The 417,178-nt window shown below is 41.5% G+C and overlaps 3 protein-coding genes and 1 pseudogene across 9 annotated transcripts; 2 read left to right on the top strand and 2 right to left on the bottom strand.

The window, feature by feature from the left end:
• The first annotated feature begins 77,284 nt into the window (after positions 1 to 77,284).
• On the top strand, positions 77,285 to 236,452 carry sema4d (sema domain, immunoglobulin domain (Ig), transmembrane domain (TM) and short cytoplasmic domain, (semaphorin) 4D). 7 transcript variants are annotated; one of them, XM_067258069.1, is made up of 21 exons: positions 77,288 to 77,392; positions 128,914 to 129,005; positions 156,267 to 156,336; positions 187,944 to 188,077; positions 215,312 to 215,457; positions 215,621 to 215,683; positions 216,378 to 216,476; positions 216,661 to 216,754; positions 216,934 to 217,050; positions 217,172 to 217,323; positions 217,534 to 217,709; positions 218,481 to 218,637; positions 219,259 to 219,481; positions 219,741 to 219,856; positions 220,473 to 220,645; positions 220,822 to 220,868; positions 228,663 to 229,019; positions 231,028 to 231,267; positions 232,557 to 232,772; positions 232,900 to 232,991; positions 233,452 to 236,452. In XM_067258069.1, exons 4-21 carry the CDS (start codon positions 187,981 to 187,983, stop codon positions 233,479 to 233,481), a joined length of 2,595 nt encoding a protein of 864 aa, XP_067114170.1. In that variant the 5' UTR covers positions 77,288 to 77,392; positions 128,914 to 129,005; positions 156,267 to 156,336; positions 187,944 to 187,980; the 3' UTR covers positions 233,482 to 236,452. The 7 variants fall into 7 exon arrangements, with proteins under 7 accessions (XP_067114166.1, XP_067114168.1, XP_067114171.1 ...); XM_067258071.1 differs by lacking the exon at positions 228,663 to 229,019; XM_067258070.1 differs by lacking the exons at positions 232,557 to 232,772; positions 232,900 to 232,991; positions 233,452 to 236,452 and having other exon boundaries at positions 77,287 to 77,392; positions 231,028 to 231,935.
• Positions 236,453 to 236,956: 504 nt separating this feature from the next.
• On the bottom strand, positions 236,957 to 238,434 carry zgc:86839 (Cyclin-dependent kinases regulatory subunit 2-like). The gene is made up of 3 exons (XM_067258107.1): positions 238,263 to 238,434; positions 237,590 to 237,717; positions 236,957 to 237,271 (listed from the first exon to the last, which is right to left on the bottom strand). The coding sequence occupies exons 1-3, from the start codon at positions 238,319 to 238,321 to the stop codon at positions 237,228 to 237,230; spliced, it is 231 nt and encodes a 76-aa protein (XP_067114208.1). The 5' UTR covers positions 238,322 to 238,434; the 3' UTR covers positions 236,957 to 237,227.
• An 18,285-nt stretch (positions 238,435 to 256,719) lies between these two features.
• shc3 (SHC (Src homology 2 domain containing) transforming protein 3) lies at positions 256,720 to 317,956 on the top strand. The gene is made up of 13 exons (XM_067258108.1): positions 256,720 to 257,331; positions 287,074 to 287,144; positions 287,872 to 287,935; positions 288,926 to 289,045; positions 314,914 to 314,967; positions 315,135 to 315,186; positions 315,406 to 315,535; positions 315,867 to 316,020; positions 316,175 to 316,271; positions 316,395 to 316,523; positions 316,557 to 316,586; positions 317,290 to 317,585; positions 317,828 to 317,956. The coding sequence occupies exons 1-13, from the start codon at positions 256,720 to 256,722 to the stop codon at positions 317,954 to 317,956; spliced, it is 1,938 nt and encodes a 645-aa protein (XP_067114209.1).
• A 13,707-nt stretch (positions 317,957 to 331,663) lies between these two features.
• Positions 331,664 to 340,534, bottom strand: LOC136964512 (collagen alpha-2(IV) chain-like; annotated as a pseudogene).
• Between the last annotated feature and the right edge of the window lie 76,644 nt (positions 340,535 to 417,178).

Here is a 417,178-nt window from a genome sequence, read left to right as displayed (position 1 = left end):
CCTAGTGTATAAAATGTTCCCAATATTCCTATGATAGTCATTTCTTTCTTTGGTGAAGTGTTAAATACTACATTTAGCGGTTAGCGTTAAGGGAATCCGGCTAGTAATCTGAAGGTTGCCAGTTCGATTCCCTGCCATGCAAAATGACGTTGTGTCCTTGGGCAAGGCACTTCACCCTACTTGCCTCGGGGGGAATGTCCCTCTGGATAAGAGCGTCTGCTAAATGACTAAATGTACATTCATATTAATCGTGCCAATGCAGTACATTGCATTAGGCAAGGACATTATGAGAAAAAAAATAAATAATTATGAAGTTGTGCTTCTAAGGGTGAAATGATGGAACATACAATTTACATCCGTATAATTAAATCACAAGATAAATTTGAACAAGTACTTCTGATACGATGTCGTCAAGTGGTGTAGGTTACTGCTCATGTGGAATGTCTTAACTGAAAGCACTGTCTAGCAAAACAACAAATTTAAAAATTACATTTGATGGCCTATATATCAACATCTTCAGGTTTACACAGGAAATGTCTGTCACATTTTCCAATTCAAGATCAGCCTGGCCTTTCAGACTGTCTTACTTTCATGAATTAATCCTTATGTCTTCAAATCACAGTAGACAATCTTTTCCAGGAGCACTTTCATCTGACCTTTGTCCACAATATCTGACATGTAACTGTTGTTCTCCCCACCTTTACTTGAGAATAAAATCAATCCTGTTCCCTATTGTGTGCCAGTTAAAAACCAGATAACCATCTGTCTGACCAAAACTCAGCTTGTTCCATCTTACCTATGGTAATGCACCTTAGCCTTCTCCAAAGTTCTCTTTGTCTCTCCATGCATACAAAAACTGAAATATCTCTGAGAAGCTGTGATGCTATACAATCCTTTAACTGTAAATGCTGTTAAATGTTACTGTCAGTCTGTGATTTTAAGCCTAGGATTGTTGGTTGTTCATCTGATCTATTTTGACCTAGCGTTCATCTGATCTATTTTGACCTGGTGATAATTCAAACTGTAGAGGGTTTCAATGAATAAAAAATATAAAATATTTGAATACAGCTTTTATCTCTCTAATAATGTCAGGAATTTCTATATCTGTCTGTGTATCTGTGTACACATTACAATGGGTTTAGTTTCCCACAATAAGCTCAAGAACCGGGCACTCTGCAAAGTTCATATTCTGCATGTGTCCTCTTTGTAAGTGCCAGTGCAGTGCAGTGCCACAATTGACGTTGTTTAGATAGCATTTTGACATAAAATAATGACAAAATTATTTGCTGCCAATTTGGCTTGCTCTCTTCGCTCTGGACTCAGCCATCTTGAGTTGACTCAACCGCACTAAGCTAGCTCTCGCGAGCCAGAACGATATGGATATAGCGAGCCGAAAACAGGCATAAGACATGAGCAATATTATTTATGTCAGTGTGATAGAGAAAATTCAAAGACAATTCTACCGATGAAATACTGGCTAGCTAACTAAGAAAAGGACTATATTTAAAGTGGGTGGTTAATTTCAGTAGGTGTAGCTGGAAGGCTATTATCTATTATTGTTGCTGTGTAGACTAATGGCTCTGGACAACAGTCACAACGGTTTAGCCTAGAAAGAAAACAGTGATTTTATTGGTGGTGATTTTATTTATATTATTATTATTATTACGCATCTTCTTCTCCCATTGGAGTCTATGGTAGCCCCTAGAACCATTTGGTAATTGTTTATTTTGTTGGAACACATTAAGTACAGTCCCCTCATTATTTTCACCAAGTTTCATGTCTCCCATTGGAGCACCCTACTGCCACCAATGGGTCAAAGTTGGACGTGTGTTTACACCAGACCCCCACCCCTCGCCCCTTGGATTGAGGCAACGGCCCCGGTGGATGTAGGTGGTATTGCATTTCGATTTGCTACCTGAATCGTCCGGTCGTTTTTATTTTAACTCCAGTCAACATATCTAAAACTATCTCCCCCAATAATTTTTGTTCGATTCTCCAACCTGGCTCATACTACTAGCTTTTTCATTGAATAATTTTTCCTAAGTTTGAAACCAGTCCGAAATGGGTAAACTAGCACCCCACTTATTTGCAAGTTGCCTGGAAACGTGCTCGCGGACACGGGACGAGCACAAAAGGGAACATCAGCAAATTGCTGATTTACCTGAGCTGAATCAGAACAAAGAGAAAGGACTTGATAATTTACAGTTGCCTGCCTTTATTGTAGTAAGTTTTACAAATGGTTGCACACATACATGACGGTTGTTTTGTGAGTTTATTTCCGTTATTTTAAAGCAGATTTAACCATTTTGTAATGAACGCTATTATGCTCATGGCATGACAAACGTAACTAGAGAGGGTACAATTTCTGGGGAAATTGTAGGGTGCTTGCTTGCGTCGGTTGCACAGGGGTCAGTTTTTAATGACATTTTGACAACTGATATTTCTGTATATTTTATATAAAAATGCATACTTATTATATATAAAGATTACATAGATTTAAAAGCATACTTTTTTTGCTGCTCATTTACAACTCAAAATATGAGTGAAGTGTAGAATGAAATAGATGTCTTCTCATTTCCCCTGCAAGAGGCAGCCTCATAGTTGAATCAAAACAAATAAATTTGGCAGACCGGTGTAAAAATTGCCCTAATCTCTATGACTTAAACGTCCTTTTAAGTGTTTCCCTTCTCGTGATATTTTCAGGCATTTAGCCTACTCATATTGCATTCATTCATGAATAAAGAACCCCCTTTGAAGATTATTCTACGACTTTACCGGCAGTAGAAGATGGAATCGCGATTCAAACAGTACCATCTGCTTACTGAAAATATGCCCCCAAAAATGTAACAATTGGTATTATTATCTTTGGTTTTGTTTTTTGCTTGATCATTGCTACGATTTATCGGGAAACGCAGCCCATGTTTGAGTCCTGTCACGCACGTTGCACCCACTGATCCAGGTAGGGGCGGGGCTGTGTGCACTGCTGCTGCCAGGGGCTCGTTTCTAAATATTTAGCTAAATATTTAACATTTAGATTTTTAGGCGCCGATGATGGCTGCCTCGGTCGTTAGGTGCGCTCTTTTTTGTCTTGTTTTGTCTGTTAATTCAGTGTTCTGCCAAGATTTCCGGGGTTCTCTAACTAGAGAAGTACTTCTAAACATCAGGACTACAACTCCTGTGGATTTATTTCCCACTTTTCTGCTTCCAGCGGCAGAATTAGTGGGAATTATAGTCAAAGCCACCCTCGGCTTTGTCCTAGCAGCGAAGCGCCGTAGGAGAGGCAAACGAGCCGGTGCTCTGGTGCGACTCCGTCGGAGTGGGGCATGCACAGCGTTACCGGGGATATTTCTCTCCAACCTGCGTTCACTGAGCAACAAACTGGATGAACTTCAGCTACTGGTGTGGAAAAACAGAGACTTTCATTCATCTTCCGTTTTGTGCTTTACGGAGACATGACTGAGTGAACTGATCCCAGACTCTGCGCTACAGCTAGCAGGTTTCAAACTGCTGAGAGCGGATCGTGACCCTGTGCTCTCTGGCAAAACGAAAGGCGGTGGTATTTGTTTTTACATTAACAGTGGCTGGTGTGAAGATGTGACAGTGATTCTGCAGCACTGTTCTCCTGATCTGGAATCATTTTTTATTAACTGTAGATCTTTTTACTCGCCACGAGAGTTTGCATCATTCATTCTGGTTGGCGTCTACATGCCTCCGCAGGCTAGCGTCAACGAGGCTCAACGTGTGCTCGCCAGCCAGATACTGAGTGTGGAGCATGAAAATCCGGATTACTTGGTTATTGTGCTAGGCGACTTTAACAAAGGCAATCTCACTCAAGAACTCCCAAAATATAGACAATTCATCAAATGCCCTACCAGAGAAGGAAACACCTTGGATCACTGCTACTCTACAATCAGCAAAGCATACCATGCGGTCCCCCGAGCAGCACTGGGTCACTCTGACCACGCCATGGTCCACCTGATTCCTGCATACAGGCAGAAGCTAAAGCGCTGTAAGCCTGCTGTGAGGACATCAAAACAGTGGACCAGTGAAGCTATGGAGGATCTGCGGGCGTGCTTGGACTGCACTGACTGGGACATGTTCACGACTGCTACCAATAGTCTGGATGAGCTCACAGAGGCTGTGACATCATACATCAGCTTCTGTGAGGACTGCTGTATACCAACACGCACCAGGGTAAGCTACAACAACGACAAACCCTGGTTTACAGCTAAACTCAGAAGGTTGAGGTCAGAGAAAGAGGCCGCGTTTAGGAGTGGGGACAAAGACAGTTTCAAGGAGTCGAAGAACAGGTTTAGCAAGGCGGTGAGGGAGGCTAAACGACTGTACTCAGAGAGGCTAAAACACCAATTCTCTGCAAACGACTCTGCTTCTGTCTGGAGAGGGCTCAGGCAAATTACCAACTACAAGCCCAGAGCCCCCCACTCCACTAACGACTCCCACCTGGCCAACGACCTGAATGAGTTCTACTGCAGATTTGAAAGACAATTGGACAGTCTTGAACTACCCCTTCCCACCCAGGAGGCCTCCCACCTCCCCCCCTCTACAGTGACGACTCTCCATTCAGGAGGGTGAAGTTAACAGACTTTTCAAGAGGCAGAATCCCCGCAAAGCAGCTGGGCCGGACTCTGTCTCTCCAGCCACCCTCAAGCACTGCGCTGACCAGCTGTCTCCGGTGTTTACCTACATCTTTAACACCTCCCTTGAGACATGCCAGCCTGTCTCAAGTCCTCCACCATCATCCCTGTGCCCAAAAATCCAAGGCCAACAGGACATAATGACTACAGACCCGTCGCCCTGACCTCTGTGGTAATTAAGTCTTTCGAGTGCCTGGTGCTGGCACACCTTAAATCCATCACTGACCCTCTACTGGACCCCCTGCAGTTTGCCTACAGAGCCAACAGGTCTGTGGACGATGCAGTTAACATGGCCCTCCACTTCACCCTACAGCACCTGGACTCCCCAGCATCCTATGCCAGGATCCTGTTTGTGGACTTCAGCTCTGCCTTCAATACCATCATCCCCGCCCTGCTTCAGGACAAGCTCTCCCAGCTGAACGTGCCTGATTCCACCTGCAGGTGGATCACAGACTTCCTGTCTGACAGGAAGCAGTGCGTTAAGCTGGGAACACAAGTCTCTGACTCCCGGTCCATCAGCACCGGATCACCTCAGGGCTGCGTCCTTTATCCTCTGCTCTTCTCCCTGTACACCAACAGTTGCACCTCCAGTCATCCGTCCGTCAAACTCCTGAAGTTTGCGGACGACACCACCCTTATTGGGCTCATCTCTGGTGGAGACGAGTCTGATTATAGGTGGGAAGCGGCCAACCTGGTGACCTGGTGCAGCCGGAACAACTTAGAGCTCAATGCTCTTAAGACAGTGGAGATGGTTGTGGACTTCAGGAGGAACACAGCCCCACTCACCCCCATCACCCTGTGTGACTCCCCAGTCAACACTGTGGAGTCCTTCCGCTTCCTGGGCACTATCCTCTCCCAGGACCTCAAGTGGGAATTGAACATCAGCTCCCTCATCAAGAAAGCACAACAGAGGATGTACTTCCTTCGGCAGCTGAAGAAGTTCAACCTGCGAAAGACAATGATGGTGCACTTCTACACAGCCATCATTGAGTCCATCCTCACCTCCTCCATCACCGTCTGGTACACTGCTGCCACTGCCAAGGACAAGAGCAGACTGCAGTGTATCATCCGCACTGCTGAGAAGGTGATTGGCTGCAATCTGCCTTCCCTCGAGGACCTGCACACCTCGAGGACCCTGAGGCGAGCGAGGAAGATTGTGGCCGACTCCTCCCACCCTGGACACTCCCTGTTTCAGTCACTCCCCTCCGGCAGAAGGCTGCGGTCCATCAGGACCAATACCTCACGCCACAAAAACAGTTTCTTCCCTTCCGCTGTTGGTCTCTTCAACAAGGCCAAGGGACCACACTGACTCTAATGACTTCTTGCTTAAAACACACTGCTTTTTGCACTGCATTACAATAATGGTATCTTGTACATTTGTATTTTTTGTAATATTTGTATTTTTATATTGTAATTTACGGCAACTTATATTTTATTTTATTGTATATTTAATTATATTCTAATCCCACTTAATACTGCTAGTTTATGTACCCTTAGTATAGATAGTCCACATATTTAAATTGTAGGTATATGTTTATTGTATGCACCTTCCTGCCAAAGCAAATTCCTTGTCTGTGCAAACTTTCATGGCGAATAAATCCCATTCTGATTCTGATTCTGAACAAATTTGCTCTTAAACCCCACTTACGCATTTTTCACGAATATTCTGCTATTCACCAATGTTTTCTTATTTGGGATTTGTTCTTAGGTAAGAACAGAATGTACGCACACCCGAGAGCACTCTTACGCACAATTGAGAGCTGACATGTTTGCGCAAAATGTTATACCGTTTTCGTCCGTTCTAATTTAAAATTAAATATGTTGTCTCCTTTATAATCTTGCAACTAATATTTTTTATTATTTTACACAGAATTAAATGTTTGTTTGTTTTAATAAATACACACAAAACTTACACTTCTGCTCATTTGTAAAGCACTTTGAATTGCCATGGTGTATGAATTGTGCTGGGCCTATTTAAATTAATTAGCCTTGCTTTGCCTTCAATTCACATCAACTCATGGAGACCGGTTTCCGGTTGGCGACCAGGTCCAGCGTTGGCAGTCCGACAACCAGGCAGGTGCTGACAGCTCAAACCCCCCACACCACAGGGGATGTGTGGAGGGGGGACAGAGAGGGGAGAGCAGGGATTAGAGAATGCCAGGAGCAGCTAACAGTTACAGTCATATGTAGAATGAGATCCCCACCGGTCAAGTGTGGACTAGTGCAGCAATTTAGCAGAGCAAAAAAGGGTATTTGATGCAGCCCTAGACGCTAAGAAAGCGCCAGCCCCTTTCGGTTGGAACATGAACTCTGTTCCAGGGGAGAGAACTCCAAAATAAGTTATATTTATATAATAAGGGTGAGAAAGCCCCGTCCCCCGTTACTAGCCCCCGTCCCTATAACAATAGCAATATACAGTAACAGGTTTACTTTATTTGTAAAATCTAGATGTTACATGTAAAAGTTACATGTGATACACACAGACAAACACACACCCCAGGTTAACATAGAAAGTACACACACTTACATTTAACAGTCATAGAATTGACTAAACAAGAACGTTTTTAACCTAATTTTGAATGTCGAAACAGTATCAGCCTCCTTAATTGAGACAGGTAATTTGTTACAGAGAAAAGGTGCTCTATATGAGAACGCCCCTCCAGCAGTTTTTTTCTTAATTTTGGGAACCACCAGATAGCCGGCATCTTGAGATCTAAGTGTCCTTGCGGGGCGATAGGGTGCAAGGAGACCAGAGAGGTACAGTGGTGCCAATCCATGCAGAGATTTGTAGGTTAGTAATAGAACTTTGAAATCAGCTCTGGCTTGGATAGGGAGCCAGTGTAGAGAGACAAGAGTAGATGTTATGTGATCGAACTTTCTGGTTCTAGTCAATAGTCTAGCAGCAGCATCTTGCACCCGCTGTAAATTTTGTAAGTAGGTAATTGGGAGGCCAAAGAACAACACATTGCAGTAGTCCAGTCGGGATGTAACAAATGCATGTATTAGTTTTTCAGCATCATCCTTTGAGAGGAATCTTCGTATTTTGGCTATGTTACGTAGATAGAAAAATGCAGTTCTGGTAATTTGCTTAATATGGTACTCAAACGAAAGGTCTGGGTCCATTGTAACTCCTAGATTTTTTACCAGCTGGCTTTCAGAGACTTGGACGCCATCTAAGTCTAAGGTCAGATTGGATAAATTATTTCTGTATTTTTTAGGACCGAAAATTTGAATCTCTGTTTTATCTGAATTGAGAAGAAGGAAATTTGCTGTCATCCAAGTTCTTAACCCAGAAACAAAATTTTCCATAGCGTGTGGTAATTCTCCAGGCTTTAAAGACATATCATCTGCATAAGTGAACATTTTCCCCAGAGCTTCTAATTATGTTTCCTAAAGGCAGCATATAAAGCGAGAATAACAGAGGGCCTAGAACTGAACCCTGTGGTACTCTGTATTTTACAGTGGAACTCCTGGATGAGCAGCCATCATAGTGGAGAAATTGTGATCTGTCAGATAGATACGATCTAAACCACTGAAGTGAAGTACCAGAAATCCCAACATAGTTCTCCATACGTTCCAGGAGAATCTCATGATCCACAGTGTCAAAAGCTGCACTTAGGTCTAGGAGAACCAGGACAGAGATAGAGCCCGCGTCAGATGCTAATAGTAGATCATTGACTACCTTGGCTAATGCAGTTTCAGTACTGTGGCGAAGACGAAATCCAGACTGGAGAGGTTCATGAAGCTGATTTAAGGAGAGGTGCTCAGTGAGCTGTTGTACCACAGCTTTTTCTAAAAATTTTGAGAGAAATGGCAAATTTGATCCAGGACAACCTGGATCCAGGTTTGTTTTTTTAAGAAGGGGCTTAATAATTGCTTGTTTAAAATCGTCAGGGACTTGGCCGGTTACGAAAGATTCCTTAATAATACTAAGCATGGGTGGTCCAATAATAGGGACAAGTTCCTTACGAAGTTTGGCAGGGAGGGGATCGAGAAGGCAACTGGTGGGTTTTGATAAATCTATCAGCTTTATGAACACTTCCATAGAAATAGGGTTAAAGTGAGTGAGAGCCTCAACATGCAGCATGCTTGGTATAGAGGAAAATTCAGTGTTAATGGCTATTCCTCCAGGGCTAGCCTGTAGTTTGTCCCTTATTGCATAGATTTTTTGGTCAAAAAATTCTAGGAAGTCATTGTCATCTGTACTAACACCGTGTGTACTTTTCTTAGTGAGTTTTGCAACGGTATCAAGTAGGAACTTAGTGTTGTGCTGGTTCTTACTAATCAACTTAGAGAAGTAGTCTGACCTGGACCTGATGAGGACTTGCTTATACTCCATTAGGCTATCCTTCCAGGCCAGGCGGAAAACCTCCAATTTAGTGGTACGCCACTTACGTTCAAATTTTCTAGTGGACTTTTTGAGAGTACGGGTTTCCTCTGAATACCACGGAGCCAATTTCTTATCTTTTCTTTTCCTTGGTTTGAGTGTGGCAACATAGTTTAGTGATAGCTGAAGAACCAAATTCAGATCCCTAGTTTTATCATTTAATGATTTTTTTTTTGGAACGTTAAGTGCTTTTAGTGCAGCGGGTAGAATACTAGCCAGTTCTATAGCTGTGTTTGGGGATATGTAACGGCTAGTAGAGATTTTCTGACTGCCTCTAAGGCTCTGACAGAGGTCCTTTTTGAAGGTAACCAGGCAATGGTCTGATAATATAGGATTGTGGGGGTGGACAATGACGTCAGTAATCACAATTCCCCGTGTGAGAACTAAATCTAATGTATGCGAGTGCAGGTGGGTAGGTTTGGAAACGACCTGTGTGAGACCTGTGGAATCTATTAGAGCAGTAAAGGCCTTACTTAAAGGATCTTTTGGGTCATCCACGTGAATGTTAAAATCACCCATAATTAAGATGTTATCAGTATATGTCACAAGATCAGCACTAAAATCTGCAAATTTCTCTAGGAAGAGGGAGTATGGGCCAGGGGGCCGGTATAGAGTGACTATACAAAATGAGGGAGGGGGGGCAGGAGTAGTAGCATTACTCCTCTTTAAGGTTGTTGGTGGTTTCATGCAAATTATTTCAAATGTTTTAAAGGTGTTCGCAGAATGTAGGCTGAGGTTGAAGCTAGAGGTTGAAGAACAGACATTTAAAATTGCTCAGCATGACTAAGAATATATCATTATTATATTGCTCGTGCATATTTAATCCAAATCCAATTATTACTATTCTGGTTAACAGTGTATGGACAGCTGCCCCATATTTCCAGATTTTCAATTAGCATAGTCTGCCTCCACAGATCCAGAGGGGGCTTGGACAGTGGCAGACTGTGGATGTACATAGGGCAGGGGCGGAAAAATGTAAAGGGCTGCTATTGCATGACATGGGTTCTCACCAGTGTAACAATGGGAATGGGACGACACCCCAAGTGTCGTCACAGCCTCACTTTGGGAAAGCATGCCCTATTGGGCACATTGTAGGGGAGACTGTTGGGCACAGCATCTAATCGTCTTCTTTGGAAAGGGCACCATTTGGGACACTGTCATGTAGGGGCAGCATAAAGGCCACTTCATAACAGCACCCTTTTCCATTGGAAGTAAGGGCACGGAAACAGTCAAATATAGACCATTGTAAGGGCACCTTATAGGGTACTGCATCACATTTTCTCTACTATAAAGGAACTCATTAAGACATAGTTTGCCCTCTATATATTTCAAAATATCATTTATTGCGTTAAGGGGCACCCTGGGCACTCAAGCATATTTCACAATGTGAATGGCAGACAGTAAAGCACTCTAATTTTTGCCACTCTAGACAGCATTTTAGAAATGCGTTTTCAACCCTGGGGGCACCAGGAAGTCACCCCCTGAGTCTTCCAGTGGGCCTGGATACACCCATGGGGACAGTATATTGCACCTATAATATTGGGGAAGCCAAAAAGAGAGGATGAAGTAATATAGAGGCTTGTCAACATATAGGTTACTTTAAACAATGAAAATGCTTTATACAATTGAATAAAAAGTCTCCTTGATTCTTTGTAAGTAAGTAAGTAAGTAAGACTTTATTTATATAGCACATTTCATACAAGAATTGTAGCTCAAGGTGCTTTACATAAAATCAATAAAAACAATAATACAAGTGATAAACAATTCAAACAAAAATAAAAATCCCAATAAGATCTCTGTTCAAGAGAGAAAACAACTTTAAAAGTAGGAAAACCCTTTTGAGATAAAATTACTTAAATGCTTCGGTAAAAAGGTAGGTTTTAAGCTGTCTTTTAAAAATGCCTAAAGTGTTTGCTTCCCTAATATTTATGGGTAATTTGTTCCATAGTTTTGGGGCGTAATTGACAAAGGCCGAATCACCAATCTTCTTATGACTGCTTCTGGTGACCTCTAATAGGCCTGCATTTGATGATCGCAGTGTTCTAGCTGGTGTGTAGTTTATAAAGGAGTTAGCAATGTAGCTAGGTCCTTGTCCGTGTAGAGCTTTGTATGTGAGGAAAAGGACCTTAAAGTCAATTCTGAAGGTAACAGGGAGCCAGTGTAAAGTAGCTAGGACAGGACTAATGTGTTCTCTCCTTTTAGTTTTGGTTGATAATCTAGCTGCAGAATTTTGAATGAGCTGTAGTCTTTCAGTGGTTTTCTTGTGAAGACCAGTGAAAAGTGCGTTACAGTAGTCCAGCCGGCTGGATATAAAAGCATGAATTAACTTCTCTGCATCATTTTGGTTTATGAATGGTCGTACCTTTGCTATATTCCTCAGGTGAAAGAAAGCTGTTTTGGTCACTTTATTAATGTGAGAGTTGAAATTCAAATCTGAGTCCAGGATTACACCGAGACTCGTAACCTCTGGTTTAAGACAGGGGGTTAAGCCTCCAAGATTCTTAATAAACATCTCTCTTTTGGATTTGGGGCCACATAGTAGGACTTCGGTTTTGTCTTCATTTAATTTAAGAAAGTTATAGTTGGTAATGGAATTGATGGCCGTTGCATCGTTGGGTTCAGTGGATATATATAGTTGTGTGTCATCCGCATAGCTATGGAAATCTATGTTATGTTCTCTGATTATGTCGCCGAGTGGTAACATATAAAGAGAAAAAAGTAATGGACCTAAGCAGCTTCCTTGAGCAACCCCGTAGCAGTTGTCATGTTTCTTGGACCTATGGTCACCTAAACTAACATAAAACTTCCTGCCTGTTATATATGATTTCAGCCAGTTCAATACACTATCCGTGAACTCAATAAGCTTTTCCAGTCTATTGATTAGGATGTCGTGATCAATTGTATCAAATGCTGCACTGAGATCTAACAGGATAAGGATAGAGACTTTATTTGCATCAGAGTTTAGTCTGAGGTCGCTAATTATTTTGGTGAGAGCAGTTTCAGTACTGTGATATTTCCTGAAACCTGACTGCGAGACTTCCAGGATGTTATTTTCTTCAAGAAAAGAATTTAATTGGACTAAAACTATCTTTTCCAGTACTTTACTAATAAATGGAAGGTTTGATATTGGTCTGTAATTTGCAAGTAGCCTGTTATCCAATTTGGGTTTCTTTAATAGGGGCTTTACAACAGCTGTTTTGAAGGCATCTGGGAAGACACCAGTTCTAAGAGATGTGTTTATAATCTCTAGCACCGGACCTGAGACACTATCAAACACTCGCTTAAAAAATGTTGTGGGTATAGGATCAATATCTGAGGTTGTGGAGTTAGATTCGCTGACAATTTTGGAAAGTTCACTAAGTGTGATACAGGTAAATGTGCTCATGGTTATGTTGCAGAATCTACTGATGTCAGTTTCGACCCCACTATTAATAGTACTCGCTCTGATCAAAGTTATTTTGTTCTTGAAGAACAAAGCAAGCTCTTCACATTTAACTGCTGAGGATGGAGGTGGGGCAGGGACAGTGTTTAGCAGCTGGTCAATGGTGGAGAAAAGAACTCTGGAATTTCTGGCATTTTCTGTAATAATGTTGGAGAAATATTCTCTCCTTGCTAGACGGATGGTTTTGTTATAGGTGGTTAGTGTATCTTTGTAGATATTGTAATGGATAGTGATCTTTGTTTTCCTCCATTTTCTCTCTGCTGCACGGCATTTTCTTTTCGTTTCACTAACATTTTTATTTCTCAGCCATGGGGAGGTTCTGCTTGTGCACTTCTTTTTGGTTTTCAGTGGTGCAACAGAGTCTAACACAGATAATAGTGCATCATTGAGGTTCTCTACCATTTCATTAAGAGAGCAATCATGGTTAGTCGGCTCATATAGAGCAAATTGTTCAGAAAATGTCATCATAGCTGTATCGTCTAAATATCTTCTATGGACTAAGAATTTTTGGGGGGTTTTTGTTAGGATATTTTCCACATTAAAAAGTATATAATGATGGTTTGAGAGGGGTAGATCAGTTATTGAAATATTATTGATATTTAGTCCAGTTGTTATCACTAGATCTAGTGTGTTTCCGTGCCGGTGTGTTGGGTCTGTTATGTGTTGAGTTAGATTGAAACTGTCAAGGAGATTTAAGAGCTCAATAGTTCTTGTGTCTGCTTTTTTATTTACTTGGATATTTAAGTCTCCGTTTAAAACTACTTTACATTTACATTTTACATTTATTCATTTAGCAGACGCTTTTATCCAAAGCGACTTCCAAGAGAGAGCTTTACAAAGTGCATAGGTCACTGATCATAACAACAAGATAGCCAAAAAAACATCGCGAGTAGCCAAAACATGAAGCACACATTGTGAACAACCAAAGTAAGTGCCAAAGGGAAGAACCATAAGAGCATGTAGTTAAACAAGTCACAACCAAACAACATGAACAACACTAGATACTTTGTCATATCTAGTGACACATAGTGATAATAGTTCAGAGAATTCTTGTATGAATATTGGCGAGTGCTTGGGTGGCCGATATATAATAACAAAAAGTATTGATTCGGTTTTGAGCTCTATAGCAAGATATTCATATGATGTGAATTCACCTAGCTCAGTGATTTTGAACAACAGTTTAGAGTAGAAAATAGTTGCGACTCCTCCACCTTTTTTTGATGTCCTTGAAACTTGGTGAAAGCTGTAATCAGGCGGACACGCTTCTATCAAAGTTGCTGTTGCCGTGTCATTGTTTAGCCAGGTTTCTGTTAGACAGATGCAGTCTAAGTTGTTTTCTTTGACCAGATCATTAACTAGGAATGTTTTGTTATTTAGTGATCTAACATTTAGAAGGGCCAGTTTCATCTGTAGGGTATTAACAGATAAAACAGGGGTAGATAAATCTGTTGGAAGAATATGGATAGTTCTGTGACTTCTAACACTAGTTTCAGTTTTGTAACCATGCATTTTACCATGCCATTTGCTGTTTTTGATGATGACCGGTATGTCCAATGAAATAGCATGGTGGCTGTCCTAGCGTAGCTTTTCTTTGGGAAAGTCTAGGTCACTGAGCTGTTCCATCACAAGGGAATTCATCCGGGGGGTGCAGATCTGTGCAGGGCCCATGTCCTTGCAGGAGGCTGTTTGAATGTTCTGTTCCATGGGAGGTTATTTGGGATGCGTCAGTCAGCTTAGACACAACAGGGATAGGGAGAGAAGCTTGATTTGTGGTCAGGAGCACGTGATTGATGTTTGCTGTTAGTAGTCGAGATCCTCTACGGTTTGGGTGGAGTCCGTCAGCTTGAAAACGGTCTGCACAGTTCCAGAACACATTGAAGTTATCGATAAATCTCAGTTTGTGTGTCAGACAGACAGACGCCAACCATGTGTTGAAAGATAGTAGTCGACTGTAGTAGTCTTTTCCTCTGCGAAAGCATGCAATCGGTCCACTGATGAATACATCTTGATATCTGTTAAGTGTGTTCAGTAGCTGGGTGAAATGTTTTTTAAGTATCTCAGTGCCAGTTTTCTTGTGTAGAATATCAAACGAGCCAGTGTGGATGATAATCTTAGGGTTGTTTGGTTTATTGTTGAGGATTGTTTGTACCCCTGAGGACAGTTCCTCGACAGATGTGTTGCTAAGACAAATATTTTCTGTCTTTGCCAGTTTAACATGTGCTGTCATGGCATCTCCAATCAAGATGGTGGCCATATGTGGTGTTGTGTTTGTATTTCTAACGTTTGCCTTATCAGTAGCTGCGGGGCCAGTTCTTATCTTATTTGGGTTAGCAATGATAGGACCTTGCGCTAGACCAAGGTTATACACTGCGTTAGTGCTAGCAGTAGATTCTATAGTGCTAGCAGTGTTAGCTCCTCTAAGTGTTGATGGGCTGTGGGTAGTCTTAGCATACCTTGGATCTTGATAATCCTGTGATATTGTTGTCTGATTAGGCTTGATAGGGGGATTGAACAGCGCCCCGAGTGGTCCGAGAGGGGCTTGGAGTGAAATGGGGGACTCCCGGTCGCAGCAGACGATGATGTGTTGGATTTGCATGTGTGTAGTAGCTACCATCATGGTGTGTCGGCGATCTGGGCCCTTCATGTTTGTTAGCTGCGTGGCTAGCACTCCTGTGCCTCTTCGCCTTGGATTCCACACACAAGGGAGAGAAAGTTCCCAGTGGTTCGAAACTGTTTCTGAGTGTGACAGGAGGAGAGGTGATGCGGGAAGAGTTTCTGCCTCGCTTTTTTTGCTGTTTATCCTTGGTGACAGTCCCATCTCTGATGAAGGTAGAAGCGGCGCTAGGCCTCTTTGGTTTAGCGCCGAGAGCAGGCCATGACTCATCCGGTCCAACGGCCGGTGGAGAGAAAGCTGGTTCCAAGGGTGGCTCATTGGCAGGTAGCTTAGCCTCCGGGCTAGGTAGCATGGAATCTATGAAGTCTTCGGTCTCTCTGATATCTAAGTGGGTTCTGACTCTTAGCTCCAGTTCGATTATCCTCTGAGTAAGTTGTTTGCAGTCATTACAAGCCATAGTTCTACAGGGAACAAGCTTTAGTTTGCTTGCCTGTGGTCAGTCTTGGAGGGCAGCCCAAAATACTTCTGTTCTCCTTGGGCTTCAGTCCTCTCAGGTTGTTCCTTTTTGTAGTATTTGATTTTGAGTAATATCTTCAAAAACTATCCAAATGATTGAAACTTCAGAGCATTTCTCCGTGAATAACTAGACAATACGATAGAAGCCAAGCAGGGAAGCAAGCAGGGAAGGTCAGGGGGAGGAGAGGGAAAGAAAATGTGACTGCCTTCATTGAGAGCGTACTAGCTAGCTGTTTGTGTTTCAAGATGACCTGGAAAACTGATGATAATATTCAAGTACTGCTTTGGAGCAAGGTATACCCTTCATATTTCCTGGCATAGTTGCCTTTGCTAAACCTTTTTAAGTCACCAACCCTGTTTAAGAATGTCCCACATGCAAAAGACACACAGAGATGCAGACAGACTGAACAGTGGTCAAGGCTTGGCTACAGTGAGATTGCTTCCTTGTGTGTGATTCCAGCAGACTACATAGTCTAGGCCTACCTACATAGACTGCAGTCTACTACCCTCATTTTTACTATTATAGTCTACTATCTCCTTTGTACTATTTTCTACGAAGGATGGTAGGCTGCTCTTATGTATCTGACACGGATCAGGCTAGTTCCGAAGTATAAGTTACCATGGTTACGTAGCTAGAACTAGAATAAGCCACCTTAATGGAACGGAACTCTCGCTAAAGTAAGTGAGACTTGGCGAAATAAGTCTCGCTTATCCTTAATTGACGTTGATGGAACACCCCCCTGGTGCACAGGCTATACACTTATTTAGTTCAATAAAGTCCATGCATATGTATTGGAATGGATATTGAGGTTTTGGAAATTGTCCTCGCTTTGGTCTCTCATTCCCTTGGGTGTTGTGTCTTTCACAGATATGGCAGGCTAAAAAGTAGTTGATGAACCCATAGGCTGTAAATACTTTTGTTATAATTCGTACCATCCCCCCTGTTGAGACATGATTTAATCCATGGCCCAATACAGCCGCACAACAAAACAGATGTTTTGGTAATTTGCCGTCTTGTCACACTTGTTACAGTTACTAGTTACTTATTTCAGAAGTAACTGCTATCTGTGTGCGTTAATTTGATAATAGAAGCAGGGAATGAAAAGTAACGCAAACGTTACTTTCCCTTGTAACTAATTACTTTTCTATGCAGTAACTCATTGTATGTTGCTAATTAGTTGCCTGAAGGCAACGGACACAACTGTTGACATAGGTCATGTCTTTACAACATACCTGGCAATCAGTCTGGGCTGCGTTTCCCGATAACGATGGATCGTAGCTGTTACGAGGGTTCTCTACGATCAAAGTAACGATCCATCGTTATTTCTTAAGTGCGTTTCCCAAACATGCTCGTAAGGAGAATCTTCGTACGTGTCTCTTAAGTTGCACTTAACAAGACGCTGTCCATTGTACTAAAATGTGATTCTTCTGACGCAACTTTAAGACTTTAAAATTAAAACGTCAACCAAAATAATTGACAAATTATGGTACACCAAAAATATTTTCTGTCGCTACAGACAACTTTACATTTATTATAAGCTACTTATATTAGTACTTTTCAATGTAAGCTACATTGTATGATGCAAAGACAAGGTGAACGTGCAAACTATGCTGCATCTGAGTTTTACACCGGTGTCAGGACCCTGCAATCAGCGACACAGGATGCTAAATACCAAGAGGAGGTCTTGGAAATTAAGTGGGCTTGTCTCCAAATTGAGGTGAGGAAGCTCTTGTTTGAAGAGATGAAGTTCACAAGGCCCTCCATTTCTGTGCCTATTCTTCTGCCCAATCAACAAGGTAGTGTCAACTGTAGGTTACCTTATAGCCTAAGCATACAATGTTTATTTAAATTAAGTAAAGGCTGAATTGTGTATTGTATCATATATTCAGTGTTGCCTGTCCAATCCTTACATTTTTACATCCTTACAGTTTACCTTATAGATCCATGCGAGGAGCAGGAGCAGGTAGAACAAACTCCCATAAAACAACAATTTCTCAAATTACTCTTGGTACTCCACTTCCCATAGGCAAATATATATATATATTTGAGTCCTATATTTACTACTTGATTTAACTACAAGGTTAAAAACCATGCATATAAATGGTATCACACATGGCATGTCCCAGCTAGCAGCCTAAATAATTCAATGTACAAATACAAGCATCTCAATTCAACATATTTACTTATTTTCTAGTGTTGACTATATCTACAATCTTGCATAGGCCAACAGCTTTCCAAGACCATGTTTGCAATCTCATTTCAATTCTCACATATTGGCCACAAATGACATTGTGACAAATGACAAACACATAAGTAATGAATACCCCATGTCTTCAACATGGAATCATTGTTTCTGACATGAATAATCAACTCTACTTTAATTGATGGTTGATCAATTATACTCATTATGAGTGTAAGATATGTCAGATGACATCATGATATCATGATGCTCCTGAACCTCATACAAGCAGACCTGCAGAGGCTAACAAGGAGGTCCTTTGCACTGACCCCTGCAACCCTACTGGCAGTGTTAAAGTTCTAGGCCACTGAAAGTTTTCTGGAGGTTCTTGGAGATGGACATGGGCTCTCCAAGGCCTCAGTGTCAAGATCTGTGCAGGCTTTCACAACTGCATTACTTTGCCACATCCCAGACCACATCCAATTCCCCACAACCAGAGGGGACAAGTCAGCGATGCAGGACTTAGGCTATCTTCAATGGCTTTTATGATTTTTGTATGAGTTTTCACTCCTTCCCAGCCCCTTCACCCTGTGGAATCCTTCCATTTCCTGGGCGCTACCATCTCCCAGCACTTTTTGTAAATCTTTCTCTTAGAGGCGCTTTGGATAAAAACGTCTGCTAAATGAATACATGTACATGTAACATCAGCTCCCTCACCAAGAAGACACAACAGGATGTACTTCCTGTGTCAACTGAAGAAGTTGATCTGTCAAAGACAATGATGGTGCAGTATTGGGTACTGACAATGATGGGTACCATATTTGAGTGCATCCTCACCTCCTTCATCACCATCTGGTACCCTGCCTTGGACACACTGTTCCAGCCACTCCCCTCCGGCAGGAGGCTGCGGTCTACCCGGACAAGAACCTCTCGCCCAAGGAACAGTTTCTTCCAACTCTCACTGACTCATGTCTAAATGGAATTAGTACGGTGGCCCACGGGTGCACACCACAGCAACATTAGCGAAGCAAACAAAAGTTGAAAACACAACAACATTAACACACAACACAACTACATTAACAAAAATGAAACATTTATAAAAAACGCTACATTTCAAAAAACAATCTACTACTTACAACACAACAGCATTGGATCACACCACCAACATCAGCCGAGAACACAACAGCATTAGCCGAGAACACCGCAGCATTAGCACAAAACACAACAACATTTGCAGAAACGCTGCATTTCAAGTTCACACCAAATCGTTCTCCAGACCACTAGGGGCAGTAAAAAGTGGAATTAGTTGGGTTCTCACCAGGGTTGCCAGGTCTGTGTGACAAAACCAGCCCAATGGCCAATCAAAACCAGCCCAAAAACCAGCCCAATATCAGAACTCAAAATATGCCCCTGCCAAATCATATACACTGCTTTTAAAGTCCAACAGCATTGCTATCATTGCCAAATGTATAATATCTACAAATTAACACCAAATGTTTAGTATGCCAGCATTAAAAGCAGTTTTCAGGAGGTTTTCTCCGGAGACTGAGAGCATTAGGCACGTGTGCACACGCACAGTGCGTGTGTGTATGTGGGCTTGTCCCATGTGTCAATGTGTGTACGTGCTGATCTGGAGTCAGTTTGGTAGGATTTGGGTATAAATAAATTATTTCATTTAAAATATGGATTTTTATTTAAAGATATTCATGTAATTTACATGCAAAATAGGTCTACCTGAACCAGCGGACAAAATATTCAACCCGCGGCAACACTTCAAAAGTAGCCCAATTCCGCGGGAAAACCGCGGACCTGGCAACACTGGGTAAAACACCAAAAACACCCCACTTTGCATCCACTGCCCCTAGTGGTCTGGAGAACGATTTGGTGTGAACTTGAAATGCAGCGTTTCTGCAAATGTTGTTGTGTTTTGTGCTAATAGCGCTGCAGTGTTCTCGGCTACTGCTGCGGTGTTCTCGGCTAATGCTGTTGTGTTCTTGGCTAATGCTGTTGTGTTCTCGGCTGATGTTGGTGGTGTGAACCAATGCTGTTGTGTTGTAAGTAGTAGATTGTTTTTTGAAATGTAGCGTTTTTATAAATGTTTCGTTTTTGTTAATGTCATTGTGTTGTGTGTTAATGTTGTTGTGTTTTCAACTTTTGTTTGCTTCGCTAATGTTGCTGTGGTGTGCACCCGTGGGCCACCATAAATTAGGCATAACTTGAATCCAGGAAAAGAATACCACATTAGGCCAAATGAAGTACGGGAGAATTGGACTGCTCCTCCCTCTTCCCAGGTAGGCTATTGTTTCCGCATATACACTCTATTCCTCCTGTCTGCATGCTCACATGTTTTGTTGCCCTCCCACCCTCTGCTTCTCTCAGGCACGCCAGGGGGATCTGCTCGTGCTTCTGCTCAGTCGTAACCCTCAAGGACTCTTCCACCACACCTCCAGCCCGGTAACTATCCCATCCTTACCCACTTCATTCAGTCTTGATCATATTCTAGAGAATGACACTCTTGTCTTCACAGGACGCTAGGCTCGCCCTCGCTACCAACCTCCCCAACGTCAGGCTCGGCTTTGCCACCAGCCTCTTCATCCACCATTTGTGTAACCTAAATTTACTTGAGAATAAACCGGATTCTGATATTGTTTCGGAACTTAAACTTGTATGGTTCACTAACAAATATCCCAGTTCCAAGGCAACTGGTGGAAAAAGAGAACCAAAATAATCTTATTTTCCATCGGAAGTAACTTTCAGCATTAGTCTAATGTAGTTTTCATGGTCTGCCTACGTGTGTCTCCACTGAGTCTCTGCGCTACGATGCACTTAGCGATCTACGACTGAGCTGGAGCTCTCGTTAATCTACGAGGATTTTCAAGTGCCTCTTTAGCTACGATGGTTTCGGGAAACAGCCCATATAACTAAGATCCATTGTACGATGGACTCTACGATCAACTTAAGGCCGATTTATACTTCTCCGTTTTTACGGAGACGGACACAGGGAACGCCCTCTCCGACGAGGAACTCCCTCTCCGTGCCCTGTCCGAGCCCTTTGGAGAGCTCTACGTGCACCTCCTGATTTTCCTGACTATCCGTCCGTCCGTCCGCCATTTTACGGATACCCCTTGGCTGTGATTGGTCCGTATTAAGAACCGCTTGCGTCAGGGGCGGGGTTGCCGTGACCAACAAGATGGAACAGAATCCTTTGACCGCCATTGCTGTAAGCTTACAATTCATATTTCAGCTAAACAGTACATGTAAATCAGCATCTGAATTAAAATGTGACGAGAAATGGGCAGTCTAGTTGCTGAAAATGTGCTTATTACGGTGGCCCTGAAGTGCAAATCACACCCACTAACATGAGTGCATCCCTCAAATGAAAACACTCCCCCCAAATACGAGTCAACTCCCCCCAAATAGGATGACTTGCTCACCTCCCCCCAATACAAAGACACGCTCCCCCAAATGGGAAACATTACATTAACTCAAAAACACATTACATTAACTCAAAGCGGAAAGGGTAGGTACAACACTTCGTCGCTGAATGGATGCAGTAACTAACAAGAAATTGATCGACAGAAGTACAAAATGCAATAGCCTGACAAAGTTATGTGCACCAGGACATTTGTTTGGCTATCGAAGCATGTAGCAAATAGTAGGCTACTTATGCAAAAGTATATATTGCGTGTTAAACGTAAAAATCGATAGCCAAACAATTATCCTGGTCCACGTGACTTTTCGATAACCTAGCTAGCATCGCAGTGCAGCGCCACCTACTCTTCTGGCAGTGAAGTGTTTTCAGCACCCACAGCCTTCGGAGTACTATAAATTCAACCAATCCGTCCGACTCCGTCCGTAACGGAGTCTGAGAAGTATAATTCGGCCTTTAGGCTTACGACGCTTTACGGAAACACAGCCCTGTTCAGTTCTGCTTGGCTTAGAGACTGGAAATACTTAATCAAGTCTCGGCTGTTTTGATGAAGTGGCTCCGACTGCTTGATCAGCGGAGCTAGCACTGGGTTCTTTCGCGATTAGCTTTGTAGAAGCGTGTTGTTTTACTAGGTGCTTGTGAAGATTATAATTACTATTCTTCGCAGTGGATAAAGTTCTCGCACCTGCACACAAACTACAAGTAACCCGTATATTTTCATTCTTGATCTGGACAAGGGAAAAAAAACGGTCCGAACTGCACTGTCTGAACTGTCGGCCACTGTGTGGGCTAGTCTAAAATGCGGATTGATTCATTCATACACTGCGTCGCCGTAAACTTGTTTAAATTAGATTAAAAACAGGAAATTGGGGGAATTCATGCAAGAAAAAAGTAACGAGTAACGAGCCCATTTAAATTTCAGTAATGTAACTGCGTTATTTAATTGAAAAAAGTAATTAGTTACATTACTAGTTACCGCCAAAAGTAGTGGAGTTACAGTAACGCGTTATTCCCAACACTGGTGATGGTTGACCCGTTTGTTAGCCATTTTGTTTTTTCAGATTTAGGGGACACATCTTGCATATCTCTTAACACTCTCAACTACTATTTGGCTCTCAACGAAGGCAGTCACATTTTCTTTCCTTCTCCTCCCCCTGACCTTCCCTGCTTGGCTTCTATTGTATTGTCTAGTCATTCACAGAGAAATGCTCTGAAGTTTTAATCATTAGGATAGTTTTTGATGATATTACTCAAAATCAAATACTTCTGATAGGGGCAAAGTGGATCGACAACAACCACAAAAAGGAACAACCTGAGGGACTGAAGCCCAAGGAGAACAGAAGTATTTTGGGCTGCTCTCCCAGACTGACCACATTCAAGCAAGCTAAAGCTTGTTCCCTGTAAAACTATGGCTTGCAACGACTGCAAACAACTTACTCGGAGGATAGTCGAACTGGAGCTAAGACTCAGAACCCTCTTAGATATCGGAGAGACCGAAGACTTTATAGATTCCATGCTACCTAGCCCGGAGGCTAAGCTACCGGCTAATGAGCCACCCTCGGAACCAGCTTTCTCTCCACCGGCCGGTGGACCGGAAGAGTCATGGCCTGCTCTCGGCGCTAAACCAAAAAGGCCTAGCGCCGCTTCTACCTTCATCGGAGATAGGACTGGCACCAAGGATAAAAAGCAAAAAAAGCGAGGCAGAAACTCTTCCCGCATCACCTCTCCTCCTGTCCCACTCAGAAACAGATTCGAACCACTGGGAACTCTCTCTCCCTTGTGTGTGGAATCAAAGGTGAAGAGGCACAGGAGTGCTAGCCACGCAGCTGACAAAAATGAAGGGCCCAGATTGCCGACACACCATGATGGTAGCTACTACACACATGCAAATCCAACACATCATCGTCTGCTGCGACCGGGAGTCCCCCATTTCACTCCAAGCCCCTCTCGGACCACTCGGGGCGCTGTTCGACCCCCTATCAAGCCTAATCAGACAACAATACCACAGGATTATCAAGATCCAAGGTATGCTAAGACTACTTAGACTTAGAGGAGCTAACACTGCTAGCACTATAGAATCTACTGCTAGCACTGACACAGTGGCTAATCTTGGTCTAGCACAAGGTCCTATCATTGCTAACCCAAATAAGCTAAGAACTGGCTCGGCAGCTACTGATAAGGCAAACGTTAGAAATGCAAACACAACACCACATATGGCCACTATCTTGATTGGAGATGCCATGACAGCACATGTTAAACTGGAAAAGACAGAAAATATTTGTCTTAAGCAACACATCTGTCAATCCTCAACAATAAACCAAACAACCCTAAGATTATCATCCACACTGGCTCGTTTGATATCCTACAGAAGAAGACTGGCACTGAGATACTTGAAAAAACATTTCACCCAGCTACTGAACACACTCAACAGATATCAGGATGTATTCATCAGTGGACCGATTGCATGCTTTCGTAGAGGAAAAGAAGCCTTCAGTCGACTACTATCTTTAAACACATGGTTGGCATCTGTCTGTCTGGCACACAAACTGAGATTTATCGATAATTTAAATGTGTTCTGGAACTGTGCAGACCGTTTTCAAGCTGACGGACTCCACCCAAACAGTAGAGGATCTCGACTACTAACAGCAAACATCAGTCACGTGCTCCTGACCACAAATCAAGTTTCTCTCCCTATCCCTGTTGTGTCTAAGCTGACTGACGCATCCCAAATAACCTCCCATGGAACAGAACAGAACATTCAAACAGCCTCCTGCAAGGACATGGGCCCTGCACAGATCTGCACCCCCCGGATTAATTCCCTTGTGATGGAACAGCTCAGTGACATAGACTTTCCCAAAGAAAAGCTACACTAGGACAGCCACCATGCTATTTCATTAGACATACCGGTCATCATCACTAACAGAAAATGGCATGGTAAAAAGCATGGTTACAAACCTGAAACTAGTGTTAGAAGTCACAGAACTATCCATATTCTTCCAACAGATTTATCTACCCCTGTTTTATCTGTTAATACCCCACAGATGAAACTGGCCCTTCTAAATGTTAGATCACTAAATAACAAAACATTCCTAGTTAATGATCTGGAAACAAAAACCAACTTAGACTGCATCTGTCTAACAGAAACCTGGCTAAACAATGACACGGCAACAGCAACTTTGATAGAAGCGTGTCCGCCTGATTACAGCTTTCACCAAGTTTCTAGGAAATCAAAAAAAGGTGGAGGAGTCGCAGCTATTTTCTCCTCTAAACTGTTGTTCAAAATCACTGAGCTAGGTGAATTCACATCATATGAATATCTTGCTATAGAGCTCAAAACCGAATCAATACTTTTTGTTATTATATATCGGCCACCCAAGCACTCGCCAATATTCATACAAGAATTCTCTGAACTGTTATCACTATGTGTCACTAGATATGACAAAGTAGTTTTAAACGAAGTCTTAAATATCCAAGTAAATAAAAAAGCAGACCCAAGAACTATTGAGCTCTTAAATCTCCTTGACAGTTTCAATCTAACTCAACACATAACAGACCCAACACACCGGCACGGAAACACACTAGATCTAGTGATAACAACTGGACTAAATATAAATAATATTTCAATAAGTGATCTACCCCTCTCAGACCATCATTATATACTTTTTAATGTGGAAATTATCCTAACAAAAAACAAAAAAGAATTCTTAGTCCATAGAAGATATTTAGATGATACAGCTATGATGACATTTTCTGAACAATTTGCTCTATATGAGCCGACTAATCATGATTGATCTCTGAAAGTGCACAAGCAGAACCTCCCCATGGCTGAGAAATAAAAATGTTAGAAAACAAAAAGAAAATGCAGTGCAGAAGAGAGAAAATGGAGGAAAACAAAGATCACTATCCACTACAATATCTACAAAGATACACTAACCACCTATTAGATCTTTGTGGTTTATTTATTTTCCTGTGGACGTAACCATACCTCTATTTTTCCATTGTTGTGCAAACACATGCACAGTTGAGAAGGCATATTGCCTGTCAGTATAGTCACAACTTTTCCAAGTTTACACGCTTCTGTTAGGGCAACCAATTCAGCAGCCTGTGCTGAGTAGTTCAGCAGCGGTTTAGCTTGTAAAACTTTGGTTTGAGTGACTACAGAATACCCAGTAGCATTTCTTCCATCAGGATTTTTTTACTTGACCCATCAACATACATTGTGATTTCACTATTATTATAAGGCGTGTCTTTCAAGTCAGCTCTTGGCAGCACTTTCTCAGAGATATCTGCGAGGTAGTAATGCAAATCTCCATCTGTGGCTACCGGTACTCGAGTGAAGGGATTAAGTGTGTTACATCTCTCAATTGTCAAATGTGGCTGAGACAATAATACCGTCATGCAGGATAAATGTCTAGATGGCGATAGATAAGAAATGTTGTTCTGTAATAGGATCACTGACACAGCATGGGGCACTCTTAGAGTGGGTGGGTGAAATAGTACTATGGTTGCACTACTTTGAACCGCCATAGAGGTAGTGCTCTGGTTACAGTCTAACTTAGTAGAATAGTAGGCCAGTGGTCTCTCCTTTGTTCCATGTGTTTGAGTCAAGACAGACGTCATGTGTCCGTCTTTACAATCAACAATTTTGGTAAATGGTTTTGTATAGTCTGGTAACCCCAATACAGCTGAGCCCACTAAAAATCTGTTTTATCTCAACAAAAGCGTTGTCCGCATCTGGTGCCCATCTTAAAGGGTCCGTCCCTGCCATCAGTGACTCATAAATAAGCGCAGTTAGGGGAGCGATGATAGCTGCATAATTCGAAATACAACTCCTACAGAAATTAGTTACCCCTAAAAACGACATCATTAGTTTTTTTGTTTGTGGTTTCGGTGCTTGTAATTTATTTTATTTATTTGTTTATTTGTCAGGGACAATGCAGTGCACATTATTACATACATAGATAATGTTGTAGATGTGTTGCATAAAAGGTTTTTAGCCAATAGGCTAATTTGCAACCCCAGTCCCTGGTCAGACCTTTCTAAAAAGTTAGGCAAATACAATTTACTGCATAGTGTGAGTTACACAATCATGCAGCAGATGCAATATATTAGTATATCAACATTTCACAGATTCATGACCACATTACACACAACAGCACATCACGTAACAACACAATACAACAGGGACAACAGAGACACACTGTGTGCTCCTGTCTTTATGGACCTGACTTAGTGGCTACATGTAAGATAGCTGTTTTTCGGTTTTCATCCAAACATTTACCCTCCTGTGAAAGATTATAAGTAGGGCTGTCGAAATTAACGCGATAACGCGTTAACGTAATCTCACTCTAACGGGATTTTAAAAAAGTGCAGTTAACGCAGGTTTCTTTTTGACCCTTGGAATCACCTGTCGTCACATGACTTCGACTGCCGACGGTAGTTGAATGATGGAGAGAGGGCTTTTAGATAGTTCGTTTGCATTTACATTGTTCAATTTCCCCAATATCTCCTTCTCTGCCTGCATTAGGCCTGCTGTCAAATATAAACATGCCTGTCCCGTCTTCATCTAATGAAAACACTGCTGTTCTGGTTTTTGCCTTTTTTCTTTGTTAAAATGTTTTTTGGCATGACGGGCATATTCCTGGGTAGCATTTAAACGAGAAGTGCGGTGATCTACCATATGTTTAGTAACAACCTCTGATATTTCCATGTCTCGCCTATGGCTCACATGGTTGACAATCAGCAGTTGATGCTAATTTACTAGGCTATGTTACGTTGTTTGTGTGGTCGGATTATAATGAGTACAAAATAATGCAGGTGCATCCAGTCAGACTAATGTGCTAGGATTGTAATGCATCGTTTCATTTTTGTTTTGCTGGTTTCCAGTAATTTATTTTGAGAATACGGTCTGGTTGCCAACTCCGTAGGTTTACGAGACGGAAGAGAGAACACAACGATGTATAGCAATCAAGTTAGACTGACTGGGTGTATCTGAATTATTTTGTATTCGTTATAATCCGACCACACAAACAACGTAACATAGCCTAGTAAATTAGCAACAGCTAACTTGTTGATTGACACTTTACTACACTACGAGCTAGCTAGTTTGGCAAAAACATCACCTTGTGAAATACAACAGTTCCTTTCATCTCAGTATCGTGCAAAATATATGGGTGGTATAATTAGAATTATACAAGTACTTCTGGCATCAGAATAATAGCCAAAACTTTGAAGGTCTCGCCAGTCCCCTGAAGCGGAAGAAATACGTAACGAGAAGGTGGGATAAACAAAATAACCAATGTAGTCGTCACTAATACGGAGTGCAAACTAGGTCACTTTCAAATGCGAATTGAGAAATGGTGAAATTGTATAGAAATCCGATTTTAATGCGTCATAATCAATTTCTGGAACGTTGAGATTGATCCAAACTCACGCGCAAAACGAACTCACTCTGGGGGGACAGTCGAGAAATTTAGAACGTACTCCTCAAAGGGTTAATACCTGTAGTCTACTCACAGACTGTGGACAGCCCACACGCTTCACTGGTATTTGACAGAACTTAGTAAAAAAGGTTACTAACGCTGCTTCCCGGTCTCCGGCATATTTTAGCAGGTATGACTCAGTGATTAGTCTTCACCATCTCACAACTTGGATCTGAATTAAGCAAATGCAAGTGATAGAATTGCACGTCTAATTTATCTTTAACTTAAAAATCGAGAGTCCAAATTATACATTTTACACTGAAAAGTCCTATTTTATGTTTACACATATATCTGAGTTCTGGTCGGCCAGGCCTCAACCTGTCCGTTTGGATAGGATTTAATAACACATGTTTGTAAGGCACGTGTTTACCACCAAACCCAAATCTACCAAAACAAACACATCTCAGCAACAATAAACGCACTAATGCAGAATTCTACCCTCTAATGGCATTCAAACCCTTTTAACATGTGCATGTTAAAAGGCATGTGAATGACCCGAAGATAACACAAGGGTTAAGAAACAGCAAATTAGCTGCAAGGTCTTTATATCAGGAGTTAGAGGCCCCAGCCGTACACAGATTCAGTCCCGACTCTGGATGGTGGAAAAAGCTTTTTGAGATCCGGCTCCGAAGGACCAATTTGCTAAGATAATTTCTTTATCAAGTAATGCACAGAGTCGTTGGGTTCAAAGAAAGTACAATAGTTTAATGCTTGCCGGCAAGGAGACAAATCTGATCGCAATACAAAGTTGTCTGGTTCTCAAGTCTTCATGTAAGACCATTTAAACATATTGGTGGGAATTCCCTGCATATCAGCTGTCAAGGTGATCGATCCCAGAGGTATCGCGCGCATGGATATGTGTGCGCACGACCCTAGCAGTGTAAACCTACAAGTTCTCTGACCCCTTCTAGGCTGACCAACAGGCCCACTCTGTACAGATAAGACTAATCATATTTATGGCATCTCTAGTAGGATAATGATCAGCCTAGGTCAGTTTGTTCACGTAAGCCTAGTGTCATCTATAGTTCATATGGGGAAGGGTTCCTCTGCTGACAAGGAATGCTAGCACCAGTATTACATTTACATTTATTCATTTAGCAGACGCTCTTATCCAGAGCGACTTACAGTAAGTACAGGGACATTCCCCCGAGGCAAGTAGAGTGAAGTGCCTTGCCCAAGGACACAACGTCATTTGGCACAGCTGGGAATCAAACTGGCAACCTTCAGATTACTAGCCCGACTCCCTCACCACTCAGCCATCTGACTCCGTATTATTCAATATAAAACGTTACATTCTTAATTTCTCTGACATAAATGCAGCGTTAATTCCCATAAAAGGGCATGAGATGGTAGGGCCGTGCGCACACTCAGAGAAATGTCGAAAAGACGTGGTAAAGACGGTGGAGGCCTCGACTCCATTCTGAAGTGGAGGTACTGCTGCAAGAAGTTAGCGACAAACAACACATCATATTTAGTGGATACAAAGCAGTAAATAAAACCGATGCATGGAATGCAATTACTCATGCAGTGAACGCTGTATCTGGAGAAGGGCGCAAAACTGATCAAGTGAAAAGAAATGGTTTGATCTGAAATCTGAGGCAAAAAAACATATTTCAAAACAAAGAAGACAGATGACTGTTACAAATATCCATGAGGACTGCTCTTGGTGGCCTAAAGAATCCCAACAGGTAATCGTCACTCTGCAAATAAATCAGTATGGTCACGGAAGATGCGTTCCCTCATGGCACGATCTGCAAAACTTTGAAGCAGCAATAAATACGGCATTGTGCGGTGTAGTCCTAGTGTCGGGAATAGGCCTACGGTGTACTCACTGATTCTCTCATTAAAGTCAAGAGGGTGACGAGACAATGTGTCCGCTACCACATTCATCTTACCCGGCCTGTATTTTAGATCAAAATGAAAGTCAGCTAACTCTCCCACCCAGCGATGACCTACTGCATTAAGTATGGCAGTGCTTAGAACATACGTTAACGGGTTATTATCCGTGTACACAGTAAATGTGGGTGCATAGTACATTTACATTTAGTCATTTAGCAGACGCTCTTATCCAGAGCGACTTACAGTAAGTACAGTCACATTCCCCCGAGGCAAGTAGGGTGAAGTGCCTTGCCCAAGGACACAACGTCAGTTGGCATGACCGGGAATCGAACTGGCAACCTTTGGATTACTAGCCCGACTCAGCCAACTGACTCCATAGTAGAGATAATCCCGGAATTTATCACATACTGCCCATTTGAGAGCTAGAAACTCAAGTTTTCCAGAGTGTAGATGATAATTTCTCTCTGCTTGTGTCAGTGTTCTGGACCCATAGCCTATAACCCGTAATATACCTTCCTGTTGTTGATAAAGTACAGCCCATAACCCTTCATTCGATGCATCCGTGTGTAGTATAAATGGTAAATCAAAGTCTGGATATGCCAGGATAGGTGGATTGGTTAGCATGCTCACAAACTTGGACACCACAGAGCTGTGTCCACTGTATTGGTGTTTTTGAAGGCAACTGTCCATGGGTTCTCTTTTGCGCTTTCCCTTTGGCGGGTCCATCAGTGATCTGATCTGTGCTTTGAAGCAAATTAAAAAGAGGTTTTGCCAGGCTGGAGAAATCTTGGAGAAATGAATGGTAATAACTAAAAAACCTAGCAATGCTCTGACCTCTCCTACTGTCTGTGGTTCTTTCTCTTTTAAACACAGTACCGCCTCTATGACTTTGGGATCTATTTGTACACCCTCGGCCGACACTAAACGACTGATAAGATGTAAATTCTGGAGAAGGCAGGCCGGAAGGAGTCACGACAAAGGAAAGGAGTTGACTTGGGTTTATTAGTCGAGCAGCCCGGATCAAACAATCAGTTCAAGACGAGCTGATGGCATGAGTGAGAACTCTGTCTCTCAATTGCGCTTAAATACATGAGTTGGACATTACATATATAGAATGACACAGAATTGCTTCCTTAACGGGTCTTCAGTGGTCAATGTATTGACACCCTAGAACGTTCAGCAGGTGAAGTGGTCGTTAATCACATAAGCCTTATTTGTACATGATTTTCCTCCCTGTCTCCCCTCTGTCTGGCCTGCATGCTATATTCTGCTCAGAGGGGGCCTTGCTGCATGACCTCTTGACCTTACAGAGACACACGCTGTACATGTATCCAGAAACTCTGCCTTACAACGACCTATATACCTTACTTGGTGCTTAAATATCTCACATTTCTTTGGACGTAGTTTGATTTCGTGCTCTCTCATTCGACACAGCACTCGCCTCAGGTCTTCGACGTGTTCATTGAAAGTCTTTGAGTAACATAGTACATCATCCAAGTAAGGGGAGCAACAGTCGTCTCACATTCCTTCCAGAACTCCCTCCATGCATCTTTGAAAGGCAGCTGGGGCGTTGGTGAGACCGAATGGGATTCGCACCCACTCGTACAGCCCCCAAGGAGTGCTGAAAGCAGTTGCCTGTCTTGAGTCTTTATGCACAAACCCTTGATGATAAGTGCTGCCTTGATCAAGGATCGAAAACCAAGTGTATCCCCTTAAGTTATCCAACAGGTCTTGTATTCGTGGCAGTGGGTGCCGGTCAGGGACTGTTTTACTCTTCAGTCCTCTGAAATCCACACACAGTCTTAAGCTGCTGTCTTTTTTCGTACACACACTACCAGATATGAGTATTGCTAAGTGTACTTTCTTATCCAACCCTGTGTCAACAAGTTCTGAACATATTCTTTAACATCTTTGTATAGGGGTTTAGGGATTGAGTTATAGAATTTCTGTACAGGTGTATCATCCTTCAAATTGATTTTCAGTGACAGGCTTGGAATACATCATCTTCATGTGCAAGCACATCCGATTCTTCATAGAGCATATTTCGAACCGTTTCCTGTTCATCTTCCTGGATATGTGATATGTCTACTGGTGGGTGCCAATTTCCCTTGATCCTGTTCTTTTGTTGTTTTTCGGTGTTTGTCTGACTATCCAGATTTATCACAGGGTTCAACTGAACTAGCTGTTCTAGCTGACTTAACACAGTTCTCTGTGGGAGATAGATGTCATGTTGCGTAGGATTCTGAATAGGGATTCTGACTAGCTTGGAGAAACCACTCGGAACATCGACAATAGCCGGGAAAAGTTCTAGCCCGTCTGGACATTTCCCCTCCATCTCCGGCTTAAATATCATTGTCCCTCCTTCTGGCCAAGATCTAATTCTGCATTTTACGTCACTTATTTGACCGGCTTGAATGGTAAAGCCTTTATTCCCCACATTCACAATGCAGTTTGAAAGCATTTCTTTAGGGGGTATCACTATGACTGATGAAACCATTGTTTGTGTCGTACTCTCTGTGAGCTTCATTGCTTCGCTTAACAATGCATAAAGATTTAGACCACCTGTCTTCTCACTATTCTCTTTGATCAACTCTTCAATCACGTTGAAACCCAATAGCTGACAACCTGCACAGCTCGAACTAACTAACATGGGTACACTTATTCCTATTCTCCCATGCTCATTACTCATTATTTCCAGGAATACATCAATCCATCCGTCAAACGGTATACTAGTGCCATTGGCTGCAGTGACATGGAGATAGTTATCATTAAGTAGACTCTCTAGGGGTTTAATTTGGACATGTGGCAATTCACTTTCTACCTAAGACCTACTAACGACACTAACCTGGGCCCCAGTTTCTAGCAGCAAATCGACACCAACACCGTTGATATTACATGAGACCATGCATTTTCGGCCAATCAACTGAGCGTCATGTTTCATTATTTTTGGTTTGGCATGTCTCAAGTCTAGGGGTACCTGAGCCGATCCATAGATCTGTAAAACTGTGGTAGAGGAAAAGAGAATAGAATAGAGAGTAGAAGTGTAAAGACAGTTAGGAAGCTGCATGCTTTGATTTACCCAACTCACACTTAACTCTCACTTACTTTATATATTATTATATTATATTACTATTTTATACTATTTATACTATTTTATATCCTCATCTTCATATTTTATATAACTCCCTGTATCTTGTATCTCGTATATTTTATATTTTATGTGTAAGTTCTTACCTAAGAACAAATCTTAGGTAAGAACAAATCCGAAATTAGTTCTTCAGAACAAATTTCTTCTCAAACCCCACTTACGCAGTTTTCACAAAGATTCTGGCATTCACCAATGTTTTCTTATTTGGGATTAAGAACAGAATTTACGCACACCCAAGAGCACTCTTACGCATAATTGAGAGCTTACATGTTTGCGCAAAATAAGTAGTTATACCGTTTTCGTCCGTTCTAAATTAAAATTGAATCTTTCTCTCCTTTATAATCTTGCAACTAATACTTTTTATTATTTTACACATAATTATGTTTGTTTATTTTAATAAATACACACTACACTTCTGCTCATTTGTAAAGCACTTTGAATTGTCATGGTGTATGAATTGTGCTACGCCTATTTAAATTAACTAGCCTTGCTTTGCCTTCAATTCACATCAATTATGTTAACGAACCTTGCCATCCAATAATAAGTGACTGATCACGGTATTTATAGGCCCAAAGTAGGCCTATTCCGCACACTAGGACTACACCACACAATGGCGTATTTACTGCTGCTGCAAAATGTTGCAGATCGTGCCCTGAGGAGGGAACGCATCTTCCGTGACCATAGAGATTTATTTGCAGAGAGTGACGACTACCTGTTGGGACGCTTTAGGCTACCAAGAGCAGTCCTCATGGAAATTTGTAATAGTTTGGAGCCAGCACTGCAGAGCCATACCACACGCTCTAACCCAGTACCACCAAATGTGCAGGTACTCTCCATCTGGAACCTTTCAGAGGGAGCTAGGAGACCGGGTGGGAATATCAGAGGCATCCATCAGCCGCGCACTCCCGCGAGTCGTCGATGGAATTAATCAATTGGCTACACAATACATAAAATTCCCCTATACAGCAGAAGAACATGTCCCAATTAAGAGAGGATTCCATCTAATTTCTGGCTTCCCCAACACCATCGGCACAATAAACTGCACACACGTGCGCATTAAGGCACCATCTCCAGATACGTTCCCATATCTCAACCGCAAGCAATACCACTCCATAAATGTTCAACTAATCTGCGACTACCAGAATCAACTTCTGAATGTGGTCGCCCGCTTCCCAGGAGGTGCACATGATTCCTACATTGTGCAAAACAGTTCTGTGGGTAAGCGGCTCGAACAAGGAGCTGCTGAAGACGCATGGCTCATTGGTAAGCATCTCAGAATAATTGATTCCATCAACAATGGCTTTCTATTCCTATAATGACTTGTTTTATTAGGAGATCGAGGATATTCCCTGGCTCCCTGGTTAATGACCCCACTCACCAACCCTCAGACTTACCAGGAGGTGTCCTTCAATCGGAAGCATGCGCGTACTCGCTCCACCATCGAGCGTACCATTGGCATTTTAAAAGGACGCTGGGTGTGTTTGGACACAGCAGGTGGAAAGCTGCTTTACAAACCGGAGAAGATGTGTGTATATAGACCAGTTGAGAAATTGCTTTAAATATGGCAAGAATAGCCTATATGGCCAAGTTCTACCATACGCTTTCTGTATTTGAAATGACGCCATATTCATTGTTTTAGGTGTGTAAGATAATCATGGCCTGCTGTGTCTTGCACGACATTGCCATGAAACGTAGCACTTCCCCCTCAGCCACCACAAGAGCATGAGCGTCCTGACCAACTCCTGGGACCGGACAACAGAGTTGCTGTCCAAGTTTGAGAGCAATTAATAGCTCGTTTGTAATTCTGTTTGTGATTCTGTTCCAAGTTTAGTCCTCTAGCTCCCATTGGAGCATGAGGTGCTGATGAGTGATTTTTTTGTTTGCTATAATTTCAAGAAATAAATTGAATCACTCACAGGTTTCAATGCAGGCATTTTATTTTTTGAAGTGTTCTTTAATTTCTATAAGCGTCTGGGAGATGGTGGTCAGTGTTAGGGTGCATCAAAAAACACAGTTCTTGAATTTTGATATGGCTGGGTGCTAAAAGTGTTCCAATATATATGTAGAAACAACACATGCAAAATATTTTTCCAGTACATGATGATTTAGGGGTGCCACCGCACATCTGTTTTTGTTGGATAAAGTGGTTAACAGTGCTCAATGGTTGCCATGGAGATCTGAGGTAAACAATACTACAGCTCAAGAAAACTGAGGTGATCTTTCTGTTTGAGGTGATCTTTCTGTGTTGGGTATGTATTATTACATATTACTATCATATCTGTAGTTGTGTCTTTGTATACTTATTTATCATTAGTCTTTTAAGTCATATTTATAGGTATTGGTATTTGGTGCTCATTACATCTAGCTAACTTTAGCTAAGCTATTAAGCTTAACATCAACAGTATTCTAGAGTGGACAATGTCATATTCAGAGTATAGATGTCTCATGTTTATTGAGAGTAGCATTGTAGTTGTTACAGTAAATTAAAATTTTAAATACAAGTATATTTGCAAGCACAGCTAGCTACTCTGGTAGTGATGTAACGGTAAGTTATGAAGTTAGACTATGTACAGCTAAAATTTGAGGCTTATGTAAGAATGGTTTATCATAATTGAGTGATATTAAGTATGGTAAGATATGATTTTAAACACTATCCTTGAGATTGTATCCTTTTCATTCTCAGGCACTGCACAACACAACCCACCCCAGGATCCAGCTCTCCTAAGATGCTGCCCTCACCAACTGGTCCCTGCCAGACAAGCAGTCGCAGCCTGGTCTTTGGTCTGGGCCACAGCATCACCAGTGAGGATGGCATCATCACTGGGGCCAAACTGCCAACTGGTCGTCAGATCTTACGCTGCATGCTTGCCAAGAAACCTGGTGCAAATGGAGCATTGTCGCAGTTCGAGGCAGCCAAGGTTGTTTTGAAGCAGGTGTGGCCATTCTACAAGAAAGCCAACATCCCAATGGTGAGCGACAAGCGTGCGTGCCACAAGATGGTAGACTTAGTCAATGCTAACAACAAGCTGCGGAAAATTTCCCAGGCCAAGCGCTCCAGTGAGACTACAGCGAAACAATTGGAGAAAATGGAGTGCAGACTTGATGCCACATTTCCAAATGTGGCCTCCAAATGTTGAAAAGCTGATTGATAACCCAGAAGACCTAGCTTTCTTGGCCAGCATGAAGACTGACAGAGTGGCCACATTTGGTGTATTGGACAAAAAGTTGCAGCTCAAGGTGAAGCGGCGAGAGGAGCGTCAAACTGCCGCAGCAGCCAGACAGTCCCACTGTGAAAAGGAGCTGGAGGAGGTGACGGCAATGTCCAGCTTGGAGTCGGAGAGTGATGAGGAGTCAGAGGAGGATACTAACACAGTCTATCCACCATCTGAGGGCAAACCATCCCACAAGCATAAGAAGACTGGAACAAACGTTGATAAGATGTAAATTCTGGAGAAGGCAGGCCGGAAGGAGTCACGACAAAGGAAAGGAGTTGATTTTTGTTTATTAGTCGAGCAGCCCGGATCAAACAATCAGTTCAAGACGAGCTGATGGCATGAGTGAGAACTCTGTCTCTCAGTTGTGCTTAAATACATGAGTTGGACATTACATATATAGAATGACACAGAATTTGAAGTCAGGTGGCTGAGCGGTGAGGGAATCGGGCTAGTAATCCGAAGGTCGCCAGTTCGATTCCCGGTCATGCCAACTGACGTTGTGTCCTTGGGCAAGGCACTTCACCCTACTTGCCTCGGGGGAATGTCCCTGTACTTACTGTAAGTCGCTCTGGATAAGAGCGTCTGCTAAATGACTAAATGTAAATGTAAATTGCTTCCTTAACGGGTCTTCAATGGTCAATGTATTGCCAGCCGAGAACGTTCATCAGGTGAAGTGGTTGTTAATCACATAAGCCTTATTTGTACATGATTTTCCTCACTGTCTCCCCTCAGTCTGGACTGCATGCTATATTCTGCTCAGAGGGGGCCTCGCTGTATGACCTCTTGACCTTACAGAGACACATGCTGTACGTGTATCCAGAAACTCTGCCTTACAGTTCCTTCCTCTTTCTATATTTGTAAATCAATTTTAAGTGATTTGCATCCTGCGAAACCTCTCTACAAATGTCTAATAAGCATGCACCCTTCAAATCACTATGGAATCAAGTTGAATTCCCATCACAATTATCAATGATGCATGAGTTATCAGCCATCTGTAACCTATACTCGCATAACCAAAATCCCCCTCCACACTTGACAAAGAGTGAGTAAAAGATCATGCGGCTAATCTACTCTACACTTCACACTTAGACAATCACTTGGTCAAAACTCCTTTCCGGTTAAGGATAAAATCACTAAATGTCATCTAGTGTGACAAAACTAATTCACAACACACACATGCTAAATATACATAACTCTCAACAAAATTATTACTTCACCCCTAAATAGTATTCCTTAATACATCCCTCCGACTAGGAAGGCTGTAAACTTTTTTTTTTTAAATTAAAATTAACATCACACGCAAACAAGTTCCAAGAAAGAGAATGTCTTCTATTCGTGGTTCAGCCGAACTCGAATGTCTCTCTTAGGCAGGACCTTTCCGTCTCCTGTCCTTCTCCATCTGTTTGACTCAGTTGCAATCAGAATTAGACATTTCATGACATGCAACACTATCTCTCTCAATCAACATTATCGATGGAATCTATGGATGAGAATGAACTTTCAGAAGAAGTATCAGAACGACCTCTAATAGATTTGATGTTAACCGCAATATTCCCCGTGGTGATAACCGGCATGTTTGTAATAGAATGTAAAGATTTCACAATTAGGGCCCGAAATATTGGAAAACAGCAACTCATGATCACTACAACAAGAATGATTACCACAAACACTGGTGCTAAAATACCTATAATCCATGCCACTAGAGAATTTCCTTTGAACATGTTAGCTACGACGTCCAAGATCTGATTATTATGATATCCTCCTAACACTCTGGCTTCTCGATTGGTTCTCACAATATTGTTTTGTATGTCTCTGATATTATCAATAGCTTTAGACAAATTGCCAAGACCTTCAGATTCAGATGGAAGATATGTACAACATGAATCATCTCCCACAATAGCACAAACACCTCCCTGTGCGGCTGTGATTGCGTCCAGAGCAATTCTATTGTTTATGGTAAATTCTCTAATTGCAGCAACTTCAGCTCCCAACGCCTGAAATCCCATAAGTGTGGCATTAGCTACTCTCGCGACATCATGACGAGTTAATGCTATCATGTAATGATTAGAATATTGAAGTTCAGTATTCCAAAAGATGGTCTTGAATACTAGCTGAGTGCGTGTAAATATCCTGAAATCACGAGGTAGAGCACTATACCTGTCAGCCAAATCAGTTGCATCAGCATTTTGCAAATGTACATAACCCATAGTTTCCGTATTGGAACGCTTAGCTCTTGAACCAGTGAGATGATGGGTCATGAATTCAATAGATTCAACTACATACAATAAATCGTTAATTGTGCACACTCCACAAAGACCTCTGAATAAGGGCGGTAGTTCCCATTGCAGTAACGTGATATCCCAATCCCGGATACTCAAAAATGCTCTGACACTGGGTGAGTCGCAAGAAACCTACGTCTTTGGCTCCACGAAAATCATTTTCTACTCCTCTAATGCACACTTCATAAATGGAGGACGAATTAATGTTAGCTGAAACTTTAGTAGGAACAATAGATAAATCATTAGACAAAGAAACTATGTTTTTTGTAGAATATTGTACATCCTACTAATGATGGCAACTCTTTAGGGACAGAGAATATAGTAGCATGAGAATTCTGTAAATCTGGTTTGCTTCCCTGACTTATGGAAATATTGGAATAGATAATATATTGTGACATCATGTTTAATAATCCTTTGGCTTTGACTACTATATTGCTAGCTTTGGCCACATAGATGTTATTCAGCAAAATAATCGGTCGCAATGGAATATTTGAATTAGGTTGTTCACCTAGCAAAGGATGTCTTTGCAATACGTACTGATACGCGAGAAGGCACATGGATGGTAATCCTTCAGAACCTTGAAGTGGAACTGTCCAATAAGGAAACAATTCTTCAGTTGATTGCGGTAACATGGAACACACATAGCAAGAATTAGGAGTCAGTTTCCGAACTCTACTTTTGAGAGCGCTATACCATAAATTAGATGCAAAAGGATGGTCTTTATTGACTGGAATATCCTCATCTGTGTATTTTACTTCATCATTTTCTTTGAAGGGTCCAGATATATCATTAGGTGAAATTTCTGGCCATGATGTGGGAATTGGAACTCTCCCAAATACAGTACTAGGTGGTATCCAATAGGGAGCACATCTACCTTTCCAATAAAGTGGAAGATAAGTGTAAAGGTTGTTATCACAAAGCCAAATCATGAGATCAGTAGCAGGCCATGGATGAAGTGTTCCCAGGAAGATCTTCTTATCTGGACAACCTTGAGTAAAACCCATCTCATGCACTGTTTTAACGCCTTGAGTATAACTTACACAAGTTACAGGTGCCTTCATTCGTGTAACTTTAATAACTATTGGTTGAATATTGTCATAAGCATCCAAATCTCTCTGGACTAGAAACTTAGGAGTGAGCTTCTTCCAGAAAGCATTACAGTACTCAACAGTAACTGTGCTGGGCTCGGTAAACATAAGTGCTTGACTTAGTATTAACACGTCTTCACCGTCAAGTGATTCGTACTCTGCTGTAGCGGGGTTTGCTCGTTTAAAGATAGAAATACTTAATTTAACATCAAGTTTGGGGCACCACCCTAATATTGGTTTAGGACATTAGGGAATCCTATGTTTAATATGTAATAATCAGTCTCATCTTTAGGAATGAATTCGTTCTAAGTGTAGAGCCAATCGTAACATCAGTGAACACGCACGTCAAAATATCTTTACAATGAATTTATTCAAGTAAGGTAAACAGATCTTATGAACAAGTTGGATTATGGGTTTGATATGAGAGATTGGTTTCAATGAACAGAATGAAATGGTCTAACTTAAAGAAAGACAGAAATTGTACAGTCAATGATTACATCCTTACAAATCATAAACAGAGCTCACGCCAATGCCATGTCGAGGAGGAAAGAGCGTTAGCCATAGTTACGTTTGATCAGGGGTTGATCAATGATGTTGAGGGCGGTTTGCGCCAAAGGTCCGTTTGAAGAATCTGAAGTCAAAGCGCGGCTGCGCTGGGTCATGTGACTGAGTCTGCGGGATCTCAGTGAAGTCGCATTTGGAATTGCGTTTTTGGTTCTTCTGTTGAAACGTCCAGATAGTGACGCGTTCACTATGAAGTTGAATCTCAGGAGAAGCTTGGCGACGTCCTTTGGAACGCCAATCCTGATGGCGTTCATGCCATGGTCGGTTTCGCTGGAGTCAGAGATTGATGGTCATCTTAGGGCTTTATACAGTTCGAGAGAGGACCCGTCTGGGGTCAGATGTGGATTGGGGGAAGCTGGGTTCTCAACTCCCCCCTCCTTCCTTCACACCTACCAAAGGTGTGATCTGATCTCTGGCTGGTTCATTCGATGGTTCAAATATTGTTCTGGACATCTTGGTACAGTTACAAAATATAGTTGAATGATTGTTTTATTATGATAGCTTCGTGTAGATACCAAGAATGACGTGGTTATCTTTCAGGAAGAAAGAGTTGTTACTAGAATCAAGATTTCAGTGAACACAACATTAAAACAAAGTAACAAACATAACACAAATATCCCTCTCATAATTCTCCACCTTGTACTCTTGTGGTAAAGGTGAAGTCTCAAGAACTTTCCTCAAAAGTTCTGATCAAGGTATGTTCTTTGTTCAAATCGCCGCCGAAACGGATAGCAAATGGTCGTTGGAGACGTGTTGTCTAAATCAGGCCCTTTGAAGCTTGCAAGCTAGCAGGAGGGCTGATTAGGTAGATTGGGGAGGTCCCCCCCCCCAATTCTATGGTTCCTTTGCATCGGCGTTTGGTGGGTAATCAGCATACTGAGGGTGTCACAAGGGCTGATTATGTTTGTCTGATGTGATTGAATCACTCTTCAGGTGTGGCAAGATGTTGGCTCCGTGTGGTCTTGCGGACCTCACTACACTGCCTTAATTGCTAGCGTTGTTTCCGTCATGTTAAGGTATTCCACTTTCTGAACATAGAATGGTTTTCTTCCTGTTGTCATCAATGGATAAATTAAACAAATCATGTCAGATTCATTCATTCGGAATATGATTCTGTACTTCAACTCCAAGAATGCTTGCAGGTGTTGGAACATTACGTCATACATGTGTACTAACATGCTGATCATAAGAGTTAGAATGTTCACTTAATTCTTTTTGAACCACTATCCCTGCCTTGGTATCATCCCATGAATCATCATCCGAATTAGTAGGGTGTTCGAGCATGACCGCATAATTGACCGTAATCAATGCCAGAAGAGAGATGATGCTCCGCACGACCACGAATTTGGTTTGGGTTCTCTGTGGAGTATCCCCCATCCTTTTTTCTGGTCTCATGATCTTTCTCACGGTTCTGTCACTGCCAATGTCTTCACTTCTATACATCATGAAACAAAGAGAGAAGAACAACACCATATCCACACTCATGATAATGAAATATTAATATGGAGGCAAGAAATATTACCCATCCTTTGATGTTCTGTCTACTGTATCCTATACGTCCTATACTGCATTCGCTATAGGAGGTGCTTTTCGAAGTCGAGATGCATGAATCCATTGGGGTTGACCTGTAACCTTAACAGCTGTTCTGGTTGCCAAACGAACCTGAGTCGGAGGTCCAAATCTTGGCTGGTCCTGCTGAGCCAATGTTTTTAAACTGCGTACCAAAACATAATCACCCGGCTGAAAATTATGAATACTCTGATCACCTGGAGTAGGAAGAGAATCTGTTACTTGTTGGTTAATGTCAGACACAAAAGACCACAACTGTTTCACATACTGTTGTTGAGTCTCCTGCAACAAAGTTAAATCATTTGCTGGTGTCTTGTCCATCAGCACTCCTAGAGGAAAAGGTCTAGCCATCAAAACTTCATGGGGAGCAAATCCTGTGCCTGAATTTGCCATCGCTCTGATTGATAGAAGCACCTGTGGCAGAGCATCTATCCAAGTTGTCTGTTTTGTCTGATGTATTTTCACCAGTTTTTCTTTAATGGTCCTATTTGTCCTTTCCACTTGTGCTGAGCTTTGAGGATTATAAGGAATGTGAAATGTCCAATTAATCCCTAATGCTGCTGCTAATTGTTTGGTTACTCTAGAAGTAAAAGGAGTTCCATTGTCAGAGTCTATTCCATTTGGTATTCCAAAACGAGGGATAACATGTTCCATTAAACACTTAACTACTGTTTGAGCGTTTTCTTTTCTTGTCGCAAAGGCTTCTGGCCATTTTGAAAATCAATCCACTATCACTAAAAGATACGAAAATCCTCGACACTTGGGCATGTGAGTAAAGTCTATCTGTAATTGTTGGAATGGACCTTCTGGTTTCGGCAAATGATCTCTTTTAGCCGGATTGACGTGTGGATTACAACGAGCGCAGATTAAGCATCTCTTAACAAAATCTCTAACTTGTTGTTCTAGTCCAATTGTAAAGAACAATTGTGAAATATAGTGCATAATGCTTTTATACCCCACATGGGTAACGCCATGTACATAGGATATTAAGGATTCATACGCTATTTTTGGTAATGCTATTCTATCATCTACAGTTTTCCATAAACCATCAATGTGCTTTGTGCATCCTTTCTTCTCCCAAAGTAGAACTTCGGATGGCATTGCCTGATTCTGAAACGATATTAAGTCATCAATAGTAAACGGAGGATTTGATATTTGAATATTCATGAAAGAATGATTCATCCATGGTGGGAAGGAAGCATTTAACGCTGCATTTTTTGCATGCTTGTCGGCTAAGTTATTACCTTTTGCAATCTCAGAATCTGCCTTTGAATGACCCGCACATTTTACTATGGCAAGGTTAGTTGGCAACATCATAGCATCTAATAGTCCTTTTACTAAATCTGCATGTTGTATGGGTCTTCCTGCAGTAGTTACAAAACCTCTGTTTTTCCAAATCTTACTGAAGTCATGTGCCACTGAAAATGCATATTTGGAGTCTGTATATATGGTAACCGATTTATCTTTGGCATATATACAAGATCTAGTTAACGCTATTATTTCTGCCGCTTGAGCCGAAGAAACAGGTAATCTATGAGCTTCAATACAATTTCCTAAATCATCCACTATGGAATATCCGGAAATAATAGTTTTATCATCTGGTCGCATTGCTGAACCGTCACAAAATAGGACAAAATCATTATTTTCCAAAGCTGTTTGTTGCAAGTCCGTCCTTACACTGGATGTAGAATTAATAATGTCCATGCAATCATGAGGAGCTACATCCTCTGGTTCTGTTCCATGCAATAAAGATTTGAGATGCACAGCTGGATTAGTGTGTGTGGCCGTGGAAATAGTCAAATTTTGAGTTCCTGTCAAAATGTGTTAGTAATTACTACGTCTTTGACTCGTCATATGTTGTGTCGTAATATTCACTAAGATAATGTTCACGGTATGTGAAGTGTGTAATATCATGGGATGTCCAAGAACTATTGTTTGTGCCTTTTCCACCATTAAAGCAGCGGATGCAACAGCTCTTAAACAGGGAACCATGCCCTTGACGATTAGTGGCAACATTTTACCGTAATAGGCTACTGGCCTAACTCCATTTCCATGTTCCTGTCCCAGAACTGCGGATACTATTTCACCATTGTCTGCAACGTACAGATGAAAAGTTAGTTTGTAGTCAGGTAATCCCAGTGCAGGAGCAGTACACAAGAGATATTTGATATGACGGAAGGCATGTTTCATTTCCTCATTCCATTGAATGACTTCAGGAGAGTCTTTGAGTGTGGCTTTACGCAATTCTGCGTCATGGACTGCATACTCAGCTATCCAATTTCTGCAATAGTTCACCAGTCCTAGGAAAGACAACATCTCAGTTTTGTTCCTTGGTCGTACAATGTCCTTAATGCTGTTCACGCTTTCCTGTGACAAAAATCGACAGCCATCCTTTAAGATGTATCCCAGGTAGTTTACTGATTCTTGACAGAATTGGAGTTTAGCAAGTGAGGCCCGGTGTCCACCTGCTGCCAAATGTTTCAGCAGAGCTATTGAATCTGAGACACATTCTGTCTCATTTCTTGCCGCCACTAGAATGTCGTCCACATATTGCAATAAGGTCGAGTTACATGGGAGTGTTAATTGTGCCAGATGCCTATTAGCCATTGCGCTATAAACTGCTGCTGAGTCAACATAACCCATTGGAAGGCGTGTCCAAATATACTGTTGTTGTTGAAATGTGAATGCAAATAATGGTTGGGTGTTTTTATGTATTGGAATTGAAAAATATGCTGATGAGAGATCAACAACTGTGTACCATTTAGAGTCAGCTGGTAATGCTGTTAGTATTGAATTAATATCAGGTACTATAGGTGAGATAGGGATGACTGCTTCATTAATCTTCCTCAAATCCTGTGTAAAACGATACTTGTTAGTGCCTGGTTTCAAGATTGGATTAATAGGAGTGTTATTTGGGGACTGAGCTTTACATATAACGCCTTGCTGTAATAAACTGTCAATAACAGGTTTGATCCCCTCTTCTTTTTCTTTTTCTTTGGATAAAGGATATAGTTTGATGTAAACCGGATATTTACTCATGTTAACCTTAGCTTCATAAGGTGGTACATCCAATAGTCCCACATGGTTTGCATGTAGTGCCCATAAAGTAGAACGCACCTCACGTAACACAGATGGTGCACATAATGATATCTTAAAAGTACCATCATTACGAATCTGTGGTTTCAGGTTAGTTTGTAAGTTTTTTTATGAAGAAATGCGTATGTTCCAAGCCATACGTCCAGATGATACAACTCTTATATGATTCCTCAGTATCAGGGGATTTCACTAAATATTGCTTGTATGTATCCATCAACTGAGGGACATCTGAAAAATCATTCCTGACTGCACACACAAAGGGCTCAATGTTATTAGAAACTGTCTTCCACAATAACAGAATCCCATGTGGTGAGATAAAGATGTTCCTTGGAACTTCTTGTAAAACTTCAGGATCTATAAGTTTATCTGAAAAAGGAAAATCTACTGATTTCAGATTAACAATCCTAGCAGCTGCAGCTACATTACAAGAGGCCAATTTCTTTATACCACTAATGGTGAATAACGTTTTCCCAAATTCCACATCCCCTAAAATAGATTTAGCTATGTGGCTCATCTGTCTAGTACTGGAGAATAGTTGATAAGCCTTATTCGGGGGTATGTGGACCTCGATCCCATCCTGCGAACATAAGATGGTTGCATTTAATTTACTCAACAAGTCTCTTCCCAATAATGCCATTGGAGAAGTTGCGCTTACAATGAAAGAATGTTGTAATTTATAATCATCTATATCAATTTGTAATGGGAGTGAAATAGGATCTATCTGAGGCTTACCACTGATGCCGACGGACTGGACAGTCTTTTTACTCAACGGACAGTCAATATCTGTTTTCCTTAAGCAGGATATGGTGGCTCCTGTGTCAACCAAAAAAGGAATTCGTTTTCCTGCAATACTCAAACTTAATTGTGGTATTTCAGATGGTGTATCTGAAACATGAAATTGTGGGGCATTAATGATACATTTAACATTGTCCAGATCCATCGCTACACAGCGTCACTTATCCCACATGAAATTAGCTGATGATTCTTTCTGCTGTGTGTCCTGCGGTACCATGGTTGGCCTCTGAGGAGTCGCATTCCATGTTAGGGAGGGGCGAGTTTCTCTCTGAGCATGAACACCTCTCTCTTCATCCTGCATTCATGAGACAATCTCTGAACTGATGACCTTGTCTGCGGCAGTATCCACATGTGCTCTTATTTCCTCGGAATGGTCTTTGTCCATTCCTATTGAAATTGGAACGACCTCTATTTGGGGTGGAATTGTCCATGTTAAAACGTACATTCCTCTGATCCCCAGAATTTTGATATACCGCTTCATTATTATTAGTCAAGGGTAGGTCCAATTGTACTGCCTGAAATCGAGACGATTGAACATTAAACAATCCAACTGCCTCCAATTCCCGTATCTTTCTCATCAATCTCACTGGACTTAATGAAAACAAATCTGGTGCTGACAACTTAAGAGTGTAGGCTGATCTAGGATCTAATCCATTCAAGAACATACTAACGAAAAAAGTATCTTCAGCGTCGTTAATATCTAATTTTGCGTCATCTTTCCATGTTTTTTGAAATCGATTAGCATATGCGGAAACGGTCTCATCTGATTTACGTTTGCAATTGAGTACCTGTGTCACGTCACGTTCCTGGAATGCGTGTTTTTGTAAGAAGTCAGATACTTCAGCGATGTGGTCTTGTTTATGTGCATGCGTCAACCATGGATGGGCACTGTCATCATATTCAGGGCTGTCAAATTCAACAGATAAAGTTGGACAGGCTTCTATCCTCCTGCTCTTGCTCTTGACGAAGGCGGTCGCATTTTTCTATCCTCCCCTCCCTGACCTTCCCTGCTTGGCTGTGTCTGTGTCTTGTCTTGTCTCAAGATACTCTCTCATCATCACTCTCCGAAACTAGAAGCATGGAATTAATTAGCTGGTCTCTCAATGCTATTGACACCATCTTCTCGAAGAGAAGCTCGGGTGCGGGGGAACCCAACTGTCCGGACGGGACGTTCGCAGCTGGCTACACGATGGACGCGTGGGAGAATTGGCGTGTCGTGTGTCTAGCGGCGCTTTCCGTGGAGGACGTTGAAGACATCTTCATATTCGGAACCATGATTACAGGCTTTCTGCTGTTTGGAATAGGCGCTGGCTTTGTATATCGTAAAATCAAGGAAACGGCTGCAGCTGTCAAAAGCCCCGTTAGGCTGCCCGATATGATTGAAGCGGTGGGCAGAGTTGCTGGAGCTCAGTCTGTGAACTTACAACGCAGCATTGATTACAACAGGGATAAGTTTGCGGCTCTGCAGAGGAAGATGGAGGACTTGGAGACCTTCCTGAAGGGTGGACGCGAAAATTGAGTTGCGGCTACTCGTCAAAACAACTACCCCAATCTTATCCTCTTTCGGCCCCGTAACCAGCACAAGGCCTGGCCAAGGTCGTTGCTGGAAAACAACTCCCCTGGAGAGCGCTGAAGCGAGACTATCTTGCTCCTCCCTTCCCCCCCCCCCACCGACATCTGTGGTTTGGTCTCTTCCCGGGTCATGACCAAGGATGTCTCCTGGCCAACACAATCTGCATAGGGAGAATCGGACTGATTGTGGCCTAGGTCGAGGGCGCCAACCCAGACTTACTCACACATTAACTTTCACCTACTACAGATCTCACCACCACCCCACCCCCATCCAACGCCTTCGCCTGCTTGTTTCCCCAGGGTGGCTGGCGGTTCTGTGTCCAGCGCCTACATGGCTGCAGGTCCAGATGCTGCTTGTCTACCCCCCCCCCCCCCCCCCCCACTCGTTGCAAGTGTTTTTGTAAATGTTGTTGTGCTTATGTGCTGAGGTTTTTGTCTGTTCCCACACTGTACTCCTCTAGGAGCATTGTCTGGGTGTTGCCTTTTTCTCTCCTCCTCTCTCCTCATGTTATGCTGTAACTTTCTAGTGGCGCCGAAATTGGCTGCCTAGGTAGGCTCTCCTACCGAAGTAAATTCCTTGTCTGTGCAAACTTTCATGGCGAATAAAAACCCATTCTGATTCTGATTCTGATTCAATGTCTCTAATTTTACGTTTGGCATTAACGTAGTGAATCTTTTCCACTTAAACCTGAATGCATCAACACGGCCGTATACCAATTTATGAAAGCCTTTGGGTGTATAAATGGCTTTGGGGCGTCCTGTGCAATGCGAGAAATTTCTGACAATGATAAGGGGCGGTCCAAAACCTTATCTCCAAGAGTCAACAATGGGCCTATAAAAGTTCCTTGTCCATTACATTGATGTTCCCTTGTTCTAGACTGTAGCAAGTCCAACATTTCCTGTCGACATTTTAGTAAACCATGCTCTGAGATGCATGTCATTACACCGTTTATATCTCTGGGGGAAACTGGGGATTGTGGATCCAATTTGACATTATGCTTGTTTTGATATGCTTCTACTGCACCAACAAAAGTGTCCAACAACACACCAGTAAACCGATCGATATGAGCGTCAATGGTCTTTTTCTGTTTCAACAGGTGAAATATCTTTTTGAATTCTGCCTGTACACTTTCTTTGGTATATCTTAATTGTTCATCCTGGATCCGTCTCCTGTCACCTTTACATTTCCGATTTGCATTATCAAAAGCCTTGTTGCAGTTATCAAGCCACATGTTAATACATTGATCACGCCATTTTTCAGAAGTTCGTCCTGAGATTCCCCGTGGGAAGACATGTGGCAGTAGCGCGGGGATTAGAATTTGTTTTAGATTTTTCGACAGAGCCGGAGTCCAGAAAAAGCCAGTCGTACATGTCATTCATTTCATCGTCGTAAGCGGGGGGGTCGTTGAAAGCGGATATCTGAGGGTACAGACAGTTGACAGCGCCTGTGGTGTGTTTGTCTATAGGCATTCCAGGCTGAGCAGACATCTCATGTTGCTCCATAGCAAAATTAGTCAATGTACTTAGCTTCTTTTTCCTTTTTTTTTTTCCTTTTTTGCTATATTTGCTGGCCATTGATCACCCATCAATTCCCAGGCATTAAATACCTCGCGCATGTAATCCGTATCCCAATCAGAATCACTGACAGCCAGATTATCAATAAGATATTTAAGAGCAATCTGCAACTGGTGTTTATCAAATGTGCCCTCAAGCGGTATTTGTCCGTCTGTCCATTTAAACAGATTAGTCAAATATGGTTCAACATAAAAGAATCCGACTTTAGTGAGCATCCATTCCCTAGGCGACATGTCTGTTAAACTTGTATTTGAAACTTGTTTCAACTGTGGATTCGTTTTCAATAGTTTTGACATTGCCTTGCGTTCTTTCCGTGGTAAATCTTTCTCAGTCTTAAACTTTATGACTAATGTCATATTCGATTTACTAGATTGGCTCCCCATTTTTGCATGCACGTTTATCAAAAAATGTTAGTAAAAGCTAATATCCAAAGTAAGTTCCTTATTTTTTATTTATTTCATGGGTCGTTTGTCTTTTAAGTTTTAATTATCTTTTAAGAAGATATCTCTTTACGTATTAATTTAGCACTTGAATGACTGTAATTCATCAAAATACGTTTTTAGTTCTTGGGAAACATTGCTCGAGTCTTACACTTCAATTTAACCCTTGTGTTATCTTCGGGTCATTCTGACCCATCAGTCATTGTGACCCACCGTCGTATTGCGACAGATTTACCGCATACAAAGACAAAGTGAAGCATTTTCTTTTAACAGCTAGGCTGTCTCAGACCCCCCACATTGCAAAGGTTAAAAGAAAATTATTTTAATTTGTTTTTGTATTGGGTAAAATTGGGTAAACACAACGATGGTTCGTTATGAACCTTTGGGTCATGTGACCCGAAGGCAGCACGAGGGTTAACGTGTCTTTCAACGTTTTACTAATCACGTGCGTATCTACAACCATTAACCTAAGTTTTTATATCGTTCGAACCAGCAACGAGACTTGTTAACGGACTTTACAGTACAGGGAATCCTGCCCTTAAATTACTGACCTTCTAACCAAGTTTTGTTAGAGGTTTTTACGGTCCATACGTCTTACCATGACACATCATTTCATATGTCCTACGCAGATACAAAACTTTTTAACCAATTATAAGTCAAGCGGACCAGCCCTTGCTCATGGTTTCTGTTCGTATCTGTACCGTAGATTATCGCTTCCCAAGAAACTGTTAGGCCTTCTCGTATTTATCATTAATTAACAGTCATCGAGTGAAATAAGATACATTTTGCCAATTCCCTATTAATTTACTAGACTACTTCAAAGTCGTGCCTCCTGCCTTCTCTTCATACAGAACTCATCCATTCCCCTTTTTATAAATATATTTTGAACAGGTTCGTTCTCTTAACAGCTATGGGACCACAGGTAAGCAGAAGTTAATATAACCATTCAAAAATGACAATCAAAGTCTGCTCACCTGCTGGCACCCTTTTTCTGAAGATCACTGTTTGGTGACGCCACTTGATAAGATGTAAATTCTGGAGAAGGCAGGCCGGAAGGAGTCACGACAAAGGAAAGGAGTTGACTTTGGTTTATTAGTCGAGCAGCCCGGATCAAACAATCAGTTCAAGACGAGCTGATGGCATGAGTGAGAACTCTGTCTCTCAGTTGTGCTTAAATACATGAGTTGGACATTACATATATAGAATGACACAGAATTGCTTCCTTAACGGGTCTTCAGTGGTCAATGTATTGCCAGCCGAGAACAGCAGGTGAAGTGGTCGTTAATCACATAAGCCTTATTTGTACATGATTTTCCTCACTGTCTCCCCTCAGTCTGGACTGCATGCTATATTCTGCTCAGAGGGGGCCTCGCTGTATGACCTCTTGACCTTACAGAGACACATGCTGTACGTGTATCCAGAAACTCTGCCTTACAAACGTCTTCATTCCACATGACATCCTTAGCCGACCAAGTGTCGTGTCACTGGCTACAAGGTTGAAGATGTCACCAATGCAACAGGCTGCCTTCACGCGTGGCCTGGTTGCAGAGTCAGGCGGGGAATGTACACATCTCTCGCAACAGCTGACCGAGCAAGACGCCAAGTGCTGGAGACAATCAGTGAGGAACAGCACAAGCAGTGGACACCACCTCAATTGTGCACCCTACACTGAGACAGCAAGTTAACACCGAAGCTCAGCAATGTGCGCCAGTTGGAGGAGCGTCTTACAGTGGTGGTTGGAGATGCAGAGCGTCTGAAACTGCTTGGAGTCCCGGCGTATAAGAAGCAGACCAATGAGGCATGTGGAGTGATCATTGCCCGTTTGACATGCAAGTTGCTGCAGGACTGGTGCTGCGCTGACCAGGTTGTCAACATGGCTTTTGACACCACTACGTCAAACACCGGCCATCTCACAGCAGCCTGCATTGCCATACAGCTCTCACTGGGCCGACCACTGCTTTGGTCTGGGTGCCCGCACCACATTGGTGAGGTCCTCCTGAACCAGGTTTTCACAGACCTGAAGGTGGAGTCATCACGCTCGCCAGAGTTTACCTTGTTCACACGTCTGAGAGAGAAATGGAACCTGTTACCACAAGAATCCAGCAGCCAATGGTCCCGATAAATTCCTGGCAACACCGAGCAACCACTCCTGGGCAATTTACGTGCTGAACTTGTCAGGTTCGCAAAAGAAGTCACTGACCACAAGCGAGGTGACTACCATGAGTTTGTGCAGCTGTGTCTTGTGTTTCTGGATGCAGATGGTGAAGAGCAGACTGCAGTGACCTTCCAACGACCGGGAGCGCTCCACAAGGCACGATGGATGGCCAAGCTGCTCTATACTCTCAAGCTGGCTTTGATGGAGCAGCACATCGCGTTGCTTCCCCAGGGCACAATCACCACACGGCAGCAGGTGCCGAAGATTCGGGCATTTGCCATTTTCATTACACACATCGATGCAATGTGGTGGTTGACCTGCGAGAAAGCTGTAGATGCTGCCTGGAATTACCTGACACTCTACCACCACCTGCAGGCATACAAGGCTGTAGATGAAGGCATTGCAGCATCAGCGATCAAGGCGCTGGAGAGGCATTGCTGGTACCTGACAGGTGAGATGCTACCCCTGGCTCTCTTCAGCAGCAAGGTGCCCAATGATGACAAGCGTGCACTTGCCAGAGCAATCTTGGAGCACAAGCCCGCTGATCTCCCCATGCACATCCCTGAGCAGCGCTTTGGCACTGGCTTTGGCAAGCCAAAGTTCCCCACCCTCTTGCCAACCACCCGCTTGGCTGACCTCGCCAATAAGGATTGCTGGTTTGGGATGCACCAGCTGCACATTGATCCAGAATTTATGTCTCTCGATGTGAAGGAATGGGCGACCAATGCTGCGTTAAAAAAAGTTAGGTCAATGTACGTGCAATGAACGTGGTCAATGACTGTGCCGAGCGTGGCGTCAAGCTCACATCCGACTTCGGCACAGTGGCAAGAAAGGAACAGCACCTGCAGAATGTGCTGCAGGCAGTTGAACATGACCGCAACCAACAGCCAAACCTTCGCCGCTGCAAACGCAAGCTAATCCCTGAATAGGACGGTTACTCTTGGGTGGGGAGACATCTGGGGGGAGATGCACTGGCTAGGTTCAGAGTTCAAGTTCCATTTCCTCTCTCTTTCTCCCTGGTGATGTTGCTCAGTGGAGCAGACTCTGGCACAGACTGAGCAATTAAGTTTGAAGTTGTAGTTAGTGTCAGCTCTTACCATTAGGCCCTGTTAGTTGCCAGTGAGTTAGCCACTAGAGAGGGTTTGTTCTTTTAAGTGTCATGTTATGTAAATGTACATTTTTATGTTAATTGGAACAAAATGCAATGCCAGCCAAATTGATATTTTGATATTTTGAAATTAAAATTTCCCATTCAAATTTGATGCACGAGGCTATCTGTGCAAGTGCTTGGGCAATTTTCTCTTTGTTGTCCAGGACCGCATTAGTGATCACATGTGGAGTAGTTGAACGGGATCTGTGGGCACGTGTGGATGTGCTGGTGGATGCTTCAGGTTCAGTTTCAGAGGGTGGTTGCTGTTGCCTTGGTAGGACTTCATCTACATAAATGAAATAAGTGACTGTTTGAAGATGTTGAGGAGAACACTTCACACACAAATACACACTAGTGTCTTGAATGAATCTTCCAACTTGTATCAATTCTGGAAAAACAAAAACAACCGCTTACCTTCCAATTCTGGGATAGAAGATGGTCTAGAAGATGAAACAGCCGACACAGGGCCGATGTCTGTATCCAAATCCTCGACCGATGGCACACCCGTGAGGGCTGTCTGTCCAATTAAGGCCCCAATGCACTGGTCCAGCTCAGATTGCTCTGGCCCAGCCTTCCCCCCTCCAGTGGCCAGCATCTGTCTTCTATGTTTTGAGATATGTTTTTAGTAGGCCTATTCCCCACACTAGGACTACACCACACAATGCCGTATTTATTTCTGCTGCAAAGTTTTGCAGATCGTGCCATGAGGGAACGCATCTTCTGTGACCATACTGATTTATTTGCAGAGTGACGATTACCTGTTGGGATGCTTTAGGGCACCAAGAGCAGTCCTCATGGATATTTGTAACAGTCATCTGTCTTTTTTGTTTTGAGATATGTTTTTTGGCCTCTGATTTCAGATTAAACCACTTCTTTTTTACTTCCTCGGTTCTGCGCCCTTCTCCGGATACAGCATTCACTGCATGGGTAATTGCATTCCATGCATCAGTTTTATTTACCGTTTTATTTTATAAGATGTTGCGTTTTGCGCTTACTTTTTGCAGTAATATCTCTACTTCGGAATTACTTAAGTTTTTCTTTCGGCGTTGAGGCCTCCACCATATTTCCCACGTCTGAGTGTGCACACGGCCCTGCCATCTCATGCCCTTTTATGGGAATTAACGTGGCGTTAATATATGCTAAATAGGAGCAACGGGGCACAAGCTTTCAATTTACGACATATTGGGATTCACTATTCTAAAAACACACCTGCGAACAATTCCGCTGTTTAGGAACACATCATGAATCACACGTAGACTTTTCTTAGGAACTTTCTTAAGAACAAATTTAAGAAATAACTTAGGAAGATATTGGTGAATGAGGCCCATTGTTCTTATGATTTTGTTGTGATCGGATCTCTCAATTTTGCTTGCCGGTTTTGGGTCCAACTTTGTCTAGACATCTCTGGGAAATTTAGAAATGATGAAAACTGCTGGGAAGGCTGATGATGGGATGGCATGACTATGGTTGTAATGGCTAAAACTTTGCTAATCTGTTTGACCACTTCTTGGAGTCCCGGTGATTGTATCTTGACGCGTGATATGAATAAAGTCCAGGAGACGTGGATTTAGTGAACTTGATTCCATTTATTTCGCAAGCTCCATCAAAAGTAAAGTAAAGCATTGTCTTGTTTCGTTATAATCAGTTCACTGCTCCGCACATTTCCTGGTTATGCTTCCCGATCACGGTCAATGATGGTATGCGCAGGCCGGAACCCTCCCCTCTCCTTGGCCTGTCACACCTTTATCCTGATGCCAGCAAATGTCTGACCTATAGGGGGCACACTCATAGGGGGCACACACTCAGAAACAATTACAACGTCCTAATTCAGGCTAATTCGATACAAATTAAATCATTACTAGTAACAGTCACACAAACTGGAATGTCAACTCAAATACGCAAAAGGACCCAATTGGCTCCTACACACCGGCCCCTGATAGTGTGCATGGGCAACTATCACAACATTCAAAATCATAAAAGGAGCCTAAATTCATTGTAGTTTACCGTTACTCCTAAATCAATCGATCATATCATGAGTGGGTATTACTCATCTCTGGCCAGTGTCATCTTTTCTGCTCCTTCGAGAAGCAGACAGAGCTTGGTTACTGGCCTCACAAATACACCAGTCTTTGTGATGATCTTCACCGTCCTCACCAAACCTCTGGAATCTGGTTGGACTTCTATTATTCTTCCAAGGTTCCAGGACCCACGAGGGGCTGAACTGTCCACCACCATTACAATGTCTCCTACTTGAAAACCTTTCTTGACCGTAGTCCATTTTTGTCTTTCCTGTAACAGGGGTAGGTATTCCTTCGTCCATCTCTTCCAAAAGAGATCGGCAAGAAACTGAACTTGTTTCCAGCGCCGTCTGCTGTATGTGTCTGACTTCTGAAACAATCCAGGGGGAAAAGCAGGATGGCACTTCAGAAGAAGAACATGATTAGGTGTTAGTGCCTCAAGATCAGAATCATCTTCATGGACTGTGCTGATAGGGCGACTGTTCAGAATGCTTTCCACCTCACAGAAAAGTGTTTGTAAACCTTCGTCATCAAGTGGTTGTTCATGAGCAATGGAGTTGAGAGTCCGCCTGACCATACGGATTAGCCTCTCCCATACCCCGCCATGATGTGAGGTTGCTGGTGGATCGAAGGTCCACTGAATATCTTTCTGGAGCATTGTGTTCTGAATCTTTTCTTTGTTCCAGTTTGAGATGGCGTCTTGTAGTTCTCTTTTAGCTCCTACGAGGTTGGTTCCGTTGTCAGAGCGGATGCGTGTCACCTGACCTCTTCTGCTTACGAACCTCCTCAGAGCGTGAATACAAGAGTCTGTGTCTAAGGAGTGGGCCATCTCCAAGTGTACTGCTCTACCTGACATACAAGTAAAAATGACACCATAGCGCTTGACTAGGCTTCTACCTCTTTTTGTCTCAAAAGGCCCAAAGTAATCAACACCTACATTGCTGAAAGGTGGAAGGTCGGCTTCGAGTCTTTCTTTCGGCAGGTTTGCCATCTTCTGTTCTCCAATCCTTCCCCGGACACATCTGCACACAACACACTTGGATATGACTTTGCGAGCTGCGGAGTTGGCATTAATGATCCAAAATCTTTTTCTGAGTTGTGAGAGAACATGGTTTCTCCCACCATGTCCAAGCTGCTCATGTATGTGTCGAAGTATTAGTGTGGAGACATGAATGTGTTTGGGCAGGATCATGGGACGCTTAGCCTCCTCAGTCATTGCGGCCTTGCTGAGTCTTCCTCCTACTCTCAAGACTCCATCCTCTAGTACAGGATCCAGCTTGTAGATGGTGCTGTTCCGCCTTAGTCCTTTTCCAACGAATGTCGTCTTTTCCAGCTTTGCCATTTCCTCTGGGTAGCTTTGATATTGACAGAATATTATGATTGCTTTCTCCGCTCTCATCAGGTCATCCAGGGAAATACGTTGGCTGCCAGGTTTGTTCTTGCCGGCCAGCATTTTGCTCTGGCTTCTTGTCTGTGGTTGTAGAGACACTTTACACTGTACCTTTCTGTTCACACTGAGAACAATAAGAAGGTTTCTCAATTTCAAGTACCACACGACAGCTCTTTTTAACTTGTTCCAACTTGAAAAGTATTCAAGCAACTGCCATGTTGGATTGTTCTGTGTCTTGATTTTCCACTGTGTGACATCGGTGTTCTCTCTAATGACCGAGATTCTATTGGCTACGAATGTGCGGAATCTTGTGTGTTCATTTGCAACGTACTTTAACACTGTCTGACTGTCTGTCCAGAAAGTTGAGCTGTTGAGTGTGATGTCTAGTTCTTTTCTGAGCATTCTGTCTACGCCAACAGCTACGACAGCTGCCACCAGTTCCAGGCGTGGTATTGTCGTCTGCTTCAAGGGTGCTACCCTGGCTTTGCCAAGCATGAAAGCTACATGCACAGTGTGTTTTCCCTGTGTCAGTCTTAGATAGCTTACTGTTCCGTACGGGTGATCACTAGCGTCTGAAAAGTGATGGAGTTCAGCCTGTGTGGGCTTTCCGATTCCATCTGGCTTCACACAGCGTGCCACTCTGAAGTGCCCCAGTTTGTCAAGACCAGTCAGCCATTTCCTCCACTTCTCTGATGCAGCCTGTGGTACTTCATGGTCCCAGCTGCACTTGTTTCTGCAAAGATCCTGAAGAAGCAACTTAGCAGGCAGAGTAAGAGGAGACAGGAAACCCAGCGGGTCATAGATAGAACTGACCGTTGACAGGATGTTTCTTCTGGTGTGTGTCTTATCCTTGACAGAGATGTTAAACTTGAATGTGTCACTTTCTACACACCATAGCAATCCTAGGGCTCTTTCTGTAGGGAGTTTGTCCCTGTCCAAATCCAGTTCTTTCATCTCAGTGGCTCTGTCCTCTTTGGGGATATGAGATAGTACAGTGCGACTGTTACTCGCCCATTTGGTTAGGTGGAATCCCCCCTTGTGGCAAACACAGGTGAGGTCTCTCACCAGGTCCACTGCTTCATTTTCTGTTTCAAGAGACTTCAAACAATCGTCAACATAAAAATGTTTTCAATAGTGCTTGTCACTACCTGATCGAAACAGCCGCTATTGTCTTTGGCAGTTTTTCTGAGCGCAAAGTTTGCGCAGCCCGGAGAAGACACTGCTCCAAACAGATGCACTGTCATGCGATGCTTAACAGGGGATAGAGACACGTCGCCTTTAGGCCACCACAGGAATCGTAAAAAGTCAACGTCAGATTTTGAGACTCTGACTTGGTGAAACATTGATTTTATGTCCGCCATGAGAGCCATAGGATGTTGTCTAAATCTTGTGAGAACACCAAGTAGTGTGCTGGTTAGGTCTGGACCCTGTAGGAGTTCAGAATTCAGAGACGTTCCATGAAATGTTGCGCCACAGTCGAAAACCACTCTAAGAATCCCTTTCCTACGGTGAAAAACGCCATGGTGTGGGATGTACCATACCTTGCCATCTTCCCCTTCAAGTTCGGCTTGTGGCACCACTTCAGCATGCCCATTGCTTATCACATCCTCCATGAACTTAGTGTACTCACTTCTGAATGTTTCATTCCCTTTGAACTTCCTTTTCAGTCCTATTAGGCGCTGCTCTGCAACCTGATAGTTGTTGGGCATGACTGGCCTTTCTCTCCGGAAAGGTAGGTCTAAGCTGTAATGTCCGTCTTTGGGCGTGATTGACTGCTCTGCAGTTTTGATAAATCTTTTGTCTTCTATTGACATTTCTCAGTCATCTAATGTCTCATTAAAATCATGATTGTACTGTTGTACAAGCAAATCTTCCAGCTTCGCGACTGATATTCTGTTGACAGTAACATTTCGACCCACTGCTGTCTGGCATGACACTGTCATCTAGAGGACCATTAATAACCCACCCCAATAGGATCTTCACTGCATAGGGCCCATTTTCACGACTGTTTATAATTTCCCATGGCTCTATTGCTTTAGGAGCATTGTTTCCAATCAATAACTCCACTTCAGCTTTGATTTTCGGGATCTGGATCTCACTCAAGTAAGGCCACCTGGATAGCTCTTCTGTCTTTGGAATGCTGTCGGTGTCCACAGGCATACTCTTTTGCGTGTACACCTCAGGGAGTGCAATAAAGTTGTTTTCATTCAATGCACTAACCTCTATTCCATTCGCCGTGTAGGCAGTCACAGATTGTTCTTGATTCATTGTCCTTAACAGGATATTGGTCCTTTTCCCTCTGATGTTAAGCTTGTTCAGGAGGTTTTCTGTGCAAAAAGTAGCAGAGCTGCCAGGATCGAGAAAGGCATAGGTGTTAATGATCTTACTACCTTTCGTGCTTTTCACTTGAACGGGTACAACGGGCAAAGTGCATTTCTGTACGGTACCGGCCCCAGTATGTCCATCAGTTTTGACAGACACCTGCATGCTGTTCAGTGTTGTCTCTTTGGCTTCGTTTGTTTCTTTTGCTTTGATGTGCAAGGCACTTGGATGCTGCTTGTTACAGATGGTGCACTGGAGACGTTTCACACAGTCCTTGCTGATGTGTCCAGCCTTTGCCAAGCATCCAAAGCAGACTCCATTCTGCATCAGGAATTCAATTTTCCCTCTATGTGGCTTTGAATTAAACTGAGAACATGACATGAGCTCATTCTTACCATTGCAGAAGAGACATGCTTTTTCTGGCACCATGTTTCGGTTTGCTCTTGGTTTGTCTTGTCATAGTTTCTTCTGATGTTCGTTGAATCGGCTTCACGTCAACTTGTGTAGCGAAACTATCTTTAGGACGTGGCTTCATTTGGGGTCTGGATTTGACCTTGCTGGACTCCTGAATGTCACCAAAAACCGGATCTGAGACAATGGTTGCTTGTTTTTCGATGAAAGAAACCAGGTCAGCCATTCTCTCTCTGGTATTGCGTTGTTGTATTTCACAAGCCTTTGAACGCCATCTTTCTCTTAATTTATATGGCAATATGAAAAGGATAGTTCTCATGTTAGAAATTGTGTCTAACTCCTCCATGTACTGAAGCTGTTCCATGGCATTGCAGCAACCTCTCAAAAACAATGCAAAGTCCTGTAATGCTCTTGGTTCTTCTGATTTTATCACTGGCCATGAGAGGGCCTTTTCAACGTAGGCACATGAGATCCTGTAGGCGTTTCCAAAACGCTCTTTAAGCAATTGCCTTGCTTTTCTATAGCCTTTACTGGCTTCCATGAATTGGCAACTTTTGACTAGCTGCTGAGCTTGTACTTTTGTGTACTGGATGAGGAATTGTAGTCTGTCTTGGTTATTGTCTGTTCTGCTTTCAATTATGTGCTCAAATGAATGAATAAAGGAATCATACTGCACAATATTTCCATCAAAAACTGCAAGATCTCCTCTCGGCAAAGTATGCAACAGTTGCTGCTTCACTAGAAGAGTTGTCAACTGGTTTTGCTTCTCAAGGATCTTGGAAAGATTGGAAAGATTGTCCGGTTCTTGTCCTCCCTGTGGAACTGAAAAGCTCTGTGAGGACGGACTCTGGAGAGTGCGAGTGGACTTCTCGTATACTGGTCTAGCAGCAATGAAAGACCGTGTGAGAGGTGGCGTTCTAGGTGTTCTGGTTGTTGTGAACAAACCAGGGAATTGCACATGAACTCCATCTTTAGGCCTTGTATCTCTAACATGTTCAGAAATTGGCTCAGAACTCTGTTCAATATTTTCTTCAAAGTACGAATTCATTGCATTCAGTTCTGTACTGTTATCAACAGCTTGTGCTTCAGCATTTCTGAGATAGTTAATTTTGGCTGTGGTTGCAGACAGTTCTGTTTGTAGGTCCAGAGTCTCCATTCTCCTTCTGAGCTGATCTTGCTCATCCACTAATGCATGCTTTTTCTGCAAAGCTGCAGCCTTAGCGAGTAGTGCTTCTCTTTCTGCTTCTGCACAGATGCGCACAGATGCTGTGGATGAAACTGATCTGTTGCTGCTTAAAGACAGCCTATCGTCATCAGTAGGCCCGACACTGTTATCAGCGCTACTTTCCAATCCAGTATAAGAAACGGTAATATCATGCAAGGGATTTTCAATTGAATTCATCCACCTTGTGACATTGGACAAAAAGGTGTTTATCTGTTCAAGCCTCGGTGCAAACCAGGATTTTGTATCCTCATTTCTATCTTCCTCTTTTAATGTTTCTTGGTACGAATCATGAAGAGATTTGTAGTCCTCCAACATGGTACGAAACATAACCATATTACTTTTCACTTCATAAAGACTTGTATCGTCATCCATCAGAGTGTTTACAATGTTCATTCTTCTTGTAAGATGAGACAATTTGCCCGACCTCGATGAGCGCAGTTTGGTTGTCTCATTGAGGTTTTCTTCAGGTAGGCCCAAACTCGCCTCTTTCACGGATTCAGTCATCTTATTTCGATTTGTAAATTAAACAAAAATATTTATCCAACTTCAACCATAGAATTGCAATAAAAGCCTTTTCTCCCCTGGTCTCATTTGTGTTAATTGCGTTAGTCCATATGTGCCCATACGGCTTCAATTCACCGACGTTATAACTCAAAAACTCAACATCGGGTTTCTAACAAAAAATACTTAGTCTTTCTTGGGTTCAAAATGTGCACAAAAAAGGTCTTCAAAAGTATAGTCCATCCAAATGGTATTTCATGCAATGGAAAGCGTACATACCTCCGATAAAGTTTAATTGATTTGTTGGTTTGTTGCGCTGGGGCGCTGCCGCGTTGGCTTGTTCCTCAATGAACACTTCATAGTAATACAAGGGTGCCTGGTCCAAGGGTAACCTACAAATATCCAGCATCAATCCATCCAAAAGTTCAAAGTTGCGTCATCATTGACTTTGTAATGGCTAAAACTTTTCTAATCTGTTTGACCACTTCTTGGAGTCCCGGTGATTGTATCTTGACGCGTGATATGAATAAAGTCCAGGAGACGTGGATTTAGTGAACTTGATTCCATTTATTTCGCAAGCTCCATCAAAAGTAAAGTAAAGCATTGTCTTGTTTCGTTATAATCAGTTCACTGCTCCGCACGTTTCCCGGTTACGCTTCCCAATCACGGTCAATGATGGTATGCGCAGGCCGGAACCCTCCCCTCTCCTTGGCCTGTCACACCTCTATCCTGATGCCAGTAAATGTCTGACCTATAGGGGGCACACACTCATAGGGGGCACACACTCAGAAACAATTACAACGTCCTAATTCAGGCTAATTCGATACAAATTAAATCATTACTAGTAACAGTCACACAAACTGGAATGTCAACTCAAATACGCAAAAGGACCCAATTGGCTCCTACAATGGTGAAATAAAACAATAGTCTTAAAATGTATGGCAAGTTAACCATACTGTAAGTATACTCTGTTACAGTAAAAGTCTGTAAGTATCATCAGGAAAATGTAGTTAAAGTATTAAAAGTAGGATCCAAACAGTTGTGTGCTCTAATAATTTCAGATGGACTTGTAGGCTGTTATATTGTTGGCTAGTTTCATTTAGAATAAAACATCAGATTTCATAAACATGTTTTTTGTTTGTAGAAATCTTAAGGTGTAATGTAACTAAGAACTAAAGCTGTCAGATGAATGTAGTGGGGAAAAAGTACAATATTTCTCTCTGAAATGTAGCGGAGTAGAAGTCGAAAGTGGGATGAAAAGAAAAGACTCAAGTAAAGTACCTCAACATTTGGACTTAAGTACAGTACTGGAGTAAATGCACTTAGTTACATTCTACCCATGCGTTCGGACTATTGTCTGTGTAGTCCGAACGCATGTCTGTGTATGTTACACACTCTAATGCATAATGTTACACTACATAAACTACTGGAGCCAGGTGAATTCAGATCCAGATAAAAACTTCTTCAGTATGTATCCTTAAAGATTATATGCCTATGAGATTATACAGTTATTTGTCCATGGTTCTGCATAGGCCGTTATACGTTATATTATAACGTTATAACAACCACATATCACATTAGCTACTGTTACCGGTACCTTGATTTCGCTGTAGCCTTCTCCGACTGTACCGGGACAGGCTCGAGGGTTAGTGTCACGGTTTCTTTCCACTGCTGAACAAATCGGTTGAATTTGGCTTGCTTCTTAAACGATCCTTCAAAGAGGTATGAAACCATCCTCTCAGTCAATCCATAGTGCACTGCTTCTCCGTCAACTTCATTATCTAACCTACAATATAGAAAAGAAAACAGCAATGTTAACCACAACTGTGGTAACAGCATAATGTAACGTTACACAATTTGAAAGGCAGATTATGCTGATGCATTATTGGGTGTGCTCACGCCTTCGGCGAGCACAACCATTGTTCTCTCACATATATATTTATTATTTATATTCGCCCCCCTAAGGATCAGTCAATATTTGGACTACATAGACAACGCCTGTGTCAAAATGTTCGTCTTGCTCTCGATTGTGTTGCTTGTATTTTTATTTACGTTCCGTTGCACGGTTTAGGAGGTTATGTTTTTGTGGCAAAAAGTGCCTTTAGTCAACGAAGGGTACTCAGTGCTAGCTGGCTACGTCAGCACACGTTAGCAACGACGCATAGATTGATGTGCAGTTGCACAGCGAGTATCGTGCTGTGGTGTACTAGCAGCACATGTACATTTAAGCAAATCAGGACTTGCATGTACAGTAAGTAATGTCACATTAAATAATGTATTTAAACTCAAGCTTGTGTGGTGCGTCGCTGTCTGAAATGCCACAGCCTAAACTTTGTCAAAAGAAACATTCTCATTTCTGGCGCTTTCAAACAATCCCCTCAGTGACGTTTGGCTAGCAACAGCAGCTAGCTTGCTCGTAGCAAACTTCTTTTGAATTAGCCATTTCCCTATTATTATTCCCCATTAATGTCAAACTCGTTTACGTTTTTGGGGGCATATTTTCAGTTAGCAGACGGTACTGTTTGAATCGCGATTCCATCTGAAATACTGCCGGTGACAACGTTGTTACAGTAACTTGTTTCAAAGGGGGTTCTTGAGTAGGCTAAATGCTTGAAAATATCACTAGATGGGAAAAACTTAAGGGGACGGACCCACCTGCAACCGACGCAAGCGAGCACACCCCACAATTTCCCCAGAAATTGTACCCTCTCTAGTTATTATTATTATTTATTTTTGCCCCCCTAAGCATCAGTCAATATTTGGGCTACATAGACAACGTCGCTGTCAAAAGGTTCGTCTTGGTAGCGATTAAGTTGCTTGTATTTTTATTTACGTTCCGTTGCATGGTTTAAGTAGAAATTAAGTTTTTGTGTCGAAAGGTGAAGCTAACGGTGGCTAACTTGCTAGCCACTGACGTTGTTAACGTCACGAAAACACGCGTGACTACCTCTAGCAGAACATTATTTTAGCAGCTCATTAACTTCTGGGAGATAGCTAGGCTAACTATGGCTTTACTGCAAGGCAGCTGCACAAACGCCACAAGCAAAGAGGCCAGGGTGATAACTATTTACTAATTTTACTTTGTGATATGAAACACAATTGTGAAGTGTAATGTACAATATAAGCTGATATTATTAAGGAAGTACATGTACTTTCGTAAACAGTAGGCTACTATTTCACTGAAGCATTAGCATCATGACATTAGCCTCTGTTGCCCGGGCAACACATACTACAGCGGTCTATGATGCATCTGTTTTCAATAAACATTACTCACTAATACATTTTCGTTGTAGGATTTATTATGACAATAGATTACAAGTAAACTATTTGTTGGTGAAATTATCATTACCTGTGGTTTCAAACCAGTGTAGTTCACTGCAACGCTGTACTGTAGCCTACGCGAGACACACTAGTATAGTAGCTAACAAAAACATCTCCACACCGCTGTTTAGGAAGTCAAACGGCGACAGAACATGTTCGGCACTCCCCTCAGCTCTACTTAAATCAAAAGTCTTTCAATAAGTGAAACTATCTGACTACTAACCTGAACTTCATTGCCACAGCATAAACTTTGTCAATCTGTTCATGAAAATAATTAATTACAGCCTAAACCGTACAACGGAACGTTAAATCGAATTCAACCAACGCAATCGCTACCAAGACGAACACAGGTAACTACTACTGTAGTAGTCAGGGCCGGGGTGGGTAATCGGGAGAATCGGGAGAGTTCCTGGTGGGCCGCCTCACTTTTGGGCCGGTGGGCCGCTTCCCTTTTGGGCCGGTCGAGGATTATTTTTATTTTTTTACATTTGTCACGTTAGTCTATCTTCTCTTAAAGTAGGCTACACACGTTCCGCATTCTAACACCTCAGCCTCTGCATGGGTTGTACCATGTGAGGGAGTTCTCCCATCCCAAATAGAGTTGGTTGGGTCCATAGCCCGTCTTTTCCAAAAAGTTTTCCCAGATCGGCTACCAATAGCTAGGACGGGCGGCCCTACCGTAATGATACGCATCAGGGAGGATGGATGGGAGCAGGGCCGGAGTGATGGCATCGCTAGACAAGGTTTTACCAATTGAAAAACGTCTGTTTATTTAACATAAAGCTCAAAAAACTATTTTGCGGTCAAATAATGGCCAAAATGTTTTGCTGACGCGCTTTGCACGCTCGCATTAACAGTAGAAGTCCCTATCTTGCATCACATCAAACCCATAGGTCCTAGGTTGGGGCAAAGCTCCTAATGTTTACAACGTCAGGCTTCGTGCGTGATTAACACTCGGATCGTTAAGCAGTCTCAACAATGGTATCCATATAAAAAATAATACGATCCCTTTCTGTAATCATGATACCCCCCAGAAAAGTTCACTGCACCCTAGGGATGCGTATTGATAAGATTTTAACGATTCCGACTCCTTATGAATTCCTGCTTATCGATTCTCCCCTCTACAGCCAACTAGGTATGTGCGTCCTGCACCCCCCCACAATCGTTCTAAACGAATTTCTCAAACTGGCTTTGACTGGCTCTGAAATTAGATAATACCTACCACCTCTAGGCCTCTTCAGACCTCTGTTTTCAAAACAAAATCTAGTCGGAGATAGAAACTTTCAGTTTCCTTGTGTTCAAGCTTCTATTACTCAACACCAGTAGGACTTACAGGGGTCCTAACAACAGGCGAAATAACTCAGGGTTTTTCCTGGGTCAAAATGGGTCTTCGGTGCTCCGGGTTCAGCTTTAATTTCAGGGTATTTACATCCAAATCAGGTGAACGGTGTAGGAATTACAATACATTTTATATGTGGCCCCCCCCTTTTTAAGGGACCAAAAGTAATTGGACAATTGGCTGCTCAGCTGTTCCATGGCCAGGTGTATGTTATTCCCTCATAAAGGGAGTTCGTTATTTCATTGACAAAGAGCAGATAAAAGGTCTAGAGTTCATTTCAAGTATGGTATTTGTGTTTGGAATCTGTTGCTGTCAACTCTCAATATGAAGTCCAAAGAGCATCAGTGAAGCAAGCCATCGTTTGGCTGAAAAATCTAAACAAACCTATCACAGAGATAGCAAAAACATTAGGTGTGGCCAAATCAACTGTTTGGTACATTCTTAAAAAGAAAGAACGCACTGGTGAGGTCAGCAACACCAAAAGACCCGGAAGACCACGGAAAACAACTGTGGTGGATGACAGAAGAATTCTTTCCCTGGTGAAGAAAAACCCCTTCACAACAGTTGGCCAGATCAAGAACACTCTCCAGGAGGTAGGCGTATCTGTGTCAAAGTCAACAATTAAGAGAAGACTTCGCCAGAGTAAATACAGAGGGTTCACCACAAGATGTAAACCATTGGTGAGTCTCAAAAACAGGAAGACCAGATTAGAGTTTGCCAAAAAACATCTAAAAGAGCCTGTACAGTTCTGCAACAACATCCTATGGACAGATGAGACCAAGATCAACTTGTACCAGAATGATGGGAAGAGAAGAGTATGGAGAAGGGAAGGAACTGCTCATGATCCAAAGCATACCACCTCATCAGTGAAGCATGGTGGAGGTAGTGTTATGGCATGGGCATGTATGGCTGCCAATGGAACTGGTTCCCTTGTATTTATCGATGATGTGACTGCTGACAAAAGCAGTAGGATGAATTCTGAAGTGTTTCGGGCAATATTATCTGCTCAGATTCAGCCAAATGCTTCAGAACTCATAGGACGGCGCTTCACAGTGCAGATGGACAATGACCCGAAGCATACTGCGAAAGCAACCAAAGAGTTTTTTAAGGCAAAGAAGTGGAATGTTCTGCAATGGCCAAGTCAATCACCTGACCTAAATCCAATTGAGCATGCATTTCACTTGCTAAAGACAAAACTGAAGGGAAAATGCCCCAAGAACAAGCAGGAACTGAAGACAGTTGCAGTAGAGGCCTGGCAGAGCATCACCAGGGACGAAACCCAGCGTCTGGTGATGTCTATGGGTTCCAGACTTCAGGCTGTCATTGACTGCAAAGGATTTGCAACCAAGTATTAAAAGTGACAATTAGATTTATGATTATGTTAGTTTGTCCAATTATTTTTGGTCCCTTAAAAGGGGGGGGGGGGCACATATAAAATGTGTTGTAATTCCTACACCGTTCACCTGATTTGGATGTAAATACCCTGAAATTAAAGCTGAAAGTCTGCACTTAAAGCACATCTTGATTGTTTCATTTCAAATCCATTGTGGTGGTATACAGAGCCAAAATGATAAATTGTGTCAATGTCCAAATACTTATGGACCTAACTGTACAACCAAACTTTAGAACGCTTCTTCCGAGTTGCCATGTTTGCTGCAGTCTGTCTGAATAAACTATGCGCAACGGCACAGAGAATCGTTAACAGAATCATTAAGGAATTTTGCTAACGATTCCAAAGAATCGATTCACTGGGAACCGGTTCTAAACAAGAACCGGTTCTCGATACCCATCCCTACTGCACCCCCAGTCAAAGCAGGCTGCATCCGGCCCTTTTTGGTATACAAAAAAAGGGCCGGTCTTGGGCCTGAAACTCCCGGGTTGAAAAGTGGCCCCACTCCGGCCCTGGTAGTAGTACAATTTACCGGGGCAGCTTCTCCACACAGGGATCGCATTTTGCGTTGTTACTGGCAATGATCGCTACCAGTGAGCTTTTTATGAATGAGCGATTTCCCCTTAAATAAATGTCGATCTTATTTACGTTTTTGTGGGCATATTTTCAGTTAGCAGATGGTACTGTTTGAATCACGATTCCGTCTGAGATAGCACTAGCTAGCTACTGCCGGTAACGTCGTTGCTAGAATAAGTTTCAAAGGGTTTTTTTTATTAATGAATGAATGCAGTATAGGCTAAATGCCTGAAAATATCACGAGAAGGGAAAAACTTAAAAGGACGTTTATAGAGATTAGGTAAATGTTTAGACCGTTCTGCCAAATGTATTCGTTTTGATTCAACTATCATAATCAGAATTCGGTTTATTCGCCATGTATGTTACACAAACACGGAATTTACTGTGGCAGGGAGGTGCAAAACACTAAACATATACGAATCTTAAGAGGCTGCTACTGTATATAGCCGATCACCATTCCCTCTTGCAGGGGAAATGAGAAGACAACTATTTCATTCTACACTTCACTCTTAGTATTTTGAGTTGTAAATGAGCAGCAAAAAAATTATGCTTTTAAATCTATGTAATCTTTATAAATAATAAGTATGCATTTAATATCAAATATACAGAAATATTCATTGTAAAAATGTCATTCAAAAACGGACCCCTCTGCAACCGACGTAAGCAAGCACACCCTACAATTTCCCCAGAAATTGTACCCTCTCTAGTTATGTCTGTATTATCTTAAGTTAAGTGTAATGTCTTGTTTATGTTCTAGTATGTATAGTGTATGTATAGAGATTTGTGGTGTAGTATCTACCCTTTGTCCTGTCTTTTGTGTATTTTGAAAAATGTTGCCAGCAGTCTTGGCCAGGACTCCCTGGGAGAAGAGTTACTGTAACTCAATGGGATTTTCCTGGTTAAATAAAAGAAAATAAATGCCTAAATCTCGCTTCACGTTAATTAATGTTAACATTACATGGTTTTATGAAAAATTTAGGAGACAGTTTGAAGACAAGATAAAGAATAAATCATAATTTCAAACCCACATTACACCCAAATGGCTTTGCTTTAGCATTAACATAGCTATATTTCAGAACAAAAGACTGTTCAGCAGCAAAAACGCTTTTCATCGTTCTCCTCTGACGCAGTGCAGCTGCAAACGTTTTATAGCTATCGTTAAAGTTTAGCTAGCTCAATGGTGAACTGTAAGTACCGTTAGCTAGCTAAGTAACATGTAATAACGTTTAGAATGGCAATATGGGACGTAATACTTGTTATGTTAGTGAATGAATGCTGCCCCCTAGAGTCTAGGAGGTTGGGAGTGGTACGAAGTACTGTTGAACACGTTGTAGTAAAGCTCCAGCCATCTGTATTAACCCGGTGTTGTCTCGTCCTATTTTACTTATATCTAATAACTAAATGTAAATAACACAAAATGGTGTCAGAAGTGTGTTAGACTGCGAATGGACCTGTTTTAACCCTCGTGCTGCCTTCGGGTCACATGACCCAAAGGTTCATAACGAACCATCGTTGTGTTTACCCAATTTTACCCAATACAAAAACAAATAAAAATAATTTTCTTTTAACCATTCCAATGTGGGGGGTCTGAGACAGCCCGACAGTTAAAAGAAAATGCTTCACTTTGTTTTTGTATGAGGTAAATTTGTCGCAATACGAAGGTGGGTCACAATGACTGATGGGTCAGAATGACCCGAAGATAACACAAGGGTTAATATAACTAGAGGAAGCAACTTTTGTCTTCCAAGATGGCGTCCCCATTCATTTCTATGAAAAGTGCTCAGTGGCGCAGTGAGGCAAGCGAGAGCGCGAAACTGGACCGCGCCATCTTTCCACTTACGACTCTTCCGGTCTAGCTAAACAGTGGCTTTTTTTTCCCCTAGCTCCGAGACCTCGTGCACACTTGCAACTAGCTGTACACGTCATACTTTGCGACAGCCAGTGGCGAGCATAGATTTATATGGTTGCGAGCGTGTGAGCTAAGGCATTGCAGTGGCAGAATGGGGTACAAGTCCGATAAGAATCAGAGACATGATGCAAACTTTACGTAAATGTATGCTGTCATTGTATAGTATTTCTTTAACTTGGTTGTTAGAAATAGGCTATAGGGCTAAATATAGGGCTATTCTAGAACTCATCACATATGTTGCTTTTTTTCTTGTGATTTGAGTATGATTTCCAACGCATTGTATCGGATTAAATAAACTTTTAACAGGAACACCTAGCTCCGTCGTTGTTCTCGCCAGGCAAAGAAAGCTCAATAGTTATTTTGGTAACAGAAATCTTCTATAATGCAGACTTACCATAGCTTACTGTCAACTGTATTTTCAAACTAAATGCCACGAAATTCACACTGCCTTCAATTTACATATCAGTGTAGAAATGTGGCCTGTGTTTTATATGTTCTACAAAACCAAACGCCTATTAATGGATATAACGTGATCTAACAAGACTTGGAAATAATGTAATAAATAAAAGATTGAGAAGTGTGTCTAAAATATACTTTATTTAACATTTGCCTTTGAAAGGGGCATATTAACAGAACTAGGCCTATATACAAGACGTTTCCATCAGATATAAGTGGGGGTGAAACAGTCACTGAGGACCTTCATTGTCCCACAAAAGTAGTCTGGCTTGATGACACGATTAAAAAGAACGTAAAAACGTTCTTGACAGAAAAATCAAATCTGTTTTAAAATAACGGGAATAAACTATATTAACAAAATTTCATGTATGTGTAACAACCATTTGCTAAACTTGCTACAACAGGGCAGGCAACTCAAGCCATTTCTCCCTGTGCTCATTCAATATGGCTCATTCAGCTCCAGGTAAATCCGCTATCGGCCAATGTGAACTTTTGTGCTTGTGCCCTGTTAGTATCCGCGAGCATATTTGCAGGCAACTTTTATTGGCGTAAGTGAATAAATGGGGTGCTAGTTTACCCATTTCGGAATGGTTTCAAACTTAGCAAAAATCAGGAAAAATTATTCTATGAAAAAGCTAGTAGAATGAGCCAGGTTCGAGAATCGAACAAAAATTATTGGGGGAGATAGTTTTGTAAATGTTGACTGGAGTTAATAGAATAAAAACGACCGGAAGAGCCGGAAGTCTAACAACAAATGCAATACCACCTACATCCACCGGGGCCGTTGCTTCAAGCCGAGGGGCGAGGGGTGGGTGCTTGGCGCCATCCTCCCGACTTTGATCGACACTGACAGTGACTGACAGTTGGATCACTGTTGATTCTCTCATGTATCCTTCTGCGCTGCAATATTTATGCTTCCGCCGAGTCGACCTCTCTTTAGCCTGTAGCTAGATCCTTTCAATAGAACACAACCTAAAGCGTCAACAATTATTTGTAAGTTTAATTCTAATATAAATAGGGTAAAAGGTTGTGTCCTTGGGCAAGGCACTTCACCCTACCTGCCTCGGGGGAATGTCCCTGTACTTACTGTAAGTCGCTCTGGATAAGAGCGTCTGCTAAATGACTAAATGTAAATGTAACTATGTACCTTACACCTCGGACAGTCCACAATGTACTATGGAAGGTGCATAATTGTACCTATAGGAGCCATGCACATTATGTTCAAAGGAGCCAGTCATCAGTTTAACCCTTGTGTTATCTTCGGGTCATTCTGACCCATCAGTCATTGTGACCCACCGTCGTATTGCGACAACTTTACCGCATACAAAAACAAAGTGAAGCATTTTCTTTTAACCGTTGGGCTGTCTCAGACCCCCCACAGAGACAGAGACAACCGTCGGTGCCGACGGTTTAAAGAAAATGCTTCACTTTGTTTAGGTCATTTAAACCTGCAGGGTTTGGAGAAGAAACTTCTGCTCAACTACACCATTTTGCAGATGCAGGTGAAGGGGGCTATGGAACAGTGACTTATCTGTTGTTGCAAAACAGTCATCAACAGGTGCACTGTGCCTTTGTAATGGGAAAGTCCAGAGTTGCCCCATTGAAGCCAATTACGATCCCTCGTATGGAGCTTACAGCTGCCACGGTTGCAAGTCGTATGGACACGATGTGGAGCTGCAAATGCAACTTCAAGACTAAATTTTTTGGACCACTTCTGTTTTGAAGTATATCAACAATGAGACCTCGAGGTTTTGAACATTTGTGGCAAACAGGGTTTCGGCGATCCATAAAGTGTCAAGACCATCGCAGTGGAGGTACAGTTAGGTCCATAAGTATTTGGAATCGTTAGCAAAATTCCTTAATGATTCTGTTAACGATTTTCTGTGCCGTTGCGCATAGTTTGGTTGTACAGTTAGGTCCATAAGTATTTGGACATTGACACAATTTATCATTTTGGCTCTGTATACCACCACAATGGATTTGAAATGAAACAATCAAGATGTGCTTTAAGTGCAGACTTTCAGCTTTAATTTCAGGGTATTTACATCCAAATCAGGTGAACGGTGTAGGAATTAAAACACATTTTATATGTGCCCCCCCCCCCTTTTTAAGGGACCAAAAATAATTGGACAAACTAACATAATCATAAATCTAATTGTCACTTTTAATACTTGGTTGAGAATCCTTTGCAGTCAATGACAGCCTGAAGTCTGGAACCCATAGACATCACCAGACGCTGGGTTTCGTCCCTGGTGATGCTCTGCCAGGCCTCTACTGCAACTGTCTTCAGTTCCTGCTTGTTCTTGGGGCATTTTCCCTTCAGTTTTGTCTTTAGCAAGTGAAATGCATGCTCAATTGGATTTAGGTCAGGTGATTGACTTGGCCATTGCAGAACATTCCGCTTCTTTGCCGTAAAAAACTCTTTGGTTGCTTTCGCAGTATGCTTCGGGTCATTGTCCATCTGCACTGTGAAGCGCCGTCCTATGAGTTCTGAAGCATTTGGCTGAATCTGAGCAGATAATATTGCCCGAAACACTTCAGAATTCATCCTACTGCTTTTGTCAGCAGTCACATCATCGATAAATACAAGGGAACCAGTTCCATTGGCAGCCATACATGCCCACGCCATAACACTACCTCCACCATGCTTCACTGATGAGGTGGTATGCTTTGGATCATGAGCAGTTCCTTCCCTTCTCCATACTCTTCTCTTCCCATCATTCTGGTACAAGTTGATCTTGGTCTCATCTGTCCATAGGATGTTGTTCCAGAACTGTACAGGCTCTTTTAGATGTTTTTTTGGCAAACTCTAATCTGGTCTTCCTGTTTTTGAGACTCACCAATGGTTTACATATTGTGGTGAACCCTCTGTATTTACTCTGGCGAAGTCTTCTCTTAATTGTTGACTTTGACACAGATACGCCTACCTCCTGGAGAGTGTTCTTGATCTGGCCAACTGTTGTGAAGGGGTTTTTCTTCACCAGGGAAAGAATTCTTCTGTCATCCACCACAGTTGTTTTCCGTGGTCTTCCGGGTCTTTTGGTGTTGCTGAGCTCACCAGTGCGTTCTTTCTTTTTAAGAATGTAGGACATAAGAATGTTGATTTGGCCACACCTAATGTTTTTGCTATCTCTCTGATAGGTTTGTTTTGATTTTTCAGCCTAACGATGGCTTGCTTCACTGATGGTGACAGCTCTTTGGACTTCATATTTAGAGTTGACAGCAACAGATTCCAAACAAAAATACCATACTTGAAATGAACTCTAGACCTTTTATCTGCTCCTTGTCAATGAAATAACGAACTCCCTTTATGAGGGAATAACATACACCTGGCCATGGAACAGCTGAGCAGCCAATTGTCCAATTACTTTTGGTCCCTTAAAAAGGGGGGGGGGCACATATAAAATGTATTGTAATTCCTACACCGTTCACCTGATTTGGATGTAAATACCCTGAAATTAAAGCTGAAAGTCTGCACTTAAAGCACATCTTTATTGTTTCATTTCAAATCCATTGTGGGGGTATACAGAGCCAAAATGATGAAAATTGTGTCAATGTCCAAATACTTATGGACCTAACTGTATGTGAACACTTCAATTAACCCTGCATATTTGGCCTCTAGGGGGTTGAAGGTGGAATCCTTCCTGAAGAATCAGACATGGGTGTCTGGGCTTCAGTTTCTCGTCCGGCCTAGGGAGGAGTGGCCTGTAAATCCTTATGGTTCGCAAGAAATCTTGCAAGAGGACCCTGAAGTTAAAAGGAGTGTCACAGTGAATACTATACAGACTGAAGTTGAGGATGTTGATGCAGTGTTTCCTGTAGGATTTTTTTTTGCAGTGGGGGCAGGTCTGTCTGTCCGAAACCAAGTTATAACCCTATATTTCAGAGCAGGTTAATGTAATAGTTTAATAACTAATGTCATATTGCACTTACTTTTGTCCTATTTCCCCTAAAGCAATAAGGTTTGGCTACTTAGAGACCTTCCACTCAAAGTATGTTCTAAATGGCATACATGCTGGCGTAACAACGTATTGTAAATGGTCAGTAGCCTATCGATTAAGGTCCTCGAAAGCATGTACACTGTCTGCTTCATTTGATCTTGATAGGCTAAGCATTCTGTAGCAAATAATAACAATAAACCCACTATTTATTAATTAAAACTACTTCAGCATAATAATGCACTTAAAACACAAACGTGAGCAAAGGCAGCAATCGCTATCGAATCAACATACATGTGCAATTTAGCTAGCCCGGGGAAGAATACAAACAACGAAAATCACCAGTTAACTTAATTTAAATTAGCAAGAAATATAGACTAATACAAGAACAGGCTTAAATGAACTGACAACATAAGTTATACGACTTATGGTTCTCAAGGACGCACACACGCAATCCCAACTGCGGTGTGAAGCACGTGTCCTTGCTATTCTCCGACATGCACTCTAACAATAACTGCTGATAGACGGCCTACAATTTTGTACAGCCTTATTTCTGATACCGTGGCGGCAAAATCAACATAGAGGAAACACTGTTATGCAGTAACACGAATGATCAACTACTTCTCGTCTTGGAATCACTTGAAAGGGATAGTATGTTGGATCCTTACGCTCAAGGATCTGCTTTTGTGTCTTAGTCGGAAGAGGAAGCAAAAAGGTCTTGAACTTGCTCAATCTGGCATTGATGAAGCCCGACAAAGGCAATCTCTGGAAAAGGAGATCCAGAGTATCAAAGCTCGAGCTAATGGTGGTTACCTCTCAATAGAGGAACTAAGGAAAGCTTAGTTGGAGATAATCCGCTTCTGTCAGAAAAGAAGATTTCCAGCTGAGCTATAGCTTGGAGAAAGGAGAAGCTGTAAAAAGAAACAGCCACATTTACAAGCTCAACCCAGTACTCAAAGATAATGTCTTAAGGGTTGGTAGACGGCTCAGTAGGGCAGCCATGCCTGAAGACTTAAACACCCTGTCATTCTGTCAAAAGATCTTCACATCTCCGACATCATTCTTCGACACATACATCATCAGATAACATTGTGGTCGTAACCACATGTCATCCATGATGCGACGAAGATATTGGATTCCAAGTGTGGCCATAAGGAAAACCCTGTCCAAATGTGTTGTCTGTCGGAGGTTACATGCCGCTCCAGGGCGCCAGCAGATGGCAGACTTGCCTCAGAACAGAGTTTCCCTGGACGAACCACCATTCACACATGTTGGAGAGGACTATTTTGGACCCTTCGAAGTAAAGTGTGGAAGGAGCGTATTGGAAGAGATATGGAGTACTTTTCACTTGCTTATCTATAAGGGCTGTCCACATTGAGGTTGCATCATCGTTGGATACGGATTCTTTCACCAATGCTCTTCAGCGGTTCATAGCAAGACGTGGACAAGTGTCAGAGCTGTGCTCGGATAATGGCATCAACTTTGTGGGTGAGTTAAGGGAAGCTATCAAAAACTGGAATCTTGCACGGATCCATGACACCCTTCTCCAAAAGGAAATAAAGTGGGTTTTCAATCCCCCATCTGGTTCACACCACGGAGGTGTATGGGAGACATTGATCAGATTTGTGCGAAAGGTCCTTAACGCAACACTGAAGATGTAGTGTCTGGACGAGGAAAGTCTTCACACCAACCTCTGCGGAGTGGAAGCTATCGTTAACAGCCGTCCCATAACCAAAGCATCCATTGATCTTAATGACCTTGAAACACTAACCCCTAACCATCTTTTACTTCTGAAAACCTTGCCATCTCTGCTGCCAGGACTGTTCCTAAAGGAGGACGTATATACCCATCATAGATGGAGACATGTGCAGTATGTCCAATCTATTTTGGAAAAGATGGATTGCGGAATATCTACCGCAACTACTGGAGCGTCAAAAGTGGTCAGGTGTAAAACGGAACTTCATTCCTGGAGATATTGTCTTCATAGTTGATGATTCAGCTCCTCGCAACTCATGGTTGACTGGTAGGATAATTCACACGATACCAGACAAAAAAGGACTTGGTACGAATGGTACAGATTAAAACCAAGACCAGCTGTCTGGACAGGCTCATCGCCAAAGTTTGCCTCCTGCGTGAGGCGGAAGCCTCGTGAGAAGGTGCAGCTGATTCTCTGATCTATTGAATTTTACGAACTGACTTTCCATGACGGGACTAAACAGAACAAGTGGCGGTAAAGACCACTCTCTAAAAGACAGAAGAAAATTACATACTACATCAACTTGTGATAACCTTTTTTCTTTACAGGTCTCCTATGTTTTGTATTAATGATCATTTCTGTATAATAATTAGGGTCTGGAATATAGGAGCCATGCATATTATGTTCATAGGAGCCAGGTATATTTAGGTTTGTTTCTGGTTTATTTTACCTATGCGTCGTTGTAGGACGTCACAGGGTTTGGTCAGACAATTAGTATTTAAACACCTGTGTACCTGCACGACGGGAGGGAGAGAGGGGGTGAGTTTAGGTTTTGGCATTTTCTGTTTTCGCAGTTTTCCCATAGTTTCATTTTACCATATCCACTTTCATATTTACGCAGTATTTTTGTCATGCAACTGGATTTTGTTTCGATTTGTTTTTTCTGATTCAATGGACAATAAATCTTTGAACGTTTATCACGGAGTGGAACTGATTTACTCAAACAGCGTGTCATACAAGTGATGTGCCCTGACTCAGCCTCTCGGCAACTTATAGAGGTTGCAAAGAAGTTGATACAGTACCTTAAAGATACATTTTTGTACTTTAAGGGAACATTTGCTAAGTTTGTACCTTAGGGAACAAAAATTGACCTGTATTGTACCTCTTTTTCTGACCGTGTATAGCAAGTAAACTGAGAAGAAGACAACTTTGTTTTATGATGCTTTATTTTAGTTAATCTTTATTTTAATCCACATGTATGTAGCAGTCCGTCAAACACGATAAATAGTCTGCTGCATTCATTGCATTGTCATCATCATTATAGGGTAATAAAAAAAAACTGAGTTTCCTCCACACAGACCCATCCCCCAAACACATTCTCACCCCTTCTTGCAGCCTTCATTGCCATGAATTACCTTGTTCTACCCTGCAGCATGGATACACCACCAATAGGTGGCTCCTAAATATATCTAATTCGACATACTCTTGGGAGTGTGGTTCAGATCACATACTTCTTAATGCAATCCACACCTTATCTGCTACCCTCTATTTCATCCAAAGCTGATTTGTATGTGTGTGTGTCTGAGAGAGAAATTAGATAGATAGATAATCAAATCAGTCTAATTGGCAAGAAATAAGCAGTTCTCCAAAATGCTTTATTATTCCATAGTCACCTTTTTTCTCTTAAGAAACACAGGCCACCAAGAAAATGAAAATCAGCACAGCTCCTTTAAACATTCATTTTAGGGAAACACTTCAGATCTTTCAATGTGAGTTTTGATTCACAAGGGTCTTGGTTTAGATTATTTTAAGAATAGTGAATTATTACACATGTATATATGCATTATTGGCAACATTGGTTATCACTTAGGCCTACACATATGCCAAATATGCTTTCACGACTTAAAACAGTGAACAAGATATGACTGTTATTGTGTTCAGCCACCAAGGAGTCTGTTTAGGGAAAACCATACTCCAGCCTTCTTGCTGTATGCTTTTGGAGACAAGGGATGGTTTGTCTGTCCTTGTGTATTTCACTACTCCATCTAGAGAAATGTTGCATAACCTTTACCCCTTAACAATGAACATGAAACCAGTCACCTACACTGAATAGAAACCCTTCTCTCAGAGAAAACCAGTGAGACATTGGTTTAAGAACTTGTCAGGATAAATTGTTCATAGCCTACATTTTAACTTTGAGAAATTTCCTGAATAAACTGTCTTGATTGAACATGTTGATACAAACTGAACTCAAAACGTAAAATGTAGACTAGAGACTAAGCTATTGTTAACTGTACAATGCTGTAAAATGCATATAACTTTTGTAAAATGCTTTCACTAGGCTATAGCCTCCCGACGATTTTTCTGATTTATAGATCTCTACATACTTAGTAAAATGTAGATATTATTACTAGATGTGACAGTAGAGAAGTGACAGCAACTTGAATCAGAATCAGCATAGCCAATATTAACAGGCTGTCGTATGTGCCTACAGAGTAGGCTAGTTGAGAGCATCAAGAGCCTCGGGGGAATCGACTAGCTTCCCTGTTTGGCTACACGCACCTTCCACCCCTATCTCTGTAGATATTAGCAAGACAGGATTTTTGAATTCAATCTTAGCAGCCGCCATGCTGGGAGCAACAAACTTGTCAAGCTACTACGCTAGTGCAGCACTCTGCTAACGACCCGGACAAAGAAGAATCTTACCAAGTGAGTTAAAGCGATGCCTCGTCAAGTTTTGAAATGAATGCACTTCATAACGATGGCATCATAGATAACTGATCGGTGTGTAGCAGATGTTAAACCTTTAACTTGAGTTGCTGTAGTTGTATGGCGATCACGCATGTGTGTTCTCTTTAGTTTTACTCTTGACTAAGACGAACTAGTTTATGCACTTGTTACATTGTAAAAACAAATGTTCGTATTAATTATATATTTTGTTTACGTTATAGAACTCAGTTCCATGCAATTGTAGAAGGCTTTCCTAGATCTGACCATGTCTGCAAATAACGTAGGTTAGCCTACAACAAACCATGTCGCAGTGTAAACGTGGGCAACGTCAGGAGCAAACAGATTTTAGTGCGTTATTCTCATGTATAGCTTACGTGAAAGTAAACTAAATTTTAAGTGATTAAAACCTACTAGACATTTTAAATGTATGTCTGGCCCTCGGGACTTGCTTTTCGCGGAATGCATATAAATCAAGCTGGGTGCTTTTTCATTTGTAAGAAGGGTCTTATTAAATGGAAGAATGAAACCAAACCGACACCTAACCAGTTTATGGGGATACGATACGGTGGCTGGACTCGTATCTACGCGCGAATGGTCAAGTTTAATCACCGCCATTTGTTCACCAGTCTACCTGTAGCTCTCAAAGCAAAAAGCAAAGCTTTTATGTCTAGGTTGTGTTCTGGAGTGAGTGACTTTGCTACAGTGCATTTGGGAAGTGTACCAAGCAGCTGGAGCTCATCAGTGTCACGTCATGTAGTAGTTTCACCTGTGTCGTGTATTTCTTGGACCTTAGAAGGCTACTGTATATCTCACACTAAGCTAAAGTCTTTCGAGGAGAAGCAGTTCTGACTGTTAAAAGATACAATGTCATAGAATATGGTAAGTAAAAAGCATGATACTTCCGTTCTAAAAGCCCAGTGTGTCATCAATCTGACGTTGAATCGTGGCTATGCCATTGTGGAGATGTTTTGAGGAACTGACCCAGATAAATGATTGCAAAGTATCAGGTGTCAATTTTGTGCTTAAAAATAGCCCAGTGGGAGAAAAGTAGTCTTACGTGTGTTGAACCACACACTACCATCATCCTTCCTTCCTTCGTTCTAGCATTGTATTCTCTGCTTAGTCAATGCCTCACCAACTGTACTGGAGTTTTGATAGTCTATTTGTCTCCCCCTGGACCTCAATAAGTATCTGCCTCATCAAATTAGATTCATGCCCCGTGCAGTGTCAGAGCTGGCATGGCTGCCATCCGGACCTTGTCAATATAACAGGCCAGCCCCTCACCCTGGCCTCACACAGTCAAAACCATTTCAGCCAGTGCCTCTGGCCTCTTATGGTGAAACAAGAGAGGATCATGCAGTGAACATTCACCAGCAGCTGACAATCATGAATTGTGCAAAAGTGGTGTTTCCATGTAGCCTTGGTTGCTTGTTTACCTGTGGATCAAGGCCATTCAATTGTAACAACTTTCACATTAGTAGGGCTTCAGTTATTGATCTTGTAGCTTTAAGTTTAGGACCAAGTTGAACCATGTAAGTGGCGTGTAAATGACGTTTGACTGGTGTGTACCATAATCTTTCAGCCAGTTGGATTACATGCTAATGGTTGTGGTTTATAAACTGAAGATGACAGCTCCTAGACATTGAAATGTTTAGCTTTAAATGACCTATGAGTCGCATCAAAGCAACGCAATGCATACAATAAGGACTAGATGGGTGATTTGATAAAGGCAGGAATGGGAATGGTGTCGTCTTTGTTTTTGTTCATCTTTTGCCGTGCTTTGTTCTTTTTTTATTATAAAGAAATTGTACTTGATTTCACTTAAGTATGTAGCCTTGTTTTATACTCTCTGAATAACAACTACAGAATGAGATACAGAAGGAAAGATTGTCAGACAGAAGGGCTTTTAAATTTGACTTGGCCAAAAAACTTTCCCTTGGTGCTTGACTTTTATTCCCGTTAATGTGACTTGCTGCACTATATAGGTTTGTCTGTTGCACACAATACAAACTTTCAGGTCTTTTAATCAATAATTGATTTTCAGTTAGTGGTATCTAAACACAATTTACGGACAAACTCCTTTCCTGAATAAGAGTTTTGTTTTAAGTAGAAGTCCTTTCAATGTCACTCGTGAAATCAGAATGAAGTTTAATCGACGAGTAGTTTACACCACAAGGAATTTACTTTGGTGGGCGTGTGCATACAGTAAACATCATATAAGAAGCAGTCCTTGAATATGAAAGGTAAGAAATGTAAAGAATTTACAACAAAAGACTAACACAATGGACACAATGAAGCTCAAGTCGACATTGGCTAGTAAATTTAGTATTTTACTTGCCAGACCTTTTACATGGAATGCAACTGGGGGGGGGGAAACTTTACTTTATCTGTCTGAATTATTATAGTGCACAGTGCCCGTGATGCAGTCGGTGATTAAGATGTCAGGGAAACACACAAATACAGATTCCTTGAACTATAGATAGTGCCAGTGGTAAAATTGGTGGCACAGACCCACAGATTCCCAGAATTATATACAGTGCCTGCAATGATGTCAGTGACACACACAGATTTCTGGAGTTATTGATAGAACGGGCAGTGCCCGTGATGACAGTTCTTCCCAGTGGTTTTGGTACCTATATTTCTAAGATCACAATTGAAATTCTCGGTCATCTCTGAAGTACTTGTTCAACCTCCAAATCTATTATAGTCAAATTGACAATGCTGTGGTAGCCTACATCCATGCAAATGATTATGTAGCCTACATTTGTCTGATGTTATAAATTACTTATGTTATGTTGATCAAAATGTACTATATTGGTTCTCTGTTAAATTGTCTTACCACCACAAACATCTAAACATTTAGTTAATAACAAAAGTCAATATAGCTGCAGGCAGCAATGGTGGGTTCCTCCTCAACATTGCAAACCATTTCAAAATTGACTTGTCACAGACATGTATTTCCATAGCTCTTGTGGTTCCAAACTAGCATAACTGCATATGTGGCCTACACATACATACCGAATTTTAAGTCAATTGGAGTCATGGTTCATAAGAAGATATTTGTATGTTTTTCAAAATGTTTGCCGTACATGGTGGACTGTATGGGTCACCACTGTATGGTTTCCCATGATAAATAAGCATGTATAGCAAGTTTTAGACATTTTGGACTTATGGGGTGGAAATGCCATCACTTTTAAAATGGACAATTGGGGCGAGGCTTGTAGCGCCACCTATGGGCAATGGTGGGCCATTTGTGGTGTGGTAGTTCCTCATTGCCTATACTTTCAATGTTTTAGAATTTGGAGAACTCGGAAATGCAATACCACCAATATCCACGGTCCGTGTACTTTGCGGCCAATGGATTTTCGTTTTGAAATTAGAAAACCAAAATCGGGAAAAGATCGGTTTCCCGACTACCATTTATAAATAGGAAAACAAAAAACGGAAAACTACCAATTTTCCGTTTTTTGTTTCGATAATAGAAACGGAAAACGAAAAAACAACCCGTTATCTGATTTTCTTTGATGTGCTTAAACATGGAAATCGGGAATTAAAATAGTGTGTGGAAATCTCCTTTCTCAATTTTGCATAGATTTTAGTGTTGTGACCCCGAAGTTGCTCCCACGAGCTTGACAGTCACATATTCAAGATGTCAGCAGAGGGCGCGCTGCCATTTGTATGGAAGCAAATCAGTGACATGTTTTGAATTTTAAAAGGCATTGAATACTTTGAATAATTTAAACAACACCGAATTCACATATTTCAATGAAAAATAAAATCTGACCCAAAAATTCAAGACTCGGAAATTCAGGTTGCTCAAATTCGAGCCCCCCCAAAAATGTGAGCTTAAAAATTTCGAGCCTATCAACTTCGAGCCTAAAAAAATATATCTTAACAAATTTGAGCCTTATGGAACAATAGGGTCATTGTAATCAATAGGAAATCATTGTTTAAATATGATTGTTATGAAAAGGGCATTGTGTTTGTGAATGATGTTATAGATGTCTGGTAACCTTTTGTAATATATAGCTTTCTTCGACAAATATAATTTAAACTGTACTTATAGAGAATACAACAAGATCTGTAAAGCAATACCGATACCATTATTACAGTTAGTTCAAAGCACATTGTTATATGTAAGAATAAGACCCTTACCAACTTTACCAAATGTTTTTATTAATGATTGTACTTTATTTGACAGTAAATGTAATAATACATATATTAGTGATGCTTTGAAATCTAAATATTTTTTTGATAAGAGGATTGTGTGTACAGGTTTCGAATATGGTTGCATTGTCCATAAAAAAAACTAACATTTAAAATTCATTAAATGGACCATTTCCCCAAAAGTCAAAGAGACTCACTTTAAAATAATTTATAAAATATATCCGGTCGCTGACTTTCTTAGAAAAATATGGTGTAGAACCTTCTTTATTTTGTGAGGTGGCTGATGAGACTCTGGAACCATGCTTCAGTCTGATGTAATCCAATTTTGCATTGAGGCTCGATTGCTCTGCGAGCAATTTTATCGTTCATCTGCTCTGCTATGCGCCCTCTGCTGACATCCTGAATATGTGACTGTCAAGCTCGTGGGAGCAACTTCGGGGTCACAACACAAAAATCTAAGCAAAATTGAGAAAGAATATTTCCACACACTATTTTAATTCCCGATTTCCATGTTTAAGCACATCAAAGAAAAGCAGATAACGGGTCGTTTTTGTTTTCCGTTTTCTATTATCAAAACAGAAAATGGAAAATGGGTAGTTTTCCGTTTTTTGTTTTCCTATTTCTAAATGGTAGTCGGGAAACAGCTCGTTTCCCGATTTTGGTTTTCTTATTTCAAAACGAAAATCCATTGGCCGCAAAGTACACGGACCATCCACCAGGGCTTTTTCTTCAATCCAAAGAGTGAAGGGTGGGAGCTTGGTCAACCCACCCTTTCCAGAAAGCCTTGAATGTGTGTGTGTCGTGGTGTGGCCTATAGCGCCACCATGGGCAATGGTGGGCTATTTGTGGTATGGTAGTTACTCATGGCCTATAATATCAATGTTTCAGGATTTTTAGAACGTATTACCATTGCATACAAAATTAGAAATGCAATTACACCAAGGTGCATAAATGTAAATGTAAGGTCCACAAGGGCCTATGCTATAAACTAAGGAGTGTGGGTGGGGGCATGGTAAGCCCACCCTTAAAAAAAAAGCTTGGATGTGTGTGCGTCTTACCAAGCTCGCGCGTGTGTCAAGGGGCCAGAATATGTGTGTGTGAGAAATTGGAGCGTGCGCTGAGGAGCAGAGGGAGAGAGGATTTGGGGAAAAAAGGCATAGCAATTAGCCAAGCATGCATATTTCAAATATTCACAATAAATCTACTTTTCATCTAACATTCAACTATTTCTCAGATTTGTGTACAAAACATTGGCAAGAGTTTTCATATGAACTTGTGATTGAATCAGAGTATCAGTTTTGACCGGTGGATGTGTAAAGCATTATTTTAGCGTTAGCAATACATTTGATTTCCTTTAATTCCATAATTTTTGAAGATATTAAGTTGCCTTTGCACATGGTAACATGTTGTAGTGTCTTCCTCGTGTGTGGAACAGATCAAGCACCTAGAGCAATGTGGCACTTATTTATGGACACATGAAATATGTGCTACAAGTGCAAATTCACCCTTATGTTAATAATTTGGCCATTTTGTAATATATTCCTTAGTGCTTATCACCCTATACAAAAACATAGATCTTACGACTCAGTTTTTGTATTTCAAGTCAATCGGAGCTACGGTTCAATTTGAGAAGAATTATCATTCTGGACAAATCTAAGTACAGAAAAATACAATATGGCGGCCATATGGGTTCTTGAGGCTTTTTTGTTCTTCATGAGAAATAAGGCATATACACTAAATATCAGAATTTTGGGACCTTCAGGCTGCCAATGGCATCACTTTGAAAATCAGAAAATTTGGGCGTGGCCTGTAGCGCCACCTCTTGTCTCACGTGGCCCATGTTTGGTATGGTACTTACTAATGCTCCTCAGTTTTAACATGCCAAATTTTTCTCAACGTTTTACAGTATTGGTCTAGGGGCTGCCATTGACTCCCATTGCACAATAATAATAATACCACCAATAACAATAGAATCAGAATCAGAATTCGGTTTATTCGCCATGTATGTTATACAAACACGGAAGTTACTGTGGCAGGGAAGTGCAAAACACTAAACATATACCGATCTTAAATTAAGTAAAAGTACAAAAGTTTAATAATTTCTAAGAACTAAACAATCTAAGAATACAACAATTTAAATATAAAATAAAATATATATAAAAATAAGAATAGAATGAGCATCGTGAATGGTCAACATAGTGCAATCGGATACTGAGATAAAGTGGCTTATGCATACTGAATTTCCATTAGATGGACTTATAATAGTTAAATAAGTGAATGAATGTCAATGGGAGTCCTTGGCCTTGTTGAAGAGGCCAGTAGCAGATGGAAAGAAACTGTTCTTATGGCGTGAGATTTTGGTCCTGATGGACCGCAGCCTTCTGCCAGAGGGGAGTAGCTAGAACAGGGAGTGACCAGGGCGGGAGGGGTCAGACACAATCTTCCTCGCACGTCTCAGGGTCCTCAAGGTGTACAGGTCCTCGAGGCTAGGAAGATTGCAGCCGATCACCTTCTCAGCAGTGCGGATGATACGCTGCAGTCTGCTCTTGTCCTTGGCAGTGGCAGCAGCGTACCAAATGGTGACGGAAGAGGTGAGGATGGACTCAATGATGGCTGTGTAGAAGTGCACCATCATTGTCTTTGGCAGGTTGAATTTCTTCAGCTGCCGTAGGAAGTACATCCTCTGTTGTGCTTTTTTGGTGAGGGAGCTGATGTTCAGTTCCCACTTGAGGTCCTGGGAGAGGATGGTGCCCAGGAAGCGGAAGGACTCCACGGTGTTGACTGGGGAGTCGCACAGGGTGATGGGGGTGAGTGGGGCTGTATTCTTCCTGAAGTCCACAACCATCTCCACTGTCTTAAGAGCATTGAGCTCTAAGTTGTTCTGGCTACACCAGGTCACCAGGTTGTCAGCTTCCCACCTATAGTCAGACTCATCCCCATCAGAGATGAGCCCAATGAGGGTGGTGTCGTCCGCAAACTTCAGAAGTTTGACAGACGGATGACTGGAGGTGCAGCTGTTGGTGTACAGGGAGAAGAGCAGAGGGGAAAGGACGCAGCCCTGAGGAGATCCGGTGCTGATGGACCGGGAGTCAGAGACTTGTGTTCCCAGCTTAACGCACTGCTTCCTGTCAGACAGGAAGTCTGTGATCCATCTGCAGGTGGAATCAGGCACGTTCAGCTGGGAGAGCTTGTCCTGAAGCAGGGCGGGGATGATGATATTGAAGGCAGAGCTGAAGTCCACAAACAGGATCCTGGCATAGGATGCTGGGGAGTCCAGGTGCTGTAGGGTGAAGTGGGGGGGGGCAGGGGGTGCCGTTGGGGGGGCGCCCCCCTAATATAATGGTAGGGGAAACACCGCTATTACTAACTTAGGCAATTTGGGCCGATCACACCGAGAGTGTATTTTTAAAACATTGCACTTAAAACCCCATTTGCTATGGTATGTCAGTACAGCTCTGTTAAATACCATATGCGCTTTTTGTCTAGGTGTTTTTGAGGCAGACGCTTTTCAAAATTATTGTTATGTTTTTTGATTTTGGTGTGCCACCCCTCGATTTTCCCTTGCCCCATCTGGCCACCCGTATGAAAAATGTCTGGGGGCGCGACTGGTTCTGTTCACTAGCCAGCCCCTTTGAACGCAGATTATCGGTTGTTAAAGCGAACTCGCTTCTAAATAACTGAACAGAATTTCCCTATTTTCCTTACTAAGCTTAGTTTCATGTCATTGCAAATGTCTTTGTTAAAGGGGTCATTGACTGTTTTTTTGGGGGGGTTTCACACTGTTCCTTAAAGTCTCCGAATAGGGTATGTAACATTGGTTGGGCTGGAAATGGCCCGGGTGCTGTTATATGCCCCCTGGTGCTTCCTGTGACATTGTCCCCGGAAAAAACGCTAGGTTTTCTCCTTTTATGGTATGCTCATGAATATATACAGTGTTTCTCACAGATTAGAAAGCAATTTGTGGTGGGGGTGGGGCGCCCCTCCTTTGTTACACAGAACTTTGATATGAAATAATATTAATCAAAAATGAATCACACGCCCAACCAAAAATACACACATTTAACACCCTATACAAAATTCACACCCCAAGTCTCTTTCTCTCCCTGACCCTGTCTTTCTGCTTGAGCAGCACTGGTTGAAGCCTGAAAATATTTCTGGGGAAATTGTGGGGTGTAGTAGTTACTGCACTACTACAGAAGTGTAGTAGTTAGCTAGCTCTACAATTTTCCGGGGCTAGGTCTGAATCTAGGAGAAAAACGGAACTGCCAGCTGTAGCTCTAGGTATGCCAGCAACGCTAGTGCTAACGTTACTATTTAGCTGGTCGGCTCCATGACCAGGGGCATAGCCAGGACATTATTTCTGGGGGGGCCAGCTCTGGCCAGTCTTTTATTTGGGGTGGCACTTGATTGTCAAAAACTACTATTTTAAAACTCACACACTGCATCACTCAGAGCAGCAGTTTTCTAACGGTATCCAGTGTTTAGCTGCTAGTCTCCATTGAAGCGCTGTCAGAATGCAGGTACGTTGGTTTGCATCTTGCGCTGTTGATGGGGACATGGCCCAACATGTGGATACGCTGCGTGTTTTGAATAGCGTAAACAAAATGTAAACGAATAACCAAACGCAATATGTGGTGGCCGGTGTTGATTCTGTGGCGCACCGCCACAAATTAGTCTATGTGACCGTGTTGAAGTTGGTTTGAAGTTCGATATTCAACAGATATTTGGACGCCCAGGATTGTGTTATTTTAACTGGTGTTTAGCATTGCTACGACCGGCCTGCTTCAATAGCTTTTTGGTTATGTGACCTATAATCCTCAAATCCATTTCAGTGTTCACTGACTATGTATACATGTTGCATAGCCTTTAGTTTGTTCACTGAGGCAAGTGAGGAAGATTGTGGCCGACCCCTCCCACCTTGGACACTGTTCCAGCTATTCCCCTCCGGCAGAAGGCTGCGATCCATCAGGTCCAAAACCTCACGCCACAAGAACAGTTTCTTTCCATCCGCTACTGGCCTCTTCAACAAGGCCAAGGATTCCCACTGACATTTAACTATTATTAGTCCATCTGACACCTGTTGCACAACGCACAAGCCACCTTATTTGCACTATTGCCCATTCATATTTTTATATGTATTTTATTGTTTACATTTTAAATTGTTTTACTGTACTTTTATACTTGTGTAAACCTACATGGCGAATAAAACACAATTCTGATACTGATTTTCATCTCACACTATTGTAGATGAATTTCTGAATGTTTGAAACGTCAAAAGCTTTTCGGTCATGTGACGTGTACATTTCAAAGGCCTGTTTAACTGCTAACAAAGTGTCCATTTAGAGGCTGAGACCTTCATCTAATCACAATTTTTGTTAATGACAGAGACATATCCAAACTCTTTGACTCCTAGGAAGTGGAGTAAGGGGTAAAACCCAAAGGCCAACTGTAAAGTCAAATAGGCCTGGACTGGTAATTTGTCATACCGGGCAAATTCCCGGCTTGCTGAGACACCTTTTCGGTCGGTGTAAAATAAAATGTATTTATAATAATAATTATAATATAATAATTTGCCCATTGACCGGCACATGAACCAGGGACGCCATTGGTTCTTTCTATATGCTGACACTGGGATAGCCCAATCACTTCTCTTACAAGTCCCCATCCATCCCCCTTATTAATAGGTTTCTTGTGAGTCAGATGCCATGGCCCAGAGACATACATCTGTGGAGCTAGTGCACATGCTATGACGACAACGACGATGATAATAAACCAAACAAATTAACGTTGAAAAAGGAAGTACTTGTGGCTTGGGACACAGTCACTGTAATCAACAGAGTTGCAGAGAAGCATAAGCTACTAAATAAACTGCTGTTATTATAAGGGGAGATGAAATTGTTGGTATTAAGACACAATTATTAACATTATTCTAAATATTGTATCTCTGTACACTGGAGATAATGTGATAATGTGACACTTTCCCCATACTTTACAAAAGTATACTATTTACTTAGGCCTACTGTCATTTTATTACATAATTTCAAATGATACTTTGACTTTCAGTAAAGCATTTTCTTTGACAATTACTTGTACTACTACTTGAGTATGGAGATTGTGTGGGCCTACTCCACTGCCATCTCTCATCACCAGGGAGTCAGTCAAGAGTGAGTGAATACACTGGTCCACTTGCACCAGCACAATTGTACACAGCACTAACTAGGTACAGATCCTGCTGTTAAAGCAGATCACTAGATCCAGCTCTTTGGAGTCTGCTGGACCAATCTATGAACCGCTATCCAGTGGGTCAACTGGACACCAAGGACATCAACACTGCACAAGACTGGACTCCTGGCTTCACCTTGCTTGATCAGTTAGTGTTGCCCAGTTGGAACAAGCCCTCACTAATGGCGTAACTATTTGTACTAAACTTCACTGTCATTGACATTTGCATTGCATTGCTCTTGTTTTTCTCATATCTCTGATTATTTGTCCTTTAATCAAACCTTTTCTATAGAATATTATTACTTTTTGGATTTTTATTTGATGTGTATTCTTGTAGTTCAGTAAAAAAAAAAATCCATAGTATTAGTTGTTGTGCATCCTTATCCAAAAAATACAGTATTCTGTAATGATTACAAGAATTTTCTGCCTTTTAAAATAGTAAATAATATTGATATTATCATTTACTTTAGTTTTTCAACATGTTATATATTGGTAATAAAAGGGTGGATTTCTTAGTCCTATTAATCACATTCTACACATACTTGACTACACTAAATGAAGATGATGAAAATGAACAAAATAAAGGCTGTGCAACATGTATACACAGTCAGTGAACACTCAAATAGATTTGAGGATTATAGGTCACATGACCAAAAAGCTATTGAAGTTTGAAATTTACATTTACATTTAGTCATTTAGCAGACGCTCTTATCCAGAGCGACTTACAGTAAGTACAGGGACATTCCCCCGAGGCAAGTAGGGTGAAGTGCCTTGCCCAAGGACACAACGTCAGTTGGCATGACCGGGAATCGAACTGGCGACCTTCGGATTACTAGCCCGACTCCCTCACCGCTCAGCCACCTGACTCAGTGAATACAAAAGAATTCACTGAAAATACTGTGCGGTGAAAATGACCAAACTAAAGGCTGTGCAACATGTATACACAATCAGTGAACACTGAAATCGATTTGAGGATTATAGGTCACATGACCAAAAAGCTATTGAAGTTTGAAGATTTATTTTGAACCTGATATGAAAATTAACAAAATAAAGGCTGTGCAATGTGTATGCATACATCTTGAACAGTTAAACATTATTTTTATGTTCCTAGTTCATGTTGTTGAAAAGCTATTGACTGTTGAAATTTGAAATGTGTAATTTGTTGATGGTCCCTAAACATGTTGTTTGCAGTGCACTGTATTGCAGTGTACTTCGTAAAGTGTTCGGTAGTAGACAAAGCCATAGAGTCTAGCTAACGTATGGGTGTGTCTATTACCGAACACTTTACGAAGTAAAGCTGCCGAAAGGGCTCCTCCTCTTCCGCTACGTAGCCAAGATGGCGCCCGTTTTGGGCGAGTAGTGTCCATCCTTGTACACTGCATTTTTTGACCGTTTGCAGTGCGCCATCCGGGTACTTTCAGTGCCCTGAATTCTGCTGGTTCTGTCAATGTAAGCGCCCTACGCACTGAAAGTCAGTGCTCGAAGTGCACAAGTGCTCGGTAGTAGACACAGCCATTGACTAGACGCGCATGGCTGTTTGTCTATACAGTAGCGTAGAAGATCCCTGTGCAGTTTGACCCTCAATTACACATTTGCTCGAACCATTTCTCCAAAGACGGTTTTGAAACCTGGGAAAATGTAAAGCATGATTTTCTATGAAGCTGTTGCTGAAAAGAGGTGCGTTCCGACCTTATGTTCATCACAACTGCAAGCTGTAGTAGGATTTTCTCGGTAACAGTTATTAGCAATGCTAACGTATCCTGTATCTAGCACCTGCCTTTCTCCAGTTCTTTCAAATAGATCTAGACAGGCGTTAGCAATAGGCTAGACTGAAATTCGTTTTCTGGCTATTTTTTCGGAAGCTTCCCTACTAATGCCGACTACAGCTAGTCTAGCTATAGTCATTTGCTAAGTAAGGTATGTTGATGTGTTTTGAAACGTATTTAGCATTCTACCTATGCTAGATACAGGAGACGTTAGCATTGCTAATAGGATAACTGTTAGCGACAGAATCATACTTACAGCTTGCGTATGAGCATACGGTTGGAACAGCACCTAATTTCAGCAACAGCGGCTTAGCAAATCCTTCTTTAAATTGTCCAAGATTTTCATTCAAAACTGTCTTTGGTGAAATGGTTCGAGCAAATTAATAAATGAGTGTCGAACTTCACAGGGATCTTCTCATAGAAAAACATCAGCCATGCCCGTCTAGTGTCTGGTTCCTTGGGAAGATTATGAACAGTGTCAGCATTCCAAGTTCAGCCTGGAACACTGCATTTACGATGGTCCATTTTCAATATACTTTAAACACTTTCAAACTTTCTCCTTTGATGTTCGCGTGGAAGTACACAGAGCGTCGGATTATCTTTTCATTATTTGATGTCAAAATGCTTATCCAAACAACGTAAATAGTGGCACTACACTCCGTTGGATTATAAAGAGGACACATGCTGAATATGAACGCAGAGTGCCCTGTTCTTGAGGTGATTGTGGGAAACCTAAACCCATTGTAATTTGTACACACACACACACACACACACACAGAGAAAGATTTCTGCCATTATTAGATAGATGTTTGCATATGGGTTCAATCTTAAATTTCTTAGCAAATGGTTCTCACCTGACTTCAGCAACCTCTTCAGTGCTGATGATGGGTCATAGGCCAACTGCTGAAACTCTGGGCATTTTCTGCTCAGACTGGAATTATATATATATTTTTGCGTCCATCTCTGTGAAAGCTGACCAATAAGTGAGCGTTTGCGTGCGTGACGAGTGCTATAAAAAAAGTTGAGCTTTTTGTGAGATAAAGCGACAGAGGCAGTGTAGTGACTTTTTACCTTCCCTCGCAACAAAAACTAGAGAGGGTACAATTTCTGGGGAAATTGTAGGGTGTGTTTGCTTGCGTCGGTTGTACAGGGATTTAATGCCATTTTTACAACTGATATTCCTGTATATTTTATATAAAAATGCATAGGGCCTACTTATTATGCATACATATTACATAGATTTAAAAGCATCTTTTTTTGCTGCTCATTTACAACTCAAAATACGAGTGAAGTGTAGAATGAAATATGATGTCTTCTCATTTCCCCTGCAAGAGGCAGCCTCATAGCTGAATCAAAACGAATACATTTGGCAGACCGGTGTAAAAATGGACCTAATCTCTATGACTTAAACGTCCTTTTAAGTTTTCCCTTCTCGTGATATTTTCAGGCATTTAGCCTACTCATATTGCATTCATTCATTAATAAAGAACCCCCTTTGAAGATTATTCTACGACATTACCGGCAGAAGATAGAATCGCGATTCAAACAGTACCATCTGCTAACTGAAAATATGCCCCCAAAAACGTAAATAAGCTTGACATTTATTTAGTGGAAAATCGCTCATTCATAAAAAGCTCACTGGTAGCGATCATTGTCAGTAACAACGCAAAATGCGATATAGCCCTGTGTGGAGAAGCTGCCCCGGTAAATTCTACTACTACGGTACAGTACTAGACTACTGCTGTATTAGTCTCGGTAGCGATTGCGTTGGTTGAATTGGATTTAACGTTCTGTTGTACGGTTTAGGCTGAAATTAATTATTTTCATGAACAGATTGACAAAGTGTAGGCTGTGGCAATGAAGTTCAGGTTAGTAGTCAGATAGTTTCCCCATTGAAAGACTTTTGAGTAAGGGGAGTGCCGAACATGTTCTGTCGCTGTTTGACTTAAACAGCTGAGGAGTTTTTGTTAGCTACTCACACTAGTGTCTCGGGTAGGCTACAGCGTTGCAGTGAGCTACACTGGTTTGAAACCACAGGTAATGGTAATTTCACCAACAAATCGTTTACTAATGTCAGAATAAATCATACAACGAAAATGTATACGTGAGGAATGTTTATTTTAACGATTGAAAACAGATACATCATAGACCACTGTAGTATGTGTTGCCCGGGCAACACAGGCTAATGTCATGATGCTAATACTTCAGTGAAATAGTAGACTACTGTTTCCGAAAGTAGATGTACTTCCTTAATAATATCAGCTTATATTGTACATTACACATCACAATTGTGTGTCATATCACAAAGTAAAATTAGTAAATAGTTATCACCCTGGCCTTTTTTCTTGTGGCGTTTCTGCAGCTGCCTTGCAGTAAAGCTATAGTTAGCCTAGCTATCCCCCAAGTTAACAGATGCTAAACGAATGTTCTGGCAAAGGTAGTCACGCGTGTTTTCGTGACGTTAGTGACGCAGTGACGTTAGTAACGTCAGTGACTGTGGCTAGCAAATTAGCCACCGTTAGCTTCACTTTTCGCCACAAAAACTTAACTTAAGCCTAAACCATGCAACGGAACGTAAATTCCAATAGAAGCAACTCAATCGCTACCAAGACAAAACTTTTGACACCTACGTTGTCTATGTAGGCCAAATATTGACTGAGTTTTAGGGGGGCAAAAAGAAATAAAAAAAATAATAATATATATGTGAGAGAACAAAGGTTGTGCCCTTGCCGAAGGCAAAGCACACCCAAATATATAGCGACTAGTGACAAATCTACTTCTGTGTTGCCCCCCCCAGGTGCCCTGAGAGTTTTCCTGACAATGCCTATGACAGTTGCCTCTGCGGAGAGATCGTTCAGCAAGCTAAAGCTGAAAAAGACATACCTTCGTTCCAACATGAGTAATGATCGCTTAACCCAATTAGCAGTAATTTCAATTGAAGATAGTGTGTCACGAACTATTTCATTTGATGCAATACTAGATAAATGGGCAAGTGCAAAGGCACGCCATGTTACAATTGAGTAGGAACTAAAGAGCACTCTAGAATCTTTGGTAGCAACATTGTTACATAAGCTACATTATAGTTAAGGTTCTAAAGGATCTTTGTTTGTAGGCTTACTTAAGCATTTTAAGGCATTATATTGCATTGGTTATAATGATAATGTTAATGTTTGTTAATTTGTAACTGTTCATTATTTGTTAACATTGTTAATAATATATATATATCAGGGCTCGAAATTGTTTTAAAAGAGGTTGCCACTTGTCACAATTTGGTCGGCAACCGGGCAACCGTTTATGTAGAGTCCTGATATATATATATATACCATATAATTATTTATAAATATGGTAGGCCTAAAGTGGCTGATATACTTAAAAAAAAAACTTTATTATTTAAAGCCCATACATGATGTCTGGCACACTTATTTATTAGTATTTTATTTATTTTTTGGGGGGGGGGGGGGGGAATTGTTGCTGCATACCCCTCTGACACTGGGTAGTTGCGCCCCTGCATGGGGAAGTGCAAATTGAATGACATTGGCCAAATCCTAGTTTTGCACCGTGGTTAGAACAAGTTAGTGGCAGTGTGTACATTTTGTACGAACATTTTAGAACTCTGAACGATGGGGATCAAAGCTTTCAGTACAGTCACTGTCACCTAATGTTTAGTCAGTTGCTCAAAAACTTATGTTGCAATTCTATTTGTATATTTTAATAAATAATGTTCCATAAGAATGGTAATGGTATTGTGTGCTCTTTACAAAATTGTTCAAACGAAACTGGTCTTAAATTGCATTCTGCGTGGTATTAAATCCAACTGTCCTAAACCTGCAAGAGAGAACGCGAGCGGGGCAAGAAGGGGCTGAGCAAATCAATGCACTGCATGCAGCTCTTCAATTATAATTTATTTAGCCATGTTAAACAGTAAAAACATGAATCTATTAATGGTGGTAAATGTTTTGGGGTGGCGGGCCACCACAAATTAATCAATGTATGGGAAACACTGACTGGAGGTGCAGCGGTTGGTGTACAGGGAGAACAGCAGAGGGGAAAGGACGCATCTCTGAGAAGATCTGGAGCAGGTGGACCAGGAGACATGTTTTCCCAGCTTCACGCACTGCTTACTGTCAGACAGGAAGTCTGTGATCCACCTGCAGGTGGAGTCAGGCACGTTCAGCTGGGAGAGTTTGTCCTGTAGCAGAGCTGGGATGATGGTGTTGAAAAGTCATGAGTTATGACTTTTCTGAATAGGTGCAGTCAGATTGTTGGTCAAATATCTTTGCAGTTAGGAGTTTGGGAGTTTTATATCACATTCACAGAAATATTTAAGCCTAATCTTTTAGATTTATGTAATTTAATTGCATATAGAATTTCCATTCATTTACATTACATAGTTTGAATTTAAACAAACTAATAAACTTAATATGATTTGTATTTGTCAATGTAATAAAATGTATTAGTTTGAAATGCATAAAAGCAGGTTTATGTTAAAGACTATTTGTTTGAAATGCATTATAGGCAGGTTAACAGGATAAACCCTATTTATTCAAAATGGATAAGATGCATGTACTTTTTTATTATTACCCTAAGGATTTTAAATCCCATAAAATTTACGGTAAAAAACTGGCAGCTGTGGTTGCCTGAAATCTACTGTAAAAAATATGGTCGAAATGTTCTTCTGTTAACAGTATACTTAAAAGTGAACTGTAACATTTACAGTAAAAACTGGCAGTTTTGGAAAATACTTTTTTATTTACATTTATTCATTATTTAAATACCACAAAGTCAATACATACATACATACTGGACGTTGGCTTCAGCTTGCAGAACAAACATTTTAAATAATTGCAATCCAGAAAGCCACACATTCAATAACCTTAAGACAACGCATTATACAGAATGGATTAATGAACCAAATTCTTGGGTTAGGGTTAGAACTTTGTTATGGGCAGGGGGTGGGGGGTTTGGACAGACCTTCCCCAACTGCAAAAAAAAAAATGATAGGAAACACTGCATAAGTAAGTAAGTAAGACTTTATTTATATAGCACATTTCATACAAGAATTGTAGCTCAAGGTGCTTTACATAAAATCAATAAAAACAATAATACAAGTGATAAACAATTCAAACAAAAATAAAAATCCCAATAAGATCTCTGTTCAAGAGAGAAAACAACTTTAAACATGCATCTTAAAAGTAACATATACATTTGGTTCACCCCTGGTCTGTATATATATAACCATACACTCTGTTAACAGATCCTTTCCCCAGGTCAAGAGTATGGGCCATATTCTCTGTTAACAGATCCTTTGCCTCAGATCAAGAATACAGATTGTTTTACATATTTGTTTAAATACTTCACGCGACCAGAGTTCTTGTACGCTATCAGAGTTTGCCAACTCTGACCTAGACAAAGTAAAAATAGCAAGTCAAATAATGACCCAAATTTACTAAACCAAGATTCTACAATAATATAACTAATAAAAGTAGGAAAACCCTTTTGAGATAAAATTACATAAATGCTTCGGTAAAAAGGTAGGTTTTAAGCTGTCTTTTAAAAATATCTAGAGTCTTTGCTTCCCTAATATTTATGGGTAATTTGTTCCATAATTTTGGGGCATAATTGACAAAGGCCGAATCACCAATCTTCTTATGACTGCTTCAGTACACATATAAACATAACTATTGCTATAGCCATCCTTTTCTAAACCAAACACTGCAATCTAAAGGAAAACCCAGGCCCATTCCAACCTATTGAGTTTACAGGCTTACGATAAACAGCCTGCTGTAAAAATATTTAGGACACACAATATGCTATAACTTATAACAGTGATATATTCTCGGGCTAAACATATTTTTATGCATCTTCACCCCAACTGATGTTCTGGGCGTTGATGGTTGTTTGTTGTGTGGTCAAGGCCAGAGGTAACATCTGACGCACTCTCCCTAGTAGGCTACATAACTGTTGGCTGCTCAAATACCATACCATTAGTACTATAGAATAGAATATCTTTTCTAAGTTTAATTTTTTGTACAATGACAATAAAGATATTATATTCTACTAATGGTATAGTACTATAAGGAATGAAGAAAACCATAAAATACATAAAAACATGTCTTCACTGTGGGAATCTGAAGCCAAGAGAAAGAGAGAGTTGAGTATTGGGGGGTCAGATGGCTGAGTGGTTAGGGAAGCGGGCTATTAATCTGAAGGTTGCCGGTTTGATCCCTGGCTGTGCAAAATGACTGTGTCCTTGGGCAAGGCACTTCACCCTACTTGCCTCGGGGGAATGTCCCTGTACTTTCTGTAAGTCACTCTGGATAAGAGAGTCTGCTAAATGTCAATGTATTGCACTACTCAAGTCATTTTTTGATGAAGAAAAGAAAATCTAAGGAGACCTGTTGCTAAAGAATATAAAAAATCCATAAAAAAAACAATGTGCCAAGATTTTTGAACAATGCATCTACATCTGGTGAAGGTCTGTAGCATGGGCCAAAATAATTATGACCATGATTCGTCATTAGGCTCCTTAACATCACTGCAAAAGAGCTGCAGTTCCTGTGCAGACAGGAGAACCTAGCAGAACAACCATCTCTCCAACTCTCCATCGTAGCCAAAGGCCACCTGAGAGGTCACGACAGCTAGCCAGACACGTTAGATCAGAGAGGTATGTTAACATCGCATCGTTTGAGTATCGTAAAAGTCGAGACTTCAGGACCCCGGATTCTGGACTGGATGGAGTGCTACAGAGATGGCGTTCTGCTAGGTTCTCCTGTCTGCACAGAAACTGCAGCTCTTTTGCAGTGATTGTCTCTTATGTATGCACAAGAACACTGAAGCTATTCAAGTGTCTCTTTAGTACAGGTTTACTGTGCAACACTAGTTCACTCCAATGTTAATACTTAGCTATAAAAATAGCATTTGCATTTGCCTGACCCACAGCTGAGTTAGCTAATAGTTCATCCTAAATTTGGAACCGGGAAAACCTACACATTTGTGTATATAATTTGAACAGTACTTGCTACGAGTCTCTATCTCAGGCAACATACTTTCGCTGACGCCAGCCAATTAGCCACCCTATCTGAAGGTTCTAGCATCGACCATGTGAGACTTAGAGCTAGCTATCAAACTAGACAAAAATGTTTGGTATCATGATGGATTTACTGGATTTGATTATTCAAAATAATGTAGTACGGTATTAACTGCACAAGTAAAACATAAGTACGCACACGGATTACTAGCAGATAAATTGGATGACTGCAGATATCTTACCATTACAGAGCAAAAGTCACGATCCATTTCCACCTCAAAACGATTTCACTTCCCGAAAATTGCATGTAAACCAATCTCATACGTTTTAACCACTTGAATCTTGCTTGTTCCACAGTTAACCATATTTAAAACATTTTAGTATGTTTTAATTGATTATGTTTAATATATTTAAGAATTAATAGACTTATGCTAATTCTAAGGAATTTTAATGAATACATTTTGAGACAATGACTATTTAAATAAAATGTAATAGATGTAAACACTTAATTATAAAATATGCCATGATTCATTTCTGTGAGTGCAGCAGCTGACAGAGACACAGTCTAGGCTGATATTTAAATATACTTTACCATACGTGAGTTGATTTGTCTTGTATGCCACTGCTTCCTTTGAGCCTGACTCAATGATTTCATTCTCAGAGAGTGGAGTTGGTTTAAATACATATAGGTTTTAGGGATGCACCGATCCAACTTTTTCAGTCCCGATACCGATGCCTGGGCTTTGTGTATCTGTCGATACCCAATACCAATCCGATACCGTTGTTGAATTAATAATAAACTCTATACCTTCCACCTTATACCTTCCTTCCACCATGTGGAAGAGACGAAAGGCACCAGACTTTCCTAACTAAACATTACTTTCCTAACTAAGACAAAATAACATGGATGTAATGTATTGAATTCTTATTTATTTGTTATTTAAAAAACAATTGTGCATTCAAATCGAAAATAGAATGTAATCGCATGTATTAAAATACATTTAAATAAATAAAATGTAGCAGTAGAAACCAAATAGTGTATTGGTCAAACAAACAATAGTAATCGTAATAGTAAAAAACTAGGCTGTTGTTCAAAATAAAATGAAAATGGTTAGACCTACAGTAGCACAACATAAGCAGACATAGGGCCCTATCTTGCACCCAGCGCAATTGACTTTGTCAACGACGCAAGTATCATTCCTAGTTTGCACTCGATGCAAAGCGGACTTTTCCCTCCACAGACGCACGTCGGAAAATTAGGGAATGACCTTGCGCTCCCGGGGTGGTTCAGCAAAAAAAGGAGGCGTGTTCCGGCGCAAATGTTCCCTGGTGCTATTTTGCAGTTTCCGAAAAACAATACCACCACAGACCTGGAAAAACGTAGTCTAAAGTCAATGGCGTATTATTCAGATGCTATTTTAAGGGCGCAAGCTTGGCCCGTGTGCACTGCTGGCGAGGCCAGGGTCTTCTTCCTGCGAAGCTACGTTACATAGTTTTGATTTATTGTATGGCTGTGTTACATTTCTTTCATGTCAATGATTAAAAAGATTTTCATGAGGTATCTATGTATGTGAACTTGATTTGTAACAATTGTGGCAATTTCCTCCCACGCCTGTTTACCCGAAGCTAATTTGGGTGGGTTTCTTCTCCCAATCAGAATCAGAATTTGTTTTTTTCGCCATGTAGCCTATGTTACACAAACACAGAATTTACTGTGGCAGGAAGGTGCAAACAATAAACATATACGGGTCTTAAATTAAGTTAAAAAGTACAATGGTTAAAATAATTTTAAGAACTAAACAGTTTAAAAATATAACAATTAAAAAAATAAAATATATATAAAAGTAAGAATTTGAATGAGCAGCATGAGTGGGCAACTTAGTGCAGTGAGAAAACTGCTCTGCCTTTCCTATACAATGTCACTTCTCTATCTTTTACGGCCCGACGAGAACGTCGGGCCGAACCTCGGCTGTGAACTGCTTCTGGCGTGCGCCTGGCAAATTCGCCGTTATAATAGCAATCCGCCATGGAACAAGCGCGCCTGCTCTTAAAGGGAATGTGAGATGACGTTCAATGTCGGTTCTATACTGTAAAACTTCAATTAATGTTAATAATATTTGTTTCAATCACTGAATGAAGCCTGCCATATTTGCGACAATAATCGCGACCTTAAATTGCTTGCACAAAAATTATTGATTAGCACTCAGCATTTTATTATTTTTGTCGTTCATTTAAACCGCTATGCGCAGAGAGCGCAACGGTGCGGGAGAGTGAGAGAGAGAGATAGAGATAAAGAAAGAAAGAGCGCGTGTATGCGAGCGAGAGGCCAAGGTCTGTGGTCTTGGCCATTAGTTCATTTACTTAACATTAATATTTTTGGTGGTTCTGGTTTTTTTATGGTTCTGGTGTAACGTAAAACTAGCTGATGCTACCTAGTTAATTAGCCGTGTTATCTGCCTCAGACGGTTGTACGCCAATAGTAATGTTCAAAGTTTATTTCACCAGTGCTAAACACACTAACTCTCTTAACTTGTTGCAAATGTTCATTTCAAGACACTGTTACCTTAAATTTAGCAAATAGTGACGGGTGGTGCTCCTACAGATGGGATATTATATGTATTACCTCCTCTAGCAACCACTCTTAAGCAAGTTGTATTTTATTCATATGTAGCTGTCTGAATGTTTTTAGTACCCAAAAAATTCCCATACTGCAGGGAAAAGTTCCAGGGGTGCACCTCCTTCGGCTATACTATACATCTGGTGGTCCCTGACTGCTTGCTCGCACCAACCGGAGGTTACTTTCTCCGCTGCGTAAAACCTGAGGGATTCCTGCACTTTCCATCTTCGACTCGACATAAAAAAACAGCTCATACTGCAGCGGTATGTCTGGAAAATCAAAGAGGTATTGAAACCGCGGTATACAGGGCATGACATTAGCACTCGCCCACCCGCCAAATACGGGTAGAATTTGGCTGTGGCGGGAAAGCAGTCGCTCTTACTAGCCACTTTGGCGGGTGGGACTCTATATATCTCTCTACATTTGTTTTATTGTAGTCAAAACACATCTAAAACAGGGTTCTCAAGCCTCACGCGCATTGATCAAGAGACACATGCATTTCAACCAGTTCACACGCTCACACGCCACACCTTGTATTTCTCACGCTGAGAAGGCAACGCCAACCAAGTTGTCTTGCTAACGTTGTATACATTAATGGACTAGGCGCAGGCACACAGAATGAAGTTTCCTGCAACCAGCACGAAGCCTATCATTTTCCCCTGTGTCAAAGAGTATAGAGTTCTTTGCCTGTGTTAAACAGTCTCGGCCACCGTGCGTTCGTTACTAGGCAACATCGATGCGCGAACACACAGAACAGTCTCGGTCACCGTACGTTCGTTACTAGGTAAGAAACTTAAGGTGTGTTCGACTTCATGCAGCGCCAGCGGCGCTGACAGCCGGCTGCAGCCAGCTGCCTTGAAGCTGAGAGTGCCATTGGCTGCTTCAAGTTCCTTGGCCTACATTAAATCTCACTCCAAGCTTTTGATCAAACTTGAGGACCCTGTCTAAAATAATAAACTCATTGCAAGGCAAGGATGTGGCAGCAGATGACAGGTGTAGGAAAACCCAGAGGGCAGACACCAACACAAAAGAGAAAATCTGGTGATGAAAATGAAGAGGAGACAAAGAAAAAGAAAAGATTGTTCAACAAAAATTGTAGCGAATGAAATTGCTGAGTAGTTAGTAACTTTGGAAAACCACTAGCCACAGTGGCTGGTGAGCAAAAATGTTAAACCAGTAACCGGCCCATGCCTAATTGCAACCTAGAAATAGATCTGGCAGGTAATCCAACGAGGAGAACATTGCAATAATCAAGACGTGATGATATAAATGCATGAACCAGGGTTTCTGCAACCAGTGGTTTGACATATTTCCAATTGAACTGTTGACTAGCAAGTAATTAAGACAAGTTGACGGGCTCTCTTAATGTCGCTATCACCTCCTATATATGCGGCGTCTATCCACTCCAATTATTCAGATATTTGATGGCATCAATTGCTCTCCAGGACTGAAGGCCTTTGCAGACCGAGTCCAACATATATAAACTAAACAAAAATGAGAAATATTCGGAAACTATTTTTTTCGTACTGATTTATACCCAGTCCGATATGAATTTCCATTAAAAAGTTTGCATTCCATGACAAATATGTAATATTGTCATAGCCACAACGAGCATAGTGGTCATAAAAATGGACTCAACAAGTAGCAGTAGCAGGTGCGATGATTAATTTTTCATCCTTCTTTTGAAAAGGCTACATCCAAAACTTACCAGGAACATAAATGAAAACCCACTGTCTGGATGTCGCAGTTTTTCAAGTCTTGTCATATTGTCGTGAAAATTCTTCTACGTCTTCAACCAATATAAAAATTTAAAAACAGCACTGGAATTCAGCAAAGTTTGACGCAAAGTGTTTATTAGAATTCAGAGTGACAGAGATTCCAACAAACGTGAGCAAGATCCCGGGATCAGACTGAAGTTTCTCCCCATTGTATGGTAATATGGTACAATATTTGTTGGTTACATATACATTAGGCATTCTTACCCAACGGGTCCCTTGTCCTAGGGGATTCAAATTACAGGTACTTTCCTTCATAGACAATTCTCCCAATTTAGGCCCTCTCTGACCTTGAACAGCCAGCTGCACTAGGCTCCTGGGCATAAGGCCACAAATATGTCTCATAAGTTATAGCTGGCCTTCCTGGTTCTTTATAGAAGCACACACATATTCTTCTCCCCCACTCAGCCCCTAATTATCCAGATCTTCATGTTTTGGGCTTCATTTATTCTACCATTGTCTAGGGAGAATAATAATCAGTCAACAGCTTTGCATCTGGTTTCCAATAATATAGCTTATACTAATATGGTGTCCAATAATATAGCATGTACTAGAAAAGTGATTACAAGTTTCATTAAATCCATAATCATTACCCATCTTCATAATTACAACAGTATGATGTTATTTCCACATCAATACAACATTTTTAAACAATGTTTTTGTAGTCTTTGTGTTGTTCATCATAGAGCTCTATGTGGTCGGACACCAAAAGGATAATTTGTTTAGTCACGTGCCGGTATAAACAAAAGGTGTGTTCGGCTGCGGCTATTTCATGATTGGCCAGACTCGCACACAACAACCATTTATACTGACACCTTCAGTTCCGCTAATCCTGACCAAACGTCCGGGTAAAGATTGTTAGCCTGGCTCTGCCCTCCTACGTACTTCAGCTCAATTTTGATTTTGCTTCTGTACTAGGTCTGGGATTTCGGTGTATTAGTCGGTTTTTGGAAACAACATTTTTGTAGGTCCAATCAGCGAACAGAAGGAGTGGCTGAGAACGATGACGTTGATGTCGTTCGCTAGTTTGTATTGTAGTTCAGTAATGGCGACGAAGTCCCTGCCGAATATCCAAAAGTTAAAGCCGGCGCAAGAACAATCTTTGCTAAGTTTTGTTGGTGGCCATGATGTTGTGGCCCTCCTGCCCACGGGGTTCGGGAAAAATTAGATTTTCCAGCTACGGCAGCTAGCTCCGTTACAGAAGTGGTGAAGGACTTGGCAAAGGCGAACACTAGCGATTGGTTATGGCAGATCAGAGTGGCTCTGGGCAGATCCAATAGTTTTAAACTTCATCAGAGTAACCGCCTTCATGGAAGTTAACACTTGTCAATGGAGCGATCCCAGACCCTCTGTACAAATGAAATGTACGAGGGTCTGGTTACGACCAGGCTAAAAGATTGTGCCTTTGACCAATGAAGATGAGCTGTAATGTTATACAAATGATAACAATTTAGGTGTTATTAAAAATGTTATTTGTTACCTAAAACATTTACACAATTTCTGCAGAATGAAACACTTTCTGTTATGTACTGTATTGCAGCTTCGTCCCAAGATCTCTACAGACCGTGCAGCTAATTTAATGCTCAACACTTGAACACAGGGGCTTATTACTTGAAAGAGGAATTAATTACTGCGTTGTCTCAGTTACACTATCAGGGCTTGGAAATACTGTGACTTGCTAAAGTAGGCAAATGGGTAGTAGAACATAACATTTCATAATAAAATAACTTCAGTCAAAAAAAACAGCTGCAAGACCCAGTGAAATGTTATATACAACTAGCAAACTAACGTTAGCTAGCATCGCTAACGACATTGGCTAACTCAACTTCGGTAGGCTATCCTCAGTATTTGCAAGCTGGCCAGTGCAAGTAACATGGCTTTTTATTTTGTTTGAGTTTTAACTTGTCCAGTGGGGCAAGTAATTTTCTCTTCCACTTGCCCTACAAAAAAATCCACTTCGTTAGCTATAGTTCAGATAAGTAGACTAGTACTACCGGTAAACTTATCTAGATCTAGAAATAGAAGACATCATGCTAGCTATGGGATAGCTATGGGCTAACTTGCCAGTCCCACCTGTAAAGTCTCCCCAAGATCATCCCTAATTTAAATATTTTCCCCGACGTTGTAAGTGCATTTCTGATTAGATGTCCCATGTTTTGATGGTACTAGCAGAGCACATTTAAGACATCTCTGGTACTAGCCTAGTGTTTATTTCTAATCGATTTCAATGGTCTCAAAGCGGGCTTTGGTCTGTCGTCTCCCCAACGTGACATCATGCAATGCATTGTGGGTGAAAGAAGAATCATTGCAAAAAGTAGCTACTTTTTGTATTATATTCCGTTTTGTGACACCCAACATCAAATCCAATGGGTAACAGTTTAGATGTTTATTACCAACAAGCAAATAGCGCAAATAAGGATCTAATAGGTATCACGCCCTATGGCTCAACATCATTTATTTCCAAAATGTGGGGAGGGAGGATATCTGATAAAGAGATCAGGGGTAAGTCTGGCTTTTACATTAACATTAATCCAGGCAATAAGGTGATGGCAGATAGAAGTTTTCTGATAGGTGATGACCTGGCAAAGCTTGGTGCCATACTGGTCATGCCTCCATTCTTGAAGAGGAGAAAGCAGCTAGCTGTGTGTGATGTTGAGAGGGCCCGCCAACTTTCAGCATTGTGTATTCATGTGAGGCGAGCTATTGAACGGATCACGATCTTTAGAATTCTGAAAAACACGCTTCCTCTGACCCTTGTTCCTCTCTCCAGTGACATAGGGAGTCAGGTGGCTGAAGTAGTAATCAGAAGGTTGCCAGTTCGATTCCCAGCCATGCAAAAATGACGTGTCCTTGGGCAAGGCACTTCACCCTACTTGCCTCGGGGGGTATGTCCCTGTACTTACTGTAAGTCGCTCTGGATAAGAGCGTCTGCTAAATGACTAAATGTAAATATATTGACCGTCTGATGTGCTTTAAGTAATCTTAGACCGAAACTTATTAAATAATACTGCTACCAGACTTTGATTACTTTCCTCTCACTCTTTAACAAATTGATAAGCTAGAATCTCTTGTGATTAGTCTTGTGAAAAGATGTTTGAATTAAAACCCTTTTTTATATATATTTTATTTTATATTTAAGTTGTTGTATTCTTAAATTTTTTTGTTCTTAGAAATAGTTAAACTTTTGTACTTTTACTTAATTTATGATTCGTATATGTTTAGTGTTTTGCACCTCCCTGCCACAGTAAATTCTGTGTTTGTATAACATACATGGCGAATAAACCAAATTACGCCCCATTACTCCAAAATGCCTGTATATTGGTAGACATGCCTTATTTCCCATGGGGAACAAAAAAGCCTCTGGGACCCATATCGTCAGACTTTCTTTTCTTGTACTGTCCAAATTTGTTACAGATGTGTATAATACATGTCTTTATATAGGCTGAAATGGAATAAGGAATGCAATACAAAATGGCTGAAAGGGGTGTATTTATGTAAATGTCCACATTGCCTCAATATCTTTGTGTCAATAAATCAAATATAATTTTGACTGATGGTTTTTCAAACCTAATAGGGTTCAAGATGACATCACTCTGAAGTACCATAAACTATTTCACCGTGGTATGTCAAAATATGATTGAATTACAGCTGTTTAAACTTTGGCTGAATCTACTTAAAAGTATATCAAAAGTGAACTATTTTCTAAGTATATTCCTTAAAAGTATATCAAAAGTGAACTATTTTCAAAGCATACTTATATCAAAAGTGAACAATTTTCTAAGTATACTTCTTAAAAGTATATCAAAAGTGAATTATTTTCTAAGCATACTTCTTATAAGTATATCAAAAGTGAACTGAAAGTGTACTATCCATATTTTAGTATACTTATAGTATACTTTAATATACTTAATTTTTGTAAGGGATATGACCTCACCTCCCTTTTTCCGGATCAGTTGATCAATTTGATTGGCTGTAACTAACAAACGGTAGCGAAAATCAAAATGCATGTGATGTGTTTTGTGAGGCTTGGTCTGAAGATGATCTGTGCCAAATTTGGTGAAGATTAGACAAACTTTATAGGAAAGGTAGCGAAAAAACTTTATATTCATTCATTCAAAATGGCGGCCACATCAATTCAGCCACATCAATTTGGTTGGCTGTAACTAAGAAATGGTTGCGAAAATCCAAACGCCATGGGATAACTTTTGTGAGGCTTGGTCTGAAGATCATCTGTGGCAATTTTGAAGAATATTCGACAAGAAATGTAGGATAGCGAAAAATGCTTTTCCTTAACATTCAAAATGGCGGAGAATCTATATAACTGGGTATGGTGTCATATAGTGCGTTGAACTCGTCTTGATCCAGGGAATCCAACGGTACCTCATTTTGGAAAATGCGGCATATGGTTCAAAAGTAACATGTGTAAACACACCTTCAACTTTGACCCATTGGTGGCGCTAGAGGGTTGGAATGGGAGACATGAAACTTGGAGAAATTGATGAGGGTACTAGTCCCATAGAGTGTGCCAAATTTCACAACTTCTGACCATGCAGTTCTAGGGGCTTAGACTCCCATGGAAGAATGACTACAGACCCGTCGCCCTAAACTCTGTGGTAATGAAGTCTTTTGAGCACCTTGTGCTGGCACACCTCAAATCCATCACAGACCCTTTCCTGGACCCACTGCAGTTTGCCTACAGAGCCAACAGATCTGTGGATGACGCCGTTAACATGGCCCTCCACTTCACCCTACAGCACCAGGACTCCCCAGCATCCTATGCCAAGATCCTGTTTGTGGACTTCAGCTCTGCCTTCAACACCATCATCCCTGCCCTGCTTCAGGAAAAGCTCTCCCAGCTGAACGTGCCTGACTCCACCTGCAGGTGGATCACAGACTTCCTGTCTGACAGGAAGCAGTGCGTTAAGGTGGGAACCATGTGTGTTTACACATGTTACTTTTGAACCATATGCTGCATTTTCCAAAATGAGGTATCGTTGGGTTCCCTGGATCAAAACGAGTTCAACGCACTATATGACATCATACCCAGTTATATAGATTCTCTGCCATTCTGAATGTCAAGGAAAAGTTGCCACAGATTATCTTCAGACCAAGCCTCACAGAAGGTATCATATAGATTTTTAATTTTCGAAATCGTTTGGTAAACATTGGACAAAACTGGGTCGTGCAAAAGGTTTTTACTAATGGTGGGCATAAATTAATATTTTTAATCTAGATTAATCTCACTGTAATCTTGGCGTTAATCTAGATTAATCTAGATTAAAATGGCTCATTTAAATTCCGCCGAAGGCATTCAGAATATGTTTGCTACCCAAATAATGACTAAAAGTAAGTCTTTGAGAACGGGTTTCTCAAGCCAGGTGGCGCATTAGACCAGGAGCTCATCTCCTGTTTCCAAAATGCATCACAAACTGCTTGAGAAAGCTGTTCTACTATGATAATTGGTGATGAAAATAAATTATGTTCAATAAGATGTACTTGTGTTTATTAACTGTTTATTAGATTAGTTATCTTGGCTGATAGAGCTGTGCTGACGGGCTTGCCTCGGTTGCACTCAAACATCGTAGTTTGACGACGACTCTTCCCCTGCGCTACATCATTGCTTGGCCCGGCATCTTCCGCATTAGCTAAGGGATGCTTTGCGTTTAGGTGGTATTTGAGACTGGAATAACTCCTACAGTAAACTAATTCCGCATAGCACAAGGTGCAAATAACCTTAGTCTTGTCGAGGTTTCCATTGGGAAGCTTCTTAAAAATAAATTTTCCCTGAAGCAAACCAGGCGGCTTCATAGCTGCATCCATGTTAGCACGTCACGTTTGATGTGATAATTTCATACACAAGGCATACACACAGGTTCGAAGACTCGTTCTCGCCCCCTACAGTGCAATTCGGCTAGGTATACATCCGCGCTAAAATATCTGGCTGAGCGGTTAGAGAATCGGGCTAGTAATCAGAAGGTCGCTGGTTGGATTCCTGGACGTGTCAAATGACATTGTGTCCTTGGGCAAGGCACTTCACCCTACTTGCCTCGGGGGAAATGTCCCTGTACTTACTGTAAGTCGCTCTGGATAAGAGCGTCTGCTAAATGTAAATGTAAATATACCATCATCTACCATAGCATAACATATTGTAAATCTAACAGCAAACTAAAAGAACTAAAAGAACTACTCAATGGTAGGCTGAGGCTCATTTAAAATTATGGTAGTAGACTAGCCTTTAGGCTACATCTACTATGACCAAGGTTGGGTATTTCATATATTGCCATCTCCTGAATTAATTAATCATTCCCTCAGTGATCATGTTAACTATGTCTGATTTTCTACCACGTCTGTTTTTCAATCAACTTCACTGTTGAAATGTAGATTAGGCTACGGCCGACGGTGGGTCTTGGGTCTCCCTTCCAAGCAATTTACTAATGGTGCCATCGTCTTTTGCCACCCAGAAGAACGTCTATTATTGTTGTGACGTCATGGTGAACTGTCGTTCTTGTGTGATAGACAGACGAAAATGTCCAATGATACTGGACACAGAAATTGCTATATGTGATTGGCTTAGATAGTTTTGGGAGCGGTGTTCCCGCCTCCTTCTACAGAGATACAAATCTTTTTCTACAGATCTGAAATACCATTGGCTTCTAGCCCTTCTGCTTCCTCAACAAAGTCATGCAAAAACTCAAGAGTAGCAGGTTTCCTTTGACCAAAGAATATCCCAATGACAAATGTGGACTTGTTAGTCTGGACCAAACCATCAAAAACTTCTACTAGCCCTAATATAGGCCAAAACTGAGCATTTGAGCTTTTGTATAATGGCAGGCCATCAATATTTATTTGGAGGGACACAGGCTCTGGTAGCATTGGGTGCATGGTGAGGTGAGATAGCACACCATGAGAAATGCCAGCATGGAAATAGGTTCCCCCAGTGATGACTTTAGTTCTTACAACAGGTTTTGTTTTCAACAAAGTCCGTGGATCTATAGGTAACCCAAATTCAGGTATTTTCTTGGTCAGAATCTTTAGAAGTTCATTTAATGCCGAATGTGGAATTTGTTTTCTGATAGCCCAATCAGCCAGTAACTTCTTCATGTCTTCCTCATCTGTACTGTCATCTGTGTTCTCCTCTGAACTCACTGTTAAAGTCTCTCCATCCATCGATTCACTATTGCTATCAGCTAGACCTAACTCGATCTCAAAATCCATGATACCATCTCTCCTCACTCTCTACAGATGTGGACCCTAGTTTGAGCAAATCCTGCATGACTCCTTTCTTAATGTTTCTGTGTTTAGTCCAGTAACTCGACATTTTACCTGGAGATGAATAAGCAGGCCCAAGTAGACTGGATATCTGCAAAGAAAGACAAATTATACAATTACTGCAATGCTGTTTATTAAACAGTTCAGACCAAGTAGTCTAATTTGATTTTATAAGAGACTGAGTGCTAATATAGTATAACTGCAGTGGAACTATTAGATCACTTATCTTTCAAGTGTTTTAACATCCTTTAGATACTTTGTTATCTAATAATAATAAATACAATAATTGTTATCTATTATGGATTGTAACAAACTTCACACTGCAAAGATTAACATGAACAGCTTGTTTCACAGGTTGCAATAAAAATGGAAACGTACAGATGTACATAACAAGTAGCTGGTCTGCAGTAATGTGTCGACCTACACAAAGTAGCAAAACAGTGTGCAGCAAATGTTAATATGTTGCTTGGCAACAGTCAAGGGCCTGTGCAGTTGTTAAACACAGCCGTGCTGATACTACCACTGTGAAATAGAGGGCACGCGTACCACCAGTGACGTACCATAGTTTGAGAACCACTGAGGTAATCTAGCCAACTCCAACTGTCACTTGACAACATCTCGCAACCTCTCTAGGCTATATAGCTACGAATGTACAGAACGACGGTTGGCTATACTAGCTAGACTAAGTTATAGCTATTTGCCCAGTAGTCGGTTCCCGTTTACTACCTAGCTAGGTTGGCATCGCCTAGCTCAGTGTTTCTCAATCCTGGTCCTCGGGACCCCCTGCCCTGCATGTTTTAGATGTTTCCCTGCTCCAACACACCTGATTCAAATGAATGTTCGTTATCCAAGCCTGATAACGACCATTCATTTGAATCAGGTGTGTTGGAGCAGGAACCATCTAAAACATGCACCACTGGAGCTACTTAATTACCGATAGAAACTTCTTTATTTAGAAGTCAGCTGACAACTGTCTGACATGCGGATATTGAATATGATACCATAACAGCTAGCCTACTATAAGACTAGCTATTATTGTAACGTTAAAACTAAAACGGAAACTCATTCGGAAACATTTGGCAACATACACAGAGCCATAGCCTACACATCGATGTTTAATCCAAACTTAATTTAATCCTTTTCATTCTATCGTTAGGTAGTACAGTGTACGTGTTTCACTCAACTTGATTTCGACTGTACTGGACATCAAGACGTTGGCAGTTTTAGTTAGATTTGTGTTCACGCGCAAGTGTATCTTCAAATAATTCCATAGCACGAGAAAGGTGATAGTCAGGTTTTATTGTTTATTGGTCTTGCGTAAAAGCTCATGTAAATACGTGTATTGATATAACGTCCATGAGTGTAATTATTTGTTGCAACAAAAAGAGAAAACAGCTGAAGGTTGACGCAGTTACGACTATCGGCATGCCGGACCTCTGAGTAATTGCCGACTATCGGCTTGAGGATGGTCCGCCAACGGAGGCCTGACCGCTGCAAGCCACTAACGGCGTGCCACCCAAAAAACGCTGGTGGCCCGTCGGTCACATGCTAGCTGGGGAGACACATTGTTTTTGCAAGTACACAAATCTTTTTTTACGGAGCTTCCTTTCCTGGCACTAATTTAACGCCATATCAACTTTCCTAGACTCTTAGCTACGGTACTAATGGTGAGGGCTTGCTGATATCGCTGTCTGTTCAACTAGAACGGCGTATCTATGCGTCATTGCTAACGTGTGCTGACGTTGTGACTAGTGCTGTCAAACGATTAAAATATTTAATCGCGATTAATCGCATTAATGTCATAGTTAACTCGCGATTAAACGCAATTAATCACCATTTTTATCTATTCTAAATGTCCCTTGATTTCTTTTTGTCCCATTATTCTTTCTCATTTTAATGCTCTTATCAACATGGAAAAGTGGATTGGATTGCTTAGTTAGTGCAAAAGTTTTTTTTAAATTGAAAACACCAATGCAACATTGCCTGGCTTTGACGGGGAGGCGGAAAATTGGCATGAGCTGTGTGCTTGGCCATCAAGTGGTATTTCAGACTGGACGCGCTGCCATGATAGCTCACGATAAAACACACAGATCAATTTGTTCTTGTCAATGGAACCATTTGGCAACTTTGTAAAAGTAACCTCTCCATTCAGAATCTTATTGGCATCCATTTCGGCGTCTCGCGCTCGCTATCCACTCAAAACGTAACGTTAGCCTACTACTCTTTAGCCGGCTCGCAAGCCCAAACAAGTGTGTGCGGCGTGCCTGTTGTTTTGTTTCCGGTCTAGCTAGATCCGGTGTGGTGTTGTAGTTTTCCTAACGTCAGTAATCGTTGCAACAGCATGTGAAAAAAACTAAAAAGTTTGCAAGGCCAAAAAAAAAGTTAGTCTTGCGATAAAAAAATTAACGCAGTTAAAATGGGTTTGCATTAACACCGTTAATAACGCGTTTAACTGACAGTACTAGTTGTGACATTAGGCTAGCGCTGGGGTCCCTTGGTGCGCACAAGGCACTTTTTGCCACAAAAATGTAATTCAAGCCTAAACCGTGCAACGGAACGTAAATCCCAATAGAGGCAACGCAATCGCTACCATGAAAAGCCTTTTGACACCAACGTTGTCTATGTAGTCCAAATATTGAAAGATCCTTAGGGGTGGGAAAATAAATAAATAATAATAAATATATATGAAAGAGAACAATGGTTGTGCTCGCCGAAGGCAAGCACAACCAAAGGTTTTAAGGCCCTCTCTCTGCATTTAGTGAGTCCCAGATGGCCCTCATGCAGTTTGTTCAGCATGTCTGCTCTAAGTGACGCTGGAATTACTATTCTTCACCTGAGTATTGCAGGTAGGGACAGAATGCTCTTTGTATGGAGAATTTATCCGGCCAGCCCTTCTTGCAGTATCCCTTCAGTGTGTGGAGTAGAGTGTCTTTGTCCTGATGTGTTTCTATTTCTTGAAGTCTTTTGTCTGTAGCTGGCAGGCTTGCCATCACAGTATCCACATACAGGCTCACCTCTTCTTCCTGTAGGCCTTCTGCTGTGTTCTCGACTGGCGCTCCGGAGAGCACGTCAGGAGTGGCGATGTCCTTGCCTGGCACATGTGAGATGGTGTAAGAGAACCTTATGAGCCTCATACGTAGATGCTGTATGCGAGGTGGCAGTTCATCCAGACTCTTTGAGCCTAGCAGGGGAACCAAAGGCTTGTGATCTGTCTCTATGTGGAAGTCCTTCCCAATGAGGAACTCAGCAAATCTCTCACAGGCCCATGTTGTGGCTAAAGCTTCCTTTTCAATTTGAGCGTACCGCTGTTCGGTGTCGATCAGGGCTCTCGAAGCATATGCCACCGGCTTCCAGTCTGTTTCATTTCGTCGCTGGAGAAGAACGGCACCCATGCCGCTTGAAGATGAATCGGCTGACACGAGTGTGTCAGCATTTGGGTCATACAAGGCAAGACCCGGCGGTGTCGTAAGCTCAGTCTTAATCTGTTCAAAGGCTTGCTGCTGTTGTGGACCCCAGGCCCACATATTGGATTTTATTCAACAGGTCTCTGAGAGGGCGCGTTTTCTCAGCCAGGTGAGGTAGGAATTTTCCCAGGTGATTGGTCATTCCCAGGAAGCGCCTCACCTCACTGATGTTACTGGGCTCTGCCATGGTTTTCACGGCGCCCACCTTGTCAGGGTCTGCACTGACTCGTGAGGCTAGCTCCCCTAGCCTGCCTTTGGTCCCCCAGTGGCTAGAATTTTCGATAGGTGTAAACCAAGCCCTGGGTGTTCTTCTCCGCCTTTGAGAAAATGAAGGCTCAATTGCTCGTTTGAAAATCTCCTCCTTGTGATGTCACAAGGAGGAAGCTTACCTCCCCTCTCTCTGCTTTGCCCGCCCAGAGAATCTGGCCCGCCCATAAGAAACTGAGCTACGACTGTGCAAGTGTTTTTATCCTCGAGAGACATCATGGCTTGCAAACGAACGAAGCATTACATTTGTTCAGTTTGGATGTACAAAGGAAAACAAAAATCTATTTACAGTTCCTTCATCCGAGCCTCTGAAGACCCAGTGTCTTAATTTTATTTTCTCTGGAAATGTGCCTACACAACTTCTGTTGTAAGCACATTTGTTTTGTATGTCTGCGCCAAACACTTCAGCCACGACTGTTTCCTCAACTTGAGCTAATACAAAACTGGCCTTGCTGAAATTAAATTCTGGATCAGTACTAACTCTCCTTCGTCCAGCTACTAGCCTCGGAAAAGTAACTTAACTAACGCTATATCATTTTGTAGCTTTACTGTATATGGTTACCTAGCTTGCTACCCTTAGAATGTGGCTGTAATATTAGTTCTGCAGCTAACAGCTGAGTTACTGTCGCTAATGGAAAGGTAGATAGCATCAGAGTATGTGTGTGAATACACATGCTGTAACGTGAGTGTTGTACACTTCTTTGTTATTTGGATAACCATTCTGTGTCGCTGTCTTCAATGCCACAGCCTAAACTTGATGTCAAAAGAAACGTTTTTAATTGCCATCGCATTCAAACAATCCCCTCAGTGTAGTTTGGCTAGCAACAGCAGCTAGGCTACAGTAGCTTGCTCGTAGCACAATTCCGCTTCTCCAGGCAGGGCTCTAGACTGAGACCAAAAAGTCGCTTTTGGCTTTGTTACTGACAATGATCGCTTCCAGCAAACTTTTTTTGAATTAGCCATTCCCCCTAAATAAATATTTGGGTGTGCTCAAGCCTTCGGCGAGAGCACAACCTTTGTTCTCTCACATATATATTATTAGTGTGTTTGCTGCAAGAAAAGACACTATTGTTATTCTGCATACTTATTGTTGGAATGCTGCTTCAGCATTCCAAGTATTATTCTTTGAATCTTTATTCAACTTCTTCTATTTCTTCCAAGACACCTTTCAGCGCCTTCAAATCTTAAGCTATTAAAACCGTTCAGCTATCAAAAACTTCAGCAGTTTCAGGCCATGGGTGCTATGACTTTTCAGCTTTGTACCTCTTATGCTTGAATTAATATAAATCAATATTCATAATATTTTTAACATGGGTTTCCAATGGAGTTTTCTTTCAAATCCTCTCAAACTTCTTCAACTTCCAAATCCTTCTTCCTCAATCTTTCAGCTACAGCCACCATTTAAACTTTAAAATGTTGACAAAACCCTAAACTATTTTAAATAATTCAGCTTTTTGATATCTATTCAACTTTTTTCAATATCACTGATTATGTTTCATGACTTTTTCAAGCCGTTTCTGAGATTTACATGGGTGTGTACGTGAAACCCTAGAGTGCAGACTGAAACGCTTAGAGTGGAGGGCAGCTTCGGATGTCGTTGAAAAAATATTTCTAGTTTGCCAGCATTGCCACAATTTTCGCTCTTCATGCTTCATTTTTGGATCAATAGATAGCTAATTTTGTGCTGGTCGTAGACAGTTGTCTGTTGAATCCAACAGACGTACACATTTGTTCAGAGCCCCACGAAAGCGAGACACAGTCCAACTCTCGCCCCATAGAGACCAATGCAAATCTGGTGACAAAATCGTCAGAGAAAGCAAAAAGAACAAGATTTTGAAACTGCCGGTAGAGTCGTTTTTCTGACCGCACAGACATATAAAGGACATCTCTGGTTTCGGCAGAGTCTTGGGTCTCGGAAAATATCCTTATTTTTTGGATTGGACGTATAGTTTTGCGTCTAGGTTAACTTGTTTGAGGTGTGGATTCTAGCTACATTTCTGTTATTCTCTGCTCTCAGCGCGTTAGCAATCATAGCTGCACCATCACCGTGGCAACGACAGACACGCACCACCACCATACATTAGACAAGCTAATTTCCGAGCACTTTTAATACAAGATACAGGCCATGTTAGAGTTGATATATATATATACATAATTGTGTGGGCAATGTAGAACAGCAGACAGATTTGAAATATGATCGTTTGTTTTAAAGTTATGGCCATTCTAGTGACGAGTGCTTACAACGCTGTCATCATAACGTTAGCTGCCATAGAATGGCGAAACAAGGTCACATAGCTAGCTACGTCTATCGTTCGTTACCTACAAACAAATGCTTCGTAACAGTATTTACTTTTTATTGGCGATATTGACAACAAAGGTTAAGGAACTTGTCTGTAATCAAAATATCGTCTCCATTTTCAATTTGAAGCAGTAGATCTAGCTTACTGTAGAAAATCTCCCATTGAATCCTGATACTGAAACCTAGATTCTAGGTTAGAAATGTTGACAATGACCAACGGTTGCTACAAGAAACAAGGAACCAATCCGATTGGCCAACGCTCTTCACTGTTCCACTGTTCAAACTTTTTTCTGTTTCTACATCTTTCAATTATTAATACTTTTCAGAATGGGTTTTATTCGCAAAGAAAAATCACACAGACAAGGAATTTACTGTGGCAGGAAGGTGCACACATTAAACATATAAGAATCTTAAATAAGAAGTGTACAAGTCTAACTAATATTAACGGGCTAAAAATGTAAAAGGGTTAGAATGAAATAAAATATAAAAAGGCTCTAACATAACGCTTTAACATTTATGAAATTAAATAAGATACCCTTTTCATCACTTTTTTCTCCTTTTTCAACCGTGAGAAAATATTGCAATGAATAACAATGACAGATATACTTTTAACTATGGAAGCAAATCGTTACTCAAATGCAAATGCAGAATGTGGCTGCATTATTTGACTCATAAATGAAATGAGTAATCAATCATCCTATTAGCATTTAAATTTTCTTCTTCAAGAGTGCTCAATCTTTCACTTAATTAAAATGAAAAAGAAATAGACATTTGAGATTTAATTTTCAAAACATGCCCCAGCCAATAGATACCAAAATTCAATTTGAAATGTAAAATTTGAAAATTAAAATGCATTTCCAGAAATGCATTTTCATTTTCAAGAACGTGGCTGCAAAATCGTGACCACAATTCAAATTCAAATGCATTTCCAGAAATGCATTTTCATTTTAAGAACGTGGCTGCAAAATCGTGACCACAATTCAAATGCATTTGCAGAAATGCAAAATGAACAAAAAAGCATTCTGAGCGGCGCAGCAGAGTGACATCAGTAGCCGCTCTTCTTCAGCTCCCTGCTGACCGAGCTACCCATCTTGTTCGGTAGGGGGCAGTGTGCACATCTGCATTGCATTACATTGCAAATGTGCCGGGAAATTGATTGAATTGCCGGGTCTTTAGAGGACGCATCACAGACTGAGCAACTTGATGTCAAACAATGACTAAAACAGTGGCAGAGCTACTATTAATGTGTACATCTGTGACGGCAGAGTATGCAGCCAAGCTCTCTATGACTTGTTCTACTCGGTCACGGGCGGAGCGCGCGAGAAAAATAGTTTAGCTGATTTGGAGTTTTGTCAAATAAACAGCCGTTTTTTCAATTGACAAAACCATGTCTAGTGAATGTGATGTATTTTTGTCTCTTAATTTTTCAGCCCCATCTTTAAGTTTCTTAGCCTGGTTTTCAATCGTTATATTGTTACTAGCTAGCTTTCGATGTGTCAGTCCCACTGTTGTGTGTGACTATAAGAAAATCTCGCTTGATGTTGGAAATGGAAGCAGGATTTTCAGTGCTTCAGTGGCGATCTCAGGATAGCCTTTATCCAAAACACCGATAGAGTTGTTGTCTCAAACAGGCTTCATTGACCTATCACTTGTCATGTGTCAAGAGGAAGAGACGCGCATGATACCGCTCAATAAAGCCCACAAACTTGCTAAATAAATGAGTAAACACACGTCTTTGCAGAGCTTTTTTGCTCAGGGGAAAAGAAAAGGCGGATAAGGAGAGAATCAGGTTTCAGAATAAAACGTCTTTCAGACTCTGATTATCAATTAAAAGGAAATAATGTTATTCATTCTTTTTTGTGCGGCCCGGTACCGACCCACGGACCGGTACGGTCAAATGCAGTCAAATGCATTTCTGGAAATGCATTAGAATTTGAATTGTGGTCACGATTTTGCAGCCACGTTCTTGAAAATGAAAATGCATTTCTGGAAATGCATTTGATTTTGAATTATGGTCACGATTTTGCAGCCACGTTCTTAAAATGAAAATGCATTTCTGGAAATGCATTTGAATTTGAATTGTGGTCACGATTTTGCAGCCACGTTCTTAAAATGAAAATGCATTTCTGGAAATGCATAATAAATTTTCAAATTTTACATTTCAAATTGAATTTTGGTATCTATTTGCTGGGGCATGTTTTGAAAATTAAATCTCAAATGTCTATTTATTTTTCATTTTAATTATGTGAAAGATGCAGTCAAAAGCATTTCTGGAAATGCATTTGATTTTGAATTATGGTCACGATTTTGCAGCCACGTTCTTGAAAATGAAAATGCATTTCTGGAAATGCATTTGATTTTGAATTATGGTCACGATTTTGCAGCCACGTTCTTAAAATGAAAATGCATTTCTGGAAATGCATTTGAATTTGAATTGTGGTCACGATTTTGCAGCCAAGTTCTTAAAATGAAAATGCATTTCTGGAAATGCATAATTAATTTTCAAATTTTACATTTCAAATTGAATTTTGGTATCTATTTGCTGGGGCATGTTTTGAAAATTAAATCTCAAATGTCTATTTATTTTTCATTTTAATTATGTGAAAGATTGAGCACTCTTGAAGAAGAAAATTAAAATGCAAATAGGATGATTGATTACTCATTTCATTTAGGAGTCAAATAATGCAGCCACATTCTTAAAATGCAAATGCATTTCTGGAAATGCATTTGCATTTGAATTTTGGTAACGATTTGCTTCCATATTTAACACTGTCTCACCATTTTGGTTTCAAAGCAACACTTTTTTTCACCTTCATACTGCTGACATACTTTTGTCTGCTATGATATTGATAACTGTTATGTAATATACTCTTCATCACTATATTTGCTCATTTTTCTTCAAACTTTTCTCTGTTTCTCAGTCTTTCATTCTTTAATACTTTTAATGCTTAAAAATGTATGAAAGTCAATAAGATACTCTTTTCATCACAGTTTTTTCTCCATTTTCACCAGTAAGAAAATATCGCAATGCATAACAGTGACAGATATACTTTTAACTCTTTCTCACCATTTAGTTTTTAAAGCACATACCTCTTTTAAAAAGGTTGTAAAACCTTCTTCACTATTAAAGCCATCAAAATAATTGTTTCAACTGCTTTCAGCAAACACACACATTTTCTTCAGGAAATGTACCTTTCTAGTTATTATTGTTTCTCTTCACACTCCTAAGCCTTCGTCAATATTTGGACTACATATACAACCTAGGTGTCAAAAGTTTAGTCTTGGTAGCGATTGAGTTGCTTGTATTTTTATTTATGTTCCGTTGCACGAAACACGATTGTGAAGTATAATGTACAATATAAGCTGATATTATTAAGGAAGTACATCTACTTTTGGAAACAGTAGTCTACTATTTCACTGAAGCGTTAGCATCATGACATTATCCTCTGTTGCCCGGGCAACACACTACAGCAGTCTATGATGCATCTGTTTAATCGTTAAAATAAACATTCCTCGCAAATACATTTTCGTTGTAGGATTTTTTATGACATTACATTACAAGTAAACGATTTGTTGGTGAAATTATCACTACCTGTGGTTTCAAACCAGTGTTGCTCACTGCAACGCTGTAGCCTACGCGAGACACACTACAAAACATCTACACAGCTGTTTAGGAAGTCAAACGGCGACAGAACATGTTGGCACTCCCCTTACTTAAGTCAAAGGTCTATCTGACTACTAACCTAAACTTCATTGCCACAGCCTAAACTTTGTCAATCTGTTAATGAAAATAATTAATTTCTGCCTAAACCGTACAACGGAACGTTAAATCCAATTCAACCAACGCAATCGCTACCAAGACGAACACAGCAGTAGTCTAGTACTGTACCGTAGTAGTAGAATTTACCGGGGCAGCTTCTCCACACAGGGCTATATCACATTTTGCGTTGTTACTGACAATGATCGCTACCAATGAGCTTTTTATGAATTAGCGATTTTCCACTAAATAAATGTCAAGCTTATTTACGTTTTGGGGGGCATATTTTCAGTTAGCAGATGGTACTGTGAATCGCGATTCCATCTTCTACTGCCCGTAACGTCGTAGAATAATCTTCAAAGGGGGTCCTTTAATCATGAATGAATGCAATATGAGTAGGCTAAATGCCTGAAAATATCACGAGAAGGGAACAAATTAAAAGGACGTTTAAGTCATAGAGATTAGGTCAATTTTTACACCGGTCTGCCAAATGTATTTTTTTTGATTCAATCATGAGGCTGCCTCTTGCAGGGGAAATGAGAAGACATCTATTTCATTCTACACTTCACTCGTATTTTGAGTTGTAAATGAGCAGCAAAAAAAAGATGCTTTTAAATCTATTTAATCTTTATAAATAATAAGTAGGCATTTTTATATAAAATATACAGAAATATCAGTTGTAAAAATGTCATTACAAAACGGACCCCTGTGCAACGGACGCAAGCAAGCACACCCTAAAATGGCAGCCCCTAGAATCGTATTGTCAGAAGTGGCACACTCTTTGGGGCCAGTCCCCTCATCAATTTCACAAAGTTTCATGTCTCCATTGCAAACGCTCTAGCGCCACCAATGGGTCAAAGTTGAAGGTGTGTTTACACACGTTACTTTTGAACCACATGTCTCATTTTCGAAAATGAGGTATTGTTGTATTCCCTGGATCAAGACGAGTCCAACACACTCTATGACGTCATACCCAGTTATATAGATTCTCCGCCATTTTGAATGTTAAGGAAAAACTTTTTTCGTAACTCCTCCTACAATTTTTGTCTAATCTTCTTCATATTTGGCACAGGTCCTCTTCAGACCAAGCCTCACAAAAGACATCACATTTTTTAATTTTCAAAACCTTTTGACTGGAACAGCCAATCAAAGTCCTCAACCAAGCCACCATAAAAGAAGTGAGGTCATAGCTCAGCACCTCTTTACTGCATTGACACCAAATTTGGTATAAGGACTAGGGACCCTGTTCTAAAGAGGTCCAATAGGTCATGCCATTTCACCTCTAGGTGGCGCTGCAATAAGCAAAAATTCGGCACCAATTATCTTCAGATCAAGCCTCACAAATGTTTTCACATGGTTTTTCTGGTAAAGCTGATCAAAGTCGGCGATGAAGCCGCCAAAACAGGAAGTGAGATCATATCTCAGGAAATATTTGCTGAATTGACATCAAACTTGGTAGAGGTGCTCGGGAGCCTGTTCCAAAGAGGACCACAAAAGGTTGTGTCGTCTAACCGCTAGGGGGCGATCCCGTGTCTGACACATGATCTGGCACATGAACTTGACACATGAACTTGATGTGGCCGCCATTTTACGTTTTATAAAAAGTTTTTTCCCTATTCCTCCAACAAAATGTTCCAGTAGTCACCAAATTTGGCACAGATTATCTTTAGACCACAATCACATTGACATGTCAAAATAGGACTGAATTACAGCTGTTTAAACTTGGGCCAAATCTGACAACCGCTTGCCAGTTGAAAAACTGCTTATATTTTTACTAGTGATGTGTCGTTCGGGAACGATTCGTTCATTTTGAACGAATCCTTACAAGGACTCGGGAGTAACGAGTCCTCTCAAAGAGTGATTCGTTCATTTTCTCGTGGCCTCGCATCGGGACTGTTGCATAGGCTCGTCCAAGTAAACAGAAATGATTCGTTCATTTCCCGACTCGGTCTTCGGGTACGAGTCTTTGGATCATTTTTCACGTGACCTGCATAGGCTCTGTACTGGAGGAAACAAACGATTCGTTCATTTCCCGACTCGGTCTTCTACGAGTCTTTGGATCCTTTTTTCACGTGACCTGCATAGGCTCTGTACTGGAGGAAACAAACGATTCGTTCATTTCCCGACTCGGTCTTCTACGAGTCTTTGGATCCTTTTTTCACGTGACACGCATTGTATTTTTTAGTAGAGGAAACAGTTTCCTCATTCCCTGTCGCGTGGCCGCTGTTTTAGTAAGACGTGAATGATATTCGCTCAAGTCATCATACTGACTGGTTTTGTTACTTTCACTTTACATTTACACTTACAGTTTAGTGCAGTGTTATTGTTTGCCGTGATAATTAAATGCTAGTGTGATAATAAATGACCAAATCATACAAACTGTCATGATACATTATTTTAATGCAGGAATTTATTTTAAAATAGTATCTGCTGGTGCACATGTCATGCACTAACCTACATGAGAATATGATACGTGTTTGCAGTGGACGGATATCCCGCCCCCCCCCCCCCCCCCCTCCGTTGAAATGAACGAATGACTCGAATAAAGATTTGTTCATTTTATTGAACGAGATTCAAAGAACAGAATCAGTAAAATGATCCGAACTTCCCATCACTATTAGGCTGTTTCTAAGCTTTTTGGTTCAAGAGGCTTAACGCTCCTCTTTATTTTCTGTATAAGCCAGTTCTGCGCAATGGTAGGCTAGTTGTCCATGAGTTACCTGTTTCAATACCAAATAAAATCTGTTACGTGTAGACCTGTATGAATTCATTCAATTCTCATTTGGAAGATAATGTTACATGATGAGATTTATTTATACCAGGGGTGCCAAACTCATTTTCGGTTTCCGGATTGGAAAACCAAATTACCTTTTGTTAAACCTTAGTGTACCACTTAGTGTAAACAATTGACAAGAAAACTGGAAAAACACACTGCTCTTAAGTGGAACAATTTAACTACTTTAATAAGTCCTCTAAACATTAACAGTTATGCCCTATGAAAATTCTTTCAAATAACGGCAATCAAAACCATTCCTTTGCACATCAAAGATTTTCAGCACTATTAATGAGTAGTTGTCGCCAATGTTGATTCCCAAAACACACACGAAGAGGTTATAATACAAAAAGCTTTATTTAAATTCATTTAAGATGCACTGCCCAACTGTTACGGTCCGTTGCTACTGTGCACACTCCCCACCCGAAAGGCACAACCAGGGCCAAGCAGCTCCTTACCCCTTGCCGGGGTCAGCCCTATGTTCCCACATTTCTAAGGATTCTTTTTTCACTGACAATTTTGAAAATTACGCCCTTATGTTCCCACAGCCATATGTTCCCACAGACCTATGTTGCTGTGGGAACATAGGGCTGTGGGAACATTAAGCTGTGGGAACATACGGCCTAATTTTCAAAATCATTAGTCATTGTCTATGTTCCCAGAGCTGTGGGAACATAGGCACACTCCCCCCTTTGCCCCTTTGGTACTGTAGGAGTCCACTGCACACTAAAAACACGTCACTGCAATATCTTATAAGGCACCCAACTTTGTGGCAGACTGCACGTTTAAACCAACATCACTTCCAACACCGGGTACAAAATTATACAGTTTATGGTAATTGGTGGTCCGAGGTCTGGGATGTTGCAGGGCTGGCCCCGAGAGTGAGTGGCTCACCCACACAGTGCTGGCAATGAACGGATTTGGAGTAGGCTAGTTGACAAACAAACAGGTAATACGCGGTCCGTTCAGTCGGCAGTGGCCCGACCGAAATCAATGTCTCAATGTCACTAAGGGCCGCTACAGCGCTCACCCACTTGTCGACCCTCCGAAATGTCCATCCATGATTGGTGCTCCTGTGTACATAGGGCCTCCTTGTAGTGCACAGAACAGTTTGTTTCAGTTTCGGTTGTTCGACTCCCGACTCTCTCCAATATCGCCAACACGTAATCCCAAACTTGAATGTTTTCTTGAATGTACCTGGTCGACCGGTCGTGTCCAGTCTACTCTTCTCCGTGTTCCCTTCTCGCCTCTTGCCGACATGTCAGCCTTTTTCTCCTCTCCGCGGCCGCATTCCCACGCCGCTGAGGATCCAATCACGACAGGACCGCTGCGCCTACAAAGTAATTAGCGCTACTCCACACAGTCCTCCCACATCAGTCCATACACGCGACACAGTCAGTTAGCAAATAAAATACAATTGATAGCATTTGTAATGTATTACCTAATATGCATAATAGAGTTTGAGGTCATGAAACAGACATTTTGCTTTTAAATCCTGCTCCCTGACATCTATTTTCTTCAACCAGTGTATCAATATCAGTGACCAGTTTTGGGGCAGTTTCTATTTTCATAATTCCTTCATCAATCTCTGCTCTTTTGGTAAGCGGTGTTTGGTGTTTTTGAAAGGCCTTCTTTACAAAACCATGCCATTTATTATATTTTAAACACCTTTAAGATGGCGCGAATTCCTTTAAGATGGCGCCAACGATGGCAGCCTATGTTGTTTGGTGTGCTCTGTTTTGTGTCGTTTTGTCTGTAAATTCAGTGTTCTCAAGATTTCCGTGGTTCTCTAACAAGAGAAGTACTTCTTAACATCAGGAGTACAACTCTGTGGATTTATTTCCCAGTTTTCTGCTTCCAGCGGCAGAATTAGTGGGTATTATAGTCAAAGCCACCCTCGGCTTTGTCCTAGCAGCGAAGCGTCGTAGGAGAGGCAAACGAGCCGGTGCGTTCGTGCGACTCCGTCGGCGCAGGGCTCGTACAGCGTTACCGGGGATATTTATCTCCAACGTGCGTTCTCTGAGCAACAAACTGGACGAACTTCAGCTACTGGTGTGGAAAAACAGAGACTTTCATTCATCTTCTGTTTTGTGCTTTACGGAGACATGGCTGAGTGAACTGATCCCTGACTCTGTGCTACAGCTAGCAGGTTTCAAACTGCTGAGAGCGGATCGTGACTCTGTGCTTTCGGGCAAAACGAAAGGCGGTGGTATTTGTTTTTACATTAACAGTGGCTGGTGTGAAGATGTGACAGTGATTCTGCAGCGCTGTTCTCCTGATCTGGAATATTTTTTTATTAACTGTAAACCTTTTTACTCACCACGTGAATTTGCGTCATTCATTCTGGTCGGCGTCTACATGCCTCCGCAAGCTAGCGTCAACGAGGCTCAACGTGTGCTTGCCAGCCAGATTTTGAGTGTGGAACATGCAAATCCAGATTCCTTGGTTATTGTACTAGGTGACTTTAACAAAGGCAATATCACCCAAGAACTCCCCAAATACAGACAATTCATCAAATGCCCTACCAGAGAACACTTTGGATCACTGCTACTCTACAATCAGCCAAGCATACCATGCGGTCCCCCGGGCAGCACTGGGTCACTCTGACCACGCCATGGTCCACCTGATTCCTGCATACAGGCAGAAGCTAAAGTGCTGTAAGCCTGCTGTGTGGACATCGAAACAGTGGACCAGTGAGGCTTTGGAGGATCTGCAGGCATGCTTGGACTCTACTGACTGGGATATGTTCATGACTGCCTCCAATAGTCTGGATGAGCTCACAGAGGCCGTGATGTCGTACATCAGCTTCTGTGAGGACTGCTGTATACCAACACGCACCAGGGTGAGCTTCAACAACGACAAACCCTGGTTTACAGCTAAACTCAGAAGGCTGAGGTTGGACAAAGAGGTCGCGTTTAGGAGTGGGGACAAGGACAGATTCAAAGAGTCGAAGAACAGGTATAGCAAGGCGTCGAGGGAGGCTAAACGACTGTACTCAGAGAGACTAAAGCGCCAGTTCTCTGCTAACGACTCTGCTTCTGTCTGGAGAGGGCTCAGGCAGAACACCAACTTCAAGCCCAGAGCCCCCCACTCCACTGACTCTTGCCTGGCCAACAACCTGAATGAGTTCTACTGTCGATTTGAAAGACAATTGGACAGTCCTGAACTATCCCTTCCCTCCCCCCCCCCTTTCAACACAGTGACGACACTCTCCATTCACGAGGGTGAAGTTAACAGACTTTTCAAGAGGCAGAACCCACGCAAAGCAGCTGGGCCGGACTCTGTCTCTTCTGCCACCCTCAAGCACTGCGCTGACCAGCTGTCTCCGGTGTTTACCTACATCTTTAACACCTCCCTGGAGACATGCCATGTGCCAGTCTGTCTCAAGTCCTCCACCATCATCCCTGTGCCCCAAAAGCCAAGGCCAACAGGACTTAATGACTACAGACCCGTCGCCCTGACCTCCTTGGTAATGAAGTCTTTTGAGTGCCTAGTGCTGGCACACCTTAAATCCATCACAGACCCTCTACTGGAACCCCTACAGTTTGCCTACAGAGCCAACAGGTCTGTGGACGATGCAGTGAACATGGCCCTCCATTTCACCCTACAGCACCTGGACTCCCCAGCATCCTACGCCAGGATCCTGTTTGTGGACTTCAGCTCTGCCTTCAATACCATCATCCCCACCCTGCTTCAGGACAAGCTCTCCCAGCTGAACGTGAAGTTTGCGGACGACACCACCCTCATTGGGCTCATCTCTGGTGGGGATGAGTCTGACTATAGGTGGGAAGCTGACAATGTGGTGACCTGGTGCAGCCAGAACAACTTAGAGCTCAATGCTCTTAAGACAGATGGTTGTGGACTTCAGGAAGAATACAGCCCCACTCACCCCCATCACCCTGTGCGACTCCACAGTCAACACTGTGGAGTCCTTCCGCTTCCTGGGCACCATCCTCTCCCAGGACCTCAAGTGGGAACTGAACATCAGCTCCCTCACCAAAAAAGCACAACAGAGGATGTACTTCCTACGGCAGCTGAAGAAATTCAACCTGCCAAAGACAATGATGGTGCACTTCTACAGAGCCATCAGTGAGTCCATGCTCACCTCCTCCATCACCATCTGGTACGCTGCCGCCACTGCCAAGGACAAGAGTAGGCTGCAGCGTATCATCCGCACTGCTGAGAAGGTGATCGGCTGCAATCTGTATTTTTAGATTGTAAATTATGGTCTCTTTATTATATTTTATTTTTATTCTAAATCCCCTTAGTATTAGCTAGACCTATAGTTAGACCACATATTTAAGTTTTAAGATTCCTATATGTTTAATGTATGCACCTTCCTGCCAAAGTAAATTCCTTGTCTGTGCAAACTTTCATGGCGATTAAAACCCTTTCTGATTCTGATTCTCACACATTGACTGACTTTCTTTTTTTCCCTTTTTTTTTTTTTTACTTGTGTCAGAATGTTTTCAGAATAAGCACCTTGGTGTTTTCAAAAGTCTGCAAGAGTTGAGTGGCTGGAAATTGGGGAACCACATACAGGACATTCTATCTCTGGGGTGCCCAGAGCTTTATGGCAGAGGGACACACTGAAACAGCCAATATACTAATCTTTCACATGTAGACTTGTAAACGGCCCTTTAAATAGTTTCCCTCCTTATAATTATTTTGTTAATATTTCTTCCAGAGCAGTTAGGTATTTGCATTGCATTTGTACAGTGCTTGGGAACCCCCACCTTGATCCCAAAACAACAACAAGCCATTGCCCGGGGAGGAAATGTCACAAACACCAAAGGACCCGGAAAACCACGGAAAACAACTGTCGTGGATGACAGAAGAATTATTTCCCTGGTGAAGAAAAAAAACCTTCACAACAGTTGGTCAGATCAAGAACACTCTCCTGGAGGTAGGTGTATCTGTGTCCAAGTCAACAATCAAGAGAAGACTTCACCAGCGTAAATACAGAGGGTTCACCACAAGATGTAAACCATTGATGAGCCTCAAAAACAGGAAGACCAGATTAGAGTTTGCCAAAAAACATAAAAGAGCCTGTGCAGTTCTGGAACAACATCCTATGGACAGATGAGACAAAGATCAACTTGTACCAGAATGATTGGAAGAGAAGAGTATGGAGAAGAAAAGGAACTGCTCATGATCCAAAGCATACCACCTCATCAGTGAAGCATGGTGGAAGTAGTGTTATGGCGTGGGCATTTATGGCTGCCAATGGAACTGGTTCCCTTGTATTTATTGATGATGTGACTGCTGACAAAAGCAGCAGGATGAATTCTGAAGTGTTTCGGGCAATATTATCTGTTCATATTCAGCCAAATGCTTCAGAACTCATTGGACGGCGCTTCACAGTGCAGATGGACAATGACCCGAAGCATACTACGAAAGCAACCAGAGTTTAAGGCAAAGAAGTGGAATGTTCTGCAATGGCCAAGTCAATCACCTGACCTCAATCCAATTTGAGCATGCATTTCACTTGCTGAAGACAAGACTGAAGGGAAAATGCCCCAAGAACAAGCAGGAACTGAAGACACTTGCAGTAGAGGCCTGGCAGAGCATCACCAGGGACTAAACCCAGCGTCTGCTGATGTCTATGGGTTCCAGACTACATGCTGTCATTGACTGCAAAGGATTTGCAACCAAGTATTAAAAGTGACAATTAGATTTATTATGTTAGTTTGTCCAATTACTTTTGGTCCCTTAAAAAGGGGGGGTGGCACATAAAAATTGTTGTAATTCTTGCACCGTTCACCTGATATGGATGTAAATACCCTGAAATTAAAGCTGAAAGTCTGCACTTAAAGCACATCTTGTTTCATTTCAAATCCATTGTGGTGGTGTATAGAGCCAAAATAATAAATGGTGTCAATGTACAAATATTTATGGACTTGACTGTACAAGGAATTATCTTTGGTAGGTGTTGCATAAACATAGTAAGTTGAAATATGGAGATAAAACAAGTACTGTAGTAGAAGACATACATATTAAATAGAGTAATTGACAAAAAGGTCACAAAAATTATTTATTGAATAATATAAAATCTGTGCAATTTTACTGTTACTTAAATAAATGAAGAGCCATACAGTTGTGCAGGGAATTGTAAAAATTCACAGTATGAAGTTTAAGATTATGCAATGTGCATAATGGGCCTTGGAGGTAGACTAGACTGGGAATTGGAACCATGTCATCACCCAAACTGAAAGGTGAAAAAACTCGACCCAGCCTGCATGTAGGTACAGTGGGGATGATTTTGAATAAGCTCTTGGATGAAGAAATCTATTCCAAATCTAATCGTTGTAAATTTTCAGAATATGATTTCACATCAGATATTTTCCTTTCCATGACGTATAATGCTACTGATGAGATGTAAAATCTTAAAGGTTTTCTTGGACACTATTCAGAAAAACCATGAATCGAAGCTGCAGCCTTTGTACTGTGGACATGTATGCTGATAATGTGCCATAGGTAAATGCCATCAACGGCACTTTGAGAATAGTCATCCAAGTCATCACTCCATGCGATTTACTGCTGGCACTGATTTGGTGGAAGGTAGTAAATTGCTTTCTTTCCTTCCTCCTGTCCTTTTTTTCTGCCAGGATGCTCACTGGTGGATGGCTTCATGTACTTAATTTATGCTCAGTGGCTCAGCTGCCTAGGTTGCCATGGTAACAATATAGACCAGGCCTCGCCTGGCTAATTGTGAGCAACTCCGGCATGGGAGCAACTTCTCTCAGCCTGTTCACATGCTTTTGTCCGCTATAGTGTAGCATTTAGTGTTCCAGTGAACTTCGTGAAACAAATGAAAGATAAAGCTGAATACCATATTCCCTCCTAAAGACAGTCCCAGCTGTCTGCTATGGAAGGCGTGTATTCTGTTTACCATGTTTGCTGGTTTAAAGGCAGGGTATCTAATGTGTTTTTTTGTCATACCGTATTTCTTCGATTAAACCCCACGTAGAGCCCCTCGGAGAGCTCTACGTGCACCTCCTGATTTTCCTGACTATGCGTCTGTCCGTCCGTCATTTTACGGATGCCCCTTTGCTGTGATTGGTCCGTATTAAGAACCGCTTGCGGCGGGGGCGGGGTTGCCGTGATAAACAGGACGAACAGAATCCTTTGACCGCCATTGCTGTAAGTTTTTACAATTCATATTTCAGCTAAAAAGTACATGTAAATCAGCATCTGAATTAAAATGTGACGAGAAATGGGCAGTGTAGTTGCTGAAAATGTGCGTATTTTATTGATGAAACGGCAAATTTGTAAATTTGCTCTGACTTCTCGATAACCTAGGTAAATAAACACTCGACGACGACTTACAAAAAACCGTTGCGCCACCTACTCTTCTGGCGGTGAATTGTTTTCAGCACCCACAGCCTTCGGAGTACTATAAATTCAACCAATCCGTCCGACTCCGTCCGTCCGTAACGGAGTTGGAGAAGTATAATTCGGCTTTAAGAACGTTTCGGCATGCTGCTTCAGATCAGAACTCGCGGCTTCAATTTTACACTAGGCTTTGTGTTTGATCTCCTTGTCTATTCTTTATTTATCTATAGCCGCACTGCAGCTACAATTCACTGAGGTTGAATCCCAATACTCTGTCTTACCCCTACCCCTTAGTTTAACCCTAGCCCTTGTCCCTTGAAACTGAGGGGTAAGGGCTAGGGGTGAACATATTCAAGCCACTCAAGCCATTCAAAGCCACTCACAAAGCCGTAACCACTTGGTTACGGTTATGTATATCGATGTCTCCAAAGCAAGTAGCAGTGTTATGCACTGATATCAAACGAAATTTGCTGCCAATGGAGTTTAGTTAAAACTGTAGACATGCATGGAGTCCATTCAAGGCAAGTCCAAGAAATGTAAATGTACCTACGCGTACTCTGTCCCTGAACTCAATGGGCGTTACTGTAGTTTTGTGTGAGTGGCTTTGAAGGGAGGGGGTGGGATATTTAGATTAGAATCGTGTCAAACAGAATCTAAAATAGCTATATTCGCAAAACTTGCCTAACCAAGCTTTAATATATAAAATTAAGGTTTGAATATGTTTGCTTTAAACAACAGAAAATCCCTCTCTCTCCTTCACAGACCACTGTCGAACCATCCTCAGGCCATCCCAGATCGACGAAGAAGGGCGTTTTCATTAATCTATATTCTCTCATTGAAGCCATGACAGACAAGTAAGTGTTTGTCTGCACGTGTGTCTGCATGTGTGCGTTCACCAGGAAAGGTCCACAGTGTCTCAACTGTTGTCCTGCATGAAGTCAAGACGGTGTCATCTCAATACTGCGCCTTCTTGGATGACGTTCACCAGTCACCGTGGAGATGGGGGACCGACAGACAGACAAGGATAAAGGGAGACGCTGGTACAAAGAGTCAGTCTGTTTTGCCCCTGAAGATACAATTTGCATCGGGCTCGATTTGCATCCTAGTTGGCTGTGGTGTGTTGTGTTAAATGTTGCGACTTGCCTGGGTCTACCCCTATACTTCCTCCCCTCCCTTTGTCTCTGTCTGCCTGAGTCAGCCTCTCTGTCTATCGTACTTCATCTTTTTGCCTTTGCTTTCTGCTGCTCTGTTTCCCTCTCCTACCACTTTCTCTCCCCCTCTCTTTGTAACTCATCAAAGACACTGAAGCCCGTTTGTGAGTTTTTAGTGTGAGTTAATCCAGTCAATTGCTCAGTAAGCAATTAGTGAAGACTGCAGTAGCATATTCTTTACTCAGTGGATCTCTGCATGTAAGAAAAAAAAATTACAAATTGGATGATGAGTTGTAGGTAAGTGATGAGCTTGTTGACAAGTGGTCCAGATGATCGTAAAATCAAGGGATCGTTGCAACCAGTGCAGTGGGTGCAGGGAGTCCTCAGATTTAGTTGTCCATTGTTCTGCCTGTGCTAGTCAGTGTTGTCGCACAATTGTTAGTAGGAAAGAATGATAAATGTTCCTGCCAAAATAAAGTGAAGGAAGAGTGGGAGACTGACCCTCCGCCCCATCAGTGGCATGGAACAAAGCTCCCCTCAACACAAGACTACTTAAAATTCATGCAACTCAGATTGCGGAATTTTGCAGTTTGCGCCCTTTTTCACATCCCCTTACATTTTTTATTTGGCATGGCAGCACACTCTGGATATCAGGACATTCCAATAGATCTGTGCTCTCAAATTGTTCCTAAAACTCGGCATCCTAGAGGCACAAATAGGTTCATTTTCCTATAATATGGTGGATATTTCATGGTGTGAATTGTATCTCCAGATAAATGTATCTATTAGTCTTCTATTCCCAATATGACTCCCTGAGGGTTAGTAGATCATAGTTTAACTTTAAAGAACGTGGAAGGCCGTGGAAGCTGTTTGAAAACAGCAGTCTATTGTGCAGGATTTACTCTGTTGTTGATGATTCCAAATCCAGATTTGGGCTCTAATACTTGTAGACAGGGATTCTTTCTGTTGAATAACAAGCCTCCCTAATCCTCCTCTCCAGTTCACAATGCAAGAGTGTGTGTGTAGTCCTACCTCATGTTGGTAAACACACTGGAATTTCACCCTTTTTTCTGTCTCTGCCGAAAAGGTTTTACTTTGGTGGGCTGCCGTGCCCTGATAGAGAAACTAGGACAAAAAGACTTAGGTGATTACGCCAAATGTACATAGTGCACACTGGTATTGCTAGCATGAGAATACAGATTTAAATCCTGAATGGCCTGACCTCAAATATCTTACATCTAAGATGTCAAGCTCATAGCTAGCTCATGCAACAGTTAAATATGTAATCAGGCTTTGAACCTGCCTTACTTTTTACATAATTATAATTTTTACATGATCATTGCACAGTTCATCCGGAAAGTATTCACAGCGCTTTACTTTTTCCATATTTTATCTTATTCCAAAATGGATTCAATTATTATTTTTTTCTCAACATTCTACACACAATACCCAATAATGACTGTGAAAAAAGTTTCATATTTTTTTTATAGATTTGCAAAAATTAAAACATGTACATAAGCATTCACAGCACCTTTAGCAGCCTAAAGTCTTTTTGAGTATGATGCTACAAGTTTGGAACACCTGTTTTTGGGCAGTTTCTCCCATTCTTCTTTGCAGGACCTCTCAAGCTACATCAGTTCCTGCCGCTGAAAAACATCCCCACAGGATGATGCTGCCACCACCATGCTTCACTATAGGGATGGTATTGGCCAGGTGATGAGCGGTGCCTGGTTTCCTCAAGACATGATGCTTGGCATTCAGGCCAAAGAGTTCATCAGACCAGATCATTTTGTTTTTCTTGGTCTGAGAGTCCTTCAGGTGCCTTTTGGCCAACTCCAGGAGAGTTGTCATGTGCCTTTTACTGAGGAGTGGCTTCCGTCTGGCCACTCTACCATACAAGCCTGATTGGTGGAGTGCTGCAAAGATGGTTGTCCTTCTGGAAGGGACCATCGGGTTCTTGGGTCACCTCCTTGACTAAGGCCCTTCTTCCCCGATCGCTCAGTTAGACCGGGCGGCCAACTCTAGGAAGGGTCCTGGTGGTTCCAAATTTCTTCCATTTACGGATGATGGAGGTCACTGTGCTCACTGGGACCTTCAATGATGCAGAAATCTTTCTGTACCCTTGCCCAAATCTGTGCCTCGATACAATCCTGTCTCGGAGGTCCACAGACACTGAGGTCCAATTCCTTGGACTTCTTGGCTTGGTTTGTGCTCTGACATGCACTATCAACTGTGGGACCTTATATAGTCAGGTGTGCCTTTCCAAATCATGTCCAATTAACTGAATTTACCACAGGTGGACTCCAATCAAGTCGTAGAAACATCTCAAGGATGATCAGTGGAAACAGGAAAGTGTTTCCCATACATCAATTCATTAGTGGCGGCCCACCAGAATAAAAAATTTACCACCACAAAATTATTAAATTATTATATATAGGGAGTCAGGTGGCTGAGCGGTTAGGGAATCGGGATAGTAATCTGAAGGTTGCCAGTTAGATTCCCGGCCGTGTCAAATGACGTTGTGTCATTGGGCAAGGCACTTCACCCTACTTGCCTCGGGGGGAATGTTCCTGTACTTACTGTAAGTCGCTCTGGATAAGAGCGTCTGCTAAATGACTAAATGTAATGTAAATATATTTTTTTACTGTTTAAACATGGCTAAACAAATATTTAATTGAAGAGCGCATTGATTCGGTCAGCCCCTTCTCTCACTACAACGGACCCGTCTGTGAATAGCCGCCTCTCTCCTTAAACTCTCTGAATCAATGACAAACGTTTTTTTCCCTCAGAGAAGACGGAAGGAGAATCAATCTGAGAGTTTACGAACGGTTAGGCCCGATCCCAATGTCCACCCTCACAGACTCACAGATGTTGAAGTCTGTAAGGGCTTAGGGCTCTTTTGCAGACATTTTAAGCCCTTGATGCACCCTTTTTGTAAGTCTGCATTTTTGCCACAAGGGTTACCAGAGGAAGCCCAGTAGTGAGAGAAAAGTCCTGGCAAATCTGCCTTATAAAACAAGAAAGAAGAACGGCAAACAAACATGGCATGGAAGGAGCAACTTACCCTGACGCAAACATAGTTAGAAATAAAAGTTAACATTAAGTTTAAACACAAAGCTCACTGATGGTTAATATAGTCAGAACTGTGTGTAGTTGGTCCTTTGATGATAAATTCAGGCATTAGGGTTTTGGGGGGGACATTGGGCCTTAGTATCATAATTCCCTTGTCAAATTTGTACAAAACTGATATTTAATTTAAGTAAAATATAATTAGCATAGTTAAATACATTCGGCAAATATAACAATATGAGTCCAACATAATGTTTAGATTACATAAAGCTAAAAATATTGCTTTTTGAAGTCCTTATGTACACTCACATCAAACCGATACTATGACCTAGGTTTGTGTACGCAAATTCCTCTCATTAATTTCTATCAACAGAAAATGCGTCTATATCATATGCAGAACGTCATCAACTCTTTATCGATTATGCGTCATCATCCAGAGTCGGATTTTAGTCTGACGCAGAGTCGGACGTAGGTGGTAAATATTGAAATGATAGTTGTCTCGAGTTATACAGAGTTAAATCATAATAATAATAAAAAATTATCTCCATAATTTATCCCCATAATTGCCCACTCAGGATATGTGCCAGACCGCACTTCCATAGCTGGCAAGAACCAGGCCTGTATACAGCCTATATACAGTATAAATATATTGCCTGTGTGTGATATTTTTTCTTATTTTCTTATTTCTTATTCTTATTCTTTTTAAGAATGCAGCTTGGTGAATTCGGTTTATTTGCCATGTATGTTATACAAACACGGAAGTGTTCTGTGGCAGGGAAGTGCAAAACACTAAACATATACGAATCTTAAATTAAGTAAAAGTACAAAAGTTTAACTATTTTTAAGAACTTAACAATCTAAGAATACAACAATTTAAATGTGAAGGTGTTTGAGGTGAAAATTCCCCCACAAAAAAAGTATATAAAAAATAATAATAATACATTTTATTTCCAAGGCGCCTTTCTCGGCACTCAAGGACACCGTACAGAGATACAAAAAACATTAAAAGCAGCAGAAAAAAAAGAATACAACAAAATTTAAAACAACAGAAGGAAGCAGTGCAATTGACATTAAGTGGAATAAGCAGTTTTAAACAGATGTGTTTTGAGTTTTGATTTGAAATGGGGAAATTAATCGATATTTCTAATTTGGGGTGGTAGTGAGTTCCAGAGACGGGGAGCAGAGCGGCTGAATACTCTACTCCCCATGGTGGTGACATGGGTGGAGGGGACAGACAGGTGTATGGAGGAAGAGGATCTGAGGTAGCGGGAGGTAGAGGGACCCTGGAGGAGATCAGACAAATATGAGGGGGTGAGGTTGTGGATGGCCTTGAATGTAAACAGGAGGATCTTGAATTGTATACAAAACTGGACCAGTGGAGCTGTTGAAGGACAGGAGTGATGTGGTGAATAGAGGGGGTTCGACTTATGATGCGGGCAGCTGAGTTCTGGACCAATTTAAATTTATGGAGTGATTTGTGAGGGAGGGCAAAAAGAAGAGAGTTACAATAATCCAGACGGGAAGTGACGAGACTGTGAACAAGAATGGCGGCAGTGTGGTGGGCAGGGCCGGAGTGGGGCCACTTTTCAGCCCGAGAGTTTCAGGCCCAAGACCGGCCCTTTTTTTGTATACCAAACAAGGCCGGATGCAGCCTGCTTTGACTGGGGGTGCAGTGAAAATTTCTGGGGGGTATCATGATTACAGAAAGGGATCGTATTATTTTTTATATTGATACAATTTTTGAGACTGCTTAGTGATTTGAGTGTTAATCAGGCACGGAGCCAGATGTTGTAAACATTAGGAGCTTTGCCCCAAACTAGGACGTATGGGTTTGATGTGATGCAAGATAGGGACTTCTACAGTTAATGCGAGCGCACATAGAGCGCGAGCTACATTTGGAAGCTTCGATATCATGAATCTCCGTAAAATCAGAATCTGGATGATGACGTATAATTGATGAAGAGTTGATGACGTTCTGCGTGTGATATAGACACATTTTCTGTTGATAGAAATGAACGGGAGGAATTTGCATATAAACTGCACGCAAAACAGGGATTTGGCATATATACGGCACGCAAAATAGAAGTGTAAACCCGTGTCATAGATACGCAGAAGAATGATACTGGGTTGGCCTACCACCACAAATAGAATCTAATTCTGTGCACCTAAGCTCAAGTTTGATTGTCATGGCAAAGGCTGTGAATACTTAGGGTTAGGGTAATTTTCCACACACACATTTTTTGTAAAAAAAAATTTTTTTTATAGATTTGCACAAATAAAATAAAAATTCTGAAGATTTTTATTTATTTAGTAAATTTTGGAATACAGCTGTAACATAACATGGACAAATTGAAGCTCTGTGAATACTTTCCGGGTGCACTGTCCCTTTTCACTCCCTCCATACTGTCATCCCATAATCTGCCTTCCCCTTTCTCAAGCCCTCTCCTCAGTTTCTCTCTTTTACCCTCTTTATCCCCTCCCCCAGCCTGGCCCCCAGGCTTTCTGACAGGCCTGCCAGAGTGTTGGGATGTCAATAGATGGACCGTAAGCAGGTCTGGACTGGGACTGAAAAACAGCCCGGGACTTTGAAACGCAGGCCGGCCCAAGGCCATGTATTATTATTGTTAATATATATATATTTGTATTATGCCGCGGCCGTTTGACCGGCCGTTCGGGAACTCTCCCAGCTCTCCCGACGGCCAGTCCGACCCTGACCATAAGCGTAACAGGGCAGATCCGAATGTGGACCAGGGGTAGATGACTGTCTTTACCGGTAAGGCCACGTAGCCAGGCATGAGTGGTGTTTCCCACGCTGTGTCCCTGTGTATTTATGTGTCTTATCATAAGACTCTTATGGGATCAGTATGAGACAGGTTGGTATGAGACCAAAGCTACATATTGAACTACATATTATAAAAGAGCATGATTCACAATGTCCCTTGAGGGCATTGGTTCACTTATTTGCGAAGAAGGCCAGTCAATGAATTGTAGGACATCTTATGCACACTTGAACCCGTATGCCGGAACCTACAAAATTGAATTTAAATCAGGTGTCACGGTTTAGTTATCCTCTTGGTTGCCCTGTCAGTATGTTTACCATACATTTGTGAAGCACACTATTTATCTCAGCCCAATGGCCCTCATTCAGTGTCAGTCATCAATTCAGAAACTCAAACCTGTGACATCTCCACTTCCTCTTCGTCTCTGTCCATCGTGTCACAAGGGCATGGTCGTGTCCGGGGTGCCCATCAAACAGGCCTCAATTAAGACATGTCGAAAGCTTGTGTCAATGTTTTTTTGTAGGAGTCAAGTGAAGGCAAATAGACTGTTCCTTAGTATGTCAAGGAGGATGTGACCTCTCAACTTTAGCTCATCAATCTGGTCCTTTGTCAACTTTTCAAAGACAGTCATGCTGTCAGGACAGAGAAAGAGGAGGGCAGGGGGTTGTTTGTGGAGGGGTGCAAGAGGGGCAGGATTTCAGGGCCTCACCTTTCCTGGAGGCCAGTTGTCTTTGTAGTGACTGTCTGGTAAGACCAGAGATTCTCACCTAGACAAGAGATTCCCACCAACCGATATATCTCCTGACCTTGGTCTAAATATCCCAAATTGAAAGCCCAGTACCCTTGAAAGCAATAGTTGTGCTGAATGATGTATTGATACAACCTTCAGTCCTCTTAGTATGCAAATTCAGAGTTAATGCATTCATTTGAAATGTGTAAGAAATTTATAAATGTTATCAATTTAAGCAAAGTTATTTTAGACAAGTATTGCATAACCTTTTTTTCTGATTATAAAGCTGGGAAACTCAGTACGTGTGTCTGTCTGTGGCTCAGTTATCTCGAGAACCAGGCGTTGTATGAAGTTGAGCACAGAGACCCACCCGTCTGCCACATCACTAAAGTATTTCATTCAAACGGACACTGCATTAGTTGTATATAATTGACCTTAACCCTCGTGCTGCCTTCGGGTCACATGACCCAAAGGTTCATAACGAACCATCGTTGTGTTTACCGAATTTTACCCAATACAAAAACAAATTAAAATAATTTTCTTTTAACCTTTGCAATGTGGGGGGTCTGAGACAGCCTAGCTGTTAAAAGAAAATGCTTCACTTTGTCTTTGTATGCGGTAAATCTGTCGCAATACGACGGTGGGTCGCAATGACTGATGGGTCAGAATGACCCGAAGATAACACAAGGGTTAACAGTAGTTAGGGTACAATTGCTCACCCCCCACCCCTCCAAAGTTGTTTATTAATTCAGTGTTTGGGGTTATTTCAGTGACCTAAATTCAATTGTTCATTTCAATTATATGCTGTCCACTGATTATGGATTAATTATTGGGTGTGCTTTGCCTTCGGCAAGGGCACAACCATTGTTCTCTCACATATATATGATTATTTATTTTTGCCCCCCTAAGTCTTTGTCAATATTTGGACTACATAGACAACGTCAATGTCAAAAGTTTCGTCTTGGTAGCGATTGAGTTGCTTGTATTTGTATTTACGTTCCGTTGCACGGTTTAACCCTTGTGCTGCCTTCGGGTCACATGACCCAAAGGTTCATAACGAACTATCGTTGTGTTTACCCAATTTGACCCAATACAAAAACAAATAAAAATTATTTTCTTCCCAACGGTTAAAAGAAAATGCTTCACTTTGTTTTTGTATGCGGTAAAGTTGTCGCAATACGACGGTGGGTCACAATGACTGATGGGTTAGAATGACCCGAAGATAACACAAGGGTTAATAGGCCGCAAGGTGAACCACGAAAAGTATTTTAGAAAATGACTCCCGCTCCACAGTCTGGCATCTACACAATCTTTAGCTCATAAAAAAGAACGAGTCGTGCTAAGCTACCAAAAAAAAAGTTTGTCGCTGAAATTCCAGTCGATTATCGTTGCGTCTATGTTTTATGCAGAACTAGTTTCTTCAGAGCGTAATAGGATTTTGGTGGCACGGTTCGACACATGATCGTTCTACACCAATAAGGTAGCTGCTTTTTGTCAACATGGATGGATATGTTTGGCAAATAGTTGATGGGACCTTGCACGTAACAGAAATTTGGCCCCTGACAGTGTTTTGCATGTGATACACTGCGGCTGCAAAAGTGCGTGTGAGACAGGAAGATGTTCATGTTTTTCTGCAGGACTGTGTTGCACAGACTCATATCGTTGTTGTAATTGTGCCAACAGAAAATAAACTGAGGAACTGGAAGATAACTGTCCTGACACTGACAGTGAGGACTGAGTGTCCTTAATCTGTTATTCCTTATTCTGTTTTGTACAGTTTTATATATCATTTCATATTTTTCATGACGATTGTTTTTATGGTTGATCAGTGTTTTCATTTGTGGAAGAATGAATGAATGTTACAACAACGACATAAGTCTGTCCTGTCCCCCCCCCAGGTTAATGTAATAGCCTAGTTTAATAACTAATGTAATATTGCACATATTTTCGTACTATTTCCCCTAACGATTGTGTATATGCCAGACTGTGGAGCGGGTTGAAACGATAACAGGGTTCACCTTACGGCCTATAAGTAGATATTACGTTTTTGTGTCGAAACGTGAAGCTAACGGTGGCTAACTTGCTAGCCACAGTCAATGACGCTACTTAGTTACGTCACTAACGTCACAAAGACTTTCGTGACTACCTCTAGCAGAACATTAGTTTAGCAGCTCGTTAACTTCTGGGAGACAGCTAAGCTAACTGCTTTACTGCAAGGCAGCTGTAGAAACGCCACAAGCAAAGAGGCCAGGGTGATAACTATTTACTAATTTTACTTTGTGATATGACACACAATTGTGATGTGTAATGTACAATATAAGCTGATATTATTAAGGAAGTACATCAACTTTTGGAAACAGTAGTCTACTATTTCACTGAAGTATTAGCATTATGACATTAGCCACTGTTGCCCGGGCAACACATACTACAGTGGTCAATGATGCATCTGTTTTCAATCGTTAAAATAAACATTCCTCACAAATACATTTTCGTTGTAGGATTTATTATGACATTACATTAAACGATTTGTTGGTGAAATTATCATTACCTGTGGTTTCAAACCAGTGTAGCTCACTGCAACGCTGTAGCCTACGCGAGACACTACAAAACATAGCTGTTTAGGAAGTCAAACGGCGACAGAACATGTTCGGGTCCGTGTACTCTGCGGCCAATGGATTTTCGTTTTGAAATTAGAAAACCAAAATCGGGAAACGAGCTGTTTCCCGACTACCATTTAGAAATAGGAAAACAAAAAAATGGAAAACTACCCATTTTCCGTTTTTTGTTTCGATAATAGAAAACGGAAAACGAAAAAACGACCCGTTATCTGATTTTCTTTGATGTGCTTAAACATTGAAGTCGGGAATTAAAATAGTGTGTGGAAATCTCCTTTCTCAATTTTGCATGTATTTTAGTGTTGTGACCCGGAAGTTGCTCCCACGAGCTTGACAGTCACATATTCAAGATGTCAGCAGAGGGCGCGCTGCCATTTGTATGGAAGCAAATCAGTGACATAATGTTTTGAATTTGAAAAGGCATTGAATACTTTGAATAATTTAAACAACACCAAATTCACATATTTCTATGACAAAAAAGAATCCGACCCAAAAATTCAAGACTTGGCAATTCATGTTGCTCAAATTCGAGCCCCCCCCAAAAATTAGAGTTTAAAGATTTCGAGCCTATCAACTTCAATCAAAACTTCTATCAAAATGTATATCTTAACAAATTTGAGCCTTATGGAACAATAGGGTCATTGTAATCAATAGGAAATCATTGTTTAAATATGATTGGTATGAAAAGGGCATTGTGTTTGTGAATGATGTTATAGATGTCTGGTAACCTTTTATAATATATAGCGACAAATATAATTTAAACTGTACTTACAGAGAATACAACAAGATCTGTAAAGCAATACCGATACCATTATTACAGTTAGTTCAAAGCACATTGTTATATGTAAGAATAAGACCCTTACCAACTTTACCAAATGTTTTTATTAATGATTGTACTTTATTTGACAGTAAATGGGAGTCAGGTGGCTGAGTGGTTAGGGAATCGGGCTAGTAATCTGAAGTTTGCCAGTTCGATTCCCGGCCGTGCAAAATGACGTTGTGTCCTTGGGCAAGGCACTTCACCCTACTTGCTTCGGGGAATGTCCCTGTACTTACTTTTTTCCACAGGTACACTTGCACTTATAGCTGTTCATGTTGTTTAATTGTAACTTGTTTAACTACATGCTCTTATGGTTCTTCCCTTTGGCACTTACTTTGGTTGTTCACAATGTGTGCTTCATGTTTTGGCTACTCGCGATGTTTTTTGGCTATCTTGTTGTTATGATCAGTGACCTATGCACTTTGTAAAGCTCTCTCTTGGAAGTCGCTTTGGATAAAAGCGTCTGCTAAATGAATAAATGTAAATGTACTGTAAGTCGCTCTGGATAAGAGCGTCTGCTAAATGTAAATGTAATAATACATATATTAGTGATGCTTTGAAATCAAAATATTTTTTTGATAACAGAGGATTGTGTGTACAGGTTCCGAATATGGTCCATAAAAAAACAAACATTTTAAATTCATTAAATGGCCCATTTCCCCAAAAGTCAAAGAGACTCACTTTAAAATAATGTATAAAATATATCTGGTCGCTGACTTTCTTAGAAAAATATTCAAATTTGGTGTAGAACCTTCTTTATTTTGTGAGGTGGCTGATGAGACTCTGGAACCATGCTTCAGTCCGATGTAATCCAATTTTGCATTGAGGCTCGATTGCTCTGCGAGCAATTTTATCGTTCATCTGCTCTGCTATGCGCCCTCTGCTGATCAAATCAAATTTATTTGTATAGCCCTTTTTACACGCAAGCATGTCACAGAGGGCTTCACATACGCCCATAGAACTGCCCCTCAACCAACCTAAACCCTCAAGGAAGACAAGGAAAAACTCCCAGAAAAACTCAACAGGAGAAAAAATGGAAGAAACCTTGGGAGGAGCAATTCAGAGAGGGATCCCCTCCTCCAGAGACGGTTGGTGAGAGAGAGGAGCAGAACACAGGCTAAACATAATAATACAGTGTCGATGGGTTTTGAAACACCAAAATCCATTGTTCAACTTTATAGATGTAGGACAGGACCGGGAGACTCGCGACCAGGTCCAGCGTTGGCCCACCGACGACCGGGCAGGTGCTGACAACTCAAACCACCCACACCACAAGGGATGTGTGTGGGGGGGGGACAGAGAGAGGAGAGCAGGGATTAGAGAATGCCAGGAGCAGCTAACAGTTACAGTCATAATAGAATGAGATTCCCACCGGTCAAGTGTGGACTGGTGCAGCAATTTAACAGAGCAAAAAAAAGGGGAATTTGATGCAGCCCCACACACCAAGACATCGACAGCCCCCCTCGGTTGGAACATGAAATCTGTTCCAGGGGAAGAGAACTCTAAAATAAGTTATACTTATAGAATAAGGATGGAAACAACCCGTCCCCCGTTGCCTCCAACTAGTAACATACTTACCTTTAACAGTCGTAGAATTGACTAAACAATAACGTTTTTAACCTAATTTTAAATGTCGAAACAGTATCAGACTCCTTAATTGAGACAGGTAATTTGTTCCAGAGAAGAGGTGCTCTATATGAGAACGCCCTACCTCCAGCTGTTTTTTTCTTAATTTTGGGAACCACCAGATAGCCGGCATCTTGAGATCTAAGTGTCCTTGCCGGGCAATAGGGTGCAAGGAGACCGGAGAGGTACAGTGGTGCCAATCCATGCAGAGATTTGTAGGTTAGTAGTAGAACTTTGAAGTCAGCTCTGGCTTGGATAGGGAGCCAGTGTAGAGAGACAAGAGTAGATGTTATGTGATCAAACTTTCTTGTTCTGGTCAATAGTCTAGCAGCAGCATTTTGCACCCGCTGTAAATTTTTTAGGTGGGTAATTGGGAGGCCAGAGAAAAACACATTGCAATAGTCCAATCGGGACGTAACAAATGCTTGTATTAGTTTTTCGGCATCATCCTTTGAGAGAAATTTTCGTATTTTGGCAATATTACGTAGATGGAAAAATGCAGTTCTGGTAATTTGCTGACATCCTGAATATGTGACTGTCAAGCTCGGGGGAGCAACTTCGGGGTCACAACACAAAAATCTACGCAAAATTGAGAAAGAAGATTTCCACACACTATTTTAATTCCCGATTTCCATGTTTAAGCACATCAAAGAAAATCAGATAACGGGTCGTTTTTTTGTTTTCCGTTTTCTATAATCAAAATGGAAAATGGGTAGTTTTCCGTTTTTTGTTTTCCTATTTCTAAATGGTAGTCAGGAAACAGCTTGTTTCCCGATTTTGGTTTTCTTATTTCAAAACGAAAATCCATTGGCCGCAAAGAACATGGACCTGGGGTCTCATTTATAAAGATTGCGTACGCACAAAACGGGGCTTAAAATGTGCGTACGCCACTTTCCACACAAAGGTTGTGATTTATAAAAAACATACTTGACAGGAGAATGTGCGGTCCTCCACGCAAACTCTGACCCTCCCGTAGGCCTACGCACATTTTGGAAGCAGTTGGAATTGGCGACGCAGATGACCGTACTGTAGTCAGACTGCAGAAAGTGAATGTGGGAAGAACATTACTCGTAATATTTATATATTTTGTTTTCCTTACACACGCTTTTTTCACTCGATTTCATAATTATCATGAAGATTAAATCCAGCAGTTTTATTTTCGCTTTTACTGACTGATAATTGTTCCATAAACACCTTGTACAACTCAAATTTTTAATCAAAATTCAGCGCTGTATGTCTCACCATCAGATTGTCCACTACGGGATGTAGGAGGGGGAGATGCCCGAGCCCGACTGCATCGAATACAGGATAACATCACATATCCTACCTTTAGATAACTGCAGAACACATTGTATAACTAAATATATTTCTTTAATACTGTGCATATATCATATGTCAAAAACTGGAAATACAGTCATTAAGATCCCGCGCAATCGCTACACTCTATGTCCTCGTTATCAGTCCAGACTTCAATAGACTACTTGTTCATAACACTTTTGTTTTCAAATTGTATCTCGATATGCGGTATCACTGGCACAGTTGACGCCACTCGCACAGTTTTTTTTTTGTAAAGGGAACATTGCTTACAGGTGTGCGTACGCACGGTTTTATAAATTGGCGTACGCCATTTTAGGCTTTTGGGCGTACGTACACTTTTAGTAAGAATCCTACGCAGTTTTATAAATGAGACCCCTGGACCTGTTCGGCACCCCCCTTACTTAAATCAAAAGTCTATCTAACTACCAACCTGAACTTCATTGCCACAGCCTAAACTTTGTCAATCTGTTCATGAAAATAATTAATTTCAGCCTAAACCGTACAACGGAACGTTAAATCCAATTCAACCAACGCAATCGCTACCAAGACGAACACAGCAGTAGTCTAGTACTGTACCGTAGTAGTACAATTTACCGGGGCAGCTTCACACAGGGCTATATCGCATTTTGCGTTGTTACTGACAATGATCGCTACCAGTGAGCTTTTAATGAATGAGCGATTTTCCACTAAATAAATGTCAAGATTATTTACGTTTTGGGGGGCATATTTTCAGTTAGCAGATGGTACTGTTTGAATCGCGATTCCATCTTCCACTGCCGGTAACGTCGTAGAATAATCTTCAAAGGGGGTTCATTATTAATGAATGAATGCTATGAGTAGGCTAAATGCCTAAAAATATCACGAGAAGGGAAAAACTTAAAAGGATGGTTAAATCATAGAGATTAGGTCAATTTTTTACACCGGTCTGCCAAATGTATTAGTTTTGATTCAACGATGCCTCTTGCAGGGGAAATGAGAAGACATCTATTTCATTCTACACTTCACTCGTATTTTCAGTTGTAAATGAGCAGCAAAAAAAAAAAAATCTTTTAAATCTATGTAATCTTTATAAATAATAATTATGCATTTTTATATAAAATATACAGAAATATCAGTTGTAAAAATGTCATTCAAAAACAGACCCCTGTGCAACCGACGTAAGCAAGCACACCCTACAATTTCCCCAGAAATTGTACCCTCTAGTTTCTGTTGCATTGCCCCAAGCTCCTCAAGATAGATTGAGCTGTATTTGACATAACCTAGTTTCCTTGGTATTGTTTGCAAAAGAAAAATAAATGTACTTCTGTAACAAAGTTGTTAACTATACTAAATGGAAAGAATAGGCCATTTGATCAGAAAAAATTAGATGGGAACAAGAGGTAGCAGTAGTACTGAGTTGCATCATGTATTATTATGTTTTCACTTGAAGTCAAAGCAACGGTCTTACATGCATTGATAGAACAATCTCCCACAGATATTAATACAATCAATTACTTTCTGGGTGCACCCTTTGACTCTAACAACATCCGAAATTACAAATTGGATCACATAGAAACATAAAAAACAATATTCATAAATGTTGGTTCCAGCAGTTATACAAAAGAAAGGGGGGTTGAGGTTTGCAGAAAAAAGGTTGGCAGCCCTGGAATAGTTCGTCCTCAAGATGAAGGTTCCAAATCTTTCAGCTTTATCTTTGTGGGTTGGCTCGCCATCCAATTCAAAGTATTCCAACAAAAAACCTGACCTAGATGTGTAGCAAGGCCAGAGTATACAAGTCAATTTACAATTTGCTATAAATGTTGTCTTCCTTCAAACAAAATAACAAATCACATTAACCTTTAAAGATCCTGTAAAGTGGACCTGGAAACGAGTTTTAAGTTTGCCACACCACAGATTAATGTGTTATTAACTACCCATCCAAATTCGAATGAAAAAATAACACCGACAAGTATGTCAAATTAGGCTTTGAAATCGTGAAAAAATCAGCAGTCTTCTCTTCTTGAGACTGGGGGGGCGTGTCGCCTGAAGGAGCTGAAGCTCCGCCCCTCGCTGCCTAGTGCCTACCTCCGACCCAGATAATGGACGCTATGTCAAGCCGAACAAAACCGTATAGAATTAGAATTTATTTGTTCAATGAGTGAAACATACAGATGCATATAAATGAAATGTTCCCCTGAGCTGTAACAGTAAAAATGGACACCAGAGACAGCAGACAGTGAGCTCTCCAACTAGGCTACTTCTCACACATTAGCTACCATTTCACCAAAATACCATCATTCTACACCGAGTAGCCTAATATCAATTTAGCGGTTTGCACTAACTCATAGCAGAGATACCTCTGGAAAAGTTATCTAGTATAATTATAACAAGCACACAGAACTGAGTGATGAACTGCTGGCGGCGGTGGATGGTCCAGGTGCGACCGGAGGATGAACGGCCGGGGGGGACAAGCTTGGTACGGCTCCGCGCTGCAAGAGAAGCGGTGTGTTGGTGAACCCTGTCTGTCTCTGGTCCATATTAAAACTGTCCGCTGTGAAATGGTCAATGGCGCAGAGGCAGCTGTTGGAGTTTAACCGAAGCTTTCCATGAGCGTGGCTCTTCACAAAATCTATCCACCTATTTTTCCTTTCATTATCAACAGGGAACTTATGGCGTTGCAGCGCAGCTGGAGTTCTTGCATCCAGGGAAGATGCAGTTGCGGGTGGTGGGAGACATCCTGAAGCTAGCTAGCTAGCCGATGTAAGCTACAATAACAGTACAGCAGGAGCAGCCATTCAGTGATCTGACGTAGATGGGGCGAAATGACGTAGATAGGGCATTTTTTGGCTCCGCCCATTAAAACATGATCTGAAAACGGAAGAGAAACTGTTTAACTAACTCCGGTCTAACTCCACATTTCAGTGTGACAAAGTTTTAGCGCTTTGCACATGCTTTCAGGAACTCATTTGACACGTATATAATGTACTTAGAAGCAAAACATGGAATTTACTTTACAGGATCTTTAACCATTTTAGCCAGAGCGAAACTTGCAACACAATGCTTATGCTAACCACAGTGTTTACCACACATAGACTAACGTTAATTTGTGGCGGTGCGCCACAGAATCAACACCAGCCACCACATATTGCGTTTCGTTATTCTTTTTTAAATTTTGTTTACGCTATTTAAAACACGCAGCGTATTCGTTCAGCTGCATTTTCTTTCCCTGCTCTCCATTTGTCTCTCAGTCACTCACGCGTCTCTCTCACATACAGACACAGTCACAACGTCAGCACACGTTAGCAACGATGCATAGATACGCCGTTCTATATGGAGGACTAAAAGTGCCACAATGAATTAAATAAATACACCATAAAATAAATAAATCATTAAATAATTACTTAAATGTGTCATGAATTAATTAAAATAGACATTAAATACATAAATGTGTTCTTAAATGTGTCATGAATGAATTTAAATACCAATTCATTTAATGTAAAATACATATATAATTATTTCACTATTTAAGTATTTCATGCTACATTTCATGCTACATTTCACAAGGAGTTGTGTACGTGCTTCATTAATTGTGTTATCTGTCAAACTCGCCCATCAAAGTCAGTGGGTGGGGCTAGCGCGAATCTAGTCTGATCCATTGCGTTGGTCTGAAGTAGAGTGCCTGGATAGAGACGATGGAGGATCTTCATGAACTTTCTAGGGAGTTGGTGAGAGACATTTTAGCTTGACGATGTGGAAGCAGGACCTGCTGACCCAGAGCATGTAGCGAGTAAAGCAGAGGAACTTCTTGAAGTTTGGAGTTATTTACGCACTTTCCGACCAAGATAGTGACCACAGTGACTGCAAATTTAGACTCTGGTACCAGGGTGCAGCAGCATTTTCCTCCATCAAATTCGCTGCTTCTCTCAGCAGCTCCAGGCAAGTTTTAGACATTTGGTCCTGCACCTCGCACGCTGTCTCAACATGGGGGCTAGCAGGACCGAGTCTTCCCCTCGATTAATATTAGCCGTAGCAGTGCGGAAATAACTCCAACTAGAGAGGGTACAATTTCTGGGGAAATTGTAGGGTATGCTCGCTTGCGTCGGTTGCAGGTGGGTCCGTCGCCTTAAGTTTTTCCCATCTAGCATTAGTGATATTTTCAAGCATTTAGCCTACTCAAGAACCCCCTTTGAAACAAGCGAACCCCCTTTGAAACAAGCTACTGTAACAACGTTGTCACCGGCAGTATTTCCGATGGAATCGCGATTCAAACAGTACTATCTGCTAACTGAAAATATGCCCCCAAAAACGTAAATAAGCTTTACATCTATTTAGGGAGAAATGGCTAATTCAAAAGAAGGCTAGCCAAACTTGACTGAGTGAGGGGATTGTTTTTAAGCGCCGGAAATGAGAATGTTTCTTTTGACATAAAGTTTAGACTGTGGCACTGAAGCCAGCGACGCACCACACAAGCTTGAGTTTAAATACATTCTTTAATGTGACATTACTTACTGTACATGCAAGTCTTGATTTGCTTAAATGTACATGTATGCTGCTAGTAGTACACCACGGCACGATACGATACTCGCTGTGCAACAGCACATCAATCCATGCGTCGTTGCTAACGTGTGCTGACGTGGTGACGTAGCTAGCACTGATTACCCTTCGTTGACTAAAGGCACTTTTTGCTACAAAAACGTTGTAACCTCCTAAACTGTGCAACGGAACGTAAATAAAAATACAAGCAACGCAATCGAGACCAAGACAACATTTTGACACAGGCGTTGTCTATGTAGTCCATATATTGACTGATCCTTAGGGGGGCGAAAATAAACAATAATATTTGTGAGAGAACAATGGTTGTGCTCGCCAAAGGCGTTAGCACACCCAACTTCAAGAAGTTCCTCTGCTTTACTCGCTTCATGCTCTGGGTCAGCAGGTCCTGCTTCCACATCGTCAAGCTAAAATGTCTCTCACCAACACCCTAGAAAGTTCATGAAGATCCTCCATCGTCTCTATCCAGGCACTCTACTTCAGACCAACGCAATGGATCAGACTAGATTCGCGCTAGCCCCACCCACTGACTTTGATGGGCGAGTTTGACAGATAACACAATTAATGAAGCACTGCAACACAACTCGTTGTGACATGTAGCATGAAATGTAGCATGAAATGTAGCATGAAATACTTAAATAGTGAAATAATTATATATGTATTTTACATTAAATGAATTGGTATTTAAATTAATTCATGACACATTTAAGAACACATTTATGTATTTAATGTCTATTTTAATTAATTCATGACACATTTAAGTAATTATTTAATGATTTATTTATTTTATGGTGTATTTATTTAATTCATTGTGGCACTTTTAGTCCTCCATAGTTCTAGACAGACTAGAACTCTACTGTCTAGAACTAATGCTGAGGGCTCGCTGATATCAGCGAGCCCTCAGCATTAGTACCATAGCTTAAAGTCTAGGAAAATTGAGGTTACTTTTCGCTAGGTACCTATGAACATGTCTTTATCTGCTAGGCAAGTGGGTTCCTCTTTGTTCTTTTGGTGAGTAATCTCACGTGCCCTACTTACCGGCGTCATGGAGCCAACCAGCTAAATAGTTATTTAGCACTAGCGTTGCTACTTACCTACAGCTGGCAGCTCCGTTTTTCTCCTAGATTCAGACCTAGCCCCGGTAAATTGTAGAGCTACTAGTTAGTCGTGCAGTAACTACTACACCCCACAATTTCCCCTGAAATATTTTCAGGCTTCAACCAGTGCTGCTCAAGCAGATAGACAGGGTCAGGTAGAGAAAGAGATAGATTCGTTAGGCATTGAAGAAAAAGTAGGAGAGGAGGACAGCATCCAACATGCTGCTGTGAGAGAGCCAGCTGAAGCAACAGGTGAGGTGGACAAAAAGATGTTGAAACAGGCAGGTAAGAAAGCAAGTCTCAGGATAAGGGAACACATTTCTATTCTTCCGTTTCTAGCAGATAGGACTTGAATGGGGTGTGAATTTTGTATAGGGTGTTAAATGTGTGTATTTTGGGTTGGGCGTGTGATTCATTTTTTTTTAATTTTTAAATTTTGATTCATATGATTTAATATAATAAAGTTCTGTGTAACAAATTATTAATGAAGGAATTATTTTGAACCCCCCTCGGTCTGACATGGTACCCCCCCCACCACAAATTGCTTTCTAATCTGTGGGAAACACTGAACCAACATTATATCGGCAATGATCTATGTGCCAAAGTTATGTCTCCAAGTACTTCAAAGTATACTTTGGAATACTCTAAAGTAACCTGTGTAGTGCACTTTCAGTTCATGAAGTATACTTCCTAAAGTACCTCAAAGTATACTTTCCAATATTTTAAAGTGCACTTTCAATTAATGTAAGTACTTCAAGAAGTGAACTTAATAAATGTCAATTTACTCTGATTTACTAGTATATTTAAATGTTTAGACACCGCTGATCTTGCGTCGCTAAGTAACACCGCAGATCCTTAGTGGAAGGAAGCTAATTATTGTGTATACACTAAAAATGAAATAATACAGCTCCTCTTATGAAACGTAACACTCATTTAACTCATGGTTACAATGGTAAACCGGCACAACGATGACAATTACCACGTGACAAAACACTACATTCTAAGCAGACACATAAAAAAAACGAAATTCATGAAGTTACATTTGTATTTCGAACAAACGGCAAACTTATCGGCAAATTTTTACATTATTTACCGCCTTGCATCATGGGAATTGACCAGCCAATGAGCCACGCTATCTTCATTTTTTCACGTCCTTATTTCGTTCTTCAGTCAGTTTGACAGTATAACCTTCAAATGCACAATGCAACCCTTCTGTATGCTTCTTTCTCAAGTAGCTTTTTCGTTTTTTCCATTAATACTCCAATTGATAATTATTAGTATAAGTTAAGTATAGGGCTTCAATTTTTTTTTGCTGTATAATAATAGAAAACGTACATCCTACTCCAGAAGAAATGTATACAATTTTATGTTTCGAAGCATACTTCTTAAAAGTATATCAAAAGTGAACTATTTTCAAAGCATACTTAAAAGTAAATCAAAAGTGAACTATTATCTAAGTATACTTCTTAAAAGTATTTCTGCCCAGAGCCACTCTGATCTGCCATAACCAATCGCTAGCGTTCGCCTAAGCCAATTCCTTCACCAATACTGTAACACAGCTAACTGCCGTAGCTGGAAAATCAAACTGGTTTAGCTAGCTTGCAAATCCTGAGGATAGCCTACTGTAGCAGACCTTTCTATGTGACAACGGACAAGGGTGTTTTGTCCCTTGGGAGTTGCCGTAGGCTTGATGCTGAAAGCATTACGTGAAATCAGTGAGGGCAGTTCGAATTAATGATGGGAAGTTCAGATCATTTTACTGATTCGGTTCTTTGAATCTCGTTCAGTCAAATGAACAAATCTTTTTTCATTCGTTCATTTCAACAGGGGGGGGGGGGGGGGGGGCTATACGTCCACTGCAAACACGTATCTCATGTAGGTTAGTGCATGTGCACCAGTAGATACTATTTTAAAATAAATTCCTGCATTAAAATCATGTATTATGACAGTTTGTATGATTCGGCCATTTATTATCACACTAGCATTTAATTATCACAGCAAACAATTACACTGCACTAAACTGTAAGTGTAAATGTAAAGTGAAAATAACAAAGCCAGTCAGTATGATGACTTGAGCGAATATCATTCACGTCTTACTAAAACAGCGGCCACGCGAAAGGGAATGAGGAAACTGTTTCCTCTACTAAAAAATACAATGCAGGTCACGTGAAAAAGGATACAAAGACTCGTAGAAAGACCGAGTCGGGAAATGAACGCATCGTTTGTTTCCTCTAGCTACCAGTACAGAGTCTATGCAGGTCACGTGAAAAAAGGATCCAAAGACTCGTAGAAAGACCGAGTCGGGAAATGAACGAATAATTTCTGTTTACTTGGACGAGCCTATGCAACAGTCCCGATGCGCGGCCACGAGAAAATGAACGAATCACTCTTTGAGAGGACTCATTACTCCTCAGTCCTTGTAAGGATTCGTTCAAAATGAACGAATCATTCACGAACGACACATCACTAGTTCGAATGGCGATGTCAAGAAGAGCAGTGGTAAAATACAAGTTATGAAAAGAGACCGCGTCCGTGTCTTATTGTCCACACTATCATACAATTATATCTAAAACGAACTTACAAAGAGCTTGGTTAGACTACCAAAGTTGAATTAGTAATGTTGTTTTGCTTGCTAGCCTATAACATTTCACTGGTTTTGCAGCTGTTTGATTAACTGAAATTATTATGAAATGTTATGTTCTACTAGCCATTTGCCTACTTTAGCAAGTCACTGTATTTCCAAGCCCCGATAGTGTAACTGAGAAAAAAGTAAATAATTCCTCTTTCAAGTAATAATCCCCCGTTCAAGTGTTGAGCATAAAATTAGCTGCACGGTTAGTAGAGATCTTGAGAGAAGCCACTTTTTTGTTCTAAAACCGGACTATAAGCCGCTTCGAAATATAAGCCGCACAAGCACAAGAAAACTGTAAAATCGGAGTACAAGCCGCAGCTTATTTTCCGTAAAATACGGTAATTATGTAGCCTTAATTTTTCTGCTGTTTCCTACATTATCAATTGCTTATGTTATGTTGATCAAAATGTATTATATTGGTTCTCTGTTTTACCACCACAAATCTAGACATTTAGTTCATAACAGAAGCCATTGAATGCACAATGGTTGAGACAGTTGTCATAATTATGGTAAGACAATTTAAGAGAGAACCAATATAGTGCAACTTGATCAACATAACATAAGCAATTGATAGTTTAGGAAACAGCAGACAAATGAAGGCCACATAGTTATTTGTGTGAATGTGCCACAGATTTTGTTTAAAATATGAGAAATTGCTTTCATACCTTTAGTATAGTTAGTCCACATATTTAAATTTTAGGTATATGTTTATTGTATGCACCTTCCTGCCAAAGCAAATTCCTTGTCTGTGCAAACTTTCATGGCGAATAAATCCCTTTCTGATTCTGATTCTGATTCTAATGTGCATTGGTGACTAGATGATGTGGATATTGAACAAGTAGCCTACTTCAGAGATGACAGATCATTTCAGTTGTGATCTGAGAAATATAGTCCACTGAGAAGAACTGTAATCACCAGCTGCATCACTGGCACTACAGATAATAATAATTATCTGCAATAATTCCAGAAATATGTGTGTCATCGACATTATCTAACTGTGCCCTATCTATAATTCCAGGAATATGTGCGTGTGTGAGCCACCAATTTTATCACAGGCACCATGCACTATTCAGGGCTCGACAATAACGATGGCCCGGGGCCAGTAAAAAGTAACGTCGGGACAGTTAAACTAGCAACTCACTGGCCCGATCGGGCCACTGCAAAAAATGTTTGCATTGTGAAAGTTAAAATCCTTCATATGTTTTGCTATCTGCTAAATGCATAAATAACTTTGCAGCTCGTGGGGCGCACAGTTGGCAAATCAAGAGTTGAGTAGTGAGTGACGAGTGTTTGTCAAATTGTAATTCTCTAGCATGGGTGCCAGCCAAACTTAGCCCGCCCACAAAAAAATTTGGTTGGGAAGTTGGGTCTGGGGTCGCTCGGTTGAGGAAAAACTATGTCCGAACAAGAGTTGTTTGGACCAATCAAATTGTCAGGGCGGGATTTATACGATGATGGACAGATGATCAACAGTAACGTAATCAACCACATCACCAAAGAGTGCTTGGGTTGAATTTGTTTTCAACAAACAACATACTACGTTGCTCTGATTGGTTGTAGGTCTATCCAATTGAGTGAAGAGGCATTTTATTCCGGGTTCGGTTGAAACATGCCCCATACTCACAGCCCAACGGAGCGGTATCAGACTCATATTCTGACTAGAATTATGAGTATGACAACGTCAGGCTAGTAATTCTCTAATCTAGATACATTTTTGAACTGACACGAGACTGGCGCGAGACAATAAAGTGAAGATGGCAGCAAAGTAGAGGTACAAGCTCAAACGGAAGCAACTTTTTTTATGGAACGAAGATGCACTGTGTCGTCTGTCGTATGTTCCCGTCTAAAGCAGACAAAAGTGGATCTATTTACACAGGCACAGACAATTTTCGAAAACAATCCCTGACCAGCCATGCTAGCAGACAGCACCTGGTTTGCGTGACAGCTAAGCGGATGGTTGACAATCCATCTTCCAGGCCGGAATTTAACTGAGATGCCCATCGTGTTTTTGCACGACTTATAACAGCGGCATATCACATAATGTAATTAAGACGGCTGGCCCGTCTTAATTACGCTAATTAAGCTATGGAAGCTTTTATATATTAACATTGAGGGACCAGAGGTTTCACTTTCAGCCAGACAGAGTTGTGCAGAGATGGCTGTCAGCAGGGACGAGAGCACGTCATGTTTGGGGTTAAAAGTCAATTGTTTTGCTGACTATTACCTTTTTATTTTTTATCACTAGAAATGTGAGTTCATTTCTGTTCTTTTTATATCCAGGATGTGTTTAATAAATGGTTAAACATATTAACAGAATAACACAACTTATAAGTCTTTGGTTTTGTTGTAACAATGATAAATTACAACTTTTGGAGGGGGGCCCAGTAAAAATTGTGGGGCCAGTGCCAAAAAATGTTAATGTTGAGTAATCTGTAATTGTGTGTTTCACTGACATCTTAATCATGGACTGCATCAGGCACTGTGCACTAGTCAAGGTTAATGTTGAAGCCTCGTTAAAGCCTGGTCTTCAAGGGTGAACTACATAGTCCAGGTCATACGTTTCATTTTTTGCAACACAGGATTATTTAGGTTTAAACCCTAACTCATCCCTAAATGTTTTCACTACATAGACAATGTCGGTGTCAAAATGTTCGTCTTGGTCACGATTGCGTTGCTTGTATCTGTGCGAACATTCCATTTGACGGTTTAGACAGCTTAGTTTAGTAGCTTGTTAACTTCTGGGAGATAGCAAGCTACCTAAAACGTCAAGACAGCTGTAGAAACACCACAGGCAAAGGCCAGGGTAATAATATATAGCTATCAATGTTTCCAGGCTGTGATATCAACACCCTGTATTTTTTACGCCCTTCGACTGGTTAGCTCCTCCGATTTCCACACATCAGTAGTCTAGTAGTTAACTGAGCTGTAAAATGTACTTACTGGTCTGGGTGTCAGGTCTGCATCTAGGAGCAAGACAGAGCACAGCTGGCGAGGAAAATTGTACATTTTGCCTGCTAGGATGTGCTCTTCTGTAGCAGATAATCCAGTTCTCCAAACCACAGGATGTTACCACCTGTGTTAGTAAGTTAGCTAATACTTAGTCAGCTTTGTTTTCCCTGTATTTGTGATGTTAAGCTAGTATTGTGGTGGGACTGATAGATTCTTAAATAAATTAACCACGAGAGGTGTATCAAATGATGATCATAAGTCTTGTAGAGCAATTGATGCCATTCAATATCCGAACGATTGGAGTGGATAAGACTGTTGCGGTTTTCTCTACTTACATCACATGACCCTCTAGTCTACAGACTGGGACATTGTTACTGACACATAATGACCACTGTTAGTAAACTTTTTATATCAGCCAGTTTTCCTGAAATACATTTCAATCTTATATACGTTTTTGGGGGCATGTTTTCAGTTTGCAGAGGGTACTGTTTGAATTTTTAATTGTTATTCCAGCTAAGATACTGGCAGTGACAACGTTAAAACAAAAAATAAGTGAACCAATTTTTCTTTCAGTTTGAATAGAATTTAGATTAAATTGTGGAATTATTTTGAATAAATTATGAATTTTAAATTTTCACTTTTTTATTTGTTTTCAGTTCCACATTTCATGTTTTCAGATTCTAACAAAAAAAAATACGGCCTCAAATCTTTTTTTCCAGTTTCAGATCTGTTTTTTTTTGTTTCAGACTTTTGGCCCCGATTTTGTGTGGGGGGCGTGGCTTCAACTCAGAGGGGCATGGAATTATGAGTGACAGCCTAACAAAGAAGGCAGAAGACTTTCCTCAGTCATGTTGCCTTCAGGAAATGGTGTTACTGCGAGAACTATGACTGAATGCTCCTCCCGAAACGGTTGGTGAAAGAGAGGTGCAGAACACAGGCTAAACATAGTCATTCAACAGGGAAGTGTCAATGGGTGTTGAAACACCAAAATCCAGTGTTCAACTTGGGTCAGAGTTGGTAAATGTCAGTTTAAGGGTAGCCACAGGGCTGGGGGACTGTGATCGGCGCAGCATCACAGGCAGGTGGATGAGGGAAGGGACTAGGAACTTGCTGTTCTCCGTCAGGGAGACCGATGTCCACTTTCGCGACTAGATCCAGCTTTGGCAGACTGTCACAGATCGATGTCCACTGGCGACCAAGTCCAACGTTGGCAGACCGACGACCAGGCAGATGCTGACAGCTCAGACCCCCCACACCACAGGGGATGTGTGGAGGGGGAACAGAGAGAGGAGAGCATGAATTAGAGAATGCAAGGAGAAACTAACAGTTACAGTAATATTAAGAATGAGGTCCCCACTGGTCAAGTGTGGACTAGTGCAGCAATTTGGCAGACCAAAAAGGGTATTTGATGCATCCCTAAACAATAGGACAGCACCAGCCCCCCTCGATTGGAATGCGAAATCTGTTCCAGGGAAGAGAAACTCTAAAATACGAATAAGAATGCCTCATCCCCCGCAACTACATTTACATGACGCACTTATCCAGAGCGACTTACAGTAAGTACAGGGACATTCTCCCCGAACAAGTAGGGTGAAGTGCCTTGCCCAAGGACACAACGTCATTTGACACGGCCGGGAATCGGACCAGCGACCTTCTGATTACTAGCCCGATTCTCTAACCGCTCAGCCACCTGACTCCCCCCAACTAGCAACAGAAACAATAACAGTAACAATATACAGTAACAGGTTTACTTTATTTGTAAATTAAAGTTATATGATACCTATGTAAGCGTTCTTAAAGCTGGTAGATTCATCGAATCCCACCAGTTGCCTTCTCGACCCCCTTCCTGCCAAACTTCGTAAAGAACTTCTCCCTAGTTTCGCCATTCAAAGTTAGGTTAAAAACATTTTCGATTAGTCAGTTCTACGGCTGCTAAACTGTGTTTGTGTGTGTACATTTAATGCAAACCTGAAGTGTGTGTTCGTCTGTATATATATCATATATAACTTTTAAATTACAAATAAAGCATCTATATGTCTGCGTAGAGATATGGTTGAAGTGGGTGTTTATGGCCATTTGGCCAGAGCTGGTCTGTAGTTTGTCCCTAATTGCATAGATTTTGTGTTCGAAGAATTCTAGAAAATCATTGGGAGAGAGATCTGTACTAACACTGTGTGTACTTAGTGAGTTTTGCAATGGTATCAAATAGGAATTTAGCGTTGTGCTGGTTCTTACTTATCAACTTAGAGAAGTATTCTGATCTGGACCTGATGAGGACTTGCTTGTACTCCAGTAGGCTGTCCTTCCAGGCCAGGTGGAAAACCTCCAATTTAGTGTTACGCCACTTACCTTCTAGTTTTCTAGTGGACTGTGAGGACTGGACTTTGAGAGCTTAAGAACCAAATTCAAATCCCTAGTTTTAGCATTTAGTGATTTATTTGAAAGGTTAAGTGCAACAGCGGATGCAAAAAACTGCTTGCCACGACAATGCTCCCAGAATCATCAAACAATCTCCGTAATGATAAGCTTCTGGCACTTCACAGGAGTTTATTAGACTAGACTTGGTGGTACAGGTTGTGGGTGTAATGGCAGGTTTCCGAATGCTTGTAATGGCACATCATTGTATAAGCGTTTTTCTTTTTTTACGCTACTTCTGCCAAGCTGACAATTGATCTAACGTGGTTCCTCCATGTCTGCCCATCCTGATGGGCTTGACTGTTCTCAGCTTCACAGCTGTGCTAACGTAATGACTGTCATTCCTCATCTATTGTCTCTCCCTTCCTCCTCCCCTCCCTATAGCTTGAGGAGTTTGTAACACTCCCCAGAAGAAGAGCCTCTCATCTGGTAGAACAGCGTTGAGGAGCCACAGGTCAGAAATCTCCCTCCCTCTTTTCCCCAGCCTCTTTGCTGCCATTAAGCCCACAGCAGATGTGTGCTTGCATGCTGGTACTTGCATGCTGCATGCTCCCCCTGCTCCCCAGCTGAGCCCGCTTATCACCTTCTGCATGAGACAGGGTGAAGTTATAGCTTCTACCTTTGCTTTAAAACTGACATGCACTAGTCTTACTACTTCAAATCAAGTGATTTTATTTTATAGAAACAATTAGATTCCCTTTTCTCCAGTGGGCTGAATATGACTGTGATCCCCTCAATCCCTGTAAAATGGTGCCCTTCCCACACCCACTTTAATGTCATGTGTGTTCCTGCTTAAAACATGCTGGTGTTGTATGACCTAACAACTGTTGATTCAGCAAGTGATTTTTCGCACTTAATTTTTTTTGTTGCATTTATCAGAAAGTGTACCCCTTCTCCTGATCAATTAGAAGAGAAGGGGTACATAGGAGGATCAGAGCAGTAAGAGAAAGGGGACTGGCTCTGCACCAGTCTTTTACCTTCAGCCCTGTTGGCATGACTGATGATGGGGCACCTGCCCCTGGCAATCACCAGCAAAAGAACCAGCACCATAAGCACCACCAGAGAACCACAAGGCCTAAGGACAGCTCTTTTACAGCTCCTAAAATAGTCCTGGTTTACGCCCCAAGCCCTGGGCAACAGATCACATTTGCCTCAAGGAAGGAGAAAATAAATCCTCCTAAAAGGTTTGTTGCCACTAGTGTGGTTACATCTTATGTAGATATAGAGATAATTAAACATTTTTCCACATTATAGTGAGGACTATTCATGACTATATGCAATGGCTGTCTCTCTTCTCTCTATTCTGACATTGACAGTTTGTCAGTAGCATCATCTTTTTTTACTGGACACCGTCATTTCATTTTACTATTTAACTACAAAAGTGTATCAATTGGTTGACAGGGAGCCATGTTCCAACACAACTGCAGGAGCCACTTCATTCACCATTTGTTTATAGTCTTTTTAAATATTTTGTCAGCCCATGTGACCTGGGATGGGTGTGTTGTTTTGAAAGATCTCTCCATCCCAGACTAAATACACCCTTTGCTAGGGCTGACCCTTCATTCGCCTTTAATGTGGTCTTTTTAGGTTAGCTAAGCAAGGGACCCTGAAAGTAATTATATAGCAGGGTAGCAGTGTTCCTTTTATAAAATCTCTCCCTTTCAAATTTGCACACCCTCATTTTAAATAGGTACTCACGTTCTTTTGCTTTCAAATGAATATTTTGGGGTGTTTTCTGTTTCAGTCTAACTAGTTCACAGTGCCAGTGATGCAGTCGGTTATTAAGATGCCAGTGTAACACAAACACAGATTACTTAAACTACAGATAGTGTACAGTGCCTGTGATATTGTGAAATTGGTGGCTCACACACACACACAGATTCCTGGAATTATAGATGCACAATTCCCGTGCTAATGTTGCACTTGCAAAGTAACTTCACCAACACTGCATCTACGTACACTTTGTATATATTTTATGTAAACTATTATTTTATGTAAACTATTAGCGTGTGACGACGTGTCACTGGGTCGCGACGACGTGTGATGAAAGCGAACGATGTTTGCTTTCGCAAACAATGAATAACAACCAAGTCAAACGTCCACAAATGTTCTTCAGCGTTATCCAGCGTTTAGAATTAAACGTTGAAGAACGCTGGTCTCCATGAGAACTTTTGTGCATGTTCAAAACTTTTTTTGGGACCAGCGTTCTCCGACGGTCACCGACGATTAACGACGATTACCAGCGTCACCAGCGTCCACACAACGTTCTTCTGGCTCTATACCAGCGCTATACCAGCGACCATGGACGATTACCAACATTTCCTCTAACGTCATAGAACGTTGACTAGAACGTTATGGTGTGACGGGGCCTTTAGAGGTAGAGAGGAAGAGGTACGCCTCTATAGCAACAATGGACACTCAATGGCAACTGGCCTAACGATGGTTAGGTTAAATAATTTGTAAACTACAATAAAACATCAACAATTAAACCACCAACATGCCAATATGTCACAAGTAAGAAATATTGCAAATCGCAGTTACTTTTGTCGGTTTGAAGAAAGGAGTCAATGGTTCGTTATGTCCAACGAATAGAAAGCAGAATCTCTCGTCAAAGTTCCGGGCGCTCAGTGAATTTGCAAGTTAAGAGGAAAGTCAGAAATGACGCGTTTCACTTCAGGTATTCCTACGAACAAGCGGGGGTGATTGTACGTTTGGGGGTTTTATACTCAAAAGAACAGGGGGGTATCCATGTGAAGGTGAACTCGGTCATTGGTTAAATTCCCCACCTGGGCGTCATCCTGAGATATGCCTAGAGGTGTGAAGTGGCTGCTAGCTTTGAGTTCCTTTATTTCAAATGTCCATGGAATGCTTAAACTTCAGAATATAACAATACAACATTCATAAATGGTTTTGTTAATATGACACAATTATTTTGGATCTAAAATTGACTAACGTAACTCTTCCTGAAGGGAAGTTATAATCAAACATCAATTAAACAACGTTCTAAGTAAATGAGAAAAGCACACATTATAACACATCAACTACTGTCATTGAAATAGTGTCCATGAGCCATGTAGTTCTTGAGAATATGTTTGTAAATCCACAAAATAAAGTTCGGTAACACTTTATAATAAGTCAACGCTTTTTGGCATTTACAAAGTGTTAACTAATAGTTAGTTAATCCTTTATAAAACATGTTGAAACATTAACAATACATTATGAAATAGTTAATAAGCTTATTATTAAACACTATGTTGATCATTAATAAACACTGTAAACAATTATGTATTTTATTCATAAAACAATTCATAAGGTGTTTGATAACTGCATTATCATACTTTATAGACAGCTTGTTAATATAGTTGCAAACCAGTAGTTTAAAAGGTGTTAATGGTACATGAGCTGCTATAGAAAGCATTAGCAAATGGGGAACAAACCATTTACAATACCTTTATAAAGCATGAGTAAATAACTAACAACATATTTGCTTATGTCTTTAATTAATGTATGCCAAGTCGAATACAGGATGTACACTATGCTTTGCAGATATCTTAACAACTATTTTATAAAGACTTACTAATGATGCAACTTCTGATTAGTTAGTAATGCAAGTTATAAAGCATTTACTAACTGTTAGTTAAGGCTTTTGCGTGACCTAATCTAAAGTGTGAACTATTTATGCCTTATTAAGCATTTATAGAAAGACTATAGGCCTATAGATGTTGTGTTTTTGTTTTTTAGAAGAAATAGCTGTTAATTTATTTACCTGGGTAATAAAATAGTATTTTATTTCCATTAAGAAGCAATACAGTAGAATTGGTATAAAAGTTGGTTACCCAAAGCTGTATTTTATTTTCCAAAAATGGCTGTAATAAACTGCAAATGTTTAGCTACTCCTCGACAGGTCTGCAAACGCCTTTGAAAGCAGAGATTTGTTAAAATGTTTACAAACAAATCGTTTTAACAAATTGAGGCGACAAAGCGTTTGCTGACCTGTCGAAGAGTAAACATTTGGTTTCTTATATACTACAACAATACGTGGGAAGATCCCAAATCAAACACGGCGAATCTGGAGCAGACGCCATCTTGTCAGAGCAATCAGCTGCACTTGTACTGGTGACGTCACTACATCTCCAAAGCAACATATTAACAACTCTTTTGAGAACGTCTTCTGAACCAATAAGAACAGCATATTGGTTCAATTACAACAATAGTACGAGCGTTCTGATGGGTAGTCATGATGAATGGGTAGTCATGCCAGCCGCGTATTCATGGGCTGTGTCTACTACCGCGCACTTTACTAAGTACACTGCAATACAGTGCACTGCAATACAGTGCACTTACATCTGTAGTGCACTCCATTGCTGAGTAGTGCTGTCTCAAATGGAACACTTAAGTTAACCACTTGGCGGGAAGTGACGGACGCAAATCTGATTGTGACACCCGCGAATCTAAGCGAATCTGCTCGCGAGTCATTTCGTCCGCCATTATTTTAGAAATTAAATGAAAAGCTGCCGAAAGGGCTCCTGTGCACAAGTGCGAGGTAGTAGACACAGCCATAGTCTTTATATATATCTATGCGCGTATTGACCTCATCTGCGGTCTGATACGTATTCTTATTGCCCTCCGCTGATGTCATCTTCAAAATGAGCGAGATCGAGGAGTTTTACTATCCAGATGACAATGAAGACATCAACAGCGACGAGGAAATTCTTAACTTTCTAAAAGAGCAGAAAAGTGTGAACACAGAGAGATAAACGACAAGCGCTAGGCAGATTGTTAGGTTTGGTTGCTCAGATTTCAGATTGGTTGCTAGGTGCTAACACCTGAAACACACCGTGAGAAGACTTGAGACTAGAGCTGAACAAAATGACATGTTTTAAATGAAAAGAGCTAAAAATGCCATATAATAAACAACTTACTAACCTCGACCGTTCGGTCATGCCGGGAAATATCAAAAGGAGGTTTTAACGTATCGACCGCTGTCACTCTCGGCTAGTAGGGCTAAGTAGTTAGTAAGACACATGCCTGTCACTACTTCAATAAAATAGTAATTTTGTGTATCACATTGTGTTGAGTCTGTTTCCTTTTGAGAAACGTATGTTCAGCCTTTGTGAATGTGAGGTGCGAGAATGGACAAGAATACCTTAATAAATAACTTATAAATCTTTAATAAGGCATAGATAGTTCACACTAGATTAGGTCACGCAACAGCCTTAACTAACAGTTAGTAAATGCTTTATAACTTGCATTACTAATCAGAAGTTGCATCATTAGTAAGTCTTTATAAAATAGTTGTTAAGATATCTGCTAAGTATTGGTGTACATAATGTATTCGACTTGGCGTACATTAATTAAAGACATAAGTAAATATGTTGTTAGTTATTTACTCATGCTTTGTAAAGGTAATGTAAATGGTTTGTTCCCCATTTGCTAATGCTTTCTAAAGCAGCTCATGTACCACTAACACCTTTTAAACTACTGGTTTGCAACTATATTAACAAGCTGTCTATAAAGTATGATAATGCAGTTATCAAACACCTTATGAATTGTATTAGGAATAAAATCCATAATATTTAACAGTGTTTATTAATTATCAACATAGTGTTTAATAATAAGATTATTAACTATTTAATAATGTATTGTTAATGTTTCAAAATGTTTTCTAAAGAATTAACTAACTATTAGTTAACACTTAGTAAATGCCAAAAAGCGTTGACTTATTATAAAGTGTTACCAAACATTCTTCCTTAGAAATCCTTTGTCTGATACTATGAGGCTGTGGGGCCTCTGTTCCTGACCCCATGCTGGGCCAGAAGCTTTGAAGCTTCTGATAAGAACGGGGGAAACCCCCTTTCTCCTTGTTGGGGGTAGGGGAAAGGTGTGATGGCACGTGGTTTGTTGGTGACTCTACAATACCAATGGAAGCTGCGTTAGAAATCGTTAATCAAACTTTTGTCAGCATTTTGAGTGGAAATTTAATTTGCATTTGTACAGGTGTATTCGTGCACGTCGGGGCTGGCCCTCGCAGCGGAACAACAGTTTACTGGCCGCTCTGTCCATTCGCGCACTTCACAGTTGCGTATTGATCAGACAAGAAGACACGCTTATCAACTCGATTACTATTGATCAAAACAGAACGAGGGTTCGGCTGTAGCCTACTTGAAACATACTATTGAGAACATATTCGCTGACGTGCATTGCACGCGTGATGAACACTGTTTTTTTTTTTATCGCAGACAACCAACTTGCCAACTTAGTTAATAAATCCGTGACAGAATTCCTAAAATTCCCATGTACTTCAGTTGCTCCTGGTGTAATGCAACTGTCTGCAGTGATGAATGTGGTTTTGCTCGTAGGATCGAATCCCACTTCATTCGAGCTTGAGAATCTTTTATTTTCTTAGTTTCCATTTATTATGGCGTGAATGGCTGTAATGTAGTGCTCACTACATTTGATCGGAATATTACATTATGAAATGAATTGATTTCAAAGATGTAGCGAAGAAACACTCAGCCATACACAAAATCGCATAGGAAACTAATAGACCCATGTTGTGTTTTCAAAGGGTTACGCGTATTTTGATCGTACTGTTTCGGTTAGCAGCGACGTTGTTAGTATGAATTTTAAATATGTGGTGTCAGAAGGAGCTTTGATGTTGTGGTAAATATGGCTATTGCCTCGAAACAACCCCAAATACGTGATTAGTAGCCTACATTTGTGTAGTGTCTATGGGAACCAGTTGATTCAGAAGAAGCCAAATCAAGATGTTACCTGAAGGCCAACGTAGTTAATAAATACGTAACGGTTTAGATAATTTTTCAGAGCTGGTATAGCTCACAGTGTAAATCAATGGGCTTTGGTGAATATGTATTTTTGCTCTATAGTGTGATCGAATCCCACTTCATGTGAGCCTGCAAATGTTTTATTTTGTCTCCATTTATTTTGTTGTGAATGTTAATGTAGTGCACACGTAGCTTATACTTTCATATTCGCCGCAGCAAATATGACATCCGACTTGAAAATCGCCAGAAATATGTTTGTGAATTTGTGACGAATCTGGTGATAGAGGCGGACTGATGGGTGCACGCACAGCTGGGAAACCAGTTAGTTTGGAAACCAGTCGGGACACAACACCGGTGCATTAAAAAAAGTTATGTTTGGTTAGCAACAGCAGCGGTGACTGACTTAAGTGACAGGTGGGGGGAGTTGTAGGCTACCTATCTTGCTTCCAACTTTTGTTTTCACAAGCCAGTCATTTGGAGCAGATAAACATCTAAAAACCTGCAGGGCTACAGTATACTCAATGACCAGGATTGAGAGAGGCTGATATAGAGAGAGTGTAAGATTAGCTGACAAAGTTGAATGCGCTTTTCCCTACTTACAACGTGGATAGCCGGTCACATGAGCGCAGAGTCTTCAGACCAGGGATGTTGTTACTGACAACATCCCTAAATTCGAGGGAGCTCCGCCCCCTCGAATTTATTGAATTTAGCAACAACAGCAACAACTAGCTAAATCAATTGCAGATATAGACAGCCCTACCTACAGTCTCTGAGTGTTTTATGTGTTAATTACTTTGTCTTTGCATCATACCAGCTGAGTAACAGAATGCAGTTTATATAAACCGTCTGTGATCTGACGTAGATAGGTGGCTGTGACGTAGATAGGTTGGGTTTTGCCCCGCCTTAACAAAACCTGAGCTGAAAACGTGTGAGAAACTGTTCAACGGTCTAACTACACATTTCAGTGCGACAAAGTTTTAGAGCTTTGCACATGCTTTCAGCAACTCATTTCACACGTATATAATGTACTGAGAAGCAAATCATGAAATTTGTTTTACAGCACTTTTAAGGGACGTTTAAGTCATTGAGGTAAGGACCATTTTTACACAAGATTTCCCAATTTCTTCGTTTTGATGCAACTTTTCAACTATGTGAGGCTGCTCATTGTAAATGCTCATTGTAAATGAGCAGCATCAAATGTATTCTTTTAAATCTATGCAATCTTCATAAATAATAAGTAAGCATTTGTATATAAAATATAAGTTGTAAAATTTCAGTAAAAAAAAACAGACCCCAAAATTTCCCCAGAAATTGTACCCTCTCTAGTTTATTTGTGTTGTTCACAAATGTAAAAATGTCTGTGCAAACGGTGGTTGACTAAAGTCCCTGTAAAGGTACAACAAAATATGTATTTTGAGTTTGTCACACCACAGAAAAATTTGTTCCTAACCACCCAGCCAAATTTGAATGATTAAAAAAATCACCAAATAACTCAATTTAATGATCTAAATCTTGAAAAAAATGCTGTTTTCTCAGATCTCAGAGTATCCGCTGAGGTTGCTGAAACCACGCCCACTCACGGGAAAACTGCTCCTCTCTCAACTGTCAAATACCGCTACAACAAAGGGTTAGACTCGACAACAAATATCTGCAACTCTATTACAAAAATGAAAGAAAGGATTGGATTTACACAGCCATATAAGTTTGAGCCTCAAGAGCCAAAATCAAATTCAGAGGACATTGACCAGCTACCCGGGATCAATCTTGTCCATCTCCCTTTTATGCACGTTAGCAAGCTAGAGTAGCATGTTATCAATATGTAACTAGCATAACGTTAGGCTATCAATAAATAACAGTTCCAGGATCAATATGTTAAAGTATGATTTGCCAGCAGAGGAGAGAAAAGTTGGGAGGGGATTGGAGTCATTGGCAAGTACTGAAGTACCCCTCTCTCTCTCTCTATACCCCCCCCCCCCCCTCCACACACACACACACACACACTTAGCAGTACAGTGCTGAGCAAACAGAGTCCCAGAGCAGGTGTCAAACTCTGTCTCTCCAAAGGATCTGGGGGAAGACAATAAGCTCAAAGAGATCTGCCAGCAGGGCCAAAGTCTTGAATCTCGCAGGCCGGTAAGGTTACTGTCTACAGTCTCACAGCTTGGACAAATAAACTGCTAACCCTGCTGCCCTATTGTATTTATATATTTTTTATATCGTAACACACTGGCTTTCAAATGGTTGAAGCTGGTTTCAAAGTCTCTGATGTGGGAGTCTCTGTATAAGTGTTGGGGAAGGTTAATTCAGCCTCTTACATTGTTGTCCATCTGTCTGTAAAATGTTTGTGTCAGTAAGTCTCTCAGTGACTGTCCCACTCAGTCTCTCTCATTGTGTTGTTATCCCAGGCAATCTCTCACTAGATCGTCCCCTTCTTGATCCAACTCTCAGGGCCTTGAGTCCCTGAGACTTTGACTCAGGGTTCCGCTAATCTTGTCTGGCATTTCGATTGGCATGGCTGGTAGAGTGTCGGCAGAGGAAATAGGCCTTTTGTTTATTGTGTTTCATTGTTCTGCTAATGTGATGCTCTTTGGTGAATGGTGGCTGGCGCGCATGGAGGGGGGGGGGGGGTCACCCTTGTCCTTTGAATACAATAGGACTCTGTTTGTTTGACCCCCTTTACCACCCTGGCCTGATGGTGGAATCTGGGTGACACAATATTTGAAAGCCCAGACTAAACCCGGGGGGGTCGGGGGCAGGGGCAGGCATCCTTCAACTTCCAGGGTATGTGTGTGTCCTATAGTCTGGAATATTGCCCCTGGAAACAGATTTTCATTAAATCAAATCGAGGATCAATATATTTTTCTAGTTGTAGTCAATAGGTATGGATTACAGTACATGTGGTGTTTTCCATTATTAGAGCATTTCTCTAATAATGCCAGGGGCCTGTTCCATAAAGGCCAGTGTTTTCAGTGTCGGCCCGCCATGGCTAAATTTCTGCCGCCACGGTATCAGAAATCGGGCTGTACAAAATTTTAGGCCGTCTATCAGCAGTGAATGTTAGAGTGCATGTCGGGGGAATAGCACGGACACGCGCTTCATACCGCAGTTGAGATTGCATGTGTGCGTCCTTGAGAACTGTAAGTCATATAACTTGTGTTGTCAGTTCATTTAAGCCTGTTATTGTATTAGTCTATAGTTCTTGCAAATTTAAATGAAGTTAACTGGCGATTTTCGTTGTTTGTATTCTTCCCCTGCTAGCTAAATTGCACGTCTGTTGATTCGATAGCGATTGCTGCCCTTGCTCACGTTTGTATTTTAGGTGCATTATTAGCTGAAGTAGTTTAAATTAATAAATAGTGGGTTTATTGTTATTATTTGCTACAGAATGCTTAGCCTATCCAGATCAAATGAAGCAGACAGAGTAGGCTACATGCTTCAGAGTGGTGCTTCCTTTTGTTTTTGTATGCGGTAAAGTTGTCGCAATACGACGGTGGGTCACAATGACTGATGGGTCAGAATGACCCGAAGATAACACAAGGGTTAAGTAGCCTAACTTTATTGCTTTAGGGTAAATAGGACGAAAATATGTGCAATATTACATTAGCTATTAAACTATAACATTAACCTGCTCCGAAATATAGGGTTAGGGTTAGAAATTTGTTTTGGCAAGGGGGGGGTTCGGACAGACCTGCCCCCACTGCTAAAAAATAATCCTAGAGGAAACACTGTGAAGGCCGCTCAACAAAATTGGGATTAAAGTCCCAAACCTGACTTGAATTAGCCGAGCAAGTCAGTCGGGGCTAAAGCAGTTCCATAAAGGCCAATTCTAGTTCACGCAATCCGACTTATTCAAGTAGATTCAAGTAGTCAAGATAATTGCAGGTGCAGCATATTCTTAAGCACTCCGAGAGCTAGAACATGGATCATATCGATCCAACATAGCAAAACGCAATGTTCACGGCCACATACCTTCTCCCTGAATGAACATTCTATTTAGGTGCATGTCCCTTTCAAAAGGGTGGCATTTTTTTGTCTTAAGAACGCATAATGTCAGCAGCATGGATTTGTCTCTACAGTGACAATTTGTGAATAATTTCAAAAAATGCCTTGTAATCAGCCATTGATCCAATTGTCCTGAAATGTTGTGTACATGTATGAAATACATGTCTGTGTCATGTCAATTTTGTAATGGTTTGAAATGTTGAGGAGGAACCCGCCATTGCTGCCTGCAGCTATATTTAGTGTTCCTCCGGTAGGTGGGAACCTATTGTTTTTGTTAGTATTCTTCTTCTTATTATTAGGGTTCCTCCGGTAGGAGGAAACCTATTGTTTTTGTTCTTATTCTTATTTTTCTTATTCTTATTTTTCTCAGCTAAATGGCCCAAAAAGTCCAGGACCCGATTTTTTCCAATTTGGCCCAATGATACAACAGGTCACTCATTACTCCCAGACGGCTAGTGGCCCATGTACGCCCATAGGTGGCACTATACAACACGCCCAAAGTCTACGTGATTTCCCCAGCACCCCATTAGTCCAAAATGCCTGTAAATTGGTAGACATGCCTTATTTCTCATGGGGAACAAAAAAGCCTCAAGGACCCATATTGTCAGACTTATGAATTTTCTTGTACTGTCCAAATTTGGTACAACCTTCAAAAACTTTCTCTTCATGAACCATAGATCCAATCGACTTGAAATTTGTTACAGATTTGTAGAATACATGTATTTATATAGGGTGACATGGAATTGCAATACAAAATGGCTGAAAGGGGTGTATTTATGTAAATGTCCACATTGCCTCAATATCTTTGTGTCAATAAATCAAATGTAATTTTGACTGATGGTTTTTCAAACCTAATAGGGTTCAAGATGACATCACTCTGAAGTACCATAAACAGTTTCACCTTGGTATGTGAAAATATGATTGAATTCAATTGAATTGCTCCACAGCGCGTGCTCTCCAAATTCTCACAGACTCATCCTGCCCCTTGACCCTAGGGTGACCACCTGTCCCGCTTTGCGTTGTGTCGCACAGCATTTTCACCCCTTGTCCCGCACGTCGCATATTGAAAATGCTGTGCGATACAGCGCAAAGCGGGACAGATGGTCACCCTACTTGACACACGCGTGAGCTTGGCGAGACGCACACACATCCTTTCTGGAAATTGTGTGCTGACCAAGACCCCAGCCTCGGTCTTTAGCTCCTGTTTCATTTCGTTTCCAATCGCAGCTCGCCGTTACGAATATAAATTATTTTTCGGCGGCCATTGTTGTTTTCAACTGGAATCGCCTGATAGCCGTGTTGGAGGCAGCCACGTTCGGTAAGTCATGTCACCTGTTTTTACACATTTTAAGATAGAATCAATGATTGGGTTCGTGAAAGTACACTACTCTTGAATGATGGTGAAGGTTTGAGCACTTTTAGACCTTTTAGATCGTGAGCTTGAAGTGACGGAAAACCGAACTCGAAAAGTAGCTAGCTTTTTCCCTCTGTGTTTATAATTAGTGAATCATTTAGCATCTCGGCAAATTCTTCATCAAAAAGGTAGAGGAGGCCAGCTTTTAGGAGAACAAGTGATTCCCCACAGACTTGTAGGCTCAGAATTGTGATTTGGGTCGTGAAAGTCTTTGTAATTGGAGTGAGTTTGGACGCAAGGGAGACCGCATAGGCTTAGGCGGTGTTACGTCCCAACTGGTTCCCAATTTAACTGGTTCCCCAGCTGTTCTTGCACCTAGCAGTCTGCCTCTATTACCAGATTCGTCACAAATTCACAAACATATTACTGGCGATTTTCAAGTCGGATCTCATATTTGCTGCGTCAAATATGAAAGTAGGCCTATAGGCTACGTGCGCACTACATTAGGCTACCATTCGCGACAAAATAAATGGAGACAAAATAAAACATTTGCAGGCTCGCATGAAGTGGGATTCGATCGCACTAGAGCAAAAATGCGTCCGCACCATAGTCCGTTGATTTACACCACGAGCTATACCAGCTCACAAATTTTAGCCTAATCGTTACGGATTTGTTAACTACATTGGCCTTCAGGTCACACTTTATTTGGCTTCTTCTGAATCAACTGGTTCCCATAGACACTACCCGAATGTAGGCTACTATGCACATATTTGGGGTTGTTTTCGAGGCAATAGCCGTATTTTCCACGACATCACAGCTCCTTCTGACACCACATATAAAAAATTCATACTAAGAACGTCGCTGCTAACCCAGACAATACGATCAAAATACGCGTAACACAACATGGAAACATTCAATTCCTATGCGATTTCGTGTAGCCTATGGCTGAGTGTTTCTTCGCTATATCTTTTGAAATCAATTCATTTCATAATTGTATATTCTGAACAAATGTAGTGAGCACTACATTTATATCTGTGTCATGCTGGTACATACGTGTACCTCAATTGTCAAAATGTTAACAGTGTGTTAAAAATCAATAAAGATATTTGTGGAAAAAGTGAGCACTACATTACAGCCATGTCATAATGGCCTGTCATAATTTTTATTATCTGTTTAGTTAAACAGGATTACATCATTCTGAAATATCATGTGCAATTTCACCTTGAAATGTCAACCGTTTCTTAACCTTCACAGTCGGAGCACAGCTAGATAATCAGCGTCAGCGCCCCTTGGGTACCCAGCATGCAGTGCGGTATATCAAATAAGCAAAGACTTGTGGAAAATAGTGCGGTTACAACAGCCGTGCGAGGGATTTCAGTTGTTGTGTCTGTTCAGTTAGATGTTTGTAATGTTATTGTTTGTCAGTTAATATAATCTTGTTGGTCACCCTGATTGTGCATGTTGTGTATTTTAATGGGACCAGAGAGTCGGCTACTGTACAGCCATAGGCTATTCTCGCAAGGAGCTGAACATGAGCTCTGCCCTAGCCCAGTTGCCCACATGACTATTGTTAATTGTGCATTGACTGAAATTCTGGAAAGAGACCAACTCCAGAAGAGTTAAAATATCTGTGGTTTTTCAGCCATCATGGGAAAAGTTTGAAAAGAGTACTGTGGTTAAAATGTGTCAATTGTGGGAGGTATGTTTTTGGACTACCTCTAAATCTCATGCGGCCGCCGCAGCATTTCTGCCTTGGCATGACCTGCGATGGGAGAGAGGGAAACAGCATGGATGGAAGTTGTGTGTTGGCAGATGTGTCTTTATATAGGGTGAAATGGAATAAGAAATGCAATACAAAATGGCTGAAAGGGGGGTATTTATGTAAATGTCCACATTGCCTCAATATCTTTGTGTCAATAAATCAAATATCATTTTGACTGATGGTTTTTCAAACCTTATTGGCTTCGAGATGACATCATTCTGAAGTAGTACCATGTGCAATTTCATGCAATTTGACATTGAAATGTCAACCGTTTGTCCCAATGCTGACCAAAGGTAATACTCTGCCATTTCTATTAATAAAATCTCAAAAGTTGGTGTGTAGCAGAGAGGATAGAGAGACTGACTTGTAACCTTATGCTCATGAGGTTACCCTATTGGTGCCCTATTGAGCCAATTGTTGTTGGCCAACTACATGAAGTAGTTTTGCTCTCTTGTCCAACTCTTTATCTTCTAAAATGTAAATTTTTATAATATTTTCCCATCTTGCGGAGGAACCCGCATCGCTGCTTGCAGCTATATTTACGCTTCTTCCGGTAGGAGGGAACCTATTGTTTTTCTTAGTATTCTTATTCTTAGGGTTCCTCCGGTAGGAGGGAACCTATTTTTTTTGTTTGTATTCTTATTTAGGTTCCCTCCGGAGGGAACCTAAATAAGAATACTAATAGATAGAGGCGCAAGGAGAAGAAAAATAATAAGAATAAGAATACCAACAATAACAATAGGTTACTATAACAATAACAATAGGACCTATTGTTTTTGTTAGTATTCTTATTAGGGTTCCTCCGGTAGGAGGGAACCTATTGTTATTGTTGGTATTCTTATTAGGTTCCTCCGGTAGGAGGGAACCTATTGTTATTGTTGGTATTGTTATTATTATTTTTCTTCTCCTTGCGCCCCAATATCTCAAAAAGTCCCTGGTCATAAATTTTCTAATTTGGCACATTGATACTACATCCAAGTGGATACCCCCACACCAAATATGGGCCACATCGGACCATAGGGGGCGCCACAGGCCACGCCAAAAAGTCCGATTTTCAAAGTGATGGCATTTCCACCCTATTGCTCCAATTCTTCTGAAACTTGGTGTGCATGCCTCATTTTTCATGAGGAACAAAAAAGCCTCAAGGACCCATAAGGTCCGCCATGATGGATTTTCCTGTACTGTGATAATTTGGGAAAACCTTCAAAATTCCTCTTCTCTTCTCTTCTCAAAGGTGAAATTGACTTGAAAATTGGTACAGATATGTATCATTGACGTGTTTAAAAACATTACTTAAGGCAATTGAATCAAGTAAAAAATGGCTGAAATGGGTGTATTTATGTAAATGTCCACATTGCCTCAATATGTTTGTGTCACTAAATCAAATGTATTTTTGAAGGATGGTTCAAACCTAATAAGCTTTAAGGTGACATGCCTCTGAAGTACCATGCAAAGTTTCACCTTGATATGTCAAAATATGACTGAATTACAGCTGTTTGAACTTGGACCAAATCTGACAATGCTCGCCATTGGAGAAACAGCTTTTTTTAATTATCCAGTTATTGAACTTTGTGTATTCCATGCCTGGGAATGGCTCAATTGGCTGAGATGTTGTGCTGGTAATCAAGGTTCAATACCAGTCAGAGACATAGTTTTAAAAATTTTATTCTGACCAAACGGTTTCTAGTCTCCCGATAAATCCTCCGGTTGTAAAACATAGCAATGCGTGTTTATTTGAGCCCATCACAACACTCTGATCATCTGTTTAGCGAGACTGTGTAAACCACTGCAAAACAAGCCAGGTTCACCACAGTAGCTAGATACTTGTAGTCTATGCATGGTAGAGATAACTCTAATGGTTATCTCTAATGAAGTAAATTGATTGTTCAGGTGGATCCCTTGCCTGTTGCACAAATTCATTTCAGTAACCCGGAAGTCAGGTGGCTGAGCGGTTAGGGAGTTGGGCTAGTAATCTGAAGGTTACCGGTTCGATTCCTGGCTCTGCCAAATGACGTTGTGTCCTTGGGCAAGGCACTTCACCCTACTTGCCTCAGGGGGAATGTCCCTGTACTTACTGTAAGTCGCTCTGGATAAGAGCATCTGCTAAATGTAAATGTAAAATGTAACCTAAGCCAGGACACATTCCCACTGATGCTAGGCATGATTTAAAATTCCCTTCCATGACAAGTTATGGCACTCCAAACAACCTGTTTAAAAAACCATGAGAAAGTTATTCTTTACAGCAGCAACCCAGTCATCGCCGTTGTCCCGTTTTTATAGGAAATGTACAAGCAGTTTCAACTTAGGCTGAATCTAACAACGCTTACCACTGGAGAAACAGCGTACTTTTTTATACAGTAGCTGAACATGACAATATTCAACACTGAGAATAGCTCAATGGGCTGGGGTGGTGACCTGTAAAGTATCAGGTTATAGGTTGGAATCCAGCCATAGTCTTTTGGCCTGTCATAATTTTGATTATCTGTTTAGTTCAACAGGATGACATCTTTCTGAAGTACCACAAACAATTTCACCTTGGTATGTCAAAATATGATTGAATTAAAGCTGTTTCAACGTTGGCTGAATCTAACAACGCTTAACACAGGAGAAACACCTTACTTTTTTATACAGTAACTGAACATGACAATATTCAACACTGAGAATAGCTCAATGGGCTGGCATGGTGACCTGTAAAGTATAAGGTAGTTGGTTGGAATCCAGCCATTATCTTTTGGCCTGTCATAATTTTGATCTGTTTAGTTAAACAGGATGACATCATTCTGAAATAACATGCACAATTTCACCTTGAAATGTCAACCATTTCTTAACCTTTGTCCCAAAGCTGACCAAAGCTAATACTCTGTTCTTCTATTCATACAATCTCAACAGTTGGTGTGTAGCAGAGAGGATAGAGGGACTGACTTTTGTAACCTTATGCTCATGAGTTCAAATCCCCATTCAGCCTGTTGTTGGCCAAACATTAAGTAGTTTTGCTCCCTTGTTGTCCAACTCTCGATCTTCTACAGTGTACATGTTTATAATATTTTGCCATTTTGCGGAGGAACCCGCATCGCTGCTTGCAGCTATATTTCTTATTATTTTTCTTCTCCTTGCGCCTCTATCTCAAAAAGTCCCTGGTCATAAATTTTCAAATTTGGCACATTGATACTACATCCAAGTGGGTACCCCCACACCAAATATGGTCCACATCAGACCATAGGGGGCGCCACAGGCCACGCCCAAAAGTCAAATTTTAAAAGGGATGGCATTCCCACCTCATTGCTCCAATTCTTCTGAATCTTGGTGTGCATGCCAAAATTTTCATGAGGAAAAAAAAAGCCTCAAGGACCCATAAGGTCCGCCATGATGGATTTTCCTGTACAGTGATAATTTTGGAAAATCTTAAAAATTCCTCTTCTCTTGAACCAAAGCTCTAATTGACTTGAGATTTTGTACAGATGTATCATTGACGTATTTAAAAATGTTACTTAAGACAATTGAATCAAATACAAAATAGCTGAAAGGGGTGTATTTATGTAAATGTACACATTGCCTCAATATGTTTGCGTCACTAAATCAAATGTACTTTTGAAGGATGGTTCAAACTTAATAGGCTTTAAGGTGAGATGCCCCTGAAGTACCATGCAAAGTTTCACCTTGATATGTCGAAATATGACTGAATTACAGTTGTTTGAACTTCGACCAAATCTGACAATGCTCGCCATTGGAGAAACAGCTTTTTTTATTATCCAGTTTTGTGTAATCCATGTCTGGGAATGGCTCAATTGGCTTAGATGTTGTGCTGGTAAGCAAGGGGTTGTAGGTTCAAAACCAGTCAGAGGCATAGTTGTTAATTTTTTATTCTGACAAAACGGTTTCTAGTCTTCCGATCAATCCTCCGTTTGTAAAAACATAGCAATGCGTGTTTATTTGAGCCCATCACAACACTCTGATCATCTGTTTAGCGAGACTGTGTAAACCACTGCAAAACAACCCAGGTTCACCACAGTAGCTAGCTACTTGTAGTCTACGCATGGTGGTAGAGATAACTCTAATGGTTATCTCTAATGAAGTAAATTGATTGTTCAGGTGGATCCCTTGCCTGTTGCACAAATTCATTTCAGTAACCTAAGCCAGGACACATTCCCACTGATGCTAGGCATGATTAAAAATTCCCTTCCATGACAAGTTATGACACTCCAAACAACCTGTTTAAAAAAACGATGAGAAAGTTATTCTTTACAGCAGCAACCCAGTCATCCCGTTGTCCCGTTTTTATAGGAAATGTACAAGCAGTTTCAACTTAGGCTGAATCTAACAACGCTTACCACAGGAGAAACAGCTTACTTTTTTATACAGTAACTGAACATGACAATATTCAACACTGAGAATAGCTCAATGGGCTGGCAGGTTGACCTGTAAAGTATAAGGTAGTTGGTTGGAATCCAGCCATTATCTTTTGGCCTGTCACAATTTTGATTATCTGTTTAGTTAAACAGGATGACATCATTCTGAAATACCATGCACAATTTCATGCAATTTCACCTTGAAATGTCAACCGTTTCTTAACCTTTGTCCCAAAGCTGACCAAAGCTAATACTCTGCCCTTTCTATTCATACAATCTCAACAGTTGGTGTGTAGCAGAGAGGATAGAGAGACTGACTTGTAACCTTTTCTCATGAGTTCAAATCCCCATTCAGCCTGTTGTTGGCCAAACATGAAGTAGTTTTGCTCTCTTGTTGTCCAACTCTCGATCTTCGACAGTGTACATGTTTATAATATTTTGCCATTTCGCGGAGGAATTGCTTTGCCGCTTGCAGCTACATTTATTATAATCATTTTTTATTTTCCCACCCCTAGAAAAGCTTGGTCCCGATTGAGTTGCTTGTATTTGCGCGAACGTTCCGTTTGACGGTTTAGGCTTGAATTAAGTTTTTGTGGCAAAAAGTGCCTTGTGTGCACAAAGGGAACTCAGTGCTGGCCTGACGTCACAACGTCATCACACGTTAGCAATGACGCATACTAGATACAACATTCTAGTAAGACAGACAGCGATATCAGCGAGCCCTCAGCATTAGTCTCATAGACAAACATCACCAAGATGGCAGCATGTTAGTCCACGTCAGTGTTAAATGGTGTTTGTTTTACTAGTCTTATTAAGTCTTATTGTTCCTTTAACATTCATACTGAAGTAAAGCAAAGCATTTATTTAATACATTTGCAAACTTTATGTTATAAAGAGCATGAGGATCTAATCTTCTAATTAGGATATAAACTGTTCCAAGTTTTATGAATCCATCTCTCCAACTGTTCTGGGCCTCAAAGATTTCCTGGGATTTAGTCTCCACCTGCCTGGCTTTTCCACCTGACCACACTTCGGCATCTCCTCCTCTGTCCCCGTATCCACGGCTCTACATGCGGCCTGTTGTGCACGCACTTTCACACAAACAATATCTGGACAGAGGCAATGGCGTTTCTTGTGTCTTTACTTTGCGCGTTGTCTGTGTGGGACTTACGATCAAGCGATCGTTCCTGGGTGAGTACATAGAACAATGTGTATTGCCCGCTGGACATTGCTTATGGATGCACTTGCTGTATGGCTGTCGTACAATCCGTGCAAACCCCAAAGCAGTTGGCACAGGACATGAACTTGGCATGGAATTTACCCAGAAACCTACCCCACCTTCAAAGCCTTCTAGCTTTATATAATTACTTTGCGTTCAATGAGAGATCTTGTTCAGATTTATCGTATCAAATGTCGAAGGAATTGTCATGTAATGTTGTTAAACAGAGATGGTTGATTGTTTTACTATTACTCATATCTGGTAACGTGCAACCTAACCCTGGGCCTGAGTTGCATTGTATTCAGATGCCATCTGATTTTAAATCTCTGTCTGGTCTAAATAGTATTCACCTCAATGTGCGCAGCTTGCTATCCAAAATGGATATGATTAGAATATGGGTTAAATCAACAGATGCAGACATTGTTGTAATATCCGAAACTTGTCTAACAAAGTCAGTTATTGATGAAGATATTAACATGGATGGATATAATTTTTTTTGTGCTGAAAGACCTACGAAATGTATGTAAAATCTAAATGTTACGTCAGGGTAGTTCTGTCTGAATCAATTTGCAAACAATTGGAATTTCTGGCAGTGAATGTGGAAATTGCTAAGGGCCTCTGTATAACTGTTGTAGGGTGTTATAGGCCTCCATCTGCCTTAAACGATGCATTGCAGTCTTTGATGCACCTTTTGTCCAGACTAAATTATAGCTAAATTGTTTTAGCTGGTGATCTTAACTGGGATTGGCTTAAGCCACTATCTGATTTTAAATAGTTTTGTGATTCTGTCAATCTTACCCAGTTGATTAATTCACCCACTCGTCCAAATGCCCTGAGAAGTCCACCTTAATTGATTTGATTCTGACAAATGTTCCTCATAAATTCTCAGCTGTTGGTGTCTTTTGCAATGACCTAAGTGACCATTGTGTTGTTGCTGCTATCAGGAACACTAACGTCCCTAAATTTAAACCACGTGTCATTTGTAAGAGGAATCTCAAACACTTTATCACGATTTGTTTCATTTCAATTGGAGTAGAATAGAGCTAATCCCCGATGTGTCAAGTCAATTTTATTGATCCCACTAGGGGAAATTTGTTTGTAGACAGGTATTAAAACACATTAAATCCATCATAAAATACTACATAAACAGCGTACCTGACACCACACAAAGATAACACACAATACAGTACAATACAGTACAAGGATCACTTAATGTTGAAAACCCATGCCATTCATTTATGCCTATTTAGCCTCCCAATAGCAAAACAAACAAAAGAGTCCCCAAATCGTTTTGTTCTGTGGGTGGGAGCTCTATACCTTCTTCCTGAAGGCAAGAGCTCAAATTCCCCCTTCAGGGGATGGTCAGTACAAGCCAATATGGCCTGGGTCTTCCTTGCAACCTGCCGAACATAAAGCTCAGATCTGGTCCAAGCTGTTTCCACATCTTGGACCAGCTCTTCTTTAATGATGGTTTTATGCAAATCGTAAATACACATGCCCCTTTCAGGAGATACAGAGTAAAAGGGCGTGATAACCCTTGGTTTTCCTCTGAGCTAGCAGATACTATTCATGAGCGTAACTTGGCTTGGGTTAAGATAAGGACAACAGGTTCTACCGCTGATTGGCTGTTTTTTAAACAGCTAAGAAACAAATGATCCTCTTATCAGAAAAGCCAAATCAGAATATTATTTGTCTGTCACTACTGATAATCTAAATGACCCTTGGCGATTTTGGAAAACGATAAAATCCCTTTCTGTGAGCAAAAACTCTCAAGCTGTACCGACCTTTGTTATGAAGGATTCGGTTGCTGTCTATGACGAAATGGAGATACTGAATTGTTTTAACAAGCATTTTATATATTCTGTCTCTCTGTTTGACTGTTCTGAGTCTGTGAAACCTTGTACTGACATTCCACTGTATACTGGTCAGTCTTTTAATTTCGTATCATTCTCTATTCAAGAAGTTCATAAAGCCCTAAAACCTTAGATCCTAGAAAACCCTCAGGACCTGATTTTATTGATCCTTACTTTTTGAAATTGGCAGCTTATTTTGTAGCAGGGCCTCTTGCATATCTTTTTAAACTTACAGTGGAGAATAAGGAAATTCCTAGGATATGTAAATCTGCTTTTGTTCTCCCTTTATTAAAAGAGGGTGACTCAGCTATTTTAAACAACTATAGGCCAATATCTAATTTATCGGTACTTGCTAAACTTCTTGAAGCTCTTGTGAGTGATCAATTAAAGGAGTTTCTATACACAAATGCAATTTTGTCAACATATCAATCAGGTTTTAGAAAAAAACATAGTAACATCACAGCTGCACCGAAGGTGGTAAATGACATTTCTGTTGCACTGGACAAGAGGCAACATTGTGCATCACTCTTTATTGATCTGTCTAAAGCGTTCGACACAGTTGATCATGATGTTTTAAAACTTAGACTTCTTAGCTCAGGACTCTCGGAGCAAGCAGTAGCTTGGTTCTCAAACTACCTTAGTAATAGGTCTCAGTGCATTAAATATGATGGTCTATGTTCTGATATTGCATCCATCTACAAGGGTGTTCCAAAGGGCTCTGTATTAGGTCCATTTTTATTCACTATTTATATTAATAATCTGGGTCAAAACGTGTCAGATGCTAATCTTCATTTTTATGCTGATGACACTGTTATATACTGCTGTGCATCAACTCTTGTAAAGGCCACTGAAAACTGTGCTGTACCCGGACTGTTAAAGGGGTGAACAAAGTCAACGACTTGAAGATGTCTCTCCCAAATGACATGGAATGGCGGTTAGGATTCATTTCAGCAGTGAGCATCATTACATTTACATTTAGTCATTTAGCTGACGCTCTTAACCAGAGGGACTTACAGTAAGTACAGGGACATTCCCCCCGAGGCAAGTAGGGTGAAGTGCCTTGCCCAAGGACACAACGTCATTTGACACGGCCGGTAATCGAACTGGCAACCTTCAGATTACTAGGCCGATTCCCTAACCGGTCAGCCACTTGACTCCTTGAATCATTAGTTCGCTGTCACTCAGGTTGCAGACAAGTGCTGGAACCTGCACATAGAACCTACATTGCTACATCACGGGTGTACACTGCGATTTATTACATTTGTGGAATTGCTTTTACATGTGGGACACGATTTAACATTTGTGGAATGTGTTTCACATTTGCGGAACCAGTTTTACATTTGTGGATCACCTTTTACATTTGTGGATCGCGTTTTACATTTGTGGATCGTCATACGCATTCACAATACTTTTGGCCCCGTTTTGACTCTAGCGTCAAATCGGTGCCAACAGTCACGTGCGTCAAATTGGTGTCAAAAGTCACATGATCTAAGTTCAGCTTTTTATGGCCCTATTTGCAAACTTTATGGCACCAATTTTACGCAATCCCCTTGAAAATGTCTTGCAAATATGTAGTTAGAAAAAAACTCAAAGGCAAATCAAAATGTGATTGTTTGTGGACAGTTAATCACATGTGTGGATCTTGATTTACATTTGTGGAAAGCAATTTACATTTGCGGAACCAGTTTTACATTTGTGGAACACGTTTTACATTTGTGGAACACGTTTAGCATTTGTGGATCGTTCTATACACATTTGCAATACTTTTGGCCCCGTTTTGAGCCCATAGTTTTGGATCCTTCAAGAAGGGTCTCAAGACTTATCTGTTGATCTTACACTTAAATAATTAATTAATTCTTAGAGTTATGATTTGTATATGGTGTTCAATATATATATACATATTGAGATTTGATATTGTATTGTTATTATTACTATTTTGCTTAATATTGGCTTAGCAACTTTTAAAACAGTTTACTGTTAATTTAAATTATTGTAAGATTCATATTTTGTGGCTTTGGACAAAAGTGTCTGCTAAATACAATACAAACCCACACACACAACCTCCCTCCCTTCCTGAGTCCCTGTTAATTTGCCTACTCCTTACCACGTCGTCAACTACTCTTTCTTCCATCTTTTCCTCACTCGCTCCCATGGCCCTGTCATGGTCACTCTCCTGCTCCTCGGCTTATTCCCTGACTCTGTCAGTAGCCTATGTTCTTCTTCAGCTCCCTGCTGACCGAGCTACCCATCTTGTTCGGTAGGGGGCGGTGTGCACATCTGCATTGCATTACATTGCAAATGTGCCGGGAAATTGATTGAATTGCCGGGTCTTTAGAGCAGCGTTCCCCAACCGGTGCCCACCGGTCCGTGGGTTATTTCGTACCGGGCCGCACAAAAAAGAATGAATAACATTATTTCCTTTTAATTGATTATTGAGTCTGAAAGACGTTTTATTCTGACAAATGACCTGATTCTCTCCTTCTCCGCGGGCCTTTTCCCCTGAGCAAAAAAGCTCTGCAAAGACGTGTGTTTACTCATTTTTTAGCAAGTTTGTGGGCTTTATTGAGCGGTATCATGCGCGTCTCTTCCTCTTGACACATGACAAGTGATAGTTACCACTCAATGAAGCCTGTTTGAGACAACAACTCTATCGGTGTTTTGGATGAAGGCTATCCAGAGATTGCCACTAAAGCACTGAAAACCCTGCTTCCATTTCCAACATCAAGCGGGATTTTCTGCCGTGACAGCAATCAAACAAAATGATGGAATAGGCCTAAACTGGATATAAGGAACGCACTTCGGGTGTCACTGTCGTAGCTTATAGTCACACACAACAGTGGGACTGACACATCGAAAGCTAGCTAGTAACAATATAACGATAGAAAACCAGGCTAAGAAACTTAAAGATGGGGCTGAAAAATTAAGAGACAAAAATACATCACATTCACTAGACATGGTTTTGTCAATTGAAAAAACGGCTGTTTATTTTACATAAATCTCCCCAAACTATTTTTCGCTCAAATCAGCTAAACTATTTTTCTTGCGCGCTCCGCGCGCTCGCATTAGGTGTGGAAGTCACTAACTAGGATCACATCAATCCCAGAATGTGCATGCATTAGCAGCGTAGCCGTCCAGGGCCTATCTTTCCTCCCAGTCCGTCCCTGCCGGTCCGTGAAAATATGTCTTACATGAAAGCGGTCCGTGGCGCAAAAAAGGTTGGGGACCGCTGCTTTAGAGGAAGCATCACAGATCATGGCGCTCCTTCAAATTGTGCAAACACTGTTAGTATTAGCTGAGCAGGTAGAATCTAATAATATATCTGAGTCTGAGTCAGATTTACACATTAATAGTAGCTCTGCCACTGTTTTAGTCATTGTTTGACATCAAGTTGCTCAGTCTGTGATGCGTCCTCTAAAGACCCGCATTGCACATTTGCAATGTAATGCAATGCAGATGTGCACACCGCCCCCTACCGAACAAGATGGGTAGCTCGGTCAGCAGGGAGCTGAAGAAGAGCGGCTACTGACGTCACTCTGCTGTGCCGCTTAGAATGCTTTTTCGTTAATTTTGCATTTCTGCAAATGCATTGGAATTTGAATTGTCAGATGGGGGTCAGATGGCTGATTGGTTAGGGAGTCGGGCTAGTAATCAGAAGGTTGTTGGTTCGATTCCTGGCCGTGCCAAATGACGTTGTGTCCTTGGGCAAGGCACTTCACCCTACTTGCCTTGGGGGGAATGTCCCTGTACATACTGTAAGTCGCTCTGGATAAGAGCGTCTGCTAAATATAAATATAATATAAATTGTGGTCACGATTTTGCAGCCACGTTCTTAAAATGAAAATGCATTTCTGGAAATGCATTTGAATTTGAATTGTGGTCACGATTTTACAGCCACGTTCTTAAAATGAAAATGCATTTCTGGAAATGCATTTGAATTTGAATTGTGGTCACGATTTTGCAGCCACGTTCTTGAAAATGAAAATGCATTTCTGGAAATGCATTTGAATTTGAATTGTGGTCACGATTTTACAGCCACGTTCTTAAAATGAAAATGCATTTCTGGAAATGCATTTGAATTTGAATTGTGGTCACGATTTTGCAGCCACGTTCTTGAAAATGAAAATGCATTTCTGGAAATGCATTTGAATTTGAATTGTGGTCACGATTTTGCAGCCACGTTCTTAAAATGAAAATGCATTTCTGTAAATGCATTTTAATTTTCAAATTTTACATTTCAAATTGAATTTTGGTATCTATTTGCTGGGGCATGTTTTGAAAATTAAATGTCAAATGTCTATTTCTTTTTCATTTTAATTAAGTGAAAGATTGAGCACTCTTGAAGAAGAAAATTATAATACAAATAGGATGATTGATTACTAATTTCATGTATGAGTCAAATAATGCAGCCACATTCTTAAAATGCAAATGCATTTCTGGAAATGCATTTGCATTTGAATTTTGGTAACGATTTGCTTCCATACGCTGTCAGTTCTTTGAGGGCCGGCCCGACCAAAAAAAAGAAGCATTTAAATGATATTGGCGATTCGGCCCAAAAATGCGTCGGCCCACCGGTCAAATGCCCGGTATGCCAGATGGCCAGTCCAGCCCCGGTTGGCTTGTACCTGCATCATCGTATTTGAAAGCACGTTATTAGGCTAGCCGCTACCGTTTGTCCTTGTCTTTAATGCGATGTTGTGCGAACCAAAACAATGTTTATAAACATGAATTGATTTTACTCTGTACTTGAGGCCTTTTGCGGGCATCTGTGGTAACCTGGTCGGGAGCAGTTTAACCCTCGTGCTGCCTTCGGGTCACATGACCCAAAGGTTCATAACGAACCATCGTTGTGTTTACCCAATTTTACCCAATACAAAAACAAATAAAAATAATTTTCTTTTAACCATTCCAATGTGAGGGGTCTGAGACAGCCCGACAGTTAAAATAAAATGCTTCACTTTGTTTTTGTATGAGGTAAATTTGTTGCAATACGACGGTGGGTCACAATGACTGATGGGTCAGAATGACCCGAAGATAACACAAGGGTTAAGTTGGAGATCAGAGATCAACCGGTATAAAAGCCCCGCCCACTAACTCATTCTTGAGGATAATGCCGTCACCGTTCATAGAAGATCCTGTGGAGCTTGGTGCGCGGATAGTGAGAGGTGTGCTCAGAAGAGCCAGAACATTTAGAGACCGACAAAACCCTTTCGCATTCCCTCATGAGTATCTTTATGAAAGATATAGATTCTCAGCAGAGGGAATTACGTATCTTTGCCAGCTTCTTGAGCCGTATGTTGCCAATGCGACACATCGAAGCCGTGCGCTCACAGTCCCACTATATATAGCGTTTCGTTATTTCGCTGCCTACTTTTATAGTGTGGGTGATGCAGAGAACCTGAGCAAGAACACGGTCTGCCGCGCAATTTGCAAAGGATTTTCTTCAATGGCTGTTGCCACCATATTCTGATTAATGGAGTGATGAAAAAGAGATATCCAAAGTGCCCTTTGTAAAAACTTTGGACTAATATCTTGACAAAATGAAACAAGGATTTTCATTCTGTCTTCATGCAATGTTCTGATTTCCGTTGGAAATGTATGCAAATTATATCATATTTTACAACTTAATGCATCATTTGCTCATTTAAACATACATTTACAAGAAACTAGTAATTAAAACAATATTTGACCTAATATTAGTTATCAACTGGGGAGGTTTCATGTTGATATGTTATTCCTGGGGTGTCTCCCCTTAACCCATTCTGTTGTCCTTGGGTTGCTTTGAGCCTGTTTCTAATCATTTCCATATCAGAAATGTGTGTTTCTTTCAACCAAAACATTTAAAACCAAAAATAACAATGTGTATGGTACCATACAATGCTCTTCACAAGTTAAATAAATGATCATTTCACTACATTCATTGAATTTGGATGTTTCATTCATTTTTATAGCATTTTTCAAAAAGAATAAATAGGACATTGAAATAAAGAAATGGTGAAAACCCCCACAAAAGACTCAAAAGGCACAACAAAAACAGCCACAAAAAGGTATAAAAAGACCAAAACGTAGAACAAAGTTTAACAAATACATCCTTATGTGTTCTCCCTTCCCTAGGAACACAGAAACGCCAGCCTTGTTTTTTTTAATTAAAAGCCTCTTATACTCTATATCAAGCCTTGTATACTCTATATCAAGCCTCTTATACTCTATATCAAGCTCCAGGGTTCTTTTATACAGGGCCCTCACATTGTCTGCTCCAACCTGAAACAAAGAACATTGTCCCTTTGCAAGGCACACTTGGAGAAAGTTCAAGGTGTACCCCCAAAATGCTCTCTGAGCAGGCAGACACAGTTTCCTGATCATCTAGGAACTCCACTTGAGAAAGTAAATGGCATATTTGATCAATATTCAGCAACCACATATGGCATACATACTGGTGTATGACTATTAGTTTCACTGTTACCTCTGTATGGCACAGTGGGACAACAATGGGTGGTGGCAGCAACACCACTGTATTTCCTGTCACTGCAGAGAACAGTAATACATTTCACTCCTACAATATTCATAAATAATTGTTGAATGAACATGGTCACATAGACCACATAGGTAGTCACATACTTGAAACATACATATCCTTGGGTTTCTGAGCTGCTGCCACCAGGGTCTGAAGAAATGCCCCCTTCCACTCCTTCCATCATGGGGTGACCCTGATAGCTGGAGAGGGCCAGCTCCTCAGCAGGAGTGAAGTCCTGTGGAGGAGGGCCCCCCAGTTTTCTTTGCCTTATTTTTCTTCCTGTTGGCTGCAAGCAATTTCATTGTTCTATAGGCCCTTTTTAGCTATACCAATATCCTACAAAAGGGACTGACTCAGGCAATTCAGCCTTGTACTTGTTGGCCTTAAAATATGTGCAAGTATTGCCTACTGATACTTACCGTTTTGAATTATGGTTTTATATTTATTTGTTATTTGCTCCCACGATCGTTTGCCACTGCCAGGGTTGCAACTAAAATAATACAGCAACAAAAGTTTAACGTTATGGAATGCACACGTGTAATTATGGTCACATCTTGTGCCTGGGGCACAATATATCAATAAGTCATTTGGCTTACGCATTTACAGCGTCTGCTATTTTCTGCCAGCTTGGCAGCAGCGACTTTGTTGATTTTTGTCTGTATTATATGTCTGTATTCCTGATATGTTTGTATTACAATATTTCACGCAGGAGGAGTACACAAAGTTTGGAAGATTATTGTCGGCTCCTCCTGCGTGAAATGTGCGGCTCTTGTTTTGTCCTTGTTTGCGATTGGACATACGGTGCAAACACCGCCCCTTTATGTGAACGCGCACGTCTCTAGATTGGAAAGATCTGGGTTGAGTTAGAGAGTTGATAACCGCCGTCGTGATACCGCTTATCGTGATTGCGATTGTTACGCTTCGCGTAGCCGGATAACTGAAAGTGATCCAGAGCATGTTGATCTTGATTCGTAGTACAGGCCCCAGGTAGGCTAATCCACAGTGTATGTGTTTACATACTTAGTGGATCCTGATTGGTGTCGCCGCCGCAGCCGCAACACATTGATTGGAGGGTCACAGACCATATACAGCGCAGATGAAATGATTCAGACTACAGCGTTTATATGTTCAACAATATGAAATTTAGTTTTTGGTGTTTTAAAATTACACCAAATTTATTTCGGATTATTCCAACAGCAGAATACGAGGCGCAGGGAATTTAGAGGTGGATAAATGAAATTTCCGCAATTTAGAGGTGGATAAATGCTATTTCCCAATTTCGGGAGGTGCATAAACGTTTACGTGCGTTTAGCCCCCACTACATCCCTGGTTAGCATGCTAGCGCAGCTATGCTATGCTCATCGATGAGGGAGTGAATGTGACCAATATCTCCAAGATTGGTTGGAGACAGGGCCGGAGTGGGGCCACTTTTCAGCCCGAGAGTTTCAGGCCCAAGACCGACCCTTGTTTTGTATACCAAACAGGGCCGGATGCAGCCTGCTTTGACTGGGGGTGCAGTGAACTTTTCTGGGGGTATTATTTTTTATATTGATAACATCTTTGAGCCCCAACCTAGGACGTATGGGTTTGATGTGATGCAAGATAGGGACAGTTAATGCGAGCGCACACAGAGCGCGAGCGAAAAAAAAATTCAATTGGTAAAACCTTGTCTAGCGATGCCATCACTCCGGCCCTGCTCCCATCCATCCTCCCTGACGCGTATCGTTTAGGGCCGCTCGTCCCAGCTATCGGTAGCCGATCTGGGAAAACTTTTTGGAAAAGACGAGCTATGGACCCAACCAACTCTATTTGGGAGGGGAGAACTCCCTCACATGGTACAACCCATGCAGAGGCTGAGGTGTCAGAATGCGGAACGTGTGTAGCCTACTTTAAGAGAAGATAGACTAACGTGACAAATCCGGCCCAAAAGTGAAGCGGCCCACCGGGAACTCTCCTGATTCTCCCGATTACCCACCCCGGCCCTGGTTGGAGATATAGAAGGGGGCGCCAAAAAAACTGCCCAGACAAAAAATGCTGGGCGCATTTTTTTGCGCCCCCCTCTGAGTGGCGCCCTAGGCGACCACCTATACCGCCTGTAGGAAAGACTGCCCCTGATTGTGTAATAAACGCTGCGGCGATTAATAACTAAACAAAATTCACAAAAGCTATCATACAGTCTTCCTTGTGCACATTAATCCAAGCAATTAGTTAAGTGTATAGTACAATCTCTACATGGCTGAAAAAGATCCATGGTGAAACTGGCGGCAAGTTAAAAAAAAAGTCGAAATGCTTGTCCAAACAACGTCAATCGGGACTGCACTCCGTTGGATAACTTTACAGAGTGCCCGGTTCTCGAGATAATCGTTGGAAACTCTCTGGCCTAAAATCCCATTGTATAACATACACAGACAGACAGAGCGAGATTCCTGGAATTATTAGAAAGATACAATACATTTATATTCAAAACCTACAGAAAGTTGACACATGACTGTACACAAGCTCTGAGTTGGTCAAGCCATGAAGCTGAACTTTTTGACTCAAAGCAAAAAAGAAGATTGCAATCCTCAGTTTGCCTGACGTGATAACCCTTGATGTGTTCAGGTACATTGCCAGTACAAGCTCTCTAGAAACTGGTCTAACCTTTTTTTGTAAGGACAATTTTTCCTTTTAGAAAACAAGCACAGACCAGCGTGCAATGAGTAAATCAGCATCTGTCATATGTCTAACGGTGAAGTTCTTATTACTTAACTACAGCTATTTAGGTCTTTCCACAGTTTTTCTTTTCACTTTCTCTCTCTCTCTCTCTCTCTCTCTCTCTCTCTCTCTCTCTCTCTCTCTCTCTCTCTCTCTCTCAGGAGTACTTAAGTTCAAACAATGAATGGAAAGGGGAGAGAATAGGGCTTTGTGCAGGCCACCGAATAACCAACACTGCTTTTTCACAATGCAATAGAAATAAATAAATAATTAAGCCTTGAAAGTGACATTACAGCTGTTCATTACTTTGACTAATGGTTTTCAATCTTAACAAGTGTTGTGGTGGAAAACTCAGTGTACCGCCCTCTTTGCCAGTTAGAATGAATTAGTTTGACAATCAAATTGAACAAAAGTTCATATGTGTTGTGTTTTGTGTGTTCGTTGCTCAGAATTTGGCAGATTTATAATAATGTATAATCCGGATTGACAAGTAAATTGATTTTGATATTTATTTCCATATTTCAGTTGTAGCTTTGAGGGATTGCTTATTCAACAGCTTTATGGTTTTGGTTGGCCCAGTTTGACCTATAAACAGTTTTTTATTTATTTATTAAGGAGATATTAGTTGTCAGACAAATTATCCAGGATTCTCCTAATTTGCCTCAAGTGGTGGTGTTGTATCTCTGCCAAGCACAGAAAGCTTCCAAATAACTACGTTATCAATACCTTGAAAGGAGGAATGTGTCAGTAGGGGTCCACTATTGCACAGAGGCACATTTAGCTGCATCATTTGGCATATGAAAACACCAAAGTCTGAAAACTATTAACAAATCCTAAACAACTGCCGAGAAGTTAACCATCATCATTCAGGTCTCAGAGGAACAAGGATATGCCTCCCACTCTCTACAACAACAATGCAGTTGTTTGTCTGAAAGTATAAAATGATCTTTCACTTCACCTACAGATCTAAACAGAACACACAGAATTTGTCCCATAGCATAAAGGATGTGAGAGCAGAGGGGGTGAAATACTGAACTTGTTTTCTGTTTCCAACTCTGTAGTTGATCCATGAGCCTGTCGTCGCACACAGTCTCTACACCTTTTCCCTCCTCCTTAGTTCACTCCTCTTTAGTTCCCCACCCTACCTACCTCTTGGCCTAACTTCCTAATATCAAACAAACATATCTGTTCATTTGCAAGATAGGATACTTTAGAGATTAAAAAGGCTGATCTGCTTTCAGCACGATCAAGAGCCAGCAGTGTTCAGCTTTTTTTTCATTTTTTGTTCTTGTAGGCTAGCATGCTTATGCTTAACAAATGAGACACACCAAAGAGGATAATGTGCTGATGCCAGTTCTCATATTGAGAAACAATGAAGTGGCTTCAGTGGCTCTCTCTCAGCTCTCTTTAAATGCAGCACATTTGTCTGTTTGCTCTCAATGATCTTCCAGTTAAGGAACCACAGACAAACGATCATCTTTTTCACAGTTCCATCTTCAACGTTGGTACTCATTCCGTTTGTTATTTTCTTTCAGAGGAAACTTTACGGTTTCAAAGTTACCGGAATCGAACATGGCATTCGGTGTCCTTGGTGTGTTCCTGGGCCTGCTGCTGGAGGTCTCCACCCACAGTCCTTCAAGTGCCCCAAGGACCTCCTGGAAACATGAAGGTACTGTATAACCCACTGCTCGTCATCCCTCCAGCACCTTAACTGACAATTACTAAACTACAGCAGTCAGCATATTGACTGAAGATTGACCTTATATTTGACTTTATATTTGGGCAACAAATATAACACGTTAAAGTAGAGCTTGGCGGTATGGCCTAAAATGTATATCACGGTATAATTCTGAAGCATGGATGGTAACGGTATGTATTGTGATATATTTGGTTTTCTTAAAATTTCATTACAGTGCAATCTGCACCGCTGCAGCTAATCTACCGCAATCGGACATATTTAGATGGCGTATTGCAGGTGTGTTGCCATGGGAGAAGAGCTAATATTTAGCTTTCAACAGTACGTTTATGGTATCACAAGAAAACGTCAATATTTGTAGAGCTAGTGAGCTAGCTATAACAAGTTATTACTTGGTGGAATACTCAATTTTGTTGGCCTCCAATAAACAATTCACAATTCTAACTAACCTGGCATAATTGCTTGCATGGCTACACTCTTCTATGCTGAATTTTTTATGTTTTTTTGTCTCTGTAAACGTCGGAAGTTGTGTTATACTAGTGCACTGTGCCCCTATGTATAATTCCAGGAATGTGTGTGTGTGTGTGCCACCAATTTTATCACAGGCACTATGCACTATCTATTCTTAAAGGAATCTGTATTTGTGTGTTTCACTAACATCTTAATCTGAGCATGGTGCATAACAGGGACGGTGCACTATTGCAATAAATGATAGTGTGCCCTCTAGAGAATATTATATCAATAATGATATGATAGTGAGTGCCCTTATAGTGGAGAACATTTGATGCAGTGCCCTATAAGGTGCCCTTACAATGGTCTAAACTTGACTGTTCTTGTGTCCTTCCTTCCAATGGAAAAGGGTGCTGTTATTAAGTGCCCTTTATGCTGCCCCTACATGACCCAGTGTCCGAAATGGTGCCCTTTCCAAAGGAGAAAATTAAATGCTGTGCCCTACAGTCTCCCCTACAATGTGCCCATTTGGGCATGCTTTTCCAAGTGAGGCCGTGAGGTCCCATTCCCATTGTTACACTGGTGGGGGCCCCATGTCATGCAGTTGGAGCCCTTTTAATTTTTCCATCCATGCCCTTCAAACAGCCAGAGTCTGCCACTGTCCAGGACTTATCTGGACCTGTGGAGGAAGACTGTTAATTGGAAATCTACAGGTGTACATTTAGGCTATGGGGCAGCTGTCCATACACTGCCAGGCAGAATAGTCATAATTGGCTTTGGATTAAATGTGCACATGTAATAGATCAAATTATATATTCTCATGCTACGCAATTTTAAATGAATGTTCTGCCAAGCAAAGTGTGCCACACTTTTGGTCACCTTCTAATCTGCGATGGAAGTCTGTGCTGGATCTGGATCTAAACTCAGCGTTTAGCTTAGCTTAGCTTCTCAGTTAAGAAATGTGTGTGTCAAAGTTATTTTGAAGTAATTTATTCATTGTGTTCTAGATGTGAAGACAAAAACTTTATTAGCCTACATCAAGTCCAAACAATGACCTTCTGGTAGTGTTTAGAATTCATGCATAGCCTACAAGCAAATACAATTTTAAGTTTACATTTAGTCATTTAGCAGACGCTTTTATCCAAGGCGACTTACAAGAGAGAGCTTTACAAAAAGTGCATAGGTCAATGATCATAAACATGAGATAGCCCAATTTCTGGGGAAATTGTGGGGTGTGCTTGCGTCGGTTGCAGATGGGTATGTTTCCAGGCTGTAAATATCAACACCCTGTATTTTTGTACGCCCTTCGACTGGTTAGCTCCTGCAATTCAGCTCCTGCAATTCCCACACAGCAGAAGTGTAGTATTTAGTTAGCTGTACAATTTACCGGGGCTAGCAAAACGGAGCACAGCTGTCAGCTGTAGGCAGTGCTTGAAGTGGGGAAAAAAAGATGCCGGTACTCTCTTGCATTGGCAAAATCATTATGAAATTTTAAATTTTCTACTGAAAAACAAAACTTGGAGATATTGCTGGTATAACAACAATTTATTGTTATTTATTAACAACTTAAATGCATAACCGTGGGAACATATTTTATCAGGGGGGTGCTGGGGGGTGGCTTAATGTCGCGGGGCGGCAGGGATGGACTGGGAGAAAAAATAGGCCCTGGACTTTGATCCAGGTCGGCCCACCAGAACCGGCCCCCGTATACGCTACCACAGCTGCCCTGCTAACGCCTGGCACACACTGGCTGCAATCTGCTGCGAAGCGCCTGGAAGCGCAGCCTTTTTTCTGTTGGCGCCCATGTTATGAAATGGGACCGCCCGCGAAGAAGCGCCCGCGAAGAAGCGCCCGCGAAGAAGCGCCCGCGAAGAAGCGCCCGCGAAGAAGCGCCCGCGAAGAAGCGCCCGCGAAGAAGCGCCCGCGAAGAAGCGCCCGCGAAGAAGCGCCCGCGAAGAAGCGCCCGCGAAGAAGCGCCCGCGAAGAAGCGCCCGCGAAGAAGCACACCTAGTACAGTTTTTTACAATCGCAATTTTTCAATACTTCTAACAAGTTTCCTCTTAACCCTGTAAGACCCCTTGTTGTAAAATTACAACGTCACCTTTAGCTCGTTAATTGCTAATTTCTTTTTTTTTTTTTTACAAATTTATCCAATAGCATTGCAAGGCAAGACAATAGGACCCATTGGTTATGTAAATGTTGTCGTTCAAAAAAAATCTTATTTGCAAATGTATTTTTTGGAGAGCTAAAGGTGATGTTGTAATTTCAAATCTGGTTTTACAGGGTTCAACACACCTACGACACACAATTGGCAAAACGGTTAATTTCATGCTCAAAATCACACATGGTAAAAGAAACTCCAACACTAATTTTCATAACACAAAAATACACTAAACAATACACCATGTCTACCAAAACACTAACACACGTTCTCTTTCAACAGGAACATCTAGTCAATCATAGGACAATGTCATAAAAACACTAACATCAGATGGAATTACAGAAACTGCATTCTGACAGTATATTGATCATAGATTGTGTTTTGCACTGCAGTTTCTTTTGAAGCCCCTCTGCATTTTGTTTTTTGGGGGTTTAGTAAATGCATGCATTTTGTTTCTTTTGCTACAGAAATTCAGTACAAAAAATGAATAACCCATCCCAAACAGAATTGCTGCAGTAAAGGCTTTATTTGCAACAGGACATTACTGCAAGATATACAATATAGCTGCCATTTATATTATGTGAAAATACTACGTAAATATACAAACATAAAAATCCCCCCCCAAAAAATAAAATAAAAAATCTACTGTTTAATCTAATCTGCCCGGTCTTCTGCTTTTGGCCACATGCTCTCATCCACATCACAACTGATATCTTCTCTGGCAAGGCATATTTGGAAACATCTTTTTGCATGCCTTATCCACCAATGGCAGTGTTCAGCTGTGATGTCTTGGCATGCAGCATCCATTGCATCCAGGAGGGACATTTGGTCCTGTGGACGATGGTTTAAAAACCTTCCATCTCCAGGCTGAGAAAAACTCCTCAAGAAAAGGGACATTATCCTCGGATGGGCGTCAAACCAGGTTGTAACTGCACGGGAATGGTGGAATGCCACATTGTCCCATGTGATCACATATGTTGGCAAGTGGTCTCCCACCTGTCCCCTCTCTACCTCTGGCACCAGTCTTTGGTGCAGGTCTTCTAAAAACAGGAGAAGGCGGTCGGTGTTGTAGGGGCCAATCTCACACTTATTGTACAGTATGCAGGAGTGCACCATTGTTGGAGATAGCGGCGCACATGGTGATGTTGACTCCTCTCTGGCCTGGCACGGTAACTGTGGCCCTTTTGCCAATTATGTTTCTTCCGCGCCAACGCCTTTTCAAAGTTGAAGCCAGCCTCGCCAACATAGATAATTTAATGAGGAACTTCATTGGCCTCCAACTCCATGACTCTGAAAGTAATCAGACAGATTGTGTAAATGCTCTGCTGTATACATAATATATGTCTTACTGGGTTCCAGGTTTATAGACTAGTTTACTGCAAAATACACTATGTATGTTCCCAAAGACAAGATTGTCCTTGTCCTTCAGTTTTATTTAATTGTCAGCAATCACCATGTCGACAATTGCAAGTTCCTGTTCTTCATTTAAGAGCTTTCTTCTGCCCCGAGGGAGGTAGATGTTGAATCCTTAGAGAGACAAAATACAGTTACATATTAGAGACCGGAGGCATACAGTCACTGTAATACATTGTAAACTTACAGTATTTATACTTTGAAGTAGGAGAAGCCCTTATACAATATCCTACCTGTGGGTTTCTCGAAAAATCCGGACAATGGATGCCACTGTGTCCCAGCTGAGATTTGACTGTACTCGTTCACCTGCTTCTCTGTATGATAGCCCGTGGTTTATGACATGGTCTATGATAGTAGCTCTTATTTCGTCAGTTACCCTAGCTCTGGCCCTTCTTTGAGAGCCACCACACATTCTAACTCCTCTTCCTTGCCCATGTCCCACTCCTCTCCCTTGTCCCACTCCTCTCCCTTGTCCTGGTACTTGTCTTCCTCTCCCTCGTGCAGGCATTTTTCATACTTTTTCTTCTTTGCTCTATATTGTTCTTTTCCCCTGAGGCAAGTAGGGTGAAGTGCCTTGCCCAAGGACACAACATAATTTTGCACGGCAGGGAATCGAAGCAGCAACCTTCTTATTAGTAGCCCGATTCCCTAACCGCTTAGCCACCTGACTCCCTATATTTGACATGATACAACGTAAATATCAGTTAGTGCCTTTTTCAACTTGTAGTAGCAGTAACCCAGAACAGAATGCTTTTCATCACAGGATGATGATTATGATGATGAAGAGATGTTGACTGCTGCAGCAGAGAGGGATGCAGAGAGGCCTACATGTATGGTAGCTACTGGTAGTTCTCTCCCAATGAACCTTTATTTACAGTATTGTGTGGAATTGTCCATTTTAAATCTTGATCCTGTTGAAAAGGGAATGGAGGGGCATTGCCAGGAAGGGGGGTCCATCAGCTTGCATAGCTGCACTCAGTGAGATGTTAAGTTAATGGCAGTTGAATTCTGCATGTAGAACTGTGGAATTTAATGCAATCTAATGTATTCCCAGTTACCAGTAAAGGAGTGGTACAAACTGCATCTCATGAAGCAAGTGCAAAAAACTGACCAAGAGATGGTGTTACAAACTGCATCTCATGAAGCAAGTGAACAAAACTGACCAAGAGATGGTCTACTTAGGGCAGAAGATTAAGAAGGCTGATCTTGAAATTGATTTGCTGGAACACCAGTTACAGATGGGTGCATGGTCACAGGTGAATCAATCTTAATTTTAGGAACAATATATAAATACTCATTGTTGGATTTCTATTTGTAGCCAATAAAGTTGATCAAATTCAATTTCAATGATTTGTCTTTATTTAAGTACAAAAAAGCATTTGGTTGGTTCTGAGTGCATGTCCACGGTGTGTAACATTAGCGATGTAAGGGCTGAGAATGTTGCAAACATAAATTATGGAGTGTGACAGAAAATGGTAACGTTCACTTAGGTATTCATCAGAGGATTAAAGCACATCTAATTCCGATCTACGTCAGATCGCAGACGGTTGCATTCTGTTACTCAGTTGGTACGATGCAAAGACAAAGTAATTAATACATAAAACACTCAGTGACTGCAGGTAGGTCTGTTCTGATATCTGCAATTGATTTAGCTAATGTTGCTGTTGTTGCTAAATTCAATAAATTAGAGGGGGCAGAGATTAATCTCCTTCAGGTGACACCCCCCCCCCCCCCAGTCTCAAGCAGAGAAGGCTGCTGATTTTCTCACGATTTCAAAGCCTAATTTAACATACTTGTCTGTTTTTTTTTTTCATTCGAATTTAGATGGGTAGTTAACAACACATTCTTCTGTAGTGTGATGAACTTAAAACAACTTTTCAATTGTAACTTGTTTAACTACATGCTCTTATGGTTCTTCCCTTTGGCACTTACTTTGGTTGTTCACAATGTGTGCTTCATGTTTTGGCTACTCGCAATGTTTTTGTGGCTATCTTGTTGTTATGATCAGTGACCTATGCACTTTGTAACGCTCTCTCTTGGAAGTCGCTTTGGATAAAAGCGTCTGCTAAATGAATAAATGTAAATGTAAATTCCACTTTACAGGATATTTAAATTTTGTTTGAAATTGGTCCGCTGAACCACCATGTCTGCCAACTGTATCAGGCTCAGAAAATTGTAGGATATAGGTAGAAATGCAGAGTTTGTTATGGAAAACCTGCCAGCGAGCAGGTTAGGTTCACAGAGTCAGTTACCATAGACACTGACTCAAGGCTTGCGTTACCTCTCTTTCTGGAATGGAAAACCGTGAGTTTGCCTCATTTCAGGGTTACTAAACCCGTTTTCTGGAGAAAAAAGAACAGAGCCATTCGTTTACAACAAGCAACAATTGTATCTAATGCTAACGACTCTGCTTCTGTCTGGAGAGGGCAGATTACCAACTACAAGCCCAGAGCCACCCACTCCAACTACCTAAATTAGTTCTACCGCAGATTTGAAAGACAATTGGACTGTCCTGAACTACCCTTTCCCACCCATGAGGCCTCCCCCCCTCTACAGTGACGACTCTCTCCATTCAGGAGGGTGAAGTTAACAGACTTTTCAAGAGGCAGAACCCCCGCAAAGCAGCTGGGCCGGACTCTGTCTCTCCTGTCTCTCCAGCCACCCTCAACCACTGCGCTGACCAACAGTTTCTTTCCATCTGCTACTGGCCTCTTCAACAAGGCTAAGGACTCCCACTGACATTAACTATGCACTACGCACAAGCCACCTTTTGCCCACTCATGCTGCTCATTCAAATTTTAATTTTTATATATATATTTTATATAATATTTTCTTATTTGTTTTATTTTAAAATTGTTTAGTTCTTAGAATTAGTTTAACTATTGTATTTTTTAATTTAAGATCTGTATATGTTTATTGTCTGCACCTTCCTGCCACAGTAAATTCCATGTTTGTGTAACATACATGGCGAATAAACCGAATCCTGATTCTAATAATTAATCTAATCTAATAACCTTCCAGCTACACCTACTGAAATAAACCATCCACTTTAAATATTGTATTTTTCTTAGTTAGCTAGCAAGTATTTCATCAGCAAAATTATCTTGGATTTTCTGTATCGCATGCCTGTTTTCGGCTCGCTATATCCATATCGTTTCTGGTCTTGAGCTAGCTTAGTGCAGCTTGGTCAACTTAAGATTGTTGAGTCCAGAATAAAGAGAGCAAGCCAAATTGGCAGTGAATAATTGTTAAATTATTCGAAATGCTTATTGCTTAGCGCAGTGGCGGCTGGTGAAAATTATTCTAGGTGGGGCTGGGAAATATTCAGTCAATTCAGTAACCATCCTAATACAATTTAACACAAACTGCAGGATACAAGTGCTCTGTGAAACATTAATTATTTAATTAATGCACACAGCTATAGGCAAATGTCCACATTTGTGGACAATAAATATTGTCATTACACAGTTCAGAAATATTGAAAACCACAGACATCTGGGCACTTGAGCCACTCTCCCTGGTAATATTAAACACAACACAACTATTACTGCAAGACTAAATATTAAGGATTTATAGATGAATTTAACACAATCAATTATCTTTGATAGAAAGTGCCTGTTCTTATCCACTTCTTAGTTGTGTTTCCTCACCCCAATCCGGTGACCTTCGTCCAGTTGCGTAGCGATATCTCTCTTGGAAGTCGCTTTGGATAAAAGCGTCTGCTAAATGCATAAATGTAAATGTTATTAACTCTGCCTAGCATGGCTAGCTTTATTGTATTCTCCATGTGTGCCTTTGTACACTCGTGTTTTTTTATCTTCTCAGATAAATGTTTCATGTCCTTAACTCCTGTAACAGTCCATGCTGTATTTGTTCCGAATGTTTTAAAAAGCAAGCACGGGAAGCAAAATAAGGCATTGACATGATTGCATCCAGCTAGCCAGGCCTTTCTGTTGTACCAAATGCGGGAGAAACCTCTTGTGTATGATTTACCCTTTTCGCTCGCTTGTTGAGTAATTTTGATGTCAGTTTGATCTGGGCCAAGCTCTTTTATTTCTATTTTCTCCACTAAAGTTCTCCTCTCAAAAGGATTTTGGAGAAGATATCTGACAGAATTTGAGAACAGCTGAAGTCCAGTGTCTTGAGTCATAATTTTCAATAACGTAACGTAGGCCCTACAGTTGCACAATCACTGAAGACACTGTACTTGGGGCGATTATTTCAGCGCCCTTTAAGGATCATTTTCGAGGACGCTGATTGGCTAAATATGTGTTTCTATGGTATATCTTGTCAGCAACGGTCAGCAATTCATCTATCGCCAGCAGGTTGGTTGACGCTTGAAGGGCGATTTTTCTAGCGCCCAAGATGTTGAGCATGAAGCAAATTTATCCCAAAACAGAATTTGTGTATATATATACACAACACGTTATTGTGTATTTTTATATGCCTATTCAATTTAACAATTTTCAGAATCACAAGACAGGCAGTTTATCCTATAATAGGCAGTGGATAATATTAGGTTTTATGTAGGCTAGTAACATTGGGACCCCAGTTTAAAGTGTGGATGGCAGGTTAATCAAGGGCAGTAGCGCATATACAACCCCAAATCCCAAAAAAGTTGGGACGCTGTGCAAAATGTAAATATAAACAGAATGCAATGACTTGCAAATCTCAGAAACTCGTATGTCATTCACAATAGATCATATCAAATGTTTAAAATGAGTAAATGTACCATTTTTGGAATTTGATGGCCGAGACACGTCTCAAAAAAGTTGGGACTGGGGCAATAAAAGGCTGGAAAAAGAAAGTGTTACTAAAAATAAACAGCTGGAGGAACATTTGCAACTAACTAGGTTAGTTGCAAACAGGTCAGTAACATGATTGGGTATGTAAAGAGTATCTTAGAAAGGCAGAGGGCCTCATGTATGTACATTTGCAAACGTAACGTTATTAGCGCCATGGCCAACACGCAGAAAGCGCATGCTGTGATACTTCAGTTTACGTCGTATTTACGAAACCTGCAGGTCATCGGGTAATCAGCGCCTTTCTCCGCCCCCTGTACTGTACATTGCGAACATTTAAATGCGCAATTGAATTTGTACATTTGTATTTTTTGTACTTTTGTGTATTTCTTTTTGTATTTTTATATTGTAAATTACGGCAACTTATATTTTATTGTATATTTTATTTAATTCTAATTCCACTTATTACTGCTAGTTTATGTACCCTTAGTATAGATAGTCCACATATAGTCCACACAAATTTTAGGTCCCTATATGTTTATTGTATGCACCTTCCTGCCAAAGCAAATCCCTTGTCTGTGCAAACTTTCATGGCGAATAAATCCCATTCTGATTCTGATTCTGAATGGGCCTCCTTCTCTCTTTCTATCATGGATCAGTCAAAACAGCGATGAATGTTTGAAATGATCCTGATGCCGATATTTGTAATGTAGCAAGGAGTTTAACAACTGCAGGTCTGTGGTCCCACCGCTCAAGAGCGCCCGGTCCCAACACAAGCTCTTCTCCTGTCTGGCCCCCCAATGGTGGAATAAACTCCCCACCTCCATCAGGGACACTGTCTCCCCAACTTCAAGAAAAGGCTCAAGACGCAGTGTTTCCCCTAGGTTTACAGCTTTGGGGGGGGGGGGGGGGGGTGGTGGTAGCGCGGCGGTGGGGTGAGTATGAGTTTAATATCCCTTGTCGCAGGGGCAGTAGTAGATGGTTTGGGGATCAGAAATTGATGCATGATAAAAGGTTTTTCTTTGTAGGTACAAACACGCACGCAAAGAACAATCGATGGCTAACGAAGCTAAAAGACTACTGTTAACGTCTTTAACCCGTGTATCTTCTATGAAAACAAATAAAGATTACAACTGAAACAGAAGTATGAAATTCCAGGGTCTAACATTAAACACCAATGCTACACTTTACTATTCGTCAAAAGCCCTCCACAATAGACCGATATACAATAACTTTGAGAACAAGTGAGTGAGTGTCAAGAAATTTGAGGTTGATTTCACTTTTATGGGAAAACGTGGATGCGGAGCTCTAATCTACGTTGCCCATTATCAACCAGACAATCACTGGGGAATCTTTTAAAAAGATTGGTTGAAAGATTGGTTACTGAAAGCACTAACAGACTTTTTCATAGCTTCAACAACATGTAACCATTTTGGTTGAAGTCAGAAGGAGCTTGGTAGCCTGGCTCTGCCCTCCTACGTACTTCCGCTCAATTGATTTTTTGCTTCTGTACATAGGTCTGGCCATGAGGTACGTAAGTCAGATTTTTGGTGGCCAAGCCACGGAGCGGGGAAGCCACCTTAAGTGTTTCTACCTTTTCTTCTTCTTATTATAATAAAAGTCAGGTGGCTGAGCGGTTAGGGAGTCGGGCTAGTAATCTGAAGGTTACCGGTTCGATTACTGGCTGTGCCAAATGACGTTGTGTCCTTGGGCAAGGCACTTCACCCTACTTGCCTCGGGGGGGATGTCCCTGTACTTACTGTAAGTCGCTCTGGATAAGAGTGTCTGCTAAATTACTAAATGTAAATGTATTATTAGGGGCCACCTATTGTTTTTGTTAGTTTTATTATTATTATTATTATTATTATGCATAGCGATTGGTAGGAAGTTTTGAAATTTGGCACACTGATTTGGACGTACATTTGCAAACGTAACGTTATTAGCGCCATGGCCAACACGCAGAAAGCGCATGCTGTGATACTTCAGTTTACGTCGTATTTACGAAACCTGCAGGTCATCGGGTAATCAGCGCCTTTCTCCGCCCCCTGTACTGTACATTGCGAACATTTAAATGCGCAATTGAATTTGTACATTTGTATTTTTTGTACTTTTGTGTATTTCTTTTTGTATTTTTATATTGTAAATTACGGCAACTTATATTTTATTGTATATTTTATTTAATTCTAATTCCACTTATTACTGCTAGTTTACGTACCCTTAGTATAGATAGTCCACATATAGTCCACACAAATTTTAGGTCCCTATATGTTTATTGTATGCACCTTCCTGCCAAAGCAAATCCCTTGTCTGTGCAAACTTTCATGGCGAATAAATCCCATTCTGATTCTGATTCTGAATGGGCCTCCTTCTCTCTTTCTATCATGGATCAGTCAAAACAGCGATGAATGTTTGAAATGATCCTGATGCCGATATTTGTAATGTAGCAAGGAGTTTAACAACTGCAGGTCTGTGGTCCCACCGCTCAAGAGCGCCCGGTCCCAACACAAGCTCTTCTCCTGTCTGGCCCCCCAATGGTGGAATCAACTCCCCACCTCCATCAGGGACACTGTCTCCCCAACTTCAAGAAAAGGCTCAAGACGCAGTGTTTCCCCTAGGTTTACAGCTTTGGGGGGGGGGGGGGTGGTGGTAGCGCGGCGGTGGGGTGAGTATGAGTTTAATATCCCTTGTCGCAGGGGCAGTAGTAGATGGTTTGGGGATCAGAAATTGATGCATGATAAAAGGTTTTTCTTTGTAGGTACAAACACGCACGCAAAGAACAATCGATGGCTAACGAAGCTAAAAGACTACTGTTAACGTCTTTAACCCGTGTATCTTCTATGAAAACAAATAAAGATTACAACTGAAACAGAAGTATGAAATTCCAGGGTCTAACATTAAACACCAATGCTACACTTTACTATTCGTCAAAAGCCCTCCACAATAGACCGATATACAATAACTTTGAGAACAAGTGAGTGAGTGTCAAGAAATTTGAGGTTGATTTCACTTTTATGGGAAAACGTGGATGCGGAGCTCTAATCTACGTTGCCCATTATCAACCAGACAATCACTGGGGAATCTTTTAAAAAGATTGGTTGAAAGATTGGTTACTGAAAGCACTAACAGACTTTTTCATAGCTTCAACAACATGTAACCATTTTGGTTGAAGTCAGAAGGAGCTTGGTAGCCTGGCTCTGCCCTCCTACGTACTTCCGCTCAATTGATTTTTTGCTTCTGTACATAGGTCTGGCCATGAGGTACGTAAGTCAGATTTTTGGTGGCCAAGCCACGGAGCGGGGAAGCCACCTTAAGTGTTTCTACCTTTTCTTCTTCTTATTATAATAAAAGTCAGGTGGCTGAGCGGTTAGGGAGTCGGGCTAGTAATCTGAAGGTTACCGGTTCGATTACTGGCTGTGCCAAATGACGTTGTGTCCTTGGGCAAGGCACTTCACCCTACTTGCCTCGGGGGGGATGTCCCTGTACTTACTGTAAGTCGCTCTGGATAAGAGCGTCTGCTAAATTACTAAATGTAAATGTATTATTAGGGGCCACCTATTGTTTTTGTTAGTTTTATTATTATTATTATTATTATTATGCATAGCGATTGGTAGGAAGTTTAGAAATTTGGCACACTGATTTGGAACGGTCTCCTGACTATTTATCACCAAGTTTCATGTTGATCCATGAAGCACTATAGCGCCACCAAGGCGTCAAAGTTGTAGGTGCGTTTACGCCCATAACTTTTGAACCATGAGACCGTTTTTCTTAAGTGAGGTTTCATCGGACGCAGACGATTCGACTGAACCCTATGGCGTCACTGTCGTCCCGAAGGTTTTTCTGTGATTTGCATTTTAAGAAATGTTTCACACTCCTCCTAGGCCGTTGCACCGATTTTCATGAAAATTGTAAGAGATCATCTTCAGACCATGCAGACAAAAAGTTATCAAAATGGCATCGATAAGTCAAACCGTTCACGAGTTACGCGCAAACAATTTTGACAAAGAGCGCCCCATAGCGGACGTGAGGCCTTGTCTCGGTTTACCATATGGAGACGAAACTTTGGAAATGTCATCGCGAGCATGTCATCTAATCATCTTCCTACCACAATCACCTTGATATGTCAAAATATGACTGAACTAGAGAGGATACAATTTCTGGGGAAATTGTAGGGTGTGCTTGCTTGCGTCGGTTGCACAGGGGTCTGTATATTTTATATAAAAATGCATCGGGCCTACTTATTATTTATAAAGATTACATAGATTTAAAAGCATCTTTTTTTTGCTGTTCATTTACAACTCAAAATATGAGTGAAGTGTAGAATGAAATATGATGTCTTCTCATTTCCCCTGCAAGAGGCAGCTGACAGGCTGAATCAAAACGAATACATTTGGCAGACCGGTGTACAAATGGACCTAATCTCTATGACTTAAACGTCCTTTTAAGTTGTCCCTTCTCGTGATATTTTCAGGCATTTAGACTACTCATATTGCATTCATTCATTAATAAAGAACCCCCTTTTAAGATTATTCTACGACTTTACCGGCAGAAGATAGAATCGCGATTCAAATAGTACCATCTGCTAACTGAAAATATGCCCCCAAAAACGTAAATAAGCTTGACATTTATTTAGTGGAAAATAGCTCATTCATAAAAAGCTCACTGGTAGCGATCATTGTCAGTAACAACTCAAAATGCGATATAGCCCTGTGTGGAGAAGCTGCCCCGGTAAATTCTACTACTACAGTACAGTACTAGACTACTGCTGTGTTCGTCTTGATAGCGATTGCGTTGGTTGAATTCGATTAAACGTTCCGTTGTACGGTTTAGGCTGAAATTAATTATTTTCATGAACAGATTGACAAAGTTTAGGCTGTGGCAATGAAGTTCAGGTTAGTAGTCAGATAGTTTCCCTACTGAAAGACTTTTGAGTAAGGGGAGTGCCGAACATGTTCTGTTGCCGTTTGACTTAAACAGCTGAGGAGTTGTTGTTAGCTACTCACACTAGTGTCTCGGGTACAGTAGGCTACAGCGTTGCAGTGAGCTACACTGGTTTGAAACCACAGGTAATGGTAATTTCACCAACAAATCGTTTTCTAATGTCAGAATAAATCCTACAACGAAAATGTATATGTGAGGAATGTTTATTTTAACGATTGAAAACAGATAACGCTACATCATAGACCACTGTAGTATGTGTTGCCCGGGAAACACAGGCTAATGTCATGATGCTAATACTTCAGTGAAATAGTAGACTACTGTTTCCGAAAGTAGATGTACTTCCTTAAAAATATCAGCTTATATTGTACATTACACATCACAATTGTGTGTCATATCACAAAGTAAAATGAGTAAATAGTTATCACCCTGGCCTCTTTTCTTGTGGCGTTTCTGCAGCTGCCTTGCAGTAAAGCTATAGTTAGCCTAGCTATCCCCCAAGTTAACAGATGTGAAACGAATGTTCTGGCAAAGGTAGTCACGCGTGTTTTCGTGACGTTAGTGACGCAGTGACGTTAGTAACGTCAGTGACTGTGGCTAGCAAATTAGCCACCGTTAGCTTCACTTTTCGCCACAAAAACTTAACTTACGCTTAAACCATGCAACGGAACGTAAATTCCAATAGAAGCAACTCAATCGCTACCAAGACGAAACTTTTGACACCTACGTTGTCTATGTAGGCCAAGTATTTACTGAGTTTTAGGGGGGCAAAAAGAAATAAAAATAAAAATAATAATAATAATAATAATATATATGTGAGAGAACAAAGGTTGGGCTCTCGCCGAAGGCTTGAGCACACCCAATTACAGCTGTTTATACTTGGGTCAAATCTGACACAGCTCGCCACGGGAGAAACGGCTTCCTTTTTTTTATAACCGAACACAGCATTTCCCAGCAGCGAGAATAGCTCACTGGGATAAGACAGGCTCCTTTGAAATGCAAGGTCGTAGGATCGAATCCAGCCACAGTCATCAAGCATGTTGTGATACCGGATCATCTGTTTAGCGAAGCCAGGTACGCCACAGTAGCTGTCAGGCAGTATAATCACAATGGTAACGATAACGTTTCATTGTCAGGGGATTAATAGTCAAGAAGAAGCAGATTCATTGTGCTTTGTAGATATAACACTGCTACATCTAGCCAGTGCATTTTGTCTCAAAATTACATATTTACACCGTGAAGGTAATCGAAAGTTTCGGGGTAGCGCCACCGCGTTGCCGAAAAGTATAATGCGATTTTAAAAAAGCGAATGTTTTTTATTAAAAGTTTTGCTGTGCTTCTTTAGCTACTGAATTTCCATATCGAATGCTGCTTGGCCCCTTCATTGCTGCTTGCAGCTATATTTATTATTATTATTACACATCTTCTTCTGCCATGGGAGTCTATGGCAGCCCCTAGAACCGTATTGTCAGAAGTTGTGAAACTTGGCACACTCTTTGGGACCAGTCCCCTCATCAATTTCACCAAGTTTCATGTCTCCCATTCCAACCATCTAGCGCCACCAATGGGTCAAAGTTGAAGGTGTGTTTACACACGTTACTTTTGAACCATATGCCTCATTTTCCAAAATGAGGTATTGTTGTATTCCCTGGATAAAGACGAGTCCAACGCACTCTATGACGTCATACCCAGTTATATAGATTCTCCGCCATTTTGAATGTTAAGGAAAAGCGTTTTTTCGTACTCCTCCTACAATTCTTGTCGAATCTTCTTCAAAATTGCCACAGATGATCTTCAGACCAAGCCTCAGAAAATGTATCCCCTGGAGCTTTGATTTTCGCAACCGTTTGTTATCGCCATTTTGAATGTAACGTTTTTTTGCTACCTCTCCTATAAGGTTTGTCCAATCTTCACCAAATGTGGCACAGATCATCTTCAGACCAAGCCTCACAAAAAACATCACATTTTTTTGGATTATCTAAAACCTTTTGACTGGAACAGCCAATCAAAGTCGTCAACCAAGCCACCATAAAAGAAGTGAGGTCATATCTCAGCACCTCTTTACTGCATTGACACCAAATTTGGAAAAAGGACTAGGGACCCTGTTCTAAAGAGGTCCAAAATAGGTCATGCCATTTCACCGCTAGGTGGCGCTGCAATAAGCAAACATTTTGCACCATTTATCTTCAGATCAAGCCTCACAAACCTTTTCACATTCCGGTAAAGCTGAGCAAAGTCGGCGATGAAGATCATATCTCAGGAAATATTCGCTGAATTGACAACAAACTTGGTACAGGTGCTCGGGACCTTGTTTCAAAGAGGTCCACAAAAGGTTGTGTCATCTAACCTCTAGGAGGCGATCCCGTGTCTGACACATATTAAATTGTGATACCAGCTGAATTGATGTGGCCGCCATTTTGAATGAATGAATAAAATGTTTTTGGTGAATACCAAATATTCACCTAATTTGGCACAGATTATCTTCAGACCACAATCACCTTGACATGTCAAAATAGAACTGAATTACAGCTGTTTAAACTTGGGACAAATCTGACAACTGCTTGCCACAGGAAAAATTCCTTATAATTTTACACAGTCACTGAAATCTGATTTCCAGCACTAGGATAAATTGGTGTCCTGGCAACGTCAACATCAGAGGTTCAAATCCAGCCAAAGCTGACAAGCTTGTCATGTCTCTGATTCTCCAGTGTTTCCTCTAGGATTTTTTTTTGCAGTGGGGGCAGGTCTGTCCGAACCCCCTCCCCACCGGGCCAAAACAAAGTGCTAACCCTAACCCTATATTTCGGAGCAGGTTAATGTAATAGTCTAACAGCTAATGTAATATTGCACATATTTCACGTCCGATTTCCCCTAAAGAAATAAAAGACACCCTTGTAGCAACTTATTGGAAATGGTCAGTAGCCTAGCCTATCGATTAAAGTAGGCCACTCTGAAGCATGTACACTGTCTGCTTCATTTGATCTTGATAGGCTAAGCATTCTGTAGCAAATAATAACGATATACCCACTATTTATTCATTAAAACTACTTCAGCATAATAATGCACCTAAAATACAAACATGAGCAAGGGCAGCAATTACTATCGAATCAACAGACGTGCAATTTAGCTAGCAGGGGAAGAATACAAACAACGAAAATCACCAGTTAACTTAATTTAAATTTGCAAGAACTATAGACTAGTACAATAACAGGCTTAAATGAACTGACAACATAAGTTACACGACTTACAGTTCTCAAGGACGCACACACGCAATCTCAACTGAACTGTGAAGCGCGTCTGTGCTATTCTCCGACATGCGCTCTAACAATCACGGCTGATAGACGGCCTAAATTTTTGTACAGCCCTATTTCTGATACCGTAGCGGCAGAAATGTAACCGTTGCGGGCCGCCATGGAAAAATCAACATAGCGGAAACACTGTTCTCTGTTTAGCGAAACTATAAGCTACTGCAAAGGAAGCCAGGTACACCGCAGTCACTAGATGTCGAAAGTTTCTTCTGGTTTATCTGACCTGCTTGGCCACCACATTGCTGCTTGCAGCTATATTTCAGGTTGATTTTCTACCGGTGAATCAGCGAACAGAGGGAGTGGCTGAGAACAATGACGTTGTGCGCTAGTTTGTGTTGTAGTTCCGTAATGGCGGCGGAGAAAGATGCCAGCAGCCATTCGGTCCGTTGTGGCAACGCTGCCGAATATCCAACAGCTAAAGCCGGAGCAAGAACAAGTTTTGCTGAGTTTTGTTGGTGGCCATGATGTTGTGGCCCTCCTCCCCACGGGGTTCGGGAACAGTTTGATTTTCCAGCTACGGCAGCTAGCTCTGTTACAGTAGTGGTGAAGGAATTGGCTAAGGCAAACGCTAGCGATTGGTTATGGCAGATCAGAGTGGCTCTGGGCAGATCCAATAGTTTTAAACTTCAACAGAGTACCCGCCTACAAGGAAGTCAACGCTTGTCAATGGAGCGAGGCCAGACTCTCTGTACAAATGCAATGTACGAGAGTCTGGTTAGGACCAGGCTAGGAGCTTGGGGGGGCGCGGCAGAAATCTGGGGGGGCGCGGCAGATATCTGGGGGGGCGCAGACCACCCCAGCCCCCCCCCCTGGATCCGGCCCTGCTTTCAGCGCCTTCAAATCTTCAGCTATTAAAACCGTTCAGCTATCAATAAATTCAGCAGTTTCAGGCTATGACTGCTATATCTTTTCAGCTTTGTACCTCTTATGCTTGAATTAATATAAATCAATATTCATAATATTTTTAACATGGTTTTCCAATTGTAGCGGGGTTTGCTCGTTTAAGATTAGCAATACTTAATTTATAATAAAGTATGTAGTTCTTGGGGGCACCACCTCTTATTTGTTAAAGGGACAGAGGAAACCTTATTGAGTAGTATTGAATAATAGCCTTCGTAATAATCAGTCTAATCTTAAGTAGTGAATTCTATGAAAATAGAGCAGATCAGATAACAGGAGGGATAAGCGAATATTATACACAATGATTTATTTTAAGCAAATGTAATTGGGATGAACAAATACCAGATAAGATATGGATTAGTTTGGCTAAAACAGTACAGTAGGTCCTATACCGTTATGGAAGCGGGATACACAATGGAAAGCACGTGGAGAGGGGAAAGGGGAGGAGAGAGAGAGAGATAGGCCTCAAGAGACAACTGGACAGTCTATGCGATGGTAGGATAGTCCTAAGGAGAGCTAGGTTAAGTCATTTGCAACTAGAATCAAACATAACAAATTCAACCACAATATGCCAATGTTCACAAGTAAGAAATATAGCAAATCGCAGTTACTTTGGTCGGCTTGAAGAAGGGTAGAGTCAATGGTTTTGTTATCGTCCAACGAAAATAGAACAACTGAATCTTTTGCCAAAGTTCCGGACGCTCAGTGAATTTGCAGGTTGAGAGGAATAGTTTAGAAATGACGCGTTCACTTCAGTTTAATTCCTACGAACAAGCAGGGTGTGATTGTTCATCTTGGGTTTTTATAATCCAAGAAATGCGGGGTATCCCGTTTTTGAGGGTGAACTTTTCATTGGTCAGTTTACCTGACTGGTCGTTGTCCTGAGATAAGATAGGTGTGAAGTGGTCGGTAGATTGAAGTCAATATTTCAAATGTCCATGGAATGCTTAAACTTCAAAATATAACAATACAACGTTCAGAAATAGTTTTGTTAGTATGGTACAATCATTTTGATATCAAGATTCACTGACTTATCATAACCGGACAGGAAGATTCATTAAAACATCAAATTACATCAACACAGCATTTAAAGGTAAAGCATAAATTGTCACACAAATTCCAATAGTTCTTCTAGTGTCCACATGCAGTATTGTCTTTGAGAGATGTTTGTAAATCCATGAAATGTCTATTTTTGGATAAATCCTTTATAATTCAGATTTTCTGGAGTAAGGGAGGTTGAGAAAGGTGGGCCGTTGGCTGGCTCTTCCCCCCCCTTGGAGAGGGGAACACCAGGTATGGCATCAGCCCCTTTGAGGCTTATCCAGAAGATAGTAGCATTGTATGAGACGTCATATAATGCAATCAGTCATCCTGGTGGTCAGTACTGTGTCTTACTGAGTGGATCAGAAATGGTTGTGTTGGCGGTTTGACTCTCTGCTACACAATTGAGTTTTTTTTCAAATCCTCTCAAACTTTTTTTTTCAAATCAGCTTTTTGATATCCAACTTTTTAAAATATCACTGATTATGTTTCATGAGTTTTTCAAACCGTTTCTGAGATTTACATGGGTGTGTACGTGAGAGCCTAAAGTGCTGACTGAAACGCTTAGAGTGGAGGGGAGCTTCGAAATCAGTTTCCAAAGTATTTTAGTTTGCCAGCATTGCCACAATTTTCAATCTTCATGCTTCATTTTTGGATCAATAGATAGCTAATTTTGTGTTGGTCGTAGACAGTTGTCTGTGGAATCCAACAGACTTACACATTTGTTCAGAGGCCCACGAAAGCGAGACAAAGTCCAACTCTCGCCCCAAAAATCTGATGACACATTTCTCAGAGAAAGCAGAAGTTACACGTTTTTGAAACTGCCGGTAGAGTCGTATTTCTGACCGCACAGACATATAAAGGATATCTCTGGTTTCGGCAAAGACTTGGGTCTCGGAAAATATCCTTATTTTTTGGATTGGACGTATAGTTTGCGTCTAGGTTAACTTGTTTGAGGTGTGGATTCTAGTTACATTTCTGTTATTCGATTCAGTCAACTCGTCTCATTAAAAGACTAAGAGCACCTACTAATTCTGCAGATGCTGCTCATATCTCTTTTACTAACTACTATTGCTAATGGAACTGTTTTGTTCTACTACGCCACTGAGTGCGTTCACTTGACCATGAGAAACCCGATTACTAGCAATTTTCGGTTTATGCCAATAATACGATTACTCCGTTTACATGTGTAATTAGTTATGCGATTACTCAATAAACGCGTCTACATGATTCTTTTTATTAATCGTTGTATGCTCCACGGACAAAACTTGCACCACCATCATCCTTCTGCAACAAAGTGTCGCCGTGTCTTCCTGTATCGGCCCTACTGCTGTATGTGTCATTCCATCAACACATTGAATCCTACTTAGAAAGCCGAGTAAACGCACTCAATGATAGGCTACATCTGCTACTGCTATTACTATCCCAACTATAATTTCAGCTGTTAAAACTATAATATTCTTGTTACGACTAGCTAGCCTACTTCTTCTTCTGTTTAACAGTTCAGCTTTCAGCTTCTCCCGCATTGTAGGCTAAGCTCTTAGCTTTGTTAGATGATGCAGTTCAGCTTCCACACTGCCTCTTTTGTGTGACTCACACATTTTTGAAATTCATTTCAGCTTTCAGCTTGCGGGTATTTTCTCATTTCTGTATTTTCAGCAATAAATATTTTTTTTTAATCTTTCAGCATTCCAAAGCATTTTCTACAGAAAATGCACTTTCTAGTTTGTATATGGTATTAAAAAATATAAACATATTGAGATTTGATATTGTATTGTTATTATTACTATTTTGCTTAATATTGGCTTAGCAACTTTTAAAACTATTTACTGTTAATTTAAATTATTGTAAGATTCATATTTTGTGGCTTTGGACAAAAGTGTCTGCTAAATACAATACAAACACACACACACACACCCTCCCTTCCTGAGTCCCTGTTTATTTGCCTACTCCTTACCACGTCGTCAACTACTCTTTCTTCCATCTTTTCCTCACTCGCCCTCATGGCCCTGTCATGGTAACTCTCCTGCTCCTCGGCTTCTTACCTGACTCTGTCAGTAGCCTATGTTTCGGCCTCTTTGAGACAGCCACCTCTCCTCCTTCCTCTACAGGCAGGGCCGGATTAAGACAATGGGCTTTAGGGGCTGCAGCCCTGGGCATCGCCACCAGGGGGCCTCAGGTTGCCCGATGTCGAGTGAGTCAACGGCAACGCGCATAACATTAGAAAAATTCTGAGTGAAAACAAAAATATTGTGCGAAAATGTCTGGTCAAAGACAGCACGAAAGTGGGGCCAAAATCTGCGATGGGACTGAGCTCGAATAGTTTCGGCGACTTTTTATAGTTCAAAATCGCTGTCAATCAAAAGGAGATGGAGTCTTTCGACTGACCCTCCAATCATCAAGCAGAAGCCCAGCGTCCTGGCCAGCCCACTCCTCCATTCCCCCAGAGACGCTGAGCGTCCGTGGGCGAGACATAATCGCAGCATTTATCCAATGACCGTCTAGTTTCGATTTGTGTATATATATATATATACATATACACATATACATATATATATATCGCGTTGGGGCGATATAGGGGCCTCATCCTGGTAATTAGCCCCAGGCTTCAAAATGTCTTAATCTGGCCCTGTCTACAGGTAATGCTGATGTTGAAGCAGCTAAAGCCCCCCCCCAAACATGTTCGAAATGTTTGCACATTTTGTGGCATTCACCTGTAGATTTGTTATATTTTTCTCCCTTAACTTTTCTGCGCCTCCCTTGAGCTTTGATGGTCGTTTCTCCATTTTAGCGATGCTAAACTTTAACGATGCTAAACCAGCAGAGGCATTAGCCAACAGCTCGTGTATCAAGGCATGCGGGACGCGATATTATGATTCAGGGGAAGGGGGTTCCTGGATTTGATTGGGTCAGGCCAGTGCCAATAAAGAAAATTAACCAATGGGCCGCTGTCAGTTCTCTATAGGCCGGCCAGACCAAAACAATTTTTATTAAAGATCCTGTAAAGTGGAATTAAAAACGAGTTTCAAGTTCACCACACCACAGAACAATGTGTTATTAACTACCCATCCAAATTCGAATGAAAAAAAACACAGACAAGTATGTTAAATTAGTCTTTGAAATCGTAAGAAAATCAGCAGCCTTCTCTGTTCGAGACTGGGGGGGGGGTGTCGCCTGAAGGAGCTGAAGCTCGGCCCCCTCGCTGGAAGGCGCCGCCTCTCTCAAGTAAGCTACCTACGACCCAGATAATGGATGCTACGTCAAGCCGAACAATATACAGTATAGAATTAGAATGTATTTGTTCAATGAGTGAAACATACAGATGCATATAAATGAAATATTCCCCTGAGCTGTAACACAGGAGTAAACATTTACAGCAGAGACAGCAGACAGTGAGCTCTCCAACTACTTCTAGCACATTAGCTACCATTTCACCAAAATACCATCATTCCCTTTGTCACCGATTCTGTTCATACCTTATATGGACAGAATTTCTAGGCGCAGCCAGGGCGTTGAGGGGGTCCGGTTTGGTGACCTCAGGATCGGGTTGTGCTTTTTGCAGATGATGTGGTCCTGTTGGCTTCATCGGGGCCGTGACCTTCAGCTCTCACTGGAGCGGTTCGCAACCGAATGCGAAGCGGCTGGGATGGGAATCAGCACCTCCAAATCTGAGGCCATGGTTATCGACCGGAAAAGGGTGGAGTGCAATCTCCGGGTCGGGGAGGAGATCTTGTCCCAAGCGGAGGAGTTCAAGTATCTCGGGGTCTTGTTCACAAGTGAGGGAAGAATGGAGTGTGAGATCGACAGGCGGATCGGTGCGGCGTCCGCAGTGATGCGGGCTCTGCATCGGTCCGTCGTGGTGAAGAAGGAGCTGAGTCGAAAGGCGAAGCTCTGTATTTACCAGTCGATCTACGTTCCTACCCTCACCTATGGTCACGAACTGTGGGTAGTGACCAAAAGAACGAGATCGCGAATACAAGCGGCCTAAATGAGTTTTCTCCGCAGGGTGTCCGGGCTCTCCCTTAGAGATAGGCATCTGATAAGGATGCCTCCTGGACGCCTCCCTGGTGAGGTGTTCTGGGCACGTCCCACTGGGAAGAGGCCCCGGGGAAGACCCAGGACACGCTGAAGGGACTATGTCTCTCGGCTGGCCTGGGAGCGCCTCGGGGTCCCCCAGGAAGAGCTGGTGGAAGTGGCCGGGGAGAGGGAAGTCTGGGCCTCCCTGCTTAGGTTGCTGCCCCTGCGACCCGACCCCCGGATAAGCGGAAGATGATGGGATGGGATAGCAGAGATACCTCTGGAAAAGTTATCTAGTATAATTATAACAAGCACACACAACTGAGTGATGAACTGCTGGTGGTGGTGGATGGTCCAGGTGCGACCGGAGGATGAACGGCCTGGGGGGCGATGCTCGGTTGGTGAACCCTGTCTGTCTTTGGTCCATCAGTGGCGCAGAGGCGGCTGTTGGAGTTTATCCGAAGCTTTCCATGAGCGTGGCTCTTCACAAAATCTATCCACGTATTTTTCCTTTCATTATCAACAGGGAACTTAATGTTAAATGGCGTTGCAGCGCAGCTGGAGTTCTTGCATCCAGGGAAGATGCAGTTGTGGCTGGTGGGAGACATCCTGAAGCTAGCTAGCTAGCTGATGTAAGCTACAATAACAGTACAGCAGGAGGAGCCATTCAGTGATCTGACGTAGATGGGGCGAAATGATGTAGATAGGGCATTTTTTGGCTCCGCCCATTAAAACCTGATCTGAAAACGGAAGAGAAACTGTTCTTCGGTCTAACTCCACATTTCAGTGCGACAAAGTTTTAGCGCTTTGCACATGCTTTCAGGAACTCATTTCACACGTATATAATGTACTTAGAAGCAAAACATGGAATTTACTTTACAGGATCTTTAATGGGCCGCTGTCAGTTCTTTTTGGGCAGGACCGACCAAAAAAAAATCATATAAATTATATCGGCGATTCGGCCCACCGGGCAAATGCCCGGTATGGCAGATGGCCAGTCCAGCCCTGCTTGTTGGCTATTTGTAACGGTTTTAAATTATTGTAGTCGCTGTGAACTATTTTACTGTTGATTACTGTTTTTTCTACTGGTACACTCTTGCACTTTTTGAGTTTCATGTTGTTTAACTGTAACTTGTTTAACTGCATGCTCTTATGGTTCTTCCCTTTGGCACTTATTTGGTTTTTCACATTATATGCTTCATGTTTTGGCTGCTCGCAATGTTTGGGGCTATCTCGTTGTTATGATCAGTGACCTATGCTCTTGTAAAGCTCTCTCTTGGAAGTCGGTTTGGATAAAAGCAATGGCGTAGGTTTGCATAGGGTCGATAGGGACTAGTCACAACCAAGTTTGGGAAAGACACAATTGTTCCCACCAATATTTTGTTAATTTCCGACAAAAATATTTTGCACAATATTTTGCCAAACTCATTCGTATTATTATCTATACTATGTTCGTCGCCCACAAAAGTGAAAAATACATTTCCAAGTTAACCAATGCGCCTCGAGCCTGCAAGACAAGATGATGTCATTTCATTGGCTGAAACTTCGTGAATCGTGACTTGCAGAAAGAGGGCAGTAGTCTGACACGCTAAACTATTAAATATGCCAGGAAATAATAAAGCCTCATATTAGTATTTTGTTTGGTCTCAGCATTGATATTTTTGACCCTTTTGTGCTTTGTAGAAAGGATAATCAAGCAGGCAGGCAGTGTCCCTACTAAAGCTGAGACCAAACCTATGCCCTTGGATAAAAGTGTCTGCTAAATGCATAAATGTAATGTAAAAACATTTGGTGGATCATGAAACAAAAAATATGACAAAGAAGACCCAGGACCGTTGAGCAACAAGAATCCTGTATCAGACACAAAAGGGACAACATTCCTCTCCCACAACTTCAGCAACTGGTCTCCTCAGTACCCACACATATACTGATGTTAAAAGAAGAGGGAATGCTACACAGTGGTAAACATGGCCTTGTCCCAACTTTTTTGAGACTTACTGCTGCCATCAAATTCGAAATTAACGTATTTTTTCTTAAAATGGTACATTTCATAAGTTTAAACATTTGATGTTTTCTATGTTCTAGAGTGAATAACATATGGGTTTATGAGATTTGCAAATCATTATATTCTGTTTTTAATTTTATTTGACAACTTTTTTGGAATTGGGGTTGTAAAACAAAAGTTGTATTGGAGAAATCAAGTAGACGGCCTATCTACTACAACTAGCCTTACAGATAATTTAGAATAGCCTTAGTTTCATTCCCTTTACATCTAGGGACTAAATAGAATTAGGCTAATCTCGGGTATTGCATTGTGTACATGATTTCTTCTTTTTTTTGCTAGTAAACCGTGAATGCATCTTTCAGGTGCGATTTGAAAGGTGCAATATCCCATACCCACTTCTAATGATTGATTGTGTAGTGAATCAGTGGATTTGGTCTCAACCTTTCGTTTCAATGTTGTCTAGACTGAAATCCAGTTACCCAACATTCCAAACATTCCATTTTGATAGGCCTACTTACAGCTCAAGAATACATTTCATTTAGCTTATTGTTACGTTCACGCACTTTTTGTACCAAATATAGGCATTCATTGCAGCCAGATGTAAGAGGTTGTTACATGCCCATTTACTAATTTATAAATTATAAGCCCTCAAAAACGATCGGTTACACTATGTGAATCCAATGATCAACACAGCCCCCGCCCATACCGTCATCTCCTTTTATTAGGCCTACCTTCTTATATTCATAAATGGTTTAGCCTACCATTTGCAAAATAGTTACAAACTATCTCAACTATTATATAAGTCAGGTAATATGATTGGTTTCACTCGTGTGAATATGCAAAATGCATTTGTTAGTTATGTTTATCTGCTTTACAAAACATATTTGCATTTTACAATTACAATTATTGTTCCCGCTATGTCATGACATAAGAATTGCGCTTACCAGTCAACACACAAACGCCCATGTGAAACTAATGCAATTCATAGAATTCACTTTGTATAAACCTTTGTCTGAATGACATACTTGTGCAAGGAGACCCTTGCAACATCTTCTGATAGAAAGGCAAATTACAGCCTTGAAAGGCAGAAAAAAAATTGCAGAATGCACAATTAAGCCAAAACATGAGCAAAATCGCCTTAAATTAGCTTTCCCTGTCATTTGGAAACATTTTAAATACTTGGTGATAAAACACATATCTAGGAAAAATCAAGAAAGCAGGGTCCTGGAATTTGATTGAGTGCAAAGATACAATTTTCTTTCTCTTCACTGGCGCTTCTAGTGTTAAAAACAATCCTTATAAATTGTATTTACATTTTATATTTAAGGAAGATGGTTAGTCAATTCTAGACAGAGATGTTCAAAAATAAGGTTACTGGGCTTTGGAGATCATGTGGGTGCCTCAATCTACAAGTTTCCTTTCAAACAAAAGAAAATATATTTCCTATTCACGATTTAAAGAGAGTTCATCAAAACTTTCAATCATCAGTCAGAGCCCTCTCACCCTGATGTCTCAGCATAGTGTAAGGCTGGGTGTCACCCCTGCTCCCACCTCTCATGTGCTAAACACTGGAGTTGCTGGATGGAGTCTTTGCCTGATGGGTCTCACACCTCATTGTGTGACTTACTGTTGCATTTGTAGGCATATGTTGATAAGTAAGGGTCAAGATGTGGTCTGATTGGTTGTTCTACAGATAATAGTTGGGTATGATGGGAATTGTGGAGCATTGTTCTCTAGATACTTTATCTCCTGAGGGCTTCTCCTCAGCTCTGGCTGCTCCTGCTCCTTCTCCTACCTCACCTTTCACTCTTTCTCTCTCCGATTTACAATAATCATGATACAGTGGCCAATGTCAAACCCTTTACAAAAGCCTAGGAGATGCATATCTCAAGCTGGAAAGGAATATAAGTTGATACATTATTAACTAGAAATAGCTTGAGGAGCTAAGTATATGATGGCCCAATGTGATTACCTCATAAATAAAATGTTGGCTCAGAGAGGGTATTGGCTTTGAATGTCCAGGAGTTAATGCTCACACATGGCACGGGCATTGCCAGACAGTTCGCCTAATGCAAACCCGCTGCCAGGTTCTGCCAGATCTCATTTATCACACTGTCACTTTCTGAGATGGCATAGCCAGACTCACAGACTGCACACCAAAATATTCGAAGTAGAAAGGCATAGACTGCAAGCTCACATACGCACCCTGAGGATCAATGTGTTTTTTCCACACAGAGGTCAATTTGATAGAGTTCTCTGAGCCTGGAGTTTTCAACTATTCCACCCTACTAATGAGCGAAGAAAAAGAAGTTCTCTACGTTGGGGCCAGGGAGGCCATCTTTGAGCTGAGCATAAGAAACGTGTCCATCAGAAACAACAAGGTACTGTACCATCATCCTGTTCAATGCTGAAGTCCCAACACATGTGCATGCATTGTTTGCAGTACCAGAGCTAGCGGACTGGATTGAAATGAGGTACGTGAGCTTGAAAAGATTTCCTTGAATAGCACAGTGTTCATTTATTGCTTTTGTAATCACGGTGCAGGTTCAATGGACAGTTCCACAAACCCCAATGATGATGTGCACGGCAAAAGGAAAATCTAAAGAGGTGCGTTTACTACAGTGCATCCGGAAAGTATTCACAGCGCTTCACTTTTTCCACATTCCCTTATGTTACAGTCTTATTCCAAAATTGACTAAATAATTTTTTCCCCTACAAATTCTACACACCATACCCCATAATGATAATGTGAAACTTTTTTTTTTTTACACGAACATGTACGCTCCCCATCCAACCTGATGGAGCTTTAGAGGTCCTGCAAAGAATAATGGGAGAAACTGCAAAAAATAGGTATGCGAACCTTGTAGCATCATACTCAAAGACTTGAGGCTGTAATTGCTACCAAAGGGGCTTCAACAAAGTATTGAGCAAAGGCTGTGAATACTTATGTACATGTTATATTCTATTCTTAATTTTTGCAAATCTATAAAAAATATTAAACAAACATTTTTCACTTAGTCATTATGAGGAATTGTGTGTAGAATTATGAGGGAAAAATAAATTGAATCCATTTTGGAATAAGGCTGTAACATACAGAATGTGGAAAAAGTGAAGTGCTGTGAATACGCTTTCCGGATAAACTGTATCTCACCACAGTATGGTTTGTTATAAAAAACATAACTTTTATGTCAACCTGTTATCCGGATCGCCCTCGACCTCCACATTGCTCTCTGTCTGTCAGGAACCTGTCAGATTGCTGTCTCAGGCAAGTTTCAATGTTTTATGCAATGTGTGTTTGCAGACTGACTGTCTGAACTACATAAGAGTGCTCCAGGTGTTGGATGACGATCGTCTGTATGTCTGTGGAACGCACGCTTTTCAACCACTGTGTGACTACTTGGTAGGTGTAGTAAGAGTGCTCATGGCCAGACCAGGGTCATCTCTCCCAAAAATGTCCTAATGATTGAGGTGTCTGAGATTAAGCCTGGTCAGAGGAAAGGAATTATCTGTAAAAGAAAAAAAAAGAAAAAATTTACTATTTGTATTTGAAAGTACTGGAAAGAATTATTTTTTTTCTCTCTCAGTCTCTCAAAGACTTCTCTCTGGAGGGGCGAGCAGAGGACGGACGAGGGAAGTGTTCTTTTGACCCCTCTCAGAGCTTTACTACCGTCATGGTCGGTGAGTGACCCCAATTTCGCAAACACCATCTTTTTCCTTTGTTCAAAGCCCTAAACACATTCTTAATTCAGATTTGATCATGTTTTTTGAAACTTTTAACAGAAACCTGGTTTAGGAGGATAGCCCATGCAGACATCATGATTTAATAAGATTTGTTATTATATTTCCTTGTTATTCAGATGGAGAACTGTATTCTGGGACAGCTTATAACTTCTTGGGAAGTGAACCCATTATTTCTCGATATTCCTTGTCACAGAGTCTGTTGAGAACCGAATATTCAACATCGTGGTTAAATGGTAAGATGGGACACTAATTCCCCTTAAAATTGAGTCTGTCAGTTTGCGCAAGTTTATATCACACTATCTCTAGCTTTTGCCATACACCAATACAATTATATCTCCTTGTGACTCCACACAGAGCCTAGTTTTGTCTTTGCCGATGTCATCCGGGAGGGAAAGAACAGCGCAGATGGTGAGGATGATAAGATATACTACTTCTTCACAGAGGTGTCGGTGGAGTACGAGTTCTATGGAAAGCTGCTGATCCCTAGAGTAGCTCGTGTCTGCAAGGTCAGGACCACGTCACGCACCGCCCCTTTTTTCTCTTCCTCACACTCTCTTCCACTCTCTTTCTTGTATGTTTGTCTCTGTATCATCCCTCCATCTACCCCAGCATTAATTTAATTGACAGCTATTAAACAGCTCATGTACAGCCAGAAGTTTCCTCAGACCAGGTGAGCACATGGCTTGGCGTTTCTGTGTGCTTTTATTTGCTTACAGGGGGACCTTGGAGGCCAGAGGACTTTGCAGAAGAAGTGGACCTCCTTCCTGAAGGCCAAGCTGGTGTGCTCTATGCCCGAACTCAACTTTGTCTTCAATGTGGTCCACGACGTGTTCATCCTCAAGACTCCCGACTGGAGGGAGACAGTCATCTACGGGGTCTTTACCTCCCAGTGGTGAGTCAGCAGAGAATGGAGGGGGTTCCAGAGGGAGTTTGGTCTGGAAAGGTTTCCTTACCTATACTGTGGCTAACAGGACGGGCCCCACATACCTCCAGGACATCATCCAGCCATACGTAGACACAGGTGCTTCACTCAGTGACATTGTGTTGTATTGCAACCCCTGATTAAATAAAGATTAATACTCCCACTCCCACCCTGCAGTGCTTCCCCTTCCATGTTCCACAGTAGTGTGACATCCGTGTTCAACTATACACTTTTCCATCCCTACGGTCCCTCCAACGGGGTCTCAAGATGCCCTTCTTCACCAAGCTTCACCGAGACTAATTAGTTCAGTGCACCAAAAGCAGTGTACCCTTCTCTGCATGTTGTATTTTAGTTCATACCACTGTCTAGCAAGAGACAGCAGCACCGACAACATGATTATGTTGCATTACAATGTGACTACTAGGTCTACGATATTTTGCTGCTCTGTACTATGCATTTGTAATTGATACGTTATAGTTGGACTGTAGTTAGGAAATTATTATTAGTGTTCACCGTGCCTGATAGGTGAGATGTGGTTACTTTGCTCGGTGGCTAGTAAATAAGGCTGTTCCCTGACTGACCACCAAAATACTGTTCATCTGTATTCGTCAGTACTTCTGAACCTTGATCTTCTGCTGTGCTTTCTATATGCACTATTTGTATGCTGCTTTAGATAAAGCATCTGCTAAATGAACAAAATGTGAAGAGTCATGGTGATGTATCTGTCTTTGTCTGCCCCAGGGCGAACGTAGGTCTATCGGCAGTGTGTGCCTACAACATGACCTCGGTGGAGGAGGTCTTCTCCAAGGGGAAGTACATGCAGAAGGCCACTGTGGAGCAGTCCCACACCAAGTGGGTGAGGTACAATGGTATCACGCCAATGCCACGCCCCGGAGCGGTAAGAACCATTGCCTACCTCATGACCTGATTGATGATGTCAAACAAAACAAATGCGCCTACAACAGAAGTTGTGTACGCGCATTTCCAGATCCAGATGCACATCCAAACTGAGCAAATGTAATACTTTGTTTGTTTGCAAGCCATGATGTCTCTCGAGGATAAAAACACTTCACGGTCGTAGGTCAGTTTCTTATGAGTGGGCCAGATTCTCTGGGCGGGCAAAGCAGAGAGAGGGGAGGTAACCTTCCTCCTTTTGACGTCACAAGGAGGAGATTTTCAAACAGAGCAATTGAGCCTTAATTTTCTCAAAGGCGGAGAAGAACACCCAGGGCTTGGTTTACACCTATCGAAAATTCTAGCCAATGGGGGACCAAAGGCAGGCTAGGGGAACTCATATTAATGTTAAATAACCTCCTAAAGTGAAGTTTTCATGTCATGTCACCTTTAATGTAAAGTGTTGCCCTTTCCCACATTCAAAGTTGAAATAGCTAGGTTCATTTTCACCCAAACCAATAAAAGTCATTTACACAAGTCTCCCACAAAGCCATGTCTCCTTAAGAGGATTCTGAGACACGTGCCATTGCATTCATCCTTTTCCTCCCTTCCGTCCATCACACAGTGCATCAACAACCAGAACCGCCTCCGGAACATCACCAGCTCGCTCCACCTGCCCGACAAGACCCTGCAGTTTGTCAAAGACCACCCCCTGCTGGAGGACCCTGTGCTTCCCATTGGCAATGGGCCTCAGCTCATCACCAAGGATGTGAACTACACCCAGATTGTAGTTGAGAGGGTGCGGGCACTGAACAACAACGTCTATGACATAATCTTCACTGGAACTGGTAGGGAACCAGACTGGAGCTTAGGCCCAATGCCTTCTAGAACCCTCATAGGTGTTTACCATTGTGTGAAATTAAATTGTATATAGTATATACATTTCACATAATGGAAAGCACATTGTTTGTATGTTTCTTTGCACCATAGTTTGTAAGTTTCTTGTGCAGATATATACATAGCTGTATAAAAAGCCTATATTGTGTTTGTATGTAATAAAACCTTTTCCTGCCCCCTCCTTCCATCAAACACACACGCACCATATAGATAAAGGAGTACTGCACAAGTCTGTAGTATATGAAGGAGAGGTCCACACTGTGGAGGAGATCCAACTGCTTCAGAATTCTGAACCCATTCAGAACCTGCTGCTATCATCACATGGGGTAAGAGAGACAGAACAGGCAGAAATGCTATGGATAAATGTTATTCAACAGGAGCAAAACAATATGAATTTCAATATTATTAATCCGGTTTTCCAGGCTAGACCACTTCCAGGACTAAACCCACAATGTGGTATGCTTTTAGCCTTAATCCTTAGCTGAAGGCCTCATCTGTTTATAGGATGCAGAATGGACTGACATAGCATATACTATGTCTGCCTTTTTAGGCTGTGTCAAAAAATTGGACCTACTCACACAGTCTCCTTTATTAAAACTCTGAGGCAAATGTCTGAGAGACAAAAAATGATTTTTCGACTGTGAGTCCAAAGGTAAATACATTTTCCAATTAGTCTATCATTGTTTCCTATTCGCCAGTGTGTCAGTGGTCTGACATATTAGCTGTAATGTAGACATTGAATGCAGTAAAGCTCGGTGGTAGAGCATTAGACTGCAGATTAAGAGGTCCCAGGTTCGAATTCCCCTGTACGCTGCTTTGGATAAAGTGGTCTGCTAAATTAATACATTACTATTGTGTTTGCTAATGTGAGACTGTGTGTGTGTGTGTGGATGCGTGTGTCCTTGTGTGTGTGGGCATTTGTATGTGTATACACGTTCACAGACTAGGTCTATCTACGCCGGCTCCAACTCGGGCATAGTTCAGTCTCCAACAGCCTTCTGTGAGAAATACACATCCTGCGAAGACTGTATCTTGGCCAGAGACCCGTACTGTGCCTGGAACCCAGACACTGCAGTCTGCATTAACATCTTCCACACCTCAACCAAAACACACCGGTAAACACCAGTCAAGTTATCAACACAATGCAAAACCAACACCTTTGCCTTCATTTTTGACAAATGTTTGCCTTTTTTGTCTGCAAGTTGAGATTCTTTCTCTCTGACTTAGGACAAACCTTTGTCTTCTCTGAATACGTGATTATGTAAAGTCTGCTGGTTTTTACTTTTTTCAGGAACTTAATCCAGAGTCTCAATGGAGATGCAGACAAGTGTCCTTCATGTAAGTTTAAGGATGTCTCGTGTGGGCAGTTGGAAACACTCCAGGAACTCTGGTGACTTGTTAACAGTTGGCTGATGAAGAAAAGTTACATGTCAGCACTCATTAGAGGTAGCACAGTGCAAGTTGGTGGCACCTGTTTGGGCGGTAAATGCTAGGACTGATGAAGGACTGACTACCCCCAGAGATCCCGCTTGATGGCATCCGAAGCGGAATCAGAATAAGAATGTGAAAAGTGGATTTTGAGGGGTATAGCTCCATAGACCTCCATTCAGTCGCACTCGCTCGTTAGTGCCCTCATATGGAACCAGAGTGGAACTGCAACCAGTTCAGAACCAGGAATTTTCCAGAGTCGTAGCAGAGCCTGTTTAAAGAGAGCCTGTCCACTCCCTATTAAGCCATTACGCCCCATTGTACCAAATTTGGTTGCAGTTCCACCAGATTTCCACTGGGGGTGATCGCGAGCGAGTGCATGCTGAATGGGAGTCTATAGAGCTAAACGGCTAAATTTGTCTCTTTCGCCTGATTGTCGTTGAGAAATCTCAGATTTGATTGTAGTTTTTGCATGTTCAACATGGATTATAGGTCGAAAGTTGAATGAACGAGTACTTATGTCCTTTCGATTTCTTACAGGGTGAGTCATTGTTGCCCATATCACGCTAGCATTCTGCTAATGAATGCTGATTGGTTAGTGAAGGACTGACTACGACCAGAGATTCCGCTTGATGGCATCCGAAGCAGAATCAGAATGTCAGAGCATTAGCAACATTAGCAACATTAGCAACAACATTAGCAAGCCAAAACTCATTATAGCATGTGTATTGACAGGGAGAGCCTAACCTGTCAGCTGTGTTGTCGATGCCTCGAGAGAAAAAAGGAAGTGACCAGAGCTTGCCGTAAAGCAGTATCTCTGGTCGTACGATGTGTATGACGTCATTGACATTTTAAAAGGCTTTTTAGAACAGAAAGGCGACTTTAAAAAAACACCCAGCAGTGTATTATTTTTGCTTCCCCTTTCGAATTCAGTATTCAAATTACTAGACAAAATTATATCCTGAGAAAAGTGGATTTTGAGGGGTATAGCTCCATAGACCTCCATTCAGTCTGCACTCGCTCGTTAGTGCCCTCATATGGAACCAGAGTGGAACTGCAACCAGTTCAGAACCAGGAAGTTTCCCGAGAGTGACAGTTCTCCCTATATTAGACAATAGGTGCGTTCGACATGGACTGCGGCTGCATGAAACGACCGGCGAGAGTAGCCACTTGCATTCGGGGAGTTAAAAATGTCTCTGTAAAGTCGGACATTCCAGCGTCCCATGTCGAACGCACCTATTCTCTGGTCGCAGTTCTCCCCATATTAAACATTCTCCTAGACGGGCTCTGACAGCCCTCACTGACTTCACGTAACGGTGCGTTCACACTGCAGCTGAGCGGGCGGCGCGGGGCGTCGGCTTCCAATTCATTTTCAATGAAACCAGGCGTTGACGCTCACGTAGGGCATTGTGGGAAGGCGAGCGGAGAGGAGCTTTGCAAGTTGGATTTTCTCAACTTTATCTAAATCAAATCAAATTTATTTGTAAAGCCCTTTTTACACGCAAGCAGGTCACAGAGGGCTTCACATACGCCCATAGAACTGCCCCTCAACCAACCTAAACCCTCAAGGAAGACAAGGAAAAACTCCCAACAGGAGAAAAAATGGAAGAAACCTTGGGAGGAGCAATTCAGAGAGGGATCCCCTCTTCCAGAGGCGGTTGGTGGGAGAGAGGAGCAGAATACAGGCTAAACATAGTCATACAGTGTCAATGGGTTTTGAAACACCAAAATCCATTGTTCAACTTTATAGATGTAGGATAGGACCGGGAGACTCGCGACCAGGTCCAGCGTTGGGCAGGTGCTGACAGCTCAAACCCCTCACACCACAAGGGATGTGTGTGTGGGGGGGGGACAGAGGGAGGAGAGCAGGGATTAGAGAATGCCAGGATCAGCTAACAGTTATAGTCATAATAGAATGAGATCCCCACCGGTCAAGTGTGGACTAGTGCAGCAATTTAACAGAGCAAAAAGGGGTATTTGATGCAGCCCCACACACCAAGACAGCGACAGCCCCCCTCGGTTGGAACATGAAATCTGTTCCAGGGGAAAGAACTCTAAAATAAGTTATACTTACAGTTAGGTCCATAAGTATTTGGACATTGACACCATTTTCATCATTTTGGCTCTGTATACCACCACAATGGATTTGAAACGAAACAATCAAGATGTGCTTTAAGTGCAGACTTTCAGCTTTAATTTCAGGGTATTTACATCCAAATCAGGTGAACGGTGTAGGAATTACAATACATTTTATATGTGCCCCCCCCCCCTTTTTAAGGGACCAAAAGTAATTGGACAATTGACTGCTCAGCCGTTCCATGGCCAGGTGTATGTTATTCCCTCATAAAGGGAGTTCGTTATTTCATTGACAAGGAGCAGATAAAAGGTCTAGAGTTCATTTCAAGTATGGTATTTGTGTTTGGAATCTGTTGCTGTCAACTCTCAATATGAAGTCCAAAGAGCTGTCACCATCAGTGAAGCAAGCCATCGTTAGGCTGAAAAATCAAAACAAACCTATCAGAGAGATAGCAAAAACATTAGGTGTGGCCAAATCAACTGTTTGGTGCATTCTTAAAAAGAAAGAACGCACTGGTGAGCTCAGCAACACCAAAAGACCCAGAAGACCACGGAAAACAACTGTGGTGGATGACAGAAGAATTCTTTCCCTGGTGAAGAAAAACCCCTTCACAACAGTTGGCCAGATCAAGAACACTCTCCAGGAGGTAGGCGTATCTGTGTCAAAGTCAACAATTAAGAGAAGACTTCGCCAGAGTAAATACAGAGGGTTCACCACAAGATGTAAACCATTGGTGAGTCTCAAAAACAGGAAGACCAGATTAGAGTTTGCCAAAAAACATCTAAAAGAGCCTGTACAGTTCTGGAACAACATCCTATGGACAGATGAGACCAAGATCAACTTGTACCAGAATGATGGGAAGAGAAGAGTATGGAGAAGGGAAGGAACTGCTCATGATCCAAAGCATACCACCTCATCAGTGAAGCATGGTGGAGGTAGTGTTATGGCGTGGGCATGTATGGCTGCCAATGGAACTGGTTCCCTTGTATTTATCGATGATGTGACTGCTGACAAAAGCAGTAGGATGAATTCTGAAGTGTTTCTGGCAATATTATCTGCTCAGATTCAGCCAAATGCTTCAGAACTCATAGGACGGCGCTTCACAGTGCAGATGGACAATGACCCGAAGCATACTGCGAAAGCAACCAAAGAGTTTTTTAAGGCAAAGAAGTGGAATGTTCTGCAATGGCCAAGTCAATCACCTGACCTAAATCCAATTGAGCATGCATTTCACTTGCTAAAGACAAAAGTGAAGGGAAAATGCCCCAAGAACAAGCAGGAACTGAAGACAGTTGCAGTAGAGGCCTGGCAGAGCATCACCAGGGACGAAACCCAGCGTCTGGTGATGTCTATGGGTTCCAGACTTCAGGCTGTCAGTGACTGCAAAGGATTTGCAACCAAGTATTAAAAGTGACAATTAGATTTATGATTATGTTAGTTTGTCCAATTATTTTTGGTCCCTTAAAAAGGGGGGGGCCACATATAAAATGTGTTGTTATTCCTACACCGTTCACCTGATTTGGATGTAAATACCCTGAAACTAAAGCTGAAAGTCTGCACTTATAGCACATCTTGATCATTTCCATCCATTGTGGTGGTATACAGAGCCAAAATGATGAAAATTGTGTCAATGTCCAAATACTTATGGACCTAACTGTATAGAATAAGGATGAAAACAACCCGTCTCCCGTTGCCTCCAACTAGTAACAGATACAAAAACAGTAACAGTATACAGCAACGGAAACTATAACAGTAACAATATACAGTAACAAATTTACTTTATTTGTAACATCTAGATGTAACATCCAGATGGGGCAACATGAACATATAAGCTATAATTACAATTTAAAAGTTACATGTGATACACACATAGGCAAACACACACCCCAGATTTACATAGAAGTAAATACACACATACTTACCTTTAACAATTGTAGAATTGACTAAACAAGAACGTTTTTAACCTCATTTTAAATGTCGAAACAGTATCAGCCTCCTTAATTCAGACGGGTAATTTGTTCCAGAGAAGAGGTGCTCTATATGAGAACGCCCTACCTCCAGCAGTTTTTTTCTTAATTTTGGGAACCACCAGATAGCCGGCATCTTGAGATCTAAGTGTCCTTGCGGGGCAATAGGGTGCAAGGAGACCGGAGAAGTACAGTGGTGCCAATCCATGCAGAGATTTGTAGGTTAGTAGTGAAGTCAGCTCTGGCTTGGATAGGGAGCCAGTGTAAAGAGACAAGAGTAGATGTTATGTGATCAAACTTTCTTATTCTAGTCAATAGTCTAGCAGCTGCATTTTGCACCCGCTGTAAATTTTTTAGATAGGTAATTGGGAGGCCAGAGAACAACACATTGCAGTAGTCCAATTGGGACGTAACAAATGAATGTATTAGTTTTTCAGCATCATCCTTTGAGAGGAATTTTCGTATTTTGGCAATATTACGTAGATGGAAAAATGCAGTTCTGGTAATTTGCTTAATATGGTACTCAAACGAAAGGTCTAGGTCCATTGTAACTCCTAGATTTTTTACCAGCTGGCTTTGAGAGACTTTGATGCCGTCTAGGTCTAGGGTCAGATTGGATAAATTATTTCTGTATTTTTTAGGACCGAAAATTTGAACCTCGGTTTTATCCGAAATTAAGAATGAGGAAATTTGCAGTCATCCAAGTTCTCAACCTGGAAACACATTTTTCCATTGCATATGGAAATTCTCCAGACTTTATTGACATATATAGCTGAGTATCATCTGCATAACAGTGAAAATTTACCCCAGAGCTTCTAATTATGTTTCCTAAAGGCAACATATAGAGTGAAAATAACAGAGGGCCTAGAACTGAACCCTGTGGTACTCTGTATTTTACAGTGGAGCTCCTGGATGAGCAGCCATCATAGTGGACATATTGTGATCTATCAGATAGATACGATCTAAACCACTGAAGTGACGTACCAGAAATCCCAACATAGTTCTCCATAAGTTCCAGGAGAATCTCATGATCCACAGTGTCAAAAGCTGCACTTAGGTCTAGAAGAACCAGGACAGAAATAGAGCCCGCGTCAGAGGCTAATAATAGATTATTGACAACCTTGGCTAATGCAGTTTCAGTGCTGTGGTGGAGACGAAATACAGACTGAGAGGTTCATAAAGCTGATTTGAGGAGAGGTGCTCAGTGAGCTGTTGTGCCACAGCCTTTTCAAAAATTTTGGAGAGAAATGCCAAATTTGAAATTGGCCTGTAGTTGCTAAGACAACCTGGATCCAGGTTTGGTTTTTTAAGAAGGGGCTTAATAATAGCTTGTTTGAAATTGTCGGGGACTTGGCCAGTTACAATAGATTCATTAATAATACTAAGCATGGGTGGTCCAATAATAGGGAGAAGTTCCCTACAGAGTTTGGCAGGGAGGGGATCGAGAAGGCAGCTAGTGGGTTTCGAGGAGTCTATCAGCTCGATGAACGCTTCCATAGAAATAGGGTTCAAGTGAGTGAGAGCCTCAACATGCAGCATGCTTGGTATAGAGGAAAGTTCAGTGTTGATGGCCACTCCTCCAGGACGAGTCTGTAGTTTGTCCCTTATTGCATAGATTTTTTGGTCAAAGAAATCAAAGAAATCATTGGGAGAGAGATCTGAACTAACACAGAGTGTACTTTTCTTAGTGAGTTTTGCAACAGTATCAAATAGGAACTTAGTGTTGTGTTTGTTCTTACTAATCAACTTAGAGAAATATTCTGATCTGGACCTGATGAGGACTTGCTTGTACTCCATTTGGCTGTCCTTCCAGGCCAGGCGGAAAACCTCCAATTTAGTGGTACGCCACTTATGTTCTAGTTTTCTAGTGGACCTCTTGAGAGTGCGGGTTTCCTCTGAATACCATGGAGCCAGTATGTCTTTTCTTTTCCTTGGTTTGAGTGGGGCAACAGAGTCTAGGGATAGCTGAAGAACCATATTCAGATCCCTCGTTTTAGCATTTAATGATTTATTTGGGACGTCAAGTGCTTCTAGTGCAGCGGTTAGAATACTAGCCAGTTCCAGAGCTGTGTTTGAGGTTACGCAGCGGCTAGTAGAAATATGGAGTGCCTCCAAGGCTCTGGCAGAGGTCCATTTGGAAGGTAACCAGGCAATGTTCTGATAATATGGGATTGTGGGGGTGGACAATGACGTCACTAATCTTGATTCCCCGCGTGAGAACTAAATCCAATGTATGTGAGTGAAGATGGGTAGGTTTGGAAACCACCTGAGTGAGACCTGTGGAATACATTAGAGCAGTAAAGGCCTTACTTAAAGGATATTTTGGGTCATCCACATGAATGTTAAAATCACCCATAATTAAGATGTTATCAGTATATGTCACAAGATCAGCACTAAAATCTGCAAATTCCTCCAGGAAGAGGGAATACGGGCCGGGGGGCCGGTATAGAGTAACTATACAAAATGAGGGGCGTGAAAACGCTAGCGTTGACCAATCGGATTGGTTTCTTGTTTCTTGTAACGTAGCAACTGTTGGTCATGGTAAACATTTCTAGGTTTTACAATTTCAAGATGGAGACCAGCCTACAAACGACTGGTTGAGTGACCGGTGGCGTATCATGTATTCTACTGTTATCTTGCACAAGTAAAATTTCTGTATTTTTACACAAATGTTGTGTAAAAGTGGTATTTTGATCGATATTTGTGACAAGCCTGAATTTAAAAATTACATTAAACTAATAATGCATGTTGCAGGGTTTCCGACTTTGACAGTGTCCCTAGTGTGTTTTTATACTTTTAAATTCAGTCTGGTCACATTACATGACTGTTCTGTGTAACTGCTAGCTTGCTAGCCCAGCCTACAAACGACTGGTTGAGTGACCGGTGGCGTAACATGTATTCTACTGTAATCTTGCACAAGTAACAATTCTGTATTTTTACACAAATGTTGTGTAAAAGTGGTATTTTGATCGATATTGTGAGTACATGAACCCAAGTCTGCACGCTTGGTCATGACAACAACAGTGACCTTAGAGAACTACAACTCTGTATTAACTTTTCTAACACGCCCCCGAGCGTGGTGTACTGTGGGAAGGCAAGCGGTTCAGAGCATTAAAAAACGCTGCAGTGTGAACGCACCGTTAGGCTTACGTCAGCATCATGCCTACGGCAACTCGCGAGGGACAAAACACCCTTTTCCGTTGAACATAGAAAGGTCTGCTACAGTAGGCTATCCTCAGGATTTGCAAGCTAGCTAAACTTATACTATATCTAAAATATTTTTGAAGACATAACAATGGATTTTGCCACTAAATGAGTGACTTGGCTTTATTTCTGGACATACTATCCACAACAGAAGTTAATGGCATTAGCTTAGTTATATAAGCATTGTTCGGAGTTCTATTGTGTTTGTTCTGTGTGTAATGCTATGGTCTGTAGTTTAGATAATTTGAGTGTTCATCCTGATTGTGAATGTTGACTAGTTAGATGGCTATCCAAGCTGTCCAATGTGAAAGGGGTCCTTGGTAAATAAACATTTGGCCTATATTCCAGTGTGGCCTAGACTCTGATTTACAAAAAAAAAGGCAATTCTGGTGGGATACGGCTTATAGAAAATGCGGCAAGTCATGCATTCTCACTGTCATGCTCTCCTCCCTCCAGCTCTATCTCTCTCTGTGGATGAGTACCAGTCTGTGACTGTGAAGCTATGGAGCTCAGTGGAGCTGCCCTGCACAGTGCGCTCTAACCTTGCCCAGACCTTGTGGATGGTGAACGGCAGTGCCCTCACCGAGGGCTCAAGGGGTTTCCACCTGCTGGGGGACATGGGTCTGCTTATCCACAGCGTGGCCCCCGAGGACCAGGGGTTTTACGAGTGCTGGTCCCTGGAGACAGCGGCTGGAAAGAACTTCACCCGCTTACTGGCCGGTTACATACTGAGTCTGGGGAAGGCCCCTTCCCAGTCCAGTCACTCCACGGTCCCTCTCAGCTCCAGGCTCTCCACCCTGAACCACACTGAAGGTAATCGTCACGGTAACACTGTCCCACTAACATCAGCCCCTCCTGGCTTTACCGGCTTCAACTCACCCTCACTCAGCGCTTCATCACTAACTCTGCCCCCTGGCACGATCAACAGCAGCAGCACAACCAAGTTCCTGCCAAAGCATCTCACCCCCAGCTCCAGCACACCCCGCCTAGAGACGCCCGGCGACCCTGCCACAGAGTACCTGCAGCGTGACAACAGCACCGCCCTCCTCTTCCTCTTCCTGCTTTTCTTCCTGCTCTTCCTGGCGGCGCTGGCCTACAACTGCTACATGCAGTACCTGCCGGAGCCGTGCCTGCGACTCCGCGCCGCAATGCTGGGGAGCACCAAAAAGCCCCAGCCAGAGTATGTGGCCTGCGAGGCTGGCCATGGGCTCATGGAGCAGGGCGCAGGAGAGAAGCTGGACCTGACCGAGCAGCAGCACCACCCCCATCCTACCCAGAACGGGAAGCAGAACCAAAATCAGCTGAGAGCTCTGAGGGACACCGGATATGAGACAGAACCCGAGTATGGTAATGGCAGGGTCCCTTCCCACAGCTATGCTGACGAGAGTCCGGGGAAGGAAAAGCCCTTTGACGTGGACTGTGTGTCCCAACCAATAGAATATGCTGATGCAGACGAGCCCTTCTGCTAGACTTCATAGTCTTCCTTTTTATATAGTAGTTCATAGTTTTCCTTTTTGTTTTTTAAGGCTTAAGGTTTGTCCTTTTCTGATACTGTAGGCGCCTTCTATCTTTCCTAAGCCCAAACTGAGTTTTGTGTTTGGGAAGCGCAGATGCAGATGACTTTACATTAGGTTTGTATACAACTCTTCTCTTCTGTTATTGTCTGGCCCAAAGCAAATCTACTATGTATTTCAGACAATGTCTTCCTACGGTCTAGCACATTTATGTCAAATGTTTATTCCAAATTGGAAACATTGTTTTATCAAATTGGTAAGTTAACTTGATGTTTTCCACATTGGAGTTGCTTGTAGCGTAATCATAATTTTTGTATAATGGATTTTTAAGGCTTTGTTTTTTCATAATTTTGTTCTGTAAATAAGGCTTTTGGATGTGAGTTGGCTGCTTTCCATCATCTTCAACATTCTAGTACATTATTTTATCCTCAGGGACTGTTTTCTGGTTCTCTCTTGTTCGTATCTTGCTTGAGTAGCATCACACACGGCCTGGTGCATTCTCTCACAGCGGGGGTTTAAAACAAAGGGTACAGAGCTCAACAGACAAACAAGCACCAATGACTGTGAAGGGTTGTGTACTTTTGTGTAAAAGAGCTGAACTTAAATGTTAATATGACCATATTAATTGTGTAGCAGTATTGGAAAAAGTAAGGCCTTTACATCAGAGGTTTTTATCAATCAGAACCTTTTTTTTTTACTGGAAAAAAATATACCATGGGACAAAGATTGAATGGGCCCCACTTTTCTGGAAACTGCTGTAAATCAACTCTCAGACCACTCTCTGAAGCACACAGGCATCAGAATGTTTCCTATATGTGTCTCTGTGTCTCCCCTTCACTTGTGTACATTTCGTTTCTGAGAACGTTCTGAGATTAACTCTGGGGACAGGGCTCATTCTCAACACATCACTAACCTGTGGCCAGTGTCACATCACACGTTGAACTGTAGAAATGTTCTATATCTAAGAAGTGAAAGTATGAACATTTCAGTTTTCTTTGTATTCAACATGTGCCCTGAAAGCAACCAGATATTTTATGTTTTTATATTTTATTTGATGAAGCTTTGTTTTAGAATCTTTATTATTTAAGTGTTGAAGAACACACTGCATTAGAACCTTACATCTTTGTTTCAATCTTTGCATTGTTTTGGTCCATTTCACTGAATTCAAGGAGTACTTTGTAGTTCAATCCTAGACTCCCCTTCTTTTTACTCCCTGCATCTTTCATACCTGTCACTTCCTGTCTGGCTATGATCCTCAGAGAATTCTTTCTCTCTATCACTCCCTTCCCGTCTTCCCTTTCTCACAGCTTCCACCACTGCTGCTCCTCTTTGTCCTGTCGACACCTCATCATCCCTGTCCTCTGGAAGTAGTAGTCCTTCTGTCCCCTCTTCCACCTCCTCTTCCTCCTCCACCACCACCTCCTCCAATGGGTCTGGGGGTGCAAAGGGTTGGGGGGCTAGTGTGAGGCTGCTGCCTCCTCTGCTGAAGGACCAGGCCTGGGGGATTCAGGCCCAGGAGGCCTTCCTGCTCTTCTGCCTGGCCTTGGGTGAGTGGTGCCTGTGACTATGCCACTTCTTTGTCTCTCTCTCTCTACCTCTTATTCTTTCTGCACCTGCATATGCCCCCCCACCACCACCCATATCCATCCCCTACCAATCAACGTATCTAACCCTAACTTGAAATGTGTGAAGTGACTCAGAGCAAGCTTGTGTCTTTGAGCTGTATGTTCTGTAGTATATGAATATTATAGTATATTAAGTTCTCATTAACAGCAGGTACAAAACTGAGTATTTCAGTTATAGAAAACATAGAGGAAATAGTTTTCCTCAAACTCTGAGTTTAATTAACCAGATCTTCTCAAAGGTCTCGGTTCCATCGATTTAGATATTACGTTTTTTGTATTTTTTATTAATAGTTTTGTGTTTTATAATTGAAAAACCTGAAACCTGTGATTTTATTATTATTAAGTGGCTTCCTCAACACAAGCCTAGGGATGGAGAAGGATGTCTCTTCAGGAGAAAGGGCTTTTGTATGATATTCTTGTAAGCCTGTAGAATTGTGTCACTTTTGAAGCATCGTTACTGTTTTGTGTGCCTATATAGTGTAAATACATTTGTAAATATAGACTATTCTGAGATGTACATTTGATGTACAGACATTTTTGGTCTATCTGTTGGTAGGGAGGTTAAATAAACCTTAATTTCAAATGTTACTTGAACATACTTGTTTGTTTATTCTGCTGACTGATGTTGGTTAAAATGCCATGGAAAGAATGTACATAAATACATGGCAAAGTAACTGAGGGGACAAACATTTTAAATAAAGGTAAGCTTTGATTCAAGGACGTTTTGAACCCAAACCTGGACATCAAAATGCCCAACTGTTATTTATAAAAGATGTTTACAGAGACAAAACTTCCATCTTGAGTACACAACAGAGGCTCGATCTCAGTCCATAAATGTTCACAACTTCAGGGACCAAGCCAGGGGAGGATGAATCCAAATCGCATTGGTAATTTACATAATTGTTTTTTTTTAGCAAGTCACTGGAGGTGACTTGCTATTTTCACAATTTTGCTTCTAACATGTAAACCTTCTTTGTCAGTCATAAAACAAACTGAAACACCTTGTCTATTCTTCCCAGTGCAAATATTTAGTGTCAGAACATGGTAACTGATTTGCAAGTTTAATTACTATTGTGATCAACATAGAATTATGTCAAACAAATAATATGTTAAGCAAACTGACCCACAGCCTAAATGCCAACGTGATATGTGTGTATGTCTTTTCCACTAAAATGTCTGAGGTCCATATGAAGTCCCATTCTACTCTCCAGGTCCCAGTGACATCCACATTCACTGGCAGGTGAACGGGCAGAGGCTAGAGACCACCATCACTGAGCACCGACATCCGCTGAGCCAGAGAGAGGTGCTGCTGAGCAGCTGGGTCCGAGAGGAATCTCTTGGCAAAGAATCCCACTACCGGTGTGAAGCCACAGCAGGAGATGCATTAAATGACACTTCTGAGATACATCTCCGCCTTACCAACAGAGGTAGAGGTCTATGGCTTAAGTACTAGAGGAATCGAGAATAAAACCTTTTTTTCCAGATAACTTGATTAATAAATCTTCCCACTGTATATAATGTACTGTTATAGTAAAGTGTTGAGCTTATTGACAGACGAAGACAGCACAGCTTCCAAAGACATGAGCCAGTGGATGGGGGCATTAACGGAACATGAAAAACTGCTAAAAAGATGGAAGAAGGCTTGGGTAGGTTTGCGTTTACTTGAGTCATATATGCTCCTAACACATGTTCTAATCAAAATGTCCTCAAACTCAAGCAATACCTTGTACAGAACCGGAAAAAACATATTGTTTAAATTGAATTGCATATGCATTAGCTACGACTGCAGAAGCTGCAGTGAATTCATGCCAGCTTTAAACCTTGAGTGTCTGGAAATAGAGTACTGTGGTCTAGTTTGGTTTAAATTGAATGCTACAGAGAGGTGCAAGATTTATCTATACTTCAGTTCAAGCAAGACATTGACTGCAAATTACCAACTTTACTGTTACTTCATTGTTTTTTTACTTCACTTGAAATACAGTGTACTGTATCAACAATTATGTTTAACTAAGGTAACTTCAAATTGATGACCAGTCTCAAAGAGTAACTATGTCTAAGATGTTTTATATTTCACCTTGTTCTGGTTGTCTGTTTCTCCCTCTACAGGAGAGCTGTAATGGCCAACGCGTTGTCTGAGGACTGGGCAACTTCCTCATTCATTGTCTCAGTATTAGGCCTTGGTGGACCTGACCCTGGGTCACACAAGAATGTTGCAGACAATCTCATGACATGATGGTGTGCTAACATTGCTGTCGAGACACCTAAAGCATGTCATCCTTGACATGTGGCTAGTATTCACCTGGTAGTCACAGTGGTTTATGCCTCTCCTTCCTAACAGGGGACATGGCTGATTAGCTGGTTGCCTCAAGTTGAGGAAGGGTCTGCCTCACGAGTTAAAAGTGTTAAAGTGTGTAACTAAAAGTGACGGACTGGATCGAATTCTGATAATAGCCTACCACCATGCAGTGACAGGCTGCCTAAGTTTTGCACTTATTCTCCACTGTTTATTTTGTTTTTAACTTGTGTGTCTCAAGCACTGCGTGAACAACCACAAACAACAGGTTTTTGATTATTTATTTATTGTTTTTAGAAAATCAATTGTGATGAGCAATTGTTTTGTCTATGATCTGTGGTTTAATAAATAATAATAATTCAAATAAAACTAATAAAGGAATTAATGTATTTACGGTGCTACAGAGGAGTTTGACCAGTATTTCCCCCAGCGCACAGAATGTTAAATTCTGGTTTTTATTACAGTTTATAACAGGGATACCCAAACTACGGCCTGCATTTGGACCGGCCCTCTGAACAAGGCCAGACATAAAATAAATAAATAATAATAATTCATTTCAATAGCAATGACTACATTACGATAGTAATAATGCTCTTTTAATATGCTATATATCCCTTGATATGTACGGATGTATGGTGCATAACAAAATAATAAACTAATCTAGCATAATGCATACAAATGATTAAATGGAATGTAAAATTATAATAAAGTCTCCACAATATTACTGGTAGTCACTCCGGCCCATGTAATTTTCTGTTACAGACTGACCCGGCCCCACACTAAAGAAAGGAAAAATTATCTGGCCATCGCAGAAAAAAGTATGGGGACCCCTGGTTTATACTGTAGATTAAGATTAATGCCACTGTTAATTGGATATTGTTTCCTCATCAGATCACTTATGTCGGGGTTAAGGGGTGGAGCTGGATTGTAACTGTCAAGTTGTATCTGCTAGGGTACCCTTGCTCCATCTTAGAGTACAACGTGAGATAAACATTTATTAAACACTTTAGTGGTGTATGATTTTGGTCACAGTTCAGATCTGACATTAACCCTCTGTGTTGCACCCCAGTGGCACCAAGTCTTCCTTAACATCTATTATTAGAAAATACAGAGCTAGAAGTCTAGAGCCAAGTCTAGAGTCAAGAGCTAGTATTCCTCTTTACAGAACCTCTCCAGATCATCCAGGGTCCTAGGTCCTCCCTTGTGCATTCTTTCAGTGGGATTTAGATCACGGGACTGAGATGGCTGTGGCATAAGAGTCTTTTTGTATGAATTTGTACGTGTTTGCGATCATTTATTCTTCTAAAAGATCCAACGGCAACCTATTTTTATACTTTCTTTCAATGGGCAGCCATATTCAGATTTAAAATGTCCTAGTATTTAAAGGATTTCATGATGCCATGTACCCTAACATTTCCAGGGCCTTTGGTGGAAAAACAGCCACACATCACAGAACCTCCACCATTCTTAACCGTTGGAATCAGGATATTTTTTGTATAACCATCCTTCTTTTTACAAAACAAACTCATCTTGAGTGTTTGTTGCCAAATAGCAACATTTTGTTTCATCTGACCATAGAACACCGTTCAAGTTCAAGTATTTTATTGTCAGATGCACAGAACAACACAAGGTCAGACTGGGCACTGAAATTCTTAAGACAACATGACGCAAGCACCTGGCATAACATATAAGTACACAGAACATAAATTACATCTATGCTAAGCTAAATAAGTAAACCTTAAATATAAATAATACAATATATTAAACCCTAAATACACATAATAACCTATTGCTAACCCTATAAACCTATTCTAAACTAAGTGAAGTACAGTGAAGTACAATAGTGCAATATTACTGATAGTGCAACCAGTAGCTGAAAGTGACAGTAAGAAGTGAATCAATGACCATGTCAATGTCCATTCAGGAGCCTGATGGCCCTTGGATAGAAAGTTTTGTCCAGTCTGTGTGTGCGCGACCGAATGCTGCGGTAGCACCTGCCAGAAGGCAACGGGGTAGAGACTGAAGGATGGGTGGTAACAGTCTCTTAGAATCCTGCCAGCTTTCCTGAGGCAACGTGTGTGGTAGGTGTCCTATAGGGCTGGGAGCTTCCTGCCGATGATGAACTCAGCAAAATGGACCACACTACGTAGGGCCTTGCGGCCCCTGTCTGTGCAGCTCCCATACCACACTGTGATGCAACCAGTCAGAATGCTCTCTATAGTGCATCTGTAAAAGTTAGTGAGGATGACTGAACACCAGGCACTTTCATTTGTGGTGAGATGATGGGAAAGGGCTTTTTTCTCCAAAGGCATAAAAAGGATGGTTATACCAAAAATATCCTGATCCCCAGGGCTAACATCTTGGTGCCAGATACCACAGCACCCCTTCAGAGGTCTAATGGAGTCTATGCCTTGACGGGTCAGGGCTGTTTTGTCTGCAAAAGGGGAACCTGCACAATATTAGGCAGGTGGTTGTAATGTTATGGCTGATCTGTGTGTATATAAAATGTGTTTGAACGTCAGCTTTCTAGCTATGCTTACCTGGAAAACAGATTATTGATTAAGTAGATTATTGGTACCTAACACAAGTTAACTACATTGGACCTGCTTTGGTCTAAATAAGATCCATTGGCTCTGGTCTGAATCTCTGAGGTAACCACACCCCATTATTTTGAATACATTGAAATAGATGTAGCATGAAATAAATATGGCATTACGAAATGAAAGTCCCCTGAAATAATTACAAGTAATCCTTTGAACAATGTAATTATGAAAGAAATTACCTTTTCATATTTGTAACTATGTTGTCTGTTTTGTATTTTTATAGGACAATTTATTTTAAATTGACTTAAAGGGCATTTCTAAGTTTTGTGTCAAATTTAGCCAAATCAATATTCCCAGAAAAGATGGCTTGTCTATGAGTGCCATCTAGCGACATGAAGCAGCAAAAACATTGTCATGGTGAACAGAAATATATTTATCTAAATATTTTATACATGCACTCTACACTAATGCATATCAATTGAATTCAGTATCCAAACAGCTTTCATAAATAAACCCTGTATGCCTTTGTGCAAGTCATCAAGTAATTTTCCCACTTTGAATTTCATAGTTTTTTTGTAACCTCAGTGTGATTTGCCTTGAATTTAACACTGAACATTTAACACTCAATATAACACTCTGAACCTGTCTCTATTCAGTCAGAAAATACAGAATATTTGATCTGCTGCATGACCTATAGATTATAGTGAGAAAGGAAAAAACAGTATGTGAATCAAGTTGCAAAACCAGTTATGACCAAACATCTGTGGATATACCTATTGCACTGATATGACAAAATAACTTTATTTTACCGTAAAACAATATTACTAGAGGCACGTATTGTAGTATACAGTTATATCTGAAAATATTAGCCCTTATACTCCAAACCCATGACAGCAACAATATTTTCCACAAAATCCAACTGAGCTCTTGTTGCTGAGAAAAATCCAGCTAATGCACAGCTGACAGCAATGTGAACGTTGGCAAGTATTCACTGAATACTACATTCTCAGCTAGGAATGTTCCAGAAAGACAGCATCAATGTTCAATCAGTGCTTCGGTAAAGGCCTTCTAAACAGCAAGATGTGAGGCTCTGATGGAATGCAAAAGACAAGGGATGGTAAAAATTAACAAGGAGATAGTAAACGTGTTGTCCCCCACCAGTGATTTAGTTTCCCCCCTTGGGTTAGTCAGTGACTAGACCACCACCTAGAAGAAGCGGTCAACATTCTTGTGTGACCAATTAACACTCATGCGTAGTCCGCTTACACGGACAAAAAATAAAGCTTAATGTGAAAAACATTGTTATATTAACATACATTTCCCTAAAACTGACACGACTCTTAGCCGAGAAAAAACATGTTAGGAATATATTGCAGTACATTAATGTTTTAAGGGGTAGTGTACAGACCAGGCTCATGTATCATGTAGTGTACCCATCCAAGTGATTGTTGCACACCAAGTCTTCTCCACTCATCCTCGGTCATCAGGTGTGATTTCGGTACTTGTTTGGCTAGCTCCCTAGGCAACACAACGTGTCTGAAATTAAATAACACAAAAGTGACCTACATTTCATCCAGAAACATTCGTAAGCGAAATAAAAACACACCGCCTATGACTTCCACAGCCTCACCTGTAAGTGTCAAATACATTTACTAACTAGTTGGCAATTAGTCTACAGTAGCAACGTAGTGTCATGCCAGGAACAGAGCTGGTCTAGCTTTATTTGGAATTCTAGTAACTTGCTAACTTTACTAGCTAGGTAGCTCTAGCAAGAGACTACCAACTAGTGTCGTCTTCAGTGTCAACTTATTTACAAGTTTGAGTCCCTCAAGTTTACCATTACAAAAAGGATGCCCTCTTGTATTATCAGAAATCATTGTTACGAATTTGACTGGCTACATGTAAAAGTTGTGAAACGTTATTATTTTTAATTAAATATCCCACCACGCTTGCTGAACAATGATAGCTTGCTAACTAGCTACAGTACTGTAGCATTTTGCTAGCGGATTTAGCCATCAGAACCTTAGCAAGCTATGCTACAGTAACACTGTGACTAGTAGCAAAGTGAACACATCATTTACCTGTACTCATAATGCTCGTCGTTATATTTGTCTGAGTAGTAGATTTGTTTGTGGGCCATGTTATCAATTAAACGCTACCAGTGGTGAGGTTCAACAAAAGCTAGCTTGTGATCAAATAAGAAGTAACGACTGCCACTTTAACACACGTTTGCCTTGCTGCTAACGATAAGATTTGAAACCTACGGTTACAAAGCTATTTCATGCTTCTGATTGGATGAACATATCATATGACCAGCATTCTCAAGCTCATGCTATGTGCGCGAAGGAAGAATCAGACGCGAAGAGAGCAAGCCAAGCTGTGGCTGTTTTATTATTATTTGATGTCGAAATGCTTATCCAATCAACATCAATCGCGGCACTGCACTCTGTTGGGTTATAAGGAGGACACATGCATAATATGAATTTGTTCACACACACAGATTCCTGGCATTATTAGAAAGATACAATACGCCATTGTAATGTAAAGTGTAACCATGCGGTCAGAAACCCGGATGCTTGACCATAACAGAGATACTGGGATGTAAACAAAAGATGGATTGCACTGAAATGTTCAATTTAAGACAGTTTTAGGATGTCTAAACCATGTAACAAGTTGGGAACACGAGTTGAAGCTGTTAAAACTTTTATACTAAGGTGGTGAAGATTGGGACTGAATCATCAATTTATATAGCCTGGCTCTGCCGTCCTACATACTTCCGCTCAATTTTGATTTTGCTTCTGTACTCGGTCTGGCCATGAGGTAAGTCAGATGTCTCCGGTTAATTTTCTACCGGCCAATCAGCGAACAGAGGGAGTGGGTGTCGTGCGCTAGTTGGGTGTGCTTTGCCTTCGGCAAGGGCACAACCTTTGTTCTCTCACATATATATTATTGTTATTTTTATTATTCTTTTTGCCCCCCTAAAACTCAGTCAATATTTGGCCTACATAGACAACCTAGGTGTCAAAAGTTTCGTCTTGGTAGCGATTGAGTTGCTTCTATTGGGATTTACGTTCCGTTGCATGGTTTAGGCTCAAGTTAAGTTTTTGTGGCGAAAAGTGAAGCTAACGGTGGCTAATTTGCTAGCCACAGTCACTGACGTTACTAACGTCACTACGTGAAAATAATTAATTTCAGCCTAAACCGTACAACGGAACGTTAAATCGAATTCAACCAACGCAATCGCTACCAAGACGAACACAGCAGTAGTCTAGTACTGTACTGTAGTAGTAGAATTTACCGGGGCAGCTTCTCCACACAGGGCTATATCGCATTTTGCGTTGTTACTGACAATGATCGCTACCAGTGAGCTTTTTACGAATGAGCGATTTTCCACTAAATAAATGTCAAGCTTATTTACGTTTTGGGGGGCATATTTTCAGTTAGCAGATGGTACTGTTTGAATCGCGATTCCATCTTCTACTGCCGATAACGTCGTAGAATAATCTTCAAAGGGGGTTCTTTATTAATAAATGAATGCAATATGAGTAGGATAAATGCCTGGAAATATCACGAGAAGGGAAAACTTAAAAGGACGTTTAAGTCATAGAGATTAGGTCCATTTTTACACCGGTCTGCCAAATTTATTCGTTTTGATTCAGCTATGAGGCTGCCTCTTGCAGGGGAAATGAGAAGACATCATATTTAATTCTACACTTCACTCGTATTTTCAGTTGTAAATGAGCAGCACAAAAAAAATGCTTTTAAATCTATGTAATCTTTATAAATAATAAGTATGCATTTTAATATAAAATATAGCTGCAAGCAGCAATGAGGTGGCCAAGCAGTCAAATGACCCATAAAACATTTTAGACATCCTCAGAAGAGGGTAACGAGTACACGCAGCAAGTTTGGTGCGAATCCATCAAAGATTTGCTGAGATACGACCCAACTTCCTGTTTGCTGGCTTAACGGCACATTTTGATTGCCTGTACCGGGCAAACGGTTCTGAAAATCCAAAAATCGTGTGAAGGGCTTCGTGAGGCTTGGTCTGAAGATACTCTCTGCCAAATTTGGTGAAGATTGGACAACATGTGTAGGAGGAGTAAAGAAAAAACGTTTTTCAATTAATTCAAAATGGCGGCCACATCAATTCGGCAATTATCACAAGTTATGATGTATCACACACGGGATGTCCCATCATATCATGAGACAAAGGAATCACTTAATAAAAGCAAACAAAGCAACAGTTATTGGCCAAAACAAATTTTTGCTTCCTGCGGTCACGCCCAGTGATCACATGACACCAAATTAATTGGACATCCTCATACGACGGTTTCGAGTCAACATACCAAGTTTGGTGTTGATTTCTCAAAGATTTGCTGAGATATGACCCAACTTCCTGTTTGGTTGCTTTGTTGCCGATTTTGATTGGCTGTACCGGACAAACTGTTTTGAAAAAATCTTTGGATAACTTCTGTGAGGGTTGCTCTGACGACGATAAGTTCCAATTCTGGGGAAGATTGAAGAAAAATTGTAGGAGGAGTAGGCTTTCAAAGGTTTTTGCTAAAACCGGAAATGGCGGAAAATCTATATAACCGGAAATTGACGTCATAGGGTGTGTTGAACTCGTCTCGATCCAGGGAATCCAACGGTACCTCATTTTTGAAAATCGGTCATACGGTTCAAAAGTTACGTGTGTAAACACAACTCCAACTTTGACCAGTTGGTGGCGCTAGAGTGCTCCAATGAGAGACATGAAACTTGGTGAATCAGTTGGGGAGTCAGTTGGCTGAGCGGTGAGGGAGTCGGGCTAGTAATCCGAAGGTTGCCAGTTCGATTCCCGGTCACGCTAACTGACGTTGTGTCCTTGGGCAAGGCACTTCACCCTACTTGCCTCGGGGGAATGTCCCTGTACTTACTGTAAGTCGCTCTAGATAAGAGCGTCTGCTAAATGACTAAATGTAAATGTGAATATAAAGAGGGGACTGTGCTTAATGAGTGTGCCAAAATTCACAACTTTTGACCATATGGTTCTAGGGGCTGCCATAGACTCCAATGGCAGAAGAAGTGTAATAATACATATAGCTGCAAGCAGCAATGGAGGGGCCAAGCAGTCCAGAGCAGGACATGGCCTCCATAGCACTTGTGAAACAATTAAGTCACAACAACCTGTTGCACTCATGCAACACACCAAGTTTGGTTGAAATATATGTTTGCGTTCAAGAGTACTGAGAGTTCAAAGTTATTTTTCTGGTATAACACTGCAGGCTCCTCTGCTCCTCATGGGAACAATAGAACCCAAGTTTGGTGACAATTGCGCAAATGGTTGCTGAGATATGCTCTTGCGCATCGTTTGGCGGCTTCGCCACCGCTTTTGATCGTCTCTACCGAACAAACGTTTTGGAAATTGAAAATCCATCTGATTGCTTTTGTGAAACTGGGTCTAAAGATCATCTTTGCCAAATTTGGTAAACATTGGACAAAAATTGGGGCGTGCAAAAGGTTTTTACACTTTTCCATGAAATCCAAAATGGCGGCCACGTCCATTCGAATTTTATTAAAAGTTATTAATAGTCAGGCTTGATATCTCACAAGACATCAAGAGACAAATAAATTACTTTATTAAGGTAAACACTTCAACAGTTATTAGCCAAAACACGTTTATGCTTCCGGCCACGCCCCCTTTTAGTCACATGACACAATTCTTGGAGGACATACTTAGAATAAAGTTCCGAGTAGGCGTACCAACTTTGGTGTCACTGCCTCAAAGAACTGCTGAGATATGGTTTCACTTCCTGTTTGGCGGCTTTTCTGCAGAATTTGATTGGCTGTACCGGAAAAACGGTTGTGAGGATCAAAATTATTTTCGATAAATTTTGTGAGGCTTGGTCTGAAGATCATATCTGGTAATTTTGAAGAAGATTTGACAAAATTTCTAGGAGGAGTAGGCTTTCAAAGGTTTTTGATAAAACCGGAAATAGCGGAAAATCTATAAACCGGAAATTGACGCCATGGTGTGAATTGAATTTGGCTTGATCCAGGGAATCCAATGGTACCTTATTTTTGAAAATGGGTCATACGGTTCAAAAGTTGCGTGTGTAAACACAACTCCAACTTTGACCCATTGGTGGCGCTAGAGTGCCAAAGTATGGGACATGAAACTTTGTGAATTGGACCAGGGGACTGTCCCCAATGAGTGTGCCAAATTTCACAACTTTCGACCAAGCGCTTCTAGGGCCTGCCATAGACACCCAGTCTTAAGAATAATAATAATAATAATACTAACAATAACAGCTTCGCTGCTTGGCCCCTAATAATAATAATAATAATAATACTAACAATAACAATAGGTGCCTCGCAGCTTCGCTGCTTGGCCCCTAAATATAGCTGCAAGCAGCGATGCGGGTTCCTCCGCAAAATGGCAAAATATTATAAACATGTACACTGTAGAAGATCGAGAGTTGGACAACAAGGGAGCAAAACTACTTAATGTTTGGCCAACAACAGGCTGAATGGGGATTTGAACTCATGAGCATAAGGTTACAAAAGTCAGTCCCTCTATCCTCTCTGCTACACACCAACTGTTGAGATTGTATGAATAGAAAGGGCAGAGTATTAGCTTTGGTCAGCTTTGGGACAAAGGTTAAGAAATTGGTTGACATTTCAAGGTGAAATTGCATGAAATTGTGCATGGTATTTCAGAATGATGTCATCCTGTTTAACTAAACAGATCAAAATGATGACATGAAAAAACTAAGGTGTTTCTCCTGTGTTAAGCGTTGTTAGATTCAGCCAACGTTGAAACAGTTTTAATTCAATCATATTTTGACATACCAAGGTGAAATTGTTTGTGGTACTTCAGAAAGATGTCATCCTGTTGAACTAAACAGATAATCAAAATTATGACAGGCCAAAAGACTATAGCTGGATTCCAACCTACAACCTGATACTTTACAGGTCACCACCCCAGCCCATTGAGCTATTCTCAGTGTTGAATATTGTCATGTTCAGCTACTGTATAAAAAAGTAAGCTGTTTCTCCTGTGGTAAGCGTTGTTAGATTCAGCCTAAGTTGAAACTGCTTGTACATTTCCTATAAAAACGGGACAACGGCGATGACTGGGTTGCTGCTGTAAAGAATAACTTTCTCATGGTTTTTTAAGGTTGTTTGGAGTGCCATAACTTGTCATGGAAGGGAATTTTAAATCATGCCTAGCATCAGTGGGAATGTGTCCTGGCTTAGGTTACATTTTACATTTACATTTAGCAGACGCTCTTATCCAGAGCGACTTACAGTAAGTACAGGGACATTCCCCCTGAGGCAAGTAGGGTGAAGTGCCTTGCCCAAGGACACACCGTCATTTGGCAGAGCCAGGAATCGAACCGGTAACCTTCAGATTACTAGCCCAACTCCCTAACCGCTCAGCCACCTGACTTCCGGGTTACTGAAATGAATTTGTGCAACAGGCAAGGGATCCACCTGAACAATCAATTTGCTTCATTAGAGATAACCATTAGAGTTATCTCTACCATGCATAGACTACAAGTATCTAGCTACTGTGGTGAACCTGGCTTGTTTTGCAGTGGTTTACACAGTCTCGCTAAACAGATGATCAGAGTGTTGTGATGGGCTCAAATAAACACGCATTGCTATGTTTTACAACCGGAGGATTTATCGGGAGACTAGAAACCGTTTGGTCAGAATAAAAAATAAAAACTATGCCTCTGACTGGTATTGAACCTTGATTACCAGCACAACATCTCAGCCAATTGAGCCATTCCCAGGCATGGAATACACAAAGTTCAATAACTGGATAATTAAAAAAAGCTGTTTCTCCAATGGCGAGCATTGTCAGATTTGGTCCAAGTTCAAACAGCTGTAATTCAGTCATATTTTGACATATCAAGGTGAAACTTTGCATGGTACTTCAGAGGCATGTCACCTTAAAGCTTATTAGGTTTGAACCATCCTTCAAAAATACATTTGATTTAGTGACACAAACATATTGAGGCAATGTGGACATGTACATAAATACACCCATTTCAGCCATTTTGTACTTGATTCAATTGCCTTAAGTAACGTTTTTAAATACGTCAATGATACATATCTGTACCAAATTTCAAGTCAATTTCACCTTTGGTTCAAGAGAAGAGGAATTTTGAAGGTTTTCCCAAATTATCACAGTACAGGAAAATCCATCATGGCGGACCTTATGGGTCCTTGAGGCTTTTTTGTTCCTCATGAAAAATGAGGCATGCACACCAAGTTTCAGAAGAATTGGAGCAATGGGGTGGAAATGCCATCACTTTGAAAATCGGACTTTTGGGCGTGGCCTGTGGCGCCCCCTATGGTCCGATGTGGCCCATATTTGGTGTGGGGGTACCCACTTGGATGTAGTATCAATGTGCCAAATTAGAACATTTATGACCAGGGACTTTCTGAGATATTGGGGCGCAAGGAGAAGAAAAATAATAGTAATAAGAATACCAACAATAACAATAGGTTCTCTCCTACCGGATGAACCTAATAAGAATACCAACAATAACAATAGGTTCCCTCCTACCGGAGGAACCTAATAAGAATACCAACAATAACAATAGGTTCCCTCCTACCGGAGGAACCTAATAAGAATACCAACAATAACAATAGGTTCCCTCCTACCGGAGGAACCTAATAATAAGAATACCAACAATAACAATAGGTTCCCTTCTATCGGAGGAACCTAATAATACTACCAATTACAATAGGTTCCTCGCAGCTTCGCTGCTTGGCCCCTAATAAGAAAAGGTAGAAACACTTAAGTGGCTTCGCCGCTTCGCGGCTTGGCCACCAATAAGAAAAGGTAGAAACACTTAAGTGGCTTCGCCGCTTCGCGGCTTGGCCACCAAATATACAGATATATCAGTTGTAAAAATGTCATTCAAAAACGGACCCCTGTGCAACCGACGCAAGCAAGCACACCCTACAATTTCCCCAGAAATTGGACCCTCTCTAGTTTGTGTTGTAGTTCCATAATGGCGGCGGAGAAAGATGCGAACGAAGCCATTCGGTCCGTTGTGGCAACGCTGCCGAATATCCATAAGCTAAAGCCAGAGCAAGAACAAGTTTTGCTGAGTTTTGTTGGTGGCCATGATGTTGTGGCCCTCCTCCCCACGGGGTTCGGGAACAGTTTGATTTTCCAGCTACGGCAGCTAGCTCTGTTACAGTAGTGGTGAAGGAATTGGCTAAGGCGAACGCTAGCGATTGGTTATGGCAGATCAGAGTGGCTCTGGGCAGATCCAATAGTTTTAAACTTCAACAGAGTACCTGCCTACAAGGAAGTCAACGCTTGTCAATGGAGCGAGGCCAGATTCTCTGTACAAATGAAATGTACGAGAGTCTGGTTAGGACCAGGCTACAATTTATAGACCCTTGGGCACAAATGTTTGATGGGCCACTAGCCAAATTGGTTTGGTGGTCAGGCTTTTTTTTCCTTCTTTAATAAATCCGACATAGCATACTGGACACGGAATAGCTCTTAGTCATTTTCAGAATCAGAATGGGATTTATTCGCCATGAAAGTTTGCACAGACAAGGAATTTGCTTTGGCAGGAAGGTGCATACAATAAACATATAGGAACCTTAAAGGCCATATGGCAGGTTAACACTACTGTTGATTAATGGGTACATGAAGCACTCAAGATATGTATATCATTTAAAATATCTCCAAATGGTGTCTCCAAATGGTGTTAAAGACCAGTTGTTTGTTGTTTTTGGTGTAAGAATTTGCGAATCGGCGATGACATCACGTTGGGGAGTCGTGGAGGAAGAGAAGCCTCAGCCTAGTACTAGAACTATGGCGACTGACTGGGATGAAGAAGAGGTGGCAAAAACCACTAATGTATATGATGGCCCGTAGCCGTATAATTTCGAACCAAGTAGACATGAGAGGGCAAATGACGAATTGCAGAGACGTGATGGCCGTCAAAGCCAATTAAATGGATGGTCCGATGAGAATGAGTGGAGAGTTGGTGAACTGTCCTGGTGAGTTGCTATCATTTAGCAACGCAGCAACGATCTCTTGAGCTAGTCTATGAACAGCAGTGCACATATAAAAAAATGTTTTACTGTCAGTGAATAGCACCGAGTGAAAGTCAACCTTTTCTATCTGGTGACAGTGATCATTCAGGGCCTGACATTACATTTTTGAGGCACTTGTCCTTTAGACAAGTAGCCCTACATTTACGTTTCACTTTTCCATGCACAAAAGTCACGTCCGGGTAAAGATTGTGCCTTTGACCAACGAAGATGAGCTGTAATATTATACAAATGATAACAATTGAGGTGTTATACAAAAATGTATTTGTTACATTAAACATTTACACAATTTTGCAGAATGAAACACTTTCTGTTATGTACTGTATTGCAGCTTCGTCCCAATATCTCTACAGACCGTGCAGCTAATTTAATGCTCAACACTTGAACGGGGGCTTATTACTTGAAAGAGGAATTACTGCGTCTTCTCAGTTACACTATCAGGGCTTGTAAATACTGTGACTTGCAAAAGTAGGCAAATGGCTAGTAGAACATAACATTTCATAATCATTTCAGTCAATCAAACAGCTGCAAGACCCAGTGAAATGTTATACAGATAGCAAACTAACATTAACTAGCATTGCTAACGACATTGGCTAACTCAACTTCGGTAGGATGTCCTCAGTATTTGCAAGCTGGCCAGTGCAAGTACAGTAACATGGCATTTTATTTTGTTTGAGTTTAAACTTAAATATGTGGTCTATCTATACTAAGGGTACATAAACGAGCAATACTAAGTGGAATTAGAATTAAAATAAACTATACAATAAAATATAAAATAAAATATAAGTTGCTGTAATTTACAATATAAAAATAAAAAAAATACAAATATTTCAAAAAATACAAATGTGCAAGACACAATTTTGTAATGCAGTGCGAAATGCAATGTGTTTTAAGACATGACGTCATTAAAGTCAGTGTGAACCCTTGGCCTTGTTGAAGAGGCCAACCGCGGAAGGGAAGAAACTGTTGGAGTCAAGTGGCTGAGCGGTTAGGGAAGCGGGCTAGAAATCTGAAGGTTGCCAGTTCGATTCCCGGCCATGCCATATGACGTTGTGTCTTTGGGCAAGGCACTTCACCCTACTTGCCTCGGGGGGAATGTCCCTGTACTTACTGTAAGTCGCTCTGGATAAGAGCGTCTGCTAAATGACTAAATGTAAATGTTTTTGTGGGGGACTGAGTGTCCAGAGTGGGAGAAGTCGGCCACAATCTTCCTCACTCGCCTCAGGGTCCTCAAGGTGTGCAGGTCCTCGAGGGAAGGCAGATTGCAGCTAATCACCTTCTCAGCAGTGTGGAGCCTGCTGAGAGGGAAGGCAGCCTGCAGCCTGCTCTTGTCCTTGGCAGTGGCAGCAGCGTACCAGATGGTGATGGAGGAGGTGAGGATGGACTCAATGATGGCTGTGTAGAAGTGCACCATCATTGTCTTTGGCAGGTTGAATTTCTTCAGCTGCCGTAGGAAGTACATCCTCTGTTGTGCTTTCTTGGTGAGGGAGCTGATGTTCAGTTCCCATTTGAGGTCCTGGGAGAGGATAGTACCCAGGAAGCGGAAGGACTCTACAGTGTTGACTGTGGAGTCACACAGGGTGATGGGGGTGAGTGGGACTGTATTCTTCCTGAAGTCCACAACCATCTCCACTGTCTTAAGAGCATTGAGCTCTAGGTTGTTCTGGCTGCACCAGGTCACCAGGTTGGCTGCTTCCCACCTATAATCAGACTCGTCTCCACCAGAGATGAGCCCAATGAGGGTGGTGTCGTCCGCAAACTTCAGGAGTTTGACGGACGGATGACTAGAGGTGCAGCTGTTGGTGTACAGGGAGAAGAGCACAGGGGAAAGGACGCAGCCCTGGGGTGATCCGGTGCTGATCGACCGGGACTCGTCAGAGACTTGTGTTCCCAGCTTACATTTACATTTACATTTAGTCATTTAGCAGACGCTCTTATCCAGAGCGACTTACAGTAAGTACAGGGACATTCCCCCGAGGCAAGTAGGGTGAAGTACCTTGCCCAAGGACACAACGTCAGTTGGCATGACCGGGAATCAAACTGGCAACCTTCGGATTACTAGCCCGATTCCCTCACCACTCAGCCACCTGACTCCAGTTTAACGCACTGCTTCCTGTCAGACAGGAAGTCTGTGATCCACCTGCAGGTGGAATCAGGCACGTTAAGCTGGGAGAGCTTGTCCTGAAGCAGGGCGGGAATGATGGTATTGAAGGCAGAGCTGAAGTCCACAAACAGGATCCTGGCATAGAATGCTGGGGAGTCCAGGTGCTGTAGGGTGAAATGGAGGGCAATGTTAACTGCATCGTCCACAGACCTGTTGGCTCTGTAGGCAAACTGCAGAGGGTCCAGTAGAGGGTCTGTGATGGATTTAAGGTGTGCCAGCACCAGGCGCTCGAAAGACTTCATTACCACAGAGGTCAGGGCGATGGGTCTGTAGTCATTATGTCCTGTTGGCCTTGGGTTTTTGGGCACAGGGATGATGGTGGAGGACTTGAGACAGGCTCGCACATGGCATGTCTCAAGGGAGGTGTTAAAGATGTAGGTAAACACCGAAGACAGCTGGTCAGCGCAGTGCTTGAGGGTGGCTGGAGAGACAGAGTCCGGCCCAGTTGCTTTCCGGGAATTCTGCCTCTTGAAAAGTCTGTTAACTTCACCCTCCTGAATGGAGAGAGGCGTCACTGTAGAGGGGGGAGGCCTCCTGGGTGGGAAGGGGTAGTTCAGGACTGTCCAATTGTCTTTCAAATCTGCAGTAGAACTCATTCAGGTCGTTGGCCAGGCGGGAGTCGTTAGTGGAGTGGGTGGCTCTGGACTTGAAGTTGGTAATCTGCCTGAGCCCTCTCCAGACAGAAGCAGAGTCGTTTGCAGAGAATTGGTGTTTTAGTCTCTCCGTGTACAGTCATTTAGCCTCCCTCACAGCCTTGCTAAACCTGTTCTTCGACTCCTTGAAACTGTCTCTGTCCCCACTCCTACACACAGCCTCTTTCTCGGACCTCAACCTTCTGAGTTTAGCTGTAAACCAGGGTTTGTCGTTGTTGTAGCTCACCCTGGTGCGTGTTGGTATACAGCAGTCCTCACAGAAGCTGATGTATGATGTCACAGCCTCTGTGAGCTCATCATACATCAAACATAGCTCATCCTTCTTCTTTAACTAAGTATGAGTTGTTTGATGTTTCTGATTTCATTTCAGGTAAGGTTAGTAGCCTAAGTCGATATTTTTGACGCTTTGCTAACTATACAACTTTTATTTTCCTGTAACGAGTAGGTAATAGTCTCATAGCGTAGAGATAACCATTTACAGGAATAAATGTTTATAACAAAATTAAATATATCACATCCCAAATGCAGTAATGATGGACTCACCTGCCATTAGGCAAGCCTATTGTTTGTTGGTTAAAGGGGTCATTGATTGCGAAACCGATTTTACCTTGTCATAGTTGAATAACGACAGTTCGGTGGGTATAATGGACATACAGTGAACGTCAAAGTCCATTGAAACCTCTTTCCTATCTAAATCTCACAACTTTAAACTGCAGCTGCAAAACGATCGGTTTCGAAAAAGAGGAATTTGTTACGTCACAAATTCCGCATCACCTTTGTCACGCCCCCAAAATTACATACAGACCAGCCCTCTGGTGTTCTGGCCCAGGATCTCAGACACTAGTTTAGCTGCACGCTGCTCTGTTTACTTCCACGCGAACAACAAAGGGGAAAGTTTTAACGTTTTTAAAGGGTTGATTGACTGGGTTTTTGGGGGGTATTTCACACTGTTCCTTAAGGTCTCCGAATAGGGTATGTAACATTGGTTGGGCTGAAAATGGCACGGGTGCTGTTCTATGCCCCCTGATACATCCAGTGAAATTAGGGTTGGGTGGGGGGGGGGGAGAAGCCACCTCCCGGAAATGAGTCTCTGCAGGTTGGGATGTCTGAACATGCATCTTGATAGATCTTGTAGATTTACATGACAACACGGGTTATTTATTTGAATGAAACACAGTCAGGAACATGAAATAACGTTAGCCCCATTGCCAATAAACTAGGCAAAATCATCACACATTCTACTTATGCTCTTGCGTTAGCAAGCTAAACTAGTGTACATGCCTACAGTCTAGGTGTTTCCGCTATCTAGCTGTTCTTGCATTCCTTGCAAATCAGCGTTAATAAAAAGCAGATGAGCTACAGTCTAGCTAACATTGACTAGACGGGCAAGGCTGATGTTTGTCTAGCGTAGAAGATCCCTGTGCAGTTCGACCCTCGACACATTTGCACGAACCATTTAACCAAGGACGGTTTTAAAAACCTCGGACAATGTAAAGCAGGATTTGCTATGAAGCTGTAAAGGAGGTACGTTCCGACCTTACGTTCATCACAACCGCAAGCTGTAGTATGATTTTGTCGGTAACAGTTATTAGCAATGCTAACGTATCCTGTATATAGCACCTGCCTTTCTCCAGTTCTTTCAAATAGATCATCTAGACAGGCGTTAGCAATAGGCTAGACTGCTATTCTTTTTCTGGCAATTTTTTCGGAAGCTTCCCTTCTAATGCCGACTACAGCTAGTCTAGCTCTAGTCTTGCTAAGTAAGGTAGAGCTATGTATTGTGCGCAATCTTGCTGCGCACAATGCACTACTAGGCTATATAAACTCCCCTTAGACCACTATACAACAGTTGAGGGACGCAAGTTTGATATCACCTTTGGCAGGGACATCAATTGTTAATGCGAGCACGCACATTTTTTTCAGATTCATTTGGGAGCAAATAGTGTGTTTTTGAGCTTCATGTAATAATGTTTTTATGTTTTAGTCAAAATAAGATGATCTTTAGGTCTCATTTAGAAACTATCTCTAGTTTTGTAATGTTTTCTTAGCCTACCTCAATTCTGACTTGTGTGCCGCGTCCGACACCTGGACTTCTGTGTGCGTGCTGCAGTGGCTCTTCGGCCTGACATGGAATTCTGCATGCATCGGTTTGTGTTTTCGGTTAAACACTTTTACAAGCGTTGATAGGGATACTGTGTTTATTTTTTCCGGGATTATCACTCTAAATGAATGCACTGACTAATAAAGTAAATTGTTAAAACTCAAACCTTAGATTTGTCTGGGGCACAGCAGATTTATACTGGGGCACGTGCCCCAGTAAAAAGGGTCTAACGACGCCCATGGCTATGTTGATGTGTTTAGAAATGTATTTAGCCTTCTACCAATGCTAGATACAGGAGACATTAGCATTGCTAATAGGCTAACTGTTAGTTACTTACAGCTTGCGTTTGTGATGAGCATACGGTTGGAACAGCACCTCTTTTCAGCAACAGCGGCTTAGCAAATCCTTCTTTAAATTGTCCAAGGTTTTCATTCAAAAAGTCTTTGGTGAAATGGTTCGAGCAAATGAATAATTGAGTGTCGAACTTCACAGGGATCTCATAGAAAAACATCAGCCATGCCCGTCGAGTGTCTGGTTCCTTGGGAAGATTATGAAAAGTGTCAGCATTCCCAGTAGCCTGGAACACTGCATTTACGATGGTCCATTTTCAAGTTACATACCCTATTCGGAGACCTTAAGGAACAGTGTGAAATACCCCAAAAACCCAGTCAATGACCCCTTTAAGTGGGTCTAGTAAGATTGACCTGGAGCAAAACCTTAAAAAGTGTGTATATTGAACACTGACTGTAGTGGAAATCTGCACAGATTTTTCAACTGCTTAGTGCACCATAAGGTGGCCCTGAACCATCCTGAAGACTGCATCCAGCTAATTCCCCCATGCCATTCTGACATTTGTGAAGGCATGTGTGCAGGCATACTGTCATAGTGGTTTGCCACGCAAACACAATTCTCAGACTAGGTATGGCATTTGCTGGATCTGAGCTGTTAATTTCTATAGCCAGCCCCCTCACCCCTAGGCCCTAGTCTTTGAAACTATGGTTACTGTAAAAGTGCCTTTTTTAGGGAAATATCTTCCTTCCTGTTCACTTGTTTGTATGAGCAATCATGGTAAGGCTGAGTATATTTGCTATAGTGCGCAAATTATCGGTGGAATCCTCATACGTAGGATAGAATTGTATATTCAGGCTCATGGAAGGCTCAACACATCCCAAGTGACCACAAGATAAAAAAAATTCATTACTGCAATTTGTTATCATATTGGTCACATGTTAAAGGCATTCCCAGCTGTTCACTGTCTGTTGAGTAACTGTAAAAAAACTAAACTAAACAGACACGTTTTAAACGGTAAACCCTCTTGATTTAATTGATTGTACAGCCTTTTTCACAATCACAAAACAGTACAGAAATTTTAGGGTCTATTGGTTATCCACTGTATTATCTTATTCCTGTCTCTGTCTTAATAAACTAAGCAACTTAAGAGAGGACTTGACACAGTCACAATTATGAAGATTATCTTTCAAGGAACCCTCTCACACACACTTCTCTTTTTATAATTCTCCGTCCCTTTCTGTATCTTTGATCGGGTGGCTTTTGTATTAACATTTTCGGTTTGTTAAGTAAGTAAGTAAGACTTTATTTATATAGCACATTTCATACAAGAATTGTAGCTCAAGGTGCTTTACATAAAATCAATAAAAACAATAATACAAGTGATAAACAATTCAAACAAAAATAAAAATCCCAATAGGATCTCTGTTCAAGAGAGAAAACAACTTAAAAAGTAGGAAAACCCTTTTGAGATAAAATTACTTAAATGCTTCGGTAAAAAGGTAGGTTTTAAGCTGTCTTTTAAAAATGTCTAGAGTGTTTGCTTCCCTAATATTTATGGGTAATTTGTTCCATAGTTTTGGGGCGTAATTGACAAAGGCCAAATCACCAATCTTCTTATGACTGCTTCTGGTGACCTCTAATAGGCCTGCATTTGATGGTCGCAGTGTTCTAGCTGGTGTGTAGTTTATAAAGGAGTTAGCAATGTAGCTAGGTCCTTGTCCGTGTAGAGCTTTGTATGTGAGGAAAAGGACCTTAAAGTCAATTCTGAAGGTAACAGGGAGCCAGTGTAAAGTAGCTAGGACAGGACTAATGTGTTCTCTCCTTTTAGTTTTGGTTAATAATCTAGCTGCAGAATTTTGAATGAGCTGTAGTCTTTCAGTGGTTTTCTTGGGAAGACCAGTGAAAAGTGCATTACAGTAGTCCAGCCGGCTGGATATAAAAGCATGAATTAACTTCTCTGCATCATTTTGGTTTATGAATGGTCGTACCTTTGCTATATTCCTCAGGTGAAAGAAAGCTGTTTTGGTCACTTTATTAATGTGAGAGTTGAAATTCAAATCTGAGTCCAGGATTACACCGAGACTCGTCACCTCTGGTTTGACAGGGGGTTAAGCCTCCAAGATTCTTAATAAGCATCTCTCTTTTGGATTTGGGGCCACATAGTAGGACTTCGGTTTTGTCTTCATTTAATTTAAGAAAGTTATCATTCATCCATTTGTTTATTGCCAACAGGCAGTTGGTAATGGAATTGATGGCCGTTGCATCGTTGGGTTCAGTGGATATATATAGTTGTGTGTCATCTGCATAGCTATGGAAATCTATGTTATGTTCTCTGATTATGTCGCCGAGTGGTAACATATAAAGAGAAAAAAGTAATGGACCTAAGCAGCTTCCTTGAGCAACCCCGTAGCAGTTCTCATGTTTCTTGGACCTATGGTCACCTAAACTAAAATAAAACTTCCTTCCTGTGATATATGATTTCAGCCAGTTCAATACACTATCCGTGAACCCAATAAACTTTTCCAGTCTATTGATTAGGATGTCGTGATCAATTGTATCAAATGCTGCACTGAGATCTAACAGGATAAGGATAGAGACTTTATTTGCATCAGAGTTTAGTCTGAGGTCGCTAATTATTTTGGTGAGAGCAGTTTCAGTACTGTGATATTTCCTGAAACCTGACTGCGTTAACACAATTGTGCACAGTTAGTATGATGAGGAATACATTAGGAAGTCCATACCCAATACTATTCCATTCAACCTATTCTGTATATCCATACTTTTTGGTGTTTGATTACCGTCTCTGTGTCATTCAAATCTTTGTCTTTTAGGACATGCTTAAGTTGACTTCCCATAACCAAATACCTTTGGACTTAGTTGGAGATGCATATTATAAATGTATTATTAATTCGCATTAAAGTAGCACATCCAGTGCTGTTGTTTAGATACAGGTAAAACTTTATTTTTATATATGCAGAAGTTATGTTATCATATGCAAGGGCTTAATCCTGTAGGATATATAAATCAGCAAAACAACTAAAACCACTTGATCATTTTTGTGTCTCTGTATCAAGTCTTCACATTTTGAATGTGAAGACTTCTATAATATCTTATTTGTGATAATAACATGTTACTGTTTGACATATTAATGGAATGTGCAGCTGACCACCCATCATATGAATGTGGAAAAATAGCCTTCACTGACACATTTTTAAAAGACAGGGGTGTTGCATTTTTGCAAAAAGAAATCCCCAGTTGCATTCCGCCTGGTTACCATAATTTAATTATTTCACAATTTGCAGTCACATAAAACAGAATTATCAGAAAGCTGATGGAAAAAAAGGACCTGTTTTGTAGAAGTAGACAAGCTAAATAAATCAGCACCTGCATTTGGAATGGTCTCTTCCACTATTCTGCAAGCCTTCCCTGAATGAGTCATCCAGCTCTTCTCTTATTGGATAAGACCATTCCATCCCAAGGGATTGCCTTGCAGAGGCAGAAGGGCCTTGCTTCCATTCACAGAAACATTGGTATGCGAGCCTACAATTTCATTCACATAAAAGGCAAAATTATATTTGCCTCTTTTTATAACCAGATTTATGAAAGGTGCTTTTCATCTCTCTTTCTCTTTTTGCCTTTGTTTCTGAGGAGAAAGCAGACGTGCTTCCCTTTTTTTCTCTGTATCTGCCAGGCAAGAAGGAGAGATGTTGGGAGGGACTGCAGTGCGAAATCTGTAGCAGGATGAGAGGCAATGCTTATGAATGACTGTCAGTCCTACACGATCCTGGGGACATTTTACATGAATGGCTTTTGGCTTAATGCAGCCGTACAGAGGCTTTCACTGTTGTTTTGATGAGACTGTGTCTGGTTGCTGTTCTGTGCTGCTGCTGCTGTGTGTTCAGTCAACTGCATGTGACTCATGTTCACGTTGTGTTTTTGCGTTAAGTAATTATTCACTAAGATAATTCAGGACAACTAGCTTGGTTTCTGTGGAAAGCTGAGAAAGAGTACATCAGAGATGCGTGGTATGATTTATTTGTTTCATAATGGATGGAAATTAAGTTGAGGGACATTTGACAAACAGACTAAACCAGAGATCCATTGTTTGATGTTTGAATTGCTCATTATAAAATGTGAACTGTTAAAGCAGAACACATACATGTATTATCTAGGTACATTTCTGAAAAACAAGTCTAAATGAAGGGCCATGCATAGTTAAAAAAAAATATATCTCCAGCTGTTATAATGAAGATTCCTTTGTATTTAATATAAACATTTGTCATAATTCGCTTTTAATTTATTGACCAGAATTTACCATTTCATTGTTCCTAATTTAATAGCATGGTACTTTAACCAGTAATATCATGTAGGCACTGAATCAACCAAATCTGTTGTACTAAAGAGAAACAGAAATATGACAGATAGTAGGCTATGCTTATCCATTTTATTAATCCATCTAATAGATACATAAGACCATTTGATCCACTTTGAATTTCATTTTGCCGTTCATAGAAACATATATTGTAGATCTTAGTTGTGATAAAGACTTAATTAGATAATTATATGTTTATTATATTTTTAATCTGATTATTTTGCAGGGGTATTCTTTCCTGTTTCACACCGATGGCAGAATTTTTAAAAGAGTAGCATTCCTGTAGTGAAAAGGAAATATCAGTCTGGGAAATTTAAAATTGATTGGTTATAGTGGGAGGATTTTATTTCCAACAGGAAGTGATTTGCAGTGTTCAGTGAGCCTTTTGTTGTGAAGGTTTTCTCAGATCTGTGAGTCATGCTGTAGCTGGGAGCCGGCACGCAACAGTCAGAGAGCGTTTGCGCGCGCTCGCTTGCAGTGTCCTCCATCAACATACCTCACTCTTCTCTCTCTCTTTTTGTCTGGAGCTTGATCTCGATCCGGATCTCATCTTTGGAACCTAGCAAGAATCCTGGCTGCTTACGATACCTCTTTTTGTCTTTTTATCCATATTATGGCTTGGCTTTCTTTCAGTTTCTTTTCCACCAGTGGATTCTATTACTGCCTTGAATCCCCCTTACGACAGCCCCAGCGACAGCAGAAGAAGCAGGAGCAGCAGCCCACCTCTAGTGTATCTTCAACAGAATTATAGTCGCCCTGGCCTGTGATTGTTACTAGGCGTTTGCTGCGTCTCCACTATGTTGAAGGAGAGGCTAGCTGTTTGGGCGCTTCATCTGCCAGTGTGTTTGTAAGGGCAGGCAACAAGGAGAAGGAAAAGGGTATGCTTCACCGTACCAAATACAACCGCTTCAGGAATGAGTCAGTGACATCCGTAGATGAGCTTATCCACGACCTTTCCATGAACCCCAAGTTCTCGGCTGCCCCCACATCCTCTGCAGAGCCCCCCTACTCCCCCCAGGCTGAGGTGCTCTCCCCAACCACTACCGCCTCTGAACCCGAGGATGGAGGCACCACCCTCTGCACCTTCATCAACAAGGTGTCCAACCTGAAATTCACCAATTCAGGCAGCCTGCTGAACATCAAGGGCCTCCCATCTGCTGTCAAGGACCTGGCTGTGTCCAAGTTCCAGGGGGGTGGGGGTTCCAGCTCTGGTTCTGGCAACTCTGGCCACAGTGTGTCAGCAGCTGCCTCGGGTGGCAGTTTCCTCTGCAGCTCGGCTTTCTCTGGACCTCCCTGCTCCCAGTCCCATCAGGAGCCAGGCAACATGAGCAGCAGCGGGAAGAAGGGCAGGCTGGAGGAGCTCCAGCAGGGAGGGGAGGACTGGAACCCTGGGGGCAATGGTAGAGGTAATGGACTGGTGAACAAGCCCTCCAGAGGATGGCTACACTCTAGTGAGAAGATCTCTGGACCCGGCGTGACATACATTGTAAAGGTGGGTCTCCTTTCTGTTTATTTTTTCTTTCTTTCTCTCCCCATTTCTCTATTTTCCCCTCAATGACTGAACCAAGCTGCGTGAAAAAGAAGACACTGTAGTTCGGTGCCACATCGCGTCGTGCCCTTGTGTTGGTGTCGATATGCAAGGGCTTTAGGTGGAGAGGAGGAACCAGAAAATAGACATTGAATAATTCAGGAAACAGGGAAGGTCATCATCTGAAAAAAAGCCTGCAAGAGAGAGAAGCCTTTGATGGCATAACAAAAAAACAGCTCTCTAACATGCACCCAAGGCTTCCATTACAGTACAGTTAGCATAATTTCCAATTTGGCTCATTGCCTTCCTTGTTACATTGTGTCATCTTCCATATCTTGCCAAGGGTATATATAAAAAAAACACATTGTGTTTATTGAAAACTGATTGCAGCTTTGCCTCTTGTAGTGATAAAAGGCAATGTCTGACATGCAGTAAAAAGCTTGTCTCCATCTTGACTCAAAACCAGATCAATGCTATCCCCAACCAATAAAACATAGAAAAACTTGTAGGCTGAACCAAGTGATACACAACTGTAGTAACAATAAAATAGAATGACAATTTAATCATGGTGCGGTTGAAACTATCTGCAATGGAATGGAACCCAATGCAATCGTAATTTAATAGTAAAACATTGAACCACAACAAGCAGTTAACATTTCTTTCACACAGACACAGACAATCTGTCAGAGAATTTCTGTGAATGGGATTTTAGAGACACAAAAAATAATAATTTGTTTGTAATTTGTTTGTTCGTGTGTAATGTTGGGAAAGTAATGTATACAGTATTTACTGTAAAGCCTTCTGATGTAGCAGTTTACTGATATCACATAGGGGAAATAGGGCAGGTCCACAATCTTGTTACTCCATTAACAGTTTGGTTCTGGGGGGCTGAGTATGGTGCAACCCATTCAGTCAATACAGCGAAAGTGGTCACACAGAGAGGGTGGAAATGCATCTGTCCTTCAGCTTTCCTATGGCCTGTGTTTGTATCGAGTTCAGCGTGCAATTGTGCTTGCAGCACTTTTAATTAATGTGCTCACACCATGCACTATTAGTTTAAAGGGACAATGATTGACAGTGACAGCATTTTCTCTCACACTCATCCTACACAGTCCCACTGTTGCTGCCAAAGCCTAAATGCCTATTTCTCTTAAATTCCTATTTCTAATCTGACCTGCTGCACTTGATGAAGGACTGTGAGGTAGACTTGAAATGAAAGTGTACACATTCCTAAAGCTAATAAGCTATTGTTCTTTCATTTTGGGAAGCCGTTTTGGAACAATCGCAAATTCTGCACCATTGTTTATATTTTTCCATAGCGACCGTGTATGAGGTGTGTGAACCTACTGTCTGCAACACATAGATTACTAAAACCATTCATCATTTTCCATACTTCCTTTCTTTTTCCATAGAGATCCATGTTTCTCTCACTCTGACCGAGTGTTTGATTGTCTAAATGTGTACACACTCAAAGGACTATTCCCTCTGTCCATTATTGCCACAGAAGTGTTCCTAGTTAGATACTGGTCACTTAGCATACTGATTATTGATCAACCATCTCTGTAATCGCCATAGATTTGAAACTTGGATGCCATGATGATTCTGTGTTGAATCTACCATCTTACATTGAAGATGTGTTTGTCCACAATCCACTAAATGTGTAAATCATACAGCACAGTTTTGTGTGGTCTGGTCTGGGGTAAGACAAAGGGAGGGCCATAATCTTTAAATACAGATAAGAGATGTAAACACCACAAGAGAGGAACCCTGCGAAATGAGAAGATATTTGTCACTGACTGTATTGTGTGATAATCTGGGTTCTGGGTGAATGCACTTCAAAATTTGAATTAATTCAAATTTAAGATTAATTTGGACTGACAAAAAGTTATGTGTTGATTATGACATATCTTGCAATCTCTCAAGTTGATCTGTCCCTAATGTGTATAGGTATCCTTCTACTATTTATGGTATTCAGCTGGTTCACACTAGCCTGGTCCTAACCAGACTCTCGTACATTTAATTTGTACCGAGTTTGGCCTCGCTCCATTGACAAGCGTTGACTTCCTTGTAGGCGGTTACTCTGGTGAAGTTTAAAACTATTGGATCTGCCCAGAGCCACTCTGATCTGCCATAACCAATCGCTAGCGTTCGCCTTAGCCAATTCCTTCACCACTACTGTAACAGAGCTAGCTGCCGTAGCTGGAAAATCAAACTGTTCCCGAACCCCGTGGGGAGGAGGGCCACAACATCATGGCCACCAACAAAACTCAAACTTGTTCTTGCTCTGGCTTTAGCTTATGGATAGTCGGCATCGTTGCCACAACGGACCGAATGGCTTCGTTCGCATCTTTCTCCGCCGCCATTACGGAACTACAACACAAACTAGCGCACGACAGCCACTCCCTCTGTTCGCTGATTGGCCGGTAGAAAATTAACCGGAGACATCTGTCTTACTTACCTCATGGCCAGACCAAGTACAGAAGCAAAATCAAAATTGAGCGGAGGTACGTACGAGGGCAGAGCCAGGCTAGGTTCACACTTGATAGGCAAACAAATACACATTAAGTGTTTAGCGCTTTTATCAATCAAATACATAGTATGTTTTTTAACCATGGCACTGTAGTCCATCCATACTTGTCTGTTGGAGAAGTCTGAATGTTCTGCTCCTTTATACACTTTCAACTTTCAATAGTGTTTGCGAGTAAAGAAGACCTCATTAAGTAAAAATATTTTATCCAAAGTGCATATAAAAATAAAAGTACACCTTCACAGCTCTTTGTGATGGTGTGTCAATTTCTCTGTCTCGCACAAAGGCTAAATATATACAACATCCAGGGGTGTCTCAAATTCCTGTTGTTTGTCCTGTTTGGTTTCTGCCACATTCTGAGTCTGACTGAAGACAAGGGAAACTCATAATTTTTTTAAATAAGGACAAACTGTTCCCTGCTAGTGATATTAGTCAGAGGAGGTGCTGTACTGTATGTGGGTGGATGGATGGATGCTCTACAGCATGGGATACAGAGACAATCTTAAATTAGACCCGGCTGAACAAACAGGTGTGCATCGGTTCAAATTCAATTTACCAGACCACAAGTACAAAATCTGCTGTATCTAAGTTTGATGGAGCATGGCATGTAGGCATGGCCTGACATAGCCCACAGTATAGAGTTGCAGCAGGATTAGGACAAAGATGTCTTTCAAAGTCTGGCGTTCAATGCATGAGCCAGCCAAGTCATGCTTAGCTAACAAATATTATGCATATGTTGTTCAAACTTATTTCTATATTTGATTGCTTCCTTTTGTAATATAAATCTAAGGTAACACTTCATATTACAGGAGAGAGCTTTACTATAACCACATAAGAGTTGTGCTCAAAGGGGTGCTTGGTGGCACATAGAAAATTACAGTGTTTAATAACAGGCTGTTCCACAATGTAATATCATGTTAATTGGTAATAGAAGTAGTAAGTAATAAGTTGTTCATATTCTAACATTGGATATTACTAGTGCACAGTGCCCGTGATGCAGTTGGTGATTAAGATGTCAGTGAAACCATGATACAATTGGTGGCAAACACACAGATTCCTGGAGTTTTGGATAGATAGTGCAGTGCCCATGATGCAGCTTGTGATGACAGTCCTACTCAGTGGTTTTGGTACGTATATTTATCAGATCACAATTGAAATTCAAGTCATCTCTGAAGGACTTGTTCAACCTCCACATCTATTCTAGTCAAATTGCCAATGCTGTGGTAGCCTACATTCATGCATATTATTATTTAGCCTTCATTTGTCTGCTGTTTCCTACATTATAAATTGCTTATGTTATGTTGACTATACTACAGTATAGTCAATAGTATTCTCTATTAAATTGTCTTACCACCACAAACCTCTAAACATTTCATTAATAACAGAAGTCATTACATGCACAATGGTTGAGCCAGTTGTCATGATTGTAGGCCTAATTCACCATACAGCACTTTTACATTTGCAATGCGCTGGCAGTTTTGACAACAGTAAACCAATTAATTTAGTATATCCACTTTATATTGTTGTCTGTTCGCTAGCCAGCCCCTTTGAAAGTAGCTGAATATCGGTTGTAAAAGTGAATTTGCTTTTAAATAACTAAACAGAATTTCCCCTATTTTCCTTACCATGCTTAGTTTCATTTCATTGCAAATGCCGTTGTTAATCCCATTAGGTCAATCACAGTAGCCTACTGCACTCCGTTGGATTATAAAAAGGACACCTGCAAAATATTAACTTTGCAGAGTGGCCGGTTCTTGAGTTGAGACATTCGTAGGAAACTCGCTGCAGACCAGAGGACCCATCAGAGTGAAGGGGCTGTGACGCGAAGAGAGCAAGCCAAGCTGTGGCAATGTTTTTTATTTTTTATTATTTGATGTCGAAATGCTTATCCAATCAACGTCAATCGCGGCACTGCACTCTGTTGGGTTATAAAGAGGACACATGCAGAATATGAATTTGTTCAGACACACAGATTCCTTGCATTATTGGAAAGATACAATACAACGCCATTGTAATGTAAAGTGTAACCATACGGTCAGAAACCTGGATGCTTGACCATAACAGAGATACTGGGATGTAAACAAAAGATCGATTGCACTGAAATGTTCAATTTAGGACAGTTTTAGGATGTCTAAACCACGGAACAAGTCGGGAACACGAGTTGAAGCTTTTAAAACTTACAGAGAATGACTTAGGCAGCAATATTTTGATACTAAGGTGGTGAAGATTGGGACTGAATCATCAATTTATAGAGCCTTGGGCACAAATGTTTGATGGGACCCTAGCCAAATTGGTTTGGTGGTCAGGCTTTTTTTCCTTCTTTAATAAATCCGACATAGCATACTGGACACAGAATAGCTCTTATTAATTTTCAGAATGGGATGAAAGTTTGCACAGTCAAGGAATTTGCTTTGGCAGGAAGGTCTATACAATAAACATATAGGAACCTTAAAATTAAATATGTGGTCTATCTATACTAGGGGTACATAAACTAGCAAAACTAAGTGGAATTAGAATTAAAATAAAATATACTATAAAATAAAATATAAGTTGCCGTAATTTACAATATAAAAATACAAATATTATAAAAAATACATATGTGCAAGATACAATTTTGTAATGCAGTGCAAAATGTAATGTGTTTTAAGACATGAAGTCATTAAAGTCAGTGTGAACCCTTGGCCTTGTTGAAGAGGCCATCCGTGGAAGGGTTTTTGTGGCATGAGGTTTTGGTCCTGATGGACCGCAGCCTTCTGCCGGAGGGGAGGGACTGAAACAGGGAGTGTCCAGGGTGGGAGGAGTCGGCCACAATCTTCCTCGCTCGCCTCAGGGTCCTCGAGGTGTGCAGGTTCTCGAGGGAAGGCAGATTGCAGCCAGTCACCTTCTCCGCCGAGCGGATGATACGCTGCAGCCTGCTCTTGTCCTTGGCAGTGGCAGCAGCGTTTCAGATGGTGATGGAGGAGGTGAGGATGGACTCAATGATGGCTGTGTAGAAGTGCACTATCATTGTCTTTGGCAGGTTGAATTTCTTCAGCTGCCATAGGAAGTACATCCTCTGTTGTGCTTTCTTGGTGAGAAATGTGCAAGACACAATTTTGTAATGCAGTGCGAAATGCAATGTGTTTTAAGACATGACGTCATCAAAGTCAGTGTGAACCCTTGGCCTTGTTGAAGAGGCCAACCGCGGAAGGGAAGAAACTGTTGGAGTCAAGTGGCTGAGCGGTTAGGGAAGCGGGCTAGTAATCTGAAGGTTGCCAGTTCGATTCCCGGCCATGCCATATGACGTTGTGTCTTTGGGCAAGGCACTTCACCCTACTTGCCTCGGGGGGAATGTCCCTGTACTTACTGTAAGTCGCTCTGGATAAGAGCGTCTGCTAAATGACTAAATGTAAATGTTTTTGTGGGGGACTGAGTGTCCAGAGTGGGAGAAGTCGGCCACAATCTTCCTCACTCGCCTCAGGGTCCTCAAGGTGTGCAGGTCCTCGAGGGAAGGCAGATTGCAGCTAATCACCTTCTCAGCAGTGTGGAGCCTGCTGAGAGGGAAGGCAGCCTGCAGCCTGCTCTTGTCCTTGGCAGTGGCAGCAGCGTACCAGATGGTGATGGAGGAGGTGAGGATGGACTCAATGATGGCTGTGTAGAAGTGCACCATCATTGTCTTTGGCAGGTTGAATTTCTTCAGCTGCCGTAGGAAGTACATCCTCTGTTGTGCTTTCTTGGTGAGGGAGCTGATGTTCAGTTCCCACTTGAGGTCCTGGGAGAGGATAGTGCCCAGGAAGCGGAAGGACTCCACAGTGTTGACTGGGGAGTCACACAGGGTGATAGGGGTGAGTGGGGCTGTATTCTTCCTGAAGTCCACAACCATCTCCACTGTCTTGAGAGAATTGAGGTCTAGGTTGTTCTGGCTGCACCAGGTCACCAGGTTGTCCGCTTCCCACCTATAATAAGACTCGTCTCCACCAGAGATGAGCCCAATGAGGGTGGTGGAGTTTGACGGACGGATGACTGGAGGTGCAGCTGTTGGTGTACAGGGAGAAGAGCAGAGGGGAAAGGACGCAGCCCTGGGGTGATCCTGTGCTGATCGACCAGGAGTCAGAGACTTGTGTTCCCAGCTTAACGCACTGCTTCCTGTCAGACAGGAAGTCTGTGATCCACCTGCAGGTGGAATCAGGCACGTTAAACTGGGAGAGCTTGTCCTGAAGCAGGGCGGGGATGATGGTATTGAAGGCAGAGCTGAAGTCCACAAACAGGATCTTGGCGTAGAATGCTGGGTAGTCCAGGTGCTGTAGGGTGAAGTGGAGGGCCATGTTAACTGCATCGTCCACAGACCTGTTGGCTCTGTAGGCAAACTGCAGGGGGTCCAGTAGAGGGTCTGTGATGGATTTAAGGTGTGCCAGCACCAGGCGCTCGAAAGACTTCATTACCACAGAGGTCAGGGCGACGGGTCTGTAGTCATTAAGTCCTGTTGGCCTTGGCTTTTTGGGCACAGGGATGATGATGGAGGACTTGAGACAGGCTGGTTTCAAGACTTTGCTGATTGTAGACCAAAGTGTTCCCTTCTCTGGTAGGGCATTTCATGAATTGTCTGTATTTGGGGAGTTCTTGAGTGAGATTGCCTTTGTTAAAGTCACCTAGCACAATATCCAAGGAATCCAGATTTGCATGCTCCACTGCCTCCACACTCAAAATCTGGCTGGCGAGCACATGTTGAGCCTCATTGATGCTAGCCTGTGGAGGCATGTAGACGCCGATCAGAATGAATGATGCAAACTCACGTGGTGAGTAAAAAGGTCTACAGTTAATAAAAGATGATTCCAGATCAGGAGAACAGTGCTGCAGAATCACTGTCACATCTTCACACCAGCTACTGTTAATGTAAAAACAAATACCACCGCCCTTCATTTTGCCAGAAAGCAGCGAGTCACGATCCGCTCTCAGCAGTTTAAAACCTGCTAGCTGTAGCGTAGAGTCTGGGATCAGTTCACTCAGCCATGTCTCCGTAAAGCACAAAACGGAAGAGGAATGGAAGTCTCTGTTTTTCCACACCAGTACCTGAAGTTCGTCCAGTTTGTTGCTCAGCGTACGCACGTTGGAGAGAAATATCCCCATTAACGCTGTGCATGCCCCACGCTGGCGGAGGCGCACCAATGCTCCGGCTTGTTTACCTCTCCTACGACGTTTCGCTGCTAGGACAAAGCCGAGGGTGGCTTTGACTATTATTCCCACTAATTCTGCCGCTGGAAGCAGAAAAGTGGGAAATAAATCCACAGGAGTTGTAGTCCTGATGTTTAGAAGTACTTCTCTTGTTAGAGAACCCCGGAAATCTTGGCAGAACACTAAATTAATAGACGAAACTAGACAAAAAATTGCGCACCCAACGACCGCGGCTGCCATCGTCGGCGCCATCTTGGATTTTGGAGGGCACTGTACCTCATTGGAAAATGTAGTAAAAAGTAACCATTGAAAGTAACTGTTACAATACCACTTGGCTAGCCTTTAGCCTATGTCAGACGGACATTCGGCCTGATATTACTGATGTACAGCTCAGTGCTAATACAGTGGAAACTTAGATCCTCTTCCTCCATACACCTGTCTGTCCCCTCTGCCCGTCTCACCATCATGGGGAGTAGAGCATTCAGCCGCTCTGCTCCCCGTCTCTGGAACTCACTACCACCCCAACTCTAATATTGATTAATTCCCCCATTTCAAATCACAACTCAAAACACATCTCTTTACTACTGCCTATTCCACGTAAGGTAATTTGCACTGCTTCCTTCTGTTGTTTTTAATGTTGTTATATTTCAAATTTTTCTGCTGCTTTTAATGTTTTTTACATACCTCTGGACGGTGTCCTTGAGTGCCGAGAAAGGCGCCTTGGAAAATAAAATTGATTATTGGGTGTGCTCAAGCCTTCGGCGAGAGCACAACCTTTGTTCTCTCACATATATATTTATTATTTTTATTGGTGGCCAAGCCGCGAAGCGGCGAAGCCACTTAAGTGTTTCTACCTTTTCTTATTGGTGGCGAAGCGGCGAAGCCACTTAAGTGTTTCTACCTTTTCTTATTATTAGGGTTCCTCCGGTAGGAGGGAACCTATTGTTTTTGTTAGTATTCTTATTATTAGGGTTCCTCCGGTAGGAGGGAACCTATTGTTATTGTTGGTATTCTTCTTCTTATTAGGGGCCAAGCAGCAGTGAAGCTGCTGTGGCACCTATTATTTTTGTTAGTTTTATTATTATTATTATTATTATTATGCATAGCGATTGGTGAAAAGTTTAGAAATTTGGCACATTAATTTGGAACGGTCTCCTGACTATTTATCAAAATGTGAAGTTAAGCCATCAAACAGGAAGTTGGGTCGTATCTCAGCAAATCTTTGATGGATTCACACCAAACTTGGTATATGGACTCGGAACCCTGTTCTAAGGATGTCTAAAATGTTTTCTCAAGCATATGACTGCTTGGCCACCTAATTGCTGCTTGCAGCTATATTTAGGGGCCAAGCAGCACCTATTGTTTTTGTTAGTTTTATTATTATTATGCATAGCGATTGGTGCGAAGTTTTGAAATTTGGCACACTAATTTGGAACGGTCTCCTGACTATTTATCACCAAGTTTCATGTCGATCCATGAAGCACTATGGCGCCACCAAGGTGTCAAAGTTGGAGGTGCGTTTATGCCCATAACCTTTGAACCATGAGACCGTTTTTCTTAAGTGAGGTTTCATCGGATTCCTTAGACGCAGACAATTCGACTGAACCCTATGGCGTCACTGTCGTCCCGAAGGTTTTTCCGTCATTTGTATTTTAAGAAATGCCAACTTTTTCAAACTCCTCCTAGGCCGTTGCTCCGAATTTCATGAAAATTGTAATAGATCATCTTCAGACCATGCAGACAAAATGTTATCAAAATGGCATCGATAAGTCAAACCGTTCATGAGTTACGCGCAAACGATTTTGACAAAGAGCACGCCATAGCGGACGTGAGGCCTTGTCTCTGCGACGGTTTACCGTATGGAGACGAAACTTTGGAAATGTCATCGTGAGCATGTCATCTAATCATCTTCCTACCACAATCACCTTGATATGTCAAAATATGACTGAATTACAGCTGTTTATACTTGGGTCAAATCTGACAAAGCTCGCCAAGAGAAACGGCTTCATTTTTTTTATAAAGTAACCGAACACAGCATTTCCCAGCAGCGGGAATAGCTCACTGGGATCAGACGTGCTCCTTTGAAACACAAGGTCGTAGGATCGATTATAATCAAGAAGAAGCGGATTCATTGTGCTTTGTAGATATAACGCTGCTACATCTAGCCAGCGCATTTTGTCTCAAAATGACATATTTACCAAACGCTTATCCTTACAAAACTCGGTGTACGTCTTTTGCGCAACACCGTGAAGGTAATCGAAAGTTTCGGGGTAGCGCCACCGCGTTGCCGAAAAGTATAATGCGATTTTTAAAAAGCGAATGTTTTTTATTAAAAGTTTTGCTTTGCTTCTTTAGCTACTGAATTTCCATATTGAATGCTGCTTGGCCCCTTCATTGCTGCTTGCAGCTGTATTTATTATTATTATTGTTTCTTTTCACACCCCTAAGTCTTCATCAATATTTGGACTACATAGACAAGATCGATGTCAAAAGTTTTTTCTTGGTAGCAATTGAGTTGCTTGTATTTGTATTTACGTTCCGTTGCACGGTTTAAGTAGAAATTAAGTTTTTGTGGCGAAAAGTGAAGCTAACGGTGGCTAACTTGCTAGCCACAGTCAATGACGCTACTTACGTCACTAACGTCACGAAAACTCGCGTAACTACCTCTAGCAGAACATTATTTTAGCAGCTCGTTAACTTCTGGGAGATAGCTAAGCTAACTGCTTTACTGCAAGGCAGCTGCAGAAACGCCACAAGCAAAGAGGCCAGGGTGATAACTATTTACTAATTTTATTTTGTGATATGACACACAATTGTGATGTGTAATGTACAATATAAGCTGATATTATTAGGAAGTACATCTACTTTCGGAAACAGTAGTCTACTATTTCACTTAAGTATTAGCATCATGACATTAGCCTCTGTTGCCCGGGCAACACATACTACAGTGGTCTATGATGCATCTGTTTTCAATCGTTAAAATAAACATTCCTCATGAATACATTTTCGTTGTAGGATTTATTATTATGACATTAGATTACAAGTAAACGATTTGTGGGTGAAATTATCATTACCTGTGGTTTCAAACCAGTGTAGATGACTGCAATGCTGTAGCCTACGCGAGACACTACAAAAACATCTACACAGCTGTTTAGGAAGTCAAACGGCGACAGAACATGTTCGGCACTCCCCTTACTTAAATGAAAAGTCTATCTAACTACTAACCTGAACTTCATTGCCACAGCCTAAACTTTGTCAATCTGTTCATGAAAATAATTTATTTCAGCCTAAACCGTACAACGGAACGTAAAATCGAATTCAACCAACGCAATCGCTACCAAGACGAACACAGCAGTAGTCTAGTACTGTACTGTAGTAGTAGAATTTACCGGGGCAGCTTCTCCACACAGGGCTATATCGCATTTTGCGTTGTTACTGACAATGATCGCTACCAGTGAGCTTTTTATGAATGAGCGATTTTCCACTAAATAAATGTCAAGCTTATTTACGTTTTTGGGGGCATATTTTCAGTTAGCAGATGGTACTGTTTGAATCGCGATTCCATCTTCTACTGCCGGTAACGTCGTAGAATAATCTTCAAAGGGGGTTCTTTATTCATGAATGAATGCAATATGAGTAGGCTAAATGCCTGAAAATATCACGAGAAGGGAACAAATTAAAAGGACGTTTAAGTCATAGAGATTAGGTCAATTTTTACACTGGTCTGCCAAATTTATTCGTTTTGATTCAACTATGAGGCTGCCTCTTGCAGGGGAAATGAGAAGACATCTATTTCATTCTACACTTCACTCGTATTTTGCCTTGTAAATGAGCAGCCAAAAAAAATGCTTTTAAATCTATGTAACCTTTATAAATAATAAGTATGCATTTTTATATGAAATATACAGAAATATCAGTTGTAAAAATGTCATTACAAAACGGACCCCTGTGCTACCGACGCAAACAAGCACACCCTACAATTTCCCCAGAAATTGTACCCTCTCTAGTTGGGTGTGCTTTGCCTTCGGCAAGGGCACAACCTTTGTTCTCTCACATATATATTATTATTATTATTATTCTTTTTGCCCCCCTAAAACTCAGTCAATATTTGGCCTACATAGACAACGTAGGTGTCAAAAGTTTCGTTTTGGTAGCGATTGAGTTGCTTCTATTGGAATTTACGTTCCGTTGCATGGTTTAGGCTTCAGTTAAGTTTTTGTGGCGAAAAGTGAAGCTAACGGTGGCTAATTTGCTAGCCACAGTCACTGACGTTACTAACGTCACTGCGTCACGAACATCACGAAAACACGCGTGACTACCTTTGGCAGAACATTCGTTTCGCATCTGTTAAATTGGGGGATAGCTAGGCTAACTATAGCTTTACTGCAAGGCAGCTGCAGAAACGCCACAAGAAAAGAGGCCAGGGTGATAACTATTTACTCATTTTACTTTGTGATATGACACACAATTGTGATGTGTAATGTACAATATAAGCTGATATTATTAAGGAAGTACATCTACTTTCGGAAACAGTAGTCTACTATTTCACTGAAGTATTAGCATCATGACATTAGCCTGTGTTGCCCGGGCAACACATACTACAGTGGTCTATGATGTATCTGTTTTCAATCGTTAAAATAAACATTCCTCACATATACATTTTCGTTGTATGATTTATTCTGACATTAGTAAACGATTTGTTGGTGAAATTACCATTACCTGTGGTTTCAAACCAGTGTAGCTCACTGCAACGCTGTAGCCTACCCGAGACACTAGTGTGAGTAGCTAACAAAAACTCCTCAGCTGTTTAAGTCAAACGGCGACAGAATATGTTCGGCACTCCCCTTACTCAAAAGTCTTTCAATAGGGAAACTATCTGACTACTAACCTGAACTTCATTGCCACATCCTAAACTTTGTCAATCTGTTCATGAAAATTATTAATTTCAGCCTAAACCGTACAACGGAAGGTTAGGCTAAATCGAATTCAACCAACGCAATCGCTACCAAGACGAACACAGCAGTAGTCTAGTACTGTACCGTAGTACAGTACTACAATTTACCGGGGCAGCTTGTCCACACAGGGCTATATCGCACTTGGCGTTGTTACTGCTGATCGCTACCAGTGAGCTTTTTATGAAAGCGATTTTCCACTAAATAAATGTCAAGCATATTTACGTTTTTGGGGGCATATTTTCAGTTAGCAGATGGTACTGTTTGAATCGCGATTCCATCTTCTACTGCCGGTAACGTCGTAGAATAATCTTCAAAGGGGGTTCTTTATTCATGAATGAATGCAATATGAGTAGGCTAAATGCCTGAAAATATCACGAGAAGGGAACAAATTAAAAGGACGTTTAAGTCATAAAGATTAGGTCAATTTTTACACTGGTCTGCCAAATTTATTCGTTTTGATTCAACTATGAGGCTGCCTCTTGCAGGGGAAATGAGAAGACATCTATTTCATTCTACACTTCACTCGTATTTTGCCTTGTAAATGAGCAGCCAAAAAAAATGCTTTTAAATCTATGTAACCTTTATAAATAATAAGTATGCATTTTTATATGAAATATACAGAAATATCAGTTGTAAAAATGTCATTACAAAACGGACCCCTGTGCTACCGACGCAAACAAGCACACCCTACAATTTCCCCAGAAATTGTACCCTCTCTAGTTGGGTGTGCTTTGCCTTCGGCAAGGGCACAACCTTTGTTCTCTCACATATATATTATTATTATTATTATTCTTTTTGCCCCCCTAAAACTCAGTCAATATTTGGCCTACATAGACAACGTAGGTGTCAAAAGTTTCGTTTTGGTAGCGATTGAGTTGCTTCTATTGGAATTTACGTTCCGTTGCATGGTTTAGGCTTCAGTTAAGTTTTTGTGGCGAAAAGTGAAGCTAACGGTGGCTAATTTGCTAGCCACAGTCACTGACGTTACTAACGTCACTGCGTCACGAACATCACGAAAACACGCGTGACTACCTTTGGCAGAACATTCGTTTCGCATCTGTTAACTTGGGGGATAGCTAGGCTAACTATAGCTTTACTGCAAGGCAGCTGCAGAAACGCCACAAGAAAAGAGGCCAGGGTGATAACTATTTACTCATTTTACTTTGTGATATGACACACAATTGTGATGTGTAATGTACAATATAAGCTGATATTATTAAGGAAGTACATCTACTTTCGGAAACAGTAGTCTACTATTTCACTGAAGTATTAGCATCATGACATTAGCCTGTGTTGCCCGGGCAACACATACTACAGTGGTCTATGATGTATCTGTTTTCAATCGTTAAAATAAACATTCCTCACATATACATTTTCGTTGTATGATTTATTCTGACATTAGTAAACGATTTGTTGGTGAAATTACCATTACCTGTGGTTTCAAACCAGTGTAGCTCACTGCAACGCTGTAGCCTACCCGAGACACTAGTGTGAGTAGCTAACAAAAACTCCTCAGCTGTTTAAGTCAAACGGCGACAGAATATGTTCGGCACTCCCCTTACTCAAAAGTCTTTCAATAGGGAAACTATCTGACTACTAACCTGAACTTCATTGCCACATCCTAAACTTTGTCAATCTGTTCATGAAAATAATTAATTTCAGCCTAAACCGTACAACGGAAGGTTAGGCTAAATCGAATTCAACCAACGCAATCGCTACCAAGACGAACACAGCAGTAGTCTAGTACTGTACCGTAGTACAGTACTACAATTTACCGGGGCAGCTTGTCCACACAGGGCTATATCGCACTTGGCGTTGTTACTGCTGATCGCTACCAGTGAGCTTTTTATGAAAGCGATTTTCCACTAAATAAATGTCAAGCATATTTACGTTTTTGGGGGCATATTTTCAGTTAGCAGATGGTACTGTTTGAATCGCGATTCCATCTTCTACTGCCGGTAACGTCGTAGAATAATCTTCAAAGGGGGTTCTTTATTCATAAATGAATGCAATATGAGTAGGCTAAATGCCTTAAAATATCACGAGAAGGGAAAAACATAAAAGGACGTTTAAGTCATAGAGATTAGGTCAATTTTTACACCGGTCTGCCAAATTTATTCGTTTTGATTCAACGATGAGGCTGCCTCTTGCAGGGGAAATGAGAAGACATCTATTTCATTCTACACTTCACTCGTATTTTCAGTTGTAAATGAGCAGCAAAAAAAAAAACGCTTCTAAATCTATGTTATCTTTATAAATAATAAGTATGCATTTTTATATAAAATATACAGAAATATCAGTTGTAAAAATGTCATTCAAAAACGGACCCCTGTGCAACCGACGCAAGCAAGCACACCCTACAATTTCCCCAGAAATTGTACCCTCTCTAGTTTTTATTCTTGTGCAATGGGAGTCAATGGCAGCCCCTAGAACCATATGTTAACTTTTTGTTAAATTTGGCACACTCATTAAGGACAGTCCCTTCTATATTCACACCAAGTTTCATGTCTCCCATTAGACCACTCTAGCGCCACCAATGGGTCAAAGTTGGAGTTGCGTCTAAACAAGTAACTTTTGAACCGCAAGTCCCATTGTCAAAAATGAGGTACCGTTGGATTCTTTGGATCAAGCCGAGTTCAACGCACACCATGGCGTCAATTTCTGGTTTTTATAGATTTTCCGCCATTTATGGTTTTATCAAAAACCTTTGACAGCCTACTCCTCCAAAACATTTTGTCAAATCGTATTCAAAATTACCAGATATGCTCTTCAGACCAAGCCTCACAAAAGTTATGGTAAAGAATTTTGATCCCCACAAGCGTTTGTCCGTGACAGACAATCAAATTCAGCAGAAAAGCCGCCAAACCGGAAGTGAGGTCATATCTCAGCAGTTCTTTGAGGCAGTAACACCAAATTTGTTACGCCGACTTGAAACCTTATTGTGAATATGTCCCTCAAAAATTGTGTCATGTGACTAAAAGGGGGCGTGGCCGGAAGCATAAACGTGTTTTGGCTAATAACTGTTGAAGTGTTTACCTTAATAAAGTAATTTATTTGTCTCTTGATGTCTTGTGAGATATCAAGCCTGACCATTGATAACTTTTCACATCTGAATTGATGCAGCCGCCATTTTGGATTTCATGAAAACTGTAAAAACCTTTCGCAAGCCACACATTTTGTCCAATGATTACCAAATTTGGCACAGATTATCTTCAGACCCAGCTTCACAAAGGTATGAGATGGATTTTCCATTTTCAAAACCGTTTTTTCAGTAGAGACGATCAACGGCGGCGGCGGCCGCCATTTAGGATTTCATGTATAAGTGTAAAAACCTTTTGCATGCCACAAATGTTGTCCAATGTTCACCAAATTTGTCAAAGATGATCTTCAGACCCAGCTTCACAAAGGTATCAGATGGATTTTCCATTTTCAAAACCGAAACCGCAAAGCCGCCAAACAAGACGTGAGAGCATATCTCAGCAACCATTTGTCCGATTGTCACCACACTCGGGTTCCATCGTTCCCACGAAGACCAGAGGGCTGGGGTGCTATACCAGAAAAATCACTGGTATGTTGGTAACTTGGTGTGTTGCATGAGTGCAAAAGGTTGTTGTGACTTAATTGTTGCACAAGTGCTATGGAGGCTATGGTGCTATGTCCTGCTCTGGACTGCTTGGCCCCTCCATTGCTGCTTGCAGTATATTTGTAATCACTTACATCCTGCTGAGATCAGCAGGATGTAAAACATTTGCTGAGGGCATGAAGTTTTGGTGTGTGATTGACATACTAATGTTTATTGCAGCTTCAATATATATACATATATATTACACAAAATAATATATTACACAAAATAACTAATTGAGTAAATTTCATCTGTACCCCTGCATTAGCCAACAGCTCGTGTCTCAAGGCCTGCGGGAGGCGATATTATGATTGAGGGGAAGGGGGTTCCTGGATTTGATTGGGTCAGGCCAGTGCCTGGCCAGATGGCCAGTCAGGCCCTGAATCGGCCTTAAGACAGCGCCATTCCCCCTCGGTTGGAACATGAAATCTGTTCCAGGGGAAAGAACTCTAAAATAGGTTATATTTATAGAATAAGGGTGAGAATGCCCCGTCCCACGTTGTCACCAACTAGTAACGGAAACAATAACAATATACAGTAACAGGTTTACTTCATTTGTAAAATCTAGATGGGGCAACATGAACATATAGAAACTTTAATTGCAATTTAAAGTTACATGTGATACACACAGACAAACACACACCAGGTTTACATAGAAAGTACATACACACATATTTATCTTTAGCAGTCATAAAATTTACTAAACAAGAATGTTTTTAACCTAATTTTGAATGTCAAAACAGTATCAGCCTCCTTAATTGAGACAGGTCATTTGTTCCAGAGAAAAGGTGCTCTGTATGAGAACGCCCTGCCTCTAGCAGTTTTTTTCTTAATTTTGGGAACCACCAGATAGCTGGCATCTTGAGATCTAAGTGTCCTTGCAGGGCGATAGGGTGCAAGGAGACCAGAGAGGTAAAGTGGTGCCAATCCATGCAGAGATTTGTAAGTTAGTAATAGAACTTTGAAATCAGCTCTGGCTTGGATAGGGAGCCAGTGTAAAGAGACAAGAGTAAATGTTATGTGATCAAACTTTCTGGTTCTAGTTAATAATCTAGCAGCAGCATTTTGCACCCGCTGTAAATGTTTTAAGTAAGTAATTGGGAGGCCAGAGAACAACACATTTGCAGTAGTCCAGTTGGGATGTAACAAATGCATGTATTAGTTTTTCAGTATCATCCTTTGAGAGGAATTTTCGTATTTCGTGTCATGACCTGAAATGTAGGGGGGCAAGAACACAATATATATATATATATATATATATCTTCTTTTACTGCTTGGGCCCCAAATGTGCATGGGTCACTGGGCCCGTGCCCAGAATGCCCATTGGATGATCCATCCATGGTGAAGATCCATACAAGCTGAATCAAAAGGTTTGACAGTAAAATGTAATCAATCCGATATCTGTGGGTGTCGCAGGACTGTAATAAACACAACCAATCATTTTGGCTGGACCGGCACTAATGATTGGACAGCATTTGGACCGAATGCAATGATTGGACAGGGTGCTTGTCTGTCTGTCAACCTACCTCCCGGCAGTAGTCAGGCAGCATGTTCATATGTTTTGGAGGAGTGGCTTTTAGGGGAGGGGGTGAGATATTTTGGTTTGAATCTTTTCAAACTAGAGCTAAAATGTTTAGGTTTGCTTAACTTTCCTATCCTGCCTTTAATGTATGGCTTGTTGTGTTTGGCCGGCTCTGAATGTAAACTCCTAATCAGCGATTCCTACGTCAGTTACTTAAGTTACAAATAGCAAGTCTACATTGGCTGTTTATCAATAAAAAGAACGCTAAGAACGTACTTGCGTTCTTGAGAAGAAAGTTCTTGCCAAGCATCTGGCAAGAACGGTCTTGTAAGACCGCGAGGACGGAGAACGATTTGAGATGTGTGTGTTCTTGCAATGGTTTCTGGGAAATCAGATGAGTTCTCGCTGACCAAGTCACCATCCAATGCATCCTCGATAAAGGGGCCGGATCAAAAACATTTCCGGGTATTTTTGGCGTTCTTGGTGACTTGTGTTCTTTGTATTGGAACCGCAATGAAAGATGACATCAAACGAGTTTTCAAAAACACAAGAACAGAGAAAAACGTGGATTGATAAACGGCCACAGTCTGTCAGGCCCTCTACCTCTGCCCCCTAGCGGCGTTTTTTTGTTTATTTCTGTGGTCTCCGGTTTCCAATTACCCACACACACTGCCTCAGTCTCCACACCTGTCTCTCATCAACTCATCAGCCTTGCAGTATATCAACCCTGGTTTTCACATCATTCATCGCCGGATTATAGTTTCATCTACCTTGGTAATCATGCTCTCAGTTACCTTCTGAACATAGTCAAGTAGAAGTGGTTTTCGTCCCCCTAAACTCACTCCAACACACCACAGTGACTTCAGCTGGTCGGCAACGGCTAACCAGAAGGATCTGGGTTACGACACCACTGTAACAAGTGTAGTTGACCTGCTGGTCAGTGTTGCTTTCTCCGTATCTTTCCCCGTACTGGGATTTGAACTCTGGTCCTCTGACTCACAAACGCGACTACCATCTTTACAAACACCGCTTTAACCAGCTATGCCATAGAAAAGCTAGCTCTTTGATGGCGCAGGTGAGCGGATTAATACTCTGGAGTGAGTTTAACCAGTTCAACTTGCTTACACAACACCATAGCAACATGTCCATGGATAGAAGTTAGACCGTACAAGATACAAATCAAAGGTGCAGATAAACCGTATTACAACTTTCACAAACAGTTGATGCATGGAGCAGCCATCTCTTATTGTAAGTAAGACTTAAAAGCACATTTCATACAAGAATTGTAGCTCAAGGTGTTTTACATAGAGATTTAATAACAATAATACACGTGATAAAAGTAATAATTAAAATGGAAAATCTATAAAAACAATATAACTAATAAAACTAGTAAAACCCTTCTGAGATAAAATTACTTAAATGCTTCGGTAAAAAGGTAGGTTTTAAGCAGTCTTTAAAAAAGGTCTAGCGTGTTTGCTTCCCTAATATTTATGGGTAATTTGTTCCATAGTTTTGAGGCGTATTGGCAAAGGCCGAATCACCAATCTTCTTATGACTGCTTCTGGTGACCTCTAATAGGCCTGCATTTGATGATCACAGTGTTCTAGCTGGTGTGTAGTTTATAAGGGAGTTAGCAATATAGCTAGGTCCTTGTCCGTATAGAGCTTTGTATGTGAGGAAAAGGACCTTAAAGTCAATTCTGAAGGTAACGGGGAGCCAGTGTAAAGTAGCTAGGACAGGACTAATGTGTTCTCTCCTTTTAGTTTTGGTTAATAATCTAGCTGCAGAATTTAGAATGAGCTGTAGTATTTCAGTGGTTTTCTTGGGAAGACCATTGAAAAGCCACTGAACGGTTAGGGAATCGGGCTAGTAATCAGAAGGTTGCCAGTTCGATTCCCGGCTGTGCCAAATGACGTTGTGTCCTTGGGCAAGGCACTTCACCCTACTTGCCTCGGGGGAATGTCCCTGTACTTACTGTAAGTTGCTCTGGATAAGAGCGTCTGCTAAATGACTAAATGTAATGTAAATGTAAATGAAAAGTGTGTTACAGTAGACCAGCCGGCTGGATATAAACGCATGAATTAACTTCTCTGCATCATTTTGGTTTATGAATGGTCGTACCTTTGCTATATTCCTCAGGTGAAAGAAAGCTGTTTTGGTCACTTTATTAATGTGAGAGTTGAAATTCAAATCTGAGTCCAGGATTACACCGAGACTCGTCACATCTGGTTTAAAACAGGGGGTTAAGCCTCCTAGATTCTTATTAAGCATCTCTCTTTTGGATTTGGGGCCACATAGTAGGACTTCGGTTTTGTCTTCATTTAATTTAAGAAAGTTATCATTCATCCATTTGTTTATTGCCAACAGGCAGTTGGTAATGGAATTGATGGCCGTTGCATCGTTGGGTTCAGTGGATATATATAGTTGTGTGTCATCCGCATAGCTATGGAAATCTATGTTATGTTCTCTGATTATGTCGCCGAGTGGTAACATATAAAGGGAAAAAAGTAATGGACCTAAGCAGCTTCCTTGAGCAACCCCGTAGCAGTTCTCATGTTTCTTGGACCTATGGTCTCCTAAACTAACATAAAACTTCCTTCCTGTGATATATGATTTCATCCAGTTCAATACACTATCCGTGAACCCAATAAGCTTTTCCAGTCTATTGATTAGGATGTCGTGATCAATGGTATCAAATGCTGCACTGAGATCTAACAGGATAAGGATAGAGACTTTATTTGCATCAGAGTTTAGTCTGAGGTTGCTAATTATTTTGGTGGGAGCAGTTTCAGTACTGTGATATTTCCTAAAACCTGACGAGAAACCTGACGAGACTTCCAGGATGTTATTTTCTTCAAGAAAATAATTTAATTGGACTAAAACTATCTCTTCCAGTACTTTACTAATTAATGGCAGGTTTGATATTGGTCTGTAATTTGCAAGTAGACTGTTATCCAATTTGGGTTACTTTGATAGTGGCTTTACAACAGCTGTTTTGAAGGCATCTGGGAAGACGCCAGTTCTAAGGGATGTGTTTATAATCTCTAGCACCGGACCTGAGACACTATCAAACACTCGCTTAAAGAATGTTGTGGGTATAGGATCAATATCTGATGTTGTGGAGTTACATTCGCTGACAATTTTGGAAAGTTCACTAAGTGTGATACAGGTAAATGTGCTCATGGTTATGTTGCAGAATCTACTGATGTCAGTTTCGACCCCACTATTAATAATACTAGCTCTGATCAAAGTTATTTTGTTCTTGAAGAACAAAGAAAGCTCTTCACATTTAAAACTGCTGAGGATGGAGGTGGGGCAGGGACAGTGTTTAGCAGCTGGTCAATGGTGGAGAAAAGAACTCTGGAATTTCTGGCATTTTCTGTAATAATGTTGGAGAAATATTCTCTCCTTGCTAGACGGATGGTTTTGTTATAGGTGGTTAGTGTATCTTTGTAGATATTGTAGTGGATAGTGATCTTTGTTTTCCTCCATTTTCTCTCTGCTGCACAGCAATTTATTTTCGTTTCACAATTTTCTTTATTTCTCAGCCATGGGGAGGTTCTGCTTGTGCACTTGTTTTTGGTTTTCAGTGGTGCAACAGAGTCTAACACAGATAATAGTGCATCATTGAGGTTCTCTACCATTTCATTCAGAGAGCAATCATGATTAGTCGGCTCATATAGCGCAAATTGTTCAGAAAATGTCATCATAGCTGTATCGTCTAAAAATCTTCTATGGACTAAGAATTCTTTTTTGTTTTTTTGTTGCATCCTCCACCTTTTTTTGATATCCTAGAAACTTGGTGAAAGCTGTAATCGGGCGGACACGCTTCTATCAAAGTTGCTGTTGCCGTGTCATTGTTTAGCCAGGTTTCTGTTAGACAGATGCAGTCTAAGTTGTTTTCTTTGACCAGATCATTAACTAGAAATGTTTTGTTATTTAGTGATCTAACATTTAGAAGGGACAGTTTCATCTGTGGGGTATTAACAGATAAAACAGGGGTAGATAAATCTGTTGGAAGAATATGGGTAGTTCTGTGACTTCTAACACTAGTTTCAGGTTTGTAACCATGCATTTTACCATGCCATTTTCTGTTTGTGATGATGACCAGTATGTCTAATGAAATGGCATGGTGGCTGTCCTAGCGTAGCTTTTCTTTGGGAAAGTCTATGTCAATGAGCTGTTCCATCACAAGGGAATTCATCCAGGGGGTGCAGATCAGTGCAGGGCCCATGTCCTTGCAGGAGGCTTGTGAGGTTAGTTAGGTACCTCAGACTTTCCGAGAAGGATCTTAGCCCTTTTCAATCGGCGTTCCTGTCTGTAGCCTACTTGTGTTCTTCTGTGTACTATTGAAGGATCATCAGTCGCAGCCCAAGTACTGTTACAATTCAAAGTCTGCATCTAGCCAAGTACAGTCCGAATACCTGGAAGTGTCCTTGGTCCACTGTCAGGCCCGACCTTAAATTCCTGAGATATCTATGCGTGCTAGCAGGAAACTTCCTGGTTACTAGGTAGGAAGTTTTGTATTTAGGCCCATTTAAACCAATTTATTCTACTCTACGATTTGAAGCTTTCACTCGTTTCCTGCTAGCACGCGTAGATATCTCAGGAATTTAAGGTTGGCATAGCAACTGACGCGTCCTTGCATCGAACGGCATTGTGACGTCAGATAGGACAGTTTTTGGCACTAGGACAGTTTTTGGCCTGACACCACCCGTTTTATTAAGGACGCATCGGGAGGTGACTTGTGTGGACTTGGACAGGTAAGTATCCCAGGCTGCATTTCATACCAACCAGCACCAATAATGGCTGAGGAGGAAACTCACAACTATATAGCAGTTATAATTTGGGAAATACTGTGGTTGTGTCACAGAATGTAGTTTTAACCCTTGTGTTCTCTTCGGGTCATTCTGACCCATCAGTCATTGTGACCCACCGTTGTATTGCGACAAATTTACCTCATACAAAAACAAAGTGAAGCATTTTCTTGTAACTGTCGGGCTGTCTCAGACCCCCCACATTGGAATGGTTAAAAGAAAATTATTTTTATTTGTTTTTGTATTGGGTAAAATTAGGTAAACACAACGGTGGTTCGTTATGAACCTTTGGGTCATGTGACCCGAAGGCAGCACAAGGGTTAAGCAGTGATGGGCAAGCTACTTGATATGTGTAGTGAGCTTAGCTACTAGCTACTCCACAATAAATTCAGCTTCACGACACAGAAGCTACCACTCGTAAAAATGTAGCAAGCTAAGTTTCAAAAATCTGTAAAAAGTAGCTTGATACATTAGTAGCTACTTTCAGTTAAAAAAACTGCATGCCAAGTCAATGCAATTTTAGTGATCAACACAATTGTCAGTCAGATAAAGGCTAAAATATGTTTAGATTTATTTATTGAACAATAGTCTAATCCAAAATGCTAATACACAATTGCTGTTATCTAGTCAGACTGGCCGCGCAGGCGCTGTGTGAGTGGAGATGACACGATGACAGCCCTCGCTATACTCAGCTCTTTCTCTCGAAATCGGTTGTAACATGAACTGCAGAACGGGATATGTGAGGTGGGGTAGGACCCAAATGCAAGGGAGTTGCGAGGCAATGCGATAAACAGAGGTTTAATTTCAGAAAACGGGACACAGATAGGGTACTCACACAGAGAGGACAAGACAAAAACACAAAACAGAAACCTAAATACACCGAACCAAACGACACACAGGTGGACACAATGAAGCTAACAAGACAGGTGAAGACAATGACAGGGAAACACTAGGGCAGGGCAAAAAACTGAAACCGGGGGGGCACAGCTGTGGCTGTGACAGTACCCCCCTCTCAAGGGACGTCACCGGACGGAGGCAGGGCAGAGGGTCGGGGCAGGTCCGGAGGTCGGCCCAGAGGCAGGGCAGAGGGCCGGGGCAGGTCGGGGGGTCGACCCGGAGGCTACTAGCTACTCTACAATAAATTCTTGTCCCTGTTTATACTTGTTGTCTCCACCTTTGTTTTGTGAATCCTGCCTCCTTCTGTCTCCTTGCACTTACATTTACATTCCCCGAGGCAAGTAAGGTGAAGTGCCTTGCCTTGCCCAAGGACACAACGTCATTTCGCATGGCCAGGAATCAAACCGGCAACCTTCTGATTACGAGCCCATTCTCTAACCGCTCAGCCACCTGACTCCCAAGTGTGTCCTCCCTGCACCTTGTTACATACTGCAAATGTTTACTCCTCAACAGGTCTGCAAACGCCTTTGTAAACCGAGATTTGTTAAAACGTTTGTTAACCGAGACCGTAGGTGCATTATGGGACCTTTGATCAAAGACGTCCGCTTCCAAGGTTTACAAACCTAAAAAAATAACACAAATACTTTATTTGAACAGAACAACTCTCTGGCTGAGATATCACAGAAATTAACTTTTTATGACAATTTAGGCTACTTTGTTGCCGAGCAGATGCCACATTGTTAAGGTCAATTGCTACATCTCCAAGGCAACCGCTTGTTGCTAGGTCCGTAAAAAACGTTTATTTACCTCTGCGAACTTTCAGGAGGTATACAAACGGATTTATTAACTTTTGAAAACGTCTTCTGGACCAATAGGAACAGCGTATTGGTCCAATTATTACACTAGTACAGGGGTACTCAATTAGAAACCCAAAAGGTCCACTAACCAAATTTCCATTCAGTCCAGGGTCCGGAACAATTATGGTTTATTTTTCTGGTCCTTACCTCAGAGTTCTGGGGGTAATTTTGTTCAAAGTGTCCATGCTTTGTGTCATAGTGACCATAGCCGCGGGAACATAGGATATTTTATCAGGGGGGTGCTGCTGGGGGGGGGGGGGGGGGGGTATTAATGTTGCGGGGCGGTAGGGATGGACTGGGAGTAAAAATAGGTCATGCATATTCTGTTTGATGTGATGCTAGTTCGTGAGAACGCTAGGATACTAAATGCGAGCGCGTGTAGCACGCAAGACCATTTTTTTTGCCTTTATTTGAGCACACAGTAGTTTTTTGAGCTTTATGTAAAATGAACATAGCCGTTTTTCAATTGGTAAAACCTTGTCTAGTGAAGGTGATGTCTTTTTGTCTCAATGTTTCAGCCCCACCCTTACGTTTCTTAGCCTGGTTTTCCATTGTTATTCTTCTCCCGGTGCTCCCGATGGCCAGTCCGCTACTGCGGGGCTGGGCTGTGCCGCGGTGGTGAATTTTAAAGTCATATCATTGGAAATTCTCGTGCTGTCAGGGGGTGCTACAGCACTCCTAGTTCCCACGGCCATGATAGTGACGTTTCACATTAGCTACCACGACAAGGGCAACCGTCTCATTAAACACATCGGTTTTGTGCGCCCCACCGGCAGCACAAATGCATACTTGTCTGAAATTAGGTATTTTTGGATTTGGATTTTCGCCGGGTTTAGAGCACGCCATGTTTTTCGCTAAGGAAGAAACGGGTCCTGTTAGCAAATCGATTAGCCTGCGTTGTTGCAAATGACACACACAACCTGACCCACAGAGGTTGCAACCAACTCAGTGAGTGAGTTGTCATGGTGATTATAGTTATTAAAGCTCCTGATTGAACCTTTGTATTGGACAAGTAAGATTGAAACCACATTTAGTTGGAACAAAAAGATGTGCCGGTTAAAATGGAAACGTTCCGTCAAAATGAATTAATTCCATAATAATATATCGGTTATAGGTCCGGATAGGGAACCGCCTGGGTCCGGACCCGGACCGCGGTCCGCCAATTAGTGACCCCTGCACTAGTATATAAGAAACACAGATATTCCTTCCTTCCCTTGCACTGCATTACAATAATGGTATCTTGTACATTTGTATTTTTTGTAATATTTGTATTTTTGTATTTTTATATTGTAATTTACGGCAACTTATATTTTATTTTATTGTATATTTAATTATATTCTAATCCCACTTAGTACTGCTAGTTTATGTACCCTTAGTATAGATAGTCCACATATTATCCGCAACTTACAGTAAGTACAGGGATATTCCCCCCGAGGCAAGTAGGGTGAAGTGCCTTGCCCAAGGACACAACGTTGTTTGGCACAGCTGGGAATCGAACCAACAAGTTTCTGATTTATAGTCAGACTCCCTAACCGCTCACCCCCCGGGGGGTCAGATGAAATTGAATTTGAAATTTGAAATTGAATTTGTTTGTGCCTGACTATAATGTACTACAGCACTTTTAACCCACATAGCCTAACATAAATCCCATGGCATCTATCTAATAATGCCAGGAATCCCAGTGTGTCTCTGTGTGATTTTATAATGACAAGGGCATTCTTAGGGCAACTAGTGTCCCATGGTTATCTCAAGAACAGGCACTGTGCAGAGTTCGAATTTTGCAGGTGTCCATTTCAGAACCCAAGGACGTGCAAGTCCCACGTTTCACATTGTTTGCATAAGCACTTCCACATCCACCCAAAAAAATCACAGCCAGGAACATTTTCAGCCATGTTCATCTGGCACTAAATAAAGCGTTACGCTGCACTGTAGTACATGTAAAACTGTGAAGATTAAATTATGTGTATTGCTCGGATGAGTGGTTAGTGAAAATTAAAAAGTCCTATAAAGTGCGTCACTTTCTATGACAAACTCAATAAAGACAAGCGAACTCAGCAAAAGATTGTGAATGGCAATCATACAGCCAGGTGAGCCGGGTTTCCTTTTGGGATGAAATGCTGGATAACTAACTAAGACAAAGACAATTTTTTAAGTGGATACTTTATTTCAGTATAGCTGTAAAGTTATTAGCTACAATTGCTGCTGAGTAGACTACACAAACAACTCACTATGGTTTTGCCTGATTTCCATTGCCTTAGGCATCAAACAAGGACTTACAGTTTTGTACATTTGCCCACTGACAAATAAATGATGATAGTAGGTTTATTTGAACGGTGAGAGACAGAATAACAACAACAACATACAGAAAAATGCATGTCAAATGTTTTATAAATTGATTTGCATTTTAATGAGTGAAATAAGTATTTGACCTCCTCTCAATCAGAAATATTTCTGTCTCCTAGGTGTCTTTTATACAGGTAACAAACTGAGATTAGGAGCACTCCCTAAGTGTGTGCTCCTAATCCCACATCGTTACCTGTATAAAAGACACCTGTCCACAGAAGCAATCAATCAGATTCCAAACTCTCCACCATTGACAAGATCAAAGAGCTGTCCAAGGATGTCAGGGACAAGATTGTAGACCTACACAAGGCTGGAATGGGCTACAAGACCATCGCCAAGCAGCTTGGTGAGAAGGTGACAATAGTGATGGGGGAAATGAAGCTTTCCGAAGCAACAAGCTATTTGAAACAATTGTGTCAAAAAAGTATCGCTTTTTCGAAGCGTTCGATACATCTTCTCCATAGGGACATCTGCTGTTCATTTAATGGTATGGCGACTGTATCGAGAGATCTAAGGAATCGAGTGACTTCAAGTCCTCGAAACGTTAGTCTTACAATCGTCATTAATTTGATAAATAAAGGTTATGTGACAAATGTTTCGATGTGCAAGTGTCCAAAATATGTTATCATATATCTTGTTGTATTATAAACAAGATACTTTGCTATTTTGCTACTTTACGTTCATAAAATTTATTTTTAGGTTGTTATAGTAATTACACCAACAGCTAAGAGTATGGCCTCGTGGTAAGAGCGCTGCCCCTCAGTCCGACACAGTGAGATCGAATCCTCGCATCCCGTTTTAGTGGAAGTATATGCTAAATGAATACATTATTATATGATAATGTAGGCTAGCGGTTAAGGTTTTGGAACATGCTTTTGCAACCGGGAAAGGGATGGCCACATTTGAAGGTTGGTAAAACTAGAGAAAGATGTATGTGATTGTGTACACTTACTCTCTCACATCTCACATCTGTATCTATCTCTGTCTATCTAGCTCTGGCAATCTATATCTCTGGCTCTGTCAATGAATGTATTCTGTAGCGTCCGTAAATAGGCCTATGTCTCCTCTCTATAACCTACGAATATTAGTGATTTCTGATGTCTTTTAAGCGTTTGAATAAAACGCTGTTTGTCTCAGCTGCTTCGACCCTTCGACAGGTGATCACGTGGTTTTTGCCCATTTGAAGCCACGTTCGACACGTTTGTGTCTGTACCAACGGTTTAGAAATGTCGATACCGCTTTGTGAGCACGGCTTTGAGCGTAACATCACTAGGTGACAACAGTTGATGCAATTATTCGCAAATGGAAGAAACACAAAATAAATGTCAATCTCCCTTGGTCTGGGGCGCCATGCAAGATGTCACCTTGTGGAGTTGCAATAATCATGAGAACGGTGAGGAATCAGCCCAGAACTACACGGGAGGATCTTGTCAATGATCTCAAGGCAGCTGGGACCATGGTCCCACCAAGGGACAGGACAACTTCACCGCATCAAAGGGACGATGCACGGGCCATGTACCGATTACCATGTAATCTTGGGTGAGAACCTCCTTCCGTCAGCCAGGGCATTGAAAATGGGTTGTGGATCGGTATTCCAGCATGACAATGACCCAAAACACATGGCCAAGACAACAAAGGAGTGGCTCAAGAAGAAGCACATTAAGGTCCTGGAGTGGCCTACATTCTGAAGATTCTCTTGTTTGCGAACGAGATCCAGTGATTCTCTCATTCCTATTTGCGAGCGAGAATCAGTGATTCACCTTCGCGAACAACATCTGGTTGTTCTTGTTCTGAACAAACAAACCTGAAGAACTGGCGGAAACAGTTCTAAAATGCTTCCTACTTTCTTTTAATTCCTTCAATCCGCCAAAAGCATAATTAGGCAGAGACTCCAACAAACAAATCTTTTTGGGGGAGGATTCAGTTCACTTTAAAGATTTGTTCAAAAATAACATATCATTCATGAACGACCCAGTACTACAGTGAATCCTCTCTGCAGCCAAAGTCCAGTCCATAGATAGATCTATAATTGCCGGAATCTCTGTGTTTGTCTGTGTGCCACCGAATCAACTGCGCAAACGGGCATACGACAGGAACAATGTTTTTACAAATTTAGCCTCTTCAGTTTGTTATTGGGGTCTTACAGTATGTGAATGCGATACAGAAAATACAATAGTTTTTACTGCATTGCATAGCACAATGGAACAAAATACAAATGTTAATTTTAACCTAGCAAACACCTCTTAGGCATAACTGTACATGCTGCGCTGTATGGTGAATTATGCCTACAATTATGACAACTGGCTCAACCATTATACATGTAATGACTTATATAATGAACTAAATGTATAGATGATTGTGAGGGAAAGACAATTTAACAGAGAGCAAATATAATACATACATGGATCAACATGACATAATCAACTGTCATGCTGCATACAATTGTAGGCTACATAATAATTTGCATGAATGTACCAGAGCATTAGCAATTTGTTTAAAAGAATGATAAATTGCTTTATTATCTGCATGCGTGACTAGATGATGTGAATGTTGAACAAGTACTTTTGAGAATTTCAATTGTGATCAAAAAAATGTAGGTATCAAAACCACTGAGAATAACTGTCGTCATCAGCTGCATCACGGACACTGTGTTGATCAATTCATGTTTTTTGCTTACATCCTTGAGGCGACTTGTCTTCAATGATAAATGGCAATTTTGTGTTGTTAGTGATGAATCAAGTACAGGGGAAAATAAAATATCTTGATCATTTTCACTCAAGTTTTTATTTTGCTATTTTTTAATTCATTTTCATCACCACCATTTTCAATTCACATGCATTTTCATAACCTTCATTTTTTTTTTTTACTTCCACTCCTCATATTCAGTTGCATTGTTTATGGAAAATATCTTAGAAATGGCCAACTTCCGGATTCATGCCATGCCGTGTAGACACTAGGCAATTTCTTCACCAGTGGACATTTATGATCTAACTGTTAGCAATTTTCTTCTTTTAGTATTTGGGTTGCATTGAAGTCCTTCGATCAATGAGATCCTTGGATTTCAACACAAGATCACAAATAACAAGGTAAGCTTGCCTTTTCTGTATGTTTAGACAATTAATTATATGAAGCTGTCCAGTTCTACTGTGGTTATTTATTGGGTAACAGGCTGATGTGGAAGAGCCTGAGAGGCAGAGTGCGTCTGTGAGTATGTGTGTGTCACATTCAGTTTTCCACTTGGCTTCCTGGAGTCAGCGGCATTAACATTAGCCCTGGACCACACAGCACTAGAGTTCATTGACCATAGAGAGAGTTGGGTCTCACCTCTTGTGCTATTATTAGACAGTGACAGTTGATGTTTACTTCACCTAAGGAAGACAGTGTTGAAAAAAGAATTGTCTGTTTTACGGAACAAGAGTAACTGTGCTGTGGGGGGATACCCCTTCCCACTCCAAAATATGGATTATATTTTCATGTTATTTCCTGACCTGAACATAAAGACTCACCCTGGATATTTCCCCTTTATTGATAACACGCCATACTGTGTTGCTGTTGCTATATAGCTGCACTTGGACGTTTTTCTCTGTCGCCATCCACGAGTCTCGGCCTACTACTCCCACCGTCCTTCTCCAGGCTGTTGCTATGCACAAGGAATGATGCTCATCTGAGGCAGAAAGTCAAGGGCAGAGTACACCCATTCTGTAATATCCCTAGCTCTTATTTTAACCTGCCCAAGACGGTCTGTAGGTATAGTATGTGCAATGGCTGTGGTGGCTGTTCTGAGCCCCTCCCCTACCCCACCCCCCCCCCCAGGGAGGCCATCAGTCTGGTGTGTGAGGCGGTTCCTGGAACCAAAGGAGCGCTGCGCAAGAGAAAGGTACCCATGACACATCTCTGATAAAAGGGGGGTTGTGGGTAGGGTGGGGGGTACCTAATACGGGGGGGGAGATGCCTAAACAGATGTAGAGGATGAGATAGTCAGAATGAGAGACAGAAAGAATCACAATTTTTTTTTTAATCACTCATTATATAGAAGGAAGAGAATGTGTGCGAGAAGTAAAAAAATTAATAATAATAAATAAAGGATAAGAGAAAGAGTGTGTCCTTTCAGCAAGATAGAAAAATTGAGAGGAAGTGAGGGAGGGAGAGAGGTGTAGGACTGTGTGAGCGTAGGCGTAGCTTCAGCCCACGATTCACACTGCACGCTCAGTGACTCATGTAGTGCAGAATATAGCTAATCAGACAGAGAGAGAAAGAAAGAGAGACAGAAAAAAATAAAGATCTGGATAGGGATGTGGAGGTCTGGATTGAGAGAAGCCTCTGTTTGATGATTTTGTGTTGGACCATGGTGATTTTGATCTCTATTAACACCCTCAGGGAGAGAAGAAAATAAAATGGTTAGGTGACATGTGTAATTGTAATAACCAATGAGTGGGATTAACATTTTTTACGGATGCCATGGATTTGAGTTGATTCTTTAAATCTTAATAGTTCAACTCATTTTCAGTATACTCACAATTCCAGTGTTAATTGCATAATTTCTATGCACTCTTTTCTCTCTGTCCCTGCCCACACCGTACACCTCTGCCCCCGCCAATACCCTACATCCCTTACCATACCCATACCCTACACCCCTACCTCTTCCCATACCCTATACCCCTATCTCTGCCCCATATCCTATAGCTCTGACCCTACCCTTGCCCTACACCCCTACCTCTGACCTTACCCATACCCTTACCTCTGCCCATACCCTACTGTGCACCTCTGACCCTGCCCATATCCTACACCACTGATCCTTGCCACTATCCCTGCCCTACATCTCTGCTCCACTTATAACTCTAACCTTGTCTCTGCCCACGCTCCCCAGCCGCCATCCAAAGTGCTGTCCAATATCCTAGGAAAGAGCAACCTGCAGTTTTCTGGCATGAGCATCAACCTCAACATCTCCACTAACAGTCTCAACCTGATGACCCTTGACTCCAAACAGGTCAGCTAAGTGACTCACTGACTCATCGATTCACTCACTAATACTTAAGTAATGCTTAAGTCACATTTAATATAATGTATTACACTACGGTTTATTGTAGTAGTAGTAGTAGTAGTTGATGACTGAAGAGCAGTTAATTGTGTACTTGTGAATTATTTGTGTTTTGTGAACTGTGAATTTTTAAGTGTCAGTTAAATGAATACTTTCTATAAATGGTCAATATTTTTAAATAGTTCATTGGTTATGTGTTTTTGTTAAAGAACCTCCAGTACATGGTATTGATTAGGTTATGATGTAATAAAATTATTCTTAAATTAAGCTTTACTCCTACTTTAAATTCTTTTCTAAAGAGTTTCAAATGTACATATTTCAAAACATAGTTCAAATTAGGGGTCGACCGATATGCGTTTTTCAGGACCGATGCCGATACCGATTATTACAGATCAAGTAGACTGATAACTGATATTTTGAACCGATATATATATATGTTTCGTTTAAAAATGAAAATTAATGTCAAAATTAAGAATAAAAAGGCCTCTGACAAATACTCTCTTTAAATTATTTTAACCATATCTTTAATTCTGAGAACTGTTAATAATAACAACATTAATATTATTAATAATAATAATAAATATAGCTGCAAGCACCGATGCGGGTTCCTCCGCAAAATGGGAAAATATTATAAACATGTACACTGTTGAAGATGGAGAGTTGGACAACAAGAGAGCAAAACTACTTCATGTTTGGCCAACAACAATAGGCTGAATGGGTATTTGAACTCATGAGCATAAGGTTACAAAGTCAGTCTCTCTATCCTCTCTGATACACAACAACTGTTGAGATTGTATGAGTAGAAAGGGCAGAGTATTAGCTTTGGTCAGCTTTGGGACAAAGGTTATGAAATGGTTGACATTTCAAGGTAAAATTGCATAAAATTGCGTCCCGCACACTATCCCCATCCATGCTATTTCCCTTTCTCCCAGCGCAGGTCACGCCAAAGGAGAAATGCTGCAGCAGCCGCATGAGGTTTAGATGCAGTCCAAAAATTGCCTCCCACAATCAAAACATATTAACCACAACTCTGTTTCCAAACTTTCTCAAAGATCACTTGAAAACCACAGCCATTGACTCTCTTAGTAGATCTCTTTCCATAACCTCAGTCAATCCACAATCAAGAATAACCTCGTTGGCAAATTGGCTAGGCCATAGCCTACAATCAGCTCCTTGCGAGTGGTGATGTGTCGTTCGTGAACGATTCGTTCATTTTGAACGAATCCTTACAAGGACTCGGGAGTAACGAGTCCTCTCAAAGAGTGATTCGTTCATTTTCTCGTGGCCGTGCATCGGGACTGTTGCATAGGCTCGTCCAAGTAAACAGAAATGATTCGTTCATTTCCCGACTCGGTCTTCGGGTACGAGTCTTTGGATAATTTTCCACGTGACCTGCATAGGCTCTGTAGTTGTAGCTAGAGGAAACGCTAGAGGGAACAATTCGTTCATTTCCCGACTCGGTCTTTCTACGAGTCTTTGGATCATTTTTTCATGTGACCCGCGTTGTATTTTTTAGTAGAGGAAACAGTTTCCTCATTCCCTTTCGCGTGGCCACTGTTTTAGTAAGACGTGAATGATATTCGCTCAAGTCATCATACTGACTGGTTTTGTTATTTTCACTTTACATTTACACTTACAGTTTAGTGCAGTGTAATTGTTTGCCGTGATAATTAAATGCTAGAGTGATAATAAATGACCAAATCATATAAACTGTCATGATACATTGTTTTAATGCAGGAATTTCTTTTAAAATAGTATCTGCTGGTGCACATGTCATGCACTAACCTACATGAGAATATGATACGTGTTTGAAGTGGACTGATAGCTCCCCCGCTATTTTCCACAAGTGTTTGCGTTTTTTGACATGCCGCACTGCATGCTGGGTACCCAAAAGCGCTGGCGCTGATTATCTACTTGTGCTCCGACTGCGTGATATGACGAGATGCTAGTGACGCGCTAAGGTCTCGGAGTCTCCTGCATTAACAAGTTCTGCCCGATTAGCAAGCTATTTTTACTAATGTTTTGTTAGCGATTAAATGGTAATGCAAGCTAGCTAAAACAATGTTAGTTAGCTTGGCTAAACTGGTTTTCATAGCAACAGAAATCAACAAATCAGATCAGTCGAACTTTTTTCAGAAAGGGGGGGATGGCGCGAACATTAAAAGTGTAGGGTACAGTAAAAGTGAAATGGAACACATCTTTCTACCTTGAAGCTGCATGCGCATCATCATCAAGACCCCATCTATATGTAAAGATAACATCCAAGCTAACAATTTCGCCAAATCTGACTGCAGCTTTGTATACCATTTGTACTGTGTTATGGTTGTTTGAGTTAAACAACTTGCTAAATGAATTAAATGTCTGTTAAATGTCAAATCCAACTATAAATGTATAAAAGAGTTTCAATTAAATCAAAATTATTTTTAAACCTAGAGGTTTAAAAGGCTTTGCCTAAACTGACATGCACCAACTCGAAGCACTGAGTTTCAGCATCCATTTATACATTTAGTCTCTATTTTTTACTCTACTCTTAAGGCATGACTATGTTTAACTTAATGTCTGCACCTCTCTGTCACCAACTGTCTCTGGAGTGGGGGTGGGGGTTTCACAGGGTGTCTGCGGGTATAAACAAGTTAAATGTAAGACTTTTTAAGACCTTTTAATACCACTTCCAAATGAAATTAAAGACCAAACTTATGATGGAAATATAATTCAAAAGTGGAAATATACAGTAATCTTTCCAAGTAAACACTGATGTCTGTTCAATATGAACAGTATGGTAAAATGACAATAATCGGTTGAGTTTAAGAACATTGACTAAATGTGTGTAATGCGAAAGGATAACACAAAATGTAATTGCTGTCCTAAATTATATTTTTTATTACATTACGGTGGAAATGGTGGAGCAGAAACTAGCAATTCCATGAATCCCATGGAAACAAAGGCAAATGTGTGAGATGTACTGATGTGGAGCACAAATCATCCAAGAAGCACTAATTCTCTTGAGTGTTTTTCATTCAGATGGATAATCATTGGATTCAGGTCAAAAGTCTATCACTTGAACTGATTTCATCACTTAAGACACTCAAAGTCAGAAGCTTGGCATGCTGGGACATGGAAAGGATTAAACATTCAGACCTTTCATCAAGGTAGAAAATGTTGGTTTGTCCTTTTTCATCAATGTCCTCAAAAAAGCAATCTGCAGAGCCAGTAGACACAGTAGTCTGTGGGGTGACTGTCTGTCTCTGGAGCACGTGCAGGCAGGGCAGGCCAGCTGGATGAAGCTGTCCTGGGGTCAGAGCTGAAGAGAAGCTGTCCAGCTAAAGAGGGGTAGTCCAGCAAGGAGTCTGTGTTGCTCTCAGCATCCTCTGTTGCACTCTGTTGAGCAGGCCTCTGCATGACCTGTCAAAGTGAAGAAAGGGTCCATGTCAGTTGTGAAAAATGAAGCTTTTCCCATCTACACTTGATACAGACTTCATTTTTGACTGTGAAATGCAGTGGCATTACTTGAACTTGAATCCAAATGTGTTGACCTGATGGAGACCCATGCAAAGTCACTCAAAACACAGGTTCGATTCCTGGCTCTGGCAAGAGTATTTAGCTCTAAACTGGTCAATTTACACATCTGACCAAAGACCAGCTCGACCTTTGCCTGTAATCAGTGATTCTGACTGCCAGAGACCTTTAAATAGGCTGACTGAGTGAAACTAGCCTGGCTAACGTAGGTCGCTTTCTCAGGCAAATGACGAAGGAAACAGGATTGCTTTGAAAAATCATATACTGGCTATCTTCAGCAGGCTATTGTCTACAAAAAGCAGTCCTCCCTGACGTTTTTGGAGTAGAATTGAGTGAAATACAGTTACTGCCAGTGAGCGAACCAAGTCTACCCTTACAAAAAAGAAGTATACTTCAAGTTTATTTTGTAAGTATACTTAATATAAAAAGTATACTATTATCATGTTACTTAAAGTATAATAGCAGTGTACTTATTTATATAATATTTTTGTACTTATTTATATACTATTTTTGTACTTATTTATATACTATTTTTGTACTTATTTATATACTATTTTTGTACTAAGTAAACTGAATTGGCCCACTTTTTAGGTCATTTAGTACACTTTAAAGTACACTTATAGTGTATTTCAAGGTTTACTTTTGAATACTGTAAAGTAGCCTGTGTAGTGCACTTTCAGTTCATCAAGTATACTTCCTTAAGTACTTCAAAGTATACTTTGGAATACTCTAAAGTAGCCTGTGTAGTGCACTTTCAGTTCATAAAGTATACTTCCTAAAGGACTTAAAAGTATACACTGGAATACTCTAAAGTAACCTGTGTAGTGCACTTTCAGTTCATGAAGTATACTTCCTAAAGAGCCTCAAAGTATATTTTGCAATACTTTCATGTGCACTTTCAATTAATGTAAGTACTTCAAGAAAGTAAACTTAATAAATGTAATTTTACTATTACTTACTAATATATTATAATGTTTAGGAGCCCCTCAAACGCCTCAGATTATAAGTCACTTAGCGAGAACGGGGACCCTTGCAAAGTTACACTGCAGATTCTTAGCTGAAAGAAGCTATTCACTGCGCAAGCATTAAAAGAATCCAGCTCTTCTTATGAAAGGTAATAGTTATTTAACTCATGGTTACAATGGTAAACCACCACAACAATGACCACGCAACAAAACACTACATTCTAAGCAGACACATTTAAAAAACTAAATAGATGAAGTTACATTTGTATTTCGAACAAACGGCAAATTTATCAGCACATTTTAACACTATTTACCGCCTTTCATCATTGGAATTGACCAGCCAATGAGCCACGCTATCTTCATTTTTGCACGTCGTTATTTCGTTCTTCAGTCAGATTGACAGTATAACCTTCAAATGCATAATGCAACCCTTCTGTCTGCTTCTTTCTCAAGTAGCTTTTTCGTTTTTTCCATTAACACTCCAATTGATAATTATTAGTATAAGATTATAGGGCTTCAGAATGTTTTGGCAGTAATTAAGGTTACAGCTTCAGTACAAAAAAAGATTCAATGTGCAATGCATAATAGATTTTCATAGACATCAATAATTAGAATGAGATGGATCTAACCTGTAATGTACTTTAAAATTATTTTTGACTGTTTTTGCTGTATAATAATAGAAAACGTACATCCTACTCCAGAAGAAATGTATACCATTTTCTGTTTCTAAGCATACTTCTTAAAAGTATCAAAAGTGTATCAAAAGTGAACTATTTTCAAAGCATACTTAAAAGTACATCAAAAGTGAACTATTTTCAAAGCATATTTAAAAGTATATCAAAAGTGAACTATTTTCTAAGTATACTTCTTAAAAGTATATCAAAAGTGAACTATTTTCTAAGCATACTTCTTAAAAGTATATCAAAAGTGAACTAAAAGTGTACTATCCATATTTTAGTATACAGTATACTTTAATATACTTCTTTTTTGTAAGGGTAACTCTGAGGCCAACGTCAAAACAATGCACTCTCACTCAAATTGCTTTTCCACAAATCACAAAAATAATAGGACCATCTGGCTAAAAGCACTATTCCCACATCTCTTGAGGCTGCCCTGCCCTTTTCGGGGGTAGAATTTATCGAACTGTAAATAAAATGGTGAACATGATGCAACCAAAACATGGCTGCCACCTATGCGGTCTCCCTGGCGTCCGAACTCACTCCAATTACAAAGACTTTCACGACCCAAATCAAAATTCTGCAGGTCTGTGGGGAATCACTTTTCCTCCGAAAGGCTGCCCTCCTCAACCTTTTGGGTGAAGAATTCGCCGAGATGCAAAATGATTCACTAATTATAAACACAAAGGGGAAAAGCTAGCTACTTTTCGAGTTCGGTTTTCCGTCACTTCAAACTCACGATCTAAAGGTCTAAGTGCTCAAACCTTCACCATAATTCAAGAGTAGTGTACTTTCACAAACCCAATCATTGATTCTATCTTAAAATGTGTAAAAATAGGACTTACCGAACGTGGCTGCCTCCAACACGGCTATCAGGCGACTCCAGTTGAAAACAACAATGGCCGCCGAAAAAGAATTTATATTCGTAATGGCGAGCTGCGATTGGAAGCAAAATGAAACAGGAACTAAAAACCGAGGGTGGGGGCTTGGTCAGCACACAATTTTCAGAAAGCATGTGTGTGTGTATCGCCATGCTCGCGCTTGTGTCAAGTAGGGTGACCACCTGTCCCGCTTTGCGCTGTATCGCACAGCATTTTCAATATGTGACGTGCGGGGCATGGGGTGATAATGCTGTGCGACACAACGCAAAGCGACAGGTGGTCATCCTAGTGTCAAGTGGCAGGATGAGTCTGAGAATTTGGAGCAAGTGCGCTATGGAGCAATTCAATTGAATTAAATCATATATTGACATATCAAGGTGAAATTGCGTGTGGTACTTCAGAATGATGTCATCTTGAAGGCACAAAGGTTTGAAAAACCATCAGTCAAAATTATATTTGATTTATTAACACAAAGATATTGTGGCAATGTGGACATTTACATAAATACACTTCTTTCAGCCATTTTCTATTGCATTCCTTATTCAATTTGACCCTATAGAAAGACATGTGTTCTACAAATCTGTAACAATTTTCAAGTTGATTGGTACTATGGTTCATGAGGAGAAGGGTTTTGAAGGTTGTACCAAATGTTGACAGTACAGCAAAATCTATCATGGCGGACCTTATGGGTTCTTGAGGCTTTGTTGCTCCCCATGAGAAATAAGGCATGTATACCAATTTTCAGGCATTTTGGAATAATGGGGCGCTGGGGAAATCACGTACACTTTGGGCGTGGCTTATAGCGCCACCTATGGGCGTACATGGGCCATTAGCGGTCTGGGAGTAGTGGGCCAAATTAGAAAAAATCGTGTCAAGGACTTTTTGAGCTATTGGGCCATTTAGCGGAGAAAAATAAGAATAAGAATACAAACAAAAACAATAGGTTTCCTCCTACCGGAGGAACCCTAATAAGTTCAGGGAGCATCCACCAGCATTCTGTAAACATTTTGTAAAACTTAAAGAAGTAAATTTAAACCACTTTATCGGCAAATCGGTTTTGAAAATGACCGATAACCATAAAAATGCTTAATAACGGCTCAGATAATCGGCGTGGTCGACCCCTATTACAATCATTTTCCTTCAAAACATTCTTTGTGCTTTCACATGCACTTCATAATAAGAAACAATTAGAGCAGTGGGCCAACTAGGTACTTTTGATTTTTATGGGTGTTTTTATTAAAGCTATTATGTGTAATTCAAAGAGGTTAGCAGTTAGCAAGATAGCATTGGAAGCATAGAGCCACGCCTCCTCTATCACACATACATAAACATGTCCAAACATGTCCAAACTACATTATATAAATACTTCATTACATTAACAGTAGAAGTGCCGAGTAGAGGTCATTAGAACCCAGTGAAGATATAAAATGTTTTATCCTTGCACTTGATCAAATTCCAGGACCTTGCTTTCTTGACTTTTCCTAAATATGTGTGTTTTATCACAAGTAGGGGAAAACCTTGCCCGGGGTGCCAAATGTGCTAGGACCGCCAATGTGCACAAGTCTGTCATTCAGACAAAGATTATATAGCCTAAATAAGATATGGCTAGTAAAATATGTATAGTTTATATATGGACTATAATCATGTGCTAAATGATGACAACTATTTTAGTGAACTCTATGAAGTGCATTAGCTTAACATGGGCGTTTGTGTGTTGACTGCTAAACGCAATTCTTATGTCATGACATAGTGGAAGAAATTATTGTAATCGTAAAATGCTAATATGTTTTGTAAAGTGGATAAACATAACTAATAAATACCTTTTGCATATTCACACATGAGCGAAACCAATCATATTATATGATAGTTTGCAACTATTTTGCAAATGGTAGGCTGAACCATTTAGGAATATAAGAAGGTAGACCTAATAAAAGGTGATGACGGCATGGGCGGGGGCCTTGTATGATCATTGGATTCACATAGTGTTACCGATCGTTCTTGAAGGCTTATAATTTATAATAGTTAGAAACACAGAGAGACTACAGGGCTCTGTGACTCCTCGATTTAGCCGGCCACACTTTATTGTATACACTCTCTTTACACACAACTTCCTCCTTCACAATCAAATTCCCCCTTTTCTAATTCCTGCCTAACATTATGACATACCACTCAATACAATATCTTGCAATAGCATTTCTGAAATATCGAGAGGTATAAATGAGTAAATGGGCATTTTACCACCTCTTAAAATCTGGCTGCAATGAATGCCAATATTTTTTACAAGGAGTGCGTGAACGTAACAATAAGGTAAATGAAATGTTCTCTTGAGCTGTAAGTAGACCTATCAGAATGGAACTGTGCACGATGCAATACCCGAGATTCGCCTTATTCTATTAAGTCCGTAGATGTAAAGGGAACAAAACGTAGGCTATTCTAAATTGTGCTACTGCCCTTGCTTAACCCGCCATCCAGACCTGAAACTGTAGTTTCCCAATTTTACAGTAATAGCCTACATGAAACCAAAATACACAAATTCTCAACCAGTATGATATTATCCACTGTCTATTATAGGCTACACTGCCTGTCTTGTCATAAAAAAAGCATTTGGTTAAAGCACATGGTTACCACATGTAGGCTAACATCAAGTAAGCCCATAGCCTAGAATTTCCAAACATATCACACATGGGTCTTATTTTTGCAATACTTGGACCGTGTCCTGACAATTAATGAAGAACATAACATGTTTTGCCAGTATAACTGGCTCAAATTAGACCATTGAATGTTTATGATGTCCCTGTGTGTTTATATTTCTGACTGGGGACAACAGCGCAATCTTGTCAGCCGACTATAAAATGTTGATAGTTTTGGGCTACTATAGACCAACTGCAGTCTAACCCACAATGTTATGTTTGTTATATAATATAATGATACACTAGTGATTAACTGAGTGACACAAGAACGCAGGTAGAGACATGGGTAGCTATTTTAACTCTGCTTTTACTAGCCAGTAGAAGAAATAGTAACAATGCCATGAACCGGTGCAGTAGAGCGCCACCTAATGCATTGGAATCACAAAACATGCGATTGACACTATCAATTGTCTACATAACATTTCCTCCCAACATAATAAGGTTGTTGAAATAATTAAGGTCTCTCAATAACATTACTTTGCATTAGCACCGGTTAATCTCTAAACTACAGAACAGTCTCTTTGAAAGCAACTTGTGTTATTGTTTGAAAGTCTCTATGTTGCCTTATAACGGTCAGGTGCTTTAGGGATCCTTGAAGGATAGCGCTTAGTCTCTACTACGGGAGCATGTGAGAACTCTCCCTGGTGACGTGCTGAGCATGGTTCCGCTATCACAGTAGCTTCCGTTTCCTCCTGTTCGGGTTGAAGTGTACTGCGGCCTGTTGTGGAAGGAGTGTCCAATTGTGCCTCCTGGTCTAGATGTGTCTTACGTGTCAACATCTGGTCAGTGTGGCATTTCCCCACTTCTGCTTCTACACCGACACTGTATGAAACTGGTCCTGTTTGAGACGTCAGGACTCCCGGCATCTACTTCTCTCCCTTCCGGTAATCGCAAACAAGGACAGTGTCACCCACAGCGAACTGTCTGGAGTGCGCCTGCCAACGTATCTGTTGAGAGTCTTGTGTATGTCACTCCGCACTAGCTACACTGGGCTTGATGAAGTCCAGTCGAGAGCGTAGCTTGCAGTTGAGAAACAGCATAGCCAGTGACTCTTTAGTCATGGCGTGTGGGGTGTTCTGGTTTGTCAACAGGAACGTGTCCAATCGCTGCTGAACTGGGATGCTTCCTCTAGATGCCATAAGAAAGTGCTTGAATGTCTGAAAGAAACGCTCGGCGAGCCCATTAGTGGAGGGATTCCATTAATTAATGTGTTTCACTTCGTTCGATCTCAGAAATGTGGCAAAGTCCTCTGAACAGAACTGAGGACCGTTGTCACTGACAAGGATGTGCGGAATGCCATGGCGACTGAAAAGGCCCCTCAGTACTTGGATAGTCTTGATAGAGGTTGTACTGTCCATGATGTGAACCTCTGGCCACTTAGAATGAGCATCTACAGTGACCATGAACATGTGACCCTTGAACGGGCCAGCAAAGTCAATGTGAATTCTTTCCCATGGGCTAGCGGGCCATATCCAGGGGTGGAGAGGCAAGAGGCATTGGGCTTTCTGTACCCGCTGGCAGGAGTGGCAGGACTGTGACTGAAGCTCAATCTGGGCATCAATGCTGGGCTACCTTACATAACTGCAAGCGAAACTCTTCATTCTTACCACACCAGGGTCTGCGACGTGTAGCTCTGCCAACACACGGGGGCGGACCTTCGGAGGTACAATCACCCGAATGCTCCACATCAGACATCCTTGCTGGACAGTGAGCTTGTTGTGTCGGCTCAGGAACGGTGACAGCTCACTTCTAGTGTGTTTTTCTGCTAGTAAGCGTCCCGTTGTTACCATGTCCAAGACAGTAGACATTGTGGGGTCAGCCATGGTGTCTCGTCGTATCTCCCTGCTGCTGACGGGCAGTGTTTCCATCTGGCGGATGTATAATACATCCACAGTGTCGACTTTGTTTCCATGTTTCACTTCGAGTGGCAGTCGTGAAAGTCTATCTGCATTAGCACGGAACTCAGCTTTCTTGTACTTGATGGAGAATTTGTGGGCTGACAGGATGAGCGCCCATTGCTGAATTCTGGATGCCACCATAGAAGGAACACTCTTTTGAGAACTCAAGATCGTAGTCAGAGGACGATGGTCGGTGAGTGGCATGAATTTCCTACCATAAAGTTACTGGTGGAACTTCCGTACTCCGAAGACTATGCCAAGGGCCTCCCTTTCGATCTGGCATAATTCTGCTCTGCCTTGCTGAGAGTTCTGGATTTACATTTACATTTATTCATTTAGCAGACGCTTTTATCCAAAGCGACTTCCAAGAGAGAGCTTTACAAAGTGCATAGGTCACTGATCATAACAACAAGATAGCCACAAAAACATTGCGAGTAGCCAAAACATGAAGCACACAAAAAGCAAGCAACAATAATAAAAACAATATATCACAGCGAGTAATTTTTTTTAAATCAGTTACCACTAACCACAAGAGCAACAAGTCTCTAAGCAAGAGTCATTGTGATCCTTGAGGAAACTAACATCGGGTCATGTACTCCCGGAACAAGTGCGTCTTGAGCCTTTTCTTGAAGGTGGGGAGACAGTCAGTGTCTCTGATGGAGGTGGGGAGTTGATTCCACCACTGGGGGGCCAGACAGGAGAAGAGCTTGTGTTGGGACCGGGCGGTCTTGAGCGGTGGGACCACCAGGCGGTTTTTTGAAGAAGACCGTAGGTGACGGGTGGGGGTGTAAGGCTGCAAGAGAGACTTGATGTAGACGGGTGCAGTCCCGTTAACTGCTCGGAAGGTCAGTACCAGGGTTTTGAATCTGATACGGGCCATGATAGGTAGCCAGTGGAGAGAGATGAGGAGCGGGGTAACATGGGAGCGTCTGGGTAGATTGTAGACCAGGCGGGCCGCTGCGTTCTGAATCCTCTGAAGAGGGCGGGTTGCACATGCTGGGAGACCAGCGAGCAGCGAGTTGCAATAGTCCAACTTGGAGAGTAAGTAAGTAAGTAAGACTTTATTTATATAGCACATTTCATACAAGAATTGTAGCTCAAGGTGCTTTACATAAAATCAATAGAAACAATAATACAAGTGATAAACAATTCAAACAAAAATAAAAATCCCAATAAGATCTCTGTTCAAGAGAGAAAACAACTTTAAACATGCATCTTAAAAGTAACATATACATTTGGTTCACCCCTGGTCTGTATAAAACCATACACTCTGTTAACAGATCCTTTCCCCAGGTCAAGAGTATGGGCCGTATTCTCTGTTAACGGATCCTTTGCCTCAGATCAAGAATACAGATTGTTTTACATATTTGTTTAAATACTTCACGCGACCAGAGTTCTTGTACGCTATCAGAGTTTGCCAACTCTGACCTAGACAAAGTAAAAATAGCAAGTCAAATAATGACCCAAATTTACTAAACCAAGATTCTACAATAATATAACTAATAAAAGTAGGAAAACCCTTTTGAGATAAAATTACTTAAATGCTTCGGTAAAAAGGTAGGTTTTAAGCTGTCTTTTAAAAATGTCTAGAGTGTTTGCTTCCCTAATATTTATGGGTAATTTGTTCCATAGTTTTGGGGCGTAATTGACAAAGGCCGAATCACCAATCTTCTTATGACTGCTTCTGGTGACCTCTAATAGGCCTGCATTTGATGATCGCAGTGTTCTAGCTGGTGTGTAGTTTATAAAGGAGTTAGCAATGTAGCTAGGTCCTTGTCCGTGTAGAGCTTTGTATGTGAGGAAAAGGACCTTAAAGTCAATTCTGAAGGTAACAGGGAGCCAGTGTAAAGTAGCTAGGACAGGACTAATGTGTTCTCTCCTTTTAGTTTTGGTTAATAATCTAGCTGCAGAATTTTGAATGAGCTGTAGTCTTTCAGTGGTTTTCTTGGGAAGACCAGTGAAAAGTGCGTTACAGTAGTCCAGCCGGCTGGATATAAAAGCATGAATTAACTTCTCTGCATCATTTTGGTTTATGAATGGTCGTACCTTGCTATATTCCTCAGGTGAAAGAAAGCTGTTTTGGTCACTGTATTAATGTGAGAGTTGAAATTCAAATCTGAGTCCAGGATTACACCGAGACTCGTCACCTCTGGTTTAAGACAGGGGGTTAAGCCTCCAAGATTCTTAATAAGCATCTCTCTTTTGGATTTGGGGCCACATAGTAGGACTTCGGTTTTGTCTTCATTTAATTTAAGAAAGTTATCATTCAGAGGACAAGAGAGAGGACAAGTGCTTGGACTAGCAGCTGGGTGGAGTGCTCAGACAGGTATCTCCTGATCTTCCGGACGTTGTAGAGGGTGAATCTACACGACCGGGAGACTGCAGCAATGTGGGCCGTGAGGGAGAGCTCGTCGTCCATGGTAACCCCAAGGTTCCTGGCAGAGGATGAAGGGGTCACCGTCGCAGATCCCAGGGTGATTGAGAGATCGTGGGAGATGGAGGCTTTAGCCGGGATGATGAGAAGTTCTGTTTTGGCGAGGTTCAGCTGGAGGTGGTGCTCGGTCATCCAGGCAGAGTTGTCTGTGAGGCAGGCCTCAATCCTAGCTGAGATCCCCGGATCGGTCGGGGGGAACGACAGGTACAGCTGCGTGTCGTCAGCGTAGCAGTGGTAGGAGAAGCCATGGGAGGTGATGATTGGTCCAAGTGAGGTGGTGTACAGAGATAAGAGGAGGGGTCCAAGGACGGAGCCCTGTGGGACACCACTGGAGAGCTGGCGAGGGCCTGACAGTTTGCCTCCCCAGGAGACCTGGTAGGATCTTCCCGACTGGTAGGATGAGATCCACTGGAGTGCAGTGCCAGTGATGCCCATCTCAGAAAGTCTGGAGAGCAGGATCTGGTGGTTAACCGTATCAAACGCTGCAGAAAGGTCCAGCAGAATGATGACGGATGACCTGGACGCCGCTCTGGCAGACTGGAGGGCAGTGGTGACTGAAAAGAGGGCAGTCTCTATGCGAATGCGATGGGTCTTTCTTCGCCACTGGGCAGGACGTGAGAAATGACTGACCCCCCTTTGTAGGGCGATGCATCGCAGGCGAGCCGGATGGCTTGTTTAGGGTCGTAGTGAGTCAATACCTTATTTGAGACAAGTAACTGCTTTGCCTCCTGGAACGCAGACTCACAAGCCATAGTCCAACTCCACTTCTTGCCTTTGCAGAGAAGTCCATTGAGTGGATTCATGATGGAGGATAGGTTTGGGATGAACAATCCGTAATAGTTTATCATTCCTAGAAACGAACATAGTTGACTCACATTGGCGGGTGCAGGGGCATCAACGATGGCTCTCACTTTCTCTGGTGACTTGTGAAGCCCTGCAGCATCGATGGTGTGACCTAAGTATTCCAGTGACATTCTGAAGAAATCAGTTTTCTGGCTGAACACGCAGGCCGTAGTCCTCCAGCCTGCCAAGGACAGCATTCAGGGTTTTCAGGTGTGATATGTCCTCCGGACCCGTTACCAGTATGTCATCGAGGTAACAGTGAGTGTTAGGAAGGCCCAGAAGGACAGAAGTAACAGCGTTCATCACGAAAGAAATGATGCCCCTCGGTGATACACATACAGTCACTATGGCTGTCAGTGCCATACTGTTTCTGTTAGGCTACTGACTGGATCAGAAATGTTTAGACAGTGTTTCTTTTTCTTTTAAGATTTAACCTTTAAATGCGTGAGTTCTAAATATTTCTGACGGTCCCCACAGCACAAGTTATTTTTCAGAAACGGTAGCTTTAGTTAAGAAAGTGCAACGCACATGTTATTAGCCTTCATTTAGCTTTGATTTAGCAAAATATTTTCAAAGAGGTACAGGCGGTATGTTTTCCAGAATTTTTCTGAACTTTGTGTGTTATGTTGCTGAATGGAGATCAGTAGTAGGCTATATATTAATTAATAATAAATCATATAATAATTGCATATTAAATCGCAATTGCAATATTAGTCAAATTAATCGCAAATAGCTTATTTTCCGTAATCGTTCAGCAGTGTTGGGGTAGTTACTCAAAAAAAGTAATAGATTACACATTACTAGTTACTTTTTTTTAAAGTAATGGTTTACTTTACTAGATTACTCACTGCTGAAAGTAACTAGTTACACTACTAGTTACATTACGTTTGGATTACTCCGTAACATCACCTGAGATGCACTTGCTAAATAACAATATATGTACCATATATATGCCCAAATCAACTCAAATTCTTATTATAATGAGGAAATACAAAATATCTCTCTTTTATGCTTTTTAATACCACAAATTTGACAAAAAAGTTGTGAACATCAACCTAAAAGTTGTCAAGCATAACAAGGCTACAGTACTGGCAGTAAGCAAAATGTCTCAAAATAAAATAATGCTTAAAACTTTAAATGGCAACATTTCCTCCACTAAGTATGCTGTTACAAGCCTGTTTATCTCTGGTAACCTGCTGATGTTGAAAGTCAAGTCGTGGCTGCTTGGCTGGTGTCGGCAACAATGGCAACGGCAACCTTTTATCGGCGTCAGTGTCACTCAGGGTCCGGGGATCTTTAGCTACTAGTCGTGAGTTAGCATGTTGCCGTTGAGGATGCTTTGACAGATTAGAGGTTGTGTTCGCCGCAGTGGAGAGGTGTTTTTGGCCTGGGCACAATGTACATTTACGTTTTTGTCCTTTCGCGCAACTAATACGAAGTAATGTGAATACCTCTATCCCTCAAAAGACATCCTCTGCCATTCTTGTTTCGCCTCTTCAACTCTTAAGTCAAGTGACGAGTGTTACGCAAACACACGTACTGTAAAGGGAGGTTTGATTTGTTGTTTTTTTTCTCCTTCCGATATGCATATAGCAGTAATGCAAATAACGAAAGACATTTTTGTATTTCAACAGTTATCAACAGTAATGGGTTACATTACTGCATTACAGACAAATGTAATCTGATTACTTTGTAGCGCGTTACCCCCAACACTGTTGTTTAGCCCTAATTGTGACAAATCTAGCTTACTAAAGCGCTGGCCTCCAGCTAGAGGTGCAAATAGGTCTTCCATACGTGGAAATGTGTAGCGATCCACACATATGGCTTTATTTAGAGTGATTTTAAATCATCACAAAGTCTTACTGAGCCGTCCTATTTAATGACGGGTACAACTGGCGTAGCCCATTCACTGTAGGTATTGGTGATATCACTCCGAGCTGTGTAAGACGTGTCAGCTCTGCCTCTGCAGATTTGGTTTCAGCGTCACTTTCGCTTCAATTCCCTTCATAGTGCCTAGCTATTCTGCAAAAACATTTCAAAGTCTCTGTAAAACAGTCTTGAGTGTATCCACACGTACCTTTTGTACAGTTTTTATTTCCGTCCAGTTCAACTTTATTGACCTGAACCATTCTCTTCCAAAATTGGTGGTGCATCACCTCTCACCACATACATTGGCAATTTAGCTGAATGATTGTTCAGTTTTACTTTGACATTAATTACTCCTTCTGGAGAAACTGCCTCTCCAGTGTCTGTAGGCTGTAATGGAATGTGTCTCAATGCAGCTTCATATGTTTCCATTGAAATCAAAGACACCGCAGCCCCAGTGTCTAATTCCATTTCTATCTTTCTACCTTCAATCTCTGGTGTGACACAGATGTGTGTTAATTCCTCTCTTTGAGTTATCATTTTCAATGACATTTCGTGATCAGTATCAGTTTCGTCACTCTCTGCGACCCGTGCCTCCAAGTGATACACTCTCCTCTTTTTTCCTTTATCATGTCGCTATCATGTTTCTTTAGTCTCGGTTTTCTTTTCCCTTTCATAGTTCTTTTTAATTTGCACATGTGGCCTTTCTTCCCACAGTTACGGCAATCTTGGTCTTTGTACCAGCATTCATCATCTGTATGATTTTCTTTTCCACATCGAATGCATTTACGTCTCGTTTAGGAGGGGACAACGTCACTTTGTTTACCTTGATGGAGGCGCTCAGAGGCCTGTTCCATAAAGCGAGTTTAGCGAATAAGCCAGACTTATGTCAGTTAGTCGGACTAATTTCTAGTTCATTCAGTTACATAAAGCTAGCTCAACGTAGTTCGAACTCATTTACTATGGTAACTTATGCTTCGAAACTAGTCTGGTCCGGGTCAGGCTAATTGTCAGGCTTAGACCGTGTTCTTGCTTAACCAGATGTTCCTGTAACACTGACCCAACGGGAAAACAATGATTTACCACGGACATTCTCATTTTCTTATTCTCATCAGTTCAATATGTAGGCTACATTTATAGAAATTCAACTTAAATAATAAATAGCCTACATAGGCTACAACATTTAGCCTAATGCATTAAACAATGATGAACAATGATTTGATACACACCATAGCCGTTAAATGTATGGCTATGGTAGTTTGTGATTTCAAATGTTTAGGCATCAGGCATAGGCCTATATCTCAATCTAAATTAGTATAATTATCATAGATATATAATTGTTAACAGTAGCCTATTGCAAAACAAACCTAAATCCATAGGACATATATCCTCCATTTTCCCGACACAAAAACCATGTTAAAAAGTTAGGCTACTGGATAATGTATTGATCAATAGTAGATTATTTATATAAAAAAATCGAACGTCAACGAAGTAAAGGTCTAAAAAAGGACCTCGACCTACGTAGCCTATAGTTCACGTCAATCATGGAGTGTCATTTTATTTTGATGAAGCGGTGGATAACAGCTGTCATAGTACACGGCTTAAAGGGAACGTTCTTTCTGGAAGAAGTCACGTGGCCGTGTGCATTGCTGGTGTGCAGGACACCTACCACACACGTTGCCTCAGGAAAGCTGGCAGGATTCTAAGGCCGTGTTCACACTTGACTTCTTTTTTGAGAAAAAAGTGCTGCCTTCAGCGCCTTTTGAGCGCCTTCTGCCTTCTCAGAAAAGCGCTGGGTGGGTCAAGCGCCTTTCTGACAAGAATTTTTGTAACCTGAACTGGAATCATACATTCGAGCGATACATTATTATCCGTTATTTTCCGTTGGTTACTTATCGACAGCTAGCTACTATGGCCAATAAAATGCAATTACTTGCTTTAGCTTTGGTGTTTGAGGAGCCATAGCCTGGTAACTAGGGGAGAGCGGGGGCAAAAGTAACACGGGACGAAAGTAACAAAGTGATTTTCTCAGAGCCATGGCTACATTTGCTAAATGACTAAATGTACATTTGCATTCCAAACTATGACAGCGCGTTCAGCACGCAACCATTGACGAGGCTGCCAAATTTCACTTGATGACGTCATCGTTTCCCGCAGCTAGGTGCAGAAAGCAGTTTTCGAGTGCGGTAAGTAAATTACTGAGGCGGTCCTTTTTTTCTATTTACAAGTTGTGTTTCCCGTTTCATGTGTCACAGTAATGATCAATCTACAGTTTATTTAGTGCTGTAACACTTCCTGAAGTTTACCTTGTCAGAGTTTTTCAGTTTAAAAGTAAATCTGGTTTAAATGTCCGAAGTTCCTGTCGGGACAAAAGTAACACTTGTTACTTTTGTCCCGCCGCTAATGTGGTGACTTTCTGATTGTGGAAATCATTTATTAAAACATGTTTATGTCATATTATACCAACAGAATATGCCAAGAGTGAGGGTCAGAAAGACAGACAGAGGTCTGATTCAGCCAGATATTTATGAGAGGGCGTTTCTGGACAGATCTGTCAGGAAGATTAGTCTCAGGGCAGCTGCTAAGTCGCATGGTATATGCCATGTCACTTTGCTGAGATACTGCAGGAGAAGGGCAGAGACCAGTAGGGAGAAGACTAGACCACCAGGGTACAGATCACATTCAAAAGTCTTCTCTGAGGACCAAGAGGGGAAGCTGCAGGCGTATTTTAAGCTGATATTTATTTTGGCCTGTCTCCAAAGGAGATAAGTGTATGCTAGTGGCTCAGGTAAAAAAAACACTCAACATGCAGCTCTTACTAAAACTATTTTAAATACTTATCAAAATGTGAGATTTGTAGCTATATAGATTTTTCATTTTTTAATCTTTATTTAATTTTTTCTGAATCTGCTGCAACATGTAAACTGGATCAGTAAAGTCTAATTTGATTTTAATCATATCATAAAAAATCTCCCTCTGAACATTTTCTTTTGTTTTTAACTGTTTTAGGTGCAGAAATTTGCCTATGAATTGGCCATCGGACATGGATGCAAATACCCAAGCAGATGGGATGACACCAAGATGGCGGGAAAAGACTGGCTCACCGACTTCCTTAAACGCAACAATACGTTGTCGATTCGCCGACCTCAAGCCACCAGCATGTCCCGTTCCACCAGTTTCAAAAAAACAAATGTGTCTGCTTTTTTTAACAACCTGCAGACAGTTCTTGCCCGTCACCTTTTTGAAGCTAAGGACATTTGGAACATGGATGAAACGGGTACAACAACGGTCCAAGTGCCCGATAAAATAATAGCCACCAAGGGGAAGCGCCAGGTCGGTGCAGTGACCTCTGGGGAGAGGGGGACATTGGTCACCACTGCCCTAGCTGTAAATGCACAAGGCAATAGCATTGCCCCGTACTTCATCTTTCCCAGGAAGAAGTTCCAGGACCACTTTGTGAGTAGTGGTCCCATCGGCTCTGCTGGTTCTGCAAATAGCTCAGGATGGATGCAGGATGTTGACTTTCTGGCCTTTCTCCAGCACTTTGCCAGACACACCCGTGTAAATCTGGAGTCGAAGGTACTGCTGCTCCTTGACAACCACTGGTCACACCTTTCTGTGGCAGCAATTGACTTTTGTCGGTCAAACAGCATAGTCTTACTATCTTTCCCAGCCTCCTGCTCACATCGTCTCCAGCCACTCGACAGGAGCGTCTTCGGTCCACTGAAGAGATATATTAACCCAGCAGCAGATCACTGGATGAAAACACACCCTGGAAAAAGCCAAGCCTAGTGGCCACAGCTCTGCCACGAGCAGCGACACCAAGCAACGTAACATCTGGCTTTGTGTGCACTGGCATCTGCCCCTACAACCCAGATATTTTTGATGAGCAAGACTTCTCACCTGCCTACGTCGCCGCCCGCCCTGTTCCTTCACTGGTACCATGTGGTCCTACACCACATTCCCACATACACCCACTCAGCCAGAGCCTGTTTGAGGGAGGGCTGCTGCCAGAGTATCCTGGTGGTTCAAAGTCTGCCATCCCTGACCAGTGTGACCACCCAGCTGTCTGTTCAGCTGTCCCACCTGAAGAAGAGGGAAGAGGTCTGCTTGCTGTCCCAGGAGGGACCGACAGGCACGCTAGTTCTGTCCAGACATTCATTCCTGAGAATGTATGTCCCTTTCCCAAGGCTGGTCCCAGAAAAGACACAAAACAAAGAGGCAAAAGGAGGTCAACGGTGATCGTCACGGACTCTCCGGTGAGGGCAGCTCTAGAGGAGGAGCAACAAAAAAGGGTCCAAAAGAAGCCGTCTGCACCAAAGAAAAGGCTCCTTGGTCGCGGAGGCACTGCACCCACAGTTTCCCAGGACAAGGATGAGGAATGTCTTGTGTGTGGGGAAACATTCAGCTCGTCCTTGCTGGGGAAGTGTGGGTGAAGTGTCTCTTTTGCCAGCTCTGGTCACATGAGGCATGCACTGAGGGTGCAGAACATTATATCTGTCACAACTGTGACGATGAGTAGTCTAATGCCTTTTGTTATTTTCTTGTTTGTTTGTAGGCTACTGTTACAGTCCTGACGCACCCACGAGTCAGAAATGCTGCCCCCCCCCTCCCTCAGTTACGACGCACTCAATTCTAACTAATATATTCTTTAGACTGCTACACAAATGATACATCATTGGAAAGCTACGATTCTTGTGCTTCCATTGAAATAAACCATTTCAAGATCGAGTTGCAACAGCAAGTACAGTCTATGTCTTTGTCCGGTGACCAATATATAAACAAAGCCAAAGCAAAAAGTTGTACTCACCCTAAAAGGTTCAGATTTGTCCAGGTATGCAAACAACCCATCAAAACTTGATCTGCTTACATTCTCAAAGGTCCAAAGTATCTATCTATGTCAATTAGTTCGTCCTAATACAATGTATAACATTCATAAATAGCCATTATTACAACAATTAGCCTTATTAGCCAATTAGCCAAGGCTAACAATTAGCTTGTTAGCCTTGTAGCTGAGAGCTAGCTGTAAATGCTAATACCTAATATGCTATGTATCTGTGGAGCCTTCAAAATAAAAGTCGATTGCGCAATATGGTTGACAGAATCAGTGTTCTTTGTGCGCCAATCCTGGGAATCAGATAAAGCACTCCAATGTGTTCATGCTTCAGTTTTTGTGTTTCAGTAATACTAATTAGGGATTTAGCTATTATATATGAAGTACCACCTTTTATTAGAGATAACAATTATGAAAAATAAGACCTTTTTATCCTAAGTATTTGACTATGGTTACAAAGGGTCATTTTGGAGTCTCCAAAAGGCCCTTTTAGAAAACGCCTGGATGTACTCTTATAAAAACATGTGTCAAATATGAATATATTGTGGTATTATGTTTGAATTTTGATTTGAATTGGGTAAGGCTTCAACCTGTGGTCCAATTTTCTCTTCCAGCTAATACCTACCACCTCTAGGCCTCTTCAGGCCTCTGTTTTCAAAGCAAAATCTAGGCGGAAATAGAAACTTTCACTTTCCTTGTGTTCAAGCTTCTATTACTCAACACTAGTAGGACTGACAGGGGTCCTGACAACAGGGGAAATAACTTCAGAGTGTCAGCTTTCAAAAGAGACCATTTACATGCATGTACTCCAAATGTTTCAACAGCTTCCAATTTACTTTGGGTATGCTGTTTAGGCGTTTTTAGGCACATTTAACAGGATTCTTAAGAGGTTTTTAACGCCGTTAACATTAGTCAGGTTTCTGCAGCGACTATTAAAATATGAAATATATGAAACATGTTTTATAAAATGGATTGACATGAAATAAATTAAATGAAAATAAATATTCTAAACAATTCAAGTTTGTATGCAGCCACTATGAAAATTACATATGTGAAATATATGAAATATGTTTTATGAAATTGATTGACATTAAATAAATGAAAATAAATATTCTAAACAATTCAAGTTTGTACTGTCGGGTTACTTTTGAAATATTTGATGAAACTGAAATTTTAAATGAAAATGTAGGCCTAATTATATATTTTTTTGCAAAAATAAACGACAAAATATGTTTGCAGTTACATATTAACAAGGTCATAGTCAGAGTAACACAGATAATCTAGCTTGTATCGTTGTGTTACTTTTGACCCACCCATGTGTTACTTTCGTCCGAACTGAAGGGGTCGAAAGTAACAGCATGTGAAAAGAACTACAAAGTTTGCTTGGCCAAAAAGAACGTTAATCGCGCGATAAAAAAATTGACGCCGTTAAAATGGGTTTGCATTAACGCCGTTAATAACACGTTAAACTGACAGCACTAGTTATTATGTGTATTTAGGGTTTAGCAGTGGCGGGCCGTGCATTTCACGCCTAGGCCTTCAGTGACGTCATACTTAGTCCTACCTAAACTAATACACCTCACAATAGCATCAATTTGACACCACGGCTGGAGAATCCATACAGAATCACACTTACACATTACATCACCTTAATATAGGCTAGTCGAGCAACACTTAATTTCCGGAGCATTGAAAATCAAAAAGCTCGCATTCACAATTAAGAGTAGAAAACTAAGATCACGGATACTGTCAAAACTCAAAAATTAAAGGCGATTATCAGAGATGAGTCAACAAAGTTTGTCCACTAAAGTCCACCAAAAGTACGCTATGTGAGCTTAAACAAGTTTGTCCAATAAACTGCGCATTATCGCCGTTTCACATAAGTCACCAACGAGACGATAACGAATATATAGCAGTATAATTTGCAGCGTTTCTCTGAAGCTGTGAGCCACGGGTACCTTTCATAGTTGCTAGCTTGAAAATGCTGGACAAACCCCTTTCCCTGCTGGGACAGGCTACTTAGCATAGGGGTTGGCCGACCTCTTCTCACAAGGTCCAGCTTTTCCTGAAAGGTCCGTCTTGAAAATGGCGTGGCAAGTATATCGGCAACCAAATCTAGTTCTTCTACTTCAGCCATCGTGGGTTTAAATTTGTTGAAAACTCACAGCAATAAACAGCAATGAGCGACTGCAGTTGAACGGATCGATCTCTCTCGCAAACGGATTGTCCTCTTTCAGGCTTTCACGAGTGCTTATCCAATCACAGGACGCGTACATAAAGTTCAACGTAAGGCCTTCTAGCTGGCCTTGGTGTCGAAGACTCGAGATCTGATTGGCTATCGCAATTGACCGTCTCCGTTCACTTACAGCGCACGGGAGCCTGCTCTCTTAATTCTGAAGGCCTCAGGCAGATTTCATAGAACCTGACAACACAAGCTAGCTGAATTATGATTGGATAAAAACTGTACCACGATAAACAACACTGTCAGCAGCTCAACCAAGCGGATATAACACGACACGAACAGAACAGACTACGGAGAATATTTGTTGTTATTTCTGTCAGTGTATTTATGGAACGACATTAAGATGGTCAGGGGAATTATGAAGAAAAAATATATAACCACAACATTTTGTAATAATTTATTTACATATTTTTTGAGTATGTTTAGGCCAGCAGAGAAGGCCTTGCAGGCCCTGACGGCCCGCCACTGGGGTTTAGTATATTGTATTATTTATATTTATCTGTATATTCAGGAGGTTTACTTATTTAAGCTTAGCATAGATGTAATTTATGTTGAAGGATTTTAAATTTAGTGTCTATTCCAATATGTAATGATGGTATTCAATGACACAAATCTGTGTTCTAGAAAGAGTGGTCTGGAGTCGCAGAGGTCCGATAATATCAGCTTTAATGCAGCAGTTGGAAATCAACAAGTACAGAGCTCTGGGGTTGTCTACGTTTCCCTACCCGCAACAGTTTGGGTTGGTTCACAAAGTCCAACTGACTATCTGTCCCTGCCCCAGCATATATTATACAGTGCAAAAAACACAAGAAGAGGGTTGATCTTGTTCTCCTGTGCAGCAGGGAGTTGTTCTTGCCTACGCGTCCCACCTGCTTGGGTGCCATCTCAAGGTTGTTTCTGAAATTGAGAGATTAAGACACAAAGAACAGCCTGCTTCCCACACCCTGTGTGAGACACCATGTTTAAGCCTGAGCACACTTCTAAGTTTCATAAGACATAACTTTAATAAGCACAATATATTCTTTAATGTTCTGTGTACTTATATGTTATGTTATGCCAGGTGCTTGCGTTGTCTTGTCTTAAGAATTTCAGTGCCCAGTCTGACCTTGTGTTGTTCTGTGCATCTGACAATAAAATACTTGAACTTGAACTTAATATAATGATACACTAGTGATTAACTGAGTGACACAAGAACGCATGTAGAGACATGGGTAGCCATTTTAACTCTGCTTTTACTAGCCAGTAGAACAAAAGTAACAATGCCATGAACCGGTGCAGTAGAGCGCCACCTAATGCATTGGAATCACAAAGCATGCAATTGACACCATCAATTGCATACATAACACGCAACGTGTTTGACATCCTTTAAAGATGCTGTAAAGAAAATTCCATGATTTGCTTCTCAGTACATACGTGTGAAATGAGTTCCTGAAAGCATGTGCAAAGCGCAAAAACTGAAATGTGGAGTTAGACCGTTGAACAGAACTCTTCTGTTTTCGGCTCAAGTTTTGTATAGGCGGAGCCAAAACCCGACCTATCTACGTCAAATCACAGACAGTTGCATTCTGTTACTCAGCTGGTATGATGCGAAAACAAAGTAATTAACACATAAATCACTCAGAGACTGCAGGTAGGTCTGTTCTGATATCTGCAATTGATTTAGCTAGTGTTGCTGTTGTTGCTAAATTCAATAAATTCGAGGGGGTGAGCTTGGGCTCCTTCAGGCGACAGGCCCCCCCAGTCTCAAGCAGAGAAGACTGCTGATTTTCTCACAATTTCAAAGCCTAATTTAACATACTTGTCGATGGGGTTTTTCATTCGAATTTGGATGGATAGTTAACAACACATTCTTCTGTGGTGTGATGAACTTAAAACTAATTTTCAATTCCACTTTACAGCATCGTTATATAATAAATAACATTTTGCTAAATGATTGAAGGGCTAGACAACAAACGGAATAATCCCTGAATAGCAACACGGAAATAAATGACAGTTTGACAAAGGTACGTTCATATTTCGACCGTGCCTTTGCTCCCTGTAAGCAGCGCCATCTAGCGACCATTACGTGTCAGTAACAACGCCCCAGTCTGAAGACTCACAGGTCATTGGACCCCTAACTGCGCTTCTAGCAGGTTTAAACCGGCTCAGCGCTTCTAGTGTTGAAGCACTGTCCTACCAAATGTAGGAAATTGTTTTTATTTTGTTTCCTTCTTTTCGTTTTTTTCCCCACTGTATTCTGTCTATTTTGGCTCAACCAATCATAAAAATGTATTGTTAAAAATACTACTTTTTACTAAATGCTAATTGATTAGTTGAGTGGTATAAATGTCGAGGACAGCAGCGAGAGAGGTGCGCTGCAAAGTTTCTGGAGAATTGTCAACCTCTCGTTACATCTGGTTGTTGGCTAGCTAAATTGTGTTTTGTTTAGCTTTTTTGTAGAGAGGGTTAAATGTTGTTGGATTGTAGGCTGTTGCACCTGAGGAGCACACAGCTGCAGCAGCACTTCAGGTTCGCTAGCTTGCGCTGTTCACCTCGCTGATTTTAGCTAATTATAATTTAAGCTTTAAACTGCTAATATGAAAAAAATAACTATCCGGGAGAGGATGCTCCCGGACCCCCCTACTAACATTTCTTTACCTTCCCCAAAATATCTTATTGCCCTCCCTACTGGGGACTAAGTGGGCTAGAAACGGGCCTGATTGACAGACAGGAAGGACATCCTCTCATTACATTTGTGCAGAACGTAATGATTGGTCGATAATTTTTTGGTCCTGTCCCTTCCACAGAAGATATATATATATATATACGGTATATTCCCATTTAGACCACTTAAATTATTGTTTGCTATCAGGATGTGAAGAGACCTTCAGTATAACAAAAACAATTACACATCCTAGCTTTAAGTCAAACAGTCAAAATGTGTGCTGGAAGCTTCTAGTTTTCGAATTGGTTGTGTTTTGTTTTTTTACAGATCATAGCCAATCACCATATGCAGTCCATTTCATTTGCATCAGGAGGAGATCCAGTAAGTGACAGTAGAGTGTTTTCTAAACTGACAGCATGAGCTTCTGTATGAATGGTGTAATAGTCATAATTGGAAAGCCACTTTATATCTGCATGCTATCACTTGTCGGATGGATTCTGACCTAGTGTAGTGCCAATGTGATATTTTTTTGTTGTTGCCCCCTTTAGGACACAACAGATTTTGTTGCATATGTGGCAAAAGACCCTGTGAACCGAAGGGGTAAGGAGATCTCCTCTTTGTTCTTGTCCTTTCAGAGAATGTTTCATTCAGAAACAACAAACCAAATGTTTTTTTGGGAGGTGTGTCTGTGTGTGTGTGAGTGTGTGTATGTAGCGGGGGATGTTTGTGGGGGTATCAGAACCTACTGGGACATCTTGGCAATTAGCACATGTTGAACCAATACTGAACAGCCGACACCTGGCACATTCCCTCGTCTAGCGTGTCACATCCTGGAGTGTTCTGATGGGCTGGCCCAGGATGTCATCAGCACGATTGGCCAAGCCTTTGACCTTCGCTTCCAGCAATACCTCCAGTGTCCCTCCAGCAAGCTTTCATCCATGCATGACAGGTGAGATCAGCTGGAGACATTTAGGCTGGCAATATAATTGTATGTTCTTCTGGTTGATTTTCTAAATTTTCCATACAAATGAAGGAAGCAGAGGGTTAAGTAGAACAGGGTCACAATTAGTCAGCCACTGTACTCTGAGTGACTGGGGTAATTATTTAGTTATTTTTCAGTAATGTTTGACAATTCCTATGTTTTTTGTGTGTCACTGTTTGCGTATGTGTGTGTCTCTGCCCTGTGTATCCACCTGTGTATGTGTGTGTGTACGCCTCTGCCCCTGTGTGTATATGTTCCTGCCTGTGTGTTTGTGCATTCATGCCTGTGTATGTACCAGGGTCCTGAACATGGATGACTCGCCTTGGACAGAGGAAGAGGAAGAGCCAGCCGAGCACCCCTATTACAACAACATCCCTGGGAAGATGCCGCCCCCTGGAGGCTTCATTGACACCCGGCTGACCAATCAGATGGCAGGACAGGACAGCAACCAGGTAAGATAAACACAAAGGATGGGATCTTGTCAAAAATACTTCAAAAAGAAAGTTTACATTCAAAAGATGAGGGAATTGCAAATCCTACATGTAAATGTACAATTGTCCATAACATTTTAGGAATAAAGACTAAATTGATGCCTGTGCTTGTTAGATGGGTCCAGGTGCAATGGTAGACCAGACATACTACCAGGGCCGACACTGTGGGGAGAACCGGGGGGACGAAAGGAGGTCAATATTCATTCAACAGGGTAATAAGACAATCCATCTCTTGAACATAACAGAGGTGGTTGGGTAACCAGAAACCTCCCCTCTGACCTTGACTTGTGCTAGTCCGTTTAACTTTCCATTGCACATCATCTACCCGTGTCCAGGGTCATGTGACATGTACAGTCTACCAGAGGGGAAGAGTCAAGTACCAAAAACGGGTGATGGGCCAACGTACATCAACACACAGCAGATCGACTCCCAAGTTCAGGCAGCACTGCAGGCCAAGGCGGAGGGCATGGCAGGAGGCAACCCGAGCACAGCCAAAGACAGTTCCAGGAAAGACCTGTTCGATATGAGTAAGAGAACAAGTAGTTCTAACTGTTCATTTACTAACCCTCCAGGGCCTTTTGACAAACACACTCAGAGCATGCACCGGGTATAAAACACTCAGTTCAGTCAAGATACTCACGTGATTGATTTCACCATTTATTCATATACATGAAAAATAGGTTTAACATTGGCGGAATGGATGTACATGGGGGAGCGCTCCCTGCCTTCACTGCAGCATGCATCACATGAGGCAGGGAGCAACGAGTTAAATCCCCCACGGGGAGTACAGACAGACAACATGGGAGAGAAGGGGATGGTGGTGGGTGGCAGCAGCGCAGAACACAAAGGTAATCGAGGATGCATGTGCGTGCATGTGTGCGACTTTTCAGCGCCTATGGGCTAAGAACACGGCGATGGGTGATATGACGTGCGCTGCCCGAGTGCCATGCCTGACCTTGCTTCGCTCATGTGTTGTCTTTCAGGAAATGTCAATTATAGAGGCATGCTCGGTTATTGTGTTCCTACATTGGCTCTTGCTCCTGCTATTTTGGTGTAAAATTACCATATCAGATATAGGACAAAAAGGAAATGCTTAAATAAAGACATGGTTTTTGGTGCATAGTCCCCTCTGTTTAACTCTTTGGACATTCAAAGTGTTCACTCTTGCATAGTCTATTTGATTATATCCTTCCTTTGTCCTCTCTCTCTATCACCCAACCTCCCTTCAAGAGCCTTTTGAGGATGCCATTCTAACCCAGTCTCAGACCCCCACCCTGCACAAGACCACATCTGTGGACAACTCCAGCCCACTGCTGGTGCGTTCGGCAGCCTTCCGGGCCCAGGAGGAGTTGGAGGGTCAGGTGTGGTATCACGGGGAAATGAGCCGGCACCAGGCTGAAAAACTTCTGTGCGAGGATGGAGACTTCCTGGTGCGGAAGAGCACCACCAATCCTGGCTCCTTTGTCCTGACAGGCATGCACAATTGTCTGGTCAAACACCTGCTGCTGGTCGACCCAGAAGGCACGGTAGGACAGAGGGGAGGAGGACAAAAAAGGGAGGAAGGGATAGGGGAAGATAAGATTAAAGAATTGGTGGAAAATGTGAAAGATTGAGCAAGTGAGAGTGTGATATAAGAATGTTTTTATTTTTTATTCCACAAATATGAAAGGGTAAAATATATATATTTCCACAAATAAAACGTAAAACGTTAACCAGCCTCTTAAATTACACCTCAATAAACACAAATAATTCTCCCCTTTTTCGAAAGGTACGGACGAAAGATCACATATTTGATAGCATCAGCCATCTGATTGGCCATCACCGTGACAACAGCCTGCCCATAGTGTCTGCCGGAAGTGAACTGTGCCTGAAGGAGCCAGTGGGAAGAAAACAGTGACTTGCAATGCCAGATGGGTAGTGTAGGAGACACTACAAGCCTCCCTTCAACCTGAAACTTGAAGATAGAAAATATACTATTGTTTAAAGGTTTCTTGCTATGACAGTATCTTGGAATAGGTGTGTGCACTGGAGCACTTGAGGAAGATTGCTGATTTATAGAACTGTTTTTATTTTGATGTGATGATTAAAATGCTATATTTTTGAGAACACATATAGGTGCATTTGGACATATATGTTGATTTGGTGTCCTAAAACAAAAAGGACAACTTTCAGTAGTTTAGATGAAGAGCAAATCGACCTCAAGGAGGGATATAAAAAAATATTTTAGAATAAATCCCAAACTTTTGTTTTGTCTATCAAGCACAACCAGATTTACACAGTCATTGGTAAAAGTTAAAGGGAAAAAAACTACAGTTTGATAAAATGCTATTTATATAGAACTATTTTAGGATTTGTCCCACAGCTAGCGTTACAACTGACCAGGTCTGTATTGATTTTGCTTTTATTGGGAAAGACGTGAATGTGTTTGCTTTGCAGTAGTCCCAATGTGCTAGGGTCACGGCCACCCCCCCCCCCCCCCCCACCCCCCATAGTGCTGTCAACATGGCTTTAAAGGTAAATTAAAAATGTTCATGAAGTACTTTTGTGCTACAGCGGTCGCATGACGTTGAAATCAACTGTACTTGTGAAACATTGTTTGTAGACCTTGATGCCCTTTTCGGAGAGGTGCTTGTGTATGATCACTCTGTAAAATATTTATGCTTTTCAAAACAATATTTCTTAATTGATTCTTCTAAATCCTTTTAACTGGGTGTGTAGTGAATTCGTTTTTGAGGCTTGAATCATGCAATGGATATTAAGAAATTGTTTATGCTAGCTTTTCTGGCTTTGTTGACTTCAAAGGTATTTGATGAATGGTCACAAATTAATTGCACAGAACTTTAGATTATCTGTGTTAGTTGTATAAGAACAATTCACCATGTGTTGAAAACATAATCACTGAAGAGGAGTTATAAAAATCCTCTTAATTTCACATAGAGCACCCTTTATTGGATTTGTAAAAAACACACAAAAAAGATCACTTCATGGTACAACACAGTTATGAATTATGAATATTCACGCCTCAATGTGTGGATCTCCTATCTTTGATTGTCACCACTGAGGGCCATCACAGAGGAACTATTAAAGGGTCTATGTTACTGTTGGACTGCCTGAAATATTCTGGATATCAGTCGCTTTGTTAGGATTACTCCTACAGTTGCTTATTTTGTTATATAGCTTGACACATAATTGATCTTATTGAAATACGGTTTTGAATGATAGTTGTTAAGACCTCAATTTCCAGTAATTGATACAGGGTAGCTAGAACAGTAGTTACTGTAGAATTTGCTTGGTTACAGTGACTAACTTGATAGCACTTGTATTATTGTGATACTTGTAATACAGAGGCTAAATGTTTTGAATCTCTCCACCTTGCCATCATTATTGGACAACAGAATTCTCAAACCATTATCAAACATGCTATTGATGTGTCGGGCCTATACAACTGAACCAAATTCAGTCCGTTTTCAATTACTTTGACAAGACAATTGAAATGTATCTTAGTGTACCTGTATTTTGCTTCAAGAAAAAGTAAACATGCATCTAGTTCTCACAATATACTGTTACTAGTTAAAAAAGGGTCTGTAATATTGTAAGATCACCATTTCACATCCTCCACGAACCACTTAATAATTAGAACTCTTGTCCTTTGTGACAACATATAAACTGTACACTTTGTTGAGAATTGACCTGTATTCCCTCCTCCCTAACAGTTGTATTATTGAATACTTAATTGGAGTTACTAGCTGTATATTTGGAGCTGCTATCAATCGCTGGTTTCTTCCAACATCACTTGCAATCTAACAAGGCTTTATGTCAGACTTACAGTAAATTACTATTTACTGTTTTTAGATCAAGTAATTTGACTTCACAGTAATTTTACAACTGAGGCCTCAGCTCGGTTATAACCCCCTTTTACAACGACCTAGGTAAATCTTGGTTGAACTGAACTCTTGTCCGTTTTACACTTGTGAATCTATGTTACATTGCTGACTTAATATTTTATACACACATTCCAAAACTACGATTTAGCAAGTGACACCATCAAAACACAATTCTACTTAATTTTAAATGGCTGATTCGTTTTTCTCTTTTACTGCTGTTTGTTGAGTAGAGAATACCAATGGGTTGAGTTCTGCATTCTCTTTTATGTGATGACATCGTTACTCTGTGGTAAATTTCCCAGAGAAGTCAACCACCATGAACTTTGCTGAAGATGCAACCGTTGACTCTTCCTTATGTCAGGAGGAATTAAAATAGACTTTACCATTTTCAACGCTGATAGACCTACTGTTGATTTCAGAAAATCATTATCCTCCTGTGTGTGAAGTTGTTGTATTATTGAGTCTACCTTTAACACTAAGTACAACACCAACAGTTATTTGTTGATTCGCTACTGTGCGTCAAATGAACTGATGTATTATGAGTTGCACGGGGTATACATTTCAGAGTACACTCAACATCCATGTGAGGTCAAATAGATTTCTGTTGATGAAAATGTGCCTTTTATTTTTTACCAATGTTGTTTTCTTCAAAATGCAATCCTGAACTTTCATAGGGCATGCCCGTACGTTCACTAGAGGTTGTGTTTTACTCTGCTGCGCATTGGTGCTTGAGATTCAAGATTTTTCTCTATATATGGTTTCCAAATTCTAAATATGATTTTTTGTCAGAGGGATCACCAAAAAAATACTATTTTGGAACTAGTAAAAACTTTCAAACAAAGAATTGAGTCCAAACAATGTTTACAGTTTTAATATTTGGTTGTATGAGTTATCATTCTGTATGACTGTTGGCAATAAAACCCTGAATGTGTATTATTTCTTCCCTTTCAATGTCTTTTGCATATCATGTTAAAATGTATTTTGTGCAGTTCTCCAAGGTAATGTTATTCCAAACCAGCACTACCTCCACCAGTAGAGGTCTATCATTCTTCTGTCATTTATTTAAAGTCTTCTATTTACACAGTGATCAAGAACTAATGCAGAAAAAGCTGGAACTTTTAACTACACATTTGGTGGAAAAATTCACAAATATTTCGAGCAGTAATGTGTATGAATACCTACCTGGTTATACAAAACCCCATGATGGACGCTATTGTAAACTCTTGTGGTTCAGGTAACCAAATCTAATTATAGCTAATATGGCAGACATCTTCACACAGCCACTGTTTCACCTATCTTCTTCATTCATTTTTGGGGTGGGATGAGGAGTGATGGGTCATTTCAAATTAGAAATGACTGAAGTTATTGGTTGCATTTGAAGCGTCACGTCACGTTTTACATCTAATAACAGTAATGATATTAACAAATAAATTAAACAATGCACAGGCAATTTAGTGATATTCCCACAGTTGTGGTCAGACCAACACGTCTCGAGTACTACAACACTGCTTATTTGTGGTTAGATATAAACAGTAAATCTTGACTTCTATCTTAGGCCTCTGCCTATGAAGGAAGATACCCGTTTCCCTACCTCGCTACCACATCAATTTCCCCCTGTGGGACTTGAAAAGTCCCATCTAAGCCGATGATTAAACATACTAAAGTAACTACAAAACATAAACAAAGATTGAGTAACATAATTGATGACAGTGTTCCAGCCTTCAAATAAATAAAACACAGTAGGCAACAAAATCATACAATTCAAAAGTATGCATAGTGTTATCCCAGTGTGAAAAAAAGACTGAACACTATTAGACGGTAGAGCCAAAAATAAATGCATGACTGAGCAGTTTTAATTGTAATCTTATATATATCATGTGCGGAGATCAACCTTGGTTGGCTGGAGGACTATCCTACTGTCCAGTACTCACTGGACAGTAGGATAAGCTGAGAAGCTTAGCACTGTGGTCTTAATACTCAAACTACTATAATTGGTCCGTTCCATAAGAATAAATATTACAAGTAATAAGTAAAGATGAATATGTAATGAGTAAAACATGAATATATGTTGGTTATACTTTTCACCCAAGCCAGTGGTCATGACGACTAATCTAGGCTTAAATGTTTGCATGCACCCTTCAGAAGTAAGCTGCAGTTAATGTTACGCCCCTGAAAAAGGCGAGAAAGAATCACGAGACTGAATGTTTGGTGCATTTTTTTTTGGTGGAGGCACTAGTGTGTCAAAACATTCATTTACATTGATTGCTGTGGTTGCATGTGTGAGTGTGTGAACATTTCGGGGGGGGGGGGTCGAACGGACCAGGAAGGTACGGCCGCACACAAGAAAGAAAGAACAACAACCACACAGCAGAAAACGACCCGACAAGACGTTCACTGTGGACATTAATTCAAAGCCAAAGACTGCTGGTTTTCCCTTTTTTTTACATAATTATCTTTGACCCCTTCTTAAATGTAAAATTAAACGTAGTAGCTTTTTTAATTATATCTCTCGTCTTTTGTGGTCTTCTGTGTCCTGGGCATTTTGTAATAAGCGGAGGAGTCAAACGGCTGACATTTCCTCATTGAAAACCTTAGTTGAATGATGAAAAGACCGCGATTTCCCCAGGCTCATGGATTAAGAGCACTTCAGGAGATGACAGGTTAACACTTTTACCCTTGTACACGTAACAGATTTTAACTTAACACAATTATGAATTTGATCAATTCCTTTTAACTAGCACTGAACAATCTTTTTAACCTTAGATATTTTAACCTGTCACATTAACAAGAACACCACTACCCGTTCCCCACAACCTTAGGCCTGTGTACCGAGGGCCTAAAACTTAAAGGTCAGATTTATTCTTTTAAAGTGCTTTTCAGCTCATGACTATTCAACTATGAATATTCTATCATGTTCCTTGGTGGTTTATACTTGGGAAAAGGGTTTTGGCATTGAAATTACTAGTCAGTAATATCGTGTTTACTTCAGTGCCACACATTACATGAAATAGCTTATATTTCAGCCTAAAACAGGTCAAACAGACTCAAATCAACTGTTTTTCATCCTATCGGCATACTACTGACAAGTTTGGTTTCGAATCAGTTTTGGAGACTTTCAGTTTTTTATTGCTTTAAAGTGTTTTTCAGCTCTTGAATAGCGTTTTAAATGCATTCGCATTGTTTTGAAACTTCTGGGTGAATCATATTGATATTGGTGTTTTGTACATGGGAGAAGGGTTTTGGCTACTGAATAGCGTTTTCAATGTATTTCAATGCACACAGAATATCTATTCCAAAACACCTTTACCATGTATAAACCACGCAGAGAAACATGCTATAACAATTAAAGTAATAGGACAACCATTCTGCCAGAAGTTACAAGCCAAACATTGAAAATGCATTGAAAGCGCTATTCAGGGTCTGACAAGCACTTTCATGCAATAAAAAAACTGAGGGCCTCATTTATCAAGCCGTTTGCGCCTGTTTCCAGGCGTTAATTGTTCGCAAAGACTGACTTAACCAATGCAGGCTATTTACAAACAGGGCGCACTTGGATAAAATCGCAGATTGCCTGCCACATGAGCGAGAACAGGCAAGTTGCGCTTTCAATATGCGTTCGTGGGAGGGTCATGGGGAAAGTGGGAGTTCCACCCAAAAAGGTGGGAGGATACGTGTAAAGTGCGCCTAATTATATTTTCCGCGGTATTTACAAAGACTGCCAGTGTGCGCCTCTATTCTGCGGGGGAATTTCTCCGCCTCTTAAAAGCTGGTCTTAACCAGGAGCGCATTTTCCTGTGTGTACAAATTTACCTTATTCAATGGCAGCAGTGATCCAAGCAAGGCGAAGACATAGGCTAATTTTTTGGTGTGGATATTCTTTATGTTCGTATGCTTCATGTTTTGATTACCCGCAATGTTTTTGGGGCTATCTCGTTGTTTATGATCATTAACCTATGCACTTTTTCCCCTCGGTTCTGCGCCTGTACGTTGGGGTTCACCCCGGTGGACGAGAGGGTAGCCTCCCTCCGCCTTCGGGTGGGGGGACGGGTCCTCACTGTTGTTTGTGCTTAAGCACTAAACGGCAGCGCAGAGTACCCACCCTTTTTGTCTCTGGGAGGGGTGCTGGAAAGCGCTCCTCCCGGAGATGCCCTCGTCCTCCTGGGGGACTTCAATGCTCATGTGGGCAATGACAGTGAGACCTGGAGGGGCGTGATTGGGAGGAACGGCCCCCCCCGATTTGAACCCGAGCGGTGTTTTGTTGTTGGACTTCTGTGCTAGACACGGCTTGTCCATAACGAACACCATGTTCAAGCATAAGGGTGTCCATATGTGCACTTGGCACCGAGGTCTCAGTTCGATGATAGACTTTGTAGTTGTGTCTTCGGATCTGAGGCCGAATGTCTTGGACACTCGGGTGAGGAGAGGGGTGGAGCTGTCAACTGATCACCACCTGGTGGTGAGTTGGCTACGATGGTGGGGAAAGACGCCGGTCAGGCCTGGCAGGCCCAAACGTAATGTGAGGGTCTGCTGGGAACGGCTGGCAGAATCCCCTGTCAGAAGGAGCTTCAACTCCCACCTCCGGGAGAGCTTCGATCATGTCTTGGGGGAGGCCGGGGACATTAAGTCCAAATGGGCCATGTTCCGGGCCTCCATTGTTGAGGCGGCTGACCGAAGCTGCGGATGCAAGGCAGTCGGTGCATGTCGCGGCGGTAACCCTCGGACCCGGTGGTGGACGCCGGAGGTGAGGAAGCCGTCAAGCTGAAGAAGGAGGCCTATCGGACTTTGTTGGCTGGTAGGACTCCAGGGCAGCTGATGTGTACCGGCAGGCCAAGCGGAATGCGGCTTTGGCGGTCGCGGCGTGGGAGGAGTTCGGCGAGGCCATGGAGAATGACTTCCGAACGGCTTCGAAAAGGTTCTGGACCACCATCCGGCGACTCAGGAGGGGGAAGCAGTGCACTGTCAACGCTCTATATGGTGGGGATGGTGCGCTGCTGACCTCAATGGGGGACGTCCTGGATCGGTGGAAGGAATACTTTGAAGACCTCCTTAATCCCACCAACACGCGTTCCGACGTGGAGGCAGAGTCTGGGGACATTGGGGGGGCCCTTCTATCTCTGGGGCTGAGGTCGCCGAGGTGGTTGAAAAGCTCCGCGGTGGCAGGGCCCCTGGGGTGTATGAGGTCCGCCCGGAGTTCCTTAAGGCTCTGGATGTTGTAGGGCTGTCTTGGTTGACACGACTCTGCAACATCGCGTGGACATCGGGGACAGTGCCTCTGGACTGGCAGACCGGGGTGGTGGTTCCCCTCTTTAAAAAGGGGGACCGGAGGGTGTGCTCCAACTTTAGGGGGATCACACTCCTCAGCCTCCCTGGGAAAGTCTATTCAGGGGTTCTGGAGAGGAGGGTCCGTCGGATTGTCGAACCTCGGATTCAGGAGGAGCAATGTGGTTTTCGTCCTGGCCGTGGAACTGTGGACCAGCTCTACACCCTCGGCAGGGTTCTGGAGGGTGCATGGGAGTTTGCCCAACCAGTCTACACATGTTTTGTGGATTTGGAAAAGGCGTTCGACCGTGTCCCTCGGGGGCTCATGTGGGGGGTGCTCCGGGAGTACGGGGTACCAGACTCCCTGATCGGGGCTGTCCGGTCCCTGTACGACCGGTGCCAGAGTTTGGTCCGCATTGCCGGCAGTAAGTCGAACTACCCGGTGAGGGTTGGACTCCGCCAGGGCTGCCCTTTGTCACCGATTCTGTTCATAACTTATATGGACAGAATTTCTAGGCGCAGCCAGGGCATTGAGGGGGTCCGGTTTGGTGACCTCAGGATTGGGTCGCTGCTTTTTGCAGATGATGTGGTCCTGTTGGCTTCATCGGGCCTTGACCTTCAGCTCTCACTGGAGCGGTTTGCAACCGAATGCGAAGCGGCTGGGATGGGAATCAGCACCTCCAAATCTGAGGCCATGGTTATCGACCGGAAAAGGGTGGAGTGCAATCTCCGGGTCGGGGAAGAGATCTTGTCCCAAGCGGAGGAGTTCAAGTATCTCGGGGTCTTGTTCACAAGTGAGGGAAGAATGGAGCACGAGATCGACAGGCAGATCGGTGTGGCGTCCGCAGTGATGCGGGCTCTGCATCGGTCCGTCGTGGTGAAGAAGCAGTCGAAAGGCGAAGCTCTGTATTTACCAGTCGATCTACGTTCCTACCCTCACCTATGGTCACGAACTGTGGGTAGTGACCGAAAGAACGAGATCGCAAATACAAGCGGCCAAAATGAGTTTTCTCCGCAGGGTGTCCGGGCTCTCCCTTAGAGATAGGGTGAGAAGCTTGGTCATCCGGGAGGGGCTCAGAGTAGAACCGCTGCTCCTCCGCGTCGAGAGGGGCCAGTTGAGGTGGCTCGGGCATCTGATAAGGATGCCACCTGGACGCCTCCCTGGTGAGGTGTTCTGGGCACATCCCACTGGGAAGAGGCCCTGGGGAAGACCCAGGACACGCTGGACGGACTATGTCTCTTGGCTGGCCTGGGAACGCCTCGGGGTCCCCCAGGAAGAGCTGGTGGAAGTGGCCGGGGAGAGGGAAGTCTGGGCCTCCCTGCTTAGGTTGCTGCCCCCGCGACCCGACCCCCGGATAAGCGGAAGATGATGGATGGATGGACTTTTGTAAAGCTCTTTCTTGGAAGTCGTTTCGATAAAAGCATCTGCTAAATGAATACATGTGCAGGTTTGCTCCCAGCTAACACATGACGTTGCGGCAACATTGCCAGTAAGTGCTGCAACGTCATAGCAACGTTATAAAGGGAATGTTGCCAGTTGGTCCCATGGACAACGTTGCCGCGACGTCGTACCTTGGTCAGCTGGTTACGTAATTTTTTGGTCCCATGGACAACGTTGCCGCGACGTTGTACCTTGGTCGGCTGGTTACGTTATTTTTTGGTCCCATGGACAACGTTGCCGCGACGTTGTACCTTGGTCGGCTGGTTACCTTATTTTTTAGACCCTTGGACAATGTTGCCGCGATGTCATACCTTGGTCGGCTGGTTACGTTATTTTTTGGTCCCGTGGACAACGTTGCCATGACGTTGTACCTTGGTCGGCTGGATACATTAATTTTGGTACCATGGGTTAAGTTGCCGTTAAGTCGCTCTTTGGTCGCTGGACAACGGATCTCGAGTGTAATATAGTGGTTTATCCAGAGATGGAGAGATCACACTGGACTGCTCTCAGTTCTGACACTTTTGCAATGTAGCCATAGTCTACATTAATTTCAATCACACACAATATTAAATGTTGCACCCAGCACGTATAAATGTAGACAATGCATGTAATTCATCTGCAGCTCAGCCCCAGCATGTCATTGGTCATCAATTTTCTCATATGCAGAAACAGCTCTAAAAATAAAAGACTGAATTTTGAATATATTTTAGTCTTTCATTCTTTACTATAAACATGTACCAAAGCAATCAATGTGTGATGTTTAACATGATTAAGCAAACATTCTTTGTATAGCACACCAAAGCTGTATGACACACAATGCAAATTTGTGCTCCAATAATTTTGTAATACAAAATTGTTAAATGTGACCAAAAGGTAAGCGACTCTTAAAGGAGACATGACATGCTGTTTTTGGATGCTTTTATATAGGCCTTAGTGGTCCCCTAATACTGTATCAGAAGTCTCTTTCCCGAAATTCAGCCTTGGTGCAGAATTACAGCCACTACTTGTAGTCCCACAAGGAGCTTTCCTCAGAACGCGCTGTTTTGGTGTCTGTAGCTTTAAATGCTAATGAGGAGCGGAGGGGATGCACCTTGTGCTAATGTTTACAATGGATGTATCACAATGGCTGTAGCCCCGTTGCTGTAAGATGCCTCGAATTTGCCCATTCTCATCTGATAACCCTGGTTTGCAGAGGTACACACTCAGTCATTTCAATGAGGGGAAAGGCAGATATCGCGCGCGCCATAACACCAACAGCAGAACGGTTATCCAAATAACAAAGAAGTGTACAACACTCACGTTACAGCATGTATTCACACACATACTTGATGCTATCTACCTTTCCATTAGCGACAGTAACTCAGCTGTTAGCTGCAGAGCTAATGTTACAGCCACATTCTAAGGGTAGCAAGCTAGGTAACCATATACAGTAAAGCTACAAAATGATATAGCGTTAGTTAACTTACTTGTCCAAGGTTAGTAGCTGGACGAAGTAGAGTTAGTACTGATCCAGTATTTAATTTCAGCAAGGCCAGTTTTGTATTAGCTTAAGTTGAGGAAACAGTCGTGGCTGAAGTGTTTGGCGCAGACATACAAAACAAATGCGCCTACAACAGAAGTTGTGTAGGCGCATTTCCAGAGAAAATAAAATTAAGATACTGGGTCTTCAGAGGCTCGGATGAAGGAACTGTAAAAATATTTTTGTTTTCCTTTGTACATCCAAACTGAGCAAATGTAATGCTATGTTCGTTTGCAAGCCATGATGTCTCTCGAGGATAAAAACACTTGCACGGTCGTAGCTCAGTTTCTTATGGGCGGGCTAGATTCTCTGGGCGGGCAAAGCAGAGAGAGGGGAGGTAACCTTCCTCCTTGTGACGTAACAAAGAGGAGATTTTCAAACAGAGCAATTGAGCTTTCATTTTCTGAAAGGCGGAGAAGAACACCCAGGGCTTGGTTTACACCGATCGAAAATTCTAGCCACTGGGGGACCAAAGGCAGGCTAGGGGAACTCATATTAATGTTAAATAACCTCCTAAAGTGAAGTTTTCATGTCATGTCACCTTTAAGAGTTTCATTTCCAAAGACAAGTCATCACAGAATATGACAATTCTTCCTTAGCAAACCTGCCCCTCAGTCTGCTCCTGAACAACAACTTTGCGCATGCCATTTCAACGCATCGCTGAAACTGGGGTTTCAGAAGAGATTTTGCAGGGGTTCAACCGTCTTGTACGCATTTGATTTCAACTGGAAATTTGGTACTTCAAAGGTGAGTTTCTTTACAGAAATAATTTTAAATATATAAACATATTTTCAGAAATTGGATGGGGCATGCTATTACGTATATGTTTGAAATTGAGGCTATTTAGCCTGTTTATGTGCTATCAGATTCACATTGTTTACGTTAGGATTTCGCTAGCTGGAGGTTAAACCCTCCAGAAAGTTATGTTGAAATACTGAAAATGCATAGGCCTACATGTTATCAAAGGTTAGCGTCTCACAAATCACCCACAAAAGAATCAGTGAAAATAAACGTTCAGAACTGTTAGAAAACCTTGTCCCAAATTAATTTCTTATATACTTGTGTAATAATTGGACCAATACGCTGTTTCTACTGGTCCAGAAGACGTTCTCAAAAGTTAATAAATCCGTTTATATACCTCCTGAAAGTTCGCAGAGGTAAATAAACTTTTTTACGGACCTAGCAACAAGCGGTTGCCTTGGAGATGTAGCCATTGACCTTAACAACGTGGCATCTGCTCGGCAACAAAGTAGCCTAAATTGCCAAAAAAAAAACTAAGGCTGTGTTCACACTTGACTTATTTTTTTCGAAAAAAGCGCTGCCTTCAGCGCCTTTTTACATGCAACCCTATGGGAAAAGGAAAAAGCGGCCACCTTTTAAAAACTTCTAAAAAAGCGCTGAGCCCGACGCCTTTTTGAGTTCAATTTTCTCAACTTTTCAGAAAAGCGCTGGGTGATGTCAAGCGCCTTTTTGACAGCTGACCAATCAGGACGAGGAGAGTAGGGTACGCGTGTACCTTCCCTAGTAACCTTCTACCGTAGTTACCGGTGCCCCGAGATGGACAAGGTACCGGTCGAACCACTTATAATTGCCGTGTCGTACTACTCAGAGTTATACGACATGAGTAATAAAAGATATGCAAATATCTAAATAAAAGAGTCCATCTGGGAACAGATCGGTAGGTCTTTGGGTTTTTCTGGTAAGTACATCGTAAACTCTCATTCATATACTGTATATTCTGTATACTGTATAGCTCTATAATTCTATATACTATATAGAGCTAATGTAAAATGTAAATATTCATTGATATCGTAACCCGACCTATTTCCGCCCCAGCTATTAAACAAGTGACAAACAGTTATAAACACTTATACAGTTATAAACCTTTATAGATCGAAAAATCTTTAAAAAATCAATCTATACATTAGCGGTGGGTGTCGAGATTACGACTGGTAGCTAACGTTTTGAGTAGTCTTATGCCAGGTTCATTTTTATCATAGGACTATCATGCAGTAAGAAGTGGAAGTATTTGAGAGACAAATACAGGAAGGAGAAGAGAGAAGAGCAGGAGAAGGCCAGGAGTGGTGCGGAGGGGGGAGTCAAGAAGAAATGGAAATACCTTGACATACTAGCGTTCCTAGAGCCCTATAACCACGACAGGGAGACCACCTCCAATTTTGATCTGTCACAGTCAGCAACCGTTATGCTAAATAACATTTGTTCAGAGACAGGACAGGTAATTAAGTAGGCTATTAGGAATGTGTCTTGCAGAAAATCAGTGTGTGTGTATGGACCAGGGTGAGAAATTAGCTTTAAAATTAACCAGCTACTGAGATATAAATTCACCAGCCACTCAATAGAACAGTAAATCATTATTTTGTGTCTGAAAATCTACCAGCCACTCTCATATTTTACCAGGAATTGGCCCCGGTATGGACACATGATTAGGCTGGGGTTAATAAATGTATAAACCTGGAAAATGTTAATGTTCTAATAAGTGCTGTGTTGGGCTTTATTTTCATACAGGATCAAACTGAGGAAAGTTTAACACTAGATTTAGAGGGTAGCCTGATGTCAGAAGTAACCCCAGATAACCCGCCTCCCTCACCGACTGGTACACCAAGTCCTCACCTGGAGCCTTCACCTAGAGCTACGTCTAGTGGCAGGGGGAAAAGGAAGGCCTCTCCAGAGATGACACCATACCAAGCCCAAATACTAAATCGATTAGACCAAGCCCAGGTCCAGAAATACACCGAAAACGAACACTACCTCCTCAGTCTGGCACCCACACTTGACCGCCTTGACCCTCGAAAGCAAGCCATGGCAAGGCTTCGCTTTCAACAAGCCTTATTTGACATCGAATTCGGAGAGGAATGTAGTATATTCTATTTGTTGTTGTAATTATTATTGATTAAATTAAACCTATCATTATATTTACTTTACTTGCTTGTGTGATATTACTTCATTACAATTTACTATTACTTGCAGTCATTATTGCAATTTACACTGCACCAGATTAATTTGTTCTTTAAATGATAACTCACAAGACCACACCTCAACTGAATTAGTTTTGAACAGTTTACTAAAGGGAATGTGGGATGTGCAGGGGGCGGTTCTGCCAGGGGACTTGACCAGCTCCAGATGAGAAGTATTCGGTGAACTTGGTCCTCACAGTGATGGCCTCTCTGCTGGCATTGTTACTGCCAACCCTGGCAATATTCTGCATTCCATAAGATGGTTCTGCTGGACCAGTAGGTGCGTCTGGTGAGCCTCCCTGCCGCAGAAAGTTGTGAAGTACACAGGTGGCCTTTACAACTGACTCGGCCACCTGTGGTGACACACCAAGCACCCTCCGGTATATCCTCCATTGGGCTGCTAGGATGCCGAAGGTACACTCCACCATTCTCCTGGCGTGAGAGGCGGTAATTAAATACACGCTTTTCCCCGCTAGTGTGCACAGGGTAGGGGCGGAGGAGATTTTTCCGCAAGGGAAATGCCTCGTCAGCCAGGAATAGGCCCCAAGTTCTCTGCTCCAGGTAGAAGGGCATCCCCAGGGAGGTTGAGGGTCCCCTGCCGCAGGGCAGACCCAAAGGCAGAGGCAGCTAATGTTCCTCCATCGCTATTTTTGCCGTAGGCACCGATGTCGACCACCCTGAAGCGGTAATGGGCATCAACGACAGCCAACAGGACAATGGAGAATGTCCCCTTGTAGGTGTAATACAAGGAGCCGCTTGATGGAGATGAGGCACCTCCATCAAGCGGCTCCTTGTATTACACCTACAAGGGGACCACATACTCTCACATGCCACATACTCTCTCTCTTTCACGTTAGTTAATGTTACCCACCTCAAACAAATGCAAAGACGCTCCTCTGGGCTGATGGTCTCCCTGAATTTCGTCTGCATCTTTGAGATGGCTGGTCCAATCCTCATGAGGAGGTCCTCAAACTGGCTCTTGTCCAAACGAAAGAACTACATGAACCTAGCATCGTCTAGGCGGAGCTCCTGGACCAAGTTGCGGAATGCCCCCTGCGACTCCCTACTGCGGAGGATTTCATGCACCCATAAACGGCGCCTTGGCTGTTCAACAACACCCTCCTCCTCAAACGCCAAAGCTATAGCAAGTAATTGCATTTTATTCGCCATAATAGCTGTCATTAAATAACCAACGGAAAATAACGGATATCAATGTATCGCTAGAATGAATGATTCCCGTTGTTAAGGTTACAGAATTCTCGTTAGAAAGGCGCTTGACGTCACCCAGCGCTTTTTTGAAAAGGCGCTCAAAGGCGCTTTTTTCTAAAAAAAGAAGTCAAGTGTGAACACGGCCTAAAACAACCAAATATGTTTTTTGCACAGGTCCGCAAACGCTTCTCGTTTTAAGGAAGTATCTGAAGCAGACAGAAGACGAATTGATGTTGTTGATATGTTGCCTTGGAGATGTAGTGACGTCACCAGTGCAAGTGCAGCTGATTGCTCTGACCATATATCTATGGCTCTGACAACATGGCGTCTGCTCCAGATTCGACGTGTTTGATTTGGGATCTTCCCACGTATTGTTGTAGTATATAAAAAACAAATGTTTACTCCTCGACAGGTCAGCAAACGCTTTGTCGCCTCGATTTGCGGCAACGTATGTTTGGTCATCGAGTGACGTTGCGGCAACGTAAGGGCAACGTAACTGTGTTAGCTGGGCTGTTACTTCATGCACGTCACTAAATTTAAGCTTGAGCTTTCTTTTTCCTGTAGGAAGATCCATGATAGAAACATGCAGGCCCATTGTTATTTTAGAGGTGCGCTAATTATGCTTGAGGGCGGAGTATGCGCTGATTGCCTGATGAGTGTCAAGTTTGATAAATACTACGCAAAATGAGGAAGCATAGCGGGCGCTATTACCGAACATGGCAAAAACAGACGCAGCATAAACTGCGCCATTGTTAGTAAATGAGGCCCTGAATGCCTCAAAAACGGAATCTAATGGCTAAATCTTGTCAGTAGTATGTGGAGGAGATGGAATAAAGTTTATTTGAGTCAGTGTGGCATCTTTTAGGCTGAAATCTAAGCACTGTCATGTGAACTACTACAATGCACATGATTTTACTGACTAGGAAACACAGGATATCTATTCCAAAACACGTTTACCATGTATAAACCACCCAGGGGAACGTATTGTAATAAAACTTGCCTCCGGTATGGAGTGTAGATAGTCACTTCAGGCTAGTGCGAGTACACAGCTGAACATAGGAGAGGGAACACTCAGGGTACAACAAGGTTACTTTATTAGAATTCATAAAATAAGGTACAGCATTGAGCCAGGCACACAGATCTTCCGGCACACAAGTTAGAGCACACGCACGTAGCTACCCCCACCGGCCCAACCAAGGTGTCTGTCACTTGGACAGCCCCTCTTATATAAACACCCCCACGGGGCACGGCACACGTGTCACACTCTACAACCCCACGCTCAGATCCCCTTAGGGCACAGCACGCAATGGCCACACGGTGCTATCACACCCACACTTCACCGCAACGTCACGTGTCTCGGGGCCGCTGGTAGGGTATCTGTGCCGTACGGGTGTGCAGTTGCCTCCCGCGGTACTCTAGCTCGCTGCTCTACGCTCTAAAATTGTGGCCTACCTAAAACTAACCGTGAGCGGTAGCCAGTGGCGGCTGGGAAGCCCCCGCAAGGCGGGGGGCCCCCACGCCCTAAGGGCCCCGCCCTGCATATCAAAAAACAGACTAGGCCTATATAAAAAAATATATATTAAAAAAAACAAGGAAAACACTTTGAGGGCGCTCATTTAGAGCCCCAAGTTTCAACTGCCAGGTAAAGGAATTCCGTAATGTAGGCAACGTAACAGATCTAAATAGGCTAAATAGTCTCAAAATCCCTGAATCTGGCAACAATGGCTTTTGCGTATCTTACGTGCCTTTTGGGCCATTACGCCTATTGAACGCGCACATTTAAAAAATGCTAATCATTAGGCTACGTTCTGCTAGATGACGGTAGAGACATGAGTAAAAGAAAATATGCACGCGGTGCTCAAAAGCGCAGCAATAAACTGTTGTCTGAATAAGCTCGAGCAAAACACCCGAAGATTACACACGTATTTAGACCAGCCAGAGAGGAATATTATCAACATCTCCAGACGAAACACTACCACAGCCGCAGGTAGCTAGCAGCAGCACGTCTTCACCAGCAACCAACAATAAATATACTTGCTTAGCCTACTTATTGGCAAGAATAAATGTTTTCCTTTCCTCCATTGATTGTGTGTTATTTCGACGATGCTATCCTTGGTGCTGAACTATCAGAAGGCTAGTGCTGTCTTTGGTTTTGAACAATGACAAATGTGTGGCGGCCTGCGGAAACTCTTCACATCGTGAACATTTGGGTCTTTCTGGGTATTAGACATATTTGGAAACTACAAACTATCCTGAATACAAATATGTTTAAATCACTCAGATATCTTTATCACAACTGAAGTTACATAATTTTAAAGTTGACCTGTGTCAATAAAGTGATAACCGAGAAAATTGCATTCCACTCCACTTTCATTCTAATTCTGTGGCGAATATGGAAAGTAAATCCTTTTGTTCGTAATCACGTTGTGAATGTAAATGTCAGTTTAAGTATAGGCTACATTAATAACTTCTCAGCAAGTTATTTTTAAGTTTAACAGCCTGACTTCATTGATCAGTTGTTTGGGGCTGCTGCAGCACTCAAAAGAGCAAGCAAACTGAGCATTTGATTTGAAATGGCTTGGAAATCTTGCTAGCTGACATGTCCAAAAAACGTTGAAATTAACAGTTTTTCAGAAGCTATACTTTTTGTACATTACAATGAAGTTTAGGGTGTTAACTATAGAAAACATCAAAAATCAAAATTTTGACAGAAAACAATTTTCGATCTTTTATGGCTTATAGCCAGCAATGACCGCGCGGCCGCGACATCCGACGTGTTTCCGCAGAATGCCACACAAATAGGCTGCTATTGTGCTTTTGTTATTTTTTTACTTTTTTATTTCTCTCACATTGGTGAATATAGGCAATATTTAAAGGTAGACAGCAATGTATATGATAGGATGGAGATACATTTTGAGTGGATTTAGGGGAGGGGCCTCGAGCTCCAACTTTGCGGGGGGGGCCTCTGCAAAGTCCCGGCCGCCACTGGCGGTAGCATACACAGAACGGACAATTGTTAGAGATTAAAAGCGCTATATTTAACTCTCCAGGGGTTTGAGACCCTCCCCTGGGGTCTGCGCTTTGTGAGGCCGCTCCAAGGACAGCCGGAGAGCCTCCTCCACAGGCTGGGAGTGGACAAAGGTACGCCTATAGCCCCGCTATCTATGTCTCCCTAACCCGCCAGGAACCTGTCCCCCCTCGCTGTCTTCGCGCCGGCAGCCCTAAATGGTCTGCGAACACAGCCACCCCCCGATTGCGTACAGTTTGCTACACTTCCGTGATGTCCACCACAACAGCTCCCAGACCAACACAACACCCTACAGATCTTCTCCCTTTTATATACCTCTCGACACTCCCTTCCACAGGTGCAGCCACTTGCCTGATTGTCAGCACAGCGCTTGACCGCTCCCCTAACTACCCCCGTCATTCACTACAGTATTATAACAGTTAAAGTAATAGGAAAATCGTTCTGCAAGAAGTTACAGGCCAAACATTGAAAATGCATTGAAAATGCTATGCAGGATCTGACAAGCACTTTCATGCAATAAAAACCTTTTATAACCCTTTTTTTCAACCTTACAAAACTTTTTTCCCAGGCTTCCAGGGAAATCTGTTCCCCCAGGGAAATCTGTTCCCCATGTTCTCAGTGTAAAAGACTGATGTATAGATGCATCACTGTATTGCTTTATAAATGGCCACTCTAATATACAGGGGGGAACCACTGTCCTCAGGCCTCCAGGGAAATATGTTCCCGTTGTGTTCTCAGTGTGAAAGACTAATGTAAAATATTTGAAAAATATTTTTTACAAAAGGTTTTGAAATGTTGAAAATAAATTCTTTCCAGAAATAGGTTTGCATCATTGATGAGTACAGAACATTTTTTCAACCTTTTATATATATTTTTTTCTTTTTCCTTTTCAACCTTACAAAACCTTTTTCCCAGGCCTCCAGAGAAATCTGTTCCCACAGGGAAATCTGTTCCCCCAGGGAAATCTGTTCCCCGTGTTCTCAGTGTAAAAGACTGATGTATAGATGAAACTTGCTATACATAATGATCACAGTAACATACATCACCAGCATCACTGTATTGCTTAATAAATGGCACATGTTTCAAACCTTTTATAACCTTTTTTTCTTTCAACCTTACAAAACTTTTTTCACAGGCCTCCAGGGAAATCTGTTCCCCCAGGGAAATCTGTTCCCTGTGTTCTCAGTGTAAAAGACTGATGTATAGATGAAACTTGCTATACATAATGATCACAGTAACATACATCACCAGCATCACTGTATTGCTTTATTAATGGTCATTCTCATATACAGGGGGAAGCACTGTCCTCAGGCCTCCAGGGAAATCTGTTCCCCTTGTGTTCTCAGTGTAAAAGACTAATGTAAAATATTTGAAATATATTTTCTACATAAAGATTTGAAGTGTTGAAAATAAATTATTTCCAAAAATAGGTTTGCATAATTGATGAGTACAGTACGTGTTTTAAACCTTTATAACCTTTTTTTGTTTTCAACCTTACAAAACCTTTTTCCTAGGCCTCCAGGGAAATCTGTTCCCCTTGTGTTCTCAGTGTAAAAGACTAATGTATAGATGAAACTTGCTATATCATAACTTGCTACATCATGTGGCCTGTTTGAGGCCGAAATCTAAGCACTGTAATGTAATGTGAACTAGTACAATGCACATGATTTTACTGACTCGGAACACAGAATATCTATTCCAAAACACCTTTACCATGTATAAACCAGCCACAGAAACATGTCATAACAGTTCAAGTAATAAGAAAACCATTCAGACAGAAGTGAAATGCCAAATAAAACAACCTTAGTTAAACCGCACATGGAAGTGTGTGTACGCATGTGATTGGGTGCAATTGCAACTACAGTAGGGAACGTACCAAGGAACTCGGTGTAGGGTGCTTCTTGAATAATGCAGCAACAGCCAAAGTCCAGAACCCTAATCCGTGGAACTGCAGAACCGGTCTCAACCAGAAGGTTCTCTGGCTTAATATACATTTACATTTAGTCATTTAGCAGACGCTCTTATCCAGAGCGACTTACAGTAAGTACAGGGACATTCCACCGAGGCAAGTAGGGTGAAGTGCCTTGCCCAAGGACACAACGTCAGTTGGCATGACCGGGAATCGAACTGGCAACCTTCGGATTACTAGCCCGACTCCCTCACCGCTTGTTGGTTCGATTCCTGGCTGTGCCAAATGACGTTGTGTCCTTGGGCAAGGCACTTCACCCTACTTGCCTCGGGGAGAATGTCCCTGTACTTACTGTAAGTCACTCTGGATAAGAGCGTCTGCTAAATGACTAAATGTAAATCAATAGCAACTGACTGCTTGACTGCCACCTATCGAAAGAGATGGGTGGCGGAAATAGAACATGTTGATTTATAAAAATGATATACTGTTCTGTGTGTGAGTGCGTGTATATTTTTGTATGTGTGTGTTATGTCATTCTTACAGGCAGATTGTCATCTATATGGAGTCCAGCGTAGACTGAGCCGAAGGCACCTTGGCCAAGACAGCTCAGTTCCACGTACTTCTCTTCAAATGATCCTAGAGAGTACACACACACACATTCATGTATACTGAATACCGTATTTCTTCGAATAAACGCTGCAGCGTTTCTTAAATAACATTCATTTTTGGTGTGGCGTTTATAAGAGAGATTTTGTGAATTGTAGCTGCAGTGCAGCCATAGACAACTTCGTTGCTGGCATTGTGACAAATGAATCATGCAGCTAAAAATGCAGGTTTCATTTAGGCTACTACCGCTGACCTCCGTGTCTATTCTTTGTTTGTCTATGTCTATGAGTGCGGCAACTCCCTTTCTCAATGGCTATCAATTAGGTGTGCGTTGGTAATACAACTGTCTCAAATACAAGTGTTCTACATTGTGTAGAAATCTGAAACAGCATGCCTAAACCTTCATACACCTTCATAGAAAGTTATGTACATGTGTAATAAATACTGGGGTTGAATTTAACCAATTAAAAAAACGTTTTCAGATTTTTTTGGGTGCGGCGTTTATTCGAGGGCTGCGTTTATTACACAGCGTTCATTTTTGGTGCAGCGTTTATCGAGGGCAGCGTTTATTCTAGGGTGGCGTTTATTCGAAGAAATACGGTATTTTTGTCTATCCATCTATCTCTTTTTTTCTGTCTTTATTATGTTGTATGTTTATATCTAGCTACCTTAGGTATCGTCTTTAAAGCAATGTAGCAATGATCTGCAGTGAGCTTGTAAAATGCAGACATGTAGAGTTTTGTAGAATGTTATGCTGTTGTCATGGAATCAATTATGATGTCATAAAGATGTAGGATTAGCCTTGTGCCTCTTGAAACATGGCAAATGTAATCAAATCCACAAGAAAGTGACATTCACATCAGGTTAGATAATATTGTAAGAAATAAAATAAGCATAGAGGTAGCCTACAATCAAGCTCCCTAGGATAAACTCGTGTAGGGCCTGTGCCATGAGAAGTGGGACTAAACAGGTTGCAATATTTATTTAAATAAAACCCGTTCTCAGACAAATTAGTAGCCTATGTATTTAACATGTACTAAGCTCCTTAGCTACTCTTTGATACAACTTCCCCACCTTTCTCTTTTTATCAACATGTTTTTAATTGCCATCACTTTTTGTCAACACTATCAGACACCTAAACCTCACAATAATTCATATTTTTGTCTGATGGTGGTGATGGGACAATGACGGACTTGACATTCATCGTGAAGTCCTCATGTTTTGGAAACAGGTATTTAAAATATACCGAAATGTACATTTATTCATTTAGCAGACGCTTTTATCCAAAGCGACTTCCATGAAAGAGCTTTACAAAAGTGCATAGGTCAATTATCATAAACAACGAGATCCCCCTCCAAAACATTGCGGGTAGCCAAAACATGAAGCATACATCGTGAAAAGGAAATAAGTTCCAATGGGTAGAATCAGAAGAGCGGTAGCATGTAGTTAAACAAGTTACCATTAAACAACATGAACCTCTGTTTTCTGAAGGAGCTTTGGATAAAACAACTTAGGAATATAATAGTAAATGTTCACAGACTTGCAGGTGAGCAGCAAGCACGGTCACAGCCTCTATGACCAGTAGGGGTGTGATATTGCCTCTTGTACCAATCGCAGTGCAGTTCTTGTTAAGACGTTTGCTGGAGGCAGACCTTGTTGAAGGCACCCGACCAAGAAGGACTGGACTACTCCTTCATGCGACATTGCAACGCCCCACATTCAGGCGCTGCTGCCTCTCATCCTTGAGCATGGCCTGTGAAGAGGAGCTGAACTGTCCGCTCCTGTTCATACGCGTCAGCCAGAAACTGTAGACGTTAGCAAAGTAGTGGCACGTGCCATGGTCTCTGGCACTCCACGAAAGGCTGGGCACGAAAGTCTTGGAGGCAGCTTCTTGATGATGTCAGAGACTGCCCATCCCCCTCATCATGAGCGCCTGTGTGCAGCAGGGTTCATTACGTATGCGTTACAAACAGGCACTTCCACACACAGGCTTGCATAAGGCGACTGGTAGACACGTTAAGGCCCTAAATACATTGTTATTTTTACCATACGGAAGGAGTACCTCATCCACAGACTCCTCCATTTGGGGGGGCACTGGGGTGTGCTGGTGTCCTGACTGTGTGTAGCTACAGCCAGGGAGGTCACTTCACACACCATACAGCAGCTGATGTGCTCCTTTATCTCTTCGCCAGCCACAGGCATCATGGGCACAGCTGCCGTAGTGGGAAGCCAGTAGGACTTGTCGTTGCGGCTGACATAGTCACAGGTGCCCATGTTGCAGTAGGAAAAGGGCATGGTGCTGAACAGGCGCATGCTGGAGCCTGCCTGGCCTGGTGAGGGGTACACAGGAAACACCTGATGACTCCCCTCGTATGGTTACTGGTTAGATACACTGTCCTTCGCCATCTACGTTGGCTAGAAACAGACATAAGTGTGTTTTTGAGTGAGTAGTGCTGTAGCGCCACATACCAAGGTCCTGTGTGTGAGCTTTTTTCCTAGCCCTCCAGGTACTAGGAGGTACCAGCACTACCTACAGACACCAGGACACACACACCTCAGTGTTCGCCCCCACACACTGCAACAGATATGAGGGGTAGCAATGATGTGAGTGTGTCATATGTAAATAGATCACTGACTGGAGACATATCTACTGAAATGCATGGGAAAAGTTGTTTTTGTGAATCTTTCCCAATTTTATTTGGAACTGACGCTGTGATGGGGAATCAGAATTTGGTTTATTCGCCATGTATGTTATACAAACACAGAATTTACTGTGGCAGGGAGGTGCAAACATTTTTACATTTTACATTTTAGTCATTTAGCAGACGCTCTTATCCAAAGCAACTTACAGTAAGTACAGGGACATTCCCCCAAGGCAAGTAGGGTGAAGTGCCTTGCCCAAGGACACAACGTCAGTTGGCATGACCGGGAATCGAACTGGCAACCTTCGGATTACTAGCCCGATTCCCTCACCGCTCAGCCATCTGACTCCCTGGCGATATTGGGCACCCCTGCCTAATTCGCCTATTCAGAGTAAGGGCCAATCCCAATACTCCCCCTTACCCCTTACCCTTACCCCTTACCCTTAGCCCTTACTACTCACAACTCACTCTTGTTCTTTGTTGATATGAACCTGCAATCAGTCAAAATCTATTGAGCAGTCAGTACTGTTACTGTAACAAATGGAAAGCACAATGTTCAGGGCCATACAATTTGTTCATTGTACAGTATTCAGCCTACAATGCACTGTACTACAGTATACAATACTGAAAGGGACAATTTAATCAAAGGAGTAAACACGTGATCAATGTGCTTCTTCTTGTCTGTGGGCTGGGTTAGGCCAGAGCACTTCGTCGACATCACAATCAATATTTTCCCACCTTCAACAACATGTTTGCTCTCTGACCTGGCTTATATTGGTTGTGTCACCTCATTTGAAACAAGTGAAATCAATTTTGAGTGGTTGTGTTTAGTCAATGACATGTTTTCTCTATTTGTATTTGATTGTTGCCATTTGTGTTTACCAGTATGGATAACATGTGCATTAGAGTGCAGAATGTGTTTTAAAAATGAGAATGTGTTTAGAGTTTTGGAGTCTAAGTGAGATCTGCAAATTGTGTTTTACCATGTTAAATGGTTTAAGGTATTGACAACAGACAGGCACAATTAGCTACATGAGTTCAGGCAACTGAGAACTTTGTTCTGCCAATGAGTTTTAGTGTTTTAGCAATTGAGAAAAACTGTAACTGACATAAAGTTCTAAGAATATATATAGTCGTTATAACGACCATAACAATATTGTGGTTATCAGACATGACTTATACATCTTCGTCTTTGCTCCAGAATAACATGTCAACAATCTATAATGACACCGTAACATGCCACAATATTATAACTAATTATATTAGGCTATAATTATGTTTGTCATGCCATGAGCAGGGCCGGATTCACAAATTCTGGGCACCTGGGCATGAAGGCATCAGCAGTTTCAAGCCATGACTTTTCAGCTTTGTACCTCTTATGCTTGAATTAATATAAATCAATAATCATAATATTATATATTCTTTCAAATCCTCTCAAACTTCTTTAAACTTCTTCAACTTCCAAATCCTTCTTCTTCCTCAATATTTCAGCTAGAGCCACCATTTAAACTTTACAATGTTGACAAAACCCTAAACTATTTTTAAATAATTCAGCTTTTTGATATCTATTCAACTTTTTTCAATATCACTGATTATGTTTCATGACTTTTTCAAGCCGTTTCTGAGATTTACATGGTTGTGTACGTGAAACCCTAGAGTGCAGACTGAAACGCTTAGAGTGGAGGGCAGCTTCGGATGTCGTTGAAAAAATATTTCTAGTTTGCCAGCATTGCCACAATTTTCGCTTTTCATGCTTCATTTTTGGATCAATAGATAGCTAATGTTGTGCTGGTCGTAGACAGTTGTCTGTTGAATCCAACAGACGTACACATTTGTTCAGAGCCCCACGAAAGCGAGACAAAGTCCAACTCTCGCCCCATAGAGACCAATGCAAATCTGGTGACAAAATCGTCAGAGAAAGCAAAAAGAACAAGATTTTGAAACTGCCGGTAGAGTCGTATTTATGACCGCACATAAATATAAAGGACATCTCTGGTTTCGGCAGAGTCTTGGGTCTCGGAAAATATCCTTATTTTTTGGATTGGACGTATAGTTTTGCGTCTAGGTCAACTTGTTTGAGGTGTGGATGCTAGGTAAATGTTCGTTTTTCTCTCTGCCTAGCTCGTTAGCCATCACAGCTGCGCCATCGCCGTGGAAACCAAACAAACACGCACCAGGAAAGCAAAAGGAACACGTTTGCGAAACTGCAGGTAGAGTCGTATTTCTGACTGCACAGACATATAAAGAATATATCTGGTTTAGGCAGAGTCTTGGGTCTCGGAAAATATCCTTATTTTTTGGATTGGACGTACAGTTTTGCGTCTCGGTTAACTTGTGTGAGGTGTGGATTCTAGCTACATTTCTGTTATTCTCTCGTATAATCGAGCTAGCGCGATGGCTCTCCATAACTAAAAACGGTTCGACTTTTTTTCCACAATCGACCAAATTGGCCAAACAAGGTATGTACATTTGAGCTTAAAGTGTATATAATCTAGCTAGATCGTTTTTATTTTAGCAAGTTTAACAGAAATCTGCAAAAATCGAGGTTTAGCCTCATAGCTGACCGTCACGAACAGCCAAAAACCGGGGCTGGGGCATGTGTTTGCTGCAGCTGGCGTTAATCCTACGAACAAATGCTTCGTAACTGGAAAGTTTTTACTTTTAATTGACGATATTGAACACAGATGTTAAGTAAATTGTCTTTACTCTAAATATCTTCTCCGTTTTCAATTTGAAGCAGTAAATCTAACACAGTAGGAATTCTTCCACGACATCCGCTCGCTCTGCTTTGACTAACAAATATGTTCTCAGTCCACCATACAGTACATTAGACGAGCTAATTTTCGAGCACTTTCGATACAAGATACAGGCCATGTTAGAGTTGAATTGTGTGGGCAATGTAGAACAGCAGACAGATTTGAAATATGATCTTTTGTTATTGGCCTTCTAGTGACACTACAACTGTCATCATAAGGCGAAACCAGGTCACATAGCTAGCTACGTTTTTCCAGACATAATATTCGTTACCTAGCTACAAACAAATGCTTCGTAACTGAAGAGTATTTACTTTTTATTGGCGATATTGACAACAGAGGTTAAGGAATCTGTCTTTAATCAAAAGATGGTGTCCGTTTTCAATTTGAAGCAGTAGATATGGCTTACTGTAGACAGTCTCACATTGCATCCTCTCTCTAGCTTAGCTTCGGCTACAGATGGACGACAATCACTATGCATGCATTATTCACGCCTACGATGTTAATACAGTCTGTAAAAATACCACTTTGACACACTTGCAAGATGATCCGCTGGTTAGATGTAGCATGATCTTATTTACTACCCACAATAGTTCAACTTTTTTTGCAGCAGCATTTTAATCAGTTAGCTCCAGGTCTTCTCTAAAATACATTTCAGACCAATTTGAAACCTAAGCAAATGACTTTCTACTAAATTTTCAAATTCTTCTGAATTATTTCTCTTTTTGCATTGTTCTTCTCTTTTCTGTAGTTTTATGCCTTCGTCCAGCTCCTGCCCCTTTCAAAAATACCTTTCGGGCGCTTTGAAGCTTCAGCTTATAACTTTCTACAAAATAATCACTATTTTCAGCTTTTTTAGCATGGTCAGCTATCTCCATTCAGGTTTTCGGCATTCTCACTGCTGTTTCGCAGGAACAGCCTTTTCTAGTTGGGTGTGCTTTGCCTTCGGCAAGGGCACAACCTTTGTTCTCTCACATATATATTATTATTCTTTTTATTATTCTTTTTGCCCCCCTAAAACTCAGTCAATATTTGTCCTACATAGACAAAGTTGGTGTCAAACGTTTCGTCTTGGTAGCGATTGAGTTGCTTCTATTGGAATTTACGTTCCGTTGCATGGTTTAGGCTGAAGTTAAGTTTTTGTGGCGAAAAGTGAAGCTAACGGTGGCAAATGTGCTAGCCACAGTCACTGACGTTACTAACGTCACTACGTCACGAAAACACGCGTGACTACCTTTGGCAGAACATTCGTTTCCATCTGTTAACTTGGGGGATAGCTAGGCTAACTATAGCTTTACTGCAAGGCAGCTGCAGAAACGCCACAAGAAAAGAGGCCAGGGTGATAACTATTTACTCATTTTACTTTGTGATATGACACACAATTGTGATGTGTAATGTACAATATAAGCTGATATTATTAAGGAAGTACATCTACTTTCGGAAACAGTAGTCTACTATTTCACTGAAGTATTAGCATCATGACATTAGCCTGTGTTGCCCGGGCAACACATACTACAGTGGTCTATGATGTAGCGTTATCTGTTTTCAATCGTTAAAATAAACATTCCTCACATATACATTTTCGTTGTAGGATTTATTCTGACATTAGTAAACGATTTGTTGGTGAAATTACCATTACCTGTCGTTTCAAACCAGTGTAGCTCACTGCAACGCTGTAGCTTACGCGAGACACACTACCAAAACATCTACACTACACAGCTGTTTAGGAAGTCAAACAGCGACAGAACATGTTCGGCACTCTCCTTACTTAAATCAAAAGTCTATCTAACTACTAACCTGAACTTCATTGCCACAGCCTAAACGTTGTCAATCTGTTCATGAAAATAATTAATTTCAGCCTAAACCGTACAACGGAACGTTAAATAAAATTCAACCAACGCAATCGCTACCAAGACGAACACAGCAGTACTGTAGTCTAGTACTGTACCGTAGTAGTACAATTTACCGGGGCAGCTTCTCCACACAGGGCTATATCGCATTTTGCGTTGTTACTGACAATGGTCGCTACCAGTGAGCTTTTTATGAATGAGAGATTTTCCACTAAATAAATGTCAAGCTTATTTACGTTTTGGGGGGCATATTTTCAGTTAGCAGATGGTACTGTTTGAATCGCGATTCAATCTTCTACTGCCGGTAACGTCGTAGAATAATCTTCAAAGGAGGTTCTTTATTCATGAATGAATGCAATATGAGTAGGCTAAATGCCTGAAAATATCATGAGAAGGGAAAAACTTAAAATGACGTTTAAATCATAGAGATTAGGTCAATTTTTACACCGGTCTGCACTAATGTCACGAAAACACGCGTGACTACCTTTGGCAGAACATTCGTTTCGCATCTGTTAACTTGGGGGATAGCTAGGCTAACTATAGCTTTACTGCAAGGCAGCTGCAGAAACGCCACAAGAAAAGAGGCCAGGGTGATAACTATTTACTCATTTTACTTTGTGATATGACACACAATTGTGATGTGTAATGTACAATATAAGCTGATATTATTAAGGAAGTACATCTACTTTCGGAAACAGTAGTCTACTATTTCACTGAAGTATTAGCATCATGACATTAGCCTGTGTTGCCCGGGCAACACATACTACAGTGGTCTATTATATATCTGTTTTCAATCGTTAAAATAAACATTCCTCACATATACATTTTCGTTGTATGATTTATTCTGACATTAGTAAACGATTTGTTGGTGAAATTACCTGTGGTTTCAAACCAGTGTAGCTCACTGCAACGCTGTAGCCTACTGTACCCGAGACACTAGTGTGAGTAGCTAACAAAAACTCCTCAGCTGTTTAAGTCAAACGGCAACAGAACATGTTCGGCACTCCCCTTACTCAAAAGTCTTTCAGTAGGGAAACTATCTGACTACTAACCTGAACTTCATTGCCACAGCCTAAACTTTGTCAATCTGTTCATGAAAATAATTAATTTCAGCCTAAACCGTACAACGGAACGTTAAATCGAATTCAACCAACGCAATCGCTACCAAGACGAACACAGCAGTAGTCTAGTACAGTACTGTAGTAGTAGAATTTACCGGGGCAGCTTCTCCACACAGGGCTATATCGCATTTTGCGTTGTTACTGACAATGATCGCTACCAGTGAGCTTTTTATGAATGAGCGATTTTCCACTAAATAAATGTCAAGCTTATTTACGTTTTTGGGGGCATATTTTCAGTTAGCAGATGGTACTGTTTGAATCGCGATTCTATCTTCTGCCGGTAAAGTCGTAGAATAATCTTCAAAGGGGGTTCTTTATTAATGAATGAATGCAATATGAGTAGGCTAAATGCCTGAAAATATCACGAGAAGGGACAACTTAAAAGGACGTTTAAGTCATAGAGATTAGGTCCATTTTAACACCGGTCTGCCAAATGTATTCGTTTTGATTCAGCCTGTCAGCTGCCTCTTGCAGGGGAAATGAGAAGACATCATATTTCATTCTACACTTCACTCGTATTTTGAGTTGTAAATGAGCAGCAAAAAAAAGATGCTTTTAAATCTATGTAATCTTTATAAATAATAAGTAGGCCCGATGCATTTTTATATAAAATATACAGACCCCTGTGCAACCGACGCAAGCAAGCACACCCTACAATTTCCCCAGAAATTGTATCCTCTCTAGTTAGTTATGTGATTACTCAATAAGCGCGTCTACATGATTCTTTTTATTAATCGTTGTATGCTCCACGGACAAAACTTGCACCATCATCCTTCTGCAACAAAGTGTCGCCGTGTCTTCCTGTATCGGCCCTACTGCTGTATGTTTCATTCAATCAACACATTGAATCCTACTAAGAAAGCAGAGTAAACGCACTCAATGCACACATCTGCTACTGCTATTACTATCACTATCCCAACTATAATTTCAGCTGTTAAGACTATAATATTCTTTTTATGACTAGCTAGCCTAGGCCTGCTTCTTCTTCTGTTTAACAGTTCAGCTTTCAGCTTCTCCCGCATTGTATTTCAGCTCTTAGCGTTGTTAGATGATGCAGTTCAGTTTCCACACTGCCTCTTTTGTGTGACTCACACATTTTTTGACATTCATTTCAGCTTGTGGGTATTTTCTCATTTCTGTATTTTCTGCAATTTAAGAAAAATAATTTAATCTTTCAGCATTCCAACACATTTTCAGCAGGAAATGCCTTTCTAGTTCAACTTATTATTTTTCTTCTATTTCTTCCGTGGCACCTTTCAGCGCCTTCAAATCTTCAGCTATTAAAACCGTTCAGCTATCAAAAAATTCAGCAGTTTCAGGCCATGGGTGCTATGACTTTTCAGCTTTGTACCTCTTATGCTTGAATTAATATAAATCAATATTCATAATATTTTTAACATGGGTTTCCAATGGAGTTTTCTTTCAAATCCTCTCAAACTTCTTTAAACTTCTTCAACTTCCAAATCCTTCTTCTTCCTCAATCTTTCAGCTAGAGCCACCATTTAAACTTTAAAATGTTGACAAAACCCTAAACTATTTTTAAATAATTCAGAATATTGATATCTATTCAACTTTTTTCAATATCACTGATTATGTTTCATGACTTTTTCAAACCGTTTCTGAGATTTACATGGGTTTCTATGTAGAGAGCTAGAGTGAGGCACTGGAATGTTGCGCAAATTCAGAGTGACAGAAGAGTCCGAAACCGTTTTTTTTTTTATGGCACTTTTGCCCTCACGGCCACAATATTAACTTTTCAAGCTTCATTTGGGATCAAAACGATGCCGTGCTTGTGCTGGTCGGACTCATATGGGTATGGAAACCCACAATTATTTACTTTTTGCGTGAGGAGCCCGAGAGTGAGACAAAGTCTGTCTCAAGCCCCATAGAGACCAATTGCAAATGTTGGGACAAATAAGTCAGAGAAAGCAAAAAGAACAAGATTTTGAAACTGCCGGTAGAGTCGTATTTTTGACATATAAAGGGCATGTCTGGTTTCGGCAGAGTCTTGGGTCTCGGAAAATATCCTTATTTTTTGGATTGGACGTATAGTTTTGCGTCTAGGTTAACTTGTTTGAGGTGTGGATTCTAGCTACATTTCTGTTATTCTTAACCCTCAGCGCGTTAGCAATCATAGCTGCACCATCACCGTGGCAACGACAGACACGCACCACTCAGTCTCTCACACAGGTGATTTGTATTAGCTGATTAGTGGGGTCACAAGACAGAGCTATTCAGTCAACTCGTCTCATTAAAAGACTAAGAGCACTATAATTTCAGCTACTAAGACGAATATAGTACTTCTACTAGTAATTGTCGGTTTATGCCATACTATTACTCTGTTTACATGTGTAATTGGGTGTGCTTTGCCTTCGGCAAGGGCACAACCTTTGTTCTCTCACATATATATTATTATTATTATTCTTTTTGCCCCCCTAAAACTCAGTAAATATTTGGCCTACATAGACAACGTAGGTGTCAAAAGTTTCGTCTTGGTAGCGATTGAGTTGCTTCTATTGGAATTTACGTTCCGTTGCATGGTTTAGGCTGAAGTTAAGTTTTTGTGGCGAAAAGTGAAGCTAACGGTGGCAAATTTGCTAGCCACAGTCACTGACGTTACTAACGTCACTACGTCACGAAAACACGCGTGACTACCTTTGGCAGAACATTCGTTTCGCATCTGTTAAATTGGGGGATGGCTAGGCTAACTATAGCTTTACTGCAAGGCAGCTGCAGAAACGCCACAAGAAAAGAGGCCAGGGTGATAACTATTTACTCATTTTACTTTGTGATATGACACACAATTGTGATGTGTAATGTACAATATAAGCTGATATTATTAAGGAAGTACATCTACTTTCGGAAACAGTAGTCTACTATTTCACTGAAGTATTAGCATCATGACATTAGCCTGTGTTGCCCGGGCAACACATACTACAGTGGTCTATTATATATCTGTTTTCAATCGTTAAAATAAACATTCCTCACATATACATTTTCGTTGTATGATTTATTCTGACATTAGTAAACGATTTGTTGGTGAAATTACCTGTGGTTTCAAACCAGTGTAGCTCACTGCAACGCTGTAGCCTACTGTACCTGAGGCACTAGTGTGAGTAGCTAACAAAAACTCCTCAGCTGTTTAAGTCAAACGGCAACAGAACATGTTCGGCACTCCCCTTACTCAAAAGTCTTTCAGTAGGGAAACTATCTGACTACTAACCTGAACTTCATTGACACAGCCTAAACTTTGTCAATCTGTTCATGAAAATAATTAATTTCAGCCTAAACCGTACAACGGAACGTTAAATCGAATTCAACCAACGCAATCGCTACCAAGACGAACACAGCAGTAGTCTAGTACAGTACTGTAGTAGTAGAATTTACCGGGGCAGCTTCTCCACACAGGGCTATATCGCATTTTGCGTTGTTACTGACAATGATCGCTACCAGTGAGCTTTTTATGAATGAGCGATTTTCCACTAAATAAATGTCAAGCTTATTTACGTTTTTGGGGGCATATTTTCAGTTAGCAGATGGTACTGTTTGAATCGCGATTCTATCTTCTGCCGGTAAAGTCGTAGAATAATCTTCAAAGGGGGTTCTTTATTAATGAATGAATGCAATATGAGTAGGCTAAATGCCTGAAAATATCACGAGAAGGGACAACTTAAAAGGACGTTTAAGTCATAGAGATTAGGTCCATTTTAACACCGGTCTGCCAAATGTATTCGTTTTGATTCAGCCTGTCAGCTGCCTCTTGCAGGGGAAATGAGAAGACATCATATTTCATTCTACACTTCACTCGTATTTTGAGTTGTAAATGAGCAGCAAAAAAAAGATGCTTTTAAATCTATGTAATCTTTATAAATAATAAGTAGGCCCGATGCATTTTTATATAAAATATACAGACCCCTGTGCAACCGACGCAAGCAAGCACACCCTACAATTTCCCCAGAAATTGTATCCTCTCTAGTTAGTTATGTGATTACTCAATAAGCGCGTCTACATGATTCTTTTTATTAATCGTTGTATGCTCCACGGACAAAACTTGCACCATCATCCTTCTGCAACAAAGTGTCGCCGTGTCTTCCTGTATCGGCCCTACTGCTGTATGTTTCATTCAATCAACACATTGAATCCTACTAAGAAAGCAGAGTAAACGCACTCAATGCACACATCTGCTACTGCTATTACTATCACTATCCCAACTATAATTTCAGCTGTTAAGACTATAATATTCTTTTTATGACTAGCTAGCCTAGGCCTGCTTCTTCTTCTGTTTAACAGTTCAGCTTTCAGCTTCTCCCGCATTGTATTTCAGCTCTTAGCGTTGTTAGAGGATGCAGTTCAGTTTCCACACTGCCTCTTTTGTGTGACTCACACATTTTTTGACATTCATTTCAGCTTGTGGGTATTTTCTCATTTCTGTATTTTCTGCAATTTAAGAAAAATAATTTAATCTTTCAGCATTCCAACACATTTTCAGCAGGAAATGCCTTTCTAGTTCAACTTATTATTTTTCTTCTATTTCTTCCGTGGCACCTTTCAGCGCCTTCAAATCTTCAGCTATTAAAACCGTTCAGCTATCAAGAAATTCAGCAGTTTCAGGCCATGGGTGCTATGACTTTTCAGCTTTGTACCTCTTATGCTTGAATTAATATAAATCAATATTCATAATATTTTTAACATGGGTTTCCAATGGAGTTTTCTTTCAAATCCTCTCAAACTTCTTTAAACTTCTTCAACTTCCAAATCCTTCTTCTTCCTCAATCTTTCAGCTAGAGCCACCATTTAAACTTTAAAATGTTGACAAAACCCTAAACTATTTTTAAATAATTCAGCATATTGATATCTATTCAACCTTTTTCAATATCACTGATTATGTTTCATGACTTTTTCAAACCGTTTCTGAGATTTACATGGGTTTCTATGTAGAGAGCTAGAGTGAGGCACTGGAATGTTGCGCAAATTCAGAGTGACAGCAGAGTCCGAAACCGTTTTTTTTTTTTATGGCACTTTTGCCCTCACGGCCACAATATTAACTTTTCAAGCTTCATTTGGGATCAAAACGATGCCGTGCTTGTGCTGGTCGGACTCATATGGGTATGGAAACCCACAATTATTTACTTTTTGCGTGAGGAGCCCGAGAGTGAGACAAAGTCTGTCTCAAGCCCCATAGAGACCAATTGCAAATGTTGGGACAAATAAGTCAGAGAAAGCAAAAAGAACAAGATTTTGAAACTGCCGGTAGAGTCGTATTTTTGACATATAAAGGGCATGTCTGGTTTCGGCAGAGTCTTGGGTCTCGGAAAATATCCTTATTTTTTGGATTGGACGTATAGTTTTGCGTCTAGGTTAACTTGTTTGAGGTGTGGATTCTAGCTACATTTCTGTTATTCTTAACCCTCAGCGCGTTAGCAATCATAGCTGCACCATCACCGTGGCAACGACAGACACGCACCACTCAGTCTCTCACACAGGTGATTTGTATTAGCTGATTAGTGGGGTCACAAGACAGAGCTATTCAGTCAACTCGTCTCATTAAAAGACTAAGAGCACTATAATTTCAGCTACTAAGACGAATATAGTACTTCTACTAGTAATTGTCGGTTTATGCCATACTATTACTCCGTTTACATGTGTAATTGGGTGTGCTTTGCCTTCACACATTTTTGATATTCATTTCAGCTTTCAGCTTGCGGGTATTTTCTAATTTCTGTAGCCTATTTTCAGCAATTTAAAAACTAATAATTCATCTTTCAGCATTCCAACGCATTTTCTGGAGGAAATGCACTTTCTAGTTGTTGGAATGCTGCTTCAGTATTGTTCTTTGAGTCTTTATTCAACTTATTGTTCAGCATTCCAACAATAAGTTGAATAAACACTAGACTTTAACTAGTCCTGCATACTTTCACCGATTCCTACAATTGTTGTATCAAAGCGTTCAGGTCCTTCAGGAGATGTTGGCTATGACTTTTGGTATTTCTCACTTTTATACTTTTTAAAATAATGTTTTTGTGCTAATTATTCTCCCATTAAAAGTAATGGTAAATCCTTTCAAATCATTAAAAAGCTTCCTCCTATTTCAAACGTAACTACTTCAGCATACTTTCAGCTAGAGACACCATTCAACCTTTAAAATGTTCACAAGACATTCAGCTATTCCCAAATGATTCAGCCTCTTCAAATATTCAGCCAATTTTGAATTATGACAGTTTGAAATACATTAAAATGTTTGCTCCTTCTTGATTTTTATGAATGAGCAGCAAGCAGAGTGGCAAACTCTTCTGCCTGCTCTTTTTCTTATATTCAACTAAATTGTCAAACAAATTCCTCTAACTTTCATATAGGTTAACTTACAGAAACAAGTTATACCTTAAAATGTAGGAAATATTGTCCTCTTTCAGCCAATGTAACTACTAAAGAGCTCACATTTACAGATTTTCAGCTATGAGCCTTGAAGCGAGAGCAGCCTTTCAAATTATCTCACTAACTTCAATGGAGAGGTGGGTAAAATTCGTCAGAGAAAGCCTAAGGAACTAGATTTTGAAACTGCCGATAGTCTTATTTCTGACTGCACAGACATATTAAGGACATCTCTGGTTTCAGCAGAGTCTTGGGTCTCGGAAAATATCCTTATTTTTTGGATTGGACGTATAGTTTTGCGTCTAGGTTAACTTGTTTGAGGTGTGGATGCTAGGTACATTTCTGTTATTCTCTCTTATAATCGAGCTAGCGCGATGGCTCTCCATAACTAAAAACGGTTCGACTTTTTTCCCCACAAACGACCAAATTGGCCAAACAAGGTATGTACATTGAGCTTAAAGTGTACATAATCTAGCTAGATCGTTTTTATTTTTGCAAGTTAGCATTAGAGATACACAAGCTTTAACATAGCATTTTTTCTGAGAAAGTCTATCATTCTAGTTATTTGAATATTATTTACAATCTAAAATAATTCTTCCAAAGGTGTTAGTCTGGAAACGAACGAAGAAACAGGACAGGACGACAGAAGGGGAGATGTAGTTGAGAGTGGGGAGGTGGTGGAGATTGAGGTAGATGTAGAGGAGGGGAGAAAACAGCAAGAGATAGAGACTGTAACAGAAATGGATGTACAGGAAGGTGGAGCACAGCCGGAAAGAGAGTTTGAAAGGATTGTCACAGATAGGGATGTAGAGGAGGGAAGTCAGGCAGAAAAGGGGAAGATGGGAGAACAGATGACAATTGAGGAAGATTAACAAAGAAACAATGTACAGACAGAGTTGGGTTTAGAAAGGAATGTAGAGGTAAGAGGAGAAATCAGACAGAAAGAAAAGAGATTAAGGTGGTGAGGAATGTAGAGGAAGCTGGAGGGACACGTACACATGTAGAGGAAAAGAGACAGACGGATATAAAAGAGTCAGGAGCTGCAGAGAAAGATATAGAGGAAGAGAGAGGACAAAGGGATGAGGAGTGGTGAGTGCCAAAATAGAAAATATTGTCAGTTTACAGAAGAACAAAGAATAACAATGTTTAGACATCTCAACTCATAGGCCCAATGTTAAAGTGTGATATACACTAGTGTGCATAAGTACAATTTCGAAAAACTCACGTTTGATTTTCTATAATTTAGGTGTCAACTATACTTTTCTTTACAGGAAGTCACCTGTAAATGTTTCTTCCAAAAAACAGGGCAAAACTAAGAGGGACAAAAAAGGCAAAGGTAGGAAAAAGACTAACAGTATATGCAATAAAGCCATATAACACATATTTTTATTCATGCATTCTTAATTACTGTGTGTGGAGTATATGTATGTTTATTGTATTTTCTTTTTTGACAGAGTGCCAATTCCATGGGTCACTAGACATTTTCCCTGTGGAATCTGTGTCCATGAGTCGCGTAAGGAAGTTTAGTGAAAAAACACCAATCCCACATTAAAACTGAAATACTGTTCATTACCTTTTTTATGTTTGGTAAATTCACAAAGATACAGTTTACATTTAGTCATTTAGCAGACGCGCTTATCCAGAGCGACTTACAGTAAGTACAGGGACATTCCCCCGAGGCAAGTAGGGTGAAGTGCCTTGCCCAAGGACACAGCGTCATTTTTCTCAGTCGGAATCGAACCAGCAACCTTCTGATTACTAGCCCGATTCCCTAACCGCTCAGCCACCTGACTCTCTGTTACTCACAGTTGATGCTCAAATAGATTAGATAGAATTAGAATTAGATATGGTAGTGAAAAGCACAATAACTTGACTGCCTGACATCAAATGTTGTAGATATTCTGATGGAACTCTGCCAAACCTGTATTGTATTCAGGTCTTCAATGTTTCAAATAACATATTACTGACTGTCTCTCCACCTTCAAGAAAAGGCTCAAGACGCACTTGTTCCGGGAGTACAATGGTACTTAAGAATGGTTCGCTTGACCCGATGTTAGTTCCCTCAAGGATCACAATGACTCTTGCTCAGAGACTTGTTGCTCTTGTGGTTAGTGGTAACTGATTTAAAATTGTTTGTACTCGCTGTGATATATTGTTTTTTATTATTGTTGCTTGTCTTTTTTTTTTTTTTCACAGGTACACTTGCACTTATAGCAGTTCATGTTGTTTAATTGTAACTTGTTTAACTACATGCTCTTATGGTTCTTCCCTTTGGCACTTACTTTGGTTGTTCACAATGTGTGCTTCATGTTTTGGCTACTCGCAATGTTTTGTGGCTATCTCGTTGTTATGATCAGTGACCTATGCACTTTGTAAAGCTCTCTCTTGGAAGTCGCTTTGAATAAAAGCGTCTGCTAAATGAATAAATTTAAATGTAAATATTAAGGTGTTGGTACTTTAGTGAAAGAACAAAATTACTGCTCTGCCAGTGCATCAGCTGATCTGTCCTTTAAACACCTTAGGGATTTGCATTTCCCTGGTCTTTGTCCTTACAAATTATATTTTGCTAGATTAAAGTAGTTGGGTGTGATGGATGAGGTAGATGACTGACTACAAAAGAACATAGGTTCAGGTGTGTGTTCTTATAGAAAGTCACGCTGACTCTGCTTCAGGTGGGGTGGGGGGTGGGGGGGTGCTTGGCCTGGATTCCTAGTTGCATTTCGTACAGCCAAACATATCTTTCAATCTTTTATACCCCAAGATGAGAATATAGGACCATAACAATCCAAAATGTCCAAGTACTTTGGAAACTGGATATATATCTTAATGATGTTATGTTTACAGTTGAAAATGTAATGTAATTTAGCCATTCACTTTACATACAATGTCTTGTTTATTCTGTGTTTTACTCATTTCAAAGGGGCACAAAGAGGTTAAGGTGCACTGGTTGCCTTGTCCATCATGGTAAGATAAGTGGACCTACATTTATGGACTTGTAAGTATTATTTCATCCTACCAATTTATTTATTCTTCAATTTCTAATTTTGTATTTTATTTTCAGTAAGAAGACTTGGCCGCCCACTTGGGAGCCTGAGGGTAACGTCCAGATGACCCTAACTGCCTGTTAATCTGGCATGAATGACAGTAGTTCCAGATGTTACCTTTCTCCTAATAAATTTGTTTTTCATTGTGAAGATATGTTGTGACTAACATTACACTGACAAGATAGGGCAACTTAGAAATGAGAACATTTACCAAAGGAGCAGTCTAGCTATAGTCTGTTCTTTTAAAGAAAGCAATACCACAATGAACTATATAGTTTTGTAATGGAGCCAAACACAGTTTTGGCAGAAAACTAAATTGTGCATCTGTTTACCTGACTGTTACCGGATCATGTGTGACCAACAACATAGGCTTAACTAAAAGAGCGGCCACTTAAGATGCCAGATCTAATAGCATATCTTGTCATGTAGTAAAATACAAGTTAAAAAAAATAAACCACACTGCAAGGTTGGGTGTTTTTACATGCCTAAGCCAGGCAAAGGGCCATATGTGCTCAAACTATTTAACCCTCGTGCTGCCTTCGGGTCACATGACCCAAAGGTTCATAACGAACCATTGTTGTGTTTACCCAATTTTACCCAATACAAAAACAAATAACAATTATTTTCTTTTAACCATTCCAATGTGGGGGGTCTGAGACAGCCCGACAGTTAAAAGAAAATGCTTCACTTTGTTTTTGTATGAGGTAAATGTGTCGCAATACGACGGTGGGTCACAATGACTGATGGGTCAGAATGACCCGAAGATAACACAAGGGTTAAGACAGTTGACGCCAATATTATTGCGGTTAGATGGAACAGCAGAACCCAGGATGGAGCTTAATATAGTACCTCCTGTGTTGAAGAAGTAGAGCAGGTCAATGGCTTCCAATACCACATTACTCTTACCATTACATACATGACCAAGTACTTATATGCTTTTACACTTTCTTGTAAAGTAGACAGACTGTATAGCCTATAACTGCATTGATAAGGTCTATATTCATAGATCCGTAGGAAGAGTGCTCTGCTGACAGACATCCAGATGGGCAAGACAGAGACTGTAAACCCTTTGACATCTAGCAGAGAAGTCTACAACAGTCTTGTGGCAGGTTCCAAAAGATTTGATATGGCCCTGGTGGACGAGTTTCTTGCTGGATGGAGCCTTGACACAGGTCATGAGAGGACCATGGCCGGGTTAAGCATTTCTCCAATGCTTCAGAAATGTGAAACAATACTGTATATGAAACACTGAACTATACAATTACATTTTAAGTATAATGGTGGGTGAGTAGGGACAATATGCATTAAAAAGGAATGTTTCTATTGCCATATGTTTTAAGTTGAACACCTTGACAATATGCTACAATGCAGTCAAGTGTGCTGACAACTGTTTTGGATCATTACATTACTTGCTGGCCATTTTGACAAGCATTCTAAGTCTGTTATTACTGTACATATTAAGGTTTCCAAACCGCACAGTAATCATATACAGTATGTATATTTTATAAGGCAACTTGTCACATACAGCAACGGAACCTAGAGCTAGCTGAATGCTAATGATAGCTATGTCGTTCTTTAAAATAAACGAGATTCCGAACAATCGTAGAACGAAGTAATCAGATAGTTTCGTATAATATGTGTTTAATTATGTGAAACTAGAGAGGATACAATTTCTGGGGAAATTGTAGGGTGTGCTTGCTTGCGTCGGTTGCACAGGGGTCTGTATATTTTATATAAAAATGCATCGGGCCTACTTATTATTTATAAAGATTACATAGATTTAAAAGCATCATTTTTTGCTGCTCATTTACAACTCAAAATACGAGTGAAGTGTAGAATGAAATATGATGTCTTCTCATTTCCCCTGCAAGAGGCAGCTGACAGGCTGAATCAAAACGAATACATTTGGCAGACCGGTGTTAAAATGGACCTAATCTCTATGACTTAAACGTCCTTTTAAGTTGTCCCTTCTCGTGATATTTTCAGGCATTTAGCCTACTCATATTGCATTCATTCATTAATAAAGAACCCCCTTTGAAGATTATTCTACGACTTTACCGGCAGAAGATAGAATCGCGATTCAAACAGTACCATCTGCTAACTGAAAATATGCCCCCAAAAACGTAAATAAGCTTGACATTTATTTAGTGGAAAATCGCTCATTCATAAAAAGCTCACTGGTAGCGATCATTGTCAGTAACAACGCAAAATGCGATATAGCCCTGTGTGGAGAAGCTGCCCCGGTAAATTCTACTACTACAGTACTGTACTAGACTACTGCTGTGTTCGTCTTGGTAGCGATTGCGTTGGTTGAATTCGATTTAACGTTCCGTTGTACGGTTTAGGCTGAAATTAATTATTTTCATGAACAGATTGACAAAGTTTAGGCTGTGGCAATGAAGTTCAGGTTAGTAGTCAGATAGTTTCCCTACTGAAAGACTTTTGAGTAAGGGGAGTGCCGAACATGTTCTGTTGCCGTTTGACTTAAACAGCTGAGGAGTTTTTGTTAGCTACTCACACTAGTGTCTCGGGTACAGTAGGCTACAGCGTTGCAGTGAGCTACACTGGTTTGAAACCACAGGTAATTTCACCAACAAATCGTTTACTAATGTCAGAATAAATCATACAACGAAAATGTATATGTGAGGAATGTTTATTTTAACGATTGAAAACAGATATATAATAGACCACTGTAGTATGTGTTGCCCGGGCAACACAGGCTAATGTCATGATGCTAATACTTCAGTGAAATAGTAGACTACTGTTTCCGAAAGTAGATGTACTTCCTTAATAATATCAGCTTATATTGTACATTACACATCACAATTGTGTGTCATATCACAAAGTAAAATGAGTAAATAGTTATCACCCTGGCCTCTTTTCTTGTGGCGTTTCTGCAGCTGCCTTGCAGTAAAGCTATAGTTAGCCTAGCTATCCCCCAAGTTAACAGATGCTAAACGAATGTTCTGCCAAAGGTAGTCACGCGTGTTTTCGTGACATTAGTGCAGACCGGTGTAAAAATTGACCTAATCTCTATGATTTAAACGTCATTTTAAGTTTTTCCCTTCTCATGATATTTTCAGGCATTTAGCCTACTCATATTGCATTCATTCATGAATAAAGAACCTCCTTTGAAGATTATTCTACGACGTTACCGGCAGTAGAAGATTGAATCGCGATTCAAACAGTACCATCTGCTAACTGAAAATATGCCCCCAAAACGTAAATAAGCTTGACATTTATTTAGTGGAAAATCTCTCATTCATAAAAAGCTCACTGGTAGCGACCATTGTCAGTAACAACGCAAAATGCGATATAGGTGTGGAGAAGCTGCCCCGGTAAATTGTACTACTACGGTACAGTACTAGACTACAGTACTGCTGTGTTCGTCTTGGTAGCGATTGCGTTGGTTCAATTTGATTTAACGTTCCGTTGTACGGTTTAGGCTGAAATTAATTATTTTCATGAACAGATTGACAACGTTTAGGCTGTGGCAATGAAGTTCAGGTTAGTAGTTAGATAGACTTTTGATTTAAGTAAGGAGAGTGCCGAACATGTTCTGTCGCTGTTTGACTTCCTAAACAGCTGTGTAGTGTAGATGTTTTGGTAGTGTGTCTCGCGTAAGCTACAGCGTTGCAGTGAGCTACACTGGTTTGAAACGACAGGTAATGGTAATTTCACCAACAAATCGTTTACTAATGTCAGAATAAATCCTACAACGAAAATGTATATGTGAGGAATGTTTATTTTAACGATTGAAAACAGATAACGCTACATCATAGACCACTGTAGTATGTGTTGCCCGGGCAACACAGGCTAATGTCATGATGCTAATACTTCAGTGAAATAGTAGACTACTGTTTCCGAAAGTAGATGTACTTCCTTAATAATATCAGCTTATATTGTACATTACACATCACAATTGTGTGTCATATCACAAAGTAAAATGAGTAAATAGTTATCACCCTGGCCTCTTTTCTTGTGGCGTTTCTGCAGCTGCCTTGCAGTAAAGCTATAGTTAGCCTAGCTATCCCCCAAGTTAACAGATGGAAACGAATGTTCTGCCAAAGGTAGTCACGCGTGTTTTCGTGACGTAGTGACGTTAGTAACGTCAGTGACTGTGGCTAGCAAATTAGCCACCGTTAGCTTCACTTTTCGCCACAAAAACTTAACTTCAGCCTAAACCATGCAACGGAACGTAAATTCCAATAGAAGCAACTCAATCGCTACCAAGACGAAACGTTTGACACCAACTTTGTCTATGTAGGACAAATATTGACTGAGTTTTAGGGGGGCAAAAAGAATAATAAAAAGAATAATAATATATATGTGAGAGAACAAAGGTTGTGCCCTTGCCGAAGGCAAAGCACACCCAATTACACGTGATGATTAGACTAACAAAACCGTATATTACAGCTGTACATATCTAGTACGACTGAGGCTAAATATAGGCCTACCTACTAATTTGGCCATACAGTAGTACACCGATAAAACAAGTACACAAAGGCTCATGGGTAATCCCTCGATGCGTCCCACCCAGACCCCCACCCCTTGGCTTGAGGGCAACGGCCACGGTGGATGTAGGTGGTATTGCATTTCCGGTTAGGTACCCGGCTCGTCCGGTCGTTTTTATTCTATTAACTCCAGTCAACATATCCAAAACTATCTCCCCCAATAATTTTTGTTCGATTCTCGAACCTGGCTTATACTATTGGCTTTATCATAGAACAATTTTTTCCGATTTTTACTAATTCTGAAACCAATCCAAAATGGGTAAACGAGCACCCAATTTTCTTGCTTACGCCAAGAAAAGTTGCCTGGAAATGTGCTCGCGGATAGGAACAGGGCACGAGCACAAAAGTGAACATTAGCCTAACACTGATTTACCTGAGCTAAATGAGCACAAGGAGAAAGGGCTTCATGCTCTACAGTTGCCTGCCTTAGCTGTAGCCAGTTTTAGAAATGTTTGCACACATACATGACGGTTGTTTGTAGAGTTTATTTTCGTTATTTTAAAGCAGATTTAACCATTTTGTAATGAACGTTATTATGTTCATGGCATGACAAACGTAATTATAGCCTAATATAATATGTGATATCGTGGCATGTTAAGGCATGTTAATCGTGGCATTATAGATTGTTGACGTCAGTGTGCGAATTATACTCCTTGTTTGGGATACTGCTTTTATTTTTTCCGGGATTATAAATCTAAATTAATGCACTGACTGATAAAGTAAATTGTTAAAACTCAAACTTTAGATTTTACTGGGGCACAGCAGATTTATACTGGGGCACATGCCCCAGTAAAAAGGGTCTAATGACGCCCCTGCTCCATGCAGACTGACATGCGGTTTTGGTCCAAAATTAGGGTTAGGGTTTTGAGTTCCCTTTATGGTACATAGTCATGGCTTATTACAGTGAATAATTGGGGTTAGTTAAACACAATCTTTCAATATCATAACCCTAGTATCAACAGGGACTCAACAGCACCACCTAGAATCCCACATTTTGGGCTAAAAGTCCAAGTTCAGATGTCCGTATTTCACACCAGGAACCAAATAGAGCCGCCAGACTGGCATTGTGTTACTCTCCTGATCAAGACCTTTCCAATGATGTATTTGGTATAGTCGTATGACAACATTAGAATTTTCACCCTGCTGGACTAGACCTTGTGTCAGGCATACATTTCAAAGAGACATGAAAAGGTCAAATGCATGAAAGTTGCTTTTGTGTACATAGTTGATCAATTCCTTAATGATAATGTTTTAACTTACTATTGTTGTTAAGGATTTAACATGGGGCCAAATACAACTCCCTGCCTGGGATTTTGTATTTAGACCAATATTGACACTCTTCACATAATGTCGGAACCACTTTCAAAGATGATGATGTTAAATAATGCTAAGTGAAGGTTACATATAAAGACAGTTAAATGTTGAGTTGTCGAGCATTGATAATTTATGACTTGTATGTATATTTTAATTGTAATTGTTGAAAAAGATGTTTAAAATAGAGTTTAAAAAGAAAACTACATTTCCCAGATCGCTGCCAACAAGTTTGAACAATAATAGGCACCATATTTGTAGTCCGGTTTGTTCACTTTGGTTGTAGCGCAGATTATATAAAGTTATTAAATATGAAATTAATTTTAAAACTTGTACAAATCACACCACGTGATTATTATACCCAAAATGTGAATTTATCATTTATGAGTTATAGAGCCTACCTACCTGCTATAACCTTTATGATATCAAGGTGAGCATAAGACGTCATCGTTCCGTACTCACACAAGAAGCGTTGTTGGAGTAGCCCGCTATTAGATACAGTGAACCTTCAATGACTAATGGATCCTCATCATGGTACTTTTAGAGCAATAGTGTCAATAGGGAGTACCATTTAAAATGGCCTTGTATGTAAATGAGACCTTTTTCATTTACATTTAGTCATTTAGCAGACGCTCTTATCCAGAGAGACTTACAGTAAGTACAGGGACATTCCCCCGAGGCAAGTAGGGTGAAGTGCCTTGCCCAAGGACACGTCAGTTGGCATGACCGGGAATCGAACTGGCAACCTTCGGATTACTAGCCCGACTCCCCAAAATGCCACAAATTACAACTTACAATTTTCAAATTACATATGTAGCATAAATTATATAAGATATACATTAAATCATATAAATTCAATGACAAAAATCAGTGGCAGCTGGTGACTCTTAGGGAAACTTTGGGAGGACAGGAGAAAAAGCACCAGCTACGTACAGTAGTTTTACTTAAAGTTGAAGTTAGCTCTTATGTTCACAAGATACTAGATGGAAAGACAATAATCACTGCGGGACACTAATCACTCTAGATGTAAATGACTTTTACACAACATCTGATTTAAATGAGGAAAAACAAGATAAGGAGTTCATTTCTTCATACACTTTTATTTATTTATAATTTTTTAATTCAAAATTGTTTGCAAAAACAGTGTTCAAAATTACACGTTCATTTACGTAGAACAGGTATTTACGTCAGATTAAACAAATCGTTCTTTTTTTAAGACAGCAGTAACACTTCAATGAATTAATAATATATACAAGGGGATATAAAACACAATATAACAAATAAAAAAGAACTAAAATAAAATATGAGTCTAACATCACCATAGGAAAGCATAATCACATAATTTCTCAAGTTATTCTGTGTTACCATAGATTTTACCTAAAATTTGAGAAGTTTTAATAGCTTTTTTATTTTTTTAATTTAGAAATAGAGTCAAATAGTTTTACAACGTACATATTCTGTTTTGTTTTCTTGTGTGTATTATTGTGTGTCCGCTTCCTCGTCAGAGCTGTCATGCCTGCCCTCATTGTCGTCATCTGAGGTGTCATCAAGGACAATGGTGTCAGTTCCCTGGCCCAAGACTCCTTGCTGGTACATTGTCCTGGCATGCTTTTGCTGGAGCAGGAGATTGTGGCATTTTGTCTTTAGGACACAGAGAAGGCCCCCGCGACGCTCCTCTGACATGTCCAGGTCACTACCTAAATATGAAAAACATGCAAATCCGGACCAAGACAAAAACAAATTAAAATCCTTATCCCAACCGTAATCATGTCTACACTCAAAATGTAAGGCTACTGACTCTCATTTTTGATGCGGTTTGACAGATCGTTGAGGGTTCCTGTAGCTTCCCTCAAAGACTCCCAGTGTTGCTTGACCTCCCTCACAAGGATCTGCTCCTCCTCCCTCAGTCTGGACAGCATCATGATGCAGTCAAAGACTTTCTTAGTTGAAAAACCTGTATTGCATGCAGTTAATGAGGATCATCCACTAAAGTCACATAAAACATTAGTATGTTTGTCAGTGTAGTTGAAAGATATTTACTGGTGTCAGGGCATTCCCATGGCCAGCGGTAGTTGTCAACCATGAGCTATTCATCCGTGGAAGGAAGGTGGTAGGTTGATTGTGTGACAGAGTTAAAAGCCTCAATGGCAGCTTCCAATGCAGCCTTCTCACCGCAGATTTCCCCCCGGATTTTGTGGCGTCTCTTGTTGCTTTCTAAGCAATGAAAATTATACCAGGTTGTATAATGGTGCATACAAATGCATAAATACATTCTGTGCATTTATTTAGCTGACCTGTTTGGCGGTAGAGCTGGTGTTTCCTTTGCTTTATGCTTAGATAAAGATCCACTATCTTGCTCTGAAGACCAGTGTCTTCTGTACTTGTTGCTATTTAAAACAAATACAATTTCTTGTTAAACATATTTCTGTGTAGTGTTTTAGATTTTTTTAAATACACTGTACATTAGTTATTTGTGCTTCCTTATAATATAGTGTTACCTGCTGCCAACTGCTGTACATCACTGACCCACTGCTGTACATCACTGTCCTGGGCATGGAGCTCTGCCTGTAAGCGTGCCAGGCTCTCACTTTCCTCCTTGATCCTCTTGGCTGTCTAAATAACAACAATGGATGTTTACCAATTTTCAGCTTGTCTATTTTGAAGATAAAAAACATAAGAGGTAAATATTTGGATTATTATAGATTGATTATTATACATACCTATTAAACGTAGGTAGAGAAATCACATAAAAATACCTTGATGTATCTTTGGGTCAAATATTTTGCCATATTTTCGGATTTGCGTTTATTCCACGCAACAGCAAGGACAGTGAGCATGTCCGTTCGTGCTAGTAATAAACAACAAATTACAGTATATGAGCAATATTGTCATTATGAACTGTAAATTCTAAGTATTCAATAATAATAACAACAATACAATAATTGTAGCCTATCAATAAATCTTACCTGCTTTGGACATATACTTTGTGCAAATTGCAGCCCTGGACAAAAAGGAGTTGACCTGCTCTACTTCTTCCCCAATTGTCAGGCCTGCTCCCTCCTGGTTTCTTCCAGACCACTGCAACTGCACAGTACACAAAAGCTGGACAATAAAATTGCATGTGCACAACTGAATATCAAAAAGACGGCACGTCTAATTCTAGATTTGCATTACCTCACATGTCCAGTCATGTGCTTTGGCATGCATAACGGACAGTAGTGGGCGCATGTTCAGCAGGGGCCTCTGCTCTGGACACTCAGCAACCACTTTCTTCATGTATGGCCAGTACTTGCAGGCAACATTGGAGCAGAAGAAAGTAACATTTTGCTGAGAGAGGGTGCTTTGCAGGTACAGAGGGTAGGCAAATATTTACCCTCTGAACATATTGAGGGCCTTGAGAAGTCCTCCATGTCGACACACTGCTATCTCAAGGCCCTCTTCGTCGATCTTTGAGGCCGACTTCTGGGCTGACTCCTTGGCCGCTTTCCACTTTGAGGAGCCACAAACCCCTTTACCTGGTACCTAGAAGACGTGACATTTATATCAGTTCATCAAGTCAGAAAATGACAACACGGAAAATTGGAGAGTCAGGCAGTATAATTAAAATCTGACAGTTAGGGGGGGTTTACATGTTTTGTTTTTTCATGCACATGTCCCACGAAGGAGGATATATGCTCTTCTTCCGCAACGAACATGCCATCAAAGTAACCTTTCTCTAGCCTATGTTTAATAGAGAAAAAAGGCATGTCATGCAAAACATAACCTAATGTATAGTAAACAACAAAAATAAACCAAATATATAAATAACAATCAGTGCATACCCTGGAGCATTAGAAAATCGGTACAGCTTCCGATTACCATCCACTGAGATCAAATCAAATCAAATTTATTTGTATAGCCCTTTTTACACGCAAGCATGTCACAGCGGGCTTCACATATGCCCATAGAACTGCCCCTCAACCAACCTAAACCCTCAAGGAAGACAAGGAAAAACTCCCAAAAAACTCTCAACAGGAGAAAAATGGAAGAAACCTTGGGAGGAGCAATTCAGAGAGGGATCCCCTCCTCCAGAGACGGTTGGTGAGAGAGAGGAGCAGAACACAGGCTAAACATAATCATACAGTGTCGGTGGGTTTTTAAAACACCAAAATCCATTGTTCAACTTTATAGATGTAGGACAGGACCGGGAGACTCGCGACCAGGTCCAGCGTTGGCTGACCGACGACCAGGCAGGTGCTGACAACTCAAACCCCCCACACCACAAGGGATGTGTGTGGGGGGGGACAGAGAGAGGAGAGCAGGGATTAGAGGATGCCAGGAGCAGATAACAGTTACAGTCATAATAGAATGAGATCCCTACCGGTCAAGTGTGGACTGGTGCAGCAATTTAACAGAGCAAAAAAGGGGAATTTGATGCAACCCCACACACCAAGACAGCGACAGCCCCCCCCATTTGGAACATGAAATCTGTTCCAGGGGAAGAGAACTCTAAAATAAGTTATACTTATAGAATAAGGATGGAAGCAACCCGTCCCCCATTGCCTCCAACTAGTAACATACTTACCTTTAACAGTCGTAGAATTGACTAAACAATAACGTTTTTAACCTAATTTTAAATGTCGAAACAGTATCAGACTCCTTAGATGGCGAGGGAGGCCATGGTTGGCAATCTATTGGCAGCTGAGCATGTAAAGGACTGCATCTGCCAACACTGCCAAACTGATGAGGCTGTGGTGAGGTGCAGAGACTGTCTACCTAGGCAGTATCTCTGCACCAAATGTGATGGAGAAGTTCACCATCACCTACCTCTCCACAACAGGGACTCCATGGTTTGTGGGTTTTACAAGCCATTGAGACCAACCACGGCAGTCAAGAGGGATTCAGAGGCCTATCATTTTACTGAGCAGGGTATGGGTCTAATGTGTGTCATACTTTGCAAGTGTGTGAGTGAACATTTTCTGATGTAACAGGTCATACTGTAAATATTAGTTGTTTATGGATGTAAAAAGCAACTGATAATTGTGTTATATTTGTAGTCCGACTTCTGACATGAGTACAGTAGGTCCATTTAGTCAATCTATGAACAATGAGTAGATGTTTTACATCAGGTTCTAATACTATAGTGGTACATCCAAAATAGACTACTGCATAAGATTGATTGACTGCTAACCACATGTGTTTTTACTTTGTAAAAATGTATGTGTTTTAGGGCTGTGTCTTAAAACACATGGAACTTTACACAAAATGTTAATGCCCAAATGACCACCTCACCAGGATTCAAGGCCTGCCTTTCATTCCCAGGAGATTTTGTGGTTCCTTTCCGTTGAGGCCTTCCCACATTTTCACTGCTGTCCCTTTCCCTCCACTGGACAGTCGTGGGACATGGTTTGGCCTTTTTTACAGGTGGAATTTGGTTTTGTTCCTAAAATGATAATAGACTTGATTTAGGTTATGACACACTAACGTTGGTACATATACATGTACTAGAATGTATGGTGAGTGTGTTTATGTGTTTGGGAGTACAATTTTTCAATCTCGCCAACCATAAATATATAATGACTGTTTAAAGACGCATTCAGTTTACCTGTATCTGGTCAAGAAACACATCCCCAAGAAGAAGTGCTGCTTCTAGCGAGCTATTGGACATTCTAGGTGAAGAAATGAAAATGTACAATATGACAAATGTACATGTCTGATATATCTGGGATCTTTACAATACAGATTTTATGTATCTAATTGGATTTGAGTTTGGAGCAGTCTGATTTTAGTTAACTGATGACATACATTAATCTATCTATAAAGCAAGCTTGTATTCTATTACCTCATTGGTTACAACCTAGGTTGTGGATATTAAGGGGTGAAGGCCCTCCCGTTTCTACATCCTCGCCACTATTGTCATCCTTACCAATAAATTCATGCAAATCGAGATTAGACTACTTGGGTGGTACCCACTTATGCAGTTTGAACAAAAAGTATAAACAGCATCTACGACCGGTTTCATTGAAAATGAATTGGAAGCCGGCGCCGCCCGCTCCCGCTAGGCCTATCAAATTAATGGACGACAGGCATACGGTTGCCGAGTTGATACTTAAGCTATACAGTTAAATGCCACCTATAGCCAATCAAAAATACCAGCAACCTATATGGTTAAACACCTACCTCAGGATAATGGTTTGATCTTCGTTTGATCTTCGTAAAAGCAGAGTCTGGATGATGAAGTGTATCGTGAATCTTCGTAATATCCGGGTCTGGATGATGACGCATAATGGATCGTGAATCTCCGTAGAATCCGAGTCTGGATGATGACGTTTAATGGATAAAGAGTTGATGAAGTTCTGTGTGTGATATAGACGCATTTTCTGCCGATAGAAATGAATGGGAGGAATTCGCGTATAAACTGCACGCAAAACAGCTATTTGGCGTATATATGGCACGCAAAATAGATGTGTAAACCCGTGTCATAGATACGCAGAAGTATGAGACTGGGTTGGCTGTGCAGGCACACATGATTAGTTTCTCCTCCACCTTGAACCTGAAACTAGTGATGGGTCGTTCGCGAACGATCCGGCTCTAAGAGCCGGCTCTTGAAGGTGAACGTCGGGAGCTGGCTCGCATATCTGAAGAGCCGACTCTATTTTTAATAGATTAATACAGCCTATAAAAACTAAATGATTATGAAATAATGAATTTTAATTGTATTTAAAATAATTGACTAATTCAAAGAACAACAAAAAAATACTTGTAGGCTTAAAGGCGCACACGATCATCCTCACATTCTGTTCCTGTCAATCCTGCATGAGGGAGGGCCAAGCCAACTCACACAGTCAGAGAGTAGTCAAAACTCGGAGGAGAGCCATGACAAATCAATGCATTTTTTAAGATATGTGGTTACGGTCGAGTATGATTTCATTTAATTATTTAATTCAAATTGTTTTCACACCCATCATGGTCAAATTCATGTTTAAAACATGTATTTTTTAAAGAGCCGTTCGGGAGCCAAAAGAGCCGGCTCTTTTTAGTGAGCTGAGCCATACGAGCCGGCTCACGAAAAAGAGCCGGAATGCCCATCACTACCTGAAACCTAGATTCTAGGTTAGAAATGGTTGCTACATTACAAGAAACAAGGAACCAATCCGATTGGCCAACACTCTTCACTGTTCCACTGTCCTTCCACAAGTACTTTCCAGCTCTGAAAAGAGTTCCAGCAACTACATTTCTGCTAATTTTTCAATTTTCTCTACTTATTTAGCATCTTTAGGTGACTTCATTTTATAAGGATTGAAAAAGAATTCAAAATATGAACAGAATTCATCTCCCATCTCCTTCTTTAAACCTTCAACTTTTTCTGCTAGGACTTATAACTTTTTTTCAGCCATTTAATCAATTCTGCCTTTTTTTCCTTTTGTCATTCCAGTGTTGTCCTTTTACCTTCAAATTCGTTCAACCCAGACTTCAGCAACTGGTTTTCTGCTAAATTTTCACATCGTCCTGCAGCTCATCTTTCTGAATTTTTCCCCTTTTTGTTTTGCATTTTTCTTCTTCTTTTCTTCTGTTTTCTGCCTTCATCTTGCTCCAGGTCCTTTCAAAAATACTTTTTACAGCAGTACCTTCCAACTGCCAGTACTTTAGCATTTTTCTTCTCTTTTTGGACTTATCTTGCTGCAGGTCCTTTCTAACATACATTTCAGGCCTTTTGAAACTCCAGCAAATAATTTTCTGCAAAATTTTCACATTTTTGGTGGCCACACCAAATCTGCAAAAATCGAGCCTCAAGACTGTCATATCCGACTGTCACGAACAGCCAAACCGGGGTCACGAAAGGTTTACTGCAGCTGGCGTTACTTCGAACAAAAGCTTCGTAACTGAAAAGTTTTTACTTTTAGTTGACGATATTGAAGACAGACGTTAAGAAACTTGTCTTTACTCTAAATATCTTCTCCGTTTTCAATTTGAAGCAGTAAATCGAACAATAGGAATTCTCCCACGACATCCGCTCGCTCCGCTTTGACAAATATGTTTTCTCAGTCCACCATACATTAGACGAGCTAATTTTCGAGCACTTTCAATACAAGATACAGGCCATGTTAGAGTTGATATATATACATAATTGTGTGGGCAATGTAGAACAGCAGACAGATTTGAAATATGATATTTTGTTTTAAAGTTATGGCCATTCTAGTGACGAGTGCTTATAACGCTAGCTACGACTGTCATCATACAGTACTGTAGCTGCCATAGAACGGCGAAACTGGCTAGTATTTACTTTTTATCTGCGATATTGACAACAGAGGTTAAGGAACTTGTCTTTAATCAAAAGATCGTCTCCGTTTTCAATTTGAAGCAGTATCTAGCTTACTGTAGGAAATCTCCCATTGCATCCTCTCTAGCTTCTTCGGCTAAAGATGGACGACAATGACGATGCATGCATTATTCACGCCTGCGGTGTTAATACAGTCTGTAAAAATACCACTTTGACACACTTGCAAGAAATGATCCACTGGCTAGATGTAGCATGATCTTATTTACCACCCACAATAGTTCTGCTTTTTTTGCAGCAGGAGTCTGAGTTAGAGTAGCTAGCTTTTCCAGTTGCACAACAAAGTCACATAATGTGACGAGATTGAATTTAAAAAACTCACCAGGGACAACGACAACATCGCACTATGGATTATTATTTTGATGTCATCTTTAAATTAAGTGTCTGAACAGGACTGGTTGTGCAGGCACACATGATTATTTTCTCCTTCATCTTGAACCTAAAACCTAGATTCTAGGTTAGAAATGTTGACAATGACCAACAGTTGCTATGTTACAAGAAACAAGGAACCAATCCGATTGGCCAACGCTCTTCACTGTTCCACTGTTGCAACTTTTTTCTGTTTCTACATCTTTTAATTATTAATACTTTTCAGAATGGGTTTTATTCGCCAAGAAACATCACACAGTCAAGGAATTTACTGTGGCAGGAAGGTGCACACATTAAACATATAAGAGTCTTAAATAAGAAGTGTACAAGTCTAACTAATACTAAGGGTTTAAAAATGTAAAAGGTTTAGAATGAAATAAAATATAAAATGGCTCTAACATAACGCTTTAACATTTATGAAATTAAATAAGATACCCTTTTCATCACTCTTTTTTCTCCTTTTTCAACCGTGAGAAAATATTGCAATGTATAACAATGACAGATACTTTTAACACTGTCTCACCATTTTGGTTTCAAAGCAACACTTTTTTTCACCTTCATACTGCTGACATACTTTTGTCTGCTATGATATTGATAACTGTTATGCAATATACTCTTCATCACTATATTTGCTCATTTTTCTAACTTCAAACTTTTTTCTGTTTCTCAATCTTTCATTCTTTAATACTTTTAACTAGTGGTGGGCCGTTATTGGCGTTAACATAACTTGATATTTTTGCGCGGATGTATACCTAGCCGAATTGCACTGTGGGGGCGAGAACGAGTCTTCGAACCAGTGTTTATGCCTTGTGTATGAAATTATCACATCAAACGTGACGTGCTAACATGGATGCAGCTATGAAGCCGCCTGGTTTGCTTCAGGGAAAATGTATTTTTAAGAAGCTTCCCAATGGAAACCTCGACAAGACTAAGGTTGTTTGCACCTTGTGCTATGTGGAATTAGTTTACTGCATGAGTTTTTCCAGTCTCAAATACTACCTAAACGCAAAGCATCCCTTAGCTAATGCGGAAGATGCCGGGCCAAGCACTGATGTAGCGCAGGGGAAGAATCGTCGTCGAACTACGATGTTTGAGTGCAACCGAGGCAAGCCCGTCAGCACAGCTCTATCAGCCAAGCTAACTAATCTAATAAACAGTTAATAAACACAAGTACATCTTATTGAACATAATGTATTTTCATCACCAATTATCATAGTAGAAAAGCTTTCTCAAGCAGTTTGTGATGCATTTTGGAAACAGGAGATGAGCTCCTGGTCTAGTGCGCCACCTGGCTTGAGAAACCCGTTTTCAAAGACTTACTTTTAGTCATTATTTGGGAAGCACACATATTCTGAATGCCTTCGGCGGAATTCAAATGAGCCATTTTAATCTAGATTAACGCCAAGATTACAGTGAGATTAATCTATGCCCACCACTAATTTTTATTTACGTTCTGTTGCACGGTTTAGGACGTTTTTGTGGCAAAAAGTGCCTTTAGTCAACGAAGGGTACTCAGTGCTATCTACGTCACCACGTCAGCATACGTTAGCAACGATGCATGGATTGATGTGCTGTTGCACAGCGAGTATAGTATCGTGCCGTGGTGTACTACTACTAGCAGCATCATACATGTACATTTAAACAAATCAAGACTTGCATTGTAAGTAATGTCACATTAAAGAATGTATGTAAAGTTTAAACTCAAGCTTGTGTGGTGCGTCACTGGCTTCAGTGCCACAGCACGTTCTCATTTCCGGCGCTTTCAAACAATCCCCTCACTCAGTGAAGTTTGGCTAGCCACTGCAACTAGCTTGCTTGTAGCAAACTTCTTTTGAATTAGCCATTTCTCCCTAAATAGATGTAAAGCTTATTTACGTTGTTGGGGGCATATTTTCAGTTAATAGATGGTACTGTTTGAATCGCGATTCCATCTGAAATACTGCCGGTGACAACGTTGTTACGTTAGCAACGACGCATGGATACAACGTGCATAGATGTGCTGTTGCACAGCGAGTATCGTGCCGTGGTGTACTAGCAGCATCATACATGTACATTTAAGCAAATCAAAACTTGCATGGACAGTAAGTAATGTCACATTAAAGAATGTATTTAAACTCAAGCTTGTGTGGTGCGTCGCTGGCTTCAGTGCCACAGCCTAAACTTTATGTCAAAAAAAACATTCTCATTTCCGGCGCTTAAAAACAATCCCCTCACTCAGTGAAGTTTGGCTAGCCTTCTTTTGAATTAGCCATTTCTCCCTAAATAGATGTAAAGCGTATTTACGTTTTTGGGGGCATATTTTCAGTTAGCAGATGGTACTGTTCGAATCGCGATTCCATCTGAAATACTGCCGGTGACATTGTTACAGTAGCTTGTTTCAAAGGGGGTTCTTGAGTAGGCTAAATGCTTGAAAATATCACTAGATGGGGAAAAAACTTAAGGGGACGGACCCACCTGCAACCAACGCAAGCGAGCACACCCTACAATTTCCCCAGAAATGGTACCCTCTCTAGTTTATTGCTAGTAGCCTAGTCCACCCTATAGGCCGTAAGGTGAACCCTGTTATCGTTTCAACCCGCTCCACAATCTGGCATCTACACAATCTTTAGCTCATAAAAAAGAACGAGTCGTGCTAAGCTAACAAAAAAAAGTTTGTTGCTGAAATTCCAGTCGATTGTCGATGCGTCTATGTTTTATGCAGAACTAGTTTCTTCAGAGAGTAATAGGATTTTGGTGGCACGGTTCGACACGTGATCGTTCTACACCAATAAGGTAACTGCTTTTTGTCAACATGGATGGATATGTTTGGCAAATAGAGGATGGAACCTTGCACGTAACAGAAATTCGGCCCCTGACAGTGTTTTGCATGTGATACACTGTGGCTGCAAAAGTGCGTGTGAGACAGGCAGATGTTCATGTTTTTCTGCAGGACTGTATTGCACAAACTTATGTCGTTGTTGTAATTGTGCCAACACAAAAACTGAGGAACTGGAAGATAACTGTCCTGACAGTGAGGACTGAGTGTCCTTAATCTGTTATTCCTTATTTCTGCACTTTTGCAGCCGCAGTGTGTCACATGCAAAACACTGTCAGGGGCCGAATTTCTGTTACCAGGGCCCCGTTCGTCGTAAGGGTTGAAGCTAAGTTAATCAATTGTCCCTTTAGCCCGTTAACATTAGCGAGATGAGTGAGAACAGCAAATATCGGTTCGTCAACGGCTGATCCGCATCCAAATCATGTGGTTAATTTCAATCAGGCTAAACTTATCAGGGAAATTGCACGTGCACGTCCTACTTCAAAAGGCAGGAAAGGTCGATCACCAAAACCGTGATTTTTTAACGGTATGATGGCGGAAAAGACGAAAGAGAGAGCGGTGATAGGCTATTGTCGCCATCCGAGCAAACTATTATAATGAGTCTCTAAGAAGACAATAAGCATATTATCATGGCTAAGTCAAACACCGCCACCGCTGCCAGAGCAAGACAAGCAGCTTGGCAAAAAATGCCGATAAGCTAAATGCGAAAGTTTTGGGGAAATGTATAGGCTCATCTTAAGTGCCTCATTACCCCAATCAATCAGATCACATTTCTTTAAATGTGCCTGCTGGTATAGACTTAATGGAAATTAATAATCGAATGAGATCTTGCTAGCGAAAATAATGATCTCAACTCTTTCAGAATAAGTAGGCTAGATAAAAACAAGGCCAACGAGTATCTAAGTGATACGTGAAGTGTCCTTACATTTGAACGTTTATTTTAGACCTTATGTATTTAAAAATCAAAGCTCTGTTGCAGTTCTAACAGCTATGAAGGTAAGTTCTAGCATTAGGCGACCTGAATATGTGTTGCTTTTGACGTTGTATCCAGGATTTGCGACTTTGTGCTTGTTTTTAAACTAATTTCGGTGCTAGCTAGCTAGCTTTACTTGTTAACAAACAAGTTAGTACATTTTGAAAAGTGTAAGTAATATTATTTTGTTATTTAGATGTAGACGGCAGCGTAGCTAAAGATAGTGTGCTGTGTTCTGTATTGCTGCAGTGGAGTCAATATAAGTTGAGTGCTCATAAACATTCCGTGATTTTTTTTCTGTTGTAACTTTTCTGTTGTAACTATAAAAATTAGACGCATGCAATAGAGTGTATTCATATGATTGGATTCAAAACTCCATACTTATTATTAATTAAAGGAAGGGTAGGCCATGTTGTTAAGCACTTTTTGTCATATTTGCCGAAAGTAACTTCATGTCTTGATAGCAACCAATATATCTTAAGGTTTGACGGTAATATTAAATCATTCAGACATCTGTGGGCGTTGCAATACTGTAATAAACACGACCAATCATTAAGGGGTACCCTGACTAGTGATTGGACAGGCTACCTGTCTGTCTACCTACATACCTGCACGCACTCTGCCACTCCACTAAATGCTTGTTACTGTAGTTTTGTGGGAGTTGCTTTGAAGGGAGGAGGTGTGATATTTTGGTTTGAATCTTGTCAAACAAGGGAGTCAGATGTAGCCTGGGTGCCAGCCAAATTTAGCCCGCCCACAAAAAAAATTGGTCGGGATGTTGGGTCTGTGGTCGCTCGGTTGGGGAAAAACTATGTCCGAACAAGAGCTCGGACCAATCAAATTGTCAGGGCGGGCTTTATACGATGATGGACAGATGATCAACAGTAACTTAATCAACCACATCACCAAAGACCGCTTGGGTTGAATTCGTTTGCAACAAAAAACATACTACGTTGCTCTGATTGGTTGTATGTCTATCCAATTGAGTGAAGAGGCATTTTTTTTCGGGTTCGGTTGAAACACACCTCATACTCACAGCCCAACGGAGCGGTATCAGACTCATATTCTGACTAGAATTATGAGTATGACAAGGTCAGGCTAAGTCAGATGACTGAGCGGTTAGGGAATCGGGCTATTAATCAGAAGGTTCAATTCCGGCTGCTCAAAATGATGTTGCCTCGGGGGAATGTCCCTGTACTTACTGTAAGTCGCTCTGGATAAGAGCGTCTGCTAAATGACTAACGGCCGGTTTCGGAGACAAGGCTTAAGCCTAGTCCCAGACTAAAATGCTGTTTGAGCTGGCTTAATTGAAATTCACTTGCACAGACGTAGTTTAAAATAGTCGTGGATTAAGCCTGTTCTGGATTAAACAAAGCCGATTGCAAAATTGAGCATTAGAGCTACTCAAGGACTAAATTGGACTGAATTGAAGCTTAAACTAATCTGCCAAGGAGGCAGGTTTAACTCCCGCTTAGTAGGCTAGGCTACTGTTTGTGAAACTGAGCTTGGATTGTTTGGGAGCATGGACTATTTGGAATATCTAAATGAGGACCAACATGCACGACAAAGGCCAGCCAGACGAATACTGCTGGATAGGAGTGATCCATTGAATCAGTTTGATGAAATAACTTTTCGAGACCGCTTTCGTATGCACAAGGAAAATGCATTGGAGATAATTACTTTGCTTGAGCCTAGACTTTCCTCTCTGTCTCAAAGAGGAAGGCCTGTGTCCAATCAACTGCAAGTTCTGATCACTTTGAGGTTCTTGGCATGTGGAATCTTTCATCGTGAAACTGGTGATTTGTGTGGTGTCAGTGAACCAACTGTATGTAGAATAGTTCACAAAGTCTGCAGTGCCATTTGTGAACTGAGGAGTCTTTACATAAAGTTCCCTGATGCTGCTGGGCAAGCCAACTATAAAGTGCAATTCTATGAATATGGGCACTTCCCAGGAGTGATTGGCTGTATAGACGGATGTCATGTTCCCATCAAGTGTCCATCAACTCCTGATGCAGAGGAATACAGGAATCGTAAGAACTGTTTTTCAATCAATGTTCAGGCTGTATGCACTCCTAATTTGGAGTTTTCAAACATTGTTGCCCGTTGGAAAGGTGCAACCCATGATTCAAGGATTTTTCTCAACTCTTCATTGTGTGCACAATTTGAGAGAGGACAACATAGTGGACTACTACTTGGTGATAGTGGATATGGACAGAGTAACTATTTATTCACACCACATCTAAATCCCACAACAGCTGAGCAGCAAAGGTACAACAGAGCTCATATCCGTACTAGAGGGATGATCGAGCGTATGTTTGTAGTATGGAAAACTCGATTCCAGTGCTTACGAAATACGCTTCGTTTCAAGCCAAGAAGATGCTGCAAAGTGATCATTGCTACAGCTGTGCTGCACAACTACCTGAAGCAGCATGGCTGTCCTGATCTGCCAATGGAAGATCAGGATGATGCAGATGTGCCCATGGTGGCAGAGGCAGCCAATGACCAGCGAGGACTTGCACACAAAGCTGCTTTCACAGTGCAGCACTTCAGCATTTAAATATGGAATGTATTCATTATGGTATAGTTTTGCCTGCATACTGTTTCTGTACAAAATTACAATAATGTAGCAAAATTAAACGAGTGAACCAAGGCTGGTTAAAATGTAGTTTGTGATGATTGATACTCACTCACACTCACATGCCAAATGACAATACATTTATTTTTCACAATTCCTCATATTCACCATGGCTACTGGTATGCAGAATTCTTTTTTGGAGCATAGCCCTCTCTCCCAATTTCATATCCAGTTCAACCTCTAGAATTCTCATTTTCATTTCATGTTCTTCTTTTAAATATTCAATTTTACGCTCATGAAATTCTCTGGCTAACTTTTCATGCATAGTCATCTTTTTTGGTCTCTGTTGGATGGTAGCAGCTTCAGCTCCCAGGGGTGTCATAGCAGATGTGGAGGGTTCAGGCTCATTGTGAACTGGCTCTTGATTGGTTTCCTCTGGAAAAAAAGACCACTGTTCCAAACTCAAATCAACTAATATGGTCCTGTAACCAATTTACTTCCTAAGGTATATTTACCATTTGTGCTCAGTTCTCCATGTTCACTGTCCAAATGGTCATTTTCTGGTATACCATCCAGAGGTTGCTGGTGCTCTATTATACCAGACAGCAAGTCACCCAATTCATCACGTGTCCTTTATTGGTGGTCCACCACCTGTAATAAATCGCTCTCTTCTACTTGCTGCATTCTCTTTTTTTAATCCCAGTTTAATGTTCTTCCATAGAACCTATGAAGGCAGATATCATTCATTAGTTTTCTTTTTTGATGTCACAAAAATAGTAATATGGGAAATATGAAATACTGGTACTGATAAGGCATAATAAAAATAAGTTTGTCTCCTGATAATTTAGGTCATGGTGGAGAAATGATTTGATTTTATATTTCTTTCCCCCTCACATATAGGTATGGATTTTCCTTTGTGCAACATATCTTACTCTACCACCATGTTTAACATGCATATGCCCCTTTAAAATAGGTTACTATCCTTTTAAACAGGATATTCATTCAATGTGAATGCTACAAGCAGCAGGAGTATTGTATTTGGGTAGTCCATAAATAAGCAGGGTATAGGCAACAGGAAACAAACACATATTTTTGTGCCTAATAATGAAGCTTAACTCACCTGCAGTTGTTGTACTGTTCTTGTGGTGACATCTTCATTTGCATTGAATTCATTGCCAATTGCAGTCCAAGCACTTCTTTTCTTCTGTTCAATAGCAGCAGTATGGATTTTGCTTTCAATGACTGGATGGTTCGATACAATTAGTTTTAGTAGTGTTTTTTCATGCTCACTATAATTTTTGGAGCAAATTCTCTTTGCCTCTGCCATTGTGTTGTCTCAAAATTCACTGCAACAATGGTGTTTCATACTCCATTTCAGGTTTTCATGAGCACAATTGGACCAACAGCCTATGCTTCCACTTAGTCTAATGAGGCTTGAACCAGGTGTTCTCATTAAGCTTACTCCAGGACTCCATAGTCTCAGACTAACTAAGCCAAATGTATGCCATGTTCATGCAAGCCTCTTAAATAGCCAAGATTAACTAGTCTGAGTTAGGCCTACTCCAGTCTTGATTTAAGCCCTGTCTCCGAATATTAATCAATATTAATTTCTGGATGACCTTTTTATCTCTGCAGCCCTTTAGAGTGTGTGTGATTTTGACCCGTTTGTTGAGTAAGATTGGTTGGTTTGTTATTGTTTTAATTACAAGACCTGTTGAGGGTGATGCAGGTTGTTCTTGAAACTGTATCTGTACTTTAAGGAATACAATACTTAGTAGTTCTGATGAACACCGATAATTGTCTCACTGAAGGATTGTTAAGGATTTTAAAAGTAGCATCCCTAAGCTTTGGAAAGACCTTTCTGAGGACATTACATTATATATATATTATACTACAGACCAGTATCACTACTACCCTTCTTTTCTAAAACAATTGAATGTGCTGTATCTAACCAACTGTCAAACTTTCTCTCTCAGAACAACCTACTTGACCCCAACCAATCAGGCTTCAAGACTTGACACTCCACAGAAACTGCCCTCCTGTCAGTCACCACTGCCCTCCAGTCTGCCAGAGCGGCTTCGAGGTCATCCGTCATCATTCTGCTGGACCTTTCTGCAGCGTTTGATCCTTCTGGCCAGACTTTCTGAGATGGGCATCACTGGCACTGCACTTCAGTGGATCTCATCCTACCTGTAGGGAAGATCCTACCAGATCTCCTTGGGAGGCAAAGTGTCAGGCCCCCGCCAGCTCTCCACTGGTGTCCGACAGGGCTCTGTCCTTGGACCCCTCCTCTTCTCCCTCTACACCACCTCGCTTGGACCAATCATCACCTCCCATGGCTTCTCCTACCACTGCTATGCTGACGACATGCAGCTGTACCTGTTGTTCCCCCCGGCTGATCTGGGGATCTCAGCTAGGATCGAGGCCTGCCTCACAGACATCTCCGCCTGGATGACCGAGCACCACCTCCAGCTGAACCTCGTCAAAACAGAACTCATCATCCCGGCCAAACCCTCCATCTCCCACGATCTCTCAATCACCCTGGGATCGGCGACGGTGACCCCTTCATCCTCTGCCAGGAACCTCTGGGTGACCATGGATGACGAGCTCTCCCTCACAGCCCACATTGCTGCGGTCTCCCGGTCGTGTAGATTCACCCTCTACAACATCCGGAAGATCAGGAGATACCTGTCTGAGAATTCCACCCAGCTGCTAGTCCAAGCACTTGTCCTCTCAAAGTTGGACTTCTGCAACTGCTGCTCGCCGGTCTCCCAGCATGCGCAACCCGCCCTCTCCAGAGGATTCAGAACGCGGCGGCCCGTCTGGTCTACAATCTACCCAGATGCTCCCATGTTACCCTGCTCGTCATCTCCCTCCACTGGCTTCCCATCATGGCCCGTATCAGATTCAAGACTCTGGTACTGACCTGAACCAGACTGCACCCGACTACATCAAGTCTCTCCTCCAGCCTTACACCCCCCCCCCCCCCCGCCACCTACGGTCTTCTTCTGACAACCGTCTGGTGGTCCCACCGCTCAAGACCGCCCGGTCCCAAGACACGCTCTTCTCCTGTCTGGCCCCCCTATGGTGGAATCAACTCCCCACCTCCATCAGGGACACTGACTGTCTCCCCACCTTCAAGAAAAGGCTCAAGACGCACTTGTTCCGGGAGTACAACGTCACTTAGGAATGCTTGGCTGGACCTGATGTTAGTTTCCTCCAGGATCACAATGACTCGTATTGAGAGACTTGTTGCTCTTGTTGGTTAGTTGTAACGGTTTCAAATTCTTGTACTCGCTGTGAAATAATTTCACAACGGGGGGCGCGAAGGGCGTCTCGCCCTGGGTGTAATTCAATGTAGAACCGCCACTGCCCCAGCATATATTTATACAGTGCAATTGAAACACAAGTATCAAAAAAGGGTTCATCTTGTTCTCTCGTGTGTCAGGGAGTTGTTCTTGCCGCGCGTCCCACCTGCTCGGGTGCCATCTCCACCCAGTTTCAAGGTTGTTTCTGAAAATGAAGAGATAGAGACACAAAGAACAGCCTGCTTCCCTCATTCAGTGTGAGACCCAATGTTTAAGCCTGAGCACACTTCTAAGTTCATCACTTTAATAAGCACAATATATTCTTTAATCCCTCTTTTGATCTCTGAAAACACCAGAGATCAATCAACATAGCCCGGATCAACCACCGCCTCCTCGTCCTGGTCAGCCAGCCCCAGCAACGGCATTTGGAATCCCTTTGTCGAGTTCTCCACAGCTGAGACAATGATCCTGTTACACAGGAACCTGATACACGGGATACAGCAACAATCATGTTGATATTGATATAGCACACTCTTAAGTAAAATAGCGGAAACCTTCTTAGTCCAGTACAATTCTAGTGTGGTCAAGCAGTATCACTCTTGACCTAGTCGTAACCCTCTTTTCCTGACTCTCACATTCGTAGCAATAGCAAAAGGTTCACTGGCCCTTCTCCACCAACTCCTGCAACGTACGACTGGATTCTGGAGCAGCACAACACATGCTCCAGTGGTACCACGTACTTCCTTTCCCCAGCACCCTTAGGGCGTGCAAGGTTCTCTCGATGACCTTGAATGGTCCTGTCCATAAATGTACAACAGGCTTCCCCGAACATCTGATGATGTATTGGGGCAGGTGGGGCAGGGTCTTCAAGGGGAAGGGGGGGGCAGACCACTCCTAGGTCTGATGAGGCATAGGGGCAGATGGGGCAGGGTCTCCAAGGGGAAGGGGTAGATCATCCAGTGAGAAGGGGGGGGGGACATGGTCTCCAGGGGAATGGGGCCTTAGAACAGGGGTTAGGTAGTCAGACCCGCCGGTCTGACTCGTCCTGAAGCAGAAAAGAGTTACAGTCCCAGCATCACCTTATCTCCCATGATCAAGCAGTAACTGAGTCAAATGAGATGCGAACAGTCGAACACCAATGATTAAACGCAGATATTGAAATCAAGAACCCATTTGATATTTTTAAAGTTCAAATAAATCCCTCCTTTCACACCCTTATAGGGTGTGACAACAAACCCAAATTAAAAAAATATCCCATTACCGATTACACAATGTTGACATACAAATCAACAATAATGATGAGACTATGCAGCGTTATGGCCAAGTGGTGTGGACACACTGGACACAGTGGGAAAACCCTAATGATGTTATAGGGAAAAACCCAACGTCACTCCACAGAGTGGACATTCGACATCCATGTATCCACGGCAGACCTGGACATGCTCACAGGCCCCCTTCACCACATACATACAACTTTAGCCAAGCTTTTAGAATTGTAATAAAATAAAATAAATTCGAAACAAATAGAAAAACCAGAAATTAGACAGGATATTTTAAAGTTTTCATAAGATCCTTCCTTTCAATGCTAACTTTAATCGGGAGTCAGGTGGCTGAGCGGTTAGGGAAGCGGGCTAGTAATCAGAAGGTTGCCAGTTCGATTCCCCGGCAGTGCCAAATGACGTTGTGTCCTTGGGCAAGGCACTTCACCCTACTTGCTTCGGGGGGAATGTCCCTGTACTTACTGTAAGTCACTCTGGATAAGAGCGTCTGCTAAATGACTAAATGTAAATGTAATCAATACCCAATCTCCTCGTTTGACTCCTCCACTCTATGGTTTACTGCTTCACCCGGAACAGAATTTAGCAGAAGACATCTCTTTTCTCGTGAGCATTAGGTTTTAAGTTGTGTAATTATGATCTTCTATAATTCAATTCAAATGTTGTTAATGCATCTGGTACAGGACTGGGAAAGATTTCAATCCACAGTAAACATATCTATAATTACCAGGCAGTATTGACCCTTCAGTTTTCTTATTGTTGAGCAAACACATGTAACAGCATCTAATAAGAACATACATCATCATTTGATATTCAACTCCTATTAGTCATGCCTAGAAATGACAATCTGTTTCTTTGTTCCCTTCTTTAGAAAATCAACTGTTAGTCTAATTTCTTACACTCCAAAAAACCTTTTCTGTCTTTTAAAACAGTTAAGTTTAAGACCAATATTGTTTTAGATTCTCTATTTTACCAAATCACACCTCTTTTTATCAAAGATATGATAAAAGAAATTTTCATTATGCCAAACCAGAATCCGTATGCTTCTTAAATGAAATATAGACCAAATAATGTTCTTAATGTAGCTATTAACCAAACATTTTTCCCAAATATATTTTCTATAAAGGTCAGATAGGTAGAACTTCATAACTCGTTTTGCTGCAGTTCAAAACGAGCCAATTAGCTCAAACCATCATAACCACAATTTATCAGACTTGATGAGTCTTCCCAAATTATTTCAGAACTGAATGTTATAATAACCCTCTTCATGCACTAATACCATTTATTAATACAACATTATCACAGCCTAACTGTTTATCCCAAACAGTATGCCAGACTCTGATAAAACTCTCAAATAAAACTTAAAACCAAATTACAATTAAACTCCAAATAAAAATACATTTAGTTTTTTCTCTTGTTCATTTTTAGCCAAATTACATCTAATACCTTTTTTACTATTTTGACTTAAAATGTTATCCCATATACCCTCAAAGTATATTCATAGTTTCCTCTTCAAAACATCAGTGTTTAAACCAATCATCTCTTCACATCCACAAAACGTTCTCTTGTTTCATTTCATAACCTTCCATGATCCTCTCTAAACCAATCCTTTATGTAACTTTCCAATTGCTTCCTCATAATGTTTCACATACATTTCCTCAAACCATTCTTTGACCAACACAGCTGGTTTGCTCTAGTATAACTCTTCCAATTGTATTAGAACCAATTTATAAACCAGGGGTTCAATTTCTGCATTTTTACTGAATACCATCACACATCACAGATTTTCCGCCTATAAATCCAAGTTCTGGTCGGAAAGGCTTCAAAAAACCTCCCTGTTTGGCTAGAAATTATAACAAATGTTGATCACGCATTTGTTAACCACCAAACTTGGGATTCATCTAAACGAACACATCTATCAGCATTAATACTCACATAATTATGTAGAACTATACCCTCTGGGATCACCTTTGTAAGATCTCAAGTAACGGGACTCTTTTTAGCCCCCACCTTTCTCCAACTCTCCTCTGGATTTCTGTAACTTCTTGGTCAAAGAAAAAAACCACACCACACTCCTCTATTTTTATTCAACTCAATCTGACTCCACACAAATAGACAGTGTTCAGGGACTCTAACCTTTGGAGAGGACTCTAACCTCCCTCTTGACAAAGACCACGTGTTCAGGGACTCTAACCCTTGGAGAGGACTCTAACCTCCCTCTGGACAAAGACAATGTGTTCAGGGACTCTAACCCTTGGAGAGGACTCTAACCTCCCTCTGGACAAAGTCAACGTGTTCAGGGACTCTAACCCTTGGAGAGGACTCTAACCTCCCTCTGGACAAAGACAATGTGTTCAGGGACTCTAACCCTTGGAGAGGACTCTAACCTCCCTCTGGACAAAGACAACGTGTTCAGGGACTCTAACCCTTGGAGGACTCTAACCTCCCTCTGGACAAAGACAACGTGTTCAGGGACTCTAACCCTTGGAGAGGACTCTAAACTCCCTCTGGACAAAGACAAAATTTAAACACGGTTGATTTCCCACCACTGTTGGTTTGATTAGGTACGATGAAACATAGTAATCGTCTAAATTTGGTTCTCAGTTCCGAATAGCAGTACTTTGAATTAACAGGTGTCTGCAGTGGCGGTTCTACATTGAATTACACCCAGGGCGAGACGCCCTTCGCGCCCACCCCCCCCCCCTTCCCATTGAAATCAAAAGGATGTTATGGTAAGACCGATTATGTCTGGGGTCAAATTGACACCAAACATAATAGGAGGGTTACATAAACATGCCCTTACACGCTAAATGTCTGTTATTACATGCTATATTAATATAACTTTTAGCTAGGAACACTTTTAGTTATGACGTTAAACTATACTTTGTCACGAAATATAGTTGTAGCAAATGTTCGTCTTTGAAATTTGAAAATTCCGTTGGCTAATTACAGGGCCTAACCTAAATAATGAAAATAAATAATAACGGAACTTGTAACAGTTTTGTTGCAAAGCACACTATTATGGTGAAATGTTATCACGTGTTTGTTGAGTTAAAACCGAAATATTGTTGTTGCATAGCAAGCATCATAGCAAAAAGGCTAACAAACGTAAGAGTTAGCCTATACCCACCAATTAACATTAGCCCTTCATTCATGACATGGATACCGTAATAATCATACAGAGACATATTTGCATACCTTTATCTTCTTCTCGTTTCTCCTCTTCTTCTTTTATTTTTTTTCGAAATTGGGCACCTGATGGCTTAGTTGACCTTTTCCTGTCCATCTTCTTTGGCAATCAACAGTCAACAGATTTCCCATCCCCCCAACACTGTCACTCACGACCAGAAGTCAAGACTTAACCAATTCACCTTGGTGACCACAATCGTTTTGTGTTACATATTTTTATTAGCCATTTCACACAATTAAAAAAAACTAAAATGTGCAGGAACTTTAGGCCTATATTTATAATATTATGAATGAAATGTGCGTTATTTGGAAGAAAGTCGAGGTGCAACTGACTTTAGCCCACTAATTTAGAGTATTGCACTATACAGTGGACCCCCCCCCCCCCTTGTCCGTTCCATTTGGGAGACCCAGTCAGGTGAGCTGTCTGTCCCCCTCCCCTTTTTTCGCACAGCTTCTGTGCACGGCACCTCAGCAAGCAGGGGTGCCTGCAGCTGCCTGAAGGGGGCGCCAATTTGCCAATTCCCCACACAGTGAAATGATAGAAAAGAGAAAACCGCTTCGCAGCGCAGAGATTTTTATTTATTTATTTTATGCTCGTGCGCCCCCCACGTGACATGAAAAAATGCCGCCCCGGGCAGCTGCCCGGTCCGCCCGTGCCTAAAACTGCCCCTGGGTGTCTGCTTACCTTTTTTTATGTTGAGGCCTCTGACGATTACGTCTGTCTCCTCACACCGGTGTATGGGTCTCTCCCCCGATCCGTTGGTCGGGCCGGAAGCCTCTGGACTCCCTCTTTTCAGCGTCGGGGTCACCAGTTGAAGGATTGAAAATCTTTGTGTCTATTCCAATATGTAATGATGGTATTCAATGACACAAATCTGTGTTCTAGAAAGAGTGGTCTGGAGTCGCAGAGGTCCGATAATATCAGCTTTAATGCAGCAGTTGGAAATCAACAAGTACAGAGCTCTGGGGTTGTCTACGTTTCCCTACCCGCAACCAACCCAAACCCAGGTTTGGGCTGGTTCACGAAGTCCAACTGGCTATCTGTCCCTCCCCAGCATATATTTATACAGTGCAATTGAAACACAAGTATCAAAAAAGGGTTCAGCTTGTTCTCTCGTGCGTCAGGGAGTTTTTCTTGCCGCGCGTCCCACCTGCTCGGGTGCCATCTCCACCCAGTTTCAAGGTTGTTTCTGAAAATGAAGAGATAGAGACACAAAGAACAGCCTGCTTCCCACATTCAGTGTGAGACCCAATGTTTAAGCCTGAGCACACTTCTAAGTTCATAACTTTAATAAGCACAATATATTCTTTAATCTCCGATGGGAAATTATGACAACAATTGTCACAACTAATACCTAAGTAAAGTAGGTCTAAGGATGCTCGTGCGATCTATCAAATGCAATGTTGGTTAGCTAGTTAGCTATTAGTATGAAGTTGGTGGTCACAATTGCAATACTAAAAAGGGGTGCAGAGACAAATAAATGCAGTAATATCAGGCTGGCTGGCTATCTGGCTTGGAGCTTTGTGAACTTTCCTTGCACTGCGATTGTGTTGCCTCAGTATTGTGCACGATTTGGTTTCACTGCCAACATTCCAACAGTGCAAGTGTAGAGTGTGGAGAATCATTACAAACTAAAAAGCAAACAGTGATGATGTTCCTGCTAGTAATGGCGAGACCCAGCTTGTTAGGGCACAGCTTATTAAGGACCAAGGCACAGATCACAGGTGTGCCCTTGCAGCAATCACAGCTCCTCTACCTGACTGCCATCCTGCAACAGAACCAAAGACAAAACAGAAGACAATGGAGAGGAGACCCAAACAATGCACATAGAGCCAACAATCTAACATGGTTTATACCATCATCAGAACAGGCATAACCTCCTGATCACTACAAGTCATTGAGGTAATGGTAATGTCCTATTGACTCATACAGCTGTGAACAGTATCCTTTCTGAAGTAGAGACATGACAACTGTTTGCTGACCATGGCAGTGTTTATTAATTATAAACATTTACTATTTATTAATATTTAAGAATATGTATTTCAGGTCATCAGTCCCAGTGTGCCATTCCAATAAGCCCTTGGCCCAGCAGCAGCTTGGGTAGGCCTGGTTGCACAGTGAAACTCAGCTGCAAGGATGCTGCCAGAAGGCAGGGGCATTTTTACACAGGCGCGTTTTTTTGCACACGTTTTTCTTTTTCTAGTAGTCATCATGAACTGAGGAAGGGACATTGCAGCCTTTTTTGCCCCAGTAAATAAAAAAAGTTAGAAAAACATATCAAGGTATTGATAGAGCTGAGAAGCTGGAAGACGGAGAGCCAGAGCCGTTTGTATGATTTTAATGTAAAGCAAAATTGAAGTTTAATGTAATGTTTAAATATCATTTGTTTCTGTTTTTTAATGTGCCCCTCTGATTAAACATTGCCCCCCCCCCCCCCCCCCCCCCCCCCCTTGGCCCCCCCAGTAAAATTAGTGTAGAAGCGCCACTGCCAGAAGGTGACCTGAGAAGGAGTTGGGACATCATAGATGATCTGTTAAGTATAAAGACAACAGTGTGTGAATGTGAAGGACAGGCGATGAACCTTTATTTCTGTCACCTTGGCTGTGTATTTCACTTTTCTAGGTCTATACAAGGAAGATGATGACCGCTCAACAAATTGGCATCACAATATATTGGCACGATCACTTCATAACTGCTACCTCAAATGTACATATTGTCCTGTCACTGTAGGCTACATACGTTTGCACTGGCACCAATTACTGTTATATGTGGTTTTATATGGCATCATGGTCCTGGGGAAATAGGTTTAGTCCTGTGGTCCTAAAGGTTTAGTATACTGTATTATTTATTTTTTATTTATTTAAGAGGTTTATGCTATTATGTGTTAGCTTGTCAAAGGTGTAAACTTGTTCTGAGTACTTATATGTTATGTTATTCCAGGTTGCTTTGCATGTCTTGTCCTTTGAATTTCAGTGCCCAGTCTGACCCTGTGTTCGTCTGTGCATCTGACAATAAAAGACTTGAACTTGAAACCCTGTTTCGTTTTTATTATGTACACCCATATGTAATTGAAAATTACAATAAAATACACTTGCGCATTTCCTTACATTAAGGAATGTTGGCAGTGAAACCAAATTGCGCACAATACCGAGGCAACGCAATCGCAGCGCAAGGGAAGTTCACAAAGCTCCAAGCCAGACAGCCAGCCAGCCAGCCTGATATTACTGCATTTATTTGTCTCTGCACCCATTTTTATATCATACGGAGTTGGACGGACTCGTTGAATTTATAGTACTCCGAAGGCTGTGGGTGCTGAAAACAATTAACCTATCTGCGATGCTAGATAGGTTAATTGGTTAATATTTACAAATTTGCAGTTTCATCAATAAAATAAGCACATTTTCAGCAACTACACTGCCCATTTCTCGTCAAATTTTAATTCAGATGCTGACTTACATGTACTGTTTAGCTGAAATATGAATTGTAAAAACTTACAGCAATGGTGGTCAAAGGATTCTGTTTGTCTTGTTGGTCACGGCCCCTGACGCAGACAGTTCTTAATACGGACCAATCGCAGCCAAGGGGCTGGTGATCTAAATAAACGCGTGCTTTGAAATGTGTCACGGTTCAATTTGAGGCGAAAAAGACGGCGACTTTGTATGGAAGTCGGCGCAATGGTTAATTACGCGTGGTTGACACACGGGGGCGTCTTAATACTTGCTCACTTGGCCTTCCATAGTTCGACATGGACTGACTTCATGCAGCGCCGCAGCCGGCTACAGGCGGCTGACTTGAAACAGTGAATTCTGGTTAGACTTTTTGTCTGACTTGAGACGGCACCGAGGCTAGGTCACTGTGACGTAGCCATCAAAGTACCATGAGATCGATTCGAGAACTGCCGGCTGTGTAGCCGAGCACATTTTCTCAAGAGCAACTGCACGGGTTCTAATGACGACACAGCTATTTCATGATTGGCCAGACTCACACACGACAACTTTGACGCGTGTTTTGTATTTATTCTGACACCTTCAGTTTCGCCAATGCTCAAATCCGGACCAAACTGTTTAATTGAATAAAAAATGTGTTGAAGAAAGGGTTTTAGTCCGCCTCTTCACTAACGGAAAGACTAAGTTTAATTATAAATAAAGTTAAATAAGCAAACAGCGCTTGATTGGCCATGACTGACATCAACGCAGCAAACCACGAGAAGCAGGAATGTCCGACTTCAAGGAGGCGTTTTTAACCCCTCCCCGACTGCAAGCGGCAACTCTCGCCGGTCGTTTCATGCAGCCGCAGTCGATGTTGAACGCACCTAGTGTTCCAGGGATCTCAAGTCTCACGCATGCGCTGAGACTTCGTGCCGTTGGAGTTTTGCGCCAGTAAAGGTGGTCTTGCGGTCCAGGAGTAGTTACTAGTGATGGGCATTCCGGCTCTTTTTCGTGAGCCGGCTCGTATGGCTCAGCTCACCGAAAAGAGCCGGCTCTTTTGGCTCCCAAACGGCTCTTTAAAAAATACATGTTTTAACTATGAATTTGACTATGATGGGTGTGAAAACTATTTGAGTTAAATTATGAAATGAAATCATACTCGATCGTAACCACATATCTTTAAAAATGCATTGATTTGTCATGGCTCTCCTCCGAGTTTTGACTACTCTCTGACTGATTACATTTAGCTGCTTTCATCAAGTTTAGTCGCACGTTAGTAATATGTTATAAAAATTATATAAATTTGTCTGTTGAGAAGTGAATGTCGCTTTGTCAGGTTAGATCAAATTAACCAGTCGACGGTGATAATATATGCTAGCTGCTGTAACAAAGTTAACTACCAGTGTCACTACTGTAGCTGCAGAGTTGCTAGCCTAGCTAATTACTTAGATAATATGGCTATTCACAATACATGAATTAACTGTGGCTAGTGTTGGGATACAGATGTTGTCTAGTTAGACGGTATACTGTATGACTGACAAGCTATTAACATAGACTTAGAAGGGAAGGGGTAGCGAGCCAACTAGCGGTAGCTAAATGACGTTTTATTATAGATAAACTCCAACAGCCGAACTGATGACCAACGTCGAATATTTCAGACAAGATGAGTTCTTCAGAGGAGGTGAGGATAGTGTTAGCTTGCTGGCCATGGATGCTAACAATGCCAGTCATATTAGTTAAAGAGGGAATTTGCTAGGAAGTCCGAATTCCGAGTGTGGTTGTACATTGTGTCTGAACTGATGGTACCCTGACAGGACGAGTATGAAGACCTGGGACCTCATGTATAAAAGATTGCGCAGCTTTCATACCAGAAGATGGCGTATGGACAAAACTTGAAAAGTACCTACGCACAGAATTATTCACATGCATAAAACCGGTCGTACGCCAGGTCCTGTGCACCTTTCCTTTATAAATCACAATCAACGTGAGATTGACCGCACGTGAACGAGCCACTGACCCCGCCTTATTGCCTCCTCCCATAAATGAATATGCAGATGACCTATAAATGCGCTCCCGAGGTCATTTCTTTGTCCGAATTAAAATGTGTAAACACGCAAAAAAGAACAACTTCACAGACTGTGAGATCGAGTTCTAACAACAGAGGTGGAGGCGAGAAAATGTGTCCTGTTTGACTGCCTGTCATCAGGTATTAGCAACAAAAGAAAGTCGGCGGAGTGGAAAACTGTCACTATTTGCACCCTTTCTTGTTTTTAACCTGTAGCACTTTGAGATTTAGCTAAATATAAAGTGCATTACAAATAAAAGTATTATTATAGGGCCGTAGATGCGGTGGGGGAAAACCGAGCATGGCAGAAATTAAGAAGAAATGGTCCGATGTAAAACTCGAAATTAAGAAACAAGTGGTGGTGCATCGTAACAGCATGGCAGCTATAGGGTTAGCATGACATGCATTTCCTGAGTGATTTTGTCGTTCCCTCAAGTTTAACAGAAGTTGTGGTGGCGGATTAAACAGTAGCCTATAGATATATAGCATTTCCTGTTTGGGTTTAGACATTTTGATGTGATCATCCACATTAATGATCAAACTTTTATTTTTATGTTTTTTGAATAGTCAACGTCATAGACGTATGACATTAACTGTAGTGGAAACTTTATTTTGTAATGTTTGGTGAGTTTCGGCACTTTTCAGTTAGAATTCGCCATGTTATAGAGCCAGACAAGACTTTGCGGACGGTCCGCACATTCTCACGTCTGCTCAAAAGTTTCCGTGACGGCCCGCACATTCTCACGTCAAGTTAATTTGTATACATCACACCGTGTGCGTGAAAACCAGCGTACGCAAGCTTTTCGTGCGTACGCAACGTTTATACATGAGGCCCCTGAAGACTCACTTCTCCATGATGGAGTGGTCCAGGTTGGAGGAATGGGAGAAAGTCCACTTTAAGAACATAAACATTTATGTACCCTTAGTATAGTTAGTCCACATATAATTTTTTTGGGTATATGTTTATTGTATGCACCTTCCTGCCAAAGCAAATTCCTTGTCTGTGCAAACTTTAATGGCGAATAAATCCCATTCTGATTCTGATTCTAAAGAGAAACCATCTGGCTATGCTGGCTATAGGTACGTACCTTCTTAGTGTCTCACATGGTTACTATCAACACTAGGGTTTTCCTGGATCAAAAATATGTTAAGGTGGGTAACTTCTGCGTGCATGCAAAATATCGTGCCCCCCGCACCGCTGTAAGGTGTATCTCAAGGAAACAGCGGATTGTAATGCTGGACAAAGGAATGGGTAACAGTAATTTACCTCACTTGAAAATTCACCTACAATATAGCTTGTATTGTTTGTATCCACCATGTGGTTGTGCAGGTCTGAACTCCACTGCTCGATCGTTCATGCGTCGTGGCAGGGCAGAGGTTCTGGCCCCCCTCCCTGGACCTGGATAAAAAACACAAAATAATATTGTGTTTTTTATAAATAAAAAGGGAAGATTTGCTCACCGATTGCCTCAATGCACTTCATTAACCCTTGTGTTATCTTCGGGTCATTCTGACCCATCAGTCATTGTGACCCACCGTTGTATTGCGACAACTTTACCGCATACAAAAACAAAGTGAAGCATTTTCTTTTAACCGGTGGGCTGTCTCAGACCCCCCACATTGCGAAGGTTAAAATAAAATTATTACGTTAAATTAATTATTACGTTTTTGTATTGGGTAAAATTGGGTAAACACAACGATGGTTCGTTATGAACCTTTGGGTCATGTGACCCGAAGGCAGCACAAGAGTTAAAGCTGTAAACGGTCATTTAGGTGGGGGGAGGGTTTCTTGCACAGATGTGATTGTCTTTTTAACTGATACCGTATGTCACTTTTGGCCTTGTTTGAACACACTGGAGCACCGTCTTGTAATGTTTCTATTATATATTAAAGAAACTTGGGTTCATCAAATATTTATTAACTAAGTAGCAACTAGCAAACTCGTCAACATGTGCCTCCAGCTTGGTGTATGTGTCTTCTACAAAAGAACCTGCTGCTGTGTCGTCAAGATAGTAGGCCTACAGATCACAGGTTAAAAAAAAGCTAGTCGTTGCTGCCCTCTGGTGTTCCGAAGTAATAACACCCTCAATCGTTGCACATCTCTCCCCCTCTCCCTCTTTTTTGTTTATGCCAGTATGCATAATCAATCGATCAAACAAACGAGTAAATGGCTCGTTATACTATTTGTGTTATATGGTTATTTCATTATTCCCCAAAAAACGAAACAACCAAAAACAAGCCATAATACTTAAATGTGTGTTTGAGTTACTAAAGTGACAAAACTATATTATTGCCCTGTTTTGCGTTTGTCAAAACGGGTTGCAAAATAGAACACAAGGTACACGGACCCATATAGCCAACATTTGTCTTGAGTGTTTTTCTTGGCTCATGATATTGCTGGGGAATGAATTCCGGTAAACCCTATCACTCATTCACTTCTGGTAAAAAAGCACAAAATCTGGTTTCAGGATTGGCTGAGTGAGAACCACCTCTTCTGATCATGACATACAAATTTGTAATTTTTCATGTCTTTGGGAAATAACGCTAACTTGTGTGCTTCTATATACAGCAGGTGAGTATAACTGAGCAAACATTTTATTTAATATACTGTAAAACTGTAAGCATGAGTAACACATTTCCATGGAAGTAACAAAGTTAAAATACTTTGTACATATACTTTGTTACTGTACTTAAGTAGATTTTTCTGGTTTTGGTTTACTTCCTTTTTTCCTAAATTTTTTACACAAATATGTGTACTTTCTACTTCTTACATTTTCAAACCAGGCTTGTTACTTTAGTTTTAATTTGTATTTGGTGGCATGATAAATACTATTTATTGTCATTGCACGCCTTTTTTTTCAATATCCGTGCTATCACGCACAACAAACGTAAGCTTGTCAATGAAGCTACCAACAAGGCAGAAGACAACAAGAATAATGGCTGTCCCATGGCCATATGTAGAGATGTAACAATTCACTTTTTTTTCCAATCCGATTCCGATACATACCTGCAGATACCGATACATTTACATTTAGTCATTTAGCAGACGCTCTTATCCAGAGCGACTTACAGTAAGTACAGGGACATTCCCCCCGAGGCAAGTAGGGTGAAGTGCCTTTCCCAAGGACACGTCATTTTGAACGGACAGGAATCGAACCAGCAACCTTCGGATTACTGGCGCAATTCCTTAACCGCTCAGCCACCCTACTAATTAGATACTGATTCCGATCCAGAGCTCTATTTTTTATATTAACCACACAGCACTATTCAAAGCAGAAAAATACACAGAAATGCTTTCCATGTTTTCTAAAGCAATTTATTTGAGCAGTATGTTTGGCTTCACCTACAAAGTTGTAGCAGCAAAAAATTGAATAGGCTACTTGAAATAAGTGTAAAACCGCAGAATAAATATATCCACACATCTAAAAAAACAAATTTTCTGCTGAAAGTTTATCGCGTCTTTCAATTATAGAGTTAGATTAGTTTCATAATTCACAAACAAACGTAACGCGATTCACAAATGTATTTCATGATTCACAAATAAATGTAACACGATTCACAAATGTATTTTGTGATTCCATTCCATTTGTTTGCAACCTGACGAACACGAGTTACAAATCCCTGCATTTGTGTGAGTATTTTTGGAACTTTCCTGACGCGATTAGAATCACAAATGCATTTTTTCTAAAAGATATTCTCTCATCAGATGTGTCTTCCAATTTTAATATGAGATGTAGGTGAACGTCGGGAGCTGGCTCGCATATCTGAAGAGCCGACTCTATTTTTAATAGATTAATATGGCCTATAGAAATTAAATGATTGTGTAATAATGAAATAATGAATGATTTTAATTGTATTTAAAATAATTGACTAATTCAAAGAACAACAAAAAAAAATTATATAGGCCTAAAGGTGCACCAACATTTGTTTCGACTGTCTGGTAAGCCTCACATTCTGTTCCTGTTAATCATGCTCGCGGTGTGAACCAATTTGACTGCATAAGGCAGGGGTGGGGAATGTCCGGCAATCATTTGGTCCGGCCTGCCATGGCACTGCAGGCACCATATTATTAGGTGTATTATTCGTTGGCAGCACCTGCCGGTCCGTGTCATTAATGTAACTGATGAGGCTCTCACCCTGAGGGAAGGAGTGAAAGTGGGGACGTTCCATCAGGATATTGAAGTAGGGAGTGAGGCAGAACATGGGGGTGCTGCGGGGCCAGGGGCTGTGGCAGGTGTACCCTGGACGCCAGACACACTTTTGACACACTTGGGATTACATCAGAAAGGTTTTGAGACCCTTGAGTTAGCAGCTATCCACGATTTGTTGGACCGAAATATGTCAGTGTTCAGTTCAGGGGCTAACGATTTGGGGAGGACTCACCTTACCCTCCACCAGATTGACACGGGTGAAGCTAGGCCAGTGAAACTGCCGCCGCGTCGGGTTCCACTCCACTTACAGCAGGAGGTATCGGAGCAGTTAGAACAGATGCTCGCGAATGACATTGTTCAACCGTCACACAGCCCCTGGGCGGCGCCTGTGGTGTTGGTGCGCAAGCATGATGGGAGTCTACGTTTTTGCGTAGACTATCGCAAGTTAAATGACTTAACCCGAAAAGACGCTTCTCCCTTGCCCCGCATTGACGATGCCCTGGACAGTTTGAGTAATGCTTCCTGGTTCTCCACTCTCGACCTTGCAAGTGGGTACTGGCAGGTTGAGATGGATCCTAAGGATAAACCCAAAACTGCTTTTATCACGCGACAGGGCCTTTTTGAGTTTAATGTGCTGAGCTTCGGTCTGTGTAATAGCCCCAGTACCTTTCAGAGGTTGATGGATTTGGTATTGGCAGACCTCAAGTGGACTACGTGCTTAGTTTACTTAGATGACATCATCGTGTTTGGACGAACTTTTCAGGAGCACTTGTTACGTCTAGATGAGGTATTGACCAAACTCGGCCAGGCGAATCTTAAAGTAAAGCCCGCTAAATGTAATCTGTTCGCAAGCCAGGTTCAGTACTTGGGCCATATAATCTCGGCAGAGGGGGTAGAAGCAGACCAAACGAAGGTAGAAGCGGTACAACAGTGGCCAGTGCCAAAGAATCAGACTGAGGTCAGAAGTTTTGTGGGGCTAGCGTCATATTATAGAAGGTTTGTGAAAGGATTTGCAGAGATCGCCCGCCCCCTACATCAATTTACGGAGAAAGGTCGGCGGTTTAAATGGACGGAAGACTGTCAGTAATCCTTTGAACGGCTTAAGTCCGGTTTGATGTCGGCCCCCATTCTAGCATACCCTGACCCACGGAAAACGTTCATTTTAGATACAGATGCAAGTAATGCAGGTATTGGGGCTGTATTGGCACAGGAAGAGGAGGGGCAGGAGCATGTTATTGCTTACGCCAGTAGGGCTCTGACCAAACAAGAAAGAAAGTACGCTACGACCAAGAAGGAGTTACTGAGCATGGTCACCTTCACTAAACATTTTAAACACTACTTGTTGGGCAAAGAATTTGTGTTGAGGACGGACCACAACTCTTTGCGGTGGTTACATAATTTCCAAGGTATAGAGGGGCAGCTGGCTAGGTGGTTGGAACAGTAGGCCAACTTCCAGTACAAGATAGTGCATCGCCCAGGGCGCGTTCATGCCAACGCAGACGCCCTGTCTAGGTTGCCAGCATTCCTGCCTGGTGTCTCAATGACGGAGGGAAATGGGGGTGATTCTCCTGCGGCTCAGGCCGTACGTGTAGTACAACACACAAGTGTCGTGGCGCCTCTAGATCCCGAAGAGGGAGACGAGTTGACGCAGGCTCAGAGAGACGATCCAGAGTTACAACAAGTCATTGTTCTGAAGGGGGGTAAGCAGGAGTGCCTTCGGGCTCCGAATGAGTTACATAAGTTTGCACCAGTGTGGGCACAGTTGCAGGTCCAGGGAGCTAGGTTGGTGAGACTATCACCTGTTAACTCTGATGCGGCTAAACAGATCCAGGTTGTCCTCCCCAAACCTTGGGTACCAAAAGTGTTAGCACAGCTGCACAATTCCATGACTGCAGGCCATTTGGGGGTGCAGAAGTTGCAAGCCAAGGTTAAGGACCGCTTCTACTGGCCGGGGTGGTTTGGGGATGTTAAGCGGTGGTGCTGGAAGTGTGTAGATTGTGGTTCCCGGAAGACCACAGGACAGCCGTTGTGTGCCCCTCTACAGGCTACAGTTGCCTCCAGACCTTATGAGCGGGTGGCGTTAGACATCTTGGGGCCTTTGCTGGAAACCTCCATTGGAAATAAATATATTCTAGTGATTGGGGATTATTTTTCCAAGTGGACAGAGTCTTTTTCCCTACCTAACCAGGAAGCCCAGACTGTAGCTAAAGTTGTGGTAGAGCAATGGGTCTGCAGAATGGGGGCCCCCCGAACCATCCACACTGACCAAGGACGAAATTTTGAGTCGAATTTGTTCAAGGAAGTGTGCCGCCTACTGAATAGCCACAAGACCCGCACGTCTCCTTATCACCCCCAATCGGATGGGATGATAGAAAGGTTTAATAGAACATTGCTGTCCATGTTGTCCTTGTTTGTAGAGGAGAACCAGGCCAACTGGGACACCTTGTTACCCTATGTGATGTTGGCCTATAGAAGCAGTGTACATTCCAGCACAGGGTTTACGCCTTATAAGGTGGTGTTTGGACAAGAGGTTGTTCTCCCAGTGGATGTGATGCTGGGCTTGGATGGGGGAAAGCAGTTCTCAGAAGCTACAGAGTATGTGTCAAGGTTGAGGGACACATTGTCTACAGTGATTGAGGCTGTAAGGGGTCATCAGGAAAAGGCTTCTGGCCGGCAGAAGGAAGCCTTTGATGTAAGGGTCAAATGGCAGTACTACTCGGAGGGGGAGTTGGTATGGGTCCGCTCGAAGGCTAGAAAGAGGGGGGTCTGTCCGAAGTTACAAAGGAGATTCAAGGGCCCCTATAGGGTCCTAGAAAGAGTGACAGAGGTTCTGTATCGGGTAGTGTTGGTTGAGGGAGGGAAAGAGGTGATTTTGCATTACAACAGACTGAAGCCTTTTCTTTCCCCTGTGTCAGAGACAAGCCGTGGGGAGGGATCCCGGAGGGGACAGACTTTTCCCCAACCTCAAGGAGCGAGGGGCAGTACCAGCTGGGGCCGGTGGCGGGCCCCGGGTTCGGCTGGAAGGTCGGAAGAAGGAGAGAGGGGTCGGCCTGCACAGCCAGGACCAGAGATGGCACCGGGCCCAAGCCGGGCGGCGGGGGAAGGAGAGAGGCAGACTGGAGGACCAGCACAGAGAACCCAGCCACCAGCCAGCCCGAGCGGGGCGAGCATGGGGACCGCCAGCCAGGGCAATCGGGAAGAAGAGAGGCCGAGGGAGTTACAGACAGGGCTGGGGGCTCGCCAAGCACGGCCGAGGAAGGCCCCTGGGTGGTCCAAGGACTATGAAATGGGCTGACTCGGGGACGAGTCCCATCTAAGGGAGGGGAGAGTGTAGTGAATGACAGGGGTAGTTAGGGGAGCGGTCAAGCGCTGCGCTGACAATTAGCAAGTGGCTGCACCTGTTGAAGGGAGTGTCGAGAGGGATATAAAAGGGAGAAGATCGGTAGGGTGTCGCGTTGGTCTGGGAGCCGTTGTGGTGGATATCGCGGAAATAGAAATACACAGTATGCAATCGGGGGGTGGCGGCGTTCGCAGACCATTTAGGGCTGCCGGCGTGAAGACAGCGAGGGGGGACAGGGCGAGGTTCCTGGCGGGTTAGGGTGACCTAGATAGCGGGGCTATAGGCGTACCCTTGTCCGCTCCCAGCCTGTGGAGGAGGCTCTCCTGCTGTCTTTGGAGTGGCCTCACAAAGCGCAGACCCCAGGGGAGGGTCTCGAACCCCCGGAGAGTTGAGTATATAGGCCTAGTGTTTTTAAACTCTATCCCTTGTTTGTTTTGTATGTAACCGCTTAGGACCAGTTTTAGGGAGGTCGCATTTTAGTCATAGGGCGGCGAGCTAGTGTACCGCGGGAGGCAACGGCGCTCCCGTACAGTAGAGAGACCCCACCAGCGGTCCTGAGACACGCGTGAAGTGTGGGTGTGATAGCACCGTGTGGCCATTGCTTGCCGTGCCCTAAGGGGATTGTAGCGTGGGTGTGTAGGGTGAGACACGTTTGCCGTGCCCCGTGGGGGTGTTTAAATTAGAGGGGCTGTCCAAGTGACAGACACCTAGGTTGGCCCGGTGGGGGGTTTCTGTGTGCGGGGCTCTGACTACTGCCGGAAGATCTGTGTGCCTGGCTCAATGCTCTCTTCTATTAATTCAAATAAAGTAACCTTTTTGTATCTTGAGTGTTCCCTCTCCTATGTCCAGCGGTGTACTCGCACTAGCCATTGACTATCTACGCTCCATAGCGGAGGCAAGGTTTATTACAATACTAAGCGGTCAAAGGCTTGCTACATTTTAATAAAGCCAAAGATGAGGACGACGTGTAATGTATCTTCGACGATAATTTCTTGTAAGGGGGGGGACGGGGGACGGACACTACTGCAATGAATAAGCACCTCACTGTTGTGCATGAAGGTAAAATGCATTCGACTATCTTCGAGAAGCAACGGTGCCAAATCCAGCTGCCGGACAATCCTCCTCCTCAACCCAAGTTTGCATGGTGAGCGCAGTCAGCGCACCCCAACTTCGTAGCAAGTATCCATCGTTGACAATAAGCCTCAATAATAAGTGCCAGGGCTCTACAGTGCACCTATTTCACTCGCTTATGCTATGCCCATAATATTTCATGCGTGCGCGAACCAGATTTTTTTTTTACGAGCAGTCAGTGTGTGAGTAAAGACTAGCCTCCCCCGCCCCGCTGCTGATCATTCAAAACACAATCACCGGGAGCATGGGTCTGTGGGCTGCTTAAGCAGCGCGTTAAACAATAACAGAGACAGAACTAAATAGGGATGAGATAAGGAAGGTTTGGGTTTGGTTAGCTGGTCATTTAGCTAGCTTTAGCTTTTGTTGAAACGTTTTAAACTTTTCATAAAGTCTTGAACAATGACGGCTTGTCAATGTCACTTTTTTTCAACCAACCAATCACAGTCATTTATACTATTTACTCATCCAGGTTGTGGATAGTACATCTGTAGTGGACAATTGCAGATTTAGCCAGAGCCAGGATCCATTGTGCAAATATGTGCTCCTTTTATCCAGCCTGAGAGCAACACATTCTCCTTGTTCTATTTGACATCTGTTTTACTTAAGTTATTGTTATAAATGTTGTTCAGTAATCTTGTTTACATAAAGTGTGGCGTGGGTTGTGTGGGTGCTGCTATATGTTTAACATTTGCCAACTTAATTCATTTAGATGGTGGTTAGCTCAAGCTCACCCCAGAAAAGTATCGATAGTGGTATCGATAAAGACTCGGATCGTTAAGCAGTCTCGAAAATGGTATCGATATCTAAAAATTAACGATCCCCATCCCTACCTGTGTAAAATAAACATAGCCGTTTTTCAATTGGTAAAACCTTGTCTAGTGAAGGTGATGTATTTTTGTCTTTTAATTTTTCAGCCCCACCATTACATTTTTAGCCTGGTTTTCCATTGTTATTCTTCTCCCGATGCTCCCGATGGCCAGTCCGCTACTGCGGGGCTGTACCGCGGTGGTGGATTTTCAAGTCATATTATTTTTAATTCTCGTGCTGTCAGGGGGTGCTGCAGCACCCTCATCACCCCTAGTTCCCGTGGTCATGGGTATTCCCTCTCCACTGAAATCCAAAACTCAGCCAGTGTCTTGGCTGAGAACGCTGCCTTTAACGTTCGGTCGCTTGACAGTTCAACTAATGCGTCGTCCTGGATGGATGTCAGATGGTTTGCCGTACTTACAGTGAATGGAAAATCAAAAGGCTGATGTCTTTTTTATTTTTGCATGCATTAATTTAATTACTCTTTTTAACTTTAAAATTTTGGCTAAAATATGCTATTTCTAATCGTTTTAAAATGTTCCTTGATTTCTGGAAATCATCTCGCGACCCCCTCTCGCAGTCTCGCGACCCGCACTTTGAGAACCACTGTTCTAAATCGCCGATTAAGCAATGAGCAAATGTCAATGTTAGCTAGACTAGCTAGCTCTATCTCAGCTGCTTTTTATTAACACTGATTTACAAGGAATGCAAGAATAGCTAGATAGCGAAAACACCTAGACTACCTACTGTAGCCATGTCAGCTAGTTTAGCTTGCTAATGCAACAGCAGCTGCTTCTCCAGTTCTTTCAATAGTAGATAATCTAGAAAGGTGTTAGCAATAGGCTAGACTGCTATTCGTTTTCTGGCTATTTTTAGCTTCCCTTCTAATACCAACTAACAGCTAGTCTCTAGCTATCTAGTCATTTGATAAGTAAGGTATGTTGATGTGATATGACAGGGGTTAGATGGCTGAGCGGTTAGGGAGTCGGGCTATTAATCAGAAGGTTGTTGGTTCGATTCCCAGCCATGCAAAATGATGTTGTGTCCTTGGGCAAGGCACTTCACCCTACTTGCCTCGGGGAGAATGTCCCTGTACTTACTGTAAGTTGCTCTGGATAAGAGCGTCTGCTAAATTACTAAATGTAAATGTATTTGAAACATATTTAGCTAGCAGTGGATCCCTAGTGCAACACAAGATACTTTTCACTAAAATTACATGCTGCTACTACCGTATTTCTGGGGTGATGTTTATTACACAAGGTTCATTTTTGGTGCGGCGTTTCATCGAGGGTGGCTTTTCATCGAGGAAATACGGTACATTAAACTGTAATTTCATGTGCTCTTGGGGGCCCTCTGGTATCCACAGGGGTCCTAAGCAGCCGCTTAGTTCGCTTATGCCTTGGGCCGGCCCTGTGACATGGCTTATAACGGGGATCATGTTCGTACAGTCCGACAAGCAACTTTCGCAAAAGACTAATAAGAATTGTACATTGTGCACCCGTCGTTAGGATCCATTAATGGCCCTATCAGTTGTTGATGGGACCAGTGGCGACTGGTTATTATAATTCTTTCTTAGTTCTTTCTGTTGTCAACAGAAAGAATTGCAACAAAATTATGTTATTCTTTATTTCTCAAAGATTACTTTGTATAATTTCTTATCTATGAATATAGCATCTTCCTAAATTGCATATCATTCATTTGTGTTAGGATTTTATTGCATGTTCATTGGTCCCTGCCTTGCTGCTTCAGACTGCGTTCTGCCGATTCGAGTTCGCAGTAGTAGGCCTAATAGGCTAATCGTGAAGGTGGGGCTCTGGTGGGGCTAGCCCCTCTCTCACAATGCAATGTAGATTGGACGTGGGAAAGTATTAATATGCATGCTCAGAATGTAATGTAATGTGGATCACACAAATTTGATGCCAAGTGGGGCTGAGAGCCGGTAGCCCCGCCAAGCGTCATTTCGTATTTCAGACCTGATTGGCTGTCTGTCTGTCTGGTGCCAACATTAGTCTGCAAGAAGGGCGAGTAGGGTAGATTGTCTTAGCTAGCTTGTTAGCTTCACAAACGCCAGATAACTTGAGAATATAGAGTGAATAAATAAAGTGGATTTCGTACTCGAGCACCGGTTATATACCCTATAAACCCTTAATTTGGAGGAGAAAGTTGAAATAAAGCGACTTGGTGGTGCCCATCAGCCACAATATTGTCATCGCTCAAACTGCTGGTAAAAGTAACCGCAGGTTTAATGTGGAGTGGTTTTTGAAGAAAAAGTGTGTAACGTTTAGCATACAAAAGAAGGCACCTTTCTCTTCACGTGAGCTCTCAGCCTTGGTGAATGAACGCATATTTTGATCATCCTGCCTTTGTGGTGCTGGTCCGTGCATTGGTCATATTTTTGGGCTGGATCGATAGATAAAGATGCTGACGAGTGTCAGTGTGTCCATGCTTATCTAATAGGGTTGTTGTCATAGAATGGATCTGTATCCCTAAAAAGTTGTCTTTCCGCTTTGTTGTGGCCTTCAGTGGTTGTCTCATTGCTGTTCGCGTATGACCCTGTAGGCACATTGGTTCTGAGCTTGGTTGCATTTCTAATTTTGGTTTTTAAATATGACAGTGGTAATTGTACATGTGTGAGAGAGAGAAGGAGAGCAATTACACAAGAAGGTCTCTCTCCAGTTTGTGTACTACAACACCTGGTAGAAGCAAGCCGCTCTGTCTTTAAAAGTGTTTTGTGGAGCCACGCTGTTTGTTGATGTGTTAAATAAACACATCAGTAGCAAGAGGGAGTTTTGTAGCTTTACTGGTATGTATCCTATATTTTGAAATGTTTTTTGGCCCCCAATTTTTTACATATAAAAACGCCACTGGATGGGACACTATAAAGCTAACGTCGATACGGAATTTTGCACTCAAACTGTTGTCAGGCTTTAAACAGTAGGTTACCTGAAAAGGTAGCCACACATTCACCCAGCTAACAAAGACATTCCTAGATATTCATAGATATTCACATGACATACAATACCGTTCAAAACAGAAATCTCGTGCCACAGACCGCTATTGTCAAGATGAGGCATTCAGAAGGAAACTGAAATCTCGTGTCACAGACCACTATAGTCAAGATGAGGCATTCAGAAGGAAACTGAAATCTCGTGTCACAGACCGCTATAGTCAAGATGAGGCATTCAGAAGGAAACTGAAATCCTATATCACATCTCGATATGCAAATGACATGCAATACAGAGAAAAACAAAAACTGTACATTCTTAACCGGTACAGAAAAGACACACATTTCAAACACAATCACGTTAAACGTTGCACACTTCAATCAAATTACAGATATGTTAATGAACCATTTTATAGAATGTTGCACAAAATGAGGTGTGCGGTACACATACGAAGAAAATACCAAAAGCACGTACACATCAACCCACAACTGACAAATGAAAATCAAACCCCAGTGGTTCAAGTGGAAGATAGGTTAATGCAACAAGCTATATCCTCCTTCAAGTTAAAGACACAAAATGGGCCCACTTATGTTTGCACAGTTTGTCACAGAGCCTTGTTTCCAGATCAAGTAAGGGTATGCAAACGTGAAAGCTATCAAAAGAATCCAGACATGGTATCAGTTTGCTTGACTGGTAAATATTGATCTTGACCAAAAATTATTGGACAAACTAACATAATCATAAATCTAATTGTCACTTTTAATACTTGGTTGCAAATCCTTTGCAGTCAATGACAGCCTGAAGTCTGGAACCCATAGACATCACCAGACGCTGGGTTTCGTCCCTGGTGATGCTCTGCCAGGCCTCTACTGCAACTGTCTTCAGTTCCTGCTTGTTCTTGGGGCATTTTCCCTTCACTTTTGTCTTTAGCAAGTGAAATGCATGCTCAATTGGATTTAGGTCAGGTGATTGACTTGGCCATTGCAGAACATTCCACTTCTTTGCCTTAAAAAACTCTTTGGTTGCTTTCGCAGTATGCTTCGGGTCATTGTCCATCTGCACTGTGAAGCGCCGTCCTATGAGTTCTGAAGCATTTGGCTGAATCTGAGCAGATAATATTGCCCGAAACACTTCAGAATTCATCCTACTGCTTTTGTCAGCAGTCACATCATCGATAAATACAAGGGAACCAGTTCCATTGGCAGCCATACATGCCCACGCCATAACACTACCTCCACCATGCTTCACTGATGAGGTGGTATGCTTTGGATCATGAGCAGTTCCTTCCCTTCTCCATACTCTTCTCTTCCCATCATTCTGGTACAAGTTGATCTTGGTCTCATCTGTCCATAGGATGTTGTTCCAGAATTGTACAGGCTCTTTTAGATGTTTTTTGGCAAACTCTAATCTGGTCTTCCTGTTTTTGAGACTCACCAATGGTTTACATCTTGTGTTGAACCCTCTGTATTTACTCTGATGAAGTCTTCTCTTAATTGTTGACTTTGACACAGATACGCCTACCTCCTGGAGAGTGTTCTTGATCTGGCCAACTGTTGTGAAGGGGTTTTTCTTCACCGGGGAAAGAATTCTTCTGTCATCCACCACAGTTGTTTTCCGTGGTCTTCCGGGTCTTTTGGTGTTGCTGAGCTCACCAGTGCGTTCTTTCTTTTTAAGAATGTACCAAACAGTTTTGGCCACACCTAATGTTTTTGCTATCTCTCTGATAGGTTTGTTTTGATCTTTCAGCCTAACGATGGCTTGCTTCAATGATGGTGACAGCTCTTTGGACTTACATTTACATTTATTCATTTAGCAGACGCTTTTATCCAAAGCGACTTCCAAGAGAGAGCTTTACAAAGTGCATAGGTCACTGATCATAACAACAAGATAGCCAAAAAACATCGCGAGTAGCCAAAACATGAAGCACACATTGTGAACAACCAAAGTAAGTGCCAAAGGGAAGAACCATAAGAGCATGTAGTTAAACAAGTCACAACCAAACAACATGAACAGCTATAAGTGCAAGTGTACCTGTGGAAAAAAGCAAGCAACAGTAATAAAACAATATATCACAGCGAGAACCAAAAATTTAAATCAGTTACCACTAACCACAAGAGAAACAAGTCTCTAAGCAAGAGTCATTGTGATCCTTGAGGAAACTAACATCGGGTCAAGCGAACCGTTCCTAAGTACCGTTGTACTCCCGGAACAAGTGCGTCTTGAGCCTTTTCTTGAAGGTGGAGAGACAGTCAGTGTCTCTGATGGAGGTGGGGACTTGATTCCACCACTGGGGGGCCAGACAGGAGAAGAGCTTGTGTTGGGACCGGGCGGTCTTGAGCGGTGGGACCACCAGGCGGTTGTCTGAAGAAGACCGTAGGTGGCGGGTGGGGGTGTAAGGCTGCAGGAGAGACTTGATGTAGACGGGTGCAGTCCCGTTCACTGCTCGGAAGGTCAATACCAGGGTCTTGAATCTGATACGGGCCATGATAGGTAGCCAGTGGAGAGAGATGAGGAGCGGGGTAACATGGGAGCGTCTGGGTAGATTGTAGACCAGGCGGGCCGCCGCGTTCTGAATCCTCTGAAGAGGGCGGGTTGCACATGCTGGGAGACCAGCGAGCAGAGAGTTGCAATAGTCCAACTTGGAGAGGACGAGTGCTTGGACTAGCAGCTGGGTGGAGTGCTCAGACAGGTATCTCCTGATCTTCCGGATGTTGTAGAGGGTGAATCTACACGACCGGGAGACCGCCGCAATGTGGGCCGTGAGGGAGAGCTCGTCGTCCATGGTAACCCCAAGGTTCCTGGCAGAGGATGAAGGGGTCACCGTCGCAGATCCCAGGGTGATTGAGAGATCGTGGGAGATGGAGGGTTTAGCCGGGATGATGAGAAGTTCTGTTTTGGCGAGGTTCAGCTGGAGGTGGTGCTCGGTCATCCAGGTGGAGATGTCTGTGAGGCAGGCCTCAATCCTAGCTGAGATCCCCGGATCGGTCTGGGGGAACGACAGGTACAGCTGCGTGTCGTCAGCGTAGCAGTGGTAGGAGAAGCCATGGGAGGTGATGATTGGTCCAAGTGAGGTGGTGTACAGAGAGAAGAGGAGGGGTCCAAGGACGGAGCCCTGTGGGACACCAGTGGAGAGCTGGCGAGGGCCCGACAGTTTGCCTCCCCAGGAAACCTGGTAGGATCTTCCCGACAGGTAGGATGAGATCCACTGGAGTGCAGTGCCAGTGATGCCCATCTCAGAAAGTCTGGCGAGCAGGATCTGGTGGTTAACCGTATCAAACGCTGCAGAAAGGTCCAGCAGAATGATAACGGATGACCTGGAAGCCGCTCTGGCAGACTGGAGGGCAGTGGTGACTGAAAGGAGGGCAGTCTCTGTGGAGTGGCCAGTCTTGAAGCCTGTTTGAAGGCAGAGGGGAAGGTGCCAGAGTTGAGAGAGGAGTTTAGGACATGGAGAAGAAAAGTTATGATGGAGGGGGAGATGGTTTGAAAGAGAGGGGAGGGTATAGGATCAAGGGGACAGGAGGTGGGGCGATGAGAGAGAATGAGGTCAGCGATCTCTGCCTCAGACAGGGGAGAAAAAGAGTTTAGACATTTAGTTGGGTCAGTCATGGAGGGTGAGAGGGTAGGAAAGGTGGGTTTAGGGAACCGACTGCTAATGTCGGCGACTTTTTTCTCAAAGAAGGAGGAGAAGTCGTCTGCTGTCAGGGTGGAGGGAGGGGGTGGGGGAGGTGGGTTAAGAAGGGTGGAGAAGGTAGAGAAAAGTTTGTGGGGGTTTGAAGCAGAGTTAATTTTGTTCAGAAAGTAGAGGGTTTTAGCACCAGTTATGTGAGAAGAGAAGGATTTGAGGAGGGAGTGATACTTATCAAGGTCCAGACCGCCTTTGGACTTGCGCCATCTCCTCTCGGCTGCCCGAAGGGTGGACCGTTCTTCACAAATAACATCCGTAAGCCACGGGCAGGAGGGAGAAGATCGTGCAGGCCTGGTTGACAGGGGACAGAGAGAGTCAAGTGATGCAGTTAAAGTGGTTAACAAGGTGTCGGTGGCAGTGTTAGTGGGGTGGGACGAGAACTCGTCAATGGGGGGGAGGGAGGATGTTACAATAGAGGAGAAATGGGAGGGGGATAGGGAGCGGAGGTTGCGCCGGAAAGTTACAAGGGGAGGGGAGGTAGAAGGAGTTGGAGGGAGAGAGATAGAGAATTGGATAAAGTAGTGATCAGAAATATGCAGTGGGGTTACAGAGGTTAAGTCAGTGATACAGTTACGTGTCAGGATGAGGTCTAGCTGTTTGCCTGCCTTGTGGGTCGCCGGTGTGCTCAGCAGCGTCAGGTCGAAGGAGGTCAGGAGAGACAAGAAGTCGACGGCCTCTCATATTGAGAGTTGACAGCAACAGATTCCAAACACAAATACCATACTTGAAATGAACTCTAGACCTTTTATCTGCTCCTTGTCAATGAAATAACGAACTCCCTTTATGAGGGAATAACATACACTTGGCCATGGAACAGCTGAGCAGCCAATTGTCCAATTACTTTTGGTCCCTTAAAAAGGGGGGGGCCACATATAAAATGTATTGTAATTCCTACACCGTTCACCTGATTTGGATGTAAATACCCTGAAATTAAAGCTGAAAGTCTGCACTTAAAGCACATCTTGATTGTTTCATTTCAAATCCATTGTGGTGGTATACAGAGCCAAAATGATGAAAATTGTGTCAATGTCCAAATACTAACTGTATCTGTTACAGATGATGCCGCCTCTTGTGATCCAACCATTGACAGCATGGCACAAGGTAATTTTGTCAATGATACAAGCGATCTGATGGACACTGACAGCAGGGATGAAACAAGTAACACAGAAGAACATGGACAAGATGATCTGGAACTTAACTCAGACAAAGAAGGGAATAACCAGACAACTGGTGTATTAGACACATGTTTGCAACCAGCTGACATTGGACAAGAGATATTAAGTTACGGTGACAGTGTATTTTGTGTTGCCCCTGCCGAAGGAAATAGCCCTGTAAGCTTTTTCAGAGTTCCAAAATTGGAGGCTATGGCTTTCCCAGTTCAGTTCCCTACTGGAGAGAACACATTAGATGAGCTCAACCGAATGACAAAAATTATCACAAGCAGATATTTCAACTCTAGGCTCTTCTGTGTTGACAATCGTTTTGCCAGGGACACAAATTACATTTTCTTTGCACAGTTTGTGACAGAGATTCACATGGCTTCTTCCAGTATGAGCATACAGCTCCACAAAGGGAAAGTAAGAACCAGAGATGGACGCAGAATATGCAACAGATTGCTGCAAGACAAACGCGAGGCTCAAAGATTGGTGCAAAACAAAGATGCAACCAGATTCATGATGCCACTGAGAGGGACTCCAGCCTATTGGGATAAAACCCTGAAAGATCTTTTTGCTATGCTCAGGCAACTGGGAACTCCGACCTTTTTCTGTACGTTTAGTGCAGCAGAAATGAGATGGCCAGAAGTGATAACAGCAATAAAGGCACAGCAAGGTGAACAAGTTAACTTTTCAGAACTAGACTGGTCCACAAAATGCGACATACTGAGAAGCAACCCAGTGACAACCATGCGCATTTTTGAAAAACGCGTTGAGGCTTTAATGAGAGACCTGCTCATGTCACCTGCACAGCCCCTGGGACACTTGGTTGACTATTTTTACCGTGTTGAGTACCAAGCAAGAGGGAGCCCTCGTATTCATATGTTGGTATGGATTCAAAATGCACCGGTATTCGAGGAGAACTCTGATCAGGAGAACTCTGATCATTGAACTGATCGTTCAATACAGAGTGTAACCGGCCTAAAGTTTCTTGTCCTTAAAGTGGAATCCCCTGTAAGGGCATTAATTGCAACCGTTTACAGACCCCCAGATTACAGCCTGACTCAATTCTTGCCAAACCTGCGTAATCTCTTAGACTCTATGGAGATTTTGGATCACCACCCAGTCATTGTCTGTGGAGACTTCAACGAGGACCTGTTGGCCAACACAAGCAAGCCCATCTCAGACTTGTTACATAGTAGAGGGTTCACACAGCTGATCCAATCTGCCACCACTGAGAAAAATACTCTGCTCGATCACATTTTTATTTCCAGACCACAGCATTTGGTCCATTCAGGTGTTTTGCAGACCTACTACAGTTATCACAACCCTGTCTACTGTGTCATGTCCTCTAACAGTTCATAAAGGTATCAGCTGAGTTTATAGAAAAATGTAAAGTACACTCTTGCACTTTTGAGGTTGATGTTGTTTAATTGTAATTTGTACAAAAGTACAAGATACAAATGTGTAAAGTAGTACAAATTACAATGTGTCTCATTCTGGTACACAAAAAAAATATCACTTGCCACAATCATGTTTTCTGTCTACATTCCTCCAACAGGTCTTAGAATTGTCAGGTAAGACCAACATCCACTGAGAATCATGTATTTTTGAACAATACCACATTGTTGTTAATCTGGGATCATGTAGCTGCTGATGTAAAGAAAACCTAATCATCTGGTTAACCCTTGTGTTATCTTCGGGTCATTCTGACCCATCAGTCATTGTGACCCACCGTCGTATTGCGACAAATTTACCTCATACAAAAACAAAGTGAAGCATTTTCTTTTAACTGTCGGGCTGTCTCAGACCCCCCACATTGGAATGGTTAAAATAAAATTATTTTTATTTGTTTTTTTGTTTTTGGGTAAAAACAACGATGGTTCGTTATGAACCTTTGGGTCATGTGACCCGAAGGCAGCACGAGGGTTAAAATGCACTGTACCCATTTTTCAATATATATATTGTTGCACAATATCCATTTTCAATCCATTTTTAGGGTCATTTTAAGTGTTCACAGTATTGGATCATATAATTTTCCAGGTAACCATGTTCTGAAGCAGAACATCATGCAGCCGAATTCAGTTGTACTGGACATACATGTTGATCTGCCCTGCAGCAGAAAATAAGGTATTTCATTATTGTGAATTATAAACCTTTTTAGCAAGTTTAGTTTCAGACTTTAGTTTATAACAATAACTTCCTGTTTTCTCTTTTCAGGACCAGCTCTGTCCTCCTACCCTCCATCTCCATTTGTGCATCCATTGCTGTGCACTGTTCAGTTCAGTAGAGACTAACTACAGTTGGTTCTTAAGCGAAAGATCAGGTGTACGACTGGAAGGAAACTAATTGCTGCAGATCAGTCATCAGTCAGTCATCACTGTCACAGTGACAGCCCCACCTTTGTGCAGCATCAAGCTCCTCCCTAAACCAGCTGTAAAGGTAACAATTGTTATCCTGTCCTTTGTAAAAAATCTCTCTTTGACCACAACAAAAAAATCACTGTTGGTCTTACTACTTGTATTTATTATTCATGTCATCCTGCCCTTTTCAGTCAGTTTTTTTAACAGATATATGAAAGATGAAGGGTGGAAATGTGTTTTTGTTGTTGTTGTTGAAATGTGTTTTTGTTGTTTTTGTTTGTCAATTGTTTAATTGATACATGCATATGAACTAATTAACCTTGAAGAAATTACATATTTGTATCATAATGAGTCATTAGTATGGGGTTTCAGCTGGTAGGTATATTCAAGGTTTTTCACGTGTATACCTATTCTTGGGGTAACCCAAACTCTAATGAAAAGACGAATATTCAAGTGTTAAATTGTAAATTGACTGTGTAATACAAGATAAATGTATTATCTTCAGATTGGCTAAAAAATGACTTGGTTCATAGAGCCTTGTCAAAAGATTTAATTGGAAAACAGATTCTCCCAAGCTCGTCTTCTAATCTTGAGTCATCTAGTGATTCTAACCCAATGTTCCATCAAAGTAAGGAAAACCCAGTGTTTCAGTGAGCCTCAGTAAACTGAGCTTAATGTTGGTATAGTTTAAATGACAATGTTGATAAGACTGTAAGTCCAGGGGGGTATTCGTCGTAGCTTGCTAAGCGGTTTAGCGAGCTAATTTTCAGGCTAAGATAAAAAAAACGCCCCTCTTTTTGGTTCGTGGAAGCAACTTTCGATAAATCACCATAGTAACATATCAATTAGCACTAACCTGCTCCAGAGCAGGCTAACGTAAGTGTAGCTGGGTAAACTTGCCACACCCCCGGAAAATGACTAATAGTTAATAGTTAAAATAACATGGCAGCTCCCTTTTTGAGAGACCTAGTTGACCAAGGAGCTATATTTTAGTTCGATTAGCTTTCCATACCAATAGAGTTCTTCGTAATTGCCAAGATCCTTTATTTCACCGGATGAGTTCTTGTTTGAGCGATATCGATTCAGCGGACAAGGACTCATTTATTTGCAAGACCTTCTCGGGCCGTACATTGCAAATATCACACGCCGCAGCAAGCTTTATTATGAGTTTATGCTGCTGTATGTGAATATGTAACGCTATGTTTTACGAAATGTCTTGTCTTATCTGTTGTGCCTGTGCTTTTTATATGTTTCACTGTGGGAGAGTGGGAAACGTCATATCGATTCCTTTTTATGTCTTGCATGTTAATTACGCGTGGTTGACACACGGGGGCGTCTTAATACTTGCCCACTAGGCCTGCCATAACTAAACGCCTGTATATTTACACGTGCAATTGCAGGCGTTAAATAAACGCCTGTATATTTACACGTGCAATTGCAGGCGTTAAATAAACGCCACATGCAAATCACTGCCCACAATTTCCCTAGCTCCTCCTGCAGTTATCTGGGCTAGTGTGATTTGATTCCTCCCTGTATTTTCAAGTACCAGCTCCTCCCCACTGTAGAAGCGGAAGATTTCAAAACAAGTTTAGCCCAGCACACAGAAGTTTTAAGGATGAGAAGATGGCAAGAAGGAACTTCCTAAGACAGTGTAAGCAGACACTAAATGACTGCACTGAGCTTTTGCTGTCGGATAACCCTGGACACGACGACCTTCAGTCTATGTTGACAAAGGTACAGTTTTTTCTAAATCATTATTTGTGACTTAATCATAATCTTCACCGGCTAGCTAGGCTAACAGGGGTTTAACTTGGTCACTCGCTGTTAAAGAATATATTGTGCTTAATAAAGTTATGCATTGTGCTTATTAAAGTTCTGTCTTATGATCTGAGAAGTGTGCTCAGGCTTAAACATTGGGTCTCACACTGAGTGTGGGAAGCAGGCTGTTCTTTGTGTCTCTATCTCTTCATTTTCAGAAACAACCTTGAAACTGGGTGGAGATGGCACCCGAGCAGGTGGGACGCGTAGGCAAGAACAACTCCCTGACGCACGAGAGAACAAGCTGAACCCTTTTTGATACTTGTGTTTCAATTGCATTGTATATAATATGCTGGGGCAGGGAAAGATAGCCAGTTGGACTTCGTGAACCAGCCCAAACTCTGTTGCGGGTAGGAAAACGTAGACAACCCCAGAGCTCTGTATTTGTTGATTTCCAACTGCTGCATTAAAGCTGATATTGGGAGTGGGAGTCAGTTGGCTGAGCGGTGAGGGAGTCGGGCTAGTAATCCGAAGGTTGCCAGTTCGATTCCCGGTCATGCCAACTGACGTTGTGTCTTTGGGCAAGGCACTTCACCCTACTTGCCTCGGGGGAATGTCCCTGTACTTACTGTAAGTCGCTCTGGATAAGAGCGTCTGCTAAATGACTAAATGTAAATGTAATATTATCGGACCTCTGCGACTCCAGACCACTCTTTCTAGAACACAGATTTGTGTCATTGAATACCATCATTACATATTGGAATAGACACATAGATTTAAGAATCCTTCACTGTGCGGATAGCTTTTGTTTGTTTGTTTTTTAGCAATGGATTGCTACTGTGATACTTCTGCATTGCTAGCTAGCCAGTCACTGACTAGTCTAGACTGTTGGATAAAGACTAGCTATTTGCGTTTCGTTTTTATCCGTGAAAGCTGCCATGTTAAGGAGTCAGGTGGCTGAGCGGTGAGGGAATCGGGCTAGTAATCCGAAGGTTGCCAGTTCGATTCCCGGTCATGCCAACTGACGTTGTGTCCTTGGGCAAGGCACTTCACCCTACTTGCCTCGGGGGAATGTCCCTGTACTTACTGTAAGTCGCTCTGGATAAGAGCGTCTGCTAAATGACTAAATGTAAATGTTAAGCCTGGACAGTCCATATCCAACTATCTGTCCCCTAGTTATGTAGCTAGCTAAAGCCTTAGCCTCAACCCCCAACCATCTGCTATCCTCAGTAGTCAGTACAGTAGGCTCCAGTGCTGCACATTCTTGACATTCATTTTTTGTTGTTACCTAAAGTCAATTAGTCTAGCTAGCTGGTATTTTGAGGCAAAACCACTGCTGAAGGCAAGCAAGCTCAACCTTCAACCTAGGCGACTATTTGTTCACGTTCTTATGAGATATGGTCGATAAATTACTACTGGTTTAGATACAACAACAAAAAATACTAGCCTTGTCTACTTTAACACCATTGTCTTCTTTCAGGCTGGAAACAATGCAGCGAAGCCTAGAGTGGGCAAAGGAGTACGCTCTTAAATGTTGCTTCAGCAGACGGCCTGATAGCTGAAGTGTCCCAGCTCATGCAGGAGAGTCGCACCCATGGTCGGCATGCACAACCAGGTGGGAATCATTTCAGTGGGGGTGGGTGCTCACAGCTCAGATAGTCCTTAGAGTTGTTTCACACATCGTTCACTTGCTGCCCATTGCATTTTCCCTTGTGCAGTATTTTTTACTGCCCTTGTTCAGTATTTGTTGTTAAATTGCAGTGGTATTTAACAGTGCATGCCTAGAGCTTGTGCAAGTTGGACGACGAGCTCTCCCTCACGGCCCACATTGCTGCGGTCTCCCGGTCGTGTAGATTCACCCTCTACAACATCCGGAGATCAGGAGATACCTGTCTGAGCACTCCACCCAGCTGCTAGTCCAAGCACTCGTCCTCTCCAAGTTGGACTATTGCAACTCGCTGCTCGCTGGTCTCCCAGCATGTGCAACCCGCCCTCTTCAGAGGATTCAGAACGCGGCGGCCCGCCTGGTCTACAATCTACCCAGACGCTCCCATGTTACCCCGCTCCTCATCTCTCTCCACTGGCTACCTATCATGGCCCGTATCAGATTCAAGACCCTGGTATTGACCTTCCGAGCAGTGAACGGGACTGCACCCGTCTACATCAAGTCTCTCCTGCAGCCTTACACCCCCACCCGTCACCTACGGTCTTTTTCAGACAACCGCCTGGTGGTCCCACCGCTCAAGACCGCCCGGTCCCAACACAAGCTCTTCTCCTGTCTGGCCCCCCAGTGGTGGAATCAACTCCCCACCTCCATCAGAGACACTGACTGTCTCTCCACCTTCAAGAAAAGGCTCAAGACGCACTTGTTCCGGGAGTACAACGGTACTTAGGAACGGTTCGCTTGACCCGATGTTAGTTTCCTCAAGGATCACAATGACTCTTGCTTAGAGACTTGTTGCTCTTGTGGTTAGTGGTAACTGACTTAAATTTTTTGTACTCGCTGTGATATAGTGTTTTTATTATTGTTGCTTGCTTTTTTCCACAGGTACACTTGCACTTATAGCGGTTCATGTTGTTTAATTGTAACTTGTTTAACTACATGCTCTTATGGTTCTTCCCTTTGGCACTTATTTTGGTTGGTCACAATGTGTGCTTCATGTTTTGGCTACTCGCAATGTTTTGTGGCTATCTTGTTGTTATGATCAGTGACCTATGCACTTTGTAAAGCTCTCTCTTGGAAGTCGCTTTGGATAAAAGCGTCTGCTAAATGAATAAATGTAAATGTAAGTTACAGTCTCTTAAATGTTGTAAGCACAGCATTGTATTATTGTTGCAGCCAGTTCCGGTTACCAGGCTCCATTGACTTGGAGTGGAGCTAGAGGTGCTCCTCATTATCACATCACCGGAGAGCAACTGAGGGGTCTGATGATAGATGGCAGATATTCTCCACGTGTTCCATTCTACACTCAAACCACATCTAAGGTCAGTTGTGCTTGGGGTTGAATGCTATGAAATGCAAAGCTTTTAAATGCATGGTTTCCACAATTTTGGCATGAATGGGTTGTCAATAATCAAGTACTCTAGTGATACATTGTCTCATCTGGGCATTGTCAATCTTTCTGTCTTGTCAGGCACTTTGCATTAACCTGAAGGCAGCTGCCTTCCCATCAATGTTGCAGAGGCTGCACAGAAGGTACAGTGTTGCTGCTCTGAATTCTTTATAACACATCGATGGAAACTACAGACTGAAGGTAGATGCTCGCTCACTCACTCACTTTCTTGGTATATCTTTGTTATTGAAACTGTAGGTTGTAACATCTCAAATGCTATCAGGTAGCTCACTTGTTTATCAATTAGAGCAAGAACTGACATGGATATGTGGATAAGAATAGTTTTATGATGTTGCTGCTACTTTGGTTATTGATACAGTAGTAGCACCTTGAAATATACATGCTTATTGGACAAAGTCCAATGTTATGTTTTTTGTGATTTCAGGTGGAGGATAGTCATCCATGGTGGCATTGATGGTTACAGCTGCCTTGTGTTTCTCCACGCTTCCAGCAACAAGTGCAGCATTACTAAATGCTGAGGCCACACAGTCCATCCAGGCTTAGAACAGGTGATTGCCACCTATTGAATTGGATAACCATGGACCGGAACAGATAATCAATATTTTCCTGCAGTAGTGAATGTAGGTTACGGCTCGACATTAAATTATAACGAGAAGAAGAAGAAGTGAATGTAGCTTGTTTCATAACAACAGGTTGATGGAGTGATATGGAGGGGTGATTGTCATTGTTTATTTACTAATTGTACAATAAACAATGTATATCTTGAATCTGCCTGAGAGTCGTCCTTGTGTCTTGCCTCTCTAACATTATACATTTGTGGTTGAGGGACTGCAAAAGCCATAGCAAATAGAATAGAATATAACTTCACTTTTACAGAACTTTGTGGTGTCAGACACATACACAATGTAGTATGCACACAGGTATGTGCAGTATTTACAGGTATATGAAAGATGATCTGATCCATCGACGTGTTCAATTTTTTGAGTCATGTCCAATACAAAACAGTTCATTCTAGCATGCCCATCCACACCAAAGGAAGCCTCCTCATGCAGCCCATCCATCCACCATAGATGTTCACCACCAGCAGCAGAAGAGAAGGATAGCGGTGCATCCTCTGCAGCCCCATCCATTCAACATCACACAAATAAAGTATAACAGATTAGAGTTGAACTTATATTTCCTCAGGTAACTTTGATATTTATGTATAATAGAGCATAGAATAAAATAATGAAATGAATCAGAATACGTATATTGCAGTATTTTGACCGGGGAGAAGACAGAACCCTGTGTGTGTGTTAGGAATTAAATTATCTGCAGTATGGATCAAGGATTGACACATTTAGTATAGTATTCCCAACAGATGTGGTTACATTCTGTTAAAGGCACTAGAGATATTCCACAAACACAAGCCTTGTAGTTTTTCCAGATGGGAATGTACATGATGCAGCAATGTAAGGGCAGCATCGTCTAGACTTCTACTCTTCATGGAAGCAAACTGGAGTTGATCTGCCAGGTTCTGGACTGTCTCTTGTAGTTGCAAAAGTATCAGACATTCAAAACTCATCATCACCATTGATGTAAGAGCTACAGGTCAAACATCATCACATATGCTGACAAAGCCTCCCCTGCCTCATCAAGTGTGTTGTCAAAAAACACTGACCAGTCTGTGTTATCAAAAGCAGTCCCTGAGATATATGATTGTCTTTACCTAACAATGAGCTAATTGCGGTTACATACAACTGTTAACAACAAAGTTGAAGACAGAAAGTACTATTTGTGGGGAATACTGCTTTGGTCGCACTCTTTTTGGTCTTTTGGTGGTCGCGAAAATCTAGATATCCTAGAAATGCGGTGCTGAAACTTCAGCTTCAAAATGTTGCTCTCAAGAGTGGTTGATGGGGTGGAGGGAATGATGAAGAGTTGGATGGAGCGATGCAGGTGTATTTGGTAGAGGGGTGGATGGATGTGATACTGCGATTGTTATTGTTTATTATTGTATATATATTTTAAATATATCCATATCTGAATAATCACATTTCCCAGAGTTTTCCTTGTTTCTTGCCTCTCAAACCCTTCAAATATCTTGTTGCGATCTAGTGACAATGCTTTGTTGAGATACACAATTCTGTAAGATCGCCTATACTCGTGCATTGCTCTTGGTACCCAGAATGCCCTGCGGCAAGCTGAAAAGCTACTAAGTTAAGGGCATTAGCTTAGTTAAATAAGCATTGTTTGGAGTTATTTTGTTGTTTTCGTTCTGTTTTGATATGTGTAATGCTATGGTCTATAGTTTAGATAATTTGAGTGTTCACCCTGATTGGGAATGTTGTCTAGTTCGATCGCTATCCAAGCTGTCCGCAGCCATAGTATGAAAGTGATCAATTTTCAGCATTGGGCCACGCAACGGTAACATTGTTTGCTTATAAAGTGCGGCATGTACTCCAGTGCGGCTTATGTGCGGCTTATACTCTGATTTACAAACACAAAGTGCTCATTCTGGGAGGGTGCGGCTTATACACGATGCGGCTTATTTACCGTAAAATACGGTACTCACACCAGTCCTTCAATCATGCTTCCCCTCCAATCCTCTCCCTGCTGGCCCTCCTTTATGGCAACCCTCTTAACCATCCCCAGGTGTGCAACAGCACATCGTCGTGGGGAATGTAGTCTGGTCAGCAATGGCGGTTCTACACGGGGGCCTACAGGGGCCAGGGCCCCTGTAAAAATGGATTATAGTCCCGCATGACCTCGGCCACTGGAGGGGGACATATCTTCCATCCAGCACCCAGGCTCTTGTGGTGTCACAATAGTGACAGATGTCAATGGTTTATCATTATTTCAGGAAGCTACAGTACATCCACCTTGACTGGATGCCATCATTTCTTCAAAACCAGGAATCCGATAATCTGACTGATGCTGAGGAGAGGTGTGAGGGCCTGATCAAGAGCAAGATCCAAGGG

Source organism: Osmerus mordax, chromosome 20, assembly GCF_038355195.1.
Source record: "Osmerus mordax isolate fOsmMor3 chromosome 20, fOsmMor3.pri, whole genome shotgun sequence".
NCBI classification, from domain to species: domain Eukaryota; kingdom Metazoa; phylum Chordata; class Actinopteri; order Osmeriformes; family Osmeridae; genus Osmerus; species Osmerus mordax.
Note: the sequence above shows the minus strand (reverse complement) of the source record. Positions and strands in the feature narration are given on the sequence as shown.

Bases quoted from the DNA above. Each gene is read 5' to 3' on its own strand.
- sema4d (XM_067258067.1), top strand. From the start codon at position 187,981: ATGGCATTCGGTGTCCTTGGTGTGTTCCTGGGCCTGCTGCTGGAGGTC. The intron at 216,755-216,933 runs GTGAGTGACCCC...CTTGTTATTCAG, and splicing joins CTTTACTACCGTCATGGTCG to ATGGAGAACTGTATTCTGGG. The intron at 217,051-217,171 runs GTAAGATGGGAC...GACTCCACACAG, and splicing joins TTCAACATCGTGGTTAAATG to AGCCTAGTTTTGTCTTTGCC.
- zgc:86839 (XM_067258107.1), bottom strand. From the start codon at position 238,321: ATGGCCCACAAACAAATCTACTACTCAGACAAATATAACGACGAGCAT. The intron at 237,718-238,262 runs GTAAATGATGTG...ATTTAATTTCAG, and splicing joins GACGAGCATTATGAGTACAG to ACACGTTGTGTTGCCTAGGG. The intron at 237,272-237,589 runs GTCTGTACACTA...GCATTCCATCAG, and splicing joins CTACATGATACATGAGCCTG to AGCCTCACATCTTGCTGTTT.
- shc3 (XM_067258108.1), top strand. From the start codon at position 256,720: ATGCTTCACCGTACCAAATACAACCGCTTCAGGAATGAGTCAGTGACA. The intron at 257,332-287,073 runs GTGGGTCTCCTT...TTCTTCTTTTAG, and splicing joins GCGTGACATACATTGTAAAG to TATTTGGGTTGCATTGAAGT. The intron at 316,587-317,289 runs GTAAGAGAACAA...CCTCCCTTCAAG, and splicing joins GAAAGACCTGTTCGATATGA to AGCCTTTTGAGGATGCCATT.